Source organism: Pseudophryne corroboree, chromosome 8 (assembly GCF_028390025.1).
Source record: "Pseudophryne corroboree isolate aPseCor3 chromosome 8, aPseCor3.hap2, whole genome shotgun sequence".
In the NCBI taxonomy this organism is placed as follows: Eukaryota; Metazoa; Chordata; class Amphibia; order Anura; family Myobatrachidae; genus Pseudophryne; species Pseudophryne corroboree.
The window spans coordinates 201,622,476-202,199,191 of NC_086451.1; the positions used below are offsets into that span (position 1 = coordinate 201,622,476).

General features: G+C 45.8%; 2 protein-coding genes, 1 long non-coding RNA gene and 1 pseudogene across 3 annotated transcripts; 1 reads left to right on the forward strand and 3 right to left on the reverse strand.

Moving 5' to 3' along the window:
* Nucleotides 1-41,773: 41,773 nt before the first annotated feature.
* LOC134947608 (uncharacterized) lies at nucleotides 41,774-188,166 on the reverse strand. The gene is made up of 7 exons (XM_063935612.1): nucleotides 187,978-188,166; nucleotides 171,655-171,754; nucleotides 157,552-157,703; nucleotides 149,358-149,470; nucleotides 98,371-98,451; nucleotides 61,252-61,374; nucleotides 41,774-42,048 (listed from the first exon to the last, which is right to left on the reverse strand). The coding sequence occupies exons 2-7, from the start codon at nucleotides 171,747-171,749 to the stop codon at nucleotides 41,974-41,976; spliced, it is 639 nt and encodes a 212-aa protein (XP_063791682.1). The 5' UTR covers nucleotides 171,750-171,754; nucleotides 187,978-188,166; the 3' UTR covers nucleotides 41,774-41,973.
* LOC134949810 (uncharacterized) lies at nucleotides 181,329-341,700 on the reverse strand. The gene is made up of 4 exons (XM_063938534.1): nucleotides 341,543-341,700; nucleotides 210,078-210,185; nucleotides 203,724-205,355; nucleotides 181,329-181,558 (listed from the first exon to the last, which is right to left on the reverse strand). The coding sequence occupies exons 3-4, from the start codon at nucleotides 205,306-205,308 to the stop codon at nucleotides 181,329-181,331; spliced, it is 1,815 nt and encodes a 604-aa protein (XP_063794604.1). The 5' UTR covers nucleotides 205,309-205,355; nucleotides 210,078-210,185; nucleotides 341,543-341,700.
* LOC134950006 (5S ribosomal RNA) lies at nucleotides 245,951-246,070 on the forward strand (annotated as a pseudogene).
* Nucleotides 341,701-415,615: 73,915 nt separating the features above from the next.
* On the reverse strand, nucleotides 415,616-476,127 carry LOC134947610 (uncharacterized). The gene is made up of 3 exons (XR_010182651.1): nucleotides 475,979-476,127; nucleotides 455,969-456,178; nucleotides 415,616-415,816 (listed from the first exon to the last, which is right to left on the reverse strand). It is a non-coding gene; the product is annotated as an uncharacterized LOC134947610 (long non-coding RNA).
* Nucleotides 476,128-576,716: the final 100,589 nt, after the last annotated feature.

Consider the following 576,716-nt stretch of genomic DNA (forward strand, 5'->3'; position numbering starts at 1 on the left):
GTATGCTTCCTGAAGACTAGGTGTGCAATCCTAAAACTTCGTAATTATCGTGAAGTAAAATATTAATTTCTAAACAACTCTGCAGTGCATGTTTTCTATCATTGAGAACCTCAATATATAATGTGCATGGAGAGCCGGCACTCACTGTTGTTAAACTTGAAGTGTGCCCGGTTGCCATCAAGTATAGTGCATATAGTCCATCATACAAGGTGCGGCACTCACGGGTTCTAATGCAAGCAGAATACAGCAGGTTTTCCTGGCTTGTCAACATTTCATTTACTCACATAAATTTAGTCAGGATACAACGACATTTATATGAATAAATGAAACGTTGACAAGCCAGGAAAACCTGCTGCATTCTACTTACATTAAAACCTGTGAGTGCCGCACCTCGTATGATGGACTAGATAGATAGATAGATAGATAGATAGCTAGATAGATATGTTAATGTGGGATACTATTGTGCAGTGTAAAGTGATTAAGGGTCCACTACCGTGTGGCATAGTCTGTATTTTTAGTTATTTATTTTATTATAATTTTTATAAATTTTATTTATTTTTAGCTATCTTTTTTTTTGTGTGGGGGTGTGGGGGTGTGGGTGGGTGGGGTGGGGTGCGCTAAACTACTGCCTTGCCCCGGGTGCTGAAAATCCTAGTTTTGGCCCTGATATCATGTCTATCTGGCACTGCACTACTGTAGACATTATGTGTAGCTGGCACTATACTGGAGACATTGTGTGTAAGGAACACTACTGTAGCTGTTATGTGTAATGCTGCTAATTGTGTGCGTAGAGGGGGTGTGAAAATATATTTATTTATAGTTTGATAATATGAAGTTGCGAGGCCCCGCCCACTTTTCCAGAGGTCACGCCCACTTTCCCAGGAGCACGCGCATAGAGTATGGGAGGGGGCGCTTTGAAATTTTCTCGCGCAGGGTGCTAGTAGGCCTGGAGCCGGCCCTGGCATAGGGGGTGGGCCCAAATATGGCTTTTGCCATAGAAATAAGTCATTAGGCACCGCCTCTTCTCTGATTACTGTGTTTGATCTGTCGTATGTATTCTCGGCATACACTGAGGTGACTTGGGATCCTATTCATTACCTAATTATATATAATACAGTACCAAACTATCAAAGCAATTAAGCATTTCTCCAGTGTGGAACATAGCACCTGCAGTAATGCCACTAATTTTTAGCAGTGTAGCATTACACTGCTGGGTGTGACCTGGCAGAATTAGTGCACATGTATTACCAGAGTTCATGTATGTGAACAGAATGAGCTGGCATGGGTGGAGAGATCCAGTTGGACCCCTCTTCATAGTCCAGTGCTCTTACCCATATGCAGGAGCAGGGCTCTTGCAGCCAATAGCATCTAAAGATGGCATTCATGCAGGCAAATTCAGAAAAAATTCAGTTCTTGGAGTTTGCTGACTATTAGGCTGATTGGCCCCTAATAATGATTGCACACATTACAAAAACCATGCTGAAATTAGCATCTCAGGTCCATTAGTGATAATGAATAGGCCCCTAGGTGAGTAGATTGAAAGATGGCAAAAGCACATAATTGGTCAGAGTATTGTGTCAAAAGATCTAAAAGTATTAAAATAAATAACAATCTTTTACTTGTCTGCTACACTCTGTTTTACCCACCCGGGTTGTCCCTCTGTTTTCTCATTCCATTTCCTGTGTCATGTTCCTTGTTCCTCTGCTTGGATGTGCTATATATAAGTACAGTTAGAGTCTTTCAATATTATTTTGAGCATGATTTGAGAGACTAATTTTCTTTCAGCTTGTGAGCCCCAACCACGACTTTATAGTAACCTGATTCTGGAAATCTGTTGACTGCATCAAGTGAACCACCCACCTGGTAAAATGCCAGTATAGAGTGTAAATCATGCATAGCAAAGCTGAACAACAGTAATTAAGAAATGCAGAAGAGGAAACTGTTAATGTTTCTATGTACAAAATGGCTGTGGGAAGTGCTCAACACAGAGCAGAGACACATTCTGAGGATTTATGAGAGAACAGTCAGACTAGCAATAATCAGCTTACTAATGGAAGTGAAGAATGAGGAGTTATCGGAGACGGGAGACATAGCTCAGGCGTAGATTTAAGAAGTTGTAAGGGGAAAAAATGATATGAAAGAAACATTTTTATATATCTTATAGAATCATTTTGTTTCACAAAATGTAATCAAAATGTTTGACTCATCAAAGTAGCCATCTTTCTCAGATATAATTGCCAAACACACTTGTGACATTCTTTCTACAATGGAATTCAAATATTGTTTAAGAGGTTCTTCCCATAATGTGTTGCACTTGTAGATTGCTTTGCTTTCATGCTTCTGTCCAGTTTATCACAAACCAACATGATGGGGTTCATGTCTGGAGCTGAGATATCAGATCTGATAGCTGCCTTCCCTTCTGCTTTATTCTACAGTAATATTGGCCACGGTGCAGCCCTGCACCCAGCTCCATAGCTGCCTCACCTCGGATCTCTTCCTGACAATCCCTGTATTTGGTGAGTTTTGACTATAAAATGATTACAATAATACCAAGATGATATTTATAAGTCATTTTTACAGTCAAACTCTGGAGTATACTAGAGTATGACAGGTGAGCATCTGCCTCCACTGACAGCACATCACTGGTCTGGAGACTATGCTGGCAGCTTCTACACTCTGACCAATCGGCATGGCCCCATTCATTCCTATGGAGAGTGTCACCAAAGTGACCCCTCATTAGTTGTAAAGTCCCCAATCTACCTCTCCCCTCCTTGTCCTCTCCCCACCTGTACTAACATGTGTAACCTATGTCTCTTTTTTATCTTCATACAGATGTCTCAATGCTACTATGCTATCTATAGCTTAACACATCCAAAGCAGAGCTTTCCTTCTCACAAAGTCACCATTTCCCCATAGATCTACACTACAGTTTTCACAGTCCCTCAAGCCTGCTGCCTTGTTGTCACATAGGACTTTGCCAACTGTTTTATTCCTGACATCCAGCCTTTATCCTACTCTTGTCACCTCCATCTTAGAAATATTGCCAATAATTTCACATTACAACAAAATTCTTCAATACAGTAAATCTTATTCATTATCTGATCATTTTCTGCCTTCACTACTGCAAATCCTACTATCTGGCATTCCTTCACCTATCATTGCTGCAATCTTTCTTAAATGCTGTAGCAAGACTGGCATTTCTCTCTTGCTGCTCCACATTTGTAAACCAACTTGCAAGTCCCTACAATGGCTTCTTGTGTACAATAGAGTCCTATTTCAGTTACTCTTACCTACAATGCCCTCAACAACACTATACCTTCATATACAGTATCTCAAAATTCATATGAAATGACTTCCTCTCATATCTACAGGGGTCTTGCTTCATCTCTGGTAACAATCTCTCTCTCCCGCCTACATAACTTCTCCAGTGCTGTTGACCACTTACGGATTTCCCTACCACACTCAGACTCTTACACAGGTTTAAAATCCTTAAATATTCTCTGAAAACCCAACTCTTCTATTCTACCAACACCATGCATCCTCTTAACTGTCTCACTCTCCAGTCTCTGCAACTTGGACTTTGGTGCCTTCACAGAGGAGAAAAGGAGGGGGTGGGGGTGCAGGGCCAAATGGGGGGTGGTTATTGAGGCACACGTTTACGAGGTTAATATATTTTAGATATTGTATGTGTAACAATATAAAAGAAGAAAAGGCAGCGCTGACTAATTTAACCAGATAGATTGTCTGAGAAATTCATTAATTTAGTACACAGATAAGGTATAAAACAATACACAATTCAACAGATATATAAAAACATGAAAAAGCTCTTAGTCACCATGAAATATCAGTCATATGAAACCATGCCTGTTCCTATTGAATAGACGCTGGACTTATGGCAATGAGGGCGGACAATTAATACTTCTTAGAGCAGTCCCAGGAAATGTTATTACCACACATAAAGGAAAAAGTCCCATATGTGTAGAAGTTCAGAATGTAGGGTCCTCACCAGAATTACGGTGTCTTTTTGGTGGAATCCAATCCATTAAGAAGATTGTCCCGCAAATTGCCGATATGCTGATGGTCCAGTGATGATTCAGACATGGGTAAAGTCCATCCAGTAGATTTTGGAGGTGACAGGGAGACAGACCTGATGCGTTTCGCTGCCAAGAGCTGAAGCTTTTTCAGAGGTGACTTACAATGTGAGCTAGCAGTGTATTTATACCTTTCTTAATTAGTTAATTGTTAACACATGTTTTGGACAATCCATCTGGTTAGAAATACTAGACAATAAAATAATTCAATTACACCAATATTGTGTTGTTATTTAGACTCAGAGGTAGTTTTGATAATGGAATTACAGTTTTAATGGTTAGAAACCTTAAACATAATAGAATATTAAAACTCACACAGATTATTTCCGGGCATTAAAATGCAAGCGGGGTCACATGACTTCTGGTCCTTGACCTGCATCTGGCATCCTTACATACTGGGATTTTCTGTAGTTATGGGTTCCGGGAGGCTAAATGTGAACAGAGTCACGCAGGGATGTGCAGTGAGCTAAATTGCTCAGGAGGCACTGGCTAGCACCAGAGCCAGAAAGGCTCTGCCTCACCTGCCTTACCCCACCGCACGCCACTGGTCACGTGACTATCAGTCCGTGACTCACTGCTGGTGGTCGCAATTTTCAGGTATTGAAGCGCAAGTGCGGTCAAGTGATGTTCATCCATGAACCGCAACCTGCACCTAAGCTTAACCCTTAGTTTCAGAGAATAATAACCATTACTTCACAGTAATGGAATGAAGCAATTGGACAGTAATCTCAACAAGATGGAATATTTAACAGATGGAATTTTTTATGTTATTAGCACACACTACTACTGGTCATATGGAACATACCTGTGGTCACATGGTTTACTTATTATTGACACACAGGTTTAAGAAAATTAACATCAATACTATTAACATATATAAAATGACATATACAGTATGTGCACAATATTGTGTGAAAACATTGTACACTAGGTGATTCATCCCATCCTATGGGCGCTCTTCACACCGTCGTAAGGGGCTATGCCCCCTTAACCCTTGCACTCCCTTGTGGAGTGCAATATTTGTATTATATGGAGTATTACCTCCAATCATAATTGTATGAGTGGTTAAATATTGCACTGACAAAGGGCGTGCGATGGTTAAGTGGTCGTAGCCCCTTTAACGGTGTAAACAGCGCACGCAGAACCTGATGACTCTCCTAGTAGGTGCTGTGCTTGGAGGAGTGCCTTGTGTGGGGGGAGATGAGGATTGGGGAGGGGGTCTGGGGATGCCACGGGTGGGGGAGGGGTGGTTACGGGGGTGCCATGGGTGGGGGAGGGGCTGGTGCCGTGTGTGGGAGGGGCAGGAGCGTGGGTGCGTGGGTGGGGGTCCGGAGCCACTGCGGGTGCGGGGGTGCTGGGGGTGGAGGAGGAGTGGATGCAGTGGCGCGGCAGGTGGGGGGTGCTGCGGGTGGAGGAGGGGTCGGGAGCCACTGCGGGTGGTGAAGGGGGTGTGTAGGGGTGCCATGAATGGGTCCCGGATGGTACTGCGAGTGAGGGAGGGACGGAAAATGCTTCTCCTCCTGGAAGCAGCTAAGCTGCTGTCCTCCCTTTGGCAGTGGTTCTCCTGGAGATTCGTACAGCAGCCAAGCAGCCAGTCACTATTGTTAGCGCCGGTGTCCCAACATGCCACATTACAGGGAAGAAGATGCACTCAATAAACTACAGCTCCCAGCAGGCCTTAGCACCAGAATTCTTCGGTGCTAAGGGCTACTGGGAGCTGTAGTTTATTTAGTGCGTCTACTTCCCTGTAATGCGGCGCATTGGGACACCGGCACTAACAATAGTGACTGGCGGGGAGAGTGGCCTGGACGTTAGCCTGAGAAGACATCTTGGGCTGGAGCTCCTACCTTTAAGGTCTCCAACACGCTAAAAAAGACACCCAACACACCCTTCAGCAGCCCCTGCTGTGCCCTGTTGACCCACTGAAGGCGGCGGGCTGCCTGACTAGAGGCCCCGCAACACTGAGGGACCATCCCCACTGCCGCAAGCCTTGCGGCTTATTAGGCCTCCAGAGCCTGGGACCTCGAGTTCTGAGGCACCCCAGCGACGGGCTCCAGGAACCGCTCGCGGCCGCGACGGACTCCGGCGGACCATCTGTGGGTTCCCCACACGCCATCTGCCCTGGGGTGACCCTCCCTCAGCCCTCTGGATACCGGGGACCCCCCTCCGGAGCCTGCTGTGACGGAGGGTATACGTGCCCAGTCCCGCTGTGCGCGCCGAAGGCTCCCGGCCGGAGACGCTGGAGACACGCTGCCCAACGGCCTCCCCGGCTTCTGGTGGCTTCCACCCCCACACTCTCCCTCCTCACACCCGCTGGCCTCACCATAGACCCTGTGTCAGATTCACAGGACGATCCGAGCGCTCCGGGGGACGAGGGCCCAGCACCCACCCTCGATTTCAACAGCAGCCAGCACGTCCTTCCTGCGGCCTTGCACCCAGACGCTGTACGGTCCGGAGTGCCCCTTCTGGTCCAGCACCTCACCCGGGGCTGCCCCCACCTGGAAAAGAGACCCCTCCACGACTGGTACCCGATGCTCCGATGGATCGGAGACTCCAATGAGGTGAGCTGCCCTTAGCTGCTTATATACAGCGACCACTCTGCAACCCTGTAGGTGGAGGGGCACCTTACGGATAACCATAAAGTTCTATGGGGGGGCCCCTTAACAAGCTGCCAGACCCCTTGTGAATATACTCCCCCCTGGGCCTACACAAGACTCCCGACCTGGCGCCGAACTTCACGTCCCCTGCCCTTTGAATACTGGGGGCCTTTCTATTTCTATACCTCCACACATCAGGAGATCGCTGCGCTCCAATTAGCTTTGAGCCCTCGAGGAGCGGGAGCCACCGCTGGCCGGGTCTCCAATTCTCCCTGAGTAGCACCTCCGTGATGTCCATGTGAATCACCCTTATCTCTCTGCAAGGCATTGGGCTCTACTCCTTCCGCTTCACAGTTTTTCCTATATATCTATACATTGCCGCCCTGAAACAGAGTGATCATGTCTAACAGAAACCGTAAAGCACCCCCGGGAGATTCCTCGTCATTCTTTGGTCCTAAACGGGGCAAAAGTGCGAATCAACACCCGGCCTCGCCTGGAACTCTACAAGACACGGGATTCTCCCGTCCAGATCTGACTCAGCCCTCACGGTTGACGCGGATCCCTATGACTCCCTGGTACAGAGGATTGCGACCACATTCAGAGTTGAACTACGTGCGGCCATTCAGGAACTTAAAACAGAGATATCCTCCCTGGGCTCCCGCACCGACGCTTTAGAACATAAGACTGATGATATCTGTAATTATCAAGATGTGGTTACCCAGGAAGTTTCGGAATTGTGATCGGAGGTTGATCTCATGCGCGAGCAAGTCGAGGACCTGGAAAATCGCTCGCGCAGAAACAATCTGCGCATACGCAACGTGCCAGAGTCGATAGACACTCCTACGCTACCTGAGTATCTCCTGGGCCTCTTTCAACAGCTGCTTCCGGACCTTTCGGACGACCAATTCCTGCTGGATAGAGCACATAGAGCTCTCCGCGCAAAACCTCCCCCAGACCAACCTCCGAGGGACATTATCCTCCGCATGCACTTCTTTCACATCAAGACTACAGTGCTCAACGCATGCCGCGGCACCCCTGCTATCCCATTCAAGGGATCGAACCTCCTCATTTTCCAGGACCAGGCTCCCTCCACACTCAAAAAGCGGAGGGAAATGTTACCCGTCACTAAAGCTTTACGCAACCGTCAGATTCTGTACAGATGGGGATTTCCGTTTGCCCTACAGTTCACCTTCAATGGTAGAAACCATTCAGTTAAGAACCCCGACGATGGTTTGTCGGTCCTAAGACGTCTGGGGCTCTTCTCGGCTTCTCCTCCTGCATCATCCCCAAACTCCCCTGAGAACCCGAAGTCGAGACCACCCCCACGTGCCGAATGGTCGACCGCCCGCTGATCACATTACCCGATCTCAAGTTTCTCAGGTTTTTGCTACATGGACTTACAGAATGTTTTTTTTTCTCTCTAAGTTAATGTTATGGAGATTCAAATGGATTTGGAGAGATGGGTGTAGTACGGGTGACCGGCGGTCTCCTGACCGCCGGTCACCTTACCGACGCCGGGATCCCGGCGGGGAGAGGCGAGTGCAGCAAGCCCCTTGCGGGCTCGCTGCGCTCGCCACGCTGCGTTCGCCACGCTGCGTTCGCCACGCTGCGGGCTCGGTGGCGACCTGCGGTCGCCACGGGTTCTATTCCCACTCTATGGGTGTCGTGGACACCCATGAGTGGAAATAGTCCCTGTTGGTCGGCATGCCGACCATCGGGATAGTGAGCCGTCGGGCTCACGGAGGAGGTCATGTGACTGTCGGTCAGCCGACCGGCGGTCACATAACTACCACCCGGAGAGATGACTAACCAGGCGCAATGCAGCTAAGGTGTTAAAGGCCTAAAATAAATGTCACCGCATTTAAAACAAAGAATACAATACAAGAATGTTAAGCCTCTCCTACACACTCAGCGCAACAACCAAATATATATACACACGTCCCTTTGTTCTCTTTCTTGGACGTTGATGACTCCTTCTTTCAAATCTTCTAACGGCTTGATCTCTATTCCGTGAACTCCAAAATGTGAAAACAAAAATAACAACCACCAATGTGTAGTATTTTCTTATTTACAAATAGTCTCTATATCAATTGTCTTTATATTGTAGTCTTAACTCCAGCGTACCAAGACTCACACAGAATAAGGTTAGTATGTGCTCATAAAGGTATCTTTATCCCTTTTTACTTTCAGTCATCCAGTGTCCAATTCACCATAAAATGTGACGATAATATGAAATCCTAAAGTGAAGAATAGTCTGATTGGGAGCGTACCCTCAGACTCACATAAAAAATGCAAACTGCACACACATCTAGGTTTCTTTGGGGTGTAGCACACTGCGTACCCGAAGTCACACTGCACGAAGTAGGATGACTTTCATAAAGGTATCTTTCAGAAATTATGATCCGTCAGTCCTTTCTCCTCCCAGAAATCTTGTGTATTCAGTATTACCGTGAAAAAAATAAAAATACAATAGTGTGTAGTACGTTCTTGTAGAACAGTAAAATTCAACAAGAACAATACGGACCTATTCGTACCTAAACACTGGACATAACTTGTGCCAAAAAAAAGAATTAATTGGTGCCCTTCCTCTTAACTCCTCTGTGTATTGGGACTACACCACAACGTGTAGAAAAAGACAGTGGAAGAGAGATTTGTAGAAAAAGAGAGTCATATGGGATGCGTACCCCAAAACTCACAGAAAACATACAGCTGGTTAGTACATCTAGGTATCTTTGAGGGGATTTGTACAGCGTACCAGAACTCACACAATAGGGTGTATGGTGACTCCCATAAAGGTTTCTTTCAAACACTGTTTACTCCCGTCCATACGTCTCCACCCCTTATGATTTTATGTAGGCTCAGAAGAACAAGGAAAAGAGGAAAAATACAGAACAAAAAATGTGTAGTAGGTTCTGGAATACGCTGATAAATTTACCAAGAATAATTTGATTGAAGCGTACCCCCACTCACACAAATAGAGAATGGTATGCACATATCAAGGTATCTTTTAAGTGTTCTTTATCCCAGCGGATCAAATTATATATATATACGGAAGCCCCCAGAAGAAAACTGATCACTTAGAGGATGCGTACCACAACACTCACAGAGGCAAAGCAGGAATCAAACACATAATGGTATCTTTAGTATGTATGATATCCCAAGAAATTCCGTACCCAGACTCACACTCTGAAGTGGAATGCAGCCCCTATCAAGGTATCTTTAACTGTGTATTCAGTGGAGTATACTTCTTTCCAGCTTATATCCACCCAAATGGCATATATCCACAGGTTTTTTTTCATAAAAACAAATTTATTGGTACAAAACAATGAAAGTCCATAGAATGGAAAACCATCCACATAAGAAAAAAGTTTAAAAAATTAAAAAATTAAAAAAGAATGTCCCAAGAAAAATATGTACACGAATAAAAATTGAAGTTGGCTACTCACACTCCTGATGGCAATATCAACGCGTTTCGGTCATGTGACCTTTATCAAGATAGTGTGGAGTGTGCAGGAGCCAAATATTTAAAGGAAGAGTAGCCAATAGAATTACAACAGGAAATGACATCAAACAATTAATAAAAAACATACAAATATCCCCATTCGGGGACATAAGAAAGCTTATTATAAAGTCCAATATGTTGGATTCAGGATGTTGAACGTTCTCATATAAATGATGTTTTCTTTCACAGCTTACAATGCTTAAACTACAGTCTAATTAACAGAATCGCGCTGACCGGAAGTACCCGACCGCCGGGACTGCTGGGAAATGTAGTTTGTGTCTGTGACTTCAATGTAGTTTGACACATGCGGTGCCCGGAAGTGACATCATGTGGGTGAATGGTAATGTCCAACTCCCGGAACTGCTGGGAAATGTAGTTTAGTCTTCATGTTCCTCCCGTGTATTTCCACAGTGCCCGGAAGCTCAGCCGCGGGTGTCAGCGGAAATGACGCTCGTCGGAATTCTGGGAAATGTAGTGCGGGCCATCCGAATGATGTAGTTCAGACAGTCCGAAACAAATCTGACCCTTTCCGATAACGTAGCGTTTCAGTTAGCTTGAACAGAGGGCATCATGGGATATGTAGTTTTATTGGAATTTCTAGGATGAAATACATTGTCAGTGTCATGCTAGACTTCTACAGAGTATCACACTTCCTATTAGTTGCATGCCCTTAATTATTGCAAGGAAATTAATAAAGATACTACCTCTAATGGTATACAATAAAAAGGTAAACCTCCTATAGGTTACCTGATGTCATTATAAACATATTCATATAAACAATTCATACGAATAATATTAATCTTGAAACATTATATAGAGGATTTTTAATACTAAATCTAAATTTGTATGGAGGCAGGTCAAAAAGGGTATGTATACAGGTATAGATGTCCATACAAGATCCACATCTGAACATGCAGAACTGGATAAATCTTACAGGAACCATTTTAGTTCAAAGTCACAATTCAGTTCATTAGGACTCAGAGTGTTATAATTATATATACAGTTCATTTCCATTTTTGCTGGACTGCTTACTGTGTCCCTATTCCTCAAAGTACTTTGAACATGTCTTATGCCATAGAACCCAGTAATACCCGAAACTAATGAATCATGTTTGTTTTTAAAGTGAAGAGACAGGGAGTGAGTCTCTAACCCTTTCTTAACAATCCTGATATGTTCTCCCATTCGTACCTTAAGGGGACGAGACGTCCTCCCGATATAAAAAAGGTTACATTTACAGCGAATGGCATATATGATATTTTTAGTGTCACATGTGATAACATTTTTAATATCTACATCTATATTATTGATGGAAATTTTTTTGATATTACTAACGCATTTCACATTCCCTTTCACATTCCTACACCCGATACAACACCCACATCTAAAAAAAACCTTGTGAGGTGATTCTTGTTAATGGGAGAGAAGGTTGAAAAGCACTGGATACTAGCTTATTTTTTAGATTGAGGGCTTTACAATAGATGTGGACCGGGCTATTAGGTATCAAGGTGCCAATCACTGGATCCTTTTTCAAGAGTTCCCAGTGTTTTTTTAGGACCCGTTCAATTGATTTATGCTGTACATTATATTCCGTGATAAAGGCCCACTCGAATTTGACATCTTTCTTTTTGTGTTGTTTTGTTTTGATAATAGGTCTTTGCGTTCTAATGTACTACTATTTTCCATAGCCTGATTCACTCTGTCTATGTTGTAACCACATATCTCAAATTTCTTAGACATGTCTACCGCCTGAGTGCGGAAAGTGTCATCTTTGCTACAGTTCCTTTTAAGCCTGGTAAATTGGCTCACCGGAATTGAGTTCAACCAATTATCATGGTGACAACTCGTGGCCATGATGTAAGTGCCACAATCTGTAGGTTTGGAAAAAGTTTTGGTGTTAATTTTCTGATCCTCTATATATACTGTGATGTCCAAAAAATCAATGGTTTGTTTGTCCTGGACAAAGGTAAGTTTAATATTTCTATTGTTGGTATTCAAGAGTGTACAGAAACTATCCAAAGAGTCATCGTCACCTCTCCAAATAAAAAAGATATCATCTATATAATATGACACCAGGCTCGCCCCGAGCCCATCATTGGACCAGATGGTTTCGGCCTCCCACATCCCCATAAAGAGATTTGCGTAGCTCGGGGCGAACCTGGTGCCCATCGCAGTGCCCGTTTTTTGTACAAAAAATTGTTCTTTGAACAGAAAAAAATTATTTTCAAGGATAAATTGTATCCCATCAATAACCAGGTCTTTCATATCTCCCGTCATTCCTGATTGGTTAAGAAAATGTCGAATGGCATCCAGCCCTTGTTTATGGTCAATTATTGTATACAGCGAGCTCACATCAGCAGTTACTAACCAATCCCCCTCCTCCCATTTAGCTGTCTCTAGTATCTGGAGAAATTCTTTTGTATCCTTTAAGTGTGATCTATTTGTTAATACCATGGGTTGTAAAATAAAATCTATGAATTGTGAAAGGTTGGCTGTAATAGAGCCCACTCCCGATATTATCGGTCTCCCGGGGGGATCGATGAGACTCTTATGTACTTTGGAAAGCACATAAATGACCGGAACGGTCGGATTTTCAGAAATAATGAATTTGGCCTCCTTTTCACTAATTGTCCCCTTCTTCTCATATTTTTCTATCAAACTTTTCAGTTTAGACAGAGTGGACTCTGTGGGATTGTTTCTCAACTTTCTATATATTGCGGGGTCATTTAATTGTCGCATTACTTCCCTTTCATATTTGTCCTGATCCATTACCACTACTCCCCCACCTTTGTCAGCTGGTTTGATTATAATGGTGTTATTCTTTTTTAATTCTCCCAAAGCCTTCCTTTCTTTCGATGTCATATTCAACTTCTTCGTATTTGATTGTAATAGTTTTAAATCATCAAGTACCAATGTTGAGAAAGATTCAATGAAGGGGCCTTGTATATGTTTGGGGAAAAAAATCGATCTGGGTTTAAATGGAGTTATAGACTCACATTCTAATTGTTCATGTTCAATTTGATTGGCAAAAAAATTCTTTATAGTCAATTTTCTTGTGAATCTTTGTACATCTAAATACAGCTGGAAAGGATTAATGAAATTCGTGGGCGCATATTTTAAGCCCTTTTGTAGTACCGAAATTTCACTTATGGACAGGTTATGGGAGCTGAGATTAAATATTTTCACTCCTCCCGATGGATTTTTATCTACCTCTTTTTGTGGGTCTTGGGGTTTGATGTTTCCATCTTCCCCTGTAGATGCCTTGACATTTCTCCTGATGGCCTTTCTTGTTTTTTTAGTTGTTGATTTCTTTGAAGGTCTTTTTCTAATTTTTAGTCTGCCTCCCCTCTTCCCTCTTTTAGTCTTATATATCTCTATCTGTAATTTGTCCGGTGTGTGTGATTGTCCAAAAAACATGGTGTTCTCTCTACATTCCTAAATGGAGAGAATCTATTTGTAGTAGTCAGGGGATCCCTCCTTGTTTGGTACCGTGTTGATCTATATTGTCTCGGGGGGACTTCTCTCCATTCTGGGGTCCTATCCCTATAGTTATCATTTTCGACATGCCTTCTACCTGGAGTTCTCTGGTTAAATCTTGGAGTAAAAGGTGTCACTGATCTTCGAGGGGGGCTATTTCTGTTGTATTTTCTACCATTGTAGCCCCAGTGACCCTGTGTTCTTAAATAACCTGACTCCTGGGGTTTTCTTTTGTATGTAAGGGTTTTATTCTCATGTCTCCCCTTCATATTTTCATCACTTACAACTTCTGGGGGACTCTCTAAGTCTACTTTGTCCCTATTAAACTTCTTTAGTTTCTTTTCCATTAGTTGTCTCTGTGTAAGCTGTGAAAGAAAACATCATTTATATGAGAACGTTCAACATCCTGAATCCAACATATTGGACTTTATAATAAGTTTTCTTATGCCCCCGAATGGGGATATTTGTATGTTTTTTATTAATTGTTTGATGTCATTTCCTGTTGTAATTCTATTGGCTACTCTTCCTTTAAATATTTGGCTCCTGCACACTCCACACTATCTTGATAAAGGGTACATGACCGAAACGCGTTGATATTGCCATCAGGAGTGTGAGTAGCCAACTTCAATTTTTATTCGTGTACATATTTTTCTTGGGACATTCTTTTCTAATTTTTTTATTTTTTAAACTTTTTTCTTATGTGGATGGTTTTCCATTCTATGGACTTTCATTGTTTTGTACCAATAAATTTGTTTTTATGAAAAAAAAACCTGTGGATATATGCCATTTGGGTGGATATAAGCTGGAAAGAAGTATACTCCACTGAATACACAGTTAAAGATACCTTGATAGGAGCTGCATTCCACTTCAGAGTGTGAGTCTGGGTACGGAATTTCTTGGGATATCATACATACTAAAGATACCATTATGTGTTTGATTCCTGCTTTGCCTCTGTGAGTGTTGTGGTACGCATCCTCTAAGTGATCAGTTTTCTTCTGGGGGCTTCCGTATATATATATAATTTGATCCGCTGGGATAAAGAACACTTAAAAGATACCTTGATATGTGCATACCATTCTCTATTTGTGTGAGTGGGGGTACGCTTCAATCGAATTATTCTTGGTAAATTTATCAGCGTATTCCAGAACCTACTACACATTTTTTGTTCTGTATTTTTCCTCTTTTCCTTGTTCTTCTGAGCCTACATAAAATCATAAGGGGTGGAGACGTATGGACGGGAGTAAACAGTGTTTGAAAGAAACCTTTATGGGAGTCACCATACACCCTATTGTGTGAGTTCTGGTACGCTGTACAAATCACCTCAAAGATACCTAGATGTACTTACCAGCTGTATGTTTTCTGTGAGTTTTGGGGTACGCATCCCATATGACTCTTTTTCTACAAATCTCTCTTCCACTGTCTTTTTCTACACGTTGTGGTGTAGTCCCAATACACAGAGGAGTTAAGAGGAAGGGCACCAATTAATTCTTTTTTTTGGCACAAGTTATGTCCAGTGTTTAGGTACGAATAGGTCCGTATTGTTCTTGTTGAATTTTACTGTTCTACAAGAACGTACTACACACTATTGTGTTTTTATTTTTTTTCACGGTAATACTGAATACACAAGATTTCTGGGAGGAGAAAGGACTGACGGATCATAATTTCTGAAAGATACCTTTATGAGAGTCATCCTACTTCGTGCAGTGTGAGTTCTGGTACGCAGTGTGCTACACCCCAAAGAAACCTAGATGTGTGTGCAGTTTGCATTTTTTATATGAGTCTGAGGGTACGCTCCCAATCAGACTATTCTTCACTTTAGGATTTCATATTATCGTCACATTTTATGGTGAATTGGACACTGGATGACTGAAAGTAAAAAGGGATAAAGATACCTTTATGAGCACATACTAACCTTATTCTGTGTGAGTCTTGGTACGCTGGAGTTAAGACTACAATATAAAGACAATTGATATAGAGACTATTTGTAAATAAGAAAATACTACACATTGGTGGTTGTTATTTTTGTTTTCACATTTTGGAGTTCACGGAATAGAGATCAAGCCGTTAGAAGATTTGAAAGAAGGAGTCATCAACGTCCAAGAAAGAGAACAAAGGGACGTGTGTATATATATTTGGTTGTTGCGCTGAGTGTGTAGGAGAGGCTTAACATTCTTGTAATGTTATGGAGATGTTGCTTGTTTTCTTGTTCATATTGTGGATGTGTTTTTTGCCCGCTCTCCCTGGACAGCGGCGTGGGGCTCCCCTTATGCGCCCTCACAGACCGTCTCCCCGACGCACTGTCTCATCGACTTTGCGATAACACCGTACGAATACTCCGGGGTTGCCCCGTCCCGCTGTCCGGCGGTGATGCGATTACCTTTGCTGATGATAATTGTCTATCTCTACTAACTGTTACACGTTTATGTCCTTTTAGGTTCGTATGTTAAACTGTGATAACTTAATCTGACACACTAGGGTATCGATCGTCCCTTTGCTGGGATCATGCTGTTACCGGAGTGATCCCCCCCTAGCTGAAGTTCACTCAGACCCTATCTAAAAGATATTGTGGTATTCCCTTTCCTGCCTTGCAGACCACCCCCTCCCCATGCTTGCGTTAACGACCCCCGTTTTCCTGTTGATCTGGCTGATTAACAGTTGGTGTGCCTCTGGTCACCTCCCGGCCTCGCCCCCACAACACCAGGCCTCCCTCCCGTATGGATGGGGCCCATTAGTGGTGTTGTATGTCGTGTCTTTAAGACTGCGACCTTTTCCGGATACTTGGTTGGCCGCAAGGCCTCCGTCCCCATTGTTTCTTTCCCCTAGCTTCTCCCGTCCCACTCATATCCCCCCTGTACAGCTTTGCACTACTCTCTTGAGGGTCAGACCCCCCTTGAGCCGAGTTCGGCTCTGGAACCTCCCATGACTCTTAAAATTGTATCACTGAATGTCAACGGGCTCAACTCCCCTCAAAAGCGTACTATGGCCATCCAATTTTTCAAAAAACAGAGAGCTGACATAATCCTTTTGCAAGAAACACACTTTAAAACTGTACACCCCTCCCTGGCCTCGAGAGCCTACCCTCAGGCCTTCTATTCCACTACCCCCAAAAAATGTAAGGGTACTGCCATCCTACTCCACGCTTAACTCCATTACGCTATTGAGAACTCTTTTTCAGATCCTAAGGGTTGCTTCAATATTGTTGTCTTGCAACTCGGGGACTCCTTTTTAACTATAGCCTCGATTTATTCCCCTAACTTGGAGCAGGGTGCCTTCCTCAACGATTTCCGCTCCCAGCTTGATAAACTGACAAAAGGACGTGTGATCATTGGTGGAGACTTTAATGCCGTGCCAGATTTAGTCTGGGACCGCACCCAATCTCGTATACCCAGTCCACTGACAGTTAGGGAATCCAGACGATTAGCCGACTACATAACGTCCTCTGGGTATTACGATGCTTGGAGGGTACTATACCCGTGTGAACGCACGTACACTCATTACTCAGTTCCCCATGATCTTCACTCTAGACTGGACCTTTTCCTGGTAGACTCTTCCACTGTACAAGGCTTGATCAGGGCCTCGCCCTCCCCTGTAGTGTGGTCGGATCATCTAGCGGTGTCCTTGACCATTGACTCCTCCCCTACGCCCCCCACAACTTTCCGTTGGAGACTGAACTCTGCTCTCCTTCTGAAAAAGGACTATCTTGTCCAGACTACTGAAGTCCTGAAAGAATTCTTTATTTTAAATGTCACGGACGAGATTTCTCCTGCAATAGTATGGGAAGCACATAAAGCCTCCATCCGAGGTCACTTTATATCTCTAGCTAAAGCTCAAAAATTGGAGGATCGCCGGGCGGTTGCGGACCTTGAGAACCAAATCAAAGAGCTAACGACCCGACATCAACAAACCCCCAGACGCTCGATATATAGCAAACTCCTGGCTCTTAAAGGCCAACTATATCAAATTTTATCTGCCGAAGCCGCTAACACCATGCGATGGATACAGCATAATTTCTACTCTAAGGGTGACAAAGCTGACTACCTCTTAGCCTCCCGCCTACGCGCCCGCAAACAGAGGAACAGGATCCTCTCGCTAAAAGACCAGCATCACAAGATGACTTATGACCCTCAGCAAATAGCCCACTGTTTTAAGAGGTATTACCAATCCCTGTATAACCTGCCTACTCCAGGCGACCCCGCTAGCCTGCAGGAACGCATAGACAACTTCCTCTCTTCCTGCCCCCTCCCGGTACTTTCTAAACAACAGATGGATTCACTCAATGAGGAGATCTCTGTGGAGGAAGTTGATGTCACAATCAAATCATTGAGGAATGCCTCAGCTCCGGGTCCGGACGGACTACCGACCCTATACTATAAGAAGTTTAGTGGAACGTTGACCCCGGCCCTGACGAAGTTGTTCAATGCGATTTTACCTGGTACCCCCTTCGATAGCTCCACTACTAGAGCAGAAATAGTTGTCATACCTAAACCCGGCCGTGACCCCACGGAATGTAGCAGCTATCGCCCAATATCACTACTGAATTCTGATCTGAAATTATTTGCAAAAATACTTGCTAACCGACTTGCGGGGATGATCGCTTCCTTGGTCCACCCGGACCAGGTCGGGTTTATCCCTGGCAGACAGGCCTTTGACAACATTAGACGGGCAATCGATACCCTGCACTTCGCCGACACTTCTGGAATCCCCTCCCTAGCGATGGGGCTGGACGCTGAAAAAGCGTTCGACCGCATATCATGGGTATATATGGATCGCACCCTCCGACGCTTCGGTCTTTCGGGCCGTTACCTCACGGGTGTAGAATCCCTTTACGCTTCCCCGTCAGCGTGAATGGTCTACTGTCCCCTCCATTCTCGATTGCGAATGGCACAAGACAGGGCTGTCCTTTGTCACCCTTAATTTTCGCTCTGATGATGAAGCCTCTGGCGTCGAGGATCCGCAACTGCCCGGATATCTCGGGGATCACAGTGGGCTCCTCTCAATTCAAGATCTCCCTATATGCAGACGATAATTTGCTCACTCTCTCGAACCCGCATATATCTCTTCCAAATCTTTTCAAAATTATACAGGAATTTGGTGTTATTTCCAATTTTAAAGTCAACGCTGCTAAGACAGAGGTACTGGATTTTCACCTGCAAGCCCCGTTGAAAACCTCCCTTTGCAACAACTTCAAATTTGATTGGAAAAAATCCCGCTTGAAATACCTAGGCGTATATCTCACCAGACAATACTCCCAATTATATGCAGCCAACTACCCTGGGTTGATTCATAGCGTTGCAGGTGATCTCCAGAGATGGTCGGGTCAGTTCATTTCATGGTCTAGCCGAGCCAATGCCCTGAAAATGAACGTCCTACCTCACCTCTTATACCTCTTTCAAGCGCTCCCGGTGCGGATCCCCTCACAGGTGTTCTCAGATTTGCAGAAGAAATTCTCTCACTTCCTGTGGTCAGGCAAAAGGCCCCGGGTTCGTTTCAAGACGCTCTATAACAGAGCCAGGGAGGTTGGACTTGGAGTGCCCAACATTAAATTGTATTATTATGCGGCCCATCTATCTCAGGCTGTCCTCTGGCACTCGCACACATCTTCCCGTAGATGGGTTCAATTGGAATCCGAACTTGTGCGTATGCGTTCCATCTCCACCCTTCTCTGGATCCCTCGACCGCACAGACCCCCTGAATACACAAACTTCCCATCTATAGCATTCATCATCACGCTATGGGACAGGCTCACTAGGATCTTTGCTCTATTATCCTCCCCTCCCGCTTCTGCACCCCTTTGGGACAACCCACTGTTTGCTGGAGGACAGTCCTCACGTGCCTTCCAGCATTGGTGGGCCCATGACCTTCTGTTTATCAACGATATTGCACTATCTCGCTCTTTCCCAGCTTTCTCTGACTTACAGAGTCGATATGGACTCCCTCCACAATGTTTCGTCCAATACCTGCAATTACGTAGTTTTCACATAGCATTTCTCCAATCACATAGCTCTTTATCTCGTTCCCTTCTAGAATCATTATGCTTCCTTCGCTCTCCCTCTAAGGGCCTGCTGTCATCAATATATCGCCTCATGCTTACTCATAACCTACCCACACTGGCCCCTCATAAAATAGCTTGGGAAGCAGAATTACAGGACCACATAGAGTCAGATACCTGGGAACAGATTAAACAGAACCTAGTCTCCTCAGCGACCTCTATTAGACATAGAGAGAATTCGTTTAAAATATATGTTCGTTGGTACTTGGTTCCGACGCGACTGAGTAGAATATTCCCTTCCGCATCGGACAGATGTTGGAGGGGCTGCGGATTGGAGGGTACCCTGCTCCACATATTTTGGGACTGTCCCAGGATAGCATCGCTCTGGAAGATCATCCGGAGATTGATTTTGCGAATCACTGGAGTGAACATGCCCTTTTCCTCATCCTTCTTCCTCTTCCCGAGACCCATTCCTGGAACACCAAAATCCTCACAAAAACTCATCTGGCACATCGCGACCGCACTGAGATGTAAGATTGCTTTTCATTGGAAGTCGCACACAATCCCATCCACTGCGGCGGTGATTGCGGTCGTCTGGGATACTTACCATATGGAGTTTCTCTCTAGCGTGATCGAGAGCAATGCAGTAACCTTTACTGAGGTCTGGTCCCCATGGATGGCGCACTTTAAATGCCCCCCCCCCCCGTTGACATACGTTTTTTTATATATTCGCTTATTTGATATCAAATGTTTGCATTGCTGTACCCCACTCCCTCTCCCCTCTCTCCCTTTTTCCTTCTGTCTTTCCCCCCCCCCATCCCCCCTGTACAATGCCTATTGTATTTTGACAAAAATTTCAATAAACAGTACTTTAAAAAAAAAAAAAAAAAAAAACAATAGTGACTGGCTGGCAGAACTGACTGACTCGCTAAATCAATGTAAAAGGTGAGAGTGCTGTGCAGTGTCAGTGACACTGTACACCCACTGCACTGAACAGCACTTCTGTGAGATCACACTCAGTGGAGGCTCTGGGGCTTAGAGAGTATGCAGTGCAGAGAGGGCTATGAAAGCCTTCCGCTGCACCGCTTTCATACATATCTATGCCGGTGGCCGCAGCAGCTTTTGTTCCCCCTGCGCTGCAGCTAGGGAGTGGGGGTTGTTGATACTGGAGGGGGCAGGCGGACTGGCAGAAGGACATAGGACGCTGCAGTAAAAGGATTTTTTTCCCCTATCTACAGCGCAGAGACTTGCTGCAGATGCAGTGGCATACCCTCCAAGTGTACCTTTTTGGCAGGTACAGTACCTTTTTTTATAGTGTGTACCGATTTTTGGCTCTCCAAACTTACATTGAAAGTGTAGGAAAAGTGGCGTGACCACGGCACTTTACCCGTGGCCACGCCCCCTTTTCACATTTGTACCAATTTTTATGTGTAAATTGTTGGAGGGTATGTTGCTGCAGATGCAGTGGGCCTATTTTGGAGTGTGGACCTGGAGCTGCAGCTCCATCAGCCCCATTGTTAATCCTGCTCTGGGAACACACAGCAGCCAAAGGGCAGAGCCTCCCATTGGATGTAAACTGTGTGGGAGGGTGTTTCTCGCCCAATCAGCTGTGTACTAGCTGTGATAGACCTGCTGCTAGCCCAATGAGAGCTCCCAGCCACACCCAGCGTTATCCACACAGTCACAGAGTGACAGATCTGGGCTATTATATAGGAGATATAATAATCTCCTATATCCATCTTTTGACCACCAGATGGCAGTAATGTGGCTGTCATATTGAGAGGGCCAAAATGGACATCCTCAAACAGATGTATATAAATAAGGAAGGATGAATACATTTATAGACATATTTATTTATAATTGAATCTGATATTTGAATTGTTAATACCAACCCATATTTAGAAATATTTACTGAAAATATATAGTTATTTGACATAACATTTGCATATCATATTAAAAGATATATGAATGAAGATCGTTCTCATCCAGTATAGACAGAGAAAAAGAAGAGATTGGCTTAAATAACACTATTTAATTCTACTGACTGCAGGAAAAATACTATTCTCATCCAATACTATTCATTTTAAGCATCCAGAACACTTCCTGATTGCAACGTTTTCTACACCGGCGGTCACTCCCTCGTATCATGTTTGGAATAAATTCCAGATCCAATACTTTCAAACATGTGTGATTCCCATTGTGGTGATCCTCATAGTGTTTTGATATACTGTGGGTTTGGACTTCCTTCAATATATTTCTCCGATGTTCTAGAAATCATGGTTTCAGTGGACAAGTTGTTCTCCTGATGTATTTTAAGTTACATCCACAGACAAACATGTAAATTACATATGAAGTCTCACAATTTATAAAGCTTTTGATTTCATGGGGTCTCTCTCCACCCTCTACAGTGACCGTCAAGGTCCGATCTTGTGTATAGTTACATGTAACGCACCTGTTCTTACCACACTTAAAGAACCCTTTTATTTTTTTATTATTATACTGTGCAATTTGCTTTCCCGGATGCACATTTGGACTGTTCAGTAATAGACCTAAGGTGACTTGGTGCTAACAGATTTTTAAAAGATTTATTTCTACGGAAAATGAAACATGGTTCGTTAGGAAGAATATTAGATAGAATATTATCTTGTTTGAGAATATTGTAGTTTTTCAATACAATGTTTCTAATCTCAGAGTGACAATTGTTATAGGCGTAAATGAAGGACACATCTCTTTCAGGTTCTTTACCTTTCTCTTTTTTGGCTGGAGCCAGAAGTTTATCTCTCTCTCTCTCTACTTTGTCTTTTACCATCTTTTAGCGCTTTTTGTACTAGTTGTTCAGGATATTCCCTAGCTAAAAAGGATTCAACCATACCCTATGCTTGTATATAAAAAAAAATCTAAATCTGAGAAATTCCTCCTCAAACGAAGTAGAAGACCTTTTGGAATGCTCTTTTCCATGGTAAATTGAGTGCACTGTTGAAATGTAGATAGGCATTAGTGCCTATTTCCTTTGAATAATTGCAAGTACAAATCTTATTGTCTTTAACTATTAAGGTAATATCTGGGAAATTGATACAAGAAGCATGAAAAGAATGTGTGAAGGAAAGGTTATAAGTAGTAGTACATGAGAGAAAAAGGCTGGCAGTGTGACAGAGAGAGAGAGAGAGAGAGAGAGAGAGAGAGAGTATGGCTGAGAGAGAGGCTGGGAGTATGGCTGGGAGAGAGGCTTCCAGTGGGGCTGGGAGTGTGGCTGAGAGAAAGGCTGGGAGTGTGGATGAGAGAAAAAGGCTGGGAGTGTGGCTGAGAGAGGCGGGAAGTGGCTGAGAGGCTGAGAGCGTGGCTGAGAGAGAGAGGATGGGAGCATGGCTGAAAGAAGCTGGGAGCGTGGCTGAAAGAAAGGCTGGGGGTATGGATGAGAGAAAAAGGCTGGGAGTGTGGGTGAGAGAGTGGCTGGGAGTGTTACTGAGAGATAAGCTGGGAGTGTGAGTGAGAGAGAGGCTGGGAGTGTAGGTGAGAGAGTGGCTGGGAGTGTGGATGAGAGAAAAAGGCTGGGAGTGTGACTGAGAGATACACTGGGAGTGTGAGTGAGAGAGAGAGAGGCTATGAGTGTGAGTGAGAGGCTGGGAGTGTGGATGAGAGTGTGTCTGGGAGTGTAGATTAGAGAAAAAGGCTGGGAGTGTGGCTGAGAGAGAGAGAGGCTGGGAGTGTTGGGGAGAGTGTGGCTGGGAGTGTGGGGGAGAGAGTAGCTAGGAGTGTGGATGACAGAAAATGTCTGGGAGTGTGTGTGACTGAGAGAGAGAATGTCTGGGAGTATGGCTGACAGAGAGAGAGAGGGGCTGGGAGTGTAACTGAGAGAGAGAGGCTGGAAGTGTGGCTGAGAGAGAGAGAGATATGCTGGGAGTGTGGCTAACAGAGAGGCTGGGAGTGTGACTGAAAAGAGGCTGGAAGTGGCTGACAGAGTCTGGGAGTGTGACTGACAGAGGCTCTACTGTGGCATAACAAATAAGGAGCTCTACTGTGCGGTGTAACGTGAATCGTGACTATTCTGTTGCCACGCCTCTGCCCCATGAAACTACACCTCTATATATTAAACTACAGGGCGCCCAAATAAATATTCCCTTTCCAGAAAAATTAGTCGACATTCTACATGGAGGGGATGATTAGGGTTAGGCTAGGGGAGGGTTAGAGGATAATATTAGGGTTAGGGATTGACAGTACTTACTGCCAGCAGGGTCGGCGACGGGGGAGGGGGGGGGGGTCAAAGGGGACACCTGAACAGCTCCCCAAGGATATGCTGCTTCATACAAAAAAACTATAACCAGGCGCTAATGTATCATTACCATATTTAGATAATAGTATTACTGGTAAAAAAATTTTGCTTTATAAATGATATTACATTCTGCGTACAAACCAGCTGCAGGAGAAAGCTTGACTTGGGGTAAGTCAAGTCAAAAAGAACCGGCACTACACAGTCCCGGTAACACTAGAACAGCAAACGAATCCCCTCCTGCGCTATAAATGTTATGATATGGCTCAGAGTTCAATGAAAAACAAATATATAACTTATTATATTATATATATTTTTTATTTTATTTAATAGTATTCCATATAAATATATATATAAATTACACTTCAGACCGGTCAAATATGAAAAATCATTTACATATCTCTTGCCTAACTAAAGGAGGTGGATCTAAGATAAACTTCTGTGCACAGAAAAAATGTAAAAATATAAAATTAATAAAAAATCAGTCCATATGAAAAAGGTTACCCGCTAGATTCACACCCATGAAATAGGTAGCATATTCATGTGTTGTATTGTATTGGATATCCTCAATACGTTACCACTTTGCAAAGAAGACAATGTTGTGCAATAGAACTGCTCCCCGCAGGAGCCTTACATACGGCTTGCACCAGTGGTTGTCACACGGGAAAGTTCAAATGACATGTGAGACGGACTCGGGCTGCGGGAACGGCGCTTCACTAGCGCCTGCTGTGCTGATATTTCACCCGACTTCCAGGCTCTATGAGTCCACGTCTCCGAGTGCCGTATGCAGACACCTCAGTCACGGTTGTAATGTCCCGTTCTCCGTTGCTTCCACAGATAATACTGCTGAATGAAGGTCTATTATAAGGGTGTAATGTAGCTGGTATATGGGTCCAAAAAGATCTGCTTCTGACGCGTTTCGCTCCTCTTATGGGGGCTTCCTCATAGAAGAAGCCCCCATAAGAGGAGCGAAACGTGGACTCATAGAGCCTGGAAGTCGGGTGAAATATCAGCACAGCAGGCGCTAGTGAAGCGCCGTTCCCGCAGCCCGAGTCCGTCTCACATGTCATTTGAACTTTCCCGTGTGACAACCACTGGTGCAAGCCGTATGTAAGGCTCCTGCGGGGAGCAGTTCTATTGCACAACATTGTCTTCTTTGCAAAGTGGTAACGTATTGAGGATATCCAATACAATACAACACATGAATATGCTACCTATTTCATGGGTGTGAATCTAGCGGGTAACCTTTTTCATATGGACTGATTTTTTATTAATTTTATATTTTTACATTTTTTCTGTGCACAGAAGTTTATCTTAGATCCACCTCCTTTAGTTAGGCAAGAGATATGTAAATGATTTTTCATATTTGACCGGTCTGAAGTGTAATTTATATATATATTTATATGGAATACTATTAAATAAAATAAAAAATATATATAATATAATAAGTTATATATTTGTTTTTCATTGAACTCTGAGCCATATCATAACATTTATAGCGCAGGAGGGGATTCGTTTGCTGTTCATATGCTGCTTCATACCCTGCAGGAATGAGAGCCGTCTTGTCCAAATAGGGCAGCGAGCTGTAGGCGGTGTGGGTGCAGCCTCAGAGTGATAGAAGCCTCTCAGACACAGTGACTGTGTGGTGGTGAGTGTGCAGCTTGCAGGAAGTTACAGGACATGGCAGAAGCTCCGTGCCATGCGCCGACCTCTTCAGGTGGGATGTGAGGGCCACATGGTACATGCTGTGCAGTGTTTGTGTCTGGATACTGGGGAGTGCAGCACAGGTGAGTCTCTCCCGGGGGTAAGAGGGGCTTGGTGAGGGGGTACAGGGCTTTGGGTTAGGTTAGGGGATCCGGGAATGCAGCATTGATTCATTGGGGAAAGACATACTGTGGAGTGTGTGGGAGAGGAAGGAGAGATATACATATTTATATACGTGTATAAATAAATATATATATATATATATATATATATATATATATATATAATATAAACAATAACCTTGTGCACAAACAAGAGGAGCACTTAAGAACAGCACTCTGTTGTAAGATCTCAAATATACATAAAATAAAAACACAATTCCCAAGTGCGCTATATTCATTAAATATTAATTCTTCAAATATACCTAAATGGACCCAATGAGTATGGACTGTAAATCGGAGAGTTCTTTAAAAGATGTTTTCCCAGGATCCTGAAACAGATATCCCCTCACCAGAAAAGCACCCAAAACAAAAGACCCAAAGGCCAATTAATACCAATTGTTGGTTTATTAATACAATTTTTGATATACACATTAAAAAAGTTGTACAGAAATAGAATTTGTACATCAGTGAGAAATAACCAGGATGTGTCAACAAGTTAGATCTTCCTTCACCTTAGCAAGGTGTGAGCTCAAAAGGGAGAATCTTCACAATCTGGATTTATAACTCATGGCTGACGGAACCTACGCATTTCGTGTTAACGACTTCATCGGGGAAGTTTAACAAAAGGCAGGACCAAGAGGTGGAGTTAAAGTTGTGTAAACCAAAGGTCGAACTGCTACCTTAGTATGTCTTTATTTCTTTCCTTAAACACCAATAGGGATTTTTAATCACAAAAACTTATGGTAAGGCTCACCAGAAATGGCCATATACATGTGCTTAAAATTACCTGCATATGCTAGAGGGTTTTAAATCCAACTAATTTAGATGGGGAAAAAAATCATATGCAGAGTTTTAGCATAAAAGTACAAGAGAAGATAAAAAAAAATCAATTGACAATGAAAATCTCTGTGGGATTCACAAATGAATCAGATGTGCTTGTGCAGCAAACAGAATGTTGAAATCTCCACGTTTGCTGCACAAGCACTTCTGATTCATTTGTGAATCCCACTGTGGAGATTTTCATTGTCAATTGATATTGGTATTAATTGGCCTTTGGGCCTTTTGTTTTGGGTGCTATTCTGGTGAGGGTGTTTTCTGGGTGCTTCATCTGTTTCATGATCCAGGGACAGCATCTTTTAATGAAATCTCCAATTCACAGTCCATACTCATTGGGTACATTTAGAAAGATCGAAGAAAAAATATTTTATGAATATAGCTCACTTGGGAATTGTGTTTTTCATATATATATATATATAATACAAGGAAGAAAGTGCACTCAGAGTCTCCAGAATGAATGCAAAATGGCTGTAATGCTTTTAATCAACGTTTCGGGGTTGCCGCTTCATCAGGATAAACTGCATAACAGCAGAAAACGTATTTATACATATCATCACTAATACAATCCTCTGCCAACTCTCGCTATTTCGTCTAGGACCCGGACGCCGTCACAGCGTTTTCCGACTCTGGAAGTGACGCAGCTGCCCCCAGCAGAGGGCTGTTGCCTAGGAACCAGTACACCACTAAGTTGTCAGGGTAACATGTAAACAGTTACCTGCAGTATGACGTGCTGAATAATGTTTGTATCCAAGATAGCTATGCACCTTGTTGTACTCATGTAAGCTTAAGTATCAAATCAGGGCCGTTTCTTGGGGCAGGTGAGCAGTGCAACCGCCCGCCGCGGCACTAACTGTGGCTCCCTGCTTCCCCCTCCTATTTCTCCCTGAGTAACCCGCTCGGGGGGCGGAGTTTCACGGAATGACGCGGTTGCGCCATTACGTCACGACGCAACCCCATCACGACGCAAAACTCCCCCCCCCGAGCGGAGTACAGAGGGGGATCCAAGTTAGGAAGAGGGAAAGCCCGGCGCGAGGAGCGACTGGTGAGGCGGGCCGAAGAGCGGTAATCGCCTCTGTAAGTATTCTCTCTCTCTCTCTCTCTCTCCCTCTCTCTCTCAATGTGTAAAATGGGGACACCTGCCGTAATGTGTGAAATGGGGACTCTTGCCTGCCGTAGTGTGGGGATTTAATGTATCAAGGGCATTGCGGTGTGTGGCATAATATGGTGCAGGGGGCATTACTGTGTGGGGCTTAATATGGTAGAATTTTTTTTCCCTGTGGTGGTCGTGATCTGTTGGAGCAGGGTCAAAAACTGGATTGTGAGGTAGTCTTTTCAGAAGAGGCCATGCCCATTTAAATGAGGCCACACCCATTTAGACGAGACCACGCCCCCTTTCCGGGTGCGCGTGCAATTTTTTTTTTTTTTTTTATCTAGGTGTGGGGAGGGGGGGGGGGGGTCACATTTTTTTATGTCATGGGGGGCGCATTTTAAAATCTTGCACTGAGAGCCAAATTGGCTAGAAACAGCCCTGTATCAAATCGTGTAACACAGAGTAAGGTACTGATTCCACATTAACAAATACAATAAAAACATACATTCAATAAAACAATATGCAATAAAAATTTTATATAATTTGCATATAAGAGAACTGTGCAGCAATGTTAAATCCACTCAATAGCTGCTAAATAAACAAGCAGACATTGTGTACAGTATATTTAACTTTTGTTCTATACTATACACTTGTATTGGTCAGACATTAACTGAATCTGACTCAATCAGTCATATTATTCTCAGAGATCAATACCTGTTCCCTATTGAAAAAACACAGCCATGTATACATAATACCTGTTATACATAAAATGTACAATCTACAATATACAATGACACACTAGCCTGTACCAAGCCATCAAAATAATTAATATAGTGGGTAATTCAGAGTTGATCGAAGCAGCACATTTGTTAGAAGTTGGGCAAAGCCATATGCACTGCAGGGGAAGGCAGATAATAGGATTTTAATTAACTACCGGTAAGTCCTTTTCTCGTAGTCCATAGAGGATACCGGGGTCCACATTAATACTATGGGGTATAGATGGGTCCACTAGGAGCCTTGGGCACTTTAAGAAATCATTAGTGGGCACTGGCTCCTCCCTTTATGCCCCTCCTACCAGACTCAGTCTAGAAACTGTGCCCGAGGAGATGGACATATCCTGAGGAAGGATGTAACAGAACAGTGGTGAGATTCGAACCAGCACACACAAACAAGAGGAAAGCCATGCTAACCAAACCTGAACAGGAACAGCAACAGCTGAACCAACAACATTACTTAACTAAGTAACCGTGCAGGAAACACGAAGCACTGGGCGGGCACCTTTTATCCTCTATGGACTACGAGAAAAGGATTTACTGGTAGATAATTAAAATTCTATTTTTTTTTGAGTCCTAGAAGATACTGGGGTCCACATTAGTACCATTGGGATGTACCAAAGCTCCCAAACCGGGTGGAAGAGTGCTGAGGTTCCTGCAGAACTGATTGACCAAACTGAAGGTCCTCAGAGGCCAAAGTTTTGAACTTGTAGAACTTAGTAAACATGTTTGACCCGGACCAAGTAGCCGCTCGGCAGAGCTGTAAATCCGAGACACCCCAGGCAGCCGCCCAGGAAGAACCCACCGACCTAGTAGAGTGGGCCTGTACTATAGGAACCAGCAATCTTGCTGAAGACTAAGCCTGCTGGATAGTAAGCCTGATCCAGTGAGCAATAGACTGCTTTGAAGCAGACCACCCAACTTTCTAGGGATCATAGAGAACAAACAGCGAGTCAGATTTTCTGTGACATACTGCCCTCTTCACATAGGTCTCCAAAGCCCTCACAACATCCAGGGACTGTGAGGTCGAAGAGGTGTCAGTAAGCACCGGAACCTCAATAGGTTGGTTGATAGGAAATACAGACACCACCTTAGGAAAAAATTGCTGATGAGTTCTGAGTTCAGCTCTATATTCATGAAAAATTAAATAGCAGCTTTTGTGAGAACGCCCCCAGTTCGGACACACACCTTGCTGAAACTAAGGCCAACAGTGTAACAGTCTTCCACGTAAGAAACTTTACGTCAACCCAGGGCCGGTGCTAGGGTGTTTGGCGCCCTCCTGCAACCTATCAATTTTAGAGATGAGCGCCTGAAATTTTTCGGGTTTTGTGTTTTGGTTTTGGGTTCGGTTCCGCGGCCGTGTTTTGGGTTCGAACGCGTTTTGGCAAAACCTCACCGAATTATTTTTGTCGGATTCGGGTGTGTTTTGGATTCGGGTGTTTTTTTCCAAAAACCCTAAAAAACAGCTTAAATCATAGAATTTGGGGGTCATTTTGATCCCAAAGTATTATTAACCTCAAAAACCATAATTTACACTCATTTTCAGTCTATTCTGAATACCTCACACCTCACAATATTATTTTTAGTCCTAAAATTTGCACCGAGGTCGCTGTGTGAGTAAGATAAGCGACCCTAGTGGCCGACACAAACACCGGGCCCATCTAGGAGTGGCACTGCAGTGTCACGCAGGATGTCCCTTCCAAAAAACCCTCCCCAAACAGCACATGACGCAAAGAAAAAAAGAGGCGCAATGAGGTAGCTGTGTGAGTAAGATTAGCGACCCTAGTGGCCGACACAAACACCGGGCCCATCTAGGAGTGGCACTGCAGTGTCACGCAGGATGGCCCTTCCAAAAAACCCTCCCCAAACAGCACATGACGCAAAGAAAAAAAGAGGCGCAATGAGGTAGCTGTGTGAGTAAGATTAGCGACCCTAGTGGCCGACACAAACACCGGGCCCATCTAGGAGTGGCACTGCAGTGTCACGCAGGATGTCCCTTCCAAAAAACCCTCCCCAAACAGCACATGACGCAAAGAAAAAAAGAGGCGCAATGAGGTAGCTGACTGTGTGAGTAAGATTAGCGACCCTAGTGGCCGACACAAACACCGGGCCCATCTAGGAGTGGCACTGCAGTGTCACGCAGGATGTCCCTTCCAAAAAACCCTCCCCAAACAGCACATGACGCAAAGAAAAAAAGAGGCGCAATGAGGTAGCTGTGTGAGTAAGATTAGCGACCCTAGTGGCCGACACAAACACCGGGCACATCTAGGAGTGGCACTGCAGTGTCACGCAGGATGTCCCTTCCAAAAAACCCTCCCCAAACAGCACATGACGCAAAGAAAAAAAGAGGCGCAATGAGGTAGCTGTGTGAGTAAGATTAGCGACCCTAGTGGCCGACACAAACACCGGGCCCATCTAGGAGTGGCACTGCAGTGTCACGCAGGATGTCCCTTCCAAAAAACCCTCCCCAATCAGCACATGATGCAAAGAAAAAGAAAAGAAAAAAGAGGTGCAAGATGGAATTATCCTTGGGCCCTCCCACCCACCCTTATGTTGTATAAACAAAACAGGACATGCACACTTTAACCAACCCATCATTTCAGTGACAGGGTCTGCCACACGACTGTGACTGATATGACGGGTTGGTTTGGACCCCCCCCAAAAAAGAAGCAATTAATCTCTCCTTGCACAAACTGGCTCTACAGAGGCAAGATGTCCACCTCATCTTCACCCTCCGATATATCACCGTGTACATCCCCCTCCTCACAGATTATCAATTCGTCCCCACTGGAATCCACCATCTCAGCTCCCTGTGTACTTTGTGGAGGCAATTGCTGCTGGTCAATGTCTCCGCGGAGGAATTGATTATAATTCATTTTAATGAACATCATCTTCTCCACATTTTCTGGATGTAACCTCGTACGCCGATTGCTGACAAGGTGAGCGGCGGCACTAAACACTCTTTCGGAGTACACACTTGTGGGAGGGCAACTTAGGTAGAATAAAGCCAGTTTGTGCAAGGGCCTCCAAATTGCCTCTTTTTCCTGCCAGTATAAGTACGGACTGTGTGACGTGCCTACTTGGATGCGGTCACTCATATAATCCTCCACCATTCTATCAATGTTGAGAGAATCATATGCAGTGACAGTAGACGACATGTCCGTAATCGTTGTCAGGTCCTTCAGTCCGGACCAGATGTCAGCATCAGCAGTCGCTCCAGACTGCCCTGCATCACCGCCAGCGGGTGGGCTCGGAATTCTGAGCCTTTTCCTCGCACCCCCAGTTGCGGGAGAATGTGAAGGAGGAGATGTTGACAGGTCGCGTTCCGCTTGACTTGACAATTTTGTCACCAGCAGGTCTTTCAACCCCAGCAGACCTGTGTCTGCCGGAAAGAGAGATCCAAGGTAGGCTTTAAATCTAGGATCGAGCACGGTGGCCAAAATGTAGTGCTCTGATTTCAACAGATTGACCACCCGTGAATCCTTGTTAAGCGAATTAAGGGCTGCATCCACAAGTCCCACATGCCTAGCGGAATCGCTCCCTTTTAGCTCCTTCTTCAATGCCTCCAGCTTCTTCTGCAAAAGCCTGATGAGGGGAATGACCTGACTCAGGCTGGCAGTGTCTGAACTGACTTCACGTGTGGCAAGTTCAAAGGGCATCAGAACCTTGCACAACGTTGAAATCATTCTCCACTGCACTTGAGACAGGTGCATTCCATCTCCTATATCGTGCTCAATTGTATAGGCTTGAATGGCCTTTTGCTGCTCCTCCAACCTCTGAAGCATATAGAGGGTTGAATTCCACCTCGTTACCACTTCTTGCTTCAGATGATGGCAGGGCAGGTTCAGTAGTTTTTGGTGGTGCTCCAGTCTTCTGTACGTGGTGCCTGTACGCCGAAAGTGTCCCGCAATTTTTCTGGCCACCGACAGCATCTCTTGCACGCCCCTGTCGTTTTTTAAAAAATTCTGCACCACCAAATTCAAGGTATGTGCAAAACATGGGACGTGCTGGAATTTGCCCATATTTAATGCACACACAATATTGCTGGCGTTGTCCGATGCCACAAATCCACAGGAGAGTCCAATTGGGGTAAGCCATTCCGCGATGATCTTCCTCAGTTGCCGTAAGAGGTTTTCAGCTGTGTGCGTATTCTGGAAAGCGGTGATACAAAGCGTAGCCTGCCTAGGAAAGAGTTGGCGTTTGCGAGATGCTGCTACTGGTGCCGCCGCTGCTGTTCTTGCGGCGGGAGTCCATACATCTACCCAGTGGGCTGTCACAGTCATATAGTCCTGACCCTGCCCTGCTCCACTTGTCCACATGTCCGTGGTTAAGTGGACATTGGGTACAACTGCATTTTTTAGGAGACTGGTGAGTCTTTTTCTGACGTCCGTGTACATTCTCGGTATCGCCTGCCTAGAGAAGTGGAACCTAGATGGTATTTGGTAACAGGGGCACACTGCCTCAATAAATTGTCTAGTTCCCTGTGAACTAACGGCGGATACCGGACGCACGTCTAACACCAACATAGTTGTCAAGGACTCAGTTATCCGCTTTGCAGTAGGATGACTGCTGTGATATTTCATCTTCCTCGCAAAGGACTGTTGAACAGTCAATTGCTTACTGGAAGTAGTACAAGTGGGCTTACGACTTCCCCTCTGGGATGACCATCGACTCCCAGCGGCAACAACAGCAGCGCCAGCAGCAGTAGGCGTTACACGCAAGGATGCATCGGAGGAATCCCAGGCAGGAGAGGACTCGTCAGACTTGCCAGTGACATGGCCTGCAGGACTATTGGCATTCCTGGGGAAGGAGGAAATTGACACTGAGGGAGTTGGTGGGGTGGTTTGCGTGAGCTTGGTTACAAGAGGAAGGGATTTACTGGTCAGTGGACTGCTTCCGCTGTCACCCAAAGTTTTTGAACTTGTCACTGACTTATTATGAATGCGCTGCAGGTGACGTATAAGGGAGGATGTTCCGAGGTGGTTAACGTCCTTACCCCTACTTATTACAGCTTGACAAAGGGAACACACGGCTTGACACCTGTTGTCCGCATTTCTGGTGAAATACCTCCACACCGAAGAGCTGATTTTTTTGGTATTTTCACCTGGCATGTCAACGGCCATATTCCTCCCACGGACAACAGGTGTCTCCCCGGGTGCCTGACTTAAACAAACCACCTCACCATCAGAATCCTCCTGGTCAATTTCCTCCCCAGCGCCAGCAACACCCATATCCTCCTCATCCTGGTGTACTTCAACACTGACATCTTCAATCTGACTATCAGGAACTGGACTGCGGGTGCTCCTTCCAGCACTTGCAGGGGGCGTGCAAATGGTGGAAGGCGCATGCTCTTCACGTCCAGTGTTGGGAAGGTCAGGCATCGCAACCGACACAATTGGACTCTCCTTGTGGATTTGGGATTTCAAAGAACGCACAGTTCTTTGCGGTGCTTTTGCCAGCTTGAGTCTTTTCAGTTTTCTAGCGAGAGGCTGAGTGCTTCCATCCTCATGTGAAGCTGAACCACTAGCCATGAACATAGGCCAGGGCCTCAGCCGTTCCTTGCCACTCCGTGTGGTAAATGGCATATTGGCAAGTTTACGCTTCTCCTCCGACAATTTTATTTTAGGTTTTGGAGTCCTTTTTTTACTGATATTTGGTGTTTTGGTTTTGACATGCTCTGTACTATGCCATTGGGCATCGGCCTTGGCAGACGACGTTGCTGGCATTTCATCGTCTCGGCCATGACTAGTGGCAGCAGCTTCAGCACGAGGTGGAAGTGGATCTTGATCTTTCCCTAATTTTGGAACCTCAACATTTTTGTTCTCCATATTTTAATAGGCACAACTAAAAGGCACCTCAGGTAAACAATGGAGATGGATGGATTGGATACTAGTATACAATTATGGACGGGCTGCCGAGTGCCGACACAGAGGTAGCCACAGCCGTGAACTACCGCACTGTACTGTGTCTGCTGCTAATATATAGACTGGTTGATAAAGAGATAGTATACTCGTAACTAGTATGCATGTATAAAGAAAGAAAAAAAAACCACGGTTAGGTGGTATATACAATTATGGACGGGCTGCCGAGTGCCGACACAGAGGTAGCCACAGCCGTGAACTACCGCACTGTACTGTGTCTGCTGCTAATATATAGACTGGTTGATAAAGAGATAGTATACTCGTAACTAGTATGTATGTATAAAGAAAGAAAAAAAAACCACGGTTAGGTGGTATATACAATTATGGACGGGCTGCCGAGTGCCGACACAGAGGTAGCCACAGCCGTGAACTACCGCACTGTACTGTGTCTGCTGCTAATATATAGACTGGTTGATAAAGAGATAGTATACTCGTAACTAGTATGTATGTATAAAGAAAGAAAAAAAAACCACGGTTAGGTGGTATATACAATTATGGACGGGCTGCCGAGTGCCGACACAGAGGTAGCCACAGCCGTGAACTACCGCACTGTACTGTGTCTGCTGCTAATATATAGACTGGTTGATAAAGAGATAGTATACTCGTAACTAGTATGTATGTATAAAGAAAGAAAAAAAAACCACGGTTAGGTGGTATATACAATTATGGACGGGCTGCCGAGTGCCGACACAGAGGTAGCCACAGCCGTGAACTACCGCACTGTACTGTGTCTGCTGCTAATATATAGACTGGTTGATAAAGAGATAGTATACTCGTAACTAGTATGTATGTATAAAGAAAGAAAAAAAAACCACGGTTAGGTCACTGGTATATACAATTATGGACGGGCTGCCGAGTGCCGACACAGAGGTAGCCACAGCCGTGAACTACCGCACTGTACTGTGTCTGCTGCTAATATATAGACTGGTTGATAAAGAGATAGTATACTCGTAACTAGTATGTATGTATAAAGAAAGAAAAAAAAACCACGGTTAGGTCACTGGTATATACAATTATGGACGGGCTGCCGAGTGCCGACACAGAGGTAGCCACAGCCGTGAACTACCGCACTGTACTGTGTCTGCTGCTAATATATAGACTGGTTGATAAAGAGATAGTATACTCGTAACTAGTATGTATGTATAAAGAAAGAAAAAAAAACCACGGTTAGGTCACTGGTATATACAATTATGGACGGGCTGCCGAGTGCCGACACAGAGGTAGCCACAGCCGTGAACTACCGCACTGTACTGTGTCTGCTGCTAATATATAGACTGGTTGATAAAGAGATAGTATACTCGTAACTAGTATGTATGTATAAAGAAAGAAAAAAAAACCACGGTTAGGTCACTGGTATATACAATTATGGACGGGCTGCCGAGTGCCGACACAGAGGTAGCCACAGCCGTGAACTACCGCACTGTACTGTGTCTGCTGCTAATATATAGACTGGTTGATAAAGAGATAGTATACTCGTAACTAGTATGTATGTATAAAGAAAGAAAAAAAAACCACGGTTAGGTCACTGGTATATACAATTATGGACGGGCTGCGGAGTGCCGACACAGAGGTAGCCACAGCCGTGAACTACCGCACTGTACTGTGTCTGCTGCTAATATATAGACTGGTTGATAAAGAGATAGTATACTCGTAACTAGTATGTATGTATAAAGAAAGAAAAAAAAACCACGGTTAGGTCACTGGTATATACAATTATGGACGGGCTGCCGAGTGCCGACACAGAGGTAGCCACAGCCGTGAACTACCGCACTGTACTGTGTCTGCTGCTAATATATAGACTGGTTGATAAAGAGATAGTATACTCGTAACTAGTATGTATGTATAAAGAAAGAAAAAAAAACCACGGTTAGGTCACTGGTATATACAATTATGGACGGGCTGCCGAGTGCCGACACAGAGGTAGCCACAGCCGTGAACTACCGCACTGTACTGTGTCTGCTGCTAATATAGACTGGTTGATAAAGAGATAGTATACTACTAATATTATATACTGGTGGTCAGGTCACTGGTCACTAGTCACACTGGCAGTGGCACTCCTGCAGCAAAAGTGTGCACTGTTTAATTTTAATATAATATTATGTACTCCTGGCTCCTGCTATAACCTATAACTGGCACTGCAGTAGTGCTCCCCAGTCTCCCCCACAATTATAAGCTGTGTGAGCTGAGCAGTCAGACAGATATATAATATATATAGATGATGCAGCACACTGGCCTGAGCCTGAGCAGTGCACACAGATATGGTATGTATGTGACTGAGTCACTGTGTGCTGTGTATCGCTTTTTTCAGGCAGAGAACGGATTATAAATAAAAGTGGTGGTCACTGGTCACTATCAGCAAAACTCTGCACTGTACACTACTGAGTACTCCTAATGCTCCCCAAAATTAGTAAATCAAGTGTCTAAACGGAGAGGACGCCAGCCACGTCCTCTCCCTATCAATCTCAATGCACGTGTGAAAATGGCGGCGACGCGCGGCTCCTTATATAGAATCCGAGTCTCGCGATAGAATCCGAGCCTCGCGAGAATCCGACAGCGTCATGATGACGTTCGGGCGCGCTCGGGTTAACCGAGCAAGGCGGGAAGATCCGAGTCGCTCGGACTCGTGAAAAAAAACATGAAGTTCTGGCGGGTTCGGATTCAGAGAAACCGAACCCGCTCATCTCTAATCAATTTTGCGCCTTTCTACAAATACAAATGTGACCGATCTCATCCTCAGAGCTGTAACTAGACATTTAGGTGCCCCCCCCCCCCCCCCCCAAGATCCATCAATATACGGTCATAAAAAAATGACCTAAAGTATAGGGGCGTAAAATAATTATGATGCACAGTAGTCTCCATTATTCAAAATTACACCACACAATAGTACCACTTATATACATTACACCAGGTAGTGCCCTTTATATTCATTATGCCAGATACAGCCCCCTTTTACATATTGCACCAGGTAGGGCCAGTCACACATTATTCCAGATAGAGCACCCTTTTACACACTGAGCCAGGTAGAGTTCCCTTTTACACATGCCACTCCACATTACACCACGCAGTAGTGTCCATTAGTCACATTACACTGCACAATAATGTCCGTTAGTCACATTACACCGCTCAGTAGTGTCCGTTAGCCACATTACACCGCACAGTAGTGTCCATTAGTCACATTACACCGCACAATAGTGTCCGTTAGTCACATTACACCGCACAATAGTGTCCATTAGTCACATAACACCGCACAGTAGTGTCCGTTAGTCACATTACACCGCACAGTAGTGTCCGTTAGTCACATTACACCGCACAGTAGTGTCCGTTACTCACATTACACAGCACAGTAGTGTCCGTTACTCACATTACACCGCACAGTAGTGTCCGTTACTCACATTACACAGCACAGTAGTGTCCGTTAGTCACATTACACAGCACAATAGTGTCCGTTAGTCACATTACACCGCACAGTAGTGTCCGTTAGTCACATTACACCGCACAGTAGTGTCCGTTACTCACATTACACCACACAGTAGTGTCCGTTAGTGACATTACACCGCATAATAGTGTCCGTTAGTCACATTACACAGCACAGTAGTGTCCTTTAGTCACATTACACCGCACAGTAGTGTCCGTTAGTCACATTACACCGCACAGTAGTGTCCGTTAGTCACATTACACCGCACAGTAGTGTCCGTTAGTCATATTACACTGCACAGTAGTGTCCGTTAGTCACATTACACTGTACAGTAGTGTCGGCTAGTCACATTACACAGCACAGTAGTGTCCGCTAGTCACATTACACTGCACAGTAGTGTCCGTTAGTCACATTACACTGCACAGTAGTGTCCGGCTGGGCGGTCTTGAGCATGTGCAGAGGTGAACGCAGATCCGGCTGCGTATGCAGCAATCTGCGTTCATCTCTGAATGACCCCCTATGTCAGGTACAGCCTTCATTCCCTCCACAGTGCGGCCCCCGGTACCTGCAGGAGGTCCCGGCTCGGGTGTTGCCCCTCCTCTCCCTTCTTTTCTGGTTTCTCGCAGGCTCCGTTACTCCACTGACTCTGTAGGGTGTTATCTGTGACCCCGAGAGGGGGCGGGAGCGGGTGCTAATTAACCGGGCCTGGGACAAGATGGAAGGGGCCGGGGGGGCTGGTCCCCTGCACTCCAAACCCCCTCCCACCTTACTGGGCAGCAGTAGCTCTCATCTTGGCAGCACAGCACATGCTGCAGTGTGCTGTGCTGCAGTGGGGCTGAGAGGCTGCTGCTAATGTTATTGTTCCTGTATGGGTGGATGGGGGTATTGTGATCACAGTTTCCCCTTGAATTGACCCTGGCTGAAGGGCTCAGGGGCTGAGTGCTGGGGTCTCAGGGAGCAGAGACTACACCTACCCTGCTCTGAACAGCAAACACTTAAAAAAAAAAGATTTTGTTTTCATAAAGGGGCGTGGCCACGGCTCGCACAATTAGGCCACTCCCCCAACCCTCTAGGCAGCTGGGGCCGGGATGGCAGCGGCGCTCTGTGTAGGCTGTGGGTGGCCACACACTGTGTGCACACTTTCTGTGGAGGAGTAGGAGGGGGAGCCGCGCTGCAAGCTGCCAGCTCCGCTTCCTGTCATCCAGGGTGACAGGTGCAGTGGCAGCTGGCAGCAGCAAGGGATGCAGAGCAGGGAGAGTCTGAGCGCCTCTTCAGTTTGGCGCCTCCCTGCACTGCATCCCTTTGCTGAGCGGCTAGCGCCGGCTCTGCGTCAACCGCCTGTAAAGGTTCAAACCAGTCCAATTGCAGGAACTGCAACACTACATGACGATCCCAAGGTGCCGTGGGAGGCACAAAGGGCGGTTGGATGTGAAGAACTCCTTTCAAGAACATCTGAATCTCAGGGAGGGAAGCCAGTTGTTTCTGGAAAAAAATGGACAAGGCTGAAATCTGAACTTTCAAGGAGCCCAAACGTAGGCCCAAATCCACTCCTGACTGTAGAAAAAGGAGAAAACGTCCCAATTGAAATTCCGCTGCAGGAAATTTTCTGTGTTCACCCCACAAAACATATTTTTTTCAAATACAGTGGTAATGTTTAGACATTACCCCTTTCCTGGCTTGGATCAGGGTTGGAATAACCCTGTCCAGAACTGCTCTCCGGGCTAGAATTTGGTGCTTAACTTCCATGCCGTCAAACGTAGCCATGGTAAGTCTTGATAGACGAACGGCCCCTGTTGCAGAAGATCCTCATGAAGAGGTGGAAACTACGGGTCCTCTAGGAGCATCTCCAGGAGATCCACATACCAGTCCCTTCTTGGCCAATCCGGAGCAATGAGAATTGCTTGAACCCTTTCCCTTTTCTTTTGAAAATTATTGGGATCAATGGAAGAGGTGGGAACTCGTAAACCATCTGGTAGACCCATGGAGTCACCAGGGCATCCACCGCCACTGCTTGTGGGTCCCTTGACCTGGAACAATTCCGCTTTAGCTTCCTGCTGAGATGAGAAGCCATCATGTCTATCTGTGGAGTTTCCCACCGATGTGTTAGAGACTTGAACACCTGCCGGTGAAGGCCCCACTCTCCTTGGTGGAGGTCGTGTCTGCTGAGGAAGTCCGCTTCCCAGTGGTCTACTCCTGGAATGAAGATTGCCGACAGCGCCACCGCGTGTCTTTCTGCCCAGAGGAGATTTTTGTTACCTCTGACATTGCGGCTCTGTTGGTTTATGTACGTTACTGCCATTACATTGTCCAACTGAACCAGAATGGCGTGATCTTGAAGAAGATGCAATGCTAGTAGAAGCGCGTTGTATATGGTCTTTAGTTCCAGAATGTTGATTGGAAGAACGGCTTCCTGACTTGACCATTTTCCTTGGAACTATTCCCCCTGGATGACTGCTACACAACCTCTGTGGCTTGCGTCCGTGGTTAGCAGAACCCAAATATGAATCCCAAATCTACTACCCATGGCCACGTGAGAAGTCTGAAGCCACCACATAAGAGAAAATAAGAGAAATCCTGGCTTTTGGCGACAGACGTATCCTCTGGTGCATGTGAAGATGCAATCCTGACCCTTTGTCTGGCAGATCCAGCTGGAAGAACCTCAATGGAACCTTCCGTACTGCAGAGCCTCGTAAGAGGTAACCATCTTCCCCAGAAGGCGAAGCATAGAAGCACCAATATCCGGGCTGGCTTTAGGACATCCCGCACCATTGACTGGACTACCAATGCCTTTTCCAATGGAAGGAATACCTTTTAAGGGAATACTTCTTGAAAGTTCTCCAGTGCCCTCTTTGTAGGGGACGCCCCCCGCCCCACATGTGCAGAAGACAAGGAATTAAGCGGCACTCACAGTCTCCAGAATTAGTGCAAAATAGCTGTTAAGCTTTTAATCAACGTTTCGGGGTTGCCACTTCATCAGGATAAAATACATCACAACAGAAAACATATTTATACATACCATCACCAATCCGATCTTCTGGCAACTCCCGCCATCTCGTCCGGAACCCGTCGGCCGCACTTCCGGTCACGGCATTTTCCGGAACCGAAAGTGACGTGGCCGCCCCCGGCAGGCAGAGGGCTGTTGCCTAGGAACCAGTACACCACTAAGTTGTCAGGGTAACATGTAAACAGTTACCTACAGTATGACGTGCTGACTAATGTCTGTATCCAAGGATACCCATGCTCCTTGTTGTACTCATGTAAGCTTAAGTATCAAATCGTTTTACACCGAGTGAGGTACTGAATCCACATTAATAAATACAATAAAAACATACATTCAATAAAACAATATGCAATAAAAATGTGAAATAATTTGCATATAAGAGAACTGTGCAGCGATGTTAAATCCACTCCATATCTGCTAAATAAACAAGCAGACATTGTATACTGTATATCGTACTTTTTTTCTAGTCGAGGATTTGCCTTTCAGGACCAGAGCTGGACCGCTGCCCTCATAATCCCAGTGTGACCCTTTGGGTGTCCCACAAACTGCTGGTGGGGGAAATTAGTTCAAATGTCAGTGTTGTAGAGGAGGGTTTTTCGTAATTTTTTTTTGTACTATCGAATTAGGCCCCCGTTTTTTGCACCTGAAAAATGTACCCTTTTCCCACAAAAATACATAAGATATGTGAAAAGCCGCGGACCTACAGAATGCATTTTTGCGGCTGCAGAAAAAAGGCTACCTCTCGCGGAGTTGGTAAGTGGCTGCATTGGAGCTAATTGGATAGTCCAATACAGTTCTGTTGCTAACATTAAAGCCCACAGCTCACTTTATGATGTTTTCAACTGTGTTTCTATTTATCAATTGAAGGTTGTTTTTTGTATTAATTCAGAAATAAAACATAAAACATTTGGTATCTTTATAAATAATAACACAATACATTTTAATGATCTCTTAAAAAATATTACACAACTGGCAGAAATTAACAGTATTTGAAAGTGAAGTGGCTGTTTATACAATAACTAATATTTTGGTTGGAAGAATGAGGTAAATGGATGCTCATTTAATTAGTGTCATGTTAGGGCATGATGCTTTGTCTTCATTAAACATCTACTAACATATGACTGGGTGACCTTCTCTTTTATAATGCCAGCTCACAAATAGATTGAGTTCACAGTGTTGGAGCAGCTGTCTTCCCTTGTTATGACTGTATGCAGTACATCCAGGACCTGTAGTACAATAGTAGAACACAGATGTTAAAACTATATACTGGTGATCCTACTAAAGGTTTTTCTTCTTTTTTTTAATTTCAGTTTATTAAGACCACTAGAAGTTTTCCAAATACGAAGGAACTCTTTAATCTATCACATTTTTTCTGTGAAATATTTCAATTTATTTTTTGAACAAAAAAAGTGGTTTTATTAGCAATGCTTTAAAAGTGTTTTTAAAACGCATGAGCTTTACATGCAGAAGTGTTAACTTTCCATTCCTGTCAGTATAATAAGTGAATTAAAAACTGAAATTATTGGATTTTAATTACCTACCAGTAAATCCTTTTCTCACAGTCCGTAGAGGATGCTAGGGTTCCATTTAGTACCAAGGGGTATAGATGGGTCTTTTGGGAGCCACTGGCAGTTTAAGAGTTAAACAGTGTGGGTTGGCTCCTCCGTCTATGCCCCTCCTACCAGACTCAGTCTAGAAACTGTGCCCGAGGAGATGGACATACTTCGAGAGAAGGAAATAAAGATAGTGGAGAGATAGACACCAGCCCACACCGAATCGAAAAAACGATGCTGACCAGCATGCAATATGGAGAAACCATGCTAACTAGTATGCACCATGAAGAAATCGTGCAAAACCGCATGAAACATGAGGAAACCATGTCAACCAGCAGGTAACATGAAAAAACCATGCTAACCAGCAGGCAACATGAATAAATCATGCCAACCAGGATGAAACATGAAGAAATCATGCCAACCATCATGCAACACGAAGAAAACATGTTATCTAGCATGAAACAGGAAGCAACCATGCCAATCAGCATGTAACCTGAAGAAACCATGCTAACCATGCATGAAAGAGGAACAGCATCAGCTGAAACAATACTTAACCAAGGAGCAATGCAGGAAAACAAAGCACTGGGCGGGTGCCCAGCATCCTCTATGGACTACGAGAAAAGGATTTACTGGTAGGTAATTAAAATCCTATTTTCTCTTACGTCCTAGAGGATGCTGGGGTTCCATTTAGTACCATGAGGATGTACCAAAGCTCCCAGTATGGGAGGGAGAGTGCTGAGGATCCTGCAGAACGGAGTGACCAAACTTTAGGTCCTCAGATGCCAAAGTATCGAACTTGTAGAACTTCAGCAAAAGTGTTCGACTCCGACCAAGCACCTGGTCGGCAAAGCTGTAAAGCCGAGATACCCCGGGCAGCTGCCCAGGAACAACCCACTGTACGAGTAGAGTGGGCCTTAACAGATCTTGGACACGGCAGGCTTGCCATAGAATAAGCATGCTGGATAGTAAACCTGATCCAGCGAGCAAATGTTTGCTTAGAAGCAGGACACCCAACCGTGTTGGGATCATACAGGACAAACAGAGCGTCCGACTACCTGTGATGAGAAGTCCTCTTCACAGAAACTTTCAAAGCCCTCACAACATCCAAAGACTGTGAGGTAATTGAGGAGTCAGTAGCCACTGGCACCACAATAGGTTGGTGATGTGAAAAACCGACACAACCTTTGAAAGAAATTGCTGACACGTTCTGAGCTCAGCTCCATCTTCATGGAAAACCAAGTAGGGGCTCTTGCATGACAATGACCCCAATTTCGACACCGTCAAGCAAATGCCAATGCCAACAGTGTGACCACCTTCCAAGTTAGAAACTTGACGTCCACCTCCTGTAAAGGCTCAAACCAATCCGAATGCAGGAACTGCAGCACCACTGTCACAATCCTGACTGTAGGTTTATATTTGGTGACTTACCCCTGCCATCTGTCCTGGATCCTGTGTCTTTTCACTCACGGAGTTAAACAGCTTGTCAGCACTATGAGTATTCCTGAGTTCTCTGCCTGAGAGGTAATCAGCTCCACCTGTGGTGGTCTCCTGTGTGAGGCTGAATTCAGTAATCTAAAAGCAAGCATCCTGTGTTTTGCAGAAGTCCAGGCTTCAGTGTTCTCTTGGCCTGCTAGGCCTCATTCTACATTACAGCCTTGGCTAGAGTAGTCACATGTCAGTGACATCACCTAATCCTGCCCACCAATCATCAAGGACCAGGAAGTATAAATCAGGAGGCTGAGTTACAATCTGGGCCAGTTCCTTGTGTCACATACAGCCTTGTGTGAGTCTGAAAAGCTGAGCTCCCTAAAGGTAACCTTTGTACCTAAGTTCCTGTGGAAACTCTGTTCCCTTGTTACCGTATGGTTTACCTTTGTGTTGCCATTGATTTCACCATTTCCCTGAGTCTCAATGTAAAGGCACAGCTGCAGTGTTTTGTCTTAAAGGCACAGTACAGAATTCCGTGTTCTCCACTAATACCACAGTTGTCGTGTTTCAGTTTTACTACTGTTGTAGTTGGGATCTCCAGAGCTCAGTACCTCCGTGCCTCAGTACCTCCGTGCCTCAGTACCTCCGTGCCTCAGTACCTCCGTGCTTCCAGCACCTCCGTGCCTCAGTACCTCCGTGCCTCAGTACCTCCGTGCTTCCAGCACCTCGTGCCTCAGTACCTCAGTACCTCCGTGCTTCCAGCACCTCCGTGCCTCAGCACTTCCGTGCCTCAGTACCTCCGTGCTTCCAGCACCTCGTGCCTCAGCATCTCCGTGCTTCCAGCATCTCCGTGCCTCAGTACCTCCGTGCTTCCAGCACCTCGTGCCTCAGTACCTCAGTACCTCCGTGCTTCCAGCACCTCCGTGCCTCAGCACTTCCGTGCCTCAGTACCTCCGTGCTTCCAGCACCTCCGTGCCTCAGTACCTCCGTGCCTCAGTACCTCCGTGCTTCCAGCACCTCGTGCCTCAGCATCTCCGTGCTTCCAGCATCTCCGTGTTTCAGTACCTCCGTGCCTCCACGCACCCCAGTGCCTCCACGTACCTCCGTGCCTCCACGCACCTCAGTGTCTCCACGCACCTCAGTGTCTCCACGCACCTCAGTGTCTCCAAGCACCTCAGTGTCTCCAAGCACCTCAGTGTCCGCAAGCACCTCAGTGTCCGCAAGCACCTCAGTGTCCGCAAGCACCTCAGTGTCCGCAAGCACCTCAGTGTCCGCAAGCACCTCAGTGTCCGCAAGCACCTCAGTGTCCGCAAGCACCTCAGTGTCTCCAAGCACCCCGTTAGCACAATTATACCTGGTATTCTTCACTGATTCATCAGTGCCTTTCCAGTTCTGTCTTTCAGGAGACCTTCAGCATGCCTCCTGTCTGCCGACCTAATCCTGCATGAGGAGAACCTAGATTCGGCCATCTCTGCTGCGGTTCCTCTTCCCAGTCACCGGAGGAAACCCTGAGTCCACAGCATTTCAGAACCAGGTCAGTGGTAGTATTCACATAATCCTCCAGTCGCCCGCACAGACTTCACTACACCGGGTTCACAAAAACCTCAGTCACGACAGTAGGAACTGGCCACATGGACCCGGCCGAAAGTGTTAGTCTGACGCATGACCTCCTAAGCAATATTGCAGGACGCTTGGAAGGTCTGGAGTCGACTCAGCATCGATTGGCACAGTGTCTGCAGCGGAATTCGTCCTCCAGTGATTCTATGACCTTCTGCTCTAAGACTCCTGACCAACTGCAGATTTTCTACCAGATGTTACTACAGTTACAAGAACTTTTGTCTAGTATTCTCTCTGTGATGCCTGATCTCCTCAGGAATACTACCAACGTTGTTGATCCTGTTTTGTCCCATCCAGTTAATAGAGTCTCTTCCTCTGCGCAAGGGAAAGTTTTTCATCAGAGCTATCCACGGCCCAAGCTCTCTGAAGCTGAACGTCAGCGGCGTAAGGAGCTACATCTCTGTCTTTACTGTGGAAATTCTGGTCATTTTGTTAAAGACTGCATTCTTCGCAAGCCAGGTAATAGTGACAAATCTCAGTATCATAGTGCTCATGTCTACAAGTCATCCACAGTATCCGATTCTTCTGCTGCTGACGGGGGTATCAAGAAGGCTACTCTTCTGAGAGAGACTCAAATTTATGACTGGGGTCCGGTGGTTAAAAGACCTTATCCCAAGTTGGGTGTCCAGAGAAGAATGTTCAAGCCATTTACAGTCACAGAGGAGTCCGTGTCCACAGACCCAGGAGGGGCGTTTTCAGAGCGTCCAGCCCCAGGAGGGGCGTTTTCAGAGCGTCCAGCCCCAGGAGGGGCGTCTTCAGAGCATCCAGCCCCAGGAGGGGCGTCTTCAGAGCGTCCAGCCCCAGGAGGGGCGTCTTCAGAGCGTCCAGCCCCAGAGAGTCTTCAGAGTGCTGCCCAGCCAGTGAGTCTACAGAGTGCTGCCCAGCCAGTGAGTCTACAGAGTGCTGCCCAGCCAGTGAGTCTACAGAGTGCTGCCCAGCCAGTGAGTCTACAGAGTGCTGCCCAGCCAGTGAGTCTACAGAGTGCTGCCCAGCCAGAGATTCTACAGAGTGCTGCCCAGCCAGAGATTCTACAGAGTGCTGCCCAGCCAGAGATTCTACAGAGTGCTGCCCAGCCAGAGATTCTACAGAGTGCTGCCCAGCCCCGTGAAGAGGGGGCTCTTGCCTCAGCCCAGCCCCGTGAAGAGGGGGCTCTTGCCTCAGCCCAGCCCTGTGAAGAAAGGGCTCAGCCCGTCCCGGTTCCAGCCGGTCCAGCAATATTCCAGGCCCTGCCTGGTCAGTCCGTCCCGGTTCCAGCCGGTCCAGCAATACTCCAGGCCCAGCCTGGTCAGTCCGTCCCGGTTCCAGCCGGTCCAGCAATACTCCAGGTTCTGCCTGGTCAGTCCGTCCCGGTTCCAGCCGGTCCAGCAATACTCCAGGCCCAGCCTGGTCAGTCCGTCCCGGTTCCAGCCGGTCCAGCAATACTCCAGGCTCCGCCTGGTCAGTCCGTCCCGGTTCCAGCCGGTCCAGCAATACTCCAGGACCAGCCTGGTCCGTCTCCTTTGGCTCCAGCCAATCCAAGTATCCTCGGATCCAATCCAGTCCTACTCGTCCAGCCAAAGCTTTCTTCAGTTTCATCCTCTAAGCTTTCGTCTGATGGTTTTCCACCTATTTACTTTGATGGAGATTTATTGCAATATGCCGCTCTGGTTGAACAATTTCTCTCTCGGATGGAGTCTGATCCTTTAGGTGCAATAACTCCTTCCAACGTTACTCGATATCTGTTCCTGGCATTCAGAGGAAGAGCTTTGGAGTGGGCCAACATGCTCTTTGAGAGTAATGATCCTGTGTTCCATGACTTACAGACTTTTAGTAACGCTGTAGTTAAAGAATTTAGTCCTAAACCTTTGGAACCTTCTACAGTTTATTCCTCAGTCCTTTCGGATGAAGGAAATTCCAGTCTTGTCTATGATGGATGGTCTACCTGTTCTGAAGATGAAGATCAGGAAGACTTCTAAAGAATCCAGCTTAAGTTTTGTTCTGGACCCTCTGGTTTCCACTTTTTAGAAGCTTTGTGTACAAGTTATTCATCAAGTTCCCCTAAGATTCAAGATGGGTGTCCGGAGTCCACCCTTGAAGAGGGGGATACTGTCACAATCCTGACTGTAGGTTTATATTTGGTGACTTACCCCTGCCATCTGTCCTGGATCCTGTGTCTTTTCACTCACGGAGTTAAACAGCTTGTCAGCACTATGAGTATTCCTGAGTTCTCTGCCTGAGAGGTAATCAGCTCCACCTGTGGTGGTCTCCTGTGTGAGGCTGAATTCAGTAATCTAAAAGCAAGCATCCTGTGTTTTGCAGAAGTCCAGGCTTCAGTGTTCTCTTGGCCTGCTAGGCCTCATTCTACATTACAGCCTTGGCTAGAGTAGTCACATGTCAGTGACATCACCTAATCCTGCCCACCAATCATCAAGGACCAGGAAGTATAAATCAGGAGGCTGAGTTACAATCTGGGCCAGTTCCTTGTGTCACATACAGCCTTGTGTGAGTCTGAAAAGCTGAGCTCCCTAAAGGTAACCTTTGTACCTAAGTTCCTGTGGAAACTCTGTTCCCTTGTTACCGTATGGTTTACCTTTGTGTTGCCATTGATTTCACCATTTCCCTGAGTCTCAATGTAAAGGCACAGCTGCAGTGTTTTGTCTTAAAGGCACAGTACAGAATTCCGTGTTCTCCACTAATACCACAGTTGTCGTGTTTCAGTTTTACTACTGTTGTAGTTGGGATCTCCAGAGCTCAGTACCTCCGTGCCTCAGTACCTCCGTGCCTCAGTACCTCCGTGCCTCAGTACCTCCGTGCTTCCAGCACCTCCGTGCCTCAGTACCTCCGTGCCTCAGTACCTCCGTGCTTCCAGCACCTCGTGCCTCAGTACCTCAGTACCTCCGTGCTTCCAGCACCTCCGTGCCTCAGCACTTCCGTGCCTCAGTACCTCCGTGCTTCCAGCACCTCGTGCCTCAGCATCTCCGTGCTTCCAGCATCTCCGTGCCTCAGTACCTCCGTGCTTCCAGCACCTCGTGCCTCAGTACCTCAGTACCTCCGTGCTTCCAGCACCTCCGTGCCTCAGCACTTCCGTGCCTCAGTACCTCCGTGCTTCCAGCACCTCCGTGCCTCAGTACCTCCGTGCCTCAGTACCTCCGTGCTTCCAGCACCTCGTGCCTCAGCATCTCCGTGCTTCCAGCATCTCCGTGTTTCAGTACCTCCGTGCCTCCACGCACCCCAGTGCCTCCACGTACCTCCGTGCCTCCACGCACCTCAGTGTCTCCACGCACCTCAGTGTCTCCACGCACCTCAGTGTCTCCAAGCACCTCAGTGTCTCCAAGCACCTCAGTGTCCGCAAGCACCTCAGTGTCCGCAAGCACCTCAGTGTCCGCAAGCACCTCAGTGTCCGCAAGCACCTCAGTGTCCGCAAGCACCTCAGTGTCCGCAAGCACCTCAGTGTCCGCAAGCACCTCAGTGTCTCCAAGCACCCCGTTAGCACAATTATACCTGGTATTCTTCACTGATTCATCAGTGCCTTTCCAGTTCTGTCTTTCAGGAGACCTTCAGCATGCCTCCTGTCTGCCGACCTAATCCTGCATGAGGAGAACCTAGATTCGGCCATCTCTGCTGCGGTTCCTCTTCCCAGTCACCGGAGGAAACCCTGAGTCCACAGCATTTCAGAACCAGGTCAGTGGTAGTATTCACATAATCCTCCAGTCGCCCGCACAGACTTCACTACACCGGGTTCACAAAAACCTCAGTCATGACAACCACCTTAAGATCCCAAGGTCTCGTAGGAGGCACAGAGGGTGGCTGTATGTGCAGAACCCCTATCAAGAAAGTCTGAACATCAGGGAGAGCAGCCAATTGTTTCTGGAAGAAAATAGACAAGGCCGAAATCTGGACCTTTATGGAGCCCAAGCGTAGGCCCACAACTACACCTGCTTGCAGAAAGAGGAGAAACCGTCCTAGTTAAAACTCCACCGTAGGAAACTTCTTGGATTCACACCAAGACGTACTTTTTCCAAGTACAATGGTAATGTTTAGACTTTACCCTCTTCCTAGCCTGAATCAGGGTAGGAATGACTTTGTTCCGAGCTAAGATCTCCATGCTGTCAAATGTAGCCATGGTAAGTCATGATAGGTGAACAGCCCCTGTTGCAGAAGGTCCTCGCGAAGAGGAAGAGGCCTCGGATCTTCCAGCAGTAACTCCAGAAGATCTGCGTACCAAGAACTTCTTGGCCAGTCCGGAGAAATGAGGATCGCCTTAACTCTTGTTCTTTTTATTAGCTTGAGAACCCATGTGATGAGTGGAAGTAGAGGGAACACTTACACTGACTGGAACACCCATAGAGGTACCAGGGCGTCCACCACCACTGCTTGCGGGTCTCGTGACCTGGAACAGTACCTCCGAAGCTTCTCGTTGAGGTGAGAGGCCATCATGTCTATCTGAGGTACCTTGTTCCCTCTGCGACAACCTCCAGGTGGAGGCCCCATTCTCCTGGATGGAGATTGTGTCTGCTGAGGAAGTGTGCTTCCCAGTTGTCCACTCCCGGAATGAAGATTGCTGACCGCACCCGCGCATGCTTCTTTGCCCAGAGGAGGATTATTGTCACCTCTGACATTGCAGCCCTGCTCTTCATTCTACCCTGCCTGTTATGTAGGACACCACTGTGACGTTACCCAACTGAACCTGAACGGCTTGATCTCGCAGAAGATGTGCCGCTTGTAGAAGGTCGTTATACATGGTCTTCCGATCCAGAAAATTTATTGGAAGGAGCGATTCCTGAACTGACCGCTTTCCTTGGACGATTTCCCCCTGAGCGACTGCTTCCCAACCTCTGAGACTTGCATCCGTGGTTAGATGACTCCAATTCTGAATCCCGAACCTGCGGCCCTCGAGTAGGTGAGAAGTTTGCAACCACCAGAGGAGTGAAATTCTGGCTGTCGGCGACAGGCGTATCCGCTGATGCATGTGAAGATGAGATGCTGACCATAAGACCAGGAGATCTAGTGGGAAAGACCATGCAAGGAGTCTTCCGTACTGTCGAGCCTCTTAGGAGGCAACCATCCTCCCCAGAAGGCGAATGCACTGATGTACCTGGGCTGCCATCAGGACATCCCGGACCATTGATTGGAACACCAATGCTTTCTTAACTGGTAGAAACACATTCTGCACTTCCGTGTTGAGAATCATCCCCAGGAAGGAACGCCTCCTTATCGGCTTCAAATGCTAAATTGGAAGCTTCAGGATCCAACCAAGATCCCAGGACAGTTGATTTGAGAGAGCAACACTCCATAACAACATCTCCCTGGAGGATGTTAAAGTCGCCCAGATATGGAATTATGCCCACTCCTGGTTTGTGGAGCGGGAGTATAAAGGCTGCACTGGCCCTGATGAACACCCCTGATGTTGTGTAGAAGCCAAGTTCAGTGTTTGGAACTGGAAGTGACATAGTTGTAGTGCAACCTTAGATAGGCCTAGAGAGGCGGCCAGACTGGAATGTGAAGTACGCACCCCTGATATCCCGGGATACCAGGAATTCCTCTACATCTCGAGCAGAGATCACCACTCCCAGACTCCATCACGAATTGAACACCCACCAGTAGGAAATCAATAACCCCAGGTTTGAATAGTAACCCCTGTTACGTAAATGAGGTGGAACTGGAATAATGACATTAGTTTGACAAATGTTATGATAGCTTCCAGCAGTAGCACACTTTCTGCCTGAGAAGCTAGTAAGCCTGATTTGAATAATCTGTGAGGCGCGAATACTAGAAATTCTAGTGTGCACCCCTGGGCAACCCAACTGTTTCCAGGGGTCTAGGCTGGATATCGCCTAGATGTGTTACTGAATCTTTTTAATCTCGCTCCCACCTGCCTAATCCCCAGGCAGTGAGGTCCACCGACAAACCAAAGGGTTTGAAAAAGGCAGAATTTGAAATCCATCCCTGGGAACCTGGCGGCGCAGGTTTTCTGGATTTCCCAAATGTCCTCTAAAGGAAGTGGAGGAATATGTGGAATCACATTCGAAGGAATTGCAGTGTAGGTGTAGGATATAATTTCCTGGTCTGTGCAGATACGGAAGGAAGACATACCGACTTACCTGCAGTTGACATGGATAATCACGTATCCTGTGCGTCCCAACAGGGACTTACCTGTGAAGGGCGGACCTGTCATACCTTACTCGGATTCTGTATCCGCAGTCCATTGGTGTAGCCACCATCCCCTGCGTGTCAAAACTGCCAGAGCAGTGGTCCCTGCGTTATGCAGGTCAATCTCCTTCATGGCGTCTAGCTGTGAAGCCTGTAGAAATCCTGTATGTGACATAGAAACAAGTACAAGTCACTTCTACACATAGAATCTAAATCATCGAGTAAGGAGCCTGACCACGTTACAATAGCCCCAGAGATGTACGCAAAGTGGGTCTCCGACTCACACCTGCAGCAGTGTACAGTATTAGAGATTAGTCTCAACAGGTGATCAGCCTTTATGGAGGTTGTACCAGGGACAGGTAAGACAACCATATTTGAAAATGTAGACACTCTATATGGATGTGGATAATAACTCTGGGTGTATTCAGGTTTTCCCAAATAAGGAGTTTAAAGCCCTACACAGTGGGAAAGCATTCATTATATACATATAATAATATTCCTCATCCCTAATAGCCTTAAACATATGTTGGACCCCTCCTATATATGCATTATATGGACAAGTGTACGCTATCTCAAGTACGGAGTTGGGGTGAGAGGCACAGCAGTGGGATTTGAAACCTCACACTTTTCAAAACTGTGGCTTCTACCCAGTATGGGATATATTTGAAGCAATATATTTTAAAGTACACCTTATGGAGGCCACCCCAGGGGGAACTGCCACCGAAGCCTGAGATGTGTACAGTTTTTAGCATGGTATAGACTCCCCAGGAGAAGATATACATTCTGCAGTACAGGACAAAGTCCCCTTAAACATGGCAAAGTGGATTACACATACACAGGAAAATGTCAACACAGTCCCCCCCCACCCCAGAATATCTTCAGAGAGTTACAGAGCATAAGAAGCCAGCCACAGCGTGCCCTTATAGGCTTTTATAAAGATAAAACCCCCGCTGACTAGAGTAACCTTAACAGGGTAGCTAGTACATAATATCACTCCCCCTTGTTTATAACACCTTTTACCTCAGTGTAGTTATGTGGAGGACAGCGTTCCCTATCAGCGTGTGTCTGCAGGTAGAAAATGGCGCTGGTTAGTGCTGGATCCAATCTGAGGAGAAGCTCCGCCCCCTATAATGGCACGTCTTCCTGCACTTAGAGATTATACTGGCCTGAGGTAATTTTTGCAGCAAACAGTGGGTTAGAATTTGAAAGCTATGTTTGACCAGTGTAAGGTATCGCGCTGGCCCAGGACGCCCCTCAGAGCGCCATACACAGTGTGCCGCTGAGCCTTCCGGAGCGCAGCCTGTCAGAGCTGCGCTCCAGCCATTGTGCTGCCATTCTCGCCGTGGGGGACCCGCATACCGGGACTCCGGCGTCAGATTCACCACTCTTCTTTCTTCTGGCTCTGTTAGGGGCTGGCGCTATGCTGCGGGAGTGAACGGTTGCCTCAGGTGGCTAACGATCATCACCCTCAGGAGCTCAGTGTCCTGTCAGCAGAGATAGTGGCCATTAACCTCTCTGGGTTGGACACTACTCCCCCCTAAGTTCCACGAAGCAGGGAGGCTGTCTGTAAAATAACAAACTCCAGAAAACAATAAAACTAAGAAAACTCCTAGGAGCTCCCCTAGCTGTGACCGGCTTCCCCGGGCACATTTTCTAAACTGAGTCTGGTAGGAGGGGCATAGAGGGAGGAGCAGGGCCACACTATTAAACTCTTAAAGTGCCAGTGGCTCCCAAAGGACCCGTCTATACCCCATGGTACTAAATGAAACCCCAACATCCTCTAGGACGTAAGAGAAAACTGGTTGACCCCCCTGTATCCCTTAGGCCCTCTGCTGCAGGCTTGTCTGAGAAGTGTTGTTGTATTTATAAAGGGAAAAATGCAGAGAAAGGTCTGCACCCAACCCAGAAACTGAATAGCATTGGGGCTCTGTTTGACCATACTGGGCTTGCAGGAGGATATACTGTAGTCTGAGGTAGCAGCTTTGCAGAAGTTTAGACTTTAGTGGTATAAAGTAAACCCACCCCTTTAATACTGCAGGTCTCTAACTCCTGCCCAATTTAAAATAAACTTAAATCAAAGTAAAACCCTATCTTACTACCTTGTTAAATATAAGTAAACATCTTTATAGAATACATTAAAATTACTCATCACAAACTAGTGTGGGGGCATGACTTGGGCGATGCTTGGTGCCATAACTTGAATACAGATAAAGTCCAATCTGATTACATGCGTGCCCTCAGTCAATAGGTGGATCCCGGGGGGAATCCATGCTCATGCCGCATGTCGTCTCTAGCACTTTATGTGTTTGTGCTTCTTACAGAGAGCAGCAGCAGCACCTGTGATGGAACTAGAGGTAGGGTGCAGCCGGTGCTGTGCTCTGGGGCCTGCTGCAATGATGGTGCCCACTGTGGCATTAGCAGCACTTCTAATAATTAGTCGGACTGCCTCATTACTGTCTGCTGGCCTAGCGTTGTCCATTGAACATCGATGATTCAAAATCATCGAAGGTCTATGGCCGATGTAAAATAGTTTTCCATCAATGGAGGAGAACCAGATGGTTCCCCGCCATCGATAATACACAGCTACCGAATATATATATATATATTTTTATATTTTTATTTACCTCTGCACTCCGCTCCCAGGCTCTCATTGGCCCATGGCATATTGCATAGTAAAGCGGGGTGACCATCAGTGGGTAAAACCATTGATGGTTCACTTGCAGATGGTTTTACACCATCAATGTTGCCCATCAATGGTACAACCGATGGTGACCATCGATGGGTAATCCACCAATGTCCATCCCTATGCTGACATTAACAAAGGAGGACTCAGAGGTGGTCCAGCTGGAGGAGAGGAGAAGGGCCTCTCCCCGTCCCTCCCCTCACATTACCTCCCGTCCTCCTCTCATACACTGCATTTGCCAGGGGTCCATTTTCACTATCTAGTGAATAGCCCTCGGTGTGAAAACTAGGTGTTAGGAGCAGGAACCTGGCCTGCTTTCCTAGATCACCCTACAGTCAGTCATGCTAGTCCGGGTCTCCAAAGTCACTCTTTTGGTCTGGGCTGTGCCCCTGCTGTGTCCTCAGGGGGGAAGATGTTTGCCTCCTGCAGCATGCACAAGAATGGTGGACTAGGTGGATGGTCAGTTCTTCACTCACAGCATACTCCCTTTCTCTCTCTCTCTCTTTCTCCCTCTCTCTTTTTCACTAGGTCTCGTTCTGTCTTTTTTTCTCTCTCTTTCTCCCCTCCCATCTATCATGTTAAACCCCCGTGATTTTTTTTCTGCTTGTCCCCCCCCCCACTGATACTTTCCCTTCATGTCTCAGTGAACACTTTCAACCGAATTTACCGCCTCTTCTCCCTCCTTCTCCTACAGAGACTGCAGATACCCTGTGCTTCTACCCTTCACCCTCTGCCTGTCACTTACATCCTTTTCCTATCACACTCCCCTTGTCACCCACTGCCTCTCCTTGTAGTCCTCTACATCTCCCACTGCCTCCCCCCTGGCATCACCATTTCCTCTCCATCACCCATTCCCTGCAGTAACCCACTGCCTCTACCTGTCACCCATTCTCTGGTGTCACCCACTGCCTCTCCTTGTAGTCCTCTACATCTCCCACTGCCTCCCCCCTGGCATCACCATTTCCTCTCCATCACCCATTCCCTGCAGTAACCCACTGCCTCTACCTGTCACCCATTCTCTGGTGTCACCCACTGCCTCTCCTGTATGCCCTTGTTGTGAGGCCATGGACACTTTTCCAGGTGCGTGTGCAAAATAACCCCCCCACCTCTGGTGCTCCCCTGTCAGTTTGTTCTGGATATGCCCTTGCCTCATTCTGTAATAGAGAAAACTTTTTAAAATTGTACCTACGATGGTACTACTTGTCACTGCAGTGCTAAATAGGATCTTTCCATTTATCTGAGTTATGTTGGATGGGTAGTGATCAGGAGGACACCATGTACCATATATTTTGGAACTTTCCAAAATTGACAGCCATGTTCACTGTTGTACATCATCTTGTTACTAAGATCGCTAGCATCATAGTCCCTTCTACACCAACTTATTGCTTACTACTCAGGCCTATCCCTTGTGTCTGGAAACACATGCAAAAGCTCATCTGCACACATTGAAGGCAGTGATAGTCCCCAAATGAAAATCTTTCGTATAATTTACTTACAATGTGGAGCAAATAACCAGTATTACAGGTAATAACTTTTCCACTGGTTGTACTGGCTGATGTATCATAGTGCTCCTCCTCTATCTCTTGGTTTATAATTACAGATTCCCCTTGTTCTAGCTCTCTTCTGGAACATAGAATTTGACGGCAGATAAGTACCACTTGGACCATCTAGTCTGCCCCTTTTTTTATCCTTTAGGCAATGTCAACCCTTTTCGAACCTTAATTCTTTGTAAGGATATTCATATGCCTATCCCAAGCATGTTTAAATTGCTCTACAGTCTTAGCATCTACCACCTCTGCTGGGAGGCTATTCCACTTATCCACTATCCTTTCTGTGAAGTAATTTTTCCTTAAATTTCCCCTGAACCTCCCCCCTCCAGTCTCAGTGTATGTCCTCGAGTTCTAATACTTCTCTTCCTTTGAAGAATGTTTCCCTCCTGAACTTTGTTAAGACCCTTGATATATTTGAAAGCATGTCCCCCCTTTCCCTGCTCTCCTCCAAACTATACATGTTAAGATCTTTTAGCCTTTCCGGGTAAGTTTTGCGATGTAGGCCATGCACCATTTTAGTTGCCCTTCTTTGTACACTCTCTAATGTATTTATATCCTTCTGGAGATATGGGGGGTAATTCCAAGTTGATCGCAGCAGGAATTTTTTTAGCAGTTGGCAAAACCATGTGCACTGCAGGGGAGGGGGCTGATATAACTTGTGCAGAGAGAGAGAGATTTGGGTGTGGTGAGTTCAATCTGCAATCTAAATTGCAGTGTAAAAATAAAGCAGCCAGTATTTACCCTGCACAGAAACAAAATAACCCACCCAAATCTAACTCTCTCTGCAAATGTTATATATCCCCCCCCCCCCCCTGCAGTGCACATGGTTTTGCCCAACTGCTAAAAAATATCCTGCTGCGATCAACTTGGAATTACCCCCATGGTCTCCAGAACTGGACACAGTATTCCAGATGGGGCCGTACCAATGACCTATACAGTGGCATTATCACTTCTTTTTTCCTGCTACTGATTCTTCTCCCTATGCAACCAAGCATCTGACTTGCCTTTCTCATTGCTTTGTTGCATTGCTTTCCTGCCTTCAAGTCACTTGAAATAGTGACTCCTAAATCTCTTTCCTCTTCAGTAGTTTACATTATAGTACCCTTAATACTATATTTAGCCTTTGGGTTTTTGAGGCCCAAGTGCATGATTTTGCATTGTTTAGCATTACACTGTAGTTGCCACGTTCTTGGCCATTTATCAAGCCTAGCTAGGTCATCAATCATTTGTTTTACCCCTCCCGGTGTGTCTACCATGTTGCACATCTTTGTATCATCTGCAAAAAGGCATACTTTCCCTTCAATACCATTTGCAATGTCACCAACAAAGATATTAAAGAAAGCTGGACCAAGTACAGATCCCTGGGGTACTCCACTGGTAACATTTCCCTCCATAGATTGTACTCCATTTACTACAACTGTCTGTTTCCTATCCTGCAACCAGGTTCATATCCATTTAACGGTTTTATAATCCTTCCCCATGCATTCAAGTTTATTTAGCAGTCTGCGATGTGGGACAGTGTCAAATGCCTTACTAAAGTCTAGATATGCTACATCTACAGCTCCCCCTTGATCTATTATTTTCGTCACAGAGTCAAAAAAGTCAATAAGATTTGTTTGGCATGATCTCCCACCAGTAAATCCATGCTGTTTGGATCCTGTAAGTTGTTTTAATTAAAATATTCCAACTCTTTCTTTTAATAGTTTTTCCATTACTTTCCCTACTACTGATGAAAGGCTTACTGGTCTGTAGTTACTTTCTTCTTCCTTGCTTCCACTTTTGTGCAGTGGAACCACATTTGCTCTTTTCCAGTCCTCTGGAATGGCACCTGTATTTAGTGATTGGTTAAATAATTCTGTTAAAGGTGTAACCAGCACATCTTTTAGCTCTTTGAGTATCCTTGGGTGTATCCCATCTTGCTCCATTGATTTATCCACTTTTAGTTTTGAAAGTTCTGTTAGGACCTTCTCCTCTGTAAATGTACTTTCATCTACCTTATTTTTATGAATGTCCTTGCAACTTAACTGTGGCCCCTTCCCTTCTCCTTCTGTATTAAATACTGAGAAAAAATAATTATTTAGGTGATCTGCTATTGCCTTGTCTCCCTCCACAAAATGCTCACTCTCTGTCCTAAGTCTTATTATTCCTCCATTTGATTTTCTCCTTTCACTTATATACTTAAAAAAAAAAGTTTTGCCCCCTTTATCTACTGACTGGGCCATTTTTTCCTCAGCTTCTGCCTTTGCACATCAGATCACTTTCTTAGCAACCTTCTGTCTGTCAAGATACACCTCTATGTTGTTATTATTTTGAGTCTGTTTGTATTTCCTAAAAGCCATCTTTTTTGCTTTCACACTAGTTGATAATTAATTTGTGAACCACCATGGCTTCCTTTTCCAGGTGCTTTTCCTAACCTTTTTGATACAAAGGTATGTTGTACTTAGTATTGCATTTTTCAGTTTTTCCCACTTCTCCTGCACTCCTTCCAAGTTCCTCCAGTCTGCCAATGAATCACTTTAATCTCCCCATTTTTGAAAAGTCAGCATTTCTAAAATCCAACACCTTTGTTTTTGTGTGACAGGAGTTGGATCCTGTCTTTATACTAAACCATACTGCTTGATGATCACTGGATCCCAGGTGCTCACCGACATATATGTTGGATATCCTGTCACTATTTGTAAGAATGAAATCTAATATTGAGTCTTTGCGAGTGGGCTCCCTCACCAATTGCGTGAGAGCTGCTTCCTGTAAAGAATGTAGAAATGTGCCACTTGTAGCTGAACTTGCAAAAGACCCCTCCAAATTGACATCAGGTAAATTAAAGTCTCCCATGATTAGGACTTCTCCCTTTAAAGCCATTTTAGTGATGTCCAACAATAGGTTCCTGTCCAAATCCTGCCCCTTGCCTGGTGGTCTATAGATCACCTTAATGTGAATAATGTCCTTTTCCCCAGTTTCTATGGTGACCCAAAGGGCCTCAGTTTTATCTTCAATATTTTGTATTAAAGTAGCATTTATGCATTTTTTCACATACATTGCTACCCCTCCTCCTATTCTTCCCATTCTATCCTTCCTAAATAAATTGAAAAATAAATTGTATCCTGGTATAGCTATGCCCCAGTCATGATTTTCATTGCACCATGACTCTGTAATTACCACAAAATCCAGGTTATCCCTTGTCATTATCGCAATTAGCTCTAGAATTTTGTCTCCTAAGTTCCTAGCATTTGTACACATAGCTATAATAATTTTGCCTGTGCGTCTGTTATTAGACAGTACAAAATAAATTACAAGTTTAAAGTTGAAATTACCTGTTTGGTGATGTTGCTCATTCTTTGGTATTTTTTTTTTTTTTTTTTTACTAATCAGGAATCACACTGTGTCCTTTACACCACGACTACACCTCACTAAATGTAAAGATATAGTACACCTGACCACAATGGCCAAATGATCAAAGGAGGTAAACACCAGAGAGCATGCAATACTAAACTATGTTTCACTGTGCAACTTCCCCACACATGCAATGCCAATTACAAGCCAATCATTACATCAAAAAACATACATGAGTTTGCATAAGAGAGAACTGTAGTGAGCAGATTGTGAATGTCTTTTCATCATTTAAAAAGACAGATAACATTGGTACAGGTGAGAATACAGATGTTTATAGACATAAATTTGAGTAGTTGCGGATGAAGTGGCTCTCTCCTATGTGATTGCAGTTCCCTCACTTTAATTGTTTGTTTCCCTCAAACCTACTGATGTATGATACTACTAAATTATATACATGTCTTCAATGGAAGAGTTCATTTTTTTTCTTGTACCCATTCCCCTACTTCCCTTTTGTCTTTTGTCTCCCCCTTCCCTTTATACTGCTTACAAGCTTTTGAATAAAAATATTACTTAAAAAGAAAAATACTCATCTGCTGACTAGCACTAACCCTTACATAATGATTATAGCATAGAGTCCCCATATCAACCCTGCACTGCCAGCAAACCCAAAGTGGCTAGCCCAGTGTGGTAACCTGCTGATGGGGAGACCCAGGACCTCCAACATTGATGATTAAGCACTAGTGATTGTGTGGATGGCTTTTATGGCTACTTTGAGATTTCCCCCCTATTTGGCACTTTGCACCTGATTCTGTGTTGGCACACACCCCATTGAGGCATCTGCCCTGTGTGACCAGCATGAGGCTAGTTTTCACTAAGAGAGTGGGACCTCACACTAATGATCTTGCTGAGGGGTTTATTGGTTGATATGGCCATCTAATATTATTGGTACCCACTTATTTGGACATATCAGTGGGCCACTATAACATCTTGTCAGATGTTGCCTGAATAACAGTTACCTGTGTTTTTCATGATATATATGCATTATGTTTGTAATTGTGTCATCATTGATATTTATTTATATGTTAAACATTTTAAATGTACTTTTATCAAGCCATATGTTAAATTATTTCATGTTGTGTACCTTTTGCTCTACAAGGCCCCTCTTTTTATTACTTGTTTGAACCCTTTGGAGGCTGGCACCCTCCTATGTACAGCTGCCATACAGTACAATTCCTCTGACAGTGCCAATCAGACCAAGTCCATTGCAGTCTACTTGCAGTACAACATGGTTATGCCCAGGAGTAAAGTATCTTGCCCCCAACTCTGAATTAGCCTGAAAGTACTTTTATACTTAAGAGAGTTATTTGAATACATTTTAGGGTATATGTCTGGGGTTTTGTAATTATATATAGCTCATTTTGGAGCAGCTCTTCATTCATTCATTGGAACAATATTGTTTTGTTCTGGTGTATTGTTGACTGTTGCTTCAACTCTCAGTGAGTTGGAAACATAATTTACAGAGGCCATCAGGCGGTAGTAATCTATAGGCCTCCTAATGTGTTTATAAAATTGTCTGTCTGACTTGCTAAAGTAAACTTAAAGGTTAACAAGGGCAGTGGATCCCAAACTTTTTTGACTCACAGCGCCCTAGAGTATCAGAAATTTTTTAATGGCACCCCTAGGCCAAAGGTTTCTTACAGAGAATTTTTTTTAAAAAATATTAAATTAAGTAAATTATGTTTATATGTCATCCATATGTTCAGTTACGTGGTGAGGGACAAGCTTTGCTTCTGCTTGTCCATATATTTTATGATTGGCAGCGACAATTACTAGCTTTGTCTATTACATTGCTAATAAATAGTTTGAATTGGTCCTTGACCACCAACCGGAGACATCCCTGCAAGTGTTCTGTGGCACCCCAGGGTGCCATGGAATACACTGTTTGAGAACCACTGATCTAGCTAATGATACAATTATTAAAATATGAATAATAATTGATTTATTATTTGGAAGAACAAAATAGTTTGGCATCCAAAATGGCATAGGAAGATATTTCTTGCAGTTAAGGACCACCGATTTACAAGTGGCTAGTTTCAATCTCAACTGTTATTTTTCTCTCAAAAATGAAATAACTGTTACCTTTATTGTAGGTACAGCTCCAACCTTGAGAACATCAATTACTCCCATTTCCATCTTGGTGCAATCCACAACAGTAAATTCATACTCAGTATCGTGTGCCGTGTCAAGCAGCACTCCATCAACCTGATAGAGGAAAGTTTAAACAAATATTAAAAATAGTTCATGCTTTAAACTCACAAATCTACAACAGAGAGAAATTAAAAAGACATCCATTTGGTGCTCCTATCTAAACCAATACAGAAGCTACTGTACTGCATCTGTAGAATTGCAAACCCAATACAGTTACACAAAAATGATATAATCTGCATATGTATACTGAACACAGTATATATATATATATATATATATATATATATATACACACACACACACACACACACAAGTGGGTATCTACCCATTGGCCAGGATGACACTTGTCAGGGGTGCCGGTCGAGGAGAGGGTGCCGTTCGGCGGTGCCACCCACAGCCAGGGAGTAGAACCACAGTGACAGTACCTGGTGTGCCGCATGGGCAGTGCTTGGCCCAGAAACCCACACAGCAGCCACTGCTACAGGCTCCAGTGTGTGGCACCACACTTCAGTGAAGAAACTCAAGATAAACTACAGCTCCCAGTAGCCCTTGCTGCCGGATGCTCCTGGCAGCAAGGGTGGTTGGGAGCTGTAGTTTATTTTGAAGGGGTGGAGCCAAGCCCAGGCAGCCAGAAAGCAGCATCATTGGAGAACAGATCTGTAAGATAAAGTGCCCTGGAGGGAGGAAACAGTTGTTACGTTCCTGATGCTCAGAACTAGAAAGATGTTGCGAAGTGAGTCCAGAGCACCAGGACGTGACACTGAGATAGCGATGGAACGGAAATAGCCTCTAGCACCCTACCTCCGTTGTTTTACCCGTGTGGTCAGTTCACGCCTGAGTGACTATGGTTTCTTGGGCCCACGGCAGCCGCGTTTGAAGGGCGGATTAGGTCTGCCCAACTCCGATGCCCCCAGGTCTTAGAGTGAGACAAAGCGTTAACCGAGACAGGATAATAACAAGGGGACCTCTAACTAAAGCAAACCGAAGCTAGGGGCTACTAACTACCCTAAAACTAAATATATGTGCGGCACGCCGCCAAAGGAAATGAACAACAAAAGATACCACTGTCCACTCCCCCACACGGCACCGCCGAGTTCCGGAGAGGACAGTGAAAAGCGGAAACCTCCGCAAAAACCTCAAATGCAAAAAGTAACACAAGGACTAAGTGGCCTAGGCTGCAACACGCGGCAGAAGCCGCTACTCACGAAACCGGGAGAATATAACAGGGAGCCCTCCAATAGCTGCAGCGTACCTTAATTAGTAATGTCGTGCAGCTGCCCTGCTGCACGACCAGAGCTAACAGGTGTATTGATTGATAGGAAGCAACGGGGAATGCGGTTCGTCAGTGGCATCCCTGTTGCTAAGGGTCCGGCGGCTAAGCGCGCACGGCGTCCCAGCGTTGCCAGGGACCAGGCGCTCAGCGCGCACGGCGTCCCAGCGTTGCCAGGGATCCGGCGGCTCAGCGCGCACGGCGTCCTGGCGTTGCTAGGCGCCGGGCAGGGAGGGAGGTGCAGCGGCCATGAGCGTCGCTCGGAAGCAGACAGAGCGGCGCCGTGGACCGCGGCACCTAACAGTACCCCCCCTTGAGGAGGGGTTAAAGAACCCATAAAGGCAGGTTTCTGATGAAATTCCTGAAAGAATAATCTCTTAAGTTTAGGGTCATGTAGATTCTTATCCAGGACCCAAGACCTTTCTTCCGGGCCAAAGCCTTTCCAGTGAACCAAAAAATAAAGCCGGCCCGAGAAACTTTGGAATCTAAAACCTTCTCCACCAAGTACTCTTGTTGCCCCTGAACATCCACCGGAGGTCTACCCTGGGAAGTCTTCCGAGGGAATCTCCTGGAAGAAAAATACTGCTTCAGAAGGCAACAGTGAAAAGTATTGCCAATTTTGAGTGATTTAGGCAAGCGTAGCCGAAAAGCAACTGGGTTGACCTTCTTAATGATAAGGAACGGTCCAATAAATTTGGGTCCCAATCTAGCCGAGGGTTGTCGGAGCTTGATGTTGCGGGTTGACAACCACACCTTATCTCCCACCTTAAAAGTGCATTGGCATCGGAACCGATCAGAAATTTTTTTTTCTCGGAAGGCAGCCTTCTTAAGGGCAAGGTGCACCTTTTACCAAATCATTCTGAGATGGGAAGTTAAGGTCAACGAGGAGACTGGAAAATGAGGGTAAAAAGAATTGGCTCTAGGATGAAAGCCCAAGACCAAAAAGATTGGGGACTCCTTGGTGGAAGAATGACAAGAGTTATTATAGGCAAACTCAGCCAAAGGAAGAAATTCAGACCAATCATTCTGAAGTTTGGCCGAATATAGCCGTAAATACTGTTTTAACGACTGATTAACACATTCAGTTTGTCCGTTAGACTGTGGATGGTACCCAGATGTTAAAGAGAGTTTCATATTTAATGAGGCACAAAAACGTTTCCAGAAACGGGCGATGAATTGCGGTCCCCGATCAGAGACAATATCCCTGGGTAAACCATGGAGCCTGAACACATGGCGGAGAAATAAAACTGCCAACCCTTGAGCAGAGGGTAATCGGGGGAGAGCAATGAAGTGGGCCATCTAACTAAACGGTCTACTACCACCCAAATAACTCGAAATCCAGCTGAAAGAGGAAGGTCCACCACGAAATCCATGGATATATGTGACCATGGCCTGAGAGGAACGGCTAAAGGTATGAGTTGCCCGACCGGCAACGATCGAGATAACTTGTACTGAGCACAAACCTGACAGGAACGGACAAATTCCCTTACATCTTTAGAAAGATTAGGCCACCACACTGAGCGAGAGATTAACTCCAAGGTCTTAGTGATACCCGGATGACCAGAAACCTTATTATCATGAAACTCAGCTAGAACAGTGCCTCTCAGAAATTCAGGGACGAAGAGACGATCTGCAGGAGTGACTTTGGGAGCCTGCTGCTGAAGCTGGACTAGCTGTGTAAATAAATCCTTTGTTAGGCCAGCCCGGATGACAGACGATGGGACTATGGGGGTAGTAGCCGGGTGGTTATTGTGAACTGGAAGAAAACAACGTGACAGGGCATCGGCTTTTGTATTCTTGGAACCGGGCCTGAAGGTGATAATAAACCTGAAACGAGTAAAAAACAGCGCCCAACGTGCCTGTCGAGCATTAAGCCGTTTAGCTGACTCGATATACTGCAGGTTCTTGTGGTCAATAAACACCGTAATGGTATGCCTTGCTATTTCCAGCCAGTGCCTCCACTCCTCGAAAGCCCATTTAACTGCCAACAATTCTCGATTACCAACATCATAGTTTGATTCTGCGGAGGAGAATTTTCTGGACATGAAGGCACATGGGTGTAATTCCTGAGACTCCGGGTCTTCCTGAGAAAGGATAGCCCCCACTCCAACCTCTGAGGCATCTACCTCGACAATAAAGGCCTTAAACGAAAATAAAGCTTACAAGCTTCCTTGAAATTAAAAAAAAAACGGTCAGGTAGATGCATCTTTGGTTCTGGAATCATACTCGGGGAGGCACGCAAAAGATCTTCCTGCGATCTCACCCGAAGAGTAAGATCCTGAACCATCTGAGTTAGTTCCTGAATCTGGTTGGCTAAAAGCTGGCTGGGATTCGGTCCTAAAACTGCCGGATTCATGAGGCCGAATTTCAAGGCCCACCAAATACAAATAACTGTTTATATCTTTTTTTTTTATGTGTGTTTTGGGCCGGTGATAATGTTACGTTCCTGATGCTCAGAACTAGAAAGATGTTGCGAAGTGAGTCCAGAGCACCAGGACGTGACACTGAGATAGGGATGGAACGGAAATAGCCCCTAGCACCCTACCTCCGTTGTTTTTCCCGTGTGGTCAGTTCACGCCTGAGTGACTATGGTTTCTTGGGCCCACGGCAGCCGTGTTTGAAGGGCGGATTAGGTCTGCCCAACTCCGATGCCCCCAGGTCTTAGAGTGAGACAAAGCGTGAACCGAGACAGGATAATAACAAGGGGACCTCTAACTAAAGCAAACCGAAGCTAGGGGCTACTAACTACCCTAGAACTAAATATATGTGCGGCACGCCGCCAAAGGAAAAGAACAACAAAAGATACCACTGTCCACTCCCCCACACGGCACCGCCGAGTTCCGGAGAAGACAGTTAAAAGCGGAAACCTCTGCAAAAACCTCAAATGCAAAAAGTAACACAAGGACTAAGCGGCCTAGGCCGCAACACGCGGCAGAAGCCGCTACTCATGAAACCGGGAGAGAACCCCAACAAACGAGAACCCCCAGATGACTGCAACAGGTTCACTTGAACAGGAAGGATTCCCAGGACCGGCTTCAGAACTCCAGGACTCAGGAGCACAGGGAGCAGGATCGACCAGATACAGCTGACCAGGAACAGACGTTACAAGGCAGGAACAGCATACAGGAAGCTATCACCGGCGTCTGTGCCAGGTAGTGAGGGAGAATATAACAGGGAGCCCTCCAATATCTGCAGCGAAGCTTAATTAGTAATGTCGTGCAGCTGCCCTGCTGCACGACCAGAGCTAACAGGTGTATTGATTGATAGGAAGCAACGGGGAACGCGGTTCGTCAGTGGCGTCCCCGTTGCTAAGGGTCCGGCGGCTAAGCGCGCACGGCGTCCCAGCATTGCCAGGGACCCAGCGGCTCAGCGCGCACTGCGTCCCAGTGTTGCCAGGGACCCGGCGGCTCAGCGCGCATGGCGTCCTGGCGTTGCTAGGCGCCGGGCGGGCAGGGAGGGAGGTGCGGCGGCCGTGAGCATCGCTCGGAAGCAGACCGAGCGGCGCCGTGGACCGCGGCACCTAATAACAGTGACAGGTTAAGTTTAGTTATTATTTTGTGGGTATATTAACTACAATGTGGGCATAATATTTAAGGTGACACTACTACTGTGGGGATAATGTGTAAGGGATACTACTACTGTGGATGTAATGTTTAAAGGGCACAACTACTGTGTGGGCATATTGTGTAAGGGGCACTACTACTGTGGGGATAATGTGTAAGGGGTACTACTAATGTGTGGCATAATGTGTAAGAGGCATAAGTACTGTGTGGGCATAATGTGTAAGGGACACTACTACTGTGGGGATAATGTGTAAGGGGTACTACTACTGTGGACGTAATGTGTAAGGGGCACAACTACTGTGTGGGCATATTGTGTAAGCAGTACTACTATTGTGGGAATAATGTGTAAGGGGTACTACTTCTGTGGACATAATGTGTAAGGGGTACAACTACTGTGTGGGCATATTGTGTAAGGGGCACTACTACTGTGGGGATAATGTGCAAGGGGTACTACTACTTTATGGCATAATGTGTAAGGGGCACTACTGTGTGACATAATTAGTATTTTTTGGCATACACGCCTTCCATCTTTCAAATATGGGGGGGGGGGATGACAGGCCCTTACTTTGTCAGGGGCGCTTGGACACTAGATACACCCCTGTATACAGTATATAGAATAAGATAAAGTGAACAATTAGAATGCATACCAAACCAATGAGAAAGATGATAACAAACCAAGTTAATTAGGGATGTGTATCAGTCAAAAAATGTCTGTAACAAACATCTAAATGACACATAAAATTGAAAGCTAACTACACCACAAGACAGTCCACAGTAAGTTGTAAAATCAGTTTGACAGGTAACTTAGCATAGACAATAGAGGATCTATGTTCAAAGCTATAATAACAACTCTTGTAAAGAGTGGTAATTTTCCAAGGTGATAATTCATTGGCACCTTAACAAATAGAGGGGGTCATTCCGACCCATTCCTACGCAGCGGTTTATTGCTGTGGTGCGAACGGGTCTGGAAAGCGCATGCGCGGCGGCCATAATGCGCTTGCGCAACATTGCCCAGCGACAGGAGTCGCCGGGTTACGTCGCATCCTACGAAGAAAGCAGTCGCAGAGCCGACCGCAAGAAGATTGACAAGAAGAAGGCATTCCTGGGCGGATCTGGACCGTTGGCTGCCGTTTTCTGGGAGTAGTAAGGAAAAGTAGGTGTGTCCAGGAGAGTGGAGGGCGGATATCTGACGTCAAAGCCGGCTCCAGCATCGCAGAGATCATCGCACAGGGTAAGTAGGTAAAGGGCTGGTCTTGTTCTGCTTGAAATTTTTTTAGCTTAGCAGGGCTGCACAAGCGATTGCAGCCCTGCTAAGCTAAAATGCACTCCCCCATAGGCAGGGCCGGCTCCAGGCCTACTAGCACCCTGAGCGAGAAAATGTAAAAGCGCCCCCCCCCCCCCCCCCCCATGCGCACGCGCTCCCGGAAAAGTGGGTGTGGCCTCTGGAAAGTGGGCGTGGCCTCATAACTTCATATCATCAAACTATAAACATATTTTCACACAATTAGCAGCCTTACACATAGTCACAGTAGTGTTCCTTACACACAATGTCTCCAGTATAGTGCCAGATACACATAATGTGCAGTGCCAGATAGACATGACATGCCCTGCAGCAGTGCCAGCTACACATGACATGCCCCGCAGCAGTGCCAGCTACACATGACATGCCCCGCAGCAGTGCCAGCTACACATGACATGCCCCGCAGCAGTGCCAGCTACACATGACATGCCCCGCAGCAGTGCCATCTAGCCAGCTACACATGACATGCCCCGCAGCAGTGCCAGCTACACATGACATGCCCCGCAGCAGTGCCAGCTACACATGACATGCCCCCCAGCAGTGCCAGCTACACATGATAGTGTTCACTTTTTAGGGCATGGGGCTGATCACAGGGAGGGCACATTTTTAAGTTAGGAGGGCAAAATGATGTACATACTGCTTGTTGTTCCCATACCTATATGTCAAAGAATGGACAGTGCGCGCGAAGGCGCGCAGCAAAAATTAAGGGGAGTTACTTCGTGGGGAAGGTACGTGGCCACATAATAGTGGCAATTTGCATTACACCACACAGTAGTGCAGCTAATACACACTGCACCAGGTAGAACCTCCTATACACTTTGCGCCAGGCACAGCACTGAGACGCATTGCACCAGGGAGAGCACTGAGACACATTGCCTAGCCACAGACGCCTAGCGGGAACACTACATGACATGCTCCCCAGCAGTGCCAGCTACACGTGACATGCCCCCCAGCAGTGCCAGCTACACGTGACATGCCCCCCAGCAGTGCCAGCTACACGCAACATGCCCCCCAGCAGTGCCAGCTACACGCGACATGCCCCCCAGCAGTGCCAGCGACATGCCCCCCAGCAGTGCCAGCTACACGCGACATGCCCCCCCCCAGCAGTGCCAGCTACACGTGACATGCCCCCCAGCAGTGCCAGCTACATAAATGGCCACACAGTGCCAGATATGCACCCACAGTTCAGATACATAAATGCCCCCAAAGTGCCAGATACATAAATGCCTCCACAGTGCAGATATGCCCCCCACAGTGCCAGATACATAAATGCCCCCACAGTGCCAGATACATAAGTGCCCACACAGTGCCAGATACATAAGTGCCCCCACAGTGCCAGATATAAAAATGCCCACACAGTGCCAGATATGTCCCCACAGTGCCATATATAAAATTGCCCCCACAGTGCCAGATATGCCCCCACAGGGCCAGATACATAAATGCCCCCAGTGCCAGATACATAAATGCCCACACATTGCCAGATGCATAAATGCCCCCAGTGCCAGATGCATAAGTGCCCCCACAGTGCCAGATAAATGCCCCCACAGTGCCAGATAAATGCCCCCACAGTGCCAGAAATGCCCCCCACAGTGCCAGAAATGCCCCCCAGTGTGCCAGATATGCCCCCAGTGTGCCAGATATGCCCCCAGTGTGCCAGATATGCCCCCACATTGCCAGATATGCCCCCACAGTGCCAGATAAATGCCCCCACAGTGCCAGATAAATGCCCCCACAGAGCCAGATATGCCCCCAGTGTGCCAGATATGCCCCCAGTGAGCCAGATATGCCCCCCACAGTGCCAGAAATGCCCCCAGTGTGCCAGATATGCCCCCAGTGTGCCAGATATGCCCTCAGTGTGCCAGATATGCCCCCAGTGTGCCAGATATGCCCCCAGGTGTGCCAGAAATGCCCCCACATTGCCAGAAATGCCCCCACATTGCCAGATAAATGCCCCCACAGGGCCAGATAAATGCCCCCACAGGGCCAGATAAATGCCCCCACAGAGCCAGATATGCCCCCACAGAGCCAGATATGCCCCCAGTGAGCCAGAAATGCCCCAGTGAGCCAGAAATGCCCCCACAGTGCCAGAAATGCCCCCACAGTGCCAGAAATGCCCCCACAGGGCCAGATAAATGCCCCCACAGGGCCAGATAAATGCCCCCACAGAGCCAGATATGCCCCCAGTGTGCCATATATGCCCCCAGTGTGCCAGATATGCCCCCAGTGAGCCAGAAATGCCCCCAGTGAGCCAGAAATGCCCCCAGTGAGCCAGAAATGCCCCCAGTGAGCCAGATATGCCCCCCACAGTGCCAGAAATGCCCCCACAGAGCCAGATATGCCCCCAGTGTGCCAGATATGCCCCCAGTGTTCCAGATATGCCCCCAGTGTTCCAGATATGCCCCCACATTGCCAGAAATGCCCCCACATTGCCAGAAATGCCCCCACAGTGCCAGAAATGCCCCCACAGTGCCAGATAAATGCCCCCACAGGGCCAGATAAATGCCCCCACAGGGCCAGATAAATGCCCCCACAGTGTGCCAGATATGCCCCCAGGTGTGCCAGAAATGCCCCCACATTGCCAGAAATGCCCCCACATTGCCAGAAATGCCCCCACAGGGCCAGATAAATGCCCCCACAGGGCCAGATAAATGCCCCCACAGGGCCAGATAAATGCCCCCACAGAGCCAGATATGCCCCCAGTGTGCCAGATATGCCCCCAGTGAGCCAGAAATGCCCCAGTGAGCCAGAAATGCCCCCACAGTGCCAGAAATGCCCCCACAGTGCCAGAAATGCCCCCAGTGTGCCAGATATGCCCCCAGTGAGCCAGAAATGCCCCAGTGAGCCAGAAATGCCCCCACAGTGCCAGAAATGCCCCCACAGTGCCAGAAATGCCCCCACAGGGCCAGATATGCCCCCAGTGTGCCAGATATGCCCCCAGTGTGCCAGATATGCCCCCAGTGAGCCAGAAATGCCCCCAGTGAGCCAGAAATGCCCCCCACAGTGCCAGAAATGCCCCCACAGAGCCAGATATGCCCCCAGTGTGCCAGATATGCCCCCAGTGTGCCAGATATGCCCCCAGTGTGCCAGAAATGTCCCCCACAGTGCCAGAAATGCCCCCCACAGTGCGATCCATAAATGTTCGACCCCCCCCCCCACCAAATAGGAGGCGCTGAGAGGGGGAGGAGGAGTGCTGGCGGGAGTGCTGGCGGGCGGGAGAGTGAGGGTCCGGGTGCGGGTGGGCGGGCGGCCACTTGTGTGCGCTATGCGCGGCGCCGGCGTCTGATGTTAGACACCGGCGCCGCGCAGCGCGCATAGCGCACGCCGCACACACGGACGGCGGGACAACGCTGCACACACAGGGCCGGCTCCAGCTTCGAATATGGCGGCACCAGCGTGCGGCGCCCATTAAGGGTGGCGCCCTGCGCGGCCGCTCTATTCGAACATGCCTAGAGCCGGCCCTGCCCATAGGCGTGGCCTAGTTGATCGCAGCAGCAGCAAAAAGTTGCTGGCTGCGATCAACTCGGAATGACCACCAAAATATGGCTGGCATCCCTTTTAATGTTTCACTAGCTCCATTCTTTAGTAAAAGTACGGAATCTGTATATGAACATGTCTTCAGTCAGTAATTCTCAATACTTATGTCTCAGGTACAGTATAAAGCATTCTCTGTGTCTCTTCTCTTAATCTTTATTCTGTAGCCTAGTGGTTCTCAAATTGTGTGCCTAGGCACCCTGGGATGCCTTGGGACACTTGCAGGAGTGCCTTGGATTGGTGGTGTAAAACCAATTAAAAAAATGTATGGTCAATATAATAGGCAAAACCAGTGCTGGTGGTTGTCAATCATAAAATATGTGGACAAACATAAGTAAATTGTGTCCCTCACCATACAATTGAACCTAATAGTGACATATAAACACAATTTACTTATTTTAATATTTCTTTCTACATTTCTCAATAAGAAACTTTTGACCTAGCGGTGCCATGAAATAATTTCTGATACTCTAGGGCGCCGTGATTCAAAAAAGTTTGGGAACCACTGCTCTAAATTATTCCAATCACTTAAAAGTGATTTAATCATGCAGCTGCCCCGGCCCACCCCCATTTGGTCCACCATACCCAATGACGCTGTCAATCACATTGCGGCCGCATCCTTCCGGGATGCAGCTGCAATGTGTTAGCTCGCACAGGCGTGAGGAAATCACAGCACTTGCACAGTTTGTCGAAGCAGGCAAACTGGGCTGCAGGCCACATCAGCTTTGAACTCTGAATCAGCCCTTATAACCTCTAACCTTTTTTTTAGATTTTTTACTTCAGGATAAATCTTAATTATCTCTATAGCATGTATTATATAATTTATGCTTTTAACCTTGCAGGCTCAGTAGAGAACTGCAGGGAGGCCTCATTCCTTTCCTTACCATCACAGCTCTCAGTGGCTGCCTGATTCCCACACAGCCTCTGCTCCGAGGTGTTCCCTGGAAAGGGCTGTTACCATCTTACAGCAGAGAAGATGAATTAAGACTGCCTGCTATTATAATGCTCCCCAGACTCTTGGCTGTCGACACTTGTGGCCCTTCCCTGGAGCTGTTTCTAGACAATATGGCTCCCAGTGTGAACAGTAAAAATGCCCCCCCCCCCCCTGCCTTATATTTAAAAAATGTAGCAAACCGAGAAACATTTGCACATGCCTGTGCCAAAAAGGGGTGTGAACTCACTGCAAGGGATGTGGCCTCAAAGGAAAAGACTACCTTACACCCCAGTTTTGTACCCTGCACCACCAGACATTGGCCCCACAGTTAAAAAAAATACCTGATTCATGCCCCTTACATTATTTGTCATTGCTACTCCTTATAGTAATGCCTCTTACACCTTATGCACCACACCCTAATGCCCATTGCACATTATGCACCACACTGTAATGCCCCTTACGCATTATGCACTACACTCTAATGCCCCTTACACATTATGCAACACACCCTAATACCCCTTACCACATTATGAACATCACTGTAATGCCCCTTACCACATTATGCACCATACCGTAATGCCCCTTAAACATTATGTGGTACATGTACTAAGTAGTGATAAAAGTGGAAAAGTGAGCCAGTGGAGTAGTTGCACATGGCAACCAGTCATCATTGACGTAACATTTATAATTTGCATACTATAAAACTATACAGAGCAACTGATTGGTTGCCATGGGTAACTTCTCCACTGGCTCACTTCTCCACTTTTATCACTGCTTAGTACATATCCCCCTATGTACCATTCCGTAATGCCTGGACCAGCATAGTGGCATCTCTTTCATTGCATGCTTCCTGCTTGTTGTACTGTAAATGGGAGTCAGCACAACCATGAGAAATCTGGAGCTAGCACTATCCTTAAGGGCACTGGGGCTAGCTCCAGCCTTTTGTGCACTGGGACCAGCAGTCTGACCCTGCACTTCTGTGCCATGTGCTTTGCAGTAACTTATTACCTGGATCCCTATATTTAAGGGTTTGACCATATTCTAGTTTATTCCTGCAATGGGATTAGTAATTTTAGTGCTCTCTGGAGCCCATAATCCAGGCAACATGTCTCAGATAAGGAGCCCAATCCCGAGCCGTCTCATCAATCCCGGGAAATTGTGAAATAATTCCCATTAGATTAGAGCTGGTTCTGGTATAATATAACTAGTTGTATATATTGAAACTACAGTAAATGTATATATATAAAAGGCAAAAACTACTGACTTGTCATAAAATCTCCTGAACCATAAAGACTAGGAATTTGAAATTTGGACCCACTATGAAGGGATTTTTAAAAATTATACACACAAAGGTTAAAAGGGGTGAGATAATTCCCCCCTCAGAGAAGGAGAGTTAAGACAGCCCACCCAGCCAGTGCTATAAAGAATGCATGGTGCCGGCGATACCAAGTCACAGAGGGGGGAGGACACAATGCTCTGACTTCCTTGCAGTGGCAGTTGCAGAGCAGTCCAATATTCAAATAGGGTAGCCACATCAACTGCCACCCCTAAACACTGTCAGACATCGCTGGATGTGGCTTCCTTATTTGAATATTGGTCTGCTCTAAAATTGCCACTGATAAGGAAGTGCTGCCTTATAGTTCAGTATATTTTTTGATGAGTCAGTGATATTTGCCTTTTATATATATAGATTTCAGATATAAGTACTTAACCAACCTATTTCCACTCAGGAGAGGATAGTGTCTCATTTATCAGAGGTTAACCTATCACTTGAACTAAACAATTCCCAACCTCTCAGAGAGCAATAGGAGGAAAGGAGAGATAGATATTTTGGCTCTTAAATGCATTAAAGGAAAGCTTGATAGTCAGCAATATCTGCTGTGTTAAGTGTACCAACAGCTCTCCCAGTGACCTTAAGGGTTGTGCCAAAATCTTTACCTTTTTACCTCAAAGGAGGAGCCCTAAGGAGAGTGAGAAGCTAAGCAAGGAGACCTAGGGCCCTTTGGAATAGAGTCAGCCTATCCCTGCAAACCTTACATATTTAACATACAGCAGGTGGAGCCAAAACACGAGGGAGATACAGATCCAACACCAAAACACGGGGTCGGCACACATCTCTAGTAAAAACATCAGTACTACAAATGTTTTTTTTTTTAATATCCCATAGTCATTTGTAGGTGTCCAGGGAGGTGTATGTGTGTGTGTGGGTGTGTGTGTGCGTGTGTGTGTGTGTGTGCGTGTCTGTGTGTGTGTTGGGGGGGATTCAATTTGACACAAGTTTTCTTATTGCCTGATTTTTGTACCAACAACTCCTCATGCACATAAACGGATCATTCGCCCCCTCCTCCCTCCTTGGAAATACTGTTTGCCTCTGCGACTCAACTATGTCTGTTCAGCACTCAGCTCTACAAGGCAAAATTTAAATCTCTTCAGTCCTGACTCAGTTGACCTATACAATGCCACTTGCAGGATTCGGTTGGGGCCCCCTGATGATGCGGTCTGGGCGGCAGCCAATCACAGTATCATTCTATATGACCTGCAGCCCTGCCATTCTAAAACACCAAACAAAAACATACAGATGTGGACCCCCTTCCTCTGAAATATGTGAGGGAAGCAGTGTGCCCGACACACACACCTCCCTCACCTCACCTGCTGTGGCAGATGAGATCGTTAGCAATTAGGGATGAGCGAGTTCGGTTTTTGGAAATCCAAACCCCACTAAACACCCCCGATCCGAGTCAGGACATGAGTCCGGATCGGGTTTTCCCACCAGACTCGGTTCCCAGAATGAGGTAAAACGTCATCATCCTGATGTCGGATTCTCGCGAGATCTGGACTTTGTATATTTTGTGCCTCCCGACCCATCATCTTCACTTCAGTCGTGGAGAGTGTAGCGAGAGGACGTGTCTCCTCAGTGTCTGTGCGGGAAAGTGCCGTGTCACGTGGGGTGGTGACCTGCTCTTTTGTATCATTCCAGTGGTGCTGTCTTGTGCTACATTAGTCCAGTGGTGGTGTCTTGTGCTGCATCAGTCCAGTCACAGTGGTGATGTCCTGTGCTGCCATAAGTCCATTCCAGTGGTGCTGTCTTGTTCTGCATCAGTCCAGTGGTGGTGTCTTGTGCTGCATCAGTCCAGTCAAAGTGGTGGTGTCCTGTGCTGCCATAAGTCCAGTGGTGCTGCTGTATAAGTCCAGTCCAGTGGTGCTGCTGTATAAGTCCAGTCCAGTGGTGCTGTCTTGTGCTGCATCAGTCCAGTGGTGGTGTCTTGTGCTGCATCAGTCCAGTGGTGGTGTCCTGTGCTGCCATAAGTCCAGTGGTGCTGCTGTATAAGTCCAGTCCTGTGGTGCTGCCATATAAGTCCAGTCCAGTGGTGCTGCCGTATAAGTCCAGCGGTATAGCCGTATAAGTCCAGCGGTACATCTGTATAAGTCCAGCGGTACAGCCGTAAAGGTCCAGCGGTACAGCCGTAAAGGTCCAGCGGTACAGCCATATAAGTCCAGCTTTACAGTCGTATAAGTCCAGTGGTGCTGTCCTGTGCTGTATATTATTTACTCCAAATAAAGTGGTTATTAATATTTAATCCAAATAATTTTTACATGGTTTTCCCTGTGTGGTGTAGGGGTACGCTCTCCTGTGCTGCATATTATTATAATAACTCCAAATAAAAGGGTTATTATCCAAACAATTTTTACAGGCTTTGCTGTGTCTGTGGTTTAGGGTACACTCTCCTGTGCCACATATTGTTATATAACTTCAGAAAAATAATGAAAAACAAAAATTTGGAGGTTAAAATAGGGAAAGATCAAGAACCATTTCCTCCTAGTGCTGAAGCTGCTGCCACTAATCATGACATATACTATGAAATGCCATCAATGTCATCTGCCAAGGCCGATGCCCAATGTCATAGTAGAGGGCATGTAAAATCCAAAAAGCCAAAGTTCAGTAAAATGACCCCCCAAAAAATAAATTTACATAATCTAAGGAGAAACGTAAACTTGCCAATATGCCATTTACAACATGGAGTGGCAAGGAATGACTAGTGGTTCAGCTTCACATGACGATGGAAGCCCTCATCCTCCCACTAGAAAAATGAAAAGAGTTAAGCTGGCAGAAGCACAGCAAAGAACTGTGCATTCTAAGATGGTATCACAAATCCCCAAGGAGAGTCCAAGTGTGTCGGTGGTTCGATGTCTGAGCTTCCCAACACTGGACGGGAAGAGGTGGCTCCTTCCACCATTTGCACACCTTCTGCAAGTGCTGTAAGGAGCACCCACAGTCCAGTTTCTAATATTCAAATTGAACATGTCACCGTTGAAGTACACCAGGATGAGGATATGGGTGTAGCTGGCACTGAGGAGGAAGTTGACAAGGAGGATTCTGATGGTGATGTGGTTTGCTTAAATCAGGAACTGGGGAAGACAGTTGTTGTCCGTGGGATGAATAAGACCATTGTCATGCCTGGGCAGAAGACCAAAAATACACCTCTTCGGTCTGGAATAATTTCTATCATATGTACCTTATGTAAAGGTGTAATAAGTAGGAGTAAGGACGTTAACCACCTAGGAACATCCTCCTTATTCGTCACCTGCAGCGCATTCATAAAAAGTCACTGTTAAGTTCAATAACTGTGGCTAAGATCGTAATCAGTCCAGGGACACCTAAATCCCTTTGTCCTGTTGTATCCAAGCGCCTGCAAACCACACCAGCACTCCCTCCTTGTCAATTTCATCCTCAATCAGGATCAGAAGTAGTCCTGCAGGCCATGTCACTGGCATGACTGACTCCTCTCCTATCCGGGATTCCTGCGGAGGATCCTGCATTGCTACGCCTACTGCTGCCACTGCTGCTGGGAGTTGTTCATCATCCCGGAGAGGAAGTTGGAGCATCAACCCATGTGCAACGCAGGGAGACTCAATGCAGGGAGACTCTTGCCTGATTGGGTGCTGGTGCTGGAGTGCAGGTGAGGAGTGGGCAGCAGGAAACTGAGCTGCCACTCCAGTGGCACGTGTGCAGGCAAAGGGAGCCACTGACCGGAAGTGCCAGGAATATGGAGCAGTGCCGTGCGGAATGGGACAGTGGACTGAGCGGGGAACACGAGGTGATGTGTGCTTGAGATGCAGAGCTCCCTCCGCAGATACTACTGAGGACAGGACGGAGGTGCAGGAAAGCCAGAGCCTGAATCTCAGGTGCTGCAGGATGGCTAAAGCTGACCCCTTGAAAAGGGAGGAAGTGCGGAGGTACAGTGGTGCCGTAGGACGGGGCTCCCTCAGATAAGTATTACCTTACCTACTGTGGCAGAGACAGCATTTTTCCATGTGAAAGTAATGTGGAGGATCCAGACCAGGTTTTGGAAGCAGTAGCAGAATCCCAGGTGTGTGATCAGCAGCACCTGGGATCTCCTGATATAAGGATTTCCAGGGCAGAGCCACCTTGCTCTTGATGGTGGAATAGCTACCCAAGTAATAGGCAGGGTTGTGTGGGTTAGATAAGGGACCACTGGAGCCTATCAAGAGTCTGCTATGCTGAGAGTGCCTGTATGCTACTGCCTGTAATACTGACTGCATATGGATTTAACTTACTATGTGGTGACCTGCTGTTCAAAATAAACACCAAAAGTGTTCATCTAAGTCCCCGTGTTTGTGATCCTTGTCACAAGTGGTGGAGAATGCAAGCAAGGACACGGTGTCAAGCAGAAACTATTGGTAAGCATACCAGTGTTTAAACTGCAAGTTTTCCCTTTTCTTTTCTTCCTCTCTGTTTATGCAGTGCAAGTGGAAGCCTTAAAGGGCCATAGCATTATAGGCAGACTGTTTGCTGTTGTGTGTTAAATAGCCAGCAAAACAGGTGGGTGTCGGCTTGGACTGTTTGGAAAGCCTGGCACATTATATTAAATCTCCTAGATTTGTCCTTAAAGGGGCCACGCAGGGCAATATGGAGGAGTTACTAAAACAATTTGCTGAACTTGCAGCTGGGCAATAAACCCAGATTTAAATGTTACGCGAGGGGCAACAAACCCAGATTCAGATGTTACACAAGGGGCAACAAACCCAGGCTGAAAGACAGCAACTTAAATTCAAATGTTGTGTGATGAGTTAAAAGCGCTTAAAAAATCTGAGCCAGAGCGGGAAAGGCTACTAAAGCTCACCCCAGCGGATGATACAGAGGTATTCCTTTGCACGTTTGAGCGAACGGCCACACGGTTGGGATAGCCTGTGGAGCAATGGTCTGACAGGCTGGCTCCCTGTTTAACAGGAGAGGCACATCGGGCGTATGTGGACATGACTGTGGCTGAGGTATGCTCCTATCCTGGCCTGAAAAAGGCTGTACTGGATAGGATTGGAGTGACAGGGCCCAGCAAAGCCTAAGAATTCCATGACTGGTGGCTGTAGGGCTCTGAGCCTCTCAGGATTCAGCTGGCCAAACTAGCCCGACTGGCAAGGGCCTGGTTGCAGCCGGATAAAAACTCTGTAGTTCATATTGTGGAAATAGTCGCACTGGACCAGGCTGTGCGGATATTAGACTACTCGGTGCAGCAGTGGGCCCTTCAGGCTGACCCCCAGACATTTGAGGAGTTGGAAGTGGTGATTGAGCGGCACCTGATGCTGGGAAATCTGAATAAAGCCAGGTCAGGATACGGCCACCACCTAAACCCAGAACTCAGGACTCAGTAGTTAAACCAAAGGCTCAGCCTCCCTTGGTGTGCTTTGATTGCGGCGAGCCTGGTCATGTATCGATGGATTGCAGTGCGGGAAAAACGGCTGGGCCATTGGTCAGCATGGCGGCGGTGGGGGTATCCCAAGCAGAGTCCTCCCTGTTCCGGGTGCAGGTACAGGTGGAAAACTGGGAGATTTGGGCCCTGGTGGATACCGGAAGTGAGCTCACTATTGTCACAGCCAACGTGGTTCCTCCGGGAGCTGACAAGGTCCAGCCTCCTGTCAGGGTGTTGTGCGTCCATGGCGATGTGGAGGAGTGCCCACAGGTCTACTTACCCCTGACCATTCAAGGTCGGTCATTAAAGGTGGTAGCGGCGGTGACCTCCAGACCCCTGTATCTGTTGATCCTGGGCCAGGACTTTCCATTGCTGCAGGAGCTAGTTACCTGGCATGCTACCAACAAACTGTCAACCACCGAAACAACTCAGAAGACAAAGACCAGAGACTACCAAAGTTTAGCATCCGGGAGAGAGGCTGCTGGTACCAGACCACTCCAAGAGACTGAGGGGGTAATTCTGAGTTGATCGCAGCAGGAACTTTGTTAGCAATTGGGCAAAACCATGTGCACTGCAGGGGAGGCAGATATAACATTTGCAGAGAGAGTTAGATTTGGGTGTGGTGAGTTCAATCTGCAATCTAAATTGCAGTGTAAAAATAAAGCAGCCAGTATTTACCCTGCACAGAAACAAAATAACCCACCCAAATCTAACTCTCTCTGCACATGTTATATCTGCCCCCCCTGCAGTGCACATGGTTTTGCCCAATTGCTAAAAAATGTCCTGCTGCGATCAACTTGGAATTACCCCCTGAGTCCGAGGCCCATTGTAACCCAGTTGGTGAGAATATATCACTGCGGGACTTTGGGAGAGATCAACGTGATGATAGCAATTTGGCACACGCCTTTGAGACTGTTAAAGTAGTTAATGGCAGGGTAGTTGATGCTTTACCATCAGAGGGTGTACCATATTTTGTGTTGAAAAATTATTTGCTATATCGTGTCACTACTTTACAAGGGAAAAAGGTAGATCAGCTCTTGGTTCCCCGAAAACTGGAGCGGTTGGTGTTAGAAGCTGCCCACCGTTTCTGGGGTGGCCATCTAGGGGAGGAGAAAACACTCCAATGCATCCTACTAAGGTTCTTTTGGCCCGGCACCAATGCTTCCGTTAAGAGGTATTGTCAGGAATGCCCAGTTTGCCAGAGGACAGCCCCTTGGCCAGAGTTTAGAGCTCCACTGGTACCCCTTCCTATAATTTCCGTACCTTTTGAGCATATTGGTATGGATCTGATAGGGCCAGTGGAAAAATCTGCTCAAGGGCACCAATACATATTAGTGGTAGTTGATTATGCCACCAGGAACCCAGAGGCTATACCCCTGCGCAATATGAAATCTGGCACTATTGCCAGGGAACTAACCATGCATACCCACTTAGGAATACCGAAAGAGGTCTTAATGGACCAAGGTACACCTTTTGTGTCTAAACTCATGAAAGATTTATGTTGGTTGCTAAACGTAAACAGGATTACCAGCGCAGTGTTCCATCCGCAGACAGATGGCCTGGTAGTAAGATTTAATAAAACCTTTAAGCAAATGATAAAGAGGGCAGCGTCACAAGAAAAATGAGACTGGGATCTGCTCCTACCTTACTTGATGTTTGCGGTCAGAGAGGTACCCCAATCCTCTACAGGGTTTAGTCCCTTTGAGCTCCTCTATGGGAGACAGCCCAGAGGAATTCTAGATCTCTTAAAAGAAGGGTGGGAAGAACAACCATGCCAGTACCCTAATATTGTTCAGTGTGTGACCCAGTTATATGGCCGTCTAAGACTACTGAATGAACACATGGAAAGGGCCCAACAACGTCAGAAACAGAGATATGATGTTACCTCAGTCAACCGGTCCTTTAATCTGGGAGACAAAGTGTTAGTGCTAGTGCCCACCACAGAAAGCAAGATGTATGCACAATGGCGAGGCCCTTATGAGATCATTGAGGCAGTGGGACTGGTCAATTACAGGGTCCGACAGGATGGTAGAAAAGAGGGAGGTACAAGTCTACCATGTAAACCTGTTAAAACCCTGGAAGGAAATTGCCAATTGGACCACTCTGGTAGCTAAAAAGATTTCAGAATGCCAGGTACCCATTGAAGTCACGCTTACTCCTGAACAGAAACGGTAAGTGGTGAACTTGGTGAAACGCTACCAAGATGTGTTTTCTGCCATTGCGGGAAAGACACAGATCATCCAACATGATGTTGTGACACCACCCGGTGTGGTCATTAAACGGAGGCCGTATTGCATACCAGAAGCGAAGCGGGCTGCGTTAAAGCAGGAGGTGGAAGAGATGTTAAGCCTAGGGGTTATCGAGGAATCCACCAGTGAGTGGAATAATCCAATTGTTCTAATACTGAAGACTTCAGGTGCCTTACAGTTCTGCAATGACTTCCGTAAATTAAATCAAGTGTCCCGGTTTGATTCTTACCCTATGCCCCGGGTGATGAGTTGGTAGAAAATGTAGCCAATAGTCAATATCTCACTACACTTGATTGACAAAAGGTTATTGGCAGATTCCGTTAAGAGAAGCTGCTAAGGCAAAAACAGCCTTCTCTACCTCAGAAGGCTTATTCCAATATAAAATGCTCCCATTTGGTTTACATGGTGCCCCAGCAACCTTCCAGAGAGCTATGAATAAGTTGCTGCGGCCCCACAGGAAGTATGCAACTGCATATTTAGATGACATTGTTATTTTCAGCTCTGACTGGGAGTCACACCTACCAAAGGTAGAAGCTGTTTGACAGTCTCTACGGGCACACGGGTTTACCGCCAACTCTGAGAAATGTGCCATTGGTATGATTGAGGACAGGTATTTGGGGTACATTGTGGGCAGAGGACAGATTAAACCTCAGCCTAGTAAGGTAGAAGCAGTCCTCACCTGGTCTAGAACTAAATGTAAACCACAACTTAGGATATTTCTTGGTTTGGTTGGATATTATCGCAGGTTCATTCGAGATTTCGCCGCTAGAGCGGCTCCACTAACCGAATGTCTTGAAAAACAATTCCCAGAAAAGATAACGTGGTCTAGACCAGTGGAAACTGCTTGGCAGGATTTAAGATGAGCTTTGTGTACTGAGCCTTTCTTGAGCGCATGTACTCAACTGTAGAGCAGGAGTGTTTGGCCATTGAATTGGCAGTTGAGTTATTAAGGTATTATTTATTGGGACAAGAGTTTTTGTTGGTCACAGACCATGCATCCTTACAGTGGATGCATACAAACAAAGAGGTGATTGTTCGTGTGACCCGTTGGTTTTTGGCTTTGCAGCCATTTAAGTTTCATGTGAGGCATCGTCCGGGAAAACACCACCTCAATGCCGATGCCCTTTCCAGGAGGTTTGTAGGTCCTGTTCCTCCAAGCAACCCAATGGTGAAGTGAGGGAAAGAGGAAGAAGGTGAGGTGTGTGACCTGTGGAAGGTAGTGGAAGGCTGTGTACCTGGGCAGGTAGGGGTGGATGAGGCAGAGCGCTCGCCTGAAAATACTGTAGCTTCACTAGGGTGGTTGAAGCTAAGGGGGGAGGAGTTGCAGGGGGGGACACCGGTAGAGGAAGATGAACAGGTAGCCAGCTGGGTCACGGTTAGAAGGAAGAAAAAGAGGGGGAGGCACGACATCTCTGAACTATCAAACCCGAACAAATGCGCCCGATTGGAAGAGGATTTGGTGGATGATAGTGAGGAAATGATGGAGCTGGAGGAGACTGTTCCGTCTAGCAACCAGAGGAGCGGTCCCTCCGGCACAGATGGGATGAAAGATAGAGGTACCAAGGCAGATTGTGATGGTAGGGGTTTCTATCATCAGGAAGACAGATAGGGCAATCTGCTACCGGGATCGTGATTGACAGATGAGAGACAGATGAATAAACGGGGTGGGTTGTCTTTACATAATGCCATTTTTAAAACCTGTTATACGTGAAGATATTCATGAGGGGACTGTAAATACTGTTGAGACATTGTGGGTAGAAATAACATGCCGGGAAAAGGGAACAACAAAGAAAGTATTGGGGCTATGCTACAAGCCACCTGGTATTATTGTGTCTGACGAGGAATTGTTGCTGAAGCAAATTGAAAAAGCGGCAAGAGAAGGAGATGTAATTGTGATGGGAGACTTTAACTATCTGGAGATAAATTGGACAAATGATTCATGTGAGACTGCTAGGGGTAATATGATTTTAAACATGTTAAATGATAACTACTTACTTCAACTAATCGAGGAACCAACTAGGTACAATGCAATCTTAGACCTGGTATTAACAAACAATGGGCAATTGATATCAAATGTTATAGTAGGGGAGCCCTTAGGAAACAGCAACCACAATATGGTCACCTTCAATATCAGTTTTCATAAGCAGTCTTATATAGGCTCAACTAGAACTTTAAACTTTAGCAAAGCCATCTTTGACATGATGAGGGAAGCTTTAAGGGACATTGATTGGGAAATTTTGTTTGAAGGAAAAAAATACTACGAAGAAATGGGAGGTGTTAAAATCGCTGCAGGATGAGATTACTCATAAATTTATTCCCTTCGGCAGCAAACAAAGGGCTAAAAATTCCAAACCAATGTGGATTAATAAAAAAAAATTAAGGAACTAATAGGCAGAAAAAAAATCGAGCTTTCAAAAAATACAAATCAGACGGAAAGGTGGAGTCATTCAAGCACTATAAGGCTTGTAATAAAATATGCAAAAAAGAAATAAGAGCTGCTAAAGTTTAAACTGAAAAGCTTGTAGCCAAGGAAAGTAAATCAAACCCCCAATTTTTTTTTCAAATATATCAACAACAAAAAAGATTAAAGAAGGAAAGTATAGGCCCATTAAAAGACAGGCTGGGAGTCTTAATAAAAAACAATTATGACATAGCGGATAAATTAAATGAGTTTTTCTCATCGGTTTTTACAAGAGAGGACCAGATGCAGGAAGTAACAAACAACCTCAATAAAGATAATGTCACACTGCTAAGTGCTTATTTAAGCGAGGTGGAAGTATGTGACCGATTTAAAAAAACTAAGATTAATAAGTCACCTGGTCCTGACGGAATTCACCCAAGGGTTCTCATTGAGCTTCACTCCAAACTAGCAAGACCACTATTTACGATCTTCAATGACTCACTTACATCAGGCATGGTTCCCAAAGACTGGCGTATAGCGGAGGTAGTGCCAATATTCAAAAAGGGGAGTAAAGCTGAACCAGGTAACTATAGACCAGTTAGTCTTACGTCTATAGTGGGTAAACTACTGGAAAGTATTCTAAGGGATAGTATATAGAAGTTCCTTGAAACCAATAAGGTTATTAATAGTAACCAACGTGGATTTGTTAAGGATAGATCATGTCAAATAAACTTACTAAGCTTTTATGAAACAGTTAGTGCAAACCTTGATCAGGCTAAGGAGGTGGATGTAATCTTTTTAGACTTTGCTAAAGTGTTTGACACAGTACCGCACATGAGACTTATCTATAAATTACAAGAACTGGGGCTAGGGAGCAATAATATGCGCTTCGGTTAGTAATTGGTCGGATAATAGGGAGCAGCGCGTTGTGCTAAATGGAACTTTTTCAAATTGGACAAAAGTACTAAGTGGTGTGCCACAAGGGTCTGTACTTTGACCACTATTGTTCAACATTTTTATTAATGATCTGGCTGTAGGTCTCGAGAGCATGGTGTCAATTTTTGCAGCTGATACCAAACTGTGTAAGGTTATAAATTTGGAGGGTGATGCTGAGTCTCTCCAGAACGATTTAGCTAAACTGGAATCATGGGCAGCAAACTGGAGAATGAGTATCAATACAGATAAGTGCAAGGTAATGCACTTTGGTGGCAAAAAAAAAAAACAACAACACATACTCTCTAAATGGGGTGAATTTAGGAGATTCTGTACTGGAAAAAGACTTAGACGTTCATATAGATAGAAAACTGAGCTGCAGTACCTAAAGTAGGATTGCAGCAAAGAAGGCAAGCAAGGTATTCGCTTGCATTATGCGAGGCATTGATGCAAGGGATGAGAGTGTTATACTCCCATTATATAAATCCCTAGTGAGGCCACATCTTGAACACTGTGCACAATTTTGGGCACCGTACTACAAGAAGGATATCCTGGAGCAAGAAAAGGTTCAGAGGTGGACAACTAAACTAATCAGAGGAATGAAGACGCTGGAATACCAGGAAAGACTTGCAAGGCTAGGTATGTTTACACTGGATAAGAGGAGATTAAGAGGGGACATGATCAACATTTATAAATATATAAGGGGACAATACACAGAGCTAGAGTGGGATCTGTTTTAAGGAAGATCGACACAGAGAACACGTGGAAACTCGCTTAGGTTAGAGGAGAGGAGGTTCCGCACACTAAGGCAAAAAGGTTTTTTCACAGTAAGGACAATACAAGTTTGGAATTCCCTGCCTGAGAGAGTAGTAATGGCGTACTCGTCAACATTTTTAAGAATGAGCTGGATACATTCCTAATTGATAAGGATATACAGGGTTATGGTGCATAGATCACACGCTACAGTTATAAAAAAAAGAGTAATAAACATAATGACCAACTTTAGCCCAAGTTAGAATTAGTCCTGATAATAATACAGCATATGAGACCACAAATAGGTTGAACTCGATGGACAAATTGTCTTTTTTCAACCTCAGAAACTATGTTACTACTTCTTTTACTAAGCAATTGACTGTCCAACAGTCCTTTGCGAGGAGGATGAAGTACGACAGCAGACATCCTGTTGCAAAGTGAATAACTGAAGCCTTGACAGCTATGTTGGTGTTAGACATGCGTCCGGTATCCGCCATTAGTGCAGTGGGATTTAGACAATTGATGGATGTAGTGTGTCCCCGGTTCCAAATCTCGCCTAGATTCCACTTCACTAGGCAGGTGATACTGAGAATGTACAGAGACATCAGAAAAAGTGTCCTCAGCGTCCTAAAAAAATGTGGTTGTACCCACTGTCCACTTAACCACGGACATGTGGACAAGTAGAACATGACAGACTAAGACTATGACTGTGACAGCCCACTGGGTAGATGTTTTGCCTTGCACAACAACAGCAGCAGCGGCACCAGTAGCAGCATCTCAGAAATGGCAGCTTGTTCCAAGGCAGGCTACGCTGTGTATCACCGGTTTCAGTAAGACGCACACTGCTGACAACCTCTTAGAGAAACTGGGGGAAATCCTTGCCCAATGGCTTACCCCACTTAGGGGTAAATTTACTAAGGTGGGAGATTTTTAGAACTGGTGATGTTGCCCATGGCAACCAATCAGATTCTACTTACCATTTATCTAGCTGCTTCTAGCAGATAATAGATGTAATCTGATTGGTTGCTATGGGCAACATCACCAGTTCTAAAAATCTCCCACCTTAGTAAATTTACCCCTTAGACTCTCCTGGGGATTTGTGATATCAGACAATGCCACCAATATTGTGTGGGCATTAAACCAGTGCAAATCACAGCATGTCCCATGTTTTGCTCAGACAATAAATTTGGTGGTGCAGCATTTTTTGAGAAATGACAGGGCCATGCAGGAGACGCTTTCTGTGGCCCGAAAAATTTTGTTACACTTTCGCCATTCAGCGACTGTGTGCCGAAGACTAGAGCGCCAGCAAACACTCTTGAACCTGCCCTGCCATCACCTGAAACAAGAGGTTGTAACGCAGTGGAACTCAACCCTCTATATGCTTCAGAGGATGGAGGAGCAGCAAAAGGTCATTCAAGCCTTCACATCCACCTATGACATAGGCAAAGGAGGGGGTATGCACCTGACTCAAGCACAGTGGAGATTGATTTCCGTGTTGCGAAAGGTTCTCCAACCCTTCGAACTTGCCACACGTGAAGTCAGTTCAGACACTGCCAGCTTGAGTCAGGTCATTCCCTTCATCAGGCTTTTGCAGAAACAGCTGGAGAAAGTGAAGGAGGAGCTAAGCAATTCCGTTCGGTATGGCGGACTTGTGGATGAAGCCCTTCATTCGCTTTGCCAGGATCCGAGGGTGGTCAGTTTGTTGAAATCAGAGCACTACATTTTGGCCACTGTGCTCGATCCTAGGTTTAAAGCCTAGGTGGTGTCTCTCTTTCCAGTGGACACAAGTCTGCAGAGGTGCAAAGACCTGCTGGTGAAAACACTGTCAGTTGAAGCGGAACGTGACACGGCAACAGCTCCTTCTTCATTTTCTCCCGCAACTGGGGCTGCCAGGAAACAACTTAGATATCTGATTCCTAACCAACCTGCTGCCAGTGATGCAAGGAAGGCAGGACCAACTTTGGACATCTGGTATGGACTGAAGAACCTGCCAACAATATCTGACATGTCTATTGTCACTGCATATGATACTGTCACGACTGAAAGAATGGTGGAGGATAACATCGGTGACAGAATCCAAGTAGGCATGTCAGACAGTCCGTACCTGTACTGGCATGAAAAAGAAGCAATTTGGAGGCCCCTATACAAACTGGCTCTATTTTAACTAAGTTGCCCCACCCCTCCAGTGTGTACTCCAAAAGAGATTTTAGTGCAGCCGGTAACCTTGTCAGCGATAAGCGTAGGATGTTACTTCCACACAATGTGGAGAAGATGATGTTCATCAAAATTAATTATCAATTGTTCCGGGAAGACCAGCCTCCAGAAAGTACAGAGGGACCTGTGGTGGTGGATTCCAGTAGAGACGAATTAATACTCTGTGAGGATGAGGATGCACGCAACACTGAAGGGGGTGAGGAATCGGTCGATGAGGATGAGGATGACATCTTGCCTCTGTAGGGCCAGTTTGTGCAGTGACAGATTAATTGCCAGCTTGTTTTGTGTGGGCCCAAATGAACTAATCATTTCAGCCACAGTCGTGTGGCAGACCTTGGCGTTGAAATGATTGGTTTGTTAAAGTGTGCGTGTCCTGTTTATACGATATAAGGGTAGCTGATAGGGCCCAAGGACTAGTTGTGGGAGCAGGTTGTTCTGGACTCTACCCCAAGGGGCAGATTGGGATGGAAAACCAGCCCGGAAAATGAATGGAAGCAGCCTTAATGGGTGCGGGGTCTGTCAAGGGGGCCTAATAGGGCCTAATTCTGAGTTGGACGCAGTTGCAGCTTTCCTTACATCTATTGCTGCAGTTGCATCTGTGACTTTATGCTAATACTGCTACAATGCACTTGACTGGTGTACATCAGTGCATCTGAATATGCAAGGACTGAGAATCCTACTGTCAGTCTACAGATGCGCAATCATGTTTTGTGCATCTTTAGATGCTACCATTGGTCGCACCATTGTAATTTTCACCAGCCTTATTTATGGTGCAGATCATCTAAGTATGGCCTTCAATGTGAGTGATTCGGTGTTTCTGTACACAACCACTATCAGCAACATACCCACACTACCTCTGCTTCTGTTTAGCCAACCTAGGGAAGCCCAACACATTTTAATACACTTCTTAGTATGTACGTCTAAATCTGTACTGTAACTCTGTTACACTCACACCAGTCTTCACAGAAAAACAGCATTGACCGCCACAAATTGGCCCATACTAAAAAAAAAAAAACCACATTGTCCCCCACAAGAAAAAACATAAAACCCATTGGCCCTCAGGAAAACACACACTCACACACACACACACATTGGCAACCCACAAATAAAAACCCACACACATTGGCCCCACATATAAAAAAATAAGATTTTACTCACCGGTAAATCTATTTCTCGTAGTCCGTAGTGGATGCTGGGGACTCCGTAAGGACCATGGGGAATAGCGGCTCCGCAGGAGACTGGGCACAACTAAAGAAAGCTTTAGGACTACCTGGTGTGCACTGGCTCCTCCCTCCATGACCCTCCTCCAGACCTCAGTTAGGATACTGTGCCCGGAAGAGCTGACACAATAAGGAAGGATTTGGAATCCCGGGTAAGACTCATACCAGCCACACCAATCACGTATAACTCGAGATACTATACCCAGTTAACAGTATGAAATATAACTGAGCCTCTCAACAGATGGCTCAACAATAACCCTTTAGTTAAACAATAACTATATACAAGTATTGCAGACAATCCGCACTTGGGATGGGCGCCCAGCATCCACTACGGACTACGAGAAATAGATTTACCGGTGAGTAAAATCTTATTTTCTCTGACGTCCTAAGTGGATGCTGGGGACTCCGTAAGGACCATGGGGATTATACCAAAGCTCCCAAACGGGCGGGAGAGTGCGGATGACTCTGCAGCACCGAATGAGCAAACTCTAGGTCCTCCTCAGCCAGGATATCAAACTTGTAGAATTTTGCAAATGTGTTTGACCCCGACCAAGTAGCTGCTCGGCAAAGTTGTAAAGCCGAGACCCCTCGGGCAGCCGCCCAAGAAGAGCCCACTTTCCTCGTGGAATGGGCTTTCACTGATCTAGGATGCGGCAGTCCAGCCGCAGAATGTGCAAGCTGAATCGTACTACAGATCCAGCGAGCAATAGTCTGCTTTGAAGCAGGAGCACCCAGCTTGTTGGGTGCATACAGGATAAATAGCGAGTCAGTTTTCCTGACACTAGCTGTCCTGGATACATACATTTTCAGGGCCCTGACTACGTCCAACAACTTGGAATCCTCCAAGTCTTTAGTAGCCGCAGGCACCACAATAGGTTGGTTCAAATGGAAGGCTGATACCACCTTAGGAAGAAACTGGGGACGAGTCCTCAATTCTGCCCTATTCATATGGAAAATCAGATAAGGGCTTTTACATGACAAAGCCGCCAATTCTGACACACGCCTGGCCGAAGCCAAGGCCAACAGCATGACCACTTTCCACGTGAGATATTTTAATTCCACGGTTTTTAGTGGCTCAAACCAATGTGACTTTAGGAAATCCAACACCACGTTGAGATCCCAAGGTGCCACTGGAGGCACAAAAGGGGGCTGAATATGCAGCACTCCCTTAACAAATGTCTGAACTTCAGGTAGTGAAGCCAGTTCTTTCTGGAAGAAAATCGACAGAGCCGAAATCTGGACCTTAATGGAACCCAATTTTAGGCCCATAGTCACCCCTGACTGTAGGAAGTGCATAAAACGGCCCAGCTGAAATTCCTCCGTTGGGGCCTTCCTGGCCTCACACCACGCAACATATTTTTGCCATATGCGGTGATAATGGTTTGCGGTCACTTCTTTCCTAGCTTTAATCAGCGTAGGGATGACTTCCTCCGGAATGCCCTTTTCCTTCAGGATCCGGCGTTCAACCGCCATGCCGTCAAACGCAGCCACGGTAAGTCTTGGAACAGACAGGGCCCCTGCTGCAGCAGGTCCTGTCTGAGCGGCAGAGGCCATGGGTCCTCTGAGATCATTTCTTGAAGTTCTGGGTACCAAGCTCTTCTTGGTCAATCCGGAACAATGAGTACAGTTCTTACTCCTCTTCTCCTTATTATCCTCAGTACCTTGGGTATGAGAGGAAGAGGAGGGAACACATAAACAGACTGGTACACCCACGGTGTCACTAGAGCGTCCACAGCTATTGCCTGAGGGTCTCTCGACCTGGCGCAATATCTTTCTAGCTTTTTGTTGAGGCGGGACGCCATCATGTCCACCTGTGGCCGTTCCCAATGGTTTACAATCAGCTGGAAGACTTCTGGATGAAGTCCCCACTTTCCCGGGTGGAGGTCGTGCCTGCTGAGGAAGTCTGCTTCCCAGTTGTCCACTCCTGGAATGAACACTGCTGACAGTGCTAACACGTGATTTTCCGCCCATCGGAGAATCCTTGTGGCTTCTGCCATCGCCATCCTGCTTCTTGTGCCGCCCTGTCGGTTTACATGGGCGACTGCCGTGATGTTGTCTGACTGGATCAGTACTGGCTGGTTTTGAAGCAGGGTCTTGCCTGACTTAGGGCATTGTAAATGGCCCTCAGTTCCAGAATATTTATGTGTAGGGAAGTCTCCTGGCTTGACCATAGTCCTTGGAAGTTTCTTCCCTGTGTGACTGCCCCCCAGCCTCGAAGGCTGGCATCTGTGGTCACCAGGACCCAGTCCTGTATGCCGAATCTGCGGCCCTCTTGAAGATGAGCACTCTGCAGCCACCACAGCAGAGACACCCTGGTCCTTGGAGACAGGGTTATCAGCCGATGCATCTGAAGATGCGATCCGGACCACTTGTCCAACAGGTCCCACTGAAAAGTCCTTGCATGGAACCTGCCGAATGGAATTGCTTCGTAGGGAGCTACCATTTTTCCCAGGACTCGCGTGCAGTGATGTACCGACACCTGTTTTGGTTTCAGGAGGCCTCTGATTAGAGATGACAGCTCCTTGACTTTCTCCTCCGGGAGAAACACTTTTTTCTGTTCTGTGTCCAGAACCATCCCCAGGAACAGTAGACGTGTCGTAGGGACCAGCTGTGACTTTGGAATATTTAGAATTAGTGCTACCACGACCAACAACTGCTCCCTGGACCTCGCCTTTATCAGGAGATCGTCCAAGTACGGGATAATTAAAACTCCCTTTTTTCGAAGGAGTATCATCATTTCAGCCATTACCTTGGTAAATACCCTCGGTGCCGTGGACAGACCAAACGGCAACGTCTGGAATTGATAATGACAATCCTGTACCACAAAACTGAGGTACTCCTGGTGAGGATGGTAAATGGGGACATGCAGGTAAGCATCCTTGATGTCCAGTGATACCATGTAATCCCCCTCGTCCAGGCTTGAAATAACCGCCCTGAGCGATTCCATCTTGAACTTGAATTTTTTATATATGTGTTCAAGGATTTCAAATTTAAAATGGGTCTCACCGAACCGTCCAGTTTCGGTACCACAAACATTGTGGAATAGTTACCCCGTCCTTTTTGAAGGAGGGGCACCTTGACTGTCACCTGCTGAGAATACAGCTTGTGAATTGCCTCTAGCACTGCCTCCCTGTCTGAGGGAGTTGTTGGCAAGGCAGATTTGAGGAAACGGCGAGGGGGAGACGTCTCGAATTCCAGCTTGTACCCCTGAGATACCACTTGAAGAACCCAGGGATCCACCCGTGACTGAGCCCACTGATTGCTGAAGTTCTTGAGACGGGCCCCCACCGTACCTGGCTCTGCCTGTGGAGCCCCAGTGTCATGCGGTGGACTTAGAGGAAGCGGGGGAGGACTTTTGTTCCTGGGAACTGGCTGTATGTTGCAGCTTTTTCCCTCTACCTCTGCCTCTGGGCAGAAAGGACGCGCCTCTAACCCGCTTTCCTTTTTGAGGCCGAAAGGACTGTACCTGATAATACGGTGCTTTCTTTGGCTGTGATGGAACATGGGGTAAAAATGTTGACTTCCCAGCTGTTGCTGTGGAAACTAGGTCCGAGAGACCATCCCCAAACAACTCCTCACCTTTGTAAGGCAAAACTTCCATGTGCCTTTTAGAATCTGCATCCCCTGTCCACTGCCGAGTCCATAATCCTCTCCTGGCAGAAATTGACATTGCACTTATTTTAGATGCCAGCCGGCAAATATCCCTCTGTGCATCTCTCATGTATAAGACTGCATCTTTAATATGCTCTATGGTTAGCAATATAGTGTCCCTGTCTAGGGTATCAATATTTTCCGACAGGGGATCTGACCACGCAGCTGCAGCACTGCACATCCATGCTGAAGCAATAGCTGGTCTCAGTATAATACCTGAGTGTGTATATACAGACTTCAGGATAGCCTCCTGCTTCCTATCAGCAGGCTCCTTTAGGGCGGCCGTGTCCGGAGACAGTAGTGCCACCTTCTTTGACAGACGTGTGAGCGCTTTATCCACCCTAGGGGATGTTTCCCAACGTGACCTATCCTCTGGCGGGAAAGGGTACGCCATTAGTAACCTTTTAGAGATTACCAGTTTCTTATCGGGGGAAGCCCACGCTTCTTCACACAGGCCCTCATTCCGAGTCGTTCGCTCTGTATTTTTCATCGCATCGCAGTGAAATTCCGCTTAGTGCGCATGCGCAATATTCGCACTGCGACTGCGCCAAGTATCTTTGCTATGAAGATAGTATTTTTACTCACGGCTTTTTCATCGCTCCGGCGATCGTAATGTGATTGACAGGAAATGGGTGTTACTGGGCGGAAACAGGCCGTTTTATGGGAGTGTGGCTGAAAACGCTACCGTTTCCGGAAAAAACGCAGGAGTGGCCGGAGAAACGGGGGAGTGGTTGGGCGAACGCTGGGTGTGTTTGTGACGTCAAACCAGGAACGACAAGCACTGAACTGATCGCACAGGCAGAGTAAGTCTGGAGCTACTCTAAAACTGCTAAGTAGTTTGTGAGCGCAATATTGCGAATACATCGGTCGCAATTTTAAGATGCTAAGATACACTCCCAGTAGGCGGCGGCTTAGCGTGTGTAACTCTGCTAAATTCGCCTTGCGACCGATCAACTCGGAATGAGGGCCACACTTCATTCAATTCCTCAGATGGGGGAAAAACCACTGGTAGTTTTTTCTCCCCAAACATAATACCCTTTTTTGTGGTTCCTGGGGTAATATCAGAAATGTGCAACACATTTTTCATTGCCGTAATCATGTAACGTGTGGCCCTATTGGAATGTACATTAGTCTCATCGTCGTCGACACTGGATTCAGTATCCGTGTCGACATCTGTGTCTGCCATCTGAGGTAGCGGGCGTTTTAGAGCCCCTGATGGCTTTTGAGACAGCTGGGCAGGCACGAGCTGAGAAGCCGGCTGTCCCACATCTGCTATGTCGTCAAACCTTTTATGTAAGGAGTTGACACTTTCACGTAATTCCTTCCACAAGTCCATCCATTCAGGTGTCGGCCCCGCAGGGGGTGACATCACATTTATCGGCACCTGCTCCGCCTCCACATAAGCCTCCTCATCAAACATGTCGACACAGCCGTACCGACACACCGCACACACACAGGGAATGCTCTGACTGAGGACAGGACCCCACAAAGTCCTTTGGGGAGACAGAGAGAGAGTATGCCAGCACACACCAGAGCGCTATATAATGTAGGGATTCACACTATACATACAGTGATTTTTCCCTTATAGCTGCTATTAATATACAGATACTGCGCCTAAATTTAGTGCCCCCCCTCTCTTTTTTACCCTATGAAGTCTGGAAACTGCAGGGGAGAGCCTTGGGAGCGTCCTTCCAGCGGAGCTGTGAGAGGAAATGGCGCCAGTGTGCTGAGGGAGATAGCCCCGCCCCTTTCTCGGCGGGCTTCTCCCGCTTTTTTCTGGAATATATGGCAGGGGATTTTACACATATATAGTCTTAATGACTATATTATGTGGTATTTTGCCAGTAAGGTACTCTTATTGCAGCCCCAGGGCGCCACCCCCCCCCCCCCCCCCAGCGCCCTGCACCCATCAGTGACCGGAGTGTGTGGTGTGCATGGGGAGCAATGGCGCACAGCTGCAGTGCTGTGCGCTACCTTAATGAAGACCGAAGTCTTCTGCCGCCGATTTTCAGGAACATCTTCTTGCTTCTGGCTCTGCAAGGGGGACGGCGGCGCGGCTCCGGACGACCGAGGCTGGGCCTGTGTTCGATCCCTCTGGAGCTAATGGTGTCCAGTAGCCTAAGAAGCCCAAGCTAGCTGCAAGCAGGTAGGTCCGCTTCTCTCCCCTAAGTCCCTCGTAGCAGTGAGTCTGTTGCCAGCAGATCTCACTGAAAATAAAAAACCTAAATATAACTTTCTTTTCTAAGAGCTCAGGAGAGCCCCTAGTGTGCATCCAGCTCGGCTGGGCACAAAATTCTAACTGAGGTCTGGAGGAGGGTCATGGAGGGAGGAGCCAGTGCACACCAGGTAGTCCTAAAGCTTTATTTAGTTGTGCCCAGTCTCCTGCGGAGCCGCTATTCCCCATGGTCCTTACGGAGTCCCCAGCATCCACTTAGGACGTCAGAGAAAATGTTATCCCCCACAGCAAAATAGGAAACACATTGGCCACCACAGGAAAATGGATGGTGGGTAGTGTATGTTCCTTGGTTAGGAGGGGAGATGTGTCTAGCGCACTGACACAAACACAGACAGATGCTGACACACTGACACTGATGCTGACACACAAACAGATGCTGACAGACACACTAATGCTGACACACTGATGCTGACACACTGACATTGACACACTGATGCACAGACGGTTGCTAACACACAATGACACACAGATGCTGACACACTGTCTCTGACACACAAACTGAGGGTGACACACAAACTAATGATGACAGTTTCACCTTCCAATTATGTGTGTCCCTTGCGCCACCACATGCCGCTGACATGTGGGAGAGTAAGCCACTGCTTCTGGCTGGGAGGGGGGACACACTGCAAGCTACTGCCTGTTCATGCCGGGATGATGAGAAGATGTATTTGGCTGCTGCTGGGTCCTAGTGCCTCCTGACTGCTGCGGTGATGGCTTCCCTTTCTTACGGAGGAAGCGCAAAGAAGGAGGACTGGGGCACATAGTACACGCTGGCTGCCGTGCAGCAGTGCTGGAGGGAGGACTGGGGCACCTCCAATCCGGCCAAATTACCATGTTTGAATTGGCCCGGAGTGGTTAGAGGGGGTGGACAGCTACTAAGGAGAAGATGGGGCCCGGCCCACTGGCAAACCACTCCTCGTGTTGAGTAGGGGGTAGGATGATGGTAGTAGTGGGAAGTAGGTGGCTAGGGGTGATAGGAGTAGTGGTGGTGGGGAGCAGGGGCAGGATGAGAGTAGGATTGGAGAGCAGAAGGCAGGATGGGAGAAGTATTGTAGAGCAAGGGGCAGGATAGGAATTGTAGTGGACAGCAGGGGGCAGCATGGAATTAGTGGTAGGGGATGCAGGGGAAAGGAAGGAGTAGAAGAGACTTACCCTAACCGCTGCAGTCTGTTATCCCACTCTCCATTCACCAGCTGCAGGTGTGGGTAACTGTTAGTATACTAACCCTCTCCCCCTACTTCTATAACCCTAACAGCCAAACCAGCAGCCTAACCCTAGCCATTCCCCATTAGTGCCTAACCCTAACCGTCCCCCATTAGGCCCTAATCACCCCCTTAGAGTCTAACCCTAACCATACCTCCTTAGTGCCTAACCCTAACCCCCCCGCAGTCTAACTATAACCACCCATTAGTGCCTAAACCTAACCTCCTCTCCCCCACAAACTTACCCTAACTCTCTCCCCTGCATCTTAACCCTAACCCCCCCATAGCCTAACCATAACCCTCCCCCTAATGCCTAACACCCACAGCCTAAGCCTAATCATTACCGGAATACTTACATTCGAGATGCCGACAGTCGGGATTCTGGTTTCAGCCCTGTGGGCCGTGTCAGGACATCAGGCGCCGGCATTATACAGTGATGACATAATGGGGGGTCATTCCGAGTTGATCGCTCGTTATTTTTTTTTCGCAACGGAGCGATTAGTCGCTAATGCGCATGCGCAATGTCCGCAGTGCGACTGCGCCAAGTAAATTTGCTATGCAGTTAGGTATTTTACGCACGGTTTTTTCTTCGTTCTGGTGATCGTAATGTGATTGACAGGAAGTGGGTGTTTCTGGGCGGAAACGGGCAGTTTTATGGGTGTGTGCGAAAAAACGCTACCGTTTCTGGGAAAAACGCGGGAGTGGCTGGAGAAACGGAGGAGTGTCTGGGCGAACGCTGGGTGTGTTTGTGACATCAAACCAGGTACGACAAGCACTGAACTGATCGCAGATGCCGAGTAAGTCTGGAGCTACTCAGAAACTGCTAAGAGGTGTGTAGTCGCAATTTTGAGAATCTTTCGTTCGCAATTTTAAGAAGCTAAGATTCACTCCTAGTAGGCGGCGGCTTAGCGTGTGCAATGCTGCTAAAAGCAACAAACAAAAACGAGAAAGCGCTGTTCACTTTGGTAAAATATGTTCTTTACTGATATATATATAAAAAAAACACAATGCTATAAATACAAGCATATACCGGCCAGTATGAAATTTATAAAACAATTAATACATGATTCCTAAATCACACAGTAAAATAATTCTATATCACCCTTAATTAATGAATCTATTATTGCTTACACTAGATATATTTTCTTATATATTGAAGAAAATTCGAATAGATTTCACAATAGATTAATCAATAATTTAGTAGGTTAGGCATGCATGCATTCCATAAAAAGACTGAAGAATGGGTTAGTATGTTTCCAGTTCCAGCTGCACAAATGGGTTAATTTGTACCCAGCAAGTCCCTTATGCATATATTTGTTAGTTAGAGGCAGTGTGCAAGAATGTTACTATTTTTCATACGGAACCAAAACCTCCAACCACTTTTTCCTTTTTGTGGGAGGTATAATTCAAGGTTAGTCAGAAGTGTTAGATTCAGTCCAGAAAGAAATACAATAAGCAAATGCTCTCTATTTCGCCACAACCTCTAACCATCCACTTCTCACACGGTTAGTTTGATTGATTAGGTGAGGCACATATAATCAGGTGAATCATTATGCTGTGATCCGTTTCCACAAGGACTAGAGTGCATTTAGCAGAAGCACTCACTTGCAACTTTTATCCTTGATGGCTGTTAATTGCCAGCCTAATTAAAAAGTATATATATACACTCCTTCCCCTGTGCACTGGGGTTGGAAGAAAGGTAATGGAGAGTACTCTCCTGACTCACAACTCCTCTGGTATGCCCACAAACGCATTTCTCCGCCTCCGGGTCCGTTTCAGCGGCTTCGTCAGTGTGTCACACACTGACGAAGCCGCTGAAACGGACCCGGAGGCGGAGAAACGCGTTTGTGGGCATACCAGAGGAGTTGTGAGTCAGGAGAGTACTCTCCATTACCTGCTACAGTCATTTGTGTGGCTCATAAACCCTCATTACCGGCTGGTGAACTGCTTTCTTCCAACCCCAGTGCACAGGGGAAGGAGTGTATATATATACTTTTTAATTAGGCTGGCAATTAACAGCCATCAAGGATAAAAGTTGCAAGTGAGTGCTTCTGCTAAATGCACTCTAGTCCTTGTGGAAACGGATCACAGCATAATGATTCACCTGATTATATGTGCCTCACCTAATCAATCAAACTAACCGTGTGAGAAGTGGATGGTTAGAGGTTGTGGCGAAATAGAGAGCATTTGCTTATTGTATTTCTTTCTGGACTGAATCTAACACTTCTGACTAACCTTGAATTATACCTCCCACAAAAAGGAAAAAGTGGTTGGAGGTTTTGGTTCCGTATGAAAAATAGTAACATTCTTGCACACTGCCTCTAACTAACAAATATATGCATAAGGGACTTGCTGGGTACAAATTAACCCATTGTGCAGCTGGAACTGGAAACATACTAACCCATTCTTCAGTCTTTTTATGGAATGCATGCATGCCTAACCTACTAAATTATTGATTAATCTATTGTGAAATCTATTCGAATTTTCTTCAATATATAAGAAAATATATCTAGTGTAAGCAATAATAGATTCATTAATTAAGGGTGATATAGAATTATTTTACTGTGTGATTTAGGAATCATGTATTAATTGTTTTATAAATTTCATACTGGCCGGTATATGCTTGTATTTATAGCATTGTGTTTTTTTTATATATATATATCAGTAAAGAACATATTTTACCAAAGTGAACAGCGCTTTCTCGTTTTTGTTTGTTGTATTCTGTTGTGGAGGGGTTAGGATCATCCCTCAGAGTGCAGCTGCTTTTCACTTTGGGTGTGACAGCGCCATGTGCAAATTTGTATTTTAGTGCTGCTAAAAGCAGCTTGCGAGCGAACAACTCGGAATGACCCCCAATGATTGTTTAACTGCCGAATTTGTTCCTACCTGTGTAAGCAGTTTTGCAAACATTTGGCTTGGCAGATTCTGTGTTCCTTTTGTCAGTAAACGAACAGCAATAGGCCCCACCTATAAAAGAGGAAATATTACAATTCAAATATAAGATAAGTTTTATATAGCCAGTGTATTTATTTGAATATTTTTAACACCTTATATTCTATCTGCATTTTAGTTTTACAGTTACATAATTTTAAATAGCCTACTAGATGTCAATTCTACATTCAGTTCCAAAATTTTGATTTGTGTGATCTGGAATATACTGAAGAAAAATAATTAAAATGATCCTCTAGACCAGGCTTTTTCAACCAGTGTGCCGTGGCACACTAGTGTGCCGCGACCAGTTACAAGGTGTGCCGCAGAGCCAGAGCAGCTTCCTGCACCTTCAGAGTGAACTGTTGGCCCGGGCTCTTCTTAGAGGATTAGTCGTGCTCTGGCCGTGACCTATGCCTTCAAGACACGGCGGTGTGATAACATAGGTCACGGCCGCCGTGTCTCACCACCCAGCCAGCCCACCCGCCTGCATACACATCTTCCAGTTCCCGCCTGCATACACATCTTCCAGATCCCGCCTGCATACACAGCTTTCCTTGCCCACCCACATCCACACCTGCCCGACCGCCCGCTGCTCAGTATTCGCAGCACTCAACTATGAACAACCCCCGCCACTGAGGGACAGGGAGGAGGACAGCAGATAATATTTGTTATTTCTCTGACGTCCTAAGTGGATGCTGGGACTCCGTAAGGACCATGGGGATTAGCGGCTCCGCAGGAGACTGGGCACAACTAAAGAAAGCTTTAGGACTACCTGGTGTGCACTGGCTCCTCCCACTAAGACCCTCCTCCAGACCTCAGTTAGATTCTTGTGCCCGGCTGAGCTGGATGCACACTAGGGGCTCTCCTGAGCTCCTAGAAAGAAAGTATATTTAGGTTTTTTATTTTACAGTGAGATCTGCTGGCAACAGACTCACTGCAGCGAGGGACTAAGGGGAGAAGAAGCGAACCTACCTAACAGGTGGTAGTTTGGGCTTCTTAGGCTACTGGACACCATTAGCTCCAGAGGGATCGACCGCAGGACCCGACCTTGGTGTTCGTTCCCGGAGCCGCGCCGCCGTCCCCCTTACAGAGCCAGAAGCATGAAGAGTCCGGAAAATCGGCGGCAGAAGACTTCGGTCTTCATCAAGGTAGCGCACAGTACTGCAGCTGTGCGCCATTGCTCCTCATGTACACCTCACACTCCGGTCACTGATGGGTGCAGGGCGCTGGGGGGGGGGGCCCTGAGGGCAATATATGACACCTTGGCTGGCAAATCTACATCATATATAGTCCTAGAGGCTATATAGATGTAAAATTACCCCTGCCAGTATTCCAGAAAAAGCGGGAGAAAGTCAGTTGAAAAAGGGGCGGGGCTTCTCCCTCAGCACACTGGCGCCATTTTCTCTTCACAGTGCAGCTGGAAGACAGCTCCCCAGGCTCTCCCCTGTAGTTTTCAGGCTCAAAGGGTTAAAAAGAGAGGGGGGGCACTAAATTTAGGCGCAATATATGTATACAAGCAGCTATTTGGGGAAAAATCACTCAGTTATAGTGTTAATCCCTGCATTATATAGCGCTCTGGTGTGTGCTGGCATACTCTCTCTCTGTCTCCCCAAAGGACTTTGTGGGGTCCTGTCCTCAGTCAGAGCATTCCCTGTGTGTGTGCGGTGTGTCGGTACGGCTGTGTCGACATGTTGGATGAGGAAGGTTACGTGGAGGCGGAGCAGAGGCCGATAGAGTGGATGGATAGGTGGAAGGTATTAACCGACAGTGTCAACTCCTTACATAAAAGGCTGGATGACGTAACAGCTGTGGGACAGCCGGCTTCTCAGCCCGCGCCTGCCCAGGCGTCTCAAAGGCCATCAGGGGCTCAAAAAAACGCCCGTTGCCTCAGATGGCAGACACAGATGTCGACACGGAGTCTGACTCCAGTGGCGACGAGGTTGAGACATATACACAATCCACTAGGAACATCCGTTACATGATCTCGGCAATGAAAAATGTGTTACGCATTTTCTGACATGAACCCAAGTACCACATAAAAGGGGTTTTATTTTTGGGGAGAAAAAGCAGCCAGTGTTTTGTTCCCCCATCAGATGAATGAATGAAGTGTGTAAAGAAGCGTGGTTTCCCCCGATAAGAAACTGGTAATTTCTAAAAAGTTACTGATGGCGTACCCTTTCCCGCCAGAGAATAGGTCACGTTGGGAGATATCCCTTAGGGTGGATAAGGCGCTCACACGTTTGTCAAAAGGTGGCACTGCCGTCTTAGGATACGGCCACCTTGAAGGAACCTGCTGATAAAAAGCAGGAGGCGATCCTGAAGTCTGTATTTACACACTCAGGTTATATACTGAGACCTGCAATTGCCTCAGCATAAATAGGGCTGCTGCAGCGTGGTCTGATACCCTGTCAGATAATATTAATACGCTAAGACAGGGATAATATTTTGCTAACATTGAGCATATTTAAGACGTTGTCTTATATATAAAGGATGCACAGAGGGATATTTGCCGGCTGGCATCCAGAATTAATGCAATGTCCATTCTGCCAGGAGGGTATTAGAAACCCGGCAGTGGACAGGTGATGCTGCCTGTAAAAGGCACATGGAGATTCTGCCTTATAAGGGTGAGGAATTGTTTGGGGATGGTCTCTGGGACCTCGTATCCACAGCAACAGCTGGGAAGAAAATTTTTTACCTCAGGTTTCCTCACAGCCTAAGAAAGCACCGTATTTTCAGGTACAGTCCTTTCGGCTTCAGAAAAGCAAGCGGGTCAAAGGCGCTTCCTTTCTGCACAGAGACAAGGGAAGAAGGAAAAAAGCTGCACCAGCAGCCAGTTCCCAGGATCAAAAATCTTCTCCCGCTTCCTCTGAGTCCACCGCATGACGCTGGGGCTCCACAGGTGGAGACAGGTGCGGTAGGGGCGCGTCTCGGGAACTTCAGGGACCAGTGTGCTTGCCCACAGGTGGATCTCTAGGTTCTGCAAATAGTATCACAGTGATACAGGCTGGAGTTCGAGGCGACTCCCCCTCGCCATTACCTCACATCAGCCTTGCCGGCTGCCCTCGGAGAAAGGTAGTACTGGCGGCAATTCACAAGCTGTACTTCCAGCAGGTGAAAGCAAGGTACCCCTCCTTCAACAAGGCCGGGGTTACTATTCCAAAATGTTGTGGTACCGAAACCAGACGGTTCGGTGAGACCCATTCTAAAATTGAAAGCCTTGAACACTTATATACGAAGGTTCAAGTTCAAAATGGAATCGCTCAGGGCGATTATTGCAAGCCTGGAGAATTTCATGGTATCACTGGACATCAAGGATAATTACCTGCATGTCCCTATTTACCCTCTTCACCAGGAGTACCTCAATATTGTGGTACAGGATTGTCATTACCAATTCCAGACGTTGCCGTTGGTCTGTCCCCGGCACCGAGGTATTTACCAAGGTAATGGCCGAAATAATTATCCTGTACTTGGACGATCTCCTTATAAAGGCGAGGTCCAGGGAGCAGTTGTTCGTCGGAGTAGCACTATCTCGGGAAGTGCTACAACAGCACGGCTGGATTCTGAATATTCCAAAGTCGCAGCTGGTTCCTACGACGCGTCTATGGTTCCTGGGTATGGTTCTGGACACAGAACAGGATAAAAAGGGTTTCTCCCGGAGGAGAAGTCCAAGGAGTTGTTGTCTCTAGACAGAGACCTCCTAATACGTATACAGGTGTTGATGCATCAATGCACGCGAGCCCTGGGAAAGATGGTAGCTTCTTACGAAGAAATTCCATTCGCCAGGTCCCATGCAAGGATTTTCCAGTGGGATCTGTTGGACAAGTGGTCTGGGTCGCATCTTCAGATGCATCGGCGGATAACCCTGTCTCCAAGGGTCAGGGTGTCGCTGTTGTGGTGGCTGCAGAGTGCTCATCTTCTAGGGGGCCGCAGATTCGGCATACAGGACTGGGTCCTGGTGACCACGGATGCCAGCCTTCGAGGCTGGGGGGCAGTCACACAGGTAAGGAACTTCCAAGGCTATGGAAAAGTCAGGAGACTTCCCTACACATAAATATTCTGGAACTGAGGGCCATTTACAATGCCCTAAGTCAGGCTAGACCCCTGCTTCAACACCGGCCGGTCATGATCCAGTCAGACAACATCACGGCGGTCGCTCATGTAAACCGACAGGGCGGCACAAGAAGCAGAATGGCGATGGCAGAAGCCACAAGGATTCTCCGATGGGCGGAAAATCATGTGTTAGCACTGTCAGCAGTGTTCATTCCCGGAGTGGACAACTAAGAAACCTCCACCCAGGAGAGTGGGGACTTCATCCAGAAGTCTTCCAAATGATTGTACACCGTTGGGAAAGGCCACAGGTGGACATGATGGCGTCCCGCCTCAACTAAAAGTTACAAAGATATTGCGCCAGGTCAAGGACGCTCTGGTAACACCGTGGGTGTACCAGTTGGTGTATGTGTTCCCTTTTCTGCCTCTCTTACCCAGGGTAATGAGAATAATAAGAAGGAGAGGAGTAAGAACTATACTCATTGTTCCGGGTTAGCCAAGAAGAGCTTGGTAACCAGAACTCCAAGAAATGATCTCAGAGGACCCATGGCCTCTGCCGCTCAGACAGGACCTGCTGCAGCAGGGGGCCTGTCTGTTCCAAGACGTACCGCGGCTGCGTTGACGGCATGGCGGTTGAACGCCGGATCCTGAAGGAAAAGGGAATTCCGGAGGAAGTTATCCCTATGCTATTTGAAGCTAGGAAAGAAGTGAACGCAAACCATTATCACCGCATATGGCGGAAATATGTTGCGTACTGTGAGGCCAGGAAGGCCCCAAAGGAGAAATTTCAGCTAGGTCGATTTCTGCACTTCCTACAGTCAGAGGTGACTATGGGCCTAAAATTGGGTTCCATTAAGGTCCAGATTTCGGCTCTATCGATTTTCTTCCAAAATTGAACTGGCTTCACTGCCTGAAGTTCAGACTTTTGTTAAGGGAGTGCTGCATAGTCAGCCCCCGTTTGTGCCTCCAGTGGCACCGTGGGATCTCAACGTGGTGTTGGATTTCCTGAAGTCGTATTGGGTTGAGCCATTTAAATCCGTGGAGCTATAATACCTCACGTGGAAAGTGGTCATTCTGTGGGCCTTGGCGTCGGCCAGGCGTGTATCAGAATTGGCGGCTTTGTCATACAAAAGCCCTTATCTGTATTTTATATGGATAAGGCGGAATTGAGGACTCGTTCCCAATTCCTTCCTAAGGTGGTATAATTTTTTAATGTGAACCAACCTATTGTGGTGCCTGCAGCTACTTGGGACTTGGAGGATTCCAAGTTACTGGATGTAGTCAGGGCCCTGAAAAGTATATGTTTCCAGGACGGCTGGAGTCTGGAAAACTGACTCGCTATTTCTCCTGTATGCACCCAACAAGCTGGGTGCTCCTGCTTCTAAGCAGACGATTGCTCGCTGGATCTGTAGCACGATTCAACTTGCACATTCTGCGGCTGGACTGCCGCACCCTAATTCTGTAAAAGCCCATTCCACGAGAAAAGTGGGCTCTTCTTGGGCGGCTGCCCGAGGGGTCTCGGCTTTACAACTTTGCCGAGCTGATACTTGGTCGGGTTAAAACATTTTTGTAAGAGTCTACAAGTTTGATACCCTGGCTGAGGAGGACCTAGAGTTTGCTCATTCGGTGCTGCAGAGTCATCCGCACTCTCCCGCCCGTTTGGGAGCTTTGGTATAATCCCCATGGTCCTTACGGAGTCCCAGCATCCACTTAGGACGTCAGAGAAAATAAGATTTTACTCATCGGTAAATCTATTTCTCGTAGTCCGTAGTGGATGCTGGGCGCCCATCCCAAGTGCGGATTGTCTGCAATACTTGTTTATAGTTATTGCCTAACTAAAGGGTTATTGTTGAGCCATCTGTTGAGAGGCTCAGTTATATTTCATACTGTTAACGGGGTATAGTATCACGAGTTATATGGTGTGATTGGTGTGGCTGGTATGAGTCTTACCCGGGATTCAAAATCCTTCCTTATTGTGTCAGCTCTTCCGGGCACAGTATCCTAACTGAGGTCTGGAGGAGGGTCTTAGTGGGAGAAGCCATTGCACACCAGGTAGTCCTAAAGCTTTCTGTAGTTGTGCCCAGTCTCCTGCGGAGCCGCTAATCCCCATGGTCCTTACGGAGTCCCAGCATCCACTACGGACTACGAGAAATAGATTTACCGGTGAGTAAAATCTTATTTTTATTTCTCCTGTGGGGAACAATAGGATTTCAATAGGATTTTATGTGGGGAGAATAAGAATTTATGTATTTATGAGGGGAACAATGTGAATAATTCATGTGGGGAGCAATAGGATCTATGTGGAGCAATGTGATTGTTTTCCTGTGTAGGCCAATGTATGTGTGGATTATTTTTTTTTCACTGTGAGGGCCAATGTGTGTGTTTTGTTTTTTTCTGTGGGTAACTGATGGCGTGCCTTGCCAATTTTTAAATATTGTTCGGTGTGCCGCGAGTAAAAAAAAGGTTGAAAATCACTGCTCTAGACACTCAATCTCAATAATCATTAGCAAACATTACACAAAGATTGAAAGAGATGCTAGGCTGATTGGTTGTTATAAAAACATTGATACAGGTTGAGTATCCCATATCCAAATATTCCAAAATACGGAATATTCCGAAATACGGAATTTTTTGAGTGAGAGTGAGATAGTGAAACCTTTGTTTTCTGATGGCTCAATGTACACAAACTTTGTTTAATACAGAAAGTTGTTAAAAATATTGTATTAAATGACCTTCAGGCTGTGTGTATAAGGTGTATATGAAACATCAATTAATTGTGTGAATGTACACACACTTTGTTTAATGCACAAAGTTATTAAAAATATTGGCTAAAATGACCTTCAGGCTGTGTGTATAAGGTGTACATAAAACATAAATGCATTCTCTGCTTAGACTTGGGTCCCATCGCCATGATATCTCATTATGGTATGCAATTATTCCAAACTACAGAAAAATCCGATATCCAAAATACTTCTGGTCCCAAGCATTTTGGATAAGGGACACTCAACCTGTATTAGATTCTTGACTCTGTGGTCTGTGGTCACCACCTGCAGAACGACTCCTTTATTGGGAGTGTCTTGCTAATTGACTATAATTCCCACCTGTTGTCTATTCCATTTGCACAACAGCATGTGAAATTGATTGTCAATCAGTGTTGCTTCCTAAGTGGACAGTTTGATTTCACAGAAGTGTGATCGACTTGGAGTTACATTGTGTTGTTTAAGTGTTCCCTTTATTTTTTTGAGCAGTGTATATATTATGGCGAGACAGAGTTAGTTTCGCCAGGGAATGCAGTGTTTACTGGCACTTCTTCGAGCACTGACCCCCCCCCCCCCCCGCTGCATCGAGCTGACCGCGGCACTACTATTTCAATTCTGCTGAGGACCGGCAGCTAATCAGAATTCACTGCCAGTCCGCGGCAGATTTGAAATAGTAGCGCCTGTGCCACACCAAAGGTCACCGACTACAGCCTCCTCCTCCGTTGCACTGCCGCCGCCCTCAGCCTCCTCTGCCACCCTCAGTCCTTCTCTGCACCTCCACACCATGTCCGAGGCCCACAGCCTCCTCCGCCCTGCGCTGACCACAGCCTCCTCCACCCTGCGCCATCCACAGCCTCCTCATGCACCTCAGACCACAGCCTTCTCATGCACCACAGCTGCTAAATAGGTAATCTTACCCTGCTGCCTTTCTCTCTCCCTAGTCCCTACTGTATGCCCTTGCTGTCCCTCTCTCTGTCACTCTCCATGCCCCTATGTCCCTGCTGTCACTTTCCCTGTCCCTCTGTCACTCTTCCTGTCCCTACATCCCTGCTGTCACTTTCCCTGTCCCTTTGTCACTCTCCCTGTCCCTATGTCCCTGCTGTCACTTTCCCTGTCCCTCTGTCACACTCCCTGTCCCTATGTCGCTGCTGTCACTCTCACTGAAGTTTATCTCATTCCATGTGGCATAATGTGAATTTCGGCTCATTCCATGTGGCATAATGTGAATTTCGGCTCATACCATGTGGTATAATGTGAATTTTGGCTCATACCGTGTGCTATAATGTGAATTTCGGCTCATACAGTGTGCTATAATGTGAAAGGGACACCGTACTAGATAGTATAAGGGGTCCTACTATTGTGGTATATAATGTGTATAAGGGGTATATGGTGTGGTAAACTACACTGAAGTACTTGCCCCCTTTTCCGGAGTGCGCGCGCATAATTACAACCTTCACTTTTCCATACCCCACTTCAGAATTTCCACTTCAACCACTGTACACCCATTGTACTTCTCTGTAGCAAATACACACTAATGATGCTTTCCTCATTGATCTTGCCTACTGTACATTATATGATTTTGAGGACGTATTCTACAATCATTTTATTTATTTTTTTGCATATTTTATTCACAGACAAAGACAGATTATACTACTGTATCGTAGCAGGTTTTTCTTTAAACCAAACCTAATACCAAATGTGTTTTATTTACTGTCAAAACAAATGTTAGCAAGCTATTCTTGTACTTATGACCTTGGTGTGTATAAATAATGCACACCTTGCACATGTGCTACTGGGGCAAAGCTGGATGCATCTTGAGATGACTAACTCTGCAAATGGGTGTAGATGTGGTATTTTTATGTGAATTTGTTTTGAGTGTTTAAGAAAACAAATTAGCCCAATGCATCATCATCCTCTAAATGTCTACTTAAATACTTCAGTAACAGAGAATGCAAACTATATTTATAATAGCAAATACTAGTGCTGACTACATACTGTATGTATCAAGCTATAGACTGGCTTGCATCCATCCAATAGTGAGACTAGGTAAAGGTACTGCAAAGATAAATTTGTGCTCCAGTCAGCATAATTTGCATTTTATTTATACAGGAGGAAACAATTTTCTTGAAACTAATACAAACATCAGTCACATGAAAAGGTGACAAGTTTACATTAGTGATTGAGTGTGCAAGAGTAAATGACTGCTTTAAAGCTATGGCGTTTGCTGCTAAAGTATATTTTGCTTCCAAATCATTCTTAACAAAGCATAGCCATAAGTGGTAGAAATAGCATGATTTCTCTGACGTCCTAGTGGATGCTGGGGACTCCGTAAGGACCATGGGGATATAGCGGCTCCGCAGGAGACAGGGCACAATAATAAAAGCTTTAGGATCAGGTGGTGTGCACTGGCTCCTCCCCCTATGACCCTCCTCCAAGCCTCAGTTAGATTTTTGTGCCCGGCCGAGAAGGGTGCAATCTAGGTGGCTCTCCTGAGCTGCTTAGAATAAAAGTTTAAGTTAGGTTTTTTTCTTTCAGTGAGACCTGCTGGCAACAGGCTCACTGCTACGAGGGACTTAGGGGAGAGAAGTAAACTCACCTGCGTGCAGGATGGATTTGCTTCTTAGGCTACTGGACACCATTAGCTCCAGAGGGAGTCGGAACACAGGTCTCACCCTGGGGTTCGTCCCGGAGCCGTGCCGCCGACCCCCCTTGCAGATGCCGAAGTTGAAGAGGTCCAGAGGTCCAGAAACAGGCGGCAGAAGACTTTCAGTCTTCATAAGGTAGCGCACAGCACTGCAGCTGTGCGCCATTGTTGTCAGCACACTTCACCAACAGTCACCAACTGTCACTGAGGGTGCAGGGCGCTGGGGGGGGCGCCCTGGGCAGCAATGTATAATACCTTTTTATGGCTAAAATACATCACATATAGCCCTTGAGGCTATATGGATGTATTTAACCCCTGCCAGATCTCACAAACTCCGGGAGAAGAGCCCGCCGAAAAGGGGGCGGGGCCTATTCTCCTCAGCACACGGCGCCATTTTCCTGCTCAGCTCTGCTGTGAGGAAGGCTCCCAGGCTCTCCCCTGCACTGCACTACAGAAACAGGGTTAAAACAGAGAGGGGGGGCACTTATTTGGCGATATGATTACATATATAAAAATGCTATAAGGGAAAACACTTGTATAAGGGGTTGTCCCTGTATAATTATAGCGTTTTTGGTGTGTGCTGGCAAACTCTCCCTCTGTCTCCCCAAAGGGCTAGTGGGGTCCTGTCCTCTATCAGAGCATTCCCTGTGTGTGTGCTGTGTGTCGGTACGTGTGTGTCGACATGTAGGAGGACGATGTTGGTGAGGAGGCGGAGCAAATTGCCTGTATTGGAGATGTCACTCTCTAGGGAGTCGACACTGGAATGGATGCTTATTTAGGAATTACGTGATAATGTCAACACGCTGCAAGGTCGGTTGACGACATGAGACGGCCGGCAAACAAATTAGTACCTGTCCAGGCGTCTCAGACACCGTCAGGGGCTTGTAAAAACGCCCATTTACCTCAGTCGGTTGACACAGACACAGACACGGACACTGACTCCAGTGTCGACGGTGAATAAACAAACGTATTTTCCTTTAGGGCCACACGTTTCATGTTAAGGGCAATGAAGGAGGTGTTACATATTTCTGATACTACAAGTACCACAAATAAGGGTATTATGTAGGGTGTGAATAAACTACTTGTAGTTTTTCCTGAATCAGATAAATTAAATGAAGTGTGTGATGATACGTGGGTTTCCTCCGATAGAAAATTATTGGCGGTATACCCTTTCCCGCCAGAAGTTAGGGCGAGTTGGGAAACACACCTTAGGGTGGATAAGGCGCTCACACGCTTATAAAAACAAGGGGCGTTACCGTCTCCAGATACGGCAGCCCTCAAGGAGCCAGCTGATAGGAAGCTGAAAAATATCCTAAAAGTATATACACACATACTGGTGTTATACTACGACCAGAAATCGCCTCAGCCTGGATGTGCAGCGCTGAGGGGGCTTGGTCGGATTTCCTGACTGAAAATATTGATACCCTTGACAGGGACAAGATTTTATTGACTATAGATGCATTTCTATATATGCGAGATGCGCAGAGGGATATTTGCATTCTGGCATCAAGAGTAAATGTGATGTCCATATCTGCCAGACGAAGACACGACAGTGGTCAGGTGATGCAGATTCCAGACGGCACATGGAAGTATTGCCGTATAAAGGGGCGGTCCATCGGACCTGGTGGCCATGGCAACAGCTGAAAAATCCACCTTTTGTTACCCCAAGTCACATCTCAGCAGAAAAGGACACAGTCTTTTCAGTCTCAGTCCTTTCGTACCCATATAGGCAGGCGGGCAAAAGGCCAGTCATATCTGCCCAGGGTTAGAGGAAAGGGAAGAAGACTGCAGCAGGCAGCCCATTCCCAGGAACAGAAGCCCTCCACAGCTTCTGCCAAGTCCGCAGCATGACGCTGGGGCAGTACAAGGGGGCTCACTCACAAGTGGACTCCTGGATCCTACACATAGTATCCCAGGTGTACTTTGGAAATTCGAGACGTCTCCCCCTCACAAGTTCCTGAAGTCTGCTTTACCAACGTCTCCCTCCGACAGGGATGCAGTATTGGGAACAATTCACAGGCTGTATTCCCAGCAGGTGATAATCAAAGTACCCCTTCTACAACAAGGGAAGGGGTATTATTCCACACTATATTGTGGTACTGAAGCCAGACGGCTCGGTGAGATCTGAAATATTTGAACACTTACATACAAGCGTTCAAATCAAGATGGAGTCACTCAGAGTAGTGATAGCGAACCAGGAAGAAGGGGACGATATGGTGTCACTGGATATCAGGGACGCTTACCTACATGTCCAAATTTGCCTTCTCACCAAGGGTACCTCAGGTTCGTGGTACAGAACTGTCACTATCAGTTCAGACGCTGCCGTTTGGATTGTCCACGGCACCCCGGGTCTTTACCAAGGTAATGGCCGAAATGATGATTCTTCTTAAAAGAAATATGGACGCTTTCCTGATAAAGGCAAGGTCCAGAGAACAGTTGGAGGTCGGAGTAGCACTATCTTAAGTAGTTCTACGACAGCACGAGTGGATTCTAAATATTCCAAAATCGCAGTTTTTTCCGACGACACGTCTACTGTTCCTAGGGATGATTCTGGACACAGTCCAGAAAAGGATGTTTTCTCCCGGAGAAGAAAGCCAGGGAGTTATCCGAGCTAGTCAGGAACCTCCTAAAACCAGGAAAAGTATCAGTGCATCATTGCACAAGGATCCTGTGAAAAATGGTGGTTTCTTACAAAGCTATCCCATTCGGTAGATTTCACGCAAGAACCTTTCCGTGGGATCTGCTGGAAAAATGGTCCGGATCGCATCTTCAGATGCATCAGCGGATAACCCTGTCTCCAAGGACAAGGGTGTTTCTTCTGCGGTGGCTGCAGAGTGCTCATCTATGAAAGGGCCGCAGATTCGGCATTCAGGACTGGGTCCTGGTGACCACGGATGCCAGCCTGAGTGGCTGGGGAGCAGTCACACAAGGAAAAAATTTCCAGAGAGTGTGATCAAGTCTGGAGACTTCTCTCCACATAAATATACTGGAGCTAAGGGCAATTTACAATGCTCTAAGCTTAGCAAGACCTCTGCTTCAAGGTCAGCCGGTATTGATCCAGTGGGACAACATCACGGCAGTCGCCCACGTAAACAGGGCGGCACAAGAAGCAGGAGGGAAATGGCAGAAACTACAAGGATTCTTCGCTGGGCGAAAAATCATGTGATAACACTCTCAGCAGTGTTCATTCCGGGAGTGGAAAACTGGGAAGCAGACTTCCTCAGCAGGCATGACCTCTACCCGGGAGAGTGGGGACTTCATCGGGAAGTCTTCCACATGATTGTAAACCGTTGGGAAAAACCAAAGGTGGACATGATGGCGTCCCACCTGAACAAAAAACTAGACAGATATTGCGCCAGGTCAAAGGACCCTCAGGCAATAGCGGTGGACGCTCTGGTAACACTGTGTGTGTACCAGTCAGAGTATGTGTTCCCTCCTATGCCTCTCATACCAAAAGTACTGAGAATCATAAGAGGGAGATGAGTAAGAACGATACTCGTGGTTCCGGATTGGCCAAGAAGGACTTGGTACCCGAAACTTCAAGAGATGTTCACGGAAGACCCGTGGCCTCTACCTTTAAGAAAGGACCTGCTCCAGCAGGGGCCTTGTCTGTTCCAAGACTTACCGCGGCCGCGTTTGACGGCATGGCGGTTGAACGCCGGATCCTGAAAGGGCATTCCAGATGAAGTCATCCCTACCCTGGTCGAGGACAGGAAGGATGTAACCGCAAAACATTTTCACCGCATTTGGTGAAGATATGTTGCGTGGTGTGAGGCCAAGAAGGCCCCTACAGAGGAATTCCAACTGGGTCGTTTCCTACATTTCCTGAAAACAGGACTGTCTATGGGCCTAAAATTAGGGTCCATTAAGGTTCAAATTTCGGCCCTGTCGAATTTCTTCCAGAAAGAACTGGCTTTAGTGCCTGACGTTCAGATGTTTGTAAAAGGGGTACTGCATATACAGCCTCATTTTGTGCCCCAGTGGCACCTTGGGATCTCAATGTTGTTTTGAGTTTCCTAAAGTCACATTGGTTTGAACCACTCACCACTGTGGACTTAAAATATCTCACATGGAAGGTGACGATGCTATTAGCCCTGGCTTCAGCCAGGCGTGTCAGAATTGGCGGCTTTATCATATATAAAGCCCTTACTTAATTTTTCATTCTGACAGGGCAGAATTGAGGACTCGTCCTCAATTTCTCCTTAAGGTGTTTTCTGTTTTTCACATGAACCAACCTATTGTGGTACCTGCGGGTACTAGGGACTTGGAGGACTCCAAGTTACTTGACGTTGTCAGGGCCCTGAAAAATATGTTTCCAGGACGGCTGGAGTCAGAAAATCTGACTCGCTGTTTAGCCTGTATGCACCCAACAAGATGGGTGCTCCTGCTTCTAAGCAGACGATTGCTCGCTGGATTTGTAATACAATTCAGTTTACACATTCTGTGGCAGGCCTGCCACAGCCAAAATCTGTAAAAGCCCATTCCAAAAGGAAGGGGGCTCATCTTGGGCGACTGCCCGAGGGGTCTCGGCTTTACAACTTTGCCGAGCAGTTACTTGGTCAGGGGCAAACACGTTTGCTAAATTCTACTAATTTGATACCCTGGCTGAGGAGGACATGGAGTCTCTCATTCGGTGCTGCAGGGTCATCCGCACTCTCCCGCCCGTTTGGGAGCTTTGGTATAATCCCCATGGTCCTTACGGAGTCCCCAGCATCCACTAGGACGTCAGAGAAAATAAGATTTTACTTACCGATAAATCTATTTCTCGTAGTCCGTAGTGGATGCTGGGCGCCCATCCCAAGTGCGGATTGTCTGCAATACTTGTACATAGTTATTGTTACAAAAATCGGGTTATTCTTGTTGTGAGCCATCTTGTCAGAGGCTCCTTCGTTGTTATCATACTGTTAACTGGGTTCAGATCACAGGTTGTACGGTGTAATTGGTGTGGCTGGTATGAGTCTTACCCGGGATTCAATATCCTTCCTTATTATGCACGCTCGTCCGGGCACAGTATCCTAACTGAGGCTTGGAGGAGGGTCATAGGGGGAGGAGCCAGTGCACACCACCTGATCCTAAAGCTTTTATTATTGTGCCCTGTCTCCTGCGGAGCCGCTATATCCCCATGGTCCTTACGGAGTCCCCAGCATCCACTACGGACTACGAGAAATAGATTTATCGGTAAGTAAAATCTTATTATTGCATCATAGGGCATATGCCAAATGGTCACTTATCAGGTTGGACAATGATTACTAAGTGTATTATATGGAAAAAATGCCTGAATAATTCTGTAAATGCAGACAGAAAGCAAATGTTGGAATGATTTGCAGTCCTGACCTTGATCTGACACAACCTCCAGTCATAGTTATTATTTCGCCATGCATAAAATAGTGCCATGACAGATTGTAGGTACTATGTACAGTATGAGGGGTATTCAATTGGTGCCGGTTTTTCCAACAGTCGGAAAAATGCCACTTTGACAGTTTTTAGGTCGAATATGCATTCGACCTATACAATGAAAGTGCTGGTGTTTTTTTTCCTGTTAAAAAAAACGCACTTGATGCGTTTTTGTCGAAAACACAAGAAAAGTGTAACCACTGCGCTAGTATGATCTTATAAAAGATTTTTATATATAATAAATCTTCAGTAAGACTTTAATAAAAAAAAATATGTGTGGAGTTTTTATGTGCTCTCCACCTATGAAGACTAAGGAGACCTGCGCTTTCCACAAAACAATATATTCAGACAATTCAAACAAGGAAATAAAAATAAAAAGCATAAGAACACACATTTAGGAATGTAAAAATATATAGATTTTGTGCCTGTTTATAATAAATCTGTGTTGTTCCTTTTAAATGATCCTGCAATAATGGAGACGTCAATATTATAATAAATATAGATTGCAGTTAGATTAACAAAGTCCTGTATATAGCTGTTTAATACAGAGATAGTTTTCTGCATCTAGGAAGCCGGCGTCCCGGGTAACGAGTAGCTTTTGAAAATGAACCCACTTAGGTTATGTATACTCACAACCGAGCGGATGGATAGTGAGGATGTCCCATACAATTGCATCAAGATCCTTTTGGATGTTAAAAGAGAGCAGCTAGTATGCACAGCCGAATGCTGGGTATTGTTCTCTGGTTGACTCACATGTGCAACACCAGGTACAGCTGGAAACCACTGGATCCCAAAGGCATATGGGTCACTAGATGAAATGGCGATGGACCAGACTGGTCAAATCTCATATGCCGATGATAGTAGTGAGTCGTCCCACGTGTTGGCTGGAGGTTGAAAAGCTGTTACAGCATCTGGACTGTTGGATGGTGCAATTTGCGATTAGATCTTTAGAAGGGTGTACTATGATATACCGGTGCTCAGGATCCCGGCGCCCAGCATATGATTGCTGGCAGTGGGAAGAGACCCTTGCGGGCTCGCTTCGCTTACCATGTTACGCATGCCACACTATTTATTCTTCCTCCAGGGGTGTTGTGGACACCCCAAGAGGGAGAATAGTTGTTGGTATCCAGGCGGTCGGGTTCCCGGCCGCCGGGATGCAGAGCGCCGGGATCCCGACAGCCGGAATATCGAGTGCTGTTGCCTTATAGGTAATTGTCTGCACTTAGTATAATATTAGGGCAATGGATATTGTCTGAATCAAAATATAATTCATTATAAATAGGCGATGTTACCATAGTGGACAGTATACTGGATATATATAGTAAGGAATAGATATGAAATAAGTTTGAATGTATGAGGTAATGTTTAGCTGATTTAAGAAATTAGGTTTGTGTATGTGTTTATATAGATATACTGTATATTTGTGTTTTACAGCAAGATGGTAAAAAATAGTGTAGGGAACAGGTTTATTCTGCTCTAGTCATAAATAAGGCCAGAGAGGTTACAGTAAGATCAAGAGTCATTGTAGAGAAAAGGTATTAGGCCATAAATGATAATAGGTATGTGACAGAGCTCTGTTGGTCATTGGAATTCACAGGTGTGCTTACAGTAGATCAGAATCTACTGGTTTGTCTATTGTCCAGTGAAGGTTAAAAGCTAGGGAGTATAAATTAACTACTATGAAAAGAGATCACATCCATTGATAAAACATTGTGTAACCGACCCCAGGAAAACTTGTCAATACAACAGAACTTTGGATGAAAAGACATTCCAGATTTTACAATACTATACTTGCTTAAGGCAGTGTGGACACCACACTTTTATGACACCATGCCTCCGTGAACAGGACACGACAGCCCAGTTCAATGTTTGTTTTATTACACCTTGGAATCTGACAAACCTATAATTACCTATTCCATTGGAAACTATGAGAATATGATAGTTTGAATTGGTAAAATATGAGATAAAAGGACCAGACTTGTAGTTAGGAGTTAGAAGGAAGAGGGAGAGGGAGAAGAAGAAGGAGAAGGAAGGAAGTCAGTCAGGAGGAGAAGTCATGGAGAACATGCAGAAGGAATGATTCTTGGGATGGCAATCTTTAACTTGCAAGTATACATTTTATGTTAGCAATTGAAACTGTTTGTGAAACTTATGTCATGTTGTTTTATGTTATGTAACGAAGGAAGCATATATAATTATAATTAGTATATATATCACTACTGTGTATATCTTATTCTGTACGATTTGATCTGCCTGTAAATAAAGAATCATATAAAAAGAGCGGTAATATTCAAGCTTGAACTCTCTTTAAGGAATCTTAACTTAATAACTTCATAAGTCATATGTATAAGGACTGCATATATGTATCAGCCAATTAGTTTGTAAGCCTGACATAATATATTTGCAGATATATATGATAAATGCATATTAATTGAAATATATCCATATATTAAATACCATATATGATATATTAAATATTAATATTCATAAATATGATTCCATAAAGCAATATTGGCGACCACGAATTGGACTTGTTATTACTGAATCTGATTATCTGATTTATAATATTTATGAGGAGTAGCAAATGCTATAAGCTGGCTACCAAATCTGCAGAATCACGGTGGGGATGTATCTATGAAAATTTATTACCATTGTGTAATGTCAATTTTGTATTCTGTATAACCTAGGATAAATGTGTTAGTGCAATATACGTTATTTTAACTAACATAATATCTATTAGGAAGCAGCACCAAAGGCTATAAGCCTGCTGGCAAAATACAAGATCACAGTGGAATAGGTTACAAATGAGAATAAAGAATTTAAAGGCCTAGAATAGAAAATGTGCACAGTGGAAAAGAGTATTTCCAAATAAATGTATAAATGTACCAGGTATTAGAGTTTAACCTTAAGACACCGGTCAATCTTAAGGAGAGGATACCTTCAGTACTAAAAACAAAGAATATATAAATTTAGCATTGAAATGTTAAAAATGCAAAAGTTTTCTGTAGCATTTAGAAAAATGCGCAGAACTGCGGCTCTAGAAGCCAAACAGAAATGTAAAGAAGAATCAGGTTCACGTCTTCGTAAGGCGTGCCTGACCATTAATGCAAAAATGCATTCGTTATTTAAGTCCCTTAAACAGAAAAATAAACAGAAAAAGTTTGGGGCAGAAGCGAAAAGCCTGACAGTTTGTAATCAAATTGTCAAGATCTCTGATGAAGAGATAACATCCAGCAAGCAAGCTGAGATAGAAACACCAAACAGGAATAGTGTTGAGGTATGTGAAACTCTGTACACAGAGTCTACAGGAGTCAGAAATGACTTAATCAGTCAAGATCCTAAAATTAAGGAAAGTTACATGTTGCAGGACTGCATCAATGTGCAGCGCATGGAGTCTGCTATGGTCACACAGACCACCAGCAGAACAGCCTCTGTGGTAAAGGAAGAAAGTAGCAATGTGCCGGATGTGTCTATCATCAGACAGCACATTAATGTAAAGGAGGTAGCAGCAATAGGAGATGTCCCCTATACTGTGTCTAGTAAGGGGGAAGATCATTGTAACTCAGATTATGAGTATTCTGCTGAATACACTCTCAGAGTTCCCAATGTAAATGAAGAATTTGTTATGCCCTTAGGCAAAGGTGAATTGTCAGCAGATTTAAACACTGATAGCAGCAGTACAGTGCACACAGGGGTGGGGAAGTTCCCCATGGTGAAAACTCCCATGGCAACCAGAGTTGCAAACCTTGAAATGTATTCACCTGGAAACATGTTTAAAGGGAAAATCCATGAAATTAATTCAGGAATGCATGTTTACAAACAAAGTTCCCAAACTTATGTAACCCCCACAGAGCACTCAGAGACTTCTAGTGATGGTGCAAATGTTTGCATGCTCTCAGAGAGACCACATGCAGAGTGTCATTCTGCAAACCACACACCAATTAACAATGACAAAAAGGATCACCAGGATGAAAATGTTTTTATGCCCTGGTGCCATAACCATTTTATTACAGGTGTGGAAAGACAGAAAGCCCTGGGACCTGCAATACATATTTGGCAAAGTTTAACAAGTTTCTCTCCCCACAAAAGTAGGTTTTTTCAGAAGCTCCAAGATTCTTCCAAACTAAGGAGCCACACCAAGCAGCAAACGCTATGGTTAAAGACAGTCTGGGACCAGGCTGCATCACAAGGGAGTATGGTCACAAGTGAATACGGTAGTATCATTCCTTTACTTGTTAGATCCAATGAAGCCATTGTTTGCTTTGATGTTCAAACAGCCACAGTTTCCAAATTAAACCTGCATCATATCTGCAGCGACAATTGTGCTGTCATTGACACACAATGTGACAGGAAAGATTGGCACAGGCCAGAAACAATTGTTTGTTTGTTATTCAATCGTTAAAAGACACATTTGTAAATTCTGTACCTGATAACATGCAGCAGATAGGACAGAATGCATAGCAAGCTATGTTAAATCACTGTATAAATATCTGTGATAGTCATTGTATGTATTTTTGTTTGATTCATAGTAATCCTGGCAACCTGTATACAGAATGGTGCAAGACTCCAAAAAGACTCCAATTTACAAGGGAAAAGGTCTTCATTAACCCTTTCATCGCTGCTATCCAGCAAAATCTACATAGCATCCCTAAAGACTGATATATGGACAAATCCTCAAGGAGTTTTCCAGTTTCACAAGAAAGGGGAAGGTTTTCATTAACCCTTTCATCACAAGTAATCATTACTTGTCTTTCAAACTACATGTACACTCCCACAACAGTGTACAGCACATCTCATCACTGTGATTATACAGAACTGTCTCATCCCTTCATATACCTTAATCACATATATGTAAACATTTGTCTGAGATATATTTTATATCATTGCATATATACCTTGTAAATATTTTATGTTTTTTTTATATATTACACAATAGATACTACCTATGCTTCCTTCGTAAAAGCTTCAAAAGTAATTAAATATCTAATACAGGATGGTATACCGCGTTATAACAAATTGGGCCGAGATTATTAAGTGGGATGAATAATTCTCTTAATAAAGACTGTCACAAGTCTAAGATAATTATTTGTAGCATAACAGGGTCACTGTATATGCACATGGCTGCATATAAAATAATATTGGATGGAATTAGATATATTTAAAGCCATTCCTAAATGATATTTAATATCTGTTTGAAGCAAAATTATATTCATTTATTGTATTGATAGGATGTTACTATATACACATCAAAAGCATTTTAAATAATTATTAGTCAAAATATAGGTAGGATAGAAAACGCCTTTATATGGGTTAAACTGGTATAAGTTTATGTAAGATTGAGATGTATAAATAGGTACAAGGTAGAATAAGGAGATTTAAGACTGCATGGTAATTTATTCAGTGAGGAAATACAGAACAGAGTAGGTGTACTACTCACAGCCATTTGTGGTACTATTGCCCGAAGACAATTAAGACCTACTATTAACAAGCAAGGAAAGAAAGAAAGAAAGAAAAAAAAAAAAAAAAGACTGTTTCATATATGCCTGTTCTATTCAAAATCACAACCTGTTTGTGCAAAAGCAATATGGACACTGGTCACAACTGCGGCATTGGATAAACGCAAAGGAAACAGAACTGCTAAAGACTGTATAAAGACTATTACTATTACTGAGGGTCGTCACAAGTACTGAATGTTCAAGACACAGCACTCGACGTACACAGCCCTCTGCCTCAAACAGCGAAATGGCAAGCAAAGGAGCAGCTGCTACGAAGAATTCTACTTCTAGTAATGGTGCAAATGTTGCAAACGCAAGGCCATAATGCAAACGCAAGGCATCTCCAATTGCAAGCAAACCACGCAGATGACAGTCTTATCCCAGTAAATTGCTACATACAAGAACAGCAAAAATGTCCAAACGTACTGATCCAGATACAGAAAAAAGGTCTACAATTGGGCTATGGTATTCCAAATGTCTGTAGAAATTAGTTTTCCTCATGAATACTGAATAAAAACCTCAGTTTTGTCTGCTTTAGTTAAAAAGTAGAATAAGGTTAGGTAAGCTAAGAATTTTTAGAGATTTTTAAAATCATAATGGTTATTATTATTACACTTATGGTATATATTATGGTTACAACGAAAGTTATGTTTGAAGGAATATTTTGAAATGTATTTGGAAGCAATTACGCTAGTTTAATGTGTGGCCAATCAAAAGAATTTCTCATGGCCACAAGGGGGCGACTGTTGCCTTATAGGTAATTGTCTGCACTTAGTATAATATTAGGGCAATGGATATTGTCTGAATCAAAATATAATTCATTATAAATAGGCGATGTTACCATAGTGGACAGTATACTGGATATATATAGTAAGGAATAGATATGAAATAAGTTTGAATGTATGAGGTAATGTTTAGCTGATTTAAGAAATTAGGTTTGTGTATGTGTTTATATAGATATACTGTATATTTGTGTTTTACAGCAAGATGGTAAAAAATAGTGTAGGGAACAGGTTTATTCTGCTCTAGTCATAAATAAGGCCAGAGAGGTTACAGTAAGATCAAGAGTCATTGTAGAGAAAAGGTATTAGGCCATAAATGATAATAGGTATGTGACAGAGCTCTGTTGGTCATTGGAATTCACAGGTGTGCTTACAGTAGATCAGAATCTACTGGTTTGTCTATTGTCCAGTGAAGGTTAAAAGCTAGGGAGTATAAATTAACTACTATGAAAAGAGATCACATCCATTGATAAAACATTGTGTAACCGACCCCAGGAAAACTTGTCAATACAACAGAACTTTGGATGAAAAGACATTCCAGATTTTACAATACTATACTTGCTTAAGGCAGTGTGGACACCACACTTTTATGACACCATGCCTCCGTGAACAGGACACGACAGCCCAGTTCAATGTTTGTTTTATTACACCTTGGAATCTGACAAACCTATAATTACCTATTCCATTGGAAACTATGAGAATATGATAGTTTGAATTGGTAAAATATGAGATAAAAGGACCAGACTTGTAGTTAGGAGTTAGAAGGAAGAGGGAGAGGGAGAAGAAGAAGGAGAAGGAAGGAAGTCAGTCAGGAGGAGAAGTCATGGAGAACATGCAGAAGGAATGATTCTTGGGATGGCAATCTTTAACTTGCAAGTATACATTTTATGTTAGCAATTGAAACTGTTTGTGAAACTTATGTCATGTTGTTTTATGTTATGTAACGAAGGAAGCATATATAATTATAATTAGTATATATATCACTACTGTGTATATCTTATTCTGTACGATTTGATCTGCCTGTAAATAAAGAATCATATAAAAAGAGCGGTAATATTCAAGCTTGAACTCTCTTTAAGGAATCTTAACTTAATAACTTCATAAGTCATATGTATAAGGACTGCATATATGTATCAGCCAATTAGTTTGTAAGCCTGACATAATATATTTGCAGATATATATGATAAATGCATATTAATTGAAATATATCCATATATTAAATACCATATATGATATATTAAATATTAATATTCATAAATATGATTCCATAAATCAATAGTGCCTTCTCTTTAGAATAGTGTCCAGAGGGCGGTGTCTTGCTGGGGACAGCGGAGGAGACATCTAGCCCCTGCTGCAGTAACTCGCGGGCAGCAGCTGACGGGGGGAGAGGCAGACTGAAGACAGCTGACGGCGGCCATATTGGAGGTGGCGGCTCATGAAGTCCGGGAGCAGCGCTCGTGCAGGCAGCCTCTATCTCCTACACTCCCCCAACTAGCGGTATCTTGCTGGAGACATCGGGGGGGGGGACGTCTAACCCCTGCTGCTGTGAATCGCAGGCAGCCACGGACGAGGGAAGAGGCACACTGAGGATTGCTAACGGCGGCCATCTTGGAGGAGGCAGAGCAGGCTTCCCTGTGCTGTGCTATCCCTGCTATGCTCAGGGGCCAGAAAAACCACGTCCATCACAGAAAACTCTTATTTAGTTATTAAAATTAGGCATATAGCCCTCCACAGCTCCCTGTTTATAACTAATACACTGAGGATTCCTGTCACCTATATCTTCTATGTGCATACAGTGCACTCTGCTGGACCTGCTCCTCAGAGCCCTCTGCTGTTAGACCTTATATTGCATCTCCCTTACTTGCAGCACACTCTACGGTGCCTTTGAGTGCTCTCCTGCGGACCCCTTTCACAGCTTTAACAGTTTATTGGGACCTAGGTCCTTCGAATGATGTGAACGCTCCACTGCCTGACTTCCCCCCTACCCAATTCAATTGATGAGTACGTAATGACCTGGCGGACTTTTATTGTAATCTGTCCATAAGCTGGCACTTCTATCTTACCTGATATTATGAGCAGAGCGACCACCCGAGCAAAAAAAAACAGGAGCTTCACAAGATATTTCACAACACTTTTCGCGTCGGGAAAAGTCAGCTGAAATTTCTTCTCCGTCTTCCCTACTGTCCACCCCTAACATGGATCCGAAGGATTCTCCCTCCACCAAAGAGGATATCCAATCTCTTCAGAGTATGATATTGGACCTCAAAAACTAATTTACCACCGCTCTCCAGTCAGCGATTGGTGAACTGAAATCTGATATGGCGGCTTTGGACTCTCGCAGTGGTTCACTGGAATCCCAGATGGAAAAACAGCAGGAATTCCGAAAACAAGTGGGGGAGGACATGAGTTATTTATCCGGCGAATTGGAATTCCTTAAAGATAAAGTTGAGGATAGCGAATATCGCGAGAGGCGGAATAATTTACGCATTCGCAATGTTCCGGAATCCATATCGGCCTCCGAACTGGAACCGTACCTCAAACGATTATTTCTTTACTTGGTCCCTTCACTCTCGGAATCTGCCATCCTGATAGAGAGAGCTCACCGCGCCTTGAGGCCCAAGCCGAGAGACTCAGACCCTCCACGCGATGTTATCCTTCGGTTCTTGTCATTCAAGATTAAAAACAGTATCACCATGGCAAGTAGGAATTCAACTTCAATATTATTCGAGGACTCTCGGATCCAGATTTACCAAGATTTGTCGCCTGTGACTATTGCTAAACGGCGTGATCTACGCTCTGTCACCTCTGCCCTACGCAATAACGGCTACAAATATCGATGGGGTTTTCCCTTTCGTCTGATTGTGGAAATTGATGGCAAAGTTCATATCATCCGCTCTCCTGAAGATGGTGATAGACTGCTTCGTAAACTGCAATTGTCACCCGCCTCCGATTCGAATCAAGCTGGACCCGCTGCTTCTTCCCAGATATGAAGCTCCTCATGTTTAAGTCTGAATTTCGCTAGCCTATAGCTTGACTCAGCTTTGATTCTTATGTATGCTCAATTGTTGTGTTGACTCCATTTTAGATAGTATCTCATATTTGATTGTTCCTTTACTTCACTGCCAGTATGTTCTCATGGGCCTATGTCCTTTTTGTGTTGCAGTGTTTTTATCTCGCGGTCCTGACCGGTGGCCTAGATGCATTGCCCTATAGCTAATGCTTTCAGATTGCTTCCTGCTCCCATACCCTGGGGCCTGTCTCTGGCTGCCGGTCAGCTCGGTGACTCTGCCGTTGATCTGCAATTATTACTGATTTACCACTGTTTATGTTTCGAAATACTTATTATTATGCTTATATTTCGTTCTGTTTTCTATGTATCGGACTGTCCTGCCTCCGCTTTGGTTTTTTTTTGGTACTCGATGGTCCATTTACTATGTTTATGATCCGTTTTGGGTAGGGGGTGTCAGCGCTTTTGTTTGACACTTCCTCCCCCAGTCTCTAGGGATTAGAGTTATATCCCCTAATATTGGGTTGATACCCTCTTCTGTTTCGTTGCATTTGTATCCCACCAGTGAGCTCTTTTTCTCATAGAGCTCAATCTTAGTAGTCGAGTATCCTGCCTTTCGGATACTTTGTCTGCTTTTTTATTTTCCCCTTTTCCTCTTTCTCTTCTTTACGCACTGATTTTGGCAGAGACCGGGGCCTCTTCGGTTCCCTGCAGATTACCCCCTTTTCATTTTCAATCATGCCACTAACGTGTCTGTCCATTAATGTCAAAGGTCTTAACACCCCCCAGAAACGCTCTCACCTCCACAGGTCTCTCAAAACTTTAAAGGGTGACGTAATCTTCCTACAGGAGACGCATTTGAAATCAGCATCCCATCCCTCGCTGACATCTAAACTATTTCCCATGGCCTGGTACTCCAATAATACTGCAAAAAGGAACGGTGTAGCTATCTTAGTTAGAGAATCCATTCCTTTCCAGTTCTTGGATTGTAAATGCGACAATGACGGTCGTTATGTAATGATAAGAGGAAAAATAGGACACGAGGAGGTTACACTGGCAAATCTTTACGCCCCGAATACGGCCCAATCTAAATTTTATCGCAAGTTCTTCCAGGACCTCTATTCATATAGACGAGGTAAGACACTTGTTGGTGGGGATTTCAATATGGCCCTCACGTATATGGATAAATCCGACCCCTTGCGCAGTGGCCGAACCCCAAACTCTTCAGCATTACACAGGGGCATGGCCGAGGCTGGTCTGTTTGATGTCTGGAGATTTCTTAATCCAACCACTAGGGACTACACTTTTTACTCGTGCCCGCATGATGTGTATTCCCGTATTGATCTGTTTTTTGAGTTGTGCGCCTCTCTCCCGGACGGCTCATACTTCCTCGATAATCCCACTCACTTGGACTGACCATGCAGCCTTGCTTGCGACTTTTGACATATTTGATAACCCTGACGGTAGACCGACATGGAGACTTAACGAAACCCTACTGAAGATCCCTCAGTTTCAGGACTTAATTAAAACTAAGCTTCAGGAATACTTTGATATCAATGTAGAAGGTGATTGCAGTGTAGCCACAATATGGGAAACTCATAAGGCGGTTATCAGAGGGTACATTATTCAATATGCGTCCCGCCGTAAAAGAAATCGGGAGACTCAAATTGCTTTATTAACTGACTCCATTGCAAAATTAGTCCGGGAACACAAACACACACATTCTAAAAAAATACTAGCCGAACTTTCTAAGGCTCGTAATGATCTCCAGACTCTTTTGGCAGAGAACGTGGAGCGCTCCCTTAGATGGGCTAATCAAACGTTTTACGACAAAAGCAACAAGGCCCACACTCTACTAGCTAATCGCTTACGCACCAAGAAAGCTAATCAAGCCATTCACACTATTAGGGAACCTTCAGGCAGTGTAACTTATGACCCCAAGAAAATTAACAATATCTTTTCTGATTATTATAGGGCACTCTACAACCTGGACCCCCCGGCCGATTCCTCGACGCATGCCTGTAAGGTCCAACAATACTTTAATTCATGCGCTCTCCCTCGGTTAGGCGAAGCAGCTAACTCTGCTCTTAATGCTGATATTTCTGCCGAAGAAATCGAGGCGGCATTAAAAACACAGAAACCTTCAAAGGCCCCTGGTCCGGACGGTTACCCAATGGTGTACTATAAAACTTTTGCTCCTCAACTTCTCCCTCATCTGGTCTATTTGTTTAATAAAATTTTGCAGGGCACCCATTTTCACACTGATTCCACGACCTCCCGTATTATAGTTATCCCGAAACCCAGAAAGGACCCCCCGTATTGCTCAAATTATAGACCCATCTCTTTAATTAATACCGACCTCAAGCTTTTTGCTAAGGTCTTGGCGTCTTGCCTGAATACTGTGCTGACGTCACTGATAGACCCTGATCAAGTAGGATTTATCCCCGGTCGTCAGGCCTCAGATAACACCAGACGTATGGTTAACTTGATTCACCACATAAACTCGTCTAAAATACCAGCGATTGCATTAGCGCTTGACGCCGAAAAGGCATTTGATCGCATCTCCTGGCCCTTTTTGTTTTCTACATTATCCACGTTTGGCCTTCATGGTCACTCCGTCACTGCTGTGGCGGCCCTCTACTCTAACCCCTCGTCTACGGTCCTGACTAACGGTTTAAGCTCACCCCGGTTTAATTTAAGGAACGGCACTCGTCAAGGATGCCCTCTCTCGCCCCTGCTTTTTGCCCTGTGTATTGAACCTCTTGCAGCCCGAATTAGACTCAACAAAGACATCGGGGGTGTTACTGTGGGGCAGGATTCATACAAAATATTGTTGTTTGCAGATGACGTGCTTGTGACTCTCTCTAACCCCTTGATATCTCTTCCTAACTTACAGACTGAACTACTTTTATACGGATCCCTATCCGGCTATAAAATAAATCACACCAAATCAGAGGCCCTTGCGTTTAATGTTTCTTCTTATACTAATTTGACCTCTACTTTTCCTTTTCTTTGGAGACCTACGGCTATCAAATACCTCGGCATTTATATTACTAAATCCTATACTAGCCTCTTTCAGGCTAACTATGTTCCTCTGATTAAAACGCTCACACAAGACTTAGATAAATGGGATCGATTGTATATCTCATGGATTGGAAGGATTAACGCCCTAAAAATGAACTTCCTCCCCCGCATCCTCTACCTGTTCCAAACTGTCCCGACACTGGTGCCCCGTATGACGTTGACCTCCCTGCAAACACTATGCCACAAATTTATCTGGGCTCACCGTAAACCTCGATTAAGGCGTACTATATTAACCAAAACTGCTACCTCAGGCGGTTTGGGTTACCCTAACCTTCAAGCTTATTTTAACGCATGTCAACTTAACCACATAGTGTCCTGGCATTCCCCCCAAGGGATTAGAAAATGGGTCGATATTGAGAACTCTATATTTCAAGGTATTCCCCTGGACTCCCTACTGTGGCTCCCCAAGTCCTGCAGACCAGCCTCGGCCTATTCTGTCCCCACGATTAAATTCACCCTCGGATTATGGGATAAACTTCGCATCACCTACAATCTTTCTTCATACCCATCACCTCTGGCACCTATCTGGGGTAACCCTGCCTTCCCCCCAGGTTGCGAACGACATATGGCGGGTCCATGGCAATCTCAGGGGGTCACGAGATTTATCCATGTTAAAGGCCGCTCTGCGCCGACCTCCTTTGGAGATCTTCAAGAACGCCTTGGTGTTCCATCCTCGTGTCACTACCATTATATCCAAATTCTTAGCTTTCTTAAATCGCAACTTAAAACTACTATTTTGAGACCGCCCACCTCCTTTGAGCGTATGTGTCTGTTTTCAATTGGCAGCAAGGGGAATATTTCGACAATTTATAACTCTATTTTAGCTCCAGAACCTCCTCCTCGTGAACCCCATGAATTAGCCTGGGAATCAGACCTCTCTCATCCTTTAGAAGACGATCAATGGGATGAAATTAGACTACGCACTGCTAGGGCTTCCCTTAGTGTGGCACTTAAGGAGACATGTTATAAAGTTTATACCCGATGGTATTTAGTTCCCTCCAGACTCCATTCCATTTTCCCCGCGACCTCGAATCAATGCTGGAGACTTTGTGGAGAGGAGGGCACCTTTTTCCACATATGGTGGACCTGTCCCTCTATTCGCCCCTTCTGGGATACAGTTGGGGTGCTCATAAATCAGTCTTGCGGGCATGACATTGATCTCTCTCCTGAAATTGCTTTACTTCATGCCCCCATACTGACACTACCTAAACTACAAGATAAGCTTATTATGCAATTCTGCATGGCGGCTAAATCTCTGATTGCTAAATGTTGGAAGGACCAAAAACCACCCTCCAAATTATCACTTGTGTCTAAGATTAATTATATTGCTAATATGGAATATATTACTAGTCTGCGGAATAATACAGTAGCCCAATTCCATAACATTTGGTCCCCGTGGTACCTTGCGCGCTCTTTACTCTTACCCGGACTCTGCTAGAACCCTTGCTGAGGCTCCCAACCAATCTCCCGATTCCTCTTCTGTAACTTTCTCAACTTCCTATTCTTACACTTTTTCTTCCCTTCTCCTTTTTATTTTTACCAATTTCTCTCTCGGTTTTGATATAGACTATATACTTTAATTGAAAAACAAAATGAGATAGATCACCTACTTATGTGAATTTACACAGGTTATATGCTGGTGTACTCTGATAGTCTATACTTTTATGGAACTATGGAACTCATTTTTCTTATATTTGATAGTTTCTTTATGTCACTACTCTGCTGCTATATATGCAAGTTTTTTTTGTTTGCTAGTTCGTAATTTTGACCTGTACCTGAATGTGTATTACATGACGATAATTGTTGATCACTCTCAATAAAAATCCTAACTTCAAGAATAGTGTCCAGAGAATAGATGGCAATCTGTGATGTGCGGATCAGTCAGGGATAGCAGTTAAACTGTCAACACGGTTTGTCCCATAAAGTACTAGGACTTTCTCAAGACTGAGGTGTCTCTCACATCTCCACCATTTTATAGCAGCTTAATTGTCCAATCCCAGCAGGTGTAACTGGGCTAGGTCTTGTAGTTAAAATAGCTTCAGTCACAAATCTCTGGTGTAACAGGCAACTTGTAAAAGGTTTATTTGTTAACCTTTCTAATCAAACTTAAAATAAAAAAATAAAAAAATAATATATATATATATATATATATATATACACATTTCGTAAAGGATATATCTCCTATTAATCTATGGACCAATAAATATTCCAAACTGACATAACAGTACAAAATCACAATGGGCTAGACATTCCTAATTCAATAATATAACTTGAAATACATACACAATAAATACGAGTAAATAAAAATGCTAGTAAGAACCAATAAGAAACACTGATCCCACTCTTGATAAATAGAAATAAGTATACGACAGGTCTCCCATCCAGAAAGTGACTGACTGACACTGCTTTGCTTTCTAGACCTGGCAGAACACTGCCATTCTTACACATCTCAGATGTGCTCAGTTCTATACTGGTTTTTCACTCTTTTTGGGGGCAAAATCCTTAAGGGTATATAACACCATACTTGCCTACTTTTGAATGCATTTCAGGGATATTGTGAAAGTGACACCTATTAGGGCGGACGTGTACTGCTACATCTGAGAGGCGTGTCATAAACATGACTTACATCCAAATGTAAATGAGCCCCAAAGTTAGTAAGACACTTGTTGAAGAAAAAAATTATATTTTGCAGGAATTTTTGGGGTATTGTGTTTTACAAGAGCTTCCATATACTGTAAGTGGTCAAGAGAAACCTTATATAAAATGCATGTAGCCATAGGAATCATTGTGCCTTATAACCAATGCAGGGAAATGGCACTGATGATTTCATTTGAATGTATGTATCTCTGACTCCTCCCCCCCTCCCCCCCCTCAAGAATGCAGCAGCTGCATAATGGGGATAAGTTGCAATCAGGGATATTGCTGGTCCATTCAGGGAGTGAGGGAGATTGCCACTATTTCAGGGAGTCGCCTGCAGAAGGAGGGAGGGTAGGGAACTATGATATACACATTAAACACAAATAGAAATACAAATGTAAATGTGAGCTCATGAAAGCGAAGGCTAATAAAAACACTAATAGGAGACACTGCACCCACTTTTTATGTATATGGAACTATACAGTATATATGTTAGATCTCCCATCCAGAAGATGACCCTGACCAACACTGCTTAGCTTTCTGTACCCAGCAAAACACTGCTTTTCTTGCAGCCTTGCTGGTCCCATATATGGTCTTTCACTCTTTTGAGGCCTAAAATGGAGGTAGTCGCCAAACCTATATTACGATCCCGATAAGGTTCATACTTATATAATAATAATAATAATAATAATATGATTGGGATAAGTGCACATCTATATACGCACATTATACATGACTTTGCGGATAATATCTTCTGTGATATGTGCGTATGTGGAGAGTGCTACTCCCCATTCCCTTCTGGCATGGCGGCGGGCTCTGGCGCAGCGGTGGGCTCCAGTGTGGTGGTGGGCTCCGGTGCGGCGGCGGGTTTCCAGCATGGAGGGACTTGCATCTGTTAGGATTCAAGTTCCTCCAATCATGTTGCGGCAATTTGAATGGCGTGCCAAGCGCGTGCCAACCGGGTCTCGTGCATTGGCAGCCAATGGCAAAAGGCAGCGGCGAGCCAATCAGGGCTCGCTGCGTCATAGCTCCGCCCTCTCCCAGCATCATATAAGAGACGCTGCGGAGTGGGAGAGCTAAGTTGGGCGTCGGACGTGGATGGAAGAAGATCTCCAGGAGAAGAAAGAAGACGGAGAAGCAGCAGTGGCGGAGGCGACGACGACGGAGGCGGTGATGGCGGATAAGAAGAAAAGGAGGAGGAAGAATCCGGAGGGAGAATCGGTGAGGGAAGACGCCCAGCAGCGGAAGTCCAGCGGAGAGTGCTGCAGTGTGAGGGAAGCAAAACAAGTGATAAAGCTCCCCGCTGCAGCCACTCCCACCGTGACGGGTAGGCGGCCTTGGGCCACCTTTACTTATCTTTAATTCCTCCCTAGAGCACCAGGGACAGGCACTAGGCCTGCGGGGACATCCAGGCCCTTCCGGTCTGTGCTCCATAACCAGGCCTCTGGCCTATCCCCATAACCAGGCCCCCAGCCTGCGCCTCACACAGGCCCCTGGCCTGCACCTCACCCAGGCCCCCAGCCTGCGACTCACCAAGGCCCCAGTCTGCGCCTCACCCAGGCCTCCGGCCTGCGCCTCACCCGGTATTCCATAGGACCAGGAGTTGCAGTGTGCAGCTCCGGAGAACCCGTGTCTGGTTGGGTGCGAGGAACCGGCTGGTTCCACGCGGTACAGTGTAAGGGATTGAAGAGGGTGTGGAGTAACGGTCCTGTCCCATGCGCATCAACTTCCCGTTAATCTGGAGTGGACGGCTGTCCATAACAGAACCCCATTCGCGTCCACAGTAAGGAGGGGGGAGAAGTACCCAAAGCACAGTAACCGGTAAGTGGAATTGGTCATTCAGGGTTAATCTATTATGCCGGGGTGTTAGTCCAACTTACTTGTATTGTAGTTGTATCTTGATAGTCTGATCTCTGTTAGTTTGGATTAGAACCAGCAGTCTCAGTTGTTACCATTAATTTGTTCGGCAGGCGTAGTTAGGCTGTAATTAGTTGTTAGCCGTTAGAGAAGCCTGCAGTTAGGGAGGCTGCTCTTCTTGCCCCTACGGAAGCAGAGAACCGTATCAATCAAGGTGACCAGTGAGTCAGGAGTGAGTATTGCTCTGTGTTCGTTTGTTACCGTCCCCGCATACCGGTTAGGGGTTTGCTCACAGATGTGAGAACCCCCTCCATCAAGCTTCGCGCGCGAGTGCGAGTGTGTGAAGATTGGGTAGCTGAGGCCTCTGGCCAGTGATGACCTTCCACCCAGCTGGTGAAGGTCGCCGTTACCGCTCTTGAGAGAGATAGGGTATATACGTATTAATCGGTATGTTCCTTTTCTTTAGGCTGCCTGCCGACCTTGTTGAGAGAAGATGTCGGGAGATGAGCAAAACCAACCCGCCCGGAAGATCTCGAATGCAAGCTCCACTCAAGTGGCCCGGTGGGGGTCAGAAGATGAACAACGTAGATCATCCCGTCGACTCAACATCGGTCCAGCCCTAGCCCACCTACCTTGTTATGACGGGCTTAATATAATCTTGGAGTATTGGAAGACCCGACTAGATCGGACTTTTCTTATCTACCGAGTGCCCCATGATTTACGACTGCCCCTCACCCTGAACGCAATGGAAGGCGAGGCTCGTCGGACAATCCTCCTATGACCCGAGGATGAACGTGAGGAACTGGAAGAGATTTACGATATATTAGGGGATATCTATGGAGACACCTCCTCCACGGGAACCCTCCAACAGCACCTGTTTGGCCGGTTTCAGAGGGAGGACGAATCCATATCCCAGTATGTTAATGCGCTCCAGGAAATGATGGGGGAGGTACATCAGATAGATCCCAATGGGTTTGGAGTGCTCACCAATACCAGCCAGATACTATGGGACCAGTTTGCCATGGGATTTAGGAATGTGCCCTTGAGGCAGGTCATTCTGGATAAAATATCCCAGGATGACATCTTGACCTTTCATCAAGTAGAAATGGATGCAGTAGCCAGGGACCGAAATGCCAATTACGGACCCCATGCCCTATTTCCCCAATGGGTGCAGCTGGTGTCCGCACCAGTGGCTAGCAGGTAAGCCAATCCCTTGGAAACCTGTGTTCAAGACTTAAAGGAGGCCTCCTTCGGATGACCAAGGAAATGAGGGACGAAGTCGCCCAACTGCGAGACGAAGTGCACCGGTGGGATTGCCAGGGTATGGAGTCCAGATCTCGGGAGAGAGACCCGGGGACGGAGCACTGAAGATAGCCATTCTGGTGACAACTGAGGACCTCGTTGTTTCCAATGTAATTGGTATGAGCATATCGCCAGAACCTGTACGGAAGTGATCCCAGAGGCGCAGTTAAACTGACCTCCCTCATGGTAGCGGGACCACTCATGGGGGAAAGTGATGAGGGGGATTCAGCCATTAACAAACAGGCTGAATTGGTACGGGAGTGTCCCATTGCATTCGGCCGCCTTGGGGGAAAAGATCATTCCTGCCTGTTGGATACCGGCTCTCAGGTATCCACTATGTCTGAGGCATGTTTCTTGGAACACTATGCCCATCTCAAAGACGAGGTGTCCGAGAGCTTTATTTCCCTCACCATGGCTAATAACCTGCCCATCCCAGTGGTGGGGAGTGGTGTGGATGGAAATGGAAGTTTGTGATCAGAACCTGGGTAAAAAGGGACTGCTGGTAGTCAGTAGGCTCGGATTGAGCCATGGCCTTGTGATTATTGGTATGAATGTACGATGACATCTAGACCAGCTACTGTTCCAGGAGACTAGACCACGATACTGAAAGAATTTGGGAGTTCAGCGTCCTGTACAGCAGGCTTTCCAACAGGTGGGTCGGCGACAAGGGACCAGGGGCCAAGGGATGACTGATGAACATCTGGGCCTTTTAAAGATCGGTCACCGCCAGCGCCTGGAATTACCCCCTTGTCAAGAGACCATTATTCCCTTGGAGGTACGGACCCATCAGCACCTGAATGACATGGAAGAAATGGTGGAGCATACGGATGTGTTAGGAATAGGATCTGGGGTGATGGTGGCCCGTACCGTGTTGGTGGTGGCCGGAGGGAAGGTCTCCATCCGTTTCTGCAATCTCACAGATCAGCTTTGGTGAATTCCGGCGGGAACAGTTATCGCTCAGGTGGTGGTAATCGATGAAGGTAGCATTCAAGGGATGCGGAAACTCTCCATACAACCAGGGGCTTCGGAAACATTGGCGATGTCCGTTCGAATGGAGGAGCTAGAAGAGACCAGCCCCGAGTGGAACGGCATGGTTATCCGAAAACAGATGGACATGTAACTGGAAGAGTGTGATGCCGGGGATGTGAGCAAGTTGGATCAGATGCTCTGGAATCGACAGAAAGTTTTTTCACGACATGAGGAGGATTTCGGGTGCACGGATGACCTGCAACATGAGATTCGCACAGGGGATGTTCCACTTGTCTGAGAACGGTATCGGCCGATACCTCCCCGATTGTACCAGGAAGTCAAGACAATGCTGCTTTAGATGTTGGACAACCACGTGATACAAGAGAGTAAGAGTCCATGGGCTGCACCTATAGTCCTTGTCCGGAAGAAGGATGGGACCATCCGTTTTTGTGTGGACTATCGGAAGTTGAACAGTTGTACTGTCCGTGATGCTTACCCTCTCCCCAGGATCGAGGAGTCCTTAGCCGCGCTGGTCAATGCAAAATTCTTTTCCACCTTGGACTTGGCCAGCGGATACTGGCAAGTGCCCATGGCCACACAGGATAGGGAGAAAACTGCGTTTGTTACGCCCATTGGGTTGTTTGAATTTTGTTGCATGCCGGTTGGTTTGAACAATGCACCCACCACGTTCCAGCGGATGATGGAAAGATGCTTGGGGGATTTAAATTTTGAGGCCTTGCTGATCTATCAGGATGACATCATTGTGTTCACGGCGACATTGGAGGAACACTGCTCGACTTGACATGGTTCTCCAGCGGTTGGAAAAGTATAAACGAAAAAAAGGTTTTTAGGCGCTGAACAGGGTCGTGCAAATATAGCACTGATAATGGCAGCCACTTGGTAAGGAGGTAGCCGGCCTCCTGAAAGTAAAACAACTAAAACAAAATCACCAAGTAGGCGCACAATACCAATGATGTTGATAAAAACACAATTTATTAACATAAAACCAATGACAAACTGATTAAAAAACACAACACTACACAGAGCATATAACTGAGGTATTATACCTTATAATTCACACATAAAGTGTATTGTTAAGTGAAAGAGACACTGAACTACAGGAGAACCCGTCTCTGTAAGATAGGGTTAATCTCTCACATTAATTCCATATCAGACAGTTTAAATGAAAAGGAAGTCCTGTAAACTGATGTAATAAGCGTTTGTGACCATAAAGGTATCCGGATTTAAATAATGTTTCCTTGGAGCAAAATAAACCAACCGATTAATGTTACTCACTGAGACGTAATGATCTCTTGCTGCACGGGATAAATGGTTAAGGAACCGCTTGTTATCACCCTGTGCATGGGTGAGACATCCGTCAGCGGTATATTCAGATGAAAGCCATTTCTTTCTGTGCAGCACCAGTTGCCTGTATCAGACCACCATACAGATCCTCCAGCTTGCTGAGCGACGCCCGGCCGGGCAGGAGGTAACAATGTTCCAAATGCAAGGAGAGTTAGAGTGGAATGATTAAATCACAGGCTGGATCATTCACCGGTGACTTGTAACGGACGGCTGAAAGTGATGGATGTCGTGCTCCGTGGGACACTTAATGGTCAAGTGTGGCCCTTTCTTCTGTACCCTCAACGCGTTTCTCCGCACCTAAGGCGGCTTCTTCAAGAGGCAGAGTGTTCAACACTCTGCCTCTTGAAGAAGCCGCCTTAGGTGCGGAGAAACGCGTTGAGGGTACAGAAGAAAGGGCCACACTTGACCATTAAGTGTCCCACGGAGCACGACATCCATCACTTTCAGCCGTCCGTTACAAGTCACCGGTGAATGATCCAGCCTGTGATTTAATCATTCCACTCTAACTCTCCTTGCATTTGGAACATTGTTACCTCCTGCCCGGCCGGGCGTCGCTCAGCAAGCTGGAGGATCTGTATGGTGGTCTGATACAGGCAACTGGTGCTGCACAGAAAGAAATGGCTTTCATCTGAATATACCGCTGACGGATGTCTCACCCATGCACAGGGTGATAACAAGCGGTTCCTTAACCATTTATCCCGTGCAGCAAGAGATCATTACGTCTCAGTGAGTAACATTAATCGGTTGGTTTATTTTGCTCCAAGGAAACATTATTTAAATCCGGATACCTTTATGGTCACAAACGCTTATTACATCAGTTTACAGGACTTCCTTTTCATTTAAACTGTCTGATATGGAATTAATGTGAGAGATTAACCCTATCTTACAGAGACGGGTTCTCCTGTAGTTCAGTGTCCCTTTCACTTAACAATACACTTTATGTGTGAATTATAAGGTATAATACCTCAGTTATATGCTCTGTGTAGTGTTGTGTTTTTTAATCAGTTTGTCATTGGTTTTATGTTAATAAATTGTGTTTTTATCAACATCATTGGTATTGTGCGCCTACTTGGTGATTTTGTTTTGGTTGGAAAAGTATGACCTAAAGCTTAAACTTCGGAAGTGCCACCTGTTGAAGTCCAGTTTGGAGTATCTCAGGCATGTGGTCTCCCGTGATGGAGTGTACCCTACCCCCAGCAAGATTGCGGCATTTCAAGAGTGGAAGGTGCCCACCATCGTCATGGAGCTGCGGGCTTTCCTGGGTTTGGTTGGGTATTACAGACGCTTCACCAAAGATTTTGCCTGGATCGCGGAGCCCCTGCATGTGTTGCTTTGAGGGATTGCTACCATGAGGAGAGCAAACCTGGAGACATCAGGAGAAGCAAAGGACCTGGCCTTCAACCGGTTGAAGAAAAGTCTCACTGAGGCTCCATTGTTAGGGTAGGCAGATTTCGAGAAACCCTTCATTCTGCAAACAGATGGAAGTATAAAGGGATTGGGTGCAGTCTTAGCTCAAGTTCAGGATGAACAAGAGCGGGTGATTGCCTACAGCAGTCGTGGCTTGCGAGAGACCAAGAGGAACCCAGACAACTATAGTTCCTTCAAGCTGGAATTGCTGGTGGTAGTTTGGGCTGTAACTAAAAAATTTGCAGAGTACTTGACCACGGTCCATGTGGACATCTTTATGGACAACAACCCCTTGGCGCATTTGGAAACCGCCAAGCTGGGCGCTCTAGAGCAATTGTGGGTGGCCAGGTTGGCCAAGTTTTCCCATAAGATTCACTATCGATCAGGAAAGAGTAACGCCAACGCCAAGCCTGGTGGGGAGGAAGATGGAGATGGGGAGGAAATGCCAGATCTAACACACGTGCAGCAGCCTGTTACCAGAGAGGTGTCTCATTTGAACACCCGGGCTGCACTACTCAGATATACAGAAATGGACTGGGTGCAGGAGCAGGAGGATGACGAGGGTCTGAATCTTATTCGACAGTGGAAACAAGAAGGTCATCTGCCATCTCGACGAGAGCAGGATGGGCTGACTGCAGTCTGTAGGAAGGTGATGCATCGTTGGGACCAATTGCGGGTCTGTGCTTGTACCTTGCGGAGACAGTGCTATTTGGAGCAAGAATTTCGTATTATTGAACAGGTGGTGGTGCTGGAAGCCCGGGTGCGAACATTGATGTAAGAGGTGCATGAGCAGGGGGCTCATTTGGGAACCCATAAGACATACCATTGGTTAAGATGCCAGTATTTTGCCCCTCGACTGCAAGCTGTCGTAGATCAGGTATGTCGAGAGTGCAGGAGATGTGTGGTAGTCAAGCCACAGGAACAACATGCACCCATCCAAACTATCTGGACCAGTCAGCTGTTGGAATTTCTGATGATTGACTATGTTTAGATTGGGGAGTTGATCAGTGGACACCAGTATGCCCTAGTGATGACTGACCATTTCACCAAGTTCACGGTAATGGTTCCTACCCGGAATCAAACTGCCGAATCAGCAACATGGGCGATCGTTGAGCACTTCATTCAGCAGTACAGTTGTCCCGAGCGGATTCATTCTGATCAAGGGGCCTGCTTTCAAGGACAGTTGATGGAACGCCTTTGCCATCTTTATGGCATCCAGAAATCCCGTATGACGCCTTACCACCCACAGGGGAATTGAGGCTGTGAGAGATTTAACAAGACCCTGCTGCAAATGCTCTGCGTGCTGGAGAAAGCAAAGAAGCATTGATGGCCTAAACATGTGCAAGAGCTTGTCTGGACCTATAATAACCAGGGTCATCACACCACTGGGTTCTCTCCTTTCTTTTTGCTGTTTGGTCAGCTGGGGTAGGAGGCGCATGATTTACAATTGTCCGGGACCAAAGAGGAAGTTCTCCTGTCCCTGCCGGATGGGTGTAGGAACATTGTCTATGCCTGAAGGTGGCCCACAAGCTGGCGGGAAGACTCATCGCAGATCAGCAACATACACCTTCAAGGTCCAAAGAAACTGGGTCATTGGCGGTAGGTGTATGAGGTCCGCCCTGGGGGGAAACTGTCGGAACGGTGGGAGGTCATCTCGTTTGTTGTTCACTGTTGCCTGTCTCCGGATGGCCCAGTTTATCAAGCCGGGTCAACCGCTGGGACTGGACATCTACGTACGTTACATCGGGATAAACTGCGACCTTGTCCTTTCCCGGATCCTGTTGCATATACTGGGTCCTCGGAGGAGGCTGAAATGGTTGGGACTCCTGCCTGGGAAGTTTCTATTCCTATGCCAGACAGAGTGGTGGCTGCCTGCGGTGGAGAATCAGCTGAGCGAGTCACCAAGGACTCAACCCCCGACTGATGTGGTCACCCCTCCCTTACCGAGGCATTCTCAGCGTTCTAGTCGTGGTGTTCCAAGCCCCCGCTACGCAGAACCTGACTTTGTATGGTTGGACTCTTGCTTTGTGTGGACCACAAAGGACAAAGGGGGGGAATGTGGAGAGTGCTGCTCCCCGTTCCCCTCCGGTACAGCGGCGGGCTCCGGCATGGCAGCGGGTTTCCAGCATGGAGGGACTTGCATCCATTAGGATTCAAGTCCCTCCAATCACATCACGGTAATTTCAATGCCATGCCAAGCGCGAGCCAATCGGGGCTCGCAGCGTCATAGCTACGCCCTCTCCTAGCATCATATAAGAGACGCTGCAGTGCGGGAGAGCTCAGTCGTGCACCGGACGTGGACGGAAGAAGATCTCCAGGAGAAGAAAGAGGACGGAGAAGCAGCAGCGGTGGAGGCGGTGATGGCGGAAAAGAAGAAGAGGAGGAAGATGCCAGAGGGAGAATCGGTGAGGGAAGACGCCCAGCAGCGGAAGTCCGGCGGTGAGTGCTGCAGCGTGAGGCAAACAAAAGAGCTGACGAAGCCCCGCTGCAGCCTCTCCCACCGTGACGGGTAGGCGGTCTTGGGCCACCTTTACTTATCTTTAATTCCTCCCTTGAGCACCAGGGACAGGCACAAGGCCTGTGGGGACATCCAGGCCTTTCCGGTCTGTGTCCCATAACCAGGCCTCCGGTCTGTGCCCCATAACCAGGCCTCCGGTCTGTGCCCCATAACCAGGCCTCTGGCCTGTGCCCCATTACCATGCCTCCGGCCTGTGCTCCATCACCAGGCCTCCGGCCTGTGCCCATAACCAGGCCCCCGGCCTGCGCCTCACCCAGGCCCCCGGCCTATGCCTCACCCAGGCCCCGGTCTGCACCTCACCCAGGCCTCCGGCCTGCACCTCACCCGGTATTCCATAGGACCAGGGGTTGCAGTGTACAGAACTGGCCCAGACGGATTTTGCTGGAAGTGGGTCCATATGGCAGATCCGGAGAACCCACATCTGGTCGTGTGCGAAGAAACGGCTGGTTCCACGCGGTGTACAATGTAAGGGATTGAAGAGGGTGTGGAGTAACGGTTTTGTCCCACGCGCCTCAACTTCCCGTTAATCTGGAGTTGACGGCTGTCTATAACAGAACCCCATTCCCGTCCACAGTAATGAGAGGGAAGAAGTACCCAAAGCCCAGCCGGTTAAGTGCGCCGCTACCCCTGACGTGCCCTGCTCTTGAGAGAAAGTGGGTTGATACGTCTTAATCAGTACGTTCCTTTTCTTTAGGATGCCTGCCGACCGTTGTTGAGAGAAGGTGTCTTGGATTGATCCGGGAGGTTGGGTTCCTTGACGCTTCCACATACTGTACGTGAAAAGAGCGACCAAAGGTAAGCAGTGTGACGACACCTGCACGGCAGCAGGCACTGCATCACGCCCCAGCCCTGTTACACGTAGATGTATGTGCATGAAATCACATGCAAAAGCAACAAAATAACACCAATTCTTAATGATGTATTTCAAAGGTTGGTGGTATTTCGTATCTCTAAGAAACAAAAAAGGAGTGGAGGTGTGCTCCCTATAGGGAGAAAGGTGACAGACGTCCCTCCCTCCACATAGAGAACTGAAATGTCCATCCGGTATACCAGTTAATCCAAAAAAGTATTGTCAATGCTTCATTTAGCCTGTTTGGATGCGGAGTATCTACTTTAAATATCCAGGATGATTTCCCTTGACACAATTGACGGAACCTATTTCCCCCTCTTTTGGTATTCGTGAATTGTTCTACTATGGTAATTGTAAGACCTTTGGGATCACTATTATGGTTTCTAATGAAATGTTGTGAAACACTATGGGGTCTATTCAGTGCTTATTGGATCCTTTCCGACGGAAAGGATCCGACAATGCAGTATTCAATTTGCATCCAAATCCGACAGGATTTGGCCATTCTCGACAATGTCATTCTGACTTTTTTTAAAGTCCACGTGTTTTCCAACAAGTCGGAACTGACGACCTTTCGAAAAAACAGCAGTGCAATTGAATAGGTTGGAACACTATTCGACCTAAAAAAGTCAGAAACTGACATCTTTCCGGCAAGACGGCAGTTCTTACTTGAATTGAATACACCCCTATGATTATAATGATTTGTCTATGTTCACGAAATCTGCATTTGATAGATCTCGTCGTCCTTCCAACGTACTGCAAAAGACAGGGACACTGTAATACATATATACAATATCTTGATTCACAGTTGGTGTACTGTTTGATTTCAAACACCTCTCCATTAGCATGTGAAGTGATGGTTTTGGTCTTATTTACCAAATATTTACATGTGAGGCATATGGGTCTATTACAACAATAATTACCCTTAGGTTTGGATGGAAGCCACGGTTCCTTAAGTATTTTGTCCTCTGTCTTTAGCATACTTGGTGCTAATATATTCCCTATATTTGAATTATTCTTAAACCTGATCCTAGGTCTATTTGAGATGCATTTCTCTAGTATAGAATCTTGTTTTAAGATAGAAAAGTTGGCTTGTATGATTTTTTTTATTTCTCCTGATTTTGAATTAAATTTGGAAAAGAATGTGGCTTGTTCTTTTTCTTCTGATTGTCTATGAATTGCAGGACCCAATTCACCCCTCTTTCTTTTAGATTACACTTTAGACGGGTTTTCTATCAATAACTCAGATCTATTGAGTTAGCATAGAGTTTAGCGTTAATGAGAAGGCTCTCAGGTTATCCCCTTCTTCGGAAGTTAACATAATTTCCAACTGTGAAGTAAAGTCCTCTTCCTCTGCACAGTTCCATCTCAACCTTAGAATCTTGTTTTTGGGTGTGTTCTTAATCTACGGCAGGTAGTGGCCACTGGGGTAATGTAAATAGTTCGAAGTGCCTACTGATTTGAGAAAATTAGACTGAGTAATCACTTGATTGTTTTGAGCATAGAAGTTGATGTAGAGGAAGTCTATTTTCTCATAACTAAAAGTATGGGTGAGTGTTAAGTTAAATGTGTTGGTATTCAAATAATTGACACATTCCAGTGCTTTAACATGCCCCCCCTCCACTCCAAATAATAAATCATCTATAAAATGGCCATAGAGGACCAGATTGTCTCTATATGGGCAGCTCCATATAAGTTTGTCTTCAAAGCGGCCCATATAGAGATTTGTGAAACTAGGTCCAAATCTGGTCCCCATGGCTGTCCCTAGTGCTTGTAAATAAAAGGTGTCTTGAAACAAAAAATAATTGTGTGTTAAAATAAATAAAATTGCATTCAGCACAAAGTCACAATGTTCAATTCTTATGTTTGTATTCAAATTCAAATAATATTCTACTGCCTCCAACCCTTGTTTATAGGGGATAATTGTGTATAATGCTTGGGCATCAAGGGTCAAAAACCCCCATCCTTCTGTCCAGCAGATTTCCATGATTTAAAAAAAAAAAATGTGTTTAGTATCCTTAATATGAGATTTCAATTGAATGACGTGACCTTGTAAGTGTGCCTCTATAAATTGTAATAAATTAGAAGTGAGGGACCCAATACCTGAGATAATAGTATGCCCTGGCGGTGAAATAAGTGTTTTGTGAATTTTGGGGAAGTGATAAAAAAATAGGTGTGATTGGGTGAGCACAAAGCAAATACTTCGATTCTTCCTCTAGCAATGCATTTTCTGCTCTAGCCTGTGTCAATAATTTGTCATATTTAATCTGAAAGTGGGTGATGGGGTCGCTTTTGAGTTTAACATAGTGTTCTGGGTTATTTAATTGCCTCTTTGCTTCCTGAATATAATCCTCCCTGTTTTGAATGAAAATCCCCTCCCCCCCTTGTCATCTTGTTTTATAACCAATGAAAAGTCATCCTTCAGCTGTTTGAGTGCTAATATCTCTGTTTTGGTAAGGATTTGTTTATATGTAACTGGGTAATATGTCCTTGTTTCACTTTCTTTTTTTTGGCAGAGTGATTTAAGTCCTGTAGAGTCTTATTATAGAAGATACTTATTGCGGGACTTTTGTGTTCATGAGGGAAGAATTGGGGCTTCCTTTTGAAATTTGGAATTTGAATGTGTTCTTTAGTCACCTCTACATCATATAGTAGTACTTCTGTGTTATTTTCTAGTCGTACTTGTTCTAGAGTGAGTAATCCATCCATATCTGTCTCATCTAGGACAATAGGACATAAGTCCTCATCTTGCAACTGTTTTTTTAGCTGTTTATGTGCAAAATACCTTTGGCGACAAAGCTCTCTAATGATTTTTTTTAAATCCAAAAATGATTAAAAGATATTTGGTTCTTTTGTTGGCGTAAAATTAAGACCCTTCTGGAGTAATTTGGTCTGGTCAATGGTCAATTTGTGTATAGACAGATTATATATTCCTGTAGCGTCTACCTGTACCTCACTCTTCTTGTTTCCTTTACCTCTACTCCTTCCTCCTCTCTTTCTTTTGGTCTTTTCGGGGTGTGAGTGGTGGGGGAGTCGTAGTGACTGGGTCGATGGTTCCTCCCTACTTGGGCAAAATCCTTAGACATATCCATCTTTTCTCTAACTCGCTCTCTATTTAGTGGGGACTTATACATACTTTCTTGTTGATTAGTGACATGGTTTGGTTTATGCTGAAAGTGGGGCTTCTCAGCTCTATCATGTCTCCTAGTGGTTGTAGTGTGTCCAAACTTATATTGCCCCTCCCCTTGAGATGTATGGGGGTTCTATGGTCAGTATAATTCCCTTTAAATTGGGGTCTCCTAGACTTATTATAAGACATTATATAATGTGTCCTATTGTCTTCTTGGTCTCTATGAAATCTGCGTTTTTTTTTTTTTTTGTTGTTTAATTTCTCTCTCAAACTTTTCTACTCTGTAATTAATTTGCTCATCCTTCTCAGTGAAGGTTATATTATCTTTAATGTGGGTAACTCATCCTTAACATGATCTATTTGATCTGTGATCTCCCTAACTTTATCTTCTCTGTACTTAATTAGTATTTTAATCAATGGGAAGGAGCAATGATCTAGATATCATTCCATTCTTTTAATAGGGTAGGATTGTCATTAATAGACAAATGTTTGAAAATTCTTATACCCCTAGGAATAATTTTTTCATCTATATACTTTTGTAGGGGAATGTTATCACACCAGTTCCTCATCTCATCTTTTAGGAGGTCCTCTAATTTATAAAACAATTTGGACAACGCGGCTGTTTTCGACACTCTACAGGGAGATTTGACTTGTTATCAAGTCAAATCTGCATTGTTGGAATGCTGGCCGTTTCGAATAGTGGTGTGTTGGATCCTCCCTAAGGCTGTGCAATATGGGTGTGCTGTGGGTAGTGCCATGCGGTTCTCGAATGGGTGTGGCCAGTGCCGTAACTAGGTGTGGGTGAGTGGTGCCTGGCACACAGCACACTTGCCGTGTGGGTGCACCACTCGCGTCCACCCTTGGTTGCATGCACCGCCACTGTCCCCTGCTGCAACGCTGTCAGCTGTAAAGTGCGCTCCTCCCGGCAGTCCTTCCCTGAGGCAGTGCTTCATCGCTAAGGCTTCCTGTCCGTGTTTGGTCTGCCTCCCTCCCATCCTGCAGCGTCTGTTCTCATTCGTGATCGCGGAAGTTTTACTCTAGATGTTTCAGGAGTTTCTGGCTGCTTCAAAAAGGAAGGAGAAGCCAGCGCTCACTCTACTCCCTTATAGTGTCCTACTCCCTTATAGTGTCCTACTCCCTTATAGTGTCCGATTTCTTGCTGGGAGACAGAGTTACAGTGTGAGTATCTATGCTGGCACCCAGCACACACTGTTAACTATTACCTGCCCAGCTTTTATCTATTACCGGCAGCTCCATTCACACAGAGCTGTAAATTCCTGCTCACACGGATTAGAATCAGTATGAACTCAAATTGAACTTCCTTGGTATTTAGGTAATGAGAGACTTTTGTCCATCTTCTGTAGTGAGAAATTTTAAGTCACCAGATGGGCTGCCTAAATGGGACTTTGAATATATCTTATTGACATGTGATTTGCAGTATTAACAGCGCACTTGCACTGTGGGCACATCATCCACATCCACGCCGATTGGACAGCTGCTGCACTTCCTGCTATAACATATAAAAGTAGAGTTGCGATCGGCTCCTCTGCTGGACGCACAGCTGCTGCCTGCTGATATACTGTATATTATAGCCAGCAGCGCTATGCAGACTATCTCTGTCTCCCCGTTCCATGTGCTGCAGCTCTGCCCTGCTCCTCTGCCCTCCTCCTTGACTGGTGAAACAGCGCAGTGTCCCTGCACCATACAGGCGGAGCCGGAGACATGCCTCCTCCTGGCAGGGGATGCCGGCCGGGCTGAGGTGGTGGCAGCTCCAGCAGCTCTGATTCCATAGTGTACCACAGCTACAGCCATCACCAGCACAGGCACATCCCGCAGACCCCCACCATGGCTGCCTGCGCTCCAGTCAACATCACATAGGTACCACTGTGTGTGTGTGTCTCTCCCACCTCTCCCTCTCCCACCCATCTCTCTCTATGTCGTGACTACCTGTCGTAATGTGTAAAAGGGTACTCCACCTGACGTAATGTGTAAAAAGGGGCTCTTTCTGGCGCTGATGCGGTTTCTTGCACACAGCGCTAAAATGTCTAGTTACGTCACTGGGTGTGGCAAATGTGCTGCAAAAATGTACAATTGAAATGGCAAAGTAATTGTGCAGTATGGCTGGGAATGATTACATTTTCAAAAACAGCAAGACAACCCATCCACATAAAATCAAGTAACATACCTGAGGGGAGATGTACTAAGCCTTCGATAGTAATAAAGTGGTGAAAGATAAAGTACCAACCAACCAGCTCCTGTCATTTTTCAACACAGACTGTAACATGGCAGTTAGGAGCTAATTGACTGGTACTTTATCTCTCTCCACTTTATCACTCACCAAGGCTCAATACATCTGCCCAATGGTATCCAGCGATCGCTGACAGCTCCACCACATTGCATCATCCTAGTGCTGATGCACTGTGTTTCCCCTCCTGGCAGGCTGTAGTGCACATGTGTGAGATCTCTGTACTATTGCAAGATCTCCCATGCGTAGTCCGGAGATGGCAGCCAGGTAAGAGTACCTGTGTATGGGGCAACGACATCTGCAGCTGTTGAAATCGATAGCTGCAGGTGTAGGAGCGGTCAGTGCCACTGCACATTGGTGCACTATTTTACAGAGAGCTCGCACCGCCGGTGTAATACATGTGGGGAAAAGCGGCATCAGTAACCGTAACATGCACTGATACCACTTCTCCTCCATAATGGAGGATAATACATGTACCCCATTCTACAGACACTGGCTGCAGGCGCCCCGTGCAATTAGCTCGTCCGGCCGTAGAAACAGCCCTGTTTGGTGCTCATGTGCTTCATTTATGCATATGACCAAGTGCATCAGCACCATTGTGATTTACAGTACTTGCTGTAAATGTGTGCCTCAATGATAAATTATATGGCTAGTATTTCCTGGGAAGTACAATTTTCTGTAGCCTCAGAGGTGGTACATGATTTTAGATGTTTTACCCTGTTTAATACAGTCAGGAACACTTTCATATTACAAACTCCATTTAACAATCTTGTTCTGCATTCAAACTATTATTTTTGCAGATGTTGTCCATCGTTGAGTGCATGATTGTGTCTGTCATGCCAGGCATATCCATGTGCAGCTCGGTAGGGAAAAGAAACACAAACTGAACCTCAAGTGACTGATGTACAGTAGCTTTCTGTTATTACTTATTTAGGCTATGATCAAGCTTAGCAGCCCTAATGTGTGACAGCTGTAACCGACCATATAATACAATGATTCACTAGTACAAGCTAAGCTCTGCAAGCTGTGACACTAAAGCCCAGTACACACTAGAGAGATGTGTGCTGAGCGATCTGTCACAGACCGCTCAGCACACATCCCCCCCCCCCCACTCAGCACTGCGCGATGTGTAATGAGCAGGGGGGGGAAGGGCCGTTCATTTCACCCAGCGGGTGAGAGTGATGTGCTAGATTGTGCCTGCATGCAGGCCAATCTAGCATCGGCAATAGCAATGCGCAGGGCTGAGCATCGCTATCGCTGTGGGGGGTACACACGAGAGATCTGTGCTTAAAATCTAAGCAATCTAGTCAGATTGCTTAGAATTTAAGAATGGATCTCTCCGTGTGTACCCCCTTTACTGTTGTAAAAGATAAAGCCATGCAGCATAAATACTATTGCATATTCTATACTTCGATTAGATAATTGTGTAGTGTTAGTGTTATATCACACATAGGCAGTATAAATAAGACTACTTCAGGGCCGTAACTAGGGGGGGCTATGGGGGCACGTGACCTGGGCGCAGAATTCTGGGGGGCGCAGAGAGACCAAGAGAACAGGTGGCAGACCCGGCAGAAGCAGCAGCAGTATATAAAACTTGGAGCTCGCGGCTGTGAGAGGCGGACCTGTAGTGGAGCTGTGACACAGACGCTGGCTTCTCCTTGGAGCAGTAGTGAAGCCGCGCATCCCGAGTCTGCCTCTCTCAGCCGCGGATGTCACTCACCGGTCCTAGCACGCGGCGATGTCCCAGCTCTCAGCAGCATGCTGACGTCACTAGCAGGCGGCCCGGCCAGAGGAGAGGAGTCGGCCAGCAGAGTCAGTGTGTGCATGCAATCTCTGCTGCGCCCTACCTCCTCTGCAAGTGACCCTTTGTATATAGTGGCTGGTCCCTGCTCCAGGACCAGCCACCCGTGGGCTGCTGCTGCTGTTGTGAACCAGGTGGCCTGCCCCCCTTCATCCACCGAGCCCACTCCATGCTGCCCTAGTTTAAATCTAACTGGAGCTCCATAGTAGCACAGAGGTGCTAAGAATGAAAGACACATCTTACTCAAGGTAAGATGTTCTGATGTTATTGTGGGGAATGGGCGCTGTAGTGTAGTTATGTAGTGTAGTATATAGGGTATGTAGTGCAGTGCAGAGGAACATGTAGTGTAGTAATGTAGTGCAGCGTATAGGGGGTTATAGTGTAGTAATGTAGTGCAGCGTATAGGGGGTTATAGTGTAGTAATGTAGTGCAGCGTATAGGGGGTTATAGTGTAGTAATGTAGTGCAGCATATAGGGGGTTATAGTGTAGTAATGTAGTGCAGTGTATAGGGGTATGTAGTGTAGTGATGTAGCGCAGTGTGGCGTATAGGCGGATGTTTAGTGATGTAGTGCAGCGTACAGGGGAATGTACTGTAGTGATGTAGTGTAATGATGCAGTGCAGCGATGTTGTGCAATGTATGGGAAAGATGCTGTTGGGGAGGCCATGTGACAGAAGTTAAGCACATCTGGGGCAAACGGGACATGTAGGGAACACGCTGCTGTGTGCCATATGACAGATGCTTAGGGCATTTGGGGCACACAGGGGGGGCAATATGGTCTATTAGTATCCATTTTATTCTAAATATATGGTAATTTAGTGTGATTGTGTGTCTGTGTGTACGTGTGTGTTGAAGGGGAAGGGGTGGGCGGGGGGGGGGGGGGCGGGGGGGCCAAATTGCAGCCTTGCCCCTGGTGCCGAAAATCCTAGTTTCGGCCCTGACTACTTCCTAAAGACTATGGGGCCTATTTACTAAGGACAGAGACAAAGTAGCTGGAAATAAAGTACCAGCCAACCAGCTCCTAACTGTCATTTTTCAAACACAGCCTGTAACATGGCAGTTAGGAGCTGATTGGCTGATACTTTATCTCCATCCACTTTATATCTCTTCAATGCTTAGTAAATAGACCCCTACATATCTAAAGTAATTGAAAGGGGCACATGAGATTTATATAAACCTTTTAGTGGTGATTCATACCACAGCACTTATGGATACATACCCTCCAACTGTACCTTTTTGGCAGGTACAGTACCTTTTTTTTAAGGTATGTACCGATTTTTTGCTCTCCAAACTTCCATTGAACGTATAGGAAAAGGGGCGTGGCCATTCCCCCTTTACCCGTGGGCATGCCCCCTTTTTGAATTTGTACCGATTTGTATGTGTAAAATGTTGGAGGGTATGTGGATATTAAATTACTAGGTGATTCATCGCTCTTCACACCGTCGTAAGGGGATATGCCACCTTAACCCTTGCACGCCCTTGTGGCGTGCAATATTTTTATTATAAGGAGTATTACCTCCAATCATAATTGTGTGAGTGGTTAAATATTGCATGGACAGAGGGCGTGCAGTGGTTAAGGGGTCGTAGCCCCTTGCAGCGGCGGGTACAGCACACACAGGGCCTGAGGAATCACCTAGTAGGTGCTGTGGTTGGGGAAGTGGCGGGTGCGGGGGAGACGCAGTGGGAGAGGGGGTCCGGATCCACTGCAGGTGGTGGAGGAAGTGTGTGAGGGTGATGCGGATGGGGCCCGGAGGTACTGCGAGTGGGGGAGGGGCGTGTAATGCTTCTCCTACTTCTCCTCCTGGAAGCAGCTAAGCTGCTGTCCTCCCTTTGGCAGTGGCTCTCCCGGAGACTCACACAGCAGCCAAGCAGCCAGTCACTATCCTACAGCTCCCAGCAGCCCTTAGCGCCAGAAATGCTTCAGCTCTAAAGGCTGCTGGGAGCTGTAGTTTAGTTAGTGCATCCACTTCCCTGTAATGTGGCGCGTTGGGACACCGGCACTAACAATAGTGACTGGCTGGCAGAAGTGACTGACTCGCTGAATCAATGTAAAAGGTGAGAGTGCTGTGCAGTGTCAGTGACACTGCACACCCACTGCACTGCACAGCACTGTCACCTTTTACATTGATTCAGAGTCCAGACATTACCCTTCGCGATATCACCCGCTCTATCCATTACATTAGCCATCACAGGGCTTCCAGGCCGGCAGCCCAGGGCGCTGTGTTGCGGAGTCAGGGCCTCTTGGGATCTGGGCACGTCTGTGGCGGGGAAGCACTTCTGTGATATCACGCGCAGAGGAGGCTCCGGGGCTCAGAGAGTGTGCACGCAGGGAGGGCTATGAAAGACTTCCGCTGTACCGCTTTCATACACATGGTGGCCGCAGCAGCTTTTGGTCCACCTGCGCCGTGGCTAGGGTGTGGGGATTGTTGATGCCAGAGGGGGCAGGCGGACTGACAGCAGGACATAGGGGGTCGTAGCTAAATTTAGCACAGCTACGATCACTTACACTGATATGCGGGAGGACACCCACAGGGCTAGTCCGCCACGCATGTGAGCCTACCCCCCCCCCCCCCCCCCCCCGCGCGCACAGTGGCAATACTTTTGTACTTGAACAGTAACTCCTGGCCAGCGAAGCTCCTGCAGCTGGCTGGGAGTTACTTGTCGCTGCCCTGGGTAGCATTGGCTGCGTGTGACGTCACGCAGCCGCTGTGGCTCGCCCCCGCACGGTCTGGACACGCCTGCATTGGCCGGACCGTGCCCACAAAATGGTGGCCAAATGCCACCTTGCCGCCCCCTCCCACCCTGCGACCGCCTCTGCCTGTCAATCAGGCAGAGGCGATCGCTAGGCAATGACAGCCATGCGCCGGCGCATGCGCAGTTCTGACCTGATCGCTCGGGTCAGCATGACCCCTATAGAACGCTGTAGAAAATGGATTTTTTCCCCTACCCACAGCGCAGAGACTTGCTGCAGATGCAGTGGCATACCCTCCAGTTGTACCTTTTTGGCAGGTACAGTACCTTTTTTTATGGTCTGTACCGATTTTTGGCTCTCCAAACTTCCATTGAAAGTATAGGAAAAGGCCTTACCAGTGGCCATGCCCCCTTTTCGAATTTGTGCCGATTTTTATGTGTAAATTGTTGGAGGGTATGTTGCTACAGATGCAGTGGGCCTATTTTGGAGTGTGGTCCTGGAGCTGCAGCTCCATCAGCTCCATTGTTAATGCTGCTCTGGAAACACAGAGCAGCCAAAGGGCAGAGCCTCCCATTGGATGTAACCTGTGTGGGAGGGCGTTTCTCACCCAATCAGCTGTGGGCTGGGTGTGATAGACCTGCCACTAACCCAATGAGAGCTCTTAGCTACAGATCTGGGCTATTATATAGGAGATTATATTCAATACAGTTAAATGTATTAAACAGACTACGTACTGTAAAAATAAACAATCAGGTGTGCCTTTGGATATTTACAGAAGGAGGTGTCTGTGGTATATGAACTGTGATCACAAACAGTACAATTAGCATGACAGGATATTCACACTTGAAAGAGTAGGATTAATCCAACCACGGTGAGGGTGATTGCTAGCAAAACAGTGCAGATGCTTGTCCGGACTGTACTAACATTATACATCTGGTATATAGTCTATAGGACACTCACACGATCAATGATTTGACCAGTAACTCCACAGTCTGAAATGTATAAGATCACACTCTTTGAGGAATCCAGTAGTGATGAAACGCTTGCCAGGCCAAACCCTTTCAGCCAGTCTCCTGTATGGACACATACAAATATATAATACAGGGACAAAAAAAGAAATGCTTTAAGTTTAGATTTGAATATATTGTGGCAGATGTGTTAAGACTTGGAGAGTGATAAAGTCGAGAGAGGTAATCTACCAACCAATCAGCTCCTGTCATTTTTAAAATACAGCCTGTAACATGGCAGTTAGGAGCTGATTGGTTGGTACTTTATCTCTCTCCACTTTATCACTCTCCAAGGCTTAGTACATCTGCCCCCTAGTATTTTACAACCACAAATGCTGAAAAGTAATTTTCACTAAACTATTCTATTGTAACATTGACAAATGGACATAGAGAAATATTACTGTATTATCCAACCCCATATCCCCCTTTGAGCTTAGGGAAGAGGATCCATTAATGTACAATAAGGAGGCTTGGATGACAATTAAGCACATCAGTTTGAGGTGTGACATACTGTATTGAATAGATATCCCTAAATACATTAGCTACATGCCATACATTTGTCTCTACATACCTGGAATTTGAGTGCAAGTTTTGGAGTTGATGTTGATACATGTTCCAGATACATTTATAGGCTACATTTGAGGCGGATCAAATGTAATTGCAATAATAAGATGCCCATGTTGGTTTGAGCAGTTATACAGAGTACGACAAATAAAATTTACCTGGCTCTAAAGTTCGTGAGTCTGTGCTTCTTACAGTATTTTGGGGGTAATTCAGAGTTGATCGCAGCAGCAAATTTGTTAGCAGTTGGGCAAAACCATGTGCAGAGAGAGTTAGATTTGGGTGTGGTGTGTTCAAACTGAAATCTAAATTGCAGTGTAAAAATAAAGCAGCCAGTATTTACCCTGCACAAAAACAAACTAACCCACCCAAATCTAACTCTCTCTGCAAATGATATATCTGCCCCCCCCCCTGCAGCGCACATGGGGGGTCATTCCGAGTTGATCGCTCGCTAGCTATTTTTTGCAGCGCAGCGATCAGATAGTCGCTGCCTATGGGGGAGTGTATTTTTGCTTTGCAAGTGTGCTATCGCTTTTGCAGCTGAGCGGTACAAATTTTTTTTTTGCCATTTCTGAGTAGCTCTGGACTTACTCAGCCGCTGCGATCACTTCAGTCTTTTTGCTCCCAGAATTGACGTCAGGCACCCGACCTGCAAACGCTTGAACACGCCTGCGTTTTTCCAAACACTCCCAGAAAATGGTCAGTTGACACCCATAAACGCCCTCTTTCTGTCAATCACCTTGCGATCGGCTGTGCGAATGGATTCTTCGTTAAATCCATCACCCAGCACCGATCCTCTTTGTATCCGTACGACACACCTGTGCATTGCGGTGCAATGCGCAGTTTTGCTGAGTTTTGATCTGATCGCAGTGCTGCCAAAAATAGCTAGCGTGCGATCAACTCGGAATGACCCCCATGGTTTTCCTAACTGCTAACAAATTTGCTGTTGCGATCACCTCTGAATTACCCACTTTATCCCTAATCACTTCACAAATACAAGAGAATGAAAGTGAGATTATTTATTGCAATGCACATGGGGCTAAGAAAGTTACAAAGATGATAAATCATTATTGATACTCTTTAACAGAACAACATATTGATTTATGTTTCTTATACAGTGATAATAAATGTTTCTGGATGTGGTATGATATGTCAACTCTAATTACAGCTTAACCCCAATTACAACCTATCCCTAATTACAGCCAAACACTAATACTTATGGTAGCCTAGCTCAGTGGCGTAACTACTGCCCCCGCAGCCCTCGCGGTGGCTTGGGGGCGAGGGGCTGCGGGGGCGCCGCCACTGATTTAGAGCAGATTGACATGCAGACGAGCGTCCGCATGTCAATCTGTTGTCACTAGCCCCCCGCTGCGAAGTAGGAACACGGAGGGCACAGCGCGCGCCTCTCCCGTGTCCCTCTGAGTCTCCGGCGTGTCGGGAGCGTGGTCTAGGAAAAGGGGCGTGGCTTCGCGGGAGGACCCGCGATCACGGGCCACGCCCCCGTTTTCGTCACTGAGGGGGCATGCCCAGCGCTCTGTGAGCTGCTGGCATGGTTGGTTCTATATCGGAGGGGCTGAAGGGACCTTGTGACGTATTGAGGGGAGGAGCTACGTCACCAGGGGGAGGAGCTACGGGCGAACAGGGTACCCGAAAAGTACCCTCGCGGGCTCGCTTCGCTCGCCACGCTTCGGGCACGGTGGCTCGCTCCGCTTCGCTCACCACCTAATTACTAAAGGTAATAGTTGGTGGCGTGGATAGTAGAGGAACTATCCCGCTGGCCTAGCTCCTCCCCCTTGCGTCGTAACTCCTCCCCCTTACGGAAAAGATCCCTTAGCCCACTTGATTCTAGCATCTACCCTGCTGGCATGCCCTCTCTCCCACTGTCTGCGCTGAATAGACGCTGTGCGCATGCGCACAGCGTCTATTCACTACTGCTCTGCTATGCAGAGCAGTGAGTGTAGGAGCCTTCCAACTGCCCCCCCCATCGCGGGACACTGCGGCCCGCGGGTGGGACAGCGGGACAGTCCCCAGAAACGGGACTGTCCCGCGAAAATCGGGACAGTTGGGAGGTATGCATATATGGCACTGGGGGGGCACTGAGGGGGCATATATGGCACTGGGGGGGGGCACTGATGGGGCATATATGGCACTGAGGGGGCATATATGGCACTGGGGAGGCACTGAGGGGCATATATGGCACTGGGGGGGCACTGAGGGGGCATATATGGCACTGGGGGGCACTGAGGGGGCATATATGGCACTAAGGGGGCATATATGGCACTGAGGGGGCATATATGGCACTGAGGGGGCATATATGGCACTGAGGGGGCATGTATGGCACTGGGGGGCACTGAGGGGGCATATATGGCACTGAGGGGGCATATATGGCACTGAGGGGGCATATATGGCACTGGGGGGGCACTGAGGGGGCATATATGGCTCTGGGGGGCACTGAGAGGGCATATATGGCACTGTATGTGTACCTGGCACATGGGGCGGCTATATTTGGCACTGGGGGCACGTGAGCACCTGGCATTGTGGGGGAATATCTGGCACTGGGGGCATATGTGACACTGGGGGGAGAGGCTATATTTGGCACTGGGGGCATGTGAGTACCTGGCACCGTGGGGGAATATCTGGCACTGAGGACATATGTGGCACTGGGAGCACAACCCTAGCAACAAGCACTACCCCCTAGCAACGAGCATGACACCCAGTGCATGAAACCCCTGGCAACGAGCATGACACCGAGTGCATGAAACACCTGGCAACGAGCATGACACCCTGAGCATGAAAACCCCTGGCACCGTGCATGGAACCAAGAGCATGAAACCCCTGGCAACGAGCAGGTAATTTAAAAGTAATTAGAAGCCTTACTGTAGGACTTGATGTGTAATGGGCATTACGGTGTGTGGCATAATGTATCACGGACATTGCGGTGTGTGTCAGAATGTGTCACAGGCATTACGGTGTGTGACAAACTATATCACGGGCATTGTGGTATGTGGTATAATGTCTCAGGGGCATTGCAGTGTGGCATAGGGTATAACGGGCATTGCGGTATGTGTCACAGGCATTACGGTGTATGGTATACTATATCACGGGCATTGTAGTATGTGGTATAATGTCTCAGGGTCATTGCAGTGTGTGGCATAATGTATAATGGGCATTGCGGTGTGTGGCATAATGTGTCAGGCATTACGGTGTCTGTATACTATATCACGGGCATTGTGGTATGTGGTATAATGTCTCAGGGTCATTGCAGTGTGGCATAATGTATAACGGGCATTGCGGTATGTGTCAGGCATTACTGTGTGTTGTATACTATATCACGGGCATTGTGGTATGTGGTATAATGTCTCAGGGTCATTGCAGTGTGGCATAATGTATAATGGGCATTGCGGTATGTGTCAGGCATTACTGTGTGTTGTATACTATATCACGGGCATTGTGGTATGTGGTATAATGTCTCAGGGTCATTGCAGTGTGTGGCATAATGTATCATGGACATTGCGGTGTGTGTCATAATGTGTCAGGCATTACGGTGTGTTGTATACTATATCACGGGCATTGTGGTATGTGGTATAATGTCTCAGGGTCATTGCAGTGTGTGTCATAATGTGTCACAGGCATTACGGTGTGTGGCATAATGTGTCACAGACATTGTATGTGCTATAATCTATCAGGGGCATTGCAGTGTGTAGCATAATGTATAACGGGCATTGTGATTCCTGTCATGTGTCACAGGCATTACGGTGTGTGGCATAATGTGTCGCAGGCATTACGGTGTGTGGCATTATATGTCACAGACATTGTATGTGCTATAATCTATCAGGGGCATTGCAGTGTGTAGCATAATGTATAACGGGCATTGTGATTCCTGTCATGTGTCACAGGCATTGCGGTGTGTGGCATAATGTGTCACAGGCATTACGGTGTGTGGCATAATGTGTCACAGACATTGTATGTGTTATAATGTATCAGGGGCATTGCAGTGTGTAGCATAATGTATAACGGGCATTGCGGTGTGTGGCATAGGGTATAACTGGCATTGCGGTATGTGTCACAGGCATTACGGTGTATGGTATACTATATCACGGGCATTGTGGTATGTGGTATAATGTCTCAGGTTCATTGCAGTGTGTGTCATAATGTATCACGGACATTGCGGTGTGTGTCATAATGTATCACGGACATTGCGGTGTGTTATATACTATATCATGGGCATTGTGGTATGTGGTATAATGTCTCAGGTTCATTGCAGTGTGTGTCATAATGTATCACGGACATTGCGGTGTGTGGCATAATGTATCACGGACATTGCGGTGGGTGGTATACTATATCATGGGCATTGTGGTATGTGGTATAATGTCTCAGGTTCATTGCAGTGTGTGTCATAATGTATCACGGACATTGCGGTGTGTGTCATAATGTATCACGGACATTGCGGTGTGTGGCATACTATATCACGGGCATTGTGGTATGTGCTATAATGTATCAGGGGCATTGCAGTGTGTAGCATAATGTATAACGGGCATTGCGATTCCTGTCATAATGTGTCACAGGCATTACGGTGTGTGGCATAATGTGTCGGGGGCATTACGGTGTGTGCATATTGTGTCATGTGCATTATTGTGTGTGGCATAATGTCTGAGGGCCTTTGCAGTATGTGGCATAATGTATACTGGGCATTACTATAAGGAGGAAAAATGACAAATAATGGAAGGGGCATGAATCAGGATTATTTTTCTTTCCTGTGGCGGCTAACGTCTGGGCGTGCAGGTTGCAAAACTGGGGTATAAGGTAGTCTTTTCCTGCAATGCCACGCCTCTTTATGCGAAGCCACGCCCATTTAAACGAAACCACGCCCCCTTTTTGACGGCGCGCCTTCGCCGCGCACATGCTTGTCCCTTTACTAGTGCCAATTATGGGGGGGGGGGCGTAGAATTTTTTGGCTTGGGGGAGAAAAATTTCTAGTTACGCCACTGGCCTAGCTCTAACTACATATGTTGACATTATGTTAGTGTCAAAATTGTGGACGTCAACATTCTGAACACAAAAAATATCGACATTCTGAAAATGACAACATTATGGTGTGACATTTTGAATGTTGATATCCTGATTGGAACCCATGTTTCCTACAAACATATGGCCTACACCTCCAATGTCACTGTCACAATAATTATTTCCCAGAAATTTCCACTAGTGATCATAGACAGATATTACCCTGTTAATTAATCTGGTTAAATCCACCCACCCGCACTCTCCTATTTGAAATTTTATGTTGGGTTTCAGGTCATTGATATTTTTTTTTATGTATATCTGCCACCCATCACCTACAAGGCCCTACACTGGCTCCTCTTCCTCTTTAGAACCCAAACTACTAACACTCACAAAGCACTCACCAAATCCTCTCCTGTGTACATCTCTGACCTCATCTCCATTCACATTCCTACCTGCCCACTTCATGCCACATGTGAATGAAGGCTCTCCACTCAATTACTTTGCCCTTGCTACCACTGGAACTCTCTCCCTCTCCAATCAGACTACCCATCTCTCCATGAAGTTTCAAACAGGCTCTCAAGACCCACTTCTTTATCAAAGCCTTCCAGCTTCCATTCTAACCCAATGCTCCATGCTCCTCGCCCACTGTCTCTACCTTCTTTGTCACTCCTGTCTAACTGCCCCTCCCCTTTAGACTGTGAGCGCTCAGAAGCTGGACCCTCTTCCCTCATTTGCTTTTCCTTCACTCATTTATACCAACTTCTCCTAACTTCACCAAACCTTTGGGTTCAACTGATGCTGCTTATTTAGGTATTATGACTACTGATGTGGCAATGTTTTAAACGGAGGAGGAGGAGGAGAAGGAGGAGGAGAAGGAGAAGGAGAAGGAGAAGGAGAAGGAGAAGGAGAAGGAGAAGGAGAAGGAGAAGGAGAAGGAGAAGGAGAAGGAGAAGGAGAAGGAGAAGGAGAAGGAGAAGGAGAAGGAGAAGGAGAAGGAGAAGGAGAAGAAGAAGAAGAAGAAGAAGAAGAAGAAGAAGAAGAAGAAGAAGAAGAAGAAGAAGAAGAAGAAGAATTCGCTAGGAACATTTCACATATATTTCAATAGAATGTATATCCACACAAATAGCCCACCCTTAGAGGACTTAATTAAGTCAGTAGTTTGTTTCTTCCGTATACTGGTTTGTATTTAAAACATTATTAGTTTCACTACTCTATTGTTACCCATTTAATTAGTTAGGTCCATGTAAGTATTTATTTACAACATTATTTAATCTCTTACGGTAATATACTATCAGACTGTCTCTGTCCATCCATATAAATACCTGCCCTTATTCAGAGTCTGGAACTGAATTGCTAGTTGCACTTTATTTAAAGCTTCATCTTTGCAACCTATTCACAGATGCATCTGGAAACCTCAAGATGCAACTCTCTGCTTAGCTGTAACTTCTCCCCCTTGGCTTCAACTCTCTCCCTTTGCATACCTGGCTGAGATGACAGTAGATTGCAACTGTAGGTACTGTATGTAGTTTAGAGACATTTTTAAATTTGCAGTATACAATAGAAATATATTGAAGTTGATGACCAGACTGCTCAGCTTATAAGTACCCAGGTGTCCATGAGTCTTTCTGAAAAATGAGAGATCCTTGCAGTGTAGAATGACTTTTTAAACACGGCTCCTGCTGTTTTACTACGATTTTAACAAATACAATAGGTGGTTTTTTTTGACAATTACAGCAGTTAAAACCTATCAGATGCAGACCCTATTAGCAGATTTGCAGTCATCACTATCAACTTTTAATCAGACCCTTACAGGAGGCTGTGTTTGAGACTCATGATAGTCTCATTTTGGGATTACACACCCACATCACTCCCTTACTGTACTTTTGTTGCTACTGCACACCCACTGCAGCTGCATTTATGCCCACTTCCTGCAATTCCAAACCCATTCCAGCATGGTCTCAGCCCCCTAATCCCAGCGAGTTGAGACAAACAGACGCAGATTTCAAAAACTTAAGTGAAAAATCATAATTCAAGAATGATAAAAGTCTCAAATTGTGTTTAAAGCTGACTGAATAATGATCTATATTTACTTAGTGCCTTGCACTTGTTATTAGCTAATGTCATCATAAAGGATTATCTAGAGCTTCATGCTTATTTATTATAGTCCATATACTGTGTTTTACCGATTTAATGCATATGAGTTCAGCTCATGAGGTATGATGTTTTTGGTTTTATAGTTATGCTTTGGTATTCTTTTTTGGCCTGTCTTTCAGTGCCACAATAAATTACAATGTTGCTTCTCACTGTTTTAACTTGATGTTCAAGTTTATAATATAATGGAGCTGAATAATTGTTTCTCATTAATCCCATTAAATTGGAAAGTGGAGAAGAATTGTAATATCAAATGCCTTGGAAAGTACTATTTATTGAGTAATGTATTTGTAACTTAAAACCATATTAATAAAATAGTTTTTGAAATACTTCAAACTCTTACATTATTATTAAAAACAGATACAATTAGATATCTACAGCTCACATAAAACATTGTGAATGCATAACTGAAAAATGCCTGTATCGCTCACCTATTTCAGGTAGAACAAAACCAACTGGATTTGGCCACAGACCCTCAATGAAAGCCCAGATCTCTTTGCTGAGTAAATATTTCACAGGCTGCAGTTGATTTAAACTGGTGATGAAAATGGAAATCTCCTTTTCTGCACTTTCCAGATTTATTCTGTAATAAAAATAAGATGATTTCAAATGTGTTTTTCAAATATTAAAAGAGAGTTCGATTTGGGTGGGTTATATTGTTTCTGTGCATGGTAAATACTGGCTACTTTATTTTTACACTGCGATTTAGATTTCAGTTTGAACGCAACCCACCTAAATCTACTGTAACTCTCTCTGCACATGTTATATTTGCCCCACCTGCAGTGCACATGGTTTTGCCCATTAGAGGAAAATGTTATTTTGTAATCAACCTTGAACTAGGCCCTAAGTATCTCCATTTTACTCTTCCCTTGGACAATTTGAATTCAAATATAGCGCGGTATTCATATCTTTCTGCCCCCTTCCACACCCGTTCTGTTTCTACTGACGGGCGTGGTATCATAATTTCAGCTCGCTACCCCTGGGGTAGGGAGGCGCCCTAACCCTTTATGCAGCTAAACCTGATTACTATGGGCGCAATATGCGCAATAACGGGGATCACTTTAGAAGGGAGATTGGGCGTGATATATAATTTGAATACCAGCCATAGTCTTTTTCATGAAACGCACATCCAACATTTATTGGTAAGCAGTTCTCCCAGACTTTTTTCTGGGCATCAACTCCTTGTGAAGAGTGATGCCATCCTAATTGAAAATGTTGTCTCTGCTGCTCCGTTAAAAAAAATGTCCCACCCTAATGTAAGTGTCCTAAATGTAACTTGCAGATATCGGCATATAGCTCTGGCTGCAATTTCTGTCACAAATTGTCAGCAAGTCATATTTTTTACAAACTATTTATCACATTTCTTAACTGATGGTTGCAGAATTGAGCATAGAAGCGGACTTTATATAATATAGGATGACAAACTGAATAGAACCTCCTTCTCTGGATGTCACATATGGCCACTGTGTACTGTAGCAACTAGTAATTTCACTTACTTTATTAATCCTCGACTGCCCCAAATCCTGCAGTTATCGGCCACCCTGATACTTATGTCAGTGTCATCTGCTGATGTAGCTATGTTTATTTACCCTGTACTTGTTCTATATTGTCTTCAACTGTAAAGCACTGTTTTCCTGTTTTGATCATTTGCTTATGTACTCTGTAATTGGGCACTGCGGAACCCTGGTGGCGCCATATAAAAAAAGGATAATAATAATAATGTATGTTTATTGTTTATTTATTATTATTTATTAACAGTTTCTTATATAGCGCAGTATATTCCATTGCACTTTACAATTAGAACAACAGTAATAGAACAAAACTGGGTAAAAACAGACAGACAGATTATTGAAAATATGGGGCAGACAGAGAATATACCCATTACTTTAGCCCCCATACACTTTACAACCATATGGACTTAATTTGCATCAGTGAAATACTTGCCATAAAAATCTTGGATGCCAGGAAATTAATATCATTCCGCTACTTAGGCATTTGGACCTGGCATCTGTTCCATCCCACACACCCATATAGAAGGTCAGACAACTCACTTTTTATTAACTGATCAATGAAATTGTGCAAAGCAACTTCTGACTAATGTTTTTATTTCATCTTCAACTGAAGATGTTTCATCGGCAGGGGTGTATCTTCCTATTGGCCAGGATGGCACTTGCCAGGGGCGCCGGCCAAGAGGGGGGCGCCGCCCGGCAGTGCCACCCGCGCCAGGGGTTAGAATGACATAGTAGTTCTCCCTTAGCAGTGCTCATCCACTGCCGTACTTTCAGAAGCGTATTGCACTCTGACACTCTCTGTGACTACAGTCACAATGATGGTGAATATAGCCGGGGAGCGGGGCACTTCCAGGTATGGGGAGGGCGAGGCACCTCCTCTTCCTCATCTGCTCCCCTTCTCATTGGTCCCACGTGGTCTGTCACCAAACAGCAGCCACTACAATCAGCACCAGTCAGCAGTGCAGCATGAGCATACCTGTACATTTTCTGCGGTACCGTAGCTGCACTGCATGGTCTATCCTGGCAGTCTGGATCACAGCTTACAAAGAGCTCTGTATGGAGAGGTATCTAGACCAGTGACTGCCTGTCCAGCTGTGTTGAGACTACAAATCCCAGCACACCTTGTCAATTGGATTTGCTGGGACATGTAGTGCAATCACACCTAGGGGTAAATTTACTAAGATGGGAATTCTATTTAAGATGGGATGTTGTTCATAGCAACCAATCAGCTTCTGCTTCTCATTTATCTAGCTCCTTCTAGAAGAAAATACCTGGAATCTGATTGGTTGCTATGGGCAACATCCCATCTTAAATAGAACTCCCATCTTAGTAAATTTACCCCCTAGAGAGGGGTTTTTAACTGTATGTATGTATGTATGTATGTGTGCATATATTCCCTCGGTGTCCCTGTCCGCACCCTCCTTGTAATTCCCCATTAGTGTCACTGCCCGCACCATCCCTGTAACTGCCCCCTCAGTGACCCTGCCCATACCCTCCTGTAATTCCCCCTCAGTATCCTTGCCCGCACCCTCCCCGTAATTCCCTCTCAGTGTCCCTACCAGCACCCTAACTGTAATTCCCCTCAGTGTCCCTGCCTGCACACTCCTCGTAATTCCCCCTCAGTCTCCCTGCCTGCACCCTCCCCGTAATTCCATCTCAGTGTCCCTGCCCGCACACTCCTCGTAATTCCCTCTGTGTCCCTGCCCTTTTGTACAGGGCTGTAGCTAGGTGTGTGCTGAGTGTTCTCAGCCCACAGTACATAGGCACTGAGGACAGAAAACCAGCACGTAATGTGTAAAAGTGAGCTCTGTCTGCTGTAACGTGTAAAAGGGAGCTCTGCCTGCCGTAATGTGTAAAAGGGAGCTCTGCCTGCCGTAATGTGTAAAAGGGAGCTCTACCTGGAGTAATGTGTAAAATGGGGCTCTACCTGGCGTAATGTGTGTAAGTGGCGTCATTTGATTAATGGAGACCACTGTGCAGTGCACACCCCTATAGTTTTGGCGCACACCTACAGCGCGCACTGGCCCTATTTTAAATATGGTGGGGCACTGAGCCTCTTTCTTGCACACAGCGCTAAAATGTCCCTGCCTGCACCCTCCCCATAATTCCATCTCAGTGCCCCTCGCCGCACCCTCCCTGTAATTCTCCCTCAGTGTTCCTGACCTCAGCTTCCCTTTGACTCCTCCCTCAGTGTCCCTGCCCGCACACTCCTGTAATTCCCTCTCAGTGTCCCTTTCCACACCCTCCCTGTAATTGCCCCTCAATATACCTGACCTCAGCCTCCCTGTGACTCCCCCCTTAGTGTCCCTGCACGCACACTCCCGTGATTCCCTCTCAGTGTCCCTTCCTGCACCCTCCCTGTAATTGCCCTTCAGTGTCCCTGACCTCAGCCTCCCTGTAGCCCCTCCCTCTCATTTTCCCTTCCCAAACCCTCCCTGTAATTCCCCCTTAGTGTCCCTGACCTCCGTTTCTCTTTGACTCTCCGCTCAGTGTCCCTGCCCACACCCTCCTGTAATTCCTCCTCAGTGTCCCTGCCTGTACCGTCCCCGTAATTCCCCCTCAGTGTCCCTGCCCACACACTCCTGTAATTCCCCCTCAGTGTCCCTGCCCACACCCTCCCGTAATTCCCCCACAGTGTCCCTGCCCACACCCTCCCTGTAATTGCCTCTCAGTGTCCCTGACCTCAGCCTCCCTGTAAGCCCTCCACCTCATTGTCCCTACCCGCACCATCCCTGTCATTCTCTGTCAGTGTCCCTGACCTCAGCCTATCTGTAACTCCCCACTATGTGTCCCTGGGTGGGGAAGGTGGGGGGCGCCAGTTCCTTACTTTGCCAGGGGCGCTCAGACCCCTAGATACACCCCTGTTCATTGGAAACAATTTATGAGACATAAAGTATAAGTCCACTATTAAAGGCAAGTAAGGCAGCACAGATCGTTCAATAAGAGAATAGAAGAGCTGAAGGCACAAATACTTGTCACATTGGTGAAACAAAACACATACAAGTAATAAAGTGTCATCAAAATTTCCCAACTTCAGTCTATCTGCATATATTTCATAATTCCAGAAGGCTTATGTCCTCCCCACATAGGAGATCAGATTGGAGCATGAGATTATAGTGACCCTGGTATAACCTTGGGCCAAGATTAGCAGTGGTCTAGATAAGTCATCAATCTTTGCTTACAAAATATATTACTGCTGGAACTTAGGGGTCTATTTACTAAGCCTTGGATGGAAATAAAGTGGATGGAGACAAAGTATCAACCAATTGGCTCCTAACTGCCATGTCACAGGCTGTGTTTGAAAAATGACAGTTAGGAGCTGATTGGCTGGTACTTTATTTCCATCCAAGGCTTAGTCCCTGCTGACTGCACATCATTAAGCCTTCCGCATCTAGGGAAAACTGTGATCGTCTGTGCGATGCATGCATCTGCAAGTTTCTGGGGGGGTTGTCTAATGTTTTAAAGGGGCAATCACTTAAAATGCAAAAACCAAATTAGTTGTAGATTATATGAATCATTAATTATTGACTGAAGATTTTGCCTATCTAAATAATCCTAACCCTCACCCTGCAGCATAAACATAACCACTACCCCCAGTAGTTTAACTGCCTGGTGTACCTGTCCATGCTTGTTGGGGATCCCGGTGGTCGGAATTCCGGTGATCCTTGTCGGGATGCCAGCGCCAGCATTTTGACCAGTGTCGGGATTCTGGTATTGGTATTTCGACTGCCGGGATCCCCACCGCTGGGATCCTCACTGAATCCCATTTCAGGCATACTGTATATTTATTAGGTCTACATGCTTCTTCTCATTAATGCCCCACTGTGTAAATAGCATAGTAACATAGGTAATGAGGTTGAAAAAAGGCAAATTGCCCATCGAGTTCAACATGTATTATAGTTCTTACCCTATTCTGTATTTAGCTAAATCTTATTATAATGTCCCAGATTAAATGAGATTTTAAGACTAATTAACAACTATAATTCATGCTCTTCCTTACAGTGACATGCAGTGAGGTGACGCAGAGCCTTTTCTGTCATACTAACATATATGCCAGAGTTTTGACTATATAAAGTATATTAAAAAAAATAAGAATTTACTCACCGGTAATTCTATTTCTCGTAGTCCGTAGTGGATGCTGGGAACTCCGTAAGGACCATAGGGGATTGACGGGCTCCGCAGGAGACTGGGCACTCTAAAATAAAGATTAGGTACTATACCTGGTGTGCACTGGCTCCTCCCTCTATGCCCCTCCTCCAGACCTCAGTTAAGGAAACTGTGCCCGGAAGAGCTGACACAACAAGGAAAGGATTTGGAATCCAGGATAAGACTCATACCAGCCACACCAATCACACCGTACAACTTGTGATAACTATACCCAGTTAACAGTATGAATAACAAATGAGCCTCATTAACAGATGGCTCATAACAAAACCCTTTAGTTACGCAATAACTATATACATGTATTGCAGAGAGTCTGCACTTGGGACGGGCTCCCAGCATCCACTACGGACTACGAGAAATAGAATTACCGGTGAGTAAATTCTTATTTTCTCTGACGTCCTAGTGGATGCTGGGTACTCCGTAAGGACCATGGGGATTATACCAAAGCTCCCAAACGGGCGGGAGAGTGCGGATGACTCTGCAGCACCGAATGAGCAAACTCAAGGTCCTCCTCAGCCAGGGTATCAAACTTGTAGAATTTTGCAAATGTGTTTGAACCCGACCAAGTAGCAGCTCGGCAAAGTTGTAAAGCCGAGACCCCTCGGGCAGCCGCCCAAGAAGAGCCCACCTTCCTCGTGGAATGGGCTTTTACTGATTTAGGATGCGGCAGTCCAGCCGCAGAATGTGCAAGTTGAATCGTGCTACAGATCCAGCGAGCAATAGTCTGCTTTGAAGCTGGAGCACCCAGCTTGTTGGGTGCATGCAGGATAAATAGCGAGTCAGTTTTTCGGACTCCAGCTGTCCTGGAAACATATATTTTTAGGGCCCGGACTACGTCCAGCAACTTGGAATCCTCCAAGTCACGAGTAGCCGCAGGCACCACAATAGGTTGGTTCAAATGAAAAGCTGATACCACCTTTGGGAGAAATTGGGGGCGAGTCCTCAATTCTGCCCTGTCCATATGGAAAATCAGATATGGGCTTTTACACGACAAAGCTGCCAATTCTAACACACGCCTGGCCGAAGCCAAGGCCAATAGCATGACCACTTTCCACGTGAGATATTTTAGCTCCACGGTTTTAAGTGGCTCAAACCAATGTGATTTTAGGAAATCCAACACAACGTTGAGATCCCAAGGTGCCACTGGAGGCACAAAAGGGGGCTGAATATGGAGCACTCCCTTAACAAACGTTTGAACTTCAGGCAGTGAAGCCAGTTCTTTTTGAAAGAAAATAGACAGGGCCGAAATCTGGACTTTTATGGAACCCAATTTAAGGCCCATAGTCACTCCTGACTAGGAAGTGCAGAAATCGACCCAGCTGAAATTCCTCCGTTGGGGCCTTCTTGGCCTCACACCAAGCAACATATTTTTGCCATATACGGTGATAATGTTTTGCTGTCACATCCTTCCTAGCTTTTATCAGCGTAGGAATGACTTCATCCGGTATGCCCTTTTCCTTTAGGATACGGCGTTCAACCGCCATGCCGTCAAACGCAGCCGCGGTAAGTCTTGGAACAGACAGGGCCCCTGCTGTAGCAGGTCCTGTCTGAGCGGCAGAGGCCATGGGTCCTCTGAGATCATTTCCTGAAGTTCTGGGTACCAAGTTCTTCTTGGCCAATCCAGAACAATGAGTATAGTTCTTACTCCCCTCGGTACCTTGGGTATGAGAGGAAGAGGAGGGAACACATACACCGTCTGGTACACCTACGGTGTCACTAGAGCGTCCACAGCTATCGCCTGAGGGTCCCTTGACGTGGCGCAATATCTTTTTAGCTTTTTGTTGAGGCGGGACGCCATCATGTCCACCTGTGATTTACAATCCGCTTGAAGACTTCTGGATGAAGTCCCCACTCTCCCGGGTGGAGGTCGTGCTGCTGAGGAAGTCTGCTTCCCAGTTGTCCACTCCCGGAATGAACACTGCTGACAGTGCTAGCACGTGATTCTCCGCCCATCGAAGAATCCTTGTGGCTTCTGCCATTGCCATCCTGCTTCTTGTGCCGCCCTGTCGACTTACATGGGCGACTGCCGTGATGTTGTCTGACTGAATCAGAACTGGTTGGTTTTGAAGCAGGGGTTCTGCTTGACTCAGGGCGTTGTAAATGGCCCTTAGTTCCAGAATATTTATGTGTAGGGAAGTTTCCTGAATCGACCATTGTCCTTGGAAGTTTCTTCCCTGGGTGACTGCCCCCCAACCTCGGAGGCTTGCATCCGTGGTCACCAGGACCCAGAACTGTATGCCGAATCTGCGGCCTTCGAGCAGATGAGCACTCTGCAGCCACCACAGCAGAGACACCCTGGCCCTCGGGGACAGGGTGATCAACTGATGCATCTGGAAATGCAATCCGGACCACTTGTCTAACAGATCCCACTGAAAGATCCTTGCATGGAATCTGCCGAAGGGAATTGCTTCGTAAGAAGCTACCATCTTTGCCAGGACTCGCGTGCAGTGATGCACCGACACCTGCTTTGGTTTCAGGAGGTCCCTGACCAGAGATGATAATTCCTGGGCCTTCTCCTCCGGGAGAAACACCTTCTTCTGTTCTATGTCCAGAATCATGCCCAAGAACAGCAGACACTTCGCAGGAATCAGCTGTGACTTTGGGATATTCAGAATCCAGCCATGCTGATGCAGCACTTCCTGAGATAGTGCTACGCTGACTAGCAACTGCTCTTTGGACCTCACCTTTATAAGGAGATCGTCCACGTACGGGATAATTATGACTCCTTTCTTTCGGAGGAGCATCATCATTTCGGCCATTACCTTGGTAAATACCCGCGGTGCCGTGGACAGACCAAACGGCAGCGTCTGGAATTGGTAATGACAGTCCTGTACCACAAACCTGAGGTACTCCTGGTGGGGTGGATAAATGGGACATGCAGGTAAGCATCCTTGATGTCCAATGACACCATAAAATCCCCCTCTTCCAGGCATGCAATAACCGCCCTGAGCGATTCCGTCTTGAATTTGAACTTTTTTATATAAATGTTCAAGGATTTCAAATTTAGAATGGGTCTCACCGTACCGTCTGGTTTCGGTACCACAACCATTGTGGAATAGTAACCCCGTCCCTGTTGAAGGAGGGGTACCTTGATTATCACCTGCTGAAGATACAGCTTGTGAATTGCCGCCAGTACTACCTCCCTTTCTCTGAGAGCAGCAGGCAACGCTGATTTGAGGTAACGGCGAGGGGGAGTCGCCTCGAACTCCAGCTTGTATCCCTGTGATACTACTTGCAGAACCCAGGGATCCACCTGTGAGCGAACCCACTGGTCGCTGAAGTTCCGGAGACGCGCCCCCACCGCACCTGGCTCCGCCTGTGGAGCCCCAGCGTCATGCGGTGGACTTAGAGGAAGCGGGGGAGAATTTTTGATCCTGGGAACTGGCTGTCTGGTGCAGCTTTTTCCCTCTTCCCTTGCCTCTGGCCAGAAAGGAAGCGCCTCTGACCCGCTTGCCTTTCTGGGGCCGAAAGGACTGTACCTGATAATACGGTGCTTTCTTAGGCTGTGAGGGAACCTGAGGTAAAAATGTCGACTTCCCAGCTGTTGCTGTGGAAACGAGGTCCGAGAGACCATCCCCAAACAATTCCTCACCCTTGTAAGGCAAAACCTCCATGTGCCTTTTAGAATCCGCATCACCTGTCCACTGCCGAGTCCATAATACTCTCCTGGCAGAAATGGACATTGCATTAATTCTAGATGCCAGCCGGCAAATATCCCTCTGTGCATCTCTCATATATAAGACGACGTCTTTAATATGCTCTATGGTTAGCAAAATCGTATCCCTGTCGAGGGTATCAATATTATCTGACAGGGTATCGGACCAAGCTGCTGCAGGACTACACATCCAAGCTGAAGCAATTGCAGGTCTCAGTATAGTACCTGAGTGTGTATATACAGACTTCAGGATAGCCTCCTGCTTTCTATCCGCAGGCTCCTTTAAGGCGGCCGTATCCTGAGACGGCAGTGCCACCTTTTTTGACAAGCGTGTGAGCGCCTTATCCACCCTAGGGGATGTCTCCCAACGTAACCTGTCCTCTGGCGGGAAAGGGTACGCCATCAGTAACTTTTTAGAAATCACTAGTTTCTTATCGGGGGAAGCCCACGCTTCTTCACACACTTCATTCAATTCCTCAGATGGGGGAAAAACCACTGGTAGTTTTTTCTCCCCAAACATAATACCCTTTTTAGTGGTACCTGGGTTAATGTCAGAAATGTGCAACACATTTTTCATTGCCGTAATCATGCAACGGATGGCCCTAGTGGAATGTACATTAGTCTCGTCCTCGTCGACACTGGAGTCAGACTCCGTGTCGACATCTGTGTCTGCCATCTGAGGTAGCGGGCGTTTTTGAGCCCCTGATGGCCTTTGAGACGCCTGGGCAGGCACTGGCTGAGAAGCCGGCTGTCCCACAGCTGTTATGTCATCGAACCTTTTATGCAAGGAGTTGACACTGTCGTGTAATACCTTCCACATATCCACCCACTCTGGTGTCGGCCCCGTAGGGGGTGACATCACACTTATCGGCACCTGCTCCGCCTCCACATAAGCTTTCTCATCAAACATGTTGACACAGCCGTACCGACACACCGCACACACACAGGGAATGCTCTGACTGCGGACAGGACCCCACTAAGTCCTTAGGGGAGACAGAGAGAGAGTATGCCAGCACACACCACAGCGCTATATATCACAGGGATGCACACTTTACTGAGTGATTTTTCCCAATAGCTGCTATTATACACAATTTGCGCCTAAATTTATGTGCCCCCCCCTCTCTTTTTTACCCTAGAAGTCTGGAACTGCAGGGGAGAGCCTGGGGAGCGTCCTTCCAGCGGAGCTGTGAAGAGAAAATGGCGCTGGTGTGCTGAGGAAGATAGCCCCGCCCCTTTCTCGGCGGACTTCTCCCGCTTTTTTATATGCTTTATGGCGGGGGATTATGCACATATACAGTTTAATAGCTGTATTATGTGCTATTTAGCCATGTAAGGTACTCTAATTGCTGCCCAGGGCGCCCCCCCAGCGCCCTGCACCCATCAGTGACCGGAGTGTGTGGTGTGCAGAGGGAGCAATGGCGCAGAGCTGCAGTGCTGTGCGCTACCTTAATGAAGACCGGAGTCTTCAGCCGCCGATTTTCAACTTCTCTTCTCTTCTGGCTCTGCGAGGGGGACGGCGGTGCGGCTCCGGGACCGGACGAGTGAGGCTGGGCCTGTGTTCAATCCCTCTGGAGCTAATGGTGTCCAGTAGCCTTAGAAGCCCAAGCTAGCTGCAAGCAGGTAGGTTCGCTTCTCTCCCCTCAGTCCCACGAAGCAGTGAGTCTGTTGCCAGCAGATCTCACTGAAAATAAAAAACCTAACAAATACTTTCTTTTCTAGGAAGCTCAGGAGAGCCCCTAGGGTGCATCCAGCTCTGGCCGAGCACAGATACTAACTGAGGTCTGGAGGAGGGGCATAGAGGGATGAGCCAGTGCACACCAGATATAGTACCTAATCTTTCTTTTAAGAGTGCCCAGTCTCCTGCGGAGCCCGTCTATACCCAATGGTCCTTACGGAGTACCCAGCATCCACTAGGACGTCAGAGAAACAAAGAATATATTAGAAATATCTTCTTTGCTTTATTCTAATAATTTTGATAGTCAAAACTCTGGAGTAAAAAGTCTATGGCAGGTGAGGCAGTGCCTCCGCTACCTATCTTTTCCACACATATCTGATCAAAACTCACCAAATTTCCAGCAGCTTATACTGCTGCACTTGTGTATATTGCCCACGTGACTTCTTTGGCTCATATATTGTGTGCAGTGCCGTAACTAGGCATTTTAGCGCTGTGTGCGAGAAACGACAGTGGCGCCCCCCCCATGAAAGATTGGGGTAGTGCGCGCCATAGGCGCGTGAAAAATATATAGGGGCGTGGCTTCATGGGGAAGGGGCGTGGACACAAAATAATAGCAATTCATACTACGGTGCACAGTAGTCTCCATTATTCAAATTACGCTGCACAGTAGCGCCACTACACCAGGTACAGACCCTTTTATACATTACAGCAAACAGCGTCCCCCTTTTTACACATTACAGCAGACAGTCCCCCTTTTTACACATTGCGGCAGCCAGTCCCCCTTCTTACACATTGCGGAAGCCAGTCCACCTTTTTACACATTGCGGCAGCCAGGCCCCCTTTTTACACATTGCGGCAGCCAGTCCCCCTTTTTACACATTACGGCAGCCAGTCCCATTTTTTACACATTGCGGCAGCCAGTCCCATTTTACACATTGCGGCAGCCAGTCCCTCTTTTTACACATTGCAGCAGCCAGTCCCCCTTTTTACACATTGCAGCAGCCAGTCCCCCTTTTTACACATTGCAGCAGCCAGTCCCATTTTTTACACATTGCGGCAGCCAGTCCCATTTTTTACACATTGCGGCAACCAGTCCCATTTTACACATTGCGGCAGCCAGTCCCATTTTACACATTACGGCAGCCAGTCCCATTTTACACATTGCGGCAGCCAGTCCCATTTTTTTACACATAGCGGCAGCCAGTCCCATTTTACACATTGCGGCAGCCAGTCCCATTTTTTACACATTGCGGCAGCCAGTCCCATTTTACACATTGCAGCAGCCAGTCCCCCTTTTTACACATTGCGGCAGATAGACCCTTTTTACACATTGCGGCAGCCAGTCCCCCTTTTTACACATTACAGCAGCCAATCTCCCTTTTAAACACATTGCGGCAGCCGGTCCTCCTTTTTACACATTGCGGCAGCCAGGACCCCTTTTTACACATTGCAGCAGCCAGTCCCATTTTTTACACATTGCGGCAGCCAGTCCCATTTTACACATTGCGGCAGCCAGTCCCTCTTTTTACACATTGCAGCAGCCAGTCCCCCTTTTTACACATTGCGGCAGCCAGTCCCATTTTTTACACATTGCGGCAGCCAGTCCCATTTTACACATTGCGGCAGCCAGTCCCATTTTTTACACATTGCGGCAGCCAGTCCCATTTTTTACACATTGCGGCAGCCAGTCCCATTTTACACATTGCAGCAGCCAGTCCCCCTTTTTACACATTGCGGCAGATAGACCCTTTTTACACATTGCGGCAGCCAGTCCCCCTTTTTACACATTACAGCAGCCAATCTCCCTTTTAAACACATTGCGGCAGCCGGTCCTCCTTTTTACACATTGCGGCAGCCAGGCCCCCTTTTTACACATTGCAGCAGCCAGTCCCATTTTTTACACATTGCGGCAGCCAGTCCCATTTTACACATTGCGGCAGCCAGTCCCTCTTTTTACACATTGCAGCAGCCAGTCCCCCTTTTTACACATTGCGGCAGCCAGTCCCATTTTTTACACATTGCGGCAGCCAGTCCCATTTTACACATTGCGGCAGCCAGTCCCATTTTTTACACATTGCGGCAGCCAGTCCCATTTTTTACACATTGCGGCAGCCAGTCCCAATTTTTACACATTGCGGCAGCCAGTCCCATTTTTTACACATTGCGGCAGCCAGTCCCATTTTACACATTGCGGCAACCAGTCCCATTTTACACATTGCGGCAGCCAGTCCCATTTTACACATTGCAGCAGCCAGTCCCATTTTTTACACATAGCGGCAGCCAGTCCCATTTTACACATTGCGGCAGCCAGTCCCATTTTTTACACATTGCGGAAGCCAGTCCCATTTTTTACACATTGCGGAAGCCAGTCCCATTTTACACATTGCGGCAGCCAGTCCCATTTTTTACACATTGCAGCAGCCAGTCCCATTTTACACATTGCGGCAGCCAGTCCCATTTTTTACACATTGCGGCAGCCAGTCCCATTTTTTACACATTGCGGCAGCCAGTCCCATTTTACACATTGCGGCAGCCAGTCCCATTTTTTACACATTGCGGCAGGCGGTGTCCGAGAGAGAGAGAGAGAGAGAGAGGGGGATGCTGCAGCGGCGCTTACTACCAATAACATAGCGCTGCTGCGGCTCCCTGCTCCCCCTCCCTCCTCCGCTGCCCGGCGGCGACGCTGATGTCTTCTCTCTTCACAGCGCGGCGCACGGCGCAGAGACTTAGAGGCGGCATGTAATGAGTCAATTGACTCATTACATGCCGCTGGCCGTGCGCCCTCAGGGCAACTGCGCTGTGTGCCAAGCCCACTTGGCACACACGTAGTTACGGCCCTGATTGTGTGTAAATCTGGCTCTAGTACAAGCCAGTGCCTCCTTACCCATTTACCTCACTGCACGTCCCTGCTTCCTTAAATATAATTATTTTAGATGCTATATCCTTGGATATATTTTTCAGTTAGAAATGTATCTAGACCATTTTTAAATGTTTTTACTGAGTCCACCATTACTACCTTCTCTGGCAGAGAGTTCCAAATCCTTACGGCCCTTACTGTGAAGAACCCTTTCCTACATTGGGTATGACATTTTCTCTCCTCTAGCCTTAGAGGGTGACCGCGTGTCCTGTGCAGTGTTCTCTCAATAAACAAATCGGCTGATAGCTCCTTGTAATGTCTCTTTATGTATGTGAAGATATTAATAATGTCTCCTCTTGGATGCCTCTTTTCTAGTGTATACATATTCAACCTAGTGAGCCTTTCCTTGTAATCAAGTGCCTCTAACCCATTAACCAATGTTGTAGCTCGCCTCTGAACTCTTTGGAGTTCCAAGATATCTTTTTATAATGCAGTGCCAAGAACTGTACACAACATTCCAGGTACGGCCGTACCAATGATTAGTACAGTGGCAGGATCACACTCTCCTCCCTGGTCTCAATATATTTTTATACTGACATGTAACACAGGCAAACATGACTTTGAGCCTTGGTTTATCTATAGCTGTGAGCAACTTAGTTCCAGTGCACTTACTGGGAGACTTTCTGTACAGAGTCTGGTGAGTGGCACGCTGATGCAATAACATAACCTGTATCTGCTGGAATAACACAAACTCCTCCTGAATTCATGATTTCTGAAACACAAATAAATCAATTTATTATACTAGATGAATAGCATTAGTGACTCATATGGAATTTATACTTTTTTATTATTATTTGAAACAGATAAAAGTACGAGGAGTATCAATCCTAAGGCCAAACACACACAAAAAAATCTTATTCTTATTAATATAATGTTGGTAGAACTAGAAATGCTGCCTCCTATGAGTAGGTTTATAATCCTGTGACAAAATGCCTAACCTAATAATAATAATAATAATAATAATACACCCTAGTGCAAATCTGTACCCACACTAGTATAAGCCTAGTATTAAAATACAGAAACCTAGGTTGCTTTAATTTACTATAATGTATAACCATAAATTAACCTACACTACCTGTGAGACATTTCAGAACACCCCCATTTTCCAGTTTTCATTGAAATGTAAGAAATTCAAGCCCAGGTTACAACCTGAATGGTGCAGGGTAACCTGTAAACTGCTAGAGGTTAAAGGAAAAGTTTAGGTTAGCAAAAACTGAAAAATAATGTAGATTTGTCAGGGAACAAGTGAGAAGTTAAAAACTTCCAGATGTTCTGCAGTAATGGAAAATATGCTTGCCTGGGCCATGAAGAACTTCCAATGGGCTACTGAAGACTGGAAGAAGTTCTTATGGGCCAATGAATCAAAATATGAAATCTTTGGTCGATCATGCAGGATTTTTGTATGCCATTGAGTAGGCTAAAAGAGGGTTTTTCAGTGTGTGGGGTTTATGTACTAAAAAATGTAAAAGAGCAATGCTTTTACAGCAAAATGCCCCATGTATTGTTATTAAAATAATTGACTTTTTACATTTTGAGGCTTAAACATTCAAGGAAGCAGCAGCTTTTACAGTAAATAAATTACTATGATGCCAACTGTCAAACATGGAGGAGGAAGCGTGATGGTCTGAAGCTCTGTTGCTCTACAGTATCATGCAGCACCATGTAGTACTCTCTGGCCTAAGCCTTATTGGTCAAAGGTTTATCCTACAGCAAGATAATGATTGAGGCTAAGATAGAGCAAGGCCGTAGGCTTCAAATCATAGAATGGCCAGACTTGAAGCTAGAGATAAGCGGGTTCGGTCCTCAGAGAACCAAATCCCCCAAATGTCACGCTCCGAGCCCAGATCCAAGCTCAGTTCGGGACTTCCCACTAGACTCAGAAACCAGAATGAGGCAAAACATCATCATCCCGCTGTCAGATTCTCGCAGGTTTTGGATTCCATATAAGGAGCCATTTTCTCTCTGGACTTCGAAAGTGAGGAAGACAGACCTCTGTCTCTCACTGTGGGTGGTAGTGTCAGGTGGGGTCAGTGTGTGCTCTGTAGGGGTGCTGCTGCTGTCACTGTGGTGTACCTGTGCTGTTAGGGGTGCTGTCCTGGCTGTCAGTGCCACTGGTGCTTCAAGTGCTGTTAGGGGTGCTGCAGCTGTACATGGGTGTTGTTGCTGTCCTGGCTGTCACTGTGTTGTACAAGGGCAGGGGCACTGTCCTCCTGTATGCTGTAAAAATACAGGGGTGCTGGGCCAGTCTTGTATGCTTTAAAAATTAAGGGGTGCTTCTGTTGTTAAAATAAATGCATACTGGTCTTGTATGCTGTAAAAATTCAGGGGCGCAGTTGTTAAAATAAAAGCACACTGGTCCTATATGCTGTAAAAATTCAGGGGTGCTGGCTCAGTCTTGTATGCTGTAAAAATTCAGGGGTGCTTCTTTTAAATTAAAAGCACAGTGGTCCTGAATGCTGTAAACATTTTGGGGTGCAGTTGTTAAAATAAAAGCACACTGGCCCTGTATGCTGTACAAATTCAGGGGTGCATCTGTTAAAAAAAGGACACTGGTCCTGTATGCTGTAACAATACAGGGGTGCAGTTGTTAAAATAAAAGCACACTGGCCCTGTATGCTGAAAAAATTCAGGGGTGCAGTTGTTAAAATAAAAGTACACTGGTCTTGTATGCCTTGAAAAGACAGGGGTACTGGTCCAGTCTTGCACAGATGGGTTAACTTGACTAGTTTTCTGCACCTAGGCACAACATGATTTATTAGCATAAACCCTTCATCTATTGTTCTCAACTGCAATACAATACAGAGAACAATACATCAGGGGATTAAATCATTACAGCAGGGGATTAAATCCAACTGGCCAGTCTCAGTTAATCCTATTAAAGGTCAAGATAAATGTGAACCCATCTGTATGCTGCAAAAATTCAGGGTTGAAGTTAAATAAATGTGCACTGGCCCTGTCTTGTATGTTGTAATAATTCAGGTGTGCAATAAAATAAGTGTACACTGGCCCTGTCTTGTATGTGGCAAAAAAATATGGGGTGCAATAAAAAAAAATGTACACTGGCCCTGTCTTGTATGCTGTAATAATTATAGGATGCAGTGAAAATCAATGTACAATGGCCCTGTCTTGTATGCTGTCAAAATTCTGGGGTACAGTGAAAATCAATTTACACTGGTCCTGTATGCTGTAAAAATACAGTGGTGCGGTTGATAAAATAAAAGTACACTTGTCCTCTATGCTTTAAAAATACAGGGGTGCTGCTGTTAAAATAAAAGTACATTGGTCCTGTATGCTGTAAAATATAGGGGTGCTGCTAACATAAAAGTACACTGGTCCTGTATGCTGTAAAAATACAGGGGTGCTGTTGTTAAAATAAAAGTACACTGGTCCTGTATGCTGTAAAATACAGGGGTGCGGTTGATAAAAGTACACTGGTCCTCTATGCTTTAAAAATACAGGGGTGCTGCTGTTAAAATAAAAGTACACTGGTCCTGTATACTGCAAAAATATACGGGTGCTGCTGTTAACATAAAAGTACACTGGTCCTGTATGCTGTAAAAATACAGGGGTGCTGTTAAAATAAAAATACACTGGTCTTGTATGCTGTAAAATACAGTGGTGCAGTTGTTAAAATAAATGTACACTGGCCCTGTCTTGTATGCTGTAAAATTACAGGGGTGTTGTGAAAATACAGGGGTACTAGTACTGTCTGTGGTTGCGATGTCTAGGCCTGACCTTCACAACACTGCATGGGAAGAGGAGGCTCCTACCACCATTTGCACACCCTCTGCAAGTGCTGGGAGGAGCACCACCAGTCCAGTTGCTGATATTAAGATTAAGGATGTCACTGTAGAAGTACACCAGGATGAAGAGTATATGGGTGTAGCTGGCGCTGCGGAGGAAGTTGACAATGAGGATTCTGATGGTAATGTGGTTTGTTTGAATAAGACACAAGTGGAGACAGTTGTTGGTCATGGGATGAAAAAGCCCATTGTCATGCCTGGGCAAAATACCAAAAAAGCCACCTTTTTGGTGTGTAATTATTTCTCCACAAATCCAAGGACAATTCAATCTTGCATGTATTTTCGTTGCCACATCATTCCAGGGGTGCTGTCCTATATGTGGTGCTGCACCTCTGCCCTATCAGGGTGCAGCCCCACTGCTGTTTAAGTCCAGGGTTGCCTGTCTGCTGTGCTGTGTAATTCTCCAGAGGTGCTGCTTATGCTGTATAAATTCAGTTGTGCTGCCATATAATTCCAGGGGTGCTGCTGTATTTAATCCTAGGTTTAAATGAAAGCCTAGAGCAGATATGAAACAAGCTACAACATCACAAACAGATTTGTGAAAACTTAGCCGCAAAGGTGGAAATGGAAATTGCTATTTTCACGAAATGTTTATAAATAAATTGGGGAGAGACCACATTTGTGGCCAAAGTCAGTGTGACTCAGAAGAGACTGAATCATAATCCAGCGCAACTACCGGAGAGTTAAAAGTGATATTTTCTGTTGGAGCATTAGAGAGAGGTTCTACTGAATTATTTCATGTTAGGGACTCACTCAAATGAATGGCTCCAATTAGTCAAACTTAATTTTGATTTATTATTGATGTTCCACATTTTGAGATTATTTATTTTGAAGATGCGCATTTGTTGTACAGGGATCTTCTTTTTCTAAGGGCTGCGTAGGGTTATCACAAGACCTTGCAGTGTTAGAAGATCAGAGTTGCAGTGATCTTACATTGCACCAGCTTTCCATTGCACTGCAGCACTAGGTGGGCCAGGAGCTCCTGTGAGGCACAAACAGTTACTGAATAAGGCCCAGTATGGAATCTCATGGTGGCTTACTGCCAGGAAGATGTCTGGCTTGCCAGGCTGAGGCATGCTGTGGGCACAGAGGTTAGCATTGCTTCCTCCCACAGTCCTACTTATAGTATGAAATGAGTTTCGACTGTAGAGTGGTAAGCTCTACTTAGGCAGGAGCTCAATAACAAAAAAATTCACTGCACAGTCGTGCTTAGTACTTTACCAAACCCACCCCAACTCAACTTGCCCCATCCAGGGCTGCTGTGGGGGAGATCAGGAGGAGTTGCTAAAACATCTAAGGGGCTGCTTTATTTAAAAATAAAATATGAATAAAATAAACAAGAAACACAGATATGGGCACATGTGTGTAACTGGGAGCTGTGAAAAACAAAATAAGGCATCTGCCACAAAATATGTAAATAAAAATGCAATAAAAAAAATGGAAGAAAAGAAACCCATGAGATTTTCACAAAAGTCTCCAGACTCCGTGGAGGGGAAAATATCCAAACTTGATCCTGTGGTATACACCAGTTTATTTGCATCCCAGCATTAAATCTGAGATTATCTTAATCCCTTACATGGAGACGAGGGGAAAAAGTTTGGAGGCTTTGGCCCCTAATTTTTCAGTTTGTCCAGTAATGTGGTAATTAATAATTATATATTTGCTTGGTTGAAGTCCCTTCTGTTCAACACCAATATAGGAGTGGAGGTGAAAGCCTGTGTGTTATTCCTGATTGCTTGTGCCTCTCTATTTTTTAATCACCTTCTTGAAACTGTCCTCTTCCTCTTGCCTCTTCTCATAATGTGAAAAATAATCAAAGACGGAGGTGGTATGTTTGTAGCTAGCTATGGTTTGGAGAACTTGGTGAGCTTTTTCCAGAGGGACCACATGTTGCTGAAATGATGGGTTTATCAAACTGTGTATGTCCTGTTTAAACAACATATGGGTGGATGGGAGGGCCCAAGACAATTCCATCTTGCACCTCTTTTTTTTCTTTGCATCATGTGCTCTTTGGGGCCAAGCTTTTAAAACTGCCATCCTGTCTGCAACTGCAGTGCCACTCCTAGATGGGCCAGGTGTTTGTGCTGTCCACTTGTGTCACTTAGCTTAGTCATCCAGCTACCTCTGTGTAACCTTTTGGCCTAAAAACAATATTGTGAGTGGTGAGGTGTTCAAAATAGACTGGAAATGAGTGGAAATGAATGTTACTGAGTTTAGTAATACCATAGGATCAAAATTACCCCCAAATTCTGTGATTTTTGCTGTTTTTTAATGTTTTTTTCAAAAATCATCCAGATCCAAAACCAAAACCCGAAAGAGTGCTTTTGGCAAAACAAATCAAGATCCAAAACACAAGCGGGGATCCAGATCCAAAACCAAAACCCAAAAAGTCTCTCTACTTGAAACCCATCGAGCTGGTTTGGGAGGCACTGGACAGAAATGTGAAAGCAAAGCAACAAAGGGGGTAATTCAGATCTGATCGCTGCTGTGCGTTTTTGCACAGCAGGTGATCAGGTCCAAACTGTGTATGCGCAGGTGCGTTGGACAGCTACAACAGGCATCGCCGGTCAGCGATGGTATGGTGCATAGGATCCATTTGCATGGATGTTCGCAGGTGATTGACAGGAAGAGGCCATATGAGGGTGGCAACTGACCATTTACAGGGAGTGTCCAGAAAAACGCAGGCGTTCAGGGAGGATGTCTGACGTCAGCTCTGGCCCCGATCAGCAGGATTCAATCGCACTGGAAGAGTAAGTCCTGGGCTGCGCAGAGACTGCACAAACTGATTTTTAGCAGCTCTGCTAACACACTTGCACAGTGAAAATACACTCCCCCTGTAGGCGGCGACTATCTGATCACTGGACAGCAAAAAAACGCAGCCCAGTGATCAGATCTGAATTACCCCCATAGTGCAATACGATTATGAGAACTCCAGCAACACTGTTTCTAAGAATGTCCCGTACAAGGGTGGTCATTCCGAGTTGATCGCAGCCAGCAACTTTGGGGATGACGAAAAACCGTTGCGTGCGAACGGGTCGGAATGACCCCCAATATTAGATTTACTTTGTAAATCGAATAAAGTTTGTTAAGCGGTTACATCTGCAAAAGCTAGCTACTTTAATGTGTCAAAAATTTAGATTACATTTTGTTAAATGAAATGATTCTTTTTATCTCCATTTGTATATTTGGTCTATTTATAAATTTTAGAGTAAACTGAGATATTACATTGTGTAATTTTCAATTAAAAACTAGAAAAAAGTATGTGTTCTAAACCTTTAGACCAGAAGTGTGTTTAAAATTTTTATTTTGTCCTTCTAAAATATAAATAGCGAAAATGTTCAATTCATAAATCCATGTATATAAACTGGTATGTCTGATGCTCATATCTGCTGGTATAAGTAACTCAGTTCACAAATAATTATTCAATTAATCTTGAATCCCCACACAGACCCAATCCAGATGTCAGAGAAAAAAAAACAGAAAATAGAATCATTAGCCATTGGTTCCATTTCCATATGTAAACAACATAGGACAACTGTACAGGTTGGAAATGGAAGACTGGCAAATGAGAGGCTTTCTTCTGGTCATTCTACACTAGAATAACTACACTCTTTTTACAGTTACAAAAAAATAAGGTACATTAAGACGGGTGTAGTACAGCTGACCGGCGGTCAGGAGACCACCGGTCAGCTTACCGACTCCGGGATCCCGGCAGCATACAGACGCCGGGATCCCGGCGGGGAGAGCGAGTGCAGCAAGCCCCTTGCGGGCTCGGTGCGCTCGCCATGCTGCGGGCTCGGTGGCGACCTGCGGTCGACACGGGTTCTATTCCCACTCTATGGGTGTCGTGGACACCCACGAGTGGAAATAGTCCCTGTTGGTCAGCATGCCGACCATCGGGATAGTGAGCCGTCGGGATGGTGGAGGAGGTCATGTGACTGTCGTTCTGCTGACCGCCGGTCACATGAATACCACCCCATTAAAACCTATCCCCAGATTCCACTACTATTTATTTTATTTTATTTAAATGACTGCTATTCATTTTTTTTTTTTTTCCTAACCTGTTTTTTTTTCTGCTGACTTTTGGAAAAGCAGCTATAGTAGTGTGATATTGTGCAAATAAAGCAACCTTATAAACTGTAGGCTAAAATCTTAATTATTTTCACATAGAGTGTTTGCTGAAACAAGGAATAAACACGTATATTTAATTTGTGCACTCTAGCCCATCCCTATAATGATCAGTCATGATATTGGGTGTGCCTGTTCATAAAAATCTTAACTGGGAGATACCAATTATATATTAATTCACAGCTTGTTTTCTTGCAGGCCTGTATGTGAGATAAGTGACACCCAGTATGAAAAAGAGAGAGTGTGACTCAGGTCATAGAAACAGACATCCAGGAAGATGAATTGCTGATCTTACATCCTGACAACCTGCAAGCCTGCTTGTTTGGTTACTAAAGCTGCTGCAGGCAGGGCTGTTTCTAGCCAATTTGGCTCCCAGTGTGAGATTTAAAAATGCGCCCCCCCATGACATAAAAAGTGCCCCCCCCCCCACACACACCTAGATAAAAAAAAACAACTTGCGCGCGCACACGGCAAGGGGGCGTGGCCTCATCTAAATGGGCATGGCCTCGTCTGAAAAGACTTCCTCACAATCCAGTTTTTGACCACCACAGGAAAAAAAAAATTCTACCATATTAAGCCCCACACAGTAATGCCCCCTGCACCATATTATGCCATACACCGCAATGCCCTTGATACATTAAATCCCCACACTACGGCAGGCAAGAGTCCCCATTTCACACATTACGGCAGGTGTCCCCATTTTACACATTGAGAGAGAGAGAGAGAGAGAATACTTACAGAGGCGATTACCGCTCTTTGGCCCGCCTCACCAGTCGCTCCTCGCGCCGGCCTTTCCCTCTTCCTAACTTGGATCCCCCTCTGTACTCCGCTCGGGGGGGGGGGAGAGTTTCGCGGAGTGACGGGGTTGCGTCGTGACGTAACGACGCAACCGCGTCATTCCGTGAAACTCCGCCCCCCGAGCGGGTTACTCGGGGAGAAATAGGAGGGGGAAGCAGGGAGCCACAGTTAGTGCCATGGCGGGCGCCCAGTGCGGTTGCATTGCTCGCCTGCCCCAAGAAACGGCCCTGGCTGCAGGAACAGTAAACTATGTTTTTGCTGTATAAACCAATTTTTTTTAAAGAATTGTATTTATTTCTATTTTCAGTTTAAAAGGAGAAATTTGGGCTGTTTGCTAAAGCATCTCGTGACGCTCTATACCAAGTACAGTTTACATTCAGAATTTAAATTAGTGTTTCAGGGTTGTTTGAGGTGTGTGGGCATGTCCCAATGCTATCCTTACTGAATATCTTTCACTTATTGTATTAAAAAAATATATTATTATTTGAACATGTGTTACACCTTCCATATTTTGTAAATTATTTAGTTCTTTTTTTTCACTTTCTTTGCCTCTCCAACTCTGGCAGACAGCCTTCATACAATATGCAGTAGGTTAAAATCTTATTGCCAATTTTCATGAGGCATTTTAAAAAATGCTAAGAAATTCTGATAATTAGGTCAGTTAGTAAACATTTTCAATTATGAAAAACATTTCACATTTTATTATCTTATTTCTGCTATTCGATGCAATAAGAAATTATATACTGTACCACCTGAATGTATCAAATTTCCCACCCAGTAACAGGGCCTCCAGAACGAGCCCGTTCCACCAGTCACTTCACACCTCTATCAGGACTTCTGTGCGCTACTGTGCGTGCATGGTCTACTGACCACGGATGTGCAGCTGTCATTGCTGGAGAGGGTTTCATAGGCTGTAGCGCAGTGATTCCAAAACTGAGTGTCTAGGCACCCTTGGGTGCTGTGAGACACTTGCAGGGGTGCCTCAGGTTGGTGATCCAGGACCAAAACAAATTATCTATGGACAAAGTGATATGCCAAACTAGTGATAGTGGCTGCCAATCATAAAATATGTGGACAATTACAACCACAACTATGTCCACCACCAAATAGCTGAACCTCAGCGTGACAGCCACGCACAATTTACTTAGTGTAATATATTTATTGCATTTATCAATAAGAAACTTTTGGACTGGGATGCCTTGAAAAAATGCTGATACAACAGGGCAATGTGATTCAAGAGAGTTTGGGAACCACTGTTATAGCGATTAACATTATCTTCAGATGGTGTTAGTGTTGGTAATAATGTATATCAGGGGCTGGCTGGGCAGGGGGGCAGGGTGCCAACTGTCCCCCAGACCAGTGCAATTTAAGTGCTCCAGGGCCACCTGACTGCTGATTCCCTGTGAAAAGCTTGGTCACTTGCTTGAGTCTACCCCCCCAGGCTGAAAGTTGCGAGCTAGCCCCTGATGTGTATGCAGATGTTGATATTGCAGGGTTTTATATGCACACAGCAGTGAATGACTTGAACTATGAACATCCCAGTTACTTAGTATTTGTTTACTGATAGACAGCAGGTACAGCTGCTGGAATCTCCAGTGATACATACTGCATATCAGCTTCTAACTTTTCTACAACTTGTGCTGTTTCTTTGAAGATAACATTACTGATTTTCAATCCAGCTTCTTTTGGTATATGGAGATAAGCAAAACTTCCAAAATCTTTGAGATGCTTTACACTGGGTTTTCTCTTTGACCGCAAGTCAATATGTGTAATGTCCTTTAGGGCAACTGTAAGAGATGGTTCTTGAGACAGACTGCTCTAGACACGGCTTCTACCAAAAACTGCTTGTCTAGGCCTTGCTTTCTCCACCGTTATATAATTTGCCCATTTACTGTCACCATTCGCTCAGGTGTACAGGCAATGGTCATCTAATGCTCTATTCCATGTTTTCTTAGAATTGTTCCATCCGTCTTTTGAGATATTCCCCTCTGTTATCAGATCTCAGGGTCTTGAGTATGTGAGAGGTTTAATTTTCCACAAGTCCCTTGTAGTCTACAATATTTTCTGCCACTTCAGATTTCTGTCTGATGAAGTACATTACACATTATTCATGTGAAATCATCTAGAAATGCCAAAAATAATCTGTATCCACTCACAGACTTTACTTCCATTGGACCCCACACATCAGACTGTACTATTTCAAGTGGTTTTGTAGATCTGTATGTTGACTTTGGAAATGGATGACAACTTTGTTTCCCCACAATACATCTCTCACATATGGGTTAGTCACTGACTTTCCTGTGACCTTTCCATTCTGTAGCAAAGACTGACATCATTTTGTCAATATAGTTATCACTTTGTGTTATACCACCAGTTCCCAAACTTTCTTGAATCACGGCGCTATAAATTATCAGCATTTTGTTTTTACAGCACCCCTTGGATAAACATTTTTTATTGATAAAGTTGCAAAGAAAATATTACATGAAGTAAATTGTGCCTACCTGTCATCCTTAGGGTCAGTTATGTGGTCTGGGGGTGTCACACCACACACACTGCACCCAAAAACTATACTTAACCTTCCGGAGTGCTGTGGCGGCGGCCCTGCAGTGCGGGCACAAATCACTTGGAAAATGGCCACAGCGACCATTTCTGAGTGATTTGTGCATACACGACTGGTTGCTAGGGTAATAAAGGTCCAGGTGTAAAGGGTCGAGACAGTCTTCAATAGTTTTGTATATCTGTTAGTATGAGTTAAAGTGGTATTATAGAAATTATCAGCTCAAATCACATATAACTATATTAAACCATAATAACCAATAATAGTCGATTAAATTCCAAAAAACAGAAAATGCAATTGATAAAATATGTTTCACTATTTCCTTAAAAGTCACATACTATATTGTCCTATAATATCAGCATATATGGAAAATAAGTAATATAGTGAAGTATTCAATTCTCTGCAATGTGCCTCCATGGTGTTAGCCTACACACATCATCACTGAGAATTGTGGTAGTCTGAAGTTGCTATTTTTCCATCGCTCCTCTATTAGTGATGTTAATGGCAGCAATGTGCTGACGTTCCGACACTACTCTGCTGACATTGCCTGGAACTGAATTCTCCATAATGTAATACTTCTATTAAACAGAGAAAACAACTATACCGCAGTTCTCCCCTAGACTTCACATGCCTTTAAACACCTTCAAACTCAAGAACAACCCTATTTTCCCAGAGGTACTGTATCTGGTCAGATACTCGACAGTAACCACGTTGACGTTTAGAAGCACAACACAATGATGTTGACATCAAATTGTTGATATAGTTCAAACTGTTGTCAAGCACTGTCAACATCATCAAACTGTCAACAGGTTCGCAATGTCAACATCTAAAATACGGTCAAATAAAATGTGGACATTTTCAGGATGCCAATGTTTAGGGTTAGTGTGCAGGTGGGAGGGTTAGGCTGGCTGTGGGACAGGTTAATGATAGGCTGCAGAGGATGGTCAAGGTTAGGCTGGCTGCGGGAAGGGTTATGGTTAGGAACTAGTGGAAGGGTTAGGGGTATGGTTTAGGGTTAGGGATCATATGCCCAACAGGACCCTCAAATGACGCTGGAGCCACTTCTGCAATTTGACCAGTTAAAAAGCCACTAGACCACCAGGGACTGGTTGTCAACAGTTCCTCATGTTGATGTAACCCACTCTTCATATAACCAGGCTAATGAGTTACAAATTTAACAAATGAGCTACCTTTAAAATGAAGTGCCTCCACCCAAGTATTTATATATCATGGGGCCTACTTGGGAAAACCCACCGATGAATATTGTTTATATTAATGCCAAGATACTATGTATTTAATATATATATTGTTACATATATAACCACTTGCAATCTCTCTTGTATTTTCATGAATAGATTTATTAATATCCTTTGGTTAAGACTCCCCTGTTTCACCATACCCACATGAAACCCTCAGTAAGTGAAAGAAAGATACAGCTGTATACATATATGAAAGCTTTCAACACAATATGGGTTACAATCCTTTAAATTTGGGTAGCACTGAGGAAATAAAGCAATAGAATATTACACAACAGCAACCTACATTTATATATCCAGGGATCAAGTTACTATAATACTGGTCGCACAGGTAAATTCATATTTAGTAAATGACCCCCATTTTTCAAATTATCAAAGATATTCCTTATATTCTTCCAGAAATTGGGGGGTGCTACCTCAGGCAAGGTAAGTCTACAAGAAAAAAAGAGAAGAAAGAATTTGAAATGCCCTATGGTGGTGCACACAATCTTTTATTAAGATATAACTTTTATTGAATTATATGTTAAAACCAGCGAATATTAAAAGGAAAGTAGAATCGTGTAAATAGAAAAGAAATAGTGTTTAAAATAAAAGTGCTGCGCACTAGATGTCACCGGATTCGCTCATGTATTGCTAGCAAAATCTATAGATGGTCACGAGTGTGTCAAAAATATTCCATGTCTATGTGTGTTATATTACACTTTTTAGATAGCTGAGAAAGCTGCAAGAATAAATGTCCCACAAATTAATTGTATTCCTTCCCAGGATTCCAGATGTGGGATCGTTGAAACCAAAATTCCAGATATCACCTTGTGTGGTGCTAATGATTTACTATATATTTTGCTGAATTGTCTCTCAATAAACTGATCAGAATGCTAAATGTGTACTGTGTCTCTCTGTATCTCAGAGTTAATATACAAGCTCAGTCATAAGGTCTCAGTAATGTCTGTGTGTTCTAGCTCCATGAGCAGTGTTGTATCCACTGAGAAAGGAGCATATGAAACATTCAGATACAAATGTATCCACTAAAGGGAAACAGTTATTAAGCTCTGACAGTATCCAATCTTTTACTTGTCACAAGATTTTATCATAGCTTCGCTATGGCTCATAGAGAGCTGTGACAATTTATGATAATAAATGATCAGAAATCTTTTTAACCAGATATTGTTGTACATCATATTTGTTCCCTTGGGATCCTTATATTCAAATAGATGTTTAGTGATCTAATTCGGATCATAAGAGTGGTTTATTCCTCTGTGTTATAATAGGGATGTGAAGGGCTCAACACACTCTTATTTGGATGTAGGCTCAAAGTATCAATATAAACATGGTTCGTTAATGTATCATGTTAAGCCTTCAAGGTGTGTATATGATAGTGAGTCTTACACCAGGTGCCTAAGTATATTAGGCGCCCTCTGCTGCCCTTTTATTTGGGAGGATTATATATACAGTGAGTATATAGCACTTGCTGTGAATGGGTCTGCGATCACTATAGAGTTACTGTGAGTGTAAACTGTGTCATTAATATCCTGACACACATCCAGCTTTTTATTAAATAATTTTTGATGTGGATGTTATATACACATTAAACATCTTTTGGTGTGCGTATCAGGGCTTTATTATTCAGCCTTGTGAACACCATTTAATACCATTCATAATACACAGTGTTATTTCGGCATGGTGAATTATTATCATCAGCATCTAGTTGTGCAATTTCCTCCATGTAACTCCCACACTTTGCCTGAACTGAAACACTTGCAAAATCAATGATTTCTGATATAGATACATATGCACATTAAATGTCTATTGACCATATGGATTAGAACCTTAGTGTACTGCCTTAGTATAGGGTTCAGTATGGTTCATTACACATGGTAATTACTTGCACAGTATAGCATTCTGTTAGCAGCTATTAGTATTGTATGCTTTAGATAAGTCTCACAGCTAACACAGATCAGACACTCTCAGCTTCAGTATACAGTTTTCCTAATCTATCTAGCTGAGCATTGTCCGGTGACTACCTAAAGTGCGCAGCTAGCCTGACGCACGCTTCGCTGTTTGCTTCATGCCTCTGATGAAGCAAACAGCGAAGCAAAAGATGTTTAATGTGTATATAACATCCACATCAAAAATTATTTAATAAAAAGCTGGATGTGTGTCAGGATATTAATGACACATTTTACACTCACATTAACTCTATAGTGATCGCAGACCCATTCACAGCAAGTGCTATATACTCACTGTATATATAATCCTCCCAAACAAAAGGGCAGCAGAGGGCGCCTAATATACTTAGGCACCTGGTGTAAGACTCACTATCATATACACACCTTGAAGGCTTAACATGATACATTAACGAACCATGTTTATATTGATACTTTGAGCCTACATCCAAATAAGAGTGTGTTGAGCCCTTAACATCCCTATTATAACACAGAGGAATAAAACACTCTTATGATCCGAATTAGATCACTAAACATCTATTTGAATATAAGGATCCCAAGGGAACAAATATGATATACAACAATATCTGGTTAAAAAGATTTCTGATCATTTATTATCATTAATTGTCACAGCTCTCTATGAGCCATAGCGAATCTATGATAAAATCTTGTGACAAGTAAAAGATTGGATACTGTCAGAGCTTAATAACTGTTTCCCTTTAGTGGATACATTTGTATCTGAATGTTTCATATGCTCCTTTCTCAGTGGATACAACACAGCTCATGGAGCTAGAACACACAGACATTACTGAGACCTTATGACTGAGCTTGTATATTAACTCTGAGATACAGAGAGACACAGTACACATTTAGCATTCTGATCAGTTTATTGAGAGACAATTCAGCAAAATATATAGTAAATCATTAGCACCACACAAGGTGATATCTGGAATTTGGTTTCAATGATCCCACATCTGGAATCCTGGGAAGGAATACAATTAATTTTTGGGACATTTATTCTTACAGCTTTCTCAGCTATCTAAAAAGTGTAATATAACACACATAGACATGGAATATTTTTGACACACTCGTGACCATCTATAGATTTTGCTAGCAATACATGAGCGAATCCGGTGACATCTAGTGCGCAGCACTTTTATTTTAAACACTATTTCTTTTCTATTTACACGATTCTACTTTCCTTTTAATATTCGCTGGTTTTAACATATAATTCAATAAAAGTTATATCTTAATAAAAGATTGTGTGCACCACCATAGGGCATTTCAAATTCATTCTTCTCTTTTTTTCTTATATCCAGGGGTCACCTCAGTAACTCAGTGCTATCCAATGTGGTTAAAACAGTTTAAAGTATATATCTACGTACAACTATTTCATGAATTTACTGCTATGTCTAGTTTACAACAGGTACCATTTTTCCCTTACACGTTTACAACATTAACACGACACATCTTCAGTTAATACATATCATGTCCCTTGTAGGAGAAATCATCCTAAATTTCTTTCAGTCCCGGAGACATACTGGGGCAGATTTATTAAGCTCGGTGAAGTGATAAAGTGGAAGGTGATAAAGAACCAGCCAGTCAGCTCCTAACTGCCATTTTTTCAAACCCAGCCTGACATGGAAGTTGAAATCTGATTGGCTGGTCCTTTATCACTTTCCACTTTATCACTTCACCAAGATTAATAAATCTGCCCCACTGTAAGTGGTTACATTCCTTACCACATGTCAAGCTCATTTTTACTTGGTCAGTTACTTATGTTTGGACTGGTAATTATCATGCAGAATGTACTTGGTTCTCAGATATGAAGTTAGTAGATCATATATATGCATATATATTGTTTGTATATTTAATGAGCTCTTCACTTCCTTTCCTGACTGAAATGGGTTCCTCGTTAGATTGACTGTCGTCGTATGGCTCCTGATGTAGTTTAATGTAGTCCCAAGGATTTGTCTTTGGAAATAAGATGTATCTAATAAAGTTGCTGTGAAGCACCTAGTATACTGTAAGTTCTTTGCTTTACTTCAGGTGATAACTAGATCAGCTGTTTCCCCTTCTTTTTCATATTACTGTAAGGTGCAGCTCTGTCTATGCCTAAGTTTGCAGAGCCCTCTGCCCTGTGTTACAGGTGGATAAAAGAACTTTTACTCAGTCAGTGGCGGGCTATATTACATGCAGGTTTTGCAGCAGAGTAGTGTATAAACCTATCACAATGTGCTGGCTCAGTCACAAGTTATAAGCCTACTGAATTCTGCTGGTAAAGACAGGTAACCACTGGCCACCCCGTTACTATCTGGCCCCTGATGTGTGAGATGTGCAATGAGTTCGTACAGACCTCTCCTTTATGCAGCACTGGTCATCTCCATTAATTAGCTGTGTAGCTCCCACAACTTACTGTACAGCCTCCTCTAGAAGGGACATGCAGGCACCTGAATGCTGACTGACGCTGATGCCTCTCCACACCCTTGTCCTTTGAGCACTGTTCTGGCTGTCACTGATACTTGTCAGTGCCACTGCCTATACTGCTGCTCATTCTCCCGCTGCCTCAAGCTGCAAGGGTCCTGTCTCTTTACATATAGGACCTGTCTCCTCTCCTAAGAGCACGAACTCTGTCTCTCACATGAGGTAAAATCCTCTCCTTAGCTCCTGAGATACCGCTCTCCTCAGGTACCTCTACAATCTCCTCAACTGATGCCTGTTGCAGGCTCCTCCCCCCTGCGCAGGGCTCATGGCGGTTATTTCTAACTGCACAGGGAGTTTCTAGAAAAGTCTCTTGCACCTTCTCTGCTCATGTACATTTCTTATGTATATTTGAACAATAAGACATTTAATATACATCTTTTAATAATAAACAGTACTTTATATTATACAGTACATACTGTATATGTACTCTGCCTCTTTCCTGTAATTCCCATTATGTGGATAGAGGTTACATTGACATCATTCTGGTAGACAAGATTAATGTCAACAATGTTGACATCAGAAATGTCAACAGTTCAGCCCTGTAAACATTCTCATGTAGACCTAATGACTGTTATACCACACTTAAGTGGAACTCTTTTTTACCTATATATTGTAAGCTTGTGAGTAGGATCTGTTTACATGTCTGTCTGTCAAGTCTATCTGTTAATACCCAGTTTCATTACTGTAGAAAATATTTTTGTAATAATAAATAAGTACAGAGTCTCTCTTTCAAAACATTTGTGTACCATGTCCATTTGCATATAATATGAATGTGAATTTCGAGCAAAAGCCTCAATAATTAAAATAATACAGTATATATGTATATACATATATCTTTTATATAGAACCTTTTTTATCTTGTCAACTATTTTAATTACTCTCATATGTATTCATTTTTTTTATTATTTATATATCTCTGGCTTTTTACAAATCGTTTATGGTTTAATAACCTTTTAGTAGCAACACTGGTCGCCGACATCCCTATCCCTCCATTATCCATATATATATATATATATATATATATATATATATATGCATACACACATAGTGTTCATGCTAGGCAGTTTTAGCAGGGCGCCACGCCCTGCCCGAATTTTTAAGGGCAAAACCCACCCTGCCCTTTCTGTGGCACCCTGCTAAAACTGACTCCGACTTCCTGCCCTCACAGCTGTGTAAAGATGCCGCGTGCATGCGCTCGGCATCCATTCACGCTGAGAGAGCGCTTGGAGAAATCCCAGCACCTCCGTAGGTGCTGGGCACGCCCCCAACAGTGATGCTGATGGCTGCCCACCCCCCTCTTTTAGTACCCACAATGATCCGCCCCCTATTTTGCATGGCTGTGCCCCCTTTTCACCGCGCGCGCACCCTAGTGCCCCTCTAGATCCGGCGCCCTGCCCTGCTCAGATTTTAGAGTGAACACTACACACAGATGTGTCCTTGTTCCGCTTAAACACTATTCGTGGCAACTCTGATTGATTTGCTGGTAATAGTGAACCTGTGAATGTCCACTGGCATATGCATATGCACCCACTTCTGTAGGAGTGCATGATGCGGATGCACACCGGAGTTAGTCGTAGCATGCTCTGGGTAACCACTGCAGGGATGCATATGCACATGACAGGTGATTAGCCACAACATGAAGATGGACACATCTGTAGAGTCAAGTCACATTATTATGGCTACCAGCTAATAGCCAGAGTAGCCATCATGTGCAGCACAGACAGCAGCTAGGTGGGCTCAACTGTCATTTTAGACACGTCTAGTAGCCCCTAGGTTAATTTTTATGGTGAGCTGCTCCACTGTAGCGTGTCGGTCAGCCCTCACGCACCTTTGTAGCTGATGTTCACCTGTCACATCAATAGCACGTGGTGCTCCACAGTTTTGGTTATTTGCAATGGTGCCATTTGTCCAGTCACGATGCACCTTCACCACAGCAGCACACAAACAGTTCACAAACTGCACTGTTTCAGAAAATACTGCCACCCTTGGCCTAAAAGCCAACAATCATCCCTTTGTGCAACTTGGGGAAATCTCCCCTTTTACCTAAAGACAGCAGCGAGTGATATGTGTGCAGACAGCCTATCGCCGACACGTGACATACTTCATGGGCTACGAGCTTCCAATGTCAAATGTAGAAGGTGGTCATAATAATGTGACTCGACAATGTATATACTAGTTGAAAGTAGATATGAGCTGGTCTCGTTCAATGAGAACCATACCCACCTGAACTTCTGGGATCTGGGGTGTTCCAAGCTATAGCTCACATATCGCTGCCTGCCCTGGATCCCAAATCGATGCAAAACCTCGCAATACCACTGTCAGATCTTGAGGTTTTGCCTAGGAGGCCATTCCCAGCGAATACAATGGAAAGACCGCTGATTGGCTGAGAGAGCTGCTTGACCAGGCTTTCAGCCAATTAGTGCTTGTCCACAGAGTTCAATTGGTATAGCATTAATGATACCATGCCGACAAACCCCCACACACACACACACACTTACACACACCTAGGACACAGCCGTCTACCCTTCTCTGCTGCAAACACCCCCACACTGCCGACACAGCCTGCAACGTTACACAGAGGACACCTCCAGCACTAATAAACACCACTGGCACCCCCACACTGTTGACACAGCTGGCCTATTGCACTGCCAGTGCCATTGACACATCAGCATATAGGACACCACTGGAACACTGCCAACACTGCCAGCCCCCTACAAATCCGACACCCGCACACTGCCAACTCGGCTCACAGAGGACACTGTCAGCATCCCAGCACTGCCAACCCCATTGACACACCCAAACAGAGGATACCACTGGCACCCCAGCACTGCCAACACAGCCAGGCTCCCCCACACTGCAGACACCATCTGCACCCCCGCATTGCTGACTTTGCTGGCCATCCACACGGAGGACACAGCTGGCACCCCCGCCAATACTGCTGCCACATCCGCACAGAGGACACCACCAGCACCCCAGCACTGCTGACACTACTGGTACATCCACACAGAGGACACAGTCGGCTCCCCCACACTGCCAACATGACTGGCATAATCCTTCTCAAAGACATCTCCTGGGGCATGTATCATCAGCAGCACACCTCTCGCCTGCTGTCACAGTAAGCCCACTATTGATGTATCCAACTCACACTGTATCTGACATGCACTGTACATGACCCACACTGTACCTGACATGCACTGTCTGTAACCTGCACTGTATCTGACTCAGACTTTATCCGACCTGCACTGTAACCTGCACTGTATCTGACCTACACTGTAACCTGCACTGTATCTGCCCTGCATTGTTTCAAACCCACACTGTCTCTGACCTGCACTGTCTGTAACCTGCACTGTATCTGATCTGCACTGTATCTGACCCACACTGTATCCAACCTGCACTGTCTGTTACCTGCACTGTATCCGACCCACACTGTATCTTTCCTGTGCTGTAACCTGCAATGTATCCGACCTGCACTGTATCAAACCTGCACTGTATCCAACTCACATTGTATCCAACCCGCACTGTATCCAAACCACACTGTATCCAAACCACACTGTATCCGACTCGCACTGCATCCAACCCACACTTTATCCAACCTGTACTGTATCCAACCCATAGTGTATCCGACTTCCAGGTATGGAACACTGTTTTTAATGGTTGGGGAGATTTTGGGAAATTGCTTAACAAAGAGAAGACTGATCGGGGTTTTACATAGGCACAGAGTGCCAGTCTTCAGTGGCCAGGACCCCCAGGAGGGAGGTACAGATTGGGCACTGAGAAAATGTATGTGCTGGGAGATGTGCACTTGTCAATGAGGCATCCAAGTCTGCTGTTGCTATTTTACACATGGTTTACTGTTTTTTTCTTTGCTGTTTGTTAGCTACTAGTACTTTAGTCCAATGAAATTCCACACACGATTCTTAGTAAATTTCTGTGTTGTCTTATTTTCTATTGAAAGTATTTGCAAGTTGGTTTGATATGTTATTGCTACTACATTACTAATTTGCAAAACATTTTCAAACTGAAATAACTGCCATTTATTTGTGCCGCTGCTCTGTTGCTTAGTTTAGCCACCCAACCTTTGGCCTATGTTGGTGAACAATATTATGAGCTGTGACTTGGTCAAAATTGACTGGAAATGAGTGGAAATTAATGTCATTGAGATTACTAAAACTGTAGGAACAAAAACAGGCCCAAAATTATGTGATTTTAGCTGTGTTTGTGATTTTGTGTGGGAAAAAAATCCAGATCCAAAACCAAAACAAGCAAGGGTAGTTTTGGCAAAACCAAATACAGATCCAAAACACAAAGGAGATACAGATCCAAAACCAAAACCCATGATGGAGGCCAGTGCACAGTGTGTGTGTGTGTGTGTGTGTGTGTGTGTGTGTGTGTGTGTGTGTGTGTGTGTAGCAGCAGCCTTTAGCTGTATATCTGTAATGGGCAGGCTATAATGATGCTGCACTATATACACCAGTACTGGCATGTGTAAGCTCACCAGTCACCACACAGCTCCCAGCCAGTCTGGGGGCAGAGAACACCAGTAGCCACCAGCAGCTGGCCAGCATGCTCTGAGCATGGCCTGTGTGGGGTGTCAGAGGGGCAAGCACAGGACCCTTTCCATCCAATGGCGCGCAGCATATATAAAGCAGTTGAGCTGGTTATCTGCCTCCTCCTCACCTGCATCATCTGCATCCCTAGCACCAATCAGTCCTCCTCTGCGGTCACTGCACTGCCCACCTCCACATAGAGTATCACCACAGCCGGACTGATATACCTTCTCCCCCACCAGTAAGTGGCCACATGTGACCCTGGTGCCTCCACTCTGAGCGCTGCAGGACTATATGGTGGTTCCTGCAATGTATGGCAGGAGTAGTATACCCTGTGTGTCTCTCAGAGAAAATATAAATCACCCACATGCTTGCTGGGTGCTATCTCTGGGGAATACCATTATGTCCATGTGATTAGATGTAACAAACGCTGTCCAGGTGATATATTTTCGTGTCCTACTATCCTGGTGACTGTTAGTAGATCTCTTTAAAGAACTTTTCTTCTTTTGTGGCATGGATAAAGTTATTGATAAAGCCATGCCTTCTAAACACTCCAACTCATCTAACAAAACAAGGAAAGCAAAGGGTTCCTCACAAAATCAGGGTCACCTTCACTAACACACTCTGATTCAGAATCCCTGGAATTTCGAGGAGAAAAAAAACACCCCTCTCACTGCAAAGGATATCTCAGATTTATGATGTCCTTTATCGATAAGAGATTTGAGGACCGCCAAATGAATTTGGAAGCTGGCTTAGCCCGAATTGATTCCCATCCCTTCCGCATAGTAGCTTTAGAAACGTGGGTAAGTGATGCGGAGGATCACATATAGACCTGCCAATCAGGGATGGACACTCATGATAAATTAGCACAACAAATGCAAGAAAAAATAAATGATCTAGAAAATATTTCCCATTCCTGGAACAAGCTTAACTTCTTTCCTTACAACTGACCTCCCAGCAGCACTAGGAATCCTAAATAGTATTGAGGTGCCACACATTGAGAGGGCCCATAGAATCTGAATAGAACAGGGGGTGTGTCAGACAATGATCTCACCCAGTAATAACTTGGTACCTAGACTATAGAACAGGTTTTTTCAATCAGTGTGCCGTGGCACCAAGGTGTGCCGTGGAGCCAGAGCAGCTTCCTGCACCTTCAGAGTGAACTGTTGGCCCGGGCTCTTCTTAGAGGATCAGTCGTGCTCTGGCCGTGACCTATGCCTTGAAGACGCGGCGGTGTGATATCATAGGTCACGGCCACCGTGTCTCACCACCCAGCCAGCCCACCCACCTGCATACACATCTTCCAGTTCCCACCTGCATACACAGCTTTCCTTGCCCACCCACATCCATACCTGCCCGACCGCCCGCTGCTTAGTATTCGCAGCACTCCACTATGAACTACTCCCACCACTGAGGGATAGGGAGGAGGACAGCTGACCGGTAAGGGCTAATATTTGTTATTTTATTTCTCCTGTGTGGAATAATAAGATTTCAATAGGATTTATGTGGGGAGAATAATGATTTATGGATTTATGGGGTGAACAATGTGAATAAATAGGATTTATGTGGTGAGCAATGTGATTGTTTTTTCTGTGTAGGCCAATGTATGTGTGGATTTTTTTTTTACTGTGATGGCCAATGTGTTTTTTTTATTTTTTTCTGTGGGGAACTGATGGTGTGCCTTGGGAATTTTAAAATATTGTTTAAAAAGGTTGAAAATCACTGCTATAGAACCAAGGAAATTAATTTGGCCCCATATCACAAGAGGTTGTTAATGTTTGGATTTTCCACAATGGTAACTCAAAAATGCAAAGAATTTCTTTGAGATCTGTTCCTTTTTACATAAATAAAAATGTTAGATTTGCTCTGCTCTACCCAGTTACTGTAAGCTGAGAGCAGTGGCAAACAGCACTCAGCTGTTTTCACTGACCCTGCAACAGCAAAAGCACATTTCATGTTTCCAAGGTCACTACCCAGATCCCCAAATAGGTAAATCTTTATATTTCAGTGCTAAATCAATGGGGGGTTATTTCCCTGGACGGGGATATACTGACAACCCTATCCCCAGAGTAGCCATGCCATCTACAGTTACTAATACAGTTCTTTACCTTCCCCCAAAACTATTGCAAATATTATCCTGGAATGTAGGTTGATTGCAAACAAAACAAAACAAAAAGGGTTGATACTCAAACGTTTCAATCAAGATATAGTATTTTTTCAAGAGACTCATTGGCTCCCCTCTTTGGAACACTCACTGAAAGCTACTTGGATAGGCTCAGGCATCTCAGCCCCTTACAAAAGAAAAATAATAGGGGATGCCATACTCTTCTGCAAGGACTTGCCAGTATCTATACTCACGCAAACTATTGATCCAAATGAACAATACATAATCTTAGATATTGAATTATACCAAGTTAATTACACATTGATTAATGTACTGCATAATCTCCCAATGTCAAAACTCACCTTTACATTCAGGATATAGGTCATATCCTTCACGTCTTAGATGGACACGCACCCCATTCATGCATGCCCCGGCAGAAAGTAACCACGCTAAGCATGGCTAGATGTGCCCATTAAGGACAAAAACTCCAGAAATATAAAAAATACATAGAAGGATAGGCACACTAGTCCAGGGTTTTCATGCAATCAGTTACATGTGTTTGTTCTATTTGGCCACAGGGGCCGATTCAGACCTGATCGCTGCTGTGCGTTTTCGCACAGCGGGCAATCAGGTCTGAACTGTGCATGCACCACAATGTGCAGGCGTGACGGTCTGCAGAAACAGGGTGCGCCGGGCAGCGACGGTATGGTGGGAATAATCAGATCGCACCGGTGAACGCAAGGAGATTGACAGGAAGAGGACATTTGTGGGTGGAAACTGACCATTCTCGAGGAGTGTCCGGAAAAACGCAGGAGGGACCAGGCGTTTGGAGGGAGTATTCCTGACGTCAGCTCCGGCTCCGATCATCGCAGTGGCTGAGTAAGTCCTGGGCTGTGCAGAGACTGCACAAACTTCTGTTTGTGCAGCTCTCCTGCACATGCGATCGCCCTGTAGGCGGCAACTACCTGATCGTAGGGATGCAAAAAATGCACCCTAGTGCCCCTTTTACTTATGTATGTCACCTTGATATTTCAATGATCACATAAAATGTTAGTGTTGCTTAGAAACGTGTTTTCTTTACTTCAAATTTTGAACATTGCATGAATGCTAAACGTGTAGACATTGAAATACATTTGATTTACTAAATATTGCAAGTCGTTTACATACATATGCTTGATTGTCTGTCTGTACAACTCATAAACAGTGATTATTGTGATTGGTATGAAAAAATTACTTCTGTCCCTGACATAGGGGATCTGATACTGACTGAGGGTCTTTACGGTGCAACCTGAGTTACAGTGTGGGATAAGGTTGAAAGTAAGGGGCTATGGACTGGTTCTCCTTCCCTATGCCCCAGATCCCAGAACTCACAGACACTCCCTGGAAGCTGGTCGGCCTCAGGAGTGGGTCATGGCTTAGGGAGGGGATGTTATCAGAGACGCGTCTCTCAGAGCGGCTTACTGCACATCCCTTCCGCATATGGAGACTCACATTTCTGCCGTCCCTCGCCATCCACCATGTCTCATCCTCCCGCCGATCCTCTCCTGTTGCCAGGGAACTGTCCTTACTTCCAGCTCTCTTGGTCACGTTGCCCGGATGGTTTTCTGAGGTTTTAAAACACTGTTCGTGCTCTCAGTGCAGGCAGCCTAGTTGTGCAGTAATGACAGCAATGTTACTTATGTTGCACCGTGAAGACCCTCAGTCACTTTGAGGAGACCTAGTGCGCACTTACACCTTACAGACCAGCGGGACGCCGCAGTCTGTTTTTGACCATACAGACAATATAGTGAATTTTATCTGTGTGATTTTTTGGGGAATTTATTCATCAGTTTGATCTACATTCCTGCAAAAGAATTATTATTATTATTATTATTATTATTATTATTATTATTATTATTATATTAAATGTATTTCAATTTGCAAAAAAGAAAAGGTACAATCTCACTTTGCGCTCAATGTCCCAGAAATCCGGCTTTGTCCCAATGGACAGGTGTAATCCAATCAATATGAAAATAAAAATAAAAAACACAACATAGTGTAATACTGCAATGAAGAGGAGTCTTTCACCGCTGTGTGATACGGAGAATGGAGGTGTTGGTATAGTCCCAGATAGAAAGTTCATACATCCACCTCCTTTCCAAAGGCACCCAACGTGGTATACAGGAATTATGGTGATGAACTCTTACATGTATGCTTACTTCTGTAAGGCGTGTTGAAAACTCATAAAGGTTTCTTTTACGATCCTTTAAACTCTCCTCACATAAGCAGGTGAACCCCGATAGCCCTCGTAATAAATCATATGGGGAAAGGCAAAGATGGTGTTCAGCTGATAGCAATGGACCCGGATACCAATAGCTATTGATTCTCCACTATGGATAGGCTGATCTGTAACCCACCAAATACCATTTGGTGGGTTATAATCAGTATATGGTGGGTACATAATTCCTGTATACCACGTTGGGTGCCTTTGGAAAGGAGGTGGATGTATGAACTTTCTATCTGGGACTATACCAACACCTCCATTCTCCGTATCACACAGCGGTGAAAGACTCATCTTCATTGCAGTATTACACTATGTTGTGTTTTTCATTTTTCTTTTCATATTGATTGGATTACACCTGTCCATTGGGACAAAGCTGGATTTCTGGGACATTGAGCGCAAAGTGAGATTGTACCTTTTCTTTTTTGCAAGTTGATATAGATTGGTGGTCTATTTAGTACTTTCCATTGCAGCTCTTATTGCAGCGCCAAGAGAGGAATTATTTTTCTTTTGTAAATGTATTTCAATGTCTACAAGTTTAGCATTCATGCAATGTTCAAAATTTGTTTATAAAGTAAAGAAAACATGTTTTTAAGCAACACTAACATTTTATGTGATCATTGGAATATCAAGGCAACATACATAAGCAAATGGGGCTGAGCGCTTTATATCCCAGAACTGTTTAACAATACAGCAAGAAGGACAAGCTTGCAAAATATCAGTAACACTCCCCAAACTGTATACGCACCACAGTGCGCAGTCGCAAAGCTATATCCATCTCCTTATTTAGTCTGTTGGGTTCCAGAACTCAGTGCTGGTCATTGATGTTTTCTGTTCTTAGAGGAAGAGGTTGCTGTTCTTGTCTGCTATCTGATTTCTGGACTCTGTTCATGTATCCCACCATATTAGGTACTGCAGCAAGAAAGTGAGGGGTCTGTTGACTAAGCATTGGAGCGAGATAGTGGATGGCAGAAACTGCTTAGCAGGATATAAGGCAAGCTTTATGCGCAGAGCTTGTATTACAAGCTCCTGATTTCAGAAAGCAGTTTGTGTTTCAGACTGATGCCTCTGGTACGGGCAGGGGCGTATCTACGGAGGAGGGGCCCGTGTGCAGTCTCCACATATGGGCCTCCTCCTCCTCCATAGCCGGCAGTGCAGTTAGTGCTCTGAGCACTAGAGAGACTCTGCCACAGTGCCATAGACAACAGCGCTTGCGCAGGTGTATGGGAAAATGGCATGGTGGCCATTTTTCTGGAGACCTGCACAAGCGCTTTAGACTCTGGCACAGTGCCAGAGTCTCTCTAGTGCTAAGAGTACTAACTGCGCTGCCGGCTATGGAGGAGGAGCGGGCCCACACGGGGAGACACCGATGGACACCAGAGAGGTAAGTAAAAGTATAGACGAAATGGGTGCAGTGTGTGCGGTGTGGGCCCCCTCTAGACCCAGGGGCTCGTCTGCACTGCACACAGTGCACCATTATATATACGCTACTGGGTACAGGGTTAGAGGCAGTCCTTTCCCACGAAGTAGAAGGGGAAGAGAAACCCATCCTCTACCTTAGACAGAAATTGCTGCCCAGAGAATGCAAGTACTCAACTGTGGAGCAGGAGTGCTTGGTGATTAAATGGACAGCAGAGTTACTGAGATACTATTTGTTGGCCGACCATGCTCCCTTAGAGTGAATGCACACAAACAAGGAGGTGAATTCTTGTGTGACTCGCTAGTTTCTGGCCTTACAGCCATTCAAATCTGAGGTGCAGCATCATCTAAGGAAACAGTACCTTGATGCAGATGCCCTTTTAAAAAGATTATAGGTCCTGATCCTCCTAGCAACTCTGTGGTGAAGCTAGGGGAGGATGAGGGTGAAGAAGGGGATCTGTGGAAGCTAGTTGAGGGGTGTGTTCCTGGATGGATGGCACAAATAGGTATGGGTGAGGCAGAGAACTCACCAGGTGAATTTGCAGCTTCACCAGAGTGGTTGAAGCTAAAGGGGAAGGAGTGTGGCAGGGACCGCATGATTCCACATGAGGTTATGGCAGAAATAGGTCTGAAGGAATCACCAGAGAAAACAGTGGTGTTCAAAGACCACTTAATTAAAATGTATTTGTGTTAAAAACTTTGTATTCAAGAAAAAAAAAATATATATAATTACAAAGCATTCTTGAATGATGTCATATTTTCTGCCAATTCCTGTTGACACCCTGGACAGGAAATTAACTCTTAACAGTATCTTCAATAAATAGTGGACCTATATGACACCAATTACCGTACGCATTTCATCCCTCAAGGGGACTTCTTGAGGGGCAAATCTTAATAAAAGGACATAGTCTATATGTCTCATTGAATTTATATAACCACTTAGAATTTTGACACAATAAATTAAACATGAGAACTAAAACAATGAATGTAAATATAAAGGTTCCAGTACTGTTCTGTGTAATCTACATTAAAACTGATGTAAATATAAAAAAAATTTTTGAATGACACATACCACAATAATATATGTACAAACAATTCTTACTAGTATTTACAAAATATCCTGTTTCTTAGTCAGCTGTAGTCTATTCAGTGACACAGACAAGTAAATAGAGAATTCAATCCAAATACTATCTCTAATAATTTGGGGAAATGACCAGAAACTACTCAAAATATCTAAAATTATTAAAAACCAATGATAACTATCAATGTCTCCAATCATGGTCCATATGGTGTTAATTTTATAGGTGAAACTCCGAAAATTAGAATATCGTGGAAAAGTTCATTTATTTCAGTAATTCAATTAAAAGGTGAAACTAATATATTATATAGACTCATTACATGCAAAGTATTTGAGATATTTCAAGCCTTTATTTGTTATAATTTTGATGATTGTGGCTTACTTAAGAAAACCACAAACTCAAAATTTCAGAAAATTAGAATGTTGTGAAAAGGTTCACTATTGTAGGCTAAAAGTGTCAAACCCTAATCAGCTAATTAACATGGATCTTACTTGGGGAATATGGATATCTTACAGATGCTAGATGATGACTGGATAATTAGTTTATACCTTAATCGAGCACTACATTCAACTCTAATGCTTCGTTTAGGCCTTGAGGATGAAGTGAATTCAAATGAAAAGTCCAGTAGATCTCTTGCTTACAAAGTCTGGCAAATCTGTCTCCTCCCGTTTGGTGATCGGAACATGTTCCAACCCTATGATTCTAAGAGATGCTGGATTACTCTCATGACATTTATTAAAGTGTCTAGAGACACTGTGATTCGTCACTCTCAATTATATTCCTCCTGTGTTCCATGAATCTCGTTTTAAGGGGTCTAGTTGTTCTACCCACATACCTCATATTACAACCACAAAGGAGTAAATAAATAACCCAGCTTGAATCGCAATTAATAAAGCTAGTAATGGTATACTCTCTTTCTACTATATCTAAGGGCAAAGTCAGTGTTTTGTTGACTGTATGTCGACACGTCGTGCATCTTGTTTTACCGCATTTTAAAAAACCTTTTTGTTTTGTTGGTAACCATGTTGAAAGTCCAGTTTCTTCCTGTTCTCTAACAGATTTCATGTAGCTAGGGGCAAGAATAGTTTTCAATGATTTATTTTTCTTAAAAGTGAATTTTGGATCAGTAGGGATACAGTCCTTTAGCAATGTATCATACCTTAATATATTAGAATTTCTCTTTATTATACGTTTAATTTCCCCCGATTGATTGTTATAGGTAGATATGAATGATATGTCTCTCTCATTATTTATTAATTCTTGTTTGGGTTTTGAACTCAAAAGCTCATAACGATCCATCTGTAAAACCTCCTCAAACGACTATTTCAGTAATGATTCGGAATAACCCCTAGCTTCAAAAGTTTCCCACATGACCTTTGCTTGTGTCTCAAATAAACTGTCGGATGAACAGTTGTGTCTAATACGCATAAACTGTCCTTTTGGAATGTTGAATTTCCATGGCATATAATGAGCACTTTTGTAGTGTAAATACGCTCCACTTCCAACATCCTTGATGTGGTTGGAGGTTTGCAGACCTGACAGTTTTGCAGAAAACCATCATTGACACCCCCCACATGGAGGGAAAGCCTCAAAAGGAAATTGCAAAAGAAATTGGATGTTCTCAAAGTGCTGTATCAAAGCACATTAATAAAAAGTTAAGTGGAAGTGTGGAAGAAAAAGGTGCACAAGCAGCAGGGATGACTGCAGCCTGGAGAGGATTGTCAGGAAAAGGGCATGTGGGGGAGCTTCACAAGGAGTGGACAGAGGCTGGAGTTAGTGCATCAAGAACCACCACACACAGATGGATCCTGGACATGTGCTTCAAATGTTGTATTCCTCTTGTCAAGCCGCTCCTGAACAACAAACAACATCAGAAGCGTCTTACCTGGGCTAAAGAAAAAAAGAACTGGTCTGTTGCTCAGTGGCCCAAAGTCCTCTTTTCTGATTAGAGCAAATTTTGGGCAGGGAGAGAGAGGACAGATGTGCTGCTGTGTGCTGGGCTGGGGAGAGAGGCTGCTGAAGCAGCAGCCAGTCCTCTCTCTCCCTACGTAATTGGGGGGAGAACTCTCACCCCCCCCCCCCCCACCCCACCGTGCTGCCACCCCCACCCACCAGAGCTGATGATGGCAACCCCCATGTGGCATACACCCACTTTTTGGGTACACATAAACCTTATTTTGTTACATTTTTTAACGGGTCTAGCCACACCTCCCTTATCAGCCACATCTGTACCAGGGCCCCGCAAAATTGTTGGCACCCCTGCTCTAAGGCACTTCAATTGTACCTGGGAGTGTTTGGAGCATTCAGTCCTGGTAAACTACCGGTTTGTGATATCACTATCCACAATCTTCATCAAGAAGATCCACTTCTTGATGAAGAAGTGGGTCTAGAGAGGTGGTGAGTTGGAGAGGGAAAGAATTCCAGAATTAGGAAGCAGCATAGGCAAAGGACGTAATCAGCTGGCAGGAGAGGCAGCATACATTTGTGGAACAAAGAGTCAGGAGTGTAAAGGGAGATGAAGTCAGAAATGTAAATGGGAAGGAATGGGTGAGGGTTTTGTACGTGTGAGAAGGTTGAAGTGCAGGGCTTGTAGGAGAGGTGAGGCAGAAATAGTACCTTTGGAGAGGAAGTTGAGCACTCAGGACTGACTGAAGCGCTTAACTTATAAAGAAATAACAAGGAATAGCCCACACCTGTACATGAAACAGGGTTTGAATCAAATGTTTCTACATATTAAACAATTGTCATTCCAAAACCCTTCCTCCAATTTGGATGTGTGTACCCTCAAATTAAAGCTGACAGTCTGCACTTAAACCATATTAATTATATAACTGTAACTTGAATATGTTTTGGTAAACAGCTAAAATAGGAAAATTGGAACCAAATATATCTGTTGGCCATGCTACTAGACATACTACTGTACTAGCCATCTTGTCAAGGTATATGGTGCACCAAAAATATAGGGTTGTGGATTCATGGGGAAGGAGCATGGCCACAGAGCTACCTTTACACATTATGGCAGCAGAGCCCCCCTTTTTTTACACATTACAACAACTGAGTCCCCCTTTTTACACATTAAGCAGGCAGGGTCTCCTTTTTACACAATAGGCAGCAGAGTCCCCCTTTTTTACACATTATGGCAGCAGAGCTCCCCTTTTTTACACATTAGGCAGGCAGAGTGCCCTTTTTACACAATAGGCTAGGCAGCAGAGTCCCTTTTTTTACAAATTAAGCAGGCAGAGTCCTCTTTTTACACATTAGGCAGCAGAGTCCCTCTTTTGTACACATTAGGCTGGCAGAGTCCACCTTTTTACTCATGAGAGAGAGAGACAGAAAGAGAGAGAGAGTGTGTATTTGTGTGTGTGTGTGTGTGTGTGTGTGTGTGTGTGTGTGTGTGTGTGTGTGTGTGTGTCTGTGTGTGTAAGTATTATACCTACCTGTGACCAGCTGGCAGGCCTCTCCTCTTCTCCTTCCTACCCAAGTCCCCGTCCTCCTCCTCCCCCAGCTAGCTGGGCAGGGCGCAGGGCAGTGTAGGATACTGAGTAAGCTTGGAGAGATGTCGGATGTCAACACGTCTCTCCCGAGTTGCAGGGGGTGGCGATCCGGCATCCAGAGGTGGATACTCATGTCCCAGGAGCTGGCGGCAGTGCTCCCAAGTCCCTTGCAGCAGTGGCAGAGTGAGACAGGTGGTGGCGGCGGCAGTGAGTCGGACTGGAGATAGTGGCCATGCAGGTGAGGGGTGTGCTGCCAGATGGTCCGCCCTCAGTGCATTTGCGCTGTGAGCAAGGCACCATTGGCACACACCTAGTTACGGCCCTGATGTCACGGAAACAGGTTTGGTTTGCTGCACTCCCTATGACCAGCCAGATTACTGCTCTTCTTGAACTCTACCCTGCCAATATCAAAAGCAGTGCACCAAACCCATACTACTTCTGTGACCTGACATTATCTCCATACACCTGGTCTAGTTGGTGATGACTTTCAGCTGCTGATGTGCCCTTTAGATGCCGAAATCTGATCACACTACCACCTCAGTGGTTGACCATGTTTTCAGCAGTCCTGCCATCTTACACCTAATGTTGGGACACTATGGCGATATGAGGGAAAGTAGTGATCTGCCTGCTCTTGCCTGGAGGGAAATTAGAATGAAATAGAGAACATTACACACATAAGAGTGTGTTACCTTACTTATTGAACCATATACAGTTTTTTAAATAACTATTAACCTTTTTGTCTTTATTCTGATTCTGCTTGATAAATACCATAAAATATAGATTTTAACTTTTGCAGTTGAGACACTTACCTGCTATAGTATTAATTGATGTCACTTTCTGAGCTGGTAGTGGGCACAGCATACGACCTTGCAGAGGCAGTCCTTGCTTTAGGAATGGTTCACCCCAGGGCAGATGAGGCGCCACCTCAGTTCCATTAAGTAAGCAAGCCAGAAAGCAATAGAAACTTACAATTCCAAAAAGGATACTAAATGCAACAGTGGTTTCACCAGGCAGAATATCTAGGGTGTGCAGTAAAACATTTATAAGCAGAATCTCAAATGTAAGGGATTTTATGAACCAAGCTTTATTTAGTGTGATTAAACAAACAGTTAAAAAAGCATTTAAAATGAAAAAGCAGACAATGCCCACCGCTACTTGAAATCTAATCACTGACAGGCATAAAGTCACATATTTCATAAGACCCCAAATTATCCACCAAATTCCATAAAAGATAAAGGCACTGCCTTCACAGGTTTTACCAGTAGATAGGGAAAATAAACCAGTTATGTACACCATGCCTCCAGTCACCATAAGCAGAATAAAGCTAGCATGTGTTTCCACGGTAATTAAAAAGGCCGCAAGAGTGTCAAATGCATGGCCAATTACATCCACACCATGTAAATAAAAGTTTGCAGAAAAATAACAGCACGTTATTTTGGGGGGTTTTATTCTAAGATATCGAAGCCATGAAAATATTATCTCCCTTAGACTATTTCTTTGTGAAACCTTGAAATCTGTCTTTGACACGTAAAGCCTAGTCAGCATGTAGACAATTGACGCTAAGAAGATAATCAAATTAACTGCTTGTGGTGCAATATGGGAAATTCCACTAGGGAGGGTCAAAGTGGCACAATAAACTGCAAACAGCAACATGTATACACCAATATACAGATTCTGCAAGGACATAATGCAACCTAAAGCGAAAAAAAGAATTGCAAACACAACCATGAATGGGAGAGGAAGTAATGGGGCGTTGGACAGATGGGGTTGATTTATGAGTGAAATTCCTTCTGCAAATCTCAGTACAGCCAAGAAGCTGAAAAATATGGCATGAAATATATCACATGCCCAAAATGATGCAACAGAGACCATAACTTGGTACATTGCTGATGTGAACATCCAGTGGGCTTGACCAATGAAGAAAATGTTGGTTGTGCCTATCAATTTTCCACAGAGTACACTTGATGATACCATATTGGCTATTATTCCTGTGACAATAAGATGGTTCCTTGATATACAGTTTGTGGAACTGACACTGATCTGCTTCTGGAAAGCAGTTTTATTTTTCAGGATATTTAAAAGCCTCATTGCCACAAGATAAATGCTTATAACGGTGACTATCATAAAGTTACAAGCGATACCTGATGGGCCAAGAGTCTTATCATTAAAGAAAGCAAGAACATGGATGTTAGCAAGACCCAGTGCAAAAGCCATAAGGGGCAAAGGCCCTTTTTTGTGGAGTGTTCCAACACATCCTATTACAAAAAAGGCAGATGAAATGGCTAGTAAGCCTGGGAAGATTGCCTCACGAAACTGGTCTGAGCTTGAGAGTATCTTGTTATCTAGCAGGAGGTGTACAATGCCAGAGTTTAACCACAGGGCTGACACAGTCATACATAATGTTACAGTCAGAAGATCAGGGCTGAATTTTTTTTGGATTCCTGAAATAAAACACATGAAGATTGTCAGTGTGTTTCTAGTATTATTTTAGTACATTTGCAAACATAAATCATTTGAATAAACCTAATTTTATTGTCATTTTAAGAAATATAATATTTACTATTCACCTGTGTAAAAATAGCTTAAGAAAAAGCATCACGGTCAGCAATAGCACAAGTTTTCTCTTACACACCATAGAGATATGCAGGAAGAGTAGCAATGTCGAGGGCAAAGCTGTAGCAGGGCAATAATACACCTCTGAATATGTTTCCTCATGATGTCATGACTGCTGTCAGAGATGTAAGGACCAGGAAGATGCTCTGGTCATTCTGCAAGCCATGTTGGTGCTATAGGGAAGCAATGGTGCTTCCTAATCCATGTAATGGGCTTCCTAATCCATGCTCACCAGGACTTCTTGCACACACTTAGTTACCACCTGGTGGAGGGTACCATTTATGGATGATATGTGTGCAGCTAAACATTCGGGTTATGTCTGAATCAGCCCCTTCATTTTGACTACATGACTTTAATGCACATTAAATACTATCAAAAGTTAACAAAGTATACATGATAACACACATATTGGTAGATGTACGAAGCAGTGAAAAGAGTGGAGAAGTGTGCCATTGGAGAAGTTGCCTATGGAAACCAATCAGCTTTGAGGTAACATTTATCAAGAGCATTGTATAAAAGTATACATTGCAGCTGATTGGTTCCCAATGGGCAATTTCTCCACTGGCTCATTTCTCCACTCTTTTCACTGCTTCATACATCTCCCCCACGGTTTCAAGGGACAATGTATGTTTACAATCAAAATAAATCAATCAAGATAGTGGGGGAGATGTATCAAACTTTGGAGAGAGTTTTAGAGGTGAGAAATAAAATACCAACCAATTAGCTTTTAACAGTCATATTACAGCCTGAGTTTGGGGAAAAAATTGGAAGCGGATTGGTTGGTACTTTATCTCTCTACACTTCATCTCTCACCAAGGTTTAATACATCTCCCCTAGTGTCCTTTATTTCTCAATATAATCACTTTAGCATAGATATTAGTTCCTAACATAAAATAAAACACACTTTTAAAATGAACCCCCATATACTCATACCAGCACTGATTAGTGAAAAAATAAAGTTTATCTCCCTTTACATTGTGTTGATTTATTTCATATTCATTTTTTGTTAGTTATGAGGGCTCTTTTACACTATGTGTAGATCACAGAACTGTGATATGAAACAAGAATGATTCAGGTTGCCTGCGCTAAAATACAATACGATAGTATTATATACTGTATATTGCTGCCACTTCTATACAATAGGTATATGTGCTTAACCTCTAATAATGATAGGAGGGCAGCAGTAATCCTTTCTTTTAGTGTGAAAAAAATTTTCTAATAAAATTTAAATCTTTAAAAAGACACACAGCCTGATAAACACAGTTGAACATGCAACCCCTGGCAATGAGCAAGAAACCCCTGACAATGAACATGTAACACCTAGCAATGAGCAAGAAACCCCTGACACTGAACATATAACACCTGGCAACAAGCAAGAAACCCCTGGTGATGAGCATATAGGGTGGTAAGTCCTACTAGAGGCAGTACGTGTGTAAGTGGCACTGCAGGGGGCATTGTGTGTGTAAGCAGCATTACAGGGGACATTATGCATGTAAGCAGCACTACAGGGGACATTATGGGTGTAAGCAGCACTGCAGGGGGCATTATGTGTGTAAGCAACACTAGCGGGGCATTAAGCATGTCAGCGGCACTGCAGGGGGCATTATGTGTGTAAGCGGCACTACAGGGGCATTATGCGCGCAATCAGCACTGCAGGGGAGCATTATGCATGTAAGCATCACTGCAGGGGGCATTATGCATGTAAGTGGCACTGCAGGGAGCATTATGTATGTAAGCGGCACTACAGGGGCATTATGGCCGCAATCAGCACTGCAGGGGAGCATTATGCATATAAGCATCACTGCAGGGGGCATTATGCATGTAAGTGGCACTGCAGGGGGCATTATGCATGTAAGTGGCACTGCAGGGAGCATTATGTATGTAAGCGGCACTACAGGGGCATTATGGCCGCAATCAGCACTGCAGGGGAGCATTATGCATATAAGCATCTCTGCAGGGGGCATTATGCATGTAAGTGGCACTGCAGGGGGCATTATGCATGTAAGTGGCACTGCAGGGAGCATTATGTATGTAAGTGGCACTACAGGGGCATTATGGCCGCAATCAGCACTGCAGGGGAGCATTATGCATATAAGCATCACTGCAGGGGGCATTATGCATGTAAGTGGCACTGCAGGGAGCATTATGTATGTAAGCGGCACTACAGGGTGCATTATGCGTGTAAGCTGCACTAAAATGCCATGGGGGTGGGTGAAAAATGTATAATTACGCCACTGCATGTACACCGTTACCCAGAAGTGCCAGGAATGCTGGCACAGACAGTAGAAAATGCAGAAAGCTGCATCTTTTGCCATGAAACCCCTGGCAACAAGTAAATAGAAGCCTTACTGTGGGGCATAATTTGTAAGGGGCATTTTTGTATGTGGGACATACAATGGTGTTAGTGGCATAACTGTGTGTGATATAATATGTAATAGGCATTACGGTGTGTGGCATAATGTGTAATGGGCATTACGGTGTGGCATATTGTGTAATAAGCACTACAGTGTGCGGCATAATCTGTAATGGGCATTACGGTGTTTGGCATAATGTGTAAGGGGCATTACGGTGTGTGTCATAATGTGGCCATGCCCCTATTGTCATGTAGCCACCCCGCTAGTTTTGTGTGACCATGCCCCTTCATGACACGTTACCACATCCATTTTTACTATCAGTACCATTGATAGTACCACTGATAAACAGTCACAATTCAACACACAATAGCAGCAACACTCAATATGCAAATAGCCCATCAGAAGTGGCTGATAGTGCTGCTGGCATCATCATCATCATCATCATCATTTACCTTCATTTATCTTTACACTAGCTTCCCAGTAACCAGAAAAAGATACATCTCCTAAAAAGTATATCCGGAAATGTTTCCAAGTCTAATTAGATTGTATCTCAAGGGGTGTGCTGTACTTACCCAAGGGGTGTGCACTGTCTAACTGTACTCAGATTACATGTGGCTGTCCCCAGGAAAAGTTTCTTGCCACTCCAGGCAAAAGTATTTGCAAGTCTAAAGGCGGGATTCAATTCTTTTCACCCCTTTCCATACCTGTTCTGTTTCTGCCCTCAGGGATGTTGTATCATTATTTCAGCTCGCTACCCCGGAGTAGCAAGGCACACAACCCTTTACACAGCTAAACCTTATTACTATGGGCGCAATATGCGCGATAACAGAGATCATTTTAGAAAAGAAATTAGGCATGATATATCATTTGAATCTCACCCTAAGACTGTATATGCACAAATTTAGATATGGATGTAGATTGGTATGCAGTATGGAAATGTCTTTATTTACACCACAGTAATGTATTTACATCCATGCCTAAATGAGACCTTAATTGAGTAAAATAATTTTACTTTATATATAATTTCCTATCTAGTGCTATATACCAGATGTAGTAGTAATCTAGGTATTTTCACAATAAACTCATCAGCTGTCAGACTTCACAAATGTGCAGTTCCTTTGTCCATATTATAACTGTTACAGTATTTCCCATCATGCAATGATTACTTATCTTATCAGTAATTGCATTTGTCATTACACCAATCTGGTCATCAGCCTGTGTGGAGCCACTACTAGCTCTCAGTGTATCACATTTATGTCACCATTAATTAGCTGGTATATGTTTTATTAGTACAGATGGAGCCTCGCTCATCTAGCCTTCTCTGGTGCGCCATGGTGCACCAAGGCGTATTAGCATAAGCCTTTCATCTATTGTTCTCAGCTGCAATACAACACAGAAAGAACAATACGGCAGAGGATTAATGGGTCTATTTACTAAGCATTGGGTGGAGATAAAGATGCTGGAGATAAAGTACCAGCCACTAACTGTCAATTTTCAAACCCAGCCTGTGACATGGCAGTTAGGATCCGATTGGCTGGTACTTTATCTCCAGCGACTTTATCTCCATCCAAGGCTTAGTACATAGACCCCTTAGTCATTACAGCAGGGGATTAAGTACGACAGCACTGGCTCAGTTAATCCTATTAAAGGGATAGATGATCAGGGCTCCATCTGTATCACAGACTTTGGGCTCAATTCAGCTTGAGTTGAAGTTTTGCGAAAACTCGCAAAACTACAACTCCTTTCCCTAGCATGCAGGGTGCCGCCCAGTATAGGGCAAGGCCACCCCACATGCCGGGTCCTACCCACCTGCTGAAATGCGAGCGCCTCGCTAAACAGCAAAGCGCTCCCATCTTTAGGGTAGCCATCACAGCCACTGGGGCCTGCCCTGCAAATGGTCCAGACATGCCTCTGCTGTCCGGACCATGCCCCCCGCCCAATGCCATGATGACATTAGCACAATGCTGTGACGCCACCCCATCTCTGCCCCCCCACAGGGACATTGCAGTTTAAGTCCTTGCGCATGCGCACACCGAATAGTGATTTCCGTACTTCTACAATAGAAGCTGAATCTGGCCCTTTGTGTATAAATATAGATGATAAATGCATAAGTTGATGTCATTGGACACAGGTTGATGAAGACAGACAAAAGGTCCACGGAGGTTGGAAGCAAATGTAAAAAAAAAAATAGTTTACCTGTATGTGCTAAAATCAGAGCTAAAATAATAAGCACAATTCCCAGGGCTGATCTGGATACAAGGGCTCTAGTTGAGTGGTAGTTATATACAGATAGCAGCAAGGTGCCTGAAACAAGAGGTTAGACAAAAAAAAAAAAATTGAAATGGAACATACATCATAATAAAATTATTATTCAGAGTGTAGTAAATCTGATTATTTTGCTCTATCTGTTTTAATAAATGAACATTTCTAGGGGCAGATTCAGTAAACACACAAGCTGCTGTCTGCCATCAGCAGCTCGCTTTCCGCATTTATCAGTCCATTCTGAAAGGCTGATTCTGATCTTACCCTTATAGGCTGCTAGCAGGATGACTGACAACACATTCTGCTGCTACTAAGTATGGCTGTTACTCATACTTGCCTACCTGACCCTCTCCATGAGGGAGAAAATACTCTGTTCCTGGACTTTCCTGGTAATGTATGATTGCCATCAGTGCCAGATTAAGGTCCACGTGGGCCTGGAGCTGAAATCTATGAAGGGCCTATTGTGCGCCGCGCAGTGGGTGTGATTAGCACCACAGAAATTCTCCCTGTAAAGGCAGGGGTGTGTGGTGGCATACTACATCATTGCACTTCCTCCTCACACTACATCTCTTCACTATATTACATGATAAAGCTAAATATTTATCGTATATAATACCCTTTATGAGGTCTAAGAACACTGTACGCTATCTACGTATGAAGTACCGTAAGGGTACGCTAGTTGCGTAACAATCGCTTTGCCGTGATCGAGACGCTCAAGCGTCACGTTCACTCACGGCCAAGAGATCACAGGCAGGCACGTTATTGGCTGTTAACTAACGTAATGATTCGCTATAGCGTAGCGGACGCTCGGGACCACGAGGAGATCACCAGCGGCGCTGACGCTCACTATATTAAACCTTTGTATCTAAACCATAAACAGTGTATTGTGCAGTAAAACCTTAGTGTAATGTTAGAGTGTAAATGCAACACAGTATAACCTTATTACCTTTAAAGCTGTTCGAGCGTCACCGACGCTCTGAGAATACTTAATACTATAAGAAACACTCAGATACCGTACTCAGGGTCCAACGCCTAAAATATATATTATGAACGCTATACTTGCAAAAGAGTTAAACACAATACAAGTCATACACTACAATATAACATAGACTACCTAACCAGATAACTACACAGGAAATACAATACAATACAATTTAAGGGAAAATGAGAGAGAAAGAGAAGGAGAGAGAGAGAGAGAGAAATTGAGAGAGAGATTGGCTCGGAATAACAAGAAGATCAATATGATTGCGGAGAAACACTTACGCACAAGGGGAAACGATCGCATGCGCCTCGATATCCAGCTCCCGATTATCAGCAATGAGAACCGTTGAAGAGAGTGAGAGCTGGATGTGATCGGCCTTTCTATTTATGCCCCGCACACAATGCAATTCAATGGTCCCTACAATCTCATTGTTCATTGGACACAGGAATTCGGCTTCGCATTATAACAAAAGGTCATAGGTTGATTCATACAGGTGGGTTGTGACTGCTTCCAACTGTTCAGGTGGGTGGGATACTGAGTTTCCCGCCGCATGACTAAATAAGAACAAATAATAGTAAATGGACATAAACTTCTTATGTCCATAACTATTCGCATGAGCGATTAATCCGCTCCAAACCAACACCGGAATATTGCTATTTAAATACTCTTCCGATGGGTACCAAACACCACTGTATGACCCTTCGTACAATACAAAGAGGGATCTCTCTGTTCAGGAACATGCTATGTTAACTAAACTTTCAGAATCTATCAAAGGGACCATGATCTACAAAATACATTATTACTGAAAATATGTAACGATTGAGTCGCACGCTACGATCACATAAACTGTACCGTAAATACGCATACCGTGCGCCTGCGGGTGCCCGCGACTGTGAGTATGCGCACGCACGGGAGAGCGCACGCATGCGCAGCGCGGACCAGAATGAGGTGCAAATATGGCAGTGTGTATAGAGATATTTTTCTGACTTTGACAGTCCACCCTTTGGCAGTCAATAATAACTGCCACCTTCTAAAACATTTCAAAAGAGAAAAATATATGTCAGGGGTTAATACATTTACATGGTTGGGTAGGGGAGGAGAGGAGAAGGTAGGAAAAGGGTATGACCTAGTGAGATAGCAGAAGCATGTGTGTATGAATCCGTGCTTGGGGGTCATGTATCATCGTGCCGTACGTGTTTTAAATCAAGCTTCGAGGTATTGCGAAGTATACATTTGAATTCCTTCTTATCCCGTGGTACGGGTCTGTGGATGGGCTGTCAAACTTTACCGAGCTCTTTTCGGCTTTGGTTGTAACAAAATGGGGGAGCACATTTTAGTTGATGATACATGAATGGGGGAGATATGTGATTGCTGATATCTGTGCCTGTATTCCCTATCGACTATGTGTGTCATTACCTGAGGGTTGTAGAAATGAAGAAAAGACATAATTACGGTAAATGCGGTGGTATTCTATGTCAGGTAAATGTACATTCGTCGATTGAGGTCTTGTTTGGTGTCTGTTGAATGCAGTCTTCTTTGTGCTTTTGCCCATAAGGTGCGAGCAAAAGCTGTCAATGTCCATAGATTTACAAAAGTGTTGGGCTAGCGTAATTTTAAAATTTCTAGGGAAACTGGGGATCCATGGCATAGTTCATCAAAAATCTGTGTATCAGGTTGTCAAACTTCTTCTTTAATCCCTCTGTTGTCTGTATATCGGCTCATCAAATTCCTCGTCCAAGTGGGTCTTGTTACCTTGGAGAAAACGGAAAAACAGGTGAAAGAAACGGACCATAGAAATCGCATTTTCATCACATCATTGTTTCTACATTTGGGTCGTAAATCAAGTCCATTGGAATTACAGTTTCCCCACTCCTCAAACTCATTACCCTTGTACGATGTTTGCACTTCATTAAAGCCTGACCGCATCTAAATATCAATCCAATCGATATGACAACACCTAAGATACATAGGAGAAACTTCCCAACATCCATTATGACTCCTTGAGCCCATTCTCCTAAACCAGAAAACCAATTTCGCGGGTTCAACCATGACACCCAACCAGTCAGCTCATTACCTACAGCAGCAAGAGTGAGATTGTGTCTCCTGCGAAATTCCCACTTCAATTGGAGAATATCGTCCATCTTTTGGTCTATGACCTCGACCGGATCCTCGGTGCTATTCGTAATATATGTGCAACATTTCACGCCGTATTGTGTTGCCAGTGTGACACAATATCCGCCTGTCACTGCTGTGAGGTAATTGAGAACCATTCTATGCTGTACCAGTTCTGTTTTGTAAGCCTGAAGTTCTCTTCCAGTATACCTAAACGTGTCATCATACATTTCAGTGATATTATCTAACAAGTTTGCGAGCGCAGATATGTATTTATAATTCAGCACTCCTCTGGCGGTGCGGGTGAAATCTAACGCGATTAAGAATTGAATCCCGGTGGATTCACTTATCAGATCAGAGGCCGGATGCTCTGTCTTCTCTATCAGGTGCCTTTTAACAACGTGCTCGTAATGGGTGTGAGTATAAGGAGCTTGGGCACCACGGTGTATGTCTTTCATTTTGTCATGTGATACAGTCATTACTTCAGGCAGTACTTTTCCAATATAACACAATCCTTCAGAGTTTGGGGCAAGCCACTTGTACGCCTTTCTCCCGCATATGAAATATGCATCATCGGGGAGAACATATGGGACGGAGTAGGACATAACCATATTACACACCTTCCATGTGAAATCTCCTAACCCTAATTCTTCCATCTGCTTAGTACACGTATCAGGTTGTACGATATGTGCACAGTATCCTGGTGATACCTCTCCAACTCTAGTAACACTATTTCCTAAGGTCTACCTATACCGGAAAGATTTTCCTCTACTGGCTATGTGGCGTACAAGCTCTGTATCTGTAGGCATTCTATCTGCTCTATGCGAAAAGGTCATGGTGTGGTTACTCCATGACACTTCCCAATTTCCCGGCTTTCGGGGATTGGAGATGTTGAAACATAATAGGGACCTATCCACATGGTATTGGTGGTGCTTCAAACTAGGAGGGCTGGAGATATTAAACCTCCGGTCCATCGGTCTCCCACCATTTAACTCAAGTACCTCCTCTATCGTTAAAGGAAATGGTACTAGCCCTGATTTGCTATGACCCTGAGGTACTTGAGAGCATACCCATCAATCCGTTTTGTTTAACACATTACCCACTAAGGAGTGATAGTCACTCAATGGATGCCGGTCCATATGGATATTAAAACTGGATTGGCATTTCTTAATGCACCCATCCTCAATGACATTGTTACAGAGCCTACAGATACAGTTTTCTTCAGCTAACAATCCTTCACAATTCCTTCTATGGTCAATGCTATCGGATCGTTTTCTGATACTCGCCTTTACTTGTTGGTTAAGTTGTTCTTGGAAAACTACGCCTCCATCTTTATCATCAGAACCCATTCCAGAACCTCTCTCGACCTCCGTGGTACTCTCGCCGGAACAGACTGCTCTGGTCAACATCATGGTCAACAGGAAAATCCGGATCACAGTCTCTTGGGGCAAGTCCATCTTAGGAGGAGACGAAGAAGAATGAGAAGGGGGGAAAAATAATTTGAGGGAGAGGGGATGGGAAGTAGAGAAAAACAAAAAAAAAAGGGAACAGGGGATCGACAACTGCTTTTGATCTTGTGGTTCTCGATGCTCAGGTGCCGCCTTAGTCCTCCTGGAACAGACACTCTAGTGATACAACCTCTACCGTCTGTTCCTTATCACAGGACTTCTCTGGATCAACGACCTTCTTACAGTGGGACGAATGAACCCAAGTCTCTCTCTCAGCAACCTTCAATGCTGTAGTGCTAGTCAATAAGACCTGGTATGGTCCTTCCCATCTGTCAATAAGGCAACCTGAGCGTAGAAAATTCCGTATCATTACATAATCCCCAGGTTCAATGTCATGACAATTACTATCTGGTAAATCAGGAATCACTAACTTCAGATTATCATTTTGATTCCTTAACTGTTTACTCATGTTAATCAAGTATTTTACAGTCACTTCATTGTTACACTTCAAATCATCCTGAGGGTTAATCATAACATGCGGTTGTCGACCAAACAAGATTTCAAAGGGAGACAGATTAAGAGGGGACCTGGGAGTGGTTCTGATGCTGTACAGTACAATGGGTAAAGCTTCTGGCCATGTCAATCCTGTCTCTGCCATCACTTTACTCAGTTTATTTTTAATAGTGCTGTTCACTCTTTCCACTTTCGCACTCGCCTGTGGACGGTATGGAGTGTGCAGCTTGCTATCAATTCCCATCAATTTACACATTCCTTGAAAGACATCACCTGTAAAATGGGTACCCCTATCACTTTCGATAATTCTAGGGATACCATATCTACATACAAATTCCTGCACAATTTTCTTAGCAGTAAACATAGCGGTATTTGTGGCCGCCGGAAATGCTTCGACCCAATTTGAAAAAACATCTATACAAACAAGTACATATTTCAAATTTCGACAAGGGGGTAATTGAATGAAGTCAATCTGTATTACATGGAAAGGGCCGCCGGCAGGTGGGATATGGGATGGTTCTGTAGGTATTGCCTTTCCAATATTCTTTCTCAAACAGGTAAGGCATGACATGGCTCTTTTACTCGCATGAGAGGAGAATCCTGGGGCTCTTACCAACTTGCACATCCCTTCCTTGCCTAGATGAGTCAGCCCGTGAGCTGCTTCAGCCAAACATGGAAGGTATGCTCTGGGGGCCACCGGTTTACCTTGTCCATCCGTCCAGAGTCCTGAGGACTCCTGGCCATATCCATTTGCCCTCCAGACTGCCTTTTCCTGTGTGGAACACAAATTTTGCATCTCACACAACTTCTGTGTGTTGATGGTATTAAATACCATCAGTTGTGTGGTGTCTGTCTGTCTGGGGGTAGCAGCTGCTAACTTAGCTGCTTCGTCTGCTCGGCTGTTACCAAGCGATACTGGGTCTTGGCTATATGTATGTGCTTTACATTTGATAACAGCCACTCTGTCGGGTTCCTGTATCGCTGTTAGAAGCCTTTTTATGTGAGCTGCATGCGCTACCGGTGTACCAGCTGCCGTCATGAAATTTCGGAGGCGCCATAGGGCTCCGAAATCATGGACTACCCCGAATGCGTATCTAGAATCGGTGTAGATATTGGCTGATTTGCCCTTAGCCAATTCACATGCTCTGGTTAGGGCGACCAGTTCAGCAACCTGGGCTGAGTGAGGTGGGCCTAGCGGTTCCGCTTCTATGGTGCCTTGGTCATCTACGACTGCGTATCCAGTACACAAGTCTCCCGAGTCTGACTGTCTATGACAACTACCCTCCGTGTAGAACGTAAGTTCTGCATCTTTCAGTGGGTTGTCACTGATGTCAGGCCTTGCGGTAAAATTTTGGGTCAAATATTCCATACAATCATGAGTGTCTTCCTTTGTATTAAATCCTCTTTCCCCAGTACTCTCATCCTCCACCCTTTGGGTCTGTCCAGACACACTTGGGAGATATGTTGCAGGATTTAATGCACTGCATCTCCTTATGGTGATGTTTACGGGGGCCATTAGTGCCAATTCCCATCTTGTAAACCGCGCTGATGAGACGTGCCTGGTTTGGGCAGAATTTAACAAGGCTGACACTGCATGTGGTGTATGAATTGTGAGGTTGTGACCTAGCACGACGTCTTCGCTTTTCGTTACTAGCAATGCTATCGCAGCAACGCTTCGCAAGCATGTGGGGAGGGATCGCGCTACCGTGTCTAGCTGAGCGCTGTAATATGCTACTGGCCTGCTGGCATCACCGTGCTTTTGGGTTAGTACGCCTGCCGCGCAACCAGCACTTTCTGTTCCGTATAGTTCAAAGGATTTCCCATAGTCCGGCATACCTAATGCTGGTGCCTGCGTTAGGCACTGTTTAAGTCTCTCAAATGCTGCCTCAGACTCGTCTGTATGCGAAATCCGATCAGGTTTGTTTGAGGAGACCATTTCCTGCAAGGGTAACGCTAGGATGGAAAACCCTGGGATCCAGTTACGGCAATACCCACACATTCCTAAAAATGTTCTGATCTGTTGCTGGGTTTGTGGCAGAGTCATGTCTCTAATTGCTTGAATTCTATCAGCGGTCAGGTGTCTCAGTCCTTGTGTTAAACAGTGTCCCAACTATTTTACCTTAGTTTGGCATAATTGCAACTTGTCTTTGGAAACCTTGTGTCCTGTGTCTGAAAGATGAAACAGGAGCTGTTTCGTATCCTTCAGGGATGCCTCCAATGAATCAGAACACAGTAGTAGATCATCCACGTACTGTATTAATACTGATCCACTCACTGGTTGGAAAGACTGTAAACAATCATGCAAAGCCTGAGAAAATATACTTGGGCTATCTATGAATCCTTGTGGTAATCGAGTCCATGTGTATTGGACTCCTCTGTATGTAAATGCAAACAAATATTGACTGTCAGGGTGCAGAGGTACCGAAAAGAAAGCGGAGCAGAGGTCAATAACAGTGAAAAATTTCGCAGTGGGAGGGATTTGCATTAGGATGACAGCTGGATTTGGCACTACGGGGAACTGACTCTCAATTATTTTGTTAATCCCCCTTAGATCCTGCACTAGCCGGTAACCCCTCCCCCCACTCTTTTTCACAGGGAAGATGGGACTATTAGCAGTGCTGGACGTTCTTACCAGAATGCCCTGTTGTAGCAAGCGCTCTATTACTGGGTAAACTCCTAACTCCACCTCTGGCTTCAGAGGGTACTGTGGGATTTTTGGAGCTATCCTACCATCTTTTACTTGTACAACTACCGGAGCTACGTTTGCCATTAATCCAGTGTCCTGTCCATCTTTAGTCCAAAGTGACTCTGGTATCTGAGATGTCATTTCTTCTACTTGGGAGGGAGTCCTATTTGTCATAGTGGTATGTGACATTAATTTTGACGGGGAGTCTAACATGTCTCGTACTTCCTGAGCGTGATTCTCAGGTATGTCCAAGAATACACCTTCAGGAGTACAATAAATGACGCACCCCATTTTACACAGTAAGTCTCTTCCCAGGAGATTGGTCGGTGCCGATGCAGCCAGCAAAAAGGAATGCTTGGTATGTAAAGGCCCTATTGTAATCTCTGCTGGTTTGCTAACAGGGTAATGCTGGACTACTCCTGTTACTCCCACGGCTGGAATTGTCCTACCAGTGGTCCTCATGCCAACTGTCGAATTTATCACTGATTTGGCCGCCCCTGTGTCTACAAGAAAGTTTAATGATTTACCAGCTACATTGATTGCAATTTCTGGTTCACTTCCAAGACTTGCAATCAATTTTACTGGCTGCAGATTACAGGTATGGCCACACCCCTATTGGGTATGGTGACCTCCCTGAATCCCGCTGGCAGCAACTACTTGTGATGGAGTTAATTGGGAGCTACCAGAGGCTTGCCAGTCTCTGTTCGGGGGGTATCTTTTTGTTTCCCCTGCATGTGGCTCATAACTCCGTTTCTGCGGACCCTGATCCCAATGTCGTGTGTCGTGTCGTTGTCTAGGGGGTTGGTATGAGTTTCGTACATTCTTTACTCTACAATCTCGTGCCATGTGTCCCTGTTTATGACAAGAATAACAAGTAACCACACTTGACTTACCCACAGGGTTTGGTGATACAATCAAAGGCTGCCTTGTGGTCAGGGCCTGTATACTTACGGCCATTAACTTATCACTTTGTTGTTCCCAGTGTCTGGTGATGTTCCTATCGTGATCAATAGCAGCCTCTCTCAAAGTAGCCACAGACAGACCTCGCCAACATGGTTGTGTGGTCTGTACCCTAGTCTTTAATGATTCTTTTAAACCATCCATCAGTACCGATACTGCTACTTCTCGATGGTTTATGTTTGTTTTAATGTCCTCTATGCCTGTGTATTTTGCCATTTCTGATAATGCTCTGTGAAAATACTCTGCAGCTGTCTCTGACTCCTTCTGTTTAATGGAGAATATCTTGTTCCATCTGACTACCGCTGGGAAATACTCTTTTAACTGTAAGTTTATTCTTTTTACATTATCTTTGTTGTACACATCTGTAAGAGGTACATCCTGATCTAATCCGCAATCAGCTAAAAATTGAGTTGCGTCAACATTGGAGGGTAAACATGCTCTCAGCAATATCTGCCAGTCTTTATTGTTGGGCTCTACAGTGTTACCTAAGTCTCTGATGTATTTTTGACTGGCAACTAAGTCTTTTCTAGGGTCAGGGAATTCAGACACTATGGTCCTTAATTCCATTCGGGAAAATGGGGTGTACATGGCAATGTTCCTCACAGGGGTGACTCCTGATGTGTCAGTTTTCCCATTTGGAACAGCTATTACCCTAACAGGAGTAACTCTAACAACATCACTCTGTGTGGGTTCTACAGCCTGTGGTGAAATGGCTTCAGCATAGTGTATGGTGCCGTACTTACCTGTAGATACGACCTCACCTATCCCTCCGCTAGGGGCCTTTGTTACTAATCTCGTGGGTGGAGCTGTGCCTACTGTGGTCTCTGCTATGGTGGCTGCTAGAGAGAGCGCTGAAATTGTTGCCGATTCGTCTTCTTGATCACACTCCTGAGGAAAGTTCAAAACAGGGTACAACTTGCACGGGTTAATACTTGCATTGGTTAATTGGTTAACATTATCTTTAACATTTATACAGTTGCTAAGTGTTTGTGTGTTACACCTTAGTGCATCATTCTCCGCAACCAATTTCTCTCCTGATATGTATGGTGGCGGTGGGGCCGTGGCTATCAGTTTTCTGATTGAGCCAGATCCCGCCGCCTGAGCCAATCCTCTCTGTATGTCACCTTCCTGTTGCCACAACTGCAAATAATCGTAATGTTTGATTCGTCTCTTTGTTGATTTAATGAGACATATCCTTCTCCTTAAATTCGTTAACACTTCTGTGCTGAAGCTACCTACTCTTGGGAATTTCTCCCCGTCATGTACTGTCATTCTCTCCCATTCATCACATAAAGCTTCTGTGTGACTTCCGTATTTCTCACACATTACATACCTTGCCGACCCAATTGGTCGGTTCACTGAATCAACCCGAACCGAGGTTGATCGCCCCCTACCTGAACAAGTGGCCCCCATAGTTCGAAGGTGTTGCTTTATTCAACCAACCCTTACGCAAACCAAATGTCCAAAATAGGCTGACGGTGGCGGTTTACCGAGTACCCCACTCACTCGCCCACGCCGACCAATACGACCTGATCACACCGATATGGTGCTGGCGTACTCGACCTAGGGCCCCTGCGACCTGAACCTCTATTTACTGGAACCTGTGAGGGTGCTCCGAAGAACACTTACTCTTTCCAGTAACTATTGGTTGCTGGATAGTTCCTGAGTGAGCAGCGAACTTCCCTTAAAATAAAAAAAATTACACAAATCACGTTAGAATGTACAAATAGCGTTTATGACCTTCGTACACAAATAGTACCGGTCAGGTTTACTAATGCACACAATTACGTGCGGTACAATCGTTTAGTACACAAGCAACTAATCTTATGTACTGAGCGACCAGTGGAATCGAAAATTGCGGCTGCGAATTCCTTCAGCCAGAGCTTATATGGCCTATATGGGTGTTGCACCAACCCTTTCTTGGTGTTGTGCCTGTGGACTGTATAGCGGACTTCCTTGTCTGCTGTACCTGAACCTGTTGGTCTGCTATGACCTCCTGGTCTGTTACAGTATGACCTCCTGGTCTGCTACACTCTAATGCTCAAATTGTATGTTTTAACCAGGGATGCCTCCCTAGCCACCATGTACGTCACTTACACGCATGTACCTCACGAGAACTCGACTTTTCTTGTGGTTCAACCTGTAAAATTGTATACAACACACTCACTCACCACCTGTACACTTTTGTTTCTATTTCTATTTCTGCGCAGAAATTTCTCTTTAGACCAGATGTGTTACAAATTAGGAGAAGGATCTATTAATTTAAATTTGGAATTAAAAAAAAATGTGCGCGATTTATCGCCTGGCGTTATTTACCGCGTGGCGCTACTTATCGCGTTGAGAGGAGAGAAAAAAAAAACTTGTGATTTGAGTTATGTGGGCGTACCCGTACGCTCCGTTGCGTAATATACGCTGCGTGCGTCGGCCCTTGGATTGCGTACGCAAGTCTCAGTCTTTTGTTAGAGACACGTGTACGCAAAGCAAAGATCCACCGTAACACAATTTATACGTTTATCAATGTAGATGATCCTTTATCATCTACCACGCACCACACTGACTTCGCCTTGTCTCTCAGGCACAGCTGTGTGTTTGTCTATACTTTAACTATATTATCTTTACTCAAACTATGAAATAGTGACAACTCTCTCTAAGCACGTTTATCAACTATAAAACTGGCAAACAGAAGAGTGATATACGAAAATACACAAATGAAAAGGAAATGCAGATATATGTGTGTGCGTGCGTGTGTACGCAAGACAGAAAAATAAACAGTTTTAAAAAGACACTATTGTTTTGTTCTTACCTCCGGTTCCCGGATTCCTTCAGCACCCTTTACTAAGAGAAGCAGACGCTTATCCAAACAGCACTACGAGGAATATGATCTCCCGCCCTTTGCTGCTGGATAATGTCTGCTTAAATTACCTAGTGTAGATATGTGAAGGACAGGACGAGCCCGCAATTGATAAAGCTAAATATTTATCGTATATAATACCCTTTATGAGGTCTAAGAACACTGTACGCTATCTACGTATGAAGTACCGTAAGGGTACGCTAGTTGCGTAACAATCGCTTTGCCGTGATCGAGACGCTCAAGCGTCACGTTCACTCACGGCCAAGAGATCACAGGCAGGCACGTTATTGGCTGTTAACTAACGTAATGATTCGCTATAGCGTAGCGGACGCTCGGGACCACGAGGAGATCACCAGCGGCGCTGACGCTCACTATATTAAACCTTTGTATCTAAACCATAAACAGTGTATTGTGCAGTAAAACCTTAGTGTAATGTTAGAGTGTAAATGCAACACAGTATAACCTTATTACCTTTAAAGCTGTTCGAGCGTCACCGACGCTCTGAGAATACTTAATACTATAAGAAACACTCAGATACCGTACTCAGGGTCCAACGCCTAAAATATATATTATGAACGCTATACTTGCAAAAGAGTTAAACACAATACAAGTCATACACTACAATATAACATAGACTACCTAACCAGATAACTACACAGGAAATACAATACAATACAATTTAAGGGAAAATGAGAGAGAAAGAGAAGGAGAGAGAGAGAGAGAGAAATTGAGAGAGAGATTGGCTCGGAATAACAAGAAGATCAATATGATTGCGGAGAAACACTTACGCACAAGGGGAAACGATCGCATGCGCCTCGATATCCAGCTCCCGATTATCAGCAATGAGAACCGTTGGAGAGTGAGAGCTGGATGTGATCGGCCTTTCTATTTATGCCCCACACACAATGCAATTCAATGGTCCCTACAATCTCATTGTTCATTGGACACAGGAATTCGGCTTCGCATTATAACAAAAGGTCATAGGTTGATTCATACAGGTGGGTTGTGACTGCTTCCAACTGTTCAGGTGGGTGGGATACTGAGTTTCCCGCCGCATGACTAAATAAGAACAAATAATAGTAAATGGACATAAACTTCTTATGTCCATAACTATTCGCATGAGCGATTAATCCGCTCCAAACCAACACCGGAATATTGCTATTTAAATACTCTTCCGATGGGTACCAAACACCACTGTATGACCTCTGTTAGACCCTTCGTACAATACAAAGAGGGATCTCTCTGTTCAGGAACATGCTATGTTAACTAAACTTTCAGAATCTATCAAAGGGACCATGATCTACAAAATACATTATTACTGAAAATATGTAACGATTGAGTCGCACGCTACGATCACATAAACTCTACCGTAAATACGCATACCGTGCGCCTGCGGGTGCCCGCGACTGTGAGTATGCGCACGCACGGGAGAGCGCACGCATGCACAGCGCGGACCAGAATGAGGTGCAAATATGGCAGTGTGTATAGAGATATTTTTCTGACTTTGACACACAATATAGAAAAATGTAATGTTATGCACTTTGGGACTCAGGGGGACATTTACTAAGCAGTGATAAGAGCGGAGAAGTGAGCCAGTGGAGAAGTTGCCCATGACAACCAATCAGCACTGAAGTAACATCTATAATTTGCATACTATAAAATGATACAGAGCTGCTGATTGGTTGATGGGGCAACTTCTCCGCTGGCCCACTTCTCTGCTCTTATCACTGCTTAGTAAATGTCCCCCTAAGAACAGTAGGCCAGCCTATAAATTAAATTAGGAAAATGTAGGAATAACAGTAGTTGAAAAGATTTGGGGGTGCGCATCGATAATAGACTTTGGGGTAAATTTACTAAAATGGGAGTTCTATTTAAGATGGGATGTTGCCCATAGCAACCAATCATATTCTTATTTATCGAGCCCCTTCTAGAATATAATACCTGGAATCTGATTGGTTGCTATGGGCAACATCCCATCTTAAATAGAACTCCCATCTAAGTAAATTTACCTCTTAGTAGCAGTACGCAATGTCAATGCAGCAACAAAAGCAAATAAGGTGTTAGCATGCATAAAACAGGGAATGGAGACAAGGGATGAGAGTGTAATCCTGCCACTGTATAAATCATTGGTGCGGCCACACCTGGAATATTGTGTACAGTTCTAGGCACCTTACTATAAAAAGGATATCTTGGAACTGGAAAGGGTTCAGAGGCGAGCCACCAAACTGGTTAAGGGGTTAGAGGCACTGGATTATGAGGAAAGACTAACAAGGTTAGATACGTTTAAACTGGAAAAGATGCAATTCAGAGGGGACATTATTAATATTTATAAATACATTAAGGGACAATACAAGGATTTAACAAACGATTTGTTTATCAAAAAAACACTACATAGGACACGAGGACACCCACTGAGGTTAGAGGAGAAAAAATTCCATACCCAACGGAGAAAAGGGTTCTTCACAGTAACCGCAGTAATAATTTGGAATTCTCTGCCAGAGGAGGTAGCAATGGTGGACTCAATCAATACGTTTAAAAATTGATTAGATAAATTCCTAGCGGAAATTTTTTATAATACAGGTTGAACTCAATGGACTTTTGTCTTTTTTCAACCTCATCAACTATTTTACTCCATCTCTGCACGGGTTGTAGTTATGTGACCAGCGGTCAGGAGATCGCCGTTCACAATACCTGCCCCTACATCCCGTCTCCTCACTATCCCGACGGTTGGCATGTCGACCAACAGGGACTATTCCCACTCATGGGTGTCAACGACACGCATAGAGTGGGAATAGAACCTGTGGCGAGCGCAGCTCACCACTGATCCCGCAAGGGGCTTGATGTACTCGCCCACCACGACCCGGCATCCTGGCCACTGGACATGTGTTACACACCCCTTTGCACTATGGGGCAAATTTATCACAATCCACAACCGAGATGTGATTGGAATGTGATAAATTTGACCAAAATCGCAATGAGATGACTGAATACATCGCAAGGATGTATCAATTATCGCATTCAGGGACAGAGCATGTGAGAAAGCTCTGTCCCTACGAATCCAGTTACAGTGAGACGGGCGGATGTACATGTGGTGAAGGGAGTAGTACCACTGGTGTGGAGGGAGGCAGAGATACATTTGGAGAGGGAGGTAGAGTAGATGGGCAGAAGACAGGCCCAGAGGTGGAGAGGAAGATAGAGATACAGGTGGAGAGGGGGTAGAGACACAGGTGTGGAGGAAGATAGAGATACAGGTCGAGAGGGGGGCAGAGATACAAGTGTGGAGGGAGGCAGAGATACATTTGGAGAGGGAGGTAGAGTAGATGGGCAGAAGACAGGCACAGAGGTGGAGAGGAAGATAGAGATACAGGTGGAGAGGGGGCAGATATACATTTGGAGAGGGAGGTAGAGTAGATGGGCAGAAGACAGGCACACAGGTGGAGAGGAAGATAGAGATACAGGTGGAGAGGGGGCAGAGACACAGGTGTGGAGGAAGATAGAGATACAGGTGGAGAGGGGGCAGAGACACAGGTGTGGAGGAAGATAGAGATACAGGTGGAGAGGGGGGCAGAGATACAAGTGTGGAGGGAGGCAGAGATACATTTGGAGAGGGAGGTAGAGTAGATGGGCAGAAGACAGGCACAGAGGTGGAGAGGAAGATAGAGATACAGGTGGAGAGGGGGCAGAGACACAGGTGTGGAGGTAGATAGAGATACAGGTGGAGAGGGGGGCAGAGATACATTTGAAGAGGGAGGTGGAAGAGTAGATGGGCAGAAGACAGGCACAGAGGTGGAGAGGAAGATTGAGATACAGGCGGGGAGGGGGTAGAGATACAGGTGGAGAGGGAGACAGAGATGCAGGTGGAGAGGGGGCAGAGATACAGGTGTGGAGGAAGGCAGAGATGCAGGTGGAGAGGATGGCAGAGACGCAGATGTGGAGGAAGACAGAGACGCAGGTGGAGAGGAAGGCAGAGACGCAGGTGGAGAGGGAGCAGAGAGACGCAGGTGGAAAGGGGGTAGAGATGCAGGTGGAGAGGGGGGCAGAGACGCAGGTGGAGAGGAAGGCAGAGACACAGGTGGAGAGGATGGCAGAGATGCAGATGTGGAGGAAGGAAGAGACACAGGTGGAGAGGGGGGTAGAGATACAGGTGGAGAGGGGGCAGAGACGCAGGTGGAGAGGGGGCAGAGATGCAGGTGGAGAGGAGGCAGAGACGCAGGTGGAGAGGGGCCAGAGATGCAGGTGGAGAGAGGGTAGACATACAGGTGGAGAGGAAGGCAGAGACGCAGGTGGAGAGGAAGGCAGAGACGCAGGTGGAGAGGGAGTAGAGATGCAGGTGGAGAGGGGCTAGACATACAGGTGGAGAGGAAGGCAGAGACGCAGGTGGAGAGAAAGGCAGATACGTAGGTGGAGAGGAAGGCAGAGACGCAGGTGGAGAGGAAGGCAGAGACGCAGGTGGAGAGGAAGGCAGAGACGCAGGTGGAGAGGGAGCAGAGACACAGGTGGAAAGGGGGTAGAGATGCGGGTGGAGAGGAAGGCAGAGACGCAGGTGGAGAGGAAAGCAGAGACGCAGGTGGATAGGATGGCAGAGATGCAGACGTGGAGGAAGGCAGAGACACAGGTGGAGAGGGGGGTAGAGATACAGGTGGAGAGGGGGCAGAGACGCAGGTGGAGAGAAGGCAGAGACGCAGGTGGAGTGGAGGCAGAGACGCAAGTGGAGAGGGGGTAGACATACAGGTGGAGAGGAAGGCAGAGACGCAGGTGGAGAGGAAGGCAGAGACGCAGGTGGAGAGGGAGCAGAGATGCAGGTGAAGAGGGGGTAGACATACAGGTGGAGAGGGGGCAGAGACGCAGGTGGAGAGGGGGTAGACATATAGGTGGAGAGGAAGTCAGAGACGCAGGTGGAGAGGAAGGCAAAGACGCAGGTGGAGAGGGAGCAGAGAGACGCAGGTGGAGAGGAAGGCAGAGACGCAGGTGGAGAGGGAGCAGAGACGCAGGTGGAGAGGGGGTAGACATACAGGTGGAGAGGGGGCAGAGACGCAGGTGGAGAGGGGGTAGACATACAGGTGGAGAGGAAGGCAGAGACGCAGGTAGAGAGGAAGGCAGAGACGCAGGTGGAGAGTGAGCAGAGACGCAGGTGGAGAGGAAGGCAGAGACGCAGGTGGAGAGGGGGTAGACATACAGGTGGAGAGGAAGGCAGAGACGCAGGTAGAGAGGAAGGCAGAGACGCAGGTGGAGAGTGAGCAGAGACACAGGTGGAGAGGAAGGCAGAGACGCAGGTGGAGAGGATGGCAGAGACGCAGATGTGGAGGAAGGCAGAGACACAGGTGGAGAGGGGGGTAGAGATACAGGTGGAGAGGCGGGTAGAGATACAGGTGGAGAGGGGGCAGAGAAGCAGGTGGAGAGGAGGCAGAGATGCAGGTGGAGAGGGGGCAGAGATGCAGGTGGAGAGGGGGTAGACATACAGGTGGAGAGGAAGGCAGAGACGCAGGTGGAGAGGATGGCAGAGACGCATGTGGAGAGGGAGCAGAGACGCAGGTGGAGAGGGAGTAGACATACAGGTGGAGAGGGGCAGAGACGCAGTAGACATACAGGTGGAGAGGGGGCAGAGACGCAGGTGGAGAGGGGGTAGACATACAGGTGGAGAGGGGGCAGAGACGCAGGTGGAGAGGGGGTAGAGATACAGGTGGAGAGGGAGGCATAGATAATGGTGGAAAGGGGGCAGATGACAGGGTAGGAGCAAAAATTGTGTCAGGGGGCGGAGCATGTTTACAGGAAGAGCTGTGACCCCTGTGATAACTGCCGTATTGTGAAATTCCTGTAAACCAAGTAGTAGACCTCTGTCCTAAACAGTCAATTACTCACCACCACCCCCCAGGAATCCCCACTGGACTCTACTTACCTACTGCTGATCTAGCTTCAAAAGTTCTGAACTTCTGACACTGACATTGTGCCTGCGAAGCTGCAAAACTTCCAACAGGTGCGGGAGGCGGGGCTTTGTATAGAAGGGTCCGGGAAGCAGGGCTTCTGACGGGTGCTGGTCGGAGACTGACTGACGGGTGCGGGAGGCGAAGCGTCTAACGGGTGCAGAAGGCGGAGCTTCCGACGGGTGCGGGAGGCGGAGCTTCCGACGGGTGCAGGAGGTGGAGCTTCCAGCGGGTGCGGGAGGAGGGGCTTTGTTTGGAAGGGTCTGGGAGGCAGGGCTTAGTTCTGACGGGTGCTGGAAACTGACTGTCTGACGGGTGCGGGAGGCGGAGCTTCTGACAGGAGCGGAATGCGGAGCTTCTGATGGGTGCGGGAGGTGGGGCTTTGTTTGGAAGGGTCCGGGAGGCAGGGCTTCTGACGGGTGCGGGAGGCGGAGCTTCACACAGGTCCAGGAGATGGTGCGGCTGGCCCATCTCCTGGACATAGGAGGAGGGACTTTTGTTGGATGGCTGGGGTCAGGAATTGGAGTGAGCTGGGCTAGTGGTGGCAGGAAAAACTTTTCCTGTCAGCACTGGTAGGTAGCACTGCAGGGGATCCTGTGGGCCTATTTTCAATGGGGGGCCTGGAGCTGCAGCTCTATCCGCCCCATTGTTAATCCGGCCCTGATTGCCATCACCTGTGGTGAAACACCTTTCTTTTCAATTAACTAGCTCACCACAGGTGATGGCAATCATACATTACCAGGAAAGTCCAGGAACAGAGCATTTTCTCCCTCATAGAGAGGGTCAGGTAGGCAAGTATGCTGTTACTTTGGGGATGATGTATCACGCAGTGAAAAGAGTGGAGAAATGAACCAGTGGAGAAATTTTCCATAGCAACCAATTATCCTTGAAGAAGCCGAGTATATTCTATTAAATGATTGGTAGGTGTTCATTGGTTGCTATGGGCAACTTTTCCACTGTTCCACTTTTCCACTCTTTTCACTGCTTGATACATAAACCCCTTTGTCTCCAACCAGCTTTGGATTTCAACTAAGGATACTGAGATCAGCTCCGGTCAGTCTGAGATTTTTGTCTGTCATCCTCAGCAATCACTATCTGGGGATCATTTAACTGTTTGGAGGATTAGAACCCCATGAACACCATGGAGAGCATTCCTAGTTTTGGATCTGTGACATACCCCATCAGGATATCTGTATCAGTAATTTCCCTGGATTATGGGGATTATTCAGGTTTGTAATCAAACTAAAAAAGCACAGTCGTAGGGAGGCGCGCCTAGTTGTAGGGAGGCGCACAGAGCGTTTGTCGTTACCTTTAAGTGTAATACCTGCGATCATCCACCAGATGTCGCTTTTTACAATCACCACTGCACATGCGTGTGGTTTCCCCTAAAATACAATACTGAAATACATAGTAAGAACTACTTTACTGGCATGCCTCATTACGCTACAATATTTCATACAGTATATAACAGTATATACAGTACAGACGCAAATAGTAAAGCATATACAGATGCAAACGAGCATGATAAAGCCACAGTATGGTCCATTTACAGTAGTTTAGGAATATGTGAGAGTCCAAGTCCCGCAGACAAATCAACATAAAACCAGTATTGTACTCAGACGCAAACGGATGTGTTACAAGTACATTATTGCCTATTGATGTTAGGGATATTGTATGTTAGTGTCCTAATCCCGTAGCCATTATGGCATAATCAAAACCAATGGGCTCATTCATCTGTCGGCGGCAAAGTGTCCGAGTGGTGAAGTGTTCCGCTTCCCATGCTTAGATTCCCGGGTTCGATTCCTAAAGTACGAATGCATGTTAGTTTCTTCCAGACATTTTTTATTTTTTTATCTATTGTACTGTACTAAACTTTCACATTCAATAGAAGTGTGCACAAAAGTTTTACATAAAGTAGGGCAAAGCCGCAGGAGCGTATCTACTATAAAATACACAGTGGCTACAAGGATTAGGTGCTACGCACCGTACGGTACACATACAATTCTGTAGCAGGGCAGACTCAATTGAAATGGATACCGTCTGTGACTCCTTGCCCCATGGAGTCAATCGGCTACGGAGCAAGAAACAGCACAGGTTTTGCAGGCTATGGGCCAATGCTGAAGGAGCGTCACAATCCCCTAGCTAAAATACACAGCAGTGATAGGGATAAGCGATGTTTATGCACATAGTGATACACCGGACTCGATTGCATAGCAAACTGACAAAATGGCCACCGCCCGTGAACCCCCACCTCATGGCAGCACTTGGCTATGGAGCGAGCAACGGCATAGGTTTTGCAGGCTATTGGCCATTGCTGAAGGAGCATCACAATCCCCTAGCTAAAATACACAGGGGCGATAGGGATAAGCGAGCTCTATGCACATAGCGATCTACACCGGACTCGATCGCTTAGCAAACTGACAAAATGGCCATCGCCCAATTCCCCCCGCATCATGGCAGCCCTCAGCCATGAAACGAGCGACGGCACAGGTTTTGCAGGCTATGGGCCAATGCTGAAGGAGCGTCACAATTCCCTAGCTAAAATACACAGTAATGAGGTCCCATAGAATGATCAATTAATAAATACTGTATACTGTACAGTATACAGATGCAAAACAAGGAGTTTAAGCAACACTGCAGTCTATTGAAGTCAGGGATACAGTACAGTAAGTGAGCAGCCAAGTCCCCTAGCCATTAGGGCATTATCTAAAACCAATGGCAAGAGATCACTGTTTACTGTACATTTAGACATGAGCTTGTGTATCTGTCATGAGGTGTTTTTTTCCCTGATACTATTTTTTTTTCTATTGTAATATACAGAGCCGGCCCTAGGCATAGGCAAACTAGGCAAATGGGGCACAAGCAGCTTCTGCAGATTAAAATGATATGCAGCATGCCTATATTCTGTGTGTGACTGCGGCTCTATGAAATGAAATATGAAAATTGAAAAATTAAATGCATTACTAATGTGCGGCATTATGTGTATAAGGTGTACTACAGTACTTTGTAGTGTAATGTAAAGAAAGGGCACTACTGCGTGGTCTAATTTGAATAAAGAGTAATATGGTGTGGTGCAATGTGAATAAGGGGCACTACTGTGTGCACCCTTCCATTGAATGTATTACAAAGAAAAAAATGATAATAAAGTGAATGTCACGGGAACGCATAAAAAAAAAAAGCTTGGCACTTCCTTCCCATTGGTGTTGGTTTATGCCTTAGGGGACTCGGATGCTCATACAGTACATGTATTTCAAAAGCACGGCATTTTCCACCGCCTACCCCCACGGCATTTTCCACCGCCTACCCCCATCGCCCTTCCCCCTGGGAAACGCCGATTTGGTATCTGTATTTAAAGTTGCATGTGCCTCATACTTGTGTCTTCTTCAAGAGGAAGAATATGGAAATTACTGTGCAAGTAATGGAACTCAGATACACTATTGTATATAGCGGAATGAGTCGCTCCTGCAGATTTACTCTGATTTATGTGAAACCTGTGTGCACCCTTCCATTGAATGTATAACAAAGAAAAAATATAATAATAAAGTGAATGTCACGGGAACACATAAAAAAAAGTTGGCACATTGGGACTCTCAGCGTGGGAGGTGGGAGCTTTCATTGCTAGCCCACGACGCTTCATGAGAGATTCACAAGTTCATGTGTAAAAGTACTGCAAAGAGCGATCCCTTCCCATTGGTGTTGGTTTATGCCTTAGGGGACTCGGACGCTCATACATGTATTTCGAAAGCACGGTATTTATGCACTGTACATTCTTCCTTTCACACATTAGTTGCATCTGCATACACAAGTTTTTTAACATGTTCATTTGTGTCTGTATAAACTATTTATTTTTTTAACTCTCTTCGTCTGACCATTGGTCACCATCTATTAACATTACAGTCGTCACTGACCATTTGCCAGAGCTGTAGATCAATCCGCCACTATTCAATCTAAAGTACTGGATTAGTGGAGCATTAGCCACTCAGTGGTGGAGATGTGTATTGCATGCTGAGTATCTAGTATCGCCTCAACGTGCCTGTCCGTGATTAAACTCAGCAACCTAAGCTATTGCCTAGGCATGACTAAACCTCCGTCAAGGCGCAGAAACAGTCAAGACAATGGAGGACCCATCTGTAATACGCTCAGATCACACTATTTGTCTGCCCACAGCCTGCTGCGCCTATTACCCATCCACGGTAGCACACCAGCCCCTCCACCACCCTCAACACTGACCCCCACATCACTCACTCACCTGAGGCCTCCCCTACCCGTGGGTCCCCTGGACCCCCTCCGCATCTCCATTGCACCTGCCAATCCCCCAACCACAGCACCTGCTAGGTGATTCATCATACCCTGCATGCTCTGTTCATGCCATCACAAGGCCCTATGCCCCCACAGGCATGCAAGGTTTAAGGGGGTGTAGCTCCTTGCGATGGTGTGAAGAGCGCCCGTAGGGTGCGATGATCACCTAGTTGTCAGTATTTAATGTCAGTGTATAGCCTAGCGATTGCGATTCCATCTCTAAGAGGGAAGACAATTGTTAACTATCTGAGTGCTCCACTGTACAGATTTGAGCTGCACTGAGAAACTTTAATGACTAACACCTACATTTAATTACTGGTCAGTCCGGTATTAACAATCGTTTACATACAGTGTGTTCTTGTTCTCCTAAAAAATAGTTAGAAGGATTGAATACAGTTAATTCTGCATAGCCCTGTTGCATAATCTATGACAGAAATGGAATTGTGCGCAACTAGTGTGAGGTATTACAGAAATGGAACTGCAAAATTCCAGTTTATGTTATTTGAGTATGGATCAACTCAAGTGGTAACCACAGCTGGCAACAACATTCCCCAAATAAGCACAGCTCCCCCTCTATTATTGCTGTTGCATAATCTGCTGATTATTTGATAGCGATAAAAGCAATCCTGTATTGTTGAATTGCTTGCTTGGGGTTGATCAGTAACATATCTAAGTAACTCTAGGTTGTTCCAGTAGAAGAAGGCTACCAAATACAGAGCTCCAGAGTAATAAAAACATTTTTGTTTTCTGGTGCAATTCATTGTAAAGGTAAAAATTGTCAACTAAATGTCATTATACAAAGCTTGTGCTTATGCAAGTTTCTGAAGGGGAATCCTTCCACAATAAATTAATTCTCAGTTGAAGGGACCTATACCAGGAATTCAGTCTACAACAACTAGGTAAAACAATTCATAGTTGCGTCATTATTCTGCAAACTTACCTTATTTCATATCCATAAGTTTTACCTGGGTTTCACACAACTGCCGATGGTATCATAAAATAATACAGATCTGTCACATCTGAGCACCTAGAGGGGAGGGGGGGGGGGGGATATGCACATGCAGATTACCTGTGCCTTGGCCTTGTCTAGGTGGCCCAATTCAGATTTAGAGGGGGAGCAACAGCCCCCTGTGGATGCTTCACAGGGAATTGTGTGCATTGTGAGGAGTATATACAATGCCATATTTGACCACACCCCTTCTTTAAGACTGGAGCACATCTGAGACCTTGATGGCCATGTCTCTGACTGTAAACTGTGTAGATCCCCCCTACAATGTCCTATATCATTTATTGTGCTACTAATTACAGCTTACCTATTTTTGTGAGATGTCAAAATAACTGACCCTTAGACTTTCTGGACAACACTCCCAAGAAATGTTGTACACTTGGGTATCAAAAATCCAAAAGCTAAATATAATATTAATGGATTCTACTGAGGAGGAAAGGGAACTAGGTGACACTATTTTAGGTGACTTAAAAGAAGGAAAGCAACGTATCGAAGCAATCAGGAAAGGAAGTCAGATGCTTGGTTGCATAGAGAGAGGAGTCAGTAGCAGTAAGTAAGAAAGAAGTAATAATGTCACTGTATAGGTCATTGGTACGGCCTCATCTTGAATAGTGTTTAGTTCTGGAGGCAATACAGTATCTCTAGAAGGATAGTAATACATTAGAGAGCATTCAAAGAAGGACAACTAAAATGGTGCATGGCCTACAGGCAGGGCCGGATTGGCCATAGAAGTCACCGGGAGTTTCCCCGGGGGGCCGATTGGGCCGTGGGGCCGCCTGTCCTACGCGGCCCCGCCCCCCTCTGCGTTACCAGGCAGGCACAATACCTGCATAATGTAATACAGTCTGCGGCCGCTGTCAGGAGAGCCGGCCCTGCAAATCACCATCTCATGCTGCCCCCCCCTTCCCCTCAACAGCTTATGCCTGTGTGCGGCCACGCCCCCCCACCCCCCGCACGGCACGTCACCTAGTCACCAGTCACCTAGCTGCTTCGGCTAATGGCCGCTATCAGGGGAGCCGGCCACACCCCCCCATGTCATCTGCTTATGCCTTGCTGCAGCGGCCGCTATCAGGAGAGCCGGCCACGCCCCCCTCCACATACTCTGCTTATGCCTTGCTGCGGCCACAGAACCGGCCCCGCCCCCCTCTATGTCACTTGCTTCATTGTGGGCAATGCAGCGGCCGTTTTCTAGTCAGCGGCCCCGCCCCCAACCGGCTGACCTGAAGAGGAGGTCCGCGCGCCAAGCGCCACAGACGTAATCAGTGCGGACCTTGCAGGAAGAGAAGGTGCGGCCGCGGTGGGTGCACACATTCTACAGTAGGAGAGGTGAGGTGGTATGACTCGTGTACAGTGCTCTGGAGGTGTGAGGTGTAATTTTATGGGTGAGGTGTAATTTTGTGTTTGGGGGGTAAGGTGTAATTTTGTGTAGGGGGGGTGAGGTGTAATTTTGTGTGTGTGGGGGGGGTGAGGTGTAATTTTGTGTGGGGGGGGTGAGGTGTAATTTTGTGTAGGGGGGGTGAGGTGTAATTTTGTGTAGGGGGGGTGAGGTGTAATTTTGTGTAGGGGGGTGAGGTGTAATTTTATGTTTTGGGGTGTGAGATGTCATTTTATGGGTGCAAGGTGTAATTTTGTGTCTTGGGGAGTGAGGTGTAATTTTGTGTCTTGGGGTGTCGGGTGTAATTTTATAGGTGTCGGGTGTAATTTTATGTCTGGGGATGTGAGGTATAATTTTATGTCTTTGGGTGTGAGGTGTAATTTTATGGGTGTGAGATGTAATTTTGTGTCTTGGGGAGTGAGGTGTAATTTTGTGTCTTGGGGAGTGAGGTGTAATTTTATGTCTTGGGGTGTCGGGTGTAATTTTATAGGTGTCGGGTGTAATTTAGTGTCTTGGGGTGTGAGGTGTAATTTAGTATCTTGGGGTGTGAGGTATAATTTAGTGTCCTGGGGTGTGAGGTGTAATTTTGTGTCTTGGGGTGTGAGGTGTAGTTTTATGAGTGTTGGGTGTAATTTTATGTCTGGGGGTGTGAGGTGTAATTTTATGTCTGGGGGTGTGAGGTGTAGTTTTATAGGTGTCGGGTGTAATTTTATGTCTGGGGGTGTGAGGTGTAATTTTGTGTCTTGGGGTGTGAGGTGTAGTTTTATGAGTGTTGGGTGTAATTTTATGTCTGGGGGTGTGAGGTGTAATTTTGTGTCTTGGGGTGTGAGGTGTAGTTTTATGAGTGTTGGGTGTAATTTTATGTCTGGGGGTGTGAGGAGTAATTTTATGTCTGGGGGTGTGAGGTGTAGTTTTATGGGTGTCGGGTGTAATTTTATGTCTGGGGGTGTGAGGTGTAGTTTTATGGGTGTCGGGTGTAATTTTTTAGGTGTCGGGTGTAATTTTATGTCTGGGGTGAGGTGTAATTTTATGTCTGGGGTGTGAGGTGTAATTTTGTTTCTGGGGGTGTGAGGTGTAAATTTATGGGTGTGAGGTATCATTTTATGGGTGTGAGGTGTAATTTTGTGTCTTGGGGTGTGAGGTGTAATTTTATAGGTGTCAGGTGTAATTTTGTGTCTGGGGGTGTGAGGTGTAATTTTATGTATGGGGGTGCGAGGTGTACTTTTGTGTCTGGGGGTTTAGATGTCTGCGGCTAACCGCAAAGTTAATTGATGTCACCCACAAGAGTGACCTCAATTAACCTCCCGATTATCCGCAGACCGCAATTTTCCCACCATTGACAATAATGGAGGACCGCTCCGTCTGATTGACAGGCCAGGAGCGCTCAGCCAATCAGGAGAGTGCTATGACGTAACGCTCCCTGATTTGCTGCCAGGTCCTCTAGTGACAGGAGTCACAGTGGGGTCCCGGCATTCAGGTAAAGGGGATCCATGTGTTAACATGGATCCCCTTTAGTGCATTGGACCAGGTTTCTCGCTTTTTTATTTTTTTGGTGCAGTGTGCCTCAGTGCTCTCTACCTGGTGCAATGTGTCTCAGTGCTTTCTACATGGTGCAATGTGTCTCAGTGCTCTCTACCTGGTGCAGTGTGTCTCAGTGCTCTCTACCTGGTGCAGTGTGTCTCAGTGCTCTCTACCTGGTGCAGTGTGTCTCAGTGCTCTCTACCTGGTGCAGTGTGTCTCAGTGCTCTCTACCTGGTGCAATGTGCCTCAGTGCTCTCTCCCTGGTGCAATGTGTTTCAGTGCTTTCTCCCTGGTGCAATGTGTCTCAGTGCTCTCTACCTGGTGCAGTGTGTCTCAGTGCTCTCTACCTGGTGCAGTGTGTCTCAGTGCTCTCTACCTGGTGCAATGTGTCTTAGTGCTCTCTACCTGGTGCAATGTGTCTCTGTGCTCTCTACCTGGTGCAATGTGCCTCAGTGCTCTCTACATGGTGCAGTGTGCCTCAGTGCTCTCTACATGGTGCAGTGTGCCTCAGTGCTCTCTACCTGGTGCAATGGGTCTCTGTACTGTCTACCTGGTGCAATATGCCTCAGTGCTTTCTACCTGGTGCAATGTGTCTCTGTGCTCTCTACCTGGTGCAATGTGCCTCAGTGCTCTCTACCTGGTGCAATGTGCCTCAGTGCTCTCTACCTGGTGCAGTGTGTCTCAGTGCTCTACCTGGTGCAATGTGTCTCTGTGCTCTCTACCTGGTGCAATGTGCCTCAGTGCTCTCTACCTGGTGCAGTGTGTCTCAGTGCTCTACCTGGTGCAATGTGTCTCTGTGCTCTCTACCTGGTGCAATGTGTCTCAGTGCTCTCTACCTGGTGCAATGTGTATAACATGCTCTATCTGGCGCAATATGTATAACATGCTCTACTTGTCGCAGTGTGTATAGGAGGTTCTACCTGGTGCATTGTGTATTAGGTGCACTACTGTGTGGTGTAATGTGAATTGCCACTGTTATGTGGCCACGCCCCTTCCACATGAAACAACGCCCCTAAATTTTTGACGCGCGCCTTCGGCGCGCACTGTCCATTCTTTGTCCTGTGGGAATGGGAGCACCAAGCATTATAGTATGTACTGTACGTAATTTTGCCCTTCTAACTTAAAAAAGTGCCCTTCCGAATGAAAAATGTGCCCTCCCTGTGATCAGCACCCTGCCTTAAAAATCCTAGAGTGAACACTAACATGATCTGCCTTTTGTTGGTGTAACTCCGCCTACATTATATTTTGAAGCAGTAATCCCGCCTACTTTTGTATTGGTCCCGCCTACAGTTGATTTGATGCCGGCCACAAGGCCACTTCTAGAATTTATTCCAGGGCCACTTTTATCTCCCAATCCGTCCCTGCCTACAGGTACATCACAAAACTTACCTGGAAAGACTAAAAGATATTAACATGTACAGTTTGGAGCAGAGAAGGGAAAGGGGGACATGATAGAAACTTTCAACTATATCATGGGTTTTAACAATGTACAGGAGGGAGACATTCTGCAAAGGAAGAAAGGTATTAGAACACCGGACACATGCTAAAACTGAAATGGGCCAAGTTCAGGGGAAATTTGAAGAAATTTACTTCACAACAAGGGTAGTGGACAAGTGGGATAGCCTACCATTAGAGATGAAACAGGCTAATGCAGTATAGCAATTTACACATGCGTGGAATAGACATAAGGATATCCTTACAAAGAATTAAGGATCTAATAGGGTTAGAGTTAAGAATAAGGTTAAAAAAGGGGCAGACTAGATGGGGCAAGTGGTTCTTATCAGCCGTCAAATTCTATGTTTCTGTGTTTCCTGACCTGTCTCTGCTTCCGCATTTCTCTCCTCCCTGCTTATCATTTCACTCCCACTTAACTATATATAACTTAATCAAAATGAAACATAACATTAATAACTGACAGAATAATATTCTGCATGGATATAATCTTAAACAAATGTTGCAATTCATCTGCCAGACCTATATATCTGGGTGTGTTCTCATCATATCATCATGAAATAAAGGTACAAAAACACTTTCCAGAAATAAACACATAAAGAGGATTTCATGTCTTGTACAATTCATGCATCTTATTTGGAGTGGACAGAAGTAAGGGATTTAACCTAAACATTTAAAACAGAGAACCCAACATAAACAGCCTAAACTTCAGTCCATACTCACTTCTTTAAATAAGATTTGACTGATAACTATTTAAAAATACTAAATTTGTCTATTCAAAATAAACCTCATGCTGCCAGTTTAGCCCCAACACCAGCTTCCTAGCTCATCTGTCAGACATGTATTTTTTCAGGGTTTTCAGGGGGCCTGAGATTGAGTCACACTTAAAAGTGCACGTAGCAGCATCTATTGGTGGACGTCTGCAACTATGCAATCTCAGTTTGGCCATGTGCAAGGACTGAGACACTCACTTTGAGTGTGTGCCCATGCATGTTGTAATACTGATTTGGACTTCCTTATATGGCACGCTTGGTTACACCATTAAAACTTGCATCAGCTCCATGGCAGGTGCAGTTTCTCCTAGTCACCATGGCCTCCTATGCTTATGGCTGTGCAGCTGGGAATGCTGCAACTTACATTAACCCGCCAATGACTCTCACATAACACGCCCGCTGAACAGGCCCTATATGCATGTACTAGTAGCTAACTCCCCGTAACTGCCCAGGAAAGTCCATCATTTATCCATCACATTTCTGATACCGTCTGTAGCAGCAGTATCTTTGTGCGTACACTCTGTGTATGCATCATAGAGGTTTCCAGAACATTTTGCAGAGAAGTGGGATATCAGAATCTTTGCCTGAAGTGCTACTGGCGTCTGCTCTTGCAAGACAGTGACAGGCTGGGCGTGTGAGGTTACTCTGAGGTCTGGTTAAATATAACCCATGTGATTAATACTATAAACTCAAAAATTGGAGTTCTGCCATTAATAATTGTATTAATTCAACATTTCTTAACTTCATGTGGAAATACAAGAGACCAAGAATAGGTCTGGCAAAACTCCAACAATGACTTTTGTTTAAAGTTTAATGTGTGCATCAATTTCTCTAACATAAGATTTTGCAACCATGCTCACCTGGGAAGCAATGTTGTCATATACAGTCATTTGGTTCCTTGTTATACAACAGTATTCTTAGAACCAGAACCTGGGCTTCAACTACTATAGAAGAGCAAATTTCCCCATGCTTTAGGCGCTTACTGGCTCTCAGATGCCACCAGAATGTTAACTTGGATAGTAGCAACCTATCTAAGGCTATACAGAGTATCTGAATAGGTATAACAGGACACCTGAAGGCAGTGGTGTAACTCCCACCTCCGCAGCCACTGTGGAGGCTTAGAGGCGCAAGACTGCAGGAGCGCCACCGCTAATTGCTGCTGTGAGTTTGGGAAGGAGCCAGAGGGCACAGTGCGTGCCTCTCCTGTGTCCCTCCTGGGTCTCCGGTGGCGGGGTGTCTGTCAAATGAAGCGCTGGTTCGTGCGCCAATCAGAGCTTGCGGACCGGCAGCCAATCAGGAGCTGCTGCTGCTTGTCCATGAGCTCTGATTGTCTCACGAACCGGCACTTCATTTGACCGACATGCCGCTGGAGACACAGGACGGACATAGGAGAGGCGCGCACTGTGCCCTTTGGCTTCTTCCCGGACTCACAGACTGTACCCTCCTTCCCACACAGCAGCGGGAGGTGGGTGTGTACCTGGCACTGAGGGGGGGGGGGCATATCTGGCACTGGGGGCATATGTACAGCTGGCACTGGGGGCATATGGGGCACTGGAGGGCATATGGGGCATGGGGGCATATGTGTATCTGGCACTGGGAGGCATGTGGGGCACTAGGGCATATGTATAGCTGGCACTGGGGGCATATGTATAGCTGGCACTGGGGGGGGCATATGGGGCACTGGAGGCATATGTGTATCTGGCACTGGGGGGCATATTTGGCACTGGGAGCATATGTGTATCTGGTACTGTGGGGGCATGTGTGTCAATGGGGGCATATATGTTTTTGGCACTATGGGGGTATATTTTTATCTGCCACTGTGAGGGAATATTTGGCACTGGGGGCATATGTGGCACTGGGGGGCACAGCCCTAGCAACAAGCATTACCCCCTGGTAACAAGCACAACACCCAGCTCATGAAATACCTGGCAACAAGAATTAACCCCTAGCAACGAGCATGACACCCAGGGCATGAAACCCCTGGCAATGAATATTAGCCCCTTCTAACGAGCTTGACAGCCAGCACATGATAGCCCTGGCAACAAACATAACACCTAGCGCATGAAACCCCTGGCAACGATCATGACACCCTGAGCATGAAAACCCCTGGCATTGTGCATGGAACTAAAAGCATGAAACCCCTGGCAACGAGCAGGTAATTTAAAAGTAATTAGAAGCCTTACTGTAGGGCTTAATGTGTAATAGGCATTGTATCACGGACATTGCGGTGTGTGTCATAATGTGTCACAGGCATTACGGTGTGTGGTATACTATATCACGGGCATTGTGGTATGTGGTATAATGTCTCAGGGGCATTGCAGTGTGTAGCATAATGTGTAACAGGCATTGCGATGCGTGGCATAATGTGTCACAGGCATTACGATGTGTGGCATAATGTGTCAGGGGCATTGTGGTATGTGGTATAATGTCTTAAGGGCATTGCAGTGTGTAGCATAATGTATAACGGGCATTGCGATGCATGGCATAATGTGTCACAGGCATTACGGTGTGTGGAATAATGTGTCAGGGGCATTACGGTGTGTGGCATATTGTGTAATGGGCATTATTGTGTGTGGCCTAATATCTAAGGGCCATTGCAGTATGTGGCAGAAAGTATACTGAACATTACTATAAGGAGGAAAAATGACAAATAATGTAAAGGGCATGAATCAGGATTATTTTTTTTTCCTGTGGTGGCCAATGTCTGGGCGTGCAGGTTGCAAAACTGGGGTATAAAGTAGTCTTTTCTTGCAATACCACGCCCCTTTATGCAAAGCCACACCCATTTCAGCAGGGCCATGCCCCCTTTACTAGTGGCAATTATGGGGGAGGGGGGGCACCAGAGAATGTTTTGGCTTTGGGGAGAAAAATTCCTAGTTACGCCACTGCCTGAAGTTTAATGGTAGTAATGTGCTTTATGTAAAATTAGAGATGTGCGGCTGGCACTTTTCGTGTTTTGTGTTTTGGTTTTAATTCCACTTTGGTGGTTTGGTTTTGGCTTGGTTTTGCCAAAACCACTCTGTTGTGTTTTGGTTTTGGATCTGGATGATTTTTGAAAAAAACATAAAAACAGCTAAAATCACAGAATTTTGGGGTCATTTTGATCCTACGGTATTATGAACCTCAATAACATTCATTTCATTTCCAGTCTATTCTGAACACCTCACACCTCACAATATTGTTTTTAGGGCAAAAGGTTGCACCGAGGGGGCTGTATGACTAAGCTAAGCGACACAAGTGGGCGGCACAAACACCTGGCCCATCTAGGAGTGGCACTGCAGTGTCAGCCAGGATGGCAATTTTAAAAAATAGGCCCCAAACATGACATGATGCAAAGAAGAAAAAGAGGTGCAATGAGGTAACTGGATGACTAAGCTAAGCGACAGAAGTGTGCGACACAAACACCTGGCCCATCTAGGAGTGGCACTTCAGTGTCAGACAGGATGGCAACCCTTGATATCATCGGATGTGATTAATGAATGAACATAACCGTATAGAGAACTTCCCCTTAGTAGTGGAATTCGTCCTGGAGGTGTTGCAGACACACAAGTACCCCCCCCCCTTTTTTGATCATATGCTGTACATGTATTAAACATTGTATATTGATCGCGGGCGCATGCACTGTGTGTTCGGGACGTACGTACCCGGTGCATGCGCAATGGACGTAAACACGGCAACTGACTGTGTCAGGATCCGGACACTGCTCGCGGGCGCATGCGCCGTGGGTCCGGGATGTCCATACCCGGCGCATGCGCAGTACAGGAATCATGACGCCGGAAGTGGGGCGGACGTGATGTCACCCACTGTCCGGACAGGAAGTCCGGGTAAACAACGCTCAGGGAGCTTTTTAAGGCTTCCCTGAGCTCAAATTAGACTTATATAATAGCGGTTCTGCTCAGCTCAATCCAAGTAGTGGATTGAACATGTGTTAGCCTATTTTTAAAAAGTATTTCAATATGCTAATTTTTGGTGCTCCTAATTGACAGGAAGTGATGTAGTGATCACTTCCTCATTGACATGTGTATATATACCTGTGCTGTCCCACTTGCTCATTGCCCCCTGAGGAAGTCCAGATAGGACGAAACGCGTTGGGGATACCTACCTTCTCTTAAGTTAAGATATTGATTTTTTTACCAATAGTTGATCTTATTAATCGATATTATATACTTTTTCTAAATTGAGTCATCATAGGTTTTACCATATATACCCCTTTTTTTAAACAAATTTCTATACATGTTGGTGATATTTTTGTATTGACTTTTTTATCTCTGATCGTATAATTTATTTTTTATTGTGGTTTTTTTTATTGTGGTTTGTCTTTATATCTTCTATTGGTGCAAATTTTATTGTGATTAATAAATTTTAAAATTTTACCCTCCTATTATAATATTCATTGACACCATTGATCGCTCTGAAATATCTTATCCACCATTTTTGAGATTACTTGTAAAACACCTTACCAGTGTTTTTTTACTTAAGACATGAGCTGACGCCCTAAATATATTGAAGGGAGTGTACATTTTAAGAGTATTTGTAGGAATATTTGTAATAATTCTGGTCCATATACTAGTACAAATTGTTATCGCTAATTGGCGCTGCTCAGCTTCCTCCTTTTCACGCGTTGTTTTTGGTAATACTTGCCCGCAGCTGCCTTGTGTAAGCCGATACATAACTGACAGTATGTTCCGAACCAGTGAACGCACCAACAGAAGGAGTAATGCATGCAACAAAATTTTTAATGAAACAAGCCAACCAGAAACTGTACCCGGTACCGACACACTTGACGAAATGTTTTGGAGTATGGAAAGGTTACTAATTAAAGAAGTGAAGGCATGGTGGGACGTTAAAGGGCTTGAACATTATATCAGCGTGGACCGGGTACCCAGAGGCCTGAGAATTACGAAGCAGCCCACTTTTGGGACCGAGAACCCTGAGTTTATTAAGGAATGGGACAATACACTCCATGATTGTTCAGTCAAATTGATGAAGATCCTTGTAACAGAAAAGAAACGTGTTATTTCAAATCTGGAATCAGAAATCAAAGAGACTGAAAATAGATTGGAGGTATTTAAAGACAAGGAGGACTTTAAGATCAACGAAAAGGTGCTAAATAAGAAACTTGAACATATTGAAGATGAGGGTATCAGGAATAAAAGCAAGAAATTTCTACGGGACAAGCAAGATTACGAGAACAACAGAATCGAGAATTGGAGCAGGTTCATCAAAGGAGACAAGCCAGAAACCAAACCTAGAAGGGAATATTGGCAGTCCACATCTAGGGGAGGAATGGAGAATGGGAGGAATTACCCGCAGAGAAGACAGAATACGGAGACCTATAATAGATTCTCCGCACTGCAAAGATTGAGTTCTACAAACGAGGAGGCTTTTTTGTCACCAGGCCCAGATACACGTCCCAAAACTACGGCTAGAAACATCATAAAGGACAGGGTCACGAATGCAACACCCATGAAAAGAAGACTGGCCGCAGAAGAAGAGGATGCAGAGGAGGCAGGAGGAATGTACAATTACAAAAACAAAAGACGACACCTGTAGTAGGTGAGGCATCAAATGGAATATTCAATTTATCGAGTCACACACTATCAGAGTACGAAACAGCAGTATTGAGCAAAGGACTTTCTTATGCACCCACTAAAGGTATGAATAGATTTGACATTTTTATTGATCTAAACAAATTTGTAAGGAAACGGACTCTCAAGAGGCATTTTCTTAAAAAAGAAAATGCAGTGATTCATAACTATGAACAATCAAAATCAGGATTAAAACCTGTTTCGAAATTCTACCCTCTAGAATCTAAAGGCCATAACGTGGGCATTTTTTATGATTTGGTAAAGAGGGATTTATGTGATACTGAAATTGAACCCATCAAAGAGAAGAATCTTACTAATAGGGAAGTAAACGCTATTAAGGATTTGCAGGCCAATAACAGTATCGTTATAAAATCTGCTGACAAAGGGGGGGGGGGTTGGTTATCATGGACCGGGAGGCCTATGTAGCAGAGGCCAACAGGTTATTGGGCGACAGAAATTCATATACACCACTCCCGACTGATCCAAAGGAAGGTTTCGTGGAAGAGTTAAGAACTATACTCCTGAGAGCTTTCAGATGTGAGATTTTAACTAAAGACGAGTACCAATACCTTTTTAATTCCAACCCCACCACCCCCATTTTTTACTTTTTACCTAAGGTACATAAGTCCATGATAAACCCACCAGGGAGACCCATTGTGGCAGGGATTAATTCATTAACATCACATTTGTCGGAGTATGTGGACTTGTTTTTAAGAAAACATGTGGTAAACCTGCCGGCATACCTCAAAGACACCACATCGGTCCTTAACCTGATGGAATCGTTCGAGTGGAAAGAAACTTACAGATGGATCACAATTGATGTACAGTCGCTCTATACATGCATAGAACATGAGAAAGGGGTTGAGGCTTGCAATGGATTTCTAAGCCAAGATGCAGACATTACAGAGGAACACAGACTGTTTTTATGCGAACTGATGTATTTTATTCTAAAACGCAATTATTTTAAATTTTTAGATGCATACTTCTTGCAAATCTGTGGCACAGCCATGGGCACGATTTTTACGCCCAGTTTCGCAAATCTTTTTATGGGACATTGGGAAAAGGAGCACATTTTTAATGACCACCCATTTCAACAAAATATCGCTTTTTATAAACGTTACATAGACGATATTTTAATTGTATGGGATGGAGACGGGACAAGTTTTAACAAATTTTTTACATATTTATCTAACAACTCGATGAATCTCCGCTTTACCGCCAATGAAAACATTACAGAGATTGAGTTCTTGGATCTGGTACTGTCGCATGAGGGCAATGAAGTGATCTCCAAGAATTTCATCAAAAAAGTAGATATGAACAGCTACGTCAACTTTAAAGGTAATCACAGCCAACAATGGAAAAACAATATCCCTTTTTCACAGTTTACCAGAATTGCCCGCAACTGCAAAAACCCTGAGGACCGTGATCAACAATTACAAGTGTACACTGAACGATTCAAGGAAAAAGGCTATCCCAACCATCTCTTGGGAGAAGCAAATGATAAAGCTAAAAACCTGGAGAGGCAACAACTTTTGAGGTACAAAACGAAGAAAAAGGGGGAGGATGTAGTAAGATTCATCACCAGCTACAGTAGACATGGTAACCTCATCAAGAAAACCCTTAAGAAACATTGGAACATCCTCCTAATGGATCCCGTTCTAAAGGAGTATCTTCCCAAAGATCCGTTGGTGGTATTCAGGAAATCACAGAATCTCAAAGACTTGGTGGCACCAAGCATGCTGAGAAAGAAAGAAATCAAATCAGGTATGCCCAAGTGTGTCGGATGCTACAAGTGTGGTCGTTGCAATATGTGTCGTTATCTGCACCCCAACAGAAAGACTTTCAGGAATACAGATGGGTCCAGAGAGTACAAGATCAAGGAGTTCATTAACTGCAACACGATGTCAGTGATTTACATGCTGGAATGCTCATGCGGAATGAAGTATATAGGAAAAACCAAGAGACCCCTGAAGATCCGTATCCAGGAGCATGTAAGGAATATCAAAAACAAGGTACTATCCCATGCGGTCTCTAAACATTTCCACATGTGCCATAATTCAGACCCTGAGGAACTGACCTTCAAAGGCATCGAACTTGTCTCATTGGGTGAGAGGGGTGGAGACCTTGGCAACCTCCTCTCCAAGAGGGAGATGTTTTGGATTTTTGAATTGAACACACTGCATCCTGAGGGCTTCAATGAGGGCTATGAAATAGCCCCATTTTTATGACGTAAGCACATTACACTTTTAACCATCTCACCGGGGTGACCTACCTTATTTTGCCTCGCCGTCGCACCTTGCAGACCCATATATTATACCACTATTACAGCCATACCACACTGGAAATGCCCAATTCCGCCCGAACTTGGAAGCCAAGCAGTGTTTGGGCCCGGCCAGTACATAGATGGGGAACCATCATGGAAGACCGGGTGCTGTAGGCTGGAATATGGGATGTGAGAGTGTTACTATGTCTTCCCCTAGAGGGGCTTCTGGTGTCTTGGGTGATATGTAAATGAGCTTTAAACACATGCAGTCTCTTGTACTGCCAGAAAGAAACTCAGTTCCTGGCATTCTTTATAAAACTTTGTCACTACCTTATTGCCACTATTCTCCAAACCCCTCCGCACCCCCCCCCCCCCCCTTTTTTCCCCCACTTTTTCCCATTTTCTCTTATTTGTGTCGGTCTTCATTATTGTCCTTGCAAAAAATATTTTTGTGTAAAAAAATGTTTTTATTTATTTTTAATGAATTTTCTATGTTTTTACACCGTACATTCGTACGTACCTAGTCTCAGCTTGCATCTTATGTATATGGGTCTAAGCCTATTTATATAATAGTCACCATCAATATCCTCTATGAAATTATATCTAATAAATGATACAAGGCAATTTTTATATCTGAAACCTTTGTATGACCCTGCTCCTATCTTCATTTTTCCTATGTGTTTCCCATTGAGAAATATCCCACCAAAGATGGCCACTGGGACTGTATGCAGTAAGTGTCTGCAAGCAGCATGTTCCAAGAAAATGGATGCCAACCCTTGATATCATCGGATGTGATTAATGAATGAACATAACCGTATACAGAACTTCCCCTTAGTAGTGGAATTCGTCCTGGAGGTGTTGCAGACACACAAGTACCCCCCCCTTTTTTGATCATATGCTGTACATGTATTAAACATTGTATATTGATCGCGGGCGCATGCACTGTGTGTTCGGGACGTCCGTACCCGGCGCATGCGCAATGGACGTAAACACGGCAACTGACTGTGTCAGGATCCGGACACTGCTCGCGGGCGCATGCGCCGTGGGTCCGGGATGTCCATACCCGGCGCATGCGCAGTACAGGAATCATGACGCCGGAAGTGGGGCGGACGTAATGTCACCCACTGTCCGGACAGGAAGTCCGGGTAAACAACGCTCAGGGAGCTTTTTAAGGCTTCCCTGAGCTCAAATTAGACTTATATAATAGCGGTTCTGCTCAGCTCAATCCAAGTAGTGGATTGAACATGTGTTAGCCTATTTTTAAAAAGTATTTCAATATGCTAATTTTTGGTGCTCCTAATTGACAGGAAGTGATGTAGAGATCACTTCCTCATTGACATGTGTATATATACCAGTGCTGTCCCACTTGCTCATTGCCCCCTGAGGAAGTCCAGATAGGACGAAACGCGTTGGGGATACCTACCTTCTCTTAAGTTAAGATATTGATTTTTTTTACCAATAGTTGATCTTATTAATCGATATTATATACTTTTTCTAAATTGAGTCCTCATAGGTTTTACCATATACAGATGTGTCCTCTTACATCTTTGCTTTTTTACAAATTTGGCACAACATGCAAAACACGGCTAAGCTGTTTTTCACGAGTAGCGAGTGGATGAATTTTAAATTTTTTTGTTTGCCATAATAGAATATGTATAAAGTAACATATTAAAGAGGCACCTTCAGAAAAATCACAAGGCATGGCTAAATCTCTGAGTCTATGGCATGCAAAACTGTGCCATACATGGCGGGATATAGCAAAGATGTATGTGGACACATCTGTATACCCCTTTTTTTAAACAAATTTCTATACATGTTGGTGATATTTTTGTATTGACTTTTTTATCTCTGATCGTATAATTTTTAATTTATTTTTTATTGTGGGTTTTTTTATTGTGGTTTGTCTTTATATCTTCTATTGGTGCAAATTTTATTGTGAGTAATACATTTTTATATTTTACCCTCCTATTATAATATTCATTGACACCATTGGTCGCTCTGAAATATCTTATCCACCATTTTTGGCACTTAAAAAAACTAGTCCCAAACAGCACATGATGCAAAGAAGAAAAAGAGGTGCAAGATGGAATTGTCCTTGGGTCCTCCCACCCACCCTTATGTTGTATAAACAGGACATGCACACTTTAACAAACCCATCATTGCAACGACAGGGTCTGCCACACAACTGTAGCTGAAATGACAGGTTTGTTTGCGCCCCCACCAAAAAAGAAGCAATCAATCTCTCCTTGCACAAACTGGCTCTACAGAGGCAAGATGTCGACCTCATTATCATCTTCTGATTCCTCACCCCTTTCACTGTGTACATCCTCCTCACGGAGTATTTATTCGTCCCCACTGGAATCCACCATCACAGGTCCCTCTGTACTTTTTGGAAGCAATTGCTGGTAAAGATCTTCCCAGAGGAATTTATAATTCATTTTGATGAACATCATCTTCTCCACATTTAGTGGAAGTAACCTCCTACGCCGATCGCTGACAAGGTTACCGGCTGCACTAAACACTCTTTCGGAGTACACACTGGAGGGAGGGCAACTTAGGTAAAATAAAGCCAGTTTGTGCAAGGGCATCCAAATTGCCTTTTTCCTGCCAGTACACGTCTGACATGCCTACTTGGATGCTGTCACTCATATAATCCTCCACCATTCTTTCAATGGTGACAGCATCATATGCAGTGACAGTAGACATGTCAGTAATCGTTGGCAGGTCCTTCAGTCCGGACCAGATGTCAGCTTTCATTCCTGACTGCCCTGCATCACCGCCAGTGGGTGGGCTAGGAAATGTTATCCTTTTCCTTGCAGCTCCAATGGCGGGAGAAATTGAAGGAGGAGCTGTTGACGGGTCACGTTCCGCTTGAGTTGACAATTTACTAACCAGCAGGTCTTTGCACCTCTGCACACTTGTGTCTGCTGGAAAGAGAGATACAACGTAGGATTTAAAACTAGGATCGAGCACGGTGGCCAAAATGTAGTGTTTTGATTTCAACAGATTGACCACCCTTGAATCCTGGCAAAGCGAATGAAGGGCTCCATCCACAAGTCCCACATACTTTGCGGAATCGCTCTGTCTTAGCTCCTCCTTCAATTTCTCCAGCTGCTTCTGCAAAAAGAAAAAAGGATCCAAAGACAAATGTGGGCGCTGATTAGTTCAAAATTAGCAAGGATAATATTAATTTTTTTATATAAATTGCTAACTACCCTTCTGGCTGCCCACAATGGTAGACCTGGGTATCTACCGTACTCAAGCAGAAAAAGAAAGAAAATATTGTGGGCGCTCGGAGGGAATGATAGTGCAACAGCTGCTGGTTTTGTAAATATACAAATTTATTGGTAAAAAGTTATTTCTAAAAATAGACACTGAATGGCTGAATGCCTCAAAATTGCATATACACAGTTGGACAAATATAAAACATGTGAAATAAAATAAAGGACTGTGTCCTGAAGCTCAGAACTTGCTGGTAATTATACACAAAGCCTGTTTAGATGTTAATTATTGCATGCATAAGCCGGCTGTTAATGGCTACAAAGGGTTAAAGCATATTGAGCTCAATTGCAAAAAAAGAAAAAAGCTGGTTAGTACTTGATAGAGCCTGTTAATACTTCACCGATGCAGAGCTGATATGATGAATGTTCAATAAAAGGCTGGTGATAATATTAATTGGACTGGGTCCACAACTGTCTCATGTCCATGGAGATTACTTGATCCACTGGCTAGCTTAATAGCAGACCGCTCAGCGGCGGTTCCCTTGCACAGGTCCTGCTGTTAGTGGTGCAGTGTGCTGACAGCTGACGCTGGGCCAGGGTGAGGACGGTACCTCTGATGAAACCGCCCACTTTGGAGGCGGAGAAACGCATCAGATGACCTATCTTTGACGGTGGAACGCAGCCGGAAGCCGGAAGCCCCAAACCTGGAAGCCGCGGAACGCGGCATCACAGCGTCCCCTGTTACCCAGGACTTGCGCCTTGGACTCTCTGTCTCCGTCCTCACCCTGGCCCAGCGTCAGCTGTCGGCACACTGCACCACTAACAGCAGGACCTGTGCAAGGGAACTGCCGCTGAGCGGTCTGCTATTAAGCTAGCCAGTGGATCAAGTAATCTCCATGGACATGAGACAGTTGTGTACCCAGTCCAATTGATATTATCACCAGCCTTTTATTGAACATTCATCATATCAGCTCTGCATCGGTGAAGTATTAACAGGCTCTATCAAGTACTAACCAGCTTTTTTCTTTTTTTGCAATTGAGCTCAATATGCTTTAACCCTTTGTAGCCATTAACAGCCGGCTTATGCATGCAATAATTAACATCTAAACAGGCTTTGTGTATAATTACCAGCAAGTTCTGAGCTTCAGGACACAGTCCTTTATTTTATTTCACATGTTTTATATTTGTCCAACTGTGTATATGCAATGTTGAGGCATTCAGCCATTCAGTGTCTATTTTTAGAAATAACTTTTTACCAATAAATTTGTATATTTACAAAACCAGCAGCTGTTGCACTATCATTCCCTCCGAGCGCCCACAATATTTTCTTTCTGCTTCTGCAAAAGCCTGATGAGGGGAATGACCTGACTCAAGCTGGCAGTGTCTGAACTGACTTCACATGTGGCAAGTTCGAAGGGTTGGAGAACTTTGCACAAGACGGAAATCATTCTCCACTGCGCTTGAGTCAGGTGTATTACCCCTCCTTTGCCTATATCGTAGGTGGATGTATAGGCTTGAATGGCCTTTTGCTGCTCCTCCATCCTCTGAAGCATATAGAGTGTTGAATTCCACCTCGTTACCAACTCTTGCTTCAGGTGATGGCAGGGCAGGTTCAGGAGTGTTTGCTGGCGCTCCAGTCTTCGACACGCAGTGGCAGAATGCAGAAAGTGGCCCGCAATTTTTTCGGGCCACCGACAGCATCTCCTGCACACCCCTGTCATTTTAAAAAAAATTCTGCACCACCAAATTAATTGTATGTGCAAAACATGGGACATGCTGGAATTTGCCCAGATGTAATGCACGCACAATATTGGTGGCGTTGTCTGATATCACAAATCCCCAGGAGAGTCCAATTGGGGTAAGCCACTCTGCAATGATGTTCCTCGGTTTCCGTAAGAGGTTGTCAGCTGTGTGCCTCTTAGGGAAAGCGGTGATACATAGCTTAGCCTGCCTAGGAATGAGTTGGCATTTGCGAGATGCTGCTACTGGTGCTGTTCTTGCTGCGGGAGGCCATACATCTACCCAGTGGGCTGTTACATTCATATAGTCCTTTGTCTGCCCTGTTCCACTTGTCCACATGTCCGTGGTTAAGTGGACACTGGATACAACTGCATTTTGTAGGACACTGGTGACTCTTTTTCTGACGTCTATGTACATTCTTGGTATCGCCTGCCTAGAGAAGTGGAACCTAGATGGGATTTGATACCGGGGACACAGTATCTCAAACAATTCTCTAAGTCCCATTGAACTAATGGCGGATACTGGACACACGTCTAATACCAACATAGCTGCCAAGACCTCAGTTATCCGCTTTGCAAAAGGATGACTGCTGTCATATTTCATCTTCCTCACAAAGGACTGTTAGACAGTCAATTGCTTACTGGAAGTAGTACAAGTGGTCTCCCGACTTCCCCTCTGGGATGACGATTGACTCCTAGCAGCAACGACAGCAGCGGCAACTACAGCAGGTGTACCACTCAAGGATCCTACGGAGGAATCCCGGTTAGGAAAGGACTCCTCAGTCTTGCCAGTGACATGGCCGGCAGGACTACTGACGTTCCTGACTGAGGAGGAAGTTGACTTTGAGGGAGTTGGTGGTGTGGCTTTCAGGAGCTTGGGTATAGGAGGAAGAAGGGATTTAGGTGTCAGTGGACTGCTTACGCTCTAACCCAAAGTTTCACAACTAAACACTGACTTCTCATGAGTGCGCAGCAGGTGACATATACAGGAGGATGTTCCTAGGTGGTTAACATCCTTACCCCTACTTATTACAGATTGACAGAGGCAACAGATGGCTTGACACCTGTTGTCCGGATTTGTGGAGAAATAATTCCACACCAAAGAGGTGGCTTTTTTGGTAGTTGGGCTTTTTCATCCCATGGACAACAGTTGTCTCCCCCGGTGCCTGTCTTAAACAAACCACATCACCACCAGAATCCTCATTGTCAACTTCCTCCTCAGCACCAGCAACACCCATATCCTCCTCCTGGTGTACTTCAACAGTGACATCTTCAATTTCAATATCAGGAACTGGACTGTGGGTGCTCCTTCCAGCACTTGCAGGGTGCGTGCAAATGGTGGAAGGAGCCACCTCTTCCCATCCAGTGTTGGGAAGGTCAGGCATCGCAACCACCGACACACCTGGACTCTCCTTGGGGATTTGTGTTACCATCTCAGAACGCACAGTTCTTTTCTGTGCTCTTTCCAGCTTAACTCTTAATTTTTCTAGCTGGAGGATGAGTGCTTCCATCATGTAAAGCTGAACCACTAGCCATGAACATAGGCCAGGGCCTCAGCCGTTCCTTGACACTCCATGTCGTAAATGGCATATTGGCAAGTTTACATTTCTCCTCAGACCATTTAAATTTTGTTTTTTGGGTCTTTTTTACTGAACTTTGGCTTTTTGGATTTTACATACCCTCTACTATCACATTGGGCATCGGCCTTGGCAGACGACGTTGATGGCATTTCATCGTCTATGTCATGGCTAGTGGCAGCAGCTTTAGCACTAGGAGGAAGTGGTTCTTGATCTTTCCCTATTTTATCCTCCAAATTTTTGTTCTCCATTATTTTTTGGGAGTTATAAAAGACAATATGCGGCATAGGAATGACTGGAATGACTGATGGACAGGACACTACCACTGGTCTGATGCAACACAACACAACAACACTGTAAGAGACGTGTGGTTGTTATAATTATTATAATACTGTAGCAGTAGACATATATCAGCAGCGTATATCCCTGTGACTGCCTCGTCACTGGAATGACTGATGGACAGGACACTACCACTGGTCTGCTGCAGCACAACAGAACAACACTGTAAGGGACTTGTGGTTGTTGTTATAATTATTATAATACTGTAGCAGTGGAGATATAGCAGCAGCAGCGTATATCGTCACTGGAATGACTGATGGACAGGACACTACCACTGGTCTGATGCAGCACAACAACACTGTAAGGGACTTGTGGTGGTTGTTATAATTATTATAATACTGTAGCAGTGGACATATAGCAGCAGCGTATATCGTCACTGGAATGACTGATGGACAGGACACTACCACTGGTCTGATGCAACACAACACAATACCACTTTATACAGCTACACTGGATATATGGCAACAGAGGACACCAACACTGTGAATGGCTGGACTGATGCAGCACAATACACTGACTACACTGGACTGGACATCACAACACAGCACCACTTAATACAGCTACACTGGATATATGGCAGCAGAGGACACCAACACTGTGACTGGCTGGACTGATGCACCACAATACACTGACTACACTGGACTAGACAGCACAACACAGCACCACTTTATACAGCTACACTGGATATATGGCAGCAGAGGACACCAACACTGTGACTGGCTGGACTGATGCAGCACAATACACTGACTACACTGGACAGCACAACACAGCACAGGACTCGCCACCCCACTTTCCCGCCCCCACACAGACACTGAACACTGAGAGTACACATCCTCTCAATACACTCTCCGAGACTGGAGTGAAAATGGCCGCGACTCGCGGCTCCTTATATGGAATCCAAATCCCGCGAGAATCCGACAGCGGGATGATGACGTTTTGCCGAGTTCGGGTTTCCGAGTCAGGCAGAAAAACCAGAGCCTTGCTCGGAACCGAACTCGGAAGGCAAAGTCCGGTAGGGTTTGGTTCTCCGAGATCCGAACCCACTCATCTCTATGTAAAATGAGCCTAACAGGTCTGTGTATTAACAACCAGAGATATTGACACACAGTGCCAGGTAAGGTCCTCGTGTTCCTGGGGTGTGGATCATAGGGTCGACAGTAACTAGACCGACAGTCATTAGGTCGACCACTATTGGTCAACCGTTACTAGGTCGACACCTTAAATAGGTCGACGCGGTCATTAGGACAACATGGAAAAAAAGTCGATATGAGATTTTTTATATATTTTTTGTGTCATTTTCTTCGTAAAGTGACCGGGAAACCCAATCAGTGCACCATATTCCCTTGCATGGCTTCTTTCTCTCGCCATGCTTCGGGCAGGTTACTATTCCCAATTGCACTAGTGCTAACTAGTGATGTGCACCGGAAATTTTTCGGGTTTTGTGTTTTGGTTTTGGGTTCGGATCCGCGGCCGTGTTTTGGGTTCGGACGCGTTTTGGCAAAACCTCACCGAAATTTTTTTGTCGGATTCGGGTGTGTTTTGGATTCGGGTGTTTTTTTAAAAAAACACTAAAAAACAGCTTAAATCATAGAATTTGGGGGTCATTTTGATCCCATAGTATTATTAACCTCAATAACCATAATTTCCACTCATTTTCAGTCTATTCTGAACACCTCACAATATTATTTTTAGTCCTAAAATATGCACCGAGGTCGCTGGATGGCTAAGCTAAGCGACCCAAGTGGCCGACACAAACACCTGGTCCATCTAGAAGTGGCACTGCAGTGTCACGCAGGATGGCCCTTCAAAAAAATACTCCTTAAACAGTACATGATGCAAAGAAAAAAAGAGGCGCAATGAGGTAGCTGTGTGACTAAACTAAGCGACCCAAGTGGCCGACACAAACACCTGGCCCATCTAGGAGTGGCACTGCAGTGTCAGACAGGATGGCACTTCAAAAAAATATTCCCCAAACAGCACATGATGCAAAGAAAAAAAGAGGCGCACCAAGGTCGCTGTGTGACTAAGCTAAGCGACACAAGTGGCCGACACAAACACCTGGCCCATCTAGGAGTGGCACTGCAGTGTCACGCAGGATGGCCCTTCAAAAAAATACTCCCCAAACAGCACATGATGCAAAGAAAAAAAGAGGCACAATGAGGTAGCTGTGTGACTAAGATAAGCGACCCAAGTGGCCGACACAAACATCTGGCCCATCTAGGAGTGGCACTGTAGTGTCAGACACGATGGCACTTCAAAAAAATACTCCCCAAACAGCACATGATGCAAAGAAAAATGAAAGAAAAAAGAGGTGCAAGATGGAATTGTCCTTGGGCCCTCCCACCTACCCTTATGTTGTATAAACAGGACATGCACACTTTAACGAACCCATCATTTCAGTGACAGGGTCTGCCACACGACTGTGACTGAAATGACTGGTTGGTTTGGGCCCCCACCAAAAAAGAAGCAATCAATCTCTCCTTGCACAAACTGGCTCTACAGAGGCAAGATGTCCACCTCCTCCTCATCGTCCGATTCATCACCCCTTTCACTGTGTACATCCCCCTCCTCACAGATTATTAATTCGTCCCCACTGGAATCCACCATCTCAGGTCCCCGTGTACTTTCTGGAGGCAATTGCTGCTGGTGAATGTCTCCACGGAGGAATTGATTATAATTCATTTTAATGAACATCATCTTCTCCACATTTTCTGGAAGTAACCTCGTACGCCGATTGCTGACAAGGTGAGCTGCTGCACTAAACACTCTTTCGGAGTACACACTGGAGGGAGGGCAACTTAGGTAGAATAAAGACAGTTTCTGCAAGGGCCTCCAAATTGCCTCTTTTTCCTGCCAGTATACGTACGGACTGTCTGACGTGCCTACTTGGATGCGGTCACTCATATAATCCTCCACCATTCTTTCAATGGTGAGAGAATCATATGCAGTGACAGTAGACGGCATGTCAGTAATCGTTGGCAGGTCCTTCAGTCCGGACCAGATGTCAGCACTCGCTGCAGACTGCCCTGCATCACCGCCAGCGGGTGGGCTCGGAATTCTTAGCCTTTTCCTCGCACCCCCAGTTGCGGGAGAATGTGAAGGAGGAGCTGTTGACGGGTCACGTTCCGCTTAACTTGACAATTTTCTCACCAGCAGGTCTTTGAACCCCTGCAGACTTGTGTCTGCCGGAAAGAGAGATACAACGTAGGTTTTAAATCTAGGATCGAGCACGGTGGCCAAAATGTAGTGCTCTGATTTCAACAGATTGACCACCCGTGAATCCTGGTTAAGCGAATGAAGGGCTCCATCCACAAGTCCCACATGCCTAGCGGAATCGCTCTGTTTTAGCTCCTCCTTCAATGTCTCCAGCATCTTCTGCAAAAGCCTGATGAGGGGAATGACCTGACTCAGGCTGGCAGTGTCTGAACTGACTTCACGTGTGGCAAGTTCAAAGGGTTGCAGAACCTTGCACAACGTTGAAATCATTCTCCACTGCGCTTGAGACAGGTGCATTCCACCTCCTTTGCCTATATCGTGGCCAGATGTATAGGCTTGAATGGCCTTTTGCTGCTCCTCCATCCTCTGAAGCATATAGAGGGTTGAATTCCAGCTCGTTACCACCTCCTGCTTCAGATGATGGCAGGGCAGGTTCAGGTGTGTTTGGTGGTGCTCCAGTCTTCTGTACGCGGTGCCTGAACGCTGAAAGTGGCCCGCAATTCTTCGGGCCACCGACAGCATCTCTTGCACGCCCCTGTCGTTTTTTAAATAATTCTGCACCACCAAATTCAAGGTATGTGCAAAACATGGGACGTGCTGGAATTTGACCAGATGTAATGCACGCACAATATTGCTGGCGTTGTCCGATGTCACAAATCCCCAGGAGAGTCCAATTGGGGTAAGCCATTCTGCGATGATCTTCCTCAGTTGCCGTAAGAGGTTTTCAGCTGTGTGCCTATTCTGGAAAGCGGTGATACAAAGCGTAGCCTGCCTAGGAACGATTTGGCGTTTGCGAGATGCTGCTACTGGTGCCGCCGCTGCTGTTCTTGCAGCGGGAGGCAATACATCTACCCAGTGGGCTGTCACAGTCATATAGTCCTGAGTCTGCCCTGCTCCACTTGTCCACATGTCCGTGGTTAAGTGGACATTGGGTACAACTGCATTTTTTAGGACACTGGTGAGTCTTTTTCTGAGGTCTGTGTACATTTTCGGTATCGCCTGCCTAGAGAAATGGAACCTAGATGGTATTTGGTACCGGGGACACAGTACCTCAATCAAGTCTATAGTTGGCTCTGAATTAACGATGGATACCGGAACCACGTTTCTCACCGCCCAGGCTGCCAAGGCCTCAGTTATCCGCTTTGCAGCAGGATGACTGCTGTGATATTTCATCTTCCTTGCAAAGGACTGTTGGACAGTCAATTGCTTACTGGAAGTAGTACAAGTGGTCTTCCGACTTCCCCTCTGGGATGACGATCGACTCCCAGCAGCAACAACAGCAGCGCCAGCAGCAGTAGGCTTTACACTCAAGGATGCATCGGAGGAATCCCAGGCAGGAGAGGACTCGTCAGACTTGCCAGTGACATGGCCTGCAGGACTATTGGCTTTCCTGGGTAAGGAGGAAATTGACACTGAGGGAGTTGGTGGTGTGGTTTGCAGGAGCTTGGTTACAAGAGGAAGGGATTTACTGGTCAGTGGACTGCTTCCGATGTCGCCCAAAGTTTTTGAACTTGTCACTGACTTATGATGAATGCGCTGCAGGTGACGTATAAGGGAGGATGTTCCGCGGTGGTTAACGTCCTTACCCCTACTTATTACAGCTTGACAAAGGCAACACACGGCTTGACACCTGTTGTCCGCATTTGTGTTGAAATAATTCCACACCGAAGAGCTGATTTTTTTTGTATTTTGACCAGGCATGTCAATGGCCATATTCCTCCCACGGACAACAGGCGTCTCCCCAGGTGCCTGACTTAAACAAACCACCTCACCATCAGAATCCTCCTTGTCAATTTCCTTCCCAGCGCCAGCAACACCCATATCCTCATCCTGGTGTACTTCAACACTGACATCTTCAATTTGACTATCAGGAACTGGACTGCGGGTGCTCCTTCCAGCACTTGCAGGGGGCGTGCAAATGGTGGAAGGCGCAAGCTCTTCCCGTCCAGTGTTGGGAAGGTCAGGCATCGCAACCGACACAATTGGACTCTCCTTGGGGATTTGTGATTTAGAAGAACGCACAGTTCTTTGCTGTGCTTTTGCCAGCTTAAGTCTTTTCTTTTTTCTAGCGAGAGGATCAGTGCTTCCATCCTCATGTGAAGCTGAACCACTAGCCATCAACATAGGGGGTCATTCCGAGTTGTTCGCTCGGTAATTTTTTTCGCATCGCAGCGATTTTCCGCTTAGTGCGCATGCGCAGTGTTCGCACTGCGACTGCGCCAAGTAAATTTGCGCTTTTTCTTCGTTCGGGCGATCGGAGTGTGATTGACAGGAAGTGGGTGTTTCTGGGCGGAAACAGGCCGTTTTATGGGCGTGTGGGAAAAAACGCTACCATTTCTGGGAAAAACGCGGGAGTGGCTGGAGAAACGGAGGAGTGTCTGGGCGAACGCTGGGTGTGTTTATGACGTCAAACCAGGAACGACAAGCACTGAACTGATCGCAGATGCCGAGTAAGGTTGAAGTTACTCAGAAACTGCTAAGAGGTGTGTAATCGCAATTTTGAGAATCTTTCGTTCGCAATTTTACTATGCTAAGATTCACTCCCAGTAGGCGGCGGCTTAGCGTGTGTAAAGCTGCTAAAAGCAGCTTGCGAGCGAACAACTCGGAATGACCACCATAGGCCAGGGCCTCAGCCGTTCCTTGCCACTCCGTGTCGTAAATGGCATATTGGCAAGTTTACGCTTCTCCTCAGATGCTTTTAATTTTGATTTTTGGGTCATTTTACTGATCTTTTGTGTTTTGGATTTTACATGCTCTGTACTATGACATTGGGCATCGGCCTTGGCAGACGACGTTGATGGCATTTCATCGTCTCGGCCATGACTAGTGGCAGCAGCTTCAGCACGAGGTGGAAGTGGATCTTGATCTTTCCCTATTTTTTTAACCTCCACATTTTTGTTCTCCATATTTTAATGCGCACAACTAAAAGGCACCACAGGTATACAATGTAGATGGATGGATACTTAGTATACTTATGGACGACGAGTGACGACACAGAGGTTGGTACAGCAGTGGCCTACCGTACTGCTATATACAGTATAATGGACCTGGTGGACACTGTCAGCAGACTGCGTTTATAGTATAAAGAAAAAAAGACACCACAGGTGTACAATGTAGATGGATGGATACTTAGTATACTTATGGACGACGAGTGATGACACAGAGGTAGGTACAGCAGTGGCCTACCGTACTGCTATATACAGTATAATGGACCTGGTGGACACTGTCAGCAGACTGCGTTTATAGTATAAAGAAAAAAAAGACACCACAGGTATACAATGTAGATGGATGGATACTTAGTATACTTATGGACGACGAGTGACGACACAGAGGTAGGTACAGCAGTGGCCTACCGTACTGCTATATACAGTATAATGGACCTGGTGGACACTGTCAGCAGACTGCGTTTATAGTATAAAAAAAAAGACACCACAGGAGTGTTTTTCAGGCAGACAAACGTATACTGGTGGTCACTGTCAGCAAAACTGTGCACTGTACTCCTGCTATAGCTGCTCCCCAGTCCCCACAATTAAGCAGTGTGAGCACTCAGCACAGATATATCATGCAGCACTGCACACTGAGCACAGATATGGTATGGAGCGTTTTTTTCAGGCAGAGAACGGATAAAAAACTGGTGGTCACTATTAGCAAAACTCTGCACTGTACTCCTAACAGCTGCTCCCCAATCCTCCCCACAATAAGCTAAGCAATCAGATCAACTGTGTAGTATATAACTAGTATATAAACGGAGAGGACGCCAGCCACGTCCTCTCCCTATCAATCTCAATGCACGTGTGGAAAATGGCGGCGACGCGCGGCTGCTTATATAGAATCCGAATCTCGCGAGAATCCGACAGCGGGATGATGACGTTCGGGCGCGCTCGGGTTAGCCGAGCAAGGCGGGAGGATCCGAGTCTGCTCGGACCCGTGTAAAAAAGGTAAAGCTCGGGTGGGTTCGGTTTCTCGGAAACCGAACCCGCTCATCACTAGTGCTAACCCAGCACCCGCTATCTGCACACACACCACTGCTAACCCTACACCTGCTCCCCGCACACACTAAACTACCTCTAACCCTGCACTCGCTCCCAGCACACACACTACCGCTAACCCTGCACCGGCTCCCCACACACACTACACTACCCCTAACCTTGCACCCTCTCCCTGCAAACACTACCACCTACCCTGCACCCTCTCCCTGCAAACACTACCCCTAACCCTGCACCCTCTACCTGCACACACTACCCCTTACCATGCACCCACTTTCCACACACACTATCCTCACCCTACCAGGGGTGTATTAATGAGCAATGGGGGCACAGTCACCTACTGTATGTAATCTGTGAGGGTGGGTCCTGGGTGACAATGTCACTAGCAGGAGAGCACAGTCAGTACCTCAATCCTGCTGCCGCCACCCCACACCGCTTGCTGTACAGTACACAGACCTGCAGCAAACAGTCCCCTTATGTGATATGGCCACATATGCACGGCAGCATATAGCCGTATCACAGATTGCATTGCTTTTAATTGTGTCCTACAGCGCTTCCGTAGCCCTGTAGTACAAAGTAAGAGAGCCCATGTGGCCACGGCTGCCACCAACAGTCGAAGTCAGAGCACAGCCGCGGCTGCAGCAGCGCGCACTGGACCACCAGGGCCTTTTTGCAATGGAGTAGGCGGACCACGGTACTCAGTGATATTGCAGCCCATGGGGGCACCTGGAACTCTACCCCACTGGCCAGCCTGCTACTGGACTGGACTGACTGAGGGTTCTAGGTGGGAGGGCACTGAGATGGGTGCAGTGGGCTGGTTGGGGAGGGAAGGCAGGGAGACACTGGGCTGGGAGTATGGGAGACACTGGGATGGGGATTAGTAATGGTGGGGACAGTGAGCTGGAGAAGGGCCAGACACTGGGTGAGAGCACTGACCTGCTGCTGTTTTCTGCCTGCACCTGTGCACTCACTCTCACAACAGCTTCTTGAGCAGCCCTTCCTGCATCATCTGCCATCCTTGATCCCGAGCTCCATTACCTCTGGGATCAGTTTCCCGGCAGTGGGTTCGGCTCACCCCACTGCCCACTCCATCATATTTTTAATGTGCCAGGACCCATCTTCAACTATTTGCTGTTAGAGTGAGCAAGAACTCCCCTCTTGTATACAAACAAACAGGGGCTTCTTGCAGTGTGATGTGGTAGGTGTGGGGGGAAACACCCCTTTTGTATATACATAGGGGCACTTTGTAGGGGAACCATGGACTTACAGGGCTTTTCCCCTCAGCTAGTGCTTTCATGGCAATGCCACGCACCCCACACAGCCCCCCACTTCCAGAACCAGGGTACCATGGGACCTCCCTCCTCCCGTCCTGCGGTCCCAGCTAAAACAAATAGCCACCTCCTTATCCGTGGATGCTGGGTACCTGAGTAGATGCTGCTAGACCACGCCCCCTTGTCATAGTCTGCTTCCCCCTGCTCTCCCAGTGACTGACAGATGACATCACTGGAAGGCAGAGCTTAAACACACACAGCACTAAGAGGTGGGGCTTAAGTACAGGGGGTGGGGCTTAATCCCGGAATTTTACAACAGTGCACTATACTAGGTGCCCCCCCCTCCCCCCCTGAATCTGCACTAGATGGATGTTGATGCTGGAGGGGACGGATCTGGCGCTGCAGACTGCACTGCAGTAGAAGGAAATTTGTTTTTCCTATCTACAGCAGCATGGATATCTGTGGATGCTGTGGGCCTATTTTGGAGAGTGGGCCTGGAGCTGCAGCTCCATCAGCCTCATTGTTAATCCGGACCTGTTGACACACATAAACAGTAGTAAAATGTAACTGTGTGCACATAAACAAATACAGACTGTAATAAGAAAACACTAGGATAATGTAGAATAATTAGAAAACACAATATTGGAAAAAGATTCTGATAAACAAACATAAAAAGGTACAAAAGGGATAATACAGAATACATAGTTAAAACAAATCTGAGGTCAAGGTAGATGGCAAACAATGAACAGAGGTAAAAGCATGTAATCCGATAAATACAACAGTTTCTTGAAGCAGGAAAGAACAAGTGAGGCTGAATTAGTGACAGACTAAGGTAGAAGGCCCCGGTATCCGTTCACATGGTCGACCATGTTATGGTCGACAGTCATTAGGTCGACCACTATTGGTCGACATTGACATGGTCAACATGGACACATGGTCGACACATGAAAATGGTCGACACATGAAAGGTCGACACATGAAAAGGTTGACATGAGTTTTTTTTACTTTTTTTTCTTTTGGGGAACTTTTCCATACTTAACGATCCACGTGGACTACGATTGGAACAGTAATCTGTGCCGAGCGCAGCGGTAGCGGAGCGAAGGCACCATGCCCGAAGCATGGCGAGCGAAGCTAGCCATGCGAGGGGACGCGGTGTACTAATTGGGGTTCCCAGTCACTTTACGCAAAAAACGACACCCAAAAAAAAGTAAAAAAACTCATGTCGACATTTTCACGTGTCGACCATTTTCATGTGTCGACCATGTGTCCATGTCGACCATGTCCATGTCGACCAATAGTGGTCGACCTAATGACTGTCGACCATAACATGGTCGACCATTCATACCGGAACCGAAGGCCCCACCAGGGGAATGCAATGATAGGGGTTCATCTGACAAAGTTGGTCTAGCTAGTGAACAGAAAGTGTAGATAACCATTAGAAGGGGTATGTTCAGCTAGAAAGTTCAACAAGGAAGAAAAGAAGTTATTGTTTAAGATACAATTTATTTATTTTATTTATTAAAATTCGGTATGAATATACCACCTTTATCTAAAAGCCTGTAAGGCTAAGGTATTATTTTCCTATTCAGCCATATTTCAGGCTGAGTAAAGCGAAGTATTGAAGAATAGATGAAAAAAAAAGGAAAGAGAAAATGTGACAAGAATAAAATGATGAAAAATGGAAAATGTGTTGGTGAATAAAGTAATAAAATTATCTTTATACCCGCTCTTTCGTGTGGATATATTTATCTATAGAGTCTTCCTCTATTGATAATTTCTGCTCCTATTGCTGATACTTAAGGACCTAAGGCCAAGTGTTTATGTAGACAGTGTTACTTGACAATTTTGTATCCACAATAATTTGGATACTTTGTAGGTAGAGAAATGTATCCAAAAATGTACCTTACTGCAGGGATTTAGCCCTTATATTTCAGCAGTCCTTAGTACAGACGATAGACTGAGTTGTACCAACTGTCTTAAATAATAACTAATAATTGATCTAATTTTATTAGTGATTAAATCATGTACAGGATTTTAATTAGCCTGTCTTCCATATAGGATCTTTTTTCACAATTTTGGAGCACAATACCCTCTTGTGTGTATATAGTTTCCTTCTGCTCACATAGGAGATTAATCTCAATGATACTTATACTGCATGTGATCCTAAATATTATGCTAGTAAACTTTATATATCAACAGTTATGGCCTCTGACCTAAATGCAGTGTAGTTACACTGATAATTGTGTCATTCTCTGTGCTTTTAGACATATGGGGTTATTAGCATATAATTATACAACGTAATCCCCTTTGTATCCGTTTTGTTACTTTTGCTCCCATATGAAATTTTATTTTGTATTCCACAGGTATGATCTTACTCCAAATGCCTTTATACTTTTATTATACACAACTCAAGACACAGTCCCCTCCGTATGCCTGCGATTAATTTTTTCTCATACGAATGATTGAATTCAGGCAATATATTCACATTCAAACCACATTTAATTTTTAATTTTTAGTGTGTTGCCAACAAAACTATACCACATGTAATTTATATTACCAGCAAGTTTATTATCATCTGCCGTAATGTTAAGTATCAAATGCGGTGTTAATATAAAGGTCACTGTCTCATGTATACTGCTTCTATTACCCTGTGTCAGATACAGGATTTATCTGTACACAATACAAATTATAATCCCCTCGTCTATATTGACTCCCTTTGCTTCATATGGGAGGTTGGATGAACTTTGCCTGGAAAATCAAGTAACCACTGCCTATACACTTGCTTATTGCATGTGATATCAACTCTCTCATTAATAACCTATTTATGTCAATTGCTCCGTATGCCTACAGTTGATTTTTACTCATGCAAATGATATGAACCCTGGCAATGTACTGACATTTATGCTGCATGTAATTCTTAATATATAGCCAGCAAACTTAGAAACATAGAATTTGACAGCAGATAAGAACCACTTTGCCCATCTAGTCTGCCCCTTTTTTTTTTCCTTTAGGTAATCTCAACCCTTTTTGAACCTTAATTCTTTGTAAGGATATTCATATGCCTATCCCAAGCATGTTTAAATTGCTCTACAGTCTTAGCCTCTACCACCTCTGATGGGAGACTATTCCACTTATCCACTACCCTTTCTGTGAAGTAATTTTTCCTTAAATTTCCCCTGAAACTCCCCCTCTCCAGTTTCAGTGTATGTCCTCGAGTTCTAATATTTCTCTTCCTTTGAAGAATGTTTCCCTCCTGAACTTTGTTAAGACCCTTGATATATTTGAAAGTTTCTATCATGTCCCCCCTTTCCCTTCTCTCCTCCAAACTATACATGTTAAGATCTTTTAGCCTTTCCAGGTAAGTTTTGTGATGTAGGCCATGCACCATTTTAGTTGCCCTTCTTTGTACACTCTCTAATGTATTTATATCTTTCTGGAGATATGGTCTCCAGAACTGGACACATTATTCCAGATGGGGCCGCACCAATGACCTATACAGTGGCATTATCACTTCTTTTTTCCTACTACTGATTCCTCTCCCTATGCAACCAAGCATCTGACTTGCCTTTCTCATTGCTTTGTTGCATTGCTTTCCTGCCTTCAAGTCACTTGAAATAGTGACTCCTAAATCCCTTTCCTCCTCAGTAGTTTCCATTATACTACCCTTGATACTATATTTAGCCTTTGGGTTTTTGAGACCCAAGTGCATGATTTTGCATTTTTTTTAGCATTAAACTGTAGTTGCCACGTTCTGGACCATTTCTCAAGCCTACCTAGGTCATCAATCATTTGTTTTACCCCTCCCGGTGTGTCTACCCTGTTGCATATCTTTGTATCATCTGCAAAAAGGCATACCTTCCCTTCAATACCATCTGCAATGTCACCAACAAAGATATTAAAGAGAACTGGACCAAGTACAGATCCCTGGGGTACTCCACTGGTAACATTTCCCTCCATAGATTGCACTCCATTAACTACAACTGTCTGTTTCCTATCCTGCAACCAGGTTCTTATCCATTTAACTGTTTTATAATACACCCCCACGCTTTCAAGTTTATTTAGCAGTCTGCGATGTGGGACAGTGTCAAATGCCTTACTAAAGTCTAGATATGCTACATCTACAGCTCCCCCTTGATCTATTATTTTTGTGACAGAGTAAAAAAAAGTTAATAAGATTTGTTTGGTATGATCTGCCACCAGTAAATCCATGCTGTTTTGGATCCCGTAAGTGGTTTGATTTAAGATATTCCACAACTCTTTCTTTTAATAGTTTTTCCATTACTTTCCCAACTACTGATGTAAGGCTTACTGGTCTGTAGTTACTTTCTTCTTCCTTGCTTCCACTTTTGTGCAGTGGAACTACATTTGCTCTTTTCCAGTCCTCTGGAATAGCACCTGTATTTAGTGACTGGTTAAATAATTCTGTTAACGGTGTAACCAGCACATCTTTTAGCTCTTTGAGTATCCTTGGGTGTATCCCATCTGGTCCCATTGATTTATCCACTTTTAGTTGTGAAAGTTCTGTTAGGACCTTCTCCTCTGTAAATGTACTTTCAACTACCTTATTTTTATGAATGTCCTTGCAACTTAACTGTGGCCCCATCCCTTCTTCTGTAGTAAATACTGAGCAAAAATAATTATTTAGGTGATATGCTATTGCCTTGTCACCCTCCACCAAATGCTCACTCTCTGGGGTATATTTACTAAAATTCGTATTTTCCCGTCTGAGGTCAAAGTTCAATCACGAATGACATCGAAAGTGTAAAGTTGCAACTTTTTGAATTTATTACGACTAATTTACTAAGCTGTCGTATTCTGCATTTTCGGATTTACCGATGTCGATGTCATTCGGGTTTTTTTGCAGTGTTTTACGTGAGTGACTTGTAAAACACTGCCGACTTTAATACAATGAATCTCGGCCGGATCTGAGAGATCCGTGCTGGGCTTCATTGTGCACCTTTTTAAAAATTGAAATCAGTGTTAAAATAAAATAAAAAATTGCGTGGGGTCCCCCCTCCTAAGCCAAACCAGCCTCGGGCTCTTTGAGCCGATCCTGGTTGTAAAAATATGGGAAAAAATGTCAGGGGTTCCCCCATATTTAAACAACCAGCACCGGGCTCTGTGCCTGGTCCTGGTTCCAAAAATATGGGGGACAAAAAGCGTAGGGGTCCCCCGTATTTCTGAAACCAGCACCGGGCTCCACTAGCCAGATACATAATGCCACAGCTGGGGGACACTTTTATCTAGGTCCCTGCGGCCCTGGCATTACATAACCAACTAGTCACCCCTGGCCGGGGTACCCTGGAGGAGTGGGGACCCCTTCAATCAAGGGGTCCCCCCCTCCAGCCACCCAAGGGCCAGGGGTGAAGCCCGAGGCTGTCCCCCCAATCCAAGGGCTGCGGTTGGGAGGCTGATAGCCTTTTTGTCAAAAAATGAATATTGTTTTTAGTAGCAGTACTACAAGTCCCAGCAAGCCTCCCCCGCAAGCTGGTACTTGGAGAACCACAAGTACCAGCATGCGGTGGAAAACCGGGCCCGCTGGTACCTGTAGTACTACTACTAAAAAAATACCCCAATAAAAACATAAGACACACACCTTGAAAGTAAAACTTTAATACATACATCCACACCTCCATATACACATACTTACCTATGTTCACACGAGGGTCGGTCCTCTTCTCCATGTAGAATCCATGGTGTACCTGTTGAAAAAATTATACTCAAAATCCAGTGTAGATGGCTCCTCTTTTAATCCATTTGTAATCCAGGTACTTTGCAAAATAACAAAACGGACACCCGACCTCGCACTGAAAGGGGCCCCATGTTTTCACATGGGACCCCTTTCCCCGAATGCCAGGAACCCCCTCTGACTTATGTCTAAGACGGTTCCATCAGCCAATCAGGGAACGCCACGTTGTGGCATCCTCCTGATTGGCTGTGTGCTCCTGTACTGTATGACAGGCAGCACCCGGCAGTGTTACAATGTAGCGCCTATGCATGTATGTATGTTCAGCTCACTGAGTGTATGAAGCATAACAATAGCCGGCTCTCATTTACATACAATACAGCAGTGTAAAGAGTGAAGTGGCCAGTGGAGATAAGCCCATAGGGACCAATCAGCTTTGAGGTAGCATTTATCAAGTACATTCTATAAAATAATAGGTAGAAGCTCAATTGTTGCTAAGACCAATCTCATAACTTGTCTACTTCTCCACTCTTTTTACTGTTTTATAAATCAACTGCCCTGTGCAAATGGCCAAAGGTGGAGTTTACTAGCAGAATTTAGGAATCCTATGGATCCCGGGTGCATACGCACTGCCAGTACACACCCGTGGACACACTAGTCACAGCAAACGAGTCGCATTTACCGTGGCTAGCAGCAAAGATGAGCCCTGACTCATCTGTTGTTCTATAAGGGGTTAGTACTCAGCAGATCTAAAGTACCGTGTTACTCTATTGCTAACCCTTTATCAACTAGTCTTCATAGGAATCAGCCTATTAAGGAGTTTTAAGTGAGCTTTGCCTAAATTGTTAATTAAAGATGTAGCCATACTAATCTTACTGAAATGCGGAAAATGTCGCATCCGGCGATCGCTTCATTAATTCCTTTAGGAATTAATGGAGCGATCGCTGGCTGTGAGTAGTGGCATTCCATGCAGCAAGCAGTATTGAAGAATGCTGCATCACAGCAACGATGAGCATGGCTACATATGTAAGTGCACCACTGTACAGATTTCAGCTGCACTGAACTATATTGAAGACTTAGGCCCACATTTATCAAGCCTTGGAGAGTGATAAAGTACCAACCAACCAGGTCCTAACTGCCATGTTACAGGCTATATTTGAAAAATGACAGGAGCTGGTTGGTTGGTTGGTACTTTATCACCATGCAATTTATCACTCTCCCAGGTAGTGGCGTATCTATAATGGGTGCCGTGTGTATAGTGCATATGGGCCCCTGGGTCCAGAGGGGGCCCACACCACACACACTCCACCCTATTCTTCTATACTCACCTTTCCGGCATCTATCGATGACTGTGTTTGGGCCCCCACCTCTCCTGTAGCCGTCACCGCCTAGTCCTTTTTATAGTCCTGCGCATGCGATGTAAACTCTGGGTGCGGAGAGCGCTTACAGCGGCAGTGACAGCTACAGGAGAGGAGGGGGGCCACACACGGAGTCTGCACGAGTCCCCTCCTCTCTAGAAACGCCTCTGCTCCAAGGCTTGATAAATCTGGGCAATAGAGTACTTTTGGGAAATGCCTACATTTAATTACTTTTCAGATCAGTAGTAACAATCATTTACATAAAGTAAGTATTCTTGTGCACCTAAAAGCAGGGAGAAGGATTGAATACAGTTACCTATGCATAGCCCTGCTGCATAATATGCTCATGATAAAAGTAAACATGTATTGTTGAATTGCCTGCTTGCGTTCAGAATGTATAACCTAACCAAACTAGCCACAAAGCATAAATGCATTGATTAAAAATGGCCGCTGCTATTTATCCCCTCCTGAAGTCCTGACCACACCCCTTGTAATCCCTGCCCAGTATTTAAATTAGTTGTCATAGGAACCTATTTACTATAGTATCAGTTGCAGTATTGCTAAATTAGCAGAAATGCAACTGCCTGCAATTGCAATTACTTCACAGCAAGGGTAGTGGACAGGTGGAATAGCCTCCCTTTAGAGGTGGTAGAGGCTAATACAGTATAGCAATTCAAACATGCATGGAATAGAGATAAGGATTTCCTTACAAAGAACTAAGGATCAAATAGGGTTAGGGTAAGAATAAGGTTAAAAAAGGGCAGACTAGATGGGCCAAGTGGTTCTTATCTGCCATCAAATTCTATATTTCTGGGTTTCCTGATCTGTCTCTCCTTCCGCATTTCGCTCATTCCTACTTAACACTTCACGCTTACTTAACTATAGACAACTTAATCAAATTAAAAATAACATAGATAATTGACTGAATAATATTCTGTGTGGATATAATCTTAAACAAATGTTGCAATTCATCTGCCAGACCTGTATATCTGGGTGTGTTCTCATCATATCATCATGAATTAAAAGTTAAAAAAACACTCTCCAGAAAAAAATACATAAACTACATGTACAATTCATGCAACTTATTTTGGAGTGGGCAAAAGTAAGGGATTTAACCTAAACATTTAAAACAACAGAGAACCCAACACAAACAACCTAAATTTAAACTCCAGTCCATACTTACTACTTTAACTAAAATTTAGAGCTGTGCGCAGTACCATTTTTGCTGGATTTGTATTTGGCTCTGATTCGTCATATGGTTTTGAATTTTGATTTGCCAAAGTGCCGCGACTGGATTTGGATTCTTTTAAATTAACAAAATAAGCTAAAATCACATAATTTAAGCCTTTTTATTATTTTTTTACCAGTTATTTACAGTATATAGCGCACACATATTCTGCAGCGCTTTACAGACAATACTTGGCCATTCACATCGGTCCCTGCCCCAGTGGAGTTTATAATCTGTATTCCCTACCACTTGTACACGCTCACACATTCATACTAGGGTTAATTTTTTTGTTGGGATCCAATTGACCTAGCAGTATATTTTTGGATTGTGGGAGGAAACCAGACTACCCGGAGGAAACCCACGCAAGTATGGGGAGAATATACAAACTCCACACAGGTAGAGTTATGGTGGGAATCAAACCCATGACCTCAGTGGTGTGAGGCAGTAATGCTAACCATTACACCATCCGTTCTGTCAGTGTTTGTTTTTAGAGTATTATTAACATAGTAACATAGTATCTAAATAGTATCTAAGGTTGTAAAAAGACAATTGTCCATCGAGTTCAACCTATTTGTGGTCTCCTATGCACGATTATTTTGTATAAAATTTTGACTGAAGTTGATGACTGCCATTACGTTTTACCCCTCTTTTTTATAATAACCATAGTGCGTGACTATGCCCCGTAACCCTGGATATCCTTATCCATTAGGAATTTATCTAACCCATTTTTAAAGGTGTTGACTGAGTCGGCCATTACAACTCCCTCAGGCAGGGAATTCCAAACACGTATCGTCCTTACTGTAAAAAAGCCTTTACGCCGTATTGTGCGGAATCTCCTCTCCTCTAACCTGAGCGAGTGTCCACGAGTTCTCTGTGTTGAGCTAACCAAAAACAGGTCCTGCGCAAGATCTGTATATTGTCCCCTTATATATTTGTAAATGTTGATCATGTCCCCTTTTAATCTCCTCTTTTCCAGTGTAAACATGCCTAGTCTTGCAAGCCTTTCCTCGTATTCCAGCGTCTCCATACCCTTAATTAGATTGGTCGCCCTCCTCTGAATCTTTTCTAGCTCCAGGATATCCTTTTTGTAGTAAGGTGCCCAGAACTGTACACATTATTCAAGGTGTGGCCTCACAAGTGATTTTTATAACGGGAGTATAATACTCTCGTCCCTAGCATCAATTCCCTGTTTTATGCATGCTAATATCTTATTAGCCTTCTTTGCTGCAGTCCTACTTTGGGTACTACTGCTTAGTTTGCTATCTATGAGGACACCTAAGTCCTTTTCCAGTACAGAATCCCCTAATTTTACCCCATTTAGTAGGTAGGTGTTATTTTTGTTCTTGTTACCACAGTGCATTACCTTACACTTGTCTGTATTGAAGCGCATTCACCATTTCGCTGCCCAAGCTTCTAATTTAACTAAGTCATACTGAAGCGACTCAGCATCCCCCTCCGCATTTATAACTGTACACAATTTGGTATCATCTGCAAAAATTGACACCATGCTCTCTAGACCTTCTGTTAGGTAGTTAATGAAAATATTGAACAATAGCGGTCCTAATACTGAGCCTTGCAGCACACCACTTAGCACTTCAGTCCAATTTGAAAAAGATCCATTACCCACAACGCGCTGCTCCCTATTATCTAACCAGTTTTTGACCCAAGTGCATATTGTGCTTCCTATCCCTGTTTCTTTTAGCTTGTAGATAAGTCTCATGTGTGGTACAGTGTTGAATGCTTTGGCAAAATCTAAAAAAAAACATCCACCTCTTTACCCTGATCTAGGTTTGCGCTTACTGTTTCATAAAAGCCAAGTAAGTTGGTTTGACAGGATCTGTCCTTCATAAACCCATGTTGATTCCTTTTAATGACCTTATTGACTTCAAGGAACTTCTGAATACTATCTCTTAGAATACCTTCCAATACTTTCCCCACTATAGATGTAAGACTAACTGGTCTATAATTACCTGGTTCAGCTTTACTTCCCTTTTTGAATATAGGCACTACTTCCGCTATACGCCAGTCTTTGGGAACCATACCTGATATTACTGAATCCTTAAAGATCAAAAATAGCGGTTTTGTAAGTTCAGAGTGAAGCTCCATTAGAACCCTTGGGTGAATACCATCGGGACCTGGTGACTTATTAATCTTTAAATGTTTTAATTGGTCACAGACTACTTCCTCGCTTAAATAAGTAACTATCAGTGGGATACTCTCATTATTAAAATTATGTGTTAGTCCCTGAATTGGGTCCTTTCTAGTAAATACTGTTGAAAAAAACTAATTTAGTGTGTCCGCTAGGTCATTATCATTTTTGCTTAAGACTCCCAACTTGTCTTTTAAAGGACCTATACTCTCCTTCTTTAATCTCTTTCTATTAATGTATTTAAAGAATTTTTTTGGGATTCGCTTTGCTACTAGTTTTTCAGTTTCTACTTTAGCCGCTCTTATTTCCTTTTTGCGTGTTTTGTTACATTCCTTATAGTGCTGAAATGACTCTGCTTCCCCGTCTGCTTAACCTTAATAGCATTAATTTCCAGTAATTTCCTGTCAATGTTGACCATCTTACAGCTCACAATATTATGTTTTATATGTTTTTATCTAGTTTAGGCTAAAGGCTGCAGCGAGCTGGCTGGTTACTAAGCAACATAGCAGCAGCACAAACGTGGCAGTTTACAGCACATCTATGAAACATTGTAACACAGCGGTGGCAGAAATGAAAAGTGGTGCAATATGGAATTGTTCTTGGACTCTCCCACACACCCTTACTGTATGTTGGATAGTAAAAAGTATTTGACGGTTTAACAAACCAATCAATTCAGTGAAAGAGACAGACACTTTTGTGGCTGAAGTGCTTAATTTGTATGGGCTCCACAAAACAATTTTATGGAAGGACTACCTCAGATCAGTAGTGAGGTGGTTGATGATGACGGTGTTAATTACATTATAATGTACAATAAAGTTCATGAATTCGCAGCAAATGATGTCACGTGGAGCAGGTACCTAGATGGCTAACGTCCCTACTTCTACTAACTTTGACCTTTCAAATGGAGCATATGCCTTCACAAACATTGTCAGGATTTGGCTAAAAACAAATCCACATGCAAGAGGTGGCTTTTTTAGCCTTACGCCCAGGCATCACAATGGCTTTTTTTTTTATCATGGGCAAGAACTGCAACCACTGGTGGCTGACTTACACAACTGACAGTTATCTATTTATCAAGCCACAGATCACTGCATGGATCACAAGGCTTATAGATGTTTGTGAACAAAGCGCACTTGAGTAGAGCCATCCAGTACAAACAATAGATATAGGGGGTCATTCCGACCTGATGTAGCTGTGCTAAATTTAGCACAGCTACGATCACTTACACTGACATGCAGGGGGACGCTCAGCACAGGGCTAGTCCGCCCCGCATGTCAGGCCGGCCCCCCCCACAGAAGTACAAAACCATTGCACAGCGGCGATGCTTTTGTACTTGAAGAGTAACTCCTGGCCAGCGCAGCTCCTGTGGCTGTCCGGGAGTTACTTGTCACTGCCCGGGTTACAGCGGCTGCGTGTGACGCCCCCCAAACGGTCCGGCCACACCTGCATTGGCCAGACCATGCCCATAAAACAGCGGGCAAATGCCACCGTGCCGCCCCCTCCTGCCCAGAAACCGCCTCTGTCTGTCAATCAGGCAGAGACGATCGCTAGGCAACGACAGCCATCAGCTGTCAGCCATGCATCGACGCACTGCGACGCTGGTGCATGCACAATTCTGACCTGATCGCTGCGCTGCGATGAACTGCAGCGAACGATCAGGTCAGAATGACCCCCATTGTTTTGTTCTATTTTTTTAACTTGCAGCTACGCTAAAACTGCATGGATCACAGGGCTTATTAGAAATGCATGTGAACAAAGCACTCCACCCAGTACAAGTACAAGCAATATATATATATATATATATATATATATATATTTATACATTAGAGATGAGCGGGTTTGGTTCTCCGAGATCTGATCCCCCCCCGAACTTCACCTACTTTACACGGTTCCGAGGCAGCCTCGGATCTTCCCGCCTTGCTCGGTTAACCCGAACGCGCCCGAACGTCATCATCCCGCTGTCGGATTCTCGCGAGATTCGTATTCTATATAAAGAGCCGCGCGTCGCCGCCATTTTCACTCGTGCATTGGAGATTGAACGGAGAGGACGTGGCTGCGTTCTCTCCCTGAAAAGCTCCGTAATCTGTGCTCAGTGTGCTGCAAATATCTGTGCTGTGTGCTGCAAATTAGAGATGAGCGCCTGAAATTTTTCGGGTTTTGTGTTTTGGTTTTGGGTTCGGTTCGGCGGCCGTGTTTTGGGTTCGACCGCGTTTTGGCAAAACCTCACCGAATTTTTTTTGTCGGATTCGGGTGTGTTTTGGATTCGGGTGTTTTTTTAAAAAAACACTAAAAAACAGCTTAAATCATAGAATTTGGGGGTCATTTTGATCCCATATTATTATTAACCTCAAAAACCATAATTTCCACTCATTTTCAGTCTATTCTGAATACCTCACAATATTATTTTTAGTCCTAAAATTTGCACCAAGGTCGCTGGATGACTAAGCTAAGCGACACTAGTGGCCGACACAAACACCTGGCCCATCTAGGAGTGGCACTGCAGTGTCACGCAGGATGTCCCTTCCAAAAAACCCTCCCCAATCAGCACATGACGCAAAGAAAAAAAGAGGCGCAATGAGGTAGCTGACTGTGTGAGTAAGATAAGCGACCCTAGTGGCCGACACAAACACCGGGCCCATTTAGGAGTGGCACTGCAGTGTCACGCAGGATGTCCCTTCCAAAAAACCCTCCCCAATCAGCACATGACGCAAAGAAAAAAAGAGGCGCAATGAGGTAGCTGACTGTGTGAGTAAGATTAGCGACCCTAGTGGCCGACACAAACACCGGGCCCATTTAGGAGTGGCACTGCAGTGTCACGCAGGATGTCCCTTCCAAAAAACCCTCCCCAATCAGCACATGACGCAAAGAAAAAAAGAGGCGCAATGAGGTAGCTGACTGTGTGAGTAAGATTAGCGACCCTAGTGGCCGACACAAACACCGGGCCCATTTAGGAGTGGCACTGCAGTGTCACGCAGGATGTCCCTTCCAAAAAACCCTCCCCAATCAGCACATGACGCAAAGAAAAAAAGAGGCGCAATGAGGTAGCTGACTGTGTGAGTAAGATTAGCGACCCTAGTGGCCGACACAAACACCGGGCCCATTTAGGAGTGGCACTGCAGTGTCACGCAGGATGTCCCTTCCAAAAAACCCTCCCCAATCAGCACATGACGCAAAGAAAAAAAGAGGCGCAATGAGGTAGCTGACTGTGTGAGTAAGATTAGCGACCCTAGTGGCCGACACAAACACCGGGCCCATTTAGGAGTGGCACTGCAGTGTCACGCAGGATGTCCCTTCCAAAAAACCCTCCCCAAACAGCACATGACGCAAAGAAAAATAAAAGAAAAAAGAGGTGCAAGATGGAATTGTCCTTGGGCCCTCCCACCCACCCTTATGTTGTATAAACAAAACAGGACATGCACACTTTAACCAACCCATCATTTCAGTGACAGGGTCTGCCACACGACTGTGACTGATATGACGGGTTGGTTTGGACCCCCCCCAAAAAAGAAGCAATTAATCTCTCCTTGCACAAACTGGCTCTACAGAGGCAAGATGTCCACCTCATCATCACCCTCCGATATATCACCGTGTACATCCCCCTCCTCACAGATTATCAATTCGTCCCCACTGGAATCCACCATCTCAGCTCCCTGTGTACTTTGTGGAGGCAATTGCTGCTGGTCAATGTCTCCGCGGAGGAATTGATTATAATTCATTTTAATGAACATCATCTTCTCCACATTTTCTGGATGTAACCTCGTACGCCGATTGCTGACAAGGTGAGCGGCGGCACTAAACACTCTTTCGGAGTACACACTTGTGGGAGGGCAACTTAGGTAGAATAAAGCCAGTTTGTGCAATGGCCTCCAAATTGCCTCTTTTTCCTGCCAGTATAAGTATGGACTGTGTGACGTGCCTACTTGGATGCGGTCACTCATATAATCCTCCACCATTCTTTCAATGGTGAGAGAATCATATGCAGTGACAGTAGACGACATGTCCGTAATCGTTGCCAGGTCCTTCAGTCCGGACCAGATGTCAGCATCAGCAGTCGCTCCAGACTGCCCTGCATCACCGCCAGCGGGTGGGCTCGGAATTCTGAGCCTTTTCCTCGCACCCCCAGTTGCGGGAGAATGTGAAGGAGGAGATGTTGACAGGTCGCGTTCCGCTTGACTTGACAATTTTCTCACCAGCAGGTCTTTCAACCCCAGCAGACTTGTGTCTGCCGGAAAGAGAGATCCAAGGTAGGCTTTAAATCTAGGATCGAGCACGGTGGCCAAAATGTAGTGCTCTGATTTCAACAGATTGACCACCCGTGAATCCTTGTTAAGCGAATTAAGGGCTCCATCCACAAGTCCCACATGCCTAGCGGAATCGCTCCGTGTTAGCTCCTCCTTCAATGTCTCCAGCTTCTTCTGCAAAAGCCTGATGAGGGGAATGACCTGACTCAGGCTGGCAGTGTCTGAACTGACTTCACGTGTGGCAAGTTCAAAGGGCATCAGAACCTTGCACAACGTTGAAATCATTCTCCACTGCGCTTGAGACAGGTGCATTCCACCTCCTATATCGTGCTCAATTGTATAGGCTTGAATGGCCTTTTGCTGCTCCTCCAACCTCTGAAGCATATAGAGGGTTGAATTCCACCTCGTTACCACTTCTTGCTTCAGATGATGGCAGGGCAGGTTCAGTAGTTTTTGGTGGTGCTCCAGTCTTCTGTACGTGGTGCCTGTACGCCGAAAGTGTCCCGCAATTTTTCTGGCCACCGACAGCATCTCTTGCACGCCCCTGTCGTTTTTTAAATAATTCTGCACCACCAAATTCAAGGTATGTGCAAAACATGGGACGTGCTGGAATTTGCCCATATTTAATGCACACACAATATTGCTGGCGTTGTCCGATGCCACAAATCCACAGGAGAGTCCAATTGGGGTAAGCCATTCCGCGATGATCTTCCTCAGTTGCCGTAAGAGGTTTTCAGCTGTGTGCGTATTCTGGAAACCGGTGATACAAAGCGTAGCCTGCCTAGGAAAGAGTTGGCGTTTGCGAGATGCTGCTACTGGTGCCGCCGCTGCTGTTCTTGCGGCGGGAGTCCATACATCTACCCAGTGGGCTGTCACAGTCATATAGTCCTGACCCTGCCCTGCTCCACTTGTCCACATGTCCGTGGTTAAGTGGACATTGGGTACAACTGCATTTTTTAGGACACTGGTGAGTCTTTTTCTGACGTCCGTGTACATTCTCGGTATCGCCTGCCTAGAGAAGTGGAACCTAGATGGTATTTGGTACCGGGGGCATAATGCCTCAATAAATTGTCTAGTTCCCTGTGAACTAACGGCGGATACCGGACGCACGTCTAACACCAACATAGTTGTCAAGGCCTCAGTTATCCGCTTTGCAGCAGGATGACTGCTGTGATATTTCATCTTCCTCGCAAAGGACTGTTGAACAGTCAATTGCTTACTGGAAGTAGTACAAGTGGGCTTACGACTTCCCCTCTGGGATGACCATCGACTCCCAGCAGCAACAACAGCAGCACCAGCAGCAGTAGGCGTTACACGCAAGGATGCATCGGAGGAATCCCAGGCAGGAGAGGACTCGTCAGAATTGCCAGTGACATTGCCTGCAGGACTATTGGCATTCCTGGGGAAGGAGGAAATTGACACTGAGGGAGTTGGTGGGGTGGTTTGCGTGAGCTTGGTTACAAGAGGAAGGGATTTACTGGTCAGTGGACTGCTTCCGCTGTCACCCAAAGTTTTTGAACTTGTCACTGACTTATTATGAATGCGCTGCAGGTGACGTATAAGGGAGGATGTTCCGAGGTGGTTAACGTCCTTACCCCTACTTATTACAGCTTGACAAAGGGAACACACGGCTTGACACCTGTTGTCCGCATTTCTGTTGAAATAGTTCCACACCGAAGAGCTGATTTTTTTGGTATTTTCACCAGGCATGTCAACGGCCATATTCCTCCCACGGACAACAGGTGTCTCCCCGGGTGCCTGACTTAAACAAACCACCTCACCATCAGAATCCTCCTGGTCAATTTCCTCCCCAGCGCCAGCAACACCCATATCCTCCTCATCCTGGTGTACTTCAACACTGACATCTTCAATCTGACTATCAGGAACTGGACTGCGGGTGCTCCTTCCAGCACTTGCAGGGGGCGTGCAAATGGTGGAAGGCGCATGCTCTTCACGTCCAGTGTTGGGAAGGTCAGGCATCGCAACCGACACAATTGGACTCTCCTTGTGGATTTGGGATTTCGAAGAACGCACAGTTCTTTGCGGTGCTACTGCTTTTGCCAGCTTGAGTCTTTTCATTTTTCTAGCGAGAGGCTGAGTGCCTCCATCCTCATGTGAAGCTGAACCACTAGCCATGAACATAGGCCAGGGCCTCAGCCGTTCCTTGCCACTCCGTGTGGTAAATGGCATATTGGCAAGTTTACGCTTCTCCTCCGACAATTTTATTTTAGGTTTTGGAGTCCTTTTTTTACTGATATTTGGTGTTTTGGATTTGACATGCTCTGTACTATGACATTGGGCATCGGCCTTGGCAGACGACGTTGCTGGCATTTCATCGTCTCGGCCATGACTAGTGGCAGCAGCTTCAGCACGAGGTGGAAGTGGATCTTGATCTTTCCCTAATTTTGGAACCTCAACATTTTTGTTCTCCATATTTTAATAGGCACAACTAAAAGGCACCTCAGGTAAACAATGGAGATGGATGGATACTAGTATACAATTATGGACGGACTGCCGAGTGCCGACACAGAGGTAGCTACAGCCGTGAACTACCGTACTGTGTCTGCTGCTAATATAGACTGGTTGATAAAGAGATGTCGTAGTATGTATGTATGAAGAAGAAAGAAAAAAAAACCACGGTTAGGTGGTATACAATTATGGACGGACTGCCGAGTGCCGACACAGAGGTAGCCACAGCCGTGAACTACCGTACTGTACTGTGTCTGCTGCCAATATAGACTGGTTGATAAAGAGATGTCGTAGTATGTATGTATGAAGAAGAAAGAAAAAAAAACCACGGTTAGGTGGTATACAATTATGGACGGACTGCCGAGTGCCGACACAGAGGTAGCCACAGCCGTGAACTACCGTACTGTACTGTGTCTGCTGCTAATATAGACTGGTTGATAAAGAGATGTAGTAGTATGTATGTATAAAGAAGAAAGAAAAAAAAACCACGGGTAGGTGGTATACAATTATGGATGGACTGCCGAGTGCCGACACAGAGGTAGCTACAGCCGTGAACTACCGTACTGTGTCTGCTGCGACTGGATGATAAATAATGATATAAAAAATATATATATATATCACTACTGCAGCCGGACAGGTATATATATTATATAATGACGGACCTGCTGGACACTGTCTGTCAGCAGAATGAGTTTTTTATAGAATAAAAAAAAAAACACCACACAAGTGAAGTCACACGACGAGTGTTTAACTTTTTCAGGCAATCACAATATAGTATACTACTAACTATACTGGTGGTCAGGTCACTGGTCAGTCACACTGGCAGTGGCACTCCTGCAGCAAAAGTGTGCACTGTTTAATTTTAATATAATATGTACTCCTGGCTCCTGCTATAACCTATAACTGGCACTGCAGTGCTCCCCAGTCTCCCCCACAATTATAAGCTGTGTGAGCTGAGCACAGTCAGATATATAATATATATACATAGATGATGCAGCACACTGGGCTGAGCAGTGCACACAGATATGGTATGTGACTGTCTTGTACTCCTGGCTCCTGCTATAACCTATAACTGGCACTGCAGTGCTCCCCAGTCTCCCCCACAATTATAAGCTGTGTGAGCTGAGCACAGTCAGATATATAATATATACATAGATGATGCAGGCATGCAGCACACTGGGCTGAGCAGTGCACACAGATATGGTATGTGACTGAGTCACTGTGTGTACCGTTTTTTTCAGGCAGAGAACGGATATATTAAATAAAACAACTGCACTGCTGGTGGTCACTGTGGTCAGTCACTAAACTCTGCACTCTCTTCTACAGTATCAGCCTCAGGTCAATCTCTCTCTCTCTCTTATAATCTAAATGGAGAGGACGCCAGCCACGTCCTCTCCCTATCAATCTCAATGCACGTGTGAAAATGGCGGCGACGCGCGGCTCCTTATATAGAATCCGAGTCTCGCGAGAATCCGACAGCGTCATGATGACGTTCGGGCGCGCTCGGGTTAACCGAGCAAGGCGGGAAGATCCGAGTCGCTCGGACCCGTGAAAAAAAACATGAAGTTCGTGCGGGTTCGGATTCAGAGAAACCGAACCCGCTCATCTCTACTGCAAATATCTGTGCTCAGTGTGCTGAAAATATATACGTTCTCTGCCTGAAAACGCTCCATATCTGTGCTCAGTGTGCTTTATTGTGGGGACTGGGGACCACCAGTATATAATTATAGTAGTACAGTACAGTAGGCCATTGCTGTATCTTGCAGCTCTGTGTCACTGCAAGTATCCATTCCATATCTGTGCTGCATTTTTGTGAGCAGTATATATAGTATTACAGTGCAGCATTTTGGTGACCAGCAGTATATAGTTGTACAGTAGGCCATTGCTGTATCTTGCAGCTCTGTGTCACTGCAAGTATCCATTCCATATCTGTGTTGCATTTTTGTGAGCAGTATATATAGTATTACAGTGCAGCATTTTGGTGACCAACAGTATATAGTTGTACAGTAGGCCATTGCTGTTTCTTGCAGCTCTGTGTCACTGCAAGTATCCATTCCATATCTGTGCTGCATTATTGTGAGCAGTATATAGTAGGACAGTGCAGCATTTTGGTGACCAGCAGTATACATATATAGTACAGTACAGTAGGCCATTGCTGTATCTTGCAGCTCTGTGCCACTGCAAGTATCCATTCCATATCTGTGCTGCATTTTTGAGAGCAGTATATATAGTATTACAGTGCAGCATTTTGGTGACCAACAGTATATAGTTGTACAGTAGGCCATTGCTGTATCTTGCAGCTCTGTGTCACTGCAAGTATCCATTCCATATCTGTGCTGCATTTTTGTGAGCAGTATATATAGTATTACAGTGCAGCATTTTGGTGACCAGCAGTATACATATATAGTACAGTACAGTAGGCCATTGCTGTATCTTGCAGCTCTGTGTCACTGCAAGTATCCATTCCATATCTATGCTGCATTTTTGTGAGCAGTATATATAGTATTACAGTGCAGCATTTTGGTGACCAACAGTATATAGTTGTACAGTCGCCCATTGCTGTATCTTGCAGCTCTGTGTCACTGCAAGTATCCATTCCATATCTGTGCTGCATTATTGTGAGCAGTGTATAGTAGGACAGTGCATCATTTTGGTGACCAGCAGTATACATATATAGTACAGTACAGTAGGCCATTGCTGTATCTTGCAGCTCTGTGTCACTTCTAGTATCCTGATCAGTGCTCAATATCTGCTGCATTGTTGTGACCGGTATGTATACTGTACTGTGCGACGTGTGTTGTACACCTGGTGATTACTGATTATACATCCTGTAATCTGTACTGAGCGATGTGTGAGATACACCTGGGGATTATACACCCTGTATACTGTACTAAGCGATGTGGGAGATACACCTGGTGATTATACACCCTATATTATTATCCTTTATTTATATGACGCCACAAGGATTCCGCTGCGCCCAATTACAGAGTACATAAATAATCAAACAGGAAAACAGCAACTTACAGTTGATGACAGTATAGGACAAGTACAGGGTAAATCAACATAGTTACATCAGCAGATGACACTGGAATAAGTATCAGGTGGCAGAAGACTGCTGGATGTGGTACAGTTGAAGATTATTAAAGTAAGACAAAGGATAAGCACAAGAGGGAAGTGGGCCCTGCTCGTGAGAGCTTACAATCTAAAGGGGAGGGGTAGACAGACATGGGTGACACAGATGGGGTACATGGAGAACGTGGAACAGAGGGTTAGGATGAGATTTGGCTGGGTTTGGTGAAGTGGACCCCCAGAAGGCACAAGTCAATACTTAACATTGCAACATTTTCCTGGGCTATGCAGGAGAAAATTAAAAATAGGGGAAAATAAAGATAAAAAAAATAATTGATAACTTCTACCGCTTTCAAAAAGGTCAATGGAAGCTGAAATAATGGACAACTACCTCATGGAAGCCAGATACAGTATACCAAACAGTACTTAGCAGAGTTAGGAATGAGTGCTTATGAAATACCGTAACATTTTGTCATAATATTTCAGAAACTGCATGGCTGGTCTCTTGCACTCTTTTGCTCTAATACACCACCTGCTTTAGGATTTATATTCAAAAACATTATGTCTCTATAATCCCAAAAACGTCAGTCTTCTTGGAAATGGTTTGTTCCTTTGTAAGGAAAAGAGAACAAACGTTCTCAAACAACGGTTTCTCAATTTCTTTTTCCTCTGGGAAGGGATTGTGGATTCGCAAGAATATCTGAGCATTTCTGTAATCAGAAAGCAGCGACTTTCTACAAATGTATACGAATAATTCCAGTGATTGTCATTTTCTTCCAGTGATTTGGACCAATAATACCATTGATTAGAACGAATAATTCCAGTGATTTTGTCATTTTCTTCCAGTGATTTGGACCAATAATACCATTGATTAAAACGAATAATTCCAGTGATATTGAGGTGTTTGTGTCGCTTAGCTTAGCCGTCCAGCGGCCACAGTGCACCTCTTTTTCTCTTTTCTTTGCATCATGTGCTGTTTGGGGCCAATTTTTTAAGTGCCATCCTGTCTGACACTGCAGTGCCACTCCTAGATGGGCCAGGTGTTTGTGCCGTCCTCTTGGGTCGCTTTGCTTAATCATCCAGCGACCTCGGTGCAAATTTTAGGACTAAAAATAGTATTGTGAGGTGAGAGGTGTTTAGAATAGACTGGAAATGAGTGGAAATTGTGGTTATTGAGGTTAATAACACTATAGGATCAAAATTACCCCCAAATTCTATGATCTAAGCTGTTTTTGAGGGGTTTTTAAAAAAAAAAACACCCGAATCCAAAACACACCCGAATCCGACAAAAAAATTTCAGGGACACTTGGCCAAAAAAGGCGTCAGAATCCAAAACACGGCCGCGGAACCGAATCCAAAACCCGAAAAATTTCCGGTGCACATCTCTAATATATATATATATATATATATATATATATATATATTGTGTGAAAAAAAGGTGCAAACAGCGCTACAACCTGAATACAATATAACCAGATATCCCTAAATTGGGAGATAAATATATTACACAAGTAACAGTGCAAAACCGTATTATTAATAACACTCCCAAATGAATGGTGTCGCAACCAGATTTCAAAATGTCCAATTCCCAAGGGAACTTAGTGTTCAAATTTGTTCTAGTGGTAAAACAGTTGCGCCTTCAGTGTTTGTGAATAAAGCTTTGTGAATCCTTTAGTGGTAGTAAAAGTATGCGTACCAGACATAAGTAGAAAATTCGCTTTGTTTAAAAAGTCTTTGCATCTGGATGTTCTTTATTCGCACTGTCTCTCCATTCCCATCCGTCCGGTCATTGGTGTGGAGTTTGTACGTATATGCAAAAAGACAGTGTGTCAATGTGCTGCTCTTTTATAAGAGTGACTGAGTGCTGTTTTTGTGCAAAATTAGCAGTAAAGTGAATATGTGCAAAGAGAGGTGCTGTGAGTGCTTTGTAAAAAGCATATAAGCAAATAAAGATGAGTTTTTAAAAATTTGCAGTGTGCTGATTCCCTTTTTCCTTAGGTAATGTGCTTATATACCATTTTTTTAAAAGGTGCAGCACCAAGTATCTCAGTGTTTCAGTGAGAGATATGTGAATATGAGGCACTTACATCTATAATTGCCATGGATTAAAAAGATGCTGCCATCATTCCGTCAGCAGGTCTGTAAACCTCCTTACACTTCTCGTTTCCGTTTCATCTCTCTTTCTTCTTCAGCCGTTTCTTTTACTTGTGCTCCTATTGCCGGGTCACACTACTCAAAAAAATAAAGGGAACACTAAAATAACACATCCTAGATCTGAGTGAATGAAATATTCTTATTAAATACTTTGTTCTTTACATAGTTGAATGTGCTGACAACAAAATCACACAAAAATTATCAATGGAAATCAAATTTATTAACCCATGGAGGTCTGGATTTGGAGTCACATGCAAAATGAAAGTGGAAAAACACATTACAGGCTGATCCAGCTTTGATGTAATGTCCTTAAAACAAGTCAAAAGGAGGCTCAGTAGTGTGTCTGGCCTCCACGTGCCTGTATGACCTCCCTACAACACCTGGGCATGCTCCTGATGAGGTGGCGGAAGGTCTCCTGAGGGATCTCCTCCCAGACCTGGACTAAAGCATCCGCCAACTCCTGGACAGTCTGTGGTGTAACGTGGCGTTGGTGGATGGAGCGAGACATGGTGTCCCAGATGTGCTCAATTGGATTCAAGTCTGGGGAACGGGCGGGCCCAGTCCATAGCATCAATGCCTTCATCTTGCAGGAACTGCTGACACACTACAGCCACATGAGGTCTAGCATTGTCTTGCATTAGGAGTAACCCAGGGCCAACCGCACCAGCATATGGTCTCACAAGGGGTCTGAGGATCTCATCTCGGTACCTAATGGCAGTCAGGCTACCGCTGGCGAGCACATGGAGAGCTGTGCGGCCCCCCCCAAAGAAATGCCACCCCACACCATTACTGACCCACTGCCAAACCGGTCATGCTGGAGGATGTTGCAGGCAGCAGAATGTTCTCCTTGGCGTCTCCAGACTCTGTCACGTCTGTCACATGTGCTGAGTGAGAACCTGCTTTAATCTGTGAAGAACACAGGGCGCCAGTGGCGAATTTTCCAATCTTGGTGTTCTCTGGCAAATGCCAAACGTCCTGCACGGTGTTGGGCTGTAAGCACAACCCCCACCTGTGGACGTCGAGCCCTCATACCACCCTCATGGAGTCTATTACTGATCGTTTGAGTAGACACATGCACATTTGTGGATTGCTGGAGGTCATTTTGCAGGGCTCTGGCAGTGCTCCTCCTGTTCCTCCTTGCACAAAGGCAGAGGTAGCGGTCCTGCTGCTGGGTTGTTGCCCTCCTACGGCCTCCTCCACGTCTCCTGATATACTGGCCTGTCTCCTGGTAGCGCCTGCATGCTCTGGACACTACGCTGACAGACACAGCAAACCTTCTTGCCACAGCTCGCATTGATATGCCATCCTGGATGAGCTGCACTACCTGAGCCACTTGCGTGGGTTGTAGGGAGGTCATACAGGCACGTGGAGGCCACACACACTACTGAGCCTCATTTTGACTTGTTTTAAGGACATTACATCAAAGTTGGATCAGCCTGTAGTGTGTTTTTCCACTTTAATTTTGAGTGTGACTCCAAATCCAGACCTCCACGGGTTAATAAATTTGATTTCCATTGATAATTTTTGTGTGATTTTGTTGTCAGCACATTCAACTATGTAAAGAACAAAGTATTTAATAAGAATATTTCATTCATTCAGATCTAGGGTGTGTTATTTTAGTGTTCCCTTTATTTTTTTGAGCAGTGTGTGTGTATATATATATATATATATATATATATATTTATTTATTATTACAGCTCATTTAAAACTACGTGGATCACAGGGCTTCTTATTACTGCACTTAAACAAAATGCACCAAGCAGTACAAGTACAAACAATATATTTTTTTATTTTTTAACTCTCAGCTCTGTTAACATTGCTTGGATCACAGGGCTTTTTATTAATGCACATGAACAATATGCACCAAACAGTACAAGTACAAACAATACAGTATATATTATATTTTTTTAACTTGCAGCTCCGTTAAAACTACGTGAATCACAGGGCTTATTATTAATGCACGTAAACATACAGCCACTAGTGAGTCTGTGCATAGCCCAATACAGCAGAGGAAAGCGCAACACACAACATCGCGCAGCTTACCCCCTACATACATGCTCCCAATACTACACAGTCACTATTGAATCTTGACACAGTTGAATATAGCGGAGTATAGCGCAACATGCAGCAGCATGCAGCGTGCCCCCTATATACACAGTCACTATACTGTACAGCCGCTAATGAGTCTGAACACAGCACAATACAGCAGAGTATAGCGCAACACACAGCAGCATGCAGCGTGCCCCTATATACACTGTAGTCACTATACTGTACAGCCACTAATGAGTCTGGACACAGCACAATACAGCAGAGTATAGCACAGAATACAGCATCATGCCCCCTATAGCATAGCCACTTGCGAGTCTGTACACAGAACACAGCCAATAGAGCAGAGTCAGCGCAGCATACAGTAGTGTGCGTTTCTGTGAAATGGCACTGAGACCTAGCCGTGGCGCTTTATATAGAATCCAACTCTTGCAAGAATCTGACACTGGGAGGATGACGCTCGGCTTCGCAGTGAGATCCAAGTCTGGTGGGAACTCCAGAGCCTTGGCTCAGGGGCACACAGATCCCTGGTCTTCACTGCGGTATGGATTCCAAGGAATCCGGACAACTCATCTCTACTAAAATTTGCCTGATAACTATCTAAAAAAAAATAAGAATTTACTTACCGATAATTCTATTTCTCATAGTCCGTAGTGGATGCTGGGACTTCCGTAAGGACCATGGGGAATAGCGGCTCCGCAGGAGACTGGGCACAAAAAGTAAAAGCTTTAGACTAGCTGGTGTGCACTGGCTCCTCCCCCTATGACCCTCCTCCAAGCCTCAGTTAGGATACTGTGCCCGGACGAGCGTACATAATAAGGAAGGATTCTGAATCCCGGGTAAGACTCATACCAGCCACACCAATCACACTGTACAACCTGTGATCTGAACCCAGTTAACAGTATGATAAACGTAGGAGCCTCTGAAAAGATGGCTCACAACAATAAACAACCCGATTTTTTTGTAACAATAACTATATACAAGTATTGCAGACAATCCGCACTTGGGATGGGCGCCCAGCATCCACTACGGACTATGAGAAATAGAATTATCGGTAAGTAAATTCTTATTTTCTCTGACGTCCTAGTGGATGCTGGGACTTCCGTAAGGACCATGGGGATTATACCAAAGCTCCCAAACGGGCGGGAGAGTGCGGATGACTCTGCAGCACCGAATGAGAGAACTCCAGGTCCTCCTCAGCCAGGGTATCAAATTTGTAAAATTTTGCAAACGTGTTTGCCCCTGACCAAGTAGCTGCTCGGCAAAGTTGTAAAGCCGAGACCCCTCGGGCAGCCGCCCAAGATGAGCCCACTTTCCTTGTGGAATGGGCTTTAACAGATTTTGGCTGTGGCAGTCCTGCCACAGAATGTGCAAGCTGAATTGTACTACAAATCCAACGAGCAATCGTCTGCTTAGAAGCAGGAGCACCCAGCTTGTTGGGTGCATACAGGATAAACAGCGAGTCAGATTTTCTGACTCCAGCCGTCCTGGAAACATATATTTTCAGGGCCCTGACTACGTCCAACAACTTGGAGTCCTCCAAGTCCCTAGTAGCCACAGGCACCACAATAGGTTGGTTCATGTGAAACGCTGAAACCACCTTCGGGAGAAATTGAGGACGAGTCCTCAATTCTGCCCTGTCTGAATGAAAAATTAGGTAAGGGCTTTTATATGACAAAGCCGCCAATTCTGAGACACGCCTGGCTGACGCCAGAGCTAACAGCATGACCACCTTCCATGTGAGATATTTTAATTCCACAGTGGTGAGTGGTTCAAACCAATGTGATTTTAGGAACCCTAAAACTACATTGAGATCCCAAGGTGCCACTGGTGGCACAAAAGGAGGCTGTATATGCAGTACCCCCTTGACAAACGTCTGAACTTCAGGCACTGAAGCCAATTCTTTCTGGAAGAAGATCGACAGGGCCGAAATTTGAACCTTAATGGATCCTAATTTTAGGCCCATAGACAGTCCTGCTTGCAGGAAATGCAGGAAACGACCCAGTTGAAATTCCTCTGTGGGGGCCTTCTTGGCCTCACACCACGCAACATATTTTCGCCAAATGCGGTGATAATGTTTCGCGGTTACATCCTTCCTGGCTTTGATCAGGGTAGGGATGACTTCATCTGGAATGCCTTTTTCCATCAGGATCCGGCGTTCAACCGCCATGCCGTCAAACGCAGCCGCGGTAAGTCTTGGAACAGACAAGGTCCCTGCTGGAGCAGGTCCTTTCTTAGAGGTAGAGGCCACGGGTCCTCCGTGAGCATCTCTTGCAGTTCCGGGTACCAAGTTCTTCTTGGCCAATCCGGAGCCACGAGTATAGTCTTTACTCCTCTCCTTCTTATGATTCTCAGTACTTTTGGTATGAGAGGCAGAGGAGGGAACACATACACCGACTGGTACACCCACGGTGTTACCAGAGCGTCCACCGCTATTGCCTGAGGGTCCCTTGACCTGGCGCAATATCTGTCCAGTTTTTTGTTGAGAAGGGACGCCATCATGTCCACCTTTGGTTTTTCCCAACGGTTTACAATCACTTGAAAGACTTCTGGGTGAAGTCCCCACTCCCCCGGGTGGAGGTCGTGTCTGCTGAGGAAGTCTGCTTCCCAGTTGTCCACTCCCGGAATGAACACTGCTGACAGTGCCACCACATGATTTTCCGCCCAGCGAAGAATCCTTGCAGCTTCTGCCATTGCCCTCCTGCTTCTTGTGCCGCCCTGTCTGTTGACGTGGGCGACTGCCGTGATGTTGTCCGATTGGATCAATACCGACTGACCCTGAAGCAGAGGCCTTGCTTGACTTAGGGCATTGTAAATGGCCCTTAGTTCCAGGATATTTATGTGAAGAGACGTTTCCATGCTTGACCACAAGCCCTGGAAATTTCTTCCCTGTGCGACTGCTCCCCAGCCTCTCAGGCTGGCATCGGTGGTCACCAGCATCCAATCCTGAATGCCGAATCTGCGGCCCTCTAGAAGATGAGCACTCTGTAACCACCACAGGAGAGACACCCTTATCCTTGGAGATAGGGTTATCCGCTGATGCATCTGAAGATGCGATCCGGACCATTTGTCCAGCAGATCCCACTGAAAAGTTCTTGCATGGAATCTTCCGAATGGAATCGCTTCGTAAGAAGCCACCATTTTTCCCAGGACTCTCGTGCATTGATGCACTGACACTTGGCCTGGTTTTAGGAGTTTCCTGACTAGCTCGGATAACTCCCTGGCCTTCTCCTCCGGGAGAAACACCTTTTTCTGGACTGTGTCCAGAATCATCCCCAGGAACAGTAGACGTGTTGTTGGAATCAGCTGTGATTTTGGGATATTTAGGATCCACCCGTGCTGACGTAGTACTACCTGAGATAGTGCTACTCCGACCTCTAACTGTTCCCTGGACCTTGCCCTTATCAGGAGATCGTCCAAGTAAGGGATAATTAAGACGCCTTTTCTTCGAAGAAGAATCATCATTTCGGCCATTACCTTGGTAAAGACCCGTGGTGCCGTGGACAATCCAAACGGCAGCGTCTGAAACTGATAATGACAGTTTTGTACCACAAACCTGAGGTACCCTTGGTGAGAAGGGTAGATTGGGACATGGAGATAAGCATCTTTTATGTCTAGAGATACCATATAGTCCCCTTCTTCCAGGTTCGCTATCACTGCTCTGAGTGACTCCATCTTGAATTTGAACCTTTTTATGTAAGTGTTCAAGGATTTTAGATTTAAAATTGGTCTCACCGAGCCGTCCGGCTTCGGTACCACAAACAGCGTGGAATAATACCCCTTTCCCTGTTGTAGGAGGGGTACCTTGATTATCACCTGCTGGGAATACAGCTTGTGAATAGCTTCCACTACCGCCTCCCTGTCGGAGGGAGACGTTGGTAGAGCAGACTTCAGGAACCGGCGAGGGGGAGACGTCTCGAATTCCAATTTGTACCCCTGTGATACTACCTGCAGGATCCAGGGGTCCACTTGCGAGTGAGCCCACTGCGCGCTGAAATTCTTGAGACGGCCCCCCACCGTGCCTGAGTCCGCTTGTAGAGCCCCAGCGTCATGCTGAAGACTTGGCAGAAGTGGGGGAGGGCTTCTGCTCCTGGGAAGAGGCTGCCTGGTGCAGTCTTTTTCCCCTTCCTCTGCCCCGGGGCAGAAATGAGTGGCCTTTTGCCCGCTTGCCCTTATGGGAACGAAAGGACTGAGTTTGAAAAGACGGTGTCTTTTTCTGCTGAGAGGTGACCTGGGGTAAAAAGGTGGATTTTCCAGCCCTTGCCGTGGCCACCAGGTCCGATAGACCGACCCCAAATAACTCCTCCCCTTTATACGGCAATACTTCCATATGTCGTTTGGAATCCGCATCACCTGACCACTGTCGCGTCCATAACGCTCTTCTGGCAGAAATGGACATCGCACTCACTCTAGATGCCAGGGTGCAAATATCCCTCTGTGCATCTCGCATATATAGTAATGCATCCTTTAAATGCTCTATAGTTAATAATATACTGTCCCTATCCAGGGTATCAATATTTTCAGTCAGGGAATCCGACCAAGCCACTCCAGCGCTGCACATCCAGGCTGAGGCGATTGCTGGTCGCAGTATAACACCAGTATGTGTATATACCTTTTAGGATATTTTCCAGCCTTCTATCAGCTGGTTCCTTAAGGGCGGCCGTATCGGGAGACGGTAACGCCACTTGTTTTGATAAGCGTATGAGCGCCTTATCTACCCTAGGAGGTGTTTCCCAACGTGCCCTAACCTCTGGCGGGAAAGGGTATAGTGCCAATAATTTATTAGAAATCAGCAGTTTTTTATCGGGGGAAAACCACGCTTTATCACACACCTCATTTAATTCATCTGATTCAGGAAAAACTACTGGTAGTTTTTTCACACCCCACATAATACCCTTTTTTGTGGTACTTGTAGTGTCAGAAATATTCAATGCCTCCTTCATTGCCGTGATCATGTAACGTGTGGCCCTACTGGACATTACGTTTGTCTCCTCACCGTCGACACTGGATTCAGTATCCGTGTCTGGGTCTGTGTCGACCATCTGAGGTAACGGGCGTTTTAGCGCCCCTGACGGTGTCTGAGACGCCTGAACAGGCACTAATTGATTTGCCGGCTGTCTCATGTCGTCAACAGTTTTTTGCAAAGTGCTGACACTGTCACGTAATTCTTTAAATACGACCATCCAGTCAGGTGTCGACTCCCTAGGGGGTGACATCACTAACCTATTTAAACTTTTACTTCTAAGCAGCTCAGGAGAGCCACCTAGCATGCACCCTTCTCGTTCAGGCACAAAAATCTAACTGAGGCTTGGAGGAGGGTCATAGGGGGAGGAGCCAGTGCACACCAGCTAGTCTAAAGCTTTTACTTTTTGTGCCCAGTCTCCTGCGGAGCCGCTATTCCCCATGGTCCTTACGGAAGTCCCAGCATCCACTAGGACGTCAGAGAAATTAATTTGCCTAGTCTAAATAAACCTTTTCCAGCTGCCAGCTTACCCCAATACCAGCATCCTAGCTCATCTGTCAGACCTATAGTTTTGCTGAGTTTGCATACGGGGGGCCTGATTTTGAGTCACGCGTAAAAGTACACGCAGCTGCATCTGTTGTGAATGGCTGAAGGTGCTGAGACACCCTGAGACTGAGACACTCACTTTAAGTGTTTGCCATGCACACTGTACGAGATTTGGACTTTCTTATATGGAACTCTTGGTTGCACCATAAAACGTGCGCCAGCTGTATGGCAGGTGCAGTTTCTGCATCTCACCATGGCCTCCTATGCTTACAGCTGTGCATCTGGGAATGCAGCAACTTGCATTGACATGCCTATGACACTCCCATAACACGCCCGCTGAACATGCTGTACAGTATATGAGTGCACTAGTAGCCACCTCCCAGTAACTGCCCAGGAAAGTCCATAATTTATGCTACATTTCTGCTACCGCCTAACCTGATAACAGCAGCATCTTTGTGTAATGCATGCGCCGTAGAGGTTTCCAGAACATTTTGTGGATGTGAATTTGCTATAATTTGCTCTATTTTAGGTGAACATCAGCATTGGAGGTGGATTGCATGCGATTCAGAATCTGGCCAAGTCTGTCTTCTTGAAGTACTAAAAAACTTTCCAAAAAATAAATGATTATTAACCATACAGTATGTACTCTTAAAGGGTTGGATATGACATGTCGACAGTCATAATGTAGACATGAGAGTGACAACATGGTCAATATGTCAACATACGAATTTCGACATTCATTATGTAGACTGTGAGGCACTGTTGTCATGTTAGCATGCCAACATATCAATGCTCAGCAGTGAATTACCTGGTTCTGATGGCTGCAGCAGCTTCAACAGAGTCTTTTAGGTCCCGATGGTAGTCAGGCCTCCAATCCTCTGGGTTTTGGATTTTCTATCCGTCCCCTTAATGCCTAACCGTAACCTCCCTCTAGTGCCTACACATAACCTCCCTCTAGTGCCTAACTCTACCCTTCCTCTAGTGCCAAACCCTATCCTCCCTCTAGTGCCTAACCCTAACCTCCTTTTAGTACCTAATCCTAACCTTCCTCTAGTGCCTAAACCTAACCCTCCCTCTAGTGCCTAACCCTATCCTCCCCTCTAGTGCCTAACCCTATACTCCCTTTAGTGCCTAACCCTATCCTCCCTCTAGTGCCTAACCCTAACCTCCCTTTAGTACCTAATCCTAATCTCCTTCTAAGGCCTAATACTAACCCCTCTCTAGTGCCTAACCCTATCCTCCCTCTAGTGCCTAACCCTAAACTCCCTCTAGTGCCTACACATAACCTCCCTCTAGTACTTAACCCTATCCTCCCTCTAGTGCCTAACCCTAACATTCCCACTAGTGCCAAACACTATCCTCCCTCTAGTGCCTAACCTTAACCTCTCTCTAGTGCCTAACCCTAACCTCCCTCTAGTGCCTAACCATAACCTCCCTCTAGTGCCTAACCATAACCTCCATCTAGTGCCTAACCTTAATGTCCCTCTAGTGCCTAACCCTGTCCTCCCTCTAGTGCCTAACCCTATCCTCCCTCTAGTGCCTAACCCTAACATTCCTCTAGTGCCTAACTTTAATCTCCCTTCAGTGCCTAACCCTAATGTCCCTCTAGTGCCTAACCCTAATGTCCCTCTAGTGCCTAACCCTTTCCTCTCTTTAGTGCCTAACCATAACCTCCCTCTAGTGCCTAACCCTATCCACCCTCTAGTGCAGGCATTCCCAACCACGGTCCTCAAGGCACACTAACAGTGCAGGTTTCAGTGATATCCAGGCTTCAGCACAGGTTACTTAATTAGTAGCTCAGTTATTTTGATTTAACCATCTGTGCTGCAGCCTGGATATCACTAAAACCTGCACTGTTGGTGTGCCTTGAGGACCGTGGTTGGGAATGCCTGCTCTAGTGCCTAACCATAACCTCCCTCTAGTGCCTAACCATAACCTCCCTCTAGTGCCTAACCATAACCTCCCTCTAGTGCCTAACCATAACCTCCCTCTAGTGCCTAACCCTAATGACCCTCTAATGCCTAACTCTATCCTCCCTCTAGTGCCTAACCCTAACATTCCTCTAGTGCCTAACTCTATCCTCCCTCTAGTGCCTAACCCTGATCTCCCAATAGTGCCTAACCCTAATGTCCCTCTAGTGCCTAACCCTTTCCTCCCTAAAGTGCCTAACCATAACCTCCCTCGAGTGCCTAAACCTATCTTCCCTCTAGTGCCGAACCCTAACCTTCCTCTAGTGCCTAACTCTATCCTCCCTCTAGTGCCTAACCCTATCCTCCCTCTAGTGCCTAACCCTATCTTCCATCTAGTGCCTAACCCTAACCTTTCTCTAGTGCCTAACCATATCCTCCCTCTAGTGCCTAACCCTATCCTCCCTCTAGTGCCTAACCCTAACCTTCCTCTAGTGCCCAACTCTATCCTCCCTCTAGTGCCTAACCCTATCCTCCCTCTAGTGCCTAACCCTAACCTCCCTCTAGTGCCCAACTCTATCCTCCCTCTAGTGCCTAACCCTAACCTCCCTCTAGTGCCCAACTCTATCCTCCCTCTAGTGCCTAACCATAACCTCCCTCTAGTGCCTAACCCTATCCTCCCTCTAGTGCCTAACCCTATCCTCTCTCTAGTGCCTAACCATAACCTCCCTCTAGTACCTAACCATAACCTCCCTCTTGTGCCTAACCATAACCTCCCTCTTGTGCCTAACCATAACCTCCCTCTAGTGCCTAACCATAACCTCCCGCTAGTGCCTAATCCTAACCTCCCTCTAGTGCCTAACCATAACCTCCCGCTAGTGCCTAACCCTAACCTCCCTCTAGTGCCTAACCCTAACCTCCCTCTAGTGCCTAACCCTAACCTCCCGCTAGTGCCTAATCCTAACCTCCCTCTAGTGCCTAACCATAACCTCCCTCTAGTGCCTAACCCTAACCTCCCCATAGTGCCTAACCCTAACCTTCCTATAGTGCCTAACCCTAACCTCCCTCTAGTGCCTAATCCTAACCTCCCCATAGTGCCTAATCCTAACCCTCCTGCTCACAGCATTACACTGTCAACATTCTGACAATGTCGACAGTTCACCTGTCTACATTTTTTAACAATTCCAACATCATAACTATTGACTGTGTAATGTTGACATTATACAGTAAATGTCGATATTGTAACTGTTGACTTTTTCACTACATCCCTCTTTTAAATGAAGGTGATAATTTCAGCTTTCACATATTGCCACTCTAGCCTGATATTAACATAATAGTTTTTTCTTTTGAATTTGTTTCTATAAAATAACACAAATAAAGATTACAATATTGCAAGAGACGTCGAGGTCTATGTACTAAGCCTTGAATGAAGATAAAGTACCAGCCAATCAGCTTCTAACTGCCATGTTACAGGCTGTGTTTGAAAAATTACAGGTAGGAGCTGGTTGTTTGGGAATTTCCCCCTGTCCACTTTATCTCCATCCAAGGCTTAGTAAATAGACCCATTAGGGGCCTATGTACTAAGCCTCGGAGAGAGAAAAAGTACACAGCCTGTAACATGGCAGTTAGTAGCTAAGTAGCTGGTACTTTATCACTCTCAACTTTATCCCTCTCCAAGGCTTAGTACATAGACCCATGTGGCTGGGAACACACTTGGCTGATGGACCTGCAGCCCAGCTGACCACTCAACCGATCTAACGCTTGGTATGGTTTATGCAAAAATGATCTTGAGCATGCATAATCATCCACCCAATATGTCTGGTCAGCTGACGAATTTGAATATAACCGCCCACTTGTGATGCCACATTCAAGGGATTCTGTGTACGAAATATAGTACAGTTCACAGGATAACATGTACACACAGTCAGATGTGTCTGCAGGGCCGGCGACTGGGGGGTCAAAGGGGACACCTGTACTGGGCCCAAAGGATCAGAGAGGCCCCAAGTATATGCCACTTTGTGCCCAGCAGGGATGCGAGCCGTCTTGTCCAAACAGGGCAGCAAGCTTTAGGCGGTGTGGGCACAGCCTCAGAGTGACAGAAGCCTCTCACACACAGTGACTGTGTGCTCACTCTTCTGGGTTCAGCTCTGTTGCAAGCAGTTACGGGACATGACAGCAGCTCCACTGGCCAGGATTACCTTGTCTTGCACCAGCCTCTTCTGGTGGGGTGTGAGGGCCGTATGGTACCTGCTGTACTGTGGGGTAAGAGTAGCTTGGCAAGTATACAGGACTTTGGGATGGGGTGGGGGAGCTGGGAATGCAGCATGGAGTAAATGGGGAGAGACGGACTATGGGGTGTGTGGGAGGAAGGAGAGATATACATATTTATATATGTGTAATGCATGTATAAGTCAGATCTTATTGCAGCAGCAAATTTGTTATCTAATGGGCAAAACCATGTGCGGCAGATATAACATTTGCAGAGAGAGTTAGATTTGGGTGGGTGAGGGTTATATTTTTACACTGCAATTTAGATTTCAGTTTGAACCCCCCAATGCCCAAATCTAACTCTCTCTGCACATGTTATATATGCCCCCCCCCCCCCCCTGCAGTGCACATGGTTTTGCCCAACTGCTAAAAAGTTTGCTGCTGCAATCAGATCTGAACTAGGCCCTTAGTGCTATATTGTTTATTGGCCGTACGCAGGGTCGTACGGGCCCACAGGGGTACCAGGGAAACCACTTGTAGGCCCCACTGCCTGGTGGCCCACTCCTTCCTCTAGGGATCAGGTTCCAGACTGTGCACTTGTTTATACATGGTAGATATGTTGCATTACACTGCACTAAGCTATTATGTATTTTTCAAGCCTCTGTGGAGGCTGGCGACACCCCCTTTGTAGGCTGGCCACACCCCTAAGTATGGGCCTCTGTCACTGAATTCCCCCATGGGGCCTTCTTGCCCCAGTCCGACACTGGCCGTACAAATGGTGTATCTTTTATTGTGTACCCAGCCTAAATTTGTTTTATTATTATGATGATGATGATGATTATTATTACAGTCTTTGCAAACAAAGTAAACACAAAAGATCTAAATATTATTACAATTTAAAAATGCAAATATGATCTTTTACAAAAATGTCAGTTTCTTAAAAGCAAATTGTTTTTATGCTGCAAACAACCAATCATATTCATCTAATCTAACAACTCTCTTCAGCAGGGAAGAATTAGAAGTAATGCAGAGCTACATAAAATGCCTGCTGGAAAACAACAGCCTACACCTTCTCCAGTAATTATTATTTCAAGCACATGCACTTTCTTTAAATATATATATAATTATATGTGTGTACACCTGAAATGACTTTGTTTTCTCTTTTCATTGGCAGCAATCTTAAGTTAACACCCTTTTCTGCACTAAATACATATTTATCCACTACCACTTTCCAAACTGTGCCAGTACCCTCATCTAACTATGATCATAGGCAGATTAAGGTGGGGGTGCAGGGATTATTGTACTTTAGGCCCCCCTCTGTCAGTCCTTAACCCCCCCTCCCGGGCAGAGCACATTGTCATCACTAGCTCTCTCAATTGTGCAACAGCAGAACCAGGCAGCCAGAATGTGGGCAGGAAAATATGCAGTGCAGAAAGAGACACAGGAGTATCATGTTTGATGAGCTACCAATGGAGCTGCCGAACCAGAGGAGAGATGGGGGTATATGCAATTCCAGACGAATTGCGCCTTTTTTTTTGACCGTTTTAGGATTCGACTGTACTCGACAGCTGAAACCCTCCACCCGGGACCATGAATTCAACATATTCAATACAAAACTCATTCAACACTCCCCTTGTCGAATAACGGACCAATCGTCGAGTAGTGGGCGTCCTGGATTCGACTTCCCGCCGTTTTGAGCCCTTTATAGGGCTTGTTTGCTGCATGCTCAGCAGCCATTTTGTGAACCTGCAGAGAGGTGTGTGGAGGTGCAGAGCTAGCAAATTGGTTGTTGTTTGCTGTGGTATCGTTTGGACACCCAGCAGGCTTTAATCCAGGAGGGACAGGAGGATTCCTGTTACCCCGGAGGAGAGTCGTTTTTGGAGCGATTTCTACATTTGTAGGTTAGTACCACATGTGGTCTGGCGTTGCATGTATGTGTTTGTGTAGTGGGGGGGGGGGGGTGCCATGAGGTGTACATGTGGCGTTGCTTTGGGGTGTTTGGGGTATGTATATGCGTGCAGGTATGTGTATATAGCTCCTGCTTGTATTGCTGCATGTTTTTTTTGGAGTTTTTTGTTTGGGGGTAGTTTTTCACGTTTTTTTTGTTTTCATAAAATGTTTTTTTGGGGTCATGCTTTTGCATTGTTGTACCTCCAGCATGTGCAGGAATGCTTTTTGGCTTGTTTGGGGTGATTTAAGAGCATGTCGGTATCCGCCATGTGGTCGACATGTGATGTCGTTTGTTTCCAAAACATGTTTTTTTGCTACTATTTTAGCACTGGTGCATCCCTGCACATGCTGGAGGTACTTTTTGGCTTGTTTCGGCTGACTTTGAGCGTGTCGGTATCTGCCATGTGGCCGACATGTGTTGTCGTTTGTTTCCAAAACATGTTTTTTTGCTCCTACTTTAGCACTGGTTGACCTCCAGCATGTGCAGGGATGCTTTTTGGCTTGTTTGGGGTGACTTTTCAGTGTCGGTATCTGCCATGTGGCCGACATGTGTTGTCATTTGTTCCCAAAACATGTTTTTTTGCTCCTATTTTAGCACTGGTGCATCCCTGCACATGCTGGAGGTACTGTTTGGGCTGACTTTGAGAGTGTCGGTATGAGCCATGTGGCCGACATGTGTTGTCGTTTGTTTCCAAAACCTGTTTTTTTGCTCCTACTTTAGCATTGGTTGACCTCCAGCATGTGCAGGGATGCTTGTACGGGGGTTTTGGCTTGTTTGGCTGAGGTTTTTTCAATTTTTCTAATTTTCTTTTGTTGTGTTTGGTCCTGTTTGAGCACTGGGGTCCCAACAGCATGACGTGTGGTTGCATGTAATTATGTAATGTATGTTCAATTTGTAAAAATAATTTTTCTTTTTACAACAGAGATGTCCAGGGACAAGCGGCCCCGATCCCCCCCTTCCCCCCACCCCTCAGAAGAATTTTCCCTGCACAGCAATGAGGAGTGGGAGCCGACCCAGGAGGAGGATATGACCGACCAGGCATGCAGTGACCACCCGCGGTCATCAAGGGACCAAAGGGAGAAGCAAAAGAAAAGGCCTAGACAGGTAAATACTGTCAACACCTGCAGACACAATAGCATCCAACTTGACACACCCTAGTTTGCGCACTGCCATGCACACCTACAGGTATCTTTGCGCACTGCCAGGGATACTGACACACTCACAGGTACATACCGATCTTATTAAATGCATGTTTTTTTTTATCCCTAAAGGCAAGAAGCCTGCCAGAGGAACAGTCGGAGGAGGAAGCCTCTGGTGAAGACACAGGACAGAAGAAGCCTCATGGACCCAGATACACTGAGGCGGCAAACTGTGCCCTAGTGGATGGCGTCGACAGGTCCTACGACGTTCTGTATGGACCAAGTGCACAGAGCACAGCAGCTAAGACCAAGCAAAACATCTGGGATGCCATCGCGAGACAAGTCACTGCAGTTTCTGGAAACCGCCGGCGCACCAGAAACTGCATGAAGCGGTACAGTGATTGCCGCAGACAGACCAAGAAGAAGATGGGGATTCAGCGCCAACATGAGACAGCTACGGGAGGTGGTCCGGCTCTCAATCTGAAGTGGCTACCCTGGGAGAACATTATTAAAAGGTGCATGAACCCTGTTATGGTCCAAGGAGTTCGCGGAGGTGTGGACTCCAGCCGTCCTGCTGGCTTTCCCGAGGAGGAAGAACCGCCCAGAAGACGGAAGACGGCGGGAGACAAGCAGTCCAAAAGGAGGCCTGATGGTAAGAATACATTCAGATGAGCTGTGCTAAATCTTTTTTTTTTTTTGCTAATGTGTTTGTTCTTTTTCCTCAGACACGCCTGCCCAGAGGACATCACCTGCGCGCATGACATCGCCTATGCAGCAAGCATCAGCAGCGCGCAGATCACCTGCGCGCCACACATCGTCAGCGTGCAGAAATTCACCAGCGCGCCAGACACAGTCGGCGACCACACCACCAGCTGAGCGCCAAACTACATCTCCTGCGCGCAGGCCATCACCAGCTCATCATCTCTCCTGGAGCTCTGGGACTGTGACCGAAGAGCCTCAACAAGACACTACCCTTGTGGACCCATCACCCGAACTGTTTGAGTCAACAGGGTTAACGGACGAGACTTTTCTTGGGTTTGAAAACATCCGTGCAGACGTATCCAGCCATATCTTTGAAAAGTCTCCAGAATTGAGGACAAGTGAAGCTCCTGGAGCAGCGGCACCACAGGATGGAGAAGGTTTTTATTTTTGGGTTTTTTTTTGGGGGGGGGGGGGGGTTGCCATTTTTGTATAGTTTATTAACTTTATTTTATTTATTCTTCTTTTGCAAACAGAGGTGCGGACTTGCGTTGGGGATTGGTCCCTTCTTCAGGCCGGATCTCCTACAGGATTCGTCGGACTACGAGGTGGAAGTGCAGCAGCCCGCTGTTTCTACATCCCTTTGTGAGTCATTATCAAATTGTGAGCCTTCAAACAAATGTATGAATGTGTATACTAATTTCTAATTTTCTTTTCAGCTGCACAAATGCAATTGGTGGCAGACGTACAGGAAGGGCAGGATCCCTCAAATGTTCAGAGGGTACACACCCTGGCAGCAGAGATGACTGCCCGCCAGGACACCTACACGAATGTCGTTGAAACCAGACTGGACGCCATTGAGAAGACAATGGAGAAGATGGCAAACGGTCTGGTTGAAATGCAAAAGGCTCTTGCCGACAGCACGGCAGAAATGCAAAAGACCAGACGAGAAGATCACAGGGAGACTATGGACATCCTTCAAGTTCTGGCCACATCCATCAACCGGCTGGTGGATAACACATCATGCCTGGCACACAGCGTTGACATGTTGTCGGAGAGCCAACGACATTCGGCAGCCAGCCACCAGATCATCGCAAGCACACTGCAGATGATGTACGATAAGCTCCCAGAGCCAGCTCATCAACACGCTGGTGAACCACCACATCCGCCATCACAAGCCACAAGGACGCCTCCTGCCCTTCCTCCACCACCATCCTGGTATGGACGGTCACAGCTGTACCAAGGATATACAGGGATGTACCCCACCTACCAGATGCCTCCACCACCAACACCGGCCGCATCATCTACACCAGCACGGCCACCGATGCCAAGTCAACGCACTCCACAGCCGTCCAGGGCATCGACGCCCCATCAGGAGGAAGAAGAAGATCTGGACGGACAACCACCATAAGCCCGGTCGTATTGTTTTATTATTTACTCTTATGTTTTTCATGTTTCCCTTTCTCCCCCTCCCATTAGTTTTTTTTTTCTTACTATTGTTTTATATTTGTGTTGGTCTCCCCCACCCCCGACTGGATACTAACAAGGAGCTTTATGTCTAGGCATACATGCGCGGGCATGTATGCGGGCGCGTGTGGTAACTGAAGAAAGCTCCTTGTGGTTACATGTATGATGGGCCAAAGAGCTATTCTGATACCACTTTTTTTTTTAAAACAAACTCCTTTTTGTATTGGTGTAAAATAGGCTTTCACTGTTGTGTGAATTTACTATTCACTAGTGTTTATTTTTGGCTTCTTCATAGGATTGGGTGGAAAATTGAAGAGGACGGCGTAGTTCGTGTTGTGCGTACCAAGGTGAGTAAAGCCATGTTTCAATGTATATATTCAAGAAACTTTGGACCACTCTGCCACTTTGGACCGCCTGCCCTTGGGGAACAACACAGTCCAGCAATGGGTCATGCTGGGCTGCGTGGTTCCACAAGTGCAGGCGTGTCAAAGTGATGACCACTGACACCACTCTGCCACTTTGGACCGCCTGCCCTTGGGGAACAACACAGTCCAGCAATGGGTCATGCTGGACTGCGTGGTTCCACAAGTGCAGCAGTGTCAAAGTGCTGACCACTGACACCACTCTGCCACTTTGGACCGCCTGACCTTGGGGAACAACAGTCCAGCAATGGGTCATGCTGGGCTGTATGGTGCCACAAGTGCAGGCGTGTCAAAGTGCTGACCACTGACACTACTCTGCCACTTTGGACTGCCTGCCCCTGGGGAACAACACAGTCCAGCAATGGGTCATGCTGGACTGCGTGGTTCCACAAGTGCAGCAGTGTCAAAGTGCTGACCACTGACACCACTCTGCCACTTTGGACCGCCTGACCTTGGGGAACAACAGTCCAGCAATGGGTCATGCTGGGCTGTATGGTGCCACAAGTGCAGGCGTGTCAAAGTGCTGACCACTGACACTACTCTGCCACTTTGGACCGCCTGACCTTGGGGAACAACAGTCCAGCAATGGGTCATGCTGGGCTGTATGGTGCCACAAGTGCAGGCGTGTCAAAGTGCTGACCACTGACACTACTCTGCCACTTTGGACTGCCTGCCCCTGGGGAACAACATAGTCCAGCAATGGGTCATGCTGGACTGTGTGGTTCCACAAGTGCAGCAGTGTCAAAGTGCTGACCACTGACACCACTCTGCCACTTTGGACTGCCTGCCCTTGGGGAACAACAGTCCAGCAATGGGTCATGCTGGACTGCGTGGTTCCACAAGTGCAGCAGTGTCAAAGTGCTGACCACTGACACCACTCTGCCACTTTGGACTGCCTGCCCTTGGGGAACAACACAGTCCAGCAATGGGTCATGCTGGACTGCGTGGTTCCACAAGTGCAGCAGTGTCAAAGTGCTGACCACTGACACCACTCTGCCACTTTGGACCGCCTGACCTTGGGGAACAACACAGTCCAGCAATGGGTCATGCTGGGCTGTGTGGTTCCACAAGTGCAGGCATGTCAAAGTGCTGACCACTGACACCACTCTGCCACTTTGGACTGCCTGCCCTTGGGGAACAACACAGTCCAGCAATGGGTCATGCTGGGCTGCATGGTTCCACAAGTGCAGCCTTGTCAAAGTGCTGACCACTGACACCACTCTGCCACTTTGGACTGCCTGCCCTTGGGGAAAAACACAGTCCAGCAATGGGTCATGCTGGACTGTGTGGTTCCACAAATGTTCTTGGGAAAGGAATGAACATGACATCATTAGTGTCTTTACTTAATATGGAATTTCTTTTTTTTCCCCCACAGATCTCTACACAAGAAAAGAATGTAAAGAAGAACAAACACTACTTTTTTTGTTTTTATTTAAATTTATTTTTTACTCCAAAAAAATACAATTTTAATTCTTCAATACATTTTTAAAAAGAGAAGTTTTGTGTGTTTTTTCTTTAAATTATTAGTTGATAAAATGTAAAATATGGCATTTCAGAGCAGGGGAACTGTCTTGTCCCTTGACATCCACGCTGGTTCCTGTACATTGGGAAGGATACTCCGCAAGACCTGTGGAAGAGAATCGTATGAGGTTCCAGGTATTTGTGTCATCCAAAGACAAGGTACAAGCAGGTTACATCGGCCTTTGTCCCAAATGCAACCCTCCGGCACTTGAGAAACTAGACATCCAAACATTCCCTGACACAGCGTAAGCATTGCAGTGTCAGGGCATGATTGGATGTGCAGTTTTACAAATGCCGGAGGGCTTCACTTTGGACATGCCGGGGTTACTTGGTCAAGAGGGAGTTTTGGTCAATACATCTCACCTGAGGGGGTTGTCTGCTACATGGCGGAGGTTCAGGTCCACATCACAAGTAGGTCGCCCATGGTACCAGTGGCGGAACTAGCGAGCGGTGAGCCCATGTGCAACAAAATGCTTTGGGCCCCCCCCCCATCCCATCCAAGTCCACCCCCTCACCCCTGGAGAGGATCTGGTGAGGGGGACCTGCTCAGGGCCAGATAAATGGATACCTAGCAACAGTGCCGTAACTAGACATTTTAGCACTGTGTGCAAGAAATGGTATCGGAGCCCCCCCTACTCCATGCAAAACAGGGGCAGTGAGCGCCGAAGGCACGCACAAAAAATAGGGGCATGGCTTCGTGGGGAAGGGGTGTGGCCACAAAATAATACCAATTCATATAACGGTGCACAGTAGTCTCCATTATTAAAATTACGCCGTACGGTAGCACCACTACACTAGGTAGAGCCCCTTTTACACCTTACGGCAGACAGATTCCCCTTTTTACACATTACGGCAGACAGCATCAACCTTTTACATATTACGGCAGACAGCGTCAACCTTTTACACATTATGGCAGACAGCGTCAACCTTTTACACATTACGGCAGACAGCGTCCCCTTTTTACACATTACGGCAAACAGCGTCCCCTTTTTACACATTACGGCAGACAGCGTCCCCTTTTCTTTATCATCCACTAGGGGTCACTGGAGTACTCTTGGGATATGGACGGCTTCCACCGGAAGAAGGCACTGAATAAATTAATTTTTGAGACTACTCCTCCCCTCCATATCCTCGAGCACTTCAGTGTTTTTTCTGTGCTCGACACAGTTAGAAGGCATAGTGGAGCTCGTCCACGAAGTATTGGAATTTTTTTTTTTAGTTCCTAAGTTTTTCTTCTTTTCAAGGATTTCCACGTCCTTTCCCCCCTTCTAACAGGCGTGGGTCAGGGACAGTGGAAGCGGCTGAGAACAGCCGTGAGTGTCGGACCTCTCTGTAAAGAGCTCCCTCACTCCACCTGCAGGCTGCCTGCAAAAAGCTGGACGGAGCTTGGATGAGAAGCCCCGTCATAGACTTTGGTCACGGTCCAGGTATGTTAGGGGCGGTCAGCTCTTGCTGCCGCTCCACTGTTGGGGATTGTATTGGGTACTCACCGCTGCCCGGAGCGCGTGTGCATGGGCCGCGTCACGGCTCCATGCGGCGCGCTCTCACTCTCCGCTCCCAGCATCTTAAATACCAGACCGCTGCTCCCCGGCGCCGCAGCAGCGCTGCCTGGCTACACAGACACTCCGCAAAATGTGTGTGGCGGGCGGGAGCGCGTGTGCATAGGCCGCTCCAGGGCTCTATGCAGCACGCTCGCTGCTTCCGCTATCCGCCCGCACCAGCCGAGGAGTTCCCGCTGCCTGGGCCTACAGGTACAGGCCGCTCACACGGCCCTATGCAGACTTCCACAGGCCCCGACCCGGTGCTGTACACGGAGGTCGGGGGAGTGGGGGGGGGGGGGGGGGAGACATTGGCAGTATTTGGCATGCTTAATATGTTAATGTTCTCCTGTCTGTTCCAGGTTTCCTTTATTACATCTCGGCTAAGAGTGGTACTAGGGGAATTTTGGGGTCAGTTTTCTTATTGCTGGCAGGCACTGCACTTGCCTGATATATACCAGGAACTTTGGTGTTATTACTGAGTCGTGCAGTCTGTCTGTGTGTAGTTTGTATTGTCTGTCTTTTATAATGAGTAAGACACCAGCAAAATCTAAGAAACATTTTTCATGTCATGTCTGTAAGAGTGTGTTGCCTGATGGATCCACCACATGTACAGCATGTGTTGTTAATACAGCCATAAATACGATTTCAGAAGTAAAACCACCATCTCTGGACCCTCCATGGGCTTTACTTGCAGATGTATTAGTTGGTTTACAATCAGAGCTGGCCGCCTCTCGTGAAGAAAGAGAGGCGGCAAGATCTGAGTTTAAAATAAGACCATTTGAGTTACCAGAGTCTCAATCTGGTCAGAGGCCCACCTTGAGTGGAAAAGATAAATTTCCTTTTCCTAATAATTCTCCAGTCTCTGGGATACTAGACCTCACTGAACAGGAGTATGAGGAGGGCGAAATAGGGCAACAGTCAGATAGTGACGATTTTGACAGCCCAGGTATTGACAATCTCATCAGAGCAGTACGTCAGTCGCTGGAGTTTACGGAAACTGAGGAGCCCCTGACGAATGATGAGGTAGTTTTTACTAAACGACAGAGATCTCCGATGTGTTTCCCTATTTCGGAATCTCTTAATAAAATGTTACTGGAATCACGGAAAAATCCGGATAAACGGTTTTCTATTCCTCGTAGATTTAAATCGAGTTACCCGTTTCCAGAGTCCATGACAGCTACTTGGGAGAACCCACCATTGGTGGATTCATCCGTATCCAAACTTACAAGGAAGTTAACCATACCAGTACCAACTGCTACTACGCTTAAAGACCCTGCAGATCGTAAAATAGAGGCTATGCTAAGGTCCATGTATACAGCAGCTGGAGTGCTGCTGAGACCTGGGTTGGTTGGCATTTGGGTTACTAAAGCTTTAATGGTATGGATAAAAGAGCTCAAGTCGGCTCTGCAAGATGACCATCTTATACTTCTCGCGGATCAAATCTGGGAAGCTGCTGAATATCTATGTACAGCTTCTACTGACGTCTGTCAGCTTACTTCTCGCCTGTCCTCATCGCTAGTCATAGTACGACGAGCACTTTGGCTGCGTTCTTGGCAGGCGGAGACGGAGGTTAAAAAAGGTATAGAGGCATTGCCTTATGATGGCGAGAAGCTTTTCGGTCCTGAATTGGACAAATGGATTTCTGAGGCTACTGGAGGAAAGTCTGTGTTTCTTCCATCGCCTACAACTATACCTAAACGGAAATATTCTGGTCCGGCGTTCAAATCCTTTAGAACTCAGCCCTTTCGTGGGCAGGGCACAGGAGCAGTCACGCCTGGTAGAAGAGGTCGGGGACGTAGTGCTCGACAATCCAATGCACGTCGTCAAGACACTAAGACCACTAACAAACCAGTGGCATGACGGGCTCCCAGCCCATCTCGGATCTCCAATTGTGGGAGCACGCCTTCAGAGCTTTCAGGGGGCGTGGCTGCAGACGTCCACAGATGGGTGGATCCGCAAGTTAGTATTAGAGGGTTACAAAATAGAGTTCGATTATCTTCCGACAGGAAGATTTTTCACGACAGGACTGCCTGTGTCGGACGACAAGAAAGCAGTTCTGCAGGTTGCCATTCAGTCTCTGCTGAATGCTGCAGTTGTAATTCCCGTCCCCGTGCAGGAACAGGGGCAGGGTTATTATTCCAGTCTATTTCTGGTACCAAAACCAGATGGCTCAGTCAGGCCAATATTGAACCTAAAAGGTCTCAATCATTACGTCACTTACCACAGATTCAAGATGGAATCTCTCAGGTCAGTAATTGCAGGGTTAGAGCCGCAGGAATTCATGATTGCACTGGATCTCAAGGATGCGTACTTACACATTCCGATTTGGCCACCTCACCAGAGTTTCTTAAGGTTTGCGATAAGGCGAGACCATTACCAGTTTCAGGCTCTCCCGTTTGGCCTCTCATCAGCGCCTCGGGTATTCACCAAGGTAATGTCCGTGATGATAGCTCATCTCAGGTCCCTAGGGGTAATAATTGTTCCGTATTTGGACGATCTACTCATAAAGGCTCCGTCTCAACAATTGCTTCTCCAGCATGCTTTGCTAACGTACAATGTACTAGTTCAGCACGGTTGGATAGTCAGTTTAAAGAAATCACATCTAATTCCGTGTCAGCGACTTCAATTCCTAGGGATGATTCTCGATACAGTAAAACAAAAGGTTTACCTGCCACAACAGAAAGTACAGGTCATTCGTCATCTGGTGCAATTAGTGCTCAAGCCACGCACAGTCTCAGTACATTTGTGCATTCGCCTTTTAGGCACAATGGTGGCGGCTTTCGAAGCACTTCAGTTCGGAAGGTTTCACTCACGTCCGTTTCAACTGGAGGTGTTAGCGCAATGGTCGGGATCACATCTGCAGTTGCACCACAGGGTGAGATTGTCGCCACAAGTCAGGGTGTCTCTTCTCTGGTGGTTAAAAATACACAATCTATCTGCAGGGAGACGATTCGGCGTCGTGAATTGGATAATTCTGACAACAGACGCAAGTCTCAGAGGTTGGGGAGCTGTAGTTCAGAGTCATCGGCTCCAGGGCCTCTGGGCAAATCACGAAAGATCGCTATCCATAAATGTTCTGGAACTCAGGGCGATTTACAATGCTCTAAGACAAGCAGTGTACATGTTTCGTTTTCAGACTGTTCAGGTGCAGTCAGACAATGCGACGGCAGTCGCATACATAAACAAACAAGGAGGAACGAGAAGCCGCATGGCAATGCGGGAAGTAGCTCGGATCCTCAGATGGGCCGAATATCACCAGGTGATATTGTCGGCAGTGTTCATTCCGGGAGTGGACAACTGGGAGGCAGATTTTCTCAGTCGTCGGGATTTTCATCCAGGAGAGTGGGCATTAAATCCAGAAGTATTTCAGATGTTGATCCAGAAGTGGGGGTACCCTCAGGTGGATCTGATGGCATCCCGCCACAATCATCAGGTGTCACGATATGTGTCCAGAACAAGAGATCCAGGGGCAGTGGCGGTGGATGCTCTCACAGCCACGTGGCCGTACAGCCTTGTGTATCTGTTTCCACCGTTTCCGCTGCTCCCGCTGTTGCTAAAACGGATCAAGAGAGGGTCCGTCACAGTCATACTAATAGCGCCTCATTGGCCTCGGAGGGCTTGGTTCTCGGATCTCCTCGGGTTACTCGCAGACGATCCGTGGCCACTCCCACTACGTCCGGACCTGTTACAACAGGGTCCGTTCCTTTACCCCGATTTAGCGCGGCTGCGTTTGACGGGGTGGCTGTTGAAAAGGCCATCTTAAGAAGAGAGGGCATTCCTGAGTCTGTTATACCAACCATGGTACGAGCTAGGAAGCCGGTTACGGCAGCTCATTATTACAGAATCTGGCGTACTTATATAAGTTGGTGTGAAGCTCGGAAATTTCCGACATCATCTTTTAATTTATCCCGTCTTTTGTTATTTTTACAGATGGGGTTAGATGGAGGACTACGTCTTTCCACACTAAAGGTGCAGGTATCTGCGTTGTCAATTTTCTTTCAAAGGAAATTGGCCTCGTTGCCGTCAATACATACGTTTTTACAGGGTGTAAAGAGGATACAGCCTCCTTTCATTCCACCTACAGCACCATGGGACTTGAATCTGGTTTTAGATTTCTTACAGTCCGATTACTTTGAACCTTTACGACAAGTGGATATTAAATTTCTCACTTGGAAAACGATTTTTCTTTTAGCCTTAGCTTCGGCTAGGCGTGTTTCAGATCTGGGTGCCTTGTCGTGCAAGTCACCGTATTTAGTTTTTCATGATGACAGAGCGGAACTTCGGACGAATCCCGCTTTTCTACCAAAGGTAGTGTCGTCTTTTCACATCAATCAACCAATAGTAGTTCCTGTGTTAACAGGAGATTCTGGAACGTTGGATGTGGTTCGCGCATTGCGCATCTACGTATCCCGAACGTCTACTGTGCGTAAAACGGATACGTTGTTTGTTCTCTATGATGCGGCTAAGAGGGGTTGGCCAGCCTCTAAGCAAACCTTATCCAGATGGATCAAACTGACCATACGTCAGGCTTACCTTTATGCTAGGTTACAGCCACCTACTTCAGTAACAGCTCATTCCACACGTTCTGTGGGAACGTCATGGGCAGCGAGTCGTGGGGCTTCTACGACACAGCTTTGCCGTGCGGCTACTTGGTCTTCAGTGCACACGTTTGTGCGCTTTTACAAGTTTGATACTTTCGCGGCATCAGCATCTAGCTTTGGCCGTTTAGTGTTACAAGTGCCAAACAGCTCTCCCACCACGGAGGAAACTTTGGTACATCCCAAGAGTACTCCAGTGACCCCTAGTGGATGATAAAGAAAATAGGATTTTGGTACTTACCAGGTAAATCCTTTTCTTTGAATCCATAGGGGGCACTGGACGCCCACCCAGAGCAGTTTACCTGTTTTAGGAAGTTCAGTGGTTCTTATGGTAACACACTTTCACGACTGGTTTAAATTTAACAAGGGTTAATCAGTTATGGTGTCAACTGTTTAGTTGTCTGTTACGTTTTGTGTCAACTTTATTGTTGTCCGTGAGATTATATGTAATTCTCCTTTGGTCAATCTCTCTATCGATCCTGTTCGGCTCAGTAAAAAACACTGAAGTGCTCGAGGATATGGAGGGGAGGAGTAGTCTCAAAAATTTATTTATTCAGTGCCTTCTTCCGGTGGAAGCCGTCCATATCCCAAGAGTACTCCAGTGCCCCCTATGGATTCAAAGAAAAGGATTTACCTGGTAAGTACCAAAATCCTATTTTTACACATTACGACAGACAGCGTCCCCATTTTTACACATTACGGCAGACAGCGTCCCCATTTTTACACATTACGGCAGACAGCGTCCCCATTTTTACACATTACGGCAGACAGCGTCCCCATTTTTACACATTACGGCAGACAGCGTCCCCATTTTTACACATTACGGCAGACAGCGTCCCCATTTTTACACATTACGGCAGACAGCGTCCCCATTTTTACACATTACGGCAGACAGCGTCCCCATTTTTACACATTACGGCAGACAGCGTTCCCATTTTTACACATTACGGCAGACAGCATCCCCATTTTTACACATTACGGCAGACAGCGTCCCCATTTTTACAAGGCAAGAGATGCAAACTCAATATATAAACAAATAAAATAAATAAATAAATATATATATAATTATACATATGCAACACAATTAAAGACATTTAAAATAACGAATCCCTACCAGGGGCTGTTGCTGCACATAGGGAATGACCAGCAGCTCCTGCAGCACCAGCATTTTATTACAATGCAGGAGGACGTGTGGAGGAGGAGGCGCTGGAAAGAGGAGGAGATAGGAGAGCGTTCCCTCCTTTCAGAAGCAGCCAGTGAGACCAGTAGGGTTTGTATGAGGGAGGGACGGCCCCTCCTCCCTCTCCGGCCGGGACCACTCCTCCCCCTTCAGCCGAGCAGGCGCTGACTGTGATAACACAGGCGGCGGGCGGCAGCGTAGCTGGTGCCCCTGGTCTATGTGTGACACGGGCGGCAGGCGGGAGTGTAGCTCGCGGCCGCGGCGGCATGATACAATGAGTCATTGTGACTCATTGTAACGCCGGCGGCTGTGGGCCCCTTGAGTGCGGTGGGGCCCCAGTGCAATGCACTGGCTGCACTGCCAGTAGTTCCGCCCCTGCATGGTACATCAGGGGAACAGTGGTGTCCCTTCACATCCACGCAACTTGGGAAGGATACTCCGCAAGACCTGTGGAAGAGAATAGTATGAGGTTCCAGGTATTTGTGTCATCCAAAGACAAGGTACAAGCAGGTTACATCGGCCTTTGTCCCAAATGCAACCCTCCGGCACTTGAGAAACTAGACATCCAAACATTCCCTGAAACAGTGTAAGCATTGCCGTGTCAGGGCATGATTGGATATGCAGCTTTACAAATGCCGGAGGGCTGCACTTTGGACATGCCGGGGTTACTTGGTCAAGAGGGAGTTTTGGGCAATACATCTCACCTGAGGGGGGGGGGGGGGGGGTGTCTGCAACATGGCAGAGGTTCAGGTCCACATCACAAGTAGGTTGCCCATGGTGCAGCAGGGAAACAGCCGTGGCCCTTCACATCCACGCAACTTGGGAAGGATACTCCGCAAGACCTGTGGAAGAGAATAGTATGAGGTTCCAGGTATTTGTGTCATCCAAAGACAAGGTACAAGCAGGTTACATCGGCCTTTGTCCCAAATGCAACCCTCTGGCACTTGAGAAACTAGACATCTAAGCATGCCCTGACACAGCGTAAGCATTGCTGTGTCAGGGCATGATTGGATATGCAGTTTTGCAAATGCCGGAGGGCCGCAGTTGGGACATGCCTGGCTTACTTAGACAAGAGGGAGTTTTGGGCAATACATCTCACCTGAGGGAGGGGGGGTGTCTGCAACATGGCGGAGGTTCAGGTCCACATCACAAGTAGGTCACCCATGGTACAGCAGGGGAACTGTCCGGTCCCTTCAAATCCAGGCTGGTTCCTGCAAATCGGGAAGGATACTCCACAAGACATGCAGAAGAGAATAAGGAGGTAATTTGAGAGTGTTTCCTCCACCCTGGGAGAGAACAAAAGGTCCCAGCAACACTGCGCATATACACAGGTTACTCTGACAAGGTGGAGCTTTGACCAATACATCTCACCTGAAAGAGTGACTCTAACATGGCGGTGGTTCAGGTCCACATCACAAGTAGGACGTCCATGGTAGAGTGGGGTAAACTGGTCCAATACTGGAGAGGCTTTGCAGAAGTGTATCCTGGGTAAAACTGTTGAATCATGGGTACATTCCCCTCAGCAGAGTGAAGAAAAAAATATTCTTTTTAAAAATCTATTAAAAAAATACTTGTGGGTCAAAAATTGACAAACCAAGTAGATAATCCCTTCAAATATAAATAGATATGCTATTATCAATCCAAAAAGCTAAAAAAAAATATATGTTTTAAAAAATTTTAATCAGCTCTCGCCAGCAAAGTGAGGCGGAATGAAATTGACGAAATTACTGTCGAAAAGCACTGTTGTCGAATCGACATTCTTCAATTGAATATACTTTTGTCGAAAAGCCGCATTTTGACCATTGCAGACATGTCGAATTTTGAAAATGTCGATTTGCAAAAAGTAGAATCTGAAACAGCAGGTATTTTGACGAAAAGTACTGTATTGCATTGCATTGTCGAATCCAATTCGACATGTTTTTTTTTGTCGAAAATGCCCGTTTTTTTAACTTTTGCGGCAATTCGACCGCAATTGCATATACCCCATAGAAGGGGGGGAGAGAGTTGTAAATGACTCAGGGATCCCAGCTTTTCCTCCTCCCAGCCTGGGTGTCTGGGTTCATGTAACCTGATATCTAATAAGAGAATTCAGATCTAGAGAGAGACAGACACACAGAGAGTCCTTCTGAGTCCTGTCCAAGTGTGTAAGTAGTAGAAAGGATGCTGCTATTGCATTTTTGCAAGATAAATTGGAGATTTTTATTTCTATGTGTATTTTAAGGTTGTTTAATTTGCCTTTATTCCACTGCAGGAAAACTTTATAAAATAGTTGTATCTCAATTAGGTGGAGCTATAAACAGTACATAGACATTATTAAGCTATTAGGTTACATCTAATATACACCAGTGGTTTAAATGTAATATACACAATCCATACCTCTCAACATGACCCATTCCAGGAGGGACAAAATACACTCTCCCTGGACTTCCCTATGTTGAAACACCTTTCTTATCAATTAAATAGTTCAACACAGGTGACGCCAATCATATATTTAAGAGGGAAGTCCAGGTAGAAAGTACTTTGTCCCTCCTGGAATGAGTCATGTTGGGAGGTATGCACAATCCAATATACACCTCCTTCATTCACCCAGGTCACCCTGCCTTAAGCACCCCAAGCACACACACCCCCCACTCCCCACCAAGGCTTAATCTGGCTCTGCATATGATACATTCCAAACTTGCTTTACTTGAAACGAAAATCTTAATTTTAGATACAATTGACTATATCTCATTTGTGAACCAAAGTTAAACATTTGTAAACCAGCTGGGGGTCACATAGGTAATGTTAAATTATGGAATTGGGAGTAATGCAGAGATGTAATGCACAGGCGATTGCAAGGAGATTGACAGGAAGAAGGCATTTGTGAGTGTCAACTGACCATTTTCAGGGAGTGTTTGGAAAAACGCAGGTGTGTTCAAGCGTTTGCAGGGAAGGTTCCTGACATCAATTCCGGTCCCGGACAGGCTGATGTGAATGCAGCGGCTGAGTAAGTCCTGGGCTGTGCAGAAACTGCACAAAATCTGTTTGTACAGCTCTGCTACACATGCGATTGCACACTTGCCCAGCTAAAATACACCCCCCATGTAGGCGGCGACTAACTGATCGTAGCAGTGCAAAAATTGCTTGCTAGCTATCAGGTCTGAATTACCCATATATCTAATTTGTGAAGCAAAGTTAAACATTTGCAGACCAGCTTGGGGTCACATAGGTAATGTTTATTGATGGAATTGGGATTAATGCAGAGATGTCTGGAAACATAAATGCATCGGTTTTGTACCGAGGGAAGGGCTGGCGCAAGTAATTACTGATAATGTGGCCCTACCTAAGATACTGACGATGTGACTGGTATCAAAACAATCATAGGGATAGGGAAGGTCTGTACACATCTGTAGTAATAATTGGAATATAGCCCCGAGGGTAAACAGATATGTTTCAAAAGGGAATGCAGCAAAATTTCAAAGGTTTGCAAGTGATGCAGTGTCATAACTTTATTCCAGCTTCCCTGAGGCAAGAGACAGAGTAGGGTTTGAAATGCTGGTGGTCTGGATGCCAGCTGTCACAATCTGACCACGGCGTCCCGACAGTGAGAATCCCGACAGGGGGAAAGTAAGTGTACTTACCTTCCCCCAATGGACGCCTAACCCTCCCTTCCCCCCTAAACCTATATCTATGCGTCTTTGGACTGCTCATTTGACGCATGTGCAGAGTAATAAACAATACAGGGAATTTTTGTAAAGCCACACATTAATCAGAGTAAATTTGTAACTGCCTTACAATACTGAGAGAATTGTAATGACCACTCTACCATACTAAGAGCAGTTTAGAGACTGCCATACAATACAAAACATAATTTTGTGACTGCCATACAATATTGTCAGTTTTCAGGTGAATTTCTCTAGTACAGGATTAGAGTTGTAATAGAGATTACATCTCTGCAGAGCTGGCTAACAGCCTACACCTCTTCCAGTAATTATTATTTTAAGCACATGCACTTTCTTTAAATATATATAATTATTAGTGATGAGCGGGTTCGGTTTCTCGGAAACCGAACCCCCCCGAACTTCAGCCTTTTTACACGGGTCCGAGCCGTACTCGGATTCTCCCGTGTGGCTCGGGTAAACCGAGCGCGCCCGAACGTCATCATCCCGCTGTCGGATTCTCGCGAGATTCGTATTCTATATAAGCAGCCGCGCGTCGCCGCCATTTTCACACGTGCATTGAGATTGATAGGGAGAGGACGTGGCTGGCGTCCTCTCCGTTTATATTAGTAGTTACTGATCTGATTGCTTATGCTTCGCTTATTGTGGGGAGGATTGGGGAGCAGCTGTTAGGAGGAGTACAGTGCAGAGTTTTGCTATTTTTTTTTATCCGTTCTCTGCCTGAAAAAAACGCTCCATACCATATCTGTGCTCAGCCTCAGTGTGCTGCATGATATATCTGACTGTGCTGAGTGCTCACACTGCTTAATTGTGGGGGGAGACTGGGGAGCAGCTATAGCAGGAGTACAGTGCACACTTTTGCTGACAGTGACCACCAGTATACGTTTGTCTGCCAGAAAAACACTCCTGTGGTGTCTTTTTTTTATACTATAAACGCAGTCTGCTGACAGTGTCCACCAGGTCCATTATACTGTATATAGCAGTACGATAGGCCACTGCTGTACCTACCTCTGTGTCGTCACTCGTCGTCCATAAGTATACTATCCATCCATCTACATTGTATACCTGTGGTGTCTTTTTTTTTATACTATAAACGCAGTCTGCTGACAGTGTCCACCAGGTCCATTATACTGTATATAGCAGTACGATAGGCCACTGCTGTACCTACCTCTGTCGTCACTCGTCGTCCATAAGTATACTATCCATCCATCTACATTGTATACCTGTGGTGCCTTTTAGTTGTGCGCATTAAAATATGGAGAACAAAAATGTGGAGGTTAAAAAAATAAGAATTTACTTACCGATAATTCTATTTCTCGTAGTCCGTAGTGGATGCTGGGAACTCCGTAAGGACCATGGGGAATAGCGGCTCCGCAGGAGACTGGGCACATCTAAAGAAAGCTTTAGGACTATCTGGTGTGCACTGGCTCCTCCCCCTATGACCCTCCTCCAAGCCTCAGTTAGGATACTGTGCCCGGACGAGCGTACACAATAAGGAAGGATTTTGAATCCCGGGTAAGACTCATACCAGCCACACCAATCACACCGTACAACTTGTGATATGAAACCCAGTTAACAGCATGATAACAGAGGAGCCTCTGAATAGATGGCTCACAACAAGAACCCGATTAGTTAACAATAACTATGTACAAGTATTGCAGACAATCCGCACTTGGGATGGGCGCCCAGCATCCACTACGGACTACGAGAAATAGAATTATCGGTAAGTAATTTCTTATTTTCTCTGACGTCCTAGTGGATGCTGGGAACTCCGTAAGGACCATGGGGATTATACCAAAGCTCCCAAACGGGCGGGAGAGTGCGGATGACTCTGCAGCACCGAATGAGAGAACTCCAGGTCCTCCTCAGCCAGGGTATCAAATTCGTAGAATTTTGCAAACGTGTTTGCCCCTGACCAAGTAGCTGCTCGGCAAAGTTGTAAAGCCGAGACCCCTCGGGCAGCCGCCCAAGATGAGCCCACTGTCCTTGTGGAATGGGCTTTTATTGATTTAGGCTGCGGTAATCCTACCGCAGAATGCGCCAGCTGAATAGTGCTACAAATCCAGCGCGCAATAGACTGCTTAGAAGCAGGAGCACCCAGCTTGTTGGGTGCCATCAGGATAAACAGCGAGTCAGTTTTCCTGACTCCAGCCGTCCTGGAAAAATAAAATTTTCAGGGCCCTGACTATGTCCAGCAACTTGGAATCCTCCAAGTCCCCAGTAGCCGCAGGCACCACAATAGGTTGGTTCAAGTGAAAACCTGAGACCACCTTCGGGAGAAACTGAGGACGATTCCTCAACTCTGCCCTATCCATACAGAAAATCAGATAAGGCCTGTTACATGACAAAGCCGCCAATTCTGACACACGCCTGGCCAAGGCCAACAGCATGACCACTTTCCACGCGAGATACTTTAGCTCCATGGTTTTAAGTGGCTCAACCAATGCGACTTTAGGAAATCCAACACCATGTTGAGATCCAAAAAGTGCCACAGGAGGCACAAAAGGAGGCTGAATATGTAGTACTCCTTTAACCAAAGTCTGAACTTCAGGCAGTGAAGCTAGTTCTTTCTGGAAGAAAATCGACAGAGCCGAAATCTGGACCTTGATGGACCCCAATTTGAGGCCCAAACGTCACCCCTGCTTGCAGGAAGTGCAGGAATCGACATAGTTGAAATTCCTCCGTCGGGGCCTTCATGGCCTCCCACCAAGCAACAAATTTTCGCCAAACGCGGCAATAATGTCTTGCGGTGACATCCTTCCTGGCTATGATCAGGGTAGGGATGACTTCCTTCGGAATATCCTTTTCCTTTAGGATCCGGTGTTCTACCGCCATGCCGTCAAACGCAGCCGCGGTAAGTCTTGGAACAGACAGGGTCCCTGCTGCAGCAGGTCTTGTCTGAGCGGCAGAGGCCAAGGGTCCTCTGCCAGCATCTCTTGAAGTTCCGGGTACCAAGCTCTTCATGGCCAATCCGGAACCCCGAGTATGGTTTTCACTCCTCGCCTTCTTATTATTCTCAGTACCTTGTGTATGAGAGGTAGAGGAGGAGACACATAAACCGACTGGTACACCCACGGTGTCACTAGAGCGTCCCCAGCGATCGCCTGAGGGTCCCTTGACCTGGCGCAATATCTTTTCAACTTCTTGTTGAGGCGGGACGCCATCATGTCCACCCGTGGTCATTCCCAACGGTTTACCCGCATTTGGAAAACTTCTGGATGAAGTCCCCATTCTCCTGGGTGTAGGTCGCCCATCAGAGAATCCTTGTGGCTTCTGCCATCGCCATCCTGCTTCTTGTGCCGCCCTGTCTGTTTACATGGGCGACCGCCGTGATGTCGTCTGATTGGATCAGTACCGGCTGGTTCTGAAGCAGGGGTCTTGCTTGGCTTAGGGCATTGTAAATGGCCCTTAGCTGCAGAATATTTATGTGAAGCGAAATCTCCTTGGAAATTTCTTCCCTGTGTGACTGCACCCCAGCCCCGAAGGCTGGCATCCGTGGTCACCAGGACCCAGTCCTGTATTCTGAATCTGCGGCCCACTAGTAGATGAGCCCTCTGCAGCCACCACAGCAGCGACACCCTGTTTCTTGCTGACAGGGTTATCCGCTGTTGTATCTGTACATGGGACCCGGACCATTAGTCCCACAGGTCCCACTGGAACGTCCTTGCGTGGAGTCTTCCGAATGGAATTATGCTTCGTACGAGGCTACCATTTTTCCCAGGACTCGTGTGCATTGATGTACCGACACCTGTCCTGGTTTTAGGAGGTCTCTGACTAGAGATGACAACTCCTCAGCTTTTTCCACTGGAAGAAACACTCTTTTCTGGTCTGCGTTCAGAAACATTCCCAGGAACAGAAGACGTGTCGTCGGGACCAGCTGTGACTTTGGAATATTGAGAATCCAGTTGTGCTGTTGTAGCACTTCCCGCGAGAGTGCTACCCCCACTACCAACTGTTCTTTGGACCTCGCCTTTATCAGGAGATCGTCCAAGTACGGGATAATAAAAATGTCCTTCTTGCGAAGGAGTATCATCACTTCGGCCATTACCTAGGTAAAGACCTTCGGTGCCGTGGACAACTCCAACGGCCGCGTCTGGAACGGATAGTGACAGTCCTGTACCACATATCTGAGGTACTCCTGGTGAGGGGGGTAAATGGGGACATGCAGGTACGCATCCTTGATGTCCAGGTAGACCCTGTAATCCCCCTCGTCCAGGCTCGTAATAACCGCCCTGAGCGATTCCATCTTGAACTTGAATCTTCTGATATAAAAGTACAAGTATTTTAATTTCAAGATGGGTCTCACCGAACCGTTGCGGTACCACAACCACTGTGGAATAGTAACCCCTTCCTTGCTGAAGGAGGGGCACCTTGACAATCACTTGTTGTGATTATAGTGTTGAATATCCACCAACACTGTCTCCCTGGCAGAGGGAGGTGCCGGTAAGGCAGATTTTAGGAAACGGCTGGGGGAAGAACGTCTCGAACTCCAGCCTGTACCCCTGAGATACTACTTGAAGGACCCAGGGATCCATGTGAGAGAGCCCACTGTCCGCTGAAATATCTGAGACGGGCCCCCACCGTACCCGGGTCCGCCTGAGCAGCCCCAGCACCATGCTGTGGACCTACCGGACGCAGGGAGGACTTCTGCTCTTGGGAACTAGCTGTGTGTTGCAGCTTTTTCCTCTACCTTTGCCTCTCGGCAGAAAGGATGAGCCTCTAGCCCTCTTGCTTTTCTGGGGCCGAAAGGACTGTACTTGATGATACGGTGCTTTCTTTTGTTGTGGGGTAGCCTGTGGCAAAAAAAATAATTTCCCAGCAGTAGCTGTGGAAACGAGGTCTGAAAAACTATCCCCAAACAGTTTTACCCCCTTATAGGGCAACATCCATGTGCCGATTTGAGTCGGCATCGCCCGACCATTGCCAAGTCCATAACCCCCGTCTGGCGGCAATGGACCTAGCGCTTATTTTTGATGCCAGCCGGCAAATATCCCTCTGTGCATCACGCATGTATCAGACCACGTCTTTTATATGCTCTATTTTCAGCAAAATATTGTCCCTATCCATAGTTATTTTCCGACAGGGAATCTGACCACGCAGTGGGAGCACTGCACATCCATGCCGAAGCAACGGCTGGTCGCAATATAATGTCCCTAGTGTGTGACCATATCTTATAGGGTAACCTCCTGCTTTCTATCAGCAGGTTCCTTCAGGGCGGCCGTACCCGGAGACGGTAGTGCCACCTTTTCTGATAAGCGTGTAAGCGCTGTATCTACCCTATGGGGTGTTTCCCCGCGTGACCTATCCTCTGGCGGGAAAGGGTACGCTGCCAATAACAGTTGTAGAAATTATCAATTTCTTACCGGGGGAAGACCACTCTTCCTCACACACCTCATTTAATTTCTCAGATGCAGGAAAAACTACTAATCGTTTTCTCTCACCAAACACAATACCCTTTTATGTGGTACCTGGGGTATAATCATAAATGTGTAATACATTTTTCATTGTCTCAATCCTGTAACGGGTGGACCTATTTGGAGGGTACACCAGTCTCATCGATGTCGACACTGGAGTCAGTATCCGTGTCGACATCTGTCTCTGTTATCTGAGGTAGCGGGCGATTTTAGAGCCCCCCATGACATTTGAGACGCTGGAACAGGCACAAGCTGAGTAGCCGGCTGTTCCGTGTCGTCGACCTTTTATGTAAGGAGTTGACACTTTCACGTAATCCTTCCATAAGTTCAACCACACCGGTGTCGACCCCGCAGGGGGTGACAACATATTTACAGGCATTCGCTCCGCCTCCACCTCATTATCCTACCTGTCGACACAGCCGTACCGACACACAGCACACACACAGGGAATGCTCTGATAGAGGACAGGACCCCACAAAGCCCTTTGGGGAGACAGGGAGAGTATGCCAGCACACACCAGGGCGCTATATATCACAGGGATAGCACCTATAAAAAGGTGTTTTCCCTTATAGCTGCATATATATTGTATACTGCGCCTAAATTGTGCCCCCCCCCCCTCTCTTTTTAACCCTTTCTGTAGTGTATTAACTGCAGGGGAGAGCCAGGGAGCTTCCCTCCAACGGAGCTGTGAGGAAAAAATGGCGCCAGTGTGCTGAGGAGATAGGCTCCGCCCCTTTTTCGCGGACTTTTCTCCCGCATTTTTATGGAATCTGGCAGGGGTTAATATACATCCATATAGCCCTGGGGGTTATACGTGATGTATTTTTGCCAGCCAAGGTGTTTATATTGCTGCTCAGGGCGCCCCCCCCCCCCCCCAGCGCCGTGCACCCTCAGTGACCGGAGTGTGAAGTGTGCATGAGGAGCAATGGCGCACAGCTGCAGTGCTGTGCGCTACCTTGGTGAAGACTGATGTCTTCTGCCGACGATTTTCCGGACCTCTTCTTGCTTCTGGCTCTGTAAGGGGGCCGGCGGCGCAGCTCTGGGACCGGACTCCGAGGCTGGGCCTGTGTTCGGTCCCTCTGGAGCTAATGGTGTCCAGTAGCCTAAGAAGCCCAAGCTGGCTGCAAGCAGGTTCGCTTCTTCTCCCCTTAGTCCCTCGATGCAGTGAGCCTGTTGCCAGCAGGTCTCACTGAAAATAAAAAACCTAAAACTAACTTTTTCTAAGAAGCTCAGGAGAGCCTCCTAGATTGACCCCTGCTCGGTCGGGCACAAAAATCTAACTTAGGCTTGGAGGAGGGTCATAGGGGGAGGAGCCAGTGCACACCAGATAGTCCTAAAGCTTTCTTTAGATGTGCCCAGTCTCCTGCGGAGCCGCTATTCCCCATGGTCCTTACGGAGTTCCCAGCATCCACTAGGACGTCAGAGAAAATAGGGAAAGATCAAGATCCACTTCCACCTCGTGCTGAAGCTGCTGCCACTAGTCATGGCCGAGACGATGAAATGCCATCAACGTCGTCTGCCAAGGCCGATGCCCAATGTCATAGTACAGAGCATGTAAAATCCAAAACACAAAAGATCAGTAAAAAAATGACCCAAAAATCAAAATTAAAAGCGTCTGAGGAGAAGCGTAAACTTGCCAATATGCCATTTACGACACGGAGTGGCAAGGAACGGCTGAGGCCCTGGCCTATGTTCATGGCTAGTGGTTCAGCTTCACATGAGGATGGAAGCACTCATCCTCTCGCTAGAAAAAAAGCAAAGACTTAAGCTGGCAAAACCACAGCAAAGAACTGTGCGTTCTTCGAAATCACAAATCCCCAAGGAGAGTCCAATTGTGTCGGTTGCGATTCCTGACCTTCCCAACACTGGACGGGAAGAGCTTGCGCCTTCCACCATTTGCACGCCCCCTGCAAGTGCTGGAAGGAGCACCCGCAGTCCAGTTCCTGATAGTCAAATTGAAGATGTCAGTGTTGAAGTACACCAGGATGAGGATATGGGTGTTGCTGGCGCTGGGGAGGAAATTGACAAGGAGAATTCTGATGGTGAGGTGGTTTGTTTAAGTCAGGCACCCAGGGAGACACCTGTTGTCCGTGGGAGGAATATGGCCATTGACATGCCTGGTCAAAATACAAAAAAAATCAGCTCTTCGGTGTGGAATTATTTCATCACAAATGCGGACAACAGGTGTCAAGCCGTGTGTTGCCTTTGTCAAGCTGTAATAAGTAGGGGTAAGGACGTTAACCACTTCGGAACATACTCCCTTATACGTCACCTGCAGTGCATTCATCATAAGTCAGTGACAAGTTCAAAAACTTTGGGCGACAGCGGAAGCAGTCCACTGACCAGTAAATCCCTTCCTCTTGTAACCAAGCTCCCGCAAACCACCCCACCAACTCCCTCAGTGTCAATTTCCTCCTTACCAAGGAAAGCCAATAGTCCTGCAGGCCATGTCACTGGCAAGTCTGACGAGTCCTCTCCTGCCTGGGATTCCTCCGATGCATCCTTGAGTGTAACGCCTACTGCTGCTGGCGCTGCTGCTGTTGCTGCTGGGAGTCGATCGGCATCCCAGAGGGGAAGTCGGAAGACCACTTGTACTACTTTCAGTAAGCAATTGACTGTCCAACAGTCCTTTGCGAGGAAGATGAAATATCACAGCAGTCATCCTGCTGCAAAGCGGATAACTGAGGCCTTGGCAGCCTGGGCGGTGAGAAACGTGGTTTCGGTATCCATCGTTACTTCAGAGCCAACTATAGACTTAATTGAGGTACTGTGTCCCCGGTACCAAATACCATCTAGGTTCCATTTCTCTAGGCAGGCGATACCGAAAATGTACACTGACCTCAGAAAAAGTCACCAGTGTCCTAAAAAATGCAGTTGTACCCAATGTCCACTTAACCACGGACATGTGGACAAGTGGAGTAGGGCAGACTCAGGACTACATGACTGTGACAGCCCACTGGGTAGATGTATTGCCTCCCGCTGCAAGAACAGCAGCGGCGGCACCAGTAGCAGCATCTCGCAAACGCCAACTCGTTCCTAGGCAGGCTACGCTTTGTATCACCGCTTTCCAGAATACGCACACAGCTGAAAACCTCTTACGGCAACTGAGGAAGATCATCGCAGAATGGCTTACCCCAATTGGACTCTCCTGGGGATTTGTGGCATCGGACAACGCCAGCAATATTGTGCGTGCATTACATCTGGGCAAATTCCAGCACGTCCCATGTTTTGCACATACCTTGAATTTGGTGGTGCAGAATTATTTAAAAAACGACAGGGGCGTGCAAGAGATGGAATGCACCTGTCTCAAGCGCAGTGGAGAATGATTTCAACGTTGTGCAAGGTTCTGCAACCTTTTGAACTTGCCACACGTGAAGTCAGTTCAGACACTGCCAGCCTGAGTCAGGTCATTCCCCTCATCAGGCTTTTGCAGAAGAAGCTGGAGGCATTGGAGGAGCTAAAACAGAGCGATTCCGCTAGGCATGTGGGACTTGTGGATGGAGCCCTTCATTCGCTTAAGCAGGATTCACGGGTGGTCAATCTGTTGAAATCAGAGCACTACATTTTGGCCACCGTGCTCGATCCTAGATTTAAAACCTACGTTGTATCTCTCTTTCCGGCAGACACAAGTCTGCAGAGGTTCAAAGACCTGCTGGTGAGAAAATTGTCAAGTCAAGCGGAACGTGACCCGTCAACAGCTCCTCCTTCACATTCTCCCGCAACTGGGGGTGCAAGGAAAAGGCTACGAATTCCGAGCCCACCCGCTGGTGGTGATGCAGGGCAGTCTGGAGCGAGTGCTGACATCTGGTCCGGACTGAAGGACCTGCCAACGATTACTGACATGTCGTCTACTGTCACTGCATATGATTCTCTCACCATTGAAAGAATGGTGGAGGATTATATGAGTGACCGCATCCAAGTAGGCACGTCAGACAGTCCGTACGTATACTGGCAGGAAAAAGAGGCAATTTGGAGGCCCTTTCAGAAACTGGCTTTATTCTACCTAAGTTGCCCTCCCTCCAGTGTGTACTCCGAAAGAGTGTTTAGTGCCGCCGCTCACCTTGTCAGCAATCGGCGTACGAGGTTACTTCCAGAAAATGTGGAGAAGATGATGTTCATTAAAATGAATTATAATCAATTCCTCCGTGGAGACATTCACCAGCAGCAATTGCCTCCAGAATGTACACGGGGACCTGAGATGGTGGATTCCAGTGGGGACGAATTAATAATCTGTGAGGAGGGGGATGTACACAGTGAAAGGGGTGATGAATCGGAGGATGATGATGAGGTGGATATCTTGCCTCTGTAGAGCCAGTTTGTGCAAGGAGAGATTGATTGCTTCTTTTTTGGTGGGGGCCCAAACCAACCAGTCATTTCAGTCACAGTCGTGTGGCAGACCCTGTCGCTGAAATGATGGGTTCGTTAAAGTGTGCATGTCCTGTTTATACAACATAAGGGTGGGTGGGAGGGCCCAAGGACAATTCCATCTTGCACCTCTTTTTTCTTTCAATTTTCTTTGTGTCATGTGCTGTTTGGGGAGTATTTTTTTGAAAGGCCATCCTGCGTGACACTGCAGTGCCACTCCTAGATGGGCCAGGTGTTTGTGTCGGCCACTTGGGTCGCTTATCTTAGTCACACAGCTACCTCATTGCGCCTCTTTTTTTCTTTGCGTCATGTGCTGTTTGGGGAGTAATTTTTTGAAGGGCCATCCTGCGTGACACTGCAGTGCCACTCCTAGATGGGCCAGGTGTTTGTGTCGGCCACTTGGGTCGCTTATCTTAGTCACACAGCTACCTCATTGCGCCTCTTTTTTTCTTTGCGTCATGTGCTGTTTGGGGAGTAATTTTTTGAAGGGCCATCCTGCGTGACACTGCAGTGCCACTCCTAGATGGGCCAGGTGTTTGTGTCGGCCACTTGGGTCGCTTATCTTAGTCACACAGCTACCTCGGTGCAAATTTTAGGACTAAAAATTATATTGTGAGGTGTGAGGTGTTCAGAATAGACTGAAAATGAGTGGAAATTATGGTTATTGAGGTTAATAATACTATGGGATCAAAATGACCCCCAAATTCTATGATTTAAGCTGTTTTTTAGGGTTTCTTGAAAAAAACACCCGAATCCAAAACACACCCGAATCAGACAAAAAAATTTCGGTGAGGTTTTGCCAAAACGCGTTCGAACCCAAAACACGGCCGCGGAACCGAACCCTAAACCCGAAAAATTTCCGGTGCACATCACTAATAATTATGTGTGTACACATGTTAATAGCATTACTGAAATTATTTTGTTTTCCCTTTTCACTGACAGCAATCTTGTACTTACAACTCTTGTCTGCACTAAGGGCCTAATTAAGGGTTGATTGCAAAAGCAAAATGTTCCTCTAATGGGCAAAACCATGTGCACTGCAGGTGGGGCAGATGTAACAGGTGCAGATTGTTAGATTTGGGCGGGGGGAGGGTGTTCAAACTAAAACAAAAAATGCAGTGTAAAAATAAAGCAGCCAGTATTTATCCTGCACTGAAACAAAATAATCCACCCAAATCTTACTCTCTCTGCACATGATATCTGACCGCCCTGCAGTGCACATGGTTTTGCCCATTAGAGGAACATTTTGCTTTTCCAATTAACCATAAATTAGGCCCTAAATACATTTTAATCCACTACCACTTTCCAAACTGTGCCAGTACCCTCACCTATGATACATTCCAAAACTGCTTTACTCGAAACAAGAATTTGAATTTTAGAAATATATTTCATTTATGAAATACATTCAAACATTTGCAGACCAGATGTCATACCTTTTAAACAGGACAGTTTTGCTTTTCAGGTACTGTCTTTCTGGCCACTAGCTCCTGCAGTATACCAGGTACTGGGTTAGTATGGGGGGGCGGGGGGGGGGGGGGGGGGGACACACACACGCTGTCACTGCTGTTCTACCATCAGAGTAGTGCTGAATGGACATCACAGCAGCTTCTGGAGTGCTGGGCTTGCCATTATCATGATAAGAAACAGTGGTGTTATACATAGTCATGCCCCCTAAGCATCTCACACCAAAGGTGTGACACAGCTGGCATGAGGTCACGACCCCTTTCACATGCAAGTTTGAAATCCTTATAAGTGATGCTAAATAGTTGGGAGGTAAAATGGTATATTTCCTGTTTTCGCAGTGTCTGGAATTAAGTGTACACTTTTATAGGAGAACCAGAGTTGTACAGTATATGTTACAGTCATATCTTACTTATGTTGGAAGGGGCTTATGTAGGCTATAATGTGTAATGTGGTGCATTACCAAATGCGGGGGGGGTTCCAGTTGTCTGAGAACCTGCCTTCTCTTGGCACATGGCTAAAATTATGAAAACAATAGCAATGGTATATAATGTGATTACTAGTGCTGCTGTCACATCATGCAGTTTAAGGAACAGAGCAGAGCTGATGCACATGACAAGTGGTAGCAGCTTCTTCTACAAAGTTTGCTGTGTGTGTGGATCTGAGTCTTCAATCAGTGCAATGGACCAGAGAGTACCTACCAAGAAGAAGAGACAGAAGCCTTACCATGAGATGGAAGAATTGGTGTGTCGAAAGTGCGGTACTAGTTCTATTGAATCTATTGAGTCTTGTTGGAGAAAGAGCGCTATATAAATAAAATAATAATAATAATAATAATAATTATTATTATATTTGTTTATTATGGCATGTTTAACCTTTTCCTGACCACTTATCTTATTTACGTGTTTTATATATTTTTGATACAGCCTATCCTGTCGACCATCTATAGTTTTAAATATTAATTCTGTATGCCAAATAGTATACAGTATATAAAATGACCAATATCCAGGGTCGTTACTAGGTTCCGAGTATGAGACTGGGAGACTGTGGATTGCATTTGATAACCCCCCTCTAGAAATCCTGTATTTGCCACTGGGGTGTTCTCACATAGGTAATGTTTACTGGTAGACTGGAGGGTAAGGCAGAGAAGTCTGGAAATATAAATGCATCTGTTTTGTACCCAGGGGAGGACTGCTGCAAGCTTTTACTAATAATGTGACTGGTATCAGACCAATCATAGGGATAGGGAAGGTCCGTACACAGCTGTAGTAATAATTTGGAGATAGTCCTGAGTGTAAACAGACATGTATTAAAAGGCAATGCAGCAAAATTTCAAAAGGTTTGCAAGTGATGCAGTGTCATAACTTAATTCCTACTGCCGTGAGGCAAGAGAAAGATGTTGGCGCAACACCCCCCCCCCACCACCACTTCCATGCCGGGCCTTGAACTTTGAAAAATGAATGACGCGTCTATGTCATACCTATGAAAAATAGTTTTATTGTGCTACTCAGTGCTCTCTGTCCAGTAGCAGACCATTTCCCACTAACTTGTTCCCGCTTGCTCATGGATGCATATTCATGCGACTTTGTACTGCTCATTTGACGCATGTGCAGAGTAAACAAAAATACAGACCATATTTGTGATGCTAGACATTAAGAAGAGTCAATTTGTAACTGCCTTACAATACTGAGAGAAATGGAGAAATGTAATGACCACCCTACCATACTAAGAGCTTTTTTTAGAGACCGCCATACAATACTAAATATAATTTTGTGACCGCCATACGGGATGCGCTACCGTGCCCGCAGCGTGGCGAGCGAAGCAAGCCCGCAAGTGGCTGCGTTCCGCTCGCCACCCCTGTCGGGATTGTGTGGTCGGGATTCCGGCGTCGGTATTTCGACCGCCGGGATTCCGACCGGCGGCATTTAGTACTGATCCCCGCCATACAATACTGTATGTTTTCAGGTGAATTTCTCTAAAAAGCTCAATAATGTGTTCAATGATGTTGGACAAGTATGTGGAGGTGTTGTGTTAATGGGAAAGGTTTTTTTGTACTTGCAGATGGAAGCTAAAAAGTGTTCATTTAATATTTTCACAATCAGGACTAAAACAGTAATACGCTAGAACAGTAATGATACAAGACTGGGATATACCAGTCAAAGAGATGGAGCGGGACCTGCTTGCAGGCTTAAAAACTCTCCTGGATTCCAGCAATTTCATGCAGACTTAGAAGCCTTTCTTTCCCACATTAAGCACATACAGTACTAAACAGAGTACAGAATATTTAATTGTTTCTTTATGTGGTTCACTGTAAATATAATATATAGCATTAAAATATTTAAGGTGTTAAAATAACTACTGAATATTTAATAAATATATATGGTAAATATTAGATAACACAAATTAATGAATGAATGAATTTAACTTACCTGTTGTCCTTGCCATTGAGATAGTTAGAAACTCAATAATCTCTCCTTCTGACATCAGCTCTGATAAAGTGTTCCAATTCCAGTTTAAGAAGGATATTTCGTATTATACAGATGCTGCTACCACTACTACCAGCTAATGTCCTCTGTCTCTCTTACATTGCTCTTATGTTTCTAATGTTATGTTGACATCTGAAGAACTACAGACAAAACCTGTTTTAGCCGTCTGTGATTATTTACTTAATTATGGGGAGGTGCCTCCTTTAATTTGTCTTTAACACAGACTTCTGCTTAATGGAAAAGATAAAGTCAAAATGTTCTGAATAGCTGCAGGACAACCTTATCAGCATATCTTCAACTCTAGCTACATTACTTTACTGGGGAAGACTTTGAAGTATAATTCCACTCAACAGTAGCGAAACTCCATGGTCCAATGGCAGCATTTGCTTCCGGGCACCAATAGTGAGGATCACCAGCAGGGGTGCACAGAAGGTGGGAAATACCATCAGTTTACCAACTGCATCTCCACCACTATTGCTGGATTTCCACCAGAGAGAAGGTATGGTTTGTACTGTTGTAGGGAGGGACAAGTCAAACGATCCTGCATTGAGATGCTGTGACAGAAGTTTATTCACCAAAAACAAACTTTTGGTTGGAATATAATTTACAGCCTCAGCCATAAAAAAAATACATAGCTTCATAGTTTGGTGTTCATGTCACTTAGCAGGTTTCTGCAACTCAAAGTCTGCAGCACTTTCCACACTGCTGCTAACCTGGTACTTTTTCATTCAGTTTTCCAGTGATAATGCATACTAGGAATGAGGCATTCAAGTCTAAAAAACATTGGTGGGGCGTGGCCTAGTGGACATACAGAGAGGAAGCAAACTCAGGGAGCTCCTGGCCAACACCTTGATTTACCTTATATTTACTTGTGCCAGAAGTCCTTCGCAGTGCCCATCCCCCCCCCCCCCTGTTCTCCCGGCTAGCCGAATACAGTAGAGGGTGAGGTTCACGAAGCAGGGAGACATGCCAGCAGTGTCCTTGCAGATTGTGGCCTACTCTACAGGGAAAATCTGCAGCCTCAAGTACAAACCTGGCCATTTCTCACCGGAGGTGCTGGGCTTCTTTAAGAAGCACATTAGGAGCTCGCTGTCTTTAGTAGAGATGCCTCGGACATCCGGACTCTGGGATATGGGTGGTCTCGTGCTGCGTTCTGAGGCCTCCTGGCGCTGGGGCCCTGCAAGTGCAGTGAGTCAGTGGGCTCAAGTGGAAGACTTTCCATCATTTCCAGTCAGACAGACCAGGACGTGGACTCTTGCTGCAACCTGGAACACCTGCTGCTGACCCCCCACTGGCTAAGATGGAGTGGAGGATTACCTGGGAACCCACGCTGATCCAGGATGACACCGCTGGTGAGAGGTTGGTGCCTGCCATGTGGTGAGATGCAGCGGCCTGAGACCCATTAGGGAGCATATACCAGTCCTTAATGCTGCTTGCCAATTATTATAGTTTACCCCATCCAGGGGCCAGAATTTTCACTGATGGTGTTAGCTGGTTAAGGCCAGCAGCTCTAAGACTGCTTGGTACATATAGATACAACAAAAATAAACCTTCCTAGTACACACAGCGCAAACAACAAAAAAAGGAAGAAAGTACGTTCATGATTGGATGTGCGGACTCAGATGTCTGTGTCCAGCTTTCTAAGTGTGTGGAATCCGACTCGTAGATATGTAACAGAGAAAAATAACAGGACAACCAATGTGTAGTATTTCACAACAATAAATGGATGAAAAAATGTCTTTGGATGAGTAGACTTAGATATCCAAATCCATCGTACCCCACTCACTCAGTGATAGGTGGATATATGCATATAAAGGTATCTTTATGCCATCAAATGTCGTGTCTATTCACCTTTGGAGTGCGTTGAAAAGACCGATAGGAAGGGGATAAAACATCAATATGTAGAGCGTACCCAAAAACTCACAGGAAAAGGGGGGATATGAAGTATATAAAGGTTTCTTTCAAATGTGTTGTTCACTTGCACACAGCGTACCCCAACTCACTCTTGATGATGTGGAAAAATTCCTATCAAGGTATCTTTACTCGGTTTTCCTGGTAAGTAATTCTGTCTTCTAAGTTGTACCATATATCCTCAAAGTTTTGGCATAAAGAAAAGCAACACCACCAGTGATAAACACATCAAGGTATCTTTTTCAAGGGTGCAGAGAATTTTCAAATATAGCGTACCAAGACTCACACGTGTAAATCATGCGCCGTCTTTGCTTGGTACATATAGTTGAATGCCGGCCACCTTGGGTGCTACCCCTTACAGTCTGCTCTGTGGGGGAAAATAATTGGAGGCTTGTATGGATGTCACAGTTACTGGCAGGACCGTGATTAGTGGCCTCCACCTATCTGCTCCTTCAGAAATGTGCCAGCTTTAGCAATAATGCCCATATTATTATGTGGAGCAACCTATACCATTGCTGTTTCTCACAACTCTGTTTGGTGGTTTTATTGATAGCCGGATAGAATACTGCTGCTCTACTAAGATAATTGTTGTCTTCCAAATCAAAGTCACTACATCATCAATGTGCTGGGACTGTAATCTTTAAGACATGAGATGTTTGCTTGGTCATGAATAAGTACACACTCTAATGGGGGGACCGTGATAAGTGACATCTTCTTATCGAGTACAAACTCTTCCTTTTAACCAACCTATATGTGAGGGAATTTCCCCAATGGCCTTATGACGAAACAACATGCAAATAAAACACCTGCAGCCACCCCTGTTAAATCCAGCCCTACAGCTGCTTTTCAGAACCTTTTCGGAGTCTTAGCTACTGCTGAATGGACTGCTGCAAATAAAGCCTCACCTTCAATGGCCCCTGAAGGATCTGATGGCAATCTCAAATGGTGACCACAGAGATTACAGAAATATTGACTCACCTGCACTTTCCCCATACTAGACAAGAAATGCAGCATGATTTGCAATCTCTAGAACAGAGGATAGAGGAGACAGTCAAGATCCGTCTGGTTTCTATTCAGTCGGACCTAACTCATATAGCTAATTGAGTGCTGGAAGAACATACAGAATCAATAGACTTTAAACTGACTGATGTCAATTATTGCTCGACATGCAAATGAGGCTTGATGATTTGGACAACAGGGGTTCTCACAATAATTTGAGAGTTAGAGGAGTTCCAGAGAATGTTTTGCAAGAGGGTATAGTAGATGCCCTTAAAAAAAATTTCAATGAGCTATTGGAGGCAGACCCCAATAATGAGATTCAGTTTGAACGTGACCACATGGCTTTGCACCCCAAAGTCTTGTCTTCGGAATGTCCCATATTCATAATTTGCAGTCTACATTACTTTACGGTTAAGGAGAAGATCTTAAAGAATGCTCGCCGAGCCAAAGAAATAGACTTTAACGGCAATTCTATTAAAATATTTCAGGACCTTTCTTAGCACACATTGCAACACTTACTTGGTAGACTTACCGAGGAACTGTGTAAGAAAAATTTAAAATTTTGCTGGGGATATCCCCTCAGTATTCTAGTCACACATGAAGGATCTACTAAGAGTACAACATCATTTTGTACTTCATTAGGACTTCCTTCGTTGTCTTTACCAATTGGCTTGATCTTCTTAATTCACCAATAATGCCTCAACCTCGGGGAGAGAGAGATAGCAGACGCCTCGTACCTCCAGGAGAAGGAGACACAGGGGGTCATTTCAACCCGATCGCTCGCTGCAGTTTCTCGCAGCGCAGCGATCGGAACTGCACGTGCCGGTGCCACATGCATGCCAGCCGTCGTTGCCTAGCGATCACCTCTGAGGCAGAGGTGGTCGCTGGGTGGGAGGTGCTGGACGGCGTCACGGTCCGGCCAACGCAGGCGTGGCTGGGCTGTTGGGGGGCGGGCCGTGGTCACTGCATGACATCAGACACAGCCGCTGTGGGCCGGAGAGCGACGAGTAGCTCCCAGCCAGCACGCTAAAGCTGCACTGGTCGGGAGTTACTCTTGTAGTGTAAAGGCATCGCCGCTGTGCGATGCCTTTGCACTTCTGCGGGGGTAACACTGACATGCGGGGCGGACCAGTCCTGTGCTGGGCATCCCCCCACATGTCAGTGTGAATGATCGTAGCCGTGTTAAATTTAGCACAGCTAGGATCAACTCGGAATGACCCCCATAATTCTCAGGCTACAAAGGATGCTGAAGTCACCTGAAAAGAGTCTATTCTTACAACACTTGTATTCTTATTTTATAATGTGCCTAGGTTTTCTAAGTAATGGAAGGCCTTCTCTTCCCCCTCCTTGAGTCAGTTGATGGTGTTACTCATTGAGGGTTGTTGGAATATTTATGATAATATTATAAGTAATAATATTTCACTCTCATCTAGAGTGTGCTAGAATTGATTTTCTTCTCAGTTTCCTTTTCCTTTATTCTTATATATTCTTTCTTTTTCTCATAAGAGTTTGATCTCTTAATTCAAAAGTTGTGGAAAAGGGTACGTTATTTAATAGGTCATTGGGTTCACTCTCAGCATAATATTGATATGAGGAATGTTTGCGATGGTGTTATTATTCTTCAAGATCCCTATAATTGTAGGGAATATATTGGTGTCACAAGTCACCTTTACCCCCTAAAACCCCCATTTTTGTCTCTGTTGCAAATAAGTTGACTATGGACCCAACCTGGGTCTCCATAACATCTTTAACAGAGTATGCTAAGTCTCAGAGTCCATGCTGCAGGACTCTAATGCTATTTTCATTTGTTTTATGCGTATTATCATTCAAACGATATTCCCAAGAAGGATCAATTTCTCTGTTCTTTTGTTCTCCATCATCATCATTGCCCTCCATCATTTTTCCTCTTTTCTCTTTCTTGCCTTTTTTCTTACAACCCGGCCTGGAAGTAAGGTATTCCTTCAGTGGATTGAATATCTTTTTTTTTTTTTTTTTTAAATGACTATGTTAAAGTTACTGTCAAACAATGTCAATGGTCTCAATGTGCCTGAAAAACGGTCTTGTCTGTTTGCATACTTTGCACACAGACAACATAGATATTGCATTTTTACAGTAGACACATTTTAAAAGGGGAGCTTCTCTATCTTTATTTTCCCCGATACTGTCCAACATGATATTTTAGCAACTTCACAGGTGCCAAGGCCAGGGGGGTTGATATTTTGTTTTCCAAACACCTCCAGCTCTCTGATGTGTTAGAGGTCCCAGTTGGTGATGGTAGAGGCCTATTAAGGCAACAATTACTTTACAGCTGTATTTTTTTGTTAATTTATACATGCCTAATAGGTGACAAACTTGGTTCCTCCTTACGGCCCTAGAGTCTATTGAGTCCCACATTGAAGGGATGCTGATAATGGGAGGAGATTTTAATTGGGCTCTGGAACCACCCATTGACACATCCACTAGGGGTCCTCGATCCTCTCTTAAGAAGGTGAAGCATTTTAGAGCAATCTTACATGAGTTTAAACTAATTGATTCTTGAAGGCTATTACACCCTGCAGAGAGGGACTATATACAGTCATGAATACATATTGTGTGGGGAAGAATAAAATGTAGATTATTTTTGTATTCTGTGAGTCATTATTGTTTGGACGCAATGCTTGAATCATGAATTGGTCAGATTACAGCATCGGATCATGCGGTCACCCTAATTTTATGCATTTATCTCGGCAATGGCACCGGAGGCTAAACGAACAACTTCTCACGGATCCCCATTGTAAAACTCAGCTTCTGGAGATCATAGAAGAATATATTGCCTCGAATATGACTGCTGACATCTCCCTAACAATTTGGGAAGCCTATAAGTGTGTCATCAGAGGGTGTTGCATCCAGATGAGATTTTGTCTCAAGAAACAGAAAATAGAATGTAGGGAGGCTCTTTTGCCTAAAATTAAATCATTAGAAAATAAGAATTTACTTACCGATAATTCTATTTCTCGTAGTCCGTAGTGGATGCTGGGAACTCCGTAAGGACCATGGGGATTAGCGGCTCCGCAGGAGACTGGGCACATCTAAAGAAAGCTTTAGGACTATCTGGTGTGCACTGGCTCCTCCCCCTATGACCCTCCTCCAAGCCTCAGTTAGGATACTGTGCCCGGACGAGCGTACACAATAAGGAAGGATTTTGAATCCCGAGTAAGACGTATACCAGCCACACCAATCACACCGTACAACTTGTGATATGAAACCCAGTTAACAGCATGATAACAGAGGAGCCTCTGAATAGATGGCTCACAACAAGAACCCGATTAGTTAACAATAACTATGTACAAGTATTGCAGACAATCCGCACTTGGGATGGGCGCCCAGCATCCACTACGGACTACGAGAAATAGAATTATCGGTAAGTAAATTCTTATTTTCTCTGACGTCCTAGTGGATGCTGGGAACTCCGTAAGGACCATGGGGATTATACCAAAGCTCCCAAACGGGCGGGAGAGTGCGGATGACTGTGCAGCACCGAATGAGAGAACTCCAGGTCCTCCTCAGCCAGGGTATCAAATTCGTAGAATTTTGCAAACGTGTTTGCCCCTGACCAAGTAGCTGCTCGGCAAAGTTGTAAAGCCGAGACCCCTCGGGCAGCCGCCCAAGATGAGCCCACCGTCCGTGTGGAATGGGCTTTTATTGATTTAGGCTGCGGTAATCCTACCGCAGAATGCGCCAGCTGAATAGTGCTACAAATCCAGCGCGCAATAGACTGCTTAGAAGCAGGAGCACCCAGCTTGTTGGGTGCCATCAGGATAAACAGCGAGTCAGTTTTCCCGACTCCAGCCGTCCTGGAAAAAAAAAAAAAATTTCAGGGCCCTGACTACGTCCAGCAACTTGGAATACTCCAAGTCCCCAGTAGCCGCAGGCACCACAATAGGTTGGTTCAAGTGAAAACCTGAGACCACCTTCGGGAGAAACGGAGGACGAGTCCTCAACTCTGCCCTATCCATACAGAAAATCAGATAAGGCCTTTTACATGACAAAACCGCCAATTCTGACACACGCCTGGCCAAGGCCAACAGCATGACCACTTTCCACGCGAGATACTTTAGCTCCATGGTTTTAAGTGGCTCAACCAATGCGACTTTAGGAAATCCAACACCACGTTGAGATCCAAAAAGTGCCACAGGAGGCACAAAAGGAGGCTGAATATGTAGTACTCCTTTAACCAAAGTCTGAACTTCAGGCAGTGAAGCCAGTTCTTTCTGGAAGAAAATCGACAGAGCCGAAATCTGGACCTTGATGGACCCCAATTTGAGGCCCAAACGTCACCCCTGCTTGCAGGAAGTGCAGGAATCGACATAGTTGAAATTCCTCCGTCGGGGCCTTCATGGCCTCCCACCAAGCAACAAATTTTCGCCAAACGCGGCGATAATGTCTTGCGGTGACATCCTTCCTGGCTATGATCAGGGTAGGGATGACTTCCTTCGGAATACCCTTTTCCTTTAGGATCCGGTGTTCTACCGCCATGCCGTCAAACGCAGCCGCGGTAAGTCTTGGAACAGACAGGGTCCCTGCTGCAGCAGGTCTTGTCTGAGCGGCAGAGGCCAAGGGTCCTCTGCCAGCATATCTTGAAGTTCCGGGTACCAAGCTCTTCATGGCCAATCCGGAACCCCGAGTATGGTTTTCACTCCTCGCCTTCTTATTATTCTCAGTACCTTGGGTATGAGAGGTAGAGGAGGAGACACATAAACCGACTGGTACACCCACGGTGTCACTAGAGCGTCCCCAGCGATCGCCTGAGGGTCCCTTGACCTGGCGCAATATCTTTTCAACTTCTTGTTGAGGCGGGACGCCATCATGTCCACCCGTGGTCATTCCCAACGGTTTACCCGCATTTGGAAAACTTCTGGATGAAGTCCCCATTCTCCTGGGTGTAGGTCGCCCATCGGAGAATCCTTGTGGCTTCTGCCATCGCCATCCTGCTTCTTGTGCCGCCCCGTCTGTTTACATGGGCGACCGCCGTGATGTCGTCTGATTGGATCAGTACCGGCTGGTTCTGAAGCAGGGGCCTTGCTTGGCTTAGGGCATTGTAAATGGCCCTTAGCTGCAGAATATTTATGTGAAGCGAAATCTCCTTGGAAATTTCTTCCCTGTGTGACTGCACCCCAGCCCCGAAGGCTGGCATCCGTGGTCACCAGGACCCAGTCCTGTATTCCGAATCTGCGGCCCACTAGTAGATGAGCCCTCTGCAGCCACCACAGCAGCGACACCCTGTTTCTTGCTGACAGGGTTATCCGCTGTTGTATCTGTACATGGGACCCGGACCATTAGTCCCACAGGTCCCACTGGAACGTCCTTGCGTGGAGTCTTCCGAATGGAATTATGCTTCGTACGAAGCTACCATTTTTCCCAGGACTCGTGTGCCTTGATGTACCGACACCTGTCCTGGTTTTAGGAGGTCTCTGACTAGAGATGACAACTCCTCGGCTTTTTCCACTGGAAGAAACACTCTTTTCTGGTCTGCGTTCAGAAACATTCCCAGGAACAGAAGACGTGTCGTCGGGACCAGCTGTGACTTTGGAATATTGAGAATCCAGTCGTGCTGTTGTAGCACTTCCCGAGAGAGTGCTACCCCCACTACCAACTGTTCTTTGGACCTCGCCTTTATCAGGAGATCGTCCAAGTACGGGATAATAAAAACTTCCTTCTTGTGAAGGAGTATCATCACTTCGGCCATTACCTAGGTCAGGCCTGGCCAACCTGTGGCGCTCCAGCTGTTTAAAAACTACAAGTCCCATCATGCTTTGCCACAGTTTTGCTATTGGGGAATGCTAAAACTGTGGCAGGGTATGCTGGGATGTGTAGTTTCACAACATCTGGAGAGCCACAGGTTGGCCAGGCCTGACCTAGGTAAAGACCTTCGGTGCCGTGGACAACTCCAACGGCCGCGTCTGGAACTGATAGTGACAGTCCTGTACCACATATCTGAGGTACTCCTGGTGAGGGGGGTAAATGGGGACATGCAGGTACGCATCCTTGATGTCCAGGGAGACCCTGTAATCCCCCTCGTCCAGGCTCGTAATAACCGCCCTGAGCGATTCCATCTTGAACTTGAATCTTCTGATATAAAAGTTCAAGTATTTTAATTTCAAGATGGGTCTCACCGAACCGTTGCGGTACCACAACCACTGTGGAATAGTAACCCCTTCCTTGCTGAAGGAGGGGCACCTTGACAATCACTTGTTGTGATTATAGTGTTGAATATCCACCAACACCGTCTCCCTGGCAGAGGGAGGTGCCGGTAAGGCAGATTTTAGGAAACGGCGGGGGGAAGAACGTCTCGAACTCCAGCCTGTACCCCTGAGATACTACTTGAAGGACCCAGGGATCCATGTGAGAGAGCCCACTGTCCGCTGAAATATCTGAGACGGGCCCCCACCGTACCCGGGTCCGCCTGAGCAGCCCCAGCACCATGCTGTGGACCTACCGGACGCAGGGAGGACTTCTGCTCTTGGGAACTAGCTGTGTGTTGCAGCTTTTTCCTCTACCTTTGCCTCTCGGCAGAAAGGATGAGCCTCTAGCCCTCTTGCTTTTCTGGGGCCGAAAGGACTGTACTTGATGATACGGTGCTTTCTTTTGTTGTGGGGTAGCCTGTGGCAACAAAATTAATTTCCCAGCAGTAGCTGTGGAAACGAGGTCTGAAAAACTATCCCCAAACAGTTTTACCCCCTTATAGGGCAACTTCCATGTGCCGATTCGAGTCGGCATCGCCTGACCATTGCCAAGTCCATAACCCCCGTCTGGCGGCAATGGACCTAGCGCTTATTTTTGATGCCAGCCGGCAAATATCCCTCTGTGCATCATGCATGTATAAGACCACGTCTTTTATATGCTCTATTTTCAGCAAAATATTGTCCCTATCCATAGTTATTTTCCGACAGGGAATCTGACCACGCAGCGGGAGCACTGCACATCCATGCCGAAGCAACGGCTGGTCGCAATATAATGCCCTAGTGTGTGACCATATCTTATAAGGTAACCTCCTGCTTTCTATCAGCAGGTTCTTCAGGGCGGCCGTACCCGGAGACGGTAGTGCCACCTTTTCTGATAAGCGTGTAAGCGCTGTACCTACCCTATGGGGTGTTTCCCCGCGTGACCTATCCTCTGGCGGGAAAGGGTACGCTGCCAATAACCGTTGTAGAAATTATCAATTTCTTACCGGGGGAAGACCACTCTTCCTCACACACCTCATTTAATTTCTCAGATGCAGGAAAACTACTAATAGTTTTCTTCTCACCAAACACAATACCCTTTTATGTGGTACCTGGGGTATAATCATAAATGTGTAATACATTTTTCATTGTCTCAATCCTGTAACGGGTGGACCTATTTGGAGGGTACACCAGTCTCATCGATGTCGACACTGGAGTCAGTATCCGTGTCGACATCTGTGTCTGTTATCTGAGGTAGCGGGCGATTTTAGAGCCCCCCATGACATTTGAGACGCTGGAACAGGCACAAGCTGAGTAGCCGGCTGTTCCGTGTCGTCGACCTTTTATGTAAGGAGTTGACACTTTCACGTAATCCTTCCATAAGTTCAACCACACCGGTGTCGACCCCGCAGGGGGTGACAACATATTTACAGGCATTCGCTCCGCCTCCACCACATTATCCTCCACATACCTGTCGACACAGCCGTACCGACACACAGCACACACACAGGGAATGCTCTGATAGAGGACAGGACCCCACAAAGCCCTTTGGGGAGACAGAGGGAGAGTATGCCAGCACACACCAGGGCGCTATATATCACAAGGATAGCACCTATAAAAAGGTGTTTTCCCTTATAGCTGCATATATATTGTATACTGCGCCTAAATTGTGCCCCGCCCCCTCTCTTTTTAACCCTTTCTGTAGTGTATTAACTGCAGGGGAGAGCCAGGGAGCTTCCCTCCAACGGAGCTGTGAGGGAAAAATGGCGCCAGTGTGCTGAAGGAGATAGCTCCGCCCCTTTTTCGCGGACTTTTCTCCCGCATTTTTATGGAATCTGGCAGGGGTTAATATACATCCATATAGCCCTGGGGGTTATATGTGATGTATTTTTGCCAGCTAAGGTGTTTATATTGCTGCTCAGGGCGCCCCCCCCCCCCCCCCAGCGCCCTGCACCCTCAGTGACCGGAGTGTGTGGTGTGCATGAGGAGCAACGGCGCACAGCTGCAGTGCTGTGCGCTACCTTGGTGAAGACTGATGTCTTCTGCCGCCGATTTTCCGGACCTCTTCTTGCTTCTGGCTCTGTAAGGGGGCCGGCGGCGCGGCTCTGGGACCGGACTCCGAGGCTGGGCCTGTGTTCGGTCCCTCTGGAGCTAATGGTGTCCAGTAGCCTAAGAAGCCCAAGCTGGCTGCAAGCAGGCAGGTTCGCTTCTTCTCCCCTTAGTCCCTCGATGCAGTGAGCCTGTTGCCAGCAGGTCTCACTGAAAATAAAAAACCTAAAACTAACTTTTTCTAAGAAGCTCAGGAGAGCCTCCTAGATTGCACCCTGCTCGGTCGGGCACAAAAATCTAACTGAGGCTTGGAGGAGGGTCATAGGGGGAGGAGCCAGTGCACACCAGATAGTCCTAAAGCTTTCTTTAGATGTGCCCAGTCTCCTGCGGAGCCGCTAATCCCCATGGTCCTTACGGAGTTCCCAGCATCCACTAGGACGTCAGAGAAATGGGCCATAAAAGTTCAGGGGACTCAAATATTTTGTACAATTACAGGCCACTAGAACATCCTTAAATTCTCTGCTTAATGATGGGGTTAAAAGGGCATATAGTTGTAGGCGTACTTACTTTCGGTGGGCTAATACGCAAGTAAGCCCAGGTGAGGGCTCTCCGAGCACAGAGAACAGGATGTATGCATGCCATGGATGAGGAAATTGGCACCATTTTTCATGATTATTACTTAGAGTTATATAACCTCACCCAGACCTATTCAGATACAGCTATAAATGAATCGTAAAGCTGAAATTCAGAATTTCCAGGAAGACATTGACTTTCCCTCTCTCCCCGAGTTGGTGACACAGGCTCTAGACTCCCTATTTACAGAAGCTGAGCTACAGTAAAAGAATCTATAAAGATGACCCCAAATGGGAAAAGTCTGGGACCTGATGGTTTCCTGATAGCCTATTATAAATCTTTTAAAGATTAATTAGCCCCATTGCTACTACAAGCATGTAATGTTATTTCACCCCAGACACAGTTTTCCAATCAATCTCTTTCTGTGCACATTGCTGTAATCCCCAAAGAGGGAAAAGACCCATGTTTAGCAACTAGCTATAGGACTATCTCCCTACTTAATGTAGATATTAAACTTTATGCCAAACTGATGGCTGGTCACTTTAAACCATTGCATACTGGCCTCATCCATTCTGATCAAGTGGGTTTTGTCCCAGGACGTGAGGCCAGGAATAATACAATTACGGCAATAGATCCGATCTCTCATGTGATCACCAATGATATACCCATGGTTCTTCTATCAACCGGCGCAGAAAAAGCATTTGATAGCATTGACTGGGAGTTTATGGAGGGGGTCTTATGAAAACTGGGTCTGGGGGAAACATTTCTTTATAAGATTCTTGCTTTATACAGAGCTCCGTCGGCAGGGTGAGGATTAATGGCATCCTGTCTAAAGTGATGCACATCACAAATGGTACGAGGCAGGGGTGCCCTCTATCACTGCTGATTTTCGTGCTGTGCATGGAAGCACTGGCAAGGGTAATCAGGGTGAATCCGGATATCTCAGGGGTAAAATTGGGAACTCAGGAGTATAAATTAAGGGGTCTATTCACTAATCCTTGGATGGAGATAAAGTGGATTGAGATAAGTACCAGCCTATCTGCTCCTGTCATTTTTTTTTAAAAAAGCCTGTGACATGGCAGTTAGGAGCTGATTGGTTGGGACTTTATCTCCATCCAATGCTTAGTAAATAGACCCCTAAGTCTTTTCGCAGATAACTTATTAGCTGCTATCACAAATCCGATTATTTCTCTCCCAAGTTTGATGCAAGAGCTCCATCACTTTAATACTCTATCCAATTTTAAGATTAATTATTCTAAATCTGTGGCCATGACAGTCGAAAATCTTGTCAGTGCATTCCTTACAAATGGAACTCATCTCATTTACAATATGTAGGGATCCATATTCCAAATAAGTTTGACAACTTATTTGCTTTTAATTTTGCACCTATGCTTAAGACTGTAAAGGTAGACTTGAAAATGGGGCAAACGTCAGGAAGTCACCATATAGCACAATGCTATGCCGCATGGCACTATACGGCACAGCATGATGCTATACTAATGGTGATGGCAAGCTTACCCTAGAGGCGCAAGCAGCAATTAAATCTAACGGTTGAAGGGATGCTGAATACTGGATTAACCCAGATATTCGATCTATTAGGATAATAAGCAGCAAGCTGGATAGGGACTTAAAATGGTACGAAAGCACTATAAAAGCACAGTACCATGCCATATAACACAGCATAGTTTTAGAGATGCATTACATTTTGAAATGCAAACTATTAGGATATTAAGAAGCAGCAAGCTGGATAGGGACTTAAAATGGTACGAAAGCACCATAACAGCACAGTACCATGCCAAACGGTACAGCATCGCAGTTTTAGAGAGGCAATCTATTAGGATTTTTAATGAAAACAAGCTGAAAATGGGGCAGACGTCAGGAAGTCACCATATAGCACAATGCTATGCAGCATGGCACTATACGGCACAGCATGATGCTATACTAATGGTGATGGCAAGCTTACCCTAGAGGCGCAAGCAGCAATTAAGTCTAACGGTTGTAGGGATGCTGAATACTGGATTAACCCAGATATTCAAACTATTAGGATATTAAGAAGGAAGCTGGATAGGGACTTAAAATGGTACGAAAGCACCAAATACCGCACATTGCCATGCCATATAACACAGCATAGTTTTAGAGATCTATTACATTCTTATATACAAACTATTAGTCTCTTAAATGAAAGCAAGCTGCAAATGGGACAGATGTCAGGAAGGCACCATATAGCACAATGCTATGCCGCATGGCATTATACGGCACAGCATGATGCTATACTAATGGTGACGGCAAGCTTATCCTAGAGGCGCAAGCAGCAATTAAGTCTACTGGTTGTAGGGATGCTGAATACAGGTTTTACCCAGATATTCAAACTATTAGGATATAAAGAAAAAGAAAGCTGGATAGGGACTTAAAATGGTACAAAAGCACCCTAAATGCACAGTACCATGCCATACGGTACAGCACCGCATAGTTTTAGAGAGGCAAACTATTAGGATTTTAAATGAAAGCAAGCTAAAAAAAAATGGGCTGACAATTTCAGCACGGCACAATACAACCATCTAAACATGTTACACACAGCAATACAAACTATTCCAATATGAAAGGAATATAGTTATGTAAAATGAATACAAAAGATATTTACCTGTGCACTGAAATCAATATACATTGAGTCCGGCAGCTATGAAGACACAATAGTCTGCAGCACTGGATCCTGATGCTCGCTTTTAATGTCACCCACACAGCTGTCCTCCGTGTTTGAAGACATTTGCTTCCTCTTGTAAATTTGCTAATGGATGAAGCAAACCACTTTCTTTCAGGTACCCAAAAACCTCAACATTCAATAGAGTATCTGCCCTAGTGAGAAGTGGAAACAATACTAGTAAGTAAAGTCTGTAAACAATATAAAACAAACAATTTTAAACGAAACGCACAACACCCTACAGTAAGTCAACATATCACATGGTGCCATAATGCAAGGCACCTTACAGAACTGGATATACTTAAAACTTGGACCATTAAGGTGCCTTGAAAACCAAGTATGAGAATTTCTGTATTAGGATATTAAGTAAAAGCAAGCTGGAAATCGGAGTGAAAACTTTAAGTAGACACCATACAGAACATTGCCATGCTACACCAACACCACCATATAGTTTTAGAGAACCAGTACATTCTGACATGAAAACTATTAAGAGCAAGCTGGATATTGGACTCCAAATGTTAGGAAAGCACCATACAGCACAATGTCATACCATATGGCACAACAGCCAGCACATAGTTTTAGCGACGCATTACATTCTGAAACAGAAATTGTTAGGATTTAGGAAGAGCAAGCAGGTTATAGGACTGAAAATGCCAGGTAGGCATCAGACAGCACAATGACGCAATGTACAGAACAATGCTATGCTTACGGTTTTAGAGACGATGGATTTATTCAAACTTTTAGGATATTAAGAAAAATCAAGTTGATATAGGATTGAAAAGACAAGGAAGGCACTATACTGCACAATGCCATACCTAGTATTTCTATGGGGTATATGCAATTGCGGTCGAATTCCCGAAAATGTCGAAAAATGGGACATTTTCAAATTCAACATTTCTGCAATGGTACAAATGCGGCAATTCGACAAAAGTATATTCAATTGAAGATTGTACATTCGACAACAGTGCTTTTAGACAGTAAATTCGTCATTTTCAATCAGTCACACTTTGCTGGCGGAATCTAATAAAAAAATTTAAAAACATGTTTTTTTTGGTGTTTTTTTTATTGGTAATAGCATATCTATTTATATTAGAAGGGATTAGGTACTTGGTTTGTCTATTTTGGAGGCACAAATATTATTTATATATTTAAAAAAATATTTTTTTATTTTTTTAAATGGAATGGTAACAATCAGAAAAACAATTGCGTGGGGTCCCCCCTCCTAAGCATAACCAGCCTCGGGCTCTTCGAGCTGGTCCTGGTTCTAAAAATCCGGGGGGAAAACTGACAGGGGATTCCCCCGAATTTTTTAAACCAGCACCGGGCTCTGCGCCTGGTGCTGGTGCAAAAAATACGGGGGACAAAAAGTGTAGGGGTCCCCCGTATTTTTTACACCAGCATCGGGCTCCACTAGCTGGACAGATAATGCCACAGCCGGGGGTCACTTTTATACAGCGCCCTGCGGCCGTGGCATCAAATATCCAACTAGTCACCCCTGGCCGGGGTACCCTGGGGGAGTGGGGACCCCTTCAATCAAGGGGTCCCCCCCCAGCCACCCAAGGGCCAGGGGTGAAGCCCGAGGCTGCCCCCCCCATCCAAGGGCTGCGGATGGGGGGATGTAGCCTTGAGAAAAATGAAAGAATATTGTTTTTTCCAGTAGTACTACAAGTCCCAGCAAGCCTCCCCCGCAAGCTGGTACTTGGAGAACCACAAGTACCAGCATGCGGGAGAAAAACGGGCACGCTGGTACCTGTAGTTCTACTGGAAAAAAAATACCCAAATAAAAACAGGAGAGACACACCGTGAAAGTAAAACTTTTTCACACCTGCCGACACATACATACTTACCTATGTTGACCCGCCGACTGCCACGCCCCCCTCGTCACTGAAGAATCCGGGGTACCTGTGAATAAAATTATACTCACCTGATCCAGTGTCCAGATTATAATCCACGTATTTGGCAAAAAAAACAAACGAACACCCCCTGACCGCGGGTGACCTTACCGCTGACCGCAAAGTTCCCACCATTGAAAGTAATGGAGGGAGCTGTGCAATGCGCGTCTGAGCTCAGACGCGCATACAGCCAATCAGGTGAGTGCCACGAAGTGGCGCTTCCTGATTGGCTGAAGGGACCTTTCTGTGACAGGAGTCACAGGCGGGTCTCTGTATTCGGGGAAAGGGGTCCCATGTGTAAACATGGGACCCCTTTCAGTCCGCCTGGTCCGGGTGTTATTTTTTTGCTAAATACGTGGATTATAATCTGGACACTGGATCAGGTGAGTATAATTTTATTCACAGGTACCCCGGATTCTTCAGTGACGAGGGGGGAGTGGCAGTCGGCGGGTCAACATAGGTTAGTATGTATGTGTCGGCAGGTGTGAAATAAAGTTTTACTTTCACGGTGTGTGTCTCCTGTTTTTATTTGGGTATTTTTTCCCCAGTAGAACTGCAGGTACCAGCGGGCCCGTTTTTCTCCCGCATGCTGGTACTTATGGTTCTCCAAGTACCAGCTAGCGGGGGAGGCTTGCTGGGACTTGTAGTACTACTAAAAAAATAATAAGATTTTACTTACCGGTAAATCTATTTCTCGTAGTCCGTAGTGGATGCTGGGGACTCCGTAAGGACCATGGGGAATACACGGGCTCCGCAGGAGACAGGGCACTTTAAGAAAGAATTAGGAATACTGGTGTGCACTGGCTCCTCCCTCTATGCCCCTCCTCCAGACCTCAGTTAAGGAAACTGTGCCCGGAAGAGCTGACAGTACAAGGAAAGGATTTTGGAATCCAGGGTAAGACTCATACCAGCCACACCAATCACACCGTATAACTCGTGATAAACTTACCCAGTTAACAGTATGAACAACAACAGAGCATCAGACAAACCTGATGCAACCATAACATAACCCTTATTTAAGCAATAACTATATACAAGTATTGCAGAAGAAGTCCGCACTTGGGACGGGCGCCCAGCATCCACTACGGACTACGAGAAAGAGATTTACCGGTAAGTAAAATCTTATTTTCTCTAACGTCCTAGTGGATGCTGGGGACTCTGTAAGGACCATGGGGATTATACCAAAGCTCCCAAATGGGCGGAAGAGTGCGGATGACTCTGCAGCACCGAATGAGCACATAAGTTCCTCCTCAGCCAAGGTATCAAACTAGTAGAACTTTGCAAAGGTGTTTGAACTAGAGATGAGCGCCTGAAATTTTTCGGGTTTTGTGTTTTGGTTTTGGGTTCGGTTCCGCGGCCGTGTTTTGGGTTCGAACGCGTTTTGGCAAAACCTCACCGAATTTTTTTTGTCGGATTCGGGTGTGTTTTGGATTCGGGTGTTTTTTTCAAAAAACACTAAAAAACAGCTTAAATCATAGAATTTGGGGGTCATTTTGATCCCAAAGTATTATTAACCTCAAAAACCATAATTTACACTCATTTTCAGTCTATTCTGAATACCTCACACCTCACAATATTATTTTTAGTCCTAAAATTTGCACCGAGGTCGCTGTGTGAGTAAGATAAGCGACCCTAGTGGCCGACACAAACACCGGGCCCATCTAGGAGTGGCACTGCAGTGTCACGCAGGATGTCCCTTCCAAAAAACCCTCCCCAAACAGCACATGACGCAAAGAAAAAAAGAGGCGCAATGAGGTAGCTGTGTGAGTAAGATTAGCGACCCTAGTGGCCGACACAAACACCGGGCCCATCTAGGAGTGGCACTGCAGTGTCACGCAGGATGGCCCTTCCAAAAAACCCTCCCCAAACAGCACATGACGCAAAGAAAAAAAGAGGCGCAATGAGGTAGCTGTGTGAGTAAGATTAGCGACCCTAGTGGCCGACACAAACACCGGGCCCATCTAGGAGTGGCACTGCAGTGTCACGCAGGATGGCCCTTCCAAAAAACCCTCCCCAAACAGCACATGACGCAAAGAAAAAAAGAGGCGCAATGAGGTAGCTGACTGTGTGAGTAAGATTAGCGACCCTAGTGGCCGACACAAACACCGGGCCCATCTAGGAGTGGCACTGCAGTGTCACGCAGGATGTCCCTTCCAAAAAACCCTCCCCAAACAGCACATGACGCAAAGAAAAAAAGAGGCGCAATGAGGTAGCTGTGTGAGTAAGATTAGCGACCCTAGTGGCCGACACAAACACCGGGCCCATCTAGGAGTGGCACTGCAGTGTCACGCAGGATGGCCCTTCCAAAAAACCCTCCCCAAACAGCACATGACGCAAAGAAAAAAAGAGGCGCAATGAGGTAGCTGTGTGAGTAAGATTAGCGACCCTAGTGGCCGACACAAACACCGGGCACATCTAGGAGTGGCACTGCAGTGTCACGCAGGATGTCCCTTCCAAAAAACCCTCCCCAAACAGCACATGACGCAAAGAAAAAAAGAGGCGCAATGAGGTAGCTGACTGTGTGAGTAAGATTAGCGACCCTAGTGGCCGACACAAACACCGGGCCCATCTAGGAGTGGCACTGCAGTGTCACGCAGGATGTCCCTTCCAAAAAACCCTCCCCAATCAGCACATGATGCAAAGAAAAAGAAAAGAAAAAAGAGGTGCAAGATGGAATTGTCCTTGGGCCCTCCCACCCACCCTTATGTTGTATAAACAAAACAGGACATGCACACTTTAACCAACCCATCATTTCAGTGACAGGGTCTGCCACACGACTGTGACTGATATGACGGGTTGGTTTGGACCCCCCCCAAAAAAGAAGCAATTAATCTCTCCTTGCACAAACTGGCTCTACAGAGGCAAGATGTCCACCTCATCTTCACCCTCCGATATATCACCGTGTACATCCCCCTCCTCACAGATTATCAATTCGTCCCCACTGGAATCCACCATCTCAGCTCCCTGTGTACTTTGTGGAGGCAATTGCTGCTGGTCAATGTCTCCGCGGAGGAATTGATTATAATTCATTTTAATGAACATCATCTTCTCCACATTTTCTGGATGTAACCTCGTACGCCGATTGCTGACAAGGTGAGCGGCGGCACTAAACACTCTTTCGGAGTACACACTTGTGGGAGGGCAACTTAGGTAGAATAAAGCCAGTTTGTGCAAGGGCCTCCAAATTGCCTCTTTTTCCTGCCAGTATAAGTACGGACTGTGTGACGTGCCTACTTGGATGCGGTCACTCATATAATCCTCCACCATTCTATCAATGTTGAGAGAATCATATGCAGTGACAGTAGACGACATGTCCGTAATCGTTGTCAGGTCCTTCAGTCCGGACCAGATGTCAGCATCAGCAGTCGCTCCAGACTGCCCTGCATCACCGCCAGCGGGTGGGCTCGGAATTCTGAGCCTTTTCCTCGCACCCCCAGTTGCGGGAGAATGTGAAGGAGGAGATGTTGACAGGTCGCGTTCCGCTTGACTTGACAATTTTGTCACCAGCAGGTCTTTCAACCCCAGCAGACCTGTGTCTGCCGGAAAGAGAGATCCAAGGTAGGCTTTAAATCTAGGATCGAGCACGGTGGCCAAAATGTAGTGCTCTGATTTCAACAGATTGACCACCCGTGAATCCTTGTTAAGCGAATTAAGGGCTGCATCCACAAGTCCCACATGCCTAGCGGAATCGCTCCCTTTTAGCTCCTTCTTCAATGCCTCCAGCTTCTTCTGCAAAAGCCTGATGAGGGGAATGACCTGACTCAGGCTGGCAGTGTCTGAACTGACTTCACGTGTGGCAAGTTCAAAGGGCATCAGAACCTTGCACAACGTTGAAATCATTCTCCACTGCACTTGAGACAGGTGCATTCCACCTACTATATCGTGCTCAATTGTATAGGCTTGAATGGCCTTTTGCTGCTCCTCCAACCTCTGAAGCATATAGAGGGTTGAATTCCACCTCGTTACCACTTCTTGCTTCAGATGATGGCAGGGCAGGTTCAGTAGTTTTTGGTGGTGCTCCAGTCTTCTGTACGTGGTGCCTGTACGCCGAAAGTGTCCCGCAATTTTTCTGGCCACCGACAGCATCTCTTGCACGCCCCTGTCGTTTTTTAAAAAATTCTGCACCACCAAATTCAAGGTATGTGCAAAACATGGGACGTGCTGGAATTTGCCCATATTTAATGCACACACAATATTGCTGGCGTTGTCCGATGCCACAAATCCACAGGAGAGTCCAATTGGGGTAAGCCATTCCGCGATGATCTTCCTCAGTTGCCGTAAGAGGTTTTCAGCTGTGTGCGTATTCTGGAAAGCGGTGATACAAAGCGTAGCCTGCCTAGGAAAGAGTTGGCGTTTGCGAGATGCTGCTACTGGTGCCGCCGCTGCTGTTCTTGCGGCGGGAGTCCATACATCTACCCAGTGGGCTGTCACAGTCATATAGTCCTGACCCTGCCCTGCTCCACTTGTCCACATGTCCGTGGTTAAGTGGACATTGGGTACAACTGCATTTTTTAGGACACTGGTGAGTCTTTTTCTGACGTCCGTGTACATTCTCGGTATCGCCTGCCTAGAGAAGTGGAACCTAGATGGTATTTGGTAACGGGGGCACACTGCCTCAATAAATTGTCTAGTTCCCTGTGAACTAACGGCGGATACCGGACGCACGTCTAACACCAACATAGTTGTCAAGGACTCAGTTATCCGCTTTGCAGTAGGATGACTGCTGTGATATTTCATCTTCCTCGCAAAGGACTGTTGAACAGTCAATTGCTTACTGGAAGTAGTACAAGTGGGCTTACGACTTCCCCTCTGGGATGACCATCGACTCCCAGCGGCAACAACAGCAGCGCCAGCAGCAGTAGGCGTTACACGCAAGGATGCATCGGAGGAATCCCAGGCAGGAGAGGACTCGTCAGAATTGCCAGTGACATGGCCTGCAGGACTATTGGCATTCCTGGGGAAGGAGGAAATTGACACTGAGGGAGTTGGTGGGGTGGTTTGCGTGAGCTTGGTTACAAGAGGAAGGGATTTACTGGTCAGTGGACTGCTTCCGCTGTCACCCAAAGTTTTTGAACTTGTCACTGACTTATTATGAATGCGCTGCAGGTGACGTATAAGGGAGGATGTTCCGAGGTGGTTAACGTCCTTACCCCTACTTATTACAGCTTGACAAAGGGAACACACGGCTTGACACCTGTTGTCCGCATTTCTGGTGAAATACCTCCACACCGAAGAGCTGATTTTTTTGGTATTTTCACCTGGCATGTCAACGGCCATATTCCTCCCACGGACAACAGGTGTCTCCCCGGGTGCCTGACTTAAACAAACCACCTCACCATCAGAATCCTCCTGGTCAATTTCCTCCCCAGCGCCAGCAACACCCATATCCTCCTCATCCTGGTGTACTTCAACACTGACATCTTCAATCTGACTATCAGGAACTGGACTGCGGGTGCTCCTTCCAGCACTTGCAGGGGGCGTGCAAATGGTGGAAGGCGCATGCTCTTCACGTCCAGTGTTGGGAAGGTCAGGCATCGCAACCGACACAATTGGACTCTCCTTGTGGATTTGGGATTTCAAAGAACGCACAGTTCTTTGCGGTGCTTTTGCCAGCTTGAGTCTTTTCAGTTTTCTAGCGAGAGGCTGAGTGCTTCCATCCTCATGTGAAGCTGAACCACTAGCCATGAACATAGGCCAGGGCCTCAGCCGTTCCTTGCCACTCCGTGTGGTAAATGGCATATTGGCAAGTTTACGCTTCTCCTCCGACAATTTTATTTTAGGTTTTGGAGTCCTTTTTTTACTGATATTTGGTGTTTTGGTTTTGACATGCTCTGTACTATGCCATTGGGCATCGGCCTTGGCAGACGACGTTGCTGGCATTTCATCGTCTCGGCCATGACTAGTGGCAGCAGCTTCAGCACGAGGTGGAAGTGGATCTTGATCTTTCCCTAATTTTGGAACCTCAACATTTTTGTTCTCCATATTTTAATAGGCACAACTAAAAGGCACCTCAGGTAAACAATGGAGATGGATGGATTGGATACTAGTATACAATTATGGACGGGCTGCCGAGTGCCGACACAGAGGTAGCCACAGCCGTGAACTACCGCACTGTACTGTGTCTGCTGCTAATATATAGACTGGTTGATAAAGAGATAGTATACTCGTAACTAGTATGTATGTATAAAGAAAGAAAAAAAACCACGGTTAGGTGGTATATACAATTATGGACGGGCTGCCGAGTGCCGACACAGAGGTAGCCACAGCCGTGAACTACCGCACTGTACTGTGTCTGCTGCTAATATATAGACTGGTTGATAAAGAGATAGTATACTCGTAACTAGTATGTATGTATAAAGAAAGAAAAAAAAACCACGGTTAGGTGGTATATACAATTATGGACGGGCTGCCGAGTGCCGACACAGAGGTAGCCACAGCCGTGAACTACCGCACTGTACTGTGTCTGCTGCTAATATATAGACTGGTTGATAAAGAGATAGTATACTCGTAACTAGTATGTATGTATAAAGAAAGAAAAAAAAACCACGGTTAGGTGGTATATACAATTATGGACGGGCTGCCGAGTGCCGACACAGAGGTAGCCACAGCCGTGAACTACCGCACTGTACTGTGTCTGCTGCTAATATATAGACTGGTTGATAAAGAGATAGTATACTCGTAACTAGTATGTATGTATAAAGAAAGAAAAAAAAACCACGGTTAGGTGGTATATACAATTATGGATGGGCTGCCGAGTGCCGACACAGAGGTAGCCACAGCCGTGAACTACCGCACTGTACTGTGTCTGCTGCTAATATATAGACTGGTTGATAAAGAGATAGTATACTCGTAACTAGTATGTATGTATAAAGAAAGAAAAAAAAAACCACGGTTAGGTGGTATATACAATTATGGACGGGCTGCCGAGTGCCGACACAGAGGTAGCCACAGCCGTGAACTACCGCACTGTACTGTGTCTGCTGCTAATATATAGACTGGTTGATAAAGAGATAGTATACTCGTAACTAGTATGTATGTATAAAGAAAGAAAAAAAAACCACGGTTAGGTCACTGGTATATACAATTATGGACGGGCTGCCGAGTGCCGACACAGAGGTAGCCACAGCCGTGAACTACCGCACTGTACTGTGTCTGCTGCTAATATAGACTGGTTGATAAAGAGATAGTATACTACTAATATTATATACTGGTGGTCAGGTCACTGGTCACTAGTCACACTGGCAGTGGCACTCCTGCAGCAAAAGTGTGCACTGTTTAATTTTAATATAATATTATGTACTCCTGGCTCCTGCTATAACCTATAACTGGCACTGCAGTAGTGCTCCCCAGTCTCCCCCACAATTATAAGCTGTGTGAGCTGAGCAGTCAGACAGATATATAATATATATAGATGATGCAGCACACTGGCCTGAGCCTGAGCAGTGCACACAGATATGGTATGTGACTGACTGAGTCACTGTGTGTATCGCTTTTTTCAGGCAGAGAACGGATATATTAAATAAACTGCACTGTGTGTCTGGTGGTCACTCACTATATAATATATTATGTACTCCTGGCTCCTGCTATAACCTATAACTGGCACTGCAGTAGTGCTCCCCAGTCTCCCCCACAATTATAAGCTGTGTGAGCTGAGCAGTCAGACAGATATATATATAATATTATATATAGATAATAGATGATGCAGCACACTGGCCTGAGCCTGAGCAGTGCACACAGATATGGTATGTGACTGAGTCACTGTGTGCTGTGTATCGCTTTTTTCAGGCAGAGAACGGATTATAAATAAAAGTGGTGGTCACTGGTCACTATCAGCAAAACTCTGCACTGTACACTACTGAGTACTCCTAATGCTCCCCAAAATTAGTAAATCAAGTGTCTCTCTAATCTATTCTAATTCTAAACGGAGAGGACGCCAGCCACGTCCTCTCCCTATCAATCTCAATGCACGTGTGAAAATGGCGGCGACGCGCGGCTCCTTATATAGAATCCGAGTCTCGCGATAGAATCCGAGCCTCGCGAGAATCCGACAGCGTCATGATGACGTTCGGGCGCGCTCGGGTTAACCGAGCAAGGCGGGAAGATCCGAGTCGCTCGGACCCGTGAAAAAAAACATGAAGTTCTGGCGGGTTCGGATTCAGAGAAACCGAACCCGCTCATCTCTAGTTTGAACCTGACCAAGTAGCCGCTCGGCAAAGCTGTAATGCCGAGCCCCCTCGGGCAGTCGCCCAAGAAGAGCCCACCTTCCTTGTGGAGTGGGCTTTTACTGATTTTGGAAGCGGCAATCCAGCCGCAGAATGAGCCTGCTGGATCGAGTTACAGATCCAGCGAGCAATAGTTTGCTTTGAAGCAGGAACACCCAGCTTGTTGGATGCATACAGGATAAACAGCGACTCAGTTTTCCTGACTCTAGCCATTCTGGCTACATAAACCTTCAAAGCCCTGACTACATCCAGTAACTCGGAATCCTCCAAGTCACGAGTAGCCACAGGCACCACAATAGGTTGGTTCATATGAAAGATGACACCACATTTGGCAGAAATTGCGGACAAGTCCGCAATTCTGCCCTGTCCATATGGAAAACCAAATAGGGGCTTTTATGTGACAAGACCACCAATTCTGACACACACCTAGCCGAAGCCAAGCATGACCACCTCCCACGTGAGATATTTTAACTCCACGGTTTTAAGTGGCTCAAACCAGTGTGATTTCAGGAAACTCAACACCACGTAAAGATCCCAAGGTGCCACTGGAGGCACAAACGGGGGCTGAATATGCAGCACTCCCTTTACAGACGTCTGAACTTCAGGTCGAGAAGCTAGTTCTTTTTGAAAGAAAATGGATAGGGCCGAAATCTGGACCTTAATGGACCCCAATTTTAGGCCCAAAGTCACTCCCGACTGTAGGAAGTGAAGGAAACGGCCCAGCTGGAATTCCTCTGTAGAGGCATTCCTGGCCTCACATCAAGCAACATATTTTCGCCGTATACGGTGATAATGTTTAGCCGTCACGTCCTTCCTAGCCTTTATTAGCGTAGGAATAACCTCATCCGGAATCCCTTTTTTCTACTAGGATCCGGCGTTCAACCGCCATGCCGTCAAACGCAGCCGCGGTAAGTCTTGGAACAGACAAGGTCCCTGCTGCAACAGATCCTGCCCTAGAGGCAGAGGCCATGGGTCCTCTGTGAGCATTTCTTGCAGCTCTGGATACCAAGTCCTTCTTGGCCAATCCGGAACAATGAGTATTGTTCTCACTCCTCTTTTCCTTCTGATTCTCAGCCCCTTGGGTATGAGAGGAAGAGGAGGAAACACATAAACCGACTGGAACATCCACGGTGTCACCAGTGCGTCTACAGCTATAGCCTGAGGGTCTCTTGACCTGGCGCAATACCTTTTTAGCTTTTTGTTGAGGCGGGATGCCATCATGTCCACCTGTGGCAGTTCCCACCGACCTACAATCTGCGCGAAGACTTCTTGATGAAGTCCCCACTCTCCCGGGTGGAGGTCGTGCCTGCTGAGGAAGTCTGCTTCCCAGTAGTCCACTCCCGGAATGAACACTGCTGACAGTGCTCGTACGTGATTCTCCACCCATTGAAGAATTCTGGTGGCTTCCGCCATCGCCACCCTGCTCCTTGTGCCGCCTTGGCCGTTTACATGAGCCCTGCGGTGATGTTGTCTGATTGAATCAGCACAGATTGGTTGTGAAGCAGGGTCTCCGCTTAACTTAGGGCGTTGTATATGGCCCTTAGTTCCAGGATATTGATGAGAAGGCAAGTCTCCTGACTTGACCACAGCCCTTGGAAACTTCTTCCCTGAGTGACTGCCCCCCACCCTCGGAGGCTTGCATCCGTGGTCACCAGGACCCAGTCCTGAATGCCGAACCTGCGGCCCTCGAGAAGGTGAGTACTCTGCAGCCACCACAGAAGAGCCACCCTGGCCCTGGGGGATAGGGTGATCAGCCGATGCATCTGTAGATGTGATCCGGACCACTTGTCCAACAGATCCCATTGAAAAGGTCCTCGCATGGAACCTGCCGCAGGGAATGGCCTCGTATGACGCCACCATCTTTCCCAGGACTCTCGTGCAGTGATGCACCAACACCTGTTTTGGTTTTAAGAGGTCTCTGACCAGTGTCATGAGTTCCTGAGCCTTATCCGTCGGGAGAAGAACCTTCTTCTGGTCTGTGTCCAGAATCATGCCCAGGAAGGGCAGACTCGTCGTAGGAATCAACTGCGATTTTGGAATATTCAGAATCCAGCCGTGCTGTTGTAACACTTCCCGAGAGCGTGCACACTAATCAGCAACTGCTCTCTGGACCTCGCCTTTATGAGGAGATCGTCCAAGTATGGGATAATTGTGACTCCTTGCTTTCGCAGGAGCACCATCATTACTGCAATTACCTTGGTAAATATTCTCGGTGCCGTGGACAGACCAAACGGCAACGTCTGGAATTGGTAATGACAATCCTGTACCACAAATCTGAGGTACTCCTGATGAGGTGGATAACCCTTGCGATGACCGCTCTGAGCGATTCCATCTTGAACTTGAACTTTTCAAGTATATGTTCAGGGATTTTAAATTCAATATGGGTCTGACCGAACCATCTGGTTTCGGGACTACAACATGGTCAAATAATAACCCCCTCCTTGTTGAAGGAGGGGAACCTTGACCACCAACCTGTTGAAGATACAATTTGTGAATTTCAGTTAACCCTGTTTCCCTCTCGTGGGGGGAAGCCGGCAGGGGTGTCAGTGAGGAGGCCTCATTTTTTTCTTTTTTCTTTTTTTTCTTCCAAAGTCCAGCTTGTATCCCTGAGACACAATATCTATTGCCCAGGGATCTAACAGGGAGTGAACCCCCTTGTGGCTGAACTTACGAAAGCGTGCCCCCACCGGGTCTAGCTCCGCCTGTGGAGCCCCAACGACATGCGGTGGATTTTCGTAGAGGCCGGGGAGGACTTCTGTTCCTGGGAACTAGCTGTGTTGTGCAGCTGGCTTCCTCTGCCCCCGCCTCTGGCAAGAAAGGACGCACCTCGGACTTTATGGTTTCTTTGTTCGAAAGGCTGCATTTGATAATGACATGCTTTCCTAGGCTGTGCAGGAATATAAGGCAAAATATCAGAATTACCAGCTATAGCGGTGGAGACCAGGTCCGAGAACCCTTCTCCACACAATCCTCAGCCTACCATATGCCACTTAAGTTGGCATCATCTGTCTATTGCATATTCTACAGGACACGTCAAGCAGAAATCGACATAGCTTTGCCTCTAGGACCCAGTATACTTATGTCTCTTTGGGCATGTTTTATGATATATATCTCTTAAGACAGCATCTTTAATATATATACTTTGTACTCACCTTGACAAAGGGGCAGACGAGCCCCGAAACGTTGGCCTTGCTGTAATATGGAATAAATTTGCACTTTATTTTTCACCATAACAAAGTCTCCGAGTGCCGCTGCTTGTCTGATGAGGGATGCATATATATTTATATTTATATATATATATATATATATATACACACATATATCTATATATCTCTATATATCTCTATATATATACATACATATATACATACATATATATATATATATATACATACATACATACACACACACACATACATACTAGGGTCTCAATTTCTGCTGATACCTGGCCACGCCGCCACAGCGCTATAAACCCATGCCGACACAATCGCCGGTCTGAGTAGTGTATCAAAATGTGCACCCTATCTGCAGGATCCCTGAGAATAGCTAGGGCTACCCTTTGGGCAAACGTGACCCCCTAGGGGGAAGATTCCCATCACATCCTGGCCCTAGTGGGGAAAGGATACTGCCTGAGAATTCTTTGTGGGAAGCTGCAGTCTCTTGTCTGGAGATTCCCGCTCTTTTTCCTCATGAGAGGAGGGAAATTTACCTCAGCTTTCTTCCCCTTAAAATGTGTACCCTTGTGTCAGGGACAGATGAGTCATCAGTGATATGCAAATCATCTTTATTACAATAATCATATATTGAATACTTTTATGCCACTTTGGCTGTAACTTTGCATTATCGTAGTCGACACAGGAGTCAAACTCCGTGTCGATATCAGTGTCTATTATTTTGGATAGTGAGCATTGTGAGACTATGAAGGTCTCTGCGCCATAGGGACAGACATGTGTAGATTTCCTGTCTGTTCTCTAATCTTTTGTGCAATAAATTCACCTTAGCACTTACACATATCCAAACAGGTGTCGGCGTTGTCGACGGAGACACCCTCTCACACACATATTAGCTCCATCTCCACCTTAGGGGAGCCTTTTACCTCAGACATGTCGACACACACGTACCGACACACCACACACACAGGGGATGCTCTATTTGAAGACAGTTCCCCCACAAGGCCCTTTGGGGAGACAGAGAGGGAGTATGCCAGCACACACCCCTGCGCTATATGACCCAGGAATCACACAGTAACTTAGTGTTAACCCAGTAGCTGCTGTATACATTGTTTTTACGACAAATTTATGTACCCCCCCCCCCCCCCTCTCTTTTTCACCCTCTTCTATCGTGCTTCTGCAGGGGAGAGCCTGGGGAGCTTCCTCTCAGCGGAGCTGTGGAGAGAAAATGGCGCTGGTGAGTGCTGAGGAAGAAGCCCCGCCCTCTCAATGGCGGGCTTCAGTCCCGCGATTTTGTGTAAAATAATGGCGGGGGCTCATGCATATATACAGTGCCTAACTGTATATATGCCCACTTTGCCAAGAGGTCTCTAATTGCTGCCCAGGGCGCCCCCCCCTGCACCCTACAGTGACCGGAGTGTGTGGGTGTAATGTGGGAGCAATGGCGCACAGCTGCAGTGCTGTGCGCTACCTCATATGAAGACTGGAGTCGTCTGCCACCGATTTTGAAGTCTTCTTGCTTCTAATGCCGGCTTCTGTCTTCTGGCTCTGCGAGGGGGACGGCGGCGCGGCTCCGGGATCGGACGACCAAGGGCGAGTTCCTGTGTTCGATCCCTCTGGAGCTAATGGTGTCCAGTAGCCTAAGAAGCACGACCTATCCGCAGTTAGTAGGTTTGCTTCTCTCCCCTCAGTCCCACGTAGCAGAGAGTCTGTTGCCAGCAGATCTCTCTGAAAATAAAAAATCCTAACAAAATACTTTCTTATTAGCAAGTTCAGGAGAGCTCACTAAAGTGCACCCAGCTCTGTCCGGGCACAGATTCTAACTGAGGTCTGGAGGAGGGGCATAGAGGGAGGAGCCAGTGCACACCAGTATTCCTAATTCTTTCTTAAAGTGCCCTGTCTACTGCGGAGCCCGTCTATTCCCCATGGTCCTTACGGAGTCCCCAGCATCCACTAGGACGTTAGAGAAACAATATTCTTTCATTTTTCTCAATGCTATCAGCCCCCCATCCGCAGCCCTTGGATGGGGGGGGGGGGGGGGGGAGTCTCGGGCTTCACACCTGGCCCTTGGGTGGCTGGGGGGGGACCCCTTGATTGAAGGGGTCCCCACTCCCCCAGGGTACCCCGGCCAGGGGTGACTAGTTGTATATTTAATGCCACGGCCGCAGGGCGCTGTATAAAAGTGACCCCCGGCTGTGGCATTATCTGTCCAGCTAGTGGAGCCCGATGCTGGTGTAAAAAATACGGGGGACCCCTACTCTTTTAGTCCCCCGTATTTTTTGCACCAGCACCAGGCGCAGAGCCGGGTGCTGGTTTTAAAAATACGGGGGATCCCCTGTCAGTTTTTACCCCGGATTTTTAGAACCAGGACCGGCTCGAAGAGCCCGAGGCTGTTTATGCTTTGGAGGGGGGACCCCACGCAATTTTTTTTAGGGTTTTTTTTACCGTTTTTTAAAAATCTAATCAAAATCCGTCAAATCGTCCGTTTTTCGACAGCGGGACTGTCGAATCCGTTTTTATTGAATATGTTGAATTCCGGCACTCACTTGCCGGAATTCGACGGTCGAATTAAAAAAGGGGTGAAAAATTGCCGCGATTCGCCGGTAATTGCATATACCCCTATATGGCAAAACACCAAAGAGCATTATGCCAACTAACTGTTTTAGGAAGCATTAAACAGGGTTCTCCCAGCAATACAAACTGTTCCGATATGAAAGGAATCTAGTTGTACAAAATGTATACAGGATATATTTACATGTGCACTGAACTCAATACTCATCTTGTCCAGCAGCATCCGAAACTCTGTAGTCTGCAGCACTGGATCCTGATGCTTGCTTTTATTGCCCACCACAGAGCCATCTAGAACATCCAAGATTGTTTGAAGACATTGCCATCCTCTTGCAACTTTGCCAATGGAAGAAGCAAACCATTTTCTTTCAGGTACCCAAAAACCTCAATATTCACTAGAGTAGCTGCCCTAGTGAGAAGTGGAAACAATACAAGTAAAAAATGTAAACAATATCAAACTACCAACTTTAAATAACTGGCACAACACGTCTAAACGCCACACAGCATGGCTCCGTCCAGAACTGAATATACTTAAAATATGGAACGATAGAGACCGAGTTTGGGAACCTTTAATATCCTAAAACAATTACCTCAATATTCAATAGAGTAGCTCCCTAGTGAGAAGTGGAAACAGCAGTAGTAAATAAAGCCTCTAAACAATATAAAACTGCAAATTTTACATGCACAACACCCTACAGAAAGTCAACATTACAAATGAAAACCTACTGCAAGGCACCATACAGCACAATGCCAAGCGGCACTATACAGCACAGCATGATGATATACTAACGGCGATAGCAAGCTTACCCTCCCGGCACAAGTGGCAATTAAGAAAAAGCAAGCTGGATAGGAACTTAAAATGGTACGAAAGCACCATAACAGCACATTGCCATGCCAGACGGTACAGCACAGCATAGTTTTAGAGAGGCAAACTATTAGGATTTTAAATGAAAGCAAGCTGAAAATGGGACGGATGTCAGGAAGGCACCATATAGCATAATGCTATGCCGCATGGCACTATACGGCACAGTATGATGCTATACTAACAGTGACGGCAAGCTTACCCTAGCTGCGCAAGCAGCAATTAAGTCTAATGGTTGTAGGGATGCTGAATACTGGTTTAACCCAGATATTCAAACTATTAGGATATTAAGAAGGAAGCTGGATAGGGACTTAAAATGGTACGAAAGCACCAAATACAGCACATTGCCATCCAACACAGCATAGTTTTAGAAATGAATTACATTCTGAAATTCAAACTATTGGTATTTTCAATGAAAGCAAACTGCAAATGGGACAGATGTCAGGAAGGCACCATATAGCACAATACTACGTCGCATGGTACTATACGGCACAGCATGATGCTATACTAACGGTGACGGCAAGCTTACCCTAGAGGCGCAAGCAGCAATTAAGTCTAACGGTTGTAGGGATGCGGAATACTGGTTTAAGCCAGATATTCAAACTATTAGGATATTTAAAAAAAGCAAGCTGGGGGGCGTGGCCTGGCACGGGAGGAGAGCAGTCGCAGCCTGGAAGAGCTCCTGCTTCTAAACACCTAAAACCCCCTCCAGGTTTGCCTAAACCCGCTCCACACCATCACCCTTACCCACTAACCCTCCCCTCACCAACCTGCTCTCGCTAGACCCGGGCCGCGGAGTCGGGGAGCAACGTGGACGCTCCCGCGGATTGCGGCCCGGTTCCTGACAGAGCCGGGACCTCGATTTCGGCCGCCACCGCGCCGGACGCCCGGAGACTCCACTGACACCCGCCTCCCTGCCAGATCCTCGGGGACCGCGGCGGGACCCCCGGCACCATTGCTGACACCCCATCATAGAAGGGCGAGGCCATAAACAACACCCCGCTACACCAGAGGAAAACCCGTGCGGCCCGGTTGCTAACTAAAAGCCGGGGCCTCGATTTCGGCCGTCACCGCGCCAGACACCCGGGGACTCCGCTGACACGCGCCTCCCTGACAGATCCTCAAGGCCCGTTACAGGACCCCTGACGCCATCACTGGCGCCCCACCACAGAGGGACCAAGGCCGCGAACATTACCCCACTGCACCGGAGGGGGCCGCGGAGTCGGGGAACAGCGAGGACGCTCCCGCGATTGCGGCCCAGTCGACTGACGGGAACCGGGGCCTGGACTCCGACCACCGCCACACCGGATTCCCGGTGTACCCACCGACACCCGCCTCCCTGCCAGATCCTTGGGGGCCGTTACAAGACCCCCAGCGCCACCACTGACACCTCACCACTGTGGGACTGGGGCAACAAGCACTAACCCGCTGCGCCGGAGAGGAGGCCTGTGACGGCGGCTGCCGCATCTCTCAGACAACAGTCACGGGCCCTGCAACCCGCCTGGCCAGCGGCGCCTGACCCCAGGACAGCTAGGTCACCACACAAGGACCGGGGCCCCGAACTGGCCATCACTGCGCCGGACACCCAGAAACCCCGCCGCCCCATCGGACCCTTGGAGGCCGCAACGAGACCCCCAACACCACCACCGGTATCTCCCCACTACGGGACCGAGGCCGCGGACGAAGACCCGTGGCGACGGTTGCCGCGTCTCCCTGAAGACGAACATAGACCCTGCGACTCGCCTAAACGGTGACACCTGACCTCACAACGACCGCTGGCGGCAAAGGCTGAGGCCACTGCAAATCTCATATATACCCCTGACGACCTCCTCAACCTCTGTCAAAGGATATCCGTACCCCCATCACCCTGATCTCTGCTTTATTGGGCTAGATGCCATATTTGTTGTGCACTCACAACGCACTAAATGAAGACCAGAAATAAATGACTGCCTAGCACATGAGACCCGCTACATCATTTACTATTTAAACATCCAGTGTTTTTAGCCTTAACCTCCCCCCCTGGGCGACCCTACATGGAAAAATTCTTGATACCTCTACCAGTAATGCCCGTGGGGACTGACCAACAAACTCGAGAGGATACCCCGGAAATCGACTCATCGGACTCTGATCACTCCACTACACGTTCACTTTCCAGAAGCTCCCGCAAATCCAAACCGCCTGCCAAACAACCTAAAATGAAGCACAAAGAGCTACTGGCGGTACTAGGCCCTCTACTCGACGAAAAACTTGCAGGCATAAAGGAAGCCATCTCGAATCGTCATCAACTATATTAACCCAACACTCCACTCGCCTTGATGAGGCAGAACAAAGGATCTCGGCTTTAGAGGATGACCTGACAGAAGCTCAACGCTCACTACAGGCTAAACAACTTGAAGTTGCGGATCTCTCGGACAAGCTCGATGACCTGGAAAATCGCAGCAGACGGAATAACCTACGAGTCATCGGTATCCCTGCATCCATAAAAGGCCATGAGCTCTTAGATCTCCTCTCGCCAATCATCCCAGAACAGCTGTCCATGAATCTCAAGGGATCTCCTCTGATCATTGAAAGAGCACACAGATTAGGCCCGGAACGAAAAAACCCATCAGGCCGCCCACGTCCAGTAATCATGAGGATCTTAAATTACGCGGACAAAACGAGACTCCTAGACCAATACCGAAAATCAGCTAATTTGTCGATCAACGGAGAACGCCTTCTCATTTTTCAGGACTTCTCAGCTGTGGTAGCGGCGAAACGCAAAGACTTTGCCCCCATATGCAAACACCTCTTCGAGGCAAAAATTAAATTCGCACTGCTGTACCCAGCGCGCCTCAGAGTCTTTGAAGATGGGCGCCCGAAGGTTTTTGAAGATCCAGACGAGGCTAGGCTACATTTCGCCCTCCCCTCCACCTGATCATCATGTGACTCTTTTTGATTATGGCTAAACACTGCCCGAACTTTCTTTTTTCTTCGGGTCTCTGATGCAGGGTATATAGAGTGTAAACACCCCACACTCATGTGTATTTCCTGTTGTTTAGGTCTCCATAGTTGGAGACTACTTATGTTATTGATTTTATGTTTTGTTGGTTGTACCTGCCTAGGCCGGGGCCCCCTCCCCCCACTGGGAAACTCCCCCCCCGTTCGCTGGGTCGGGGCGGGACCCCATCTTACTTTCTCAATTTTTTTAATGATATTTTTACTGATGGGAGTGGGATAAGATGCCCTCCGCCTCCCACTCACAAACTCCCATAGACGTAGATCCAGTGGCCACACTACTCCACATGGTGTCCTGGAACGTAGAGGGCCTTAATCATCCGGTCAAACGGAAGAAAGTGCTAGCTCATTTGAAACGTATGTCTCCCCAGATTGTATTTTTACAAGAGACACACACTGGTTGGATGACCCTAGACATACCCTCCATGCCCCGTGGATAGGAAGCTGTATATCTTCACCCTATCACACACAATCTAGAGGAGTGGCAATTCTACTCCATGCCAACTTACAACATTCAATCCTCAGAAAACAACTTGACCCATAGGGTAGATTTTTGTTAATAGATATAAATATACAAAACACAACCTACACTCTCCTCAATGTATACGCACCAAATACCTCACCTGATTCTTTTTTCGCAGATCTGCTATCGACCCTTATTACCTGGGGAGGCCAGAACCTGATAGTTGGCGGGGATTTTAACACAGTCATCAACCCATCCATGAACAGATCCAGGGTAAGTGCTACTACCTCTACACCTCACTCACCTGCTCTCCTCCTTCTGTACCCAACTAAACCTTCTAGACCCATGGAGAGTACTCCACCCCACCCAAAAAGACTATTCATTTTATTCCCACCCCCATTCCTCCCATTCCAGAATTGACTACATTTTTACCAGCACTAATCTCCTACCCAAAATCACTAATACATCTATTGAGAACATCATTATCTCGGACCACGCTCCTATATCCCTACATCTCCAACTAGGCTTACCACAACATACCGCCTTGAGATGGCGATTTCCAGCTTACCTCCGCCAATCTACTGATTTTATGCTTCATCTCAAACAGTCCTGGCATAACTATACCTCAGACAATAGCGACCAACAATTGGACTCACCAGTCTTCTGCGGGGCGGCAAAGGCCGTCCTTAGGGGACACATCATGTCTTATACCCATGCCAAACGAAAAAAAATTTCCTCCCAACTACACGCACTGAGCTCCACTCTCACCCACACATACCGCAGCTACACACAACACGACACCCCAGCCCACAAAGAAGCATGCCTCTCAGCCAAGCTGGTATATGACATTCCTCACAGAACGGGCCCAGCTCTCCTGCGACTACCAGCGAAATAGACTCCACAGATGGGGTAATAAAGCAGGCATATTATTGTCAAATCTAATCAAAGGACCCAAATCCCGTAACTGGGTTAACGCAATCATTCATGCGGATAAACTGACCACCACTCCTGACCTCATCTGTTCAGAATTTAGGAATTTCTACCAATCTTTATACACCAAAGGCCCTGATGATCTTGCTGCCAACCATTCATTTTTGAAGGAGGCGGACCTCCCTGTCTTGACCCAAGAGGAGAGGGACTCCCTAGACAAACCGATTACGATAGAGGAGGTGGTGGAGGTCATCAAGACCCTACCGAATAATAAAAGCCCCGGTCCAGATGGATACGGAGCGGAATTCTACAAAATGTTGAGGGACGAAATCGCCCCCACCCTCACATCACTCTATAATTATATTCTCACCTCCAAACAAATCCCCATCAGATTTAACGAAGCCACAATTATTGTTATACCAAAACCAGGCAAGGACCCCTCCCTACCTGGATCCTACAGACCGATCTCACTCCTTAACCAAGACTTTAAAGTCCTCACTAAACTAATGGCCAATAGACTACAGACATGCCTTTCCCGTATTATATCGCCAGCGCAGATGGGCTTTCTTAAACACAGACAATCAGTACGAGGCATCAGAGCGGCGATAGCAGCCATTACCCACTCCCGCGCCAATAATATCACAGATAACATCCTAATCAACCTTGACGCAGAAAAAGCTTTCGATAAGATTGCCTGGCCGCACCTAACAAGAGTTCTACTCTACCAGCAATTTGGCGAGACATTCCGGGGACTGATTGACTCCCTCTACACCAACCCGTCTGCGCAGGTGATAGTCAACAACATCCCCTCCCCACCCTTTTTCCTTGAGAGGGGAACTAGACAGAGCTGCCCCCTCTCCCCCCTCCTCTTCAACATCGCCCTAGAACCCCTCATACGATATATCGCCAACCTACCCACCTTTCATGGTATAAAAATTGGCAACAGGGAAATTAAACTCAAGGCGTTTGCAAACGACATCCTTATGCTCACTTCTAACCCACGACAGTCGGTAACGGCATTGCAAGAAGCCATAGACCGCTTCTCCTCCTTTGCGGGCTTCACCGTTAACTTCGACAAGTCGGAAGCATTAGCCATATTCCCCCAGATTACCAAAGGTTGGGACACTCCCTTCCCATTTCGATGGGCCAACACCCACATTACATATTTAGGTATCATACTCCCCGCTGACCCCACCCAGCTATATACTGACAACATACACCCCATTCTTGGTAAGATCCAGACGGAACTCACGTTATGGCAAACACTACCTCTAAATCTCCTGGGACGCTGCAATTTAGTCAAGATGGTTAGCTTCCCCAGACTGCTCTACGTGCTGCAGATGTTGCCCATTATACTCTCAAAAGCTGATGTATCTCATCTCAACTCCTCGATCTCGAAATTTATCTGGGCCAATAAACGACCCAGGATAAGTCTTTTTAAATTAAACCAAACAATACAGAACGGAGGGGTGAATCTGCCGAATGTAGAGCAATATAACCATGCCTGTCTCCTCCGATTCGCCATGGACTGGATCCACGGAACGTCTACGTTCACCGACTCGCTAGTTGACTCCCAATTTTGTGTCCCCCTGTCCCTCAGCTACATCCTCCATGCAAATAAATCTGAAATGTCTGCCCTTCGTTTAGATAACCCTCTATTAACCTCAACTATCACAGCATGGAGACTCTCCCGCAAATCTCTCAAACTACAACACACCCACTCACTCTTTCTCCCTTTAGTTGGAAATACACCATTTCAAAATGGTCAGGCCCACATCCCCTTTACTAATTGGCATACCTCAGGTATCACATGCATAGGGAACCTCCTCAACTCCAACAAAAAACCACTCACTTTCACAGAGATATCAACCAAATATGGAGTTAGCCTCCGCCATCACTTCTATTTTTACCAGACATCACACTATATACGATCTACTCTCTCACATCTTACCACTGCAGACCTGGTCAACTCCCTGGACGCACTTCTGCGTTCAGGGACCTGTTCCATCTCAGCAATATACGCCCGCATACGCACAGAACACGCGCCCACCACAGATCTTGCACAAATACAAACATGGTCCACCCAAATCCCGTCCATGTCCCCGGAGAATATAATGGACAGCTTCGCGAGCTCCCTCAAACTTATCCCTGCCAGCCTCTATCAAGAAATGACATACAAAATATTGCATAGAGCCTACATATCACCAAAGAGGAGCCATTTGATGGGCTTATCCGATTCGGCAAAATGTTTAAAATGCTCTTCATCAATAGCAGATCTTATTCATTGCTTCTGGCACTGCCGCCACATTCAAAAATTTTGGGCGGAATTACATACCTATGGAATTGCCGAGTTGGGCTTGCGCTTCCAGTGTACTGCCTCATGGGCGTTACTCGGCTATGTGCGTGACCAACACGATATTCCCTCTCAAGACACAAAACTAATTATGATCCTCTCAGCGGTAGGCAGGAAGGCCATCTTACAACAATGGATATCCGATACCCCTCCCACACTACCTTTAGCTACCTCTAGACTGCTATTCCTATTTACGATGGACTGGCCAGAGACTTCCCTCAATAAAGAAATATTAACCCCTACTTTGTTCCACTGCTGGCGACGATTCATCAACACACTTCCTACTCCGACAAAAACAGCCATTAAACAGAGCTTTCACTGCACCACCTGGTACGGACACCAAGTTCTAGCAGACGACCCCCCCATCATTCTCCCATAACTGCACCATATCCCCTTCTCCTCCCTACCCTTTTCTCTTCTTTTATTCTCTTGCTTTCTATTCCCTCTTATTATCTCAACTCTGATTGCCCACTCTGGATTCTTAAACCCTTTCACCTCCCTCCCCATACTCCCTAACACTGGATACTTATCGTCTACCTCTTCTTCTTGCACTATTGATGTCTCCGTGGATGGGTCGGCGGCCCCCTAGCCCTGGCAGGTACGGTTATTAATAACGTTATTGATATTGATATAGTTAGAGATTTTTATTTATTTTTTATTTCTATTTCTATTGTTTTAGGATTTAGCGCTCCCCAAAGGGGGAGACGCATTAATATGTTCCACTGTTAGGCAAAGAATCTGCTAAATAACAGGAACACATTAGCTGTTCCATTATATCCTATGTTTACTAACTTTGCTATTAGGTTATATAATACTAGAATATACAACATATCTAGATGTTCCTAGGTAAAAAGTGAAAATATGAGGTTCTCTATTCTAGGTCTCGGACTCTACTTTTTTGCTCTTTTCATGCACGACTGTTCCGGGCGGCTAATGTGGCCCCAGGTGCAGTCGAATTATATGTCATTACCTGTTATGATTTGATATGTCTTTTTGACCTCAATAAAAATATTTTGGGAAAAAAAAAAAAAAAAAAAGCAAGCTGGGTAGGGACTTAAAATGGTACGAAAGCACTATAAAAGCACAGTACCATGCCATATAACACAGCATAGTTTTAGAGATGCATTACATTTTGAAATTCAAACTATTAGGATATTAAGCAGCAGCAAGCTGGATAGGGACTTAAAATTGTACGAAAGCACCATAACAGCACAGTACCATGCCAAACGGTACAGCACCGTATAGTTTTAGAGAGGCAATCTATTAGGATTTTAAATGAAAACAAGCTGAAAATGGGGAAGACGTCAGGAAGTCACCATATAGCACAATGCTATGCCGCATGGCACTATACGGCACAACATGATGCTATACTAACGGTGACGGCAAGCTTACCCTAGAGGCACAAGCAACAATTAAGTCTAACGGTTGTAGGGATGCTGAATACTGGTTTAATCCAGAGATTCAAACTATTAGAATATTAAGAAAAAGCAAGCTGGGTTGGGACTTAAAATGGTACGAAAGCACCAAATACAGCACATTGCCATGCCATATAACACAGCATAGTTTTAGAGATTTATTACATTCTGAAATGCAGACTATTAGGATCTTAAATGAAAGCAAGCTGCAAATAGGACAGATGTCAGGAAGGCACCATATAGCACAATGCTATGCCGCATGGTACTATACGGCACAGCATGATGCTATACTAACGGTGATGGCAAGCTTACCCTAGCGGCGTAAGCAGCAATTAAGTATAACGGTTGTAGGGATGCTGAATACTGGATTAACCCAGATATTCAAACTATTAGGATATTAAGAAGGAAGCTGGATAGGGAATTAAAATGGTACAAAAAGCACCAAATACAGCATATTGCCATGCCGTAGAAACACATCATAGTTTTAGAGATTTATTACATTCTGAAAAGCAAATTATTAGGATCTTAAATGAAAGCAAGCTGCAAATGGGACGGATGTCAGGAAGGCACCACATAGCACAATGCTATGCCGCATGGCACTATACGGCACAGCATGATGCTATACTAATGGACATGGCATGCTTACCCTAGAGGCGCAAGCAGCAATTAAGTCTAACGGTTGTAGGGATGCTGAATACTGGATTAACCCAGATATTCAAACTATTAGGATATTAAGAAAAAGCAAGCTGGGTAGGGACTTAAAATGGTACGAAACCACCAAATACAGTACATTGCCATGCAACACAGCATAGTTTTAGAGATGCATTACATTCTGAAATTCAAACTATTATGGGGTATATGCAATTGCGGTCGAATTCCCGAAATTGTCGAATTTCTGTTTTTTTTTCGCCAAAAAAAAAAAATTCGTCAATGCAATTCAGTGTTTTCCGTCAAAAAAACGGACTTTCAAAATTCGACTTTTTGAAATTCGACTTTTGTCAAATTCGACTTTTCTGCAATGATACAAGTGCTGCAATTCGACCAAAGTGTATTCAATTCAAGTTTGGAAATTCGACAACAGTGCTTTTAGACAGTAAATTCATCATTTTCAATCCGCCACACTTTGGAGGGTAAAATCAATAAAAAAAAAAAAAAAAACATGTTTTTTGGGTGTTTTTTTTTTGGGTAATAGCATATCTATTTATATTAGAAGGGATTAGGTACTTGGTTTGTCTTTTTTGGAGGCACAAGTATTATTTATATATTTTTAAAAATATATATATATATATTTTTTTTTTATAGCTGGAACGGTAAAATCAAGGAAAAAAATGGCGTGGGGTCCCCCCTCCAAAGCATAACCAGCCTCGGGCTCTTCGAGCTGGTCCTGGTTCTAAAAATGCGGGGAAAAATTTCACAGGGGATCCCCCGTATTTTTAAAACCAGCACCGGGCTCTGCGCCTGGTGCAAAAAAGATTTTACTCACCGGTAAATCTATTTCTCGTAGTCCGTAGTGGATGCTGGGAACTCCGAAAGGACCATGGGGAATAGCGGCTCCGCAAAGAGACTGGGCACAACTAAAGAAAGCTTTTAGGTCACCTGGTGTGCACTGGCTCCTCCCACTATGACCCTCCTCCAAGCCTCAGTTAGGACACTGTGCCCGGACGAGCTAACATAATAAGGAAGGATTTTGAAGCCCGGGTAAGACTCTTACCAGCCACACCAATCACACCGTATAACTCGTGATACTATACCCAGTTTAACAGTATGAAAACAACTGAGCCTCTCAACAGATGGCTCAACAATAACCCTTTAGTTAACAATAACTATGTACAAGTATTGCAGACAATCCGCACTTGGGATGGGCGCCCAGCATCCACTACGGACTACGAGAAATAGATTTACCGGTGAGTAAAATCTTATTTTCTCTGACGTCCTAGTGGATGCTGGGAACTCCGAAAGGACCATGGGGATTATACCAAAGCTCCCAAACGGGCAGGAGAGTGCGGATGACTCTGCAGCACCGAATGAGAGAACTCAAGGTCCTCCTCAGCCAGGGTATCAAATTTGTAGAATTTTGCAAACGTGTTTGCCCCTGACCAAGTAGCAGCTCGGCAAAGTTGTAAAGCCGAGACCCCTCGGGCAGCCGCCCAAGATGAGCCCACCTTCCTTGTGGAATGGGCTTTTACTGATTTAGGATGCGGCAGTCCAGCCGCAGAATGCGCCAGCTGAATTGTGCTACAAATCCAGCGAGCAATAGTCTGCTTAGAAGCAGGAGCACCCAGCTTGTTGGGTGCATACAGGATAAATAGCGAGTCAGTTTTCCTGACTCTAGCCGTCCTGGAAACATAAATTTTCAAGGCCCTGACTACGTCCAGTAACTTGGAATCCTCCAAGTCCCTAGTAGCCGCAGGCACCACAACAGGTTGGTTCAAGTGAAAAGCTGATACCACCTTAGGGAGAAACTGGGGACGAGTCCTCAATTCCGCCCTATCCATATGGAAAATCAGATAAGGGCTTTTACATGACAAAGCCGCCAATTCTGACACACGCCTGGCTGAAGCCAAGGCCAATAACATGACCACTTTCCACGTGAGATATTTTAGATCCACGGTTTTAAGTGGCTCAAACCAATGTGATTTTAAGAAACTCAACACCACGTTGAGATCCCAAGGTGCCACTGGAGGCACAAACGGGGGCTGAATATGCAGCACTCCCTTCACAAACGTCTGAACCTCAGGCAGTGAAGCTAGTTCTTTCTGGAAGAAAATCGACAGAGCCGAGATCTGTACCTTAATGGAGCCTAATTTCAGGCCCATAGTCACTCCTGCTTGTAGGAAATGCAGAAATCGACCTAGTTGAAATTCCTCTGTCGGGGCCTTTTTGGCCTCACACCAAGCAACATATTTCCGCCATATGCGGTGATAATGCTTTGCAGTTACATCTTTCCTGGCTATAATCAGCGTAGGAATGACTTCCTCCGGAATGCCCTTTTCCTTCAGGATCCGGCGTTCAACCGCCATGCCGTCAAACGCAGCCGCGGTAAGTCTTGGAACAGACAGGGCCCCTGCTGCAGCAGGTCCTGTCTGAGCGGCAGAGGCCATGGGTCCTCTGAGATCATCTCTTGAAGTTCCGGGTACCATGCTCGTCTTGGCCAATCCGGAACCACGAGTATTGTTCTTACTCCTCGTTTTCTTATTATTCTCAGTACCCGTGGTATGAGAGGCAGAGGAGGGAACACAAACTGACTGGTACACCCACGGTGTCACTAGAGCGTCCACAGCTATCGCCTGAGGGTCCCTTGACCTGGCGCAATATCTCTCTAGTTTTTTTGTTTAGGCGGGACGCCATCATGTCCACCTGTGGCCGTTCCCATCGATTTACAATCAGCGTGAAGACTTCTGGATGAAGTCCCCACTCTCCCGGGTGGAGGTCGTGCCTGCTGAGAAAGTCTGCTTCCCAGTTGTCCACTCCCGGAATGAACACTGCTGACAGTGCTAGTACGTGATTTTCCGCCCATCGGAGAATCCTTGTGGCTTCTGCCATTGCCATCCTGCTTCTTGTGCCGCCCTGTCGATTTACATGGAAGACTGCCGTGATGTTGTCTGACTGAATCAGTACCGGCTGGTTTTGAAGCAGGGGTTTTGCCTGACTTAGGGCATTGAAAATGGCCCTCAGTTCCAGAATATTTATGTGTAGGGAAGTCTCCTGACTCGACCATAGTCCTTGGAAGTTTCTTCCCTGTGTGACTGCCCCCCAGCCTCGAAGGCTGGCATCCGTGGTCACCAGGACCCAGTCCTGTATGCCGAATCTGCGGCCCTCTAGAAGATGAGCACTCTGCAGCCACCACAGCAGAGACACCCTGGTTCTTGGAGACAGGGTTATTAGGCGATGCATCTGAAGATGCGATCCGGACCATTGGTCCAACAGGTCCCACTGAAAGATTCTGGCATGGAACCTGCCGAAAGGAATTGCTTCGTAAGAAGCCACCATCTTTCCCAGGACCCGCGTGCAGTGATGCACCGATACCTGTTTTGGTTTCAGGAGGTCTCTGACTAGAGATGACAGCTCCTTGGCTTTCTCCTCCGGGAGAAACACTTTTTTCTGGACTGTATCCAGAATCATACCCAGGAACAGTAGACGTGTCGTCGGAACCAGCTGTGATTTTGGAATATTCAGAATCCAACCGTGCTGGTGTAGCACCTCCTGAGATAGTGCTACTCCCACCAACTGCTCCTTGGACCTCGCCTTTATTAGGAGATCGTCCAAGTACGGGATAATTAAAACTCCCTTTCTTCGAAGGAGTATCATCATTTCCGCCATTACCTTGGTAAACACCCTCGGTGCCGTGGAGAGTCCAAACGGCAGCGTCTGGAATTGGTAATGGCAATCCTGTACCACAAATCTGAGGTACTCCTGGTGAGGATAGTAAATGGGGACATGCAGGTAAGCATCCTTGATGTCCAGGGATACCATGTAATACCCCTCGTCCAGGCTTGCAATAACCGCCCTGAGCGATTCCATCTTGAACTTGAATTTTTTTATGTATGTGTTCAAGGATTTCAAATTTAAAATGGGTCTCACCGAACCGTCCGATTTCGGTACCACAAACAGTGTGGAATAGTAACCCCGTCCTTGTTGAAGTAGGGGCACCTTGATTATCACCTGCTGGGAATACAGCTTGTGAATTGCCGCTAGCACAGCCTCCCTGTCTGAAGGAGTAATCGGCAAGGCAGATTTTAGGAACCGGTGGGGTGGAGACGCCTCGAATTCCAGTTTGTACCCTTGAGATACTATTTGCAGGATCCAGGGATCCACCTGTGATCGAGCCCACTGATCGCTGAAATTTTTGAGGCGGCCCCCCACCGTACCTGGCTCCGCCTGTGGAGCCCCACCGTCATGCGGCGGACTTGGAAGAAGCGGGGGAGGACTTTTGCTCCTGGGAACCTGCTGTTTGTTGCAGCCTTTTTCCCCCACCTCTGCCTCAGGACAGAAAGGACCCGCCTTTTCCACGCCTGTTTTTCTGAGTCCGAAAGGACTGTACCTGATAAAACGGCGCCTTTTTAGGCTGTGAGGGAACATGGGGTAAAAATGCTGACTTCCCAGCAGTTGCTGTGGAAACTAGGTCCGAGAGACCATCCCCAAACAACTCCTCACCTTTGTAAGGCAAAACTTCCATGTGCCTTTTAGAATCTGCATCCCCTGTCCACTGGCGAGTCCATTAGCCTCTCCTAGCAGAAATGGACAATGCACTTATTTTAGATGCCAGCCGGCAGATCTCCCTCTGTGCATCTCTCATGTATAAGACTGAGTCTTTTATATGCTCTATGGTTAGCAGAATAGTGTCCCTGTCTAGGGTGTCAATATTTTCTGACAGGGAATCTGACCACGCAGCGGCAGCACTGCACATCCATGCAGTGTAGACTGCAGGGGAGAGCCAGGGAGCTTCCTTCCAGCGGAGCTGTGAGGGAGAAATGGCGCCAGTGTGCTGAAGGAGATAGCGCCGCCCCTTTTTCGCGGACTATTCTCCCGCTTTTTTATGGATTCTGGCAGGGGTAATTATCACATATATAGCCTCTGGGGCTATATATTGTGGTATTTTTGCCAGCCAAGGTGTTTTAATTGCTGCTCAGGGCGCCCCCCCTAGCGCCCTGCACCCTCAGTGACCGGAGTGTGAAGTGTGTATGAGGAGCAATGGCGCACAGCTGCAGTGCTGTGCGCTACCTTGGTGAAGACTGATGTCTTCTGCCGCCGATTTTCCGGACCTCTTCTTGCTTCTGGCTCTGTAAGGGGGACGGCGGCGCTGCTCCGGGACCGAACACAAAGGCCAGTTCCATGCGGTCGATCCCTCTGGAGCTAATGGTGTCCAGTAGCCTAAGAAGCCCAAGCTAGCTGCAAGCAGGTAGGTTCGCTTCTTCTCCACTTAGTCCCTCGCTGCAGTGAGCCTGTTGCCAGCAGGTCTCACTGTAAAATAAAAAACCTAATTATATACTTTCTTTTTAGAAGCTCAGGAGAGCCCCTAGTGTGCATCCAACCTCGGCCGGGCACAAAATCTAACTGTGGCTTGGAGGAGGGTCATAGTGGGAGGAGTCAGTGCACACCAGGTGACCTAGAAGCTTTCTTTAGTTGTGCCCAGTCTCCTGCGGAGCCGCTATTCCCCATGGTCCTTTCGGAGTTCCCAGCATCCACTAGGACGTCAGAGAAAATACGGGGGACAAAAAGTGTAGGGGTCCCCCGTATTTTTTACACCAGCATCGGGCTCCACTAGCTGGACAGATAATGCCACAGCCGGGGGTCACTTTTATACAGTGCCCTGCGGCCGTGGCATTAAATATCCAACTAGTCACCCCTGGCCGGGGTACCCTGGGGGAGTGGGGACCCCTTCAATAAAGGGGTCCCCCCCCCCAGCCACCCAAGGGCCAAGGGTGAAGCCAGAGGCTGTCCCCCCCATCCAAGGGCTGCGGATGGGAGGCTGATAGCCTTGAGTAAAATGTCCGAATATTGTTTTTTCCAGTAGTACTACAAGTCCCAGCAAGCCTCCCCCGCAAGCTGGTACTTGGAGAACCACAAGTACCAGCACGCGGGAGAAAAACGGGCCCGCTGGTACCTGTAGTACTACTGGGGAAAAAATACCCAAATAAAAACAGGACACACACACCGTGACAAGTACAACTTTATTACACACTGCCGACACACACATACTTACCTATGTTGACACGAAAAAGTCGGTCCTCTTCTCCAAGTAGAATCCACGGATACCTGAAAATAAAAGATCATTATACTCACCTGATCCAGGGTCCAGAGATAAATCCACGTACTTGTCAAATAAAAAAAACGAACACCCGACCAACGGACTGAAAGGGGTCCCATGTTGACACGAGACCCCTTTCCCCGAATGCAGAGACCTCTCCGTGACAGCTGTCACTGAAAGGTCTCTTCAGCCAATCAGCGAGTTCAACGTCCTTGCACTCTGCTGATTGGCTCTGCGCGTCTGAGCTCAGACAGCGCATCGCAAAGCCTCTCCATTATATTCAATGGTGGGAACTTTGCGGCTAGCGGTGGGGTCACCCGCCGGTCAGCGGCTGACCGCGGGTAACCCCCCCACTGACGGCAAAGTTCCCACCATTGAAATAATGGAGAGAGCTGTGCGATGCGCTGTCACAGCACAGACAGCGCACAGCCAATCAGGTGAGCGCCACGTAGTAGCGCTTCCTGATTGGCTGAAGGGACCTCAGTGACAGGAGTCACGTAGGATCCCGGCACATTCGGGGAAAGGGGACTCGTGTCAATATGGGACCCCTTTCAGTCCGCTGGCACGGGTTTTTGCGTTTTTTTACTTTGCCAAGTACCTGGATTATACTCTGGACGTGGATTTATCTCTGGACGCTGGAAGGTGAGTATAATTTTTTCACAGGTACCCTCGGATCGTCGGAGACTGTGGCAGTCGGCGTGTCAACATAGGTAAGTATGTGTGTCGGCAGTATGTAATAAAGTTGTACACACGGAGTGTGTGTCCTGTTTTTATTTGGGTATTTTTTTTCCAGTAGTACTACTACAGGTACCAGCGGGCCCTTTTTTCTCCCACATGCTGGTACTTGTGGTTCTCCAAGTTCCAGCTTGCTGGGACTTGTAGTACTACTGGAAAAAACAATATTCAGACATTTTTCTCAAGGCTATCAGCCTCCCATCCGCAGCCCCTGGATGGGGGGGGACAGCCTCTGGCTTCACCCCTGGCCCTTGGGTGGCTGGGGGGGGGACCCCTTGATTGAAGGGGTCCCCACTCCCCCAGGGTACCCCGGCCAGGGGTGACTAGTTGGATATTTAATGCCACGGCCACAGGGCACTGTATAAAAGTGACCCCCGGCTGTGGCATTATCTGTCCAGCTAGTGGAGCCCGATGCTGGTGTAAAAAATACGGGGGACCCCTACTCTTTTTGTCCCCCGTATTTTTTGCACCAGCACCAGGCGCAGAGCCCGGTGCTGGTTTTAAAAATACGGGGGATCCTCTGTCAAATTTCCCCCCGCATTTTTAGAACCAGGACCAGCTCGAAGAGCCCGAGGCTGGTTATGCTTTGGAGGGGGGACCCCACGCCATTTTTTTCAGGGTTTTTCCCGTTTTTTCCCGTTGTTTTAATTAGCGGCAAAATCCGGCAAATCGGCCGTTTTTTGCCGGCGGGAATGTCGAATCCGTTTTTCATTGAATATGGTGAATTCCGGCAGCCACCTGCCGGAATTCACCTGTCGAATTGTGTCAAATTAAAAAAATGGCGATAATTTGCCGCGATTCGCCCGCAATTGCATATACCACTTGCATATACCACTATGCGGGCATATACCACTATTCGCCCGCAATTGCATATACCACTTAAAATGGTACGAAAGCACCAAATACAGCACCATGCAAAAAAGCATACTGTTAAGAGATTTATTTCATTCTGAAATGCAAACTATGAGGATATTAAATAAAAGCAAGCTGCAAATGGGATGGATGTCAGGAAGGCACCGTATAGCACAATGCTATGCCGCATGGCACTATACGGCACAGCATGATGCTATACTAATGGTGATGGCAAGCTTACTTTAGAGGCGCAAGCAGCAATTAAGTCTAATGGTTGTAGGGATGCTGAATACTGGATTAACCCAGATATTCAAACTATTAGGATATTAAGAAAAAGAAAGCTGGATAGGGACTTAAAATGGTACAAAAGCACCAAATACAGTACATTGCCATGCCATATAACACAGCATAGTTTTAGAGATTTATTACATTCTGAAATTCAAACGATTAGGATTTTAAATGAAAGCAAGCTGCAAATGGGACGGATGTCAGGAAGGCACCATATAGCACAATGCTATGCCGCATGGGACTATACGGCACAGCATGATGCTATACTTACGGTGACGGCAAGCTTACTCTAGAGGCGCAAGCAGCAATTAAGTCTACTGGTTGTAGGGAAGCTGAATACTGGTTTAAGCCAGATATTTAAACTATTAGGATATTAAGAAAAAGCAAGCTGGGTAGGGACTTAAAATGGTACGAAAGCAGCATAATAGCACAGTACCATGCCAAACGGTACAGCACCGCATAGTTTTAGAGAGGCAATCTATTAGGATTTTAAATGAAAACAAGCTGAAAATGGGGCAGACGTCAGGAAGTCACCATATAGCACAATGCTATGCCGCATGGCACTATACGGCACAGCATGATGCTATACTAATGGTGATGGCAAGCTTACCCTAGAGGCGCAAGCAGCAATTAAGTCTAACGGTTGTAGGGATGCTGAATGCTGGATTAACCCAGATATTCAAACTATTGGGATATTAAGAAAAAGAAAGCTGGATAGGGACTTAAAATGGTACGAAAGCACCAAATACAGCACCATGCAAAAAAGCATACTGTTAAGAGATTTATTTCATTCTGAAATGCAAACTATGAGGATATTAAATGAAAGCAAGCTGCAAATGGGACGAATGTCAGGAAGGCACTATATAGCACAATGCTATGCCGCATGGCACTATACGGCACAGCATGATGCTATACTAATGGTGATGGCAAGCTTACCCTAGAGGCGCAAGCAGCAATTGAGTCTACTGGTTGTAGGGAAGCTGAATACTGGTTTAAGCCAGATATTCAAACTATTAGGATATTAAGAAAAAGCAAGCTGGGTAGGGACTTAAAATGGTACGAAAGCACTATAAAAGCACAGTACCATGCCATATAACACAGCATAGTTGGTCTAGCATGGTCAAAAGAGATTTCAGCTTCCAACTCTAGGGCCCACGCTTCAATAGCTTCTGCAGCCCATGTCGCTGCAATAGTGGGCCTTTGCGCAGCACCCGTGAAGGTGTAAATCGCTTTGACAACCCTCCACGCGTTTATCCGTATGCTCTTTCAGAGACGTGACGGTAGTGACAGGTAGAGCTGAGGAAACCACCATCCTTGCCACACGCGAGTCCACTGGAGGAGGCGTCTCCCAATTTTTTGACAGCTCTGGCGCGAGGGGATAGCGAGCCAGCATCTTCTTGTGAGGCACAAACTTCTTCCCTTGATTTTCCCAGGATTCCTGACGTATTTCCACCATGTGATCAGAATAAGGTAAAACTTGTTTAACCACCTTCTGACGCTTGAACCTATCTGGTTTCTTAGGAGGAACGGATGGCTCGGGATCATCCGTAATCTGTAGAATCAACTTAATAGCCTCCAAAAGATCAGGAACATCCACTTGTGAATTACCCTCCCCATTAGCAGTATCTGTGTCAGAATCTGTGGGGTCAGTGTAAGCGCTATCTTCATCAGACATGGTGTCAGTGACAGCAGTGGATTGTGAGGAGGTAAGAGCTTGCTTAGAGGACCCCATGGTCTTAGGCGAGCGAGGGTCAGACTTTTTAGTAGTCAAAGACTGGTTCAATTTCTTCAGTTGAGCAGACAAGTTATCTGCCCACGGCGGGTTAGCTGCAGGGACCACATACGGTTGAACCGACATAGGAGGTCCCATAGGGGGTGTTAGTTTATTAACTAGCGTATTCAGAAGTGTGGAGAAAGTAGCCCACGGCGGGTCATTATGGACCCCCGTTGCCACAGTCCCATTGGGGGGCAAAGAGCCCCCAGAACCAGAGCCCTCAGCTGCTATATTATCCTCATAGGGATCTGTGGCGTCAGCAACACCGGTAGTGTGTTTAGCACTAGAACAGTTACCCTCAGAAGCAGATATGATATAACTTGCAATATCAGGTAACACAGTACAATTGTCAGCAGCACAATACCTCTTGCCCAAACCCCTGCACAGTGTAGTCAGCACAAGCAGAGATACAGGAGAGATATGGTGACTAAAATCACAGAAAAATACAATTAGAGTATATCTTGTGAATATCCTATATTACAGTATTATAAACCTGACGCACCAAGCCCCCTCAGGTTATAGAATATAGGGACAGCAAGTTGAGTGAGAGACACGAAATGACACTCACCCAGCAAGCTAATGCACACACATATAATCACAGTTGTACAATGCAGAGGTTATTACAAACAATAATACTGCACTGGACTAGCTTATATATAGCTAAGTAGTCAATAGATGTAACACTGCACAGTAAAAAACTGGATGTATATCACAGGGCACTTGTACCAGAGAACCCTGACTAAATGCACTTTTCTTAACTACCACTGTCTAAATGACATGCAGAATACTTAAGTGTCTTGTAAAGTCACAGCGCTGACTATCAGGCGGCTTTACAAAGGTGGATTTGCCCAAGCAGTCCCAGGAACAGTGTAGCTGAGAGAAATGGCGCCCAAACACTGACTGGGAGTGAGGGAGAGACAGATATGCAGCTCCAGGGTGGGAACATTTACTGTAAATGGTGCCCTGGGGCTGGGGGAGGGGCTACAGGTCTAAGCTTTATCCCCTCTGCTGGCTTAACCACCTGGTACTGCGGGCCAATATAAATAGGTTTATGAGAGAAAGCCTGACCTGTACCCTTGCCCTGGTGGCCTAGTGGGGTCGCCTGTATGCCACAGTGTCATCCACCAGCGCGCGCGGCCCGCCTCCCACTGGCCGCACCGGATCGCGATGAAATTTACACACTGCTGCTGCCCTTGTAGTCTTCACTTTTTCTTCACAAGATGCTCTTCTGTTATGTGCCTGCTATCTGCAGCACCAACTACAAAACTGAGCTCCTGTGCAGGGAGGCGGGGTTATAGAGGAGGCGGCGTTATGCATCTTGGGAAAAGTCAAAGCTTCTGAGCCTGTTGGTGCCTCGAATTAAGATCCTACTCTACACCCCCCCTAATGTCTATCCTTGTGGAGTCCAATGTACCCCGCAGCAGAAATCCTTTTGCTCTCAGGAGTGAAGCTTCAAGAGCCACTCCGTCAAAGCCAGGTCCGGTAGACACGAGGGGCGTTGAGGAAGAAGAGGACGCTCTATTGAGAGACCCTGCAGGTCTGAGAACCAATGCCATCTGGGCCACGCTGGAGCGACTAGAAGTAGTATGCCTCCTTCTTGCTTGAACTTCCATATTACCCTGGGCAGGAGTGACACCGGATGGAACACGTACGGCAGTTGAAAGTTCCATGGAATTGTCAATGCATCCACGAACGCTGCTTGAGGATCCCTTATCCTTGCTCCAAAGACCAGAACCTTGTGATTGTGTCGAGATGCCATCAGGTCTACATCTGGTAGACCCCACTGTTCCACGAGGAGTTGAAAGCCATCCGGATGAAGGCTCCACTTTCAGCTTCCCAGTTCAGGACCCCTGGAATGAACACTGCCGATAAGGCTGGCAGATGGCGTTCCACCGAACGAAGACTCTGACACTTCCATCATGGCTTTGCGGCTTTGGGTGCCGCCTTGATGATTTATGTATGCCACCGTCATGGAGTTGTCCGACTGTACTTAAACAGGCCTGTTCTGTACCAGAGGCAGGGCCAGTGTCAAGGCATTGAACACTGCCCACAATTCCAGAATGTTTAATCGGGAGGAGAGATTCCTTCCTGGTCCACCGACACTGAAGAGAGAGTGTTGCTCTAACACTGCGCCCCAACCCCGCAGACTGGCGTCCGCCGTCAGAAGGTGCCAGTTGGAGATCCAGAATCGACGACTCCTGCTCAGTTGTTGGTCCTGCAGCCACCAAGTCAGTGACAGACGGACCTCTGGATTCAAGGATATCATGCGAGACCTGATCCGGTGAGGCAGGCCGTCCTACTCGGAGAGAATTAACCTCTGTAGAGGGTGGGAATGAAATTGAGCGTACTCCACCATGTCGAAAGCAGACAATCAGGCCTAGTACTTACACTCGGCGATGCATCAACACAAGAGAGGAAGCATCTTATCTTGTCATGAAATATCAGGATATTTTCTGGAGACAATAACAACCACTGGTTGTTGGTGTCCAACAGTGCTCCCAGGTGCACCATGCTCTGAGCAGGGACCAGAACATTTTTCTTCCAGTTGAGGAGCCACCCGTGGGCTTGCAGGAATTGGACCGTCAGTTTCAGATGACGAAGAAAAAACCTCTGGAGAATTCGCCAGAATCAACAAGTCATTGAGGTACGGCAGGTTCATGATACCCTGATGGCGGAGTAGGGCCGTCATGACCTTGGTGAAAACTCTGAGCCGAGGTCAGACCAAACCGCCAGGCCTGGAATTGAAAATGTAGGTTGCCAATAGCAAACCGCAGCAATACGCAATAGGTATATGCAGGTAAGCATCCTGTATGTCCAGGGATACCATGTAGTCCTTGGGCTCCGAGGTCAGAATAATAGAGCAAAGAATTTCCATACGGAATTTGGAGACTTTCACAAACTTGTTTAAAGACTTGAGGTTGAGAATGAGCCGAGAAGATCCATTCGGTTTCGGGACTAGGAACAGCATTGAATAGTACCCTCTGCCTCTCTGAGCCAGAGGCACAGGCACTACCACTCCTGTGTCCAGGAGGGATTGCACCACCAGATGGAGAGTCCTTGCTTTCACTGGATCCGAACGGACGTTTGTTGAGCAAAACTGGTGAAGGGGACGTTTCTTGAAAGATGGCCTGTGAGCGACGACTTCCCTTACCCAGGCGTCCGAAGTGGTCTGTAGCCATACCTGAGCAAACCGTACAAGTCGGCCTCCCACCCTGGAATCCCCCAGAGGGAGGCCCGCACCATCATACAGCAGGCTTGTCTGTTTTGGCAGCAGGCTGACGGGCAGCCCAGGCACGTTTAGGTTTGGGCTTAGTGGATTTGGAAGTGCGAGCCTGTTTCGGGTACGCTAGACCCTTTGCTTTACCTCGAGGTCGATAGGAACGAAATGAAGTACTCTTAGCCTTCGGGGCCGAAGGAGTAGTACTAGGCAGACATGCAGTCTTAGCAGACGCTAAGTCAGCGACAATCTTGTTGAGATCTTCCCCAAAAAGAATGTTTCCCTTAAAAGGGATAACCTCCAAGGTCTTTTTCGAGTACAGATCTACCGACCAGGGCTGGAACCAGAGGATCCGGCGAACCAGGATAGAAGTGGTAGGCGCTTTGGCCGCTAGGATATCTGCATATGATGCCGCCTCCTGAAAATAATGAGAGGCTGTAACGATGTATGAAAGACAATGTTTTGCATTATCAGGAAAATTAGACGGTAGTTCCGCTTCTACTTCCTAAACCCAGGCCTCTATAGCTTTAGCAGCCCAAGAGGCCACAATAGTAGGCCTATGCACAGCTCCAGCCAGAGTGTAAATGGACTTCAAGCAACCCTCCATACGCTTATCAGTTGGTTCCTTCAGAGAGGTGTCGGTAGTGACAGACAGAGCAGATGATACCACCAGACGTGTGACTTGTGAGACCACCGGCGGCAGTGTTTCCAAATTTTTTCTCAACTCTGCAGCAAGGGGATAACTAGCCAGTATTTTCTTAGACAGTCAGAATGTGGTAGGGGTTCTTCATCATCATCATCATCAATTTGAAAAATCAGCCGTATAGCCTCCAAGAGGTCAGGAACATCCACTTGGGTCAGGGATTCCCAATCAGAAGCATCTGCGTCAGTGTCTGAGGGATCAGTGTATGCGCCATCTTCATCCGATGAAGTATCTGTAACATGAGTGGACTGTGAGGATGTAAGGGCCCGCTTAGAGGACACTATGGTCTTAGGGGAAAGAGGGTTAGGATTTTGCTTGGCCAAAGACCGATATAATTGCTGTAACTGAGAGGACAGAGCATCTGCCCATGATGGATTAACAGCAGGGACGATATGTGGCTGTAATGGCATAGGAGGTCCCACAGGGGGCCTAAGACGTTTTATAAGCGTAGTCAACATATTTGAAAATGCTGCCCAAGGTGGGTCCTGATTGGCCACAGGTGCTGCAGGCGGACTGGGAGATGTAGGACACCCAGCGCCTGAAGCAGCAGCTAACACTTCCCCAACTGGAGACTCCAAGGCAACAGCTCTACATGATGCAGGAGCGTCCGCGGATGTCCCACCCTGTGTAGCAGACATTGTATGGGATTGTAGGCTTAGGGCATAACAGTACAATATAGCCAGACAAACAGAAAACCAGCAAATAATCCCATTTTATGTGACCGTAAACACAGAACACAGATGATTTAAGTGATATGGGGTGACTGAAACACACAGTGAAAAACACAACAGTATACCCTGTGTAGCACTATATACTATATATGAGACCCTGACGCACCTAGACCCCAGGGTACAGAATATAGTGATAGCAAAACGTGTGATACACAAGAATGGAATCCACACAGCTACAGGCACACTCAGTCACAGGTACAATGCAAGAATTATTACATATAAACAATAAAACTGCACTGGACTAGTAAACTACACATAGATATGTATGTATACAGATATAAATGCACAGTAAACACCGGATGTATATCACAGAACACTCACTAAATATTCAGATAGTAGTACACTTGTTCTTAACGAACACTGTCTACAATGACATGTAGAACACTTAAGTGACTGTAAAAGCACAGCGCTGATGAGGCAGACGGCTTTACAGAGGAGACAGAGCCCTGCAGTCCCGGAGTTCAGCCCAGCTAGTAGTGAAGATGGCGCCAAAATCTCTGTCAGGGAGTGAGAAGTGCAGCTCCAGGGCAGGAACACAAGCAGTAGATGGCATCCGAAGCTGGGGGAGGGGCTACAGGTCATCGTCTTATCCCCCTCTGCTGGACTTCACCACCGTGTACTGTGATGCTTATTATAAACGGATTTTAGTAAATCCAACCTGGTGGATATAGTGGGGTCCCTGTGCGACACAATGTCTCCTGGGACCGCGACTTACCGGCAGGTCCCACCTGGGGGACCCTCTTACCTCCTCCCTTTAGTGCAGCCACATGATCCTGGAGAGCTGCAGCGGTGGTGTGCCTTAAAACCGGTGCGTCTCCGCTGCAAGTACCCGTGGAATCCGGCCGCGGGAGTATGCAGTGCCGCTGAGGGAGGTGATGGAGCCGTAGCACAGCATGTCATAAAGACATAGAAAGTGCTGTGGCCCTTTAAGTCTTCTAAAAAGCTCTTTTCAGGGCTGCCTAGCCCAGCCGCACCTGGTAACTGCCTGCACTGCAGGCACCAACTTACAAACTGAGCTCCAGTGCCTTTAGGTGGGGCAGTGCATCCTGGGAACAGTCAAAGCTTTAGCCTGTTGATGCCTCTGATCAAGATCCAACTCTGCACCTCCGATGTTATTCCCTGTGGAATATCAGTGTACCCTGCTGCAGAAATAATGAGATTCTGATTGACTGTATGAGTATTTTAATGTTTAATTATAATGCGCTCAGTAAAAATTAAAAATAAGAATTTACTTACCGATAATTCTATTTCTCATAGTCCGTAGTGGATGCTGGGGACTCCGAAAGGACCATGGGGAATAGCGGCTCCGCAGGAGACTGGGCACAAAGTAAAAGCTTTAGGACTAGCTGGTGTGCACTGGCTCCTCCCCCTATGACCCTCCTCCAAGCCTCAGTTAGGATACTGTGCCCGGACGAGCGTACACAATAAGGAAGGATTTTGAATCCCGGGTAAGACTCATACCAGCCACACCAATCACACCGTACAACTTGTGATCTGAACCCAGTTAACAGCATGATAACAGAAGGAGCCTCTGAAAAGATGGCTCACAACAACAATAACCCGATTTTTGTAACAATAACTATGTACAAGTAATGCAGACAAACCGCACTTGGGATGGGCGCCCAGCATCCACTACGGACTATGAGAAATAGAATTATCGGTAAGTAAATTCTTATTTTCTCTAACGTCCTAGTGGATGCTGGGGACTCCGAAAGGACCATGGGGATTATACCAAAGCTCCCAAACGGGCGGGAGAGTGCGGATGACTCTGCAGCACCGAATGAGAGAACTCCAGGTCCTCCTCAGCCAGGGTATCAAATTTGTAGAATTTAGCAAACGTGTTTGCCCCTGACCAAGTAGCTGCTCGGTAAAGTTGTAAAGCCGAGACCCCTCGGGCAGCCGCCCAAGATGAGCCCACTTTCCGTGTGGAATGGGCTTTTACAGATTTTGGCTGTGGCAGGCCTGCCACAGAATGTGCAAGCTGAATTGTACTACAAATCCAACGAGCAATCGTCTGCTTAGAAGCAGGAGCACCCAGCTTGTTGGGTGCATACAGGATAAACAGCGAATCAGATTTTCTGACTCCAGCCGTCCTGGAAACATATTTTCAGGGCCCTGACTACGTCCAGCAACTTGGAATCCTCCAAGTCCCTAGTAGCCGCAGGCACCACAATAGGCTGGTTTAAGTGAAATGCTGAAACCACCTTAGGAAGAAATTGAGGACGAGTCCTCAATTCTGCCCTGTCCGTATGAAAAATGAGGTAAGGGCTTTTATAGGATAAAGCCGCCAATTCTGAGACACGCCTGGCTGAAGCCAGGGCCAACAGCATTACCACTTTCCATGTGAGATATTTTAAGTCCACAGTGGTGAGTGGTTCAAACCAATGTGATTTTAGGAATCCCAAAACTACATTGAGATCCCAAGGTGCCACTGGAGGCACAAAAGGAGGCTGTATATGCAGTACTCCCTTGACAAACGTCTGAACTTCAGGAACAGAAGCCAGTTCTTTTTGGAAGAATATTGACAGGGCCGAAATTTGAACCTTAATGGACCCTAATTTGAGGCCCATAGACAGTCCTGTTTGCAGGAAATGCAGGAAACTACCCAGTTGAAATTCCTCTGTAGGGGCCTTCCTGGCCTCGCACCACGCAACATATTTTCGCCAAATACGGTGATAATGTTGTATGGTTACATCCTTCCTGGCTTTGATCAGGGTAGGGATGACTTCCTCCGGAATGCCTTTTTCCTTCAGGATCCGGCGTTCAACCGCCATGCCGTCAAACGCAGCAGCGGTAAGTCTTGGAACAGACATGGTCCCTGCTGGAGCAGGTCCTTTCTTAGAGGTAGAGGCCACGGGTCTTCCGTGAGCATCTCTTGAATTTCCGGGTACCAAGTCCTTCTTGGCCAATTCGGAGCCACGAGTATAGTCTTTACTCCTCTCCTTCTTATGATTCTCAGTACTTTTGGTATGAGAGGAAGAGGGGGGAACACATACACTGACTGGTACACCTACAGTGTTACCAGAGCGTCCACAGCTATTGCCTGAGGGTCCCTTGACATGGCGCAATATCTGTCCAGTTTTTTGTTGAGGCGGGACGCCATCATGTCCACCTTTGGTTTTTCCCAACGGTTCACAATCATGTGGAAGACTTCTGGGTGAAGTCCCCACTCCCCCGGGTGAAGATCGTGTCTGCTGAGGAAGTCTGCTTCCCAGTTGTCCACTCCCGGAATGAACACTGCTGACAGTGCTATCACATGATTCTCCGCCCAGCAAAGAATCCTTGCCACTTCCATCATTGCCCTCCTGCTTCTTGTGCCGCCCTGTCTGTTTACGTGGGCGACTGCCGTGATGTTGTCCGACTGGATCAACACCGGCTGACCCTGAAGCAGAGGTCTTGCCTGACTTAGGGCATTGTAAATGGCCCTTAGTTCCAGGATATTTATGTGAAGTGACGTTTCCATGCTTGACCACAAGCCCTGGAAATTTCTTCCCTGTGTGACTGCTCCCCAGCCTCTCAGGCTGGCATCCGTGGTCACCAGGACCCAATCCTGAATGCCGAATCTGCGGCCCTCTAGGAGATGAGCACTCTGTAACCACCACAGGAGAGACACCCTTGTCCTTGGAGACAGGGTTATCCGCTGATGCATTTGAAGATGCGATCCAGACCATTTGTCCAGCAGATCCCACTGAAAAGTTCTTGCGTGGAATCTGCCGAATGGAATCGCTTCGTAAGAAGCCACCATCTTTCCCAGGACCCTTGTGCATTGATGTACTGACACTTGGCCTGGTCTTAGGAGGTTCCTGACTAGGTCGGATAACTCCTTGGCTTTCTCCTCCGGGAGAAACACCTTTTTCTGTACTGTGTCCAGAATCATCCCTAGGAACAGCAGACGTGTCGTCGGAATCAGCTGCGATTTTGGAATATTTAGAATCCATCCGTGCTGTCGTAGTACTACTTGAGATAGTGCTACTCCGACCTCTAACTGTTCTCTGGACCTTGCCCTTATCAGGAGATCGTCCAAGTAAGGGATAATTAAGATGCCTTTTCTTCGAAGAAGAATCATCATTTCGGCCATTACCTTGGTAAAGACCCGGGGTGCCGTGGACAATCCAAACGGCAGCGTCTGAAACTGATAGTGACAGTTCTGTACCACAAACCTGAGGTACCCTTGGTGAGAAGGGCAAATTGGGACATGGAGGTAAGCATCCTTGATGTCCAGAGACACCATATAGTCCCCTTCTTCCAGGTTCGCTATCACTGCTCTGAGTGACTCCATCTTGAACTTGAACCTTTTTATGTAAGTGTTCAAGGATTTCAGATTTAAAATAGGTCTCATCGAGCCGTCCGGCTTCGGTACCACAAACAGCGTGGAATAATACCCCTTTCCCTGTTGTAGGAGGGGTACCTTGATTATCACCTGCTGGGAATACAGCTTGTGAATGGCTTCCAATACCGCCTCCCTGTCGGGGGGAGACGTTGGTAAAGCAGACTTCAGGAACCGGCGAGGGGGAGACGTCTCGAATTCCAATTTGTACCCCTGAGATACTACCTGCAGGATCCAGGGGTCCACTTGCGAGTGAGCCCACTGCGCGCTGAAATTCTTGAGACGGGCCCCCACCGTGCCCGAGTCCGCTTGTAAGGCCCCAGCGTCATGCTGAGGACTTGGCAGAAGCGGGGGAGGGCTTCTGTTCGTGGGAAGAGGCTGTTTGCTGCAGTCTTTTTCCCCTTCCTCTGCCCCGGGGCAGATATGAGTGGCCTTTTGCCCGCTTGCCCTTATGGGGACGAAAGGACTGAGCCTGAAAAGACGGTATCTTTTTCTGCTGCGAGGTGACTTGGGGTAAAAAGGTGGATTTTCCAGCCGTTGCCGTGGCCACCAGGTCCGATAGACCGACCCCAAATAACTCCTCCCCTTTATACGGCAATACTTCCATATGCCGTTTGGAATCCGCATCCCCTGACCACTGTCGCGTCCATAATCCTCTTCTGGCAGAAATGGACATCGCACTTACTCTTGATGCCAGAGTGCAAATATCCCTCTGTGCATCTCGCATATATAGAAATGCATCCTTTAAATGCTCTATAGTCAATAATATATTGTCCCTGTCCAGGGTATCAATATTTTCAGTCAGGGAATCCGACCAAGCCACCCCAGCACTGCACATCCAGGCTGAGGCGATTGCTGGTCGCAGTATAATACCAGTATGTGTGTATATACTTTTAAGGATATTTTCCAGCTTCCTATCAGCTGGTTCCTTGAGGGCGGCCGTATCAGGAGACGGTAACGCCACTTGTTTTGATAAGCGTGTGAGCGCCTTATCTACGCTAGGGGGTGTTTCCCAACGCGCCCTAACCTCTGGCGGGAAAGGGTATAATGCCAATAATTTTTTAGAAATTAGCAGTTTATCGGGGGAAACCCACGCTTCATCACACACCTCATTTAATTCATCTGATTCAGGAAAAACTACGGGTAGTTTTTTCACACCCCACATAATACCCTTTTTTGTGGTACTTGTAGTATCAGAAATGTTCAAAACCTCCTTTATTGCCGTGATCATGTAACGTGTGGCCCTACTGGAAAATACGTTTGTTTCCTCACCGTCGACACTGGAGTCAGTGTCCGTGTCTGTATCGACCTGAGGTAACGGGCGTTTTATAGCCCCTGACGGTGTTTGAGACGCCTGTACAGGTATTAACTGATTTGCCGGCTGTCTCATGTCGTCAGTCTTTTGTAAAGTGCCGACACTATCACGTAATTCTTTCCATAAGACCATCCAGTCAGGTGTCGACTCCCTAGGGGGTGACATCACTAACACAGGCAATTGCTCCGCCTCCACACCATTTTCCTCCTCATACATGTCGACACAGCGTACCGACACACAGCACACACACAGGGAATGCTCTGATAGAGGACAGGACCCCACTAGCCCTTTGGGGAGACAGAGGGAGAGTTTGCCAGCACACACCAGAGCGCTATATATATACAGGGATAACCTTATATAAGTGTTTTTCCCTAATATAGCTGCTGTATATATTAATATGCCAATTTAGTGCCCCCCCTCTCTTGTTTTACCCTGCTTCTGTAGTGCAGGACTGCAGGGGAGAGTCAGGGAGCCTTCCTCCAACGGAGCTGTGAGGAAAAAATGGCGCTTGTGTGCTGAGGAGATAGGCTCCGCCCCTTTTTTGGCGGCCTTTCTCCCGCTTTTTTGTGGAAAACTGGCAGGGGTTAAATACATCCATATAGCTCAGGAGCTATATGTGATGTATTTTTAGCCATTTAAGGTATTTTCATTGCGTCCCAGGGCGCCCCCCCCCAGCGCCCTGCACCCTCAGTGACCGGAGTGTGAAGTGTGCTGAGAGCAATGGCGCACAGCTGCGGTGCTGTGCGCTACCTTATTGAAGACAGGACGTCTTCTGCCGCCGATTTTCCGGACCTCTTCACTCTTCTGGCTCTGTAAGGGGGCCGGCGGCGCGGCTCCGGGACCCATCCATGGCTGGGCCTGTGATCGTCCCTCTGGAGCTAATGTCCAGTAGCCTAAGAAGCCCAATCCACTCTGCACGCAGGTGAGTTCGCTTCTTCTCCCCTTAGTCCCTCGATGCAGTGAGCCTGTTGCCAGCAGGTCTCACTGAAAATAAAAAAACCTATTTAAACTTTTACTCTAAGCAGCTCAGGAGAGCCACCTAGATTGCACCCTTCTCGTTCGGGCACAAAATCTTAACTGAGGCTTGGAGGAGGGTCATAGGGGGAGGAGCCAGTGCACACCAGCTAGTCCTAAAGCTTTTACTTTGTGCCCAGTCTCCTGCGGAGCCGCTATTCCCCATGGTCCTTTCGGAGTCCCCAGCATCCACTAGGACGTTAGAGAAATTACCATTAGGTATAATTTTGACCGCCAGGGGATTATTTTCATTTGTATGATTCTATGTATATGTGCAGATTTCTAATTACACATAGGGAAGTATTCAGTTAGCTGCGATAACCTATTTTTACTGCAAATCGTGAAAGACTCTTATTCAATTAGCTGCAATAATTTCATTTATTGTCGATAAATTTACCGTGAATTTCACTTCACCTACTCTAAGCAGGTGAAAAGATGGGGAAAATCTCTATTTTAGAAAATCTCAGGATTTGGTTCAGAACCCCCTGGGACACCCTTTCCTTCCCTAATGACAAGTGGGCACTTTGACGGTTTTAATTATTTTTAGCTGGCCAATAATGACACGTAATTTTTGGGGTGAAAAAGTGCAAAGTGATGGAGTTCGGGGTTCAAGGTATGGGACAGGTATATTGGGGTGCTTTATGAGTGGGACAAATGTTTCTAGGCTTGCAGATGGGAGTAGTAAGTCTTTACACTTTTTGTTTTCTCCTAAAATGGCCCAACTATACACTTAAACTAATTTTTTTATACATCAAATTTAATGAGCACTGTACAGGTAAACACCCTGGTGAGACTCACCTCCTCCTCTAGGGATCTGGTTCCAGACTATGCACCAATTATACATTATACATATGTTGCACCATAGTCATGTACTGCATAATGTATTTTCCACAGTGCATTGCTGTTATTAATATGGTACATCATCATGCATGTACTAGCAGTATTTACTATGTATATTTTCCAAGGGTTCCAGATCATGCACTCGCTAATCATTAGCACACCCTCTCTGGAGACTGGACACACCCTTAAGCACTGCACTACCACTGCATTACTCTAGTGGGCCCTTTATTACCCAGCCCTACAATGTATATGTGGTAAATTTAGGAACCAACAAGAAAAACCGAGTCATTTCTGCATCATCCAATTTAATATATTTTATTTAAAAAAAATAGAGGCTAATAATAATAATAATTACATATAGTTCCAACATTTTGCATAGTGCTGTACAGGGATCTTTATTCAAACATATCCGTCCCTGACTAAGTGGAGATTTGAAACTAACTTCCAAGCAAGAGCTACACAAAAATGTATAGATTTTATATCGGTTTCATTGCACTGTCTTAGTCAGAAATTCTGTGTTGACCAGTATCTAGAACAGGGGTAGGGAACCTCCAGCCCGCGGGCCGTATAAGGCCCGCAAAGCCATTTGTTCCGGCCCGCTGCTGTGTCAGCGAGACACGCCGTCCCTCAGTTCGGCAGCAGCGTGTCTCAGCTGTCAGGGCAGGGAGGAGAGTGCAGCTATGTCCGGCGGTAGCAGCGGGTAGGATCTCAAACCAGCCGCCGGTTCGTGAGCCAATCAGAGCTCGCGGATCGGCAGCCAATCGGGAGCCGTCGCTGCCGGTCCGAGAGCTCTGACTGGTTTACGAACTAGAGGCTGGTTTGAGGTCCTACAAGCCGCCGCCCGACATAGCTGCGCTCTCCTCCCTGCCTGATCCCTGACAGATGAGACACACCACCACCGGACTGAGCACTATGGGGCAGGAGATGTGCACGCTGTGCTCTCTTCCCTTGATACAGCAGCAGCGAGCAGCACGGTGGGGTGGGGGGCATTTGTGTATCTGGTACTGGATTTTATAAATATCCAAATGCCCCTTGGTAGAAAAAAGGTTCCTCACCCCTGATCTAGGACCTGAACTGCTGTCATAGATGAATGATCGGAATCAATCACTACTTTTTAATTTTCATAGAATGCCATTGAGATTAATACAGTGATTTACACAAAGGATCTCTAAATATATTTTACAGGAACAAACAGCTGCTTGACCTAGTGACTGCCCGGTATAAAAATGTGTCATTGTATGTTTTATGATGAAATCAACATTTTGTATAGTCGCCGACAATTCTTGCAGGTTCCATTGGACCTGTATATTGTCTGCTATACATGGCACTCTAAGGGGCCCTACACACTCGGCGATGCGCCGCCGAGGTGCCCGACGGCCGATACGGCCGACTAGCAACCCGGCGGCGGGGGGGCAGTGACGGGGGGAGTGAAGTTTCTTCACTCCCCCCGTCACCCGGCTGCATTGAAGTGCAGGCAAATATGGACGAGATCGTCCATATTGGCCTGCATGCACAGCCGACGGGAGATCAGCGATGAACGAGCGCTGGGCCGCGCATCGTTCATCGCTGGAGTCTCCACACTGAAAGATATGAACGAGTTCTCGTTCATTTATGAACGAGATCGTTCATATCTATCAGAATATCGGCATGTGTGTAGGGCCTATCACAAAGATGGACCCTGTCTTCCCCTGGAGGTGAACAATTCATAAGTGCCCTACACACTAGAAGACATGACCAATGTGAAAGATTAACAAAGTGGGAAATTAGCAATTTTCCTTGAACTTTCCAGAGCCCTGACAAATGAAATTGAGTGTACAAACGAAGCAAAATTTTGCAAACAATTTGAACAACAAAAGATATATCTTTGGAATTGGCACCTTTTTACATATTTTAATACTGGGGAGGCATTACTGGGTGTGTGGGCAGGGCTGAAGTAGGGGGAACCAATAAAGTTTTTTTCACCCACTGTCCCACCAATTTCCACTGTGCCAACTTAATTTAAAATAAATCATTATATTGGGTTCATAAATATTATATAAAAAGGAGCATTTTGGTACTTACCGATAAATCCATTTCTCTGAATCCTCTAGGGGACACTGGAGTCCTATACAGTAGGGGTGTGAAGCTTCGAACCGGAGGTGTGGCACAATCTAAATTAGCATTGTCTGCACAGCCGGCTCCTCCCCCTTCACATCCCTCCTCCCTCAGTTTGAAAAATTTGACTGAGAGAATAGGACATGACACTATAGCACATGGCGAGGAACCGAACCGTACAACATATCAAACAGCGGCCAAGAACTCTTAACCGAAAAAAAGGAACGCTGTTTATACGAACTGTTTTAAAACAAGAACTTAGAACACAGCAGGTTTGACAGCATCGAGGCGGGCGTCCAGTGTCCCCTAGAGGATTCAGAGAAATGGATTTATCGGTAAGTACCAAAATCCTCCTTTCTCTTTCATCCACTAGGGGACACTGGAGTCCTATACAGTAGGGGACGTCCCAAAGTTTTCCCCCAGGGAGGGAGTGCTGTCGGAGGCCTGCAAAACTAAACGTCCGAACTTAGATTCTCCGGACGCAAAAGTATCAAACTTGTAAAATCTTGCGAACGTGTGGGCTTTAGACCACGTCGCTGCTCTGCAAAGTTGAGTAGTGGAGGCACCTCTGGCCGCCGCCCACGAGGCACCCACTGATCGGGTAGTATGAGCACCCGTCTGAACGGGAACCTGTTTGCCACAGGAAATATAAGCCTGCCGAATGGCAAGTCTAATCCATCTGGACAAAGTCTGCTTAGAGGCCGGCCAACCCCTCTTTGGCCCATCATAAAGAACAAACAAATGGTCCGATTTTCGGAAAGACGACGTAACCTGTACGTATACCCGTAAGGCTCGGACAACATCCAATGACACAGCCTCAGCTGTGAGACCCTGGAAAGATGGGACCACTATTGGCTGGTTTACATGAAAACCCGACACCACCTTCGGAAGGAAGTCTGCTCTTGTACGGAGTTCCGCCCTATCCTCATGAAAAACTAAGAAAGGACTCTTACAGGATAAGGCTCCCAACTCAGAAACCCGCCTAGCCGAAGCCAAGGCAAGTAATAACGTGACCTTCCAAGAAATATATTTCAGGTCTGTACTTGTCAACGGCTCAAAAGTCGGTGACTTCAAATATTCTAACACCAAACCTAAGTCCCATGGTGCCGTGGGAGGACGAAAAGGGGGTTGAATCCTCAGAACCCCATGTAAAAAGGTTTGAATCTCTGGCAAGGATGCTAACCGCTGTTGAAAGGATGGAGACAGCCGAAATCTGAACCTTCAAAGAGCCCAATCTGAGTCCTCCCTCTAGACCGGCCTGAAGGAACAGTAGAAGTCGCGATAAATGGAAGTTTGATGAATTCCATCCCCTTTCCTGACACCAAGCCATGAACCGTCTCCAAATTCTGTAGTAGTGCCTGGCTGTGACCGGCTTCCTAGCGGCAATCATTGTAGGAATGGCCGTTCGTGGGATCCCTCTGTCTCTTAAGATCCGGGTTTCAATAGCCACGCCGTCAAACGTAGCCTGTTTAGGTCGGGGTGCAGGAACGGTCCCTGAGATAGCAGGTCCTCTCTCTGAGGTAACCTCCAAGGATCCTCCGCCAGTAACCCTCGCAGATCGGTGTACCAACTCCTGCGGGGCCAATCTGGTGCGATTAGAATAACCCACACTCGTTCCCGCTTTACTCTTTTCAGAACCCTGGGTATGAGTGGGAATGGTGGAAATATGTAAACCTTCCTGTAACACCACGGAAGTGTCAATGCGTCCACTCATTCTGCTGCTGGATCTCGAGTTCTTGACACATATCTGGGCAGTTGATGGTTTTGTCGAGACGCCATTAGGTCCACCTGAGGTAGACCCATCGTCTCACAATCATGTTGAAAATCCGTGGATGAAGGCACCACTCCCCCGGATGCATGTCCTGGCGACTGAGGTAATCTGCTTCCCAGTTCTCCACACCTGGAATGAACACTGCGGAGAGAATGATGTCTCGTCCTTCTGCCCACAACAAGATCTTTGTGGCCTCCTTTAACGCCATCCTGCTCTTTGTTCCTCCTTGACGGTTTATGTAAGCCGTCGTCGTGACATTGTCGGACTGAATCCTTATGTTTTGATTCATGACTAGGTCTTCTGCTAAGAGAAGGGCATTGTAGACTGCTCTTAGTTCGAGGATGTTTATGGGTAATTTGCTTTCCTGTAGCGTCCATCGTCCCTGAAACTGATGGTCGTCTAGGACGGCCCCCCAACCTCTGAGACTGGCGTCCGTCGTCAAGATCTTCCAATCCCAAATGCCGCATTTCTTGCCGGCTGTAAGGTTCTTGTGTAAAGACCACCATATCAAGGAGACCCTTACTTGTGGTTGAAGTCGAATTTTCCGATGGAGAAGCCAGTGTGAGCCTGCTCCCTGAGCAATAAGGTTCAATTGGAATGGTCGTGAATGAAGTCTGCCGTACTGGAGGGCTTCGAACGACGCCACCATCTTCCCGAGAAGTTGCACACAGAGGTGCAGAGAAACGGTCTGCGTGCTCAGTACCTGAGCCACCAATCTCTGTAGGTCCTGTACCTTGTTCTCTGGTAGGAACACACGTAATAGGACCGTGTCCAAGATGAGACCGAGGAATTTAATCCGTTGAGTCGGTATGAGGTTGGACTTTTTGAAGTTTACAATCCATCCATGTTGAATTAGAAATTGATGGGATGTCTGGACATCCTTGAGCAGTCGATTCTGAGATGGAGCTTTGATCAGTAAATCGTCCAGATAAGGTATAATCGTGACCCCCAACAGTCTCAGTCCTGCCACCATGATCGCCATGATCTTTGTGAAAATTCTTGGGGCTGACGCTAGACCGAACGGCAAGGCCCGGAATTGGTAGTGCTCCGCCACCAGTGCGAACCGTAAGTAAGCCTGGTGAGGAGTCCAGATTGGGATATGCAGATATGCATCCTTTATGTCCATGGATACCATGAATTCGCTTGGTTCTAAGCCTGCAATAACCGATTGGATTGATTCCATCTTGAATTTGTAGACTCTTAAAAACTGGTTGAAAACTTTTAAATTGAGAATTGGTCTGACCGTCCCGTCTGGTTTTGGCACGACAAAAAGATTGGAATAGAACCCTGTTCCTCTCTGAGAAGCGGGAACTGGAATAATGACCTCGGCTTGCAGCAATTTTTGAATTGCTGCCCGTAGAGCCCTTGCTTTTTGAGGGCACTGAGGCAATCCTGTTGTAAAAAACTGACTGTGAGGCTTCTGTTGAAATTCTAGTTTGTATCCCTGAGAGATTAAGTTGTTCACCCAAAGCTCTGGTGAGGTTTTGGCCCAGATGTCCTGAAAACCTTCCAGTCGGCCGCCCACCAAGGGGGACCCCAGGTGAGCTGGGAGGCCGTCATGCCACGGTCTTGTCAGCAGGTTTATCCTGCTTTCTGGTTGCTGCTTGCGAGCGGCCTCTACCTCTGCCCCCGCGTGCCTGTGTACCGAAACCCCTACCTCGGGCTCGAAAGGACTGTGATCTAAATGACGTAAACGATGGTCCCGAATAACCTCTCCTAGTTTGTGGAGCGGTTCTCGTATACGGAGTAGGCAGAAAAGTGGACTTCCCCGCTGTAGCCTGCGAAATCCACTTGTCTAATTCCGGTCCGAACAGCATTTCACCCCCAAAGGGGATGGATTCTACCGCCTTCTTGGTCTCAGAGTCACCCTGCCATTCTCTGAGCCATAAAATCCTTCTAGCCGATATGGCCGATGCAGATATGCGCGATGCTATTCTGCTAATATCCTTAGAAGCTTGACACAAGTACGATGCAGATTCTCGAATGTGTTCCGCCAGTTGGGTAATCTCTTCTAAGCTATTTTCCTCCTCAATAGCTTGTACAATACGCCCGGACCATGCACCCATGGCCTTGTTGACCCAAGCACAGACGATCGCAGGTCTCTGCGCTGCACCAGCTGCAACAAAAATTGACTTTAACGCAGTATCAACCTTACGGTCTGACGCATCCTTTAAAGTAGTCACGTTAGGAATTGGTAAAATTGTCTTTTTTGACAACCTTCCTAGGGAAGCATCCACTACCGGCGGAGTCTCCCACTTGTCCATTATACCCTTAGGTAGGGGATAAGTTACTTGAAAACGTTTCGGAAATTGAAACCGTTTGTCAGGTTGTTTCCAAGCCTCCTCTGAGATTGGAGGGATTTAGGAATAGGAAACACGGCTGAACGCGGCTTCTGGGATTCGAACAAATCGAAGTCCTCCGGCTCCCGTATTTGCTCGTCCTTAAAACTTAGGATCTCTTTTACCGCTTCAATTAAGGAGTCCAGACCTGAGATTGCCGAGTCCTCCTCTGGAAAGTCGGCGTCTAGGTTAGGTTCAATTAACTCACCTTCATCCGTATCAGGAAGAAAACCCTCTTCCTCCTCTGATTCTTGTATCATAGGGAGAGTTCTTTTAACCGCTTTGCGCACACTCGTTTCTACGGGTGCGGGCGGCGTTAACCTGATGAGGAATTCCTCCATCGTCTTTGAGAATCCCGCAGCCCATTCTGATTGCTGCTTGCGCGACTCAGCCATCTCTATTGAGATTCTATTAGCCAGGTTGTCTTCCCATACCTTGGCCAGAGCACTGCTCCCGGGTGGAGCGTCCTTGTCTAAGCAGGAGTCGCACACCCCGGAGCTGCCAACCCGCGTGCTCTTCTTGTTACATTTCGTACAAACATAACAGGTCTTGGAGGTCTTGGCCGCCTTAGACATGCTGTTTAGAAAACCCTATACTAGGGTAGCCCGCCGCGCTTTCACCCTTTAAACTAGGAAGAGAAAGACTGGGAGATGACGGAAGCGAAGGTATTGGATCCGGCTGGAATTACCTGTCCTTTTCGTATATAAAAGGAGCAGGTCAATAACTTTACTTAAATTAACCTTAATAAAAAATTAAAGAAAAAAAAAAAAAATTAAAACACCAGCCGACTCTCAATTCTCACACCCCAACTGTAATCAGCTACGATGTTAGAGTTGGTATTCGCTTGCTTCCGTGTATTTTCTGCAGGATCTTTGAAATAGAAGTCCCTTGAAAATATAAATTGTAAAGTTGATTACTTTTCAGTAGATCCTCATCTGTATATATATTTTTTTACCAGCAGAGGGAGCAGTTACCTAATGATCTCCCTGCTATTTTCTACTATGCACTATGCAGTCAGTGCAGCAGGGGGAGCTAGTTCTTTCTTAAACAACTTCCCTTATGTTATCTACTGGGGTGAGGGGGAGGTTATTACCTCAGCCTGGCGCCATAATCAGTACACTTGTCCCCACCAATGTCCTGCAAGACTTTTGCAAATATATCGATACTACTGCTGTTAAAGGAACCCTAGCCATTAGGCTATACGAGTTCCACTTGCTGCTGCCTCGGATGTACCTTTATACAAGTCCCCTTCCGCTGGCCGGCGCGCGCCGAGTACACTCTCTGGCGCTCTGTGCAGACACTATTTTGGCGCGCTCCGGACCCGCTGGCCGGCGCGCGCCTGGACAGCTTCCCGCAGCGGCGCCTGAGCTCCACTTCGGCTGTCAGCTCTCTCGCTGTGCAGCGCGCCGCTCTGCCGTCCATCCCTGCTCACAGGGAGGAAAGGCCAAATCCCGCGCCGCACTCTGCTCCCGCGCCCGCCGCTGTAACTGCTGTGAGGGGCTATTTATACCGGAGTCAGCATTACAGTTAGCTATTACAGGAGGCAGCTCCTGTACAGTGAGAGGCAGCTTACAACAGAGATCATTACAGGATCTCAGCAGATAGCCCAGTCTGTGACTTTCTGGTCTCTCCCTGCTCACTATAAAATAAATAAAAATACATTGAGGGACCCTAACTCTTTCTTCTACCAGTACTCACTGTTAGAAGTCTTGGAGGATCTCCTGAGGAGAGAGACAGGTCCCTTCAATAGGGATCTTTGTCTCTCTGATATTAGGCAGCCTTGTCCCCCTTTTATTAGGGTTACGCAGCCCCTTTTAGTATCTCTTGTCAGGAGCTCTGTGCTCCCACGTGCTTCACCTCAAGCACAATTTTTCAAACTGAGGGAGGAGGGATGTGAAGGGGGAGGAGCCGGCTGTGCAGACAATGCTAATTTAGATTGTGCCACACCTCCGGTTCAAGGCTTCACACCCCTACTGTATAGGACTCCAGTGTCCCCTAGTGGATGAAAGAGAAATAAATAAGAATTTACTTACCGATAATTCTATTTCTCGTAGTCCGTAGTGGATGCTGGGGACTCCGTCAGGACCATGGGGTTTAGCGGCTCCGCAGGAGACAGGGCACAATAATAAAAGCTTTAGGATCAGGTGGTGTGCACTGGCTCCTCCCCCTATGACCCTCCTCCAAGCCTCAGTTAGGATACTGTGCCCGGACGAGCGTGCATAATAAGGAAGGATATTGAATCCCGGGTAAGACTCATACCAGCCACACCAATCACACCGTACAACCTGTGATCTGAACCCAGTTAACAGTATGATAACAACGAAGGAGCCTCTGAAAAGATGGCTCACAACAGGAATAACCCGATTTTTGTAACAATAACTATGTACAAGTATTGCAGACAATCCGCACTTGGGATGGGCGCCCAGCATCCACTACGGACTACGAGAAATAGAATTATCGGTAAGTAAATTCTTATTTTCTCTAACGTCCTAAGTGGATGCTGGGGACTCCGTCAGGACCATGGGGATTATACCAAAGCTCCCAAACGGGCGGGAGAGTGCGGATGACTCTGCAGCACCGAATGAGAGAACTCCAGGTCCTCCTCAGTCAGGGTGTGCCCCTGACCAAGTAGCAGCTCGGCAAAGTTGTAAAGCCGAGACCCCTCGGGCAGCCGCCCAAGATGAGCCCACTTCCTTGTGGAATGGGCTTTTACTGATTTTGGCTGTGGCAAGCCTGCCACAGAATGTGCAAGCTGAATTGTACTACAAATCCAGCGAGCAATCGTCTGCTTAGAAGCAGGAACACCCATCTTATTGGGTGCATACAGGCTAAACAGCGAGTCAGATTTTCTGACTCCAGTCGTCCTGGAAACATATATTTTCAGGGCCCTGACAACGTCAAGTAACTTGGAGTCCTCCAAGTCCCTAGTAGCCGCAGGTACCACAATAGGTTGGTTCATGTGAAAAACAGAAAACACCTTAAGGAGAAATTGAGGACGAGTCCTCAATTCTGCCCTGTCAGAATGAAAAATTAAGTAAGGGCTTTTATATGATAAAGCCGCCCATTCTGACACACGCCTGGCTGAAGCCAGGGCTAATAGAATCTTCACCTTCCATGTGACATATTTTAATTCCACAGTGGTGAGTGGATCAAACCAATGTGACTTTAGGAAACTCAAAACAACATTGAGATCCCAAGGTGCCACTGGGGGCACAAAAGGAGGCTGTATATGCAGTACCCCTTTTACAAACGTCTGAACTTCAGGCACTGAAGCCAGTTCTTTCTGGACGAAATTCGACAGGGTCGAAATTTGAACCTTAATGGACCCTAATTTTAGGCCCATAGACAGTCCTGTTTTCAGGAAATGTAGGAACGACCCAGTTGGAATTCCTCTGTAGGGACCTTCTTGGCCTCACACCACGCAACATATTTTCGCCAAATGCGGTGAAAATGTTTTGCGGTTACATCCTTCCTGGCTTCGACCAGGGTAGGGATGACTTCATCTGGAATGCCCTTTCAGGATCCGGCGTTCAACTGCCATGCCGTCAAACGCAGCAGCGGTAAGTCTTGGAACAGACAAGGCCCCTGCTGGAGCAGGTCCTTTCTTAAAGGTAGAGGCCACGGTTCTTCCGTGAGCATCTCTTGAAGTTCCGGGTACCCAGTCCTTCTTGACCCATCCGGAACCACGAGTATCGTTCTTACTCATCTCCTTCTTATGATTCTCAGTACTTTTGGTATGAGATGCATAGGAGGGAACACATACCCTGACTGGTACACCCACAGTGTTACCAGAGCGTCCACCACTATTGCCTGAGGGTCCCTTGACCTGGCGCAATATTTGTCTAGTTTTTTGTTCAGGCGGGACGCCAACATGTCCACCTTTGGTTTTTCCCAACAGTTTACAATCATGTGGAAGACTTCCCGCTGAAGTCCCCACTCTCCCGGGTGGAGGTTATGCCTGCTGAGGAAGTCTGCTTCCCAGTTTTCCACTCCCGGAATTAACACTGCTGAGAGTGTTATCACATGATTTTTCGCCCAGCGAAGAATCCTTGCAGTTTCTGCCATTTCCCTCCTGCTTCATGTGCCGCCCTGTCTGTTTACGTGGGCGACTGCCGTGATGTTGTCCCACTGGATCAATACCGGCTGACCTTGAAGCAGAGGTCTTGCTAAGCTTAGAGCCTTGTAAATTGCCCTTAGCTCCAGTATATTTATGTGGAGAGAAGTCTCCAGACTTGATCACACTCCCTGGAAATTTTTTCCTTGTGTGACTGCTCCCCAGCCACTCAGGCTGGCATCCGTGGTCACCAGGACCCAGTCCTGAAAGTCGAATCTGCGGCCCTTTCATAGATGAGCACTCTGCAGCCACCGCAGAAGAAAACACCCTTGTCCTTGGAGACAGGGTTATCCGCTGATGCATCTGAAGATGCGATCCGGATCATTTTCCCAGCAGATTCCACTGAAAAGTTCTTGCGTGAAATCTACCGAATGGGATCGCTTTGTACGAAACCACCATTTTTCACAGGACCCTTGTGCAATGATGCACTGATACTTTTCCTGGTTTTAGGAGGTTCCTGACTAGCTCGGATAACTCCCTGGCCTTCTTCTCCGGGAGAAAACATCCTTTTCTGGACTGTGTCCAGAATCATTCCTAGGAACATTAGACGTGTCGTCGGAAAAAGCTGCGATTTTGGAATATTTAGAATCCACTCGTGCTGTCGTAGAACTACTTGAGATAGTGCTATTCCGACCGCCAACTGTTCTCTGGACCTTGCCCTTATCAGGAAAGCGTCCATATTTCTTTTAGGAAGAATCATCATTTCGGCCATTACCATGGTAAAGACCCGGGGTGCCGTGGACAATCCAAACGGCAGCGTCTGAACTGATAGTGACAGTTCTGTACCACGAACCTGAGATACCCTTGGTGAGAAGGGCAAATTTTGGACATGTAGGTAAGCGTCCCTGATATCCAGTGACACCATATCGTCCTGGTTCGCTATCACTGCTCTGAGTGACTCCATCTTGATTTGAACCCTTGTATGTAATTGTTCAAATCTTTTAGATATCACCGAGCCGTTTGGCTTCAGTACCACAATATAGTGTGGAATAATACCCCTTCCCTTGTTGTAGGAGGGGTACTTTGATTATCACCTGCTGGGAATACAGCCTGTGAATTTTTTCCCAATACTGCCTCCCTGTCGGAGGGAGACGTTGGTAAAGCAGACTTCAGGAACTTGTGAGGGGAAGACGTCTCGAATTTCCAATGTACACCTGGGATACTACGTGTAGGATCCAGGAGTCCACTTGCGAGTGAGCCCACTGCGTGCTGAAACTCTTGAGATGACCCCCCACCGCACCTGAGTCCGCTTGTATGGCCCCAGCGTCATGCTGCGGACTTGGCAGAAGCTGTGGAGGACTTCTGTTCCTGGGAATGGGCTGCCTGCTGCAGTCTTCTTCCCTTTCCTCTAACCCTGGGCAGATATGACTGGCCTTTTGCCCGCCTGCCTTTATGGGTACGAAAGGACTGAGACTGAAAACACTGTGTCCTTTTCTGCTGAGATGTGACTTGGGGTAACAAAAGTGGATTTTCCAGCTGTTGCCATGGCCACCAGGTCCGATGGACCGCCCCTTTATACGGCAATACTTCCATGTGCCGTCTGGAATCTGCATCACCTGACCACTGTCATGTCTATAAACATCGTCTGGCAGATATGGACATCACATCTACTCTTGATGCCAGAATGCGCATCTCGCATATATAGAAATGCATCCTTAAAATGCTCTATAGTCAATAAAATATTGTTCCTGTCAAGGGTATCAATATTTTCAGTCAGGAAATCCGACCAAGCCCCCCCAGCGCTGCACATCCAGGCTGAGGCGATTGCTGGTCGTAGTATAACACCAGTATGTGTGTATATACTTTTTAGGATATTTTTCAGCTTCCTATCAGCTGGCTCTTTGAGGGCGGCCGTATCTGGAGACGGTAACGCCACTTGTTTTTATAAGCGTGTGAGCGCCTTATCCACTCTAAGGTGTGTTTCCCAACTCGCCCTCACTTCTGGCGGGAAAGGGTATACCTCCAATAATTTTCTATCGGAGGAAACCCACGTATCATCACACACTTTAATTTATCTGATTCAGGAAAAACTACAAGTAGATTATTCCCACCCTACATAATACCCTTATTTGTGGTACTTGTAGTATCAGAAATATGTAACACCTCCTTCATTGCCCTTAACATGTAACGTGTGGCCCTAACGGAAAATACGTTTGTTTCTTCACCGTCGACACTGAAGTCAGTGTCCGTGTCTGTGTCTGTGTCGACCAACTGAGGTAAATGGGCGTTTTTACAAGCCCCTGACGGTGTCTGAGACGCCTGGACAGGTACTAATTTGTTTGCCGGCCGTCTCATGTCGTCAACCGACCTTGCATCGTGTTGACATTATCACGTAATTCCTAAATAAGCCATCCATTCCGGTGTCGACTCCCTAGAGAGTGACATCACCAATACAGGCAATTTGCTCCGCCTCCTCACCAACATCGTCCTCCTACATGTCGACACACACGTACCGACACACAGCACACACACAGGGAATGCTCTAATAGAGGACAGGACCCCACTAGCCCTTTGGGGAGACAGAGGGAGAGTTTGCCAGCACACACCAAAAACGCTATAATTTATACAGGGACAACCCCTTATACAAGTGTTTTCCCTTATAGCATTTTCACATATGTAATCATATCGCCAAATAAGTGCCCCCCCTCTCTGTTTTAACCCTGTTTCTGTAGTGCAGTGCAGGGGAGAGCCTGGGAGCCTTCCTCACAGCAGAGCTGAGCAGGAAAATGGCGCCGTGTGCTGAGGAGAATAGGCCCCGCCCCCTAAAACGGCGGGCTCTTCTCCCGGAGTTTGTGAGATCTGGCAGGGGTTAAATACATCCATATAGCCTCAAAGGCTATATGTGATGTATTTTAGCCATAAAAAAGGTATAATACATTGCCGCCCAGGGCGCCCCCCCCAGCGCCCTGCACCCTCAGTGACCGCTGGTATGAAGTGTGCTGACAACAATGGCGCACAGCTGCAGTGCTGTGCGCTACCTTATGAAGACTGAAAGTCTTCTGCCGCCTGTTTCTGGACCTCTGGACCTCTTCAACTTCGGCATCTGCAAGGGGGGTCGGCGGCACGGCTCCGGGACGAACCCCAGGGTGAGACCTGTGTTCCGACTCCCTCTGGAGCTAATGGTGTCCAGTAGCCTAAGAAGCAAATCCATCCTGCACGCAGGTGAGTTTACTTCTCTCCCCTAAGTCCCTCGTAGCAGTGAGCCTGTTGCCAGCAGGACTCACTGAAAATAAAAAACCTAACTTAAACTTTTATTCTAAGCAGCTCAGGAGAGCCACCTAGATTGCACCCTTCTCGGCCGGGCACAAAGATCTAACTGAGGCTTGGAGGAGGGTCATAGGGGGAGGAGCCAGTGCACACCACCTGATCCTAAAGCTTTTATTATTGTGCCCTGTCTCCTGCGGAGCCGCTAAACCCCATGGTCCTGACGGAGTCCCCAGCATCCACTTAGGACGTTAGAGAAATAATAAATATAATAAAAATCAGAGCGTCCAGCTCACTCTTCAAGAGTGCATGCTGCACCGGGTGCCCGCAGACACAGTTAACAATGCATCCAGATAAGCAGCACTCCAGACGAAAGTGCCACACGAGTAAACTGCACTGAAACGTTAATTCGAGATGTGCCCGGAGAGCTGCTTATCTGGATGCATTAAATACATACATATAATACATACAATACACATATATATATATATATATATATATATATATACACACACACATACACATATACATACACACACATATACATACATACACACACATATATACACATATACAGCAGGGCAAAAAAGTATTTGGAAAGCCACCGATTGTGCCAGTTGACCCAAGAAAGCTGGGACCAGTGCCACAAAGATTACCATTAGTAACACTACGTCGTCATGGATTGAAATCCTGCAGCACCCGAATGGTCCCCTGCTTAAAGCCAGCACATGTCCAGGCCCGTGTAAAGTTTGCCAGTGACCATCTGGATGATCCAGAGGAGGATTGGGAGAATGTATTGTGGTCAGATGAGAGCAAAATCAAACTTTTTGGTATAAACGCCACTCACCGTGTTTGGAGGGAAAAGAATGACGAAAGGCATCCCAAGAACACCATAACCACTGTGAAACATGGGGGTGGAAACATCTTGTTTTGGGGCTGCTTTTCTGCAAAGGCGACAGGACGACTGATCCGTATTAAGGAGAGGATGAATGGGGCCATGTATCGGGAGATTTTGGACAAAAACCTCCTTTCCTCAGTAAGAGCATTGAAGATCAAAGATGACTGGGTCTTCCAGCATGACAATGACCCCAAACACATCGCCCGGGCAACTAAGTAGTGGCTCCGTAAGAAGCATTTCAAGGTTCTGGAGAGGCCTATATATATATATATATATATATATATATATATATATATATATATATATATATATATATATATGTGTATGTAAGAACATACCATTGATAACGGTATTTCTCCTCAGTCCACAGGTTCCGCAGGATAACATTGGGATATGAAGAAGCAACAGCGGATTTGCACCAGTCAAAGCTTTTCGGCCTCCCACCATGCAACAGGCCCGTCCATATATCCCTGCCTTCTGGTTCAGGCAAATCAGTTTTTTGTTTGGTGCGGCAGGAGCCGGACCAGTCAGAGGGCTGCTGGTTTTTAGCAGCCCTAAGCTTTCTTATTTTATTTTTTATAGTCTTACTATTTTTTCATGAGTGATCTTTCTAAAAAGAGTCTTATAAGTACCTTGGAAAGAGTCGCGCCAGCAACTCTCCGCCAGGTCGCGACAACGCTTACCAACGAGTACAGTGCTGTTTTGGTGGGCGTCTGTGTCGGATATACTAGCAGGTCCAGCAGACGTCACCAGGCTGTGGCCGGAACACGGGGAGAAGGTAAGGCATCGGTTTCGCTTAGAAGGGGTATACAGACACAGCCGCACTCTCTTGGGAGGAGACAACCAGTCGCCGACGCTGCTGCCACTTCGGACTTAGGGATCAGAGGCTCCAAAAATGATGCTGCAATCCCTGGCTCAGACAAATCAGTTGTATTCCCAAAGCTCAAGGCAGGAGCCTCACAGATAGCCCTAATCAGGCGAGAACACCACACATACACACCCTTCCGTACAAGGAGGAAGAGGTTAGTGAGCAAAAGGATCCTCAAATCAGGTGCGTCAGGGTGGGATCCCTGTGGACTTAGGAGAAATATCGTTATCAAAGGTAAATTCTTACCATAACGTATATTTCTCCAACAGGGTCCACAGGTTATCCACAGGATAACATTGGGATTTCCCAAAGCAATTTAGTGGTGGGGACGCTCCTAATGCATAGGAGAAGCCTTCGCCCAAATTCAGCGTCATGAGAGGCAAAGGTATCCAAGACAATGTCTATTGCATGTGTAAACAACCCTGTTCTGTTTAGGCACCACATTGTGCTGCCCAAAAAGGACCTACCTTACGGGTAGAATGAACAGAGACATTAGCAAGAATAGGGAGATCAGCTTAGAGAATATGCTTCTGAAATTGTCCTCTGAAGCTATGTTGCCAGCATCTGCTTATCAGCCTGCCATCCTGTCTTATGAAATCGATAGCGAATGAAGAGGGAATCTTTCCTGATGGCACTGGTATATTACACGTAGATCCCTCATGCACGGATCGCGTCTAGTGATGCATCTTCCGCAGCAAAGCCCAGAACCTGAAAAACCGGGACATTTTCCTCGTTAAGGTGGAACTTAGTCATCACCTTGGAAATATACCCAAACCTAGTTCTGAGAACTGGTTTACGTGGCTAAAAGATCAGGAATAATCAGGAACAAGACCATGCCCCCAAGTCTGATATTCCTCTAGCCGACACCTTAGTCAGTAGAAAACACATTTATGACCCATTTTAACCAATGGTTTAAATTGGGCAATTTGAAGGGCTTTAAGGACTAACACCAGTCCCACGGCACTGTAGGAGGAACAACCAGAGGCTGAATGCGCCGCATAACCTGGAAAAAAAGTACGCACATCCTGTAAGTTGGTTATTTAGTTTTGGAATCCTAGTGTCAATGCCGACCTTCAAAGCTTTATCCATTCTTGCCCGAAAGTATGCTAAGACCCTAGAACTCTGAAAGATCTAAGATCCAACCTCACTGCAAGCCTGAACCTAGGCTTGCCATATTTAGTGATAAAGGCAAGCTAAGGAAGGGTTCCTTGTTCTAATCTCTTGTTTAAATCACCTGCTGCAAATATCCTGTTACCTTCAGGATAAATGTATCAAGGCCATGCCATCAAGTACCGTAGATCCAGATGTCTGTGATAACCAGGACCCTGCGTCAGTAGTTCTGGACCTTGGGAGAGCAGAAATTAAGTATTCATTGCCATTCTCTGCTGGTTTTCCTGTTTAGCTTTCTCACCACCCTGGGTAATAGGGTGACTGGAGAAAACAAAAACCAGAAGAAAGTCATCTCACCGATAAGACATCCACAAAGATCACTCTGAGATACATTGTTTTTGACCTCAATGTGAGCACTTTGTTGTTCCGACAAAAACTCCATAAGCTATATCTCCGGCAAACACCTATAGTTCACCGAAATCAGGAACCCTCCGGGTGTAGAGCCCATTCATTTTCCTGAATGGTGTGTCAACTTGAAAAAGTCCGCTTCCCCCTTTAGGATTCCCGGAATGAAAATAGTGGACCCGGTTGAACAATGATGTTCTGCCCATCTAAGTATGTGTTTTACCCTTTTCATCACTTTTCGGCTACGAGTTCTTTCCTGATGTTGAGGTACGCGCATAGTCCGCACGGCACTGGACTGGTTTTCCTCGAAGACTCTCCTGTGCCTACACTGGTGTCCTATATGTGGCCCAAGGTTTCACCTTTAATTGGCATACAATCTACTTCTTTGTGAACACAACCTTCCTGACACTGTTCCTCAGTGTCAGAATTTTTCAAATCTGATATCCAAAAGGATTTCCCTTTGTACAGCTGGGATGCCCGTTTCCACCAGGCTGACGACCTTCTTACTTTTATCGTAAGTACCAATCCGTTTTCATTATGTGAAGCCTTCCATAATTACCTACAGCACCTTGTATTCCCAGGTGGTTCCTCCAAGTACCAACCCGGAAAACACTGCCCATCTTCCACAATCCAATGAGATTGGGCACATTTAGTGTGGTGTGACTGTAGATTCTATTTGGTAAAATTCAGACGCTGCAGAGATGTCAAGTGGAATTGTGCATACTTCACTCTGTTGATGTAGACACCATCAAACCCATCACCCGCTTTGTTGCAAGAATGGATCAGTTTGACTAACAAAAACTTGAATCCTAGACTACACCCTGGATATTTTATTGCAAGGTAAAAATTACTTCTTGCAGACCTAATCCAGTACAGCCCCTGCAAGTGAATCATCCGATGTGACGGAACTGGAGACACTAATTGGTTCATTATTGATTCAGTTGTGCCTCTGCATACAGACTGCTTCTTGCAAGCCTCGTCCTTCGTCTCTACCCGAGATGGCTGTGAAGGCAAAAACATACCTAGTACTGTGTCAGAACTGAAGAAATCGCCCCACTCCCCCCAAGCCTGGGGTCCCCATGCAGAGGCCCATACCATGCTACTGATTGTTTATCTTTCTACAGCACCTGTCCAGATGGTCTCGCATCCGAGTATCAACCAGACTCAACACTGCTTATCTTCCAAACTCAGATACCATTGGGCCTATCCAGTGTGGTATAGCTGTAGATCCAACCGGACTCTTGGCAGCCCCATGCCTTATTAGTCCTCCTAGAAATCAAACCCAGTATCCGAAAAGCAGAACTAAGTTTAAAACTGAATGTGGAAGAAAGTTGACTTTTTGGAGTCTGCTCCTGATTTCAGAATATCTGTTAATTCTTTACCAAAGAAAAACTATCCAGAAAGGACAATGATTCCGAACCTTTCCTAAATTCTGAATCGGCTTCCACCTTCCAGCCAAAACTATTCTGCATGCAGATATGATTGGGGCTAATGCCCTGGAGGAACTAATGGCCAAATCTATTGGTGCTTCTCCAGGATCATTGCACTATATGAGAACTTTGTCGTTATTGAAAAGATACTCCTTCAATTGCATTAGCCCAGACAACCACTGTCTTTGCCATTTAAGCCAAAACCAAGGCTTGGCCCTATGACTGCCCTAGACAGGGAAAGCAAATATAAAAGTAGATCACTTGCATAACTACTTTAGGAGCCACTTCTTTTTAAACATCCTTAACTGGAAGAAGATAATCAATTTCTTAGGATCCTAACTTTTATTTGGGCATAGCCCCAATCATTTCCCTGATTTCTGTCAGCTGATCTGACTCTGCTACGCAGAACCGATGCCTTACCTTCTCTCCGTGCTCCGGCCACAGCCTGGTAAAGTCTGATGGACCTGCTAGTATATCCGACACAGACGCCCAACAGCACTGTACTCTTGGGTAAGCATTGTCGCAACCCGAAGGAGAGTTGTTGGAGCGACTTCCCAATATGCGTATAAAACGCTGTTTAGAAAAATCACTCAAAAAATAGTAAGACTAACAATAAAATAAGAAAGCTTGGGGCTGCTAAAGAAACAGCAGCCCTCTGACCATGGACTGGCTCTTGCTGCACCAAACAAAAAACTGATTTGCCCGAGACAGGGGGTGGGGATATATGGACGGGCCCGTTGCATGCTGTGAGGCCAGAAAGCTTTGACTGATTTGTGCAAATCCGCTGTCGCTCCATCATATCCCATTGTTATCCTGTTGATAACCTGTGGACCCTGCCGGAGAAAAAGGATGATAATAACAACCACCCCACTTTTCACATGTTAAGAAAATAAATTGCAGATAATATTTAGAGATTAGTGGGTCCGGTTCCCTGAGAACCGGACCCACCCAAACTTCCTGATCCAGGCCAGGATCCGCGTCCAGCTTCGGTTTTCCCTCCAGGTCTCAAAACGAGGACAAACGTCATCCTCCTGCTGTTGTATTCTCGCGGGTTACGGAATCTATATAAGGCCCCCGGTGATCGGCGCCATTTCAATCCGGCTGTGAAGCTTGTAGTGAGCGGATGTGTCCGTGCTGTGTTGTCTATCCAGGGTACTGCACTGTTGTCCATCAAGGTGCTGCACTGTTGTCCATCAAGGTGCTAGGGGTGCTCTGTCCATGCTGTGTCCATCCAGGGGTGCTCTGTCAATCTAGGGGTACTCTGCCCTAGAGTAAAAAAAAAGAAAAGAAAAGAATTGAAAAAGATATATATTTTTTAGTGCTATATCCCAGTGTACTATACTATTATTTTTCTGTGACATAGCCAGTCACACCACAGAACACCATACAACGTATTGAGAAATCAAGAAACAGAGTCCAGCAGCTTCGGAGACGCAATAGTCTGCAACACTGGATCCAGATGCTCGCCTTTAATGTCACCCACACAGCTATCCTCTGTGTTTGAAGACATTGGCTTCCACTTGCAAATTTGCTAATGGATGAAGCAAACCATTTTTTTTCAGGTACCCAAAAACCTCAACATTCAATAGAGTATCTGCCCTAGTGAGAAGTGGAAACAATACTAGTAAGTAAAGTCTGTAAACAATATAAAACAGACAATTTTAAATGCACAACTCCCTACAGGAAGTCAACATATCACATGATGCCATAATGCAAGGCACCTTACAGAACTGGATATACTTAAAACCTGGACCATTAAGGTGCCTTGAAAAACAAGTTTGAGAATCTCTGTATTAGGATATTAAGTAAAAGCAAGCTGGAAATCGGAGTGAAAACTTTAGGTAGACACCATACAGAACATTGCCATGCCACACCAACACCACCACATAGTTTTAGAGAACCAGTACATTCTGACATGAAAACTATTAGGATATTAAGAGCAAGCTGGATTATTGGACTTCAAATGTTAGGAAAGCACCATACAGCACAATGTCACACCATATGGCACAACAGCACATAGTTTTAGAGACACATTACATTCTGAAACAGAAATTGTTAGGATTTAGCAAGAGCAAGCAGGTTAAAGAACTGAAAATGACATGCAGGCATCAGACAGCACAATGCCGCAATACACAGCACAATGCTATACTTATGGTTTTAGGGACAATGAAAATATTTAGACAAACTCGTAGGATAATAAGTAAAAGTAAGCTGGTATAGGACTGAAAATGCCAGGTAGGCACAAGACAGCACAATGCCATACCTTGTATTTCTATACGGCAAAACACCAAAGAGCATGATGCCAACTAACTGTTTTAGGGAGCATTAAACAGGGTTCTCCCAGAAATACAAACTGTTCCGATATGAAAGGAATCTAGTTGTACAAAATGTATACAGGATATATTTACCTGTGCACTGAACTTAATACTCATCTTGTCCAGCAGCATCCGAAACTCTGTAGTCTGCAGCACTGGATAATGATGCTTGCTTTTATTGCCCACCACAGAGCCATCTAGAACATCCAAGATTGTTTGAAGACAGTGCCATCCTCTTGCAACGTTGCCAATGGAAGAAGCAAACCATTTTCTTTCAGGTACCCAAAAACCTCAATATTCAATAGAGTAGCTGCCCTAGTGAGAAGTGGAAACAATACAAGTCAGTCTGTAAACAATATAAAACTACCAACTTTAAATAACTGGCACAACACGTCTACACGACGCCATACAGCAAGGCTCGTTACAGAACTGAATATACTTAAAACATGGAACGATAGAGACAGTTTGGGAACCTTTGTGTTAGGATATTAATTACCTCAATATTCAATAGAGTAGCTCCCTAGTGAGAAGTGGAAACAGCAGTAGTAAATAAAGCCTCTAAACAATATAAAACTGCAAATTTTAAATGCACAACACCCTACAGATAGTCAACATACCACATGAAGACATACTGCAAGGCACCATACAGCACAATGCCAAGCGGCACTATACGGCACAGCATGATCCTATACTAACGGCGATAGCAAGCTTACCCCAAACTTGCCTACCTGACCCTCTCCATGAGGGAGAAAATGCTCTGTTCCTGGACTTTCCTGGTAATGTATAATTGTCATCACCTGTGGTGAGCTAGTTAATTCATAAGAAAGGTGTTTCACCACAGGTGATGGCAATCATACATTACCAGGAAATTCCAGGAACAGAGCATTTTCTCCCTCATGGAGAGGGTGAGGTAGGCAAGTATGGCTTACCCTACCGGCACAAGTGGCAATTAAGTCTAACGGTTGTAGGGATGCTGAATACTGGGTTTAACCCAGATATTCAAACTATTAGGATATTAAGAAGCAGCAAGCTGGATAGGGACTTAAAATGGTACAAAAGCACCATAACAGCACAGTACCATGCCATATGGTACAGCACCGCATAGTTTTAGAAAGGCAAACGATAAGGATTTTAAATGAAAGCATGCTGGAGATGGGACAGACGTAAGGAAAGCACCATATAGCACAATCCTCTGCCGCACGGCAAGCATACCTTACCGAGGCAAGCGGCAATTAAGTCTAAAGATTGTAGGGATGCTGAATACTGGTTTAACCCAGATATTCAAACTATTAGGATATGAAGAAAAAGCAAGATGGATAAGGGCTGACAACTTCAGCAAGGCACAATACAGCCATCAAAACATGTTATACCCAGCAATACAAACTATTACAATATGAAAGGAATATAGTTATCTAAGACGAATACAAAAGATATTTACCTGTGCACCGAAGTCAAACATCGAGTCCGGCAGCTTCGGAGACACAATAGTCTGCAGCACTGGATCCTGATGCTCGCTTTTAATGTCACCCACACAGCTGTCCTCCGTGTTTCAAGACATTGGCTTCCTCTTGCAAATTTGCTAATGGATGAAGCAAACCATTTTCTTTCAGGTACCCAAAAACCTCAACATTCAATAGAGTATCTGCCCTAGTGAGAAGTGGAAACAATACTAGTAAGTAAAGTCTGTAAACAATATAAAACAGACAATTTTAAATGAAACGCACAACTCCCTACAGGAAGTCAACATATTACATGATGCCATAATGCAAGGCACCTTACAGAACTGGATATACTTAAAACTTGGACCATTAAGGTGCCTTGAAAAACAAGTTTGAGAATCTCTGTATTAGGATATTAAGTAAAAGCCAGCTGGAAATCGGAGTGAAATCTTTAGGTAGACACCATACAGAACATTGCCATGCCACACCGCACAACACCACATACTTTTAGAGAACCAGTACATTCTGACATGAAAACTATTAGGATATTAAGAGCAAGCTGGATAATGGACTCAAAATGTTAGGAAAGCACCATACAGCACAATTTCACACCATATGGCACAACAGCACATAGTTTTAGAGACGCATTACATTCTGAAACAGTAATTGTTAGGATTTAGGAAGAGCAAGCAGGTTATAGGACTGAAAACGCCAGGCAGGCATCAGACAGCACAATGCCGCAATACACAGCACAAAGCTATACTTACGGTTTTAGGGACAATGAAAATATTTAGACAAACTCGTAGGATAATAAGTAAAAGGAAGCTGGTATAGGACTGAAAATGCCAGGTAGGCACAAGACAGCACAATGAAATACTTACGGTTTTAGGGACGATGGATTTATTCAAACTTTAAGGATATTAAGAAAAAGCAAACTAATATAGGACTGAAAACACCAGGAAGGAACCATACAGCACAATGACGCGCCATACGGCACAGCATGATGTTATGGATGTAGGGACAATGATAATAGTTTCTACTGCTAGGTGTAACCTATTAGGATATTAAAGTAAAAGCAAGCTGGATATGGGGCTGACCACGTCAGTAAAGCACAATACTGCATAATGCAAAAGCCGCACAGTGCCATACGGCAAAGCACCACACAGCATGATGCCATACTAACGGTATTAAGGACGGTGATAATAAATTACACCCAGAAATACAAACTATTACGATATTAGGGAAGAGCAAGCACGATATAGTACTGTAAATGCCAGGTAGGCACAAGACAGCACAATGCCGCAATGTACAGCACAATGCTATACTTACGGTTTTAGGGACGATGGATTTATTCAAACTTTTAGGATAATTATTAAGAAATAGCAGGCTGATATAGGACTGAAAACACCAGGAAGGTGCCTTGAAAAGCAAGTTTAAGCATCTCTGTATTAGGATATTAAGTAAAAGCTAGCTGGAAATCGGAGTGAAAACTTTAGGTAGACACCATACAGAACATTGCCATGCCACACCAACACCACCACATAGTTTTAGAGAACCAGTACATTCTGACATGAAAACAATTAGGCTATTAAGAGCAAGCTGGATTATTGGACTCCAAATGTTAGGAAAGCACCATACAGCACAATGTCACACCATATGGCACAACAGCACATAGTTTTAGAGACGCATTACATTCTGAAACAGAAATTGTTAGGATTTAGGAAGAGCAAGCAGGTTATAGGACTGAAAATGCCAGGCAGGCATAAGACAGCACAATGCCGCAATACACAGCACAATGCCGCAATACACAGCACAATGCTATACTTACGGTTTTAGGGACAATGAAAATATTTAGACAAACTCGTAGGATAATAAGTAAAAGGAAGCTGGTATAGGACTGAAAATGCCAGGTAGGCATCAGACAGCACAATGACGCGATGTACAGCACAATGCTATACTTACGGTTTTAGGGACGATGGATTTATTTAAACTTTTAGGATAATTATTAAGAAATAGCAGGCTGATATAGGACTGAAAGCACCAGGAAGGTGTCTTGAAAAGCAAGTTTGAGAATCTCTGTATTAGGATATTAAGTAAAAGCCAGCTGGAAATCGGAGTGAAATCTTTAGGTAGACACCATACAGAACATTGCCATGCCACACCGCACAACACCACATACTTTTAGAGAACCAGTACATTCGGACATGAAAACTATTAGGATATTAAGAGCAAGCTGGATAATGGACTCCAAATGTTAGGAAAGCACCATACAGCACAATGTCACACCATATGGCACAACAGCACATAGTTTTAGAGAAGCATTACATTCTGAAACAGAAATTGTTAGGATTTAGGAAGAGCAAGCAGGTTATAGAACTGAAAATGCCAGGCAGGCATCAGACAGCACAATGCCGCAATACACAGCACAATGCTATACTTACGGTTTTAGGGACAATGAAAATATTTAGACAAACTCGTAGGATAATAAGTAAAAGGAAGCTGGTATAGGACTGAAAATGCCAGGTAGGCACAAGACAGGACAATGACGCAATGTACAGCACAATGCTATACTTACGGTTTTAGGGACAATGAAAATATTTAGACAAACTCGTAGAATAATAAGTAAAAGGAAGCTGGTATAGGACTGAAAATGCCAGGTAGGCACAAGACAGCACAATGCTATACTTACGGGTTTAGGGACGATGGATTTATTCAAACTTTAAGGATATTAAGAAAAAGCAAAACTAATATAGGACTGAAAACACCAGGAAGGAACCATACAGCACAATGACGCGCCATACGGCACAGCATGATGTTATGGATGTAGGGACAATGATAATAGTTTCTACTGCTAGGTGTAACCTATTAGGATATTAAAGTAAAAGCAAGCTGGATATGGGGCTGACCACGTCAGTAAAGCACAATACTGCATAATGCAAAAGCCGCACAGTGCCATACGGCAAAGCACCACACAGCATGATGCCATACTAACGGTATTAAGGACGGTGATAATAAATTACACCCAGAAATACAAACTATTACGATATTAGGGAAGAGCAAGCAGGATATAGGACTGAAAACACAAGGAAGGCACTATACTGCACAATGCCATACGTTGTATTTCTATACGGCAAAACACCAAAGAGCATGATGCCAACTAACTGTTTTAGGGAGCATTAAACAGGGTTCTCCCAGAAATACAAACTGTTCCGATATGAAAGGAATCTAGTTGTACAAAATGTATACAGGATATATTTACCTGTGCACTGAACTTAATACTCATCTTGTCCAGCAGCATCCGAAACTCTGTAGTCTGCAGCACTGGATCCTGATGCTTGCTTTTATTGCCCACCACAGAGCCATCTAGAACATCCAAGATTGTTTGAAGACAGTGCCATCCTCTTGCAACGTTGCCAATGGAAGAAGCAAACCATTTTCTTTCAGGTACCCAAAAACCTCAATATTCAATAGAGTAGCTGCCCTAGTGAGAAGTGGAAACAATACAAGTCAGTCTGTAAACAATATAAAACTACCAACTTTAAATAACTGGCACAACACGTCTACACGACGCCATACAGCAAGGCTCGTTACAGAACTGAATATACTTAAAACATGGAACGATAGAGACAGTTTGGGAACCTTTGTGTTAGGATATTAATTACCTCAATATTCAATAGAGTAGCTCCCTAGTGAGAAGTGGAAACAGCAGTAGTAAATAAAGCCTCTAAACAATATAAAACTGCAAATTTTAAATGCACAACACCCTACAGATAGTCAACATACCACATGAAGACATACTGCAAGGCACCATACAGCACAATGCCAAGCGGCACTATACGGCACAGCATGATCCTATACTAACGGCGATAGCAAGCTTACCCCAAACTTGCCTACCTGACCCTCTCCATGAGGGAGAAAATTGCTCTGTTCCTGGACTTTCATGGTAATGTATAATTGTCATCACCTGTGGTGAGCTAGTTAATTCATAAGAAAGGTGTTTCACCACAGGTGATGGCAATCATACATTACCAGAAAATTCCAGGAACAGAGCATTTTCTCCCTCATGGAGAGGGTCAGGTAGGCAAGTATGGCTTACCCTACCGGCACAAGTGGCAATTAAGTCTAACGGTTGTAGGGATGCTGAATACTGGGTTTAACCCAGATATTCAAACTATTAGGATATTAAGAAGCAGCAAGCTGGATAGGGACTTAAAATGGTACGAAAGCACCATAACAGCACAGTACCATGCCATATGGTACAGCACCGCATAGTTTTAGAAAGGCAAACTATAAGGATTTTAAATGAAAGCATGCTGGAGATGGGACAGACGTAAGGAAAGCACCATATAGCACAATCCTCTGCCGCACGGCAAGCATACCTTACCGAGGCAAGCGGCAATTAAGTCTAAAGATTGTAGGGATGCTGAATACTGGTTTAACCCAGATATTCAAACTATTAGGATATGAAGAAAAAGCAAGATGGATATGGGCTGACAACTTCAGCAAGGCACAATACAGCCATCAAAACATGTTATACCCAGCAATACAAACTATTACAATATGAAAGGAATATAGTTATCTAAAACGAATACAAAAGATATTTACCTGTGCACCGAAGTCAATAAACATTGAGTCCGGCAGCTTCGGAGACACAATAGTCTGCAGCACTGGATCCTGATGCTCGCTTTTAATGTCACCCACACAGCTGTCCTCCGTGTTTCAAGACATTGGCTTCCTCTTGCAAATTTGCTAATGGATGAAGCAAACCATTTTCTTTCAGGTACCCAAAAACCTCAACATTCAATAGAGTATCTGCCCTAGTGAGAAGTGGAAACAATACTAGTAAGTAAAGTCTGTAAACAATATAAAACAGACAATTTTAAATGAAACGCACAACTCCCTACAGGAAGTCAACATATTACATGATGCCATAATGCAAGGCACCTTACAGAACTGGATATACTTAAAACTTGGACCATTAAGGTGCCTTGAAAAACAAGTTTGAGAATCTTTGTATTAGGATATTAAGAAAAAGCCAGCTGGAAATCGGAGTGAAATCTTTAGGTAGACACCATACAGAACATTGCCATGCCACACCGCACAACACCACATACTTTTAGAGAACCAGTACATTCTGACATGAAAACTATTAGGATATTAAGAGTGGGACGGATGTCAGGAAGGCACTATATAGCACAATGCTATGCCGCATGGCATTATACGGCACAGCATGATGCTATACTAATGGTGATGGCAAGCTTATCCTAGAGGCGCAAGCAGCAATTAAGTCTAACGGTTGTAGGGATGCTGAATACTGGATTAACCCAGATATTCGATCTATTAGGATAATAAGCAGCAAGCTGGATAGGGACTTAAAATGGTACGAAAAGCACCAAATACAGCACATTGCCATGCAACACAGCATAGTTTTAGAGATTTATTACATTCTGAAATGCAAACTATAAGGATCTTAAATGAAAGCAAGCTGCAAATGGGACGGATGTCAGGAAGGCACTATATAGCACAATGCTATGCCGCATGGGACTATACGGCACAGCATGATGCTATAATAACGGTGACGGCAAGCTTACTCTAGAGGCGCAAGCAGCAATTAAGTCTACTGGTTGTAGGGAAGCTGAATACTGGTTTAACCTAGATATTCAAACTATTAGGATATTAAGAAGGAAGCTGGATAGGGACTTAAAATGGTACGAAAGCACCAAATACAGCACATTGCCATGCCATATAACACAGCATAGTTTTAGAGCTTTATTACATTCTGAAATGCAAACTATAAGGATCTTAAATGAAAGCAAGCTGCAAATGGGACGGATGCCCCGATCGCCGGTCAAAGAAACCGTTATATGAGGATCATAACAGCTTTAACTGTGAGTGCCAGGTACATAATTGACCTATCGACGCTTCCACTGTATTGGTCTATATATTTGGGAGGATACCAAGAAAGAAACCTTTATAGGTTTTCTCACACCTTTGCTTGTGTAAGTAAGGTGTGTTTTCATCAGCCTCCTATTATTCGTAATATACATAACCGTGGGTTAACCATTCACGATAGAAGTGAACAAACTTTTTACAATATATTTACCATTTGTTCTAAAAAAAACCCTACTACACATTGTTTTTTTCCAATTTTTTCTCTACACGTATACTGGAGCATCCTGTTTTGTCACCAGGAGCAGAACATCTCAGACCTCAACTATAAGCTAAGTTTAAGCTTTTTTTCACTCTCTCCTCCTTCACCACTTGAACGGTAGCGCCATCTAGTCCACATAACCACAGATCTTTCTATCATTTACACCCCTTGGGATAGGGTACCAGTGTACTTTGCGGGCAGCCACCGTCATACTAGAAGCGCCACGAAGGACTTCTCTACACCACTTTTTGACTATATAGCACAATGCTATGCCGCATGGCGTTATACGGCACAGCATGATGCTATACTAATGGTGATGGCAAGCTTATCCTAGAGGCGCAAGCAGCAATTAAGTCTAACGGTTGTAGGGATGCTGAATACTGGATTAACCCAGATATTCGATCTATTAGGATAATAAGCAGCAAGCTGGATAGGGACTTAAAATGGTACGAAAAGCACCAAATACAGCACATTGCCATGCAACACAGCATAGTTTTAGAGATTTATTACATTCTGAAATGCAAACTATAAGGATCTTAAATGAAAGCAAGCTGCAAATGGGACGGATGTCAGGAAGGCACTATATAGCACAATGCTATGCCGCATGGGACTATACGGCACAGCATGATGCTATAATAACGGTGACGGCAAGCTTACTCTAGAGGCGCAAGCAGCAATTAAGTCTACTGGTTGTAGGGAAGCTGAATACTGGTTTAACCTAGATATTCAAACTATTAGGATATTAAGAAGGAAGCTGGATAGGGACTTAAAATGGTACGAAAGCACCAAATACAGCACATTGCCATGCCATATAACACAGCATAGTTTTAGAGCTTTATTACATTCTGAAATGCAAACTATAAGGATCTTAAATGAAAGCAAGCTGCAAATGGGACGGATGCCCCGATCGCCGGTCAAAGAAACCGTTATATGAGGATCATAACAGCTTTAACTGTGAGTGCCAGGTACATAATTGACCTATCGACGCTTCCACTGTATTGGTCTATATATTTGGGAGGATACCAAGAAAGAAACCTTTATAGGTTTTCTCACACCTTTGCTTGTGTAAGTAAGGTGTGTTTTCATCAGCCTCCTATTATTCGTAATATACATAACCGTGGGTTAACCATTCACGATAGAAGTGAACAAACTTTTTACAATATATTTACCATTTGTTCTAAAAAAAACCCTACTACACATTGTTTTTTTTCCAATTTTTTCTCTACACGTATACTGGAGCATCCTGTTTTGTCACCAGGAGCAGAACATCTCAGACCTCAACTATAAGCTAAGTTTAAGCTTTTTTTCACTCTCTCCTCCTTCACCACTTGAACGGTAGCGCCATCTAGTCCACATAACCACAGATCTTTCTATCATTTACACCCCTTGGGATAGGGTACCAGTGTACTTTGCGGGCAGCCACCGTCATACTAGAAGCGCCACGAAGGACTTCTCTACACCACTTTTTGACTATATAGCACAATGCTATGCCGCATGGCGTTATACGGCACAGCATGATGCTATACTAATGGTGATGGCAAGCTTATCCTAGAGGCGCAAGCAGCAATTAAGTCTAACGGTTGTAGGGATGCTGAATACTGGATTAACCCAGATATTCGATCTATTACGATAATAAGCAGCAAGCTGGATAGGGACTTAAAATGGTACGAAAAGCACCAAATACAGCACATTGCCATGCAACACAGCATAGTTTTAGAGATTTATTACATTCTGAAATGCAAACTATAACGATCTTAAATGAAAGCAAGCTGCAAATGGGATGGATGTCAGGAAGGCACCATATAGCACAATGCTATGCCGCATGGGACTATACGGCACAGCATGATGCTATACTAACGGTGACGGCAAGCTTACTCTAGAGGCGCAAGCAGCAATTAAGTCTAACGGTTGTAGGGATGCTGAATACTGGATTAACCCAGAAATTCAAACTATTCGGATATTAAGAAGGAAGCTGGATAGGGACTTAAAATGGTACGAAAGCACCAAATACAGCACATTGCCATGCCATATAACACAGCATAGTTTTAGAGCTTTATTACATTCTGAAATGCAAACTATAAGGATCTTAAATGAAAGCAAGCTGCAAATGGGACGGATGTCAGGAAGGCACTATATAGCACAATGCTATGCCGCATGGCATTATACGGCACAGCATGATGCTATACTAACGGTGACGGCAAGCTTACTCTAGAGGCGCAAGCAGCAATTAAGTCTACTGGTTGTAGGGAAGCTGAATACTGGTTTAAGCCGGATATTCAAACTATTGGGATATTAAGAAAAAGCAAGCTGGGTAGGGACTTAAAATGGTACGAAAGCACCATAACAGCACAGTACCATGCCAAACAGTACAGCATCGCAGTTTTAGAGAGGCAATCTATTAGGATTTTAAATGAAAACAAGCTGAAAATGGGGCAGACGTCAGGAAGTCACCATATAGCACAATGCTATGCCGCATGGTACTATACAGCACAGCATGATGCTATACTAATGGTGATGGCAAGCTTACCCTAGAGGCGCAAGCAGCAATTAAGTCTAACGGTTGTAGGGATGCTGAATACTGGATTAACCCAGATATTCAAACTATTAGGATATTAAGAAGGAAGCTGGATAGGGACTTAAAATGGTACGAAAGCACCAAATACAGCACATTGCCATGCCATATAACACAGCATAGTTTTAGAGCTTTATTACATTCTAAAATGCAAACTATAAGGATCTTAAATGAAAGCAAGCTGCAAATGGGACGGATGTCAGGAAGGCACCATATAGCACAATGCTATGCCGCATGGGACTATACGGCACAGCATGATGCTATACTAATGGTGACGGCAAGCTTACTCTAGAGGCACAAGCAGCAATTAAGTCTACTGGTTGTAGGGAAGCTGAATACTGGTTTAAGCCAGATATTCAAACTATTAGGATATTAAGAAAAAGCAAGCTGGGTAGGGACTTAAAATGGTACGAAAGCACCATAACAGCACAGTACCATGCCAAACGGTACAGCATCGCAGTTTTAGAGAGGCAATCTATTAGGATTTTAAATGAAAACAAGCTGAAAATGGGGCAGACGTCAGGAAGTCACCATATAGCACAATGCTATGCAGCATGGCACTATACGGCACAGCATGATGCTATACTAATGGTGATGGCAAGCTTACCCTAGAGGCGCAAGCAGCAATTAAGTCTAACGGTTGTAGGGATGCTGAATACTGGATTAACCCAGATATTCAAACTATTAGGATATTAAGAAGGAAGCTGGATAGGGACTTAAAATGGTACGAAAGCACCAAATACAGCACATTGCCATGCCATATAACACAGCATAGTTTTAGAGCTTTATTACATTCTGAAATGCAAACTATAAGGATCTTAAATGAAAGCAAGCTGCAAATGGGACGGATGTCAGGAAGGCACTATATAGCACAATGCTATGCCGCATGGCATTATACGGCACAGCATGATGCTATACTAATGGTGATGGCAAGCTTATCCTAGAGGCGCAAGCAGCAATTAAGTCTAACGGTTGTAGGGATGCTGAATACTGGATTAACCCAGATATTCGATCTATTAGGATAATAAGCAGCAAGCTGGATAGGGACTTAAAATGGTACGAAAAGCACCAAATACTGCACATTGCCATGCAACACAGCATAGTTTTAGAGATTTATTACATTCTGAAATGCAAACTATAAGGATCTTAAATGAAAGCAAGCTGCAAATGGGATGGCTGTCAGGAAGGCACCATATAGCACAATGCTATGCCGCATGGGACTATACGGCACAGCATGATCTATACTAACGGTGACGGCAAGCTTACTCTAGAGGCGCAAGCAGCAATTAAGTCTACTGGTTGTAGGGAAGCTGAATACTGGTTTAAGCCAGATATTCAAACTATTAGGATTTTAAGAAAAAGCAAGCTGGGTAGGGACTTAAAATGGTACGAAAGCACCATAACAGCACAATACCATGCCAAACGGTACAGCATCGCAGTTTTAGAGAGGCAATCTATTAGGATTTTAAATGAAAACAAGCTGAAAATGGGGCAGACGTCAGGAAGTCACCATATAGCACAATGCTATGCCGCATGGCACTATACGGCACAGCATGATGCTATACTAATGGTGATGGCAAGCTTACCCTAGAGGCGCAAGCAGCAATTAAGTCTAACGGTTGTAGGGATGCTGAATACTGGATTAACCCAGATATTCAAACTATTAGGATATTAAGAAGGAAGCTGGATAGGGACTTAAAATGGTACGAAAGCACCAAATACAGCACATTGCCATGCCATATAACACAGCATAGTTTTAGAGCTTTATTACATTCTGAAATGCAAACTATAAGGATCTTAAATGAAAGCAAGCTGCAAATGGGACGGATGTCAGGAAGGCACAATATAGCACAATGCTATGCCGCATGGCATTATACGGCACAGCATGATGCTATACTAATGGTGATGGCAAGCTTATCCTAGAGGCGCAAGCAGCAATTAAGTCTAACGGTTGTAGGGATGCTGAATACTGGATTAACCCAGATATTCGATCTATTAGGATAATAAGCAGCAAGCTGGATAGGGACTTAAAATGGTACGAAAAGCACCAAATACAGCACATTGCCATGCAACACAGCATAGTTTTAGAGATTTATTACATTCTGAAATGCAAACTATAAGGATCTTAAATGAAAGCAAGCTGCAAATGGGATGGCTGTCAGGAAGGCACTATATAGCACAATGCTATGCCGCATGGCATTATACGGCACAGCATGATGCTATACTAATGGTGATGGCAAGCTTATCCTAGAGGCGCAAGCAGCAATTAAGTCTAACGGTTGTAGGGATGCTGAATACTGGATTAACCCAGATATTCAAACTATTAGGATATTAAGAAGGAAGCTGGATAGGGACTTAAAATGGTACGAAAGCACCAAATACAGCACATTGCCATGCCATATAACACAGCATAGTTTTAGAGATTTATTACATTCTAAAATGCAAACTATAAGGATCTTAAATGAAAGCAAGCTGCAAATGGGATGGATGTCAGGAAGGCACCATATAGCACAATGCTATGCCGCATGGGACTATACGGCACAGCATGATCTATACTAACGGTGACGGCAAGCTTACTCTAGAGGCGCAAGCAGCAATTAAGTCTACTGGTTGTAGGGAAGCTGAATACTGGTTTAAGCCAGATATTCAAACTATTAGGATATTAAGAAAAAGCAAGCTGGGTAGGGACTTAAAATGGTACGAAAGCACCATAACAGCACAGTACCATGCCAAACGGTACAGCATCGCAGTTTTAGAGAGGCAATCTATTAGGATTTTTAATGAAAACAAGCTGAAAATGGGGCAGACGTCAGGAAGTCACCATATAGCACAATGCTATGCCGCATGGCACTATACGGCACAGCATGATGCTATACTAATGGTGATGGCAAGCTTACCCTAGAGGCGCAAGCAGCAATTAAGTCTACTGGTTGTAGGGAAGCTGAATACTGGTTTAAGCCAGATATTCAAACTATTAGGATTTTAAGAAAAAGCAAGCTGGGTAGGGACTTAAAATGGTACGAAAGCACCATAACAGCACAGTACCATGCCAAACGGTACAGCATCGCAGTTTTAGAGAGGCAATCTATTAGGATTTTTTATGAAAACAAGCTGAAAATGGGGCAGACGTCAGGAAGTCACCATATAGCACAATGCTATGCAGCATGGCACTATACGGCACAGCATGATGCTATACTAATGGTAATGGCAAGCTTACCCTAGAGGCGCAAGCAGCAATTAAGTCTAACGGTTGTAGGGATGCTGAATACTGGATTAACCCAGATATTCAAACTATTAGGATATTAAGAAGGAAGCTGGATAGGGACTTAAAATGGTACGAAAGCACCAAATACAGCACATTGCCATGCCATATAACACAGCATAGTTTTAGAGATTTATTACATTCTAAAATGCAAACTATAAGGATCTTAAATGAAAGCAAGCTGCAAATGGGACGGATGTCAGGAAGGCACCATATAGCACAATGCTATGCCGCATGGGACTATACGGCACAGCATGATGCTATACTAACGGTGACGGCAAGCTTACTCTAGAGGCGCAAGCAGCAATTAAGTCTACTGGTTGTAGGGAAGCTGAATACTGGTTTAAGCCAGATATTCAAACTATTAGGATATTAAGAAAAAGCAAGCTGGGTAGGGACTTAAAATGGTACGAAAGCACCATAACAGCACAGTACCATGCCAGTTTTAGAGAGGCAATCTATTAGGATTTTAAATGAAAACAAGCTGAAAATGGGGCAGACGTCAGGAAGTCACCATATAGCACAATGCTATGCCGCATGGCACTATACGGCACAGCATGATGCTATACTAATGGTGATGGCAAGCTTACCCTAGAGGCGCAAGCAGCAATTAAGTCTAACGGTTGTAGGGATGCTGAATACTGGATTAACCCAGATATTCAAACTATTAGGATATTAAGAAGGAAGCTGGATAGGGACTTAAAATGGTACGAAAGCACCAAATACAGCACATTGCCATGCCATATAACACAGCATAGTTTTAGAGCTTTATTACATTCTGAAATGCAAACTATAAGGATCTTAAATGAAAGCAAGCTGCAAATGGGACGGATGTCAGGAAGGCACTATATAGCACAATGCTATGCCGCATGGCATTATACGGCACAGCATGATGCTATACTAATGGTGATGGCAAGCTTATCCTAGAGGCGCAAGCAGCAATGAAGTCTAACGGTTGTAGGGATGCTGAATACTGGATTAACCCAGATATTCGATCTATTAGGATAATAAGCAGCAAGCTGGATAGGGACTTAAAATGGTACGAAAAGCACCAAATACTGCACATTGCCATGCAACACAGCATAGTTTTAGAGATTTATTACATTCTGAAATGCAAACTATAAGGATCTTAAATGAAAGCAAGCTGCAAATGGGATGGATGTCAGGAAGGCACCATATAGCACAATGCTATGCCGCATGGGACTATACGGCACAGCATGATGCTATACTAACGGTGACGGCAAGCTTACTCTAGAGGCGCAAGCAGCAATTAAGTCTACTGGTTGTAGGGAAGCTGAATACTGGTTTAAGCCGGATATTCAAACTATTGGGATATTAAGAAAAAGCAAGCTGGGTAGGGACTTAAAATGGTACGAAAGCACCATAACAGCACAGTACCATGCCAAACGGTACAGCATCGCAGTTTTAGAGAGGCAATCTATTAGGATTTTAAATGAAAACAAGCTGAAAATGGGGCAGACGTCAGGAAGTCACCATATAGCACAATGCTATGCCGCATGGCACTATACGGCACAGCATGATGCTATACTAATGGTGATGGCAAGCTTACCCTAGAGGCGCAAGCAGCAATTAAGTCTAACGGTTGTAGGGATGCTAAATACTGGATTAACCCAGATATTCAAACTATTAGGATATAAAGAAGGAAGCGGGATAGGGACTTAAAATGGTACGAAAGCACCAAATACAGCACATTACCATGCCATATAACACAGCATAGTTTTAGAGCTTTATTACATTCTAAAATGCAAACTATAAGGATCTTAAATGAAAGCAAGCTGCAAATGGGATGGCTGTCAGGAAGGCACCATATAGCACAATGCTATGCCGCATGGGACTATACGGCACAGCATGATCTATACTAACGGTGACGGCAAGCTTACTCTAGAGGCGCAAGCAGCAATTAAGTCTACTGGTTGTAGGGAAGCTGAATACTGGTTTAAGCCAGATATTCAAACTATTAGGATTTTAAGAAAAAGCAAGCTGGGTAGGGACTTAAAATGGTACGAAAGCACCATAACAGCACAATACCATGCCAAACGGTACAGCATCGCAGTTTTAGAGAGGCAATCTATTAGGATTTTAAATGAAAACAAGCTGAAAATGGGGCAGACGTCAGGAAGTCACCATATAGCACAATGCTATGCCGCATGGCACTATACGGCACAGCATGATGCTATACTAATGGTGATGGCAAGCTTACCCTAGAGGCGCAAGCAGCAATTAAGTCTAACGGTTGTAGGGATGCTGAATACTGGATTAACCCAGATATTCAAACTATTAGGATATTAAGAAGGAAGCTGGATAGGGACTTAAAATGGTACGAAAGCACCAAATACAGCACATTGCCATGCCATATAACACAGCATAGTTTTAGAGCTTTATTACATTCTAAAATGCAAACTATAAGGATCTTAAATGAAAGCAAGCTGCAAATGGGATGGATGTCAGGAAGGCACCATATAGCACAATGCTATGCCGCATGGGACTATACGGCACAGCATGATCTATACTAACGGTGACGGCAAGCTTACTCTAGAGGCGCAAGCAGCAATTAAGTCTACTGGTTGTAGGGAAGCTGAATACTGGTTTAAGCCAGATATTCAAACTATTAGGATTTTAAGAAAAAGCAAGCTGGGTAGGGACTTAAAATGGTACGAAAGCACCATAACAGCACAATACCATGCCAAACGGTACAGCATCGCAGTTTTAGAGAGGCAATCTATTAGGATTTTAAATGAAAACAAGCTGAAAATGGGGCAGACGTCAGGAAGTCACCATATAGCACAATGCTATGCCGCATGGCACTATACGGCACAGCATGATGCTATACTAATGGTGATGGCAAGCTTACCCTAGAGGCGCAAGCAGCAATTAAGTCTAACGGTTGTAGGGATGCTGAATACTGGATTAACCCAGATATTCAAACTATTAGGATATTAAGAAGGAAGCTGGATAGGGACTTAAAATGGTACGAAAGCACCAAATACAGCACATTGCCATGCCATATAACACAGCATAGTTTTAGAGCTTTATTACATTCTGAAATGCAAACTATAAGGATCTTAAATGAAAGCAAGCTGCAAATGGGACGGATGTCAGGAAGGCACTATATAGCACAATGCTATGCCGCATGGCATTATACGGCACAGCATGATGCTATACTAATGGTGATTGCAAGCTTATCCTAGAGGCGCAAGCAGCAATTAAGTCTAACGGTTGTAGGGATGCTGAATACTGGATTAACCCAGATATTCGATCTATTAGGATAATAAGCAGCAAGCTGGATAGGGACTTAAAATGGTACGAAAAGCACCAAATACAGCACATTGCCATGCAACACAGCATAGTTTTAGAGATTTATTACATTCTGAAATGCAAACTATAAGGATCTTAAATGAAAGCAAGCTGCAAATGGGATGGCTGTCAGGAAGGCACCATATAGCACAATGCTATGCCGCATGGGACTATACGGCACAGCATGATGCTATACTAACGGTGACGGCAAGCTTACTCTAGAGGCGCAAGCAGCAATTAAGTCTACTGGTTGTAGGGAAGCTGAATACTGGTTTAAGCCGGATATTCAAACTATTGGGATATTAAGAAAAAGCAAGCTGGGTAGGGACTTAAAATGGTACGAAAGCACCATAACAGCACAGTACCATGCCAAACGGTACAGCATCGCAGTTTTAGAGAGGCAATCTATTAGGATTTTAAATGAAAACAAGCTGAAAATGGGGCAGACGTCAGGAAGTCACCATATAGCACAATGCTATGCCGCATGGCACTATACGGCACAGCATGATGCTATACTAATGGTGATGGCAAGCTTACCCTAGAGGCGCAAGCAGCAATTAAGTCTAACGGTTGTAGGGATGCTAAATACTGGATTAACCCAGATATTCAAACTATTAGGATATAAAGAAGGAAGCGGGATAGGGACTTAAAATGGTACGAAAGCACCAAATACAGCACATTACCATGCCATATAACACAGCATAGTTTTAGAGCTTTATTACATTCTAAAATGCAAACTATAAGGATCTTAAATGAAAGCAAGCTGCAAATGGGATGGCTGTCAGGAAGGCACCATATAGCACAATGCTATGCCGCATGGGACTATACGGCACAGCATGATCTATACTAACGGTGACGGCAAGCTTACTCTAGAGGCGCAAGCAGCAATTAAGTCTACTGGTTGTAGGGAAGCTGAATACTGGTTTAAGCCAGATATTCAAACTATTAGGATTTTAAGAAAAAGCAAGCTGGGTAGGGACTTAAAATGGTACGAAAGCACCATAACAGCACAATACCATGCCAAACGGTACAGCATCGCAGTTTTAGAGAGGCAATCTATTAGGATTTTAAATGAAAACAAGCTGAAAATGGGGCAGACGTCAGGAAGTCACCATATAGCACAATGCTATGCCGCATGGCACTATACGGCACAGCATGATGCTATACTAATGGTGATGGCAAGCTTACCCTAGAGGCGCAAGCAGCAATTAAGTCTAACGGTTGTAGGGATGCTGAATACTGGATTAACCCAGATATTCAAACTATTAGGATATTAAGAAGGAAGCTGGATAGGGACTTAAAATGGTACGAAAGCACCAAATACAGCACATTGCCATGCCATATAACACAGCATAGTTTTAGAGCTTTATTACATTCTAAAATGCAAACTATAAGGATCTTAAATGAAAGCAAGCTGCAAATGGGATGGATGTCAGGAAGGCACCATATAGCACAATGCTATGCCGCATGGGACTATACGGCACAGCATGATCTATACTAACGGTGACGGCAAGCTTACTCTAGAGGCGCAAGCAGCAATTAAGTCTACTGGTTGTAGGGAAGCTGAATACTGGTTTAAGCCAGATATTCAAACTATTAGGATATTAAGAAAAAGCAAGCTGGGTAGGGACTTAAAATGGTACGAAAGCACCATAACAGCACAGTACCATGCCAAACGGTACAGCATCGCAGTTTTAGAGAGGCAATCTATTAGGATTTTTAATGAAAACAAGCTGAAAATGGGGCAGACGTCAGGAAGTCACCATATAGCACAATGCTATGCCGCATGGCACTATACGGCACAGCATGATGCTATACTAATGGTGATGGCAAGCTTACCCTAGAGGCGCAAGCAGCAATTAAGTCTAACGGTTGTAGGGATGCTGAGTACTGGATTAACCCAGATATTCAAACTATTAGGATATTAAGAAGGAAGCTGGATAGGGACTTAAAATGGTACGAAAGCACCAAATACAGCACATTGCCATGCCATATAACACAGCATAGTTTTAGAGCTTTATTACATTCTGAAATGCAAACTATAAGGATCTTAAATGAAAGCAAGCTGCAAATGGGACGGATGTCAGGAAGGCACTATATAGCACAATGCTATGCCGCATGGCATTATACGGCACAGCATGATGCTATACTAATGGTGATTGCAAGCTTATCCTAGAGGCGCAAGCAGCAATTAAGTCTAACGGTTGTAGGGATGCTGAATACTGGATTAACCCAGATATTCGATCTATTAGGATAATAAGCAGCAAGCTGGATAGGGACTTAAAATGGTACGAAAAGCACCAAATACAGCACATTGCCATGCAACACAGCATAGTTTTAGAGATTTATTACATTCTGAAATGCAAACTATAAGGATCTTAAATGAAAGCAAGCTGCAAATGGGATGGCTGTCAGGAAGGCACCATATAGCACAATGCTATGCCGCATGGGACTATACGGCACAGCATGATCTATACTAACGGTGACGGCAAGCTTACTCTAGAGGCGCAAGCAGCAATTAAGTCTACTGGTTGTAGGGAAGCTGAATACTGGTTTAAGCCAGATATTCAAACTATTAGGATTTTAAGAAAAAGCAAGCTGGGTAGGGACTTAAAATGGTACGAAAGCACCATAACAGCACAGTACCATGCCAAACGGTACAGCATCGCAGTTTTAGAGAGGCAATCTATTAGGATTTTTAATGAAAACAAGCTGAAAATGGGGCAGACGTCAGGAAGTCACCATATAGCACAATGCTATGCAGCATGGCACTATACGGCACAGCATGATGCTATACTAATGGTGATGGCAAGCTTACCCTAGAGGCGCAAGCAGCAATTAAGTCTAACGGTTGTAGGGATGCTGAATACTGGATTAACCCAGATATTCAAACTATTAGGATATTAAGAAGGAAGCTAGATAGGGACTTAAAATGGTACGAAAGCACCAAATACAGCACATTGCCATGCCATATAACACAGCATAGTTTTAGAGCTTTATTACATTCTGAAATGCAAACTATAAGGATCTTAAATGAAAGCAAGCTGCAAATGGGACGGATGTCAGGAAGGCACTATATAGCACAATGCTATGCCGCATGGCATTATACGGCACAGCATGATGCTATACTAATGGTGATGGCAAGCTTATCCTAGAGGCGCAAGCAGCAATTAAGTCTAACGGTTGTAGGGATGCTGAATACTGGATTAACCCAGATATTCAAACTATTAGGATATTAAGAAGGAAGCTGGATAGGGACTTAAAATGGTACGAAAGCACCAAATACAGCACATTGCCATGCCATATAACACAGCATAGTTTTAGAGATTTATTACATTCTAAAATGCAAACTATAAGGATCTTAAATGAAAGCAAGCTGCAAATGGGATGGATGTCAGGAAGGCACCATATAGCACAATGCTATGCCGCATGGGACTATACGGCACAGCATGATCTATACTAACGGTGACGGCAAGCTTACTCTAGAGGCGCAAGCAGCAATTAAGTCTACTGGTTGTAGGGAAGCTGAATACTGGTTTAAGCCAGATATTCAAACTATTAGGATATTAAGAAAAAGCAAGCTGGGTAGGGACTTAAAATGGTACGAAAGCACCATAACAGCACAGTACCATGCCAAACGGTACAGCATCGCAGTTTTAGAGAGGCAATCTATTAGGATTTTTAATGAAAACAAGCTGAAAATGGGGCAGACGTCAGGAAGTCACCATATAGCACAATGCTATGCCGCATGGCACTATACAGCACAGCATGATGCTATACTAATCGTGATGGCAAGCTTACCCTAGAGGCGCAAGCAGCAATTAAGTCTACTGGTTGTAGGGAAGCTGAATACTGGTTTAAGCCAGATATTCAAACTATTAGGATTTTAAGAAAAAGCAAGCTGGGTAGGGACTTAAAATGGTACGAAAGCACCATAACAGCACAGTACCATGCCAAACGGTACAGCATCGCAGTTTTAGAGAGGCAATCTATTAGGATTTTTTATGAAAACAAGCTGAAAATGGGGCAGACGTCAGGAAGTCACCATATAGCACAATGCTATGCAGCATGGCACTATACGGCACAGCATGATGCTATACTAATGGTAATGGCAAGCTTACCCTAGAGGCGCAAGCAGCAATTAAGTCTAACGGTTGTAGGGATGCTGAATACTGGATTAACCCAGATATTCAAACTATTAGGATATTAAGAAGGAAGCTGGATAGGGACTTAAAATGGTACGAAAGCACCAAATACAGCACATTGCCATGCCATATAACACAGCATAGTTTTAGAGATTTATTACATTCTAAAATGCAAACTATAAGGATCTTAAATGAAAGCAAGCTGCAAATGGGATGGATGTCAGGAAGGCACCATATAGCACAATGCTATGCCGCATGGGACTATACGGCACAGCATGATCTATACTAACGGTGACTGCAAGCTTACTCTAGAGGCGCAAGCAGCAATTAAGTCTACTGGTTGTAGGGAAGCTGAATACTGGTTTAAGCCAGATATTCAAACTATTAGGATATTAAGAAAAAGCAAGCTGGGTAGGGACTTAAAATGGTACGAAAGCACCATAACAGCACAGTACCATGCCAAACGGTACAGCATCGCAGTTTTAGAGAGGCAATCTATTAGGATTTTTAATGAAAACAAGCTGAAAATGGGGCAGACGTCAGGAAGTCACCATATAGCACAATGCTATGCCGCATGGCACTATACGGCACAGCATGATGCTATACTAATGGTGATGGCAAGCTTACCCTAGAGGCGCAAGCAGCAATTAAGTCTAACGGTTGTAGGGATGCTGAATACTGGATTAACCCAGATATTCAAACTATTAGGATATTAAGAAGGAAGCTGGATAGGGACTTAAAATGGTACGAAAGCACCAAATACAGCACATTGCCATGCCATATAACACAGCATAGTTTTAGAGCTTTATTACATTCTAAAATGCAAACTATAAGGATCTTAAATGAAAGCAAGCTGCAAATGGGACGGATGTCAGGAAGGCACCATATAGCACAATGCTATGCCGCATGGGACTATACGGCACAGCATGATGCTATACTAACGGTGACGGCAAGCTTACTCTAGAGGCGCAAGCAGCAATTAAGTCTACTGGTTGTAGGGAAGCTGAATACTGGTTTAAGCCAGATATTCAAACTATTAGGATATTAAGAAAAAGCAAGCTGGGTAGGGACTTAAAATGGTACGAAAGCACCATAACAGCACAGTACCATGCCAAACGGTACAGCATCGCAGTTTTAGAGAGGCAATCTATTAGAATTTTAAATGAAAACAAGCTGAAAATGGGGCAGACGTCAGGAAGTCACCATATAGCACAATGCTATGCCGCATGGCACTATACGGCACAGCATGATGCTATACTAATGGTGATGGCAAGCTTACCCTAGAGGCGCAAGCAGCAATTAAGTCTAACGGTTGTAGGGATGCTGAATACTGGATTAACCCAGATATTCAAACTATTAGGATATTAAGAAGGAAGCTGGATAGGGACTTAAAATGGTACGAAAGCACCAAATACAGCACATTGCCATGCCATATAACACAGCATAGTTTTAGAGCTTTATTACATTCTGAAATGCAAACTATAAGGATCTTAAATGAAAGTAAGCTGCAAATGGGATGGATGTCAGGAAGGCACCATATAGCACAATGCTATGCCGCATGGGACTATACGGCACAGCATGATCTATACTAACGGTGACGGTAAGCTTACTCTAGAGGCGCAAGCAGCAATTAAGTCTACTGGTTGTAGGGAAGCTGAATACTGGTTTAAGCCAGATATTCAAACTATTAGGATTTTAAGAAAAAGCAAGCTGGGTAAAGACTTAAAATGGTACGAAAGCACCATAACAGCACAGTACCATGCCAAACGGTACAGCATCGCAGTTTTAGAGAGGCAATCTATTAGGATTTTTAATGAAAACAAGCTGAAAATGGGGCAGACGTCAGGAAGTCACCATATAGCACAATGCTATGCCGCATGGCACTATACGGCACAGCATGATGCTATACTAATGGTGATGGCAAGCTTACCCTAGAGGCGCAAGCAGCAATTAAGTCTACTGGTTGTAGGGAAGCTGAATACTGGTTTAAGCCAGATATTCAAACTATTAGGATTTTAAGAAAAAGCAAGCTGGGTAGGGACTTAAAATGGTACGAAAGCACCATAACAGCACAGTACCATGCCAAACGGTACAGCATCGCAGTTTTAGAGAGGCAATCTATTAGGATTTTTTATGAAAACAAGCTGAAAATGGGGCAGACGTCAGGAAGTCACCATATAGCACAATGCTATGCAGCATGGCACTATACGGCACAGCATGATGCTATACTAATGGTAATGGCAAGCTTACCCTAGAGGCGCAAGCAGCAATTAAGTCTAACGGTTGTAGGGATGCTGAATACTGGATTAACCCAGATATTCAAACTATTAGGATATTAAGAAGGAAGCTGGATAGGGACTTAAAATGGTACGAAAGCACCAAATACAGCACATTGCCATGCCATATAACACAGCATAGTTTTAGAGATTTATTACATTCTAAAATGCAAACTATAAGGATCTTAAATGAAAGCAAGCTGCAAATGGGACGGATGTCAGGAAGGCACCATATAGCACAATGCTATGCCGCATGGGACTATACGGCACAGCATGATGCTATACTAACGGTGACGGCAAGCTTACTCTAGAGGCGCAAGCAGCAATTAAGTCTACTGGTTGTAGGGAAGCTGAATACTGGTTTAAGCCAGATATTCAAACTATTAGGATATTAAGAAAAAGCAAGCTGGGTAGGGACTTAAAATGGTACGAAAGCACCATAACAGCACAGTACCATGCCAAACGGTACAGCATCGCAGTTTTAGAGAGGCAATCTATTAGGATTTTAAATGAAAACAAGCTGAAAATGGGGCAGACGTCAGGAAGTCACCATATAGCACAATGCTATGCCGCATGGCACTATACGGCACAGCATGATGCTATACTAATGGTGATGGCAAGCTTACCCTAGAGGCGCAAGCAGCAATTAAGTCTAACGGTTGTAGGGATGCTGAATACTGGATTAACCCAGATATTCAAACTATTAGGATATTAAGAAGGAAGCTGGATAGGGACTTAAAATGGTACGAAAGCACCAAATACAGCACATTGCCATGCCATATAACACAGCATAGTTTTAGAGCTTTATTACATTCTGAAATGCAAACTATAAGGATCTTTAATGAAAGCAAGCTGCAAATGGGACGGATGTCAGGAAGGCACTATATAGCACAATGCTATGCCGCATGGCATTATACGGCACAGCATGATGCTATACTAATGGTGATGGCAAGCTTATCCTAGAGGCGCAAGCAGCAATTAAGTCTAACGGTTGTAGGGATGCTGAATACTGGATTAACCCAGATATTCGATCTATTAGGATAATAAGCAGCAAGCTGGATAGGGACTTAAAATGGTACGAAAAGCACCAAATACAGCACATTGCCATGCAACACAGCATAGTTTTAGAGATTTATTACATTCTGAAATGCAAACTATAAGGATCTTAAATGAAAGCAAGCTGCAAATGGGATGGATGTCAGGAAGGCACCATATAGCACAATGCTATGCCGCATGGCACTATACGGCACAGCATGATGCTATACTAACGGTGACGGCAAGCTTACTCTAGAGGCGCAAGCAGCAATTAAGTCTACTGGTTGTAGGGAAGCTGAATACTGGTTTAAGCCGGATATTCAAACTATTGGGATATTAAGAAAAAGTAAGCTGGGTAGGGACTTAAAATGGTACGAAAGCACCATAACAGCACAGTACCATGCCAAACGGTACAGCATCGCAGTTTTAGAGAGGCAATCTATTAGGATTTTAAATGAAAACAAGCTGAAAATGGGGCAGACGTCAGGAAGTCACCATATAGCACAATGCTATGCCGCATGGCACTATACAGCATAGCATGATGCTATACTAATGGTGATGGCAAGCTTACCCTAGAGGCGCAAGCAGCAATTAAGTCTAACGGTTGTAGGGTTGCTGAATACTGGATTAACCCAGATATTCAAACTATTAGGATATAAAGAAGGAAGCTGGATAGGGACTTAAAATGGTACGAAAGCACCAAATACAGCACATTACCATGCCATATAACACAGCATAGTTTTAGAGCTTTATTACATTCTAAAATGCAAACTATAAGGATCTTAAATGAAAGCAAGCTGCAAATGGGATGGATGTCAGGAAGGCACCATATAGCACAATGCTATGCCGCATGGGACTATACGGCACAGCATGATCTATACTAACGGTGACGGCAAGCTTACTCTAGAGGCGCAAGCAGCAATTAAGTCTACTGGTTGTAGGGAAGCTGAATACTGGTTTAAGCCAGATATTCAAACTATTAGGATATTAAGAAAAAGCAAGCTGGGTAGGGACTTAAAATGGTACGAAAGCACCATAACAGCACAGTACCATGCCAAACGGTACAGCATCGCAGTTTTAGAGAGGCAATCTATTAGGATTTTTAATGAAAACAAGCTGAAAATGGGGCAGACGTCAGGAAGTCACCATATAGCACAATGCTATGCCGCATGGCACTATACGGCACAGCATGATGCTATACTAATGGTGATGGCAAGCTTACCCTAGAGGCGCAAGCAGCAATTAAGTCTAACGGTTGTAGGGATGCTGAGTACTGGATTAACCCAGATATTCAAACTATTAGGATATTAAGAAGGAAGCTGGATAGGGACTTAAAATGGTACGAAAGCACCAAATACAGCACATTGCCATGCCATATAACACAGCATAGTTTTAGAGATTTATTACATTCTAAAATGCAAACTATAAGGATCTTAAATGAAAGCAAGCTGCAAATGGGACGGATGTCAGGAAGGCACCATATAGCACAATGCTATGCCGCATGGGACTATACGGCACAGCATGATGCTATACTAACGGTGACGGCAAGCTTACTCTAGAGGCGCAAGCAGCAATTAAGTCTACTGGTTGTAGGGAAGCTGAATACTGGTTTAAGCCAGATATTCAAACTATTAGGATTTTAAGAAAAAGCAAGCTGGGTAGGGACTTAAAATGGCACGAAAGCACCAGCACAGTACCATGCCAAACGTTACAGCATCGCAGTTTTAGAGAGGCAATCTATTAGGATTTTTAAATGAAAACAAGCTGAAAATGGGGCAGACGTCAGGAAGTCACCATATAGCACAATGCTATGCCGCATGGCACTATACGGCATAGCATGATGCTATACTAATGGTGATGGCAAGCTTACCCTAGAGGCGCAAGCAGCAATTAAGTCTAACGGTTGTAGGGATGCTGAATACTGGATTAACCCAGATATTCAAACTATTAGGATATAAAGAAGGAAGCTGGATAGGGACTTAAAATGGTACGAAAGCACCAAATACAGCACATTACCATGCCATATAACACAGCATAGTTTTAGAGCTTTATTACATTCTAAAATGCAAACTATAAGGATCTTAAATGAAAGCAAGCTGCAAATGGGATGGATGTCAGGAAGGCACCATATAGCACAATGCTATGCCGCATGGGACTATACGGCACAGCATGATCTATACTAACGGTGACGGCAAGCTTACTCTAGAGGCGCAAGCAGCAATTAAGTCTACTGGTTGTAGGGAAGCTGAATACTGGTTTAAGCCAGATATTCAAACTATTAGGATATTAGGAAAAAGCAAGCTGGGTAGGGACTTAAAATGGTACGAAAGCACCATAACAGCACAGTACCATGCCAAACGGTACAGCATCGCAGTTTTAGAGAGGCAATCTATTAGGATTTTTAATGAAAACAAGCTGAAAATGGGGCAGACGTCAGGAAGTCACCATATAGCACAATGCTATGCCGCATGGCACTATACGGCACAGCATGATGCTATACTAATGGTGATGGCAAGCTTACCCTAGAGGCGCAAGCAGCAATTAAGTCTAACGGTTGTAGGGATGCTGAGTACTGGATTAACCCAGATATTCAAACTATTAGGATATTAAGAAGGAAGCTGGATAGGGACTTAAAATGGTACGAAAGCACCAAATACAGCACATTGCCATGCCATATAACACAGCATAGTTTTAGAGATTTATTACATTCTAAAATGCAAACTATAAGGATCTTAAATGAAAGCAAGCTGCAAATGGGACGGATGTCAGGAAGGCACCATATAGCACAATGCTATGCCGCATGGGACTATACGGCACAGCATGATGCTATACTAACGGTGACGGCAAGCTTACTCTAGAGGCGCAAGCAGCAATTAAGTCTACTGGTTGTAGGGAAGCTGAATACTGGTTTAAGCCAGATATTCAAACTATTAGGATTTTAAGAAAAAGCAAGCTGGGTAGGGACTTAAAATGGCACGAAAGCACCAGCACAGTACCATGCCAAACGTTACAGCATCGCAGTTTTAGAGAGGCAATCTATTAGGATTTTTAAATGAAAACAAGCTGAAAATGGGGCAGACGTCAGGAAGTCACCATATAGCACAATGCTATGCCGCATGGCACTATACGGCACAGCATGATGCTATACTAATGGTGATGGCAAGCTTACCCTAGAGGCGCAAGCAGCAATTAAGTCTAACGGTTGTAGGGATTCTGAATACTGGATTAACCCAGATATTCAAACTATTAGGATATTAAGAAGGAAGCTGGATAGGGACTTAAAATGGTACGAAAGCACCAAATACAGCACATTACCATGCCATATAACAGCATAGTTTTAAAGCTTTATTACATTCTAAAATGCAAACTATAAGGATCTTAAATGAAAGCAAGCTGCAAATGGGATGGATGTTAGGAAGGCACCATATCGCACAATGCTATGCCGCATGATCTATACTAACGGTGACGGCAAGCTTACTCTAGAGGCGCAAGCAGCAATTAAGTCTACTGGTTGTAGGGAAGCTGAATACTGGTTTAAGCCAGATATTCAAACTATTAGGATTTTAAGAAAAAGCAAGCTGGGTAGGGACTTAAAATGGTACGAAAGCACCAGCACAGTACCATGCCAAACGGTACAGCATCGCAGTTTTAGAGAGGCAATCTATTAGGATTTTTTATGAAAACAAGCTGAAAATGGGGCAGACGTCAGGAAGTCACCATATAGCACAATGCTATGCAGCATGGCACTATACGGCACAGCATGATGCTATACTAATGGTAATGGCAAGCTTACCCTAGAGGCGCAAGCAGCAATTAAGTCTAACGGTTGTAGGGATGCTGAATACTGGATTAACCCAGATATTCAAACTATTAGGATATTAAGAAGGAAGCTGGATAGGGACTTAAAATGGTACAAAAGCACCAAATACAGCACACTGCCATGCCATATAACACAGCATAGTTTTAGAGCTTTATTACATTCTGAAATGCAAACTATAAGGATCTTTAATGAAAGCAAGCTGCAAATGGGACGGATGTCAGGAAGGCACTATATAGCACAATGCTATGCCGCATGGCATTATACGGCACAGCATGATGCTATACTAATGGTGATGGCAAGCTTATCCTAGAGGCGCAAGCAGCAATTAAGTCTAACGGTTGTAGGGATGCTGAATACTGGATTAACCCAGATATTCGATCTATTAGGATATTAAGAAGGAAGCTGGATAGGGACTTAAAATGGTACGAAAGCACCAAATACAGCACATTGCCATGCCATATAACACAGCATAGTTTTAGAGATTTATTACATTCTAAAATGCAAACTACAAGGATCTTAAATGAAAGCAAGCTGCAAATGGGACGGATGTCAGGAAGGCACCATATAGCACAATGCTATGCCGCATGGGACTATACGGCACAGCATGATGCTATACTAACGGTGACGGCAAGCTTACTCTAGAGGCGCAAGCAGCAATTAAGTCTACTGGTTGTAGGGAAGCTGAATACTGGTTTAAGCCAGATATTCAAACTATTAGGATATTAAGAAAAAGCAAGCTGGGTAGGGACTTAAAATGGTACGAAAGCACCATAACAGCACAGTACCATGCCAAACGGTACAGCATCGCAGTTTTAGAGAGGCAATCTATTAGGATTTTAAATGAAAACAAGCTGAAAATGGGGCAGACGTCAGGAAGTCACCATATAGCACAATGCTATGCCGCATGGCACTATACGGCACAGCATGATGCTATACTAATGGTGATGGCAAGCTTACCCTAGAGGCGCAAGCAGCAATTAAGTCTAACGGTTGTAGGGATGCTGAATACTGGATTAACCCAGATATTCAAACTATTAGGATATTAAGAAGGAAGCTGGATAGGGACTTAAAATGGTACGAAAGCACCAAATACAGCACATTGCCATGCCATATAACACAGCATAGTTTTAGAGCTTTATTACATTCTGAAATGCAAACTATAAGGATCTTTAATGAAAGCAAGCTGCAAATGGGACGGATGTCAGGAAGGCACTATATAGCACAATGCTATGCCGCATGGCATTATACGGCACAGCATGATGCTATACTAATGGTGATGGCAAGCTTATCCTAGAGGCGCAAGCAGCAATTAAGTCTAACGGTTGTAGGGATGCTGAATACTGGATTAACCCAGATATTCGATCTATTAGGATAATAAGCAGCAAGCTGGATAGGGACTTAAAATGGTACGAAAAGCACCAAATACAGCACATTGCCATGCAACACAGCATCGTTTTAGAGATTTATTACATTCTGAAATGCAAACTATAAGGATCTTAAATGAAAGCAAGCTGCAAATGGGATGGATATCAGGAAGGCACCATATAGCACAATGCTATGCCGCATGGGACTATACGGCACAGCATGATGCTATACTAACGGTGACGGCAAGCTTACTCTAGAGGCGCAAGCAGCAATTAAGTCTACTGGTTGTAGGGAAGCTGAATACTGATTTAAGCCAGATATTTAAACTATTAGCATTTTAAGAAAAAGCAAGCTGGGTAGGGACTTAAAATGGTACGAAAGCACCATAACAGCACAGTACCATGCCAAACGGTACAGCATCGCAGTTTTAGAGAGGCAATCTATTAGGATTTTTTATGAAAACAAGCTGAAAATGGGGCTGACGTCAGGAAGTCACCATATAGCACAATGCTAAGCAGCATGGCACTATACGGCACAGCATGATGCTATACTAATGGTGATGGCAAGCTTACCCTAGAGGCGCAAGCAGCAATTAAGTCTAACGGTTGTAGGGATGCTGAATACTGGATTAACCCAGATATTCAAACTATTAGGATATTAAGAAGGAAGCTGGATAGGGACTTAAAATGGTACGAAAGCACCAAATACAGCACATTGCCATGCCATATAACACAGCATAGTTTTAGAGATTTATTACATTCTAAAATGCAAACTATAAGGATCTTAAATGAAAGCAAGCTGCAAATGGGACGGATGTCAGGAAGGCACCATATAGCACAATGCTATGCCGCATGGGACTATACGGCACAGCATGATGCTATACTAACGGTGACGGCAAGCTTACTCTAGAGGCGCAAGCAGCAATTAAGTCTACTGGTTGTAGGGAAGCTGAATACTGGTTTAAGCCGGATATTCAAACTATTGGGATATTAAGAAAAAGCAAGCTGGGTAGGGACTTAAAATGGTACGAAAGCACCATAACAGCACAGTACCATGCCAAACGGTACAGCATCGCAGTTTTAGAGAGGCAATCTATTAGGATTTTAAATGAAAACAAGCTGAAAATGGGGCAGACGTCAGGAAGTCACCATATAGCACAATGCTATGCCGCATGGCACTATACGGCACAGCATGATGCTATACTAATGGTGATGGCAAGCTTACCCTAGAGGCGCAAGCAGCAATTAAGTCTAACGGTTGTAGGGATGCTGAATACTGGATTAACCCAGATATTCAAACTATTAGGATATTAAGAAGGAAGCTGGATAGGGACTTAAAATGGTACGAAAGCACCAAATACAGCACATTGCCATGCCATATCACACAGCATAGTTTTAGAGCTTTATTACATTCTGAAATGCAAACTATAAGGATCTTTAATGAAAGCAAGCTGCAAATGGGACGGATGTCAGGAAGGCACTATATAGCACAATGCTATGCCGCATGGCATTATACGGCACAGCATGATGCTATACTAATGGTGATGGCAAGCTTATCCTAGAGGCGCAAGCAGCAATTAAGTCTAACGGTTGTAGGGATGCTGAATACTGGATTAACCCAGATATTCGATCTATTAGGATAATAAGCAGCAAGCTGGATAGGGACTTAAAATGGTACGAAAAGCACCAAATACAGCACATTGCCATGCAACACTGCATCGTTTTAGAGATTTATTACATTCTGAAATGCAAACTATAAGGATCTTAAATGAAAGCAAGCTGCAAATGGGACGGATGTCAGGAAAGCACTATATAGCACAATGCTATGCCGCATGGGACTATACGGCACAGCATGATGCTATACTAACGGTGACGGCAAGCTTACTCTAGAGGCGCAAGCAGCAATTAAGTCTACTGGTTGTAGGGAATCTGAATACTGGTTTAAGCCAGATATTCAAACTATTGGGATATTAAGAAAAAGCAAGCTGGGTAGGGACTTAAAATGGTACGAAAGCACCAAATACAGCACATTGCCATGCCATATAACACAGCATAGTTTTAGAGCTTTATTACATTCTGAAATGCAAACTATAAGGATCTTAAATGAAAGCAAGCTGCAAATGGGACGGATGTCAGGAAAGCACTATATAGCACAATGCTATGCTGCATGGGACTATACGGCACAGCATGATGCTATACTAACGGTGACGGCAAGCTTACTCTAGAGGCGCAAGCAGCAATTAAGTCTACTGGTTGTAGGGAAGCTGAATACTGGTTTAAGCCAGATATTCAAACTATTAAGATTTTAAGAAAAAGCAAGCTGGGTAGGGACTTAAAATGGTACGAAAGCACCATAACAGCACAGTACCATGCCAAACGGTACAGCATCGCAGTTTTAGAGAGGCAATCTATTAGGATTTTTAATGAAAACAAGCTGAAAATGGGGCAGACGTCAGGAAGTCACCATATAGCACAATGCTATGCAGCATGGCACTAAACGGCACAGCATGATGCTATACTAATGGTGATGGCAAGCTTACTCTAGAGGCGCAAGCAGCAATTAAGTCTACTGGTTGTAGGGAAGCTGAATACTGGTTTAAGCCAGATATTCAAACTATTAGGATTTTAAGAAAAAGCAAGCTGGGTAGGGACTTAAAATGGTACGAAAGCACCAGCACAGTACCATGCCAAACGGTACAGCATCGCAGTTTTAGAGAGGCAATCTATTAGGATTTTTAATGAAAACAAGCTGAAAATGGGGCAGACGTCAGGCAATCACCATATAGCACAATGCTATGCAGCATGGCACTATACGGCACAGCATGATGCTATACTAATGGTGATGGCAAGCTTACCCTAGAGGCGCAAGCAGCAATTAAGTCTAACGGTTGTAGGGATGCTGAATACTGGATTAACCCAGATATTCAAACTATTAGGATATTAAGAAGGAAGCTGGATAGGGACTTAAAATGGTACGAAAGCACCAAATACAGCACAGTGCCATGCCATATAACACAGCATAGTTTTAGAGCTTTATTACATTCTGAAATGCAAACTATAAGGATCTTAAATGAAAGCAAGCTGAAAATGGGACGGATGTCAGGAAGGCACTATATAGCACAATGCTATGCCGCATGGCATTATACGGCACAGCATGATGCTATACTAATGGTGATGGCAAGCTTATCCTAGAGGCGCAAGCAGCAATTAAGTCTAACGGTTGTAGGGATGCTGAATACTGGATTAACCCAGATATTCGATCTATTAGGATAATAAGCAGCAAGCTGGATAGGGACTTAAAATGGTACGAAAAGCACCAAATACAGCACATTGCCATGCAACACAGCATAGTTTTAGAGATTTATTACATTCTGAAATGCAAACTATAAGGATCTTAAATGAAAGCAAGCTGCAAATGGGATGGATGTCAGGAAGGCACCATATAGCACAATGCTATGCCGCATGGGACTATACGGCACAGCATGATGCTATACTAACGGTGACGGCAAGCTTACTCTAGAGGCGCAAGCAGCAATTAAGTCTACTGGTTGTAGGGAAGCTGAATACTGGTTTAAGCCGGATATTCAAACTATTGGGATATTAAGAAAAAGCAAGCTGGGTAGGGACTTAAAATGGTACGAAAGCACCATAACAGCACAGTACCATGCCAAACGGTACAGCATCGCAGTTTTAGAGAGGCAATCTATTAGGATTTTAAATGAAAACAAGCTGAAAATGGGGCAGACGTCAGGAAGTCACCATATAGCACAATGCTATGCCGCATGGCACTATACGGCACAGCATGATGCTATACTAATGGTGATGGCAAGCTTACCCTAGAGGCGCAAGCAGCAATTAAGTCTACTGGTTGTAGGGAAGCTGAATACTGGTTTAAGCCAGATATTCAAACTATTGGGATATTAAGAAAAAGCAAGCTGGGTAGGAACTTAAAATGGTACGAAAGCACCATAACAGCACAGTACCATGCCAAACGGTACAGCATCGCAGTTTTAGAGAGGCAATCTATTAGGATTTTTAAATGAAAACAAGCTGAAAATGGGGCAGACGTCAGGAAGTCACCATATAGCACAATGCTATGCCGCATGGCACTATACGGCACAGCATGATGCTATACTAATGGTGATGGCAAGCTTACCCTAGAGGCGCAAGCAGCAATTAAGTCTAACGGTTGTAGGGATGCTGAATACTGGATTAACCCAGATATTCAAACTATTAGGATATTAAGAAGGAAACTGGATAGGGACTTAAAATGGTACGAAAGCACCAAATACAGCACATTACCATGCCATATAACACAGCATAGTTTTAAAGCTTTATTACATTCTAAAATGCAAACTATAAGGATCTTAAATGAAAGCAAGCTGCAAATGGGATGGATGTTAGGAAGGCACCATATAGCACAATGCTATGCCGCATGGGACTATACGGCACAGCATGATCTATACTAACGGTGACGGCAAGCTTACTCTAGAGGCGCAAGCAGCAATTAAGTCTACTGGTTGTAGGGAAGCTGAATACTGGTTTAAGCCGGATATTCAAACTATTGGGATATTAAGAAGGAAGCTGGATAGGGACTTAAAATGGTACGAAAGCACCAAATACAGCACATTGCCATGCCATATAACACAGCATAGTTTTAGAGCTTTATTACATTCTGAAATGCAAACTATAAGGATCTTAAATGAAAGCAAGCTGCAAATGGGACGGATGTCAGGAAGGCACTATATAGCACAATGCTATGCCGCATGGCATTATACGGCACAGCATGATGCTATACTAATGGTGATGGCAAGCTTATCCTAGAGGCGCAAGCAGCAATTAAGTCTAACGGTTGTAGGGATGCTGAATACTGGATTAACCCAGATATTCGATCTATTAGGATAATAAGCAGCAAGCTGGATAGGGACTTAAAATGGTACGAAAAGCACCAAATACAGCACATTGCCATGCAACACAGCATAGTTTTAGAGATTTATTACATTCTGAAATGCAAACTATAAGGATCTTAAATGAAAGCAAGCTGCAAATGGGATGGATGTCAGGAAGGCACCATATAGCACAATGCTATGCCGCATGGGACTATACGGCACAGCATGATGCTATACTAACGGTGACGGCAAGCTTACTCTAGAGGCGCAAGCAGCAATTAAGTCTACTGGTTGTAGGGAAGCTGAATACTGGTTTAAGCCGGATATTCAAACTATTGGGATATTAAGAAAAAGCAAGCTGGGTAGGGACTTAAAATGGTACGAAAGCACCATAACAGCACAGTACCATGCCAAACGGTACAGCATCGCAGTTTTAGAGGCGCAATCTATTAGGATTTTTAATGAAAACAAGCTGAAAATGGGGCAGACGTCAGGAAGTCACCATATAGCACAATGCTATGCAGCATGGCACTATACGGCACAGCATGATGCTATACTAATGGTGATGGAAAGCTTACCCTAGAGGCGCAAGCAGCAATTAAGTCTAACGGTTATAGGGATGCTGAATACTGGATTAACCCAGATATTCAAACTATTAGGATATTAAGAAGGAAGCTGGATAGGGACTTAAAATGGTACGAAAGCACCAAATACAGCACATTGCCATGCCATATAACACAGCATAGTTTTAGAGCTTTATTACATTCTAAAATGCAAACTATAAGGATCTTAAATGAAAGCAAGCTGCAAATGGGACGGATGTCAGGAAGGCACTATATTGCACAATGCTATGCCGCATGGCATTATACGGCACAGCATGATGCTATACTAATGGTGATGGCAAGCTTATCCTAGAGGCGCAAGCAGCAATTAAGTCTAACGGTTGTAGGGATGCTGAATACTGGATTAACCCAGATATTCGATCTATTAGGATAATAAGCAGCAAGCTGGATAGGGACTTAAAATGGTACGAAAAGCACCAAATACAGCACATTGCCATGCAACACAGCATAGTTTTAGAGATTTATTACATTCTGAAATGCAAACTATAAGGATCTTAAATGAAAGCAAGCTGCAAATGGGATGGATGTCAGGAAGGCACCATATAGCACAATGCTATGCCGCATGGGACTATATGGCACAGCATGATGCTATACTAACGGTGACGGCAAGCTTACTCTAGAGGCGCAAGCAGCAATTAAGTCTACTGGTTGTAGGGAAGCTGAATACTGGTTTAAGCCAGATATTCAAACTATTAGGATTTTAAGAAAAAGCAAGCTGGGTAGGGACTTAAAATGGTACGAAAGCACCATAACAGCACAGTACCATGCCAAACGGTACAGCATCGCAGTTTTAGAGGCGCAATCTATTAGGATTTTTAATGAAAACAAGCTGAAAATGGGGCAGACGTCAGGAAGTCACCATATAGCACAATGCTATGCCGCATGGCACTATACGGCACAGCATGATGCTATACTAATGGTGATGGCAAGCTTACCCTAGAGGCGCAAGCAGCAATTAAGTCTAACGGTTGTAGGGATGCTGAATACTGGATTAACCCAGATATTCAAACTATTAGGATATTAAGAAGGAAGCTGGATAGGGACTTAAAATGGTACAAAAGCACCAAATACAGCACATTGCCATGCCATATAACACAGCATAGTTTTAGAGCTTTATTACATTCTAAAATGCAAACTATAAGGATCTTAAATGAAAGCAAGCTGCAAATGGGACGGATGTCAGGAAGGCACTATATAGCATAATGCTATGCCGCATGGCATTATACGGCACAGCATGATGCTATACTAATGGTGATGGCAAGCTTATCCTAGAGGCGCAAGCAGCAATTAAGTCTAACGGTTGTAGGGATGCTGAATACTGGATTAACCCAGATATTCGATCTATTAGGATAATAAGCAGCAAGCTGGATAGGGACTTAAAATGGTACGAAAAGCACCAAATACAGCACATTGCCAAGCAACACAGCATAGTTTTAGAGATTTATTACATTCTGAAATGCAAACTATAAGGATCTTAAATGAAAGCAAGCTGCAAATGGGACGGATGTCAGGAAGGCACTATATAGCACAATGCTATGCCGCATGGCATTATACGGCACAGCATGATGCTATACTAATGGTGATGGCAAGCTTATCCTAGAGGCGCAAGCAGCAATTAAGTCTAACGGTTGTAGGGATGCTGAATACTGGATTAACCCAGATATTCGATCTATTAGGATAATAAGCAGCAAGCTGGATAGGGACTTAAAATGGTACGAAAAGCACCAAATACAGCACATTGCCAAGCAACACAGCATAGTTTTAGAGATTTATTACATTCTGAAATGCAAACTATAAGGATCTTAAATGAAAGCAAGCTGCAAATGGGATGGATGTCAGGAAGGCACCATATAGCACAATGCTATGCCGCATGGGACTATACGGCACAGCATGATGCTATACTAACGGTGACGGCAAGCTTACTCTAGAGGCGCAAGCAGCAATTAAGTCTACTGGTTGTAGGGAAGCTGAATACTGGTTTAAGCCGGATATTCAAACTATTGGGATATTAAGAAAAAGCAAGCTGGGTAGGGACTTAAAATGGTACGAAAGCACCATAACAGCACAGTACCATGCCAAACGGTACAGCATCGCAGTTTTAGAGAGGCAATCTATTAGGATTTTAAATGAAAACAAGCTGCAAATGGGGCAGACGTCAGGAAGTCACCATATAGCACAATGCTATGCCGCATGGCACTATACGGCACAGCATGATGCTATACTAATGGTGATGGCAAGCTTACCCTAGAGGCGCAAGCAGCAATTAAGTCTAACGGTTGTAGGGATGCTGAATACTGGATTAACCCAGATACAGTATTCAAACTATTAGGATATTAAGAAGGAAGCTGGATAGGGACTTAAAATGGTACGAAAGCACCAAATACAGCACATTGCCATGCCATATAACACAGCATAGTTTTAGAGCTTTATTACATTCTAAAATGCAAACTATAAGGATCTTAAATGAAAGCAAGCTGCAAATGGGACGGATGTCAGGAAGGCACTATATAGCACAATGCTATGCCGCATGGCATTATACGGCACAGCATGATGCTATACTAATGGTGATGGCAAGCTTATCCTAGAGGCGCAAGCAGCAATTAAGTCTAACGGTTGTAGGGATGCTGAATACTGGATTAACCCAGATATTCGATCTATTAGGATAATAAGCAGCAAGCTGGATAGGGACTTAAAATGGTACGAAAAGCACCAAATACAGCACATTGTCATGCAACACAGCATAGTTTTAGAGATTTATTACATTCTGAAATGCAAACTATAAGGATCTTAAATGAAAGCAAGCTGCAAATGGGATGGATGTCAGGAAGGCACCATATAGCACAATGCTATGCCGCATGGGACTATACGGCACAGCATGATCTATACTATCGGTGACGGCAAGCTTACTCTAGAGGCGCAAGCAGCAATTAAGTCTACTGGTTGTAGGGAAGCTGAATACTGGTTTAAGCCAGATATTCAAACTATTAGGATTTTAAGAAAAAGCAAGCTGGGTAGGGACTTAAAATGGTACGAAAGCACCATAACAGCACAGTACCATGCCAAACGGTACAGCATCGCAGTTTTAGAGAGGCAATTAGGATTTTAAATGAAAACAAGCTGAAAATGGGGCAGACGTCAGGAAGTCACCATATAGCACAATGCTATGCCGCATGGCACTATACGGCACAGCATGATGCTATACTAATGGTGATGGCAAGCTTACCCTAGAGGCGCAAGCAGCAATTAAGTCACGGTTGTAGGGATGCTGAATACTGGATTAACCCAGATATTCAAACTATTAGGATATAAAGAAGGAAGCTGGATAGGGACTTAAAATGGTACGAAAGCACCAAATACAGCACATTGCCATGCCATATAACACAGCATAGTTTTAGAGCTTTATTACATTCTGAAATGCAAACTATAAGGATCTTAAATGAAAGCAAGCTGCAAATGGGACGGATGTCAGGAAGGCACTATATAGCACAATGCTATGCCGCATGGCATTATACGGCACAGCATTATGCTATACTAATGGTGATGGCAAGCTTATCCTAGAGGCGCAAGCAGCAATTAATTCTAACGGTTGTAGGGATGCTGAATACTGGATTAACCCAGATATTCGATCTATTAGGATAATAAGCAGCAAGCTGGATAGGGACTTAAAATGGTACGAAAAGCACCAAATACAGCACATTGCCATGCAACACAGCATAGTTTTAGAAATTTATTACATTCTAAAATGCAAACTATAAGGATCTTAAATGAAAGCAAGCTGCAAATGGGACGGATGTCAGGAAGGCGCAAGCAGCAATTAAGTCTAACGGTTGTAGGGATGCTGAATACTGGATTAACCCAGATATTCAAACTATTAGGATATTAAGAAGGAAGCTGGATAGGGACTTAAAATGGTACGAAAGCACCAAATACAGCACATTGCCATGCCATATAACACAGCATAGTTTTAGAGCTTTATTACATTCTAAAATGCAAACTATAAGGATCTTAAATGAAAGCAAGCTGCAAATGGGACGGATGTCAGGAAGGCACTATATAGCACAATGCTATGCCGCATGGCATTATACGGCACAGCATGATGCTATACTAATGGTGATGGCAAGCTTATCCTAGAGGCGCAAGCAGCAATTAAGTCTAACGGTTGTAGGGATGCTGAATACTGGATTAACCCAGATATTCGATCTATTAGGATAATAAGCAGCAAGCTGGATAGGGACTTAAAATGGTACGAAAAGCACCAAATACAGCACATTGCCATGCAACACAGCATAGTTTTAGAGATTTATTACATTCTGAAATGCAAACTATAAGGATCTTAAATGAAAGCAAGCTGCAAATGGGATGGATGTCAGGAAGGCACCATATAGCACAATGCTATGCCGCATGGGACTATACGGCACAGCATGATCTATACTAACGGTGACGGCAAGCTTACTCTAGAGGCGCAAGCAGCAATTAAGTCTAACGGTTGTAGGGATGCTGAATACTGGATTAACCCAGATATTCAAACTATTAGGATATTAAGAAGGAAGCTGGATAGGGACTTAAAATGGTACGAAAGCACCAAATACAGCACATTGCCATGCCATATAACACAGCATAGTTTTAGAGCTTTATTACATTCTAAAATGCAAACTATAAGGATCTTAAATGAAAGCAAGCTGCAAATGGGACGGATGTCAGGAAGGCGCAAGCAGCAATTAAGTCAAACGGTTGTAGGGATGCTGAATACTGGATTAACCCAGATATTCAAACTATTAGGATATTAAGAAGGAAGCTGGATAGGGACTTAAAATGGTACGAAAGCACCAAATACAGCACATTACCATGCCATATAACACAGCATAGTTTTAGAGCTTTATTACATTCTAAAATGCAAACTATAAGGATCTTAAATGAAAGCAAGCTGCAAATGGGACGGATGTCAGGAAGGCACTATATAGCACAATGCTATGCCGCATGGCTTTATACGGCACAGCATGGTGCTATACTAATGGTGATGGCAAGCTTATCCTAGAGGCGCAAGCAGCAATTAAGTCTAACGGTTGTAGGGATGCTGAATACTGGATTAACCCAGATATTCGATCTATTAGGATAATAAGCAGCAAGCTGGATAGGGACTTAAAATGGTACAAAAGCACCAAATACAGCACATTGCCATGCCATATAACACAGCATAGTTTTAGAGCTTTATTACATTCTAAAATGCAAACTATAAGGATCTTAAATGAAAGCAAGCTGCAAATGGGACGGATGTCAGGAAGGCACCATATAGCACAATGCTATGCCGCATGGGACTATACGGCACAGCATGATCTATACTAACGGTGACGGCAAGCTTACTCTAGAGGCGCAAGCAGCAATTAAGTCTACTGGTTGTAGGGATGCTGAATACTGGATTAACCCAGATATTCAATCTATTAGGATATTAAGAAGGAAGCTGGATAGGGACTTAAAATGGTACGAAAGCACCAAATACAGCACATTGCCATGCCATATAACACAGCATAGTTTTAGAGCTTTATTACATTCTAAAATGCAAACTATAAGGATCTTAAATGAAAGCAAGCTGCAAATGGGACGGATGTCAGGAAGGCACTATATAGCACAATGCTATGCCGCATGGCATTATACGGCACAGCATTATGCTATACTAATGGTGATGGCAAGCTTATCCTAGAGGCGCAAGCAGCAATTAAGTCTAACGGTTGTAGGGATGCTGAATACTGGATTAACCCAGATATTCAAACTATTAGGATATTAAGAAGGAAGCTGGATAGGGACTTAAAATGGTACGAAAGCACCAAATACAGCACATTGCCATGCCATATAACAGCATAGTTTTAGAGCTTTATTACATTCTAAAATGCAAACTATAAGGATCTTAAATGAAAGCAAGCTGCAAATGGGACGGATGTCAGGAAGGCGCAAGCAGCAATTAAGTCTAACGGTTGTAGGGATGCTGAATACTGGATTAACCCAGATATTCAAACTATTAGGATATTAAGAAGGAAGCTGGATAGGGACTTAAAATGGTACGAAAGCACCAAATACAGCACATTGCCATGCCATATAACACAGCATAGTTTTAGAGCTTTATTACATTCTGAAATGCAAACTATAAGGATCTTAAATGAAAGCAAGCTGCAAATGGGACGGATGTCAGGAAGGCACTATATAGCACAATGCTATGCCGCATGGCATTATACGGCACAGCATGATGCTATACTAATGGTGATGGCAAGCTTATCCTAGAGGCGCAAGCAGCAATTAAGTCTAACGGTTGTAGGGATGCTGAATACTGGATTAACCCAGATATTCGATCTATTAGGATAATAAGCAGCAAGCTGGATAGGGACTTAAAATGGTACAAAAGCACCAAATACAGCACATTGCCATGCCATATAACACAGCATAGTTTTAGAGCTTTATTACATTCTAAAATGCAAACTATAAGGATCTTAAATGAAAGCAAGCTGCAAATGGGACGGATGTCAGGAAGGCACTATATAGCACAATGCTATGCCGCATGGCATTATACGGCACAGCATGATGCTATACTAATGGTGATGGCAAGCTTATCCTAGAGGCGCAAGCAGCAATTAAGTCTAACGGTTGTAGGGATGCTGAATACTGGATTAACCCAGATATTCGATCTATTAGGATAATAAGCAGCAAGCTGGATAGGGACTTAAAATGGTACGAAAAGCACCAAATACAGCACATTGCCATGCAACACAGCATAGTTTTAGAGATTTATTACATTCTGAAATGCAAACTATAAGGATCTTAAATGAAAGCAAGCTGCAAATGGGATGGATGTCAGGAAGGCACCATATAGCACAATGCTATGCCGCATGGGACTATACGGCACAGCATGATCTATACTAACGGTGACGGCAAGCTTACTCTAGAGGCGCAAGCAGCAATTAAGTCTACTGGTTGTAGGGAAGCTGAATACTGGTTTAAGCCAGATATTCAAACTATTAGGATTTGAAGAAAAAGCAAGCTGGGTAGGGACTTAAAATGGTACGAAAGCACCATAACAGCACAGTACCATGCCAAACGGTACAGCATCGCAGTTTTAGAGAGGCAATCTATTAGGATTTTAAATGAAAACAAGCTGAAAATGGGGCAGACGTCAGGAAGTCACCATATAGCACAATGCTATGCCGCATGGCACTATACGGCACAGCATGATGCTATACTAATGGTGATGGCAAGCTTACCCTAGAGGCGCAAGCAGCAATTAAGTCACGGTTGTAGGGATGCTGAATACTGGATTAACCCAGATATTCAAACTATTAGGATATAAAGAAGGAAGCTGGATAGGGACTTAAAATGGTACGAAAGCACCAAATACAGCACATTACCATGCCATATAACACAGCATAGTTTTAGAGCTTTATTACATTCTAAAATGCAAACTATAAGGATCTTAAATGAAAGCAAGCTGCAAATGGGATGGATGTCAGGAAGGCACCATATAGCACAATGCTATGCCGCATGGGACTATACGGCACAGCATGATCTATACTAACGGTGACGGCAAGCTTACTCTAGAGGCGCAAGCAGCAATTAAGTCTACTGGTTGTAGGGATGCTGAATACTGGATTAACCCAGATATTCAAACTATTAGGATATTAAGAAGGAAGCTGGATAGGGACTTAAAATGGTACGAAAGCACCAAATACAGCACATTGCCATGCCATATAACACAGCATAGTTTTAGAGCTTTATTACATTCTGAAATGCAAACTATAAGGATCTTAAATGAAAGCAAGCTGCAAATGGGACGGATGTCAGGAAGGCACTATATAGCACAATGCTATGCCGCATGGCATTATACGGCACAGCATGATGCTATACTAATGGTGATGGCAAGCTTATCCTAGAGGCGCAAGCAGCAATTAAGTCTACTGGTTGTAGGGAAGCTGAATACTGGTTTAAGCCAGATATTCAAACTATTAGGATATTAAGAAAAAGCAAGCTGGGTAGGGACTTAAAATGGTACGAAAGCACCATAACAGCACAGTACCATGCCAAACGGTACAGCATCGCAGTTTTAGAGAGGCAATCTATTAGGATTTTAAATGAAAACAAGCTGAAAATGGGGCAGACGTCAGGAAGTCACCATATAGCACAATGCTATGCCGCATGGCACTATACGGCACAGCATGATGCTATACTAATGGTGATGGCAAGCTTACCCTAGAGGCGCAAGCAGCAATTAAGTCTAACGGTTGTAGGGATGCTGAATACTGGATTAACCCAGATATTCGATCTATTAGGATAATAAGCAGCAAGCTGGATAGGGACTTAAAATGGTACGAAAAGCACCAAATACAGCACATTGCCATGCAACACAGCATAGTTTTAGAGATTTATTACATTCTGAAATGCAAACTATAAGGATCTTAAATGAAAGCAAGCTGCAAATGGGATGGATGTCAGGAAGGCACCATATAGCACAATGCTATGCCGCATGGGACTATACGGCACAGCATGATCTATACTAACGGTGACGGCAAGCTTACTCTAGAGGCGCAAGCAGCAATTAAGTCTACTGGTTGTAGGGAAGCTGAATACTGGTTTAAGCCAGATATTCAAACTATTAGGATATTAAGAAAAAGCAAGCTGGGTAGGGACTTAAAATGGTACGAAAGCACCCTAACAGCACAGTACCATGCCAAACGGTACAGCATCGCAGTTTTAGAGAGGCAATCTATTAAGATTTTAAATGAAAACTAGCTGAAAATGGGGCAGACGTCAGGAAGTCACCATATAGCACAATGCTATGCCGCATGGCACTATACGGCACAGCATGATGCTATACTAATGGTGATGGCAAGCTTACCCTAGAGGCGCAAGCAGCAATTAAGTCTAACGGTTGTAGGGATGCTGAATACTGGATTAACCCAGATATTCAAACTATTAGGATATTAAGAAGGAAGCTGGATAGGGACTTAAAATGGTACGAAAGCACCAAATACAGCACATTGCCATGCCATATAACACAGCATAGTTTTAGAGCTTTATTACATTCTAAAATGCAAACTATAAGGATCTTAAATGAAAGCAAGCTGCAAATGGGATGGATGTCAGGAAGGCACCATATAGCACAATGCTATGCCGCATGGGACTATACGGCACAGCATGATCTATACTAACGGTGACGGCAAGCTTACTCTAGAGGCGCAAGCAGCAATTAAGTCTACTGGTTGTAGGGAAGCTGAATACTGGTTTAAGCCAGATATTCAAACTATTAGGATTTGAAGAAAAAGCAAGCTGGGTAGGGACTTAAAATGGTACGAAAGCACCAAATACAGCACATTGCCATGCCATATAACACAGCATAGTTTTAGAGCTTTATTACATTCTGAAATGCAAACTATAAGGATCTTAAATGAAAGCAAGCTGCAAATGGGACGGATGTCAGGAAGGCACTATATAGCACAATGCTATGCCGCGTTGCATTATACGGCACAGCATGATGCTATACTAATGGTGATGGCAAGCTTATCCTAGAGGCGCAAGCAGCAATTAAGTCTAACGGTTGTAGGGATGCTGAATACTGGATTAACCCAGATATTCGATCTATTAGGATAATAAGCAGCAAGCTGGATAGGGACTTAAAATGGTACGAAAAGCACCAAATACAGCACATTGCCATGCAACACAGCATAGCTTTAGAGATTTATTACATTCTGAAATGCAAACTATAAGGATCTTAAATGAAAGCAAGCTGCAAATGGGATGGATGTCAGGAAGGCACCATATAGCACAATGCTATGCAGCATGGGACTATACGGCACAGCATGATGCTATACTAACGGTGACGGCAAGCTTACTCTAGAGGCGCAAGCAGCAATTAAGTCTACTGGTTGTAGGGAAGCTGAATACTGGTTTAAGCCAGATATTCAAACTATTAGGATATTAAGAAAAAGCAAGCTGGGTAGGGACTTAAAATGGTACGAAAGCACCATAACAGCACAGTACCATGCCAAACGGTACAGCATCGCAATTTTAGAGAGGCAATCTATTAGGATTTTAAATGAAAACAAGCTGAAAATGGGGCAGACGTCAGGAAGTCACCATATAGCACAATGCTATGCCGCATGGCACTATACGGCACAGCATGATGCTATACTAATGGTGATGGCAAGCTTATCCTAGAGGCGCAAGCAGCAATTAAGTCTAACGGTTGTAGGGATGCTGAATACTGGATTAACCCAGATATTCGATCTATTAGGATAATAAGCAGCAAGCTGAATAGGGACTTAAAATGGTACGAAAAGCACCAAATACAGCACATTGCCATGCAACACAGCATAGTTTTAGAGCTTTATTACATTCTGAAATGCAAACTATAAGGATCTTAAATGAAAGCAAGCTGCAAATGGGACGGATGTTAGGAAGGCACTATATAGCACAATGCTATGCCGCATGGCATTATACGGCACAGCATGATGCTATACTAATGGAGATGGCATGCTTACCCTAAAGGAGCAAGCAGCAATTAAGTCTAACGGTTGTAGGGATGCTGAATGCTGGATTAACCCAGATATTCAAACTATTAGGATATTAAGAAAGAAGCTGGATAGGGACTTAAAATGGTACGAAAGCACCAAATACAGCACATTGCCATGCCATACAACACAGCATAGTTTTAGAGATGCATTACATTCTGAAATGCAAACTATTAGGATATTAAGAAGCAGTAAGGTGGATAGGGACTTAAAATGGTACGAAAGCACCATAACAGCACAGTACCATGCCAAACGGTACAGCATCGCAGTTTTAGAGAGGCAATCTATTAGGATTTTAAATGAAAACAAGCTGAAAATGGGGCAGACGTCAGGAAGTCACCATATAGCACAATGCTATGCCGCATGGCACTATATGGCACAGCATGATGCTATACTAATGGTGATGGCAAGCTTATCCTAGAGGCGCAAGCAGCAATTAAGTCTACTGGTTGTAGGGATGCTGAATACTGGATTAACCCAGATATTCAATCTATTGGGATAATTAGCAGCAAGCTGGATAGGGACTTAAAATGGTACGAAAAGCACCAAATACAGCACATTGCCATGCAACACAGCATAGTTTTAGAGCTTTATTACCTTCTAAAATGCAAACTATAAGGATCTTAAATGAAAGCAAGCTGCAAATGGGACGCATGTCAGGAAGGCACCATATAGCACAATGCTGTGTCGCATGGCACTATACGGCACAGCATGATGCTATACTAATGGTGATGGCAAGCTTACCCTAGAGGCGCAAGCAGCAATTAAGTCTAACGGTTGTAGGGATGCTGAATACTGGATTAACCCAGATATTCGATCTATTAGGATATGAAAAAAAAGCAAGATGGATATGGGCTGACAACTTCAGCAAAGCACAATACAGCCATCAAAACATGTTATACCCAGCAATACAAACTATTACAATATGAAAGGAATATAGTTATCTAAAACGAATACAATAGATATTTACCTGTGTACCGAAGTCAATAAACATTGAGTCCGGCAGCTTAGGAGACAATAGTCTGCAGCACTGGATCCTGATGCTCGCTTTTAATGTCACCCACACAGCTGTCCTCCGTGTTTCAAGACATTGGCTTCCTCTTGCAAATTTGCTAATGGATGAAGCAAACCATTTTCTTTCAGGTACCCAAAAACCTCAACATTCAATAGAGTAGCTGCCCTAGTGAGAAGTGGAAACAATACTAGTAAGTCTGTAAACAATATAAAACAGACTATTTTAAATGCACCACACTCTACACGAAGTCTACATATCACATGATGCCAAGATGCAAGGCAAATTACATAACTGGATATACTTTAAACCTGGACCATTTGGGTGCCTTGAAGACCAAGTTTGGGAACCTCTGTATTAGGATTTCAATTAAAAGCAAGATAGTTGTTTGGATGACGAAGAGTGGGATCTCGCTAGGGAATACCCACGTACGGCTACGAAATCTCTTCGATTTCAGCAGATCCAGTTTTATATACTTCACCGTACCTATATGACCCCTGTGACACTGAGCAGGATTGGGATGGTCATTACGCACTAAATGCGGTGCTGCCCAGGGTACCTTTCTGCATTTGCTGTGGGACTGCAGTACTTTGCAGATATTCTGGATGGGGGTCAGGTCGATCCTGGGGGATACGGATATTCCTTTAATATTAACTCCGAAATTATGTGTTCTTGGAGTGGATGCTTCTAGCTCTCCCCCAAATGGGAGGGGCTATATGTTCATAATGTGTGTGCATTAGAGAAAATGTGTATTGCTAGGGGATGGATGTGCCATAAAGGTCCCACATTATCCGCTTTTAGAGCACTTGTTAATGACACCGTTTTTAAGGAACGATTTGTTTATATGCAGAATAATGCTAATTCTAGTTTGAGAGAATATAGTTCTTTTGGCTTGATTCTCCTTATTCAGCACCGGATGTTTCTATAATATCTATGTGAAGATATGCTCAGTTCAGAGCGTATAGTCTTGGTCTTTCGGTTTATACTTTATTTGATATTGAATGTTAAGGTTTACGTCAGCAAGTTCGGATCTTTGGATCACCTTAGGTTAGTTATAAATTTCAAAAATTTACAAAAATTATATTGACGAGAGTATAATAATACACGTACAGTTCTTTCTTATTTGATCCTTTTATTGCATCACAGATTCAATGTTTTGTTGACTTGTTTTATGTTTGCTGAATATTTTGGCAATTGACTATGTATACAGCTTTTCCCTCTATGGGGTCAATGCAATACAGCGACGAGTGACCCTCAATTATCGGGAATTCTTCTCTCATCCCCGGGGTATGAGAGAAGAAACCTGACAAAACTGCGGCCGACACGAGGCTGATTCTGTCGGGAATCAGCATCGCCGCGGGTAGTTAAGTCGGAGAATGCCCGTTCTCCCGACAAAACGACCTATTAAGTCGGTGAGAACAGGCCATCGCCGACTTAACTGGAGCTGAATTGAATAGCGTCGGGAGCTAATTGCCGGCGCTATTTAACTGTTGACGACTTGAATCGACTCCTATGTGACACTGTTTATATTATGTATATATGTGCTGCTCTTTTTTTTTTTCTTCAATAAAAAAAAAATACTCTTAAAAAAAAAAAGCAAACTGGTTATGGTAGTGACATCAGGTAGGCATCATACAGCATGATGCTATACTTAGTGCAGGGCTCGACTAATCCTGGATGCCAGGTCACCAATGGCGGTCAAATTCTGTTTCCTGGCAAACATTTTTTACAGAGAGGGAGGAAGCAGTTCCCGCACGTGAGCATGTCTCTATCATTGCAGTAGCCATTGTATGGACACAAGAGTGCATGTGCTGACTGCCTACTGTCCTGGTCTCTTTCCCAATTTCAGCTGGTATGCATGGTCTAGTATTGCTGAGGGGCTGTGTTGAGCGCCTTGTGGCTGAGGAGGTTGGTAGCTGTACCCTATAAGCTGTGTGGCCACGGGTCAGGGGGTTTCATGTGGAGACATCTCCAAATTCATCCCTCTCTTGTTTGACAGGCTGCCTATCTCCACTAGCCCCCTGACACCTATGGGACTCTCTCAACATTTACACACTGATCCATCATTTCCTTGCCCCAGTACAGCCGGGCAGAAATGCCCGAAACCTCCCTCTCCTGCCAAAGCTTAAATTCAGCCACAGGAAGTGATGCCTGAACCCCCTCCTGCCGGAGCTTACATTGATGCCTGACCCCTCTTCTCGCCAGAGCTTATATTGATCGCGGGCAATGATGCCCAACACCCCTCCCCTCCTGTAGCAGCCACCACCATCCACCCCCAAGTACCATGCTGTCATGGACGGTGATAGCTGCCACCCCTCCTCCCATGCCCCTGCAGCTTGCTGCAGCAGCTGGAAACATCCGCCAGGTCCCTGTGGCTTGCTGCTGTCAGCCGGTAACCATTCCCCGAGCTTACACAATAGTGTTCACGCTAGGTTTTGGCTAGGGTGCCGGACTGTGAAGGGCACAAACGCGTGCGCGCGGCGAGCCAAAAAAGGGACATGGCCACGCAAAATAGGGGGCGTGATCATTTTCCGTAATAAAAGTGGGCAGTTCAGCCCACAGACTATAAAACAGGTGGCGTGGGCGGCCGGTGGCGACACTGTTGGGGGCGTGCCCAGCACCTACGGAGGTGCCCAGATTCCCCAAAGCGCTCTCACCGTGAATGGATGCAGCACGCATCTGCACGGCAGCTTTACATGCTGGGAGGACAGGAAGCGGGCGGCTGTTCTAGCAGGGCGCCGCGGAAAGGGAAGGGCGGATTTTGCCCTTAAAAAAAATCAGGCAGGGCGCGGCGCCCTGCTAAAACAGCCCAGCATGAACACTACATAACAGTAATGTTACATAGTAGCAAGGAATAGTAGCAGCATTGCTTGGTGCTGGAGGAGAGCCCGCTGCCAGCCAGAGCACCAGAGGAGGGGGTGGAGGAGGAGAAGCCAGTTTCTACTGAGCTGAGTGGCAATTTGCACTAGAAACTAACATCAATGCGGTGCAACCCAGCTGTACCCACGGCCAATCAGCTTTATGTGTACACAGGACATACAATCTGCTGTCTACGCAGGCACTAGAGCTATGTCTGACACAGTCACTAATATGTCATGTTATTTTTGGGTCAAATGATGACACACACAGTAGTGTGGTATATTAATGGGAAGTAGAGGGAAAAGTAGCAACATAGTAGCAGAAAATAGGTGAAACAGTAATGTGACACAGTAATGAGTAATAGAAAGCACAGTAGTGTGACAGTGGCAGGGAATAAAGGGATTGACAGTGACATAGTAGCAGGGAACAGTACTGTGACACAGTAATGGGGAATCAAGGGAACATCAGTGTGACAGAGTAGCAGGGAATAGACGGCAAAGCAGTAGGATATATAATTGCAGGGAACAGAGGGTACAGCGGTGTGACATTGTAACAGGAAAAAGGGGGAACAGCAGGGACACAGTAGCAGGGACTAGTGGGTACAGCAGGGACATGGTAGTGTGGAACCAAGGGAACAGCAAGGACATAGGGGTAATTGTATGAAGCAGTGATAAGGGTGGAAAAGTGAGCCAGTGGAGAAGTTGCCCATGCAACCAATCCACTGCTCTGTATAATTTTATGGCATGCAAATTATAAATGTTACTTCAATGCTGATTGGTTGCCATAGGAAACTTCTCCACTGGTTAACTTCTCCACTCTTATCACTGCTTCATACATTTACCTAATAGTGTGGAACAGAGGGAAGAGCAGTGAGATCGTAACAGAAAAAATAAGAATTTACTTACCGATAATTCTATTTCTCATAGTCCGTAGTGGATGCTGGGACTCCGTCAGGACCATGGGGAATAGCGGGCTCCGCAGGAGACAGGGCACATCTAAAAAAGCTTTTAGGTCACATGGTGCGTACTGGCTCCTCCCCCTATGACCCTCCTCCAAGCCTCAGTTAGGTACTGTGCCCGGACGAGCGTACACAATAAGGAAGGATCTTGAATCCCGGGTAAGACTCATACCAGCCACACCAATCACACCGTACAACTTGTGATCTGAACCCAGTTAACAGTATGATAACACAAACGAAGTAGCCTCTGAACAGATGGCTCACAACAACAGTAATAACCCGATTTTTGTAACAATAACTATGTACAAGCATTGCAGACAATCCGCACTTGGGATGGGCGCCCAGCATCCACTACGGACTGAGAAATAGAATTATCGGTAAGTAAATTCTTATTTTCTCTAACGTCCTAGTGGATGCTGGGACTCCGTCAGGACCATGGGGATTATACCAAAGCTCCCAAACGGGCGGGAGAGTGCGGATGACTCTGCAGCACCGAATGAGAGAACTCCAGGTCCTCTTTAGCCAGAGTATCAAATTTGTAAAATTTTACAAACGTGTTCTCCCCTGACCACGTAGCTGCTCGGCAAAGTTGTAATGCCGAGACTCCTCGGGCAGCCGCCCAGGATGAGCCCACTTTCCTTGTGGAATGGGCCTTTACAGATTTAGGCTGTGGCAGGCCTGCCACAGAATGTGCAAGTTGGATTGTACTACATATCCAACGTGCAATCGTCTGTTTAGACGCAGGAGCACCCAACTTGTTGGGTGCATACAATGTAAACAACGAGTCAGATTTTCTGACTCCAGCTGTCCTTGAAATATATATTTTTAATGCTCTGACAACGTCCAGTAACTTGGAGTCCTCCAAGTCGCTAGTAGCCGCAGGCACCACAATAGGCTGGTTCAAGTGAAATGCCGAAACCACCTTAGGGAGAAATTGAGGACGTGTCCTCAATTCTGCCCTGTCCGAATGGAATATCAGATATGGGCTTTTGTATGACAAAGCTGCCAACTCCGAAACTCTCCTGGCTGAAGCCAGGGCCAACAGCATGGTTACCTTCCATGTAAGGTATTTTAAATCTACCGATTTTAAAGGCTCAAACCAATGAGATTTGAGAAAATTTAGAACCACGTTCAAATCCCACGGTGCCACTGGAGGCACTATTGGGGGTTGTATATGTAGTACACCTTTGACAAAAGTTTGTACTTCAGGCACTGACGCCAATACCTTCTGGTAGAAAATTGATAAGGCCGAAATTTGAACTTTAATGGACCCCAATTTGAGGCCCATAGACAATCCTGCTTGCAGGAAATGTAAGAATCGACCCAATTGAAATTCTTCCGTTGGAGCCTTCTTGGCCTCACACCACGCAACATATTTTCTCCAAATGCGGTGATAATGTTGTGCGGTCACTTCTTTCCTGGCTTTAATTAAAGTAGGAATAACTTCCTCAGGAATGCCCTTCTCTTTTAGAATCCGGCGTTCAACCGCCATGCCGTCAAACGCAGCCGCGGTAAGTCTTGGAACATACAAGGTCCCTGCTGAAGCAGATCCCTTCTTAGAGGTAGAGGCCACGGATCCTCCGTGAGCATCTCTTGAAGTTCCGGATACCAAGTTCTTCTTGGCCAGTCCGGAGCTACCAGTATTGTTCTTACTCCTCTTTTCCGTATAATTCTCAGTACCTTTGGTATGAGAGGCAGAGGAGGGAACACATACACTGACTGGTACACCCACGGTGTTACCAGAGCGTCCACAGCTATTGCCTGAGGGTCTCTTGACCTGGCGCAATACCTGTCCAATTTTTTGTTGAGGCGAGACGCCATCATGTCCACCTTTGGTTTTTCCCAACGGTTCACAATCATGTGGAAAACTTCTGGATGAAGTCCCCACTCTCCCGGGTGAAGGTCGTGTCTGCTGAGGAAATCTGCTTCCCAGTTGTCCACTCCCGGGATGAACACTGCTGACAGTGCTACGACATGATTCTCCGCCCAGCGCAGAATCCTTGCAGCTTCTGCCATTGCACTCCTGCTTCTCGTGCCGCCTTGTCGGTTTACGTGGGCGACTGCCGTGATGTTGTCGGACTGGATCAACACCGGCTGACCCTGAAGCAGCGATTTTGCCAGGCTTAGAGCATTGTAGATCGCTCTTAGCTCCAGTATATTTATGTGAAGAGACGTCTCCAGGTTTGACCACACGCCCTGGAAGTTTCTTCCCTTTGTGACTGCTCCCCAACCTCGTAGGCTGGCATCCGTAGTCACCAGGACCCAGTCCTGTATGCCGAATCTGCGGCCCACTAACAGATGGGCAGTCTGCAACCACAGGAGAGACAACCTTGTTCTCGGTGACAGTGTTATCCGCTGATGCATGTGCAGATGCGATCCGGACCATTTGTCCAGCAGATCCCACTGAAATGTTCGTGCATGGAATCTGCCGAATGGAATCGCTTCGTACGAAGCCACCATCTTTCCCAGGACTCTTGTGCATTGATGTACTGACACAGTTCCTGGTTTTAGGAGGTTCTTGACAAGTTCGGATAACTCCCTTGCTTTCTCTTCCGGGAGAAATACCTTTTTCTGAACCGTGTCCAGAATCATGCCCAGGAACAGCAGATGTGTTGTCGGGGTCAATTGAGATTTTGGAAGATTTAGAATCCACCCGTGTTGCTGAAGCACTACTTGTGTTAGCGCTACACCGACTTCCAGCTGTTCTCTGGACTTTGCCCTTATCAGGAGATCGTCCAAGTAAGGGATAATTAATACGCCTTTTCTTCGTAGAAGAACCATCATTTCGGTCATTACCTTGGTAAAGACCCGAGGGGCCGTGGACAACCCAAACGGCAGCGTTTGAAACTGATAATGACAGTCTTGTATCACGAACCTGAGATACCCTTGGTGTGAGGGGTAAATCGGGACATGTAGATAAGCATCTTTTATGTCCAAGGACACCATGAAGTCTCCTTCTTCCAGATTCGCTATCACTGCTCTGAGTGACTCCATCTTGAACTTGAATTTCTTTATGTACAGGTTCAAGGATTTCAGATTTAGAATAGGCCTTACCGAACCGTCCGGTTTCGGTACCACAAATAGTGTGGAATAATACCCCTTTCCCTGTTGTAGGAGGGGTACCTTGACTATCACCTGCTGAGAATACAGCTTGTGAATGGCTTCCAAAACCGACGTCCTTTCTGAGGGAGACGTTGGTAAAGCAGACTTTAGGAACCGGCGAGGGGGAGACCTTTCGAACTCCAGCATGTAACCCTGAGATACTATCTGCAGGACCCACGGGTCCACTTGTGAGTGAACCCATTGATTGCTGAAAATCTTGAGTCGACCCCCCACCGTTCCTGAGTCCGCTTGTAAAGCCCCAGCGTCATGCTGATGGCTTTGTAGAAGCCGGGGCGGGCTTCTGTTCCTGGGCAGGGGCTGCTTGCTGCCCTCTTACCCTTTCCTCTGCCTCGCGGCAGATAAGACTGTCCTTTTGGTCGCTTTTTATAGGAGCGAAAGGACTGCGGCTGAAAAGACGGTGTCTTTTTCTGTTGGGAGGGGGTCTGAGGTAAAAAAAGTGGATTTGCCGGCAGTTGCCGTGGCCACCAGGTCCGAAAGACCGACCCCAAACAATTCCTCTCCTTTATATGGCAATACTTCCATATGCCTCTTGGAATCCACATCACCTGACCACTGTCGCGTCCATAAACTTCTTCTGGCAGATATGGACATCGCGCTTACTCTTGATGCTAGAGTACAAACATCCCTCTGAGCATCTCGCATATAAAGGAAAGCATCCTTTAATTGCTCTAGAGTCAATAAAATACTGTCCCTATCCAGGGTATCAATATTTTCAGTCAGAGAATCCAACCACACTACCCCAGCACTGCACATCCAGGCTGAGGCTATTGCCGGTCGCAGTAGAACACCAGTATGTGTGTATATACTCTTCAGTGTAGTTTCCAGCCTCCTATCTGCTGGATCCTTGAGGGCGGCCGTATCAGGAGACGGCAACGCCACTTGCTTTGATAAACGTGTGAGCGCCTTATCCACCCTAGGGGGTGTTTCCCAGCGCGCCCTAACCTCTGGTGGGAAAGGGTATAATGCCAATAACTTCTTGGAAATTAGCAGTTTTCTATCGGGGTTAACCCACGCTTCATCACACACGTCATTCAATTCCTCTGATTCTGGAAAAAATACAGGTAGTTTTTTCACCCCCCACATAATACCCCTTTTTGAGGTACCAGCAGTATCAGAGATCTGCAAAGCCTCCTTCATTGCCGTGATCATATAACGTGTGGCCCTATTGGAAAATACGTTTGTTTCTTCACCGTCGACACTAGATTCATCTGTGTCGGTACCCGTGTCGACTGACTGAGGTAAAGGACGTTTTACAGCCCCTGACGGTGTCTGAGACGCCTGAACCGGTACTAACTGGTTTGCCGGGCGTCTTATTTCGTCAACTGACTTTTGTAATGTGCTGACATTATCACGTAATTCCATAACTAAAGCCATCCATTCCGGTGTCGACTCCCTAGGGGGTGACATTACCATCATCGGCAATTGCTCTGCCTCCACACCAACATCGTCCTCATACATGTCGACACACACGTACCGACACACAGCAGCCACACAGGGAATGCTCTAATCGAAGACAGGACCCCCTAGCCCTTTGGGGAGACAGAGGGAGAGTTTGCCAGCACACACCAAAAGCGCTATAAATGTATATAAACAACCCTAGAAGGTGTTGTTTACTATATATGCGCTCTTAATATATAAATATCGCCAATTTATGCCCCCCTTCTCTTTGTTACCCTGTTTCTGTAGTGCAGTGCAGGGGAGAGACCTGGGAGCCTTCCTCACCAGCGGAGCTGAGCAGGAAAATGGCGCTGAGTGCTGAGGAGAATAAGCTCCGCCCCTTTTTCGGCGGGCTTTTCCCCGGTTTTTAAGAAACTGGCCTGGGTTAAAATACATACATATAGCCTTAATGGCTATATGTGATGTATTTATTTTGCCACTAAAGGTAATTATATTGCTGCCCAGGGCGCCCCCAGCAGCGCCCTGCACCCTCCGTGACTGAGTCAGTGAGCCGTGTGACAACAATGGCGCACAGCTGCCGTGCTGTGCGCTACCTTCAAGAAGACTGAGGAGTCTTCTGCCGCCTGCTTTCCGGACCTCCGTTCTGCCGTCTCTTCAGCGTCTGTAAGGGGGATCGGCGGCGCGGCTCCGGGACGAACCCCAGGCTGACCTGTGTTCCGACTCCCTCTGGAGCTAAGTGTCCAGTAGCCTAAGACTCCAATCCATCCTGCACGCAGGTGAGTTGGAAATCTCTCCCCTAAGTCCCTCGATGCAGTGATCCTGTTGCCAGCAGGAATCACTGAGATTGAAACCTAAAAAAAAACTTTTCTAAACAGCTCTTTAGGAGAGCCACCTAGATTGCACCCTCTCGGACGGGCACAAAAACCTAACTGAGGCTTGGAGGAGGGTCATAGGGGGAGGAGCCAGTACGCACCATGTGACCTAAAAGCTTTTTTAGATGTGCCCTGTCTCCTGCGGAGCCCGCTATTCCCCATGGTCCTGACGGAGTCCCAGCATCCACTAGGACGTTAGAGAAATAGGATTTTACTTACCGGTAAATCTATTTCTCGTAGTCCGTAGAGGATGCTGGGACTCCGTAAGGACCATGGGGAATAGACGGGCTCCGCAAGAGATAGGGCACTTTAAGAAAGCTTTGGATTCTGGGTGTGCACTGGCTCCTCCCTCTATGCCCCTCCTCCAGACCTCAGTTAGGGAAACTGTGCCCAGAGGAGATGGACAGTACGAGGAAGGATTTTTGTAAATCTAAGGGCGAGATTCATACCAGCCACACCGTATAACTTGTGATAAACTACCCAGTAACAGTATGAACAACATAGCCTCGGTTCAACCGATAAAACTACAACATAACCCTTATGTAAGCAATAACTATATACAAGTCTTGCAGAAGAAGTCCGCACTTGGGACGGGAGCACAGCATCCTCTACGGACTACGAGAAATAGATTTACCGGTAAGTAAAATCCTATTTTCTCTAACGTCCTAGAGGATGCTGGGACTCCGTAAGGACCATGGGGATTTATACCAAAGCTTCCAAACGGGCGGGAGAGTGCGGATGACTCTGCAGCTCCGATTGAGCAAACAGGAGGTCCGCCTTAGACAGGGTATCAAACTTATAGAATTTTGCAAAGGTGTTTGACCCCGACCAAGTAGCTTCTCGGCACAACTGTAATGCCGAGACCCCTCGGGCAGCCGCCCAAGAAGAGCCCACCTTCCTAGTGGAATGGGCCTTAACCGATTTAGGCAATGGCAATCCTGCTGTAGAATGTGCCTGCTGAATCGTGTTACAGATCCAGCGAGCAATAGTCTGCTTTGAAGCAGGAGCGCGCCAACCTTGTTGGCCGCATACAGAACAAACAGAGCCTCAGTCTTCCTAATTCTAGCTGTTCTGGTCACATAAATCTTCAAAGCCCTGACCACATCCAGAGACTCGGAATCTTCCAAGTCCCGTGAGTCCACAGGCACGACTATAGGTTGGTTCATATGAAAAGATGAGACCACTTTTGGCAGAAATTGAGGACGAGTCCTCAACTCTGCCCTATCCACGTGAAAAACCAGGTATGGGCTTTTATGTGATAAAGCCGCCAATTCTGAAACACGCCTTGCCAAAGCGAATGCCAACAACATGACAACTTTCCAAGTGAGGTATTTCAACTCCACTGTTTTGAGTGGTTCAAACCAAGGTGACTTGAGGAAACGTAATACCATGTTAAGATCCCAAGGAGCCACCAGAGGTTCAAAAGGAGGCTGAATATGCAGCACCCCCTTAACAAAAGTCTGTACTTCAGAAAGAGAGGCCAATTCTCTTTCAAAGAATATGGATAAGGCCGAAATTTGGACCTTTATGGACCCTAATTTAAGGCCCAAATTCACTCCTGTTTGAAGGAAGTGAAGTAGACAGCCCAAATGGAACTCCTCCGTAGAAGCAGCTCTGGCCTCACAGCAAGAAAGATATTTTTGCCATATACGGTGATAATGTTTCGATGTCACGTCCTTCCTAGCCTTGATCAGGGTAGGAATGACCTCATCCGGAATCCCTTTTTCCGCTAGGATCCGGCGTTCAACCGCCATGCCGTCAAACGCAGCCACGGTAAGTCTTGGAACAGACAGGGCCCCTGCTGCAGCAGGTCCTGTCTGAGCGGTAGAGGCCATGGGTCCTCTGATATCATTTCTTGAAATTCTGGGTACCAATCCGGAACCACGAGTATCGTTCTTACTCCTCGTTTTCTTATTATTCTCAGTACCTTTGGTATGAGAGGCAGAGGAGGGAATACATAAACCGACTGGTACACCCACGGTGTCACTAGAGCGTCCACAGCTATTGCCTGAGGGTCCCTTGACCTGGCGTAATATCTAGTTTTTTGTTTAGGCGGGACGCCATCATGTCCACCTGTGGCCTTTCCCAACGGTTTACCAACAGTTGGAAGACTTCTGGATGAAGTCCCCACTCTCTCGGGTGTAGGTCGTGTCTGCTGAGGAAGTCTGCTTCCCAGTTGTCCACTCCCGGAATGAACACTGCTGACAGTGCTAAGACGTGATTCTCCGCCCATCGGAGAATCCTTGTGGCTTCTGCCATCGCCATCCTGCTTCTTGAGCCGCCCTGTCGGTTTACAAGGGCGACTGCCGTGATGTTGTCTGATTGGATCAGTACCGGCTGGTTTTGAAGCAGAGGCCTTGCCAGACTTAGGGCATTGTAAATGGCCCTCAGTTCCAGAATATTTATGTGTAGGGACGACTCCTGACTTGACCAAAGTCCTTGGAAATTTCTTCCCTGTGTGACTGCCCCCCAGCCTCGAAGGCTGGCATCCGTGGTTACCAGGACCCAGTCCTGTATGCCGAATCTGCGGCCCTCTTGAAGATGAGCACTCTGCAGCCACCACAGTAGAGATACCCTGGTCCTTGGAGACAGGGTTATCAGCCGATGCATCTGAAGATGTGATCCCGACCACTTGTCCAAGAGGTCCCACTGAAAGGTTCTTGCATGGAACCTGCCGAATGGAATTTTGCTTTGTAAGAAGCTACCATTTTTCCCAGGACTCGTGTGCAGTGATGCACCGATACCTGTTTTGGTTTCAGGAGGTCTCTGACTAGAGATGACAGCTCCTTGGCTTTCTCCTGCGGGAGAAACACTTTTTTCTGTTCTGTGTCCAGAACCATCCCCAGGAACAGTAGGCGTGTGGTAGGAACCAGCTGTGACTTTGGAATGTATAGAATCCATCCGTGCTGTTGTAGCACTTCCCGAGATAGTGCTACTCCGACCAACAACTGCTCCTTGGACCTCGCCTTTATAAGGAGATCGTCCAAGTACGGGATAATTAAAACTCCCTTTTTTCGAAGGAGTATCATCATTTCTTCCATTACCTTGGTAAAGACCCTCGGTGCCGTGGACAGTCCAAACGGCAGTGTTTGGAATTGGTAATGGCAATCCTGTACCACAAATCTGAGGTACTCCTGGTGAGGATGGTAAACGGGGACATGTAGGTAAGCATCCTTGATGTCCAGGGATACCATGTAATCCCCCTCCTCCAGGCTTGCAATAACCGCCCTGAGCGATTCCATCTTGAACTTGAATTTTTTTATGTATGTGTACAAGGATTTCAAATTTAAAATGGGTCTCACCGAACCGTCCGGTTTCGGTACCACAAACAGTGTGGAATAGTAACCCCGTCCTTGTTGAAGTAGGGGCACCTTGACTATCACCTGCTGGGAATACAGCTTGTGAATTGCCTCTAGCACAGCCTCCCTGCCTGAGGGAGTTGTCGGCAAGGCAGATTTGAGGAAACGGCGGGGGGGAGACGCCTCGAATTCCAGCTTGTACCCCTGAGATACTACTTGAAGGATCCAGGGATCCACCTGTGAGCGAGCCCACTGATCGCTGAAATTTTTGAGGCGGCCCCCCACTGTACCTGGCTACGCCTCTGGAGCCCCCGCGTCATGCGGTGGACTCAGGAGAAGCGGGGGAAGAATTTTGATTCTGGGAACTGGCTGACTGGTGCAGCTTTTTCCCTCTTCCATCATCTCTGTGCAGAAAGGAAGCGCCTTTGACCCGCTTGCTTTTCTGAAGCCGAAAGGACTGTACCTGATAATACAGTGCTTTCTTAGGCTGTGAGGAAACCTGAGGTAAAAAAATTTCTTCCCAGCTGTTGCTGTGGATACGAGGTCCCAGAGACCATCCCCAAACAATTCCTCACCCTTATAAGGCTCTATGTGCCTTTTAAAGTCAGCATCACCTGTCCAGTGTCGGGTTTCTAATACCCTCCTGACAGAATGGACATTGCATTAATTCTGGATGCCAGCCGGCAAAATATCCCCCTGTGCATCCCTCATATATTAGACGACGTCTTATGTTCGCAAAATAGTATCCCTGTTTGACAGGGTTACAGACCACGCTGCAGCAGCACTATCTGCAGGTCTCAGTCTAGTACCTGAGTGTGTAAATACAGACTTCAGGATAGCCTCCTGCTTTTTATCAGCAGGTACCGTCAAAGTGGCCGTATCCTAAGTCCGTCTGTCTGTGGCAACTACCGTCAGTGTAGAAAGTAAAATCTACACCTTCCAGTGGGTTGTCACTGATGTCAGGCCTTGCAGTGAAATTTTGGGTTAAATATTCCATACAGTCATGTGTGTCAGTGTCTGTACTAAATCCTCCTTCACCATCATTCTCATCCCCCACCCTTTGTGCCTGTCCAGGCACACCTGGGAGATACGTTGCAGGATTTAGTGCGCTGCATCTCCTTATGGTGATGTTTACAGGGGCCATTAGTGCTAATTCCCACCTTGTAAACCGTGCAGATGAGACGTGTCTGGTTTGGGCAGAATTTAGTAAGGCTGACCCTGCATGAGGTGTATGGGTTGTGTCCTAACACTACATCTTCGCTTTTACTCACTAGTAATGCTATCGCGGCAACACTTCGCAAGCATGTGGGGAGGGATCGCGCTATGGTGTCTAGCTGAGCGCTGTAGTAGGCTACCGGCCTGCTGGCATCACCATGCTTCTGGGTTAAAACACCTTTGGCAGTTCTGACCCTGCTTATTCTTCTCAACATCTTGGGTATGAGAGGTAGAGGAGGAAACACAGACCGATCTGAACACCCAAGGTGTCACCAGAGCGTCTACAGCTACCGCCTGAGGGTCTCTTGACCTGGCGCAATAGCGCTTTAGCTTTTTGTTGAGACGGGATGCCATCATGTCTATCTGAGGCAGTCCCCACCGACCCATGATCTGTGCGAAGACTTCTTGATGATGAAGTCCCCACTCTCCCGGATGCAGGTCGTGCCTGCTGAGGAAGTCCGCCTCCCAGTTGTCCACCCCCGGGATGAATACCGCTGATAGTGCGCTTATATGGCCTTCCGCCCAGCGTAGAATCCTGGTCGCTTCTGCCATGGCCACTCTGCTCCTTGTTCCGCCCTGGCGGTTTACATGAGCCACTGCGGTGACATTGTCAGACTGAATCAGAACCGGTTTGTCCCAAAGCAATTCCTCCGCTTGACGTAGGGCGTTGTATATGGCCCTCAACTCCAGGACGTTGATGTGGAGACAGGTCTCTAGATTTGACCAGAGACCTTGGAAATTTCTTCCCAGTGTGACTGCTCCCCAGCCTCGGAGGCTTGCGTCCGTGGTCACCAGGACCTAGTCCTGAATGCCGAACCTGCGACCAGTAATATTACCAGTGTCTACACAGTATCCCAGCAGATAGCGCTATCATATACCGCCGCAAGGACTTGCTGCTACACGCCGGGTGAGTCCGGGCTGACCTCCGCCGCGAGGGCTTCATCATACTGCACAGTTTTCCATAAAAAGCCGTAGAGTGTATCAGCGGGGCGCTCACGGGAGAGCAGGGACGTATTTACCTCCCAGCGGGGCTGTTATGTACAGCACTATCAAGCAGCAAATACATCCCAACAGACATACCACGTGTATTATTGCAAACGGAACCTTTTAGGAACCAACACGAGGGTAAATATATCTAAGTCTATGCTGCCTTCATTAGACTAACTATTGTGAATCATCTGCGGAACATTCATTTCAGCAACACACTGGGACGCCAGTGTAATCATATAAATACCTACGAGGAGTGCAATAATCCATATTTTACCATTATATGTTTATAAATACTTAGATATTTCTTATCTAAAGAATAACTTTCAGTGCTTATTTATAAGCTTTTAGCTACTTACTTAATACTAACTAGATACTTTATGCTGAATAGCTACTAACTTATTACTATTTGTGTGTTGTGTTACAGGTTATATGTCAATCGTAAATATTTTTAGATAAAACTATTAATCTATATATTAAGTCTCACGGAGTCATTTATTCTTCATGACAGACCACACATATATAATTTATAGTGTGTTTCTGAGCAGAGAGTAATTCCCATTTGTTCTAATAGTTTTTTGTTGTGCAGCCTAGCAAGCTGTTTTTACTCAGCAGCTTTAAAGAAACATTGGTTTTTAATGAAACATAATTAATCAGCCCCGGTTTATCTGGTTTGAGACTATTGTCTCCAACCATTTGTTCTGATTTGTATGAAAGGCCAACACAACCTTTGGTAGGAAGGCAGCCTGCGTGCAAAGCTCCGCTCTGTCCTCATGGAAGACAAGGTATGCAGGGTTTGCACGAAAGAGCATCTCTTTGGGCTCGATACAATTCTTAGCGCCGGGAATTAGCTCCCGGGGCTAATGCCCATTCTCCCAGACTACACAGGGTGTTTTGTCGGGAGAACCAGCATTCTCCAACGTAAATGTCCAGCGCAATGCTATTTCCGCCGTGTTACGGGCAGAAATCAGCATTGCACCGGCACTTTTGTCGGATTTTTGCTTGCATTCCTCTGGGGGTGCGAGAAGAAATCCCATCATCGGATGTAACAGCTCTATTGAATAGCCCCGGGAGTGGATTCCCAACACTATTCAACTCGCTTAGAATTGAATCGAGACCTTTGCTCTTTAGACAACAAGGATGATTATAAAATATGAATAACACAGAAACTGCTTCCATCATATTACTATACATCAAAGCACCCAATATTAGCCTGGCATGTCCAACCACTCATGGAGAAGCAAAGTCACTGGCAAAGATGCAGGTGACTGGGCCAGACAAAGTGGCTCAGCCCATACATATAACAAAAGTGGTTTCCATGCACTGGACCAACCAACATGGAACTTTACATGTCAACAGGATATCAGACGGAATCAAGCCACTGATGGCAGAAATTCTACACATAGGACAAAAATTATACAAATTTTATGTGGAAGTAACAACAATATTCTGCACAAAGCAACCTTTTAAATAAGTGCCTGTCAGATATTCAATACCAAGGACAGTTATCACTACGCTGTAATCTGCTCATATACCGTCAAACTATTCAATATATATTTTCAATAAAACCTTTTTTCCATGATTTTGATATTTTTTCGACAATTTATTCCTAACGTGTCATATTATACATATCGCTGAAATAGTACCAGAGATGTATTGTTACAATGATATTGAACTGTCAAAGTCGAAAAATATCCTGATTCACAATGCCTTGTACTAACCCCAATGCACATGCCCGCTGCTCGTGCACCCACTCCCCCGTGCGTACGCATCCCCTGAGGTTGCGTAAGGGACGCTCCGACGTCTCCTGCGCATGGAGATGTGTATTTACGGCGGAGTTTGTAAGCGTCTAGCGAGCGACTCGATCGCAGTATATTTAACTCATATAGTGTGTTTTATAGATATTATTCCCCTTAACAATGTCAGCAAGTATGTTTAGTGTAAATGATTCTTGGACAGAGGGATTCCTCTTTGCATGATAGGAAGGGTCAGAGAAAGGTAGAAAGGTGGTGTTTGGTCTCCAGCTGTAGAGTATTTTAATGGTAACATTTCAGTGTTGGTTAGGAACAGATCGCTCGCTTCTGCGTATAGTTATGTACAAAAGTAGTTTATAGACATTTACTGTATTTGCAGTTTATTACACATGCGGCGGGAATCCTGAGGATACCTCCCACCTGGGCAGTTGGAAATAGACACAGCCCACCTGCTTGAACCCACCTATGACCTTTTTGTTATAATGCAGAGACACATTCCTGTGTCCAATGAACAACGAGATTATAGGGACCATTGTATTGTTACTGTACGCTGTGTATAAAAGGACCACCATCCCTGGGCTAGTCACTCACTCTCTCTGCAAGGTTTTCACTTTGAAGGCTGAGGGCTGGAATCCAGGAACGCGCTTGCGAATCATTCCCATGTGTGTAAGTTCTCTGTAGCCATTTTGTTATCCCTTTGTGTATGCCATTCATTCTCATTCTGTTTGCTTGTATTTGCGATCGCTTTGCTAATGTTTATATTTTTCCTCGTTATTCTGTTTAGATATTGATGTTAGGACTGTAGTGTATAAGCTGTATTGTTTTTCCCCTTTTTATACTAAAAGAATCATCCACCTGGTGTTAGAGCCGGAGTTGTTTTTAAACTCATACCAGGTCTTGTGTATTTCATCATTTACTACTAAGGGTTTACTGAGCGTCTCAATCGCTCAAACAGCTTTCATATTATCAGGGGTTATAAGCGTTACATCATTGTAGTATCTCAGTACTAAGGTTTACAGTATAAGCATACCCTTACAGTGTGTTGTTAATAAGGTTTACTGTGTATAATTCTGTGAGCGTCTGCGCCACTCGTGTCTCACTCTCACGGCGCAGCGCACGCTACGCCAATAGCGTAGCGTTACGGTACTCGGGCCGCCTATAGCGTGCTCGATACTAAGCGTGAGCCCGTGAGCGTACGTGTCGCTCTTGCGTCACGCCACGGCCTAGCGTCTGCTACGCTAAGTGCGTACCCTTACGGTACTCCGTGCTCCAATTGCGTACTTAGTCCATAATAAGTATACAGCTTACGTTTTAAGGTAATATTTGACATTATCAGAACTACACCACAAACGGTTTAAAGTTAAATTCAGTTGTTGATTGTCTATTATGCCCTCTTTACACATGCAAGTCAATATAGGCAAGTGCTGGGAATTTGCTGCATAAGTATATTGTTGAATAAAAATTAGATCTGGTGGGATTAAATTAATGGTTAAAAGTGATCATCCGGGTGTGGCAAGCAGAAATGTGTGAAAAGTGACCCGTTTGGGCGCACAAATGGCACTTTTCGCAATCGCACCCAGCACTTTGGTAATGTTTAGTTGCTTTACGCGGCTAAACCAGACTTCTATGAGCAAAAAAGAGACAATTGAATATCATCCACGCGATCTCCCGTCACTTTAGACGGGAGATCGGGCATGATAAGCAATAGAATATCGGCCTTTGTATGTGTTCTATACTGATTTAGACCAAATAAATTACTACTAGGTGATAGACAGCAACAGGTTTCTCTTGCTGCAGCCATACAGTAAGAGGTACGCAAGGAATAGGAGCCTTGGGGTCAATTCTATTCAGCGACAGTTGAATAGCATCGGGAGTTAGCTCCCGTCGCTATTCAATTCAGCTCATGTTAAGTCGGCGAAGGCCCGTTCTCACCGACTTAACAGGTTGAATTGTCGGGAGAACGGGCATTCTCCAACTTAACTACCAGACGCGATGCTGATGCCCGACAGAATCAGCCTCTCGCCGGCCGCACTTTTGTCGGATTACCTCTCTCATCCCCCGGGGGTGAGAGAAGAATTCCAGACAATTTGTGTCACTTGGCGCTGTATTGAATAGTGCTGGGAGCTAACTCCCGGCACTATTCAACTGTCGTTGAATAGAATTGACCCCATTGTAATTACACCAAAATCTCAATTCTAAATAGCTATGGCAATTCTAAACTGCTCTCTTCTGTTGTCCAGTGAAGGCCAAGCCAGGAGTCATGGTACCATATCAATATGCTAACAAGAGGTCACATCTATTGCTAAAACCAGAACTGCCTCACCAGGGAGCCCAGGCACGATGTAACAGCACTTACGCATAATGGATTTCCTAAATACATACTGGAATGCTGCAGGGTAGCACTGACATACCGGATACGACCTGGTCCGGTAACACACTCCTGGCTGTGGTTGTATCAAATACATTAGTGCCACTTAAGAGGTTAAGGTATGTTACATATTTATGTATTATATGCATGTTATATCAATATCTATGCACACATACACAAAATAAATGTCAGGCTATAAGGCGTAGATATGCTTAAATGCTATTAGCATCACAAAACAAAAAAAATACATACAGCAAGTTGAAAACACACAGAAAACAGCTCCAGATGTACTGTACATGTTTATGCTGAAAATGGCATCACACTAACGGAAAAAATCTAACTATGTTAACACAATTCATAATAAAGTCTACATTATTACTGTTTAAGATTGCACCCCATGCCGTGTCCTGTCTACATGCTACATATTGCTGGTCCAGACACAACAGTCTCCTTAGCAGGATATAAATATATATATGGGACAATGCACTTAGGGGTCTATTCATACAGCAGTGAAAACAGTAAATAGACCTGTGGAGAAGTTGCCCATGGCAACCAATCAACATCTCCTTTACATTTTATAGAATGTACCTGATAAAGGCTTCCTTCAAAGCCGATTGGTTGCCATGGGCAACTTCTCCACTGGTCCTTTTTTCTACGCTTTTCACTACTTCATGACTAGACCCCGAAATATTAATATGGATATCATGTCACTGGAGTCAGACTTATACGTTCTTTGCTTATTTCTACCTATAGGAAACAGCTTTATACGTGTGTGCTGTTACTGTATTGTAAGGGGGAGTGTTATATATACATACAGGAAGTAAAGCGAACGAGGTAACTGCCCACCCCACACACACAACCAACCCGTGTGTCCCTGCTGTTAGTACATCCCCGGGGCGGTCTCCCCGGGCGAAAGCGGCACAGGCGGTGACATATGCGGAGGGCGGTACTGGGTGGTGATAACACACACAGCAGCAGTCTCTCACCCGGCCCGCACACCGCTGGCGTATCACACACGCAAAGTCAGCGGGACAGCGTCACGGGGACAATGCGGCTAGGTGGGCAGCTCCCGCATTACGGCATCACCCGCCTCACTACCCCAGGCTCCGCGGCCACTGCGCCACAATAAGCTCACCTGGCCGCCTTGGTGTGGTGGAGGCTGGCGGCAGCGGGTAACATTCGCATCGGTCTTCTCAATCGCCGCTTCCTGGGTGGAACGTTACTTCCGGTCACCGGCTACTGCAGTGCAGCACGTGTATACATTTCTTCTGTAGGAAAAAGCGCGCCACTTCCCGGCGTTTTAAATACTGTACGGAAGTGACGTCCTTCTGACGTCACACGCTGGCCTACTAGTCATCTTGTCTCCCAGGCAACGTGACTGCGGCGTGACACGCACAGAACAGGAAGAGAGGGAACGCCCCCTCCTGTGCAGCTACAAGTCTGACGTCAGTAGCTCATGTGACTATCAGGCATTCCCAACCACGGTCCTCAAGGCACACTAACAGTGCAGGTTTTAGTGATATCCAGCCTGCAGCACAGGTCACTTAATTAGTAGCTTAGTTATTTTGATTTCTCTGACGTCCTAGTGGATGCTGGGAACTCCGTAAGGACCATGGGGAATAGCGGGCTCCGAAGGAGGCTGGGCACTCTAGAAAGATTTCAGACTACCTGGTGTGCACTGGCTCCTCCCACCATGACCCTCCTCCAATCCCCAGTTAGAATTCGTGCCCGGCCGAGGTTGGATGCACACTAGGGGCTCTCCTGAGCTCTTAGAAAGAATAGACTTAGGTTTTTTATTTTCAGTGAGACCTGCTGGCAACAGGCTCACTGCAGCGAGGGACTAAGGGGAGAAGAAGCGAACTCGCCTGCTTGCAGCCGGATTGGGCTTCTTAGGCTACTGGACACCATTAGCTACAGAGGGATCGACCGCAGGCCCAGTCCTTGGTGTTTGGTCCCGGAGCCGCGCCGCCGTCCCCCTTACAGAGCCAGAAGCAAGAAGATGGTCCGGAAAATCGGCGGCATGAAGACTCTGTCTTCACCAAGGTAGCGCACAGCACTGCAGCTGTGCGCCATTGCTCCTCTCACACTTCACACTCCGGTCACTGAGGGTGCAGGGCGCTGGGGGGGGGCGCCCTGAGGCAGCAATAATAACACCTTGGCTGGCTAAAATACCTCAATATATAACCCCAGAGGCTATATATGAGGTAAATACCCCTGCCAGAATTCCATAAAAAGCGGGAGAATAGGCCGCGAAAAAGGGGCGGAGCCTATCTCCTCAGCACACTGGCGCCATTTTTCCCTCACAGCTCGGCTGGAAGGAAGCTCCCTGGCTCTTCCCTGCAATATACAGTAACAGTAAGAGGGAAAAGAGAGGGGGGGCATTAAATTTGGCAGTATATATACATATATTATATGAAAAGCAGCTATTAGGGACATAACTCAGTTAGTCCCTGTATATATATAGCGCTCTGGTGTGTGCTGGCATACTCTCACTCTGTCCCCCCAAAGGGCTTTTTGTGGGTCCTGTCCTCTGTTGAGCATTCCCTGTGTGTGTGGGGTGTGTCGGTACGGCTGTGTCGACATGTTTGATGAGGATAATGAGGTGGAGGCGGAGCAGATGCATTTTGAAGGGACGTCACCCCCTGCGGGGCAGACACCCGAGTGGATGAACTTATGGAAAGAAATGAGTGCACGTATAGATTCTTTACATAAGAAATTTGACGACATGCCAAATGTGGGACAGCCGGGATCTCAGCTCGTGCCTGTCCAGGTGCCTCAGGGGTCGTCAGGGGCTCTAAAACGCTCGCTACCTCAGTTTGCAGACCCGGATGTCGACACGGATACTGATAACAGTGTCGACGACGATGAGTCAAACCTAATGCCTGTCAGGGCCATTCACTGCATGATTGAGGCAATGAAAGAGGTGTTAAACATTTCTGATTTACATCCAGGTACCACAAAAAAGGGTATTATGTTTGGGGAGAAAAAACTACCCGTAGTTTTTCCCCTATCAGATGAACTAAATGAAGTGTGTGAAGAAGCGTGGCTTTTCCCTGATAAAAAAATTTGTAATTCCTAAGAAGGTACTAATGGCGTTCCCTTTCCCGCCAGAGGATAGGTCACGTTGGGAAACACCACCTAGGGTGGATAAAGCGCTCACACGTTTGTCAAAAAAGGTGGCACTACCCTCTCAGGATACGGCCGCCCTTAAGGAGCCTGCTGATAGGAAGAAGGAGGCAATCCTGAAGTCTGTATACACACACTCAGGCATTATACTTAGACCAACTATTGCGTCAGCTTGGATGTGCAGTGCTGCCGCTGCATGGTCAGAAAAACTGTCAGAAAATATTGACACACTAGACAGAGACACTATTCTGCTAACGACTGACCATATAAAAGATTCAGTCTTATATATGAGAGATGCACAGAGGGAAATTTGCCGGCTGGCATCTAAAGTAAGTGCATTGTCTATCTCTGCTAGGAGATGCTTATGGACTCGTCAGTGGACGGGAGATGCAGATTCCAAGAGGCACATGGAAGTTTTGCCTTATAAAGGGGAGGAATTATTTGGGGATGGTCTCTCCGACCTAGTTTCCACAGCAACGTCTGGGAAGTCAGCATTTTTACCCCATGTTCCCTCACAGCCTAAGAAGGCGCCATTTTATCAGGTTCAGTCCTTTCGGACCCAGAAAAGCAAGCGTGGAAAAGGAGGGTCTTTTCTGTCTAGAGGTAGGGGAAAAAGGCTGCAACAGACAGCAGGTTCCCAGGAACAAAAGTCCTCCCCCGCTTCCTCTTCCAAGTCCGCCGCATGACGGTGGGGCTCCACAGGTGGAGCCAGGTACGGTGGGGGCCCGCCTCAGAAATTTCAGCGATCAGTGGGCTCGCTCACAGGTGGATCCCTGGATCCTTCAAGTAGTATCTCAGGGATACATGCTGGAATTCGAGGCGGCTCCACCCCACCGGTTCCTAAAATCTGCCTTGCCGATTGCTCCCTCAGACAGGGAGGCGGTGCTAGCGGCAATTCACAAGCTGTATTCCCAGCAGGTGATAATCAAGGTACCCCTACTTCAACAAGGCCGGGGTTACTATTCCACACTATTTGTGGTACCGAAGCCGGACGGTTCGGTGAGACCCATTTTAAATTTGAAATCCTTGAACATGTACATAAAAAAATTCAAGTTCAAGATGGAATCGCTCAGGGCGGTTATTGCAAGCCTAGACGAGGGGGATTACATGGTTTCCCTGGACATCAAGGATGCTTACCTGCATGTCCCCATTTACCATCCTCACCAGGAGTACCTCAGATTTGTGGTACAGGATTGCCATTACCAATTCCAGACGCTGCCGTTTGGACTCTCCACGGTACCAAGGGTATTTACCAAGGTTATGGCGGAAATGATGATACTCCTTCGAAGAAAGGGAGTTTTAATTATCCCGTACTTGGACGATCTCCTAATAAAGGCACGGTCCAAAGAACAGTTGTTGGTGGGAGTAGCACTATCTCAGGAAGTGCTGAACCAGCACGGCTGGATTCTGAATATCCCAAAGTCACAGCTGGTCCCGACGACACATCTACTGTTCCTGGGGATGATTCTGGACACAGTCCAGAAAAAAGTGTTTCTCCCGGAGGAGAAAGCCAGGGAGTTGTCTTCTCTAGTCAGAGACCTCCTGAAACCAAAACAGGTATCGGTGCATCACTGCACGCGGGTCTTGGGAAAGATGGTAGCTTCTTACGAAGCAATTCCATTCGGCAGGTTCCATGCCAGAATCTTTCAGTGGGACCTGTTGGGCAAGTGGTCCGGATCGCATCTTCAGATGCAGCGCTTGATAACCCTGTCTGCAAGAACCAGGGTGTCTCTTCTGTGGTGGCTGCAGAGTGCTCATCTTCTGGAGGGTCGCAGATTCGGCATTCAGGACTGGGTCCTGGTGACCACGGATGCCAGCCTGCGAGGCTGGGGGGCAGTCACAAAGGGAAGAAACTTCCAAGGACTATGGACAAGTCAGGAGACTTCCCTTCACATAAATATTCTGGAACTAAGGGCCATCTACAATGCCCTAAGTCAAGCAAAATCCCTGCTCCTACACCAGCCGGTGCTGATCCAGTCAGACAACATCACGGCAGTCGCCCATGTGAATCGACAGGGCGGCACAAGAAGCAGGATGGCAATGACAGAAGCCACAAGAATTCTCCGATGGGCGGAAAATCATGTACTAGCACTGTCAGCAGTGTTCATTCCGGGAGTGGACAACTGGGAAGCAGACTTCCTCAGCAGACACGACCTCCACCCGGGAGAGTGGGGACTAAGTCTTCCAAATGATTGTACATCAGTGGGGTCGTCCACAGGTGGACATGATGGCGTCCCGCCTAAACAAAAAACTAGAGAGGTATTGCGCCAGGTCAAGAGACCCTCAAGCGATAGCTGTGGACGCTCTGGTGACACCGTGGGTGTACCAGTCAGTTTATGTGTTCCCTCCGCTGCCTCTCATACCAAAGGTATTGAGAATAATAAGAAAGCGAGGAGTAAACACAATTCTCGTGGTTCCGGATTGGCCAAGACGAACATGGTACCCGGAACTTCAAGAGATGATCTCAGAGGACCCGTGGCCTCTGCCGCTAAGACAAGACCTGCTACAGCAGGGGCCCTGTCTGTTCCAAGACTTACCGCGGCTGCGTTTGACGGCATGGCGGTTGAACGCCGGATCCTGAAAGAAAAGGGCATTCCGGAGGAAGTCATTCCTACGCTTATTAAAGCCAGGAAAGAGGTTACAGCAAATCATTATCACCGCATATGGCGGAAATATGTTGCATGGTGTGAGGCCGAAAAGGCCCCAACTGAGGAATTTCAACTAGGTCGATTTCTGCATTTCCTGCAAGCAGGAGTGAATATGGGCCTAAAACTGGGTTCCATTAAGGTACAGATCTCGGCTCTATCGATTTTCTTTCAGAAAGAACTAGCTTCAGTACCTGAAGTTCAGACATTTGTAAAGGGAGTGCTGCATATTCAGCCCCCATATGTGCCTCCTGTGGCACCTTGGGATCTCAACGTGGTGTTGAGTTTCTTAAAATCACATTGGTTTGAACCACTAAAAACCGTGGATCTGAAATATCTCACGTGGAAGGTGGTCATGTTATTGGCCTTGGCTTCTGCCAGGCGAGTATCAGAATTGGCGGCTTTGTCTTATAAAAGCCCTTATCTGATTTTCCATATGGATAGGGCAGAATTGAGGACTCGTCCCCAGTTTCTCCCTAAGGTGGTGTCAGCGTTTCATTTGAACCAGCCTATTGTGGTGCCTGCGGCCACTAGGGACTTGGAGGACTCCAAGTTGTTAGACGTGGTCAGGGCCCTGAAAATATGTTTCCAGGACGGCTGGAGTCAGAAAATCTGACTCGCTGTTTATCCTATATGCACCCAACAAGCTGGGTGCTCCTGCTTCTAAGCAGACTATTGCTCGTTGGATTTGTAGTACAATTCAACTTGCACATTCTGTGGCAGGCCTGCCACAGCCAAAATCTGTCAATGCCCATTCCACAAGGAAGGTGGGCTCATCTTGGGCGGCTGCCCGAGGGGTCTCGGCTTTACAACTTTGCCGAGCTGCTACTTGGTCAGGGGCAAACACGTTTGCAAAATTCTATAAATTTGATACCCTGGCTGAGGAGGACCTGGAGTTCTCTCATTCGGTGTTGCAGAGTCATCCGCACTCTCCCGCCCGTTTGGGAGCTTTGGTATAATCCCCATGGTCCTTACGGAGTTCCCAGCATCCACTAGGACGTCAGAGAAAATAAGAATTTACTCACCGGTAATTCTATTTCTCGTAGTCCGTAGTGGATGCTGGGCGCCCATCCCAAGTGCGGTTTATCTGCAATACTTGTACATAGTTATTGTTAACTAAATCGGGTTATTGTTGAGCCATCTGTTGAGAGGCTCAGTTGTTTCATACTGTTAACTGGGTTTCATATCACGAGTTATACGGTGTGATTGGTGTGGCTGGTATGAGTCTTACCCGGGATTCAAAATCCTTCCTTATTGTGTACGCTCGTCCGGGCACAGTATCCTAACTGAGGCTTGGAGGAGGGTCATGGTGGGAGGAGCCAGTGCACACCAGGTAGTCTGAAATCTTTCTAGAGTGCCCAGCCTCCTTCGGAGCCCGCTATTCCCCATGGTCCTTACGGAGTTCCCAGCATCCACTACGGACTACGAGAAATAGAATTACCGGTGAGTAAATTCTTATTTTAACCATCTGTGCTGCAGCCTGGATATCACTAAATCCTGCACTGTTGGTGTGCCTTGAGGACCGTGGTTGGGAATGCCTGGTCTAGATTCTCTTCGTGCAGAGGACCTTTCCCATAACCCCCGCTCCTGGGTCCATGTCACAATCTATTTGGAATAGAAAAGTGTGGCGAGTGAAGCGAGACACTGAGCCCGATGCATGGCGAGTGTCCAATGCTGCATAGAAGAAAAAAAATACCCCAAACGAACGGAGAATGAAGAAAACATTTAGGAGCTGTAAGGGCGGAAGTTATCTCCTGCCCACTCGTTTTGTCACGTCCAGGTACTTTGCACGAAGGCAACATAGACACAATCATCGCGCGATGCATAGTGCCTGTGCAGTATGTTGGTCCAGTACTTGCTTAGCTTTCTGTATGCAGACCCTCCAACATGACCCATTCCACTAGGTACAAAACACTCTGCTCCTGGACTACCCTCTTGATTTATGATTTCTCATACGTCCTAGAGGCATACTTGCCTACCCTCCCTCATTCTGCAGGAGACTCCCTGAAATAGTAGCAATCTCCCTCACTCCCTGAATAGTCCCTCAATCTCCCTCAAAAAAAGAGAAATCAGAGATACATACATTCAAATGGGAACATTGTTGCCATTACCCTGTATTGGTTATAAGGCACAATGGGGCAGATGTATTAACCTGGAGAAGGCATAAGGAAGTGATAAACCAGTGATATGTGCAAGGTGATAAAGGCAGCAGGCAATCAAATCCTAACTGTTAATTTACATATTGGAGCTGATTGGCTGGTGACTTTATCATCTTGCACATATCACTGGTTTATCACTTCCTTATGCCTTCTCCAGGTTAATACATCTGCCCCAATGATCACTATGGCTACATGCATTGTAAGGGTTTCTGGTGGCCACTTACAGTATATGGAACCTCTTGTAAAACACAATACACAAAAAAAATTCTGCAAAATATCACTGTCTTTTCTTCAACAAGTAGATCTTACTAACTTTGGGGATCATTTACATGTGGATGTAAGTCATTTTCATGACACGCCTCTCAGATGTAGCAGTACACGCCCGCGCTGATAGGTGTTACTTTTACAATCTCCCTGAAACGCTTTTTCAAAAGTAGGTAACTATGCCTAGAGGATGCTGGGTATGCTTCAATAACCATGGGGTATAGACGGGATCCACTGGAGACATAGGCACACTTTAAGACTTTGATTGGGTGTGAACTGGCTTGTCCCTCCTCCAGACTCTAGTTTAGATTCTATACCCAGTGAGACTGGTCACACACAGGGGAGCTCTACTGAGTTTCTCTGAAACGACTTTATGTTAGGTTTATTATTTTCAAAGAGACCTGCTGGCAACAGGCTCCCTGCTTCGTGGGACTGAGGGGAGAGAAGCAGACCTACTTCTCTAATTTCAAGGGCTCTGCTTCTTAGGCTACTGGACACTATTAGCTCCAGAGGGTTGATCACTTGGTACGCCTAGCTGCTCATTCCCGGTGCCGCGCTGTCACCCCCCTTGCAGAGCCTGAAGAAAGAAGCCGGGTGAGTAAAGGAAGAAAAGAAGACTTCAGTGACGGCAGAAGACTTCAGTGTTGAGGTACCGCACAGCGGTCACGCTTCGCGGCATGCTCCCACACACACAGCGGCACTGGCAGGGCGCAGGAGGGGCGCCCTGGGCAGCATGAACACTGAGGTTTTTACACTGGCAAATAAGTATATTTCTCTAACGTCCTAAGTGGATGCTGGGGACTCCGTAAGGACCATGGGGAATAGCGGCTCCGCAGGAGACTGGGCACATCTAAAGAAAGCTTTAGGACTATCTGGTGTGCACTGGCTCCTCCCCCTATGACCCTCCTCCAAGCCTCAGTTAGATCTCTGTGCCCGAACGAGAAGGGTGCACACTAGGGGCTCTCCTGAGCTTCTTAGTGAAAGTTTTAGTTTAGGTTTTTTATTTTCAGTGAGACCTGCTGGCAACAGGCTCACTGCATCGAGGGACTAAGGGGAGAAGAAGCGAACTCACCTGCGTGCAGAGTGGATTGGGCTTCTTAGGCTACTGGACATTAGCTCCAGAGGGACGATCACAGGCCCAGCTTGGATGGGTCCCAGAGCCGCGCCGCCGGCCCCCTTACAGAGCCAGAAGGCAGAAGAGGTCCGGAAAATCGGCGGCAGAAGACGTCCTGTCTTCAACAAGGTAGCGCACAGCACTGCAGCTGTGCGCCATTGCTCTCAGCACACTTCACACTTCGGTCACTGAGGGTGCAGGGCGCTGGGGGGGGCGCCCTGAGACGCAATAATAATAAACACCTTGGATGGCAAAAAATGCATCACATATAGCTCCTGGGCTATATGGATGCATTTAACCCCTGCCAAAATACATAAAAAAACGGGTGATAAGGCCGCCGATAAGGGGGCGGAGCCTATCTCCTCAGCACACTGGCGCCATTTTCCCTCACAGCTCCGTTGGAGGGAAGCTCCCTGGCTCTCCCCTGCAGTCACTACACTACAGAAAGGGTTAAAAAAGAGAGGGGGGCACAAATTAGGCGCAGTATTAACTATACAGCAGCTATAAGGGGAAAAACACTTATATAAGGTTATCCCTGTATATATATAGCGCTCTGGTGTGTGCTGGCAAACTCTCCCTCTGTCTCCCCAAAGGGCTAGTGGGGTCCTGTCCTCTATCAGAGCATTCCCTGTGTGTGTGCTGTATGTCGGTACTTTTGTGTCGACATGTATGAGGAGAAAAATGATGTGGAGACGGAGCAGATTGCCTGTAATAGTGATGTCACCCCCTAGGGGGTCGACACCTGAGTGGATGAACTGTTGGAAGAAATTACGTGACTGTGTCAGCTCTGTATAAAAGACAGTGGTTGACATGAGACAGCCGGCTACTCAGCTTGTGCCTGTCCAGACGTCTCATAGGCCGTCAGGGGCTCTAAAGCGCCCGTTACCTCAGATGGCAGATATAGACGCCGACACAGATACTGACTCCAGTGTCGACGGTGAAGAGACAAATGTGACTTCCAGTAGGGCCACACGTTACATGATTGAGGCAATGAAAAATGTTTTTACACATTTCTGATAATACGAGTACCACCAAAAAGGGGTATTATGTTCGGTGAGGAAAAACTACCTGTAGTTTTCCTAAATCTGAGAAATTAAATGAGGTGTGTGATGATGCGTGGGTTTCCCCCGATAACAACTGATAATTTCTAAAATGTTATTGGCAGTATATCCTTTCCCGCCAGAGGTTAGGGTGCGTTGGGAAACACCCCCTAGGGTGGATAAAGCGCTCACACGCTTGTAAAGGCTCTATCCTCTCCTGAGATGGCCGCCCTTAAGGATCCTGCTGATAGAAAGCAGGAGGGTATCCTAAATGTATTTACACACATACTGGTGTTATACTGCGACCAGCAATCGCCTCAGCCTGGATGTGCAGTGCTGGGTTGGCGTGGTCGGATTCCCTGACTGAAAATATTGATACCCTAGATAGGGTCAGTATATTTTTGCCTATAGAGCATTTGAAAGATGCATTTCTATATATGCGTGATGCACAGCGGAATATTTGCCGACTGGCATCAAGTCTAAGTGCGTTGTCCATTTCTACCAGTAGAGGGTTATGGACACGTCAGTGGTCAGGTGATGCGTATTCCAAACGACATTTGGAACTATTGCCTTATTAAGGGGAGGAGTTATTTGGGGTCGGTCTTTCAGACCTGGTGGCCACGGCAACAGCTGGGAAATCCACGTTTGTACCCCAGGTCGCCTCTCAACATGAGAAGACGCCGTATTATCAGGCGCAGTCTTTTCGTGGATAAGCGGGCAAAAGGTTCCTCATTTCTGCCCCGTGACAGAGGGAGAGGAAAAAGGCTGCAGAAATCAGCCAGTTCCGAGGAACAGAAACCCTCTCCCGCCTCTGTCAAGCCCTCAGTATACGCTGGGGCTTTACAAGCTGAATCAGGCACGGTGGGGGGCCCGTCTCAATAAATTTCAGCGCGCAGTGGGCTCACTCGCAAGTAGACCCCTGGATCCTTCAAGGGATATCTCAGGGGTACAAATTAGAATTCGAGACGTCTCCACCTCGCCGTTTCCTAAAGTCGGCTTTACCAATGTCTCCTTCTGACAGGGAGACAGTTTTGGAAGCCATTCACAAGCTGTATTCCCAGCAGGTGATAATCAAGATACCCCTCCTGCAACAGGGAACGGGGTATTATTCCACACTGTTGTGGTACCGATGCCGGACGGCTCGGTGAGACCGATTCTAAATCTAAAATCTTTGAACACTTACATACAGAGGTTCAAATTCAAGATTGAGTCACTCAGAGCAGTGATTGCGAACCTGGAAGAAGGGGACTACATGATGTCTCGGGACATCAAGGATGCTTACCTTCATGTCAAAATTTACCCTTCTCACCAAAGGTACCTCAGGTTTATGGTACAGAACTGTCACTATCAGTTCAGACGCTGCCGTATGGATGGTCCACGGCACCCCGGGTCTTTACCAAGGTAATGGCCGAAATGATGATATTCCTTCAAAGGAAGGGAATCTTAGTTATCCCTTACTTGGACAATTCCCTGATAAGGGTAAGATCCAGGGAACAGTTGGAGGTCGGTGTAGCACTATCTCAGGTAGTGTTGCTGCAGCACGGTTGGATTCTCAATATTCCAAAATCGCAGCTGGTTCCGACGACTTGTCTTCTGTACCTAGGGATGATCCTGGACACAGTCCAGAAAAAGGTGTTTCTCCCGGAGGAGAAAGCCAGGGAGTTATCCGAGCTAGTCAGGAACCTCCTAAAACCGAGCCAAGTCTCAGTGCATCAATGCACAAGGGTTCTGGGTAAAATGGTGGCTTCCTACGAAGCAATCCCATTCGGCAGATTCCACGCAAGAACTTTCCAGTGGGACCTGCTGGACAAATGGTCCGGGTCGCATCTTCAGATGCATCAGCGGATAACCCTGTCACCAAGGACAAGGGTGTCCCTCCTGTGGTGGTTGCAGAGTGCTCATCTTCTAGAGGGCCGCAGATTCGGCATTCAGGACTGGGTCCTGGTAACCACGGATGCCAGCCTGCGAGGCTGGGGAGCAGTCACACAGGGAAGGAATATCCAGGACTTATGGTCAAGCCTGGAGACATCACTTCACATAAATATCCGGAAGCTAAGGGACATTTACAATGCTCTAAGCTTAGCAAGACCTCTGCTTCAAGGTCAGCCGGTGTTGATCCAGTCGGACAACATCACGGCAGTCACCCACGTAAACAGACAGGGTGGCACAAGAAGCAGGAGGGCAATGGCAGAAGCTGCAAGGATTCTTCGCTGGGCGGAAAATCATGTGATAGCACTGTCAGCAGTATTCATTCCGGGAGTGGACAACTGGGAAGCAGACTTCCTCAGCACGACCTCCACCCGGGAGAGTGGGGACTTCACCCAGAAGTCTTCCACATGATTATAAACCGTTGGGAAAAACTCGACAGGTATTGCGCCAGGTCCAGGGACCCTCAGGCAATAGCTGTAGACGCTCTGGTAACACCGTGGGTGTACCAGTCAGGGTATGTGTTCCCTCCTCTGCCTCTCATACCCAAGGTACTGAGATTGATAAGATGGAGAGGAGTAAGCACTATATTCGTGGCTCCGGATTGGCCAAGAAGGATTTGGTAACCGGAACTTCAAGAGATGCTCACGGAGGATCCGTGGCCTCTACCTCTAAGAAGGGACCTGCTCCAGCAAGGACCCTGTCTGTTCCAAGACTTACCGCGGCTGCGTTTGACGGCATGGCGGTTGGACGCCGGATCCTGAAGGAAAAAAGGCATTCCGGATGAAGTCATCCCTATCCTGATCAAAGCCAGGAAGGATGTAACCGCAAAAACATTATCACCGCAATTGGCGAAAATATGTTGCGTGGTGCGAGGCCAGTAAGGCCCGACGGTGGAAATTCAACTGGGTCGATTCCTACATTTCCTGCAAACAGGAGTGTCTATGGGCCTGAAAGTGGGGGTCCATTAAGGTTCAAATTTCGGCCCTGTCAATTTTCTTCCAAAAAGAACTAGCTTCAGTCCCTGAAGTTCAGACGTTTGTAAAAGGGGTACTGCATATACAGCCTCCTTTTGTGCCTCCAGTGGCACTTTGGGATCTCAATGTAGTTTTGGGTTCCAAAAGTCACATTGGTTTGAACCACTTAAATCTATGGAGTTAAAATATCTCACATGGAAAGTGGTCATGCTGTTGGCCCTGGCCTGGGCCAGGCGCGTGTCAGAATTGGCGGCTTTATCCTGAAAAAGCCCTTATCTGATGTTCCATTCAGACAGGACGGAATTGAGGACTCGTCCTCAGTTTCTCCCTAAGGTGGTTTCAGCGTTCCACCTGAACCAACCTATTTGTGGTGCCTGCGGCTACTAGGGACTTGGAGGACTCCAAGTTGCTAGACGTTGTCAGGGCCCTGAAAATATATGTTCCAGGAGGGCTGGAGTCAGGAAATCTGACTCGCTGTTTATCCTGTATGCACCCAACAAGCTGGGTGCTCCTGCTTCTAAGCAGACTATTGCTCGTTGGATTTGTAGTACAATTCAGCTTGCACATTCTGTGGCAGGCCTGCCACAGCCAAAAATCTGTAAATGCCCACTCCACAAGGAAGGTTGGCTCATCTTGGGCGGCTGCCCGAGGGGTCTCGGCTTTACAACTTTGCCGAGCAGCTACTTGGTCAGGAGCAAATATGTTTGTAATATTCTACAAAATTGATATCCTGGCTGAGGAGGACCTGGAGTTCTCTCATTGGTGCTGTAGAGTCATCCGCACTCTCCCGCCCGTTTGGGAGCTTTGGTATAATCCCCATGGTCCTTACGGAGTCCCAAGCATTCACTTAGGACGTTAGAGAAAATAAGAATTTACTTACCGATAATTCTATTTCTCATAGTCCGTAGTGGATGCTGGGCGCCCATCCCAAGTGCGGATTGTCTGCAATACTTGCACATAGTTATTGTTACAAAAATCGGGTTATTATTGTTGTGAGCCATCTTTCAGAGGCTCCTCTGTTATCATGCCGTTAACTGGGTTCAGATCACAGGTTATACGGTGTGATTGGTGTGGCTGGTATGAGTCTTACCCGGGATTCAAAATCCTTCCTTATTGTGTACGCTCGTCCGGGCACAGTATCCTAACTGAGGCTTGGAGGAGGGTCATAGGGGGAGGAGCCAGTGCACACCAGATAGTCCTAAAGCTTTCTTTAGATGTGCCCAGTCTCCTGCGGAGCCGCTATTCCCCATGGTCCTTACGGAGTCCCCAGCATCCACTACGGACTATGAGAAATAGAATTATCGGTAAGTAAATTCTTATTTTCTCTAACGTCCTTGAGGATGCTGGGACTCCGTAAGGACCATGGGGAATAGACGGGCTCCGCAGGAGATAGGGCACCTAAAGAAAGTTTTGGACTCTGGGTGTGCACTGGCTCCTCCCTCTATGCCCCTCATCCAGACCTCAGTTTTACACTGTGCCCAGAACAAGATGGGTGCACTGCAGAGAGCTCTCCAGAGTTCTCTGCCTAGAAGCATTTTTGTTTTGGATTTTTTTCTATCTTTTACTACTTTTTGACAGGGAGCACTGATGGCAACAGGCTCCCTGCATCGAGGGACTGAGGAGAGAGGAGCTGACCTTCTTGTCAAAGATAGGCTGTGCTTCCTCGGCTACTGGACACCATTAGCTCCAGAGGGGGTGAACACAAGTTCTTACTGGGCGTCCACCCCCGGAGCCGCGCCGCCGTTCTCCTCACAGAGATAGAAGTACAAAAGACAGAAGTCGTCAGGCGGCAGAAGCCTTCAGCTTCACTGAGGTAACGCAAAGCACTGCAGCTGTGCGTCATTGCTCCCATACACCTCACATACTCCGGTCACTGTAAGGGTGCAGGGCCATGGGGGGGCGCCCTGGGCAGCAATATAAACCTCTGCATGGCAAAAAGACAATATACATGTACAGGTGGGCTCTGTACATGTATATAAAAGAGCCCCCGCCATATTTTACTAAGTTTGAGCGGGACAGAAGCCCGCCGCCGAGGGGGCGGGGCTTCTCCCTCAGCACTCACCAGCGCCATTTTCTCTCCACAGCACTGCTGAGAGGAAGCCTCCCGGACTCTCCACTGCTTACACGGTGAAAGGGTGCTTAAAAGAGGGGAGGGGGGGGGGGCACATAATTGGCGGTTTACATATTATACAGCGCTGCTGGGGAAAAACATTTTGTGTTGGTCTCCAGGGTCATTGCGCTGGGGTGTGTGCTGGCATACTCTCTCTCTCTGTCTCTCCAAAGGGCCTTGACAGGGATACTATCTTCAGGAAAGGGGTTCCCTGTGTGTGTGGGAAGTGTGTCGGTACGCGTGTGTTGACATGTTTGACGAGGAAGGCTCGCTTAATATGGAGGGGGGAGTGCTTGAATGTCAGGTCGCCGTCGGCAACGCCGACACCGGAATGGGTGGATATGCTGTCTTGAATGCAAATGTCAATCTATTGCATAAAAGGTTAGACAAGGCAGACGCTAGGGATCAGTCAGGTAGCCAGTCCATGCCTGTCCCTGGGGCGCCAGGTCCTTCGGGGTCTCAGAAGCGCACCATATCCCAGATCGATGACACAGATACCGACACAAATACTGACTCTAGTGTCGACTATGAAGATGCAAAATTACAGCCGAAGGTGGCAAAGGGTATACGGTGCATGATTATTGCCATTAAAGAGGTTTTGCATATTACTGAGGAACCCCCTGTCCCTAACACGAGGGTATACATGTATAAAGGGAAAAAGCCTGAAGTCACTTTTCCATCCTCATTTGAATTAAGTGACTTGTGTGAAAAGGCTTGGGAATCTCCGGATAGGAGACCACAAGTTCCCAAAAGGATTCTCATGGCGTATCCGTTTCCACAAACTGATAGGATACGCTGGGAATCTTTGCCAAAAGTTGACAAGACGCTGACACGTTTGTCCAAAAAAGTGGCACTGCCTTCTCAGGATACGTCTTCCCTCAAGGACCCTGCTGATCGCAGGCAGGAAATTACCTTAAAGCACATTTACAATCATTCCGGTACTATTGCTCGACCGGCTATGGCGTCGGCCTGGGTTTGTAGTGCGGTTGTGGCATGGGCAGATTCCTTATATACGGAAATTGACACCTTAGATAGGGATGCCATTCATATGACCATAGAGCATATCAGAGATGCTGCCTTGTATATGAGGGTTGCTCAGAGAGACATTTGTTTATTAAGCTCCAGAATAAATGCTATGTCTATTTCTGCTAGGCGGCTCTTGTGGACCCGACAGTGGACGGGGGATACCGATTCAAAGCGGCATATGGAGTCCTTGCCTTACAAAGGGGTGGATTTGTTTGGAGACGGCCTCTCAGATCTTGTCTCTACGGCTACGGCTGGTAAGTCAAATTTCTTACCTTATGTCCCCCCAGCAGCATACAAAAAAGGCACCTCATTATCAAATGCAGTCCTTTCGTTCCAATAAAAACAAAAAGGTACGGGGATCATCCTTTGTTGCCAGAGGGAAAGGCAGGGGAAAAAAGCTGCACACAGCTAGTTCCCAAGAGCAGAAGTCCTCCCCTGCGTCTGCAAAGTCCACCGCATGACGCTGGGACTTCCCAAGGGGAGGCAGATCTGGTGGGGGCTCGTCTTCGGTTTTTCAGCCACGTCTGGGTTCACTCGCAGGTGGATCCCTGGGCATTAGAGATTGTTTCTCGGGGATACAGGCTGGAATTTGAAGACTTGCCTCCTCGCCGATTTTTTAAATCTGCTCTGCCGGCTTCCCCGTCAGAGAGGGAGCTAGTGTTGGCAGCAATCCAAAAATTGTATATTCAACAGGTGATTGTCACAGTTCCTCATCTCCAGCAAGGAGAGGGATATTACTCAACCCTGTTTGTGGTCCCGAAACCGGACGGTTCGGTCAGACCCATTTTAAACCTGAAATCTCTGAACCTGTACTTGAAGAGGTTCAAGTTCAAAATGGAATCACTCAGGGCGGTCATCGCCAGCCTGGAGGGGGGGGTTTGGATGGTGTCCCTGGACATAAAGGATGCTTACCTTCATGTTCCGATATTTCCCCCCCCCCGCATCAGGCGTTCCTGAGATTTGCAGTGCAGGACTGTCACAACCAATTTCAGACGTTGCCGTTTGGGCTTTCCACGGCCCCGAGAATTTTCACCAAGGTAATGGCGGAAATGATGGTGCTCCTGCGCAGGCAAGGGGTCACAATTATCCCATACTTGGAAGATCTCCTCATAAAGGCGAGATCTCGGGAGAGGTTGCTGGACAGCGTGTCTCTGTCCATGAAGACGTTGCAGATACACGGCTGGATTCTCAATATACCGAAGTCCCAGCTAGTCCCTACAACGCGTCTGACCTTTTTGGGGCTGATTCTAGACACAGACCAGAAAAAGGTTTTTCTTCCGATCGAAAAGGTTCAGGAACTCATAGCCATGGTCAGGAACCCATTAAAACCAAAAAAAGGTTCAGTGCATCAGTGCACGCGGGTCCTGGGGAAGATGGTGGCTTCCTACGAGGCCATCCCTTTCGGCAGGTTCCATGCAAGGACTTTTCAATGGGACCTCTTGGACAAGTGGTCCGGGTCCCATTTACAAATGCATTAAAGGATCACCCTGTCTCCCAGGACTAGGGTATCTCTCCTGTTATGGCTGAACAGTGCTCACCTACTAGAAGGTCGCAGGTTCGGCATTCAGGACTGGGTCCTGGTGACCACGGACGCAAGCCTCCGAGGCTGGGGAGCAGTGACACTGGGAAGTAATTTCCAAGGTCTCTGGTCAAGCCTAGAGTCTTGTCTCCACATCAACGTCCTGGAGTTGAGGGCCATATACAACGCCCTGCGTCAAGCGGAGGAATTGCTTCGGAGAAAACCGGTTCTGATTCAGTCAGACAATGTCACGGCACTGGCTCATATAAACCGCCAAGGCGGAACAAGGAGCAGAATGGCCATGGCAGAAGCGACCAGGATTCTACGCTGGGCGGAAGGCCATGTAAGCGCGATATCAGCGGCGTTCATCCCGGGGGCGGACAACTGGGAGGCGGACTTCCTCAGCAGGCACGACCTGCATCCGGGAGAGTGGGACTTCATCAAGAAGTCTTCGCACAGATCACGGATCGTTGGGGACTGCCTCAAATTGACATGATGGCATCCCGTCTCAACAAAAAGCTAAAGCGGTATTGCGCCAGATCAAGGGACCCTCAGGCGGTAGCGGTAGACGCTCTGGTGACACCTTGGGTGTTCAGATCGGTCTATGTGTTTCCTCTTCCTCTCATACCCAAGGTGTTGAGAATAATACGAAGAAGCAGGGTCAGAACAATTCTCATTGTTCCGGATTGGCCACGGAGGACTTGGTATCCGGAGCTGCAAGAGTTGCTCGCAAGGGATTCGTGGCCTCTTCCTCTAAGGCAGGACCTGCTGCAGCAGGGGCCCTGTCTGTTCCAAGACTTACCGCGGCTGCGTTTGACAACATGGCGGTTGAACGCCGGATCCTAGCGGAAAAAGGGATTCCGGAGGAAGTCATTCCTACCCTGATCAAGGCTAGGAAAGACGTGACGTTAAAACATTATCACCGTATATGGCGGAAATATGTTTCTTGGTGTGAGGCCAGAGCTGCTCCTACGGAGGAGTTCCATTTGGGCCGTCTACTTCCTTCAAACAGGAGTGACTTTGGGCCTAAAATGAAGGTCCTTAAAGGTCCAGATTTCGGCCTTATCCATTTTTGTTCAAAGAGAATTGGCCTCTATTCCTGAAGTACAGACCTTTGTGAAGGGAGTGCTGCATATTCAGCCTCCCTTTGTGCCTCCGGTGGCGCCTTGGGATCTTAACGTGGTGTTACGTTTCCTCAAGTCACCTTGGTTTGAACCACTCAAAACTGTGGAGTTGAAATACCTCACGTGGAAAGTGGTCATGTTGTTGGTGTTAGCTTCGGCAAGACGTGTTTCCGAATTGGCGGCTTTATCACATAAAATCCCATACTTGGTTTTTCACGTGGATAGGGCAGAGTTGAGGACTCGCCCTCACTTTCTGCCAAAAGTCTCATCTTTTCATACCTGTGGCTACACGGGACTTAGAGGATTCCGAGTCCCTGGATGTAGTCAGGGCTTTGAAGATTTATGTGACCAGAACGGCTAGAATCAGGAAGACTGAAGCTTTGTTCGTTCTGTATGCGGACAACAAGGTTGGCGCTCCTGCTTCAAAGCAGACTATTGCTCGCTGGATCTGTAACACGATTCAGCAGGCGCATTCTACGGCAGAATTGCCGTTACCGAAATCGGTTAAGGCCCACTCCACTAGGAAAGTGGGCTCTTCTTGGGCGGCTGCCCGAGGGGTCTCGGCATTACAGTTGTGCCGAGTAGCTACTTGGTCGGGGACAAACACCTTTGCAAAGTTCTATAAGTTTGATACCCTGGCTGAGGAGGACCTCCTGTTTGCTCAATCGGTGCTGCAGAGTCATCCGCACTTTCCCGCCTGTTTGGGAGCTTTGGTATAATCCCCATGGTCCTTACGGAGTCCCAGCATCCTCAAGGACGTTAGAGAAAATAAGATTTTACTTACCGGTAAATCTATTTCTCGTAGTCCGTAGAGGATGCTGGGCGCCCGTCCCAAGTGCGGACTTCTTCTGCAAGACTTGTATATAGTTATTGCTTACATAAGGGTTATGTTATAGTTTTTCGGTTGGACCGTGGCTATGTTGTTGTTCATACTGTTAACTAGGTAAGTTTATCACAAGTTATAGGGTGTGATTGGTGTGGCTGGTATGGATCTCGCCCTTAGATTTACAAAAATCCTTCCTCGTACTGTCCATCTTCTCTGGGCACAGTTTCCCTAACTGAGGTCTGGGGGAGGGGCATAGAGGAAGGAGCCAGTGCACACCCAGAGTCCAAAGCTTTCTTAAAGTGCCCTATCTCCTGCGGAGCCCGTCTATTCCCCATGGTCCTTACGGAGTCCCAGCATCCTCTACGGACTACGAGAAATAGATTTACCGGTAAGTAAAATCTTATTTTAAAGTGCCTAGGCACTAAATATAGACCCCCGCCAGTATAAATATGTAGATTTGAACGGGACTGAAGCGCGCCGGTGAGGGGGCGTGGCTTGGCCCTCACAGCTCTATCCAGCGCCATTTTCTCCTCACAGAGACGCTGGTCCTTTCTAAACACTGCTGTATAGATCAGAGTGAAAAACGAGGTGGGGCACAGTGGTTTGGTGTAATATAAATTGAAATAAAAACACTATATCATGGGTGTCACGATCCGGGTATCTGGACGCCATTTCTTACCCATCAGATGCCTCCTAAGGCTGGCTCAGCGCTCCAGGACCGGATCCCATCTGTTATCCTGATGTGTACATTCCTGTATCCTCTCCTGTCACTCTGGGACGCTGTCACAGTAAACGCCATATTACACCTGGCATGGCGTCTCCCGCGGCCTCCGCCGCCGTCCCTGAACTTCTGCATGCAGAGTGTCTGAGTGGCGATTACGTCAGCCGCGGCCTCCGCTGTGTCCGCGTGGTTGGATGTGCATCTGTCAGCCTGGCGCCTCCTGTCTCCAGTGGCCGGCGCCGCCATTACTGTTTTCATTACCACATGGATTACAAACCAAACTTCCCTCCAAGTGTCTGCATGGGCGCAGCCATCTTGGATTCTGTCAGCTGATCATTTACTCCAATCTGTTGTCAGTATTGTTAATCTGCATAATTGCCTAGCCAATCCCTTCCTTGCTGCAGGTATAAATACACTGTGCCTGAGCAAGGAAGGCGTCAGTGCTTTGGTTGTCAAACCTAGTTCCTGTTTGTCTCTCTCCTGTGATTGTCTTCCAGGTTCCAGCTCCTGTCTCAAGACTTCCACCATAGAGACCCGCACCAGCATTCCACCTGCGGTGTAGCCTGACTCTCCGATCCATTGTGGATTCATCTGTTTCCAGCTACAACATTACCTGCTTCCAGCCCAGCTTCCAGCAGAGTACAGCTTCTCTTAAAGGGCCGGTGTCCTTTCTACACTTTACCACTCTCCACCGGTATTATTATTTCTCCGCTCTCAAGTTCTACATTTCATTCATATTGCATCTCTCTCAAGCTTCATTTATTATTTAACTGGTTCCAGCCAGCATCCACTCCGTGCTAACAACAGTCTGGTTCCAGCCAGTATCCACAGCAGCCGTTTTATCTTCAGCAACCCAGCTTTTCCTGGAACACCAGCTGGTACAATCCTGGGTTATCTCCATTGCTACAGTCGGGCCTGGTAAGGACTTTCCATCTAGAAGATTATAAGAACTATCTCACACTACCAGTGCCCTGTGGCTCCTGCCACCCTGTAGTACCCAGGAACTGTATTTATTCTTTGCTGACTTTTTTGTTTTCTTTTACTGCTGCTGTGTTGCGGAGTTGTCATAATAAACATCATTGACTTTTATCCAAGTTGTCGTGGTCACGCCTTCGGGCAGTTATTATTCATGTTACTTACATGTCCAGGGGTCTGATACAACCTCCCAGGTTCCGGTACATCTCAGCCCCTACAACTGAGGCTGCCTCCCGTCAGCTCAGGCCCTCAGTTGTGACAGTAAGCACTGACCTAATGAATCCAGCCGGAGACCAGGATCAAGCGGCCAGGCCGATGCAAGAACTGGCAGCCCGACTAGAACATCAGGAGGCTGCACAGGGCCACATCATCCGCTGTCTCCAGGATCTCTCTACTCGGCTGGATGGGATTCAGACAACTCTCCGTGGATATGGTGCGTCAACCACAGTGACTCCAGCTATAACCCCACCCACCTTACCCATTTCTGCTCCACGTCTTCATCTTCCAACGCCAGCAAAATTTGACGGATCTCCAAGATTCTGCAGGGGATTTCTCAACCAGTGTGAGATTCAGTTTGAGCTACAAACCTGGCAATTTTCCTAGTGACCGTACAAAAATTGCCTACATTATTTCTCTTCTCAGTGGCTCAGCCCTTGATTGGGCATCACCGTTATGGGAGAGGTCCGACACCCTGCTATCGTCTTACACTGCATTCGTCTCAACATTCAGGCGCATCTTCGACGAGCCAGGCCGGGTAACCTCAGCTTCATCCGAGATTCTCCGTTTACGCCAGGGGTCATGTACTGTAGGACAATATCTGATACAGTTCCAGATCCTGGCATCCGAACTGGCATGGAACGACGAGGCCCTGTATGCTGCATTCTGGCATGGCTTATCTGAGCGTATTAAAGATGAGTTAGCTACCAGAGACTTACCCTCTAAGTTAGATGAGCTAATCTCACTCTGCACGAAAGTTGATTTACGTTTCAGAGAGAGAGCAACTGAGCGTGGAAGATCATCTGCTCCAAAATCTTCTGCTCCTCCTCCTCGCCAACTGTCACCATCTAAAGACGAGCCCATGCAAATTGTCCGTTCCCGTTTAACTCCTGCTGAGCGCCGAAGACGTCTCTCTGAGTCTCTTTGTCTTTACTGTGCAGCTCCGTCTCACACCATCAATGCCTGTCCCGAACGTCCGGGAAAACTCCAAACCCTAGCTCGCCCAGGAGAGGGCCGGCTAGGAGTAATGATCTCCTCTCCATCTCCTCATGATTGTAATCTCCCAGTGTCGCTCCAAATTGCTCAACGTTATCGGAACGTCATTGCCCTCCTTGACTCCGGAGCAGCTGGGAACTTTATTACCGAAGCCTATGTTAAACGGTGGTCCCTACCCACCGAGAGACTTCCTTCGTCCATCTCCTTAACTGCCGTGGATGGCAGCAAGATTTTTGATGCAGTTATTTCCCTAAGGACTCTACCAGTTCGTCTGAGAGTGGGAGTTCTTCATTCCGAATTTATTTCTTTTTTAGTGATTCCAAGAGCCACACATCCTGTGGTCCTGGGCCTTCCATGGCTCCGTCTTCACAATCCTACAATTGATTGGACGACTACGCAAATCCTGGCATGGGGTTCCTCCTGTGCTGAGACATGTTTGTTTAAAGTATTGCCTGTCTGTTCTTACTCCCCCAGGTCGTCTGATGTTCCACCTCCTCCATATCAAGATTTCACGGATGTGTTCAGTAAAGCTTCTGCTGATATCCTTCCTCCTCATAGAGAATGGGACTGCCCGATTGATCTCGTTCCAGGGAAGGTTCCACCTCGAGGCCGAACTTATCCGTTGTCTCTGCCTGAGACGCATTCTATGGAGGAATACATTAAAGAGAACCTAGCAAAGGGGTTCATTCGACCTTCTTCTTCTCCAGCCGGCGCAGGCTTCTTTTTTGTAAAAAAGAAAGATGGTGGTCTGCGGCCGTGCATCGACTACAGAGGTTTGAACGACATTACCATCAAGAACCGTTATCCTTTACCCCTGATTACTGAGCTCTTTGACAGAGTTAGCGGAGCTACCATCTTTACAAAGCTGGACTTGAGAGGTGCATACAATCTCATCCGGATCCGTGAGGGTGACGAGTGGAAGACCGCCTTTAACACCCGTGACGGACATTATGAGTACCTCGTCATGCCCTTCGGATTGAGCAATGCTCCAGCTGTCTTCCAGCATTTTGTCAATGAGATCTTCAGAGACATTCTATACCGTCATGTCGTGGTCTATCTAGACGATATCCTCATTTTTGCCAACGATTTAGAGGAACATCGTTTTTGGGTTAAAGAGGTTCTGTCCCGTCTCCGTGTCAATCATCTCTATTGCAAATTAGAGAAATGCGTCTTTGAAGTCAAGTCCATTCCGTTTCTAGGGTACATTGTGTCCGGTTCCGGACTAGAGATGGATCCTGAGAAACTACAAGCAATCCAAAATTGGCCGGTACCCTTAACCCTCAAAGGGGTCCAGAGGTTCTTAGGGTTCGCCAACTATTACCGAAAGTTTATACGAGACTTTTCCACCATTGTGGCGCCTATTACTGCTTTCACTAAGAAGGGTGCTAACCCGTCCAAGTGGTCTGAAGAAGCCATGCAAGCATTTCATCTTTTAAAACAAAGGTTCATCTCTGCGCCTGTTCTGAAACAGCCTGACATCGACTCTCCTTTCATCTTAGAGGTGGATGCCTCCTCCGTTGGAGTAGGAGCGGTGTTATCTCAGAGGGCTAAAGATGGCCATTTACACCCTTGCAGTTTCTTCTCCCGGAAGTTCTCCCCAGCTGAGCGCAACTATGCCATTGGCGACCAGGAGTTGCTAGCCATCAAGCTCGCTCTAGAAGAGTGGAGGTATCTGTTGGAGGGAGCTTCTCATTCAATCACCTTTCTTACAGACCACAAGAACCTTTTATATCTGAAAGGCGCACAATGTCTCAACCCTCGTCAGGCCAGATGGGCACTTTTCTTTTCCAGGTTCGACTTTAAACTCCAGTTCTGTCCGGGCTCTCAGAATCGCAAGGCCGATGCCCTTTCCCGCTCATGGGAGCAAGAAAATGAGTCAGAGTCTTCAGACAAGCATCCTATTATAAATCCGTTGGCATTCTCCACGGTAGGGATGGACTCTACGCCCCCATCAGGGAAAAGTTTTGTGAAACCGATGCTAAGGAAGAAGCTCATGCATTGGGCCCATGCTTCCCGTTTTGCCGGACATACAGGTATCCAAAAAACCCTGGAGTTTATCTCTAGGTCCTATTGGTGGCCAACTCTGAAAAAGGACGTCTTGGAGTTTATTGCATCTTGCCCAAAGTGTGCTCAACATAAGGTATCCCGCCAGTCGCCTGCGGGGCAACTGGTTCCACTATCTGTTCCCCGTCGACCTTGGACCCATTTGTCGATGGATTTTATTACAGATTTACCCATGTGCAACAAGTTCAATACCATCTGGGTGGTAGTTGACCGGTTCACCAAGATGGCACACTTCATTCCTCTCACCGGTCTTCCGTCAGCTTCCAAGTTGGCTCAAGTATTCATACAAGAGATCTTCCGACTCCACGGTCTTCCTGAAGAAATTATCTCAGATCGAGGAGTTCAATTCACAGCCAAATTCTGGCGAAGTTTATGTCAAGTCCTCCAAGTCAAGCTAAAGTTTTCCACGGCTTACCATCCTCAGACCAATGGTCAAACCGAGAGGGTGAATCAGGACTTGGAGGCCTTCCTCCGCATCTATGTGTCCTCCTCTCAAGATGACTGGGTTCAATTACTTCCCTGGGCCGAGTTCTGTCATAACAACCAGTATCATTCTTCATCTGCTTCAACACCATTCTTCACTAACTTTGGATTCCACCCTAAAGTCCCTGAGTTCCAACCGCTTCCAGCAACTTCTGTTCCCGCAGTGGATATCACCTTGCATCAGTTTGCCAATATCTGGAAGAGCGTACGATCAGCTCTGCTCAAGGCATCGTTCAGGTACAAGAAGTTTGCGGATAAGAAGCGTCGAGCAGTTCCTGCTCTCAAGGTGGGTGATCGGGTATGGTTATCCACGAAGAATTTGAGGTTAAGAGTTCCCAGTATGAAGTTTGCACCTCGCTATATCGGTCCTTTCAAGATTGAACAAGTCATCAATCCTGTTGCTTATAGACTCCAGTTGCCTCCCTTCTTAAAAATACCCAGGACATTCCATGTTTCCCTGTTGAAACCGCTGATCTTGAATCGGTTTCATTCCTCACTTCCTCCAACTCCGAAAGTCCAAACTCAACGAGGCGTTGAGTATGAAGTGGCCAAGATCCTGGACTCACGTCACCGTTACGGTCAACTACAATATCTTATTGACTGGAAGGGTTATGGTCCTGAGGAACGTTCATGGACCAATGCTTCTGATGTCCATGCTCCTGCCTTGGTCCGGAGATTCCATTCCAAGTTTCCTCAAAAGCCAAAGAAGTGTCCTGGGGCCACTCCTAAAGGGGGGGTGCTGTCACGATCCGGGTATCTGGACGCCATTTCTTACCCATCAGATGCCTCCTAAGGCTGGCTCAGCGCTCCAGGACCGGATCCCATCTGTTATCCTGATGTGTACATTCCTGTATCCTCTCCTGTCACTCTGGGACGCTGTCACAGTAAACGCCATATTACACCTGGCATGGCGTCTCCCGCGGCCTCCGCCGCCGTCCCTGAACTTCTGCATGCAGAGTGTCTGAGTGGCGATTACGTCAGCCGCGGCCCCCGCTATGTCCACGTGGTTGGATGTGCATCTGTCAGCCTGGCGCCTCCTATCTCCAGTGGCCGGCGCTGCCATTACTGTTTTCATTACCACATGGATTACAAACCAAACTTCCCTCCAAGTGTCTGCATGGGCGCAGCCATCTTGGATTCTGTCAGCTGATCATTTACTCCAATCTGTTGTCAGTATTGTTAATCTGCATAATTGCCTAGCCAATCCCTTCCTTGCTGCAGGTATAAATACACTGTGCCTGAGCAAGGAAGGCGTCAGTGCTTTGGTTGTCAAACCTAGTTCCTGTTTGTCTCTCTCCTGTGATTGTCTTCCAGGTTCCAGCTCCTGTCTCAAGACTTCCACCATAGAGACCCGCACCAGCATTCCACCTGCGGTGTAGCCTGACTCTCCGATCCATTGTGGATTCATCTGTTTCCAGCTACAACATTACCTGCTTCCAGCCCAGCTTCCAGCAGAGTACAGCTTCTCTTAAAGGGCCGGTGTCCTTTCTACACTTTACCACTCTCCACCGGTATTATTTTTTCTCCGCTCTCAAGTTCTACATTTCATTCATATTGCATCGCTCTCAAGCTTCATTTATTATTTAACTGGTTCCAGCCAGTATCCACTCCGTGCTAACAACAGTCTGGTTCCAGCCAGTATCCACAGCAGCCGTTTAATCTTCAGCAACCCAGCTTTTCCTGGAACACCAGCTGGTACAATCCTGGGTTATCTCCATTGCTACAGTCGGGCCTGGTAAGGACTTTCCATCTAGAAGATTATAAGAACTATCTCACACTACCAGTGCCCTGTGGCTCCTGCCACCCTGTAGTACCCAGGAACTGTATTTATTCTTTGCTGACTTTTTTGTTTTCTTTTACTGCTGCTGTGTTGCGGAGTTGTCATAATAAACATCATTGACTTTTATCCAAGTTGTCGTGGTCACGCCTTCGGGCAGTTATTATTCATGTTACTTACATGTCCAGGGGTCTGATACAACCTCCCAGGTTCCGGTACATCTCAGCCCCTACAACTGAGGCTGCCTCCCGTCAGCTCAGGCCCTCAGTTGTGACAATGGGCGCTGGAGGAAATGAGCTGGTAAACTCCTTCTGTGTTTCCATGACAGAATGTACTCGGGTCTATCCCTTATAGCCAGTGTAATGTCGGTGGGTGTTTGGTACACGTGTGTCGACATATTTGAGGCTGAGGGCACTGCCACAAAGGGAATGACTATGTCGGTGCTGTCGACTCCTAATGATACTTGGTACATGTAAATATGTCAACATGTCAGTAGAGGTATATTTTTCCCAATAGAAAACTATATGGGAGACACAGACATGGGGGGTGTCCCTGTCGGCACCAACAATGTCTGACTGGGTGGATATGGACATGATAATGTGATATCAGATAGAACTATATGTAATATGTATGTATAGCATGATTATATAGGTCTGTGGCACGATCACAGACGTGATAATATTTATGGAGGGAGTCATATTCATAGAATAGATTTCTCTCAGACCTCTCAGGGTCGCAAAAATGTTATTTCTCTTACATCCTAGAGGATGCTGGGGACTCCATAAGGACCATGGGGTATAGACGGGCTCCGCAGGAGACATGGGCACTCTAAAGACTTTAGATGAGTGTGCACTGGCTCCTCCCTCTATGCCCCTCCTCCAGACCTCAGTTAGATCCTGTGCCCAGAGGAGACTGGATGCACTGCAGGGGAGCTCTACTGAGGTTCTCGGAAAAATACTTTTTGTTAGGTTTTTTTATTTTCAGGGAGCACTGCTGGCTACAGGTTCCCTGCATAGTGGGACTGAGGGGAGAGAAGCAGACCTACTTAAATGATAGGCTCTGCTTCTTAGGCTACTGGACACCATTAGCTCCAGAGGGTCGGAACGCAGGTCTCACCCTCGCCGTTCGTCCCAGAGCCGCACCGCCGTCCTCCTCACAGAGCCGGAAGATAGAAGCCGGGTGAGTATGAGAAGAAAGAAGACTTCAAAGGTGGCAGAAGACTTCAGATCTTCTGTGAGGTAACCGCTGCGCGCCATTGCTCCCACATTAACACACACACTGGCGGCACTGTATGGGTGCAAGGCGCAGGGGGGGCGCCCTGGGCAGCAATTATTAAACCTCTAGGGACACTGGCATAGATATATACTGCTGAGGCAGTATATTACAAAAACCCCTGCCAGTATAAAGATTTGAGCGGGATCGAAGCCCGCCGGCGAGGGGGCGGAGCTTGATTCCTCAGCACTAACCAGCGCCATTTTCTCCACAGCACGCTGCAGAGATGCTGGCTCCCCGGACTCTCCCCTGCGAAGGGGGGGGGGGGCACATTTATTTGGCGCAGTGAGTATATTTATATAAAAGCGCTGTACTGACTGGGATTTTATTCCAGTGTCCGGTGGCGCTGGGTGTGTGCTGGCATACTCTCTCTCTGTCTCTCCAAAGGGCCTTATTGGGGGACTGTCTCCATATATATATATATATATATATATATATCCCTGAGTGTGTGGGGGTGTCGGTACGTGCGTGTCGGCATGTCTGAAGCGGAAGGCTCATCTAAGGAGGAGGTGGAGCAGATGATTGTGGTGTCTCCGTCGGAGACGCCGACTCCTGATTGGCTGGATATGTGGAATGTTTTAAATGCAAATGTGTCTTTATTACATAAGAGAATGGACAAAGCAGAGTCCAGAGAAAAGACAGGGAGTCAATCCATGGCTTTTGCTGTATCACAGGGCCCTCCAGGGTCTCAGAAACGTCCCCTGTCCCAAGTAGCAGACACTGATACCGACACGGATTCTGACTCCAGTGTCGACTACGATGATGTGAGGTTACACCCAAGGGTGGCCAAAAGTATTCAATATATGATTATTGCAATAAAAGATGTTTTGCATATCACAGATGACCCCTCTGTCCCTGACACGAGGGTATGCATGTTTAAGGAAAAGAAACCTGAGGTAACCTTTCCCCCATCTCATGAGCTGAACGCGTTATTTGAAAAGGCTTGGGAAACTCCAGACAAGAAACTACAGATTCCCAAGTGAATTCTTATGATGTATCCTTTCCCTGCACAGGACAGGTTATGGTGGGAATCCTTACCCAGGGTGGACAAGGCTTTAACGCGCTTGTACAAAAAGGGTGGCGCTACCGTCTCCAGACACTGCAGCCCTCAAGGATCCTGCTGATCGCAGACAGGAAACTACCTTAAAATCAATTTATGCACATACGGGTGCCTTGCTCAGACCGGCAATAAAGTCGGCTTGGGTTTGTAGCGCAGTAGCAGCTTGGGCAGATAACGTGTCATCTGACATTGATACCCTAGATAGGGATAGCATTTTATTGACCTTGGGTCACATTAAAGACGCAGCCTTATATATAAGAGACGCTGCAAGAGACGTTGGGCTGTTAGGTTCAAGAACCAACGCCATGGAAATTTCTGCTAGCCGATCCATGTGGACACGTCAATGGACAGGTGATGCCGACTCAAAGAGACATATGGAAGTGTTGCCTTACAAGGGTGAGGTTTTATTTGGGGAAGATCTCGCGGACCTGGTTTCCACAGCTACTGCGGGTAAATCTACTTTTTACCTTATGTTCCCCCACAGCAAAAGAAAACACCACAATATCAGATGCAGTCCTTTCGGTCGCATAAGTCCAGAAGAGGTCGGGGCTCTTCCTTCCTCACCAGAGGTAAAGGTAGAGGGAAAAAGAATGCCTGCTACGGCTAGTTCCCAGGAGCAGAAGTCCTCCCCGGCTTCTACTAAATCCACGGCATGACGCTGGGGCTCCACTGAGGGAGTCCGCGCCGGTGGGGGCACGTCTTAGACTCTTCAGCCACGTCTGGGTTCAGTCAGACGTGGATCCTTGGGCAATGGAAATTGTATCCCAAGGCTACAAGCTGGAATTCGAAGAGGTGCCTACTCGCCGATTTTTCAAATCGGCTTTACCAGCTGCTCCCCTAGAGAGGGAGATAGTTTTAGCTGCAATTCAAAAACTGTGTCAACAACAAGTGTTTGTCAAGGTTACCCTAGTTCAACAGGGAAAGGGGTACTATTCAACCCTGTTTGTGGTCCCGAAACCGGATGGCTCGGTCAGACCCATTCTAAATCTAAAATCCCTAAACCTGTACTTGAAAAAGTTCAAATCGCTCCGGGCAGTTATCTCCAGCCTGGAAGGGGGGGATTTTATGGTGTCACTAGACATAAAGGATGCATACCTTCATGTCCCCATATATCCCCCTCATCAGGCGTACCTGAGATCACTGTACTGGATTGTCATTACCAGTTTCAGACGTTGCCGTTTGGGCTTTCCACGTCCCCGAGGATTTTCACCAAGGTAATGGCGGAAATGATGGTGCTCCTGCGCAGGCAGGGAGTCACGATTATCCCGTACTTGGACGATCTCCTGATAAAAGCAAGATCGAGAGATCAATTGCAGAAAAGCGTGTCGCTCTCCCTGAGAGTGCGGCAGCAGCATGGCTGGATTCTAAATCTACCAAAGTCTCAGTTGGTTCAAACAACTCGGCTATCTTTCTTAGGCATGATTCTGGACACGGAACAAAAGAGGGGTTTTCTACCGATGTAAAAAGCCCAGGAACTCCAGAACATGGTCAGAGACCTGTTAAAACCGAAAAGAGTGTCAGTCCATCAATGCACTCGAGTACTGGGAAAAATGGTGGTGACCTACGAGGCCATCCCCTTCGGCAGGTTCCATGCGAGGACGTTTCAGTAGGACCTTTTGAACAAGTGGTCGGGGTCCCATCTACAAATACATCAGAAAATAAGCCTGTCCCCCAGGGCCAGGGTGTCTCTCCTGTGGTGGCTGCAGAGTGCTCACCTTCTCGAGGGTCGCAGGTTCGGCATTCACGACTGGGTTCTGGTGACCACGGACGCGAGCCTCCGAGGATGGGGAGCAGTCACGCAAGGAAGTAATTTTCAGGGCCTATGGTCAAGCCAGGAGGCTTGTCTACACATCAACGTACTGGAATTGCGGGCCATATACAACGGCCTACGACAAGCGGAGAATCTTCTTCGCGACCTACCGGTTCTGATTCAATCAGACAACGTCACAGCTGTGGCTCATGTAAACCGCCAAGGGGGGACAAGGAGCAGAGTGGCAATGGCGGAAGCCACCAGGATTCTTCGCAGGACAGAAAATCGCGTAAGCGCTCTATCAGCAGTCTTCATTCAGGGAGTGGACAACTGGGAAGCAGACTTCCTCAGCAAACACGATCTCCATCCAGGAGAGTGGGGACTTCATCAGGAATTTTTTGCAGAGATAACAAGTCAGTGGGGACTTCCACATATAGACATGATGGCGTCACGCCTCAACAAGAAGCTTCGGAGGTATTGTGCCAGGTCAAGGGACCCTCAGGCAGTAGCGGTGGACGCCCTGGTGACACCATGGGTGTTTCAGTCGGTCTATGTGTTCCCTCCTCTTCCGCTCATCTCAAAAATACTAAGAATAATAAGACGAAAAAGAGTGCAGACAATACTCTTTGTTCCAGATTGGCCTCGAAGGGCCTGGTATTTAGATCTTCAGGAAATGCTCACAGAAGATCCGTGGCCTCTTCCTCTCAGGGAAGACCTGTTGCAGCAGGGGTCCTGCGTGTTCCAAGACTTACCGCAGTTACGTTTGACGGCATGGCGGTTGAACACCAAATCCTAGCGGGGAAAGGTATTCCGGAGGACGTCATCCCTACTCTGATTAAGGGTAGGAAGGAGGTGACGGCGAAACATTATCATCGCATCTGGAGGAAGTATGTATCTTGGTGTGAAGCCAAGAATGCTCCTACTGAAGATTTCCATCTGGGCCGTTTTCTCCACTTTCTACAGACAGGAGTGGATATGGGCCTAAAGTTAGGCCCCATTAAGGTACAGATTTCGGCCCTATCAATTTTCTTTCAGAAGGAATTGGCTTCTCTCCCAGAAGTCCAGACTTTTGTAAAGGGAGTGCTGCATATCCAGCCTCCTTTTGTGCCCCAAGTGGCACCATGGGACCTTAACGTGGTGTTACAGTTCCTAAAATCTCACTGGTTTGAGCCACTTCAAACAGTTGAATTAAAATTTCTCACTTGGAAGGTGGTCATGTTGTTGGCCTTGGCATCTGCAAGGCGGGTGTCCGAATTGGCAGCTTTGTCTCACAAGAGCCCCTATCTGATTTTCCATGTGGATAGAACTCGTCCTCAATTTTTGCGTAAGGTGGTTTCATCTTTTCATATGAACCAACCTATTGTGGTGCCTGTGGCTACGGGTGACTTGGAGAATTCCAAGTCCCTTGATGTAGTCAGGGCCTTAAAAATGTATGTAGCCAGGACGGCTCGGGTTAGGAAAACAGAGGCACTGTTTGTCCTGTATGCAGCCAACAAGCTTGGTGCTCCTGCTTCTAAACAGACTATTGCTCGCTGGATCTGTAACACGATTCACCAGGCTCATTCTACGGCTGGATTGCTGTTACCAAATTCGTTAAAAGCCCATTCCACTAGGAAGGTGGGCTCTTCTTGGGCGGCTGCCCGAGGTGTCTCGGCGTTACAGCTTTGCCGAGCGGCGACTTGGTCGGGCTCAAACATTCTCTCCTGCCCGGTCTGGAGCTTTGGTATAATCCCCATGGTCCTTATGGAGTCCCCAGCATTCTCTAGGACGTAAGAGAAAATAAGATTTTAAACCTACCGGTAAATCTTTTTCTCCTAGTCCGTAGAGGATGCTGGGCGCCTGTCCCAGTGCGGACTAAATTCTGCAAGACTTGTATATAGTTATTGCTTACATAAGGGTTATGTTACAGTTTTGATCGGTCTCTGGCTGATGCTGTTTTGTTTCATACTGTTAACTGGTTCGTATGTTCCAAGTTGTACGGTGTGGATGGTGTGGGCTGGTATGTATCTTGCCCTTAGATTAACAAAAATCCTTTCCTCGTACTGTCCGTCTCCTCTGGGCACATTTATCTAACTGAGGTCTGGAGGAGGGGCATAGAGGGAGGAGCCAGTGCACACCCATCTAAAGTCTTTAGAGTGCCCATGTCTCCTGCGGAGCCCGTCTATACCCCATGGTCCTTACGGAGTCCCCAGCATCCTCTATGGACTAGGAGAAAAAGATTTACCGGAAGGTTTAAAATCTTATTTTTGCCCAGTTACTACTCCTTGAGATCGACTCGAAAATCTTTCTTAGGTCGCCATAAGGTTTCCTGATCAGATCCTCAAAAATTGCCATTTAGTACCTGTTCATACACATTAGAACGTGTTAACGTCACTAGGGACCTTGCTGTTCCTGACAAAAAATATGTATATGTAAATATATAGATATATAGATATATATGTCTGTATAGGTGCATTGGAAGGTATATATGTATGTATATAAGGATATTTGTAATGAATGCTGAGGTAAAGTTTGTCCTTCTCATTGGATAGAAGGTGAGAGTCACCCCCTGTTCTGCACAGGGCCCTGTCACAAAGGATCATATGCAAGAAGATATGTGATGCTCTAATTATGTGTCCGCATGTACGTTGATTATACTTGCATTACACGCGCATGGGGAAGTAGTTGTATGCAACTTAAATTAAGTCATGTCTATATCATTGTAGCATACTGCCGTGTGACTACAAGGGAAATAGGACTCTTGTTTTCGCGGGCCACTTCCATGGCGGTCTCGACTAGGAGGGCGTTGTGGATTCACCAATGGAATGCTGAGGCTGACTCCGAGAAGAGCTGGAGTATCTTCCCTATGAAGGTGAAACCTGGTTTGGGGATGGCTTTGTTAAGTTGATCTCGGCAGATACCACTGGTAAGTCTACCTTCTTGACCTATGTTCCCTCACAACGGTTGGTGCAGGTAGAGGAAGGTGAAACGGTAAGAGGTCAGCAGCCTTTTCAAGTTCGCAGAGCAGATTTCATCCTCTGTTTCTAACACATCCACCGCATGTCGCTGGGTAAATCTTGTGGGGGTCCACACCTGTGGGACCACGTCTAATACTCTTCAGTCAGTCCTGGAACGGACATGGACCAGTGAGTTTAAGAATAGAGTCCCAAAGGGGACATACTTGAGTTTTCAGACGATTCCCCTCACTGATTTTTCAAATGGACCTTTCCAATTCTCCTCCGGATGGGGAGGTAGTATGCGACACCATACAAGAGTTGGGTCAGGATCAGGTCATTGTCCTGCTGTCCCGGTCAAAAAAAAAAAAGGAAAAAAGGCTGTTATTCAAGCTTTATCGTGCTTCTGAGGCCGGAAGGCTCGGTCAGAAAAATTCCAAACAATTTCTACTTAAGAAGTTGAACTACATGATGGAATCTCTCTAGGCAGGGATCTCCAATCTGTTAAAGGAGAAAGACGGTCTAAATACGGTTCTTCCGCATTAGGCTTACCTGGGTTTGCTATTCAGGATTGTCCGTGCCAATTCACCGGAGTGATGGCGGTATGATGGTTTTCTTCAAAAGTAAAAGAGTCATTATTACTCTGTACTGGGACGCTCTCCTGTGTACGGGGAGGGCAAGAAACAAGTGGTGCAAAACGTTGTTTTATCCCTGACAGATCTTCAACTAAGTGGTTGGCTCCTGAACTTGCCAGAATCACTGTCGTTCCCAACGAAGAAGGTTGTTGGCGTTGGGAAAAATGTTAGATACAGTACTGTTGAGAGTTTGTTTCTTCCAATGTAAAGAGCTCTGAAGATCCAGAGTCGGGTCAGATCTACAACAGTGTCAATCCATCAATATGTTCCATTGATGAAAAAGAGGGCTGCGGCCCACGAGGTCATTCAGTGAGCAGGTTAAATGCCAGAGTATTTTTTAGCGGGACCAATTGGACATGTGGTCCGGGTCTCACATGCACATGCACCGGAAAATAATCTTATCTTCCAGAACCAGAATTTCTCTCCTGTGATGGCTGATCAGTTCTCACCTCCTAGTGGGACAAAGGTTCGCGATCCAGGTTGGGATCCTGGTGTCCATGGATGCAAGTCTCCAGGGCTGGGGAGCAGTCATTCAGGGGGAAACAAATTTCCAGGGAAAATGGTCGAGCCAGGAAGCTTGTCTGCACATAAACATTCTGGAACAGCTTGTTCGTGGTCTGCCCGTCTTAATTCAGTCGGATCACATATAGCAATTGATAATGTCAAATATTACCTTAAAACATAAAGCTATACACTATTACCGTGGAGCCGCTATGGCCGCTAGACTTATTACACACACTACGGACTAAGTACGCTATTTGCTTACTGAGTACCGTATGGATACGCACTTAGCGTATCAGACGCTGTGCCGTGGGCGCGACGCACACAAGGCACGTACGCACACGGATTGAAATACTGTAAACCTTATTAATGAAACAATGTAATGATATGCTTATACTTTAAACCTTAAATAGCACTGGCGACACAAAGTATCTGCAGTGCATACACCTTAACAATGCAGGTTAATCTAAAACAGGTTAAACAAGTTAATCTACTTTAAAAGCCCAGGCAGGAAAAATGAAAACACAACACCAGGTTTTGCTAAAACCACAGGGCTCTAATACCGCAGTGGATTATTCAGAGAAAAGGGGTAAACATATACAAATTATACACTACAAGCTAACAGGGAAATCTAAACAGAATAACAGAGAATAATGGCTACAGAGAATATACATACGTGGGAAATCGTTCGCAAGCGCGACCTGGATCCAGTCCTCAGCTATTCAGGTAGAAGGCCTTCAGAGTCTCCAGCTGGCCAGGCAACAGTGGTCTTTATATACACAACATACATTCACAATACAATGGTCCCTGTAATCTCATTGGACACAGGGATGTGTCTCTACATTACAGGAAAGGTCATAGGTGGATTTGAACAGGTGGGCTGTGTCTTTCCCCAACTGCTCTTGTGGGTGGTATCCTCTGGATTCCCACCGCATGTGTAATTTACAGCAAATACAGTTAATGTTCATAATCTACTTCTGTACATAACTATACGCAGGAGCGAGCGATCCTTTCCAAACTAACACCGGAATGTTACCCTTAAAATACCCTACAGCTGGATACTAGACACCACCTTTCATCCTTTATCTGACCCTTCCTATCATGCAAAGAGGAATCCCTCTGCCCAGGAACTGTTTAAACTAATCATACTCGCTGACATGGTCTAGAGGGACAATATCTACAAAATGCACTATTTGGGTTAAATATGCTACGTTCGAGTCGCACGCTACACGTTCACAAACTCCGCCGTAATTACAAATATCATGCGCACGAGTCACTAGAGCGTCTCTTACGCAACTTGCGGGTATGTGTATGCACGGGGGACCAGGTGCACGAGCAGCGTGCATGTGCACGAGGGGTTAGTAAAAAGGGATATGCATCATGATATTTTTCGACTTTGGCAGTCAACAATAACTGCCACTATCTAAACAATTAAGCAGAAAAATATACAATACAATGAAATACCTATAAATGATTGGGTGGAGGGAGGAGAGGAGAAGGTGGGAAATGTATGACCTAGTGGGATAGTAAAAGCATGTATGTATGAAATTCATGTCTGAGGGGCATGTATCATCGTGCCGTACATGTTCTAGATAAGCTTCGAGGTATTGCGAAGTATACATTAAATCCTTCTTATCCCGTATTAAGGGTCTGTAAGTGGGCCAACAAACACTACCGAGCTCTTTTCAGCTTCTTGTTCCAACAAATGGGGTGCACATTTAGTTGATGATACGATACATGGAGGGGGAAAAACATGTGAGTGCTAATATATGTACCTATATCACCTGTCGACTATGTGTGTCACTACCTGAAGGTTATAGAGATGAAGATAAGAAACATATGTCACAAATACATTCATATGATAATGTGTATAATTGTCCTTGGGTGTCTGTTGAAGTCTTGTCCGGATAGGTTTATCTTTGCTTTGGGTGATAAGCAAAGTCTTTCAAGTGTCCATACGAAGTCTTTTAAAGTCTCTAAAGTGTCTCGCAAAGTCTGTGGAAATGTCCATCAAAGGTCTGTAGAAATGTTCATCAAAGGCCTGTAGAAATGTTCATTAAAGGTCTGTAGAAATGTTCATCAAAATCTTCTTCCGAGTGGATGTCTTCTTACCTTGGAGAAAAACAAAGGAGAAACGGGTGAAAGAAACGGACCGTGGAATCACGTCTTATCACAACATTGTCTCGATTGATGGGTCATAAATTAAACCAGTTGTTGTAACAATGCCCTCGCTCCTCAAACTCATCACTTTGGTACTGCGCTTGCGCTGCATTAAAATCCGAACACATCTAAATATCAAACCAATCATTATGACAACTCCCAGGATACAAAGGAGAAACATTTTGAGCCCATTCTCCTAAACCTGAGAACCAATTGCGTGGGTTCAACCATGACACCCAGCCGGTCAGTTCATTACTCACAGCAGTAAGGGTAAGGTTGTGTCTCCTTCGGAACTCCCACTTGAATTGCAAGATATCGTCCATCTTTTGATCTATGACCTCGGTTGGGTCATCAGTGTTGTTTGTGATATATGTACAACACTTCACACCATACTGAGTTGCTAGGGTGACACAATACCTGCCTGTCACCGCTGTGATGTAATTGAGAACCATCCTGTGCTGGATCAGTTCCGTTTTGTAAGCTTGCAATTCCCTCCCAGTATACCTGAAGGTGTCATCATACATCTCTGTGATATTGTCCATTAGGTTTGCTAGCGCAGTAATATACCTAAAATTTATAATTCCTCTGGCGGTACGGGTGATATCTAACGCGAGTAGGAATTGAATCCCGGTGGATTCGTGGATCAAATCAGAGGCTGCGTGCTCTGTCCTATCTATAAGGTGTCTCTTAACAATGTGTTCGTAGTGAGTGTGAGTGTAAGGAGCTTGAGCATTGCGGTGAACGTCTTTCATCTTATTATGGGTAATGGTCATTACTTCTGGCAACACTCTTCCAATGTAACACAATCCCTCTGAGTTTGGGGCAAGCCACTTATACGCCTTCCTCCCGCATATGAAATATGCATCATCGGGGAGAACATATGGGACAGAATATGACATCACCATATTGCAAACCTTCCAGGTGAAAAATCCTATCCCTAACTCTCTCATTTGCTCAGTACACGTATCAGGCTGTATGATATGCGCACAGTACCCTGGAGATACTTCTCCAACCCGCATGGTCCTACTTCCTAGAGTGTACCTATACTGAAAATATCTCCCACCGTCGGCTATTTGGCGTATAAGTTCTGAGTCTATGGGCATTCTATCGGCTCTGTGTGAAAATGCCATGGTTTGGTTATTCCATGTCACTTCCCAATTTCCCGGCTTTCGGGGATTGGAAATGTTGAAACATATTAAGGACCTATCTACATGATATTGGTGGAGCTTCAAACTAGGAGGCCTAGAAATATTAAATTTCTTGTCCACCGGTCTCCCACCCCTTAATTCAAGTACCTCATCTATTGTTAAAGGGTATGGTACTAGCCCTGACTTGCTCTGACCTTGAGGTACTTGTGAGCACACCCAGCACTCCGTTTGCTTTAAAACCTTACCCACTAATGAGTGATAGTCACTCAATGGATGACGGTCCATGTTGATATTAAGGCTGGACGGACATCTCTGGATGCACCCGTCCTCAACTATGTTTTCACAATTTCTACAGATACAATTCTCCTCAGCTAACAATCCTTCACAATGTCTCCTAGTGTCATGACTGCCAGATCGTTTTCTGATGCTCGCCTTTGCTCGGTGACTGTGTTGCTCTTGGAATTCTACTAATCCGTCCTTGTCATCAGAACCCATTCCAGATCCTCTCTCGACCTCTCTGGTACTCTCACGGAAATAGACTGCTCTGGTCAACAACAGGGTCACCAGGAAAACCCGGAACGCAGTCTCTTGAGGTAAGTCCATCTTGCAGGAGGCGAAAGAAAGAGTGGTAATGGGAGGTAAAGAAAATAATAGAAGGGAAAGAAAACTGGTGCAACAACCGCCTTTGATCTTGTAGTTCTCTGTGCTCAGGTGCCGTGACAACAGTCCTGCCTCTCAACCTTCCCGGAACAGGCACTCCAGTGATACGGTTTCCTCTACACTCTGCTCTTTGTCACGGGCTTCCTCTGGGTCAGCGACCTTCTTACAGTGGGACGAGTGGACCCAAGTCTCTCTTTCGGCAACCTTCAATGCTGTCGTGCTGGTCAGTAAGACTTGGTACGGTCCTTCCCACCGGTCAATAAGGCAACCTGAGCGTAGAAAATTTTGAATCATTACATAATCCCCAGGTTCAATGTCATGACAATTACTGTCTGGAAGATCAGGAATAATCAGCTTTAGATTGCTGTTTTGATTCCTCAACTGCTTGCTCATCTTAACCAGATACTTTACAGTCACTTCATTATTGCATTTCAAATCATCCTGGTGGTCAATCATTACATGGGGTTGTCGACCAAAAAGAATCTCAAAGGGTGATAGGTTAAGAGGGGACCTGGGAGTGGTTCTGATGCTGTATAATACAAGTGGCAAAGCTTCTGGCCACAACAATCCAGTTTCAGCCATCACTTTGCTCAGCTTGTTCTTAATAGTGCTGTTTACTCTTTCCACTTTCGCACTCGCCTGTGGATGGTACGGAGTATGCAGCTTACTATTAATTCCCATTAATTTGCATATTACGTGAAAGACTTCACCTGTAAAATGGGTACCCCTATCACTTTCAATTATCCTAGGGATACCATACCTGCACACAAATTCCTGCACAATTTTCTTTGCAGTAAACACAGCAGTATTTGTGGCAGCGGGGAACGCTTCTACCCAATTTGAAAACACATCAATACAAACCAACACATACTTTAAATTTCTACAGGGTGGCAATTGTATGAAATCAATCTGTATTACCTGAAAAGGGCCGTCTGTTGGCGGGATATGGGATGGTTCTGTTGGTATTGACTTTCCAATATTCTTCCTCAAGCAGGTAAGGCATGTCAGTGCTCTCTTACCCGCATGAGAAGAGAATCCTGGCGCGCACCAATAGGCTCTTACTAACTTGCACATACCCTCTTTGCCCAGATGAGTCAGACCTTGTGCCGCCTCAGCTAAACTTGGAAGATATGCTCTGGGGGCCTCTGGCTTACCCTGTCCATCAGTCCAGAGTCCTGAGGACTCCTGGCCATATCCTTTTGACCTCCAGACTGCCTTTTCCTGTGGGGAACACAAATATTGCATTTCACTCAATTTTTGTGTGTTGACGTTATTGAATACCATCAGTTGTGTGATGTCTGTCTGTATGGGGGTGCTGGCTGCTTTTTTCGCAGCTTCGTCTGCCCGGCTGTTACCAAGTGACACTGGGTCTTGGCTGTATGTGTGGGCTTTACACTTGATAACAGCCACTCTGTCAGGTTCCTGTATCGCTGCTAGAAGTCTTTTGATGTGGGTTGCATGCGCCACGGGTGTGCCAGCTGCCGTCATGAAATTTCTGAGGCGCCATAGGGCCCCGAAATCATGTACTACTCCAAAGGCATACCTAGAATCCGTGTAGATATTGGCTGACTTACCCTTAGCCAATTCACACGCTCTGGTTAGGGCGACCAGCTCAGCAACTTATGCTGAGTGTGGTGGGCCCAGGGGTTCCGCTTCTATGGTACCTTTGTCATCTACGACTGCGTATCCTGTACACAAGTCTCCCGAGTCCGTCTGTCTGTGACAACTACCGTCAGTGTAAAAAGTAAATCTACGCCTTCCAGTGGGTTGTCACTAATGTCGGGCCTTGCAGTGAAAGTTTGATTCAAATATTCCATACAATCATGTGTGTCAGTGTCTATACTAAATCCTCCTTCACCATCACTCTCATCCCCCACCCTTTGTGCCTGTCCAGGCACACCTGGGAGATACGTTGCAGGATTTAGTGTGCTGCATCTCCTAATGGTGATGTTTACTGGGGCCATTAGTGCTAATTCCCACCTTGTAAACTGTGCTGATAAGACGTGTCTGGTTTGGGCAGAATTCAGTAAGGCTGACACTGCATGAGGTGTATGGATGGTCAGGCTGTGTCCTAACACTACATCTTCGCTATTGCTCACTAGCAATGCTATCGCTGTAACACTTCGCAAGCATGTGGGGAGAGACCGTGCTATGGTGTCCAATTGTGCACTGTAGTAAGCTACCGGCCTGCTGGCATCACCATGTCTCTGGGTTAGAACACCTGCCGCACACCCAGCACTCTCTGTACCGTATAGTTCAAAGGGTTTCCCATAATCTGGCATACCTAATGCTGGTGCCTGTGATAGGCACTGTTTGAGTCTCTCAAATGCCTGTTCGGACTCATCTGTGTGCGAAATCCGATCTGGTTTCTTTGACGAGACCATCTCTTGCAAAGGTAAGGCTAGTATGGAAAACCCTGGGATCCAGTTTCGGCAATACCCACACATTCCTAGGAAAGTGCGGATCTGTTGCTGGGTTTGTGGCAGAGTCATGTCGCGAATCGCCTGTATTCTATCATCGGTGAGGTGTCTCAGTCCTTGTGTTAAGCAATGTCCCAAATATTTTACCTTGGTCTGGCATAACTGCAACTTATCCCTTGAAACCTTGTGTCCCGTATCAGAAAGATGAAACAAAAGTTGTTTCGTGTCTCTCAAGGATGATTCGAGTGAATCAGAACACAGCAATAAGTCATCTACATACTGTATTAATACTGATCCGCTCTCAGGTTGAAAGGATTGTAAACAGTCATACAAAGCCTGTGAGAAAATACTTGGGCTGTCAATGAAACCTTGGGGTAAGCGAGTCCAGGTGTACTGTACTCCTCTGTATGTAAATGCAAACAAGTATTGGCTGTCAGGGTGCAGAGGGACCGAGAAAAAGGCGGAGCAGAGGTCAATAACAGTGAAAAATTTCGCAGTGGGAGGGATTTGCATAAGGATAACAGCTGGATTTGGCACTACGGGGAATTGGCTCTCAACTATTTTGTTTATCCCCCTTAGATCCTGCACTAGCCTGTAACCCCTCCCCCCACTCTTTTTCACAGGGAAGATGGGACTATTGGCAGTGCTGGACGTCCTAACTAGGATGCCCTGTTGCAGCAAGCGCTCTATGATTGGGTACACTCCTAACTCCACCTCTGGCTTCAGAGGATACTGTGGGATTTTTGGAGCTATCCTACCATCTTTTACTTGCACCACTACAGGAGCTACATTTGCCATCAATCCAGTGTCTTGTCCATCTTTGGTCCAGAGGGACTCCGGTATCTGGGAGATCATTTCCTCTACCTTGGATGGACACCTGTTTGTAACAGCAGTGTGTGACATTAACCTTTGTGGGGAATCTAACATATCCTGCACTTCCTGAGCGTGATTCTCGGGTATATCTAAGAAAACACCTTCAGGAGTACAATATATGACACACCCCATCTTACACAGTAAATCTCTCCCAAGTAGATTAGTCGGAGCCGATGCAGCTAGCAAAAAGGAGTGCTTGGTCTGCAAAGGCCCTATCGTAATCTCTGCTGGTTTACTTAAAGGGTAGTGTTGTACTACTCCTGTTACTCCCATTGCTGGAATTGTTTTACCCGTGATTTTCATACCCACCGTTGAATTTAACACTGACTTGCCCGCCCCCGTATCTACAAGGAAGGGTAGTGATCTACCAGCTACATTAACTGTGACCTTAGGTTCACTTCCAAGGCTCGAAATTAATTTCACTGGCTGCAGACTACAGGTGTGGCCACACCCCTATTGTGTGTGGTGACCCCCCACCCCCACCCCCCCGCAGCGCGCTGGCAGCTACAATATGTGATGGGGGTAACAGAATTTTCAGATATCTGCCAGTCTCTCTCTGGTGGGTACCTCCTTGTTTCCCCTGCATGCGGTTCATAAGTTCTCCTCTGCGGTCCCTGATCCCAATTACGTGCGTTATATTGCGTGTCATGTTCTGGTCTAGGGGGTTGATATACCTTATGTGGGTCTCTAAAATTACAGTTTCGTGCGTAATGTCCTTCTCTCTGACAGTTAAAACATTTTACCATATACGACTTACCAACAGGGGTCTGGGGTTTAGGCTGATGTGGCTTTGTTGTAAGGGCCTGTATACTTACCGTCATCAGCTTATCCCCCTGTGACTCCCTGTGTTTAATGATGTTCCGATCGTGTTCAATAGCGGACTCTCTTAAGGCAGCCACCGAGATACCTCTCGAACTAGGTTGAGTGGTTTGTACCCTGGTTCTCAACACTTCCTTTAAACCGTCCATCAATACGGACACAGCTACCTCCCTATGGTGCACATGATCCTTAATGTCTTCGATCCCAGTAAAGCTAGCCATTTCCTGCAGTGCTCGATGGAAATAGTCAGAAGCCGTTTCACCTTCTTTTTGTCTAATGGAGAAAATTTTATTCCACCTGACAACAGTTGGGAAATATACTCCTAATTGCAGATTGATCTGTTTTACGTTCTCCTGATTGTACTCATCAGTGAGAGGTATTTCTGCATCTATTTTACAGTCCGCAATGAATTTCACAGGGTCAATATTGGAGGGCAAACATGCCCGTAGCACTGTACGCCAATCTTTGTTATTGGGTTCGGTGGCGTTACCTAGTTCCCTAATAAACCTCTGACATGCGACTAGATCTTTCCTGGAATCAGGAAATTCAGACATAATTGTTCTCAATTCTGCCCGGGACCAGGGACAGTGCATAGCAATGTTCCTGATGAGAGTGACTCCCAGAGCGTCAGTCTTTCCATTGGGGACTGCGATCACCCTGACAGGATTCAGTTCAATTACATCACTTTATGTTGACTCTACAATGTGAGGTGCAATTGTTTCGGCATAATGTACAGTACCGTACTTACCTGTGGACTCGAGCTCACCTGTCCCTCCACTAGGGGCCTTCGCTACTGCTCTTACTGGTTGGGCCGTGCCCACTTGAGTATCTTGTATGGTAGCTGCTAAAGAGAGTGCCGATATCGTGCTGGGCTCATCTTCTGGGTCGCAGTCCTGAGGGAAGTTTAAGATGGGATACAACTTGCACGGGTTAGCATTAGCATTAATAAATGTATCTACTTTACTCTTATCATCATTAATACATCTATTAAGTGCACTCTTATCGTATACAAGTATGCCATTCTCTGTAGCCATTTTCTCCCCTTCAATGTACGGTGGTGGTGGTGGTGCTGTAACTATCAGTTTCCTGCTAGGGTTGGAACCAGCTGCTTGAGCTAATCCCTGTTGTATCTCACCTTCCTGTTGCCATAACTGTAAATAATCATAATGTCTAATCCTTTGTTTTCCGGATTTTATCAGACATATCCTTCTCCTTAAATTTTGCAACACCTCAGGACTAAAACTGCCTACCCTAGGGAACGGTTCACTATCTCCCACAGTCATACGTTCCCATTCATTGCATAAGACCTCTGCGTGTGATCCATATTTCTCACACATTATGTACCTCGCCGACCCTTTGGGCCGCGGAATATCAACCTGAACCCTGGTTGATCGTCCCTTACTTGAGCAACTGGCCCCCATTCTTTGCAGGTAATCCTTTACAAAAACCAAATTACTCAGTGGTAAGGCGACGGTGAAAGTTCAACGAGTGCTCTCACCCACGTTGGCCAGTAGACCCACACACTGTGCCCAATGCTGGTCGTACCCAACCTAGGGCCCTGCGTAACCGCTATTTACTGAGAGCGTGTGGGAGTATGCTACCCCTCCCAGTAAATATCAGTTGTTGGAGACTTCCTGAGTGAACAGCGAAACTCCCTTAAAATAAAAAAAAACCTGTTACACAAATCACGTCTGTGTGTACAAATAGCTTCTATGATCCCGCGATTGTACGCAAATTGCGTAATGGGTATCAAGTTGAACTAACTAATGCACACAGTAACGCGCGGTACAGTCGCGCTGCGTATAAGTAACTATTGCTTATCCGCCGGACGACCAACGGAATCGATTGTTTAGGCTGCGAAACCTCAGCCGGAGCGTATTCTCAAAACGGGCCTATATGGGTACTACGCAAACCCCCGGGGCTGCGCTCTCACCGCTGACCTTTCTCAGGCCACGGTTTTCAGAGCTTCGCTTGACTTAGTCAGCGGATTTCTGACTTCGCTGACCTCTTGATCTGCTGTTATACTTGCTACCTTGCTCCTTTATACCTTATACAATGTTAACGTGAGCAAGCCAGTCTCGCGCTACCAAGTGTCCACTCACCTGATGTGGTCTCCTACGAGATCCCGAATTCTGGGTTCACAAAACCTTTATTTGCACACTCACGCTCGTTCACTCATATACACTTTGATTTTTCTGTACAGAAAATGAACTTACATTCAGGTGAAACAGCCTAGTCCCAGAGGTGATGCAATAAGAGATGGTTCTTTTAAACTAACTATTGGAAACTGAACAAATTTGTGCTATTATCACGTGGCTACCGTATCGCCTAAACTAAAACAATGCTATCGTGTGATTTGTATTTAGTGGGCGTATCTGTACGCACGTTGCGTATAATACGCCACGTGTGTAGGCCTTTGCGTTGTGTACGTAGTCTCGCACGCTGTCCGAGACACGTGTACAATGGCCGGATACGTCCGCAGCAATACAAATAACACGCTTCTATAAATGTAAACGATATTCAACTATAATCGCTTACCAACACGTGTGTGTTTTACACTTACTCCCTTAAATATTACTCTTTACTTTTAACTAAATAGCAACAAATTTCTCAGCACGTAATCAATGCTAATGGCGAACAAGCAGGTAGATATGCAAACTACACAAATAAAATGCAGGTGTGTGCGTGTGTTACGTGTGTTGCATGCGCAGTTGGCACCAAACCGAAATTAAACAGATTTAAAAAAAACAATAGCTTTACGTTCTTACCGTTCGGATCCCTCCAGCATCCCTACAAACCATGCGGAGCAGACGCTTATCTAATCAGCACTAGTGTATCCCCAACCAAGAAAAGGCTAACAGGGGATACTACCTTCCCGCCCTTTGCTGATAGATAAAGTCTGCCTTGTCCTGCTAGGTTGCGGATATGAGGCGGACCGGACGATGCCCTCAATTGATAATGTCAAATATTACCTTAAAACATAAAGCTATACACTATTACCGTGGAGCCGCTATGGCCGCTAGACTTATTACACACACTACGGACTAAGTACGCTATTTGCGTACTGAGTACCGTATGGAAACGCACTTAGCGTATCAGACGCTGTGCCGCGGGTGCAACGCACACGCGGCACGTACGCACACGGATTGAAATACTGTAAACCTTATTAATGAAACAATGTAATGATATGCTTATACTTTAAACCTTAAATAGCACTGGCGACACAAAGTATCTGCAGTGCATACACCTTAACAATGCAGGTTAATCTAAAACAGGTTAAACAAGTTAATCTACTTTAAAAGCCAAGGCAGGAAAAATAAAAACACAACACCGGGTTTTTCTAAAACCACAGGGCTCTAATACCGCAGTGGATTATTCAGAGAAAAGGGGTAAACATATACAAATTATACACTACAAGCTAACAGGGAAATCTAAACAGAATAACAGAGAATAATGGTTACAGAGAATATACATACGTGGGAAATCGTTCGCAAGCGCGACCTGGATCCAGTCCTCAGCTATTCAGGTGGAAAGCCTTCAGAGTCTCCAGCTGGCCAGGCAACAGTGGTCTTTATACACACAACATACATTCACAATACAATGGTCCCTGTAATCTCATTGTTCATTGGACACAGGGATGTGTCTCTACATTACAGGAAAGGTCATAGGTGGATTTGAACAGGTGGGCTGTGTCTTTCCCCAACTGCTCTTGTGGGTGGTAACCTCTGGATTCCCGCCGCATGTGTAATTTACAGCAAATACAGTTAATGTTCATAATCTACTTCTGTACATAACTATACGCAGGAGCGAGCGATCCTTTCCTAACTAACAGCGGAATGTTACCCTTAAAATACCCTACAGCTGGATACTAGACACCACCTTTCATCCTTTATCTGACCCTTCCTATCATGCAAAGAGGAATCCCTCTGCCCAGGAACTGTTTAAACTAATCATACTCGCTGACATGGTCTAGAGGGACAATATCTACAAAATGCACTATTTGGGTTAAATATGCTACGTTCGAGTCGCACGCTACACGTTCACAAACTCCGCCGTAAATACACATATCATGCGCACGAGTCGCTAGAGCGTCTCTTACGCAACTTGCGGGTATGTGTACGCACGGGGGACCAGGTGCACGAGCAGCGTGCATGTGCACGAGGGGTTAGTACAAGGGATATGCATCATGATATTTTTCGACTTTGACACAGTGGCGTACGTAAACCGTCAGGACGGATCGGAGAGCAGAGCGGAGATAGCAGAAGCCACAAAAGGTTTCCGTGGGGCGGAAAGGCATGTAAACGCTCTGTCAGCGATCTTCATTTCGGGTGTAGACAACTGCGAAACAAATTCCCTCAGCAGACACGTTTTCCATTCAGGAGAGTGGGGTCTTCATCAAGAGGTCTTTGCAGAAATGTCAAGTCGTTGGGGAATTCCTCAAATAGACATGTTGACCTTTCGCCTCAACAAGGAACTTCAAAGATATTGTTCCAGGTTGAGGGACCCTCAAGTAATAGAGGTGGACGCCCTGGTGACACCGTGGGTGTTTCAGTCGGTCTAGGTGTTCCCTCCACTTCCAATCATTCCAAGGTGATAAAGATCATAAGAGGAACAAGGGTTCAGGCGATGCTCATTGTTCCAGACTGCCCAAGGAGGGCCTGGTATCCAGATCTTCAGGAGTTGCTCATAGAAGATGCCTGGCCTCTTCCTCTTAGAGAGGTCCTGTTACAACAGGGGCCGTGAGTGTATCAAGACTTAACGCGGCTGCGTTTGACGGCATGGCGGTTGAACGCCAAATCATAGCCCGGAAGAGTATTCCCAGTGAAGTCATTCCCACACTTCTTTAGGCTAGAAAAGAAGTAACGGCAAAGCGTTACCACCGTATTTGGAGAAAATGTGTGTCTTGGTGTGCGTCCAGGACAGCTCCTACAGAGGATTTTCAGCTAGGGCGGTTGCTCTATATTTTACAAGCAAGTGTGGAGGCGGACCTAAAGTTAGGCTCCATTAAAGTACAAATTTCAGCCTTATCGATTTTCTTTCAGAAGGATACAGACCTTTTTGAAAGGCGTGTTGCACATCCAACCTCCCTTTGTGCCCCCTGTGGCTCCATGGGATCTTAATGTGGTGTTACAGTTCCTGCAATCTCATTGGTTTGAACATTTACGTAAGGTTGCATTAAAATTTCTTACTTGGAAAGTGGTCATGATGTTGGCCTTAGCATCCGCAAGGCGGGTATCTGAATTGGCGGCTTTGAGCGGAGTTGAGAACTCGACAGCAGTTTCTGCCAAAAGTGGTTTCACGTAAACCAGCCTATTGTGGTGCAAGTGACTACTGACACTTTGGCGGAATCGAAGTCTCTCAATGTGGTCAGATCTTTAAAAATCTATGTCGCCAGAACGACTCATATTGGGAAAACAGAGGCTCTGTTTGTCCTATGGGCTTCCAACGAGATTGGGGCTTCTGCTTCTAAGCAGACTATTGCGCGCTGGATCTGTAATACGTTTCAGCAGGCTCATTCTACGGCAGGATTGCCGTTACCAAAATCGGTGAAGTCTCATTCTACTAGAAAGGTGGGCTCATCTTGGGCGGTTGGCCGAGGGGTCTCGGCCTTACAGCTTTGCCGAACTGCTACTTGGTCGGGATAAAACACCTTTACAAAGTTTTACAAGTTTGATACCCTGGCTGATGTGGACCTCTTGTTTGGTCAATCGGTGCTGCAGAGTCGTTCGCACTCTCCCACCCGTTCTAGAGCTTTGGTATAAACCCCATGGTTCTTGAAGCATTCCCAGCATCCTCTAGGACGTATGAGAAAATAGGATTTTAATACCTACCGGTAAATCCTATTCTCTTAGTCCGTAGAGGATGCTGGGTGCCCGTCCCAGTGCGTACTGTATTTGCAGTTATTGGGTATGTTTACACACAGGGTGTGTTTGCTTTAAGTCAGCCTGTTGCTGATGATGTTCATGCCATGGCATGCGTTATGCTGTTATTGGTTGTGTTTACACACACAGGTTGTGTTACGCTTTATGTCAGCATATTGCTGTATATTCTTCATGCCGTCGGCTGGTGTTCTATTGAATGCCACGTTCTGCGGCATACTGAGGTGTGAGCTGGTAAGATGCTCACCGTGGTTTAACAATAAATTCTTTCCTCGAAATGTCCGTCTCCCTGGGCACAGTTACTTAAACTGGAGTCTGGAGGAGGAGCATAGAGCTAACACCCAATCAATGTCTTAAAGTGTAGATACAACAAAAATAAACCTTCCTACTACACACAGCGCAAACAACAAAAAAAGGAAGAAATTATGTTCCTGATTGGATGTGCGGACTCAGATGTCTCTGTCCAGCTTTCTAAGTGTGTGGAATCCGACTCGTAGATATGTAACAGAGAAAAATAACAGGACAACCAATGTGTAGTATTTCACAACAATAAATAGATGAAAAAATGTCTTTGGATGAGTAGACTTAGATATCCAAATCCATCGTACCCCACTCACTCAGTGATAGGTGGATATATGCATATAAAGGTATCTTTATGCCATCAAATGTCGTGTCTATTCACCCTTGGAGTGCGTTGAAAAGACCGATAGGAAGGGGATAAAACATCAATATGTAGAGCGTACCCAAAAACTCACAGGAAAAGGGGGGATATGAAGTATATAAAGGTTTCTTTCAAATGTGTTGTTCACTTGCACACAGCGTACCCCAACTCACTCTTGATGATGTGGAACAATTCCTATCAAGGTATCTTTACTCGGTTGTCCTGGTAAGTAATTCTGTCTTCTAAGTTGTACCATATATCCTCAAAGTTTTGGCATCTAATGATAATCTGTAGAATATTTTATGTTACATTTGGGAAAATAGTGTTTTGGACCCTTCGTTTGCTGGGTTGTTAGCTATTGCGGCTAACGGGTGTACTACAAATCACCGGCGCTGGGTTCCCGACCGCTGGAATGCCGGCTGCGGGGTGAGTGCAAATGAGCCCCTTGCAGGCTTGCTACGGGCACGGTGGCGCTATTTATTCTCCTTCCAGGGGTGTCGTGGACACCCCACGAGGGAGAATAGTTGCCGGGATCCAGACAGTCAGGATATCGAGTGCCTCCCGTGGCCAACATATTGCCTCTGTCTCTCGAGCCTCATGAACCCCTCCTGTGTCTCCTCAGCCACATACCTCCCCCCTGCATCTCTGCAGCCTTGTCCCACCCGAATCTCAAGCCTTATGCCTCCTTCCTGTGACTCTTTAGTATCAAAGATCATTTTCAGCCTCATTCCACCATTATAGGCACCACATAACTTGTTATAATAGGTAGCTGGTAGGATTACTGGTATCATACCCTGCAGAGTGGGCATTTTATCTTTCTTCTGAGCTGCTTGCCTCCTTTTAACTGGTTTCAAGTGGTAGAAGTGTCACCACCAGTTGGTCCATTTGTACACATTCCAACACACCAGCACTTGACTAACAATGTATAGCATTATACAATATTTCTCATGCGTCCTAGAGGATGCCGGGGTCCACTTCAGTATCATGGGGTATAGATGGTTCTGCAGGAGCCATGGGCAATTTAAGACTTTTTCAGAGTATGAACTGGCTCCTCCCTCTATGCCCCTCCTCCAGACCTCAGTTTAGAATATGTGCCCAGGCAGACTGGTCGCACTCTAGTGGAGCTCTACTGAGTTCTACTAAAAGACTTTTGTTTAGGTTTTTTATTTTACAGGGAGACTGCTGGCAACAGCCTCCCTGCTTCGTTGGACTTAGGAAGTTGGTTCCTACTTCTTCCCCCTATGTAGTTTCATGGCTCTGCTTCTGCTGACAGGACACCATTAGCTCCGAAGGGTACTAAACACTAGCTGCGGCTATGTGCTCACTCCCACAGCACGCCGTCACCCCCCTAACAGAGCCAGAAGTCAGAAGACTGGTGAGTAGTGTTACCGGAGATCTGCAGAGAGGGACCTCCGGTCATCATGACGGAGTAAGGTACCGCGCATTGAGCGGGAACACTGCGTGAGCATGCTATCCATAGCACAGAGCGCGGCAGGGCGTGGGGGAAGCTCCGTGGCCAGCATGAACCCTACTCTCACTGGCAAGAGGTAGCATACTATGTTTTACAAGGTCCTATACCCCCGCCAGTATAAAAATCAGTTGTATTGCCTGAGGGGAATCGCGCCATTACAGGGGGCGGAGCTTCTTCAGACAGCACACTTCTCAGCGCCATTTTCGCCCAACAGCAGTAGTGGAAGACACGCTGATCCTCCTCTCCACATCTGACCAAGTATCGGTGCAAAAAAAAGAGGGGGGGGGGTGTAATATTGTAGGTGCTAAGACCTATTATTTGCATTATAAGCGCTGAAAGTCTCTGTGTGCAAAAGACACGACACAGGGATTTTTTCTTTTGACGCTGAGTTGTGGACTGGCAATTACTTTTCTGTGTCCCCCTGACAGATTTTACTGTGGGTCGGTCTCCAGTAGCGAGCCTGAATGGGTGAAAGAATTACGTGATAGTGTGAATCATATTAGTAAGAGCAGGGGTGTATCTAGGGGTCCGAGCGCCCCTGGCAAAGTCAGGGGCAGCCCCACACTCACACACACACACATTTGAAATAAGGGAGGTGTGTCAAAAAAGGAATGTGGCCTTGTGGGGAAGAGTCATGGCCACACAATAGTACTTCCAATTCAAGTTATACCACACAGTATAACATTTCACCGCACAGTAATGTCCATTACAACGCACAGTAGTGTCTCTTAATCACATTACGCCACAGTCATACCCCTATAGAAAACACAGTGTATAAAGGGCATATGGGGAATGCAAAGGGAAAATGGAAATGTGGACCAGTGCTAATAAATATATTCCTAATTTTATATGGGGAATGCAGTCAAACCATATTTGCCATTAGTATTTCTCATACGTCCTAGAGGATGCTGGGGACGACATCAAGACCATGGGGTATGGACGGGATCCGCAGGAGACATGGGCACTCCAAAGACTTTTCCTTGGGTGTGAACTGGCCCCTCCTCCAGACCTCAGTTTTAGAAATGTGCCAAGGTCGACTGGATGCACTCTGAGGAGCTCTACTGAGTTTCTCTGAAAAGACTTATGTTAGGTTTTTTATTTTCAGGAAGATCTGCTGGCATCAGACTCCCTGCTTCGTGGGACTGAGGAGGCAGAAGCAGAACCAACTTCCTCAGAGTTTCATGACTCTGTTTCTGGCTGACAGGACACCATTAGCTCCTGAAGGGAACTGAACGCTAGCCGTGTCTAGATGCTCACTCCCACAGCACTTCGTCAACCCCCTCACAGAGCCAGAAGACAGGCGAGTATGAGAAAAATGATCTTCAATCAAGTAAGGGATGGCTGAGGTGCGGCACGGCTGGCGGGAGCGCAGCGCGCCATTGCTGCCCACACACACAGGCACTGCAGGGTGTGGGGGGGAGGGCGCCCTGGGCAGCAAGAAAAATACCTCAAACTGGCTAAAAGGGGGCATAAGATGCAGCTGGCACTGCCCTACCCCCGCCAGTATAAATATTGTCATGGATACTGGGGGCGGAGCTTCTTCCTCAGGCAGCCAGCGCACTACTCTACCATTTTCTCTCTTAGGCTGCAGAGAACACGCTGGTCCTCTCCTCCACTTCTGACAAGTACAGAACGCTATAAAGGGGGGGCACAAAGCGATTGCGGTACATTTGATAGTGTATATTACTATTTAAAAGCGCTTTTGGGCTGTGGACATACTGTGTTCACAGGCAATACTGGCGCTGGGTTTGTGAACTGGCTGCTCCTATCCTGTGTCCCTATGACAGATTTTACTGTGGGTCTGTCCCCAAAATAAGTCCCAGTGTGTCTGAGTGTGGCGTACACGTGTGAGGCATGTCTGAGGCAGGGAGTTCCTTCCCAGAGGAAGCCATTTTAGGGACACAGAGTTGTAATGTGGTGGCGCTACCGGCACACCAAGAGCCTGCATGGGTGAAAGAGCTACGTGACAGTATGCATCTGATTAACCGTAGATTGGATAAGTCTGAATCTAAGGCTGCATGCTGGAGAAAATCTGTGGAAGATGTGATTTTTCAGGATGCTGTTATTCCTTATACGGGGGGGCCCTCTGGGTCACATAAGAGACCATTTGCAAATGTCGTAAACACTGATACCAACACGGATTCTGATGCTTGTGTCGACGATAGTGAATCCAGAGAGAGATCATAAATTGGCAAAAAGTATACAATATATGATTGTGGCTATAAAGGACGTGTTAGAGGTTACAGAAAGCACTCCTGTGCCTCAGGAAAAAGCTTATTTATATAAGGAAAAGAAATCCAAAGTCACGTTCCCTCCTTCATACGAACTAAATGCTCTGTTTGAAGGGATGTGGGTGAATCCTGATTAAAAAAAAATTGTATTCCCAAAAGGATTCACATAGCTTATCCTTTCCTGGTCGAAGACAGGAAAAAATGGGAATCACCCCCTGTGTTAGACAGTGCACTTTCCAGGTTGACAAAGAAGGTAATTCTCCCTGCTCCTGGCACGGCTTCTCGTAAAGAGCCGGCAGACTGCAAAATGGAAATGACATTGAAATCCATTTATGTTACCAATGGTACACTGATTAGGCCCACTATTGCATGCGCATGGGTGAGTCGCGCTATTGAAAAATGGTCAGAAAGCGTGTCATCAGAAATTGACACGATTGATAAAGATGAGACACTCCTTAAGTTAAGGAATATGAAGGACGCTGCCGCCTACATGCTGGAAGCAATGAAGGATATTGGACTCTTGAGTTCACAAGCCGCTACCATGGCAGTATCGGCTAGGCGGGCGTTGTGGATTCGCTAGTGGAACGCGGATGCAGATTCCAAAAGAAATATGGAGGCTCTCCCATATAAAGGTGAGGCCTTATTTGGCGATGGCCTGGATGTGTTAGTCTCGGCGGCTACCGCAGGTAAGTCAACATTTTTGCCCTCTGCGCCTGCACCGGCAAAAAAGACCTATCACCCGCAAATGCAGTCCTTTCGGCCCAATAAATACAAAAAGGTTCCCCCTTCTCTGCAGGTAGGCGAAGGGGAAAGAAGCTCACAGCGGCTCCAGGTTCCCAAGAGCAAAAGTCTACCTCTACTTCTACCAAATCCCCAGCATGACGCTGGAACTCCCTTGCGGGAGGCTGCTCAGGGGTGGGGGCACGTGTCAGGCTCTTCAGCTAGGATTGGATTCTATCTGGCCTGGATCCCTGGGTGTTGCAAATAGTATCCCAGGGGTACAAACTGGAGTTTCAAGATGTTCCCCCATGCCGATTTTTCAAATCGACCTTGCCAGTTTCTCCGTTAGAAAGTGAAGCAGTAACAGCGGCAATCCAAAAATTATGTCAAAGCCAGGGCCAATATTTACTAATATTCGTGTTTGAGTTGGTTTGAGTAGTGTTTAAACTCGTTTTGTATCGGGTGCATTTTCATGCAACTTTTTGAATCCATATACGCAAAGTTACGAAGCAGTCGACTTTATGGTTTTCGTGTTTTCCGATGTCGATGCCAGTCGGGTTTTTTTGGCACATTTACGGCCGTCATTGTCGTTTGCGTTCGTGATTTTGTTTTTTTTCCTGTTTTTTTTTCTAAGTTAAATGCGGCAGGGTTTTTTTTTCCCGCGGCCGCATTTTCACTTTCATTTTAGTTTTTCATCCCCGTTCATAATTGGTTGTGTTTCAGATGGTAGGAGTGTCTGTGCGCAACCATATAAATACGCCCCAAACCGTCTGCACCTCGTGGGTTTAGTTAGTGGTGAGGAGGAGGGAGGTTGTGCTGTGGAGGTAGGTGAGTTTGTGGTTTGGTGAGGAGTGTTGTTAGCGATTTCTGAGTGTGCTTTTGTGTTTGAAAGTCGTTTTGTCATTCTTGTAGTCTTGTATTTTGTGGTTTTGTCTCATTTTTAGTCCAAGTAATTTTTCTTTATAGTCCCGTGTGTGTGTGTGTGTGTGTGTGTGTGTGTGTGTGTGTGTGTGTGTGTGTGTGTGTGTGTGTGTGTGTGTGTGTGTGTTGGGTAGTGGTAGTGGAGGAGTGTGTTGTTTGTCTATTTTTTTTTTCAGTGTTAACTGTTTAGACACACAATTATGTGTGACTCAGAGGTGGGTGAGGTGGAGGGTGTGAGTGAGGGGGAGGAGGTGAGTGTTAGTGAGGTTAGTGAGGTGGAGGAGGTGGGTGAGGTTGCTGCAGCAGCCTCAAGTGATAGTGACAGTCAGAGTGCTCCGCAGCCACGCACCACTACTAAGACTGGGCAGAATGTAAAGTTTAGTTTTGCTGAAAATGTGGCATTGGTGCGTGAGCTGATGAAGTATCAGAGGCAGCTATTTGGCCCTGAGTCCGCCAAGGTGCCAACACGGAGGAAGACAGTGTTGTGGGCGAAAGTTGTTGCTGCTGTCAATAGTGAGGGGGTGGTCAAGCGGACGGAGGACACGTGCCGCAAACGGTACTATGACATAAAGCGATGTGTCAAGTCCAAAATGGCCAAGGAGGCGAAGTCGGCTCGAAAAACCGGTGGTGGGCAGCCCTTTATTGCAAGATATCTGGAGTTTGAGGAGCCCATGCGGAGTGTCATACCTTCTGAAGTAGTCTCTGCAACCCATGTCCGGGCCCAGGAAGAATGGTGAGCATGTGTATTTGCATTTACATTCTATGACCTTATTTTATTTTTATTTTTTTAAATGTGCGTCATGTGACGTGGCATATTACTCCCATCTTCAAGTGTGTGTCAGCAAATACATTGTTTTGAGTAATGTTTTATACAAAAGCCAATGTAACATCTTACTTTATTGTATGTCATGTGTTTTTATGAAAGATATTTTGCATGTGTAGTTTGGACTTGGTGTGTCTCTGAATTGTCCTGCAATAATGTTTTCCTTTTGGGCCTCTTTTTTTTAAATAATTGTGACTATGTTTTATATTTATGTGATCCATGTGCAATGTTTCAAAAACAGTGGTTGTCATGTTAGAGGCTGGAGTAGTGGAAAGTGGTTTGGAAACCACTTACATGTGTAATGTCATTATTAGATAATGTCATATTTTTTAACAAAATACCACTATTTCTTTGATAATTTTTAGTTTGTATTTGTACCGTGACACCATACTGCAGTGTAATTTTTAAAATATTTATTCATTTTGGTTTGGCTCATATAGTGGTAATGTGTGTTTGGAGTGCCACATCACAGAGCAATTTTTATATTGCATCTGTAATATTTTTCCTTTCAATACAAAATGAAGATGTGTGTGTTTTTGGTTGGTAATCTTTTTTTCTCTAACGTCCTAGTGGATGCTGGGGACTCCGTAAGGACCATGGGGAATAGACGGGCTCCGCAGGAGACTGGGCACTCTAAAAGAAAGATTAGGTACTACCTTGTGTGCACTGGCTCCTCCCTCTATGCCCCTCCTCCAGACCTCAGTTAGAATCTGTGCCCGGCCAGAGCTGGGTGCTCCTAGTGGGCTCTCCTGAGCTTACTAGTAAAGAAAGTATTTTGTTAGGTTTTTTATTTTCAGAGAGCTTCTGCTGGCAACAGACTTTCTGCTACGTGGGACTGAGGGGAGAGAAGCAAACCTACTAACTGTTGATAGGTTGCGCTTCTTAGGCTACTGGACACCATTAGCTCCAGAGGGATTGAAAACAGGACCCTAACCTTGATCGTCCGTTCCCGGAGCCGCGCCGCCTTCTCACTCACAGAGCCAGAAGCACAGAAGCAAGAAAACGTTGAAATCGGCAGCAGAAGACTCCTGTCTTCACTACAGGTAGCGCACAGCACTGCAGCTGTGCGCCATTGCTCCCAGCACACTGCACACTCCGGTCACTGTAGGGTGCAGTGCGCAGGGGGGGGGCGCCCTGGACAGCAATTTAGAATACCTGATGGCAAAAGACACACATATATACAATCAGGCACTGTATATATGTGCGAGTCCCCGCCATTTTTACACCAGAAATGCGTGACAGAAGCCCGCCGCTGAGGGGGCGGGGCCTTCTTCCTCAGCACACCAGCGCCATTTCCTCTTCACAGCTCCGCTGGAAGGACGCTCCCCAGGCTCTCCCCTGCAGTATACAGGTGCAATAGAGGGTGAAAAAGAGAGGGGGGGCACATAAATTTAGGCGCAGATATATATACAAAAACGGCAGCTACCGGGTAAACACTAAAGTACTGTGTAATCCCTGGGTTATATAGCGCTGGGGTGTGTGCTGGCATACTCTCTCTGTCTCCCCAAAAGCCTTTGTGGGGTCCTGTCCTCAGTCTGAGCATTCCCTGTGTGTGTGCGGTGTGTCGGTACGCCTGTGTCGACATGTTTGATGAGAAAGGATACGTGGAGGCAGAGCAAGTGCAAACAGATGTGGTGTCGCCCCCGACGGTGCCGACACAGGATTGGATGGATATGTGGAAGGTGTTAAATGATAATGTAAACTCCTTACATAACAGACTGGATACAGCTGTAGCCTTGGGACAGTCAGGGTCTTCACCCATGCCTGCTCCCACAGCGCAGAGACCGTCAGGGTCTCAAAAGCGCCCAATATCCCAGTTAGTTGACACAGATGTCGACACGGACTCTGATTCCAGTGTCGACGACGATGAGGAAAAATTGCAGCCTAAAATGACTAAGGCTATCCGCTACATGATTGTGGCAATGAAGGACATATTACACATTTCTGAGGAAAATCCTTTCCCTGACAAAAGGATTTATATGTATGGGAAGAAAAAGAGAGAAGTGACTTTTCCCCCGTCACATGAGTTGAATGAATTGTGTGAAAAGGCGTGGGATTCCCCGGATAGGAAACAAGTGATTTCCAAAAGATTATTAATGGCGTATCCTTTCCCGCCAACAGACAGGTTATGCTGGGAATCCTCGCCTAGGGTAGACAAGGCGTTGACGCGCTTGTCTAAAAGGGTGGCCCTGCAGTCTCAGGATACAGCCTCCCTTAAGGATCCTGCAGATAGAAAGCAGGAGGCTATCCTGAAATCTGTTTACTCACATTCTGGTACACTGCTGAGGCCAGCCATTGCTTCGGCGTGGATGTGTAGTGCCGTAGCGGCATGGACGGATACTCTGTCTGAGGAGATTGATACCCTGGACAGAGACTCTGTTTTGCTGACCCTGGCACATATCAAGGACACGGTCCTATATATGCGGGATGCCTAGAGGGACATTTGCCTGCTGGGTTCCAGAGTAAATGCAATGTCCATATCTGCCAGAAGGGTCTTATGGACTCGGCAATGGACAGGGGATGCCGACTCTAAAAAACACATGGAGGTTTTACCTTATAAGGGTGAGGAATTGTTTGGGGACGGTCTCTCGGACCTTGTTTCTACAGCTACGGCTGGGAAGTCAAATTTCTTGCCTTATGTACCTCTACAGCCTAAGAAAGCACCGTATTACCAAATGCAGTCCTTTCGTTCGCAAAAGAACAAGAAAGTCAGAGGTCCATCCTTTCTTGCCAGAGGCAGGGGTAGAGGAAAAAAGCTGCACCGCGCAGCCAGTTCCCAGGAACAAAAGTCCTCCCCGTCTTCTGCTAAATCCACCGCATGACGCTGGGGCTCCACAGGCGGAGCCAGGAGCGGTGGGGGCGCGTCTCCGAAATTTCAGCAACCAGTGGGTTTGCTCACAGGTGGATCCTTGGGTTATACAAATTGTATATCAGGGATACAAGCTGGAATTCGAGGTCACGCCCCCTCACCGTTACCTAAAATCGGCCTTGCCAGCTTCCCCCATGGAAAGGGAGGTAGTGCTGGTGGCAATTCACAAGCTATACCTCCAGCAGGTGATAGTAAAGGTTCCCCTCCTTCAGCAAGGAAGGGGTTACTATTCCACTATGTTTGTGGTACCGAAACCGGACGGTTCGGTAAGACCCATTCTGAATTTAAAATCCCTGAACATTTATCTCAAGAGATTCAAGTTCAAAATGGAATCGCTCAGAGCGGTCATTGCAAGCCTGGAAGAAGGGGATTTTATGGTATCTCTGGACATCAAGGATGCTTACTTGCATGTCCCCATTTATCCACCTCATCAGGAGTACCTCAGGTTCGTGGTACAGGACTGTCATTACCAATTCCAGACGTTGCCGTTTGGCCTATCCACGGCACCGAGAATATTTACCAAGGTGATGGCGGAAATGATGGTACCCCTGCGGAAGCGAGGAGTTACAATTATCCCATACTTGGACGATCTCCTCATAAAGGCGAGGTCCAGGGAGCAGTTGTTGATCAGCGTAGCACATTCTCAGGAAGTGTTGCAAAAGCACGGCTGGATTCTGAATTTTCCAAAGTCGCAGCTGATTCCTGCGACGTGTCTGCCCTTCCTGGGCATGATTCTAGACACAGAACAGAAGAAGGTGTTTCTCCTGGAGGAGAAGGCTCAGGAGCTCGTGACTCTGGTCAGAGACCTCCTGAAACCAAAACAGGTATCGGTGCATCACTGCACGCGAGTCCTGGGAAAGATGGTAGCGTCATACGAAGCCATTCCCTTCGGCAGGTTCCATGCGAGGATCTTTCAGTGGAATCTGCTGGACAAGTGGTCCGGATCGCATCTTCTGATGCATCGCTTGATCACCCTGTCCCCCAGGGCCAGGGTGTCTCTTCTATGGTGGCTGCAAAGTGCCCACCTTCTCGAGGGCCGCAGGTTCGGCATACAGGACTGGGTCCTGGTGACCACGGATGCAAGCCTCCGAGGATGGGGGGCAGTCACTCAGGGAAGAAACTTCCAAGGGCTGTGGTCAAGTCAGGAGACTTGTCTGCACATAAATATACTGGAACTAAGGGCCATATACAACGCCCTGAGTCAAGTGGAGCCTCTGCTTCGAAACCAACCAGTACTGATTCAGTCAGACAACATCACAGCGGTCACCCATGTCAACCGCCAGGGCGGCACAAGAAGCAGAGTGGCAATGGCGGAAGCCACCAGGATTCTGCGTTGGGCGGAGAATCACGTGCAAGCACTGTCAGCAGTGTTCTTTCCGGGAGTGGACAACTGGGAAGCAGACTTCCTCAGCAGACACGACCTCCACTCGGGAGAGTGGGGACTTCATCAAGAAGTCTTCGAGCAGATTGCAAATCGGTGGGAACTACCACAGGTGGACATGATGGCGTCCCGCCTAAACAAATAGCTAAAAAGATATTGCGCCAGGTCAAGGGACCCTCAGGCAGTAGCTGTAGATGCCCTAGTGACACCGTGGGTGTTCCAGTCGGTCTACGTGTTTCCTCCTCTTCCTCTCATACCCAAGGTACTGAGAATAGTAAGAAAAAGAGGAGTGAGAACAATACTCATTGTTCCGGATTGGCCAAGAAGGACTTGGTACCCAGAACTACAAGAGTTGATCACAGAGGACCCATGGCCTCTGCCTCTCAGACAGGACCTGTTGCAACAGGGACCCTGTCTGTTTCAAGACTTACCGCGGCTGCGTTTGACGGCATGGCGGTTGAACGCCAAATCCTAGCAGAAAAGGGCATTCCGGATGAAGTGATTCCTACGCTAATAAGGGCTAGGAAGGACGTGACAGCAAAGCATTATCACCGTATATGGCGAAAATATGTTGCTTGGTGTGAGGCCAAGAAGGCCCCTACTCAGGAATTCCAGCTTGGTCGATTCCTGCACTTCCTACAGTCAGGGGTGACTATGGGCCTGAAATTAGGGTCCATAAAGGTCCAGATTTCGGCCCTATCCATTTTCTTTCAAAGAGAACTGGCTTCACTGCCTGAGGTTCAGACGTTTGTTAAGGGAGTGCTGCATATTCAGCCCCTTTTGTGCCACCAGTGGCACCTTGGGACCTTAACGTGGTGTTGGATTTCCTAAAATCCCACTGGTTTGAGCCACTTAAGACCGTGGAGCTGAAGTATCTCACGTGGAAAGTGGTCATGCTGTTGGCCTTAGCTTCGGCTAGTCGTGTGTCAGAATTGGCGGCTTTGTCATGTAAAAGCCTCTATTTGGTTTTCCATATGGACAGGGCAGAATTGCGGTCGCGTCCGCAATTTCTGCCAAAGGTGGTGTCATCCTTTCATTTGAACCAACCTATTGTGGTGCCTGCGGCTACTCGTGACTTGGAGGACTCCAAGTTGCTGGACGTAGTCCGGGCTTTGAAGATTTATGTAAACAGGACGGCTGGAGTCAGGATGACTGACTCGCTGTTTATCCTGTATGCACCCAATAAGCTGGGTGCTCCTGCTTCAAAACAAACTATTGCTCGCTGCATCTGTAGCACGATTAAGCAGGCTCATTCTGCGGCTGGGTTGCCGCATCCAAAATCGGTGAAAGCCCATTCCACTAGGAATGTGGGCTCTTCTTGGGCGGCTGCCCGAGGGGTCTCGGCTTTACAGCTTTGCCGAGCTGCTACTTGGTCGGGTTCAAACACATTTGCAAAATTCTACAAGTTTGATACCCTGGCTGAGGAGGACCTTGTGTTTGCCCATTCGGTGCTGCAGAGTTATCCGCACTCTCCCGCCTGTTTGGGAGCTTTGGTATAATCCCCATGGTCCTTACGGAGTCCCCAGCATCCACTAGGACGTTAGAGAAAATAAGAATTTACTCACCAGTAATTCTGTTTCTCGTAGTCCGTAGTGGATGCTGTTGTTCATACTGTTAACTGGGTAAGGTTATCACAAGTTGTACGGTGTGATTGGTGTGGCTGGTATGAGTCTTACCCTGGATTCCAAAATCCTTTCCTTGTAATGTCAGCTCTTCCGGGCACAGTTTCCCTAACTGAGGTCTGGAGGAGGGGCATAGAGGGAGGAGCCAGTGCACACCAGGTAGTACCTAATCTTTCTTTTAGAGTGCCCAGTCTCCTGCGGAGCCCGTCTATTCCCCATGGTCCTTACGGAGTCCCCAGCATCCACTACGGACTACGAGAAATAGAATTACCGGTGAGTAAATTCTAAAAAAAAAATTCTTGTGGCCTATGTGAGTGTCCTGTACATGTTTTCCTGTGTTGATTTTTCCATAGTGCATATGTCTATTGGACAATGTTTATAGTTTTATGTATTGTATTTCTTGTTTCCGGTCCTTATGTTTTTATTAAAAATAAAGCAAGCATTTCTTAAAGAATAATTTTTTATAAGCATAATGGGTGGATGTATCAACAATAGCATGAATATTTTTTTTTTTTTTTTTATATACAGTGTTTGAAAAAAGCAGTACTACTCGTCGGCCAGTAACTCCTGTCACATCTGATGATGATGATGACGCTGCGGAAGCAGGTAAAGTGTCCATTGTAGTATAGGGTATGTTTGTAAAGGAATGGCCATAACAAAATTGCACTTTCATTAATAGGTCCATCAAAAGAAGTATGGAGCAGCAGAAGTGGGACTTCTGTAAGACATCGCCACAAAAAACCTGTGGCCGAAAAGAAAGCAAGGTCGTATGTCCAGGGCCAACCACAGCAGGCTACCCCGCCACGAAGATTATCGTCCGTATGTTCTGTCCCCCCACTCCAAATTTTAGACACACCTCCAAGGCGTCATCCACACTCCCCTCATCTTGATTGTGAGTATCAAACTGAAATAAATGTAAACAATTTCTGAACGTAATCCAACTTTTTCTTAACCGCATTAAGTCAAAACACATCAAAAACTTACTGCGGCAAGTATCTAAGTAAAACCTGTAATGGAATCGAAGCTAAATGGCCTTGTCCACATCCAGTAAAGATATGCATGGCCACTTGAGCCATACAGTATCACATTGTGTGTAAGATGCTGCAACAAAAAATCATGTTTTTTTAAAGAAAAAAGTAAGGTTGTTTTCCAAATTTCACATGTGTGTTTGAGGTAACATTGCAAAATACATATAAAAACATTACTATGTTTGTTGGTTCAAAGCTATAAGGTAACACATTATGGATTCCAATGTGTTTTTATGGTGGAGTATGTGTGAGCTACAATAAAACTAAAGTGTTTGCTTTCACAATTAAGTAACCAGACACATTTGCCACAAACAGGCATATGTATGTATTTAAGTTATGAGTGATGATGTTGCTAGGCAGAATATTTGAAAGCAACAGTGAATGACGTGTTCCATGTGTAGTGATTTGTTTACATTTCTCAAACATATGGATAGCTAACGGAGATTTGTTTAACATTTCAGCTTCTAGTCCTGGCAACAGCATCCCTCCGCAACAACAGCAACACAGTGACATGGAGGAGACAAACATCTTAGAAATGCAGCCATTAAGCCAAGGAATTAGCCCCCCAGCACCTGTGAGTACACCACCACAGTAAAGCACACCACCACCACAACACAGCCCAACAACACCAGTAACACAAGGTCCTGATCAGGTGTTTTGGACCATTTGGGCTAGACAGCAGGCCACTAATGAAGATTGCCTGCGTAGGCAGACAAATGTTTGCAAGCCCACCATGTCACCTCAGAAGAATATCAAGAAATCTGAGTCGACAAAATGAACAAACAACCAGAATTGGCAATACCATGGAACTCATGCGTACAGACATTACACAGGTCATGGGCAACTTACAGCGCATAATGGAAGAACAGCACAGACTAATGGAAGAACAGCACAGACAACAGCAGTGTTATATTAACATTTTTCAAAACAATCAAAAGATTCATGAAAGTTTATTCCGAATTGTAGACAATCAAAATGCTGCTACACGTGAACTCAATGCCACCCTCACTAACCTGAATGAAACACTCAGATCCATGCACCATAAGCAAACAAGCAGCAGTTCTGGTACGACTACTCCAAATATCACGCCAGTCCAGGGTCGGTGCTAGGGTGTTCGGCGCCCTCCTGCAAAATATAAATTTGCGCCCTCCCATACTTTACATGTAGGGCCGGGGGGGTTACCATGGCCTCTTGGGCCCCTGAGCTGCAGGAGATCCGTGTAAGCCTATGGATGTGAACTCTCTGCCCACACTCACTCTGTGCAGTGCTAGTTACGGCCCTGCACACAGACAGTGCCGTAACTAGACATTTTACCGCTGTGTGCAAGAGAGGGAATCGGCACCCCCCCACCACCTGTATGTAAAATAGGGGCAGTGCGCGCCGCAGGCGTGCACAAAAAATATAGGGGCGTGGCTTCGCGGGGAAGAGGTGTGGCCACAAAATAATACCAATTCATATTACATATTATAGTAGTCTCCATTATTCAAACTATGCCGCACAGTAGCGCCACTACATCAGGTAGAGCCCCTTTTACACATTACGGCCAACAGATTCCGCTTTTTACACATTACGGCAGACAGCGTCCCCCTTTTTACACATTACGGCGGACAGCGCTCCCCTTTATACACATTACGGCGGACAGCGCTCCCCTTTTTACACATTACGGCGGACAGCGCTCCCCTTTTTACACATTACGGCGGACAGAGTCCCCTTTTTACACATTACGGCGGACAGCGCCCCCCTTTTTACACATTACGGCGGACAGCGTCCACTTTTTACACATTACGGCGAACAGCGCCTCCCTTTTTACACATTACGGCGGACAGAGTCCCCTTTTTACACATTACGGCAGACAGCGCTCCCCTTTTTACACATTACGGTGGACAGCGCCCCCCTTTTTACACATTACGGCAGACAGCGTCCACTTTTTAAATACAAACAAACACACATACATATACACACACACACACTTTCTCTCTCACACTCTTTACATACCCTTACCACAATCTTGCTGGCCAGATCTTCCACAGTCTGCTAGCCTGGTCCATGTAGCTCCGCCCCCTTGGTCCGTGTAGTTCCGCCTCCTGTTCCGTGTAGCTCCGTCCCCTTTCGTCAGACCGAAAACACTCCTCTCACTGTCACAGGGGACAGAGGAGAAGGAGTCATGCTGCCGGCGCTGCTGCGGCTGCCTGTCAGTGTGACAGGGCAGGCGCAGCAGCAGCAGCAGGGGGGACAGGACGGCGCTTCAGCTATGCAGAGCAGTGAAGGCGCCTCTCCTACCCGGCGCCTACCTGCACTGCATCCCTTGCTGAGCGGCTAGCGCCGGGCCTGCGCCAGTCTCATCACCACCAAGACGCTCCACCAGAGCACGACAACATGACAGTGCTAAAGGCAAAGGGCAGGACAAGCAGCCACCCCTAAAAACGTGAAAAAAACCCAAATTAGACATTTCTGATAACTAACTCTAAATAGTAAGTGTATGTTTGGCAAAATATATATAACACTTAGCTCCTTGACAATTTATACAACATCATTAATTATAAGTGGTACAAACAACAACATAAAATTTGTACGCACATTTCTTCTTTACAATTTTTTTTTTTATTGGAGGAGGGAAATGTTGATGGAGCCGCACATACATGTTAGCAGGAAGTAACCAGACCACTTGATTTTTTTCTAATCATTACTCTTTCTAGATTCCAATCATTCTCCTCTCCTGCACACACAATCATTGCCAGGCAGCCACATACATGTTAGCAGGAAGTAACCAGACCACTTAATTTTTTTCTAATCATTACTCTTTCTAGATTCCAATCATTCTCATATCCTGCAGACAATCCAAATTACAATGTAATTGATAACTATTTTACCTTCTCTATACAACATTACAAGAAGAACACAATTGAGTTGCGTAAAAAGCTTTTAATATGTTGGCATTGAATAAAAAAAAAAACATAGACAAAATGAATGTCATTATTGTTGGGACATGTTTGTGTGTGTTATATACATAATAATAATAAGTAAGAATGTTATTACACATGATGCAGAAACCAACAAATAAGAACTTTTTAACCAAAAAACAAAGAATGTGTATAATAATGTATGTATGTGGCAAACTGTGTATTTACTTACACATCAGCAAGTTTACTGCAGCAAACACTAGGAAATAAATTATTTTTGATTACAGTAAGTTTGTGTCCCTTAAATATGATGGAGCATCACACATAGGGACACATGTATTCCTCAAGGCTAACATATTATATGTTGAGTAGTGTTTTTTTGGAACACAGGTTGTCAAACTTGGCCCTCATGACCCCACACAGTGCATGGTTTTGCAGGTCTACTCACAGAATCACAAGTGACATCATTAGCTCCACCTGTGAACCTTTTAACATATGTCTGTGAGTAATTCATACACCTATGGGTTACGTAAAAAAACATGCACTGTGTGTGGTCCTGAGGGCCGAGTTTGTGAACCTTTGCATTAGGACGTTACACACAATGATAAAGTAAAATACTAAATGGATTATGTGTGCTTGTAATAAATTAGCACTGCAAGTTTACGAACACTTATCCAGACTTAATGCATGCCACTCATAATCTGTTGTTTTGAGTTTTAAAATACACACAATACACATGCAACATTTGTTTTGCATAAAGCGAGGGTATGTTTGTATGTGTCAAGGAGACAGACACATTCTGAGTAATGGTTTTGCCAATAAAAATGTCAAAACATCTATTTATGATTACACAACAAATGAAATAAGCAAAACAAACTTACCTTAGAAATAGCGAGTGATGAGCTCTTGCCTAACCTGCCTCCCTACATCTGTACTCCAAGTATCACCAGATGTCTCTAATTCCTCTGCTTGCTGGCTGCTTTCTTCCTCCTCCTCCTCCTCAACATGTGGCAGATGTTGTTGCAAACACATGTTATTAGGAAAGCAGCAGCAGAACACAATTTGAGTCACCTTGGAGGGACTATACAACAAAAGGCCACCAAACTTATCCAGACACCGAAACCTAGATTTCAGCACACCAAAACATCTTTCTATCACATTCCGCGTGGATTTATGTGCATGATTGTAATTGTGTTCAGCAGGGGTATCAGGTCGGGACAATGGAGTTAGAAGCCAAGAGAAACAGCCATATCCCCCATCACCTAAAAGACAGATATAGTAACGTGATTCATGTTAAGATACAGCAACACATAAGTAACACACTGTGGGGCACATGTATTAACCTGTAGAAGGCATAAGGAAGTTATAAACCAGTGATATGTGCAAGGTAATAAATGCAGCAGACAATCTGTTCCTAAATGTTCATTTACATATTGGAGCTGATTGGCTGGTGCCTTTATCACCTTCCACATATCACTGGTTTCTCACTTCCTTATGCCTTCTACAGGTTAATACATCTGCACCTGTATTTGGACAAAGTGTACGCAGGCCTACACATATCAAATTACATACCCAGCAGCCATCCATCTGGCATTTGTCCGTCCTCAAACTTGTCAAAGAGGGATGATTGACTGAGGATGAAGGAGTCATGGCAGCCCTCAGGGTAACCGGCAACAGCACTCATTATTTTGAGATTTGCATCCCAAACCACCTGCACATTTGTGGAGTGTCCGAAATGGCGATTTGTATATATGTGCTGCCTGCCCCTAGGTGGTCTCTGCTGAATGTGTGTGCAATCTATGGCTCCAAGCACATTGGGCATGCCAGCCAGCTCATAGAAATCTTCCCTGACGGCATGCCACTAAGACTCCTGGGTAGGGAAGCAGATTGAGGCCTCGATGTGGGGCTGCAAAACAGCCAACACCTGTGTGTAAATTTTAAAGAACAATAAACATGAGATTTTAGGACTGAACTGGCCACCGAGAAATTACTACAAACAAAAAACAGAAGAGGTAGTTAGGCATACATCACCTGTGTTAAGATTCTGGAAAATGAGGGCTGTGAGATTCCTATGACATCCCCAGACACAGCCTTAAAGCTGCCAGTAGCCATAAAGTGCAACACAGCCAGGAGTTTGTGCAGGCCTGAGACAGAGCGAGAGCATGCTGTCTCAGGGTCTAGGCCCAGTTTGACAAGGTCATACAGACGGAAAATGTTGTTACGATTTAGACGGAACATCTGTATGACCTTATCATCGGACAATGCGTTCAAGTTTAAACGCCCCCTAAAAAAATGAGGCCTGCGCAGCCTCCGCGGAACCTGTACAACCTGCTGACCATGTTCAGTTTCTTGGCCCTGGGTACTTACAGGCTGATGTCTGAGTCTGAGGAATCCCACAGCACACAAAAGATCACTGGCCCACAGTCCTGCTGCCATTTCTGAGTGTAGGTGTATTGAAATGGGCCTAACATCCTTTTATAGGCATCCTAATTCAGGTGTGATTAATTTTTGAGTTGCAACACATGTAAACACGATTGAAAAAAGCAGGTGTATTTCTTTGCCGCTTTTTTTACCGATTCGCAAAAAAATACGACCGCAATTGAGCACTCAGAAACTAACACCCAAATACGAATGAATAGTGAATTCCCGTATTGTATGAAATAACAGCCGCGTTTGACCGATGGTCTATTCATTCGTATTTCGGAACTTTGCAAATCAAACCATTACGAATAGTCCAAACACTGCCGAGATTGGTGCTTAGTGAATTCCCGGATTGGGACTTAGAAAAAAAAACACAAATCGGTCAAACTCGAATTCTTAGTAAATATTGGCCCAGGTCATAGTCCTGGTACAGTTGTCACAACAAGGGAGGGGTTTTTATTCAGGCCTCTTTGTGGTTCCGAAGCCAACGGCTCGGTCAGACCGTTCCTAAATCTAAAAGATCTCAATTTCTTCCTGAAAAAGTTCAAGTTCAATAAGGTATCACTTCGGGCAGTGGTTGCCAGTCTGGAAGAGGGAGACTACTTAGTGTAATCCTGTCATCCTGTCATCGCAAACCAGGATTTCGCTCCCGTGGTGGTTGCACAGCTCTCACCTGCTAAAGGGACGCAGGTTTGGGATTCAGGACTGGGTCCTAGTGCAAGTCTCCGAGGCTGGGGAGCAGTCTCTCAGGGAGAAAACTTCCAGGGACGTTGGTCACGACAGGAAGCCTGCCTTCACATAAACGTTCTGGAGCTAAGAGACATTTACAGCGGCCTTCAACAAGCGGTACATCTTCTTCAAGACCGTCCCGTGCAGATCCAGGCAGACAATGTAACAGCAGTCGCATACATAAACAGGCAGGGCGGACCGAAAAGCAGATCGGCAATGGCAGAGGCGACGAAAATCCTCAGCTGGGCATAAAAACATCTACAAGCTCTGTCGGCAATATTCATTCTGGGAGTAGACAACTGGGAAGCAGACACGATCTCCATCCAGGAGAGTGGGGCCTCCACCAAGAAGTCTTCGCAGAGGTGACAAGTCTTTTTGGGAGTTCCTCAAATAGACATGATGGCATCTCGCCTCAACAAGAAGCTTCAGAGATAATGTTCCAGGTCGAGAGACCCTCAGGCAGTAGCAGTGGATGCACTGGTGACCCAGTGGGTGTTTCCGTCAGTGTATGTTTACTGTCAGGAACCACAGTTCACGCACTGCTCGCACACGCCACTTACCGGTACGCTGGTGTATTCTGTGCCGCAGATCAGCCACTGGTGCTTTCAGTGGTTACTAGCATGATTTCCACTGTCTCTGGCAGAGTCACATGATCCAGAGTCACATGATCTAGAGTCACATGATCCAGGTAGTTACTTCCTGGTTCTGTGCATGCTGCTACTGCTGCCAGCAGCAACCAATCAGCATCCTTCTTGGGGAATATAAGCAGGCTTCCCAGAGTCCTCATTGCCTTGAACAACTTGTCAGTTCTCCTGCAAATTCTTCAGCGTCGCTCTCAAGGCTCCAAGCTTGCTCCAGAGATCCGTTTACCTGTGTCCTGCTGTACCTGCCTTTCCTGGATACTTACTTGCTGCCAGAGACTTCCACTATCTCCATCTCAGTGTGTTACCAGTCTGCGGTGCTCAGCCCAGGATTCCCCTCACAGGCTCTGGATATCCTCAGCTACCCAAGCACTCCAGAGTTCACCATCTCCAATATACTTACCTTTTCATGTCACCATCGGACTCACCATCGATGGTTAAGCACTTCAGTAAAATCTGGTATTAAGCATCCCTGTATACCCGAGTCTCTCACAGCCTCCACAGAGGAACCTGAGCAGAGGGCCGCGACCTGCCCATCAGACGCAGCGAAGACCATATCCCCTGGCGGGGGTCACTGGCGAAAACCCCTGGTGAGTTAGACTCTGCGCCTCTGCTTCAGGTCTCGCCAATTCTCTGTGCTCACTGTGCAAACTTCCGGAGTGCTCCAGCATATGACTTGTCCATATCTCAATCCACCTAACTTCTGCCTCCCTGCGCCCTCCTCTGGCTCACCCAGGTCATTACCGGGAACACAATCAGACCAGCCCATGACAGATTGTTCAAGGCCGTTGGACTCGGCACATGACCACAGTGTGGGCCCAGCGGCTCTTCAGGATGTTATTTCACGAATAGAGACACAGGAAGCCACACAGCAGCAAGTCACTACCTACCTTCAGGAAGTGTCCACTCACTTGGATGTCCTCCAGCAGTCACTCAGGTCACCTGCCCCTGTAGTGTCCACTCCGCCAGCTGCTCATTCTTCTGTGTCTCTCTCACTTACAGCTTCCTGCTCCTAATAAATATGCTGGCAAACCCAAGCTCTGTAGAGGATTTCTCAATCAATGTGACATCCAATTTGAACTACAACCACAGAATTTCCCTTCTTCTAGGACCAAGATAGCTTACATTGTCTCCCTGCTAACTGGTTCAGCTTTAAGTTGGGTATCACCGCTGTGGGAAAGGTCTAACACTTTACTCAATGATTACGTCAAATTTGTTTCCGCGTTCAGACGCATATTCGACGAGCCAGGTCGAGCTGCGTCCGCCTCTACAGAGATACTCCGTATTAAACAAGGCTCCCGTCCCATGGGACAATTTGTAGTCCAATTCCAGACCTTGGCTTCCGAATTAAAGTGGAACAATGAAGCACTAACTGCTGCTTTCTGGCTAGGAGTTTCGGAGCGCATTAAGGACGAGTTGGCTACCCGTGATCTTCCAGTTCAGTTAGAAGATTTAATCTCCTTGTGTGTTAAAATAGACCTTCGTCTCAGAGAGAGAGGTCTAGAGCGACAGGAAAAAGTTTTCTCCAGAGTTTCCTTCCTGCCTCTGCATTGTCCAGTGACTGCTAGTACAGAAGGACCTAAGCAAACAGGTAGATCTAGGCTCTTACCGGAAGAACGATCCAGGAGGCAAAAAGAGAAATTGTGTTTGTATTGTGCCGCTTCCTGTCACTTTATCGGGTTCTGTCCTGAGCGTCCGGGAAAACACCAAGCCCTAACCTGCAATGGGGGAGTCAGGTTAGGCCATTTAATAAAGTCTCCTCCTTCTCCTGACTTAGTGCTTCCAGTTACCCTTGTGACTCCAGTAGGTTCCTATCACGTCTCTGCCCTGGCGGACTCTGGGGCAGCAGGGAACTTCATTACCTCAGACCTTGTCAAAAAAATTTATATTTCAGTCTCGTCATTGTCTCCGCACCTCTATCTGACTGCAGTCGATGGTAATAAAATTCTTGGCAGTGATATCACACATCAGACAGCTTCTGTTACCATCCAAGTGGGGGTTCTTCATCAGGAACGCATTGAGTTTCTCATCATTCCTAAATCTTCTTACGACATTGTGCTAGGGTTGCCGTGGTTACGACTCCACAATCCTCGCATCAATTGGGCCTCACTTCAGATTGAGGAATGGAGTGATTATTGCCAGAAGCAATTCTCCAAATGAAGAGAAGCAATAGTACACGAGGACATGCACTGAGGCTGGAGGGGGGGAGGTTCAGGGGAAATTTGCGGAAAAATTATTTCACAGAAAGGGTGTCACGATCCGGGTATCTGGACGCCATTACTTACCCTTCAGATGCCTCCTGAGGCTGGCTCAGCGTTCCAGGACCGGATCCCATCCGTTACACTGATGTCCACATTCCTGCCTTCTCTCCTGTCACTCTGAGACGCGGTCACCGCGGCGCCATGTAACATCTGGAATGGCGTTCCCCGCGGCCTCCACCGCTGTCCCTGAGTTCCTGCATGCAGAGTGTCAGAGTGGCGATTACGTCAGCCGCGGCCTCCGCTGTGCCCGCGTGGTTTAGATGTGCAATGATCAGTCTGGCGTCTCCTGTCTCCTGTGGCCGGTGCCGCCATTGCTGTTTCAATTCTCACATGGATTACAAACCAAACTTCCCTCCAAGTGTCTGCATGGGCGCAGCCATCTTGGATTTTGTCATCTGATCATTTCCACCAATCTGCTGTCTGTATTGTTAATCTGCATAATTGCCTAGCCAACCCCTTCCTTGCTGCAGGTATAAATATGCTGTGCCTGAGCAAGGAAGGCGTCAGTGCTTTGGTTGTCTAACCTAGTTCCAGTTTGTCTCTCTCCTGTGGTTGTCTTCCAGGTTCCAGCTCCTGTCTCCAGACTTCTGCTATAGAGACCCGCACCAGCATTCCATCTGCGGTGTAGCCTGACTCTCCGATCCATTCTGGACTCACCTGTTTCCAGCTCAAACAATCACCTGCTTCCAGCCCAGCTTCCAGCAGTGTACAGCTTCTCTTAAAGGGCCGGTGTCCTTTTCTGCAGTTTACCACTCTCCACCGGTATTATTATTTCACCGCTCTCAAACTCCAAACTTCATTATTATTTCATCGCTCTCAAGTTCGTTTATTATTTAACTGGTTCCAGCCAGTATCCACTCCGTACCAACAACAGTCTGGTTCCAGCCAGTATCCACAGCAGCCGTTTTACCTTCAGCAGCCCAGCCTTTCCTGGAACATCAGCTGGTACGATCCTGGGTTCTCTCCATTGCTACAGTCAGGCCTGGTAAGGACTTTCCAACTAGAAGATTATAAGAACTGTCTCACACTACCAGTGCTTGTGGCCCTTGCCACCCTGTAGTACCCAGGAATTGTATTTATCCTCTGTTGACTTTTATGTTTCCTTTTACTGCTGCTGTGTTACGGAGTTTGTCATAATAAACATCATTGACTTTTATCCTGGTTGTCGTGGTCACGCCTTCGGGCAGTTATTCTACATGTTACTTACATGTCTAGGGGTCTGATACAACCTCCCAGGTTCCGTTACATCTCAGCCCCTACAACTGAGGCTGCCTCCCGTCAGCTCAGGCCCTCAGTTGTGACAGTAAGCACTGACCTAATGAATCCAGCCGGAGACCAGGATCAAGCGGCCAGGCCGATGCAAGAACTGGCAGCCCGACTTGAACATCAGGAGGCTGCACAGGGCCACATCATCCGCTGTCTCCAGGATCTCTCTACACGGCTGGATGGGATTCAAACGACCCTCCGTGGACCTGGCACGTCCGGTGCGTCCACTACAGTGACACCAGCTGTAACCCCACCCACCTTACCCATTTCCAGTCCACATCTTCATCTTCCAACGCCAGCAAAATTTGATGGATCTCCAAGGTTCTGCAGGGGATTTCTCAATCAATGTGAAATCCACTTTGAGCTTCTACCTGGCAATTTCTTCAGTGACCGTACCAAAATTGCCTATATCATCTCCCTTCTCAGTGGCTCAGCCCTTGACTGGGCATCGCCTTTATGGGAGAAGTCTGATCCCCTGCTATCCTCCTATACTGACTTTGTAGCTACATTCAGGCGCATCTTCGACGAGCCAGGCCGGATAACATCTGCTTCATCTGAGATTCTCCGTTTACGCCAGGGAACACGTACTGTGGGACAGTATCTTATACAGTTTAAAATCCTGGCATCCGAACTGGCATGGAACGACGAGGCCCTGTATGCTGCATTCTGGCATGGCTTATCAGAACGCATCAAGGATGAGTTAGCTACCAGAGACTTGCCCTGTAAGTTGGATGAGCTAATTTCTCTTTGCACGAAGGTTGATCTACGTTTCAGAGAGAGAGCAACCGAGCGAGGAAGATCATCTACTCCTAAATCTTCTGCTCCTCCTCCTCGTCAACCATCTCCATCCAAGGATGAGCCTATGCAAATTAGTCGTTCCCGTCTATCTCCCGCTGAGCGCCGAAGACGTCTCTCTGAGTCTCTCTGTCTCTACTGTGCAGCTCCGTCGCACACTATCAATGCCTGTCCCAAACGTCCGGGAAACTCCAGATCCTAGCTCGCCAAGGAGAGGGCCGGCTAGGAGTAATGATCTCCTCTCCATCTCCTCATGACTGTAACCTCCCAGTGTCGCTCCAAATTGCTCAACGTTACAGGAACGTCATTGCCCTCCTTGATTCCGGAGCAGCTGGGAATTTCATAACCGAAGCTTATGTTAAACGGTGGTCCCTACCCACCGAGAGACTGTCCTCGTCCATCTCTTTGACTGCCGTGGATGGCAGCAAGATTTTTGACGCAGTCATTTCCTTAAGGACTCTTCCAGTTCGTCTGAGAGTGGGAGTTCTTCATTCTGAGTATATTTCTTTTTTAGTGATTCCAAGAGCCACACATCCAGTGGTTTTAGGCCTTCCATGGCTCCGTCTCCACAACCCATCAATTGACTGGACGACTACGCAAATACTGGCATGGGGTCCCTCCTGTGCTGAGACTTGTTTAGCCAAAGTTCTTCCTGTTTGTTCTTCCTTCCCCAGGTCATCTGATGTTCCGCCTCCTCCATATCAAGACTTCACGGACGTGTTCAGTAAAGCCTCTGCTGATATCCTTCCTCCTCATAGAGAATGGGACTGCCCAATCGACCTCATTCCAGGGAAGGTTCCACCGCGAGGCCGAACTTATCCGTTGTCTCTGCCTGAGACACACTCCATGGAAGAGTACATCAAAGAGAACCTGGCGAAGGGTTTCATCCGACCATCTTCTTCTCCAGCCGGCGCAGGCTTCTTCTTCGTTAAGAAGAAAGACGGTGGTCTGCGTCCGTGCATCGACTACAGAGGTCTGAACGACATTACCGTCAAGAACCGATACCCTTTACCCCTGATTACCGAGCTCTTTGATAGAGTTAGTGGTGCAACTATTTTCACAAAGCTGGACTTGAGGGGTGCCTACAATCTCATCCGAATCCGTGAGGGTGACGAGTGGAAGACCGCCTTTAACACCCGTGACGGACATTATGAGTACCTCGTCATGCCCTTCGGATTGAGCAACGCTCCAGCAGTCTTCCAGCACTTCGTGAATGAGATTTTCAGGGACATCTTGTACCGCCATGTCGTGGTTTATCTAGACGACATCCTCATCTTTGCTAATAATCTCGAAGATCATCGTTTCTGGGTAAAAGAGGTTCTTTCCCGTCTCCGTGTCAATCACCTCTATTGTAAATTGGAGAAGTGTGTGTTTGAAGTTAAAACCATTCCGTTTCTAGGTTACATTGTGTCCGGTTCCGGACTAGAGATGGATCCTGAGAAACTCCAAGCAATCCAGAATTGGCCTATACCCTTAAGCCTCAAAGGGGTCCAGAGGTTCTTAGGGTTTCGCCAATTATTATAGAAAATTTATACGAGACTTTTCCACCATTGTGGCGCCTATCACTGCATTAACCAAGAAAGGTGCTAATCCGTCCAAGTGGTCCGAGGAAGCTACACAGGCCTTTCACCTTCTGAAGCAACGGTTCATCTCTGCACCAGTTCTGAAACAGCCCGACACCGACTCTCCTTTTATCTTAGAGGTAGATGCCTCCTCCGTTGGAGTAGGAGCAGTGTTATCCCAGAGGGCCAAAGATGGACATCTACATCCTTGCAGTTTCTTCTCCCGGAAGTTCTCCCCAGCTGAGCGCAACTATGCCATTGGCGATCAGGAGTTGCTAGCCATCAAGCTCGCTCTGGAGGAGTGGAGATACCTGTTGGAGGGAGCTTCCCACTCAATCACCATACTTACCGACCACAAAAATCTTTTATATCTCAAAGGCGCACAATGTCTGAATCCTCGTCAGGCCAGATGGGCACTTTTCTTCTCTAGGTTTGACTTTAAACTCCAGTTCTGTCCGGGTTCTCAGAATCGTAAGGCCGATGCCCTTTCCCGCTCATGGGAGCAAGAAAATGAGTCCGAGTCTGCAGACAAGCATCCTATTATTAATCCGTTGGCATTCTCCACGGTAGGGATGGACTCTACGCCTCCACCAGGGAAAAGTTTTGTTAAGCCAGTTCTAAGGAAGAAGCTCATGCATTGGGCCCATGCTTCCCGTTTTTCTGGACATACAGGCATTCAGAAAACCCTTGAATTTATTTCTAGGTCCTACTGGTGGCCAACTCTGAAGAAGGACGTTATGGAATTTATTGCCTCCTGCCCAAAGTGTGCCCAACACAAAGTCTCCCGCCAGTCGCCTGCGGGGCAACTGGTTCCATTATCTGTTCCCCGTCGACCTTGGACCCATTTGTCGATGGACTTTGTTTCCGATCTACCTATCTGCAACAAGTTTAATACCATCTGGGTGGTAGTTGACCGGTTCACCAAGATGGCACATTTCATCCCTCTCACCGGTCTTCCGTCAGCTTCCAAGTTGGCTCAAGTGTTTATACAAGAGATCTTCCGACTTCACGGTCTTCCTGAAGAGATCATCTCGGATCGTGGAGTACATTTTGTAGCCAAATTTTGGCGAAGTTTGTGTCAAGCCCTCCAAGTCAAGTTAAAGTTTTCCACGGCTTACCATCCTCAGACCAATGGTCAAACCGAGAGGGTGAATCAGGACTTGGAGGCCTTCCTCCGTATATATGTGTCTTCCTCTCAAGATGACTGGGTTCAACTCCTTCCTTGGGCCGAGTTCAGCCACAACAATCAATACCATTCCTCATCTTCTTCTACACCATTCTTCATTAATTATGGATTCCACCCTAAAGTCCCAGAATTCCAACCGCTTCCCGCAACTTCTGTTCCAGCAGTGGATGTCACCTTGCGTCAGTTTTCAAATAACTGGAGGAACGTCCGCGCAGCCCTGCTTAAAGCCTCATTCAGGTATAAGAAGTTTGCCGATAGGAAGCGTAGAGCGGTTCCTGCTCTCAAGGTGGGTGATCGTGTGTGGCTGTCCACGAAGAATTTGAGGTTGAGAGTTCCCAGCATGAAATTTGCACCTCGCTACATCGGACCCTTCAAGATTGAACAAGTCATCAATCCTGTTGCCTACAGGTTACAGTTACCATCCTTCTTGAAAATACCCAGGACATTTCATGTTTCTTTGTTGAAACCGCTGATCCTGAATCGGTTTCATTCCGCACTTCCTCCAGCTCCCAAAGTTCAGACTCAACGGGGAGTCGAGTACGAGGTGGCCAAGATTTTGGACTCACGTTTCCGTTACGGTCAGTTACAATACCTCATTGACTGGAAGGGCTATGGTCCTGAAGAACGCTCTTGGACCAATGCCTCAGACGTCCATGCTCCTGCCTTGGTCCGAAATTTCCACGCAAAGTTTCCTTTAAAGCCTAAGAAGTGTCCTGGGGCCACTCCTAAAGGGGGGGGTGCTGTCACGATCCGGGTATCTGGACGCCATTACTTACCCTTCAGATGCCTCCTGAGGCTGGCTCAGCGTTCCAGGACCGGATCCCATCCGTTACACTGATGTCCACATTCCTGCCTTCTCTCCTGTCACTCTGAGACGCGGTCACCGCGGCGCCATGTAACATCTGGAATGGCGTTCCCCGCGGCCTCCACCGCTGTCCCTGAGTTCCTGCATGCAGAGTGTCAGAGTGGCGATTACGTCAGCCGCGGCCTCCGCTGTGCCCGCGTGGTTTAGATGTGCAATGATCAGTCTGGCGTCTCCTGTCTCCTGTGGCCGGCGCCGCCATTGCTGTTTCAATTCTCACATGGATTACAAACCAAACTTCCCTCCAAGTGTCTGCATGGGCGCAGCCATCTTGGATTTTGTCATCTGATCATTTCCACCAATCTGCTGTCTGTATTGTTAATCTGCATAATTGCCTAGCCAACCCCTTCCTTGCTGCAGGTATAAATATGCTGTGCCTGAGCAAGGAAGGCGTCAGTGCTTTGGTTGTCTAACCTAGTTCCAGTTTGTCTCTCTCCTGTGGTTGTCTTCCAGGTTCCAGCTCCTGTCTCCAGACTTCTGCTATAGAGACCCGCACCAGCATTCCATCTGCGGTGTAGCCTGACTCTCCGATCCATTCTGGACTCACCTGTTTCCAGCTCAAACAATCACCTGCTTCCAGCCCAGCTTCCAGCAGTGTACAGCTTCTCTTAAAGGGCCGGTGTCCTTTTCTGCAGTTTACCACTCTCCACCGGTATTATTATTTCACCGCTCTCAAACTCCAAACTTCATTATTATTTCATCGCTCTCAAGTTCGTTTATTATTTAACTGGTTCCAGCCAGTATCCACTCCGTACCAACAACAGTCTGGTTCCAGCCAGTATCCACAGCAGCCGTTTTACCTTCAGCAGCCCAGCCTTTCCTGGAACATCAGCTGGTACGATCCTGGGTTCTCTCCATTGCTACAGTCAGGCCTGGTAAGGACTTTCCAACTAGAAGATTATAAGAACTGTCTCACACTACCAGTGCTTGTGGCCCTTGCCACCCTGTAGTACCCAGGAATTGTATTTATCCTCTGTTGACTTTTATGTTTCCTTTTACTGCTGCTGTGTTACGGAGTTTGTCATAATAAACATCATTGACTTTTATCCTGGTTGTCGTGGTCACGCCTTCGGGCAGTTATTCTACATGTTACTTACATGTATAGGGGTCTGATACAACCTCCCAGGTTCCGTTACATCTCAGCCCCTACAACTGAGGCTGCCTCCCGTCAGCTCAGGCCCTCAGTTGTGACAAAGGGTAGTGGACAAGTGGAATAGCCTCCCATCAGAGGTGGTAGAGGCTAAGACAGTAGAGCAATTTAAACATGCATGGGATAGACATAAGGATATCCTTACAAAGAAATAAGGATCAAATAAGGTTAGAGATAAAAAATAATGTAAAAAAAAAAAAAAAAAAAGGGGGCAGACTAGATGGGCTAAGTGGTTCTTATCTGCCGACAAATTCTATGTTTCTATGTTTCTATAACTCCTATCCGGTCCACTGAGATTAAGCACTTGCCCGGCCTACCCACAGCATATGAAGAATTTTGTGATGTATTCAGTGTACAGGCTGCTGATGTGTTACCTCCTCATCGTAAATGGGACTGCCCCATTGACCTTCTTCCCGGAAAATGTCCCCTCCTGAGGAGCGCACATACCCACTGTCTGTACCCGAGACTAAAGCAATGTCTGATTACATTCAGGAAAATTTGCAAAAAGGTTTCATCCGCCCTTCCTCTTCTGCCGCCGGAGCGGGTTTCTTCTTTGTAAAAAAGAAAGATGGAGGCCTGCGTCCCTGCATTGATTACAGAGGCTTAAACAACATAACAGTCAAAAACAGTTATCCTCTTCCTCTCATAACTGAGCTGTTCGATCGTGTCAAGGGAGCAAAGGTCTTCACCAAACTGGACCTCAGAGGAGCATATAATTTAATCAGAATCCGTGAGGGCGATGAATGGAAAACAGCTTTCAACACCAGAGATGGGCATTACGAGTACCTTGTAATGCCCTTCGGATTAAGTAATGCCCCTGCAGTTTTTCAAGAGTTTGTGAATGATATACTCAGAGATGTATTATACAAGTTCCTCGTAGTATATCTCGACGACATCCTGATATTTTCCCAAGATCTCCAAACCCATCGCAGTCAGGTGAAAGAAGTCCTGTCCCGTTTACGTGCAAATAAATTGTACGGTAAACTCTCCAAGTGTACCTTTGAAGTACCCTCTATACCTTTCTTGGGGTACATTATCTCCGGCTCAAAATTACAGATGGACCCCGAAAAACTTGAGGCCATCAACGGTTGGTCCCAACCAACTACACTAAAGGCTGTCCAGCGCTTCATTGGCTTTGCCAATTATTACAGAAAATTTATCAGGGGATTCTCCACGCTCATCTCTCCAATTACAGCCCTGACCAAAAAAGGAGCAAATCCCGCCGCCTGGTCTGAAGAAGCCTTCTCCTCATTCCATCTGCTAAAACAAGCCTTCATCTCGGCTCCTATTCTCCACCAACCAGACCCTGATAAGCCCTTTTCCCTTGAGGTTTGTGGCCTCTAATGTGGGTATTGGCGCAGTGCTATCCCAGGCCGCGGAAGATGGGAAGCAACATCCATGCGTTTCTTTCTCACAAAAATTCCTTCCTGCAGAGAAAAACGGCTCCATTGGCGATCAAGAGTTGTTAGCGATCAAGTTGGCATTGGAAGAGTGGAGGTACTTGTTAGAGGGGGCCAAATTCACCGTAACCATTTTTACAGACCACAGGAACTTGCTCTACCTCCAAGCGGCCCAGTGCCTGAATCCTCGCCAAGCCCGCTGGTCACTATTCTTCTCGCGTTTTGATTTCAAGATCTTGTATCGTCCAGGCTCCCAGAATGTAAAGGCAGATGTGTTTTCACGGTCCATGGAGGAAGATGTTCAGCCTCAGGACCAGCGTCCTATCATCAGTCCCACTGCCTTTGCCACCACTCACGTGTCTCCTGTTCCATCTCCAGGGAAAATATATGTGTCGCCTGAACTTCGGCCGAAGTTACTATCTTGGGCTCATGCCTCACCGTTTTCTGGTCATCCTGGGATTCTCAAGACACTTGAACTTGTTCGTCGCTCTTACTGGTGGCCCAAAATTAGGAAAGACGTCAAAGATTTTATGGCCTCTTGTTCCACATGTGCCCAACATAAAGTACATTGCCAAGCTCCTGCAGGTGCTCTCCTCCCATTGCCCATTCCTACGTGTCCATGGACACACTTATCCATGGACTTCATCTCAGAGCTCCCAAAGTCCCAAGAGTGTAATACCATCTGGGTAGTGGTGGATCGATTCTCAAAGATGGCAGACTTTATACCACTCACCGGTCTACCTTCGGCTACCAAGCTCGCCCAAATATTCATACAGCATATTTTCAAGATTCATGGACTTCCTACAGAAATCGTCTCTGACCGTGGTGTACAATTCGTAGCCCGCTTCTGGAAATCCCTTTGTTCTGCCTTACAAGTGAAGTTAAATTTCTCCACAGCATACCACCCCCAGTCCAATGGGCAAACGGAGAGGGTCAACCAGGACCTTGAAGCATTCCTCAGGCTGTACATTTCCTCTTCACAGGATAACTGGGTTAGTCTACTTCCTTGGGCAGAGTTTGCCCATAATTTCAGGTACCATACGGCTACGGGTTATTCACCATTCTATATTGTGTACGGTCAACATCCGCGTCCACCTAACTTCGAGGCGCTACCAGCTTTAGAAGTGCCAGCTGCATCTTCTACACTCAAGCACTTCTCTCTAGTTTGGAAAAATGTCCATGTCTCGCTCAAGAAAGCTTCCAAGCGATATAAAATCTTTTCTGATCGCAAACGGCGAGCTGTTCCTCTGCTGAAACCTGGAGACAAAGTTTGGCTCTCCACTCGGAATCTACGTTTAAGGGTTCCTTCCATGAAGTTTGCCCCTCGATTCATAGGCCCATACTCCGTGGAACAAATGATCAATCCTGTGGCATACAAGTTAAAACTACCAGCCTACCTCAGAATACCTAATTTTTTCCACATCTCTTTGCTGCGGCCTCTCATTCTTAACCGCTTCCAAAAATCTTCCCCTGAGTCCCCCAGAGTCTACACCCATCGAGGAGTTGAGTTCGAGGTCAATAAAATTGTGGATTCTCGCCAGAGATATGGGCATATCTAGTATCTTATCGATTGGAAGGGCTATGGCCCAGAAGAGAGAAGCTGGGTTAATGCCTCTGGTGTTAACGCTCCTCGTCTGATCTCAGCCTTCCACAGGGACAATCCTTCCAAGCCTCGTGGGTGTTCGGTGCCCACCATAAAAGGGGGGGTACTGTCAGGAACCACAGTCCACGCACTGCTCGCACACGCCACTTACCGGTACGCTGGTGTATTCTGTGCCGCAGATCAGCCACTGGTGCTTTCAGTGGTTACTAGCATGATTTCCACTGTCTCTGGCAGAGTCACATGATCCAGGGTCACATGATCTAGAGTCACGTGATCCAGGTAGTTACTTCCTGGTTCTGTGCATGCTGCTGCTGCTGCCAGCAGCAACCAATCAGCATCCTTCTTGGGGAATATAAGCAGGCTTCCCAGAGTCCTCATTGCCTTGAACAACTTGTCAGTTCTCCTGCAAATTCTCCAGCGTCGCTCTCAAGGCTCCAAGCTTGCTCCAGAGATCCGTTTACCTGTGTCCTGCTGTACCTGCCTTTCCTGGATACTTACTTGCTGCCAGAGACTTCCACTATCTCCATCTCAGTGTGTTACCAGACTGCGGTGCTCAGCCCAGGATTCCCCTCACAGGCTCCGGATATCCTCAGCTACCCAAGCACTCCAGAGTTCACCATCTCCAATATACTTACCTTTTCATGTCACCATCGGACTAACCATCGATGGTTAAGCACTTCAGTATAATCCGGTATTAAGCATCCCTGTATACCTGAGTCTCTCACAGCCTCCACAGAGGAACCTGAGCAGAGGGCCACGACCTGCCCGTCAGGCGCAGCGAAGACCATATCCCCTGGCGGGGGTCACTGGCGAAAACCCCTGGCGAGTTAGACTCTGCGCCTCTGCTTCAGGTCTCGCCAATTCTCTGTGCTCACTGTGTAAACTTCCGGAGTGCTCCAGCATATGACTTGTCCATATCTCAAGCCACCTAACTTCTGCCTCCCTGCGCCCTCCACTGGCTCACCCAGGTCATTACCGGGAACACAATCAGACCAGCCCATGACAGATTGTTCAAGGCCGATGGACTCGGCACATGACCACAGTGTGGGCCCAGCGGCTCTTCAGGATGTTATTTCATGAATTGAGCTCACCCAGGTCATTACCGGGAAACACAATCAGACCAGCCCGTGACATTTACACTCCACTTCCGCTGATCCCAAAAGTACTCAGGATCATAAGAAAGACAATGGTTCGAGCAATCTTCATTGCCCCAGACTGGCCAAGAAGGGCTTGGTACCCAGATCTTCAACAGTTACTCATAGGAGATCCTCGGCCTCTTCCTCTTTGAGAGGACCTGCTGCAGCATGGGCCGTGTGTGTACCAAGACTTACTGCGGCTACATTTGACGGCATGGCTGTTGAGCGACGAATCCTAGCCAGGAAGGGTATTCCTAAGGAGGTCATCCCCACCCTTATTCAGGCCAGAAAGGGAGTGACATCGAAACATTACCACCGTATTTGGAGAAAATATGTGTCTTGGTGTGAATCCAAGAAAGCTCCTACGGAAGAGTTTCACTTAGGACGTTTTCTCCATTTTTTGCAGGATGGTGTGGAGGCGGGCCTACAATTGGGATCAATCAAGGTCCAGATTTCAGCCTTGTCAGTGTTCTTCCAAAAACAATTGGCCTCTCTTCCAGAGGTTAAGACCTTCCTGAAAGGGGTTCTGCACATCCAGCCTCCATTCGTGCCTCCAGTGGCACCATGGGACCTTAATGTGGTATTGCAGTTCCTTCAATCGGATTGGTTTGAGCCTCTACAAAAGGTATAGTTGAAGTTTCTCACTTGGAAAGTGGTGATGCTTTTGGCATTGGCATCCGCAATCCGGGTGTCTGAATTGGGGGCCTTGTCTCACAAGAGCCCTTACCTGATTTTCCATGAAGATAGGGCAGAGTTGCGAACTCGCCAACATTTTCTTCCAAAGGTGGTTTCTGCTTCACATAAACCAACAGATTGTGGTGTCAGTAGTTACTGACACATTCACTGATTCAAAGTCTCTAGATGTGGTTAGAGCTTTGAAAATCTACTTGGTCAGGGTCAAACACATTTGCTAAGTTCTACAAGTTTGATATCTTGGCCGATGAGGACCTAAAGTTTGGTCAATCGGTGCTGCAGGGTCATCTGCACTCTCCCGCCTGTACTGGAGCTTTGGTATAGACCCCTTGGTCTTGATGTCGTCCCCAGCATCCTCTAGGACGTATGAGATAATAGGATTTTGATAACCTACCGGTAAATCCTTTTCTCCTAGTCCGTAGAGGATGCTGGGCGCCCATCCCAGTGCGTACTTTACCTGCAGTTTAGTTGTTAGAGTTACACAAATTGTGTTATCCTGGTTTCAGCATGTTGCTGCAATTAGTTCATGCCTGTTGGTGTGTGTTATGTTGAATGCCATGTGTGCGGCATGGTTGAGGGTGTGAGTTGGTAGATATCTCACCACTAGTTAAGTAATTTGTTTCCTCGAAATGTCAGTCTCCCTGGGCACAGTTCCTACAAAGGAGGTCTGGAGGAGGGGCATAGAGGGAGGAGCCAGTTCACACTCAATGAAAAGTCTTTGGAGTGCCCATGTCTCCTGCGGATCCTGTCTATACCCCATGGTCTTGATGTCGTCCCCAGCATCCTCTATGAACTAGGAGAAAAGGATTTACCGGTAGGTTATCAAAATCCTATTATCTCGTCCTCCCCATAGGCACACACATATACACTTGCATACATAATGCTATATTCATTTTGTAAATGCTGGTTTACTTACAGGACTAAAAGCAATACTTAAAACCACACTTAATACACTTTAAAGTCAAGCCGCTGCGGCCGCTGTATGCAATCCTTAACCTACGTACTTATTACTCAGATAGCGTACAAAGTCCCGTACCGTGTAAGCACTTTGCGTACTAACACCGCGACGGACGTTCAAAGTACATGCGGTGCATACACACACAACGACACGCCGTGAGCACTATGCAGCTTCACATGTGCCTGTAATACCCTTTGCAAATCTAGCAGAGAAAGAGTCACGACACCAATTGTATTTAGGAAGTTGGGATCCGACCCGCCAACATATAATTGTTAAAAGGGGGTTACAACAAAGATACAATAACAGAAAAGAGGCTACAGTCAATGGTAAATACATTTGGTTTCGCCTGTGCTTCCTGGTCATCAAGGTAGATGACCTTCAGAGATTGAGAAAGAGTGACCTGGCCTGCAGCTGGCTTTTTATACATTTGTCCAAAACCTAATACAATGGAAACTGTAATCTCTTTGTCCATTGGACACTGGGATGGTCATTTACAGTACAGGAGAGGTCATAGGTCAGTTTGAATAGGTGGACGATGTCTGGTCCGGGTGCACTTGCAGATGTTCTCCTCTGGGTTCCCGCCGCATATCAAGAGTACAGTAAATACAGTTATTATTAATATTCTGCTCCTGCGCATAACTATTCGCAGGAGCGTGCGATCTCTGCAAACCAACACCGGAATATTGCTCTTAAAATACCCTACAGCTGGATACCAAACACGACCTTATAACCTAGTTCTGTCCCCTCCTGTCCTGTAAAGGTGAATCCCTTTGTTGCTGTACCATTTAAACAAGTATAAATCGCTGTAACGGTGTCAGATTCCCAAAAGAATTCAGGCAGCTTACCCTTTTCCTGCAGAGGACAGGAAAAGGTGGGAATCAGCCCCCATTTTAGACAGTGCCCTGTCACGGTTAAGAAAAAAAGTGATTCTTCCTGCATCTGGGACGGCTTCACTAAAGGAGCCAGAAGGCCGCAAGTTAGAGACTACGTTGAACTCTATTTATGTGACCAATGGGACGCTACTCAGGCCTACCATTGCCTGTGCGTGGGTGAGTAGTGCTATTGAAAAGTGGTCAGAAAACTTGTCATCAGACATTGAAACGATAGAGACGAGATACCCCTAACGTTAGGTCATATCAAAGACGCTACTGCGTACATGCTGGAAGCCATGAAAGATATTGGTCCCTTGGGATCAAGAGCCGCTACCATGGCAATTTCAGCACATAGGGCATTGTGGATTCACCAATGAAACGCAGACGCAGATTCCAAAAGGAATATGGAGGCTCTCCCGTATAAAGGCGAGGCCTTGTTTGGAGATGGGCTGGATGCCTTAGTTTCTGCGGCTACCACAGGTATGTCGACATTGCCTAATGCTCCTGTGCCGGCGAAAAAGACACATCACTCTCAGATGCTGTCGTTTCGGCCCAATAAATACAAAAAGGGTAAAGGTTCCCCTTTCTTTGCGGGTAAAGGAAGGGGAAAAGGTAAAAAGTCCACAGCATCTCCGGGATCACAGGAGCAGAAATCAACCTCTGCTTCTGCCAAATCTTCAGCATGACGCTGGGGCTCCCTTGTGGGAGTCCGCTCAGGTGTGGTTACATCTGAAGCTCATCAGTCAGATTTGGGTTCAATCTGGCCTGGAACCTTGGGTCTTACAAATAGTGTCCCACAGGTATAAGCTGGAGTTTCAACACATTCCCCCCATGCCGATTTTTCATATTGGCCTTACCAGCTTCTGTCCCAGACAGGGAAGTGGTATCTGCAGCAATACAAAAATTGTGTCAGGATCAAGTGATTGTCCTGGTTCCCTTGTCGCAACAAGGAGAAGGGTTTTATTCAAGCCTTTTCGTAGTTCTGAAGCCGGATGGCTCGGTCAGACCTATTCTAAATCTGAAAACACTGAATCTCTACCTGCAAAGGTTCAAATTCAAGATGGCATCTCTGAGGGCAGTGATTTCCAGTCTGGAGGAAAAAGACTTCATGGTGTCAGTGGACATAAAAGATGCCTACTTACATGTTCCTATGTATCCTCCACATCAAGCTTATCTGAGATTCGCAGTGCAGGATTGTCATTACCAATTTCAGAAGATGCCTTTCGGGCTATCCACGGCACCAAGGGTGTTTACCAAGGGGATGGCAGAGATGATGGTCCTCCTTCGACAGCAAGGAGTCAATATAATTCCTTACCTGGACGATCTCCTGATAAAAGCGAGGTCCAGGGAAAGGTTGGTGCAGAGCATTGCACTCTCCCTGACAGTACTGTTGGATCATAAATTTTCCAAAGTCACAGTTGGAACCGGTCGACAAGATTATCGTTTCTGGGGATGATACTGGACACAGAAGTACAGAGGGTATTTCTTCCAGTGGAAAAGGCTCTGGAAATCCAGAGAATGGTCAAACAAATTCTGAAACCAACAAAAGTGTCAATTCATCAATGCATTTGGTTGTTGGGGAAGATGGTAGCAGCCTACGAGGCCCTACACTTTGGCCGATTCCATGCCAGAGTATTCCAGTGGGACCTGTTGGACAAGTGGTCCAGTTCCCATCTACACATGCATCAGAGGATAATCCTGTCATCCAAAGCCAGAATTTCGCTCCTGTGGTGGCTACACATTTCTCACCTCCTAGAGGGACGCAGGTTCGGGATTCAGGACTGGGTCTTAGTAACAACGAATACAGGTCTCCGAGGCTGGGGAGCAGACACACAGGGGGAAAGCTTCCAAGGAAGATGGTCAAGTCAAGAAACCTGTCTTCACATAAACGTTCTGGAGTTGAAAGCCGTTTACAACGGCCTTCTACAAGCGGTGCATCTTCTTCAAGATCAACCGATTCAAATGCAGTCAGACTATGTAACAGCAGTGTCGTATATAAGCCGTCAAGGCGGAAGGGAAAGCAGAGCGGCAATGGCAGAGGTGACAAAGATCCTCCTCTGGGCAGAAAGACATGCAAGAGCTCTGTTGGCAATTTTCATTCTGGGAGTGGACAACTGGGAAGCGGACTTCCTCAGCAGACACGATCTCCACCCAGGAGATTGGGTTTTCCACCAAGAAGTCTTCTCGGAGGTGACAGGTCATTGGGGTGTTCCTCAAGTAGACATGATGACATCTCTTCTCAACAAGAAGCTTCAGAGATATTGTTCCAGGTTGAGAGACCCACAAGCAATAGCAGTGGATGCACTAGTGACCCAGTGGGTATTTTGGTCGGTGTATGTGTTCCCTCCACTTCCGCTAATGCCAAAAGTTCTCAAGATCATAAGAAGAACAGGGGATCGGGCGATCCTCATTGTCCCAGACTGGCCAAGGAGGGCTTGGTATCCGGATCTCCAGGAGTTACTCATAAAAGATCCTCGGCCTCTTCCTATTCAAGAGGACCTGCTACGGCAGGGGCCGTGCGTGTATCAAGACATACCGCAGCTACGTTTGACGGCATGGCTGTTGAGCGCCGGATCCTAGCCAGAAAGGGTATTCCCAAAGAAGTCATTCCCACTCTTATTCGGGCCAGGAAAGGAGTAACGTCTAGACATTACCACCGTATTTGGAGAAAATATGTGTCTTGGTGTGAAACCAAGAAGGCTCCAACGGAAGAATTTCAGTTAGGACGTTTTCTCCATTTTCTTCAGGCGGTGTGGATGCTGGTTTAAGATTGGATTCAATCAAGGTCCAAATTTCGGCTTTGTCCGTTTTCTTTCAGAAACAATTGGCCTCCCTTCCGGAAGTTCACCATGGGATCTTAACGTGGTTTTGCAGTTCATTCAATCTGATTGGTTTGAACCTCTCCAGGAGGTGGAGTTGAAGTTTCTCATTTAGAAAGTGGTCATGCTGTTGGCCTTGGCATCCACAAGACAGGTGTCTGTGTTAGGGGCCTTGTCTCACAAGAGCCCTTACTAGATCTTCCATGAAGATAGGGGTGGATTAAGAACTCGTCAGCAATTTCTTCCAAAGGTGGTTTCTTCTTTCCATGTAAACTAATCTGTTGTGGTGCCAGTGGATACTGACACCTTCGCTGCTTCAGAGTCTCTGGATGTGGTCAGAGCTTTGAAAATTTATGTCGCAAGAACGGCTCGGATACGGAAAACAGAGGCAATGTTTGTCCTGTATGTTCCCAACAAGATTGGGTGTCCTGCTTCTAAGCAGACGATTGCGCGCTGGATCAGAGGTACGATTCAGCACGCTCATTCCACGGCAGGATTGCCGATACCGAATTCGGTGAATGCCCATTCTACAAGAAAGGTGGGCTAATCCTGGGTGGCTGCCCGGGAGGTCTCGGCATTACAGCTTTGCCGAGCAGCTACTTGGTCAGGGAGAAACACGTTTGCTAAGTTTGACACCTTGGCCGCTGATGACCTAGAGTTTGGTCCATCGGTTCTGCAGGGTCATCCGCACTCTCCCGCACGTACTGAAGCTTTGGTATAACCACATGGTACTAAAGTGGACCCCAGCATCCTCTAGGACGTATGAGAAAACAGGATTTTTATGCCTACCGGAAAATCCTTTTCTCCTAGTCCATAGAGGATGCTTGGCACCCAACCCAGTGCGTACTTTACCTGCAGTAGTTAACTTGTTATAGTTTACACAGGTGTTGTGTTCAATTTTTTCAGCACGTTGCTGCAATGGTCATGCTCGTTGACATGTGTTATGTTGTATGTCATGTTGTGTGGCATGGTTGAAGTGTGAGCTGGTGTGAATCTCACCATTAACTTAAAAGCAAATCCTTTTCTCTAATTTTCTGTCTCCCTGGGCACAGTTCCTATACGGAGGTCTGGAGGAGGGGCATAGAGGGAGGAGCCAGTTCACACTCTGAAAAAGTCTTAAAGTGCCCATGGCTCCTGCGGAACCGTCTATACCCCATGGTACTAAAGTGGACCCCAGCATCCTCTACGGACTAGGAGAAAAGGATTTACCGGTAGGTATAAAAATCCTGTTATTTAGATTTGCTAAATTCAAAGATATGTTCTGCTTTTATTTAGTAGATGTTTGTTTTACTTGTCTCAGCAGATGAAATGTAGCTGCCTCTAAAGTTACTGCGTCTAAATCCTCCTTTTTATTGATTACTAGATCTTAAGTGAGGCGTGAAACTGGGCTGACAAATAATAAAATCAACATCCAATCTGTAACACTCATTGCAAGCAGTTTAACTTGTTCAGTGACAGGTGTAATCATTACAGGGATTTTTCCCTGATAAAATCATAACTTTGCAGTAATATATCTGGAATTATTCTGGTATCTGACAGGATATCTGTCTGTTCAGGTCCTAAGGCAGAGGTTCCCAAACTGTGTGCTGTGGCTCCCTGGGGTGCCTCGGGACACTTGCAGAGGTGCCCTGGGTTGGTGGTCCAGGACCAATTCAATTATTCATGGTAAATATAATAGGCAAAACCAGTGCTGGTGGCTGCCAGTCATAAAGTATGTGCCCAAACAGAAGCAAATCTTGTCCCTCACCACACAACTGACCCTAAGGATGACATATAAATGAGTTCTACTTAATGTAATATTTCTTTCTAAATTTCTCAATAAGAAATGTTTGGCCTAGGGGTGCCGTGAAAAAAAAATTCTGATATTCTAGGGCGCCATGATTCAAAAAAGTTTGGAAACCACTGTCCTAAGGACATCCTCAATCCAATTAGCACCTTTGTGATTAATTACCCTATATTGTGGAAAAATATTATTTCGCACCCAAAGAAACTATTCAGCATCAGGACGGTTTACCTTATTACCTCCATCACTTTGCTGTGCTCTCTCATCGGTTGCCTGGATACCTGGACACCGACAGCAGCAGCAGAAGCATAGGTGTGCGCAGGGGAAGTGCCTGGTGCGCACAGGCACCCCCTAATGTCTGGCACCCCGATCTCACATGCCTGATGCAGCGATTGCCGAGCAGGCTGATTACTGTCCCCTCTGCGCTGCACCCTACAGGACCGCATTACTGACCGGACGCCTGGGTTAATCAAGGGTGCCACTGCCACCGGCTTTCAAATTCCCAGCTCCACCTCCATGTACAAAAACAGTGTGATGTGCTGTGATTACGTCATGCTGCTCGCACGCCCATCCGTCACACGCCCACCTCTCTCCTTCTATGCTATGCCAACACCAGCCACTGATGAGGAGCAGCATGCAGCCAGCGTTCCTCTTAGGAAGACAAATTCAATACTGGCATACGGCCGGCAGCAGCATTGACAGGTCACTTGTTTTTCCAGCAGCAGCAGTAACTAGTCTGTGACTGTCAGTGTCAGTAAGTGACTGACTTGTAAGTAAGCTGCTGCAGCTTGCAGGGGAATGAGAGGGGGAGCCAGACCAGGCTGAGGAGGAGCAGTGTAATTGCATGAGTGCCATCAGGGGTGTTTGGTGCACACCACAACATCTGACAATGTATCTGTTTTATTAGGATTGGTACAAAGGTGGATATTTTATATGCGTTGACCATCAATAGATGGTGCTAGACACGCCCAAAAGGCGGTGCTAGACACACCCCTCCGACGGTGCACCCCCTAATAAAATGTGCTGCGCACGCCAGTGAGCAGAAGTACACCTTATTCCTTGGAGAAATATCTTCAGGTTCTCTCATCAGCAATTCGATGTCTCACAATATGATTGCTGACAGCAGAAACCTTTGATGTTACCTTCATGTGAAAACGTCATTCTCATTTAGAATAGCTACGGTTTAGGCACAACTGACATGAGACCATTATCAGTTCAGTTACAATCTTTTCACTTGTTGACATTCTTTGCCAATGCATAAGTAGCTAACATCATTGGTTATGTTATATTGTTTACTGGGCATGTATAAATTAACAAATAATTTATAAATATATTATATTTATTACAGCTAGGGATCTCTCACCTGCTCTCTCATTAACCAGTACCTATCTAGGTACAGAAAGAGTTAACAGCAGATGCAGGTGTTGGGTCACGTAAATATACTTCACAAGGTCCTCTCATTGTAAATGCGATGCTTTACTGCAGATTTACAAAAGCAGAAACTAGGTATATGTGATGTACCCCTCTTTTTTCTGAACTTTATCTTCTGGCACCACCCCCCATATGGTAATGAAACATCACGCATAAGACGGAGATTATGGGGTGTATGCAATTGCGGTCGAATTCCCGAAAATGTCGAAAAACGGGGCATTTTCGACACAAAAAAAAATCGACAATGCAATACAGTACTTTTCGACAAAAAAACGCACTTTTCAGATTCGACTTTTTGCAATTCGACATTTTGAAATTCGACATGTCTGCAGTGGTAAAAATGCGGCAATTCGACAAACGTATATTCAATTGAAGAATGTCGATTCGACTTTAGTGCTTTTCGACAGTAATATCGTCAATTTCCTTCCGCTTCACTTTGCTGGCGGAATCTAATTAAAAAAAATTAAAACATGTTTTTTTTTATTTTATTTTTTTTATTGCTAATAGCATATCTATTTATATTAGAAGGGATTATGTACTTGGTTTGTCTATTAGAGGGACAAGAGTATTATTTATATATTTTTAAAAAGAATATATTTTTTTAACTGACTAAAATAGAGAGAGCATGGTTTTTAGTTGGAAGGGGTGGGAATGGGTTAAAATCAAGGGAAAAAATGTGTGGGGTCCCCCCTCCTAAGCATAACCAGCCTCAGTCTCTTCGAGCCGGTCCTGATTGTAAAAATACGGGGGGGGGGGGGGGGACAGGGGATCCCCCGTATTTTTAGAACCAGCACCGGGCTCTGCGTCTGGTCCTGGTGCAAAAAATACGGGGGACAAAAAGTGTAGGGGTCCCCCGTATTTTTTGTACCAGCACCGGGCTCCACTAGCTGGGGAGATAATGCCACAGCCGGGGGACACTTTTATACCGGTCCCTGCGGCCGTGGCATTAAAACCCAAACTAGTCATCCCTGGCCGGGGTAACCCTGGAGGAGTGGGGACCCCTTAAATCAAGGGGTCCCCCCTCCAGCCACCTAAGGGCCAGGGGTGAAGCCCGAGGCTGCCCCCCTCACCCCCATCCAAGGGCTGCGGATGGGGGGCGGATAGCCTTGTTGAAAATGAAAGAATATTGTTTTTTGCAGAAGAACTGCAAGTCCCAGCAAGCCTCCCCTGCAAGCTGGTACTTGGAGAACCACAAGTACCAGCATGCGGGGGGGAAACGGGCCCGCTGGTACCTGTAGTTCTACTGCAAAAAAAATACCCAAATAAAAACAGGACACGCACACCTTGAAAGTACAACTTTATTACATACATGTCGACACACACATACTTACCTATGTTGACACGACGTTCGGTCCACTTGTCCAAGTAGATTCCACGGGGTGTACCTGAAAATAAAATTATACTCACCAAAATCCAGTGTCCTGTTATTATTTGTAATCCTCGTACTTGGCAAAAAAAAAAAACGCATACCCAATCCACACGGACTGAAAGGGGTCCCATGTTTACACATGGGACCCCTTTCCCCGAATGCTGTGACCCCCCGTGACTCCTGTCACTGAGGGTCCCTTCAGCCAATCAGGGAGCGCCACGTCCTGGCACTCTCCTGATTGCCTATGCGCGTCTGAGCTGGCAGACAGCGCATCGCACAGCCCCTCCATTGTAGTCAATGGTGAAAAATTTGCGGTCAGCGGTGAGGTTACCCGCGGTCAGTGGCTGACCGCGGGTGACCTCACCGCTGACCGCAAAGTTCCCACCATTGAATATAATGGAGGGGCTGTGCGATGCGCTGACAGCTCAGACGCGCATAGCCAATCAGGAGAGTGCCACGACGTGGCGCTCCCTGATTGGCTGAAAGGACCCTCTGTGACAGCAGTCACGAGGGGTCTCTGCATTTGGGGAAAGGGGTCCCATGTGTAAACATGGGACCCCTTTCAGTCCGTGTGGATCGGGTATGCTTTTTTTTACCAAGTACGTGGATTACAAATGTCACTGGACACTGGATTTAGGTGAGTATAATTTTATTTTCAAATACCCCGGATTGTCGTCGACATTGGAGATGTGGACAGAGTCATCGTGTCAACATAGTTAAGTATGTATGTGTCGGCATGTATGTAATAAAGTTGTACTTTCAAGGTGTGCGTGTCCTGTTTTTATTTGGGTATTTTTTTTGCAAAGAAACTACAGGTACCAGCGGGCTCGTTTCCCCCCCGCATGCTGGTACTTGTGGTTCTCCAAGTACCAGCTTGCAGGGGAGGCTTACTGGGACTTGTAGTTCTGCAAAAAACAATATTATTTCATTTTCAACAAGGCTATCAGCCCCCCATCCGCAGCCCTTGGATGGGGGAGGACAGCCTTGGGCTTCACCCCTGGCCCTTGGGTGGCTGGGGGGGGACCCCCGGCCAGGGGTGACTAGTTGGGTATTTAATGCCACGGTCGCAGGGAGTGGTATAAAAGTGTCCCCCCGGCTGTGGCATTATCTGTTCAGCTAGTGGAGCCCGGTGCTGGTACAAAAAATATGGGGGACCACTATGCTTTTTGTCCCCCGTATTTTTTGCACCAGGCATTATCTGTCCAGCTAGTGGAGCCCGGTGCTGGTTATAAAAATACGGGGGATCCCCTGTCATTTTTCCCCCTGTATTTTTGCAACCAGGACCGGCTCAAAGAGCCCGAGGCTGGTTATGCTTAGGAGGGGGGACCCCACGCATTTTTTCCCGTGTTTTTAACCATTTCTGTGCTGTTGGAAAAGTCGAATCCAGGACGCACTTTTCCGTCAATTCCTCTGTTTTTCGACAGCGGGACTGTCGAATCCGTTTTGTATTGAATATGTCGAATTCCGGCACCCCCCCGGCCGGAATTCGACTGTCGATTTGTGTTGAATTTAAAAACGGACGAATTCCAGGCGGAATTCGACCGCAATTGCATATACCCCTATAGCTCTCATGTGTCTCAATTTTAGTATATCTATACCACAAAGGTGGTTAGTATTGAATTAACAATTGGATTTACTTTGTTTCTGATTGAGGCTAGTAATAGATACATTTGTTACCATTAAGTAGTGTGACTCAGGGGGTAATCCCAGAAGCTACATATTGGTAGACTGTTACAATCTGTGGATGTATCAAAACCACAGAATGGATGGAACACAGTATATATAGGATATAAATTCGGATACAATAGGACTAATTTAATTCCCTATTGAGTAGGAGATACCCAGCGCAATATATATTTAGTTTTGATCATATATATGTTGCTATGTCTATGTAAATCATTTAAAGTTATAATAAAAGTTGAGTTTTAAATAAACATTTTTTTCAAGAGTGCCCCAAACAATAGAGTTGTCTTTTCTTCTACCATTCTAAAAGTTATCATTTACAACTCTAGGGAGCACCGCTGGTTTCTCAATTTTTGCATGATAACTAATCAAATAGATAGTCTACCCACATACCGCTTCAGTTATTAAGATTCAGATTTTCTTCCCACTCAAAGGACCAACCCAGTGCGCCAACTTTCATCCCCACACCCGCTTCCCTTTCCTTATCTATCTTTTATATAATAAAAATCACCAAGGTTTTCTTATACCTTTTTTACACCACTGCAATAGCCCAGATTAACGCCTGGTTAACGCAGGTTGCGGCCAGAGCCGGCCCTAACCAATATGATGCCCTAGGCAAGATTTTGACTGGTGCCCCCTAACACAGCAGCTGGTTCCGCCTCTGACCCTGCACCTTTTTCCCAGCACAATCATCCCTCACCCATCACAGTCCTCATTTTGGTGTTCCTATCCCCTACAGTATATTTTAAATAGGAACATTGCGCACATTTGGCACACAGCCCAAAAAAGGGTGTGTTCTTGCTGGGAAGGGGCATAGTCACACAATAATACACCCAATTCAAATTACACCACACAGTATTGCAACTTTATTCACATTTTATCATGTGATAGTGTCCTTAATTCACGTTACATCACACAGCAGTACCACTTTACCTTATAAACGTTACTCCTCACATTAGTGCCCCTTATTCACATTACATCACACTGAATTGCTCCTTATTCACATTACACCACACCATATTGCGCTTTATTCACATTAGACCACACAGTAGTGGCCTTTCTATACATTACGCCACACAGTACAGCACCTTATACACATAATGCAACACATTAGTAATGCATTCATACACATAATACCACACAGTAATACCTCTATTACATATCACACATAATTATTAATGCCCTTATACACATAATGTCCCTTACACATATGCCACACATTATTAATGCCCTTATACATATGACACATATGTTCCTTACAAATATGACGCACATTATTAGTGAACTTATTCACATAATTACACAATGTCCCTTACACATATGCCGCACATTATTAATGCATTTATACACGACACACATAATGCCCCTTACACATATGCCGAACACTACAGCACAACCCACCCGCACACAGCACTCACGTGGCTGCTAACACTGTGACCTCTATCTCTGCTTAGATACAGATGTGTCCTCATACACCCTGCCTCAATACGCCATGCAGCAGGAGATGTCTGATGTGAGTCAGCTGGCAGCTCTGTTAACGTCTGGGTGCTTTTTTAGATCAATGTGTCTTATTTGCACTAGTATGTGGCTAGGATGCACAAGCAGCTTCTGCTGATTAAAATTATGTGCGGTGGGGGTGTGGACTGGCTGTGTAGCAGAGAGGACATATCTGCCTACAGCTCCAGCCTTAAACCTCTCCATATTTCTCATTAGTGCCCTTTCTCCCCTTAATCAGTGCCAGAATTGTTCCCGCAGCCCCACCGGGTGTATACCGAGCTGCTGGTACGGAGCCGCGGAGCCAGTCTATCTGGCTTTGCAGGATGCGGAGCTCCGGGGGATGAGTGCATGGAGCAGGATGGTGGGCACTCCTGCAGCCTGCATCTGGGACTCCAGCCGTCCTTACCGCCGCAGGGGTCCGGCTGGCTGTGCACAGGATAATAGGGTGCCACGGCTGCCAGGGAGGAAGATGTCAGACGTGCCCTGCATCCTTCCCAGTGCGGCCTCCGTTCTCCTGCCTCCTGCATATCTGAGGTGGCTGCAGCGGAGGGTGACGGGAGCTTCTCCGTCTCCTGAACTGTGGTGGGCTACAGTGATTATTTAGCAGGCTGCAGTGTGTCTGGGGCTTACCACCCATAGCCCTTTGTCTGCCCCCAGTACCATCTCTCCTGCAGACACAGGATGTGGCTGTGGCTCCCCTACAAGTGGGGAGCAAATCTCACAGGGAATAAAGGGGACAGATACTGTGCTTCCTGGGCTGCAATTACCACAGCAAGCATGGTGAGGAGCAATGTAAGGCTCACTGGAGCAGGTATTACATCTTCATCTATATTTTCTTTTGTTGAAGGAGGAGTGCTGGCTTGTTGATACAGAAGTGGGACTAGTGCGGGCACAGTCCTCAATCTTCACGGATCCATTCCTGCCCTTCCTCCTGCTGAAAGTGGTGATCTGTTAAATGTGATCTCCGCAAGCTGGTTTATGGTCCCTCCCTCGCTCCTTTAAGATGTGACGTGTTTCAGTATCACGGAAACCTGGCCGGGTGCTGTATGCTCCCATATCTTTTCTCATTTTTTCAATTTCTCTAAGTATTGTCAGCTACTTCTTCAGACATTTTCCCTTTTTTGGATTTTGAGGTCATGCCACCTAAACGTCAGAAAGACCTGCCTTCGGTCCGCAATTTAAAAAGCTCTGGAATGGCTGAACCCAAGTTACCATGTTTAACATTAGATCGAACCACTCCGGATGCAAATGTGAATTCTGACATGGGTGAGGACGCACCTCTTACGCTTGGTGCCATGAAACAACCGTTAGCCTCCTTTAAAACGGACATTGCCGCTGACTTTACTGCCACTTTACAGACATGTCAACAGTCTGTGGATGCTTTGGGTCAGCGCACTAATCATGTTGAAAACAAATTGGAGGAAGTTATTAAATCTATAACGAACTGGTGACGCGCTGTGCGGACTTACAGACAGAGGTTGAGGACTTGAGACAGAAAGCATGTGATCTGGAAGACAGATCACGTTGAAATAATATTAAAATTTGGGGTATCCCGGGGACCGTATCCCCTCAGATCTGAAACAATTTGTGATGGATCTGTTCATGAACCTCTTGCCTATGGTCTCCGTCAAGGACTTCATGCTGGATCGTATCCACCAGCTCCCGAAGGCTAGGACTGCTCCGAGAGATGCCCTGATGTGTTTACACTATTTCCATATAAAGAAACAAATTCTCAGAGCTGCGATGCCTTCGGATGTTTTGACTCCTATTCTTGGGGACCTCCAGGTGTTTGTCGATCTTTCACCAGAGACGATCCTTCTTTCCAGTTACTAGTGCTCTTCGAAAATCTGAGATACCATACAAGTGGGGCTTTCCAACCAAGCTTCTTATTAGATGTAATGGCCTCACAACAGCGGTTTTGACCCCAGATGAGGCGTTGCAGCTCCTGGCCAAATGGGACTTAGTGGATATCTCGAGTAAAGACCCGGAACATTTGAAAGTTGTTCATGACTGGACAGTTGCTGGTGGTTCGATCGGAACCCTTCCATGCCGACGTACAGTTTGTACGGTATTGCATCCAATATACTGTTTCTGTTCTTATTTCAAACTGAACGTGTTCTGTTATAATAATTACAATTATTGCGATATTTAAGATATGTTTAGACGACCATGTTGAGAGATTGAATTGTGTGCACCAGCTCTATCAGGGACGCCAGAAGCCACTTTAATAATGTACGGTTGATGTTCAGTTTATTGTACTGCCCAGGCTTCTTTGTGTTTACCCACTTCTCCCAATGTGGTAGTCATAATATGTTCTTGGTATTTTTTTGTTTTGTTTTGTTTTTGGATATGTGTCATGGCTATGGCTATGGTTATTATGTCCTCATGATGCATCATCTATGATCGAGTATGCCCGTACCCACCTTCTACGTTGTTAGAAGAGATCTGAGAGACGAGTTACGGTTGTAATCGCCCGGTCTGGAGGATGCATCTGTTGATTTGTACTGTTCGCCAGGCTGATCGCAACATTTTACAAATGACCGATTGCTATTGGTGTTGCCATTTTCTAGATATATGAAAAGAAAAATTTCCCTTTTATATAGTTTTACCGTTTTAGGGAACGAGGGAGGGCGAGATGCCCTACCATGACCCCCTTGTGTTCTTCCGGCAACCTCAATGGGCATCCTTGGGTTGCCTTTTGTTCCTTTTATCCTTCCTGTTTTTCACTACAGTTGCCCCTACTTTGGTGTGTTGGGTATTGACTTTGGTACATATAGTTATAATTCTATTTAAATATTCGAGGTTGGGATTCACCTCATTTAGCAACTCATCACCTACGCCTCCTTATGGTTAATATTCTCTTGTTAAATGTTAAAGGCCTGAACTCTTCCAACAAGCGCAGAATAGCCCTGACTCATTTTGCTAAAATTAGAGCGCACGTGGTTGCTATTCAAGAAACCTACTTCATTAATACTTCACTCCCCTCGTTCACAAACCATAAGTTCCCATGCTGTTATATGGCCAATTGCCCTGCTAAAAAAGCAGGAGTTACCATATTAATCGCTTATTCTTGTAACTTTATTGTTGATAAACAGGTCTCGGACCAGGAGGGTATATATATATATATATATATATATATAATTTTGGTAGGGAAATTGGAAGACAAACTGGTCACTTTGGCGGTGCTATACGCCCCGAACTCCAGACAGACCCAATTTCTGAGGAAGTTTTATAGCATATTACAGAAACATAGAACTGTCTCAGTACTGATTTTGGGTGATTTTAATACGGTCCTTGACCCAACAATGGATAAATCGATTACCCAGCACTCTGTTCGTTCCCTTCCGACATGTGATCACTCCCAGTCATTAACTTTATGAATATGAACTATATGATATTTGGAGGGCAAGGAACAGTTGGCAGAGATTATACTTTATTTTCTGCATGTTCACGGGTCCTATTCAAGAATAGATATGGCTCTGTCAAATAAGTGGACACTACAACAGGTGAAAAGGGCTTCTATCCTGCCAGTAGCGTGGTATGATCACTCAACTAATTTCTTGCGATGGGACTTATCCGCGGTTTGAACTCCGCCTAGACCCTGGCACTTTAGCGCTTACCTCCTAGAGGATTTGGAGGCAAACAGTCCATCTCACAATCACTTTCTCTGTTTCTAGACACGAATTACACAGCTGACACGTCTCATTTCACCAACTGGTGTGCCCTAAAAGCGGTCATTTGGGGAACCTCAATACAGGCGGCAGCTCGTATTGGTAGGGCCTCTCGTGTCCATCAAGCTTATCTATAAAAGAGACTACTGGACTTAGACAGCCGCCTGAAATCCTCCCTATCTAATAAATGGATCTACCATGACCTCCTGGCTACTCGGGAGGAATTAAACAAATTGTCTCTTGCAGAAGTCCATAAAAACCTATTTAAATTAAAACAAAAATTCTATGTTCATGGACACAGGGCGGGCAGGATGCTGGCGAGGAAATGAAGGGGGAAGCAAGCCAGAGAACGAGTGAAAGTAATGTCTAACTTAAAATCTATAAAAGTGACTGATACAGCCGATATTGCCGATGCTTTCGCTACTTTTTATTCTTCCCTCTATAATTTGAAAGGAGACCTGTCAACTCCGCAGCCCACACCTAAAGGTATTGACACATTTTTAAAAGACATCAAACTGCCCCCCCTAAATTCTGAAACCATCATGACTTTGGAGAGAAAGATTCCCCGATTCTATCTTTGGCATCTGTGTTTAATTATGCTTCAGATAGTGGCAAGTTCCCGGCAGAAATGCTGGAAGTTCGGATAATAGTCTTTCCAAAACCTGGGAAAAATCCGATACATATGTCTAACTATCGCCCGATTCGCAAGCCCCGGACAATACTAGACAGATCATTAATGTGTTAGACGCCTTCTCTGAATCAGATGCTCATCTTCTTTTGCTTTTGTTGGACGCGGAGAAGGCATTTGACCGGATCCACTGGAGGTATCTTCGAACAGTTTTTAAGTAAACTCGGATTTACCGGTAGATCATGGACCTCTATATTAGCATTGCACTCTAATCCTTCAGCCCGGGTGTTTGTGAATGGTACCTGCCAAGGCTGCCCCTTATCGCCCCTTGCATTTGCCCTTGCAATAGAACCATTAGCAGAAAAGATTAGAACGTATGAATTTATTAAGGGTCCAGACTTATACGGAGGTATTTACAAAGTTTGTCTATTTGCAGATGATGTTTTTCTTACATTGGTAGACCCTCTATTGTCATCACAACACCTCCATGCAGTTCTGGATGCATTTTTTCATATATCTTACTACAAATTGAATAAAACTAAAACAGAGGCCCTCCCCGTAAATTTTACTTAAAAATTTACTGGAAACTTTGAAAGCGCTGTACTCGTTTAACTGGCATGATAGAAGCCTTAAATACTTAGGTGTTCAGATCACCCCCGAAAGTATCAGATCGTATTTTAGCTAATTACTCTCCTCTCTTATGGAAGTTCTCACAATTATCTTCAGATTGGATGATGTATCACGTGTCGTGGATGGGACTAGCAGGGATTAAAAGGATGTTACTACCTAAAATATTATGTTTGTTCAGAACTATACCCATCCCCATTTCAAGTCATTTAATAGCAAAATTCAACTCTATTTCTGCTGGATATGTCTGGTGCGGTAAGAAACCGAGATTAGCCAAAAAGATGATGTCGCTTCCTAAATCTGAAGGAGGCCTAGCTTATCCAGATTTACACTCGTATCAAGTGGCTAGTATTCTTGCCCAAACTAGTGCATGGTTTACCGGTGATGATCCCAAACCGTGGGTCTGTCTGGAGAGGAGATTGTTACATACTCTCCCATTACCGGATGTGTTATGGCTACCTGCAAACGTGGGTAAAATCTTTATTAATAAATCTTCTATTGTGCAGGCAACAAGGAAAGTCTGGTTGGAACTTTCAACTAAACTAGGTAATATTCCACTTCCGTCTTCTGATCTGTCATTAGAGGGGATGGCAACACTTATCCAGGATATGAGGCTTGACACATGGGTTAATAGGGGAATAGTGTCCTTTAATGATATTTCAGACGAAGGCCTTCTGTTTCTTTTTGCCAAAATACAATCTCACTTCCCACTATCGCCTAAGGACTTTTTCAAATTCTTACAATTAAGACATTGGTGGTCGCAGTCTACCCCGTCTCTGCATAAACTTATCCCTACCCCAAAGTATATCCATGATCTATTAACTAGGAAAGATAGCAAAGGGGTATAACTAAATGGTATCATCTCATTATCAGTCCTCAGACCCCCAAGAAGCATCCCTTTAAGGGCAAGTGGAAGTTGGATCTGGCGTGTAAGATTACGGATGAGGAGTGGACTGCGGTCTTTTGGAATTGCCTTCGTCTTTCTAAGTGTTTATCTCATATTGA

What these genes read in the sequence shown, in the direction of transcription:
- LOC134947608 (XM_063935612.1), bottom strand. Translation starts at nt 171,749, where the DNA reads ATGAATTCAGGAGGAGTTTGTGTTATTCCAGCAGATACAGGTTATGTT. An exon ending in TTTTGTTCTACCTGAAATAG is followed by an intron (nt 149,471 to 157,551) that starts GTGAGCGATACA and finishes GTGTCCATACAG; the next exon opens with GAGACTGGCTGAAAGGGTTT. An exon ending in TTGCAAAACTGCTTACACAG is followed by an intron (nt 61,375 to 98,370) that starts GTAGGAACAAAT and finishes TTCCTCTATCAG; the next exon opens with GTTGATGGAGTGCTGCTTGA.
- LOC134949810 (XM_063938534.1), bottom strand. Translation starts at nt 205,308, where the DNA reads ATGACTGTGTCAGCCCTGTGGTTAAACTCTGGCATTGTACACCTCCTG. An exon ending in ATCAATTAATACTATAGCAG is followed by an intron (nt 181,559 to 203,723) that starts GTAAGTGTCTCA and finishes CATCTCTTACAG; the next exon opens with TTGCCCTAAAGGACATTACA.